Source organism: Pseudophryne corroboree, chromosome 3 (genome assembly GCF_028390025.1).
Source record: "Pseudophryne corroboree isolate aPseCor3 chromosome 3, aPseCor3.hap2, whole genome shotgun sequence".
Lineage (NCBI taxonomy): Eukaryota > Metazoa > Chordata > Amphibia > Anura > Myobatrachidae > Pseudophryne > Pseudophryne corroboree.
In genome coordinates, this window is record NC_086446.1 from 328,484,564 (window position 1) to 329,049,745 (window position 565,182).

Here is a 565,182-nt window from a genome sequence, read left to right on the forward strand (position 1 = left end):
CGACACAAACACCGGGCCCATCTAGGAGTGGCACTGCAGTGTCACGCAGGATGTCCCTTCCAAAAAACCCTCCCCAAACAGCACATGACGCAAAGAAAAAAAGGCGCAATGAGGTAGCTGTGTGAGTAAGATAAGCGACCCTAGTGGCCGACACAAACACCGGGCCCATCTAGGAGTGGCACTGCAGTGTCACGCAGGATGTCCCTTCCAAAAAACCCTCCCCAAACAGCACATGACACAAAGAAAAAAAGAGGCGCAATGAGGTAGCTGACTGTGTGAGTAAGATAAGCGACCCTAGTGGCCGACACAAACACCGGGCCCATCTAGGAGTGGCACTGCAGTGTCACGCAGGATGGCCCTTCCAAAAAACCCTCCCCAAACAGCACATGACGCAAAGAAAAATAAAAGAAAAAAGAGGTGCAAGATGGAATTGTCCTTGGGCCCTCCCACCCACCCTTATGTTGTATAAACAGGACATGCACACTTTAACCAACCCATCATTTCAGTGACAGGGTCTACCACACGACTGTGACTGATATGACGGGTTGGTTTGGACCCCCCCCAAAAAAGAAGCAATTAATCTCTCCTTGCACAAACTGGCTCTACAGAGGCAAGATGTCCACCTCATCATCATCCTCCGATATATCACCGTGTACATCCCCCTCCTCACAGATTATCAATTCGTCCCCACTGGAATCCACCATCTCAGCTCCCTGTGTACTTTGTGGAGGCAATTGCTGCTGGTCAATGTCTCCGCGGAGGAATTGATTATAATTCATTTTAATGAACATCATCTTCTCCACATTTTCTGGATGTAACCTCGTACGCCGATTGCTGACAAGGTGAGCGGTGGCACTAAACACTCTTTCGGAGTACACACTTGTGGGAGGGCAACTTAGGTAGAATAAAGCCAGTTTGTGCAAGGGCCTCCAAATTGCCTCTTTTTCCTGCCAGTATAAGTACGGACTGTGTGACGTGCCTACTTGGATGCGGTCACTCATATAATCCTCCACCATTCTTTCAATGTTGAGAGAATCATATGCAGTGACAGTAGACGACATGTCCGTAATCGTTGTCAGGTCCTTCAGTCCGGACCAGATGTCAGCATCAGCAGTCGCTCCAGACTGCCCTGCATCACCGCCAGCGGGTGGGCTCGGAATTCTGAGCCTTTTCCTCGCACCCCCAGTTGCGGGAGAATGTGAAGGAGGAGATGTTGACAGGTCGCGTTCCGCTTGACTTGACAATTTTCTCACCAGCAGGTCTTTCAACCCCAGCAGACTTGTGTCTGCCGGAAAGAGAGATCCAAGGTAGGTTTTAAATCTAGGATCGAGCACGGTGGCCAAAATGTAGTGCTCTGATTTCAACAGATTGACCACCCGTGAATCCTTGTTAAGCGAATTAAGGGCTCCATCCACAAGTCCCACATGCCTAGCGGAATCGCTCCGTGTTAGCTCCTCCTTCAATGTCTCCAGCTTCTTCTGCAAAAGCCTGATGAGGGGAATGACCTGACTCAGGCTGGCAGTGTCTGAACTGACTTCACGTGTGGCAAGTTCAAAGGGCATCAGAACCTTGCACAACGTTGAAATCATTCTCCACTGCACTTGAGACAGGTGCATTCCACCTCCTATATCGTGCTCAATTGTATAGGCTTGAATGGCCTTTTGCTGCTCCTCCAACCTCTGAAGCATATAGAGGGTTGAATTCCACCTCGTTACCACTTCTTGCTTCAGATGATGGCAGGGCAGGTTCAGTAGTTTTTGGTGGTGCTCCAGTCTTCTGTACGTGGTGCCTGTACGCCGAAAGTGTCCCGCAATTCTTCTGGCCACCGACAGCATCTCTTGCACGCCCCTGTCGTTTTTTAAAAAATTCTGCACCACCAAATTCAAGGTATGTGCAAAACATGGGACGTGCTGGAATTTGCCCATATTTAATGCACACACAATATTGCTGGCGTTGTCCGATGCCACAAATCCACAGGAGAGTCCAATTGGGGTAAGCCATTCTGCGATGATCTTCCTCAGTTGCCGTAAGAGGTTTTTAGCTGTGTGCGTATTCTGGAAAGCGGTGATACAAAGCGTAGCCTGCCTAGGAAAGAGTTGGCGTTTGCGAGATGCTGCTACTGGTGCCGCCGCTGCTGTTCTTGCGGCGGGAGTCCATACATCTACCCAGTGGGCTGTCACAGTCATATAGTCCTGACCCTGCCCTGCTCCACTTGTCCACATGTCCGTGGTTAAGTGGACATTGGGTACAACTGTTAGGCGCCGAGGGTCCGCTCGTCAGTGCGGCCCGGCGCCTAGCAACTAGGGACGCCGCATGCGGACAGCCGCCGGCTCCCTAGCAACGCTAGACGCCGGGCGCACGGAGCCGCACAGACCCTAGCAACGGGGACGCCACTGTCGGACCGCGTTCCCCGTTGCTGGGTCTAAGTTAATCACCTCACTGGTTCCTGGCCGTGCAGCATGCAGCTGCACGGCATGTTGTAATTAGCCCTGTCTGGCTCCTGATTGGAGGGCTCCCATTTAAAGGCACTCTCAGGACTTCTCACAGACGCCGGTAATAGCTTCCTGTTTGCTGTGTCAGTTGCAGAGAGTTTTCCAGTCCTGTTCTATCCGGTCGTTCCTGTCCTCAGTGATCCAGTACTCGGAAGTTGTCATCTTTTCCTGGAGTCCAGACCGAGCACCTTTAACATCCTGTGGTGTTCGTGAGTCGCGGCGTAGCCGTGTGTTGCGGCTTGACCGCTTACTATTTATTATTTGGTTATATTGTGTTTCGGAGCTTTTACGGAGGATTCCGCTCCCACAAATCCACTCTGGTATCCAGCGGTGCTGGATAGGAGTAACGGATTAGTGGATTTTTGGTTGTCCTTTTCCCTGGCGGTTTGTCCGCACATACTTCTGGTTTAAGTTAGTTAGCTTGTAGCCCCTGGCCTGGTTGCTAAGTCAGAGGGCCCCTTGTTATCACCCTGTCTCGGATTTCCCTTTGTCTCCCATTAAGACCTGAGGGGGCATCGGAGTTGGGCAGACATAATCCGCCCTTCAAACGCGGCTGCCATGGGCTCAAGCAACCATAGTCTCGCAGGGGATTTCTGATTACACGGGCGAGACAACGGAGTTAGGGCGCCAGGGGTTACTAGGCTTTCCCGCTCCCGTAACCAGCATTTCCTTCCAGTACTCTGGCCTCTGTCATAAGATCTCCTCTGGTCAGAAGTACTGGAATCATAACATTATTACCGGCCCGACCAAAACTTAAAATTAAACAGGGTTTGATTTTTTCCCTTATTCAGTTTAGAAGATTTGTCGGCCTCATGAATCCCACTGGTTTAGGGCCAAATCCTGGCCAGCTTCTAGTTAGCCAGATTCAAGAACTTACTCAGATGGTTCAGGATCTTTCCCTTCGGGTGAGGTCACAGGAAGATCTTTTACGGACTTCCCCGAGGGTCGTTCCTGAACCGAAAATGCATTTGCCTGACCGTTTTTCTGGTGATAGGAAGCAGTTTTTTAATTTTAAAGAGTCTTGTAAACTTTATTTTCGTTTAAGACCAGTCTCCTCAGGTACGGAATCTCAGCGGGTCGGAATTATTATTTCTTTACTTCAGGGGGATCCCCAGACCTGGGCTTTTGGTTTAAGAACAGAGGATCCGGCATTGTTGTCTGTAGACGCCTTTCTGGGGTCTTTAGGGCTATTGTATGATGACCCTGATAGAGAGGCATCCGCCGAGAGTCAGTTACGTGCTCTCAGACAGGGTAGGAATCCCGCAGAGATTTATTGTACGGAGTTTCGCCGTTGGTCGAACGACTGTGGATGGAATGACCCAGCCCTGCGCAGTCAGTTTCGCCTCGGCTTATCTGAGTCTATAAAAGACAGTCTCCTTCAGTATCCCGCTCCTGAGACTCTCGATAAACTCATGGAGCTTTCTATTAAGATTGATCGTCGTCTCAGAGAGCGGAGGGCTGAAAAAGGAGCACCTGTCGGGTCTACCCCTTGTGTTTTTTCCATTCCTGTGGACATAGAGGAGCCCATGCAGATGGGTCTCTCCAAGCTGTCTCCTGAAGAAAGAACCAGAAGGCAAAATTCTGGTCTTTGTTTGTACTGTGGGGGTAAAGGACATTTTGCCCGTAATTGTCCGAGCAAGTCGGGAAACGCCTCGACCAAGTGAATTGTGAGGGGGTTCACTTTGGTCTGCAGCTTATCTCCTCGAATAATTCCCTGTTAGTCCCAGCTAAAGTTTCCTTTGGCAGCCTCAGTTCTTCGGTGTCGGCTTTCGTTGACAGTGGAGCTTCAGGGAACTTTATGGACTTAACATGGGCCAAGGCCTTAGGTATTCCTCAGTTAACCTTGGGTAGGCATATCACCATGCATGGTTTAGATGGGAGTCCCTTATCCAATGGGGTTATTTCTCTCTGTACACCCCCTGTTCTACTTTCGGTAGGAGCTCTTCATTCCGAAAAAAATTGAATTTTTCCTTACCCATTGCCCAGCAGTTCCAGTGGTTCTGGGTCACCCTTGGCTGGCCTTTCATAATCCCATCATTGATTGGCAGTCGGGGGAGATCTCACAATGGGGTACCATCTGTAATAAGGAATGTATTACGCTTCCCCTCAGAATTGCTGCTGTCATTCCCGCACCCATTCCTGTGGAATACCAGGATTTTGTTGATGTATTTTCCAAGGGCAATGCGGACATTCTGCCTCCCCATCGGCCTTATGATTGTGCTATTGAGCTAATTCCTGGTGCCACATTACCAAAGGGAAGGTTATATGCATTGTCCGGACCAGAAACCGTGGCCATGAATGAGTATGTTAAAGAGAGCCTAGGGAAAGGATTTATCAGGCCATCTAAATCTCCTTTAAGTGCAGGCTTCTTCTTTGTGGAGAAGAAAGATGGATCACTCAGACCCTGCATTGACTTTAGAGCCTTGAATAAGATCTCAGTAAAAAATACTTACCCTTTGCCGCTGATTTCTGCCCTCTTTGATCAGCTACGTTCGGCTGTGATTTTTTCTAAGATTGACCTGAGAGGAGCGTATAACCTCATCCGAATCAAGTCAGGAGATGAGTGGAAAACGGCATTCAGTACTCAATCGGGTCACTACGAGTATCTGGTTATGCCATTCGGCCTGTCTAACGCTCCGGCAGTTTTCCAGGATCTCATTAACGATGTGCTCCGTGATTTTCTTGGAAGATTCGTAGTCGTCTACTTAGACGATATCTTGATCTATTCTGACTCTATTGAACAACATGTTACCCAGGTGCGTCAGGTTCTTCAAAAATTACGTGAAAATCACCTATATGCCAAGCTGGAGAAGTGTGAATTTCATGTCACGGAGGTATCCTTTTTAGGGTACATTATTTCCCCTCGGGGATTCTGTATGGAACCAAAGAAGCTCCAAGCCATCCTTAGTTGGGCGCAACCCACCAACTTAAAAGCAATTCAGCGCTTTTTAGGGTTTGCGAATTATTATAGAAGATTTATTCATTCTTTCTCCGACCTGGTTGCTCCCATTGTGGCACTGACTAAGAAGGGAGCGGATCCAACCAACTGGTCACGTGAAGCTGAAGTATCTTTTCAGGCCTTGAAACAAGCCTTCATCTCAGCCCCAGTCCTCAGACATCCCAACCCAGAATTGCCTTTCATTGTTGAGGTTGATGCCTCGGAGGTTGGAGTAGGGGCTATCCTGTCTCAGAAGGATCCGGACTCTCTAGAATTACATCCTTGTGCCTTTATGTCCAGGAAATTCTCTTCTGCTGAATCCAACTACGATGTTGGTAACCGGGAATTACTGGCTATTAAATGGGCTTTCGAGGAGTGGAGGCATTGGCTTGAGGGAGCAACACATACCATTTCAGTTTTGACTGATCACAAAAATCTTCAGTACATCGAATCAGCTAAACGGCTGAATGCCCGGCAGGCTCGTTGGGCTTTATTTTTTACTCGTTTCAAGTTTTTTATCACCTACAGGCCAGGTTCCAAGAATACCAAGGCGGATGCCCTGTCACGCAGTTTTCTTCCAGTTCATGATAACAGTCCTGTTACTCCCATACTTCCGTCTTCAGTCATTCGGGCAGGTCTCACACAAGATTTATTCACCCAGTTAAAGCAGCTTCAACATCAAGCTCCTGGAAATACTCCTGCTGGTCGTCTTTATGTCCCTGAGTTTTTGAGAGCAACTGTTTTGACTGAGTTTCATGATAGCAAAGTTGCCGGGCATCCGGGGATCTCTAAGACTTTGGAATTAGTCTCCCGCTCAGTATGGTGGCCTGGTCTTTCCAAAGACATTAAGGAGTTTGTTTTTTCTTGTCAAGTCTGTGCACAGCATAAAGTTCCCCGTTCCTTGCCTATCGGTCAACTTATGCCCTTAAATGTTCCTCTCAGGCCATGGTCTCATATTTCCATGGATTTTGTGGTAGACCTCCCTCTGTCAGCCGGATGCCGAGTCATATGGGTAGTAGTGGACCGTTTTAGCAAGATGGCCCATTTCATTGCTCTTCCCCGACTGCCATCTGCCCAGGGATTGGCAGTTTTGTTCCTCCGCCATGTTTTCAGACTCCATGGATTACCCACTGATATTGTTTCTGATCGGGGTCCACAATTCATTGCACAATTTTGGAAGTCTTTTTGTGCCTCATTAAAGATGAAATTGTCTTTAACGTCCGGCTACCATCCCCAATCCAACGGGCAGACTGAGCGAGTTAATCAATCATTAAAACAGTATTTGCGTTTGTACTCGGCCAAACTCCAAAATGATTGGTCCGAGTTTCTTCCTTTGGCGGAGTTTGCTTACAACAATGCCTGTCATTCCTCCACCAATGTGTCTCCATTTTTTACAGTTTTCGGTTTTCACCCCAGGGCTAATTCCTTTTTTCAACATTCCTCTGTCTCCTCGCTGACCTTGACCTCTCATCTCAGACTCATTTGGAGAAAAGTGCACCTTGCTCTCAGAAAAGCGGCATTTCGGGAGAAAAAATTTTCTGACAGGCTCCGGCGGCCTTGCACTTTTAAAGTAGGAGATAGGGTATGGTTGTCGACTCGCAACATTAAACTTCGACAAACCTCAGCCAGATTGGGCCCCAAATTTATTGGACCATTTCATATTATAAAAAAAATCAATCCAGTTGCTTTCCGGTTACGTTTACCAAGAACTCTCCGGATCGGAAATACGTTCCATTGCTCCTTGTTGAAACCATACGTTTCTTCCAGTAGATTTCCTCGAAAGGTCTCTCAGGGGAAATCACCAGTAGATGTACAGGGTCAGCAGGAGTTCTTGGTGGAGAAGGTTCTCGATTCCAAGTTGTCCCGGGGTCGGCTTTATTTTCTGGTACATTGGAGAGGTTATGGTCCAGAAGAAAGGTCTTGGGTCCTGGATAAGGATCTCCATGCCCCGAGGCTCAAGAGGGCATTTTTTTGAGAATTTCCTCAGAAACCTGGCCTTAGGGGTTCCTTGACCCCTCCTCAAGGGGGGGGTACTGTTAGGCGCCGAGGGTCCGCTCGTCAGTGCGGCCCGGCGCCTAGCAACTAGGGACGCCGCATGCGGACAGCCGCCGGCTCCCTAGCAACGCTAGACGCCGGGCGCACGGAGCCGCACAGACCCTAGCAACGGGGACGCCACTGTCGGACCGCGTTGCCCGTTGCTGGGTCTAAGTTAATCACCTCACTGGTTCCTGGCCGTGCAGCATGCAGCTGCACGGCATGTTGTAATTAGCCCTGTCTGGCTCCTGATTGGAGGGCTCCCATTTAAAGGCACTCTCAGGACTTCTCACAGACGCCGGTAATAGCTTCCTGTTTGCTGTGTCAGTTGCAGAGAGTTTTCCAGTCCTGTTCTATCCGGTCGTTCCTGTCCTCAGTGATCCAGTACTCGGAAGTTGTCATCTTTTCCTGGAGTCCAGACCGAGCACCTTTAACATCCTGTGGTGTTCGTGAGTCGCGGCGTAGCCGTGTGTTGCGGCTTGACCGCTTACTATTTATTATTTGGTTATATTGTGTTTCGGAGCTTTTACGGAGGATTCCGCTCCCACAAATCCACTCTGGTATCCAGCGGTGCTGGATAGGAGTAACGGATTAGTGGATTTTTGGTTGTCCTTTTCCCTGGCGGTTTGTCCGCACATACTTCTGGTTTAAGTTAGTTAGCTTGTAGCCCCTGACCTGGTTGCTTAGTCAGAGGGCCCCTTGTTATCACCCTGTCTCGGATTTCCCTTTGTCTCCCATTAAGACCTGAGGGGGCATCGGAGTTGGGCAGACATAATCCGCCCTTCAAACGCGGCTGCCATGGGCTCAAGCAACCATAGTCTCGCAGGGGATTTCTGATTACACGGGCGAGACAACGGAGTTAGGGCGCCAGGGGTTACTAGGCTTTCCCGCTCCCGTAACCAGCATTTCCTTCCAGTACTCTGGCCTCTGTCATAAGATCTCCTCTGGTCAGAAGTACTGGAATCATAACAACAACTGCATTTTTTAGGACACTGGTGAGTCTTTTTCTGACGTCCGTGTACATTCTCGGTATCGCCTGCCTACAGAAGTGGAACCTAGATGGTATTTGGTAACGGGGGCACACTGCCTCAATAAATTGTCTAGTTCCCTGTGAACTAACGGCGGATACCGGACGCACGTCTAACACCAACATAGTTGTCAAGGCCTCAGTTATCCGCTTTGCAGCAGGATGACTGCTGTGATATTTCATCTTCCTCGCAAAGGACTGTTGGACAGTCAATTGCTTACTGGAAGTAGTACAAGTGGGCTTACGACTTCCCCTCTGGGATGACCATCGACTCCCAGCAGCAACAACAGCAGCGCCAGCAGCAGTAGGCGTTACACGCAAGGATGCATCGGAGGAATCCCAGGCAGGAGAGGACTCGTCAGAATTGCCAGTGACATGGCCTGCAGGACTATTGGCATTCCTGGGGAAGGAGGAAATTGACACTGAGGGAGTTGGTGGGGTGGTTTGCGTGAGCTTGGTTACAAGAGGAAGGGATTTACTGGTCAGTGGACTGCTTCCGCTGTCGCCCAAAGTTTTTGAACTTGTCACTGACTTATTATGAATGCGCTGCAGGTGACGTATAAGGGAGGATGTTCCGAGGTGGTTAACGTCCTTACCCCTACTTATTACAGCTTGACAAAGGGAACACACGGCTTGACAAATGTTGTCCGCATTTCTGGTGAAATACTTCCACACCGAAGAGCTGATTTTTTTGGTATTTTCACCAGGCATGTCAACGGCCATATTCCTCCCACGGACAACAGGTGTCTCTCCGGGTGCCTGACTTAAACAAACCACCTCACCATCAGAATCCTCCTGGTCAATTTCCTCCCCAGCGCCAGCAACACCCATATCCTCCTCATCCTGGTGTACTTCAACACTGACATCTTCAATCTGACTATCAGGAACTGGACTGCGGGTGCTCCTTCCAGCACTTGCAGGGGGCGTGCAAATGGTGGAAGGCGCATGCTCTTCACGTCCAGTGTTGGGAAGGTCAGGCATCGCAACCGACACAATTGGACTCTCCTTGTGGATTTGGGATTTCGAAGAACGCACAGTTCTTTGCGGTGCTTTTGCCAGCTTGAGTCTTTTCAGTTTTCTAGCGAGAGGCTGAGTGCTTCCATCCTCATGTGAAGCTGAACCACTAGCCATGAACATAGGCCAGGGCCTCAGCCGTTCCTTGCCACTCCGTGTGGTAAATGGCATATTGGCAAGTTTACGCTTCTCCTCCGACAATTTTATTTTAGGTTTTGGAGTCCTTTTTTTACTGATATTTGGTGTTTTGGATTTGACATGCTCTGTACTATGACATTGGGCATCGGCCTTGGCAGACGACGTTGCTGGCATTTCATCGTCTCGGCCATGACTAGTGGCAGCAGCTTCAGCACGAGGTGGAAGTGGATCTTGATCTTTCCCTAATTTTGGAACCTCAACATTTTTGTTCTCCATATTTTAATAGGCACAACTAAAAGGCACCTCAGGTAAACAATGGAGATGGATGGATACTAGTATACAATTATGGATGGACTGCCGAGTGCCGACACAGAGGTAGCTACAGCCGTGGACTATTGTACTGTACTGTGTCTGCTGCTAATATAGACTGGATGATAATGAGATGTAGTATGTATGTATAAAGAAGAAAGAAAAAAAAACCACGGGTAGGTGGTATACAATTATGGATGGACTGCCGAGTGCCGACACAGAGGTAGCTACAGCCGTGGACTACCGTACTGTGTCTGCTGCTAATATAGACTGGTTGATAATGAGATGTAGTATGTATAAAGAAGAAAGAAAAAAAAAACCACGGGTAGGTGGTATACAATTATGGACGGACTGCCGAGTGCCGACACTGAGGTAGCTACAGCCGTGGACTACCGTACTGTACTGTGTCTGCTGCTAATATAGACTGGATGATAATGAGATGTAGTATGTATAAAGAAGAAAGAAAAAAAAAACCACGGGTAGGTGGTATACAATTATGGACGGACTGCCGAGTGCCGACACAGAGGTAGCTACAGCCGTGGACTACCGTACTGTACTGTGTCTGCTGCTAATATAGACTGGATGATAATGAGATGTAGTATGTATAAAGAAGAAAGAAAAAAAAACCACGGGTAGGTGGTATACAATTATGGACGGACTGCCGAGTGCCGACACAGAGGTAGCTACAGCCGTGGACTACCGTACTGTACTGTGTCTGCTGCTAATATAGACTGGATGATAATGAGATGTAGTATGTATAAAGAAGAAAGAAAAAAAAACCACGGGTAGGTGGTATACAATTATGGATGGACTGCCGAGTGCCGACACAGAGGTAGCTACAGCCGTGGACTACCGTACTGTGTCTGCTGCTAATATAGACTGGTTGATAATGAGATGTAGTATGTATAAAGAAGAAAGAAAAAAAAAACCACGGGTAGGTGGTATACAATTATGGACGGACTGCCGAGTGCCGACACAGAGGTAGCTACAGCCGTGGACTACCGTACTGTACTGTGTCTGCTGCTAATATAGACTGGATGATAATGAGATGTAGTATGTATAAAGAAGAAAGAAAAAAAAAAACACGGGTAGGTGGTATACAATTATGGATGGACTGCCGAGTGCCGACACAGAGGTAGCTACAGCCGTGAACTACCGTACTGTGTCTGCTGCGACTGGATGATAAATAATGATATAAAAAATATATATATATCACTACTGCAGCCGGACAGGTATATATTATATAATGACGGACCTGCTGGACACTGTCTGTCAGCAGAATGAGTTTTTTATTTTATAGAATAAAAAAACACCACACAAGTCACACGACGTGTGTTTAACTTTTACAGGCAGACATTCACAATACAATATAGTATACTATATACTGGTGGTCAGGTCACTGGTCAGTCACACTGGCAGTGGCACTCCTGCAGAAAAAAAGTGTGCACTGTTTAATTTTAATATGTACTCCTGGCTCCTGCTATAACCTAACTGCTCCCCAGTCTCCCCCACAATTAAGCTGTGTGAGCACAGTCAGATATTATACATAGATGATGCAGCAGCACACTGGGCTGAGCACAGATATGGTATGTGACTGAGTCACTGTGTATCGTTTTTTCAGGCAGAACGGATTATATTAAATAATATAAAACTGCACTGGTGGTCACTGGTCAGTCACTAGTATAACTAACTAATACTATCAGCAAAATTCTGCACTCTCTGTCTGAGTACTCCTCCTAAGCTCCAGTAAATGAAGTGTCACTGTCTCACTCTGTCACTAGTATAACTAACTAATACTATCAGCAAAATTCTGCACTCTCTGTCTGAGTACTCCTCCTAAGCTCCAGTAAATGAAGTGTCACTGTCTCACTCTCACTCTCCTATCTATTTCTTCTCTAAACGGAGAGGACGCCAGCCACGTCCTCTCACTATCAATCTCAATGCACGTGTAAAATGGCGGCGACGCGCGGCTCCTTATATAGAATCCGAGTCTCGCGATAGAATCCGAGCCTCGCGAGAATCCGACAGCGTCATGATGACGTTCGGGCGCGCTCGGGTTAACCGAGCAAGGCGGGAAGATCCGAGTCGCTCGGATCCGTGTAAAAAAAGCTGAAGTTCGGGCGGGTTCGGATTCCGAGGAACCGAACCCGCTCATCTCTAGTTTTTATACATTGTGACAACTTTGATACACGTTTCACGTTTATAGGTCGGTTTATTGTTATAGTTTTCTATTCTTATACGTGTGTGAAGTATATGAAATAATAGAGGGGCACCACAAAGTTTTCAGGTGGGAGCTCAAGAAATAATTTAATTTTGGCCCTCTAAACCGCTAAGTGCTGCCCCCTCAAGGGTATCTGGTATTACCCATTACACCATCTACCTGATGACCAGTGATGTAATTCTACAGGTACGCTCAGGTACATTTAAGAATTTGGCAGCAGGTGTACCACCCACTGCACACTTTGCATCTGTTACTGCCATTACCGCAATTATAATGCATCACCAAGCAAGAAGACCATGATGTTCGGCAGCATGACAGCGCCTCCCACTTTGTCAGGGCTACGGGGAGCGTGATGGTGAGGTCATGAGATCACAACACGCTTCCTCTTCTGACAGCCGCTGCTGGCACAAAGCAGGGACGTGCAGTCAGGGGAGGCAGTGCCTCCCCTGTCATAATCATTAAAATAATAAAAAGAAGATATTTATCACACAGTCTATTATAAATATCCTTTTTTATTATTTTAATAATCCCCCCCCCCCCTGTGGCTGCGTGTGAGGGACAGGTGGGAGGCTGCGGGAGAGGTGCCTCCCGCACCTAACATTAAAGTCCGGGCGGGCAGGGGGCGGGGCGCAGCAATGGGCTGTGAAAGCCCATTGAAAATGAACGGGGAAGCGGCACCTATACTGGTGCCGCAATGACAGGGGCGTGCATTCAGCCCCAAGGAATGCACGCCTCTGTCAGTGCGCCAGATGTGATTGGCCCAGCGGATCCAGTGCTGGATCCGCCGTCCAATCACTAGCGAGACCCCTTCCCGGCTGCAGCAGGCGCCGTGGGCTGTGTGGGCGCCCGCTGCAGCCGGTGCCGCTGACTGACACCAGAGGTCATAATTGACCCCTAGTGTCTGAGCGGCGCTACTATGGGAGAACGTCTCTCCCATAGTACAGCAGAGAGGAGCCAGCGGACGGAGACGGAGGATAGCGCTGCAGGAGCGGTAAGTATGTGTGTGTGTATTTTTTTTTTTAATGTGTTTGTGTTGGGGGCACAGCAAAAGGGGCACAACTACAAGGGGCACAGCAACTGGGGGGCACAACTACAAGGGGCACAGCAACGGGGGCACAACTACAAGGGCACAGCAACTGGGGGGCACAACTACAAGGGGCACAGTAACTGGGGGCACAACTACAAGGGGCACAGCAACTGGGGGGCACAACTACAAGGGGCACAGCAACTGGGGGCACAACTACAAGGGGTACAGCTACAAGGGGCACAGCAACTGGGGGCACAACTACAAGGGGCACAGCAACTGGGGGCACAACTACAAGGGGCACAGCAACTGGGGGCACAACTACAAGGGGTACAGCAACTGGGGGCTCAACTACAAGGGGCACAGCAACTGGAGGCACAGCTACAAGGGGCACAGCTACAGGGGGCACAATTACAGGGGTCACAACTACTGGGGTCACAGCCACAGGGGGCACAGCTACTGGGGTCACAACTACTCGGGCACTGCTACAGGGGTCACAGCTACTGGGGGCACAGCTACTGGGGGCAAAGCTACAGGGTGCACAGCGACTGGGGTCACAACTACTGGGGCAAAGCTACAGGGGGCACAGCGACTGGGGGCACAGCGACAGGGGGCACAACTACAGGGGTCACAACTACTCGGGCACAGCTAGGGGGCAAAGCTACAAGGTGCAAAGCGACGGGTCACAACTACAGGGGTCACAACTACTGGGGGCACAGCGACTGGGGGCAAAGCTACAGGGGCCATAGCGACTGGGGGCACAACTACTCAGGGCACAGCTACAGGGGTCACAACTACTGGGGGCACAGCCACAAGGGGCAAAGCTACAGGGGGCACAGCGACTGGGGGCACAACTACAGGGGTCACAACTACTCGGGCACTGCTACTGGGGGCACTGCTACAGGGGGCAAAGCTACTGGGCTCACAACTATTGGGGGAGCCTGCTCCATCATCCCAGCCAGCAGCAGCACTCTCCCCTGTCTGTGCTAACGTCCTCCCGCGTCAGCGAGTGTATAATATTCATTCATTTCTTTCTATTTCTCTCTCTCTCTCTCTCCTCCTGTGGATTACTTTGTTTGTAAGTATAATTTTCATTTTTACAGGTACCGGCCCTATTGGATTCTACTGGACAAGTGGACATGACCGGCGTGGGATGTAGGTAAGTAATCTCTCTCTCATTTTTACAGGAACCACCTTTTGGATTCTACATGGACAAGTGGACGTGACCGGCGTGGGATGTAGATAAGTATGTGTGAGTGTGTAAGTGTGTTTTAATAAATTTTTACTTTCACGGTGTGTGTGTTGTGTTTTTATTTGTTTTTTGTTGTTGTTGTAGAACTACAGGTACCAGCGGGCCCGTTATTTCCCCGCATGCTGGTACTTGAGGTTCTCCAAGTACCAGCAAGCGGGGGAGGCTTGCTGGGCCTTGTAGTTCCACAACAAAAAACAATATTCTTTTTTTTACACACTTATGGCTATAAGCCCGGCACCCACCACCCAGGGGTGCTGGGGACAGCCTCGGGCTTCACCCCTGGCCCTTGGGTGCCTGGAGGGGGGGACCCCTTGATTTAAGGGGTCCCCACTCCTCCAGGGAACCCCGGCCAGGGGTGACTAGTTGGGGGGGTAATGCCACGGCCGCAGGGACCTACATAAATGAGTCTCCCGGCTGTGGCATTATGTTCCTGGCTAGTGGAGCCCGGTGCTGGTTTTAAAAATACGGGGGACCCCTACATCTTTTGTCCCCCATATTTTTGAAACCAGGACCGGTCTAAGAGCCCGGTGCTGGTTGTCTAAATACAGGGAACACCAGTCCAATTTTTCCCCAGTATTTAAACAACCAGGACCGGCTCAAAGAGCCCGAGGCTGGTTATACTAAGGAAGGGGGACCTCACGCATTTTTTTTAACATTTTTTAACCCATTCAGACCCTTCTCCATTAAGTTAATGGAAGCCCTGGACAACAAAATTGCATTCATGTCCTCTTCCCACACCCTTCCCAGTCCCAAACACTAATTTTTATTTTTTTTCTATAAAAATGTACAATATATAACAAGTATGATGAGCAGGCAGGCAGCGGGCATTGGCGGCATCGGATTGAGATGCAAATTAGTGGCGGAGGGCTGGGTCAGTTGATGGTGGGCAAGTTTGTAAGCCATTGGCGGTGGCAGCAGGCATCGGCTCAGAGGCAGTAGCGGGCATTGGCTCGGTGGCGGTAGGGGTCATCGGCAGGATTCGGCGGACATTATGGCTGTAGTGCCTCACCAGCCACTGACCTCACCGAATGCCACTGGCACGAAGAGAGGAGCCTGGGGACTGGGCTGGGTGTCTTTTCCCGCAGTGTCCAGCTGTTTCCCTTCACTCAGCTCCAGTGACGCATCGGCTGGGCATGTCTCTGGCTTCTCTGTGTGGTGTAATTATTTTTTTTTATATAATGTGGACACTAATGTATATATCTATTATTATGGGGGCATTACTATATATTTATATTGTAATGTGGGACACTACTATATATTTATATTATTATGGGGCATTACTATATATTTATATTGTAATGTGGGACACCACTAAATATGGCCAGTACGGATGGTGTAATGGTTAGCATTACTTCCTCACAGCACTGAGGTCATGGGTTTGATTCCCACCATGTCCCTAACTGTGTGGAGTTTGTATAGTCTCCCTATACTTGCGTGGGTTTCCTCCCACAATCCAAAAATATGCTAGAATGTCAATTGGCTGCCAACTAAAAGTAACCCTAGTATGAATGTGTATATGTGATAGGGAGTATAGATTGTAAACTCCACTGTGGCAGGGACTTATATGAATGGGCAAATATTCTTTGTACAGCGCTGCGGAATATGTGTGCGCTATATGAGTAACTGGAAATAAATACTATATTTCTCTGACGTCCTAGTGGATGCTGGGGACTCCGTAAGGACCATGGGGAATAGACGGCTCCGCAGGAGACTGGGCACATCTAAAGAAAGATTTAGGACTATCTGGTGTGCACTGGCTCCTCCCCCTATGACCCTCCTCCAAGCCTCAGTTAGATTTCTGTGCCCGGCTGAGCTGGATGCACACTAGGGGCTCTCCTGAGCTCCTAGGAAGAAAGTGTTTGTTAGGTTTTTTATTTTCAGTGAGACCTGCTGGCAACAGGCTCACTGCATCGAGGGACTAAGGGGAGAAGAAGCGAACCTACCTAAGTGGTGGTAGCTTGGGCTTCTTAGGCTACTGGACACCATTAGCTCCAGAGGGATCGAACACAGGACCCGACCTCGTCGTCCGTTCCCGGAGCCGCGCCGCCGTCCCCCTTACAGAGCCAGAAGCAAGAAGGTGGTCCGGAAAATCGGCGGCTGAAGACTTCTGTCTTCTCCAAGGTAGCGCACAGCACTGCAGCTGTGCGCCATTGCTCCTCATGCACACCTCACACTCCGGTCACTGATGGGTGCAGGGCGCTGGGGGGGGGGGGGGGCGCCCTGAGCAGCAATACTGACACCTTGGCTGGCAAACTGGCACCATATATAGCCCCAGAGGCTATATAGGTGCTTTTTAACCCCTGCCAGAATCCATAAAAATGCGGGAGAAAGTCAGCGAAAAAGGGGCGGAGCTATCTCCTTCAGCACACTGGCGCCATTTTTCCCTCACAGCTCCGTTGGAGGGAAGCTCCCTGGCTCTCCCCTGCAGTCAATACACTACAGAAAGGGTTAAAAAGAGAGGGGGGGCACAATTTAGGCGCAGTATACAATATATATAGGCAGCTATAAGGGAAAACACTCTTTATATGTGATATCCCTGTGATATATAGCGCCCTGGTGTGTGCTGGCATACTCTCCCTCTGTCTCCCCAAAGGGCTTTGTGGGGTCCTGTCCTCTGTCAGAGCATTCCCTGTGTGTATGCTGTGTGTCGGTACGGCTGTGTCGACATGTATGAGGAGGATAATGATGTGGAGGCGGAGCGAATGCCTGTAAATGTGATGTCACCCCCTGCGGGATCGACACCGGTGTGGTTGGACTTATGGAAGGATTACGTGAAAGTGTCAACTCCTTACACAAAAGGTCGATGACACAGAACAGCCGGCTACTCAGCTTGTGCCTGTTCCAGCGTCTCAAATGTCATGGGGGGCTCTAAAAACGCCCGCTACCTCAGATGGCAGAAACATATGTCGACACGGATACCGACTCCAGTGTCGACGACGATGAGACTAGTGTACCCTCCAAATAGGTCCACCCGTTACATGATTGAGGCAATGAAAAATGTATTACACATTTATGATAATACCCCAGGTACCACATAAAAGGGTATTATGTTTGGTGACAGAAAACTACCAGTAGTTTTTCCTGCATCTGAGAAATTAAATGAGGTGTGTGAGGAAGCGTGGTCTTCCCCCGGTAAGAAATTGATAATTTCTAAACGGTTATTGGCAGCGTACCCTTTCCCGCCAGAGGATAGGTCACGTTGGGAAACACCCCATAGGGTAGATACAGCGCTTACACGCTTATCAGAAAAGGTGGCACTACCGTCTCCGGATACGGCCGCCCTGAAGGAACCTGCTGATAAAAAGCAGGGGGTTACCCTGAAAGATATAGTGACACACTCGGGCATTATATTGCGACCAGCCATTGCTTCGGCATGGATGTGCAGTGCTCCCGCTGCGTGGTCAGATTCCCTGTCGGAAAATAACTATGGATAGGGACAATATTTTGCTGACAATAGAGCATATAAAAGACGTGGTCTTATACATGCGTGATGCACAGAGGGATATTTGCCGGCTGGCATCAAAAATAAGCGCTAGGTCCATTGCCGCCAGACGGGGGTTATGGACTCGGCAATGGTCAGGCGATGCCGACTCGAATCGGCACATGGAAGTTTTGCCCTATAAGGGGGTAAAACTGTTTGGGGATGGTCTTTCAGACCTCGTTTCCACAGCTACTGCTGGGAAATCGACTTGTTTGCCACAGGCTACCCCACAACAAAGGAAAGCACCGTATCATCAAGTACAGTCCTTTCGGCCCCAGAAAAGCAAGAGGGCTAGAGGCTCATCCTTTCTGCCGAGAGGCAAAGGTAGAGGAAAAAGCTGCAGCGCACAGCTAATTCCCAAGAGCAGAAGTCCTCCCTGCGTCCGGTAAGTCCACAGCATGACGCTGGGGCTGCTCAGGCGGACCCGGGTACGGTGGGGGCCCGTCTCAGAAATTTCAGCGCCCAGTGGGCTCTCTCACATGGATCCCTGGGTCCTTCAAGTAGTATCTCAGGGGTACAGGCTGGAGTTCGAGACGTTCTTCCCCCCGCCGTTTCCTAAAATCTGCCTTACCGGCACCTCCCTCTGCCAGGGAGGCGGTGTTGGTGGCTATTCAACACTATAATCACAACAAGTGATTGTCAAGGTGCCCCTCCTTCAGCAAGGAAGGGGTTACTATTCCACAATGGTTGTGGTACCGAAACAGAACGGTTCGGTGAGACCCATCTTAAAATTAAAATACTTGAACTTTTATATCAGAAGATTCAAGTTCGAGATGGAATCGCTCAGGGCGGTTATTACGAGCCTGGACGAGGGGGATTACAGGGTCTCCCTGGACATCAAGGATGTGTACCTGCATGTCCCCATTTACCCTCCTCACCAGGAGTACCTCAGATGTGTGGTACAGGACTGTCACTATCAGTTCCAGACGCTGCCGTTGGAGTTGTCCACGGCACCGAAGGTCTTTACCAAGGTAACGGCCGAAATGATGATACTCCTTCGCAAGAAGGAAGTTTTTATTATCCCGTACTTGGACGATCTCCTGATAAAGGCGAGGTCCAAAGAACAGTTGGTAGTAGGGGTAGCACTCTCTCGGGAAGTGCTACAACAGCACGACTGGATTCTCAATATTCCAAAGTCACAGCTGGTCCCGACGACACGTCTTCTGTTCCTGGGAATGATTCTGGACACAGACCAGAAAAGAGTGTTTCTTCCAGTGGAAGCACACGAGCCCTGGAAAAAAATGGTAGCTTCGTACGAAGCATAATTCCATTCGGAAGGTTCCACGCAAGGACGTTCCAGTGGGACCTGTGGGACAAATGGTCCGGGTCCCATCTACAGATACAACAGCGGATAACCCTGTCGGCAAGAAACAGGGTGTCGCTGCTGTGGTGGCTGCAGAGGGCTCATCTACTAGAGGGCCGCAGATTCGGAATACAGGACTGGGTCCTGGTGACCACGGAGGCCAGCCTTCGGGGCTGGGGTGCAGTCACACAGGGAAGAAATTTCCAAGGAGATTTCGCTTCACATAATTATTCTGGAGCTAAGGGCCATTTACAATGCCCTAAGCCAAGCAAGGCCCCTGCTTCAAAACCAGCCGGTACTGATCCATTCAGACAACATCACGGCGGTCGCCCATGTAAACAGACAGGGCGGCACAAGAAGCAGGATGGCGATGGCAGAAGCCACAAGGATTCTCCGATGGGCGACCTACACCCGGGAGAATGGGGACTTTCTTCCAGAAGTTTTCCAAATGCGGGTAAACCGTTGGGAATGACCACGGGTGGACATGATGGCGTCCCGCCTCAACAAAAAGTTGAAAAGATATTGCGCCAGGTCAAGGGACCCTCAGGCGATCGCTGTGGACGCTCTAGTGACACCGTGGGTGTACCAGTCGGTTTATGTGTTTCCTCCTCTACCTCTCATACCCAGGGTGCTGAGAATAATAAGAATGCGAGGAGTGAAAACCATACTCATGGTTCCGGATTGGCCAAGAAGAGCTTGGTACCCGGAACTTCAAGAGATGCTGGCAGAGGACCCTTGGCCTCTGCCGCTCAGACAAGACCTGCTGCAGCAGGGACCCTGTCTGTTCCAAGACTTACCGCGGCTGCGTTTGACGGCATGGCGGTTGAACACCGGATCCTAAAGGAAAAGGGTATTCCGGAGGAAGTCATCCCTACCCTGATCAAAGCCAGGAAGGATGTCACCGCAAGACATTATTACCACATTTGGCGAAATATGTTGCTTGGTGTGAGGCCATGAAGGCCCCGAAGGAGGAATTTCAACTGGGTCGATTCCTACACTTCCTGCAAGCAGGGGTGACGTTGGGCCTCAAATTGGGGTCGATCAAGGTCCAGATTTCGGCTCTGTCGATTTTCTTCCATAAAGAACTGGCTTCACTGCCTGAAGTTCAGACTTTTGTCAAAGGAGTTCTGCATATTCAGCCTCCTTTTGTGCCCCCAGTGGCACCTTGGGATCTCAATGTGGTTTTGGCAATCCTGAAATCACATTGGTTCGAACCACTTAAGACTGTGGAATTAAAATATCTCACGTGGAAAGTGGTCATACTGTTGGCCCTGGCTTCGGCCAGGCGGGTTTCAGATTTGGCGGCTTTGTCTTGAAAAAGCCCTTATCTGATTTTCCAGATGGATAGGGCAGAATTGAGGACTCGTCCTCAGTTTCTCCCGAAGGTGGTCTCAGCTTTTCACTTGAACCAACCTATTGTGGTGCCTGCGGCTACTAGGGACTTGGAGGATTCCAAGTTGCTGGACGTAGTCAGGGCCCTGAAAATTTATGTTTCCAGGACGGCTGGAGTCAGAAAAACTGACTCGCTGTTTATCCTGTATGCACCCAACAAGCTGGGTGCTCCTGCTTCTAAGCAGTCTATTGCGCGCTGGATTTGTAGCACTATTCAGCTGGCGCATTCTGCGGTAGGATTACCGCAGCCTAAATCAATAAAAGCCCATTCCACAAGGAAGGTGGGCTCATCTTGGGCGGCTGCCCGAGGGGTCTCGGCTTTACAACTTTGCCGAGCAGCTACTTGGTCAGGGGCAAACACGTTTGCTAAATTCTACAAATTTGATTCCCTGGCTGAGGAGGACCTGGAGTTCTCTCATTCGGTGCTGCAGAGTCATCCGCACTCTCCCGCCCGTTTGGGAGCTTTGGTATAATCCCCATGGTCCTTACGGAGTCCCCAGCATCCACTAGGACGTCAGAGAAAATAAGATTTTACTCACCGGTAAATCTATTTCTCGTAGTCCGTAGTGGATGCTGGGCGCCCATCCCAAGTGCGGATTGTCTGCAATACTTGTACATAGTTATTGTTACAAAAATCGGGTTTTGTTGTGAGCCATCTCTTCAGAGGCTCCAATTGTTATCATACTGTTAACCGGGGTTCCTATCACGTGTTATATGGTGTGATTGGTGTGGCTGGTATGAGTCTTACCCGGGATTCAAAATCCTTCCTAATTGTGTCAGCTCTTCCGGGCACAGTTCCTAACTGAGGCTTGGAGGAGGGTCATAGGGGGAGGAGCCAGTGCACACCAGATAGTCCTAAATCTTTCTTTAGATGTGCCCAGTCTCCTGCGGAGCCGTCAATTCCCCATGGTCCTTACGGAGTCCCCAGCATCCACTACGGACTACGAGAAATAGATTTACCGGTGAGTAAAATCTTATTGTTTCCATTATACCAGGGACAATACTACAGTATATTCCTGTTATAATGGGGGCATTACAATGTATTTCTTTTGTAATGCGGGATACTACTATATATTTCTGTTATACCGGGGGCACTACTACAGTATATATTCCTGTTATAATGGGGGCATTACAATATATTTCTATTATACTGTGCATTACAATATATTTCTGTTATACTGGGGTTATTACTATATATTTATATTGTACCGGAGGTAGTACTATATATTTCTATTATACTGGAGGCAGAGTACTATATATTTCTAGCCTTGCCTCCAGAGTGCAAAGAAAAGGGACTATGCTGTGTGGCCACACCCCTAGTGTAATGTAGCCACCCCCACTAGTGTCATGTGGTTATGCCCCCTCATGACACGTGGCCAGGCCCATTTTTCAGCACACTTATAGCCAGGGCCGGATTAAGGGCCACATGGGCCTGGAGCTGAAAATATTCAAGGGCCTATTGTGAAAAATGGGAGGTGTGATCAGTGCTGTGTGGGTGTGGCCAGAGACATGTGGGCGTGTACATCCCCTATACTATCAGCTCCAACGTCTCCCTAAATATGTAAAAATATATAAAATGCATAATTTTGTGAGAAAAATAGAAATGCAATTTTAATAGTTATGATTTATGGCCGACCATGTGGCCAGCTGGTTGCGAGTGATCATCATGCTGCCATGATGATGGGCCTATTTTTATGTGGAAGCCTGGAGCTGGAGCTCCATCCGCCCTATTGTTAATCTGGCCCTGCTCATACCCCTTTCACATCTCCAATGCTGGATCCCACCCGGGAATTGGAAACGGGTCCTCACCGGGTGGGATCCGGCATTGGAGACTCTCCTACCCCTTTCGCTGGCTTCCAGACCCGGCAATATGTCATAGCGGCGGGGGGTGGAGCCGGGGGCAGAGGTGGAGACGGTGCTGGGAGATGAGCTCATCTCCGCGCCACCTCTACCTATCTAGTAAACGGGTCCAGGTCGCAATGACCCGGGAATCCGTTTATGCAGCCACTGACCCGGTATTCAACCCGTGAATAACACTGCTTATAACCCGGGTTGAATTACTGGGTCAGGCGTCCTGGGAATTCAGACTTGGCGCTTTCACACCGCACACTGACCCGTGTCGACCCCGCAATATGCCAGGTCGATACCGGGTTATTTGTGAGGTGTGAAAGGGGTATCAGTATTTCTACTTGCACCACTGCTGGTGACAAAGATATATTTAGTATATTGTTCTTCTTCCTCCTCCATTAGCAGGCACAGGGATGACAATGGGTATAGCCTGGAGAGGAGAGTCTAGACACCAAACAGTTAATTTTAATTACAAAGCAGCCATGGGCTCCCTCCCCCTATACCCCAGCAGTCAGATAGTTTTCAGATTGGTGTCGGCAAGGAATGGTACCATTTTGGAGGGGCTGCTTTTAGTGGTCCCTCATTTCAGTTTTTTCTTTACATTTTTTTTTTTACTTTTATTTGAGTGGGCACTGAAAGGCATTTTATAGGACCCCCTCACTGACGCTCTGATGACCCCCAGCCCTAGTCGCTGCAGCACTGGCAACTGTCAGTGACTTCAGTAGCAATTCCACTGCAGACAGGGACATCTCCCAGAGCCACAGCCGGGCACACAAGAGGGACAGGTAATGCAGGAAATTGCATAGTTGCGGTTTTCACTGCCTATGTGGAGACTACCAGTGGTGCTGGCAGCCGCAGGCTCCCTCTGGTATTTTCCGCACCACCGACTAGACCACCAGGGAATGGGGCAACAGGTAGACACTATATTACTGTGGCGGCCATTTCCCCCAGGGGCTAAGCCAGTCAGGCTCAGCCTGTTAGCCATTCCCCCACCCTTTGGCATGCTTCCATTCTGCAGGCAGCCTGCCACAGGGTGATAACTCCCCTCCACAGAGATGAGCTGGGCAGCTATTTACAGATATGCCTGCCTCTGTTCTTCTCTGGAGAGTAGCTTAGGTCTGTCTCCCTGTATACCTCACTCTGTCTACTCTGGTTATACATCAAGGTATTCCCTGCTCTGTGGGGCTGGTTTGTTGAGTACCATTTGCCCATTAGTTTTGTTTTGTGCATTGAATGGTTTGTGTGCATGTAATGTTAATACTTTTCCTGTGTGTACTGTACCTTGCGGTTGATATATGTATATCCTAATATATATATATTATATTCCATTTATGGATTGGGTTATGAGGATATCAGGATGATTACTTGAAATCACATGTACAGAGCATATAGTTATGGTTTTGATTCATTTAGTTTGAGGGGGTATGTTGTTCTATTTATTTTCATATGTTTTTATTTTGTTTTGGTCTCCTAGGAAACCGGGGCATGGCGGTGACGAGGAGCGTATCTCACATTGAGGACGTGATGACGGGATTCACCCCCGCCTGCGATCCGGGCCGAGGATGACAGAGGGTGAGGTGTCAGGTGACCGGAGAAGGAGGGCGGGTTTGAGTCGGGTGCTGAGCTTAACTGGGATTACGTCATCCATCCCCGCCGGTGCATGGTTACCTGGAGCGACTGACACGAGGTGAGGAGTGGGGTATAAATGTTTGTACTTTGTATTGTATTCACTTGGTCTGACGAAAGCTAAATATAGCTGAAACGTTACCGTCTACTCAGGGCGCAGTCTCTGTCATTATTTCTGATATAGAAGTTCCCCAGGAGTGCCGCCGATCTGCACATATTTTCGGCTTACATCCACGGAAGGCACCGGGGCGGTTGTACTCATAAGCTGAGTGCCGGTCATATTGTGGTGTATTTATCCGGGTTCCCATGATCTACACTGTGGTGTATGAACAATTGGGAACGGATTAGACAAGGCATCGGCAGCTGTTTTATCTATACCTTCAGTCCTAGAACTTTTGCACTTTAACACTATTTTTGCACTTTATTGGTGAGCATCGGTTGTGAGAATGTCGGCAACAGGGGACACCTCTGATACTAGTGGATTTCGCCATTTGGACGTCACGGCATGTGAAACCTGGTCCTTCTCAGACGCAGATGCGGAGAGTATCAGATTCAAAGAGGATTTGGCCACGGCTGGTGGCACGGACAGTAATGATCTTTTATTTGTGAAGCTACTACGACTGCACAAAAAGCAGGTTGATTTTTATATGCACGGTGTCACTTTATCTGATTACCATCGTAACCGACAAATACCACGTGGTTTCAGAGTCCGGAATATTCCGACGATCGGCAGACATAACATTGAGTTTTGCCGTAAATGGATCGGAATACTAAACAAATGTAGTTTAGATTTGATCCTACTGGTAATAGAGGAGTCATCGCGTGAGCTGAATTTACTAAAGGAGATGACGGCAACTTTTGAAGCAAAATATGCTGCCACACTCAAGGCAGATGTGGACAACAAGTGGTTTGACAAATTAGTCAGTCAGGTGGAGTCCTACAAACAGGAACTTGTGCAATTTAAAAGACAAAAACTCAACACGGTCCAGAAGGACTATCTGGAAGGACGAGTATACAGTTGGGTTAACAACCCAGAAGGGGGCACGCAACCTAAACGTTATAATAAATACAGAGCCCGACGGGGCCCTTACACAGACACCTCAAGTGGTGAAGGGACATCACAGAGTGAGAGTGAGACCATAGGCAGCAAGCGAGGAGGCAAGCCCCCTTTAGGGGTGAATACAAGGGCCATGCTGGGCCCAAAAAAAGATATTGCACAAGGCGAGGCAAACAAAATCAAAGGCTCCACAAAGAAAGGACCGAAGGCCAAGAAGACCACAACATAGTATTTAATTTATCTCAGCGAGTGTTGACTCCAGATGAACTGTCGGTTCTCAATAAGGGACTATCATTCATCCCAGTGTCTACCTTTGAAGATTTCCAGTGGAAAGTGGATTCGTGAATAGAAGATTACGTTTACAAGAACACTTTGCATATAATCTGAACCCTACGGTGGGGAGTGATCTCCCTATTAGCCTTAGACCTGTTTCTCAGTTTGATCCCCAGAGTAGTAATGCGTCCCTCAAATGTTTTGCGCGTGTATTGGACTCTAAGGTTAGTGAGTCTGTTAAAACCCAGAAACATCATTTTGATAACCTTACTAAGGGCGAGAGGGAGGCATTGCATACTCTGAGTAAGGATCAACAAATTGTAATCCGCCCCGCGGATAAGGGTGGGGGGATCATTATTCAGGATATACAACAATATAGAACAGAAGCATATAGACAATTACTGGATAGTACAGTCTATAATCAGCTAGGGAAGGATCCCACTAGCAAATATAATGATGAATTACATCAGTTGTTATTACAAGCAGTCAGAGATGGCATTATCACGAAAGTTGTAGCAGATGCCTTGTGGCAGGACCACCCGGTGGCACCGGTTTTCTACACCATCCCTAAGGTGCATAAGAATGCAACGGTACCACCGGGACGTCCGATCATTTCGGCCAGGGACTCTGTATATTACAGGGTCTCCAAGTATATAGATCATTACTTTCAGCCGGTTATTCAAGCCCAATCTACGTATCTAAAAGATACAACATCTTTAATTACTAAATTGGGAAATTTACCTAAGTTACCCTCAAATAGTGTGTTGTGCACTCTGGACGTGGTAAGCCTCTATACCAATATCCCTCATGGTAGGGGTGTAGAGGCTGCCAAAGAGCTGTTGTCCACAAGCACACTGTACACAGGTCCGGATTTGACGTTTTTTCTTGAGTTACTTAAACTTACGCTCATCCGAAATTATTTTTTATTTGATGGGAAATGGTTCGAACAGAGACAAGGATGTGCCATGGGCAGTTGTGCCTCCCCGGCCTTTGCAAACTGTTTTATGTTTGCAATTGAGAAAGGTATATTTTTTTCTGATCCAAATATTGCGAACAAGATATTATTTTTTGTTCGCTTTATAGATGATCTATTTTTGATTTGGTCAGGAACGCAAGATGAATTTGAAACTGCATTATGTAAAATTAACCAGATGGATGAGAACATCAAGTTCACAGCTTGCAACAGTACACAACAGGTTAATTACTTGGATGTAACAATATCTATCAGTGAGGGACAGATCCACACTAATTTGTTTAAAAAACCTACAGACAGAAACACACTGTTACATGCCTCAAGTTTCCATCCGCCCTCGACTAAATACAGTCTACCATATTCCCAATTTCTGAGGGTTCATAGAATTTCAGATAATTTAGACAACACTGAGAAAGAGATCCATGAGATGGCCCTCAGATTTAAATCAAGGGGATATAACTGGTCTGATTTAATGCAGACCAAGATTAAGGTATTGAGTATGGATAGGAAACAATTATTAGAAGAAAAGGTTACACAAACAACCACAATGCAGAATAAGATTCCATTTGTACAAAGATGGTCAACGGTGAGCGGGGAGGTAAAAAGGCATGTAAAAGATTGCTGGCCAGTGGTAACCACCGATAGAGATTTGTCTGTTTTAAAACAGAAATCTCTATTATCTAGTTATACTAGGAATAAGAACTTAAAAGATCTGGTGGTGCATAACGATATTTCTGGCTATAAGAATGCCCCCCCCAAAACCTTTCTTAGTAAGAAGCCTGGATGCTACAGGTGCATGGGCTGCACAACCTGCAGCTACATGGAGGTGGGTCCAGGTTTCTCACACCCACATACAGGGAGGTTCATTAAGATTAATAAAACTCTGACCTGTACGAACACCCATGTAATATATTTCATTCGTTGTCCCTGCGGTTTGTTTTACGTAGGGAAAACAATAAGACAATTTCGTGAGAGAATGGCAATGCACAGGTCGGCCATCAGAGCTGCTTTAGGAGGAGAAAGTCAGTCTCAACCTGTGGCAAAACATTTTGCCATATATAAGCATAATCTAGCAAGTTTAAAGTATAAGATCATAGATCAACAACCAGAATCTATTAGAGGAGGCAATAGAGATAAGTTATTATTGCAACGAGAGGCGAGGTGGATTCACTTTTTAAACACCCAGGCTCCAGCAGGTTTAAATGAACAGCTATCATTAAATTGCTTCCTATAAATAGGGAATATTGAACCTTTGTAGAGGATGACTATCAGATGAGGCAGTCAGATCATGAGGTTTGATTACAATGGATGTTTTTTAATAAATGTCGGACCGAAAGGGTTTTAACATTCTTGTGATGCTCATATTAACTATGTACTGATAGTGTGGACATTTATATTGTCTGATTATATTACATTTATGGATTGGGTTATGAGGATATCAGGATGATTACTTGAAGTCACATGTACAGAGCATATAGTTATGGTTTTGATTCATTTAGTTTGAGGGGGTATGTTGTTCTATTTATTTTCATATGTTTTTATTTTGTTTTGGTCTCCTAGGAAACCGGGGCATGGCGGTGACGAGGAGCGTATCTCACATTGAGGACGTGATGACGGGATTCACCCCCGCCTGCGATCCGGGCCGAGGATGACAGAGGGTGAGGTGTCAGGTGACCGGAGCAGGAGGGCGGGTTTGAGTCGGGTGCAGAGCGTAACTGGGATTACGTCATCCATCCCCGCCGGTGCATGGTTACCTGGAGCGACTGACACGAGGTGAGGAGTGGGGTATAAATGTTTGTACTTTGTATTGTATTCACTTGGTCTGACGAAAGCTAAATATAGCTGAAACGTTACCGTCTACTCAGGGCGCAGTCTCTGTCATTATTTCTGATATAGAAGTTCCCCAGGAGTGCCGCCGATCTGCACATATTTTCGGCTTACATCCACGGAAGGCACCGGGGCGGTTGTACTCATAAGCTGAGTGCCGGTCATATTGTGGTATATATATATATTTCTCTTACGTCCTAGAGGATGCTGGGGACTCCGTAAGGACCATGGGGTATAGACGGGCTCCGCAGGAGATAGGGCACCTAAAAAGAACTTTGACTATGGGTGTGCACTGGCTCCTCCCTCTATGCCCCTCCTCCAGACCTCAGTTGGATCTTGTGCCCAGTGGAGAATGGGTGCACTGCAGAGAGCTCTCCAGAGTTTTCTGTGGAAAAAGAATTTTGTTAGGTTTTTTATTTTCAGGGAGTCTTGTTGGCAACAGGCTCCCTGCATCGTGGGACCGAGGAGAGAGAAGCAGAGCTGGCTTGTCAAGTTGGGCTCTGTTTCTAAGGCTACTGGACACCATTAGCTCCAGAGGGAGTCGGAACACAGGTCTCACCTGGGGTTCGTCCCGGAGCCGCGCCGCCGTCCTCACAGATGCCGAAGATAGAAGCCGGGTGAGTATGAGAAGGCAGAAGACATCATAGGCGGCAGAAGACATCAGATCTTCATGAGGTAAGGCGCGCAGCGGTAAGCTGCGCGCCATTGCTCCCAGTCACACACACGCAGAGCAGCACTGAAGGGTGCAGAGCGCAGGGGGGGGCGCCCTGGGCAGCAATAAACCTCACATTTGGGCACTGACAAGGTAGATTAGGCTGCTGGGCAGTAATTCTATGATCCCCCGCCATTTTCTATAAAAAAATCACCGGGACCGAAGCCCGCCGTCGGGTGGGCGGAGCTTGATCCCCAGCACTAACCAGCGCCATTTTCTCCACAGAAGCTGCATGAGGAAAACGCTGGCTCCCTGGTCTCTCCCCTGCTGAACATTCAGGCTGGAAAAAAGAGAGGGGGGCATTTTGAGCGCAGTGAGTGGGAATCTGGTCATTTTATATATATATATAAAAGCGCTATCTGGTCATATTTTTCCAGTGTTATTAAGCGCTGGGTGTGTGCTGGCATACTCTCTCTCTGTCTCTCCTAAGGGCCTGGTTGGGGTTTTGTCCCCTTATAGGTTAATCCCTGTGTGTGTGGGGTGTCGGTACGTGGTGTCGACATGTCTGAAGCGGAAGGCTTTTCCAAGGAGGAGGTGGAGCAAATGAGTGGTGTGTCCCCGTCGGTTGTGCCGACTCCAGATTGGATGGACATGTGGCATATGTTGAATGCAAGTGTGGCATCTTTACATAAAAGGCTTGAAAAGGCTGATTTAGGGGGGACATCAGGGGGTCAATCCTCAGATTGGACCGACTCACAGGGCCCGTCGGGGTCTCAAAAGCGTCCCTTAACACAAGACACTACTACCGACACGGATTCTGATTCCAGTGTCGACTATGACGAAGTAAAATTGCACCCTAGGGTGACTAAAACATTCAGTGTATGATTGTGGCAATAAGGGATGTGTTGCATATTGTGGATGAACCCTCTGTCCCCGACACAAGGGTACACATGTTTAAAGAAAAGAAACAGATTATTAACTTTCCCACATCTCATGAATTAAATTAATTCTTTGGAAAAGCTTGGGAGACTCCGGATAAGAGACCGCAGATCCCCAAAAGAATTTATATGGCATACCCTTTCCCTAAGCAGGACAGGGAGATTTGGGAATCACCCCCCACTGTGGACAAAGCCCTGACGCGCTTGTCCAAGAAAGTGGCGCTACCGTCTCCTGACACAGCAGGCCTTAAGGACCCTGCAGATCGCAGGCAAGAAACTACCTTAAAGTGTATTTATTCTCATAAGGGTGCTGTGCTAAGACCGACAATTACGTCGGCATGGGTGTGTAGCGCAATTGCAGCTTGGACAGATAAGCTGACAGATCAATTTGATAATATGGATAAGGATACTATATTCCTAACTCTAGCCCATATTAAAGACGCAGTCTTATTTATGAGGGATGCTCAAAGGGACATTGGATTGCTAGCTTCTAGGGCCAATGCCATGTCTGTCTCAGTGAGAAGATCCTTATGGACTCGCCAATGGACGGGTGATGCGGATTCCAAGAAACATATGGAAGTACTACCCTACAAGGGTGATGTATTGTTTGGGGATGGGCTGACGGACCTGGTTTCCACAGCCACAGCAGGTAAATCAAATTTTTTACCATATATTCCCCAACAGCAAAAGAAAGTAACACCCTATCAGATGCAGTCCTTTCGGTCGCACAAGTCCAAAAGAGGTCGGGGATCCTCTTTCCTCGCCAGAGGCAAGGGCAGAGGAAAGAGAGCACCTGCTTCAGCAGGTGCCCAGGAACCAAAGTCCTCCCCGGCTGCTCCAAAACCCACAGCATGACGCTGGGGCTCCGTTGAGGGAGTCCGCACCGGTGGGGGCACGTCTTCGACTTTTCAGTCAGGCCTTGGTCAGTTCGGACCTGAATCCCTGGGTGTTGGAAATAGTTTCCCAGGGTTACAAATTGGAATTCGAGGAGGTGCCCCCGCGACGATTTTTCAAATCGGCCCTACCAGCTTCCACATCGGAAAGGGATGTAGTGTTAGCTGCAATTCAAACGCTGTGTATACAGCAAGTGATAATCAAGGTTCCCCTGCACCAGCAGGGAAGAGGTTACTATTCAACCCTATTTGTGGTCCCGAAACCGGACGGTTCGGTCAGACCTATTTTGAATCTGAAATCCCTAAACCTGTACATAAGAAGATTCAAATTCAAAATGGAATCTCTCAGAGCGATAATAGCCAACATGGAGGAGGGGGAGTTTATGGTGTCTCTGGACATAAAGGATGCGTACCTTCATGTCCCCATATATGCCCCCCATCAGGAATACCTGAGATTCGCTGTACAGGATTGTCATTACCAATTTCAGACGTTGCCGTTTGGACTCTCCACGGCCCCGAGGATTTTCACCAAGATAATGGCGGAAATGATGGTGGTCCTGCGCAAGCATGGAGTCACAATTATCCCATACTTGGATGATCTCCTGATAAAAGCGAGATCAAGGGAGAAATTGCTGAACAGTGTGGCGCTCTCGTTGAGAGTGCTCCAGCAACACGGTTGGATTCTAAATCTACCGAAGTCACAGTTGATTCCGACAACTCGACTGCCGTTCCTAGGTATGATACTGGATACGGAACAAATGAAGGTCTTCCTCCCAATAGAGAAAGCCCAAGACATACAGAACATGGTCAGAGACCTGCTAAAACCGAAAAGGGTGTCAGTTCACCAATGCACTCGAGTTCTGGGGAAAATGGTGGCGGCCTACGAGGCCATTCTCTTCGGCAGGTTCCATGCAAGGACTTTTCAATGGGACCTTCTGGACCAGTGGTCCGGGTCCCATCTGCACTTACATCGGAAAATAACTCTGTCCCCAGGGACCAGAGTGTCCCTCCTGTGGTGGTTGCAAAGTGCTCACCTCCTGGAGGGTCGCAGGTTCGGAATTCAGGATTGGATCCTGGTTACCACGGACGCCAGCCTCCGAGAATGGGGAGCGGTCACACAGGGAAATTTTTTTTTAGGGTCTTTGGTCAGACCAGAAGTCCTGTCTACACATCAATGTGTTGGAACTCAGGGCCATTTACAACGGCCTTCGACAAGCGGAGAGTTTTCTTCTAAACCTACCGGTTCTGAGTCGATCAGACAATGTCACAGCAGTGGCTCATGTGAACTGCCAAGGCGGGACAAAAAGCAGAGTCGCGATGGCGGAAGCCACAAGGATCCTTCACTGGGCGGAAAATCATGTAAGCGCTCTGTCAGCTGTCTTCATTCCGGGAGTGGACAACTGGGAAGCAGACTTCCTCAGCAGACACGATCTCCATCCAGGAGAGTGGGGACTTCATCAAGAAGTCTTTGCAGACGTAACACGTCTTTGGGGAACTCCTCAAATAGACATGATAGCGTCACGCATCAACAAAAAACTTCAGAGGTACTGCGCCAGGTCTCGGGACCCTCAGGCAATAGCAGTGAGCGCTCTGGTAACACCGTGGGTGTTTAAATCGGTCTAAGTGTTTCCTCCTCTTCCTCTCATCACAAAAGTGTTGAGGATCATAAGACGAAGAAGAGTACGAACGATACTCGTTGTCCCAGACTGGCCTCGAAGGGCCTGGTACTCGGATCTACAAGAGATGCTCACAGGAGATCCCTGGCCTCTTCCTCTGAGGGAAGACCTGTTGCAGCAGGGGCCCTGTGTATTTCAAGACTTACCGCGGTTATGTTTGACGGCATGGCGGTTGAACACCGAATCCTAGCGAAAAAGGGGATTCCGGAAGAGGTCATCCCTACGTTAATAAAGGCTAGGAAGGAGGTGACGATAAAATATTATCACCGTATCTGGCGAAAGTATGTGTCTTGGTGTGAGACCAAGAATGCACCTACGGAAGATTTCCATCTGGGTCGTCTTCTCCACTTCCTACAGACAGGAGTGGATATGGGCCTGAAATTAGGCTCTGTTAAGGTACAGATTTCGTCCCTCTCGATTTTCTTTCAGAAGGAATTGGCTTCTCTTCCAGAAGTCAAGACGTTTATAAAGGGAGTGCTGCACATCCAGCCCCCCTTTTGTGCCTCCAGTGGCACCATGGGACCTGAACGTGGTGTTGCAGTTCCTAAAATCACACTGCTTTGAACCGCTTAACAAGGTTGAGTTGAAATTTCTTACCTGGAAGGTGGTCATGTTGTTGGCCTTAGCATCAGCAAGGCGAGTGTCAGAATTGGCGGCTTTGTCACACAAGAGCCCCTACTTGATTTTTCATGTGGATCGAGCCGAATTGAGGACACGTCCGCAATTTTTGCCTAAAGTGGTTTCTTCGTTCCATATGAATAAACCTATTGTGGTGCCTGTGGCTACAAGTGACCTGGAGGATTCCAGATCCCTGGACGTAGTCAGGGCCTTAAAAATTTATGTAGCCAGGACGGCTAGAATTAGGAAAACAGAGGCTCTGTTTATCCTGTATGCGGCCAATAAGATTGGCGCCCCTGCTTCGAAGCAGACTATTGCTCGCTGGATCTGTAATACGATTCAGCAGGCTCACTCTACGGCTGGATTGCCGGTACCAAATTCGGTTAAGGCCCATTCCACTAGGAAGGTGGGCTCTTCTTGGGCGGCTGCCCGAGGCGTCTCGGCTTTACAACTTTGCCGAGCGGCGACTTGGTCGGGGTCAAACACTTTTGCTAAATTCTACAAGTTTGATACCCTGGCTGATGAGGACCTAGCGTTTGCTCAGTCGGTGCTGCAGAGTCATACGTACTCTCCCGCCCGATTGGATGCTTTGGTATAAACCCCATGGTCCTTACGGAGTCCCCAGAATCCTCTAGGACGTAAGAGAAAATAAGATTTTAAACCTACCGGTAAATCTATTTCTCCTAGTCCGTAGAGGATGCTGGGCGCCCGTCCCAGTGCGAAAACTCTGCAAGACTTGTATATAGTTGTTGCTTACATAAGGGTTATGTTACAGTTGACATCGGTCTTGGACCGTTACTGTAGTTTGTTCATACTGTTAACTGGTTATGTATGTTCCAGGTTACATGGTATGATTGGTGTGGGCTGGTATGAATCTTGCCCTTGGATTGCTAAATCCTGCCTTGTATTGTCCATCTCCTCTGGGCACAGTTCTCTAACTGAGGTCTGGAGGAGGGGCATAGAGGGAGGAGCCAGTGCACACCCATAGTCAAAGTTCTTTTTAGGTGCCCTATCTCCTGCGGAGCCCGTCTATACCCCATGGTCCTTACGGAGTCCCCAGCATCCTCTACGGACTAGGAGAAATAGATTTACCGATAGGTTTAAAATCTTATTATATATATATATATATATATATATAGCAGACAGATGGGCGGCACTCAGAAATAATATCAGGCAACAAGCAGGGTAAGGCAACGTTTCGAAGTGTTTACTTCTTCATCAGGACAATATAAACAGTGAAACACCAACCTTATAAATGCTCACCACAGCGTGTCAGAACAGCTCCGGCGCGGGACGCGAGTGCAGATGCCCACAAATGATGTCATCACCGCTCGACGCGTAACCGGGGCAACTGTAAGAAACACTCCACAGTTTCAGACAAGATCAGCAGAATACCGATCTATGTGTAACAGATACAGACAGTAACACAATTACATACAAATATGAACAATCAGTAATTACATTTAAAAACATACTGCAGCGGTTTGGAACAGGGAATCCGGTACCCGGCCATACTATTGGATGGCAAATTTGATGATAAGATCAGTGTTAAAACAGAGCATATCAAGGGCATAAACGGCACACCAATAATGTTACATAGAGTACAATTTAAAGAAAACAATGTAGTCCCAGGGTTTCGTTAAGTCCCCGGGGGGCGAGTGTTTGTAACTCGTGAATCCATCTGGATTCTTTCCGTAGCAATCTGAGCCATCTGTCACCGCCACGCTGTCTCAATGGTTCATAATCAATTATCATGTATTTTAAACAGGCAACGCTATGTTTTGCCTGTAAGAAATGACGCGCAACTGGTTGGTCGCTCCGACCAGTTGCTAAAGCATTCCTAATGACCAATCTATGATTGGCAATCCTCTCGCGGAGCGTGCGGTCGGATTTGCCAACATAGTTGAGGCCACATGGACAGGTGATCATATAAATGATAAATTTAGTTTAGTTTAGTACTTTTAATACTTTTCTGACACTACAGAAATGTTGTTTTAGATGTCTCTATTGCACTACTTGCAGAGCTCTCACCACTGGTAAATTCTTTTGTAACCCCTTTAGTGGTAGAAAATACTTTATCCAGCATAGGGTTACATGTACAACTAAATTCATCATTTATCACCTGCCCATGTGGCCTCAACTATGTTGGCAAATCCGACAGCACGCTCCGTATTGTGTTACTGTCTGTATCTGTTACACATAGATCGGTATTCTGCTGATCTTGTCTGAAACTGTGGAGTGTTTCTTACAGTTGCCCCGGTTACGCGTCGAGCGGTGATAACGTCATTTGTGGGCGTCTGCACTCGCGTCCCGCGCCGGAGCTGTTCTCACACGCTGTGGTGAGCATTTATAAGGTTGGTGTTTCACTGTTTATATTGTCCTGATGAAGAAGTAAACACTTCGAAACGTTGCCTTACCCTGCTTGTTGCCTGATATTATTTCTGAGTGCCGCCCATCTGTCTGCTATTTTGGACCTTAAGCCATTGAGGTACCTAGGAGGGCACCAGGCAAGTAATCGTTGTTACTATGGAGTGCTGCCACAATTGCTGTTTATATATATATATATATATATACATATACACATACACACACACACACACACACACACACACACACGGCTTTATCCAATGGTATGTGACCACACCATGTAAATAAAAAAATCATACTAACTCAGCAGTCAGCCAGAGCACCCTGCCAGGACTGATACAGCAGAGCACCCCTTTATGATACAGCAGAGAGAGCACCCCTTTTTCAGATACAGCAGGCAGAGCACCCCTGGACTGATACAGCAGACAGGGCACCCCTTGACTGATACGGCAGACATGGCACCCCTGGAATGATAAAGCAGGCAGAGCACACCGCCTGTACTAATACAGCAGACTTAGCACCCCTTTCAGATACAGCAGACAGAGCACCCCGCCTGGACTAATACAGCAGACTTAGCACCCCTTTCAGATACAGCAGACAGAGCACCCCTTTCAGATACAGCAGACAGAGCACCCCTGGACTGATACAGCAGACAGAGTCTGGACTAATACATCAGATTTACCAACCATTTCAGATACAGCAGACAGAGCACCCCTTTCAGATACAGCAGACAGAGCACCCCTGGACTGATACAGCAGACAGAGCACCCGCCCCACGCCAGACAACACAGTACCGAGACGGACACGTCCGTCCAGTATACTCTCCACAGCTGGAGTGATAATGGCGCAGATCACCGGAGACCTTTATAGAATCTAAAACCCATGAGAATCCGACAGCAGGAAGATGTCGTTCACCCTCGCTTTGGGATCCGAGTAAGGCAGGAAGTCCCGAGCTGGACTCGGATCTCGGCTCGGCATATGAACTTCGGGTGGGTCTGGTTCTCCGACAACCGGACCTACTCATCTCTAATTGCTGCCTGTCCTACACTAACTCTTCCATAGAACTTCATAGTCAGGCCCATTATTTGCATGGTCTATTCCTAGATTCTGTAGATTCCTCAAAAGGATTCTTTAGAGGAAGCCACTGAACCTGTTGAGAGGCGGGGAAATGCGTTAAGGAAATTTGCTCACCATACCAGCCACTTACACACCGTGGCATTTGTCATTTTGCATAAGCGATGTGGATACTCCGGAGAAGGCTGCAAGAAAAGGTTTAGAGCACCAGCACAGTATTTCAAAAACCAGTTTAATATCACAGGGAATTTACAATGAATCAGTAAATACTATGCACTGTTTAACCAGGAATACAGTGGGGCAAAAAAGTATTTGGACAGCCACTGCTTGTGCAAGTTGACCCACTTAAAAAGATGACAGAGGTCTGTAATTTCCATCATAGGTACACTTCAACTGTGAGAGACAGAATCTGAAAAAAAAAAACTAGGAAATCACATTGTATGATTTTTTAACAATTTATTTGTATATTCTTGCGGAAAATAAATATTTGGACAATCAAAAAGTTTAACTCAATACTTTGTAATATAACCTCGGTTGGCAATTACAGAGGTCAAACGTTTCCTGTAGTTCTTGACCAGGTTTGCACACACTGTAGCAGGTATTTTGGCCCACTCTTCCATGCAGATATTCTCTAGATCTGTCATGTTTTCGGCTGTCGCCGAGCAACACGGGCTTTCAACTCCCTCCACAGATTTTCTATTGGGTTGAGGTCTGGAGACTGGTTAGGCCACTCCAGGACCTTGAAATGGTTCTTACGGAGCCACTCCTTAGTTGCCCGGATGGTGTGTTTGGGGTCATTGTCATGCTGAAAGACCCAGCCACGTTCCATCTTCAATGCTCTTACTGAGGGAAGGAGGTTTTTGCCCAAAATCTCATGATACATGGCCCCATTCATCCTTTCCTTAATCCTCTCCTTTGCAGAAAAGCAGCCCCAAAGCATGATGTTTCCACTCCCATGCTTCACAGTGGGTATGGTGTTCTTGGGATGCCATTCATCATTCTTCTCCCTCCAAACACGGCGAGTGGAATTTATACCAAAAAGTTTGATTTTGCTCTCATCTGACCACATTACATTCTCCCAATCCTCCTCTGGATCATCCAGATGGTCACTGGCAAACTTTAGACGGGCCTGGACATGTGCTGGCTTAAGTAAGGGGACCTTTCGGGCACTGCAGGATTTCAATCCATGACAACGTAGTGTGTTACTAATGGTAACCTTTGTGACTATGGTCCCAGCTCTCTTGAGGTCATTGACCAGATCCCCCCGTGTAGTTCTGGGCTGATTCCTCACCGTTCTCAAGATTGATACCTCATGAGGTGAGATCTTGCATGGAGCCCCAGGTCGAGGGAGATTGTCAGTGATCTTGTATTTCTTCCATTTTTTTATAATTGCGCCAACAGTTGATCTCTTCTTACCAAGCTGTTTGCCTATTGTCGAGTAGCTCATCCCAGCCTTGTTCAGCTCAACAGTTTTGTCCCTGGTGTCCTTAGACAGCTCTTGGCCATGGTGGAGAGGTAGCAGTCTGACTGTTTGAGGGTGTGGACAGGTGTCTTTTATACAGATAACCAGTTCAAACAGGTGCCATTAATACAGGTAACGAGTGGAGGATAGAAGAGCTTCTTAAAGAAGAAGTAACAGGTCTGTGAGAGCCAGAAATCTTGCTGCTTGGTAGGTGTCCAAATATTTATTTTCCACAAGAATATACAAGTCAATTGTTTAAAAATCATACAATGTGATTTCCTGGTGTGTTTTTTTTCAGATTCTGTCTCTCACAGTTGAAGTGTACCTATGATGGAAATGACAGACCGCTCTCATCTTTTTAAGTGGGTCAACTTGCACAATCAGTGGCTGTCCAAATACTTTTTTGCCCCACTGTATAATACATAGGAGGCGAATACAAACTGCCTGTATCCATCTTCAGGCCTGGAAGTTGCAAAAATAGTTTTTGGAGGAATACAACCCAGGAGATGCAAGTACCTGCTTAAATATCTATAAACCTCTAACAATTAAATTGACTAAACTGCTTTCAGTGCACAAAATGCTACTAACAATTGGCCACTGATTTCTAGAATTGTTCCTAACTGAGGTGGTCATTCAGACCTGATCGCTCGCTAGCGTTTTTTGCAGTGCTGCGATCAGGTCAGAACTGAGCATCTGTATGCATCATAATGCGCAAGTACGTCGTGGGGGTACAAAGCGGTTCATTGCTCTGCGATGGGTTTGTGTGAAGAATCCATTCGTACGACCGATCACAAGGTGATTGACAAGAAGAAGGTGTTTGTGGGTGGCAACTGACCGTTTTCTGGGAGAAACGCAGGCGTTCCCAAGCGTTTGCAGGGAGGGTTCCTGACGTCAATTCCGGTCCCGGACAGGCTGAGTAAGTCCTGGGCTACTCAGAAACGCACACTTGCAAATCGAAAATATACTCCCCGGTGGGCAGTGACTGTGCGTTTTCACACCAGCCTCAACTTCTCCTGACTGTACCTAGTAGCAGCTTTCTTATGTGGCTGTACCATAATGGGGACCAATTCCACCATATCTGCTGCCTACTGATAGATTGACATATTATAATAACACCCCCCCAGCACAAACTTAGAAAAAAAATAATTTAGACAGGTTTATGGACCAATTGATGTCCCACCCACACTGTAGCCCCACCCACAATGTCCACAGTAAGGGGCACCCAAATCAATATTTGCTTACCAAATAAAATTGGCTCGGGCCGGCCCTGCTAATAAGACATCTAAGTATTGAGAGACACGGAGTGATGCACTAATGGTAATAGCAATGGGGAAGTAGTCAGGAGAGAAGGCAATAACAGACTAGCAGGCTGGGTGATCTAATTAAAGAGACAGGCAAGAAACATAAATCAAATGGTACATAAATAGCATGGAATGCTGTGAACTCACAGTGGTTGCTACTGGCAACAGCAGAAATGCATGACAATAGAATACAGACAGGGAAAGCAGAACAGACATAATAATAATAATAATAATAATAATAATAATAATAATAATAATAATACTTTATTGTCATCAATAGTTCAAGAAAGAAATGCATGAACAATCAACGAAACTAAAAGCAAGCATATACAGAGACCATAAGAACAGAACAAAAAGAGCACTCCTGAACCCAAGACATTCTCAAATTATCAATTTATCTCGGTTCTATCCGGTTTAACATATTTACTGCTGTTGGAAAAAAACTACCCCTTAACCGGTTGGTCCGACAGAGAATAGAACGATAACGCCTATTAGATGGCAACACAGAAAACATCCCCACATTAGGATGAGATAGATCTCCCAAAATACTTCTCACCTTAGTGAGGAGCCTTTTTTCATATATATCCTGAATACAGGGCAAACTAACTCCAATAACTATACTCACAGTTTTAACCACTCTCTGAAGGGACTTACGTTCTACAGCAGTACAGTTACCAAACCATACCATAATCCCGTATGTAAGGACACTCTCTAAAATGGCTGAATAAAAATTTACTAAAATCTCCTTACGTATTCCCGCCATACGCATTTTCCTCAGTAAAAACAAGCGTTGTTGGGCTTTTTTAACAACACATCGAGTATGAGTACCCCAGGACAAATCATTAGAGATGTTAATACCCAGGAATTTAAAAGACTCAACTGTCTCCACTACCTGGTTATTTACAACTATAGGACAAAAGGGCTGCTTGTGTATTTTCCTAAAATCTACAATCATTTCTTTCGTCTTTTTAACGTTTAGGATTAAATGATTTGTTTGACTCCAAGCTTCTAACCTAGCGACCTCAACACAATGCTCCAGGCCAGTGGATGTTACTCCTGGCAACCACAGTACCAACACAAAGGAGCAAAGAAGACTGAGACAAGTAATTGTTCAGAGAACAGACTAATAGGACTGTGACAATGGGCCTAATTCAGACCTGATCGGTGCTGTGCGTTTTCGCACAGTAGCCGATCAGGTCTGAACTGCGCATGCTCCGGCGCCGCAGTACGCCGGCACATGGCAGACAGCCAACGGCTGTCTCAGCCCTGCGATCACCTCTGCCTGATTGACAGGCAGAGGCAGTCGGTGGGCGAGAGGGGGCGGGCCAGCGGCGTTTGGCCGCCATTTAGGGTGCGCGGTCTGGGCAACGCAGGCGTGTCGGACCATGCAGGGGGCAGACCTCAGCGGCTGCGTGATGTCACATGCAGCCGCTGCGACCAGCACAGCGATGGGTAGCTCCCTGCCAGCGCACAGGAGCTGCGCTGCCAGGGAGCTACTTGTGAAGTACAAAAGTATCGCTGCTGTGTGATGCTTTTGTACTTCTGCGGGGCAGACTAGCCCTGTCTGAATTAGGCCCAATGTACACAAATAAACAGGCAAGAGAGTGACTGTAGTGGAATAGGACTGTGGTTATAGAGACACAGGTGGTGGTATGTGTAAAGCAGCTGTATGCAAATCAAATGATACTGGATAACAACAGACAAGACCAAGAACAGGTATAGTGTGGAGAAATTCCCACTGCAGATAGGAACCAGACAGGACTGGGTCTGGCAAGGACACTTTAGAACAGGATCTCACAGGTCAAGAATATAAAACTGAGAGCCAAAGGCTTCTGCGGCAAACAGGATCTATGACCAGCAAGAAGTAATGGGCAGACTGGGAATATAAAGAGAGCACCAACCAATGGCAAGGTTCAATGCAGCCAGACCCCCATTTAATTACTTATTAACTGTGCTACTTACCCAGGCTCCTGACTTAACAAGAACCACATGCTGAAGTCAGGTAACAAGGCACTTCTAACCAGGTGTGCTGCCACACACAGAAGCCAGTCTCCAGGTTGCTAGTAACAGTGAGACTTTCAGAACTTAAGGAAATGGTCAGCGGCACCACAGTAGAGACACAACCTCCCTTCTCAACGACACTGGCATTCCTCCAGGGATAAACAGGAACGGTTAACCTGCATCCGCTCCTCCTGACTCAGCGGTGATGCATATCTGAGGGGTAAAGGGAAAGTCCTTGCCCAATCCGCTTGGCTTAGTTCGTTCCCTCGTTCACACAGACGAAGATCTACTTTAACACAGAGCGAAATTAATTCTTGGGCAAATCCTTAGTGACCAATTCGTCCATAAGTCGATCTGAACACAGTTCTGACGCAATGGTTTGGAATTAGACCACATACTGTCCAACGGAACGGGATCCTTGTCGGATTCAAAGTAAATCTGCAGAAACAGTGGTAGGTCTGCCAGGCTCGATGAAGAAACTTCGTAATTAGAAACCAGAGGATCTGAACATTCCCACAACAGGCACATCCAGTCCAACGCTGATCCTTCGAGCAAAGACAGAATATATGCCAGTTTGGACCTGGGCGTTAGGAAATTATGGGAGAGTAACTCGAAATGCACTTCGAATTGGTTCAGGAAACCACGGCACTGCCTTGGGTCCCCATTATATCGGGATGGCATGGGTAGCTGAAGCCGTGGCCTGACTTCTACCTGAGGCTGTACAACACTAGAAGCCACCACAGGAGCTGGAGCTGAGGATGCGGCTGAAGTCAGGGTTGCTTGTATTCCATCCAGATGGTCGGATAATTCTCGAAGAAACTGCAGTACCTGTCCATGGGCCCCCTCCTGACTCTGTACTCGTGAAGCCATATTCTAAATGGCACTTGCTTCCGAATTCTGATCCTCCGAGTCCATCTGGCCTGAATATACTGTCAAAAAAAGGGGGGCCTGGACTGCATACCCTAATACTAAATATTTCAAGAGGTGCTATCACGCTGAGGCTTCTAATACTATGCTGGAAGAAGAGAGATGCAGATGCACACTCCTAGCACTAAGAACACTGATAGTAAAAATAATTTAAATAAACTCTCACAATTAAAATGGAGTATAATTGAAGTTCTTGGCACACATTTGCGCAAATATGCGGGCCCATGTACCGCGGCCAGGAGACTTCATCACATGGGTCCCTAACATTCCTAATACTATCACATTATATAAATTTATACAGGACTTACCTCTAAATAGTGCCATTTCAATGTGTGATCTGAAATGCAGGAACCTAGCTAATTAAAACAACTGAGGGTAAATGGGAGGGGTGCTAATACCAGAGGAAGGAAGCCTTGCCTTCCAGTGTACAATATATACACAAATATAGAGGAAAAAAGGGGGGCCTGGACTGCACACCCTAATACAAAAGATTTCAAGAGGTGCTATCATGCTGAGGCTTCTAATACTATGCTGGAGGAATAGAGATGCAGATGCACACTCCTAGCACTAAGAACACTGATAGTAAAAATAATTTAAATAAACTCTCACAATTAAAATGGAGTATAATTGAAGTTCTTAGCACACATTTGCGCAAATATGCTAGGAGTGCTAGGAGTTTGCATCTGCATCTCTCTTCCTCCTGAATATACTGTCACAGGACTGGGATTTTGGGTACTTGGGGACTCTTCCGATGGTTGGGAAGAAGGACTGGAGCTGTGCCGGAACAGAGATGGTCGAATGTAAGTCCTCCTCTTTTATACGCACTGCAAAAGCTGAATAAATGCGACCACTGGAAGGACGGTGAACCAGGCTGGTACAGGTGAAACAAAGAACCGGACGTGTCTCCGGAGTACTCCTGGAATGCACATGGGAATTGGGCTGGGTATTGGTGATACTGGTAATGCAACAAGAACCAGGCTGGGTACCGGTTATACTGGTAATGCAATTGGAACCGGACTGGGTACTGATTATACTGGTGACGCAACTGGAACCGGACTGGGTACCGGTTATACTGGTAACACAACTGGAACCGGGCTGGATACCAGTTATACTGTAATGCAACTGAAACTGTGTTGGTTACCAGTATAATTAATAACGCAGTAATGAACCGGGCTGGGTACCGGTTATACTAGTAGTATGGTAAGGAACCGGGCTGGGTACCGGTTATATTGATAATGCAACTGGAACTGGGCTGGGTACCGGTTTAATTAGTAGCGCAGTAATGAACCGGGCTGGGTACTGGTTATACTGGTAATAGGGTACTGAACCAGGCTGGGTACCGGTTATACTGGTAACGCAACTGGAACCGGGCTGGGTACCGGTTATACTGGTAAAGCAATTGGAACCGGGCTGGGTAGCAGTTATATTGGTAATGCAACAGGAACCGGGCAGGATACCGGTTATTCTAGTAGCACAACTGGAACGGGGCTGGATACCGGTTATATTGGTAGTGCAACTGTAACCGGGCTGGAACTTGGTATAGCACTGAGAACCAGTCTGATTACCGGCTGGAGCTTGGTATTGTACTGTGAACTGGACTGGCACCGGATAAGACTTGATTCAAAGTCTTCACAAGTTAGACTGGGCACTAGAGTGAGCCTGTACATGTAGCTGGGGAGCAATGATATTCAGGCACCGAGACACTGCCAGACACTTCCTTAATACCTCCTGCCCCACTCTCATTGGAGTAGAAGGTCACATGGCTGGCTGCTTCAGTGAGTGGCCAGAAAGATCATCTGACCTCAGGAACAATGGCGGCGCCCTGTCCTTTGGCCGTTACCAGACCCGGCAATGAAACGACGTGAACGGCTTCTATCTTCCCTGCACCTGCTGGCCGCTCACAGCACCCTGAACGAGAGCCGCACTGGTAAGTGAGGCATGCGCCGCTTCATGACACGTTTTTATAGTCAAAACTCTGGAGTAAAAGGTCTGTGGAAGGTGAGGAAGTGCCTCCCCTGCCTATCTTTTCCGCACATCTCTGATCAAACCTCACCAAATTTCCAGGAGTTTATACTGCTGCACCTGTGTATAGTTCCCACATTAACCCTTTAGCTCATATATTGTATATAAATCTATCTCTGGTACTAGCCAGTGACTGTTCAGCCATTTCACTGCACAACCCTGCTGCAATGTAATCCAAGTAAGCAACCACGTGCCCTTCCTGACCTTTCAACAGGTCATTAACCAGGTGCTTGAACGAAGACAGAGCATTTTTTATTCCAAAGGGCATGACCAGAAACTTGAACAGCCCAAATGAGGTGATAAATGCCAACTGCTCATGTGCCTTGGGTGACAAGAGGATCTGCCAGTACCCTCTGCTGAGATCTATAATGGTGACATAGCGTGCCTGGGTGAGCTGATCTAACAAATCATCCCTCCTGGACATGGCATAGGCATACTGTGAAATCATTTAATCTACTAAAGTCCACACAGAACCTGGTGCCCCCACATTTCTTGGGGACCAGTACCATGGCCGCAGCCCACGAAATGCAGGACTTTTGTGTCACACACAACCACAGCATCTCATCCACCTCTCACTTCATGTCACTTAAAACCTCTCAGTTAACTCCTCACTATGGTGGCCATTGGCTAATGTCTTGCCTGTCGCAGCATCCACTGCTAGATCAAGCAGTGGGTCTGGTTCATGCTTCTCTTCAGGGAAGCTCCTAGCACACGTGTGTCCCTGTCGACTTTATTTATTCATTTATTACCAGTTATTTATCTACAGTAGCACACACATATTCCACAGCACTTTACAGAGAATATTTGGCCATTCACATCAGTCCCTGCCCCAGTGGAGCTTACAATCTATATTCCCTACAACATGTACATTCAAACACAGTCACGGTAGGGTTAATTTTTGTTGGCAGCCAATTAACCTACCAGTATATTTTTGGATTGTGGGAGGGAGGAAACCAGAGTATCCAGACGAAACACATGCAAACATGGGAGAATATACAAACTGCACACAGTTAAGTCCATGTTGGGAATGAAACCCACAAACTCAGTGCTGTGAGGCAGTAATGCTAACCATTACACTGACCTTCCTTCTTCCCTGGCATTGACATATTCAACCTCATTTACATGTCGGATCACTTTGTACGGGCCTTCCCATGCAGCCTGCAGCTTGTTCTGCCTCATGAGGATCAACACTAGGACTTTCTGCTCTACCTCAGATATGCGCTCCCTGGTGCTGCGGTCATACCACAGTTTCTGCTTGGCCTGGACAGCCTTAAGGTTGCTCTGGGACATCCCCATTAAAGCCTGCATCCTTTCCCTGAACTGCACTATGTAGTCTCAGGGGTGACTAGCTTCCCTTCCCATTCCTCTTGGATCAAATCCAAGGGACTGCGCACTTTGTACCTGTACAGGATTCCTGTAAAAGCTCACGGTACGCAAAGGGGTGCATAAGGAATCACTTCCAGTCTCTTCCCTGGGACTCCGCAAAGGCCCATAAGGATTTTTCTTGAGGGTGCCATTGAGCGTTCCACTAGCCCATTCCCGGATGTATGATAGGGTGAGGTGATCAGATGATCCACGTGCATCGTTTTGCGGAGAATCTGCATGAGGCTGGACATGAACTATGTGCTCGGGTCTTTCAACATTTCCTTTGGGAAACCCACCCTGGAGAAAATGGTGATCAGGGCATCAGCTACCTTGTCTGGATGGCTGAGAGTGCCACGGACTATCTGGAGTATCTGGTGGTGTAGTCTAGATATACTCTTTCCCTGGACTACTGTGAATAGGTAGGTGACCCGCAATGTCTACCATGATCCTTCAAATGGTTCTGAGATGACTGGAAGAGGGATTAGGGAAGCCTTTCCCACATCACAAGCCTTTCTCACTAACTGGCAGACATGGTATGACCGACAGTAGTTGGTTATGTCGGTCTTCATGCCCGCCAGTAAAGGTTCTGTGCCATGCGTGCTTTGGTTTTGGTTATGCCCAAGAGTCCTGGTAAGGGTTCCTCATGTGCAAACCTTCCCAATAATTTTGGGGCACCACTAATTACCTCTCAGTAATCTTACCTGGTGCTGTATTGGGGGCAGACCTCTCCCTGTACAATCGATCCTCCTCCACATACACCATGTAATGGTCAGCGGCATTGGGAGGCTCATCAGCTTGTATTCTCAGGGCATCCAGGGAAGGGTCAGCTTTCTGTTCTGCCTGAAAAGCTAGGCTTTCACAGATGATTCATGGGGTGGGCGGATATCTACTTGTGTGTCTATATGTGTGACTGGGCTGACAGCAGAGGGAGGCAGGGGGGAAGTTGCAGAGTCATGCAGGTCTACTTCTGAGACCTTGTGACTACAGCTGCCACTGACACCTCCTCAGCATTACATCACCCTTCTGACTCACAACCTGACTACCTGTCTCTGATACATTTACCACAGCACAAGCATTACCACTGATACCATAGACATTTGTAGAATTATTAGCTATATCGGCAGTGGAATGCTCATTACAGCTGATAGGTTTCAACAGGTCATTTCTCAAAATAGACACATTATAATCACCATTAGCATGTTTATCCATGTCTGTATGAGCATTCAAGAGTACCTGAGGAGAAACAGTGTTAGCAGGCATCATGGCAACAGAACATTATTGTCATTCACATACATGGCCTGTATCCAATACAGATCTGCCCCAAGCAGGACATTAGTTGGCAAATTGGACAACACCCCTACCTCCCTGCCCCCCTGTCCAAATACACCATGCAATTGCAACTTCAGAGTGCACGCCTCTCACTCCTTGTATTGTAATTGTCTTTCCAGGGATCAAGTTCTCAGACCTTTTACCAAGATGCAGCAGCTGAGTTAAAGTTATACGATTGCCAGCTATAGATTAGGCACCAAGTATTGTTTCTATATTTTTCTTGTGCTTGTCTGGCTCCCTTTCATTAGGGATTCTGGCTAGTGCCTGTGGACTGTGATATTCTTTAGTTCTATATCATAATAAACACATCAAACGATCGCTGTACCCTGTACAATTCCAAGTCTGCCTGTCTGTTCCTGTACCTTATCCTCTGTACTAGTCCTGCATCCTGATAGCCTGCCTCAGTGTGCTATTGCTGCCAGTCCTGCTTTTGTACCCTACTGGATTCTGCCCTACACGTGAGTCAGGTGTTTATCCCAGCTCTGTGTACTAGCCTTGCCAAGAACCTCCAGCTTACATACTGTGTCATCTTCAGTCTGTGTCCTGTTACAGCAAGTTCCTGTGGATTTACCCTGCCGGTTCAAGTCACACCTAGTCCTGTGTGTCTGTGATCACCTATTGCAGCAAACTACATTCATTTCTACCGTGCCTTTTTTTTTTAAACATATGTGTTATTGAGTTTCAACAAAAGGTACATTCCGTAAGACATACAATCCAAAGAGACAGACAGGTATTGTCGTGTACATCAAAAAAGAACAGACATCAGACATCAGTGACAAGACAGTGGAAAAACCAGCAGCTATCGACCACGTATTTGTACTGAAATGCTGAAAACAGCATCCTAGAGTGAGTCATATAGAGAAATTAGCTATCAATAGGTGTTATAGCATCTTCTAGGATTGTATAAAAAAATGATAAATAACATATATTTGCTAAAAAACAAGAAAAGGAAAAAAAAACAAAAAGAAAAGGTTGACAATGATGGAACAGGGGGGTGGAGTGTGTGTGTGTGTGTGTGGGGGGGGGGCTCCTATCTGACTGGAAGAGAATAATAGATATTGCTATAGCATTAAATGTTCAATAAACAGAAATTAATCATCACGATACGTGGGTATGTGTTCAATGTGTTCCAGGTCGAGTCCAGTTGTTCATCTAACTTCTCTACTGCATCTCTAATTAGACAATATTAAACACATAATTGTACTTATAATATAAAATATAAATAACACCATGCAAAGCAAGCCACATAGGACAATTCAGTGTGATCAGTGGACTGACTGTGTAGTCAAAAACCCCGTGTCAGACTCATACACTTTCATTACATCCATGTGTAATGAGTCATCGAGATATTTGATGTAAATTTCTCATCTTCTATAGAATTTAACAAGTCCCTGTTCTATGTCTGGGATGACCGCCCTTCTTTCAATATATAGAGCTTCCATTAATTGATTTTGAACATCAGAGATGTAGGGGACTACCGGTTTTGTCCAATACTTCAATAGAGTTTTTTCCCCCGCTATAGTTAAAATAATAGTGAGAACTGGAATAAGAGCAGACCTTCTATGATTTCGTATAAGAGGTATCCATATATCAAAGTTACAAAACAAGACCGGTAATGCATTCAATGTTAACTGTAATTTCGTCACTTCCCTAATAAACCCCAAAATTTTATTCCACAACTTGACTACTTTTCTACATTCCCAGAAACAATGAAATAAGGAGGCCACAGACCTTTTGCATTTAGGGCATATACCAGATTCATCAGTTGTGAAATGGCTGTTTGGTAATGGAGATATAAACGCCCTATTAATTAACCTGATGTGTTTCCTGAAGTGTAGAACAGTATAAATATTTTAATGTTGTATAGTTATATTTAAGTAGATAATGTGATGATTCCACTCCCACTAGACATTTGGCCCAGGCTGCATAGGACCGAGACCACAAGTTCGACAAATCAGTCTCTATTAATATGGAATAAAGCAGCTTGTTGTTGTAGCAGAGGCATCATTGTGACCTGAATGGCTATCATTATATCTTTGTATGTAATGGGCCTGGAAGAAGAAGCATCACCATTATCCGCCTCAGATTCCTCTTGGCTGGAGCAATCAGTTTTTGAATTATCCATCTTTCGCAGCTCACCTCGCGAATGTGGAGGTTCGGGGGTAACAAATTTCTCCATGGCAAATGGAATAGAAAGGCAGACAAATTCTGGAAGCACTGGACAAATACAGATACAAGACTGTGGTAGGAGAGGATAGGTCACTCAGTTGTCATATGTAGTAACAAGCAATCACATTACGTGACCGGAGCCCTTCAAACCTTAAGAGGACAGGGGGAGCATGGCATCAGAAAAGAGCTGTATACAGCATTCCGTGTTAGGAGGGTTCAGTTCCAGGTAGAGTGGGAAAGTGAGGATGGAGTAGGTGTGAATATGTGAACAAGCCCCTGAAACCCAACTCTCCTGAAGTCGTGAGAGGCATAGATTAGTGTGCAAGGCTATAGGTAGAGCAGAAGGCAACAGTCATAATAATCAGATGGCAATTAAATATTAACTTGAGGCAGACTACAGCCAGATATGTGGAGCTTGTAGGGTGACTCAAGATGGCTGCAGCGTGTACAGGTCAGGCATGCAGGGATAGACTGATATGCTGAGTACCTTTCCTAAGCAGAGAAGGACCACAGTGCAATGAGAGGGTCAGGTGAAATGTTTCACAGCAGCTTGTGCTGTGATCAGCTACTTACATGAGATGCCCATCAGACAGTGACCAGAGCCAGGAACTAAACTCCATTCCAGTACAGAAGACTTCAGCCCGCATGACACTGCAGGACTTCAATCTCCAGAAGCGCCGGCACCTCCACACAGCAGCTGTATGCCGAGTCACTTCCTACCCCAATGGTATATCCCAGGGAGGTCTCCTGATGGGTCCCTGCTCAGCAGATAGTAAACGGGTGGGGCCGCGGACTACCCCGCCGGCTGCGCTCTGTTTCCAGGATCAATCCGACACTTGAGGTCGTGGTTTCTCCCACCAGGCCAGGCTGAAACCTGATGGGGCCAAACACCGCTTCTCCCGACCCCGTGGATGAGCAGGAGACCACACAACAGGTGATGTGGGGAAAAATGCTCGTTAGGGTAACCAGCAGGGAAAATATAGTGGCAAATTCCGGAGCACGCCGAATCTGCTTCCTCACTGTTAGCTGGCTAGCTCTGCCGTGCCTTTAACACAGAGGTTCTCAAACTCGGTCCTCGGGAGCCCACACAGTGCATGTTTTGCAGGTAACCCAGCAGGTGCACAGGTGTATTAATTACTCACTGACACATTTTAAAAGGTCCATAGGTGGAGCTACTTATTTCACTTGCGATTCTGTGAGGAGACCTGCAAAACATGCACTGTGTGGGCCCCCGAGGACCGAGTTTGAGAACCTCTGCTTTAACATAAAGTCTGCAGCTTCCTGTTTCTAATACCTCCGGACCAGTTCTGAAGTCACAGCTTAGCCACTCTGTTGTATTATGTTATTTCAAGCTGCAGCCTAGTCACAATTCATACAGCAAAACCCTGTAGTTGCCATTCTGTCAGCTGTCAACTTGAGTTCAGTTCACACCCTGCTCCTGATTGAACTGAGTTAACCATTGCATTGCTGTGACTCCACTACACATTCAGCTCCAGATTGTATTACAGTTAACTCCTGCCCTGCTGTATATCCAGTTATCATCAAGTCCTGATGTCTTCAGTCACATCAGCTTAGTCTGCATTACCTTGTCAAAATCTGTTTGCCGTTAACCAAAGCCTTACTGAGTCATCCTGCTCCTACACTCCAGGTTATTAACTTGTGGTCTCCAGCCTATTGTGTGAGCTCCTACTGCTAGACGTTTAAGTCCAGGCGGCATCTCAAGTATCGGTGAGCGCATACAGCTATAAGGGAACAGGAGTGGCTGTTAGTGGTAGAAGATCCTGTCACCGGCTCTAGGGATCTCACACAAATAGTGCTGGAGTTCCCTAAAACCAGGCTGGAGAAGTGGAGGCAGAACCACCAGGCAGGGAACACTGTGATGGATGAATAATTAATAATAACGACATCTGTGTACGGGATAGAATGATCTTTTTCATGTAGCTAACTTGTTCCTGTTCATAAAGTTTATTTGTCAGTACGACGTGTGATGCATGAAAATAGCCATCACTCTCCATATCTCTATATATGGTCCATCTAGTGGTGTTGAACATAGACCTGTGCAGCACTACATATGCCCATGGGTGGAGATAGACAGGACTCCTGGGTGGACCAAGACATGCCACCTGCTGGTATTGGCAACTCGCTTAAATTCTGTTATCACATACATCATTCATTCAGAGCAGACAGGGTTTATGCCCGGTAAGTCTACCACCCAATATTTGGGTGGAGTTGGGGGGCAGTGGTGGTGTCACTTGATGCTGCCAAGGCCTTCGACTCTGTGGAGTGGATGTATCTTTGGTGTGTGCTTAAGAAATTCGCCTTTGGGCCACGGTTTATAAGTTTAATCCAACTGTTGTACTCCTACCCTATGGCTTATGTGTCGGTAAATGGGTTTACATCAGCCAAATTTCCGCTCGAGAGAGGAACCCGTCAAGGGTGTCCTCTGTCACCAGCACTATTTGCAATTGCTATTGAGCCATTGGCTAGTCTATTGCGTACAACCACAGATATATGTGGTGTTAAGGTTGGTGAGGCTATGGATGTGGTGGCTCTGTATGCAGATGATATGCTATTATTTTTGCAAGACGCAGAGGGATCCTTACAATCTATGTTACGAATAGTTAATACCTTTGGTACCTATTCAGGTCTGTTAATTAATTGGGATAAGTTGAGTATTTTCCCTATTTCATGTTCCTGAGGATACTCATACAGTGCATCCTTTACAATGGACGCTGCGGTTTAAATACCTAGGTATTTGGATCACGTCGCAAGCCTCAGAATATGTGACCTAAAATATTGACCCTGTTGTGGCACAATTTAAAGTGAAAGTTCATGCCTGGAGAAAGTTACCCTTATCCTTATTGGGACGTATTCATTTATTTAAAATGTCTATCCAACCTAAATTTTTATATATTCTACAAAATTCTCCTGTGTATATCCCAAAGAAAGTATTTAGTGGAATTGAGAGTGTTCTATCATCATTTATCTGGGGTAATAAGCCAGTTAGAGTGTCTATTGAAGTACTGTATAAATCTAAACTCTCAGGGGGATTGAGTCTCCCCAGCCTTAGGTTTTATTATATTGCTGCTCAGCTGGCTCATTTATCTAGCTGGATAAAAGGCACAGTAGAAATTTGGCCGAGCGGGTGGGGTCCTCTTTTTCCTCTTCTCCTTTGCTATTTCTGCTTTCCGGCCTGTCGGTTGTTGGTCTTCCCCAGCTGTTGCGTCAGGCCTTACTGGTTTGGTGTACTCTTTATGACTGGTCGCATCATGATGACAACTCTCCATTGTGGTTTGATGCTCTATATCCTGAACTCTTTACACTGTCGTTGGATAATATTTGGCTTACGAAGGGTATAATATCAATAGGTCAATTATACAGTGGGGGAGTATTTAAGTCCTTTCAGCAGTTGAAGGTTGGATTCGATATCCCTAATACAGCTTTATTTAGGTATTTACAATTGCGACATGCAATACAGGCTCAGTTTCCCCGCCGGTCGTGTCCGCTTTACCTCTTAGGGTGTTGCTGACTGACGTGGGTTCGAAGGGGAAGGTATCTTATGTCTATGCCGCTATTAATGAGAAGTTAAACCCAGAACAACTGGATGCCCTTAAACTAAAGTGGGAAACAGACTTGGGACGTCTCTCTAATGAGCAGTGGATCCAAATTCTTGGATCCATCAAGTATACCACTCCCGGTATTAGATTTCAGCAAGTGTTTTTCTATGTGCTACATAGAGTTTATCGTACACCTGTATTCCTGCAGCGAGCTGGGCTTAGAGCTGGTTCTTTTTTGTCATAAGTGCCGGGCTGAGAATGCTGGCTTCTGGCATATGATATGGGACTGTCCATTAGTCTATTCCTTTTGGGAAAAAGTTTGGGAGGATGTGCTGTTGACAACCCCTTCCCTTCCTGGTCTAACTTCAAAACTCTGTTTATTTGGATTACATCTTGAAGAGACGCACTCTTTGGTATTGTATAAATATGTACTGTGTCTCACTACACTGGCTAAAGTAATAATAGCAAGACTCTGGTTCTCGGCGGACTCCCCTGATGTGCACAAGTGGAGAGCATTGGTTAATGATGTGGCTCGACATGAAAGACATATGTTTAAAGCACGTAACTCTGAGCCCAGGTTTCGCGAGAAGTGGGATAGGTGGTGTTGCTCAAGATTGGGTAGGGAGAGAGGGGCTAATCCATGCACTCATCATCTCCCGCATTGATTATTGTAATAGTCTCCTTATTGGTCTTCCCAAACATAGGCTATCACCACTTCAATCCATTTTAAATGCAGCTGCGAGGCTAATCTTCCTCGCCAGACGTTCTTCATCTGCTGATCAACTCTGTCAGTCCCTCCATTGGTTACCGGTATTCTACCGTGTCAAATATAAAATACTTTTACTTACATACAAGGCTATTAACCAAACTGCACCATCATACATCTCCTCACCCATCTCAAAATATCTCCCTACCAGACCTCTCCGCTCTGCACAAGATCTGCGTCTCACATCCACATGTATTACCTGTTCCCACTCAAAATTACAGGACTTTACCCGGGCTTCACCCACTCTGTGGAATGCACTCCCACGCACAATAAGACTCTCCTCTAGTCTCCAAACCTTTAAACGTTCTCTGAAAACTCATCTCTTCAGACAAGCCTAACAAATTTCAGACCCACACACATAACCTTCACAGCTTCCCTATCAAGTTACATCCCCTCTGTACAGTCCACATAAACTCACATTTTGTCTTCCAACATTGCTGGGTGATCATATCATATACAACCCATTAAGAACCTAGCAACCTGGGGAACCATTATGTAACGGGTAGCATTTATCCTTGTGTATCAATGCCTATTTCCCTATAGATTGTAAGCTTGCGAGCAGGGCCTTCCTACCTCTGTCTGTCTGTCTTTGCCCAGTTTTGTTCTATAATTGTTGTTCTAATTGTAAAGCGCAACGGAATATGCTGCGCTATATAAGAAACTGCTAATAAATAATAAATAAATAAGGGGCTACCGTAACCTCCTGATGATAAGCGGTGGTGAGATGTATCAATTGTAACACTGGCTGGTTCTCTTTTACTCAAATTGTGTTATGACTTCTTGTCTATTATGTTTTGGTTTATGTGGATAATTGATGAAAAGCATATTTGTTAATGTGTAATCCCAACATACGGGCGACGAGACGGAGAATACATAAAATAAGGCACACATATAGATTTGTTTCTGAATGTGATTGTTTATTGATGGCAATTCATGATATTCTTGTTAGTAGAGTTTGTTTTGTATTTTGTGAAAATTTTCAATAAAAAATACTTGATTTAAAAAAAAAAAGACATGCCACCTGCTGCTCTCTTATGTATTACTTTTACAGTCTCTATGAAAATATGGGCAAATATGGTTTAGTGCTATAGTGGAATTGATTGTAATAAAATGAATATAAAAAAAAAAGGTTTTCATTTCAACGTTATAATGTAAACATTTTACACACTCTGTGTAGCTGAAATCTAAATAACATGAGTGTAATATGTATAATATACATTATTGTATAATCATTATTTATCTCTTCAGTCTCGTTAGATCTCAAATTTGCTGGGAATACTGGATTCCAGTGCACCCTTGACTTCCTGGACTATTTAAAACAGATTTGCACAATGTGCTTATAGAGGACACTACTTTACAGAGGTCAAAGGAATTCTGGGAGTTGTAATCAGTGGTGCCGAGAGGGGGGGCAGGTACTATTTACCCAGGCCCAGACATGATGAAGGGGCCCAGTGGGGGCACAAGACCCACCTTACCTGGCAGCAGCTTCAGCTCTTCTCAGCAGCACTGGGCTGCAGTGTGGCCAGGGAGGCGCTTGAAGTACAATTTTTTCTAAGTGTGCAGTGCCAAACCTCCCGTGATTAGGCCACGCCCCCCTGAAAATTCCTGGGCCTGGCCAGGCTCTCTACTGCCCTGGCTGCAATATGCAAGAGAGGGACCATTTTTTTCAGGTAGGGTCAGTTCTCGAACACCCATGGACATTCTGTTGTGGTTCTTTCATATGTTGACATACTCAGACAAAACAAAAACCTACTCAATTGAAGTATCCATGTCATGTTTGGGACACAAGAGAAATCTGTTATAGTAAATACTTTATGCCTAATTATTATGTGTTTGTTGTGATCTTGTTTTTCTTATAGTAGTACAAACTTTATAGAAAAACTAAAGAATTAACTTTAAATAGGATAACTAAATTTGTCCTTTACAATTAATTCTAATTAAACGGTGCAATTCATTTTTTATTAATGCTATACATTATTTTCATTATATGTATGCTTATGCCGCTTTCGTATGATTATTTTGTAATACAATCTGCTTATGTGGTTTTTGATAAAAAGTGCTGTAAAAAGCAATAGCTACTGCATAAAACGAGTTTTATGGTAAGAATTTACCTTTGTTAAAACTCTTTCTGCGAGGTACACTGGGCTCCACAAGTCTGGACAATGGGGTGTGGAGCAGGATCTTGATCCGAGGCACCAACAGACTCAAAGCTTTGACTGTTCCCAGAATGCACAGCGCTGCCTCCTATATCACCCCGCCTCCCAGCACAGGAGCTCAGTTTTAGTTAACCAGCTCAATGCAGTAGCAGGAAAAGAGACGACAACGGTTAGTAGCCACATACACCACACTCTCACGACAAGAGAAGTGTCAGCGGCTAATGCCATATCAACCCAACGAAGCTAAGTGCGTCAGGGTGGGCGCCTTGTGGAGCCCAGTGTACCTCGCAGAAAGAGTTTTAACAAAGGTAAGTTCTTACCATAAAACTCATTTTCTGCTGCGGGGTACACTGGGCTCCACAAGTCTGGACAATGGGGATGTCCTAAAGCAGTTCCTTATGGGAGGGGACGCACTGTAGCGGGCACAAGAACCCGGCGTCCAAAGGAAGCATCCTGGGAAGCGGCAATATCGAAGGCATAGAACCTTATGAACGTGTTTCCGGAGGACCACGTAGCCGCCTTGCACAATTGATCAAGGGTCGCACCACGGTGGGCCGCCCAAGAAGGTCCAACAGACCGAGTAGAATGGGCCGTAATGTGAGCATGAGCTGACAGACCAGCCTTCACATAAGCATGTGCAATCACCATTCTAATCCATCTGGCCAGGGTCTGCTTGTGAGCAGGCCAGCCACGTTTGTGAAATCCAAACAAAACAAAGAGAGAATCAGATTTTCGAATAGAAGCAGTTCTCTTCACATAGATACGGAGAGCCCATACCACATCCAAAGACCGCTCTTTGGGAGACAAATCTGGAGAGACAAAGGCTGGAACCACAATCTCCTGATTAAGGTGGAACGAAGAAACCACCTTAGGTAAATATCCGGGACGAGTCCTAAGAACAACCCGGTCACGGTGAAAAATCAGATATGGGGAACAACAAGACAAGGCACCCAGATCCGACACTCTTCTAGCAGAGGCAATAGCCAGCAAGAACACCACCTTAAGGGAAAGCCACTTAAGGTCAGCTGAACCAAGAGGTTCGAATGGAGGCTCCTGCAACGCCTCCAAAACCACCGACAAGTCCCAAGGAGCCACAGGCGGGACATAGGGAGGTTGGATACGCAACACACCCTGAGTAAAGGTATGCACATCAGGTAAGGTCGCAACTTTTCTCTGAAACCACATCGACAAGGCAGAAATATGAACCTTGAGGGAGGCCAGACACAGGCCTCAATCTTGGCCCTGCTGCAGAAAAGCCAAAAGTATGGCTGTACTAAACTTGGAAGCGTCATAATTGTTAGATGCGCACCAAAGTATGAATACCAGACCCTATGGTAAATCCGAGCAGAAGCCGGTTTCCGGGCCCGCAACATAGTTTTAATGACCTCTTCAGAAAAACCCTTAGCCCTCAAGACGGAAGCTTCAAGAGCCACGCCATCAAAGATAGCCGGGCTAGGTCCTGGTAGACACAAGGGCCCTGAACGAGGAGGTCTGGGCGTTGTGGAAGTAGAAGTGGGCGCTCTGATGACAGGCCTTGCAGGTCTGAGAACCAGTGCCGTCTGGGCCACGCCGGAGCTATGAGAAGCAGATTTCCTTTTTCTTGCTTGAACTTCCGAACTACCCTGGGCAGGAGTGACACCGGTGGGAACACGTACTGCAGCCGAAACCTCCACGGCACCGCCAGCGCATTCACGAATGCTGCTTGAGGATCCCTTGTCCTTGCTCCGAAAACCGGAAACCTTGTGATTGTGTCGAGATGCCATCAGATCCACAACTGGAAGACCCCACCTTTCCACGAGGAGCTGAAACACATCTGGATGGAGGCCCCACTCGCCGGCATGCACGTCTTGACGACTGAGAAAGTCCGCTTCCCAATTCAGGACTCCCGGAATGAATATTGCCGATATTGCCGGTAGATGGCGTTCTGCCCACTGTAGAATCCGTGAGGCTTCCTTCATTGCCAAACGGCCTCGAGTGCCGCCTTGATGATTTACGTAAGCCACTGTGGTGGCGTTGTCCGACTGTACTTGAACAGGACGGTTCTGAATTAAATGCTGGGCCAGGTTCAACGCATTGAAGACCGCCCGCAACTCCATAATGTTGATTGAGAGGAGAGATTCCTCCTTGGTCCACCGACCCTGAAGGGAGTGTTGCTCCAGCACCGCGCCCCAACCTCTTAGACTGGCATCTGTCGTCAACAGGACCCAGTTGGATATCCAGAAGGGACGGCCCAAGCACTATTGTTGGTCCTGGAGCCACCAGAGCAGCGACAGACGGACCTCCGGAGTCAATGAGATCATTTGAGACCTGATCCGGTGAGGCAGGCCATCCCACTTGGCTAGAATCAACTTCTGGAGGGGGCGAGAATGGAATTAAGCATACTCCACCATGTCGAATGCTGACACCATGAGGCCCAGCACCTGCATTGCTGAATGTATCGACACTTGCGGACGAGAAAGGAAGCAACGAATCCTGTCCTGAAGCTTTAGGAATTTCTCATGAGACAAGAACAACCTCTGGTTGTGAGTGTCTAACAGCGCTCCCAGGTGCACCATGCTCTGAGCAGGGACCAGGGAGGATTTCTTCCAGTTGATGAGCCACCCGTGGGCTTGTAGAAACCGGACCGTCATATCCAGATGACACAGGAGAAGATCTGGAGAATTTACCAGGATTAACAAGTCGTCCATATACGGCAGTATCCTGACCCCTTGACGGCGGAGTACCACCGTCATCACCGCCATAACTTTGGTAAAGACTCGCTGAGCCGTTGGTAAACCAAAAGGTAACGCCCGAAACTGGTAATGGATGTTGCCAATAGCAAACCTCAGGTATTGTTGATATGACACTGCTATAGGAATATGCAGGCAAGCATCCTGTATGTCCAGGGAGACCATGTAGTCCCCAGGTTCCAAGGCCAGAACTATAGAGCGAAGGGTTTCCATACGGAACTTGGAAATCTTCACAAACCTGTTCAATGCCTTGAGGTTGAGAATGGGCCGGGAGGACCCATTCGGGACTAGAAACAGCGGAGAATAGTACCCCCGGCCCCTCTGAGCAAGAGGCACCTGTACTACGACTCCTGTATCCAGGAGGGTCTGTACCACCGAGTGTAGAGTTTTTGCCTTTGTCCGGTCCAAAAGGACGTCTGTCTGGCAAAATCGATGAGGGGGTCGATTTTTGAAGGCAATGACGTAACCTCGAGTGAAGACTTCCCGTATCCAGGCATCTGAAGTGGTCTTCAACCATTCCTGGGTATACCCTAGAAGCCGGCCCCCCACCCTGGGATCCCCCAGGGGGAGGCCCGCCCCGTCATGTGGCAGGCTTATCGGTATTGGCAATTGGCTGACGGGCAGCCCAGGCTCTTTTGGGCTTCGGCTTACCAGGTCTGGAAGTGCGGGCCTGCTTAAGGTACGCCTGACCTTTTGCTTTACCTGAAGGACGAAAGGGGCAAAAGGACGTACCTTTAACCTTCGACACAGAAGGAGCGGTATTAGGTAGACAGGCAGTTTTGGCAGTAGCCAAGTCAGCCACTATCTTATTTAAGTCCTCCCCAAACAGAATATCTTCCTTGAAAGGGAGTACCTCCAGGGTTTTTCTAGAGTCCAGATCCACAGACCAGGATCTCAGCCACAATATCCGGCGAGCCAGGACTGACGTAGTAGAGGCCTTGGTTGCCAGGATACCGGCATCAGAAGCCGCCTCTTTAATATATCGAGAAGCGGTGACAATATATGACAAGCATTGTCTAGCATGGTCAGAGGAGATTTCAGCTTCTAACTCCAAGGCCCATGCTTCAATAGCCTCAGCAGCCCATGAGGCTGCAATAGTAGGCCTTTGTGCAGCACACGTGAGGGTGTAAATCGCTTTTAGACAACCCTCCACACATTTATCTGTAGGCTCTTTCAGAGACGTGACAGTAGTGACAGGTAGAGCTGAGGAAACCACCATCCTAGCCACATGTGAGTCCACTGGAGGAGGTGTTTCCCAATTCTTAGACAGCTCTGGCACGAGGGGATAGCGAGCCAGCATCTTCTTTTGAGGCACAAACTTCGTACCCGGATTTTCACAGGGTTCCTGACGTATATCCACTAGGTGATCAGAGTGAGGTAAAACCTGTTTAACCACCTTCTGATGCTTGAACCTATCTGGTTTCTTAGGAGGCACGGATGGCTCTGGATCATCCGTAATCTGCAGAATTAACTTAATAGCCTCCACAAGGTCAGGAACATCCACATGTGAACCACCCTCCCCATCAGCCGTATCGGAGTCAGAACCTGTGGGGTCAGTGTAAGTGCTGTCCTCATCAGACGAGGTGTCAGTGACAGCAGTGGATTGTGAGGAGACGAGCGCTCGCTTAGAGGACCTCTTGGACTTAGGCGAGCGTTGGTCAGACTTTTTAGTAGTCAAGGACTGGTTCAACTTCTTCAATTGAGAAGATAAATCATTCGCCCACGGCGGGTTAGCTGCAGGGACCACATACGGTTGTACCGGCATTGGGGGTCCCATAGGGGGTGTTAGTTTATGAACTAGCGTATGCAGAAGCGTGGAAAAAGCGGCCCACAGTGGGTCAGTATGTGCCCCCGTTGTCACAGTCCCACTGGGGGGCAAGGAGCCCCCAGAACCAGAGCCCACAGCTGCTATAATCTCCTCATATGTGCCTGTGGCTTCAGCAACACCAGCAGTGTGTTCCGCCCTAGAACCGTTACCCTCAGAAGCAGACATGATATAACTTGCAGTATGAGGTAACACGGTACAATTAACAGCAGCACAATATCCCAAACCCCTGCGTAGTGTAGTCAGCACTAGCAGAGATAAAGGAGAGATATGGTGACCAAATCACAGAGAAAAATACGTAATACAGTATATCTTTGTGAAAATCCTATATTAGATAACACCTGACGCACCAAGCCCCCTCAGGTTATAGAATATAGGGATAGCAAGTTGAGTGAAAGACACAAGATGGACAACACTCAGCTATCAAATGCACACACAAATAGTCACAGTTTGTACAATGCAGAGGTTATTTTACTGACAATAATACTGCACTGGACTAGCTTACACAGCTATATAACAGTAGATATAACAGTACACAGTAAGAACTGGATGTATATCACAGGGTAATTGTACTATAAAACCCTGACTAAATGCACTCTTTCTTAACTATCACTAACTAAAAAGGCAGGTAGAATACTTAAGTGTCATGTAAAGGCACAGCGCTGACAACCAGGCGGCTTTACATAGGAGGATTTGCCCAAGCAGTCCCAGAAACAGTGAGCTGAGGAATAATGGCGCCGCAGACACTGGCTGGGAGTGAGGAAAAGACAGATATGCAGCTCCAGAGCGGGAACATTTGCGGGAAATGGCGCCCTGGGGCTGGGGGAGGGGCTTCAGGTCTAAGCCTTATCCCCCTTGCTGGCAAAACCACCGGGTACTGTGGGCGATATAAGAAGTGGTTTAGAGAGAAAACCCGACCTGCGCCCATGCCCTGGTGATCTAGTGGGATCGCCTGTATCCACAGTGTCCACCGCCAGCGCACGCGGCCCGCCTCCCACTGACCGCGCCGGATCGAGATAAAGACCGGGTCCCGCGAGCGGGACCCACTTACCACCTCCCGAAGCGCGGCCACGCGATCCTGGAGAGCCCCAGCCGTGTGTGCCTAACATGAAGAAAACCGGAGCCTCCGCTGTAGGTACCCGGCAACCAGGGCTCGGGAGTGTACAGCGCCGCTGGGGAGAGCCGGAGCTGCAGCAGAGAATGTCACAAGACATTTACCACCGCTGCTGCCCATGAAGTCTTCACTTTTTACCTCATAAAAAGCTTTTCTTAGGGCTGCTTGGAGCAGCCCCTCTGTTAAGTGCCTGCTTACTGCAGCACCAACTGACAAACTGAGCTCCTGTGCTGGGAGGCGGGGTGATATAGGAGGCGGCGCTGTGCATTCTGGGAACAGTCAAAGCTTTGAGTCTGTTGGTGCCTCGGATCAAGATCCTGCTCTACACCCCATTGTCCAGACTTGTGGAGCCAAGTGTACCCCGCAGCAGAAATAATACTGAAATAAAATTTCTATAGGCCAATGCAGAAATGAAAGAAAAACACTTCAACTTAATTTTCTGTATGTACAGTATGGTATCTATTGTATGCTTTCTTGTGCACCAAAAACGGGAACAAGCCCTAATTTGACATTGCCTTGCAATAACAGATTACAAAACAAAGTATAGTCATTTCCTGCAAAGTTTCAGAGCCCAGATAGCTTACTTGACTGTAATTAAGTTTTCTTATCTTTTTATCTTTAATCCTTCCTTTTTAAGTTTATCAAATATCAGGCATACACAAAGAAGTAAAACTGGGGGGAAGTGGGGCTAGAGGAGCATACACAGGAAGAACAGGTACAACCACATAGTCATAGACATTAAGCTGAAAGCAAATATTATACTGAGCTCATGAAACACAAATATCTGCATAATACCCCTTTCACATCGCACAAATAACCCGGCATATTGCCGGTTCAACCTGGGTGGAGGTGCCATGTGAAAGGGCCAGGTTGAAATATCATGGGTTGAGCAACCCGGCATTTCAACAGATAAAAAACCGTGTCAGGTGCGATGTTAACGGGTTACCTGGGCCAGTGTGATCCGGGACCCAATCACACTATGGAGGAGGCAGCGTGGAGATGATCTCACCTGCAAGTGCCGCAAATGCATCTGCCCCCAATGATGTCAGCACTGCCTCCACTCCTCTCCTGATGGCAACCTGACCGGGCATTTTGGTGGCGTTGCCATTCTGAAAGGGGTCTCATGGGAAGGACGCATGTACAATTCCCGAGTGCGACAAGACATTGCTATGTGAAAGGAGTATTATATACTCTCATGCTTGTAGTATGGTCTGTTGTTGAGTATAGAGCCCACCAGCGGGAACGACCGCCAGGCGACCCAGCGCATCCGGAGAGGCAAGCGCGGTGGCCGCGGCATTGTGACAGTTCGGACGTGAGTAAATGTACTAAGTTTTGTGCTAAAATACTTAGCGCATGCGCACTGCGTACCATGCGCATGCGCATTTTTGCCTTAATCGCTCCGTTGCGAAAAATCGGCAACGAGCGAACAACTCGGAATGACCCCCTTTATCACCTCTTTGGCACTTTTTTCTGTCTCTATGCATGTTAGCACTTTATTTCTGAATAGTGAATGTGTATTGGAATTGCTGCTATGTAATTGTTGTTTTATTTATTTTTCATTTTTTCATGACTATATGGGCTTTATGGACATTTTATGAGCATATTATCTAATATGTGGATTTCGAGGCAATGGAATGAGAACTATTTCAAACTACTGACTGCGGAGAAAAGACTTCCTGATATTGATGTTACCGGCTTGTGGAACGCATATGGAACGCAAAGAACTTCCGGCTTCCGGGTGACCGGCGCATGCGCGTCCCGTCCGGCTCGCCGGTGATCGGCGAGTGGAAACACCGGTGCATCATCTAAATGGGGTATAAAGGGAGACCCATAATCACCCGTCCTGCATGCTTCTGATGAAGGACCTGAAGGTCTGAAACGCGTTAAGCGGGACGTTGTAACTCCAGGCAAACGGACATCGGGTGACCTGTTCCTTGGGGCTGAGAGTCCGGACTTGACCCCCTTCCTTTTGGGTTTCATCTAGGAAGGTGACAGGAATCCTGTACATGTCCGCTGCTATGCCTATTTGGAGCAGTTTGTTTATGCCTATTTTTATGTTTGTTTGTAAGTAAGTGCATTTGGTAATACATTTTTCTGGTTTTTAAGAAATACTGCACTATTAATCTACACCTCTTCTACCCTGATATGTTGCCAAGTGCCCAGGGGTGAGAGGCTTATGTCTTCCCAGGTTCATGGTCTGGTTTAAAAACTAGAAGCAGAAAGGAGCCATCTACTGGGAGCAGAAGTGCTGTGTATGATACAAATGCAATTATTATTCTCACTTTTGTAAGTGCATTATGAGACCCCTATTTTCATGCTATTAAAAGGACTGCTACACTATATGGTTAATTGTGTTTCTCTGACCCTGTTTTCTGTAAAAATCTGGGGGAGATGAGAAACACTTGTATTTTCAGATTAACTTCTGTGGATGTTTTTGAATAAGATCATTCTGCCAGTTTGAGAAATCGGATATTTAAAGGGTGAATTCCTTTATTTTATTATATTTATTTGGTGGAAGGACACATGGTCCCTGAGAGTGCGCTGTATTGCTTTGTACTATTCTATTTTTCTTTGTTCAATCTTTTGAGTGGCTGTGGATTTCCTCTCAAGTACATGGTGTAGCTGCACTTAAAGGTTTATTGCGCACTTTGCTCTGAAAATTTCTCTTTAGTAAATAAATAACAAAAATAGAGTACAGGTAACAAAGAGCACCACAATTCTCAAAACAAAAACAATACAGCTAAGATGTAAGTAGCGAGGGAGTAATTATCGTACTACTTGGGTCTGGCGGCCATAGATAAAGATGATCCTTTACCAGCAGGAGAAAATGCGGGTAAAGATGGTCGCAGTGCCAGATTAAGGACCACATGGGCCTGGAGTTGAAATTTCTGAAGGGCCTACTGTGTACCGTAGCAGAGGGTTGACCAGCAACAGTGGGGTTGTGACTAGGGGTAGAGCCCCTTATACACAATACGCCATGTAGAGCCCCTTTTATTCACGTTATGCCAGGTAGAAACCCTTTCTTTTATTCACGTTATGCTAGGTGGAGCCCCTTTCATACACGTGTCGCCAGGTAGAGCCTGTTATACAAACTGCACCAGGTAGCGCCTTATACACATAGCAACAGGTAGCCCATTATACAAATTGCGCTAGCTAGCCGTCACTCACCATTCGGCGCCTGTGGTCCCCCGGCTCTATGTTCTTGTCATACTCCCGCGGTGGGGTGCAGGCAGCGTGAAGTGGCCAGGATGGGGGTGGCCTGCCGGAGCAGGAAGCGGTGAGGGGCACTGTGGTGCAGGCAGCAGACGGGTGCTGATGGCACTGGCAGGGGCCTCAGGCCACAGTGACCCGGGTGCCCGTCCTGCTAGCCCGCACCTAAAACCGCCACTGGCAGGATCCCCTGAGCTGGACGAGCAGCGACCCTCCCAACACTCCAATGCTGCCCCTCCCAGTGCACATAGTGCAGCCGAATGCACATGGACTGAGCGTCCATAGACGTGCAGATCACGTCTATGGACGTCAATGTGAGCAACCCAGAGTCGCTGCATGCAACCAACCCCACCAACATGCCCATATCACCACACACACACAGTCTGTCCCCCCCCCACTCCCTACACACGCCCAATCTGTTTACCCAGTCCCTACACACACACACACACACACACACACACACACACACACAAAGCCTGTTCCCCAGTCCCTACACACACACACACACACACACACACAAAGCCTGTTCCCCAGTCCCTACACACACACACACACACACACACACTGTTCCCCAGTCCCTACACACACACACAAAGCCTGTTCCCCAGTCCCTACACACACACACACACACACACACACACACACACACACACACACACACACAAAGCCTGTTCCCCAGTCCCCACACACACACACACACACACACACACACACACAAAGCCTGTTCCCCAGTCCCTACACACACACACACACACACACACACACACACACACACACACACACACACACACACACACCCCATACTTGCCTACTTTTGGAAAGCAGTTTCAGGGAGATTCTGGGGGTCATTCCAACCTGTTCGCACGCAGCGGTTCTTTGCTGCGGAGCAAACTGGTCGGAACTGCACATTCGTGGCGCCTGCAATGCGCACGCACATCGTTGCCCAGCGACAGCAACCACCAGAAGAGAGAAGAAAGTGATCGCTAGCGCGATCGCAAGAAGATTGACAGCGGGGTGGTGTTCCGGGGCGGATAGTCAACGTTTTCTGGGCGTGGAGATCCAAACGCAGGCGTGTCCAGGCGTTTGGAGGGCAGATGTCTGATGTCAATCCCGGGACCTTTGTCGCTGGATCTGTCACACAGGGTAAGTAAGTCTGACCCTGGTCTTGTTTTACAGGAAACTTTTTTAGCATAGCAGGGCTACACAAGCCCTGCTATACTAAAATACACTCCCCTATAGGTGGCGTCAAGTTGATCGCACGAGCAGCAAAAAGTTGCTACGTGCGATCAACTCGGAATGAGGGCCTCTATACGGTATGAGAGTTCGCACAGCCCGCCGCAGAGGGGGCTGTGCCTAAAGCGTGGGTCCGGCTCCACCTAAAGGCGTGTCTATTGCCACTCACCCTTCCTGTGCAGCCTAACTCTCCCTCCCACGCAGCCTAAACTTAACCTTTCACACCAACAGCATAACGCTAACCTGCCCCCTGTCCGCAGCCTGTCCTTACCTCTTCCGCCCCTCCCGCCACTTCAGTTGGTCCTTTGGAGTCCAAGGAGCAGTGGCCTCACCTGTACTGACACCCACTGCCACCACGGCAGTTCCTAGGTGTTTTATTAAATGCGGACAGTGGCTGTTGCATGTGACAGGTAGGAATCCCTCTGATGCAGATGGAGCGGCAGGCAGGCCATTTGTTACTCCATCTGGTTGCAAAAGGCCTCATCAGAGTGTGGGTCAGGATCATAAACAGTAAAAAAAAAAATTGGTAAACTGGTAAACCATACAATAAATCAACAAAATCATATCAAATGTCAGAATAGGGTGTTTCACTATGTGCTCTAGTAATATGTTCTAATTAGCAATGTTTCCTTTAGCAGTCCACATGCAGAACCAGTGTATCATCCAAACAAATGCTTATTTACAGTAGGCACCTGCTTTTAAGTCTCCAGACTGGATGTAGTGTGTCTGAATCCTGGGTGGGTGTCTGCAGTTTTGTGGCCTGTAGTGAAAGACTCCTCCGTACTTCACTGAGAAAAACTATGGTCAGTGCAGGGTTAACCGGGGGAGGGTGTCTGCATGCAGCGCTGTCTCGAGCCGAGTGTCAGGCTTCTGTGCTCAGGCTGTTCCCGTGCGATGTCTGCTGCACTGCTTCTCCCCCACCCATGCGTAGAAGCACAGTCACTCACCTTGGAGGACCTGGCACTCTTTCTCCAGCTTCTCCGACGAGCTCCCAGCAGCCTCACTCTCCCTGCGACAGGTCACTTACCACCTCACTCACTCCCCCTCCTGACTGCCAGCGGCTCTCAAATGTGCTGGGAGTACCAGGGGAAGGCTCTGTGGCTGCCGCTGCCAATGCCCCCACAATGCACCACTAGTATGCTCTGCGCAGTGCATCTACGCTACGCCCCTAACGCATCCAGATTGGCGCACACGCACTCCGGATTTCACGCGGGGCTGAGAGAATCCGGGGTATTGGTTAGGCTTTCCGGGGGAGCGTGAGACTGGCCGGCGGAACGGGAGTGTCGGTAAGTATGACACACACACACACACACACACACACACACACACACACACAGCCTGTTCCCCAGTCCCTACACACACACAAAGCTTGTTCCCCAGTCCCTACATACACACAAAGCCTGTTCCCCAGTCCTCCCCCCCCCCACACACACACACACGGCCTGTTCCCCAGTCCCTACACATACAAATACATACACACAAAAAGCCTGTTTCTCCCAGCTCTCCCCCCCCCTTCCACACAGCATTTCCCCTCCAGTGTCACCATACACACACACTCAGCCACCCTGTTCACCCCATTCCCTACACACACCTCCTGCCAGGAAGGGCCAACACATATACCCTGTTCCCCACAGCCCTCTCACTTTCCCCCGTTTTTCCCAGTCACTGAGCTATGCCGACAGAGCAGGAGCAGACAGACCAACCAGGAAAAGTTGGGGGCATGGCCTAATCACGGACCCGTGACCACGCCCTCTTGGGGGGTGGATGGGGGGAACCCCTACCATTTAGCAAGCACCACTAGCCGGGAAGGCAGAGGGGTCACAGGACAGTCACCTAGCGACCCGGGAGGCCAGTACACCGCTGGCTGCTCTTGTACCCAGTGGAGGGGAGGCGCGGCGCCTGTGTGAGATCATGGCGCAGGGGAGAAGCAGAGAAATCTTTCGGCGCAGGGAGGACTTCTGAGGCTGTCTAGTGCTGCTGATGTGCTGTAATAGGAAATTTTTTTTTTCCTGTTACCAACAGCAGGGGATCCTGTGGGCCTATTTTGATGGGGGGCCTGGAGCTGCAGCTCCATCCGCCCCATTGTTAATCCGGCCCTGGATGGTCGCTGAGTAGGAGAGAGCTGTGAGTGAAATGTGTCGAGAAGAGGACTTAGATAACAAGAGGAAAGAGGGCCCTGCTCTGAAGAGCTAACGATCTAGTGGGAAGGGGCGACAGACAGATGACATGAGGTGCAAGCAAGCGGGAGGTATCCTGATGGCAGTATATAAGCAAAGCAGAGATGTTCAAGGCATGAGCCAGGGGGATGTAGGAGAAGCCTCAGAACTAGGTTATGTATCGGAAGGGTACGCTTTGATGAGTAGGTGGGTTTTCAGTGCCCGTTTGAAGCTTTGCAAGGTCGGGGAGAGTCTAATGGAGTGGGGGAGTGTATTCCACTGAAGGGGTGCAAAATCTTGAACTTGAGCATGGGAAGCAGTGACCAGGACAGAGGAGAGGCGACGGTCATTAGCCAACCATAGGGGGCGGGAGGGAGTATGAAGGAAGATGTAGGGAGCAGTGGAATTAGAGATGGCCTTGTATGTGAGGGTGAGGAGTTTGAAGAGGATTCTGTAGGGGAATGGGAGCCAGTGCAGATTTTGTCGAAGGGGAGTGGCACATGTAGAGCAGCAGGACAGGAAGATAAGCCTAGCTGCGGAGTTGAGGACAGATTGGAGGGGAGCAAGATGGGAGCAAGTGAGGCCAGTGAGGAGGACATTGCAGTAGCCAAGTCGTGAGATGACCAGCGAGTGGATAAGTTTAGTTGCACTCTGGGAGAGAAATGGCCTGATGCAAGCAATGTTGCGTAGTTGGAACCGACAGGATTGTGCCAGAGTTTGGATGTGGGGTGCAAAGGAGATGTAGGAGTCAAGAGTGACGCCCAAGCAGCGGAGTTGGGGAACGGGGGGAACGGGGAAGATGATGGTGGTGTCAACAGTAATAGAGATATTGGTAGGGGGTGTTACTCTAGCTGGGGGAAAGATAATGAGTTCAGCTTTGTCCATGTTGAGCTTCAGAGAGCGCTCAGACATCCAGGAGAAGATGGAGGAGAGGCAGCTGGAAACCTGAAAGAGGACAGAGGGAGACAGATCAGGAGAGTAGAGTTGTGTGTCATCAGCATAGCGTGGTATTGAAGGCCAAAAGAGTTAATGAGCGCATCCAGGGAAGAGGTGTACAGGGAGAACAGAAGGGGGGCCTAGCACAGAACCCTGTGGGACACCAACATAAAGGATGGAAGGGTGTGAGGTGGTGCCGGAGGCAGACACAGAAGGAGCGGTTAGTGAGGTAAGAGGTAAACCAGTCAAGGACAGTGCTAGAGAGCTAGAGAGGCCAATGTTTTGGAAATTGTCACAAATGTAATTATTCTAATGCATCCTTCACTTATCTGGCTTTATTAATGTAGAAAGACATTTATGTAACCTAATTCTGATTAACTTCAAATATTTATGCTAGAGATGAGTGGTTCGGATTCCAAGGAATTCAGACTGCTCTGGACATCGGGGATCCATGTTGGCTCGGGTGTTTACCGCCAGACCCAGATCCCACATCATGCTCCCAGCATTGGATTCTCGTGTGACTTGGATTCTATATAAGATGCCGCAACTCTGCGCCATTTTATAGTGATGCTATATTGGCTGTCCTGAGACTCCGGACTCACAAGTGGCTGTGCTGTATATAAAGTAACTGTGTACAAGGGGCATGCTGATGTATGATGCGTGGTACTCTGCTGTATTGGCTGTACTGAGACTCCAAACTCATAAGTGACTGTGCTGTATATAAAGTGACTGTGTATAGCGAGCATGCTGCATGTTGCTATATGCTGCTCTGTACTCTGCTGTAAACTGTACTGTTTGGTGCACTTTACCTTAGTGTGCTTTGTTCACGTGCATCTATTATCCTTGTGATTCACACAGTTTGAACCAAACTACAAATTCAAAAACAAAATATATAGAACTATTGTTTGTACTGTGCTGCGCACTGTACCCCATTATGCTGTGGCAATAAATGCCAGATTCGACTGTGCCATGGAGAGGAGGGTGCCCACCCAGAGTCTGCACAGGGGCCCCCTCCTCTGTTAAAACGCCCCTGTTTCAATGTACTGTCAATTATTTATGTGGTACGAGTTCACTCAGATCATTATATTTGCTTATGTATATTAATAAATTTGATTCAAATGGTATTTTTATGATACAATACTATGTCAAATCTATCTTTTATTTTATGTTGAATGAAATGAGAATCACACCTGAAAGATTGATAATTCTATTACTGCTTGCTCATGTCATGTTGATAAAGTTTTTCACTCATATAAATATGTGGGTGTACATTATTTCAGGGTTTTGTTTTCTATGCAGCAACACAAGAATGGTGTTTCTATGGGATGCGTTTGGCAACCCGGCGGTCGAAATGCTGTCCCTAGCCAATTTGATGCCCTAGGCAACATTTTGGCTGGTGCCCCCGAGCATCGCCAATAGTTCGGCATTTGACCCAGCAACCCTCAGGCAGTGGGGCCCACCAGGGGTTTACCTTGTGCCCCTTTGGGACAGTCCAACCCTGCATAATGCCACATAGTAATTCACCTTACACATATGCCTTACATTAGTAATGCCCATAATATACACAATTCCACACCATAATGCACTATACACATATGCCCCACATCAGCAATGTTAGTAGCTTTTTTTCATAAAACTTACTTTTGCTTGCTGGCTGTCAGTGCGTCTGCTCCTGCAGCTCCCTGGATCCGTGACTGCGCTTTGTGAGGTGTGGGTGGCAGGCTGGGTAGCGCCATGGCTGTAGAGAGACAGTGTCTCCACCTCGGCCCATGGGCGGAGGAGCTGCCACTGCTTGTCATGTGCAGCTACCCTCCTCCTGCATCCATTTTTGATGCTCCCCGTTGCCTCACTGACTGTTCCTGGCCCATCAGCTCCAATTGCGGTAGGCAGCCCAAAGCAGGGCCTCTGCCCAGGGGCAGATCTAGAAGAAAATACAGGTGGAGCACCATTATAGGGGGAAAGAAGAGTGATCAGCTGGTGCATCACGGCATGCAACTCGTGGTAACATAGTAGGTGAGGTTGAAAAGAGACTAGTAGTCCATCGAGTTCAACCTGAATTATATTGCATTCCCGAATCTGTTAAGGTTAAAGGCTAAATCCTTGTATATCTTTTTCCGTTAGAAATTTGTCTAACCCATTTTTAAACGCGTTGACTGAGTCCAACATTACAACCTTCTCTGGCAGTGTACTGCCCTTACAGCGAAGAATCCCTTCCTGCGCTGAGTACGAAATCTCCTCTCCACAAGCCTTAGTGGGTGTCCGTGCGTTCTATGTAGAGGTCTCTTAGTAAACAACTCACATGATAGCTCCGCATAGTGCTCCTTTATATATTTATAAATATTAATCATATCTCCTCTTAGTCGTCTCATTTCTAGTGTAAACATATCTAATCTAGAAAGCCTCATAGTCCAGTGTCTCCAACCACTTAATCAATTTGGTAGCTCGCCTCTCAACCTTTTCAAGTTCTAATATGTCTTTTTTTATAGTGTGGTGCCCAGAACTGTACACAGTGTCACGTCTAGCAAAGTTTGAGGATCCGGCAGCTGAGATTTGCCCAAGGAGGTAGCAGGCTGTGAATGAACCAGATGAGGGGGCTCGATATGGTTCCTTCGCATGGGACACGGAGCAATGAAGAACGTAGGCGGGGTTTGAGAGTCAATGGAAAGTATTTATTATGTACAGGGCTGAGGTAGAGGACCGAGGCTGGAGCACGATGGTTAAAGACGTGGCAGGGGGCGAAGAACTGTGGACTGTGATTTGAAAGACGAGACTGTAAATGAACTGTGGATGGTGGTTGAAGACGTGGCTGGAGACAAGGACTGTGGTTTGTTAAACGAGGCTGAAGATAATAATCTGCAGGCTGTGGTCGGTGGTACAAAGGCGTGGCTGGTGAAGGAGATCTGTGGAGTGTGGCTTGAAAGATGAGGCAGAAGACCCGGGGCCGACTGTACCCAAAGAGTCTTACTGGACCGGGTTTTCCAGGAGCGCTTCCACAGGCAGTAACAGGCTAGAAACGGCAGGGCTGCTGCAGCAACAGAGAACCGACCAAGCAGGATCAGGAGGAACAAGAATACAGCAGGAATCCTGGGAGCACAGGCTAAAGCACCTACAACAGGGTTGTAACTTGAAGCACTGGCATCCCTGTCCTAAACCAGACCCTTTTTATAGGGAGAGCTTCCCCTGGATTGGCTGGAAGAAACAGGAACTATGCTTAAAACTTGGTCTCCAACATGGCGGCGCCCAGTAATGCAGAACATTTTGCAATGCCACAATGCTCACTGCCCCTGGTCTCCTAGCAACGGCTCAGCAAGAGCGACCTGCTGTAGCGGCGTCCCGCTGCCACGAGCGGACCCCCTCACCTCCACTACGGCTACCCACGGATCCGGCGCAGCAACCCACCTCCGCCACTGCCCGCACATCGCCAAGGAAGCCAGCCCCGCAGCCCCAGTGTACCGGTAAGACTCCGGACGCTGACAGTACCCCCCCCCCCCCCCTTTGCGGGTGGACTCCGGACACCTATGTGGTTTAGTTGGAAACTTGGCATGAAATGTCCGAAGAAGTCTTGGAGCATGGATATCCTCTGCATCTACCCAAGATCTCTCCTCTGGCCCATACCCCTTCCAATCAACAAGGTACTGGATGCGACCATAACGTCTGCGAGAATCGAGGATCTTGTGAATCTCAAATTCGTCTCCATGCGCTGATTGGATCTTGGGTGATTTAGGCACAGCGGCTCTGAACCGATTAAGTACCAATGGTTTTAAGAGAGAAATATGAAATGCATTAGGAATTCTCAACTGCGGAGGTAATTTCACTTTGTAAGCCACAGGATTCAACACTTTTTCGATTGGGTAAGGCCCAATAAATCTGGGAGCAAACTTTTTTGTAGGAACCTTTAATCTTGGGTTACGTGTGGAAACCCAAACACGATCTCCTACCTTAAGGCTTGGTACAGCTTTTCGTTTCAGATCTGCATAGGTCTTATATCTCTTGGATGTCTTGAGCAAAGTCTTGTGAACTTGTTTCCAGGCTTCAGTAAATTGTCGAAGTGTTAACTCTGCGGCAGGAACCTCGAGCGTAGGCAGAAGTTGGAAGTCAGGAACTCTTGGATGGTAACCATAATTAATGAAGAATGGAGAAGAGTTTGTGGCAGAGTGATAAAGATTGTTATGGGCAAATTCTGCGAATGGGAGGAAGTCCAGCCAGTCGTCCTGTGAGGACATGAATAAACGCAGAAAAGTCTCCAGATCCTGGTTCACTCTCTCTGTTTGACCATCCGTTTGGGGATGATATCCTGAGGAGAAGTTTAATTTCACGCCAAGAGCAGAACATGGGGATCTCCAAAACTTGTCCACAAATTGAGGACCTCTATCAGACACAATTTCCTGTGGTAGACCATGGAGTCGAAAGATCTCTGCTATAAACAATTTTGCCAACTGGGATGCAGATGGAAGATTAGCCAGAGGAACAAAGTGTGCCATTTTAGAGAATTGGTCAACTATGACCCATACGGTGTTCCGCCCACCAGACATAGGTAAATCTGTAATAAAGTCCATAGAAATATGCGTCCATGGTCTTAGTGGTACCGGCAAAGCATGGAGTAACCCAGCTGGTGGACCCTTGGGACTTTTATGCTGAGCACATTTTGGACAGGCAGCTACGAATTCCTGAACGTCAGTCCTGAGATGAGGCCACCAGTAGGAGCGCTGAATGAATTTAAGTGTCTTATGACTGCCCGCATGGCCCATGAAGGAGGAGGAGTGAGCCCATGTAAGAAGTTTTTTGCGAAGATTTGGTGCAACGAAGATCTTCCCTGGAGGAGGAAGTGGAGAGGTATTAGGTGCAGAAAAAGAGGTGGATTCCAGGATAAATTGCTCTTTTGAACGGTCAGAGGGTTCTTCTGAACTTAGGGAGCGAGATAATGCATCTGCCTTTTTGTTGAGGGAACCTAGTCGGTAACCGAGTTTAAAATTAAAACGGGTAAAGTAGAGTGCCCATCTTGCTTGGCATGGGTTCAGACATCGGGCTGACTGTAGATACAGAAGGTTCTTGTGATCCGTGGTCACCGAAATTGGATGCTGAGCTCCCTCCAACAAATACCTCCACTCCTCAAAGGCCAACTTAATTGCCAGTAATTCCTGTTCCCCAATAGCGTAATTCTTTTCAGCGGGGGAGAATCTTCGCGAGAAGAACGCACAAGGATGGACCTTCTTGTCCTCGAAAAGCTGGGATAATAGTGCTCCCACTCCCACAGTAGAGGCATCAACCTCCACCAAGAACGGACGGCTGAGATCGGGTTGTCGAAGAACTGGAGCAGTCGTGAAGGCCTCCTTTAAAGATGAAAAAGCTTCCAAAGCCTCAGGAGACCACTTGGCAGGATCGGCTCCCTTCCTAGTTAATGCGGTTATAGGAGCTATGATAGAAGATTAATTTTGAATGAATCTTCGGTAGAAGTTAGCAAACCCTAGGAAACGTTGAATTCCTTTAAGGGTAGCTGGAAGCGCCCAATCCTGAATCGCCTGGACTTTAGCGGGGTCCATCTGTAACCTCTGCCCTGAGAGAGTGTAACCGAGGAATGGAATCGTGGGTACTTCAAAGGTGCACTTCTCTAACTTACAGAATAACTGATTCCTTCGTAAACGAGTTAACACTTCTGTGACTTGTTCCCGATGGGTCTTCAGATCCCTAGAAAAAATGGAGGATGTCATCCAGAAACACTACCAAGCAGTCGTAGAGGAGATCTCTGAAGATTTCGTTAACGAATTCTTGAAAGACGGCTGGGGCGTTACATAGGCCAAAAGGCATTACCAGGTATTTGTAATGGCCGTCGCGGGTATTAAATGCCGTCTTCCATTCGTCCCCTGGGCGAATACGTATAAGATTGTAGGCCCCCCGTAAGTCCAACTTAGTAAATACAGTAGCTCCTTTAACACAGTCGAACAGTTCTGGAATCAGAGGTAACGGATATCTGTTTTTAACTGTTATGTCATTGAGACCTCTATAGTCAATACAGGGCGGCAACCCCCCATCCTTCTTTTTGATGAAGAAAAATCCTGCTCCGGCCGGAGATGTAGAAGACCTGATGAACCCTTTCTCCAAGTTCTCCCGGATATACTCCGACATGGCCTGTGTCTCGGGAAGTGAGAGGGGGTAAATTCGTCCTCGGGGAGGAGTCTTACTGGGTACTAGCTCAATGGGACAATCCCAAGTACAATGCGGAGGCAAGGTGTCCGCCACATGCTTACTGAAAACATCTTTAAAAGCTTGGTACTCCACAGGAAGGCTGGAAGGGCTGGAAGAACAGAGAGGTCTAACTGAAGGTAAACAGTTCTGGAAGCAGTCTTGTCCCCAAGAGAGAACATCCATAGTTTGCCAATCTATGTGGGGGTTGTGTCTGATTAAACATGGAAACCCTAGGATTAGTTCATGAGAGGCTTTAGGAATTACAAGGAAAGAGATTTTTTCTGAATGGAGAACTCCGACCTTCATCTTGAGAGGAATAGTACGAAAGGATATAATCCCCTCAGGGATATAACTTCCATCCACTGCGGTAACAGAAATGGTACGATCTAAAGGAACCGTTTGTATTCCAGATCGTTTGACCAGAGCTGACGTAATGAAACTTTCGGCGGCTCCGGAGTCGAGTAGTGCAGGGATGAGAAGAGAAGAAGAAGGGAGCTCCAATTGGGTTAACAGGATAGACTCTATCTTGGTATGTAATTCTGAGAATTCTCCTAGCTTGACCTCTCCAGCACAAACTAGGAGCGGGCGTTTCCCGGACGTAGATTGCAAGTTTTAACAAAGTGATCAGATGCACCACAATACAGGCAGAGGTTCCCTTGTCGCCGTCTCTGACGTTCTTCATTGGAGAGGCGGGAGCGATTAATCTGCATGGGTTCTTCCACAGTTGGTGATGATGGTGTTGGTGGAAGAACAACTCTAGGCTTAGGGCGATCTGACCGCAACCTCTCCATACAGCGCTCTCTGTACCATAGGTCTAACTTATTGCATAAAGAAATTAGTTTATCCAACTTATCAGGTACGTCCTGAGTTGCGAGGTCATCTTTGATCTTTTCGGAGAGACCGCTTCAGAAAGCTGCAATGAGAGCCTCCTCGTTCCAGTTCAGTTCTGAGGAAAGGGTGCGAAACTGGATCACGTACTGACTGACCGTACGCGCGCCCTGACGCAGGATCTCCAATGAGGCGGCAAAAGTCCTACCCGGTTCGTCGAAGATTCTTCGAAAGGTGACCATGAATTCTGGATAGTTAGATAAGATGGGATCCATCCTGTCCCACAATGGTGAAGCCCATTCCAATGCTTGCCCAGTAAGTAAAGAAATTATATAGCCTACTTTGGTTCGTGCTGATGGGAAGTTGGCCGACTGTAGTTCGAACTGGATTTCGCACTGGTTAAGAAACCCGCTGCATTGTTTTGGATTCCCATCGAATTTACTGGGAGGTGGCAAATGCAACCGTGGAAGTGGTACTGGTACAGGAGGGAGCGGGACCGGAGGTGCTAATGTGGGAGCAGCTGTAGAAACTTGAGGGGCCGTCATGGCAACACAGAGAGAATCGAGACGTTCAGACATACTCTGCATAAACTGCACGATTTAAGATTGTGTGGCCTCCTGCTTATTTAAGTGAGGCCAGATATCTGCAGTTGAATCCCCTCCTGAGGCCTGATTACCCGTCGAATCCATTTGGCCAGTGCTTACTGTCACGTCTAGCAAAGTTTGAGGATCCGGCAGCTGAGATTTGCCCGAGTAGGTAGCAGGCTGTGAATGAACCAGATGAGGGGGCTGGATATAGTTCCTTCGCATGAGACACGGAGCAATGAAGAATGTAGGCGGGGTTTGAGAGTCAATGGAAAGTATTGATTATGTACAGGGCTGAGGTAGAGGACCGAGGCTGGAGCACGATGGTTAAAGACGTGGCAGGGGGCGAAGAACTGTGGACTGTGATTTGAAAGACGAGACTGTAGATGAACTGTGGAACTGTGGATGGTGGTTGAAGACGTGGCTGGAGACAAGGACTGTGGTTTGTTAAACGAGGCTGAAGATAATCTGCAGGCTGTGGTCGGTGGTACAAAGGCGTGGCTGGTGAAGGAGATCTGTGGAGTGTGGCTTGAAAGACGAGGCAGAAGACCCGGGGCCGACTGTGCCCAAAGAGTCTTACTGGACCGGGTTTTCCAGGAGCGCTTCCACAGGCAGTAACAGGCTAGAAACGACAAGGCTGCTGCAGCAACAGAGAACCGACCAAGCAGGATCAGGAGGAACCAGAATACAGCAGGAATCCTGGGAGCACAGGCTAAAGCACCTACAACAGGGTTGTAACTTGAAGCACTGGCATCTCTGTCCTAAACCAGCCCCCTTTTATAGGGAGAGCTTCCCCTGGATTGGCTGGAAGAAACAGGAAACAGGAACTATGCTTAAAACTTGGTCTCCAACATGGCGGCGCCCAGTAATGCAGACCTTTTTGCAATGCCACAATGCTCACTGCCCCTGGTCTCCTAGCAACGGCTCAGCAAGAGCGACCCGCTGTAGCGGCGTCCCGCCGCCACGAGCGGACCCCCTCACCACCGCTACTGCTGCCCACGGATCCGGCGCAGCAGCCCACCTCCGCCACTGCCCGCACATCGCCAAGGAAGCCAGCCCGCGGCCCCAGCGTACCGGTAAGACTCCGGACGCTGGCACACAGTACTCAAGATGCAGCCGAACCAATGATTTGTACAGTGGCAGGATTACACTCTCATCCCTTGTCTCTATTCCCTGTTTTATACATGCTAACACCTTATTTTGCCTTTATTGCTGCACTTTGACATTGTGTGTTGCCGCTAAATTTACTATCAATGAACACCCCCAAATCCTTTTCTAACACAGTTTATCCTATTGTTTCCCCATTTAATTGGTAGGTTCCATGTTTTTTCTTAGTCCCAGAGTGCATAACTTTAATTTTTTTTACACATTAAACCTCATACACCATTTCATTGCCCAAACTTCCAGTTTACTTAAATCGCTCTGAAATGACTCCACATCCACATCTGATTTGATTACCCTACATATTTTAGTATCGTCTGCAAAAATTGACACTGAGCTAACTAGTCCTTCTTCTAAGTCATTAATAAATATATTAAACAATAGTGGCCCTAGCACAGAACCCTGCGGTATTCCACTAATTACTTTAGCGCAGGTGGAAAACATCCCATTAATCACCACTCGCTGTTCCCTGTTATCAAGCCAATTACTCACCAATGTATAAATAGTATCTCCTATACTGAGCTCCCTTAATTTGAAAATCAGCCTCCTGTGAGGTACTGTGTCAAACTCGAAAGCTTTTGCAAAATCCAGATAAACCACATCTATTGCGTTACCCCGGTCGAGATTGTAGCTTACTATCTCATAAAAGCTAATCAAACTAGTTTGATATGACCGATTTCTCACAAAACCATGCTGTTCTTATTAATAGCATGGGAGTTCTCCAAGTAGTCCTGTATGCTGTCCCTTACTATACTTTCCAATAGTTTCCCCACTATTGATGTCAGACTAACCGGTCTACAATTACCAGGATGACGTTTAATACCCTTAAATATTGGGACTACATCCGCTATACACCAGTCCTTTGGTACCATGCCTGATCTAAGTGACTCAGTGAAAATCAGATACAGAGGCCTTGCTATTTCAGCAGTTAGCTCCATCAGAACCCTAGGATATAGGCCATCTGGACCAGGAGATTTATTAGTCTTAATTTTTTTTAATAGTTCCTGGACTACTTCCTCAGACAGATAAGTATTAAGCAATGGGCCTTTATCAATACTATTGTTGTTGTTACTCACTATTCTCACAATCTGTTAAAAACTGATGAGAAACGTGTTCAATATTTCCGCTTTATCTTTGTCGTCATTTATCAGGTTTCCCAGTTCGTTTTTTAATGGTCCTATATTTAAATTTTTTAGCCTCTTAACATTTATGTACTTAAAGAATTTTTTAGAGTTAGTTTTACTCTCCTTAGCGATTTGCTTTTCGTTTTCTATTTTAGCTGCTCTGATTTCCTTTTTGCATTTTTTGTTACATTCCTTGTAGTACTAGAATAACTTCCAGTCTGATTTGAAAGCTTTGAATGTCCGCCTCTTTATCCATTTCTTCCTTAACTTTTTTGTTTAGCCACATTGGTTTAAATTTAATACTCAGTTATGGGTATATTTATCTAGTATTGTTTTTAAAACATCCCACATTTCGGTCATATTTTTTCCCTGAAACAAAGTTCCCCAATCTATGTCCTTTAGTGCGTGTTTGAGCCTGTTAAAACAGTTAAGAGTCTTAGTTGTACTCTTAGAGTGCTGCTTTTGAATGGTAATGTCGAATGTGATCATATTATGATCACGGTTACCCAAGGTTTCGCCTACTGCGGTATTCGCTGTTATGTCCACGTTGTTAGTTAGTACCAGGTCCAGTATAGTCTCTATTCTGGTTGGTTCCTCAACTATTTGAGACAAGTAGTTATCCTTTAGCATATTTAAGAACCTTTTACCCCTAGCTGTATTACATGATTCGCTGGCCCAACTAATGTCCAGATAATTAAAGTCCCCAATGATTAGGACCTCCCCAGCCCTGTAGCTTTCTCGATTTGCATCAAGAGTTGCACTTCCTCAGTCACATTAATATCAGGCGGCTTATAACATGTCCCTAATAATGTTTTTTTGTACTTTTCTTTCCCATAGAAATTTCAACCCATAATGTCTCCACAATATCTCCAGTTCCCTCATAAATACCCTCCTTTAAGTATGGTTTTAGAAATGGGTTAACATAAAAACATACACCACCCCCTCTTTTAATAGCCCTGTCTCTCCTTAAAAGAGTATAACCCTCCAAGTTAGCTACCCATTGTTCCTTCATTGCCAGCATTTCTAATTCCCCCATTTTAGCTGAAAGGCTTCTTGCTTTTACAAGCATACATTTTAGATTAGTAATACCCTTATCTATTTGTCTATTTATTGGTATCCTTTCCTCTTTTACTTTGGTATTCCCTGATTTACCATTGTTGGCATTTCCTCCCCTCCCCCCTTCTCCACCCTCATTATACTTAATACCTCCCCCCTTGCTGCACTCACTAATGATCCCATAGTTTATTTCTAATCCCTCCCCCCAGACATCTAGTTTAAAAGCTCCTCCAACCTTCTAATCATCCTGCCCCCCAGCACTGCTGCCCCCTCCTCATTCAGGTGCAATCAATTGCAACAAAAAAGATGGCGCATGACTGAAAAGTCCGCCCAGTGTTCCAGGAACACAAATCCCTCTTTCCTACACCAGTCTCTAAGCCACACATTTACCTCCCTAATCTCCCTCTGCCTCCCTAGGCTAGCGCATGGCACAGGTAATATTTCAGAGAATATTACCTTAGATGTCCTTGCCTTAAGCTTCTGACCTTAGTCCCTATAGTCTTTCTTAAGAACATCCCACCTACCACTAAATTTGTCGTTGGTGCCAACTTGCACCAAGATCGCTGGGTCATTCCCAGCCCCTCCCAACAATCTTTCTCCCCGGTCCGCATTGTATTGTACCTGAGCAACCGGGAGACAACAGACTGTACGGCGATCACGGTCCTGGTAGCAGTCTTCCTGATGATAGATCAAATACCTCGATACTTGCTGGTTATACACTGCTCAAAAAAAATAAAGGGAACACTTAAACAACACATCCTAGATCTGAATGAATGAAATATTCTTATTAAATACTTTGTTCTTTACATAGTTGAATGTGCTGACAACAAAATCACACAAAAATTATCAATGGAAATTCAATTTATTAACCCATGGAGGTCTGGATTTGGAGTCACACTCAATATTAAAGTGGAAAAACACACTACAGGCTGATCCAACTTTGATGTAATGTACTTAAAACAAGTCAAAATGAGGCTCAGTAGTGTGTGTGGCCTCCATGTGCCTGTATGACCTCCCTACAATGCCTGGGCCTGCTCCTGATGAGGTGGCAGATGATCTCCTGAGGGATCTCCTCCCAGACCTGGACTAAAGCATCCGCCAACTCCTGGACAGTCTGTGGTGCAATGTAGCGTTGGTGGATGGAGCGAGACATGATGTCCCAGATGTGCTCAATTGGATTCAGGTCTGGGGAACGGGCGGGCCAGTTTATAGCATCAATGCCTTTGTCTTGCAGGAACTGCTGACACACTCCAGCCACATGAGGTCTAGCACTGTCTTGCATTAGGAGGAACCCAGGGCCAACTGCACCAGCATATGGTCTCACAAGGGGTCTGAGGATCTCATCTCGGTACCTAATGGCAGTCAGGCTACCTCTGGTGAGCACATGGAGGGCGGTGCGGCCCCCCAAAGAAAAGCCACCCCACACCATTACTGACCCACTGCCAAACCGGTCATGCTGGAGGATGTTGCAGGCAGCAGAACGTTCTCCTTGGCGTCTCCAGACTCTGTCACATGTGCTCAGTGAGAACCTGCTTTCATCTGTGAAGAGCACAGGGTGCCAGTGGCGAATTTGCCAATCTTGGTGTTCTCTGGCAAATGCCAAACGTCCTGCACGGTGTTGGGCTGTAAACACAACCCCCACCTGTGGACGTCGGGCCCTCATACCACCCTCATGGAGTCTGTTTCTGATCATTTGAGTAGACACATGCACATTTGTGGCTTGCTGGAGGCCAGAAAGCATAGGAGCTGAGAAGTGGTCTGTGGTCACCACCTGCAGAACAACTCCTTTATTGGGGGTGTCTTGCTAATTGCCTATAATTTCCACCTGTTGTCTATTCCATTTGCACAACAGCATGTGAAATTGATTGTCAATCAGTGTTGCTTCGTAACTTGGAGTTACATTGTGTTGTTTAAGTGTTCCCTTTATTTTTTTGAGCAGTGTACAAAAAGACCAGTAACAAACATATAACAACTGTCCACTCTCTTCACTGTTCTTCACTGTTCAGTGTGTTTTCTGGTGTCTGTTACCCCCGGCAACTGCATGACCTTTATTTTATACTGTGGGAGGGATATGCTCTGCCCTCCAGTCTGACGCATCCGAAAGTCATGCTGCACTGTCATTTCATATAGAATTAGCTCAATGCAACTTACTGGGGGCAGGGGAATTCTACTGCATGGACTGACTGAGAAATAAAGTGTGGGAAGAACACTTCCCATTTTACGTTCCTGGAGAAACCTGGGGTTTGCACAGGTATAAGGGACACACACAGGATGACAGGGCCTCCCTCCCACATGTGCACACGCAGTATAGGTGATGTCAGCATTATGTGGAGCAGTCTTCCAAAATACATGTGGTACCATAAGGAGCCATCCAGTAATAACCTTACATAGTCAGTGAAAATGTCACAGTGACGTCCAAGAATTGCAGTTACCAGGCTTCTGCTGTCTCTGAGGTCTCACAAGTCAGGGGCATTAAATCATGTCTGCAGGATTTAATGCTGGGAGGGAGTAAGGGATGATCAGCAATCTACTTGACAAATGTAATCAGCAGTGTATACAAGTAGTGATTGAATACATTTGTAAAGTAACAGATTGTTTGCAGACTGTCCCTCCCAGTATGAGATCCTGCAGACATGCTTAAATGCCACTAGGCATTCCAAATGCCCTAGGGCCTAGGCAATTGCTTGGCTTGCTTATAGCTAGGGCCGGTCATGTGACCGATGGTGGAATCCCGACACCCCTCAGGAGACCGGCGCTGGGATACCGACAGCTGACATCCTGAAGATGGGCATCGGAATTGGGGTTAGGGCCAAGGGGGCAGGGTTAAGGTTAGGCACTGGAGGGAGGGTTGGGTTAGGCACAAGGGGAGGGGGGTTAGCCGTAGCTAACAGCCCAGAGGGTTAGCTGTAGTCAACACTGCCGGAGGGTTAGGGGAGGGGAGAGGGATAAAATACTAACCCCTGTCCAGTGTCAGGATTCTCACTGTTAGGAAGCTGTGGTGGGTCATGTGACTGCCGGCATTTCATACCCAACACGTTTCTATATGTTGTGCAATTTGCATAGAGTAAGTACATTACATTGTCTGAGGTGTCATAAAGCAGTACACTGCTCAGTAGGCGCAGGTCACTAGCAAATTCCCTGCACCCACGTCACCCAACTTATCTTAGCTGGCTCTGATAATAACATACTAGGATAAAGGTAAAAAACATATTGTCCATGCTGAGGACCTAAATATGCTGAAATGCACAGAAATGCTATACGTTAAGTATATTCAGATTGATCAAGTCTATAGAGTTGACAGAGGAAAGAAAGTATGGTATGACTGGAAGTGAGATAAATTCCACTCTAAGAGAATAAAGAAGAATGATTCAGTGCTTAAATGTTTGCAAATTCAATTTGATATTTTTGTTATTTACAGTAAATAAAATAAGACAGGGATGATATTATTTTTAGTATAATCAACTCTTAATTTGGTATTTGTTAGAAGGTTATTAATTTTAAGTTGCAAAATACCATACTTGGTTTTTATGATAAAAATGTGCATGCTAGCTAGCCTAGCGTGTATTGAAGGCTGACATTTACAAATGAATGTATTTGTACTATGATTGTGTCCAGCAGCAATGTCATTTTGGCCAGTGCAGAGTACATTTGTAGCTACTGTACGTTTGTAATTAACCTTAACTAGCCCCAACCTAAATTGTTTCCTGATAATATAATTAATAAAACTCAGTGACTGATTATATAAAGGTCCTAAGTGCACTTGATAAATTTAATAATAGTTGCACACAAAACCCCTTTCTACATATGCTGACAGGTATGGGCCTAATTCATGCTTGTATGCAAATGCAATTGCGATTTTCTAGGCTACAGAGCTGCTAATGTTAGCAAGTGAAGCTGCCACCCAGAAATGAAAAGAGAGAGCTATTGCAAACTCTTTTTACAATTGCGTACACATTCACAGCCTATACGTAAAAACGAGGAACATCGGGTCTAAGGGTTGGTGTATGCAGAGTCGGCCTTAGGCATAGGGACACTAGGCAAATGCCTAGTGAATTTGGTATGCCTAGGGGCACAAACAGCCTCTGCTGATTAAAATGATATGCGGCATGCAAGGGGCATCTCTAGAGAGGAGGGGACCCGTATGCAGACTCCGTGTGTGGTCCCCCTCCTCTCCCGTAGCCGTTGCGCCTCTGCTAGCGCTTTGAGCGCTGTAGACTCTGGCACAGTGCCAGAGTCTACAGCGCATGCGCAGGACTCTGAAAAATGGCAGCCGTGACGGCAACACTAGTGGATAGTGCGCTAGCAGCGGCGCGACGGCTACGGGAGAGGAGGGGGCCCTCACACGGTCAGCGATGGACTCCAGAATGGTAAGTATAGGAGAAATGAGTGCAGTGTGTGCGGTGTGGGGCCCCCCGGAACTCAGGGGCCCATGTGCACCGCACACACTGCACCCATTATAGAAATGTCAATGCGGCATGCACATATTCTGTGTGTGACTGTGGCTGTATCTGCATACGAAATGCTACATTACAGTGTATTCCTGGAAATCACTGTAAAGTAGCATTTTGCAGATACAGTCACAGTTGCTCACAGAATATAGACATGCCGCATATCATTTTAATCAGCAGAAGCTGCTTGTGCATCTTAGCCTCATAGTAAACCAAATAATATGCATTTTCATAAAAAAAAAAAGACACCCGACGTTAGCAGAGCTACCAGCTGAAGGCATCTCTTGCTACATGGCGTATTGATGCAAGATGTATGAGGAAACATCTGTAATTAAGCAGAGGTAGAGGTCACAGTGCTAGTGGCCATCTGAGTGCTGTGTGTAGGTGGGTTGGTTGTGCATATGTGTAATGGGCATTATGTGTGTCATGTGTATAAATGCATTAATAATGTGTGGCATATGTGTAAGGGGCACTATGTGTGTCATGTGTATAAGTGCACTAATAATGTGCAGCATATGTAAAAGGGACATTATGTGTGTCATTATATGTATAAGGGTATTAATAATGTGCAACATGTGTGTAAGGGACATTATGTGTATAAAGAGATTAATAAAGGTTGGAATAATGTGTAAGGCAGATTATGTTTTTAAGGACATTAATAATGTGTGTCATATGTGTAAGGGGCATTACTGTGTGGTATTGTGTGTACATGCACAACTAATGTGTGAATTTATGTGTATAATGTGCTCTACTATGTGGCGTAACGTATAGAAAGGGCACTGCTGTGTGGTCTAATGTGAATAAAGAGCAATATGGTGTGGTGTAATGTGAATAAGGAGCAAGTCAGTGTGATGTAATGTGAATAAGGGGCACTACTGTGAGAAGTAACATTTATAAGGTAAAGTGGTACTACTGTGTGATGTAACGTGAATTAAGGACACTATCGCATGATAAAATATGGGCTGTGCACCGAATGTGCGCACTGTTCCTTTTTAAAATATAGGGGGTAGGAACACCAAAAAAAGAACTGCTATGCGTGAGGGATGATGGTGCAGGGTCAGAGGCAGAACTAGCGGCAGTACTAGGGGGCACGGACAAAATCTTTCCTAGGGCATCATATTGGTTAGGGCCGGCTCTGGGAGTATGGCTACGCAGACTGGACACAGCAGTAGCCCATAGCAGATTCAGTCTATCATTTTCTAGGGTGCAATAGAGAAAATACAGAATCTGATTGGTTGCTATGGGCAACATCACTACTTTCCATTTTTAGAAGCTTTAGTAAATATACCCCGTAGTCTTTATCCTATACCCAAAATCGACTGAGCAGGGCATAACGGTATAAATATTTTTATACATTTTTAATGGGTCTGATTCTGAGTTGGGTGCAAAGCAAAAAATCAAGTAAGATTACATCTGGAACAAACCGTGTTGCAATGCAAGGGATGCAAATACATGTATTGCTTATGTATACAGAGTAAATACTGTCTGCTTTGCATGTAGCCAACAAATTATGAACAGATTTATTTTCACTATCGTTGCTACAGTATTTGCCAGGGGTAATACCAGCCTGCCAGCACCTGCCCGCTAGCTAGTACCCCGCTGCGAGGGCAGAATTTTGTGAAATGACGCGTTGCGATGTCAAGACGCAAACGTGTCATTCTGTGAATCTCCGCCCCCAGATTACTATGTCAGGGAGGATGGGGAGCAGAGTTCGGACACGGGAAAAGTGCCCCAGCAGGCGCCTCGTGCAGTCACACAGCTAGCCCGCAGCCAGAAATGGCACTGCTGGTATGAACTTTGCAATATTGCGGCAGGGCTGACCAGAAGACACTGCTAAAGATGGCGGAGATGTGCAAATTGGGCATAGACAGTGTCCGATATGTTCCAATGTGAACAATATATCGAACGACATATCGCCTAGTGTGTACCCAGCTTTACTGTGTTGTGCCTTGTTCTGTAATACAATACTCAATAAAAGATCTATTGGAAAAAACATTAATGTTGACTTTTTTCTTTTGTTAGCAGAAGACTCAGTTATGACACTGTTCTTTTCAGTAAGCTACATAAACAGGATATGCATAACTTGGCATATGATTTAAGTCTGTAATGCCATGAAAACAATAATTTTTTATAATTGTTTCAAGATGCCTTTTCAATGAGACTCAGCCTTTACTAGGTCAAATCTGGCACCAGTGAATGCAGATATTGAACTTTAAACTTAGGTTCTGCATCTAAAGCTGGTTACACACTAGGGGGGTATCCAATTAGACTGGGAATTTTTTTGGCCAAGAAAAAATGGGGGTTTCTTGTAATTTTTTTAGTGCCAAATTTTTTTCTGGGGGGATGCGGGGGGCTATCCAATTAGCCCCTGTTTTTTTTTTACCTGTAAAATTTTCCATTTTTGGTTGAAAACAAATAGGATCTGTTGAAAGTCAAGGACCTACTGTATGTGTTTTTCGCAGCCGTGATCAGGGAAAAACTGGCTTATTGTTGTGAAATTGGTTTCACCTGCCTCGAAATTCACGATCAGTGCCAGTTTCAAGGCTAATTGGATAGCCCTAATTAGCTGCCGTATATTACCGCAGCTAAGTGGATACCGGTCTATACAATCGAACGCACGATTTATAATTCCGATATGGATTGGGACAATATATCGTATAGTGCAGAGGTTCCCAAATGCGGTCCTCAAGGCACCCCAATGGTCCAGGTTTTAAATGTACCCATGCTTGGACACAGGTGACTTATATAGCACCTTAGTCAATTTGATTTAACCATCTGTGCTGAGCCATGGCTATACCTAAAACCTGGACTGTTGGGGTGCCTTGAGGACCGCATTTGGGTACCTCTGGTATAGTGGGTACCCTTAATCCATCATTCCCAGTTGTCGTTCATTGGATTGGCAAATTGGATGTGCTGCGCGTAACGATATATCGTGTCATTGTACAGTGGATAGTTTAGTGTGTGAGGCAGATGCAATGTATTGTTAAAGCGCGTCACACTATCAGATGGTGTGTACCCAATTTAAACCATCAGTCGGTTTCAAACTTTCAAGGTAATACAAAATATAGCAATTAGTATGTAATAGTTTCCTTGAATTTTCTAAACTGTAATACCTAGAAAAAATAAGAATTTACTCACCGGTAATTCTATTTCTCGTAGTCCGTAGTGGATGCTGGGAACTCCGTAAGGACCATGGGGGAATAGCGGGCTCCGAAGGAGGCTGGGCACTCTAGAAAGATCTTAGACTACCTGGTGTGCACTGGCTCCTCCCACTATGACCCTCCTCCAAGCCTCAGTTAGGTACTGTGCCCGGACGAGCGTACACAATAAGGAAGGATTTTGAATCCCGGGTAAGACTCATACCAGCCACACCAATCACACCGTACAACTCGTGATATGAAACACAGTTAACAGTATGAAACAATAGAGCCTCTCAACAGATGGCTCAACAATAACCCGATTTAGTTAACAATAACTATGTACAAGTAATGCAGATAAACCGCACTTGGGATGGGCGCCCAGCATCCACTACGGACTACGAGAAATAGAATTACCGGTGAGTAAATTCTTATTTTCTCTAACGTCCTAGTGGATGCTGGGAACTCCGTAAGGACCATGGGGATTATACCAAAGCTCCCAAACGGGCGGGAGAGTGCGGATGACTCTGCAGCACCGAATGAGAGAACTCCAGGTCCTCCTCAGCCAGGGTATCAAATTTGTAGAATTTTGCAAACGTGTTTGCCCCTGACCAAATAGCTGCTCGGCAAAGTTGTAAAGCCGAGACCCCTCGGGCAGCCGCCCAAGATGAGCCCACCTTCCTTGTGGAATGGGCATTGACAGATTTTGGCTGTGGCAGGCCTGCCACAGTATGTGCAAGCTGAATTGTACTACAAATCCAACGAGCAATAGTCTGCTTAGAAGCAGGAGCACCCAGCTTGTTGGGTGCATATAGGATAAACAGCGAGTCAGATTTTCTGACTCCAGCCGTCCTGGAAACATATATTTTCAGGGCCCTGACAACGTCTAGCAACTTGGAGTCCTCCAAATCCTTAGTAGCCGCAGGCACCACAATAGACTGGTTCAGGTGAAACGCTGACACCACCTTAGGGAGAAACTGGGGACGAGTCCTCAATTCTGCCCTATCCATATGGAAAATCAAATAAGGGCTTTTACAAGACAAAGCCGCCAATTCTGATACTCGCCTGGCAGAAGCCAAGGCCAATAACATAACCACCTTCCATGTGAGATATTTCAGATCCACGGTTTTTAGTGGTTCAAACCAAAGTGATTTTAAGAAAACTCAACACCACGTTGAGATCCCAAGGTGCCACAGGAGGCACAAACGGGGGCTGACTATGCAGCACTCCTTTTATAAATGTCTGAACTTCAGGTACTGAAGCTAGTTCTTTTTTGAAAGAAAATCGACAGAGCCGAGATCTGTACCTTAATGGAACCCAATTTAAGGCCCATAGTCACTCCTGCTTGCAGGAAATGCAGAAATCGACCTAGTTGAAATTCCTCTGTTGGGGCCCTTTCGGCCTCACACCATGCAACATATTTTCGCCATATGCGGTGATAATGAGTTGCTGTAACCTCTTTCCTGGCTTTAGTAAGCGTAGGAATTACTTCCTCCGGAATACCCTTTTCCTTCAGGATCCGGCGTTCAACCGCCATGCCGTCAAACGCAGCCGCGGTAAGTCTTGGAACAGACAGGGCCCCTGCTGCCGCAGGTCCTGACTGAGTGGCAGAGGCCATGGGTCCTCTGATATAAATTCTTGAAGTTCTGGGTACCAAGCTCTTCTTGGCCATCCACGAGTATCGTTCTTACTCCTCGCCTTCTTATTATTCTCAGTACCTTTGGTATGAGAGGCAGAGGGGAGAACACCTAAACCGACTGGTACACCCACGGTGTTACCAGAGCGTCCATAGCTATCGCCTGAGGGTCCCTTGACCTGGAGCAATATCTTTTATAGCTTTTTGTTAAGGCGGGACGCCATCATGTCCACCTGTGGCCTTTCCCAATGGTGTACAATCCTATTGGAAGACTTCTGGAGGAAGTCCCCATTTTCCCGGGTGGAGGTCGTGTCTGTTGAGAAGATCTGCTTCCCAGTTGTCCACTCCGGGAATGAACACTGCTGACAGTGCTAACACATGATTTTCCGCCTATCGGAGAATCCTTGTGGCTTCTGCCATCGCCATCCTGCTTCTTGTGCCGCCCCGTTGATTACATGGGCGACTGCCGTGATGTTGTCTGATTGGATCAGTACCGGCTGGTTTTGAAGCAGAGGCCTTGCTGGCCTCAGGGCATTGTAAATGGCCCTCAGATCCAGAATATTTATGTGTAGGGAAATAACCTGACTTGACCAAAGTCCCTGGAAGTTTCTTCCCTATGTGACTGCCCCCCAGCCTCAAAGGCTGGAATCCATGGTCACTAGGACCTAGTCCTGTATGCCGAACCTGCGGCCCTCTTGAAGATGGGCACTCTGCAGCCACCACAGTAGAGATACCCTGGTCCTTGGAGACAGGGTTATCAGCCTATGCATCGGAAGATGCGATCCGGACCACTTGTCCAACAGGTCCCTCTGAAAAGTTCTTGTATGGAACCTGCCTAATGGGATTGCTTCGTAAGAAGCTACCATTTTTCCCAGGACTCGCGTGCAATGATGCACCGCTACCTATTTTGGTTTCAGGAGGTCTCTGACTAGAGATGACAACTCCTTGGCTTTCTCCTCCGGGAGAAACACTATTTCTGGTTTATGTCCAGAACCATCCCCAGGAACAGTAGACGTGTCATAGGAACCAGCTGTGACTTTGGACTGTTTAGAATCCACCTATGCTGTTGTAGCACTTTCCAAAATAGTGCTACCCCGACTACCAACTGCTCCTTGGACCTCGCCCTTATAACGAGATTGTCCAATTACGGGATAATTACAACTCCCTTTTTTTTTTTTTTTTTTGAAGGAGTATCATCATTTCGGCCATTACCTTGATAAAACACCCTCGGTGCCATGTACATTCCAAACGGCAGTGTCTGGACTTGGTAATGGTAATCCTGTACCACAAATCTGAGGTACTCCTGGCGAGGATGGTAAATGGGGACATGCAGGAAAGCATCCTTGATGTCCCGGGATACCATGTAATCCCCCTCGTCCAGGCTTGCAATAACCGCCCTGAGCGATTCCATCTTGAACTTGAATTTTTTTATGTTCAAGGATTTTAAATATAAAATGGGTCACACCGAACCATGCGGTTTCGGTACCCCAACCCGTGTGGAATAGTAACCCCGTCCTTGTTGAAGTAGGGGCACCTTGAGTATTACCTGCTGGGAATACCGCTTATTAATTGCCTCTAGCACAGCCTCCCTGCTTGAGGGAGTTGTCAGCAAGGCATATTTTAGGAAACGGCTGGGGGGAGACTTCTCTAATTCCAGCTTGTACCCCTGAAATTACTACTTGGAAGAAACAGGGATCCACCTGTGAGCGAGCCCACTAATTGCTGAAATTTTTGAGGCGGCCCCCCACCGTACCTGGCTACACCTGTGGAGCACCCGCGTCATGGTGTGTACTCACAGGAGGCGGGGGAAGAATCTTGATTCTGGGAACAGGCTGACTGGTGCAGCTTTTTCCCTCTACCCTTGTCTCTGTACAGAAAGGAAGCGCCATTTGACCCGCTTGCTTTTCTGAAGCCGAAAGGACTGTACCTTTTTCTGTGAGGAAACCTGAGGTAAAATTATTTCTTCCCAGCAGTTGCTGTGGATACGAGGTCCCAGAGACCATCCCCAAATAATTCCTCACTCTTATAAGGCTCTCTATGCGCTTTTTAAGTCCGCATCACCTGTCCAGTGACAGGTCTCTAATACCCTCCTGACAGAATGGACATTACATTTATTTTGGATGCCAGCCGGCAAAATATCCCTCTGTGCATCTCCCATATATAAGACAACGTCTTTAATATGTTTTTATGTTTGCCAACTATTATCCCTGTTTGACAGGGTCACCAACCACGCTGCAGCAGCACTATCTGCAGGTCTCAGTCTAGTACCTGAGTGTGTAAATACAGACTTCAGGATAGCCTCCTGTTTTTTTTATCAACAGGTACCTATTAAAGTGGCCGTATCCTAAGACGGCAGTGCCACCTTTTTTGACAAACGTGTGAGCGCCTTATCCACCCTAGGGGATATCTCCCAGCGTAACTTATCCTCCTGGCGGGAAAGGGTACGCCATCAGTAACTTTTTATAAATTACCAGTTTCTTAACGGGGGAACCCACGCTTTTCACACACTTCATTTATTCATCTGATGGGGGAACAAAACACTGCCTGTTTTTTCTCCCCAAACCTAAAACCCATTTATAGAGGTTAAAGTCAGAAATGTATAACACATTTTTTATTGCCGGGATCAAGTCACGGATTATTGTGTATATGTCTCCACCTTGTCGACACTGGAGTCAGACTCCGTGTCGACATCTGTGTCTGCCATCTGAGAGAGCGGGCGTTTTTGAGCCCCTGATGGCCTTTGAGACGCCTGGGCAGGCGCGGGCTGCGAAGCCGGCTGTCCCACAGCTGTTACGTCATCCACCCATTTATGTAAGGAGTTGACACTGTCGGTTAATACCTTTTACCTCTCTATCCACTCTGGTGTCGGCCCCACAGGGGGCGACATCACATATATCGGCCTCTGTTCCGTCACCATATAAGCCTCCTCATTCAACATGTCGACACAGCCGTACCGACACACCGCAGACACACAGGGAATGCTCTAAACGAGGACAGGACCCACAAAAGCCCTTTTGGGGGGACAGAGTGAGAGTATGCCAGCACACACCAGAGCGCTATATACTGCAGGGACTAACTGAGTTATGTCCCCTATAGCTTTATATCTATATATATAATGTATACTGCGCCTAAATTTAGTGCCCCCTCTCTCTTTTTTTAACCCTTGTAGACTGCAGGGGAGAGCCAGGGAGCTTCCCTCCAACGGAGCTGTGAGGGAAAATGGCGCCAGTGTGCTGAGGAGATAGGCTCCGCCCCTTTTTCGCGGCCTATTCTCCCGTTTTTTATGGACTTCTGGCAGGGGTATTTACCTCATATATAGCCCCTGGGGCTATATATTGAGGTATTTTTGCCAGCCAAGGTGTTTTTATTGCTGCCTCAGGGCGCCCCCCCCCAGCGCCCTGCACCCTCAGTGACCGGAGTATGAAGTGTGTGAGAGGAGCAATGGCGCACAGCTGCAGTGCTGTGCGCTACCTTGGTGAAGACTGATGTCTTCATGCCGCCGATTTTCCGGACCATCTTCTTGCTTCTGGCTCTGTAAGGGGGACGGCGGCGCGGCTCCGGGACCGAACATCAAGGCTGGGCCTGCGGTCGATCCCTCTGGAGCTAATGGTGTCCAGTAGCCTAAGAAGCCCAATCCGGCTGCAAGCAGGCGAGTTCGCTTCTTCTCCCCTTAGTCCCTCGCTGCAGTGAGCCTGTTGCCAGCAGGTCTCACTGAAAAGAACAAATTCTAAGACTATAACTTTCTAAGAGCTCAGGAGAGCCCCTAGTGTGCATCCAACCTCGGCCGGGCACGAAATCTAACTGAGGCTTGGAGGAGGGTCATAGTGGGAGGAGCCAGTGCACACCAGGTAGTCTAAGATCTTTCTAGAGTGCCCAGCCTCCTTCGGAGCCCGCTATTCCCCCATGGTCCTTACGGAGTTCCCAGCATCCACTAGGACGTTAGAGAAACTTTATTATTTTCAGACCGAAAGGCAGTATTTTTGGATGCATTGTATTACTGAGTTTGGGTTACCCAGTTTCTATTCCCCACATGCAGCAGGAATGTTTTATATTGGATGCAGTTAGGTGCCTTGTGATTAGGTAAATGTATATTCTAATGCAAACATATGTAGTTATGCCTATTTAAAAAAAACTTTAGCTTACCTAGTGTGGTTAGGGTAGGAATTCAGGAAGGTTCAACAATAAACTTGCCCAGTCCAGAGTATGGGAACCTGAGCGCAGTTTCTTTAGCCTGGCTGTTCAGTCAAGTGGCTGCTGCTATGACTAGTGTATTATGTTGATGCTTACATTACATTAGCCACTTTACTGAAAATACATTGTAGAAGTCTGATTAAGAGAAGACCAGTTGCATTGGGGGTTATTTGTTTTTGGGGTTCTGCAGGGCCAGATTACCGACAAGGTGGTACATGTCTCGCCCTACTCGCCAAAGGTTGCTAATCCCAAAAGAAGGTGACGTTGAACCAGTGCATTATGGGAAAGGTCCTTTCGGGAATCTATGCCCTACCTCTCTAACTGCTCAGTCAGCAATCCCAGAATACTCAGCAAACAGGTCAGAGTAACATGTGTGAGCTCTGGAGTAGTAAAGCAGATGATGATTGAGGAGTGCCTGTTTGGAGGAGTTTAGCACTTTCTCTTCTGATCCCTGGAAGTGTTGATGGATTATGGACTCCATGCTCTCTGCTGCAGTACTGCCAGGATCCGGTCTCTAGGTCAACAGTAACTAGGTCGACAGGGTTTCTAGGTCGACATGTTTTAGGTCGACAGGTCAAAAAGTCGACATGAGTTTTTCATGATTTTTTTCTTTTTTTGAACCTTTTCATACTTTACCGTTCCAATTGTAGTCCACGTGGATCGTTATCTGTGCCGAGCGAAGCGGTAGCAGAGCGAGGCACCTTGCCCGAAGCGAGAGCCATGCGAGGGGACACGGTGCACTAATTGGGGTTCCCGGTCACTCTACAAAGAAAACGACACCAAAAAACATTAAAAACTCATGTCGACCTAGTTACTGTCAACCAATAGTGGTCGACCTAGACACTGTCGACCTAGTTACTATCTACCTTCCATACCACACCCAGTACTGCCTGGCCCCTATCTGTGTAAAGGCCCATACACACAGTGAAATTTGAGCTAACCCCAATTCTCACAATGCAACAGGGGCTAGGTCGGCATCGCAAGCACATAATGAGTGTGCTTGCGATACTGACTATGTGCGATTTTGGCTAAGTGTCAGTTTTGACTATCTTTTCTATGAGATAGTCAAAATGTACTTGCCTGCACAGTATATCTATGCTTGCGATGCCGATCGCGCGGGACCGCGCATCGGCATCGAATCTGGATCGCAAGGTGACTTTCACCTTGCGATCTGCACTAACTTTTCTTACAATTTTGACTATATAGTGAAAATTGTAAGAAAAAATCAGCCCGTGTGTACACACCATTAGCCTCCCCTATCTCCACAAACCCAGCATCTTTATAGAAGCATTCAACAGAGTAGATCCAGTGTAGACTGACTATATAACACACCACACTTACTATTAAGGGATTGTGTATGCATCTACCTTAAATACCCACTATATCTTGGAGGAGGCCATGTATAGGAGCTGCTCCTGCGGCAGTGGAAGCACAACACAGGCTGCGGACACACCAGCTGTATATAATCTGGCTGATAGAGCATCTTGGATTGTAATTGGTAGATGGATTAACGGGCAGGTCCTGTGGGGGTACTTGTAGTTCCACACTGAGGGTCATTTGGTTTGTGATTCTGACAATTGTACACACTGGTCTGGAAAAAGGTCCGGTTTGGGACCGAAACGTCGACCAACCATGATTAAGCTGCTGATGTGAGATTTGATAAACAATTTTTTGCATATTCATTACAAGTCTGGTGAGTGCCTTCTATATTAAATTGATTATATATATATATATATATATATACACACACAAAAAGAAAACCCAGACCCTCCAATGCTGGTGTCTCTGGAAAGAAAAACTAGTAAACAAGAGACTATAGATAAAGTATGGACTAAAAATGAAAATGTAAACCTAATACTGAGGCTACATGCGGAGAGACACTTATTGCAGGGGCGGAACTGCTGGAGACAATGGAAATGGTTGCCACCGGACGACAGTTCTGAAGGGAGCACCTCTCCTTCATTGTCCTGGCATCCCCTAAAATGCCCACACTGTGGCTTGTAAATTGTGCCTGATAGAGCTCCCCCCGGAAGCATGGTGGGAGGGCGCAGGGTGCAGGTGTGCTAGTGCTACATTGGCAATCATTACGGTGATTGGTGCCTGCATGTGGGGGGTGCTATCGGTGGAGTGAGAAACGCGAGTGCCAAAGGGGAGTGGAGGTGGGCCCTGTCAATGATTTATTATCCACACATCATCTTTCTCCCTAACCCAACACTGCTGGCTATCAGAATGCTAAGCTAAGAGATAATGGGGAGCTCCCACATTCAGCACTCACATGTTGGCGCATTGTTCAGGCGGAGGACTCTGGTCTGTTTCCATAGGGGCACAGTGCTTCATGTACACGTTTCACACCCTGTGCTGAACTCCTCCTATAAAATCTGCACTGCCTGCTCTTCTAGTGGGTATATCTACATGTCACCCCCAAACTGTAGTGTATATATTTCTCCCCCACCTCTCCTTCCCAGGTCCAAGTATGTGTTTCACTATGTCCCAGCAGGCCAGTGTGTGTTCCCTGTCTCCCCCCCCCCCCCAAGGCTCAATGTGTATGTTTCCGTGTCACCCCCCCCCCCCCCCCCCACTAGCATGTTTGTGTGCTCTTCTCCCCAGGGTGCGCATCATTATGTGTGTCACTATTTATGGACAACCATCCACCGTGTCTTTCACCAAACCACAGTTACTTTCGTCCTGCACCTTTTCCCACTTCACCCCTTACCTTCCTTTTCCTCCTCTTCTGATGCTGAAGGTGATGTCCTGCTGGCAGCCATTAAGAAGCGACACGGAGACACCTGAAGATGGAAGGTACGCACAATCTTCTACCAATACTTCTTACCCAGAGTTAAAACCTGTGAACTGTTTAAATTCAATCCTGGGGTGTGGGTGTAGTGGGTGTCTGTGTGTGTGGGAGGGATACCAACATCTATCCTGCCTCCGGGCGCCAGGGATGGTGTTAAGCTACTGCCTCACTGATCCGATAAGAGTGGTCCACAATGAGAGCAAGAATATTATTAAAAATAAGTTTTGTTCAACTGGTAGCCGCAATCAATCTGAATACCCATAGATCAGTTCAGTCATTTTCTTTTGTGCCCCATGAGAAATCCAGAAGATGAACGGTTTATTCAAGGTGAGGTTTAGAATGGCGATTTTTGGAGAAGCATGTACAGATCAGTGAGATTCGTGCATGCTTCTGTCTATAAAAGTAAATAAATTAAAAAAAGGACGTGCAGGTCCCCCCCTAAAGCATAACCAGCCTCAGGCTCTTTGAGCCGGTCCTGGTTGCAAAAATACAGGGGGAAAAAAAAATAGATTTTATATAGGTCCCTGCAGCCAAAGCATCACTACCCCAACTAGTCACCCCTGCCCGGGGTTCCCTAGGGGAGTGGGGACCCCTTAAATCTTCCCCCCCCTTCAGGCACCCAAAGGCCAGAGGTGAAGCCTGAGGCTGCCCCCCCCCCCCCCCCCCATCCCTGGGCAGCAGATGGGGGGCTGATAGCCAAAATTGTATAAAAATAAAGAATATTGTCCTTTGTTGTGGAACTACAAGTCCCAGCAAGCCTCCCCCTGCTTGCGGGTACTTGGAGAACCACAAGTACCAGCATGCAGGGAAATAACGGGCCCGCTGGTACCTGTAGTTTCACAGCAAAAGAAATACCCAAATAAAAACAGAACACACACTGTGAAAGAGTAAGTTTATTTACACATACTTACCTAGTGTCCCATGGAGCCCATTGGTCCCCTTGTCAAGTAGTATCCATTGGTGTACCTGTAAAAAAGAAACCAATATACTCATCTATTATACAATGAAGATCAGTCCTCTTCTTTCCATGTAGGCATCCATGGGTTAAAAAAAACCCCGGTCCAAGCCACTCAAGAATGCTGGGACACCCCGTGATTCCTCCTGTCACTAGAGGACCCGGCCGCCAATCAGGGAGTGCCACGTCATAGCGCGCTCCTGATTGACAGGCCAGGAGCGCACTGGCTATAATGGAGGATCGCAGTCCTCCATTATAGTTAATGGTGGGAAAATAGCAGTCTGCGGCTAACCGCAAGGCTAATTGAGGTCACTCTTGTGGGTGAAGAACAGGTTTTCTGATTCTACGCCATGGTCTGAATGACTCCCGCAGGCAGTAGGAGTTTCCGATAGTGGGTATGTGACTCTTGCCACTTGTTCTGACCATCTATGTAAAACAAGAATGCCTTTGCATTGTTCAGGAAACAGCAGAAGGTCTTGAACTAGATACTGTAGAACACAACATTTTATATCAATACACTAGAACAGGCATTTCCAACATCAGTCCTCAAGGCACAGTAATAGTGCAGGTTTTCGTTTTATCCAGGTTTCAGCAGAGATAGTTAAATAAAATTAACTGAGGTTCTATTTAAGGCACCTGTGCTCATGCACGGATACCACTAAAACGTGGACTGTTAGTGTGCCTTGAGGACCAAGATTGGGAATGCCTGTGCTAGAAATACAAAGGCCACTGTTGAATATTTGCCAATCACGCATTAACATGCAGAGAAGATGTTATTGAGCTTAATATGCAGAAATAGTTTGGACATCAAACCAGGTGACTGACCTTTGCATTTTGCTGGTGTAGATGAATCAGAGAACTAATGCATTATTCTTTGTTTTAAAGTCATAATACCGTCCCCTTCAGCTAGACATTGTACAGAACTAATGTATGCATTCTATAGCTTTTATTCATAGCTGGGGAACACCCCCGAAATGGTATAAAAATGTAAGCTACAATATTACACAATAGTCTATCTTGGAACCAAGCTGACTGTGAGAGTTATTCAGGTTTATTAGCAAACCAAAAAAGTTAACAACTGGGCAAAACCATTTTGCACTGCAGGTGGGGCTGATGTAACATGTGCAGAGAGATTTAGATTTGGGTGGGTTATTGTTTCTGTGCAGGGTAAATACTGGCTGCTTAATTTCTACACTGCAATTTAGATTACAATTTGAACTCACCCCACCAAAATCTAAATCTCTCTACACGTTTCATCTGCCCCACCTGCAGTGCACCATGGTTTTGCCCAATTGATAACTTTTTTGGTTTGCTAATAAACCTAAGGCCCTGTGTCCAGTTCCACATTCTTCTATCTGGGTTTCTAAATTACTTCGGCAACTGGGCTTGCCAGGAATCACTGCTGATGTACATTTATGAACTGCATTTAGCTGTCCCTAGCCAAGTATTATTAATAAACCTTTTTACTTATTAATGCTGTTAAATTGTGCTGTGTGTTACTGTAATCACGTGTTATTTTCATTGATATCCTTGTGTTATAAATACCCATATGGGAACAAAAAGCGTGCACACACACACAAGTGCCCAAATTCAAGCCAGAACAAGCTCCTGAATCAACCTCTTCAAACTTTCTGGCCTTGACAAACACTGAGGATGTAGCAATCAGAAAAGGAAAGTGGTAGTCTTTAAAGAAATCCTAGAATACAACAAATGTTAAATTTCTGATCCTGCAAATATAAGGTTCTGCAAATAACAAAGCCAGTTCCACAACTTCTTGTTAGCTAGAGAAGTCTCATAATTTGAGCCCCTGAAAGTCATCTTAGCCTTGAAAGGATCAATCTTAGACAGGAAGTTAAAGTAAAGAGCTGGGTTAATGAACGTTTACTGAACTCTGAAGGAAGTGCAGGACTCCAGGCCACTCTCTGATAGAACAAGTTCTCGGCTCTACCCAGTTCTCTTATGCCATTTCACTGACTCCTGCTTGACCAATGTAGTGCCCAGTTGCACATCACGCATTCGTTCTGAAATTACATATGGTAATGGTGCCAGTCATCTGAGCATGTGAAATAACATTACATTAAATAAAGTTGGTACTTAATAGTAATACAATTGTCTGAGTACTGCAAGAGAAGACCGTATTGACATAAAGGCCCCCATTCAGCTTGGATTGGTAAAGTCTGAAAATTGCAAACAGGTGATTGTCAGAGTATTGCACATGCACTGGGTCAGCACAGCACATGAGCAAACTATCAAAGTGCAATTGGATCCCGGAAGGATGCAAACACACTTTGATTGACAGTGGTGGCTGTAGGGGGGTGGGGTCAACACAATGCTTTAGGGAGTGGCCCCAACAGAGGTGTGTCCAGACACTTTTTCTAGGAGGCTGTGTGACGCTACAGGCAGCCGCTCCAAAGATAATTCTGCAATGTGATTGCAATTGAATTGCGATCACATCACTGGACAATACTTTGCATGCTGGGCAGCCCCCAGCATGCAATTGTACTCAGTAGCAGATTCTGTATTAAAAAAGAAAAGTAATCATCGGTGGTTTGAAGGGTAGAGGAGGGGATTCTATAGTAAAAACATATTTTCTTGATAATGGTTGCAATATCCAGTGATGCCTGGATTTTATTGCTTTCTGTCTCTACTCTCTCTTTCTCTCCATCTCTCTTCTCTCCCTCACTGCTCTACCTTTTTTTTCGTCACCACCCCTCACTATTTCCTGTGATGGTAGAGGTCAGAGTTCATATAAAACATCATCGGATTTCAACAGGATGGCATCATTTTTTTTATCAGCAGTTCATTTTATTATATATATTTATTCCCTACTCCAGCACCGGCTTCTGGACAGATATTTTGCAAACAGTTTTTGTACATTCACTCCCATAGGACCTGCTTTAGAACATCCTCAAGGTTAGTAACGTCCCCCAAATGGGATGAAAGCGAAATAGTGCAAACATTAAAGTGATAAAATAATGTGGGTTGAAAATGTAACAATATAGTTTTATACAAAGTAGGTTTACCATTTTATTCTTGTAATACATATTCCAAACATTTAAAAAGTATAAAACAAATATGCATTCCCTTTAATATAACCCCCTCCCCCCAAAAAAAACAAAACCCAATCCCAAACATTAAATAAGGAACCAAGATTGGGAATGCCTCGTCAGTGAGCATATCACTATGATGCAGTGAGGACACCTAGTGGACTCATACTCATAGCTACATCATTTCATTTCTGCAAGTAAGAACTTTTAGGAGTATAACAAAAACCACAACATACATTTCATAAATAGAAATCTAGTTTTATTGAGATTAATAGAAACTGGTTTCCAGAACACTATGTATAATACACTGCTGTTAAGGTAGGGTGCAGATCACTTGAAGTGTCCATCATAAATGAGCAGCTGATATGGCTGCTGGAACAGTCTGTTTCCAATCCATGGAAATGAAGTTAAGTGCTGACTTTATAATACGTAAAAGATGCATTGAAAATAAGACGCTCTACAGGAGTGTTAAAATATTCAACACTGAACAATTTGTACCTTAACAATGACTGAGGTGATTCTGTTCCATAGAAAGTGCACTACTGATATTACAACACAGTTTTCAACTGGTAGCTGCCGATTTGCTAACTTTTGTATTGTAAATATAAGAAATGATCATGAAACAACCCTCCCCTCCCCCATTTAAAAATATAAAATACAGTGAAAATATTAAGAATAAACAAAAACATACAGGTCCTAGATCTATGAATGGAGGAGGCCAGTGACATACAGATGACAGTATAATTCCCATCTGTGGGAGATTTACTACAGACTTTCATTTTGTGTGGTGATAACTTACTTAAGGTGCATACACACTGAGTGCTTTTCCTCTCTGCCCAGCGATGTCAGCAGGGGTGAACGGCTTTCAATAGCAGGACGCTATGGAAAGCAGCTCACCCCGCTTTTCATCTACTGGTAATAATAGTAGATGAACGGCGGCCGCCAGCAATGAAGCGGGAGCGCGCATCGCTTGTGCATACACACTGGGCGGCTCTGAGCTGAAAGCAGCTCAACACACCAAAAGTGAGCTGCTTTCAGCTCAAAATCGCCCAGTGTGTATGGGCCTTAGAAACTTAAATGCAGCACTAAAATATTACTACAAGTCAGAAAACGGCCCATTATTAAGAGTGTTAAAACAAGACATATTTAACATGGGATAGCAAAAGTGTTCTGTAATCCATTTCATACTTATAAACACATTTTAAATAGTGATGAGCGGATTCGGTTTTACTCGGTTTTACTCGGTTCTCAAAACCGAATCTTATTGGCTCACTGATGTCACGTGGTTTGGATAGCCAATAAGATTCGGTTTTGAGAACCGAGTAAAACCGAGTAAAACCGAATCCGCTCATCACTAGTTTTAAAGCATATGCTATGTGCCATTTCCAACTTTTCCATAACATGTCTTCATATCTTTTGACATTATAAATGTGTGCTCCTAGGAGTTACTTAACATCACTTCAAATTATTTTCTGGCATATTAATTAACTAGCCGTTAAGAAGCACTGTGTAAAGTTGTCGACCTGCAGTGCAGGCAAGAACAAGTTACATCACTTGCATGAGCCACAAGGATAAACTACTAAGGTTCAAGGTTAAAAATGTTTCACCTTACAAAATGGCTAAAAGGAGACAAAACAAGAACCAATCTATAGCAAAAGACTGGCAAGTTTCCATGATCTTCTTGCATTGTGTTTTCCCCTTGCACTTCAGTTAGTGTGTACTGCTGTTTGCACAAAAATATGACAATTGGAACAAATTTAAGTTGTGGGTGTATATACATTGAAATTAGTGCAAAGGAAAATGCAATTGTCCAAACACAACTGTGAAGTACAATGCTGTATGTAAACGCAGTATATTAATAGACTGAAGATACACTGCAACGAAATGGATAAAAACAAGACTTTGCAACGTTATACCATATAGTGACACCTGGGACAATTATGCTGCCTCATTACTGTTCTATCATCCCCATGATCCCTGAGAAAGCTATAGCTCAGTCTTGCCACACACTTGTTGTGTACATCTGCTATTATGTCATGTAATAAAAAGGATGTTGTAGTGGGCCAATTTAAGAAATGGGAAAACTGGTACATTTCTCAGGACTTTGGGGGTCATTCCGAGTTGATCGTTCGCTAGCAACTTTTTGCAGCGCTGCAATCAGGTTAAATCTCGGCAAACTGCGCATGCACCACATTGTGTAGGCGCGTCGTACGGGTACAAAGAGGATCGGTGCTGGGCGATGGATTTAACGAAGAATCCATTCACACAGCCGATTGCAAGGTGATTGACTTTAGGAGGGCGTTTGTGGGTGTCAACTGACCGTTTTCTGGGTGTGTTTGGAAAAACGCAGGCGTGTCCAAGAGTTTACAGGGCGGGTGTCTGACGTCAATTCCGGGACCAAAAAGACTGAAGTGATCGCAGTGGCTGAGTAAGTCCAGAGCTACTCAAACTGCAAAAAACTTTTTTGTGCCGTCGGCTGCAAAAGTGTTCGCACACTTACAAAGCTAAAATACACTCCCCCCATAGGCGGCGATTATCTGATCGCTGCGCTGCAAAAAAAAGTTGCTGGCGAGCTATCAACTTGGAATGACCCCCTTTATACTTCCTAGTGGTGGAACATGGTGAGGATGTTCTCTAAGAGAGCAACTATACTTGCAAGACAACAGTTGCCCTCTTTAACAAGATGTATTATGAAGGGGAAATAAACCACTGCTTTTGCATCACACCAATTGTAATCAGGTATGAAATAATTGGCCTCCAAAGTAGGAATGTAAAAATATATGAATATTTTTTTCAACTCGATTTGCTGGAAGCTTGTGCCATGCATCTACCACTACTCTTCTAGTTTCTAAAAGTGTTACATTGCTATCATGTGAAAATTGGTACGCAGTCATTGTGGAATTTTGCAATTTATGTGAAATTTTTTGCATTGACAACGGTTGTGCATTCCCACGTGGTCATGCCTTTAACAAAAAACAGCACCACTTGAGATCTGTATCAGAATTTGTGCAACCGTATGCATGTAAAAGTAAAGCAAGAGCGTTTTTAACATTTCAACTAGCGCTGTCCAGAAAACACAAAGATTCTTATACGATATTGGCATGGCTAAAGTTTTTAACACACACATGCTTATACATGTAAAATATCAGCTAACTAATAATGTAATTGCATCACCCCATAGCTGTGTGGAATAATACTGTATTCAGTGGATTTTTGTGTGCGTCATGGAGACATAGCAACTTTCTGTGTATATTTTGCTGGGACAATCTATTTACAGCAGATAGGACATAAATGTAAAGTTGAATATTCAAAAGATACTTCCCTTACAAAGTCAGATATTAAGCATAAACCTTGATTTATCCCCGAATGACACTGTGACTACTTTCAATACATGCTGCTTGTCCATTGCAAAACATGTAAACAAAAATCCTTATTTCAAATAAAGCTTTGCAAAAATCATTTTAAAACCATTTACCTTTATATATAATCTGATTATGCAAGTAAATGTAAATAGCTACTGCCTAGTAACTGAGAAGCCTGGGGAGTTTACATACTTTCATAATAGAGTACTACCTAATATTTTCCCTTTAATAACAACCTGGGATCTCAAGAGTCGGTCCTGGTAATCACAAATTCTAGGATTTTAAAACCAGGATTAGAATCCCTACCCACACCCTATTGCTGTGCCATGTATTATTAGAATTCTGTACAATAAAATATATATATATATATATATATATATATATATATATATATATACATACACACATACACATATGTCCATTTTAGGGTATCTTATTGAATAACTCCTACAAGCGAAAGCAATAGCTCGATGTTGTGCTTATTATGATGAGATTGGGATAGATGAACTGTAGATAACTCTGAGCTAATTATATTTTACAGCAACCCCCACCCAAACAAGCAGAACCTGTAGCAGTACCTGCACGGCCCTTGCCCCTATGTCAAAAACCCTCTTCCAGTTGCAGCTCCTCCAGGTTAGTGGCCGGCACTCAGTATGAGGTGCCTTGTAAAAAAAACAAAACAAAAAAAACACCACCACAGAAAGCGTACCATTATATCACATCATATCAGTGATTTAGGAGCCTCTTTAAGTCTTTATGCCCTAAGCTATTGCCTAGCTTTACTACAGTCCCTTCCCAAATACAATTACACTTGGCTAGGTAATTCACCCATTAGGAAGATGTAATACTTTCAGAAGAATATACAAATGAGCAGGACTTATGCAGGTTGTAGAGACTGTCTGAAATGACTCAATTATCAGTATCTTAACAACTTGCACACATTCACTTTTAGAAGTCTCCATTCTGGAGAAGGGATAGGAAGGTGCTGTAATAGTGGGATTTCCAGGGGAAAGGACCCACATAATTATACTAGACTAGTTACCAGCCAATCAAAATGACAAAACAACATAACGGTAATGTCAGCGCCAGCGGCTGTGCGTGGCCAAATGAAGGAACACTTGATTTGCTCTGTCAGGCGCCATCTAGGCGTTAGCCTTTTATTGTACAGGATTGGTAAGTGGGAGAGTTTTGCTGCAAAATAGGGAAGAAAATGGAGTAACTCCTTTAAAATGCAATATCTGAAACATTTCTGATACCTAGTGTACAGGAAAACTCTGGTCTTCCCCATAGCATCAAATAACATTCTAACTATTTTGTAGTGCACTTTAGAAAATGAAAGCGAACAGTAAATTGGTAGTTCCGAAAGAGAATACTAGTTTTGCTTTTAAACTTTTCATATATATTCCCTGTGTGAAACCTAATTAAAAAAAATAAATCACACTTTGTTTATCTGATTAGATATCCGAATATTCAAGACGTATAATCGAAATGATTTCTCCAGAGTAAAATGAAGACCATTACAAAACATCTAATATACTGAAATGGCTTTTGGATTTTAAAAATTTTCCTTATCTTGATGTTTGCTGGCCTTACAAGTTACTGTAACTCCACTGTCAAGGAGATAAATAATAAAACAGCGTTGAAAAATAAATACAGATTGGAATGTTACATGGCATTCAATTTGATATTTGTACAGTAATCCCCCATCTCTGTCAGAGCGGGCACTCCAGCCTGTATGACCCATGTTTTACATTTTGTTAACAAAATTTCACAATAAATCATATATCCCTCCTCCCCCTATAGTTACGCAACCACAGGTTTTTTGTTTTTCTTTTTTTGTTAAAAAAATATATAAAATATATTCAAAAACATATTACAGAAGTAGATAGTGTACAGCTTTCCATCTTATACAGTTATATACACAAACACAGGAACATTGGCTTTTTGTGTTCTGCAATCACATGTAAAGCCCTTGGTTCGTGGACTAGATTTATAATGGATGGGGTTAAAATATGTGTCACTGAGACAAGTGCTCAGACATCACTGCAACTGCATGCATTTGATTGCATTTCTGTTTTTAAATAAAGCAATTTTAAATATATATATATATATATATATATATATATATATATATATATATAAATAAAATGGGATAAAATATGCTTCATGCCAGTAAAAGTTTGGATTTTTTTCTGCTTTTCTTTTTGAGGTGGTGGTTAGAGAAGAGGTCAGCGATATTTTACAAAGGAGGATTGGCAGACCCATTGGAAGGATTTCAACTCCTTACACACAAGTTGTTATGTAATCAGTCGACAGATTGCTCAAGGGGGGTGTTGCTTAGGTGTCGCTTTGGCTCTGCTGCAGAAAAGAATCGCACATCTTGGTCTCTGTCCAGCTGCATGGCCTGAACGGTCTTCTCCACAGCCTCCAGGTGTGGGTTACCCATGCTGGTGAAGTAAGCTGGAAGAACGGTTGCATTGAACAATCATTAATATTTTACACTGCACATTATTCTCAGATGCCATTTAAAGGGCACTATAATTATTATTATTTTTAATAAATGCAACCTTCATTTTAAATCCAACTATTTTCTGCAACAGCTACCCACCCTTTAACTGCCAGAATATGAACTTCCAAGAGTGCACATAGCATGAGAAAGGGAGAACCTCACCGTACACAGCTTCCTCAGCTACTCTGCAAGTTGCCATTTTTCTCAGGGAGGAGAATTCTCAAACATTCTAAAGAGGACAAGAGAAGGTGTAGCAGCTAATCAGATTCTTGCTATGATTTATCTAGTACGTTATTTAAAATAATAGCAAGAGTCTAACTTGTTTCTATGGACAACTTCTTGCCCTCTTTAGTAGGTTTGATAAATATCTCAGACAGTGTCTGTATAAAAAGAGCAGTCACTGTGTGCTTCCTCCTGCACTCACTGTATAAGCTATCTTGTGCTATCTTTGTCTAACAATTATTTTATTATTTATTTAGTTTCTTCTTATATAGCGCAGCATATTCTGTTGTGCTTTACAATTTGAAACAACAGTGCTAAGACAAACTGGGTAATAACAGACAGAGGTAGGAAGGCCCTTCGCACAAGCATAAACTCCATAGGGAAATAGGAGGATACACAAGAGTAGGCACCATCTATAGCATAGCGGTCCTACCAGATTGTAAAGACAGTCCCGATGGGATGTAATTAGATATGAATGTTTCTGAAGGTCATGTGGGCGGTTCAGGAATTTGATAGGATTGCCTGAAGAGGTGAATGTTCAGGAAAGGCTTAAAAAGTTTGGAGGCTAGAGGAGAGTCATCATGCGTGGGAAGGCATTCCATAGGGTAGGTGCTGCCCGACAGAAAGCCCTGCTATTGTGAATGGGAGCAAGTAATCCGGGCAGATGAGAGACGCAGATATTGTGCAGAGCGGAGAGGTCGAGTTGGGAGATATTTTGAGATAAGCAAAGAGATATATGTTGCTGTAGATTGGTTAATAACAGCTTTATATGAGAGAAGAAGTATTTTATATAGAATATGGGCAACCAATGGGGGAAGGGGGGGGGGGGTTTGACAGAGAGGATCAACACACGATGAACGTCTTGCTAGGAAGATTAGCCTTGCAGCTGCAATCAAAATGGATTGTAGTGGCGAGAGTCTTTTCTTAGGAAGGCCAGTCAGGAGACTATTGCAATAATCAATGCGGGAGATAATGAGAGCATAATGAGAGCATGGATTAGCATTTTTGCAGTGTCTTGTGTAAGATAATGTCGTATCTCTGATATATTTATTAGATGCATGTAACATGATTTTAGAGACAGACTGAATGTATGGAACAAAGGGACAGTTCAGAGTCAAGGATGACATCCACGCAGCGAGCTTGTGGGGTAGGGTAATTGTTGAAATGTCAACAGTTAAGGAGATAAGAGGTTGGTAACTACTCAATACCCTCCAACATGACCCATTCCATTAGGTACAAAATGCTCTGTTCCTGGACTTCCTTGGCTGTTACAGAGGTGGGGCTGTAGCACAGTCCAAAATTCAACTAGGGAGCCACACCAACTGCCACCCCAAACACTGCAAAACATCACCGGCCAGGACTCGATGACTGTTTTTGTGATTCCCCTATTTGAATTTTGGACTGTGCTGCTGCCCCACCTCTGTAACTGCAACTGGAAAAGAATTCCAAGAACAGAGCATTTTGTACCTAATGGAATGGTTCATGTTGGAGGGTAGTCTTGGCTGGCGGGAATATAATGAAATGTGTTTTGGAAATGTTGAGTGTCCAGGGCATTACAATTGGAGTGGTAGGTGGTATTATATGTGAGGAAGTCACTTGGATTCCGAGATTTACGCCACTGACATTCTACTTTACGTCACAGTTTTTGTAGGTGTCTTGTTGAGTTAGAGTGCCACAGTTGGCATCTAATTATTGTAATTATTAATTTAAAACAGATGTTAAAAACTTGCAATGCCATTTTCTCTGACGTCCTAGTGGATGCTGGGACTTCCGTAAGGACCATGGGGAATAGCGGCTCCGCAGGAGACTGGGCACAAAAAGTAAAAGCTTTAGACTAGCTGGTGTGCACTGGCTCCTCCCCCTATGACCCTCCTCCAAGCCTCAGTTAGATTTTTGTGCCCGAACGAGAAGGGTGCATGCTAGGTGGCTCTCCTGAGCTGCTTAGAAGTAAAAGTTTAAATAGGTTTTTTATTTTCAGTGAGTCCTGCTGGCAACAGGCTCACTGCATCGTGGGACTAAGGGGAGAAGAAGCGAACTCACCTGCGTGCAGAGTGGATTGGGCTTCTTGGCTACTGGACATTAGCTCCAGAGGGACGATCACAGGTTCAGCCTGGATGGGTCCCGGAGCCGCGCCGCCGGCCCCCTTACAGAGCCAGAAGAGCGAAGAGGTCCGGAGAAATCGGCGGCAGAAGACGTTCCTGTCTTCAGATAAGGTAGCGCACAGCACTGCAGCTGTGCGCCATTGCTCTCAGCACACTTTACACTCCGGTCACTGAGGGTGCAGGGCGCTGGGGGGGAGCGCCCTGAGACGCAATAAAACACTATAAAAACCTTATATGGCTAAAGAAATGCATCACATATAGCTCCTGGGCTATATGGATGCATTTAACCCCTGCCAGTTTTCCTGAAAAAAGCGGGAGAAAAGGCCGCCGTGAAGGGGGCGGAGCCTTTCTCCTCAGCACACAAGCGCCATTTTCTTTCACAGCTCAGCTGGAAGGACGGCTCCCTGACTCTCCCCTGCAGTCCTGCTACAAGAATCAGGGTAAAACAAGAGAGGGGGGGCACTATTGGCAGCTAATATAAAACAGCAGCTATAAAGGGAGAAACACTTACATAAGGTTATCCCTGTATATATATAGCGCTCTGGTGTGTGCTGGCAAACTCTCCTGTGCTGGCAAACTCTCCCTCTGTCTCCCCAAAGGGCTCGTGGGGTCCTGTCCTCTTTCAGAGCATTCCCTGTGTGTGTGCTGGGTGTCGGTACGATTGTGTCGACATGTATGAGGAGGAAAATGATGTGGAAGCAGAGCAATTGCCTGTGTTAGTGATGTCACCCCCTAGGGAGTCGACACCTGACTGGATGGTCGTATTTAAAGAATTACGTGACAGTGTCAGCACTTTGCAAAAAACTGTTGACGACATGAGACAGCCGGCAAATCAATTAGTACCTGTTCAGGCGTCTCAGACACCGTCAGGGGCGCTAAAACGCCCGTTACCTCAGATGGTCGACACAGACCCAGACACGGATACTGAATCCAGTGTCGACGGTGAGGAGACAAACGTAATGTCCAGTAGGGCCACACGTTACATGATCACGGCAATGAAGGAGGCATTGAATATTTCTGACACTACAAGTACCACAAAAAAGGGTATTATGTGGGGTGTGAAAAAACTACCAGTAGTTTTTCCTGAATCAGATGAATTAAATGAGGTGTGTGATAAAGCGTGGTTTTCCCCCGATAAAAAACTGCTGATTTCTAATAAATTATTGGCACTATACCCTTTCCCGCCAGAGGTTAGGGCACGTTGGGAAACACCTCCTAGGGTAGATAAGGCGCTCACACGCTTATCAAAACAAGTGGCGTTACCGTCTCCCGATACGGCCGCCCTTAAGGAACCAGCTGATAGAAGGCTGGAAAATATCCTAAAAGGTATATACACACATACTGGTGTTATACTGCGACCAGCAATCGCCTCAGCCTGGATGTGCAGCGCAGGAGTGGCTTGGTCGGATTCCCTGACTGAAAATATTGATACCCTGGATAGGGACAGTATATTATTAACTATAGAGCATTTAAAGGATGCATTACTATATATGCGAGATGCACAGAGGGATATTTGCACCCTGGCATCTAGAGTGAGTGCGATGTCCATTTCTGCCAGAAGAGCGTTATGGACGCGACAGTGGTCAGGTGATGCGGATTCCAAACGACATATGGAAATATTGCCGTATAAAGGGGAGGAGTTATTTGGGGTCGGTCTATCGGACCTGGTAGCCACGGCAACGGCTGGAAAATCCACCTTTTTACCCCAGGTCACCTCTCAGCAGAAAAAGACACCGTCTTTTCAAACTCAGTCCTTTCGTTCCCATAAGGGCAAGCGGGCAAAAGGCCACTCATTTCTGCCCCGGGGCAGAGGAAGGGGAAAAAGACTGCACCAGGCAGCCTCTTCCCAGGAGCAGAAGCCCTCCCCCGCTTCTGCCAAGTCTTCAGCATGACGCTGGGGCTCTACAAGCGGACTCAGGCACGGTGGGGGGCCGTCTCAAGAATTTTAGCGCGCAGTGGGCTCACTCGCAAGTGGACCCCTGGATCCTGCAGGTAGTATCACAGGGGTACAAATTGGAATTCGAGACGTCTCCCCCTCGCCGGTTCCTGAAGTCTGCTCTACCAACGTCTCCCTCCGACAGGGAGGCGGTAGTGGAAGCTATTCACAAGCTGTATTCCCAGCAGGTGATAATCAAGGTACCCCTCCTACAACAGGGAAAGGGGTATTATTCCACGCTGTTTGTGGTACCGAAGCCGGACGGCTCGGTGAGACCAATTTTAAATCTAAAATCCTTGAACACTTACATAAAAAGGTTCAAATTCAAGATGGAGTCACTCAGAGCAGTGATAGCGAACCTGGAAGAAGGGGACTATATGGTATCTCTAGACATCAAAGATGCTTATCTCCATGCCCCAATCTACCCTTCTCACCAAGGGTACCTCAGGTTTGTGGTACAAAACTGTCATTATCAGTTTCAGACGCTGCCGTTTGGATTGTCCACGGCACCACGGGTCTTTACCAAGGTAATGGCCGAAATGATGATTCTTCTTCGAAGAAAAGGCGTCTTAATTATCCCTTACTTGGACGATCTCCTGATAAGGGCAAGGTCCAGGGAACAGTTAGAGGTCGGAGTAGCACTATCTCAGGTAGTACTACGTCAGCACGGGTGGATCCTAAATATCCCAAAATCACAGCTGATTCCAACAACACGTCTACTGTTCCTGGGGATGATTCTGGACACAGTCCAGAAAAAGGTGTTTCTCCCGGAGGAGAAGGCCAGGGAGTTATCCGAGCTAGTCAGGAAACTCCTAAATCCAGGCCAAGTGTCAGTGCATCAATGCACGAGAGTCCTGGGAAAAATGGTGGCTTCTTACGAAGCGATTCCATTCGGAAGATTCCATGCAAGAACTTTTCAGTGGGATCTGCTGGACAAATGGTCCGGATCGCATCTTCAGATGCATCAGCGGATAACCCTATCTCCAAGGACAAGGGTGTCTCTCCTGTGGTGGTTACGGAGTGCTCATCTTCTAGAGGGCCGCAGATTCGGCATTCAGGATTGGATGCTGGTGACCACCGATGCCAGCCTGAGAGGCTGGGGAGCAGTCACACAGGGAAGAAATTTCCAGGGCTTGTGGTCAAGCATGGAAACGTCTCTTCACATAAATATCCTGGAACTAAGGGCCATTTACAATGCCCTAAGTCAAGCAAGGCCTCTGCTTCAGGGTCAGTCGGTATTGATCCAATCGGACAACATCACGGCAGTCGCCCACGTCAACAGACAGGGCGGCACAAGAAGCAGGAGGGCAATGGCAGAAGCTGCAAGGATTCTTCGCTGGGCGGAAAATCATGTGGTGGCACTGTCAGCAGTGTTCATTCCGGGAGTGGACAACTGGGAAGCAGACTTCCTCAGCAGACACGACCTCCACCCGGGGGAGTGGGGACTTCACCCAGAAGTCTTTCAAGTGATTGTAAACCGTTGGGAAAAACCAAAGGTGGACATGATGGCGTCCCGTCTCAACAAAAAACTGGACAGATATTGCGCCAGGTCAAGGGACCCTCAGGCAATAGCGGTGGACGCTCTGGTAACACCGTGGGTGTACCAGTCGGTGTATGTGTTCCCTCCTCTGCCTCTCATACCAAAAGTACTGAGAATCATAAGAAGGAGAGGAGTAAAGACTATACTCGTGGCTCCGGATTGGCCAAGAAGAACTTGGTACCCGGAACTGCAAGAGATGCTCACGGAGGACCCGTGGCCTCTACCTCTAAGAAAGGACCTGCTCCAGCAGGGACCTTGTCTGTTCCAAGACTTACCGCGGCTGCGTTTGACGGCATGGCGGTTGAACGCCGGATCCTGATGGAAAAAGGCATTCCAGATGAAGTCATCCCTACCCTGATCAAAGCCAGGAAGGATGTAACCGCGAAACATTATCACCGCATTTGGCAAAAATATGTTGCGTGGTGTGAGGCCAAGAAGGCCCCCACAGAGGAATTTCAACTGGGTCGTTTCCTGCATTTCCTGCAAGCAGGACTGTCTATGGGCCTAAAATTAGGATCCATTAAGGTTCAAATTTCGGCCCTGTCGATCTTCTTCCAGAAAGAACTGGCTTCAGTGCCTGAAGTTCAGACGTTTGTCAAGGGGGTACTGCATATACAGCCTCCTTTTGTGCCACCAGTGGCACCTTGGGATCTCAATGTAGTTTTAGGGTTCCTAAAATCACATTGGTTTGAACCACTCACCACTGTGGAATTAAAATATCTCACATGGAAGGTGGTCATGCTGTTAGCTCTGGCGTCAGCCAGGCGTGTCTCAGAATTGGCGGCTTTGTCATATAAAAGCCCTTACCTAATTTTTCATTCAGACAGGGCAGAATTGAGGACTCGTCCTCAATTTCTCCCTAAGGTGGTTTCAGCGTTTCACATGAACCAACCTATTGTGGTGCCTGTGGCTACTAGGGACTTGGAGGACTCCAAGTTGTTGGACGTAGTCAGGGCCCTGAAAATATATGTTTCCAGGACGGCTGGAGTCAGAAAATCTGACTCGCTGTTTATCCTGTATGCACCCAACAAGCTGGGTGCTCCTGCTTCTAAGCAGAAGATTGCTCGTTGGATTTGTAGTACAATTCAGCTTGCACATTCTGTGGCAGGACTGCCACAGCCAAAATCTGTTAAAGCCCATTCCACAAGGAAAGTGGGCTCATCTTGGGCGGCTGCCCGAGGGGTCTCGGCTTTACAACTTTGCCGAGCAGCTACTTGGTCAGGGGCAAACACGTTTGCAAAATTTTACAAATTCGATACCCTGGCTGAGGAGGACCTGGAGTTCTCTCATTCGGTGCTGCAGAGTCATCCGCACTCTCCCGCCCGTTTGGGAGCTTTGGTATAATCCCCATGGTCCTTACGGAAGTCCCAGCATCCACTAGGACGTCAGAGAAAATAAGAATTTACTTACCGATAATTCTATTTCTCATAGTCCGTAGTGGATGCTGGGCGCCCATCCCAAGTGCGGATTGACTGCAATACTTGTATATAGTTATTGTTACAAAAAAATCGGGTTGTTTATTGTTGTGAGCCATCTTTTCAGAGGCTCCTACGTTTATCATACTGTTAACTGGGTTCAGATCACAGGTTGTACAGTGTGATTGGTGTGGCTGGTATGAGTCTTACCCGGGATTCAAAATCCTTCCTTATTATGTACGCTCGTCCGGGCACAGTATCCTAACTGAGGCTTGGAGGAGGGTCATAGGGGGAGGAGCCAGTGCACACCAGCTAGTCTAAAGCTTTTACTTTTTGTGCCCAGTCTCCTGCGGAGCCGCTATTCCCCATGGTCCTTACGGAAGTCCCAGCATCCACTACGGACTATGAGAAATAGAATTATCGGTAAGTAAATTCTTATTTTTTTCTTCATCCCACAGGATACAAAACAAATACAGGGAAACCAGGACGCCCATAAACCAGTAGCAGCCCGGTCTCCCTTTATCTGTTCTCCACGGATATGAGTGCCCCAGCACACAGTCTACTTTTCTGTTTGAAAATTTACCTGGCCTGTATTGCACCGGTTCTCACTGTGGAGGGTCAACCACAGTGAGTCCTAGCCATTCATCAGTGAGAGCAGACAGTGAGACAGACCAGAATGAAATGCTACTACAAAGATTAGTCTCACATGGTCAATGGCACATATTATGACTAATGTTATAAAGAAGTTGCTGACTTTTGGCCATCTCGCCCTGAGGACAGTGCAGGAAAGTAATGTGCAGGGGATACATGCTACAGGGGAGGGGTGAGGAAAAGGATTGTGTTGCCAGGGAGGTGGGTATGTGTGTGATTTAACAGATGGTGAGGAGAGGCATTACACAAGATGAGAAGGAGGTGAGGGTTAAAAAAATGTGACCCAACTGAGAGAGAGCCTGGCAAATCAGGACTGGGTACAAATGAGAGAGAGAGAGAGAGAGAAAGAGAGAGAGAAAGAGAGAGAATGCTTATACTAGCATTCTAGTAACAAGTTAACAAACTTCACTCTTTCAAATTGTCATATGCATAGTTGCCAAGTTCTTTATCCTACCTCTTGGAATACCAACGTCATCCCACCACAAATATAAAAGACAATTCCATATATATTTATCACTCTTTAAATTACTACTCCTATGAATCCACTATACTATACTGGAGCTGCCACGGCATTTCCCACCCTCCCTACGTTCACCTGCACCCGCGTTTTCACCCAAAAACGGTCATTGGTGAAGGCTACTTAGAATATTTTTTGTCACGTTAATGACTGTGCATTACTGCTTTAAGTGTGCTTATATTTATGTTTTTTGTATATCCAATGACATTTAATAAGCAGATGCAAAAATAAATGTGCTACATGTAGTTGGGTAAGAAATAAAGTTCTACAGGAGAGTGGGGCGGGGGCATTGTGCGTTACAGGAGAGGCAGGGGCATCACATGTGCTTGCATAGTTATTTCTAAGGTGATGTTAGTAGGTCTGCTTGCAGGGCTCATCATAAAATATAGGGAGTAATTCAGAGTTGATCGCAGCAGCAAATTTGTTAGCAGTTGGGCAAAACCATGTGCACTGCAGGTGTGGCAGATATAACATTTGCAGAGAGAGATAGATTTGGGTGAGTTATTTTGTTTCTGTGCAGGGTAAGTACTGGCTGCTTTATTTTTACACTGCAATTTAGATTTCAGTTTGAACACACCCCACCCAAATCTAACTCTTTGCACATATTATAATCTGCCCCCCCCCCCCCCCTGCAGTGCACATGGTTTTGCCCAACTGCTAACAAATTTGCTGCTGCGATCAACTCTGAATTACCCCCATAGTTCCATTGTTTGCTTTCTCCTTCCCCAGAATACAGCTCTTTCCAAAATTGTCCCAGCAATCTAACTGTAGGTGTGAGAATAACCTTACAGCACAATAACAGTGTATCAACTAATGAAAGGGGATTTGATAAGTCACTGTGACGTGTAGGACGCCATTGGGTAGAGTGGCCAGGTCTATAAAAGCTCAAAATATGAGAGAACAGGCACAGACATGTCTAACATTTACAGTACATTCCCATGTGGAGGTTAGACAGAAATAAACTTTACAGAGGTTTGTTTTCCTTAAATATTTTTTTTATATATATATATATATATATATATATATATATATATATATATATATATATTAATGTATGTATGTATGTATGTATGTATGTATGTATGTATGTATGTATGTTACTAACAATTTTCCATGTAATAACCAATGGTGCCCACACTGTGCGATTCTCGCATGCTATTTTATCTTTTTAGTTCAAATAGCATCGCGTCTAGTTCGAATCACACCCTGCGTATTGTCTCTTGCGATGCACGCTCCTGTCTAGTCAATATCACAAGACAAAATAGTATGTGCAGGCAGGTATTTCTGAAGTACATTGCATACAGTACATATTGTAGCGTAGTCAAATTCGGGTGTAGTTCAAATCGCATGTAGTTCAAATAGCATACCACTAAAGTACAAATCACATAGCACACATAGTATAGCTCAAATCACACCTAGCACCGTGTGTGGGCACCATAAGAGAGATTTCCCATTGAAGTCTATGGATGATCATGTTGAAACACCACAAATCAAACAGCACATTCCAACTCATTCGTATAAAGCTACAATTGGGCAAATACATAAAAATATGGATATAGAGCCTAAAACATAAGTCAACAAAGGTACAAGATGTTGGCATTATTAATCAGTTGAAGTGCTCGATTTTATAAATGATCAAATATAATATTTGGGGAGAAACAGGGCTATTTTGGGTCCAGAACACTCCGGAAACTCTGTTCCTGAAGGTCTTTTCTAAAGTGACGTCATCAGGAATGGAGTTCCAGAACATCTGGGGCCTGGCCCTGCTGCTGCCGCCGATTCCCTGCGTCAGGGGAGGGAAGGGGTGGGGAGTGCTATTGCAACAACTTTGAGATAGCCGGCAGGAATGAGAGATACTGTACCACAGCAGCCAGACCCGCAGAGTGAGCAGCGGAAAATAAGATTTTAAACCTACCGGTAAATCTTTTTCTCCTAGTCCGTAGAGGATGCAGGGACCTCCGTAAGGACCATGGGGTATAGACGGCTCCGCAGGAGATATGGGCACTGTAAAGCTTTAGAATGGGTGTGCACTGGCTCCTCCCTCTATGCCCCTCCTCCAGACTTCAGTTAGGACTGTGCCCAGAGGAGACTGACAGTACGAGGAAAAGGATTTTGTTATCTAAGGGCGAGATGCACACCAGCCCATACCATACACACCGTACAACGTGGTATACAATAACCAGTTAACAGTATAAATAAAAACAGCATCAGCCATAGGCCGATCTCAACTGTAACTTAACCCTTAAGTATGCAATAACTATATACAAGTCTTGCAGAATGTTTCCGCACTGGGACGGGCGCCCAGCATCCTCTACGGACTAGGAGAAAAAGATTTACCGGTAGGTTTAAAATCTTATTTTCTCTTACGTCCTAGAGGATGCTGGGGACTCCGTAAGGATCATGGGGTTTATACCAAAGCTCCAGAACGGGCGGGAGAGTGCGGATGACTCTGCAGCACCGACTGAGCAAACACGAGGTCCTCATCAGCCAGGGTATAAAACTTATAGAATTTTTCAAAAGTGTTTGAACCCGACCAAGTAGCTGCTAGGCACAATTGTAATGCCGAGACGCCTCGGGCATCCGCCCAAGAAGCGCCCACCTTCCTAGTGGAATGGGCCTTTTCTGAATTTGGTACCGGCAAATCAGCCGTAACATTAATCTGCTGAATCGTGTTACCGATCCAGCTAGCAATAGTCTGCTTAGAAGCAGGAGCACAAACTTGTTGGCTGCCTACAGGACAAACAGTGCATCTGTATTCCTAACCATAGCCATTCTGGCTAAATAAAACTTTAAGGCCCTGACTACAACAAGGGCCTGGAATTCTCCTAGTCACCCGTAGCCCCAGGCACCACAATAGGTTGGTTTACATGCAACAACAAAACCACTTTAGGCAGACCTTGAGGACGAGTCCTCAACCCTGCTCGATCCGCATGGAAAAAATCAGAAAGGAAACGCAACACCACGTTAAGGTCACATGGTGCTACTGGGGGCACAAAAAGAGGTTGGATGTGTAACGCTCTTTTTACCAAAGTCTGGACTTCTGTGAGAGAAGTCAATTCCTTCTGAAAGAATATGGATAAGTCAGAAATCTGCCCCTTAATTGACCCTAACTTTAGGCCCATATCCACTCCTGTCTGTAGAACATGGAGAAAAAGTCCTAGTTGGAAATCCTCCTTGGTTTCACACGAAGACACATTTTCTCCAGATACGGTGATGGTACTTCGCCGTAACATCGTTTCTAGCTTTAATAAGAGTAGGAACGACCTCCTCAGGAATACCCTTTTCAGCTAGGATATGGTGTTCAACCGCCATGCCGTCAAACGTAACCGCGGTAAGTTTTGGAACACGTACAGCCCCTGTAGTAGCAGGTTCTCCCTGTGAGGAAGGGGCCACGAATCTTCTGGGAGCAGTCCCTGAAGATCTGCATACCAGGCCCTTCGAGGCCAATCTGGAACAATGAGTATCGTCTGCACTCTTGTTTGTAATATGATTCTCAATATTTTTGAGATGAGAGGAAGTGGAGGGAGCACATAGACCGACTGAACACCCACGGTGTCACCAGGGTGTCCACCGCCGCTGCCTGAGGGTCCCTCGACCTGGAACAATACGTCCGAATCTTCCTGTTAAGGCGTGATGCCCTCATGTCTATATGAGGAAGTCCTCAACGACATTTCACCATTGTAAAGACTTTCTGATAAAGTCCCCACTCTCTTAGATGGAGATGGTGTCCTCTGTAATGAAGACCTCTGACAGAGCGCTTACATGCTTTTTCGCCCCGCGAAGAATCCTGGTGGCTTCTGCCATTTCTGTTCTGCTTTTTGTCCCGCCTTGGCGGTTCACCCGAGTCACTGCCGCGACGTTGTCTGACTGGATCAGAACAGGCAGGATTGCGGAAAAAAATTTCTCCGCTTGTTTGAGGCTGTTGCAAATGGCCCTCAAATTCAGCACATTGATGTGTAGGTAAGCCTCTTGGCCTGACCATATTTTCTGAACATTGTTTCCCTGTGTGACTGCTCCCCAACCTCGGAGGCTCGCGTCCGTAGTCACAAGAACCCAATCTTGAATGCCGAACCTGCGACCCTCTAGAAGGTGAGCACTCTGGAGCCACCACAGGGGAGAGAGAGAGAGAGAGAGAGAGAGAGAGAGAGAGAGACTGGCCCGGGGGGACCGGGCTCCGATGTATGGGACGGTGGGACCCTGAACACTTGTCTAGAAGATCCCACCGAAAGGTCCGTGTGGAATGGCCTCGTAGGCTCTGACCATGTTCTGGAGTACTTGGGCTTTTTCCTCTGGGAGAAAGACCTTTTGTTTTTCTGTGTCCAGAATCATGTCCAAAAACTGCAGTCGAGTTGCTGGAAACAACTGTGACGTTGGTAGATTTAGGATCCCGCCGTGTTGTTGTAGTATTCTCAGTGAGAGAGATACACTTTGTAATAATTTTCCCCTTGAACTCGCCTTTACCAGGAGATCGTCCAAGTATGGGATAAAGTGACGCCTTGCTTACGCAGGAGCACCATCATGTCCGCCATTAACTTGTCGGATGTGGGAATAATAATCCTGTACAGCGAATCTTAGGTACGCCTGATGAGGAGGATAAATGGGGACATGAAGGTATGCATCCTTTATGTCAAGTGACACCATAAAAACCTCCCCTTCCAGGCTGGAGATCACTGCCCGGAGAGATTCCATCTCGAATTTGAACCTTTTCAGATATAGGTTCAGGGATTTTAAATTCAGAATGGGTCTGACCGAGCCATCCGGTTTCGGGACCACAAAAAAAACCCTGAATAAAAACCCCTTCCCCTGTAGAAGGGGAACCTTGATAATCACATACTGATGATACAGTTTCTGTATGGTAGCTGCCACTGTTTTCCTCTCTGAGGAGGAAACTGGCAAGACCGATTTGAAAAATCGGTGAGGAGGCCCATCTTTGAATTCTAATTTGCATCCCTGGGATACAATTATTACCGCCCAAGGATCCAAGTCCGACTGAACCCTTGTCTGAAGAGTCGAAGACGTGCCCCCACCGGCGCGGACTCCCTCAGCGGAGCCCCCGAGTCATGTATTGGATTTTGTAGAGGACGGGGTGGACTTTTGTCCGTGGGAAATAGCCGTAGCTGGTGTTCTTTTCACTCTACCTCCACCTCTGGCGAGGAAGGAAGAGCCCCGACCCTTTCTGAACTTATGCGACCGAAGGGACTGCATTTGATATTGCCGTGTTTTCTTTTCCTGTGGGGGAACATAATGCAAAAGAGTAGATTTACCAGCGGTCGCTGTGGTTACCAGATCCGCGAGGCCCTCCCCAAATAAAACTTCACCTTTGTAAGGCAGAGTCTTTTTTTTTTTTTTTTTAAACTGCATACCTGTCCCTTGGTAGGTCCACAGGGACCGTCTAACAGAGATCTCCATGGCATTGGCTCTTGAACCCAACAGCCCAATATCACTCGCAGCTTCTCTCATATATTATGCTGCGTCTTTAATGTGACCCAAGGTCACCAAAATGGTATCTTTTTCTAGGGTGTCAATGTCAGATGACAAGTTATCTGCCCCCGCTGCAACTGCGCAACCCCCCCATGCCGACGCTACTGCCGGCCTTAGTAGGGCACCCGTATGTATAAATTGATTTTAAGGTAGTTTCCTTTCTGCAGTCAGCAGGACTCTTTAAGGCTGCCGTATCAGGGGAAGGTAGCGCCCCCCTTTTTCGACAAGCGCGTAAATGCCTTGTCCACCGTGGGCGAGTATTCCCACCATAACCTGTCCTGGGTGGAAAGGTTACGCCATAATATTTTCTTGGGAATCTGCAGTTTCTTATCTGGAGTTTTCCAAGCTTTATCAAACAGGGCGATCAGCATGCGAGATGGGGGAAAAGTTACCTCAGGATTCTTTCCCTTAAACATGCCGACCTTTATGTCAGAGACAGAAAATAAGAATTTACTCACCGGTAATTCTATTTCTCGTAGTCCGTAGTGGATGCTGGGAACTCCGTAAGGACCATGGGGAATAGACGGGCTCCGCAGGAGACTGGGCACTCTAAAGAAAAGATTAGGTACTATCTGGTGTGCACTGGCTCCTCCCTCTATGCCCCTCCTCCAGACCTCAGTTAGGGAAACTGTGCCCGGAAGAGCTGACATTACAAGGAAAGGAAATTTTGAATCCAGGGTAAGACTAATACCAGCCACACCAATCACACCGTACAACTTGTGATACCTTTACCCAGTTAACAGTATGAACAACAACTGAGCCTCACTCAACGGATGGCTCATAACAATAACCCTTAGTTAAGCAATAACTATATACACGTATTGCAGAAAGTCCGCACTTGGGACGGGCGCCCAGCATCCACTACGGACTACGAGAAATAGAATTACCGGTGAGTAAATTCTTATTTTCTCTGACGTCCTAGTGGATGCTGGGAACTCCGTAAGGACCATGGGGATTATACCAAAGCTCCCAAACGGGCGGGAGAGTGCGGATGACTCTGCAGCACCGAATGAGCAAACACAAGGTCCTCCTCAGGCAGGGTATCAAACTTGTAGAACTTTGCAAATGTGTTTGAACCCGACCAAGTAGCCGCTCGGCAAAGCTGTAAAGCCGAGACCCCTCGGGCAGCCGCCCAAGAAGAGCCCACCTTCCTTGTGGAATGGGCTTTTACTGATTTTGGATGCGGCAATCCAGCCGCAGAATGAGCCTGCTGAATCGTGTTACAGATCCAGCGAGCAATAGTTTGCTTTGAAGCAGGAGCACCCAGCTTGTTGGGGGCATGCAAGATAAACAGCGAGTCAGTCTTCCTGACTCCAGCCGTTCTGGAAACATATTTTCAAAGCCCTGACTACGTCCAGCAACTTGGAGTCCTCCAAGTCCCGAGTAGCCGCAGGCACCACAATAGGTTGGTTCAAATGAAACGAGGACACCACCTTTGGGAGAAATTGGGGACGAGTCCTCAATTCTGCCCTGTCCATATGGAAGATCAGATATGGGCTTTTACATGATAAAGCCGCCAATTACGACACACGCCTAGCCGATGCTAAGGCCAACAGCATGACCACTTTCCACGTGATATACTTCAGTTCCACGGTCTTAAGTGGCTCAAACCAGTGGGATTTCAGGAAATCCAACACAACGTTAAGATCCCAGGGTGCCACTGGTGGCACAAAAGGGGGCTGAATATGCAGTACTCCCTTAACAAATGTCTGAACCTCAGGCAGTGAAGCCAGTTCTTTTTGAAAGAAAATGGATAGGGCCGAAATCTGGACCTTTATGGACCCCAATTTTAGGCCCATAGTCACCCCTGACTGTAGGAAGTGCAGGAAACGACCCAGTTGGAATTCCTCTGTAGGGGCCTTCCTGGCCTCACACCAAGCAACATATTTTCGCCATATACGGTGATAATGCTTTGCTGTCACGTCTTTCCTAGCCTTTATCAGCGCAGAAATAACTTCATCCGGAATGCCTTTTTCCGCTAGGATCCGGCGTTCAACCGCCATGCCGTCAAACGCAGCCGCGGTAAGTCTTGGAACAGACAGGGTCCTTGTTGCAGCAGGTCCTGTCTGAGAGGCAGAGGCCATGGGTCCTCTGTGCGCATTTCTTGCAGTTCCGGGTACCAAGTCCTTCTTGGCCAGTCCAGAACAATGAGTATTGTTCTTATTCCTCTCTTTCTTACTATTCTAAGTACTTTTGGCATGAGAGGAAGAGGAGGAAACACATATACCGACTGGTACAACCACGGTGTCACTAGGGCGTCCACAGCTATCGCCTGAGGGTCCCTTGACCTGGCGCAATATCTTTTTAGCTTTTTGTTGAGGCGAGACGCCATCATGTCCACCTGTGGCAGTTCCCATCGGTTTGCAATCAGTTGGAAGACTTCTTGATGAAGTCCCCACTCTCCCGGGTGGAGGTCGTGACTGCTGAGGAAGTCTGCTTCCCAGTTGTCCACTCCCGGAATGAACACTGCTGACAGTGCTTGCACGTGATTCTCCGCCCATCGAAGAATCTTTGTGGCTTCCGCCATTGCCATCCTGCTTCTTGTGCCGCCCTGGCGGTTTACATGGGCGACCGCCGTGATGTTGTCTGACTGAATCAGCACTGGTCGGTTTCGAAGCAGGGGCTCTGCTTGACTCAGGGCGTTGTAAATGTTGTTAATTCCAGTATATTTATGTGTAGAGAAGTCTCCAGACTTGACCACAGCCCTTGGAAGTTTCTTCCCTGAGTGACTGCCCCCCATCCTCGGAGGCTTGCATCCGTGGTCACCAGGACCCAGTCCTGTATGCCGAACCTGCGGCCCCCGAGAAGGTGAGCACTCTGCAGCCACCACAGAAGAGACACCCTGGCCCTTGGGGACAGGGTAATCAGCCGATGCATCTGAAGATGCGATCCGGACCACTTGTCCAACAGATCCCACTGAAAGATCCTCGCATGGAACCTGCCGAAGGGAATGGCTTCGTATGAAGCCACCATCTTTCCCAGGACTCGCGTGCAGTGATGCACCGATACCTGTTTTGGTTTCAGGAGGTCCCTGACCAGAGATGATAATTCCTGGGCCTTCTCCACCGGGAGAAACACCTTCTTCTGTTCTGTGTCCAGAATCATGCCCAGGAAAAGCAGACGCGTCGTAGGAATCAGCTGCGACTTTGGAACATTCAGAATCCAGCCGTGCTGTTGCAACACTTCCTGAGAGAGTGCTACGCTGATCAACAACTGCTCCCTGGACCTCGCCTTTATGAGGAGATCGTCCAAGTACGGGATAATTATAACTCCCTTCTGCCGAAGGAGTATCATAATTTCGGCCATTACCTTGGTAAATATTCTCGGTGCCGTGGACAGGCCAAACGGCAACGTCTGGAACTGGTAATGACAGTCCTGTACCACAAATCTGAGGTACTCCTGGTGAGGTGGGTAAATGGGGACATGCAAGTAAGCATCTTTGATGTCCAGCGACACCATAAAATCCCCCTCTTCCAGGCTTGCAATAACCGCTCTGAGCGATTCCATTTTGAACTTGAATTTCTTTATATAAGTGTTCAAGGACTTTAAATTCAGAATGGGTCTCACCGAACCGTCCGGTTTCGGTACCACAAACATTGTGGAATAGTAACCCCTTCCCTGTCGAAGGAGGGGGACCCTGACAATCACTTGCTGGAGGTATAGCTTGTGATTGCCGCCAGCACTACCTCCCTTTCCATGGGGGAAGCTGGCAAGGCTGATTTGAGGTAACGGCGGGGGGGAGTCGCTTCGAATTCCAGCTTGTATCCCTGAGATACAATTTGTATAGCCCAGAGATCCACCTGTGAGCGAACCCACTGGCTGCTGAAGTTTCGGAGACGCGCCCCCACCGCACCTGGCTCCGCCTGTGGAGCCCCAACGTCATGCGGTGGACTTAGTGGAAGCAGGGGAGGACTTTTGTTCCTGGGAACTGGCTGCATGGTGCAGCTTCTTACCTCTACCCCTGCCTCTGGCAAGAAAGGATGCACCCCTGACCCTCTTGCCTTTTTGGGAACGAAAGGACTGCATTTGATAATACGGTGCTTTCTTAGGCTGTGAGGAAACCTGAGGCAAGAAAGTGGACTTTCCAGCTGTCGCTGTAGACACGAGGTCCGACAGACCGTCCCCAAACAATTCCTCACCCTTATAAGGCAAAACCTCCATGTGTTTTTTAGAATCAGTATCTCCTGTCCATTGCCGAGTCCATAAGACCCTCCTGGCAGAAATGGACATAGCATTAATTCTAGAGCCCAGCAGGCAAATGTCCCTCTGAGCATCTCGCATATATAAGACGACGTCTTTGATATGGCCCAGGGTTAGCAAAACAGTATCTCTGTCGAGGGAATCTATGTCGTCTAACAGAGTATCTGTCCACGTTGCTACAGCACTACACATCCAGGCTGAAGCAATAGCAGGTCTCAGTAGAGTACCAGAGTGTGTATACATTGACTTCAGGATAGCTTCCTGCTTTCTATCCGCAGGCTCCTTTAGGGCGGCCGTATCCTGAGACGGCAGGGCCACCTTTTTAGATAAGCGTGTCAGCGCCTTGTCCACCCTAGGGGATGTTTCCCAACGTAACCTGTCCGTTGGCGGGAAAGGGTACGCCATCAGTAACCTCTTAGAAATCACTAATTTCTTATCAAGGGAACTCCACGATTCTTCACACAATTCATTTAATTCAGCAGATGGGGGAAAAGTCACTGGCTGCTTTTTCTCCCCAAACATATAAACCCTCTTGGTATTAACCGGGTTACTCTCAGAAATGTGTAATACATCTTTCATTGCAATAATCATGTATCGGATGGCCTTGGTCATTTTAGACTGTAAATGTGCCTCATCATCGTCGACACTGGAGTCGGACTCCGTGTCGACATCTGTGTCAACCATCTGAGATAGAGGGCGTTTATGAGCCCCTGACGGTTTCTGAGTCGCCTGGGCAGGCGCGGGCTGAGACCCCGGCTGTCCCAAGGCTGCAGCGTCATCAAACCTTTTATGTAAGGAATTTACATTGTCACTTAAGACCTTCCACATATCCATCCAATTAGGTGTCGGCCCCGACGGGGGCGATACCAAACTTATCTGCCCTTGCTCCGCCTCCACGTAACCTTCCTCATCAAACATGTCGACACAGCCGTACCGACACCGCACACACACACAGGGAATGCTCAGACTGAGGACAGGACCCCACAAAGTCCTTTGGGGAGACAGAGAGAGAGTATGCCAGCACACACCACAGCGCTATATAACAAAGGGATTTTCACTGCTAATAAGTGATATACCCAATAGCTGCTTTTTTTTTGTATTCTTTGCGCCTAAATTTATGTGCCTCCCCTCTCTTTTTAACCCGTCTTGTACCTGGATACTGCAGGGGAGAGCCTGGGGAGCTGCTTCCAGCGGAGCTGTGAAGAAAAAATGGCGCTGGTGTGCTGAGGAAGAAGGCCCCACCCCCTCAGTGGCGGGCTTCTGTCCCGCTTTCAGTGTAAAATAATGGCGGGGGTTTTTACATATTGTCAAAGTCAGAAAAATATCTCTATGCACACTACCATATTTGCACCTCACACAGGTCCGTGCTGCGCATGCGTACGCTCTCCCGTACGTGCGCATACTCACAGTCGCGGGCACCCGCAGGCGCACGGTATGCGTATTTACGGTAGAGTTTATGTGATCGTAGCGTGCGACTCAATCATTACATATTTTCACTATATAATGTAATTTTTAGATCATGGTCCCTTTGATAGATTCTGAAAGTTTGGTTAATATAGAATGTTCATGAACAGAGAAATCCCTCTTTGTTTGATACGAAGGGTCAGACAGGAGTAATACAGTGGTGTTTAGTATCCATCGGAAGAATATTTAATTAGAAATATTCCGGTGTTGGTTTGAAGCAGATCAATCGCTCGTGCGAATAGTTATGGACATAAGAAGTTTATGAACATTTACTTTATTTGCACTTTATTACCCATGCGGCGGGAAACCCAGTTTCCCTCCCACCTGAGCTGTTGGAAATAGTCACAGCCCACCTGTATGAATCAACCTATGACCTTTTGTTATAATGCGAAGCCGAATTCCTGTGTCCAATGAACAATGAGATTGTAGGGACCATTGAATTGCATTGTGTGTGGGGCATAAATAGAAAGGCCGATCACATCCAGCTCTCACTCTTCAACGGTTATCATTGCTGAAAATCGGGAGCTGGATGTCCAGAGGCGCATGCGATCGTTTCCTTTGTGCGTAAGTTTTTCTCCGTAATCATACTGTTTCTCTCTTGTTATTATGGGCCATATCTTTCTCTCTCTTCTCTTTCTCTCATTTTCTCTTAAACTTAATTGTATTGTATTTACTGTATAGTTACCTGGTTAGTTAGTCTATGTTATATTGTAGTGTATGATTTGTATTTGTATTAATTCTTTTGCAAGTATATCATTCAAAATATATATATATTAGGCGTTGGACCCTAAGCCTAGGTATCTGTGTATTTCTTATAGAGTTAAGTATTCTCAGAGCGTCGGTGACGCTCAAACTGCTTTTAAGCTAGTAAGGTTATACTGTGTTGCATTTACACCATATCACTACACAAAGGGTTTACTGCATAATACACTGTTTATGGTTTAGATATAAAGGTTTTACATTGTGAGCGTATGCGCCGCTGGTGATCTCCTCGTGGTCTCGAGCGGTCGCATCGCTATAGCGAATCATTACGGTAGTCGGCAGCCAATAGCGTGCCTGCCAGTGATCTCTTGGCCGTGAGCGAACGTAACGCTTGAGCGTCTCGACCACGGCTAAGTGATCGTTACGCAACGTGCGTACCCTTGCGGTACTTCATACGTAGTTAGCGTACAGTGTTCTTAGACCTCATAAAGGGTATTATATACGATAAATATTTAGCTTTATCAATTGCGGGCTCGTCCTGTCCTTCACATATCTACACTAGGTAATTTCAGCAGACATTATCCAGCAGCAAAGGGCGGGAGATCATATTCCTCGTAGTGCTGTTTGGATAAGTGTCTGCTTCTCTTAGTAAAGGGTGCTGAAGGAATCCGGGAACCGGAGGTAAGAACAAAACAATAGTGTCTTTTTTAAAACTGTTTATTTTTCTGTCTTGCGTACACACGCACGCACACATATATATCTGCATTTCCTTTTCATTGGTGTATTTTCGTATGTCACTCTCCTGTTTGCCAGTTCTATAGTTGATAAACGTGCTTAGAGAGATTTGTCACTATTTCATAGTTTAAGAGTAAAGGTAATATAGTTAAAGTATAGACAAACACACAGCTGTGCCTGAGAGACAAGGCGAAGTCAGTGTGGTGCGCGGTAGATGATAAAGGATCATCTACATTGATAAACGTATAAATTGTGTTACGGTGAATCTTTGCTTTGCGTACACGTGTCTCTAACAAAAGACTGAGACTTGCGTACGCAATCCAAGGGCCGACGCACGCAGCGTATATTACGCAACGGAGCGTACGGGTACGCCCACGTAACTCAAATCACAAGTTTTTTTTTCTCTCCTCTCAACGCGATAAGTAGCGCCACGCGGTAAATAACGCCAGGCGATAAATCGCGCAAATCTTTTTTTTTACATTCCAAATTTAAATTAACAGATCCTTCTCCTAATTGGTAACACATCTGGTCTAAAGAAAAAATTTCTGCGCAGAAATAGAAATAGAAACAAAAGTGTATATGCGGTGAATGAGTGTTTGTTTTTACAATTTTAAAGGTTGAACCACAAGAAAAGTCGAGTACTCGTGAGGTACATGCGTGTAAGTGACGTACACGGTGGCTAGGGAGGCATCCCTGGTTAAATATACAATTTGAGCATTAGAGTGTAGCAGACCAGGAGGTCATACTGTAACAGACCAGGAGGTCATAACAGACCAGCAGGTTCAGGTACAGCAGACAAGGAAGTCCGCTATACAGTCCACAGGCACAACACCAAGAAAGGGTTGGTGCAACACCCATATAGGCCATACAAGCTCTGGCTGAAGGAATTCGCAGCCGCAATTTTCGATTCCACTGGTCGCTCCGTACATAAGATTAGTTGCTTATGTGCTGAACGATTGTACCGCACGTAATTGTGTACATTAGTAAACCTGACCGGTACTATTTGTGTACGAAGGTCATAAACGCTATTTGTACATTCTAACGTGATTTGTGTAATTTTTTTTATTTTAAGGGAAGTTCGCTGCTCACTCAGGAACTATCCAGCAACCAATAGTTACTGGAAAGAGTAAGTGTTCTTCGGATCACCCTCACAGGTTCCAGTAAATAGAGGTTCAGGTCGCAGGGGCCCTAGGTCGAGTACGCCAGCACCATATCGGTGTGATCAGGTCGTATTGGTCGGCGTGGGCGAGTGAGTGGGGTACTCGGTAAACCGCCACCGTCAGCCTATTTTGGACATTTGGTTTGCGTAAGGGTTGGCTGGATAAAGCAACACTTTCGAACTATGGGGGCCACTTGTTCAGGTAGGGGGCGATCAACCTCGGTTCGGGTTGATTCAGTGAACCGACCAATTGGGTCGGCAAGGTATGTAATGTGTGAGAAATACGGAAGTCACACAGAAGCTTTATGTGATGAATGGGAGAGAATGACAGTACATGACGGGGAGAAATTCCCAAGAGTAGGTAGCTTCAGCACAGAAGTGTTAACGAATTTAAGGAGAAGGATATGTCTCATTAAATCAGCAAAGAGACGAATCAAGCATTATGATTATTTGCAGTTGTGGCAACAGGAGGGTGACATACAGAGAGGATTGGCTCAGGCGGCGGGATCTGGCTCAATCAGAAAACTGATAGCCACGGCCCCACCGCCACCATACATATCAGGAGAGAAATTGGTTGCGGAGAATGACGCACTAAGGTGTAACACACAAACACTTAGCAACTGTGTAAATGTTAAAGATAATGTTAACCAATTAACCAATGCAAGTATTAACCCGTGCAAGTTGTACCCTGTTTTGAACTTTCCTCAGGAGTGTGATCAAGAAGACGAATCGGCAATAATTTCAGCGCTCTCTCTAGCAGCCACCATAGCAGAGACCACAGTAGGCACAGCTCCACCCACGAGATTAGTAACAAGGGCCCCTAGCGGAGGGATAGGTGAGGTCGTATCTACAGGTAAGTACGGCACCATACACTATGCTGAAGCCAGTTCACCACAGGCTGTAGAACCCACACAGAGTGATGTTGTTAGAGTTAATCCTGTTAGGGTAATAGCTGTTCCAAATGGGAAAACTGACACATCAGGAGTCACCCCTGTGAGGAACATTGCCATGTATAGCCCATTTTCCAGAATGGAATTAAGGACCATAGTGTCTGAATTCCCTGACCCTAGAAAAGACTTAGTTGCCAGTCAAAAATACATCAGAGACTTAGGTAACACTGTAGAGCCCAACAATAAAGACTGGCAGATATTGCTGAGAGCATGTTTACCCTCCAATGTTGACGCAACTCAATTTTTAGCTGATTGCGGATTAGATCAGGATGTACCTCTTACAGATGTGTACAACAAAGATAATGTAAAAAGAATAAGCTTACAGTTAAAAGAGTATTTCCCAGCGGTAGTCAGATGGAACAAGATATTCTCCATTAAACAGAAGGAGTCAGAGACAGCTGCAGAGTATTTTCACAGAGCATTATCAGAAATGGCAAAATACACAGGCATAGAGGACATTAAAACAAACATAAACCATCGAGAAGTAGCAGTATCGGTACTGATGGATGGTTTAAAAGAATCATTAAAGACTAGGGTACAGACCACACAACCATGTTGGCGAGGTCTGTCTGTGGCTACTTTGAGAGAGGCTGCTATTGATCACGATAGGAACATCACCAGACACAGGGAACAACAAAGTGATAAGTTAATGGCAGTAAGTATACAGGCCCTGACCACAAAACAGCCTGTGTTAACATCACCAAACCCTGTGGGTAAGTCAAATGTGGTAACATGTTATTTTTGTCACAAACAGGGACACTTTGCACGAGACTGTAGATCGAGAAATGTACAAAAATCTTATCAACCCCCTAGACAACGACACGACACACGACATTGGGAGCAGGGTCCGCAGAAACGGAGTTATGAGCCACATGCAGGGGAAACAAAAAGATACCCCCCGAACAGAGACTGGCAAGCCTCTGGTAGCTCCCAATTAACTCCATCACAAGTAGTTGCTGCCAGCGGGATTCAGGGAGGTCACCATACCCAATAGGGGTGTGGCCATACCTGTAATCTGCAGCCAGTAAAATTGATTGCAAGCCTTGGAAGTGAACCAGAAATTGCAATCAATGTAGCTGGTAAATCATTAAACTTTCTTGTAGACACAGGGGCGGCCAAATCAGTGATAAATTCGACAGTGGGCATGAGAACCACTGGTAAGACAATTCCAGCCATAGGGGTAACGGGAGTAGTCCAGCACTACCCTGTTAGCAAACCAGCCGAGATTACAGTAGGGCCGTTACATACCAAGCATTCCTTTTTGCTGGCTGCATCGGCACCGACCAATCTCCTGGGTAGAGACTTATTGTGTAAAATGGGGTGCGTCATTTATTGTACTCCTGAAGGTGTATTCTTGGACATACCTGAGAATCACGCTCAGGAAGTACGAGACATGTTAGACTCCCCGTCAAAATTAATGTCACATACCATTATGACAAATAGGACTCCCTCCCAAGTAGAAGAAATGACATCTCAGATACCAGAGTCACTTTGGACAAAAGATGGACAGGACACTGGATTAATGGCAAACGTAGCTCCGGTAGTTGTACAAGTAAAAGATGGTAGGATAGCTCCAAAAATCCCACAGTACCCTCTGAAGCCAGAGGTGGAGTTAGGAGTTTATCCCGTAATAGAGCGCTTGCTACAACAGGGCATTCTGGTAAGAACGTCCAGCACTGCTAATAGTCCCATCTTCCCTGTGAAAAAGAGTGGGGGGAGGGGTTACAGGCTAGTGCAGGATCTAAGGGGGATTAACAAAATAGTTGAGAGCCAGTTCCCCGTAGTGCCAAATCCAGCTGTCATCCTAATGCAAATCCCTCCCACTGCGAAATTTTTCACTGTTATTGACCTCTGCTCCGCTTTCTTTTCGGTACCTCTGCACCTTGACAGTCAATATTTGTTTGCATTTACATACAGAGGAGTCCAATACACATGGACTCGATTACCACAAGGATTCATAGATAGCCCAAGTATATTTTCTCAGGCTTTGCATGATTGTTTACAGTCTTTCCAACCAGTGAGTGGATCAGTATTAATACAGTACGTGGATGATCTACTACTGTGTTCTGATTCATTGGAAGCATCCCTGAAGGATACGAAACAGCTCCTGTTTCATCTTTCAGACACAGGACACAAGGTTTCCAAAGACAAGTTGCAATTATGCCAAACTAAGGTAAAATATTTGGGACACTGTTTAACACAAGGACTGAGACACCTGACCGCTGATAGAATTCAAGCAATTAGAGACATGACTCTGCCACAAACCCAGCAACAGATCAGAACATTTTTAGGAATGTGTGGGTATTGCCGTAATTGGATCCCAGGGTTTTCCATTTTAGCGTTACCTTTGCAGGAGATGGTCTCCTCAAACAAACCTGATCGGATTTCGCATACAGACGAGTCTGAGGCAGCATTTGAGAGACTTAAACAGTGCCTAACGCAGGCACCAGCATTAGGTATGCCGGACTATGGGAAACCCTTTGAACTATACGGAACAGAAAGTGCTGGTTGCGCGGCAGGCGTACTAACCCAAAAGCACGGTGATGCCAGCAGGCCAGTAGCATATTACAGCGCTCAGCTAGACACGGTAGCGCGATCCCTCCCCACATGCTTGCGAAGCGTTGCTGCGATAGCATTGCTAGTAACGAAAAGCGAAGACGTCGTGCTAGGTCACAACCTCACAATTCATACACCACATGCAGTGTCAGCCTTGTTAAATTCTGCCCAAACCAGGCACGTCTCATCAGCGCGGTTTACAAGATGGGAATTGGCACTAATGGCCCCCGTAAACATCACCATAAGGAGATGCAGTGCATTAAATCCTGCAACATATCTCCCAGGTGTGCCTGGACAGGCACAAAGGGTGGAGGATGAGAGTGGTGGGGAAGGAGGATTTAATACAAAGGAAGACACTCATGATTGTATGGAATATTTGACCCAAAATTTTACCGCAAGGCCTGACATCAGTGACAACCCACTGGAAGACGTAGAACGGACGTTCTACACGGACGGTAGTTGTCATAGACAGTCAGACTCGGGAGACTTGTGTACTGGATACGCAGTCGTAGATGACCAAGGCACCATAGAAGCGGAACCGCTAGGCCCACCTCACTCAGCCCAGGTTGCTGAACTGGTCGCCCTAACCAGAGCATGTGAATTGGCTAAGGGAAAATCAGCCAATATCTACACCGATTCTAGATACGCATTCGGGGTAGTCCATGATTTCGGAGCCCTATGGCGCCTCAGAAATTTCATGACGGCAGCTGGTACACCGGTAGCGCATGCAGCTCACATAAAAAGGCTTCTAACAGCGATACAGGAACCCGACAGAGTGGCTGTTATCAAATGTAAAGCACATACATATAGCCAAGACCCAGTATCGCTTGGTAACAGCCGAGCAGACGAAGCAGCTAAGTTAGCAGCTGCTACCCCCAGACAGACAGACACCACACAACTGATGGTATTTAATACCATCAACACACAGAAGTTGTGTGAGATGCAAAATTTGTGTTCCACACAGGAAAAGGCAGTCTGGAGGGCAAAGGGATATGGCCAGGAGTCCTCAGGACGGATGGACAAGGTAAACCGGTGGCCCCCAGAGCATATCTTCCATGTTTGGCTGAAGCAGCTCACGGGCTGACTCATCTAGGCAAGGAAGGGATGTGCAAGTTGGTAAGAGCATATTGGTGCGCCCCAGGATTCTCCTCTCATGCGAGTAAAAGAGCCATGTCATGCCTTACCTGTTTGAGAAAGAATATTGGAAAGGCAATACCTACAGAACCATCCCATATCCCACCTGCCGGCGGCCCTTTCCAGGTAATACAGATTGACTTCATTCAATTACCCCCTTGTCGAAATTTGAAATATGTACTTGTTTGTATAGATGTTTTCTCAAATTGGGTCGAAGCATTTCCGGCGGCCACAAATACCGCTATGTTTACTGCTAAGAAAATTGTGCAGGAATTTGTATGTAGATATGGTATCCCTAGAATTATCGAAAGTGATAGGGGTACCCATTTTACAGGTGATGTCTTTCAAGGAATGTGTAAATTGATGGGAATTGATAGCAAGCTGCACACTCCATACCGTCCACAGGCGAGTGCGAAAGTGGAAAGAGTGAACAGCACTATTAAAAATAAACTGAGTAAAGTGATGGCAGAGACAGGATTGACATGGCCAGAAGCTTTACCCATTGTACTGTACAGCATCAGAACCACTCCCAGGTCCCCTCTTAATCTGTCTCCCTTTGAAATCTTGTTTGGTCGACAACCGCATGTTATGATTAACCCTCAGGATGATTTGAAGTGTAACAATGAAGTGACTGTAAAATACTTGATTAACATGAGTAAACAGTTAAGGAATCAAAATGATAATCTGAAGTTAGTGATTCCTGATTTACCAGATAGTAATTGTCATGACATTGAACCTGGGGATTATGTAATGATACGGAATTTTCTACGCTCAGGTTGCCTTATTGACAGATGGGAAGGACCATACCAGGTCTTATTGACTAGCACTACAGCATTGAAGGTTGCTGAGAGAGAGACTTGGGTTCATTCGTCCCACTGTAAGAAGGTCGTTGATCCAGAGAAGTCCTGTGATAAGGAACAGACGGTAGAGGTTGTATCACTAGGGTGTCTGTTCCAGGAGGACTAAGGCGGCACCTGAGCATCGAGAACCACAAGATCAAAAGCAGTTGTCGATCCCCTGTTCCCTTTTATTGTTTTTCTCCACTTCCCATCCCCTCTCCCTCAAATTATTTTTCCCCCCTTCTCATTCTTCTTCGTTTCCTCCCACAAGATGGACTTGCCCCAAGAGACTGTGATCCGGATTTTCCTGTTGACCATGATGTTGACCAGAGCAGTCTGTTCCGGCGAGAGTACCATGGAGGTCGAGAGAGGTTCTGGAATGGGTTCTGATGACAGAAATGGAGGCGTAGTTTTCCGAGAACAACATAATCAACAAGCAAAGGCGAGTATCAGAAAACGATCCGATAGCATTGACCATAGAAGGAATTGTGAGGGATTGTTAGCTGAAGAAAACTGTATCTGTCGGCTTTGTAACAATGTCATTGAGGATGGGTGCATAAAGAAATGCCAATCCAGTTTTAATATCCATATGGACCGGCATCCATTGAGTGACTATCACTCCTTAGTGGGTAGTGTGTTAAATACAACAGATTGTTGGGTATGCTCTCAAGTACCTCAAGGTCATAGCAAATCAGGGCTAGTACCATTTCCCTTAACGTTAGGGGAGGTACTTGAGTTAAGTGGTGGGAGACCGGTGGACAGGAGGTTTAATATCTCCAGCCCTCCTAGTTTGAAGCTCCACCAATACCATGTGGATAGGTCCCTATTATGTTTTAACATCTCCAATCCCCGAAAGCCGGGAAATTGGGAAGTGTCATGGAGTAATCAAACCATGACCTTTTCACACAGAGCAGATAGAATGCCTACAGATACAGAGCTTATACGCCACATAGCCAGTAGAGGAAAATCTTTCCGGTATAGGTATACCTTAGGAAATAGGATTACGAGAGTTGGAGAGGTATCACCAGGATACTGTGCACATATCGTACAACCTGATACGTGTACTAAGCAGATGGAAGAATTAGGGTTAGGAGATTTCACATGGAAGGTGTGTAATATGGTTATGTCCTACTCCGTCCCATATGTTCTCCCCGATGATGCATATTTCATATGCGGGAGAAAGGCGTATAAGTGGCTTGCCCCAAACTCTGAAGGATTGTGTTATATTGGAAAAGTATTGCCTGAAGTAATGACTGTATCACATGACAAAATGAAAGACATACACCGTGTTGCCCAAACTCCTTATACTCATACTCATTACGAGCACATCGTTAAACGGCACCTGATAGAAAGAACAGAGCACCCGGCCTCTGACATGATCAGTGAATCCACCGGGATTCAATTCTTAATCGCGTTAGATATCACCCGCACCGCTAGAGGAGTGCTGAATTATAAATACATATCGGCGCTCGCCAATTTGTTAGATAATATCACTGAAATGTATGATGACACGTTTAGGTATACTGGAAGGGAACTTCAGGCTTACAAAACAGAACTAGTCCAGCATAGAATGGTTCTTAATTACCTCACAGCAGTAACAGGCGGATATTGTGTCACACTGGCAACACAATATGGTGTGAAATGTTGCACATATATTACGAATAGCACCGAGGACCCGGTCGAGGTCATAGACCAAAAGATGGACGATATTCTCCAACTAAAGTGGGAATTTCGCAGAAGACACAATCTCACCCTTGCTGCTGTGAGTAATGAGCTGACTGGTTGGGTGTCATGGTTGAACCCGCGAAATTGGTTCTCCGGTTTAGGAGACTGGGCTCAAGGAGTCATAATGGATGTTGGGAAGTTTCTCCTATGTATCTTAGGTGTTATCATAATGATTGGTTTGATATTTAGATGCGGTCAGGCTTTAATGAGGTGCAATCATCGTACTAGGGTAATGAGTTTAAGGAGTGAGGAAACTGTAATTCCAATGGACTTGATTTATGACCCAAATGTAGAAACAATGATGTGATGAAAATGCGATTTCTACGGTCCGTTTCTTTCACCTGTTTTTCCGCTTCCTCCAAGGTAAAAAGACCCACTTGGACGAGGAATTTGATGAGCCGATATACAGACAACAGAGGGATTAAAGAAGAAGTTTTGACAACCTGATACACAGATTCTTGATGAACTATGCCATGGATCCCCAGTTTCCCTAGAAATTTTAAAATTACGCTAGCCCAACACTTTTGTAAATCTATGGACATTGACAGCTTTTGCTCGCACCTTATGGGCAAAAGCACAAAGAAGACTGCATTCAACAGACACCAAACAAGACCTCAATCGACGAATGTACATTTACCTGACATAGAATACCACCGCATTTACCGTAATTATGTCTTTTCTTCATTTCTACAACCCTCAGGTAATGACACACATAGTCGATAGGGAATACAGGCACAGATATCAGCAATCACATATCTCCCCCATTCATGTATCATCAACTAAAATGTGCTCCCCCATTTTGTTACAACCAAAGCCGAAAAGAGCTCGGTAAAGTTTGACAGCCCATCCACAGACCCGTACCACGGGATAAGAAGGAATTCAAATGTATACTTCGCAATACCTCGAAGCTTGATGTACCACACGTACGGCACGATGATACATGACCCCCAAGCACGGATTCATACTCACATGCTTCTGCTATCTCACTAGGTCATACCCTTTTCCTACCTTCTTCTCTCCTCCCTTACCCAACCATGTAAATGTATTAACCCCTAACATATATTTTTCTCTTTTTGAAATGTTTTCAGGAAGTGGCAGTTATTGTTGACTGCCAAAGGGTGGACTGTCAAAGTCAGAAAAATATCTCTATGCACACTACCATATTTGCACCTCACACAGGTCCGTGCTGCGCATGCGTACGCTCTCCCGTACGTGCGCATACTCACAGTCGCGGGCACCCGCAGGCGCACGGTATGCGTATTTACGGTAGAGTTTATGTGATCGTAGCGTGCGATTCAATCATTACATATTTTCACTATAGAATATAATTTTTAGATCATGGTCCCTTTGATAGATTCTGAAAGTTTGGTTAATATAGAATGTTCATGAACAGAGAAATCCCTCTTTGTTTGATACGAAGGGTCAGACAGGAGTAATACAGTGGTGTTTAGTATCCATCGGAAGAATATTTAATTAGAAATATTCCGGTGTTGGTTTGAAGCAGATCAATCGCTCGTGCGAATAGTTATGGACATAAGAAGTTTATGAACATTTACTTTATTTGCACTTTATTACCCATGCGGCGGGAAACCCAGTTTCTCTCCCACCTGAGCTGTTGGAAATAGTCACAGCCCACCTGTATGAATCAACCTATGACCTTTTGTTATAATGAGATTGTAGGGACCATTGAATTGCATTGTGTGTGGGGCATAAATAGAAAGGCCGATCACATCCAGCTCTCACTCTTCAACGGTCATCATTGCTGAAAATCGGGAGCTGGATGTCCAGAGGCGCATGCGATCGTTTCCTTTGTGCGTAAGTTTTTCTCCGTAATCATACTGTTTCTCTCTTGTTATTATGGGCCATATCTTTCTCTCTCTTCTCTTTCTCTCATTTTCTCTTAAACTTAATTGTATTGTATTTACTGTATAGTTACCTGGTTAGTTAGTCTATGTTATATTGTAGTGTATGATTTGTATTTGTATTAATTCTTTTGCAAGTATATCATTCAAAATATATATATATTAGGCGTTGGACCCTAAGCCTAGGTATCTGTGTATTTCTTATAGAGTTAAGTATTCTCAGAGCGTCGGTGACGCTCAAACTGCTTTTAAGCTAGTAAGGTTATACTGTGTTGCATTTACACCATATCACTACACAAAGGGTTTACTGCATAATACACTGTTTATGGTTTAGATATAAAGGTTTTACATTGTGAGCGTATGCGCCGCTGGTGATCTCCTCGTGGTCTCGAGCGGTCGCATCGCTATAGCGAATCATTACGGTAGTCGGCAGCCAATAGCGTGCCTGCCAGTGATCTCTTGGCCGTGAGCGAACGTAACGCTTGAGCGTCTCGACCACGGCTAAGCGATCGTTACGCAACGTGCGTACCCTTGCGGTACTTCATACGTAGTTAGCGTACAGTGTTCTTAGACCTCATAAAGGGTATTATATACGATAAATATTTAGCTTTATCAATATATACAGTGCTAGACTGTATATATGTATTTTTATGCCAAAGGTACTTCAATTGCAGCCCAGGGCGCCCCCCCCCAGCGCCCTGCACCCTACAGTGACCGGAGTGTGTAAGTGTGCTGGGAGCAATGGCGCACAGCTGCGGTGCTGTGCGCTACCTTAATGAAGACAGGAGTCTTCAGCCGCCGATTTCGTTGCCATCTAGCTTCTGTTCTTCTGGCTCTGCAAGGGGGACGGCGGCGCGGCTCCGGGAACGGACGAATGAGGACAGGTGCCTGTGTTCGAACCCTCTGGAGCTAATGGTGTACAGTAGCCTAAGAAGCACAAGCTAGCTGCAAGCAGGTAGGTTTGCTTCTCTCCCCTTAGTCCCACGTAGCAGTGAGTCTGTTGCCAGCAGAAGCTCACTGAAAATAAAAAACCTAATAAATACTTTCTTTACTAGTAAGCTCAGGAGAGCCCACTAGGAGCACCCAGCTCTGGCCGGGCACAGATTCTAACTGAGGTCTGGAGGAGGGGCATAGAGGGAGGAGCCAGTGCACACCAGATAGTACCTAATCTTTTCTTTAGAGTGCCCAGTCTCCTGCGGAGCCCGTCTATTCCCCATGGTCCTTACGGAGTTCCCAGCATCCACTAGGACGTCAGAGAAAAGGTCCTCAGTGATATGCAAAACATCTTTAATTGCTACAATCATAATATTGAATACACTTGTCCACCCTTGGGTGTAACTTAGCATCATCACAGTCGACACTGGAGTCAGAATCCGTGCCGGTATTGGTGTCTACTACCTGTGAAAAACGACGGTTCTGCGACCCCGAAGGGCCCTGTGACACAGTAAAAGCTATGGATTGACTCCCTGCTTTAATCCTTGAACTCAGCTTTGTCCAAACTTTGTAATAAAGTCACATTAGCATTTAAAACATTCCACATATTCATTCAATCAGGTGTCGGCGGTGCCGACGGAGACACCACAATCATCTGCTCTGCCTCCTCCCTATATGAGCCTTCCACCTCAGACATGTCGACACAGACGTACTGACATCCCCACACACACAGGGATACCTAAAAATAATGGGGCTGACCCACCATAAGGCCCTTAGGAGAGACAGATCGAGAGTATGCCAGCACACACCCAGCGCCACTGTATACTGAGACAAAAAACCCACATATTTGCGCCAATAAATGTGCCCCCCCCTCGTTTTGACCCTCTGTATTAACTAACAGCAGGGGAGAGTCCAGGGGACGCTTTTCTGTATGCTGAGGAGAAAAAATGGCGCTGGTTAGTGCTGGAGGAAACAAGCTCCGCCCCCCGACGGCGGGCTTCGTTCCCGCTCTAAATCTTTATACTGGCGGGGGATTCTGAAATATATATCCTTTATATAGTGTATATAAGTACTTTGCCGGTGTTATGTGAGGTATATTAATGCTGCCCAGGGCGCCCCCCCTGCGCCCTTACTGTGGTGCCTGTATGTGTGAGCTGGGAGCAATGGCGCGCAGCGTTACCACTGCACGTTACCTCATGAAGATCTGAAGTCTTCTGCAGCCTTTGAAGTCTTCTTTCTTCTTATACTCACCCGGCTTCTATCTTCCGGCTCTGTGAGGAGGACGGTGGCGCGGCTCTGGGAGGAACTACAGGGTGGGACCAGTGTTCCGACTCCCTCTGGAGCTAATGGTGTCCAGTAGCCTAAGAAGCAGAGCCTATCATTTAAGTAGGTCTGCTTCTCTCCCCTCAGTCCCACGAAGCAGGGAGCCTGTTGCCAGCAGTGCTCCCTGAAAATAATAAACCTAACAAAAGCTTTTTTAGAGAAACTCAGGAGAGCTCCCCTGCAGTGCATCCAGTATACACTGTGCACAGGAACTAACTGAGGTCTGGTGGAGGGGCATAGAGGGAGGAGCCAGAGCACACCAAAAGCTTTACAGTGCCCATGTCTCCTGCGGAGCCGTCTATACCCCATGGTCCTTACGAAGTCCCCAGCATCCTCTAGGACGTAAGAGAAACTACATATCCCATAATGACCGCCACTTACGGCACTCTGCCAGGGGGCCTGAGTCCAGGAGACTAGAGACTACATGTCCCATAAGGCCAGAGTCCTGCTTCCAGTGATGGAAGGCCGCTGACTGGAACAGACACAGGGCCTAATTCAGACAATTGAAAACAAACTGTATTCCATGCACTTTTAGATTATGTCGTACAATGTTGAATAGCATTTACCATGCCTTTTGTGTTAACCTTCAAAATCTGGGAGTTTTTTTTATTTTGCCTCGCCCTGTAGCTCTAAAGAGGAAGTGACACCATTTATACAGCTGATCTCAGTCAATAATTACACAGGCTGCAATGAACCATGTGCTGAGTAATTTTTGAAATAATCCTGAACAAGAGTGTTTTAGATTATGGTTAATAAATTTCAACATGCGTATTTCTGAGGAGTTCCAGAGGCTCAGTAAAGGCTACATTTCATGAATGTACTGCTTGATTAGTCTTGATTTTGTTTTGCATGTACCCAATTGTCCTTGATATTTTTGATTTGCACAACTTCTATGTATTGCAATCTATGTTTGAAGGTTTATCTCAACTTTATTCACAAGTATCCCAAGTATTGAGCCATGTTGATGCGCTCCAAATTGTGTAATTTCAGGGGAGATACACCACAGACGCGCAGTCAGCCATTAATGATAAAAATAGTACCAAGAAGATACTTATGACACATATTCTGTGTCATAAGCATCTGCTTCATATTAATTCAATCATTTTAACATATAAAATTGGCATTGGGAGGCACCAATAGTAGTGCCTCCCGTTGTCAATGGGACAGGGGCCAAAGTGGGGGGCTGGGCCATGCCGCAGCTGTAAAAGCCCATTGAAAATAAATGAAGAAGCGGCACCTACTAAAGTGCCTCTGTGACGTGCTTTCACCCACGAAAGCGAGCCCCTCTCAGTGAGGAGGAAGTGATTGGCCAGCGGATCCATCACTGGATTCGCTGTCATCACTGGGTGGGTGCGGGCATATGCGGTGGCGGAGATGCGGGCGTTAGCGGCAGGTCTGGATACAAGAGGATGCAGTCCCTGCTTGCCATTCAGAATTTTGTGTTTGGCATTGGTGTCAATTTCAAAAATGGCGCCTCAGCGTCATTTTTGAAATTCAAGATGGCCACCACGAGCAAATCACGGCTCGCTGCATCATCTCCCCGCCCCCTTTGGCTGACTTATAAGTCAGCGCGAGGCACCGGCTGTCAGTCCGACGGCGGAGAAGGAGCAGAGAAGACCTGAAGATCGAAGACGCCGTGGAAGTCCTGGAAGGGCGGCGGCCATGGAAATCCTGGATGGGCGGTAGTCATGAAAAAGAGCTGAAAGGCTGCCGCCCCCAGGTGAAGACGCTGTACAATAAAACTTTTTTTTTTTTTTTTTAAAGGGTCTTGTTTTTATTTTAATATTTTCTTTACAGGAGGACTACAGGTGCCAGCGGGCCCTTAATGTCCGGGCATGCAGGCACTTGTGGATCTCCAAGTGCCTGCATGCAGGGGCAGGCTTGCTGGGATCTGTACGCCACCTGTAAAGAACAATATCATAGCATGAGCCCCGCACCCACCGCCACCAGTGGGTGCGGAGCATAGCACTGGGCTGAAGGTTGTTGCTCGGGAGGGGGGGACCCGGTTTTTTATTTTTTGGGGTCCCCACTTTCCAAGGAAATCCAGCCCTGGGCTGACTGGTTTGGAAATGGTTAATGTGATGGCAGGGGGACCCCACACTGAGTGTTACCCCTGCTATAGCATTACCCCTCCTGGCCGATATATATACACTCACCAATCACCCTATGAGTGGTGAGTGCAGACACTGCACAACGCTTCTGGGGTGGTGAGTGCTGTGGTTTTACATTTGTTGGTATATTGTAGGGTTAATCTTTGGTTAACTCATATTAACTGTGGCCACAAGCTTTGTTCATGCACCCCTATGCAAGCCCAATTATCTTAAACCTGAGTCAGCTTTTCTTTAGTAATTTATCAGCCAGTGTCAGGTGACTAGTGTACCTTTAAAAGCCATGGAGTATTTGGCAGATACACAGTAAACCAAGTGGGCATATTTGCAGATATATTATGTGTGACACAGTTGCTAGGTTTTAATTTTGAGACTCTGTGATAGTGTAGGACCTGCATGAAGATGGGGTACCTTGGCGAGCGGTTTGCAGGCTTCCGTGCATTGGCCAATTCACTAACTAAACCCCCATCATTTATTCATTGATGTTGTGAAAATAAGTGAGCTTGCTTTGGTGAGTGCTGAACTTTCTGTTTGTATATTTTTAAGTAGGTGGCCATGGGCTACATGCACCCCACCCTATGAGTGGTGAGTGCAGACACTGCACCCCGCTTCTGGGGTGGTGAGTGCTGTGGTCTTACATTTGTTGATTATATATATATATATATATATATATATATATATAAAAAAGAGTATTTATCAGCCAGTGCCTTCCCGGCCACTGACCTCACTGCACGTCACTGAGATATACTAGGCCTTGGAGAGTGATAAAGCAGAGAGATAAAGTACCTGCCAATCAGCTCCTAACATGTTACAGGCAGTGTTTGAAAAATGACAGTTAGGAGTTGATTGGTTGATAGTTTCTCTCGCTCCACTGTACATCTGTCCCTTTGTCCTTAAATATTTTATAAAACATAGTAGGACATAGAAATAGCAGTTGTTGCATTAGTAGGTAGCAAACATTGTAATCAGTACACTTTTCCATGCTCTTTAGTCACTTAGGGATTCCGTTTCCATAGCATACAGATTCCGTTACTTTATTAAAAAATGTGCCTAGGTTACACAAATTGTCATACTTTTACCAAAGCTATGTAAATGTATCCTCAAGAAAGCCCCATCTTGCAATAAAACTGAAATCTAGAGTTAATTCTAGAAGCTGAATTTATCCATTTTGTGTACACACACATAGGAACATGTCTCTTGAATGATGATTCCATTATCGACTTTGAAAGTAGGCTGATTTATCAAGGATAATTTACACAAGATAGCACTTAAGCCAGTGGTTCTAAAACTTTTGGAATCACGGCGCCCTACAGTATCAGAATTGTTATCACGGCACCCCTAGGTCAAGAGTTTCTTATTGAGAAATTTAGAAAGAAAAATTAAATTAAGTAAATTGTGTTTATAGGTCATTCTTCGGTTTAATTGTGTGGTGAGAGACAAGATTTGCTTCTGTTTGTCCACATATTTTATGATTGGCAGCCACCAGCCCTGGTTTTGCCTATTAAATTGACCATAAATAATTTTAATTGGTCTTGAACCACCAACCCAGGGCATTCTGCAAGTGTCCTGTGGCAACCCAGGGTGCTACGGCAAACAGTTTGAGAACCACCGACTTAAGCTATTTTGGGAGTCTTTTAGATGGTGTTTATGGTGGGCTGTTGGGTTATGATGATGTGTTCACATTAGTGGTGACAGTTGAATGATGAATAAAGTTTATCAATGTAAAAATGTGATTCCGTTACCAGTAGAAGTGCTCAATTAGAGTATTTCCCTCATATATATTGCATTCAAATATCACCAATTACATACCAAGTAACAGAAATTTTCCATATAAAAATTCAAAAAAAGAGGATTTTGGTATTTACCGATAAATCCATTTCTCTGAATCCTCTAGGGGACACTGGAGTCCTATACAGTAGGGGTGTGAAGCTTGCAACCGGAGGTGTGGCACAATCTAAAATTAGCATTGTCTGCACAGCCGGCTCCTCCCCTTCACATCCCTCCTCCCTCAGTTTGGAAAATTTGACTGAGAGAATAGGACATGATACTATAGCACATTGCGAGGAACCGAACCGTACAACATATCAAACAGCATCCAAGAAACTCTTAACAGAAAAACCAACGCTGTTTGCACGAACTATTTGAACAAGAACTTTGAACACAGCAGGTTGACAGCACTGAGGTGGGCGTCCAGTGTCCCCTAGAGGATTCAGAGAAATGGATTTATCGGTAAGTACAAAAATCCTCTTTTCTCTTTCATCCACTAGGGGACATTGGAGTCCTATACAGTAGGGGACGTCCCAAAGTTATCCCCCAGGGAGGGAGTGCTGTCGGTGGCCTGCAAAACTAAACGTCCGAACTTAGAGTCTCCGGTCGCAAAGGTATCAAACTTGTAAAATTTCGCAAACGTGTGGGCTGAGGACCAAGTCGCCGCTATGTAAAGTTGAGTAGTGGAAGCACCTCTGGCAGCCGCCCATGAGGCACCCACTGATCGGGTGGTATGAGCACCCGTCTGAACCGGAACCTGTTTGCCACAGGAATTATAAGCTTGCCGAATGGCAATCTAATCCATCTATACAAAGACTGCTTAGATGCTGGCCAACCCTTCTTTAGCCTATCATAAAGACAAACAAAAGACTTTCTGAAGGACGACGTAACTTGTACGTATACCCGTAAAGCTCGGACAATATCCAAAGACACGTCCCCATCTGCGAGACCCTGGAAAGATGGGACCACAATTGGCTGGTTTACGTGAAACCCCGAAACAACCTTAGGAAGGAATTCTGCTCTTGTACGGATTTCTGCCCTATCCTCATGAAAAAATTAAAAAGGGACTCTTACACGAAAAGGCTCCCAATTTAGAAACCCGCCTGGCCGAAGACAAGGCAAGCAATAATGTAACGGCTCAAAAGTTGGTGATCACCAAAATTCCAACACCAAATTTAAGTCCCAAGGCGCAGCGGGAGGACGAAAAGGGGTCTGGATCCGCCGAACCCCCTGTAAAAAGGTTTGAACCTCTGGCAAGGATGCTAAAAGCTGTTGAAATAGGATGGAGAGAGCCGAAACTTGAACCTTCAGAGAGCCCAGCCTCAGTCCTACCTCCAGACCGGCCTGAAGGAAAAGAAGTCTGGATAAGTGGAAGTTCATCGAATTCCACCCACGTTCTTGACACCAGTCAAAGTATCTCTTCCAAATGCTTTAGTAGTGCATGGCTGTGACCGGCTTCCTAGCGGCAATCATCGTAGGAATGGCCATTCTTGGTATCCCTCTGTTTCATAAGATCTGGGTTTCAATAGCCACGCCGTTAAACGCAGCCTGTTCAGGTCTGGGTGTTGGAACGGTCCCTGAGATAGCAGGTCCTCTCTCTGAGGTAACCACCAAGGATCTTCCGCTAGTAACACTCGCAGGTCTGAGTACCAACTCCTGCGGGGCCAATCTGGTGCGATTAGAATCGTCCACACTCGTTCCCGTTTCAAGCGTTTCAGAACCCTGGGTATGAGTTGGAAAGGTGGAAAAATGTAAACCTTCCTGTAACACCAAGGACGTGTTAATGCGTCCACTCCTTTTGCTACTGGATCTCTTGTCCTGGACACGTATCTGGGCAGCTGATGGTATTGCCGAGACGCCATTAGGTCGACTTGAGGTAGACCCCATCTCCTCACCACCCTATCGAAAATCCACGGATGTAGGCACCTCTCTCGCGGATGCATGTCCTGGTGACAGATAGTCTGCTTCCCAGTTCTCCACACCTGGAATGAACACCGCCGAGAGGATGATGTTTCGCCTTTCTGCCCATAACAAGATCTTTGTGGCTTCCTTTAACGCCATTCTGCTCCTTGTACCTCCTTGACGGTCTATGTATGCCGTCGTCGCGACATCGTCCGACTGTATCCTCATGTGTTGACCCATGACTAGGTCTTCGGCTTAGAGAAGCGCATTGTAAACTGCTCTTAGTTCGAGAATGTTTATGGGTTGGCTGCTCTCCAGTAGCGTCCATCTGCTCTGAAACTGATGCTCCCCTAAGACGGCAGCCCAACTTCTGGGACTGGCGTCTGTTGTCGGGATCCTCCAATCCTAAATGCCAAATCTTTTGCCTGCTGCGAGATTCCTGTGCAAGGACCACCAAATTAAGGAGGTTCGTATGCGTGGTGGAAGTCGGATTCTTCGTTGTAGAAGCCAGTGTGACCCTGCTCCCTGAGCAATGAGGTTCATCTGTATTGGTCGGGAATGAAGTCTGCTGTACTGGAGAGCTCCGAAAGACGCCACCATCTTCCCGAGAAGTTGCACACAGAGGTGTAGAGAAACCGTTTGTGACCTCCGTACCTGAGCCTCTAATCTCCGTAGGTCCTGGACCTTGTTCTATGGTAGGAATACTCTCAAATGTACCGTACCCAATATGAGACCGAGCAAATTGAATCCGTTGAGTTGGCATGAGGTTGTATCTCTGGAAATTCACAATCCACCCATGTTGAATGAGAAATTGAGGAGGAGATGTTTGAACATCCTCGATCAACTGTTCCCGAGAGGATGCCTTGATTAGTATATTGCCTAGATAAGGTCTAATCGTGACCCTCAACAGTCTTGATTCTGCAACCATGATTGCCATGATCTTCGGAAAGATTCTTGGGGCAGATGATAGACCGAACGGCAAGGCCCTGAATTGGTAGTGATCTGTCACCCGTGCGGACCTTAAGTAAGCCTGGTGAGGGGCCCAGATTGGGATATGCATCCTTTATGTCCATGGATACCATGAACTCGCCTTGTTCTAAAAGCCTTCAATGACCGACTGCACTGATTCCATCTTGAATTTGTATACCCTTAGAAACTGATTTAAAACTTTTAAATTGAGTATCGGCCTGACCGTCCCATCTGGTTTTGGTACGACAAAAAGATTGGAATAGAAATCCGTTCCTCTCTGAGAGGCGGGAACCAGAATAATGACCTCTGACCGTAGCAATTTTTTAATTGCGGTCAGTAGTGCTTTTGCTTTCTGAGGGCACCGAGGCAATCCCGTTGTAAAAAAAACGGACTGTGAGGCCTCCGTTGAAAATCCAGTTTGTACCCCTACGAGATTAGGTCGTTTATCCAAAGTTCTGGTGAGGTGTTGGCCCAGATGTCCCGACGTGCGCCCCCAAAGGGGGATCCCAGATGAGCCGGGAGACCGTCCTGCCACGGTCTTGTCAGCAGGTTTATCCCGCTTTCTGGCTGCTGCCTGTGAGCGCCCTCTACCTCTGCCCCCACGTACTTGTGTACCGAAACCTCTTCCTCGGGCTCTAAAGGACTGCGATCTTTCTCGTATAAGGAGTAGGCAGAAAAGTGGACTTCCCTGCTGTAGCTTGCGAAACCCACTTGTCCAACTCTGGATCGAAAAGCATCTCACCCACAAAGGAGATGGATTCTACCGCCCTCTTGGTGTCAGAGTCTTCTCGCCATTCTCTGAGCCATAAAATCAGTCTAGCCGATACGGCTGATGCAGCGATGCGCGATGCTATCCTGCGAATATCCTTAGAGGCTTGACACAAGTATGAAGCAGATTCTCGAATGTGTTCCGCCAGTTGGGTAATTTCTTCCAAGCTATTTTCCTCCTCAATAGCCTGTACCCTACGTCCAGACCATGCTCCCATGGCCTTGTTAACCCAAGCGCAGACGACTGTAGGTCTCTGTGCTGCACCAGCTGCTACAAAATTTGACTTTAAAGCTGTGTCAACCTTACTAACTGAAGCATCCTGTAAAGTCATCACATTAGGTATAGGTAAGATTGCCTTTTTTGACAACCTACCTAGGGAAGCATCTACTACTGGTGGAGTCTCCCACTTATCAGTTCCACCCTTCGGTAAAGGATAAGTTACTTGAAACCTCTTCTGAAATTGAAAGCGTTTAACAGGTTGCTTCCAAGCCTCCTCCATTTGAGATTGGAGAGATTTAGGAATGGGACACACTGCTGAACGCGTTTGCTGGGATTCGAATAATTTGAAATCCCCTGGCTCCGTAACTTCTACTTTAAAGTCTAGGATCTCTTTTACCGCATCAATTTTAGAATCAAGACCCGAGATTGCCTTGTCCTCTTCCGGAGGATCGGCGTCTAGGTTAGATTCATCAACTCACCTTCCTCTGTATCAATAATAAGACCCTCTTCCTCCTCTGATTCTGGTACAACAGGAAGAGGTCTTTCAACTGCCTTGTGCACATTCGTTACTGCTTGTGCGGGCGGTGTTAACCTGATGAGGAAGTCTCCATCGGCGCTGAGAATCCCGCAGCCCATTCTGATTGCTGCTTGTGCGATTCCACCAGCTCCTTGGAGATTCTATCTGTAAGGTCTTCTTCCCATGACTTAGACGGAGCACTACTCCCAGGTGGAGCGTCTTTGTCTAAGCAGGAATCGCACACCCCGGAGCTGCCATACCTGCGTGCTCCTCTTGTTACATTTCGTCTTGGTTGGTACCGGAGACATGTGACTAAACCTCGTACCAGGCTGTCGCAGAACTTTCACCCTTTAATCTAGGAAGAGAAAGACTGACAGATGGCGGAAGCAAAGGTATCGGTATTGCCTGGCTGGTGACTCTTCAGTTTCTTAAATGGAATAGAAAGAGAAAGAAAAATAAATAAAAAATAAATTAATTAATTTTAACACCAGCCGATCTGCAAACCTCACACATCCAACTGTAAGTCAGTTACGATGGTAAAGTTGGTATTTATTCGCTTCCGCGTATTTTCTTCAGGATCTTTGCAATAGAATTCCTTAGAAAATATAAACAATAATCCATTTTCAGGAGATCCTCATAGTAGTATTATATAAATTTCACCAGCAGAGGGAGCTGTCACCACACTAAAAATCCCTCCTGTTCTCATCTAAAAGGGGGGGCGGGAGGACTCATAGTAACATAGTATCTATGGTTGAAAAAAGACAATTGTCCATCGGGTTCAACCTATTTATGGTCTCCTATGCACGATTATTTTGTATAAAATTTTGACTGAAGTTGCTGACTGCCGTTCCGATTAACCCCTCTTTTTTATAATAACCATAGTGCGTGACTATGCCCCGTAACCCTGGATATCCTTATCCATTAGGAATTTATCTAACCCATTCTTAAAGGTGTTGACTGAGTTGGCCATTACAACTCCCTCAGGCAGGGAATTCCAAACACGTATCGTCCTTACCGTAAAAAAGCCTTTACGCCGTATTGTGTGGAATCTCCTCTCCTCTAACCTGAGCGAGTGTCCACGAGTTCTCTGTATTGATCTAACCAAAAGCAGGTCCTGCGCAAGATCTGTATATTGTCCCCTTATATATTTGTAAATGTTGATCATGTCCCCTCTTAATCTCCTCTTTTCCAGTGTAAACATGCCTAGTCTTGCAAGCCTTTCCTCGCATTCCAGCGTCTCCATACCCTTAATTAGTTTGGTCGCCCGCATTTGAACCTTTTCTAGCTCCTGGATATCCTTTTTGTAGTAAGGTGCCCAGAATTGTACACAGTATTCAAGGTGTGGCCTCACAAGTGATTTATATAACGGGAGTATAATACTCTCGTCCCTAGCATCAATTCCCCGTTTTATGCATGCTAATATCTTATTAGCCTTCTTTGCTGCAGTCCTACTTTGGGTACTACTGCTTAGTTTGCTATCTATGAGGACACCTAAGTCCTTTTCCAGTACAGAATCTCCTAATTTTACCCCATTTAGTAGGTAGGTGTTATTTTTGTTCTTGTTACCACAGTGCATTACCTTACACTTGTCTGTATTGAAGCGCATTCTCCATTTCGCTGCCCAAACTTCTAATTTAACTAAGTCATTCTGAAGCGACTCAGCATCCCCCTCCGCATTTATAACTTTACACAATTTGGTATCATCTGCAAAAATTGACACCATGCTCTCTAGACCTTCTGTTAGGTCGTTAATGAAAATATTGAACAATAGCGGTCCTAATACTAAGCCTTGCGGCACACCACTTAGCACTTCAGTCCAAGTTGAAAAAGATCCATTAACCACAACGCTCTGCTTCCTATTATCTAACCAGTTTTTGACCCAAGTGCATACTGTGCTTCCTAGCCCTGATTCTTGTAGCTTGTAGATAAGTCTCATGTGTGGTACAGTATCGAACGCTTTGGCAAAATCTAAAAAGATTACATCCACCTCTTTACCCTGATCTAGGTTTGCGCTTACTGTTTCATAAAAGCCAAGTAAGTTGGTTTGACAGGATCTGTCCTTCATAAACCCATGTTGATTCCTTTTAATGACCTTATTGACTTCAAGGAACTTCTGAATACTATCTCTTAGAATACCTTCCAATACTTTCCCCACTATAGATGTAAGACTAACTGGTCTATAATTACCTGGTTTAGCTTTACTTCCCTTTTTGAATATAGGCACTACTTCCGCTATACGCCAGTCTTTGCGAACCATACCTGATATTACTGAATCTTTAAAGATCAAAAATAGCGGCTTTGCAAGTTCAGAATGAAGCTCCATTAGAACCCTTGGGTGAATACCATCGGGACCTGGTGACTTATTAATCTTTAAATGTTTTAATCGGTCACAGACTACTTCCTCGCTTAAATAAGTACCTATCAGTGGGATATTCTCATTATTGAGATATGTTAGTCCCTGAATTGGGTCCTCTCTAGTAAATACTGTTGAAAAAAACTCATTTAGTGTGTCCGCTATGTCATTATCATTTTTGCTTATGACTCCCAACTTGTCTTTTAAAGAGCCTATACTCTCCTTCTTTAATCTCTTGCTATTAATGTATTTAAAGATTTTTTTTGGGATTCTCTTTGCTTTCCGTTGCTACTCGTTTTTCAGTTTCTACTTTAGCCGCTTTTATTTCCTTTTTGCATATTTTGTTACATTCCTTATAGTGCTGAAATGACTCTGCTTCCCCGTCAGATTTGTATTTTTTAAATGCTCGCCTTTTCTTGCCCATAAATTCCTTAATCTTTTTGTTAAGCCACATCGGTTTATGATTTTTATTCCTTTTTTTGCTGCTCGTAGGAATAAATTTGAGTGTATTTTTAGCTAGCAGGAATTTTAGTACCTCCCATTTCTCCGTAGTATTTTTTCCTAAAAACAAAACCTTCCCATTCAATATCCCTGAAAAATACCCTCATCTTATCAAAATTTGCTTTGCTAAAGTTTAGAGTCCTAGTTGAGCCAGTATAGGGCTGTTTATGGAAACGGATATTGAATGTGACCATATTGTGGTCGCTGTTTCCTATGGGTTCCCCTACTATAATACCTGATACCTCAGATTTGGCGCGTGTCTGGAAACACTAAGATGGCCGCCTCTGAAATCTTTTGGACACTTCATGTCACCCAGGTGAAATAATAAGAATTTACTTACCGATAATTCTATTTCTCGTAGTCCGTAGTGGATGCTGGGAACTCCGTAAGGACCATGGGGAATAGCGGCTCCGCGGGAGACTGGGCACAAAAAGAAAGCTTTAGGACTACCTGGTGTGCACTGGCTCCTCCCCCCATGACCCTCCTCCAAGCCTCAGTTAGGATACTGTGCCCGGACGAGCGTACACAATAAGGAAGGATTTTGAATCCCGGGGAAGACTCATACCAGCCACACCAATCACACCGTACAACTTGTGATATGAAACCCAGTTAACAGCATGATAACAAAGGAGCCTCTGAATAGATGGCTCACAACAAGAACCCGATTAGTTAACAATAACTATGTACAAGTATTGCAGACAATCCGCACTTGGGATGGGCGCCCAGCATCCACTACGGACTACGAGAAATAGAATTATCGGTAAGTAAATTCTTATTTTCTCTGACGTCCTTGTGGATGCTGGGAACTCCGTAAGGACCATGGGGATTATACCAAAGCTCCCAAACGGGCGGGATAGTGCGGGTGACTCTGCAGCACCGAATGAGAGAACTCCAGGTCCTCCTCAGCCAGGGTATCAAATTCATAGAATTTTGCAAACGTGTTTGCCCCTGACCAAGTAGCTGCTCGGCAAAGTTGTAAAGCCGAGACCCCTCGGGCAGCCGCCCAAGATGAGCCCACCGTCCTTGTGGAATGGGCTTTTATTGATTTAGGCTGCGGTAATCCTACCGCAGAATGCGCCAGCTGAATAGTGCTACAAATCCAGCGCGCAATAGACTGCTTAGAAGCAGGAGCACCCAGCTTGTTGGGTGCCATCAGGATAAACCGCGAGTCAGTTTTCCTGACTCCAGCCGTCCTGGAAAAATAAAATTTTCAGGGCCCTGACTACGTCCAGCAACTTGGAATCCTCCAAGTCCCCAGTAGCCGCAGGCACCACAATAGGTTGGTTCAAGTGAAAACCTGAGACCACCTTCGGGAGAAACTGAGGACGAGTCCTCAACTCTGCCCTATCCATATAGAAAATCAGATAAGGCCTTTTACATGACAAAGCCGCCAATTCTGACACACGCCTGGCCAAGGCCAAGGCCAACAGCATGACCACTTTCCACGCGAGATACTTTAGCTCCATGGTTTTAAGTGGCTCTACCCATGCGACTTTAGGAAATCCAACACCACGTTGAGATCCAAAAAGTGCCACAGGAGGCACAAAAAGGAGGCTGAATGTGTAGTACTCCTTTAACCAAAGTCTGAACTTCAGGCAGTGAAGCCAGTTCTTTCTGGAAGAAATTCGACAGAGCCGAAATCTGGACCTTGATGGACCCCAATTTGAGGCCCAAACGTCACCCCTGCTTGCAGGAAGTGCAGGAATCGACATAGTTGAAATTCCTCCGTCGGGGCCTTCATGGCCTCCCACCAAGCAACAAATTTTCGCCAAACGCGGCGATAATGTCTTGCGGTGACATCCTTCCTGGCTATGATCAGGGTAGGGATGACTTCCTTCGGAATACTCTTTTCCTTTAGGATCCGGTGTTCTACCGCCATGCCGTCAAACGCAGCCGCGGTAAGTCTTGGAACAGACAGGGTCCCTGCTGCAGCAGGTCTTGTCTGAGCGGCAGAGGCCAAGGGTCCTCTGCCAGCATCTCTTGAAGTTCCGGGTACCAAGCTCTTCATGGCCAATCCGGAACCCCGAGTATGGTTTACCCGCATTTGGAAAACTTCTGGATGAAATCCCCATTCTCCTGGGTGTAGGTCGCCCATCGGAGAATCCTCGTGGCTTCTGCCATCGCCATCCTGCTTCTTGTGCCGCCCTGTCTGTTTACATGGGCGACCGCCGTGATGTCGTCTGATTGGATCAGTACCGGCTGGTTCTGAAGCAGGGGCCTTGCTTGGCTTAGGGTATTGTAAATGGCCCTTAGCTGCAGAATATTTATGTGAAGCGAAATCTCCTTGGAAATTTCTTCCCTGTGTGACTGCACCCCAGCCCCGAAGGCTGGCATCCGTGGTCACCAGGACCCAGTCCTGTATTCCGAATCTGCGGCCCTCTAGTAGATGAGCCCTCTGCAGCCACCACAGCAGCGACACCCTGTTTCTTGCTGACAGGGTTATCCGCTGTTGTATCTGTAGATGGGACCCGGACCATTAGTCCCACTGGAACGTCCTTGCGTGGAGTCTTCCGAATGGAATTATGCTTCGTACGAAGCTACCATTTTTCCCAGGACTCGTGTGCATTACCGACACCTGTCCTGGTTTTAGGATGTCTCTGGCTAGAGATGACAACTCCTCGGCTTTTTCCACTGGAAGAAACACTCTTTTCTGGTCTGCGTTCAGAAACATTCCCAGGAACAGAAGACGTGTCGTCGGGACCAGCTGTGACTTTGGAATATTGAGAATCCAGTCGTGCTGTTGTAGCACTTCTGCTATCCCCACTACCAACTGTTCTTTGGACCTCGCCTTTATCAGGAGATCGTCCAAGTACGGGATAATAAAAACTTCCTTCTTGCGAAGGAGTATCGTCACTTCGGCCATTACCTAGGTAAAGACCTTCGGTGCCGTGGACAACTCCAAACGGCCGCGTCTGGAACTGATAGTGACAGTCCTGTAACACATATCTGAGGTACTCCTGGTGAGGGGGGTAAATGGGGACATGCAGGTACGCATCCTTGATGTCCAGGGAGACCCTGTAATCCCCCTCGTCCAGGCTCGTAATAACCGCCCTGAGCGATTCCATCTTGAACTTGAATCTTCTGATATAAAAGTTCAAGTATTTTAATTTCAAGATGGGTCTCACCGAACCGTTTCGGTACCACAACCACTGTGGAATAGTAACCCCTTCCTTGCTGAAGGAGGGGTACCTTGACAATCACTTGTTGTGATTATAGTGTTGAATATCCACCAACACCGTCTCCCTGGCAGAGGGAGGTGCCGGTAAGGCAGATTTTAGGAAACGGCGGGGGGAAGAACGTCTCGAACTCCAGCCTGTACCCCTGAGATCCTGCTTGAAGGACCCAGGGATCCATGTGAGAGAGCCCACTGTCCGCTGAAATATCTGAGACGGGCCCCCACCGTACCCGGGTCCGCCTGAGCAGCCCCAGCACCATGCTGTGGACCTACCGGACGCAGGGAGGACTTCTGCTCTTGGGAACTAGCTGTGTGTTGCAGCTTTTTCCTCTACCTTTGCCTCTCGGCAGAAAGGATGAGCCTCTAGCCCTCTTGCTTTTCTGGGGCCGAAAGGACTGTACTTGATGATACGGTGCTTTCTTTTGTTGTGGGGTAGCCTGTGGCAAAAAAATCGATTTCCCAGCAGTAGCTGTGGAAACGAGGTCTGAAAAACTATCCCCAAACAGTTTTACCCCCTTATAGGGCAACTTCCATGTGCCGATTCGAGTCGGCATCGCCTGACCATTGTCAAGTCCATAACCCCCGTCTGGCGGCAATGGACCTAGTGCTTATTTTTGATGCCAGCCGGCAAATATCCCTCTGTGCATCACGCATGTATAAGACCACGTCTTTTATATGCTCTATTTTCAGCAAAATATTGTCCCTATCCATAGTTATTTTCCGACAGGGAATCTGATCACGCAGCGGGAGCACTGCACATCCATGCCGAAGCAACGGCTGGTCGCAATATAATGCCCTAGTGTGTGACCATATCTTATAGGGTAACCTCCTGCTTTCTATCAGCAGGTTCCTTCAGGGCGGCCGTATCCGGAGACGGTAGTGCCACCTTTTCTGATAAGCGTGTAAGCGCTGTATCTACCCTATGGGGTGTTTCCCCGCGTGACCTATCACCTGGCGGGAAAGGGTACGCTGCCAATAACCGTTGTAGAAATTATCAATTTCTTACCGGGGGAAGACCACTCTTCCTCACACACCTCATTTAATTTCTCAGATGCAGGAAAAACTACTAATAGTTTTCTCTCACCAAACACAATACCCTTTTATGTGGTACCTGGGGTATAATCATAAATGTGTAATACATTTTTCATTGTCTCAATCCTGTAACGGGTGGACCTATTTGGAGGGTACACCAGTCTCATCGATGTCGACACTGGAGTCAGTATCCGTGTCGACATCTGTGTCTGTTATCTGAGGTAGCGGGCGATTTTAAAGCCCCCCATGACATTTGAGACGCTGGCACAGGCACAAGCTGAGTAGCCGGCTGTTCCGTGTCGTCGACCTTTTATGTAAGGAGTTGACACTTTCACGTAATCCTTCCATAAGTTCAACCACCCCGGTGTCGACCCCGCAGGGGGTGACAGCATATTTACAGGCATTCGCTCCGCCTCCACCTCATTATCCTCCACATACCTGTCGACACAGCCGTACCGACACACAGCACACACACAGGGAATGCTCTGATAGAGGACAGGACCCCACAAAACCCTTTGGGGAGACAGAGGGAGAGTATGCCAGCACACACCAGGGCGCTATATATCACAGGGATAGCACCTATAAAAAAGTGTTTTCCCTTATAGCTGCATATATTTGTATACTGCGCCTAAATTGTGCCCCCCCCTCTCTTTTTAACCCTTTCTGTAGTGTATTAACTGCAGGGGAGAGCCAGGGAGCTTCCCTCCAACGGAGCTGTGAGGGAAAATGGCGCCAGTGTGCCGAGGAGATAGGCTCCGCCCCCTTCTCGGCGGACTTTTCTCCCACTTTTTTCTGGAATCTGGCAGGGGTTAATATACATCCATATAGCCCTGGGGGTTATATGTGATGTATTTTTGCCAGCCAAGGTGTTTATATTGCTGCTTAGGGCGCCCCCCCCCCAGCGCCCTGCACCCATCAGTGACCGGAGTGTGTGGTGTGCATGAGGAGCAATGGCGCACAGCTGCAGTGCTGTGCGCTACCTTGGTGAAGACTGATGTCTTCTGCCACCGATTTTCCGGACCTCTTCTTGCTTCTGGCTCTGTAAGGGGGCCGGCGGCGCGGCTCTGGGACCGGACTCCGAGGCTGGGCCTGTGTTCGGTCCCTCTGGAGCTAATGGTGTCCAGTAGCCTAAGAAGCCCAAGCTGGCTGCAAGCAGGCAGGTTCGCTTCTTCTCCCCTTAGTCCCTCGATGCAGTGAGCCTGTTGCCAGCAGGTCTCACTGAAAATAAAAAACCTAAAACTAACTTTTTCTAAGAAGCTCAGGAGAGCCCCCTAGATTGCACCCAGCTCGGTCGGGCACAAAAATCTAACCGAGGCTTGGAGGAGGGTCATGGGGGGAGGAGCCAGTGCACACCAGGTAGTCCTAAAGCTTTCTTTTTGTGCCCAGTCTCCTGCGGAGCCGCTATTCCCCATGGTCCTTACGGAGTTCCCAGCATCCACTAGGACGTCAGAGAAATCTCATTTTATTCACTATGTGCGGCTATGTAAAAAGGAGCCCTGGCGCTAGTGCCCGCGCTCCCTCCTCTTCTGCCACAGAGAGCGCTCTCTACTGTGCGCTCCCGATCCCCGCTGGCCGGCCCCACACGCGGCTGAGGGATCTCCTCAGCTGGCGGCACTAACTCACTGTCCTGTCTCAGTTGATCGGCGCGCACCGGGACCGCTCTCCCCAAGTCTCGTAGCGGCGCCTGCTGACAGGGGATACCAGTCTGCCCCACACTGTGACCGCTGGCCGGCGCGCCGCTGTGGGGATCTGTTCAGTTATTAACTATAACACCTGTACAATTAACTATAGCGGCGCCTGTCATATTAGTAAGCAACTGCCACAGAGCTCTAATAAAGTCATGCCTTGTAATGAATGCCCTGTAGGAAACTATAAAAATAAATAAATAAATAAATAAACCTAATGCTATTTGGCCCTATAACCACAAGTACTCACAGACCTCTTGGTACTTGAAAACCTCTTTTTTTGTCAGAGTCTGAAGAGGATCTCCTGTGAGAGATGCAGGTCCCTTCAAAAGGGATCTTTGTCTCTCTGATATTAGGCAGCCTTGTCCCCCTTTTATTAGGGTTACGCAGCCCCTTTTAGTATCTCGTCAGGAGCTCTGTGCTCCCACGTGCTGTACCTCCAGCACAATTTTTCAAACTGAGGGATGAGGGATGTGAAGGGGAGGAGCCGGCTGTGCAGACAATGCTAATTTTAGATTGTGCCACACCTCCGGTTGCAAGCTTCACACCCCTACTGTATAGGACTCCAGTGTCCCCTAGTGGATGAAAGAGAAAGTTAGAAACACAACCAAGACCAAAATGTGTAAAGAACAGAAAGTGTGTAAAGAGCACAAACACAAAATGTGTAAAGAACAGATAAGATGCTTACGTTTCTCTAGGAGTGTCTGCTTCAGTGCCTTAGCAAGTAGGACTCGTACATTGGGTACAGGATCAGATGCAAGACTCAGCAGGTTGGGGAGCATGTGTGTAACAAACTGCTCTGCTGGCATACATTCCTCATTTACCACCGCCTGCCGGGGAATAATTAGCTGATATTCAAGTGTTTTAACAAAATGTCATCTCTGCATTCTCATATAGGAAAAGGACCACTAAACCAGACATTCAAACAGTATTAAAGGACAAGAGCTACTGATAACCTTCACAAGCATACATGTACAGTAACTGCTAAAATACGCTATAGCGCTTATTTTACCCGAAAATGAGGAATGGGGACTCACTTTTTAAGAATGGGTGGGTCCCCGGAGACGTGTTCCATTGAGATTGGCTGCTTGTTGAATTGATGAATCTCTGGCGCTTGATTGGTCACTAGCTGCCTGGGTAGGTAAGAGGACTCTCTGCTGTGACACTATTGGTCAGGCACGACACCCATTCATCCTGTAGCCAGCTGGCCAATGAGTGACACACTTGTGGGCACTACCACTTTTGCTGGTAATGAGGGTGTGTGAATCGTTGTTGTAGCCAGTGTAGAGCGATGGAGCCGGGGCTGCACTGTGCACAGTACCAGGGAATAACTCCACTGAGTCCCCGGCACTTGGCAAGATCACCAGGGCAGTGCGGCCATGCAAGTGCCCTTCGTGCAGGACATGAAGCTACCCGGGACGTGCGGTGAGGTAAATGGCTCAGGAGGCACTGGCTAGCACCAGAGCCAGATTTACACACAATATATGAGCCAAAGGGCACATGTGGGCATTATACACAGGTGCAGCAGTATAAACGCCTGGAAATTTGGCGAGTTTTGATCAGAGATGTGCGAAAAAAGTAAGCAGGGGAGGCACTGACTCACCTGCCATGGACTTTTTACTCCACAGTTTTGGCTATAAAAATTATTAGAATAATTCAAAGAAGATATTTATAATATATTCTTTGTATTTTTCTTGTACTTTATACAGTCAAAACTCTGGCACAAACATTAGTATGACAGGAAAGGCTCTGCCTCACCCCACCGCACGTCCCTAGAAGCTAGAGCAGGTGAAGCTGTCTGGGGTAGTTAAGGGTCTGAACTGGAAGATACAGCTGGGGGCAGGCCTCATTGGGGGAGAGTCCCAGTTACCCCTGCATCTGTGCACCAATCAGCATTCGTGAGCATCAGGGTGTCCGGGCTCGGCACTACTTTAAGAAAATTGGAGTCAGTGGACCCATTTTTTTGGTAATTGAACAGGTCTCACAGGACTGTCAGGACCAAATTTCATAAAAAGTCAGTGGTCCCTGGGGCCCACAATTTTTTACACTGAGCGCGATTGCTGCATGTAATGATTTCAGATGCAAATCAGAATTATATTTCAGATAATTATTTTCCATGGGTGTCAAATCTAAAATTAACGCATAAAACAAGCTAGCAGAGGTCTGAATCAGATCAATTGATCAAGGTGGGATGCATTATGTCGACAGTTATAGGGATGTGAAACCTTCTGCACAATGCCGACAACTTAGGTTAAACTGTGGGAAAGAAGGACTACTGGTCATGGTGGTTAACCATGGTCGACATTCTAAATGTTGACAAAACAAACCCAACCCATCTAGATATACTGTCACTAGCAGCTCAGTTGCCAGTTGGTGCTAGACCACTTTATATACAATAAGGACACTCCAATATTTTTTCACAGTAACCTTATTAGGAAAAAGAAAAACACTTATTTAAATTCTAATGCTTGCCTGGGTTTTTCTGTATAGTACAACAAATAAAATTTATTTTAGTATATCAGAGAGAAAAAAAACAACTACCTGACAGATGAAGGCAAATGCCTGGCGTCCAACCCACTTGGAAGAGTGTCTGAACTGCAGAATGAGTTCATTGATGAAGTTAACGCCCAGCTCATTTTCACCACTTGCATAAAACTTCTGTAATATTGCCACAATCTGTGAAAGATACAATATACCATATACCTTTATACAAAAGGAATAAATTATTAGTAACCGTTAAAGAACAGCTACAAAACATTTACAAATCGAATACTTGTAACTTGTGGATTCCATATGGTCCTTCAACCCAAACACCACTCACTGCACATAATTCTAAAATGTCCACAGCTTTTAATAAGCAGCATATGGCTACAACAAGCACAAGTGAAGCTAAGGAAAGCAAAGTAACTCCAGAAATGTGCATACACCTTCTGCTGTTTGATATATGACCCAAGCAAACAAGCTAGGTTACCATACAGATTCTGGATGTCATTTAAGATGATGACGCTGCTAAGAAAGTAGAATTGATTTTCCATAAGATATCTGCACTCTGTCTTATTCCTCAATGGACAGAACCAAATTAGCAGTCACACACTAAAAAGGAGAGTATAACGTAGCCCTATTCTAATTGGAATTGCCAGATCAACATGATGAAATTTTACCTTCAGCTTTTCCCATAAGTCAGAGGTTCCCTAACACAGTCCTCAAGGCACCCTAACTGTCCAGGTTTTAAAGCATAACCATGCTTAAGTACAGGTGACTTAAGTAGTACTTCAGTCAATTTGAGTTAACCATCTGTGATCAGACATGGATAGCCTTAAAACTTGGACCATTGGGGTGCCTTATGAAGACTAAACAATGCTATGTATAAAACACCTTCAAATACTTTAGAAAACAAAGCGTGGGACGTCTGTAGGTTTTTGCCCATTAATAATGAAATAGAACCTAAACCAGCCAACCGAACATAAATAAGCAAAATTCCACAGGTGTAATGTGGGGACATTATCAAAAAGCAAATAAAATAGTCAATGGTTGGCTATTCAAATTCTCTCAAGTCTTTGTATTCTATATCACCCTCTCCAAGTCCACTGCCTCGGTATCATCCTCGACTCCGCTCTCTACCCACATGAAGGCAATCTTTCAGTCCTGCTGCTTCCACCTCCAGAACATCCTTACCAGAGATACCACCTAATTGAAGCTCTCATCATTTCCCATTTAGACTACTATAATCTCCTCCTATCTAGCCTCTCACCACTTCAATCTATTGTTAATGCTGCTGCTCGTCTCATTTTCCTCTCTTGCCATATGACTTTTGCCTCGTCTCTCTGTAACATAACATGCCTCACTAACAACCTATCTTGCTCAGAAACTCCCCCCCCCCCCCCACCAACCCCCATCCTCTTCCTCCCACACTTGCCTTCAAGACATTGCCCTCACCTTCTGTAATCCTCTCTCGTGCAATGAGACAATTTAACCTCCTCCCTACAGTTTTAACTGTACCTTTTTGTTAAAGTATACCAGTCCTCCTTATAAAAAAAATCTAACTTCTCCAACACTCCACCATTTAGCTTTCCCAGTTCACCCTCCAACTGTTCGCACCTTCCCCTCAGTATGCCCTAGTCATCTGTCCATCCCAGTTGGATGTAATGTTAATGTTTGGCAATATTACAATATCATTCATTTTTTAGCTTTTATGGGGCAACCAATTTTGACTCTTCTTTCAAATGAGGGGTCCTCTATCTTAATTTGTGCCAGAGTTGGAGACATAGACCGGTGGGGAAGGTAATTATTATTTGTTTTTTATGGCAGCAGGACTACTCCATGCGGATGACGAGTGGGACTATATGTGTATATGCAGACGGTGAGTCCCACTCATCATACACAGCAAAGAGGTAAAACGAATATTGAGTAGTGCCTGCAAATTAACTTAAATTTCTACTTATCCAAATATATATCCTCCATATGTATGTTACCCCCCATAAAAAGAGGATTTTAATACCTACCGGTAAATCCTTTTCTCTTAGTCCGTAGAAGATGCTGGGGACTCCAAAAGGACCATGGGGGGAGGGAGGGGGGTGGTATAATAGACGGGAACCGCAAGAGACATGGGCACTTTAAGACTTTAGTGGGCGTGAACTGGCTCCTCCCTCTATGCCCCTCCTCCAGACCTCAGTTATAGGAACTGTGCCCAGAGGAGACGGACATTTCGAGGAAAAGAATTTTGTTAAACTAAGGGTGAGATACATATCAGCTCACACCACAACACACCGTACAACATGGTATACAACTAAAACCAGTTAACAGCGTGAACCAAAGAGATCAGCAACAGGCTGACCTTTAGCAAAACACAATCTATGTGCAACATAAGCAATAACTATTTACAATTACTGCAGATAGAGTCCGCACTGGGACGGGCGCCCAGCATCCTCTACGGACTAAGAGAAAAGGATTTACCGGTAGGTATTAAAATCCTATTTTCTCCTTCATCCTAGAGGATGCTGGGGACTCCAAAAGGACGATGGGGTTTATACCAAAGCTCCAGACCGGGCGGGAGAGTGCGGATGACTCTGCAGCACCAATTGAGCAAACACGAGGTCCTCATCAGCCAGGGTATCAAACTTGTAGAATTTTGCAAAAGTGTTTGAACCCGACCAAGTAGCTGCTTGGCAAAGCTGTAATGCCGAGACGCCCCGGGCAGCCACCCAAGATGAGCCCACCTTCCTAGTGGAATGGGCTTTCACCGGTTTCGGTAACAGTAACCCAGCCGTAGAATGAGCCTGCCGAATCGTATTACAGATCCAGCGTGCAATAGTCTGCTTAGAAGCAGGAGCGCCAACCTTGTTGGCCGCATACAGGACAAACAGCGCCTCTGTTTTCCTAACACAAGCCGTTCTGGCTACATAAATTTTCAAAGCCCTGACCACATCAAGAGACTTGGAATCCGCCAAGGCTTCAGTAGCCACAGGCACCACAATAGGTTGGTTCATGTGAAACGACGAAACCACCTTAGGCAGAAATTGTTGACGAGTTCTCAATTCCGCTCTATCCACATGGAAAATCAGATAGGGGCTTTTGTGAGACAAAGCCGCCAATTTGGACACCCGCCTTGCGGACGCCAAGGCCAATAGCATGACCACTTTCCAAGTGAGAAATTTCAACTAAACCTTTTGTAAAGGTTCAAACCAATGTGACGTAAGGAACTGTAACACCACGTTAAGGTCCCACGGTGCCACTGGGGGCACAAAGGGAGGTTGGATGTGCAACACACCCTTCACAAAAGTCTGTACTTCTGGAAGTGAGATCAATTCCCTTTGAAAGAAAATTGATAAAGGCAGAAACCTGCACTTTAATGGAGCCTAACTTCAGGCCCGCATCCACACCTGCTTGCAAAAAGTGGAGAAAACGACCCAGCTGAAATTCTTCCGTAGGAGCCTTCTTGGAGTCGCACCAAGACACATATTTTCTCCAAATACGGTGATAATGCTTCGCCGTTACCTCATTTCTAGCTTTAAGTAGAGTGGGGATGAGTTCCCCGGGAATACCCTTTCTAGCTAGGATTTGGCGTTCAACCGCCATGCCGTCAAACGCAACCGCGGTAAGTCCTGGAACATGCACGGCCCCTGCTGTAACAGGTCCTCTCTTAGAGGAAGAGGCCAGGGATCTCCTGTGAGTAATTCCTGAAGATCCGGATACCAGGCCCTCCGTGGCCAATCTGGAACAACGAGTATCACCTGAACCCTTGTTCTTCTCATGATCCTTATCACCTTTGGGATGAGTGGAAGTGGAGGGAACACATAGACCGACAAACACCCACGGTGTCACCAGTGCGTCCACTGCTATTGCTTGAGGGTCCCTCGACCTGGAACAATAAGTCCGAAGCTTATTGTTGAGGCGGGACGCCATCATGTCTATTTGAGGAAGTCCCCAACGACTTGTCACTTCTGCAAAGACCTCTTGATGAAGACACCCCTCTCCTGGATGGAGATCATGTCTGCTGAGGAAGTCTGCTTCCCAGTTGTCCACTCCGGGAATGAAGACCGCTGACAGAGCGCTTGCATGGCTTTCCGCCCAGCGAAGAATCTTAGTGGCCTCCGCCATCGCCGCTCTTTGTTCCGCCCTGGCGGTTTACGCGCGCCACGGCTGTAATGTTGTCCGACTGAATCAGGACGCGCAGGTCATGAAGAAGATGTTCCGCTTGCCGAAGGCCGTTGTAGATGGCCCTTAACTCCAGCACGTTTATGTGCAGACAAGCTTCCTGGCTTGACCATTTTCCCTGGAAATTTTGTCCCTGTGTGACTGCTACCCAACCTCGGAGAGTCGTGTCTGTGGTCACCAGAACCCAATCCTGGATCCCGAACCTGCGACCCTCTAGAAGGTGAGAACTTTGGAGCCACCACAGGAGAGAAACCCTGGCCCTGGGTGACAGGCATATCTTCCGGTGCATGTGCAGATGGACCCGGACCACTTGTCCAGCAGGTCCCACTGAAAAGTTCTTGCATGGAATCTGCCAAACGGAATGGCCTCGTAGGCCGCCACCATTTTCCGCAGTACACGAGTGCAGTGATGAATCGACACTCTTGGCGGTTTCAGAAGTTCCTTGACCATGTTCTGGAGTTCCTGAGCCTTTTCCAACGGGAGAAAGATCCTCTGCAGTTCCGTGTCCAGAATCATGCCCAAAAACAACAGCCGAGTTGTCGGAATCAACTGCGACTTTGGTAAATTTAGGAGCCAGCCATGTTGTTGCAGCACCTTCAGGGAGAGCGCAGCGCTTTTTAGTAACTGCTCCCTTGATCTCGCCTTTATCAGGAGATCGTCCAAGTATGGGATAATTGTGACCCCTTGCTTTCGCAGGAGCACCATCATTTCCGCCATTACTTTGGTGAAAATCCTCAGGGCCATGGAAAGACCAAACGGCAACGTCTGAAATTGGTAGTGACAATCCTGAACGGCGAACCTCAGGAACGCCTGATGAGGAGAATATATGGGGACATGTAGGTATGCATCCTTTATGTCGACTGACACCATAAAATCCCTCCCCTCCAGGCTGGAGATCACAGCTCGGAGAGATTCCATCTTGAATTTGAATCTTTTTAAATACAGGTTGAGGGATTTTAAGTTCCAAATCGGTCTGACCGAGCCATCCGGCTTCGGGACCACGAACAGGGTTGAATAAAACCCTTTTCCCTGTTGTAACGGGGGAACCGTGACAATGACTTGCTGGTGACACAGCTTTTGTATCGCAGCACACACTACCTCTCTCTCTGGGTGAGAAACTGGTAAGGCCGATTTGAAAAATCGGTGGGGAGGCACGTCTTGGAACTCCAGTTTGTATCCTTGGGTCACAATTTCCAGCACCCAAGGATCCAGGCCCGAGCGAACCCAGACTTGACCGAAGAGCTGAAGACATGCCCCCACCGGTGCGGACTCCCTCAGAGGAGCCCCAGCGTCATGCGGTGGATTTGGTAGAAGCCGGGGAGGACTTCTGCTCCTGGGAGCTTGCCACAGCCGGCGATCTTTTTCCTCTTCCCTTACCTCTGGCCGCGAGGAAGGAAGATCCACGTCCTTTTCTGAATTTATGAGACCGAAAGGACTGCATCTGGTATTGAGGAGTTTTCTTTTGCTGGGGAGGGACAAAAGGCAAAAAAGAAGACTTACCCGCGGTAGCTGTAGAAACCAGGTTCGCGAGGCCCTCACCAAATAAAACTTCACCTTTGAAAGGCAGGGCCTCCATAGCCTTTTTAAAGTCAGCATCACCATTCCACTGATGAGTCCACAACGCCCTCCTAGCCGATACTGCCATGGCATTGGCCCTTGATCCCAAGAGGCCAATATCTCTTGTCGCCTCCCTTAGATATATTGCTGCGTCCCTGATATGACCCAGCGTCAAAAGTACGTTATCCTTATCCAGGGTGTCTATGTCAGATGACAAGTTATCTGCCCACCTTTCAATAGCGTTACTCACCCATGCCGACGCCACAGCCGGGTACCGTAGTAACAAAAATAGATTTTAAGGTAGTTTCCTGCTTACGATCCGCAGGATCCTTTAGGGCCGCCGTGTCAGGGGACGGTAGCGCCACCTTTTTGGACAAACGCGCCAGAGCTTTGTCCACCGTGGGTGACGAATCCCACCGTAACCTATCCTGCGAGGGAAAAGGATACGCCATAGCAATCCTCCTGGGAATCTGCAGTCTCTTGTCAAGGGATTCCCAAGCGTTTTCAAAAAGAGCATTCAGTTCATGAGAGGGAGGAAACATTACCTCAGGTTTCTTTCCCTTAAACATACAGACCCTTGTGTCAGGGACAGTGGGGTCTTCTGTGATATGTAACACCTCTTTAATTGCCACAATCATGTACTGAATACTCTTGGCCACCTTAGGATGTAACTTGGCCTCATCATAATCGACACTGGAGTCGGAATCCGTGTCGGTATCAGTGTTTGCTATCTGGGTAAATTAACGTTTCTGCGACCCTGAGGGGGCCAAAGTTTGTGACAAACCATCTACCATGGATGGTCTCCATGCTTGGTTCTGAGACTCAGATTTGTCTAACCTCTTATGCAATAAAGCCACACTTGCATTTAAAACATTCCACATATCTACCCAATCAGCAGCCGGCGGTGCCGACTGAGTCACTCCCACATTCTGTTCAGTCTCCACACCAGCCTCCTCCTGGGAAGAGCCTCCAACCTCAGACATGTCGACACACGCGCACCAACACCCCCAAACACACTGAGCTATAGGGGACAAACCCACAGGAAGGTCCTTCAGAGAGACAGAAAAGGAGTTTGCCAGCTCACACCCAGTGCCCCACCGGTCTGAAGGAATTAATTAACGCCCCAGACCTGCAAGTGCTTTTATACCAAATATTAAACACCAAAATTTTGTGCCCCCCCTTCTTTTCGTGCACCCCGTTACTTGTGTACAGCAGTGAAGGGCCAGGAGCAGCGTCTCTGCAGCAAGCTGTGGAGAAAATGGCGCTGGTTAGAGCTGAGGGAGTAAGCCCCGCCCCCTACCCGGCACGCTTCGTTCCCGCTTTTATTTATACTGGCGGGGGTCTGTATACATTGCCTCTCATGCCAGTCTCAAATGAGGATATATTGCTGCCCAGGGCGCCCCCCCTGCGCCCTGCACGCATATAGAGCCGCTTGTGTGAGGGAGCAATGGCGCGCAGCGCGACTGCTGCACGGTACCTCAGGAAGACCTGAAGTCTTCTGCCGCCTTTGCTTCTACTACTCACCCGGCTTCTCTCTTCAGACTCTGTGAGGGGGTGGCGGCGCGGCTCCGGGAACGAGCAGCTAGGCGCACCAAGTGATCAGACCCTCTGGAGTTAATGGTGTCCAGTAGCCTAAGAAGCAGAGCATTTGAACTCACAGAAGTAGGTCTGCTTCTCTCCCCTCAGTCCCACGAAGCAGGGAGCCTGTTGCCAGCAGTGCTCCCTGATAATAATAAACCTAACAAAAGCCTTTTTTAGAGAAACTCAGTAGAGCTCCCCTAGAGTGCACCCAGTCTCCTCTGTGCACAGAATCTAACTGAGGTCTGGAGGAGGGGCATAGAGGGAGGAGCCAGTTCACGCCCACTAAAGTCTTTAAGTGCCCATGTCTCCTGCGGATCCCGTCTATACCCCACCCCCCAGCATCCTCTAGGACGAAGGAGAAATTAACAAAATTTGGGGGAGGGCAGAGATCAAAGTGCCCTAAATGCCAGAAGTGCAGTATCATTAATCCCTTTAACATATGGAGCTCATTCATGTATCCCAAATGCTTTTATTATTTGGAATCAATTTGTACTTGCTTAAATATATCTCTTGTGCCTATCAGTATTGTTGACCAGTATCACCCAGTCCTAATTTGCGGGGCCTTGTATGGCTGCCCAAAGTCTGTGTTCCTTTTTGACAACATTAACCAGTTCAATATATATTGCTGGGTTATTTTTGTTTTTCGGTTTACGAATTTGCTCCTCTCAATAGGCTACAAAGGCATAGACACTACTTCTAATAACACAGTTTATAAAACCTTCTGTAATTTGGGACATTCCCAAATTACAGAACTCTTGGCAAGCTTGACCCCTTCACATCATCATCATCATGTTTGATACTTGTTAGCGCTAAGACCCCAGACAAAAACATAAGACTTGCTATGGTATTTAACATCTGCTACATGAAAATTTATTATTTTAAATGTATGCAAAAATATACGCTGGAATAAAAAGATATGAATAACTATAGGTATTCAAAATGTATAGTTTTATATTAATATGGAAAGAATAGGCATTATGTGTTGCCCTTTTAAAGGTTAGGAGGGGTGGTCTTCAGTATGCCGACTGTCGGGATCCCGGCGCCAGAATCCCGACAGCCGACATACTGACACTTTTTCTCCCTCGTGGAGGTCCACGACCCCCCTGGAGGGAGAATAAAATAGCGTGGCGAGCGCAGCGAGCCCGCAAGGGGCTCATTTGAGCTCGCCACGCTGTCGGTATGCCGGCGGTCAAGCTCCCGGCGCCGGTATGCTGGTCGCCGGGAGCCCGGTCGCCGGCATACCATACTACACCCGTTAGGAGATATCCGATATATGTAGTAACATTTAGGAAAAAGCGAGAACAAGTTTTTTCTGTTCTGATGACTATTTACCCAACTGGGAATTAGTCACTTTATGGATGTTCAAGCTGATAACAGTCAGTATATAAATGCGGCAATGCAGACACTGTTGTACTGTTATTTAAAGCATTGTAACTGTGTGGGCATGATATCTTTAAACATAATGCTTTTTGATGAGGTTTGAAGTTATCATGAGGACACCATTATAATGCTTTAAACATTACAACAGTGCCTGCATTGTCCTATGGATATCATATTGTAGACTGCATGTACATTAACAAAACGTATGTATCCCCAATGAGTTTGTCTATGACAGACTTCTAGCCCTAGTGCCCTTACACACTGAATGTGTACGTATATAGCATAGTACAGCATAAAGTATGCACACTGGCTTTCTGCGGTCTCAGCAGGGATAAAACTTTATATATTCTACCTGCTTGTCACTAGCCATTATCATTGCTTATTTCAGGTAAAATTTACGGACAGGAGCACAACTGAGGAATAAGAAACGCTTAACCTTTTTAAGAATAAACTAACATATGATGAAGGATATGATGCTATAGCACAAGAGAAAGCAAATACCGCAACAAAGTGTTTTTCACAACAGATAAGGAGTGTTCGGTTTCCACCTTACCAGTTTAAAAGAAATCCACCGGACCTCGGACACTTTGTCTGAGCAGAGAGTCAGTGCAATGACTCGCAAATAGTCATATACGTCTTTGGGACTATACAGTTCTAGGATGAGAGTCAGCTGCCTGCAACAAAAGGTATGCATATTTCTATAACTGAATTGTAGCCTCTCCCAGTGCGATCATTCACTATTACTGCTTCTAGCCATTAAAGACAGAGTGTGGAACTTAGTCTAACTCAGTAGCCACAAAATACATCAGTAAAGTCAGCATGTAAAATAGGTGGATCTCATAGTTACACGGCTGATGTTAGATGAAAAGACCTGTTTCACTATTAAAAGCTAATCATGTTAATTACAAAATTGTCATGATCTATTCTAATATCTTAATTTACTTTTGACAGAATGGTTTCCAGCAATCAATATGGGTTAGCAAACTATGGTTTAATATGCATTACTTAGGAAACAAATATGTGGGGTATCCAATTAGGCCCGAATTCTTATTTTCTTAGCAATGATTTTTTTTAAATTGGGCTATCCAGTTAGCCCCCATTTTTTCAATCTGAAAGGGGGGGGGGGGGGGGAGTGCCAGCTTCAGGGCAAATTGGATGGCCCTGGGCCTGTAAATTAGCCACGGTAAATTACTGCGGCTTATTGGATAACGCCCATATTGTTCTTCAAGGGCCTGCTTTCTGTCACCTTGTCTTGATTATTTAATTTATTTATTATTATTATTATGAACACCAAGGAAAAGATGCTCTAAAAATTTGGGTCACTCAAAGTCAGGGACGCTTCAAGAGACTCCGGTCTGGGCCTCCTCCCCTCTAGCCGGTTGTGCTGTAGACTCTGAGCACTAGGGTCACTAAAGTTTAGCGTGACAGCCATATTCCCAGTGATTTTCTTACTACACATGCACAAAACGCCAGGAAAAAGTCTGCTGCGCCATTTTCCTGGTGATTTCTGCAGCGCTGCTGCCGACGCGTGACACCGGAGGGTAAGTATTTAAAAAAATGGTTGCAGGGTGTCCAGTGTAGCCCCCTGGACCCTATGTGCACCACACACATTGCACCTATTATAAATATCCCAGTGCTTCAAGTTTAGTATATAATCCTTAGAGGAAAAAATAAGATTTTAAACCTACCGGTAAATCTTTTTCTCCTACTCCGTAGAGGATGCTGGGGACTCCGTAAGGATCATGGGGATAGACAGGCTCCGCAGGAGATATGGGCACCAAGAAAGAACTTTAGGTATGGGTGTGCACTGGCTCCTCCCTCTATGCCCCTCCTCCAGACCTCAGTTAGAGATACTGTGCCCAGAGGAGACGGACAGTACGAGGAAAGGATTTTAGTTAATCTAAGGGCAAGATTCATACCAGCCCACACCGTATAACTTGGGATATACCAACCAGTTAACAGTACGAAACAACACAGCATCAGTCCGAGACTGAGGAACACTAACATAACCTTATGCAAGCAATAACTATATACAAGTCTTGCAGAAATAGTCCGCACTTGGGACGGGCGCCCAGCATCCTCTACGGACTAGGAGAAAAAGATTTACCGGTAGGTTTAAAATCTTATTTTCTCTTACGTCCTAGAGGATGCTGGGGACTCCGTAAGGACCATGGGGATTATACCAAAGCTCCCAAACGGGCGGGAGAGTGCGGATGACTCTGCAGCACCGATTGAGCAAACAGGAGGTCCTCCTCAGCCAGTGTATCAAACTTGTAGAATTTTGCAAAAGTGTTTGAACCCGACCAAGTAGCAGCACGGCACAGCTGTAATGCCGAGATCCCTCAGGCAGCCGCCCAAGAAGAGCCCACTTTCCTGGTGGAATGGGCCTTTATTGATTTTGGTAACGGCAATCCAGCCGTAGAATGAGCCTGCTGAATCGTGTTACAGATCCAGCGAGCAATAGTCTGCTTGGAAGCAGGAGCGCCAACCTTGTCGGTTGCATACAGGATAAACAGTGCTTCTGTTTTCCTGACCCTAGCCGTTCTGGCCACGTAAATTTTCAAAGCCCTGATCACATCAAGGGACTCAGAATCCTCCAAGTCTCGCGTAGCCACAGGCACCACAATAGGTTGGTTCATATGAAAAGACGAAACCACCTTTGGCAAGAATTGAGGACGGGTCCGCAATTCCGGTCTGTCCATATGGAAAACTAAATAGGGGCTTTTATGAGACAAAGCCGCCAATTCCGACACTCGCCTAGCCGAAGCCAAGGCTAACAACATGACCCTTTATCAGAGTAGGAATGAAATCATCCGGAATGCCCTTTTCCGCTAGGATCCGGCGTTCAACCGCCATGCAGTCAAACGCAGCCGCGGTAAGTCTTAGAACAGACAGGGCCCCTGTTGTAACAGGTCCTGTCTTAGAGGAAGAGGCCACGGATCTTCTGTGAGCATTTCCTGCAGATCCAGATACCAGGCCCTTCGTGGCCAATCTGGAACAATGATAATTGTCTGTACTCCTCTTTTTCTTATTATTCTCAACACCTTGGGGATGAGAGGAAGAGGAGGAAACACAGACCGACTGGAATACCCACGGTGTCACGAGGGCGTCCACTGCCACCGCCTGTGGGTCTCTTGACCTGGCGCAATACCTCTGTAGTTTTTTGTTGAGGCAGGACGCCATCATGTCTATCTGGGGCAGTCCCCACTGACTTGCAATCTGTGCGAAGACTTCCTGATGAAGTCCCCACTCTCCTGGATGGAGATCGTGTCTGCTGAGGAAGTCTGCTTCCCAGTTGTCCACTCCCGGAATGAACACTGCTGACAGTGCGCTTACATGATTTTCCGCCCAGCGAAGAATCCTGGTGGCTTCCGCCACTGCCACTCTGCTCTGCGTGCCGCCTTGGCGGTTTACAAGAGCCACTGCGGTGATGTTGTCTAACTGAATCAGAACCGGTAGGTCGCGAAGCCAAGTCTCCGCTTGACGAAGGGCGTTGTATATGTTGATGTGAAGACAAGTCTCCTGGCTTGACCAAAGACCTTGGAAGTTTCTTCCCTGTGTGACTGCTCCCCAACCTCGGAGGCTCGCGTCCGTGGTTACCAGAATCCAGTCCTGAATGGCGAACCTGCGACCCTCTAGAAGGTGAGCACTCTGTAGCCACCACAGGAGAGACACCCTTGCCCTGGGGGACAGGGTGATCAACTGATGAATCTGTAGATGTGACCCGGACCACTTGTCCAGTAGGTCCCATTGGCAGGTCCTCGCATGGAACCTGCCGAAGGGAATGGCCTCGTAAGATGCCACCATCTTCCCTAGGACTCGAGTGCAGTGATGCACTGACACCTGTTTTGGCTTCAATAGGTCCCTGACCAGAGTCATGAGTTCCTGGGCCTTTTCTATCGGAAGATAAACCCTTTTCTGGTCCGTATCCAGAATCATGCCTAAGAAGGTCAAACGAGTCGTAGGAACTAACTGTGACTTCGGGATATTGAGAATCCAGCCGTGTTGTTGTAACACCTTCAGTGAAAGTGACACGCTGTTCAACACCTGCTCTCGTGATCTCGCTTTTATGAGTAGATCGTCCAAGTACGGGATAATTGTGACACCCTGCTTGCGCAGGAGCACCATCATTTCCGCCATTACCTTGGTGAAAATCCTCGGGGCCGTGGAAAGCCCAAACGGCAACGTCTGAAATTGGTAATGACAATCCTGTACCGCAAATCTCAGGTACGCCTGATGAGGTGGATATATGGGAACATGAAGGTATGCATCCTTTATGTCCAGGGATACCATAAAATCCCCCCCTTCTAGGCGGGCGATGACCGCTCTGAGCGATTCCATCTTGAACTTGAACCTTTTCAAGTATAGGTTCAAGGATTTTAAATTTAAAATGGGTCTGACCGAACCGTCCTGTTTCGGGACTACAAATAGGGTTGAGTAATACCCCCTCCCCTGTTGACGCAGGGGAACTTTGACACCACCTGTTGACACAATTTGTGAATTGCATTTAAAACTATCTCCCTTTCTGGGGGAGAAGCTGGTAGGGCCGATTTGAAAAACCGGCGAGGAGGCACCTCTTCGAATTCCAGCTTGTAACCCTGGGAAACAATTTCTATTGCCAAGGGATCCACATGTGAGTGAACCCAGATGTGGCTGAAAAGTCGAAGACGTGCCCCCATTGGGGCGGACTCCTTCAGCGGAGCCCCAGCGTCATGCGGTGGATTTTGTAGACGCCGGGGAGGACTTCTGCTCCTGGGAACTATCTGTGGTAGGCAGCTTTTTCCCTCTGCCCTTACCTCTGGCAAGAAAGGACGATCCTCGTGCTCTTTTGTTTTTATTTGACCGAAAGGACTGCATTTGATAATGTGGCACTTTTAGTGCTGTGAGGGAATATAAGGCAAAAAATTTCATTTACCTGCCGTAGCTGTGGAGACCAGGTCCGAGAGACCTTCCCCAAACAATTCCTCACCCTTGTAAGGTAAAACCTCCAAATGCCTCTTTGAGTCGGCATCACCTGTCCATTGCCGGGTCCATAGGACTCGTCTAGCAGAAATCGACATTAGCGTTGACTATAGAACCCAGTAGGCCAATGTCTCTTTGAGCATCCCTCATATATAAGACAGCATCTTTAATATGACCCAGGGTCAATAAAATGGTATCCTTATCCAGGGTATCCAATTCCGCCGATAAGGTATCTGTCCACGGTGCTACAGCGCTCGCTACAAACCCAAGCCGACGCTATCGCCGGTCTGAGTAAGGTACCAGAGTGTGTGTAAATGGACTATAAGGTAGCCTCCCGCTTGCGATCAGCAGGATCCCTGAGGGTAGCCGTATCTTGGGATGGCAGTGCTACCTTTTTGGATAAGCGTGTCAACGCTTTGTCCACCCTTGGGGAGTATTCCCACCGCATCCTGCCCTTAGCCGGGAAAGGATACGCCATAAGAATCCTTTTGGGAATCTGCAGTTTCTTGTCTGGAGATTCCCACGCCTTTTCAAATAACTCGTTCAGCTCATGAGAAGGGGTAAGGGTTACCTCAGGTTTCTTTTCCTTATACATGTGTACCCTCGTGTCAGGGACAGGGGGTTCCTCTGTGATATGTAAAACATCCTTTATTGCAATAATCATATATTGAATACTTTTAGCCAATTTTGGCTGTAAATTTGCATCATCGTAGTCGACACTGGAGTCAGAATCCGTGTCGGTATTAGTGTCTACTATTTGGGATAGTGGGCGCTTTGAGACCCCGAGGGTCCCTGCGACATAGGGGCAGGCAGGGCCTGACTCTCTGCATAATTCCTGGACTCAGCTTTGGCCAACCTTTTGTGCAATAAATTCACATTAGCACTTAAAACATTCCACATATCCACCCAGTCAGGTGTCTGTGTTGCCGACGGAGACACCACATTCATTTGCTCCACCTCCTCGCTAGGAAAGCCTTCTACCTCAGACATGCCGACACACGCGTACCGACACACCACACACTCAGGGAAACCTCTTATCTGAAGACAGTTCCCCCACAAGGCCCTTTGGAGAGACAGAGCGAGAGTATGCCAGCACACACCCAGCGCTAATGACCCAGGAAAAAACACTATACGTTTACCCAGGTAGCGCTGTAATTATCTATTTGCGCCAAATTATGTGCCCCCCCCCCCCCTTTTTAAAACCCTCTTACACCGTGGTAAGCAGGGGAGAGTCCGGGGAGCTTCCTCTCAGCGGTGTGCTGTGGAGAAAATGGCGCTGGTGAGTGCTGAGGAACAAGCTCAGCCCCCTCAGCGGCGGGCTTCGGTCCCGCTGAAAAATTCAAAAACTGGCGGGGGATCTCTTTTATATACAGTGCCCAGCCTGTATATATGCTTATTGCCAGATTTGGAGGTCCTTATTTCTGCCCAGGGCGCCCCCCCTGCGCCCTTCACCCTTACAGTGACTGCTGTGTGTGTGCTGTGTGGGAGCAATGGCGCACTGCGCTAACGCTGTGCGTTACCTCTATGAAGATCTGAAGTCTTCTACCGCCTCTGAAGTCTTCTTTCTTCACATACTCACCCGGCTTCTATCTTCCGGCTCTGCGAGGAGGATGGCGGCGCGGCTCTGGGACGAACGGCGAGGGTGAGACCTGCGTTCCATTCCCTCTGGAGCTAATGGTGTCCAGTAGCCTAAGAAACAGAGCCTAACATTAAAGTAGGTCTGTTTCTCTCCCCTCAGTCCCTCGATGCGGGGAGTCTGTTGCCAGCAGGCTCCCTGAAAATAAAAAAACCTAACAAAATACTTTCTTTCCAGGAAACTCAGGAGAGCTCCCTGTAATGCACCCAGTCTCCTCTGGGCACAGTAATAAACTGAGGTCTGGAGGAGGGGCATAGAGGGAGGAGCCAGTGCACACCCATACCTAAAGTTCTTTCTTGGTGCCCATGCCTCCTGCGGAGCCCGTCTATCCCCATTGTCCTTACGGAGTCCCCAGCATCCTCTAAGAGAAATAATGGATTAAAGCAATATGCTCTATAATCCATGTTTGATAAGAACACGCTATAAATGTAAGAGTTGAAAGTAATGACATAACAGATCAATGATATACACTTGACCCTAAGGACTCTATGAATCAATCTAATGCAATCCTATTTTGCATGTATATGCATAGAAAATCATACCATGTTAATATTATATACCTGGTATGTTCCAGAAGATAGTTATAATGTATTATTAAAACTGTTCTTAGAAAAAGGGTCAATTAATCAGCTGTAAAACAGATCCAGCACACCCCTTTCAGTGTTGTCACAAAGGGGGGGTGGGGGGCAAGGTGTAAGGTTTATAATGTAATGGAATGATTTTTAGAAATGATCGGTTTTAGAAATTAGTATGATATTCAAAAAATTATCCTTAGCTTCTAGCTTTCTGAAGGAGGCAGATAATACGAAAGATTACGTGTGTTGTACTGTTTCAGTATTTTATTTGAAACTGATTTTGCATTTATATTCATGTGCATTTTAGATCATGGTGAGGCATGCAAGTACATTGTACTTCCTGGTGTGGCATGTGAGCAATTATACTTCCTAGTGAAGCATATAAGCACATTTTACTTTCTGATGTTAACAGTCCACTACAGACCAAGGACCTCTTGTTGGCATTTATATAATGCGAGTCTAGAAAAGAGGAAACCAGGTATCTCACACTCACTCTGCCAATTCATATCGGAACCTCCAGTTCCTGATATTATCTGTGGTGAGGAACTCCTGCAGCTGGTAGAGATACTCCCGACGCATGTCTGCATGGAGAAGCTTAAGAGACAAAGAGAAATACATCAGAAATAATTGAAATGAATTTGTGACCCATTGAAAACTGCCTAAACTAACATTCTCACTTTAATTTAAATGAATAGAGGCAAGATAAAACTCTGGTATTTGACAGGTACACAATAAAGGACCACATAACCAAACATAGGATGCCTTTTGCAAAGCAGCAAGTTCATGAGACTTTTCCATATTTGAGGTAAGGCTGGCAGTAATGTGTTTTTTTTTTAGATGCATGCATGAATTCTTGTGAAAATATTTAAGAATACAGCTGGGACCCGTCTCTGTGCCTAAAATGGTTGCAAAAGTACTCATTAGCCATTTACTACATACATTACAAGATAGAATTTACTTTATAGGTTCACTTTTTGTCAGGTACAGAAATTTGTATTACATGGGCACATTGCCTACTGCAGGAAAATGACAATAGTCTAGTGTTTCTGCCACTTGTGAGTATATTCTAGCAAAAGTTGGACATGGATATCACACAGTACAGAACAGTGTTAGGTTTAACTTACACAATCAAACTTCAATGAGAAATCTAAACTTCACCATTAAACATTACCTTGAGAAAATCGTACAGATGCTTCAGAACGCCAATGCGGACTTCATCCAGATCTTTCAGGAATCCATTGAAAATGGGAACAAGATCAGCAGCTGTCAACTTATCCCCAAGAATCACAGCCAGTTCGTGGATGGAAAAGGCTAGCGTCCGTCGCACCTTCCACTAAGCAGAGAAATATTGCATACCCATATAATATAGTAGATTCTTACTGTACTTTTTATCCACTAAAACATAAAAATTTGTCTCTACAGTAGATCATGTTTTGAGGATTTCTTTCATCATTCACAGGATGCTTTACATGTGGATCAATAAGTAATGAAACAGTAATTACCCCTATCTTGTCATATAAAAATACAAACCATGATCTGACCCGTTTTATGTATTAGACAAGAAAAAAATAAATACTCTATAAACACTTCATAATAGATGCAACGGTCTTATTAAAAAAAAAAAAAAAAAAAGTACTGGAAACTATAATTTGAGGGGAAGAGAGCATAGGTCAGAAAAGGAGAGGTTGGTTTGAGCTGGGGTGTATTTTGTGAGGAGGTCAAATATACAGAGGAAAAGTTAGCGAGGGTGAGAAGCTTGTATTGAAACGGTAGCCAATCAGAAATTTTTTTTTTAATTACCTACCGGTAAATCCTTTTCTCATAGTCCATAAGGGATACTAGGGATCACTTAGTATGATGGGGTCCAAAGGAGCCGGTGCACTTTAAATTCTTCAAACTGGGTGTGCTGGCTCCTCCCTTCTATGCCCCCTCCCACAGCCCATCCTAGGAAAACTGTGCCCGAAGGAGACGGACATACTTGAGAGGAGGAAACATGACAGTGGTGAGTGGTGAGACTAACGAACCAGCACACAATAGAACAAGAACAAAACCAGCAACAGCTAGCTAAACAGAACAGCAACAGCTGATTCAAACAACTTTCACACAAGAACAAAAACTTGCAGGATAGTCGAAGCACAGAGGCGGGCGCCCAGTATCCCTTATGGACGAGAAAAGGATTTACTGGTAGGTAATTAAAATCCTATTTTCTCTAACATCCATAAGAGATACTGGGGTTCACTTAGTACGATGGGGACGTCCCAAAGCTCCCAGAACGGGCAGGAACGTGCCGAGACATATGCAGGACCGGAAGTCCAAATTGGATATCCTCTTTAGCCAGGGTATCAAACTTGTAGAACTGCACAAACGTGTTTGTTCTTGACCAGGTAGCGGCTCGGCATATTTGCAAAGCAGAGACTCCACGGAGGAACCCACCGGCCTCGTAGAATGGGCCATGATAGACTGTGGAACAGACAAGGCTGCTGAAGTATAGGCCTGTTGGATAGCAAGTCTAATCCAACGAGCAATTGACTGCTTTGAAGCAGGGCAACCCTTTTTGCGAGCATCATACAGCAAAGAGGGAATACGATTTTCTGACACAAGCAGTCATCTTGACATAGATCTTCAAGGCTCACACTACATCCAAGGACTCAGAATTAGAAGAAGTATCAGAAATGGCCAGAACCACAATTGGTTGATTTAGGTGGAACGCAGAAACCACCTTAGGCAAGAACTGCTGAAAAGTCCTGAGCTCTGCTCTGTCCTCATGAAAGACTAAGTAGGGACTCTTGCAGGATAAAGCTCCAAGTTTCAAAACACGCCTAGACGAGGCTAATGCCAAGAGCATTACAGTCTTCCACATAAGGTACTTGTCTTCTACTGACATCAATGGTTCAAACCAAGAAGATTGTAGAAATTTCAAAACCACGTTCAGATCCCAAGGTGCCGTGGGTGGCACAAAAGGAGGGTGTATGTGAAGGACACCTTGAAAGAATGTCTGGACTTCAGGCAAAAGAAAACGGACAAAGCCAAAGACCTGGACTTTAATGGGAGCCTAACTGTAGGCCCATATCCACTCCAACCTGTAAGAAACGCCCCAGGTTGAAATCTGCAGTCGGATACCTTCGGCCTTCACAACAGGAGAGACATCTTTTCCATCCATTCATGGTTGCAATAACCTTGTTCGGAATACCCTTCTTATCTAGCATGTTCCGTTCAACCCCCATGCAATTAAACAAAGCCGCCGTAAGTCCGGGCAGATGAACGGCCCATTTGAAAAAGGTCCTCCCGCATTGGCAGAGGCCAGGGGTCTTCTGCTGACATGGCTAGAAGGTCTGCGTATCAAACTCTCAGAATCAGAATTGCCTGAACTCCCTCCCTTCTGATTCTCTTTAGAACCCTGGGGAGTAACTGAATTGGAGGAAACAGGTACACCAACCGATAAAGTTCACGGCGTTGTCAGTGCGACCACTGCTGCCGCCTGAGTGTCCCTTTTTCTGGAACAATAGTGCCGAAGCTTCTCGTTGAGCTGAGAGGCCACCAGATCGATCTGTGGACAGTCCCACTGATCTGTTATCTGTCCTATACCTAATACCTGTGAATGGAGACCCCCACTCTCCCGGGTGTAGGGCGCGTCAACTTAGGAAGACCGCCTCCCAGTTGTCTACTCTCGGAATGAATACGGCCAATATCACCCTTGCATTCCTTTCCACCCAGAGGAGTATCTTGGAAACCTCTTGCACGCAAGCTCTGCTCTTTGTTGCTCCTTGTCGATAGATGCACGTCACTGCTGTGGGGTTGTCCGAATGAACTTGTATGGGCTGATTTTGAAGCAGAGGAGAGGCCTGAAGTAGAGCATTGCTGATCGCCCGGAGTTCTAGGATGTTTATTGGAAGAAGGGCTTTGTGGATTGACCACCTGCCCTGGAACTGCACCCCTTGGGTGACAGCTCCCCAACCCCGAAGACTTGCGTCTGTGTTAAGAGAATCCAATCCTGCACCGCGAAGCTCCAACCCTCCAAGAGGTTGGAGGACTGCAACCACCACAGGAGTGAAATGCTGATCTGTGGTGAAAGACGTATGATCTGGTGCATCTGCGGATGCGACCCTGACCTTGAAGCAGAGGAGAGGCCTGAAGTAGAGCATTGCTGATCGCCCAGAGTTTTAGGATGTTTCTTGGAAAAAGGGCTTTGTGGATTGACCACCTGCCAGGAGATCTAGTTGGAAAGTCTGCGCGTGGAATCTTCCATACTGAATCGCCTTGTATGCAAAGATGTACTGAGACACGGCTTGGTGTCAGTGCCGCTCAAACTACCTCTTGAAGCATCTTTGCCTTGTCCACGGAAGACCTTCTGAGACACCTTGTCCAGAATCATTCCCAGGAACTGGAGTCTTTGCGTTGGCTCAATTTCAGTAAACTGAGAATCCACCTGTGGTGTGACAGTAGTTGTGCTGTGCAGCTGATGCCGTCCATCAGTTGTTCCCTGGATCTTGCTTTTATCAATAGATCATCCAGGTAGGGTACAATATTCACCCCCTGAATCCGGAGTTGGAACATAATTTCCGCCATCACCTTTGTGAAAACCCTAGGGGCTGAGGACAGGCCGAATTGATAGTACTCGTTCAGCAGAGCAAACCTGAGGTAAGCTTGATGAGACAGCCATATTGGAATATAGAGGTAAGCGTTCTTTATACCCAGAGAAATTAATAACTCCCCCTCTTCCAGACCTGAGATTACTGCTCTCAGAGACTCCATCTTGAATTGGAAAACCCTCAGATATGGGTTTAACGATTTGAGATTCAAAATGGGCCTCACCGAACCGTCCGGTTTCAGTACCACAAACAGGTTGGAATAATATCCCTCGCCCTGTTGATGAAGTGGAACTGGGACAATGACCTGAGTCTGTACCAACTTTTGAATAGCCTCCTGTAACATAAGCCGCGTTTCCTCAGAAACCGGTAGGCCTGACCTGAAAAATCTGTGAGGCGGAGAACTTTCGAACTACAGTTTGTAGCCCTGGGAGATCAGGTCTTTTACCCAAGCATCCTGGCAGCTTCTCGAAATGAGGCTGAGGAACCTTTGACGAGTTCCTACCCTGAGATCCCCCAAGAGTGGAGGGACACCATCATGCAGAGGTCTTTGTGGAAACAGGGATGACGCTCTGATCCTGAGACCTTGTGGCTGCAGGTTTGCGTGTCTTATCTCTGGTACCTCTTGCTGCATTTGAGGTGCCTCTGGATGTGCCCTTAAACCTTGTGGTCAGAAAGGACTGCAGGGAAGGTCCCCGGTAAGAGTGTCTAGCTGGTGGAGCCGCAGATGGGAGGTACGTGGACTTTCCAGTGGTAGCCTTCGAAATCCATATGTCTAATGCACCTCTGAATAGCCAATCTCCTGTGAAAGGCAAAGCTTCCACACTCTTTTTTGACTCTGCGTCCGCTACACACTGCGTCCGCTACACACTGATGCAGCCACAAGGCCCTGCGTGCAGAAAACACCATGATAGTAGATTGAGCATTAATAATGCCTATGTCTTTGATTGTCTCACAAAAGAAACGTACAGATTCCTGGATATGCATTATCAGCGTCTCCATTTCTGCCAGGGTCTTCTCTCCAGTTAGGCCCTGATGAAGATTACCTGCCCAGGTATGAATGGCGTGTGTTACCTAACAGCCCGCAATAACAGGCCTCTGGGATGCTCATGCTGCTATGTAAATAGATTTCAAAGTGTTGTCTATCTTCCTGTCAGCTGGTTCCTTTAGGGCAGTAACCCCCGGAACTGGCAGCACTGTCTTTTTTGATAGGCGTTATACCAAAGCATCTACAGCAGGTGGAGTTTCCCAAATCTTTTTCCCCTCATGGGCAAAAGGGAAAGCAGCCACTAATTTCTTTGTCACTTGGAATTTCTTGTCAGGATTAACCCAGGGTTCTCTGAAAAGATCATCCAGTTCCTTAGAATCAGGAAAAGTGACATGTTTTTTTCTGCTTAGAGAAAACCCCCCCCCCCCCCAAAAAAAAAAAACCTGCTGTACCTCCGCTTCATTACCAGGGATATGTAAAACATCTCTTATAGTAAGTATAAGTGATTCCACACCCTGTGCTGTGGATTCCAGCTCCTCCCCCTCTTCGGATACCTCCTCCTTGGACTCCGAGAGGGTGTCAGGTAACCCAGGCTTTTGGAGTAGTGGTTGTAAGAGAGGGGGCACCCGCCTGCGATCTGTTTTATTCTTAGCCAGAGCAGCCATAGACTGTTGTAACTGTTGCCTTTCCTGTCTGGCAGCAGTTAACTCATTTGCCATGTCAGCCATCATAGATTTAATAGAATTTAACCTAGTTGGTTCTTGTAAATCACTCCCGTAAGCCCCACTGTCTTGTGAAGGCTGGCTACATTTGCTCACATATGAGAGAATCTGCAGGGGAGGGAGAAAATCTGGTGTTACAGACATTACACACAGCTTTCCTCACCATGGTGACAATAACACACACACACACACACACACACACACACACACACACACACACACACACACACACACACACACACACACACACACACACGTATAAGCAAGCCTGCCTAGTATGTGGAGAAAACCCAGAGAGGAGGGACCAGCACCCAGTCTGTAACAAACTATGTTAGAATGTTAGGCTATATGGCTGTTGTATGTGTGAGGGGCCTAATAAAATGTTCCCACAGCGGGCTCTCCCCCTGACTACACCCCTATACCAGTGTCTGGCCGTGGAGTATCCCCTGGAGGAGGTGGCTGTCTTGCTGCAGCGCTGAGAATGCAGAGAATGACGCCAGAAAGCTATGGGATCACCCAAAAGGGAGTCCGTATGCCCGCCCCGCATACATGCCACTAGCGGGACCCCCGCCTTCACTCACCACTCAACGACCTTCAGGCTCTGTTCTGGGGGCATGCGCACAATGCTTGCGGTACATGGACGCTCAGGACTGTTGTCCTGTCAGCAGGATCCAACTCAGCACCTCCAGGAGGCCAGTCTCAGTCCCCTCCCGCACCCACCAGAGTCCATCAGTGCAGGCAGTCTGTTGCCCAACAGCCTACCTGAAAAAAAAAATGTTTAAATTAAACTGAAGAAAAATCCTCTGGAGCTCCAGAATGTGCATCCCAGGGCACCTTTTTCTAAACTGGGGCACCTCCTGAGGGCACATTTTTCTAAACTGGGCTATGGGAGGGGGCATAGAGGGGAGGAGCCAGCACACCCTGTTTGAAGAATTTAAAGTGCACCGGCTCCTTTGGTCCCCATCTATACCCCAACGGACCAAGTGAACCCCAGTATCCCTTATGGAGGTTAGAGAAATTGCAGAATGGGGAAGCTGATGAGGTGCGATGGGAGAGGAAGATAAACAGTAGTGAATTAAAGAGGAGAAATGTGGCAATGGGGATGGCTAGCTAGGAGGAAATTGCAGTAGTCTAGGCAGGGATGATGAGCAGAGAGTGGATCAGGATTTTGGTAATACACAGTCTATAAGATAGAAGCCTGGAAATGTGGAGTGAAGCAGAGGTTAGTCAATGATAACACTGAAGCAGTGGTCATGAGGAACAGAGGAGAGTCTGACATCACTGATGGTGAGGGAGGCTATGGAAGCAATAGCGATATTAGAAAGGGGAAAATGAAGTAACTTTATTTGGACATGCTGAGTAGCACTGAGACATCTAGTTTGATGTGCCAGAGAGAAGGTGATAAAAGGTAGATTTGGGTGCCATCAGAGTAGTCGAAGTCGGAAAATATTGCAATACACACACCACATGCAAACACCACACAGATGGCATCCATATATGTACTTAGTCTGGCGTGCGTGCAGCATACTCGCAAACTGCGTACAAACCGCCTCCCACGGGAGTGCGCGTACGGGCGTCGTATGAGCAATTACAGAAAGATTCTTACTATTAATGCAGAGACATGCCACAGTGACCAGCCTGTGTCGAGTCACTGTTCACACACACACTAATCTAACCAAACATGCACATCCTTCCAACACAATGTCTCGGTATTCCAATGTTTGAACAGACCCCCTGGTCTGTGAAGAAAGATACACACAAACCAAACTGTCATTGTTTAATGGAAACCAGGACAATAGGAGACAAATATACTATACAAAGAGCACAGGCCTTGCTGATACAGATCACTAGCAGCTGACAACTTACATGGATCAGAGGTGTAACATTTATAGTCAAAACTCTTGGAATTATATATATATATATATATATATATATATATATATATACACACATACATACACACACACACACACACACACACACACACACACACACACACACACACACACAGACACACACTGCTCAAAAAAATAAAGGGAACACTAAAATAACACATCCTAGATCTGAATGAATGAAATATTCTTATTAAATACTTTGTTCTTTACATGGTTGAATGTGCTGACCACAAAATCACACAAAAATTATCTATGGAAATCAAATTTATTAACCCATGGAGGTCTGGATTTGGAGTCACACTCAAAATTAAAGTGGAAAAAAACACTACAGGCTGATCCAACTTTGATGTGATGTCCTTAAAACAAGTCAAAATGAGGCTCAGTAGTGTCTGTGGCCTCCACGTGCCTGTATGACCTCCCTACAACGCCTGGGCATGCTCCTGATGAGGTGGCAGATGGTCTCCTGAGGGATCTCCTCCCACACCTGGACTAAAGCATCCGCCAACTCCTGGACAGTCTGTGGTGCAATGGAGTCTGTTGGTGGATGGAGCGCGACATGATGTCCCAGATGTGCTCAATTAGATTCAGGTCTGGGAAACAGGCGGGCCAGTCCATAGCATCAATGCCTTCTTCTTGCAGGAACTGCTGACACACTCCAGCCACATGAGGTCTAGCATTGTCTTGCATTAGGAGGAACCCAGGGCCAACCACACCAGCATATGGTCTCACAAGGGGTCTGAGGATCTCATCTCAGTACCTAATGGCAGTCAGGCTACCTCTGGCGAGCACATGGAGGGCTGTGCGTCCCCCCAAAGAAATGCCACCCCACACCATTACTGACCCACTGCCAAACCGGTCATGCTGGAGGATGTTGCAGGCAGCAGAACGTTCTCCTTGGCGTCTCCAGACTCTGTCACGTCTGTCACATGTGCTCAGTGAGAACCTGCTTTCATCTGTGAAGAGCACAGGGCGCCAGTGGCGAATTTGCCAATTTTGGTGTTCTCTGGCAAATGCCAAACGTCCTGCACGGTGTTGGGCTGTAAGCACAACCCCCACCTGTGGACGTCGGGCCCTCATACCACCCTCATGGAGTCTGTTTCTGATCGTTTGAGTAGACACATGCCCATTTGTGGCTTGCTGGAGGTCATTTTGCAGGGCTCTGGCAGTGCTCCTCCTGTTCCTCCTTCCACAAAGGCGGAGGTAGCGGTCCTGCTGCTGGGTTGTTACCCTCCTACGGCCTCCTCCACATCTCCTGATGTACTGGCCTGTTTCCTGGTAGCGCCTCCATGCTCTGGACACTACGCTGACAGACACAGCAAACCTTCTTGCCACAGCTCGCATTGATGTGCCATCCTGGATGAGCTGCACTACCTGAGCCACTTGTGTGGGTTGTAGACTCAGTCTCATGCTACCACTAGAGTGAAAGCACCGCCAGCTTTCAAAAGTGACCAAAACATCAGCCAGAAAGCATAGGAGCTGAGAAGTGGTCTGTGGTCACCACCTGCAGAACAACAACTTTATTGGGGGTGTCTTGCTAATTGCCTATAATTTCCACCTGTTGTCTATTCCATTTGCACAACAGCATGTGAAATTGATTGTCAATCACTGTTGCTTCCTAAGTGGACAGTTTAATTTCACAGAAGTGTGATTGACTTGGAGTTATATTGTGTTGTTTAAGTGTTCCCTGTATTTTTTTGAGCAGTGTATATATATATATATATATATATATATATATATATATATATATATATTTATTTGTGTGTATCTTGAGAATGGTTGGTCATTTCATGTGTAGGATCATGTTGCTTTGAGAGATCGCATGACAGGGTAACCTAATGAACATGGAAATATCTGTCACACATTGCATGTTTCCCAAACTTGGCGCACACATTGCACATAGACTCCCCTTTCCCCTCATGCAACTTTTACTTATTTGCAAGGCACAACAAGGGAATTATACACCTTTACAGTATGCGAGGGGACAGTAACTGATCAGAGCATCATGCATGGTATCTACGTGTTCGGATAATTATGAGTAATAATCCGGTGTTGGTTTGGAGAAGATCGCATGTCGTTGCGAATAGTTATTCGCAAAGGCAGATTAAAGGTATATTTGTGTTTATTATGTACTTGGTATGCGGCTGGAATCCAGAGCTACACACCCCTGGATCAAGGCATCGCCCATTTCTTCAAACCGACCAATAACCTCTCCTGTACTGTAAACAACCATCCCTCCAACCAATCAGTGGAGAGCATACAACCCCATTGTATTGTATTTTGGGCAAGGGTATATAAACCTTGCACCTGGGCCGGTCACTCTCTCTCTGCTTTTTAAAAGACTCATAGGTCGTCTTGCCAGACGGCTGGGGACCAGATCCGGGTGGCGCAAGCGACAAAGCGTACGTATCATTGGGTGTGACTCTCTCTCTGTGATTGAATTGTATTGTGTTGTACCATTATATTTTAACTTATTGTAACCCCCTTTTACACAAATATATTATTACTTGTTGCTGCTTTGGACCACAACATACAATCAAATACTGGTGTCGCATTCAGTTTCTGTTGAGCGTTTGTATAGTATAATTGCCACACCTAGAGCTGCCTCGTGCTCTCAGCGTGTCGGTCTGTGTGTATGCACTGAGTGTAAGCTGCACGGCTATTCCGGCGTGTGTACGCTAACTGGGGACAGAGTATTTATTACAGCAGCCGCAGCGGCTTCAGTTACAGTGTGCAATAGGGGTTAGTGGCTGTTTTTCCAAGAAGTCTATTGAACTTCTCAAAGAGTAGATGCTGAAAGAGTGGATCAGTTTACAGAAAGAAGAAGTGAAGAGAGAAAAGGGCTGAGAAGAGATTCTTAAATGAAGGGAACAGGAATCCGAGATGAAGATACTGAAGGAGCAATTGGTAATGTAGGAGACAAACCAGATGAGGCGCAGTCAATCAATTTGCCGGCTGTCGGGATCCTGGCAGTCAGGACACTGATGCCAGAATCCAGCCAGCCGGAATATTGGCTCACAATGGCTATTCCCACTTACAGTTTCAGGGGAGTGGAGAGCGCGAAAGCAGGGCTGTAAAGGGGCGAGTTAAGAGTAAGTGGGTCAGGTGGTTCTAGACAAGCAGTTTTAGAAGTTTGAAAATGAAGTGGAGGATAGAACGCTAGGGTAGATAAAAGCTCCTTGAGGAAATTAAAGATAATAGCATATTAGAAAGCAGAAAGGAAGATGTTGGTGATAAGGGAACTGTTGGAAGAGGTGAGCCAAATGAGCGGTGTGCTGTAATGATCAGGGAGTGAAGCAGCTGGGAGAGAGCAGGTAGAGGTAGAAAGGGAGGAGTTGAGAGTAAGGTTCTCAGAATCTGTTACAGAAGAAAAGGAGGCAAGAGGAATGAAGGATGAGGTGAGTGGGGTGGAATTGGGTTAGTCAAATTGAAGTTTCTCAACTGATAGTGTCAATGTTGCTTTTAATAAGAGAAAAGGGATAAGTGTATTGTTTCCTAACCTCGGTCCTCAAGGCACACTAACAGTCCAGATTTTGAGAATATCTATGCCTGAGCACAGGTGGTTAAATAAAAATAACTAAGGTACTAATTAAGTCACCTGTGCTCAAGTATGTCTATCCTTAAAAACTGAACTATTCGTGTGCCTTGAGGGCTGAGGATGGGAACTGCTGGATTAGGGCAAAATAGCGAGTTCATGGTAGAAGAGGTGGAGGTTGTTGAACTTTACAGAGCTTAGAGATCTAACCCACGTTTGTCTAGCGATAGAGAGAGAGTTGTAGTAGGTGAAAAGGGAAGTAGTTGATACAGGAAGTAGTCCATCAACAGCTGGAGTACCATTTCTTTTAAAAGACTACTACAAGTTCTTTGAGGAAATCCCAACACATTCACCTTAATTTTTGATTTAATATAGATGGGAAAAAATAAGAATTTACTCACCGGTATTTCTATTTCTCGTAGTCCGTAGTGGATGCTGGGGACTCCGTAAGGACCATGGGGAATAGACGGGCTCCGCAGGAGACTGGGCACTCTAAAAGAAAGATTAGGTACTATCTGGTGTGCACTGGCTCCTCCCTCTATGCCCCTCCTCCAGACCTCAGTTAGGGAAACTGTGCCCGGAAGAGCTGACACTACAAGGAAAGGATTTGGAATCCAGGGTAAGACTCATACCAGCCACACCAATCACACCGTATAACTTGTGATAACCATACCCAGTTAACAGTATGAACAACAACTGAGCCTCAATCAACGGATGGCTCATAACAATAACCCTTTAGTAAGCAATAACTATATACACGTATTGCAGAAGAAGTCCGCACTTGGGACGGGCGCCCAGCATCCACTACGGACTACGAGAAATAAAATTACCGGTGAGTAAATTCTTATTTTCTCTGACGTCCTAGTGGATGCTGGGGACTCCGTAAGGACCATGGGGATTATACCAAAGCTCCCAAACGGGCGGGAGAGTGCGGACGACTCTGCAGCACCGAATGAGCAAACTCAAGGTCCTCCTCAGCCAGGGTATCAAACTTGTAGAACTTAGCAAATGTGTTTGAACCCGACCAAGTAGCAGCTCGGCAAAGCTGTAAAGCAGAGACCCCTCGGGCAGCCGCCCAAGAAGAGCCCACCTTCCTTGTGGAATGGGTTTTTACGGATTTTGGATGCGGCAATCCAGCCGCAGAGTGAGCCAGCTGAATCGTGCTACAGATCCAGCGAGCAATAGTCTGCTTCGAAGCAGGAGCGCCAACCTTGTTGGCTGCATACAGAATAAACAGCGAGTCAGACTTTCTGACTCCCGCCGTTCTGGAAACATAAATTTTCAGAGCCCGGACTACGTCCAGCAACTTGGAATCCTCCAAGTCCCGAGTAGCCGCAGGCACCACAATAGGTTGGTTCAAATGAAACGATGATACCGCTTATGGAGAAATTGGGGACGAGTCCTCAATTCTGCCCTGTCCATATGGAAGATCAGATAGGGGCTTTTACATGACAAAGCCGCCAATTCTGACACACGCCTAGCCGAAGCTAAGGCCAATAGCATGACCACTTTCCACGTGAGATATTTTAGCTCCACGGTCTTAAGTGGCTCAAACCAGTGGGATTTCAGGAAATCCAACACAACGTTAAGATCCCAAGGTGCCACTGGTGGCACAAAAGGAGGCTGAATATGCAGCACTCCCTTTACAAACGTCTGAACCTCAGGCAGTGAAGCCAGTTCTTTTTGAAAGAAAATGGATAGGGCCGAGATCTGAACCTTTATGGACCCTAATTTGAGGCCCATAGTCACACCTGACTGTAGGAAATGCAGAAAACGACCCAACTGGAAGTCCTCTGTAGGGGCCTTCCTGGCCTCACACCAAGCAACATATTTCCGCCATATGCGGTGATAATGCTTTGCTGTCACATCCTTCCTAGCTCTTATCAGCGTAGGAATTACTTCATCCGGTATACCCTTTTCCGCTAGGATCCGGCGTTCAACCGCCATGCCGTCAAACGCAGCCGCGGTAAGTCTTGGAACAGACAGGGCCCCTGCTGCAACAGGTCCTGTCTGAGAGGCAGAGGCCATGGGTCCTCTGTGACAATCTCTTGAAGTTCTGGGTACCAAGTCCTTCTTGGCCAATCCGGAACAATGAGTATCGGTCTCACTCCTCTTTTTCTTACTATTCTCAGTACCTTGTGTATGAGAGGAAGAGGAGGAAACACATATACCGACTGGAACACCCACGGAGTTACCAGTGCGTCCACAGCTATCGCCTGAGGGTCCCTTGACCTGGCGCAATATTTTTTTAGCTTTTTGTTTAGGCGGGACGCCATCATGTCCACCTGTGGCCGTTCCCACCGATTTGCAATCTGCTCGAAGACTTCTTGATGAAGTCCCCACTCTCCCGGGTGGAGGTCGTGCCTGCTGAGGAAGTCTGCTTCCCAGTTGTCCACTCCCAGAATGAACACTGCTGACAGTGTTTGTACGTGATTCTCCGCCCAACGAAGAATCCTTGTGGCTTCCGCCATCGCCACCCTGCTTCTTGTGCCGCCCTGTCGGTTTACATGGGCGACTGCCGTGATGTTGTCTGACTGAATCAGCACTGGTTGGTCTCGAAGCAGGGGCTCCGTTTGACTCAGGGCGTTGTATATGGCCCTTAATTCCAGTATGTTTATGTGAAGACGAGTCTCCTGACTTGACCACAGCCCCTGGAAGTTTCTTCCCTGAGTGACTGCCCCCCATCCGCGGAGGCTTGCATCCGTGGTCACCAGGACCCAGTCCTGTATGCCGAACCTGCGGCCCTCGAGAAGATGAGCACTCTGCAGCCACCACAGAAGAGACACCCTGGCCCTCGGGGACAGGGCGATTAGCCGATGCATTTGAAGATGCGATCCGGACCACTTGTCCAACAGATCCCACTGAAAGATCCTGGCATGGAACCTGCCGAAAGGAATGGCTTCGTATGACGCTACCATCTTTCCCAGGACTCGCGTGCAGTGATGCACCGACACCTGCTTTGGTTTCAGGAGATCCCTGACCATGGTCACTAACTCCTGAGCCTTCTCCTCCGGGAGAAATACCTTCTTCTGTTCTGTGTCCAGAATCATGCCCAGGAAGGGCAGACGCGTCGTAGGAATCAGCTGCGACTTTGGAATATTCAGAATCCAGCCGTGCCGTAGCAACACTTCCTGAGAGTGCGCTACGCTGACCAACAACTGCTCTCTGGACCTCGCCTTTATGAGGAGATCGTCCAAGTACGGGATAACTGTAACTCCTTGCTTCCGGAGAAGTACCATCATCTCCGCCATTACCTTGGTAAAGACTCTCGGTGCCGTGGATAGACCAAACGGCAACGTCTGGAATTGGTAATGACAGTCCTGTACCACAAACCTGAGGTACTACTGGTGAGGCGGATAAATGGGGACATGCAATTACGCATCCTTGATGTCCAGAGATACCATAAAATCCCCCTCTTCCAGGCTGGCAATGACCGCTCTGAGCGATTCCATTTTGAACTTGAACTTTTTCATGTAAATGTTCAAGGATTTTAAATTTAGAATGGGTCTTACCGAACCGTCCGGTTTCGGTACCACAAACAGTGTGGAATAGTAACCCCTTCCCTGCTGAAGGGGGGGTACCATTATTATCACTTGCTGGAGGTACAGCTTGTGAATAGCCGTCAGGACTATCTCCCTCCCCGTGGGAGAAGCTGGCAAGGCGGATTTTAGGTAACGGTGAGGGGGCGTCACTTCGAATTCCAGCTTGTATCCCTGAGATACAATTTGTATAGCCCAAGGATCCACTTGTGAGCGAACCCACTGGTTGCAGAAATTTCGGAGACGCGCCCCCACCGCTCCTGGCTCCGCCTGTGGAGCCCCAGCGTCATGCGGTGGACTTAGTGGAAGCAGGGGAGGACTTTTGTTCCTGAGAACTGGCTGCATGGTGCAGCTTCTTTCCTCTACCCCTGCCTCTGGCAAGAAAGGATGCACCTCTGACTCTCTTGCTTTTTTGAGAACGAAAGGACTGCATTTGGTAATACGGTGCTTTCTTAGGCTGTGAGGAAACCTGTGGCAAGAAAGTAGACTTTCCAGCTGTCGCTGTGGATACGAGGTCCGAGAGACCGTCCCCAAACAATTCCTCACCCTTATAAGGCAAAACCTACATGTGTTTTTTAGAGTCGGTATCCCCTGTCCATTGCAGAGTCCATAAGACCCTCCTGGCAGAAATGGACATTGCATTTATTCGAGAGCCCAGCAGGCAAATGTCTCTCTGGGCATCCCGCATATATAAGACGACGTCTTTAATATGGCTAAGTGTTAGCAATACGGTATCCCTGTCCAGGGTATCCAACCCCTCTGACAGAGTATCTGTCCATGCTGCAACAGCACTGCACATCCAAGCTGAAGCAATAGCCGGTCTCAGTAGAGTACCAGAGTGTGTATACACAGACTTCAAGATACCTTCCTGCTTCCTATCCGCAGGTTCCTTTAGGGCGGCAGTATCCTGAGACGGCAGGGCCACTCTTTTAGATAAGCGCGTCAGGGCCTTGTCAACCCTAGGGGAGGATTCCCAGCGTAACCTATCCGTTGGCGGGAAAGGGTACGCCATTAGTATTCTCTTGGGAATCACCACTTTCTTATCAGGGGAAGACCACGCTTCTTCACATAACTCATTTAATTCATGTGACGGGGGAAAAGTCACTGGCTGCTTTTTCTCCCCAAACATATTTACCCTCTTGTCAGGGACAGGGTCAGCCTCTGAAATGTGTAATACATTTTTCATTGCAATAATCATGTATCGGATGGCCTTAGTCATTTTGGGCTGTAATAGTGCCTCATCCTCGTCGACGCTGGAGTCGGACTCCGTGTCGACATCTGTGTCAACCAACTGAGATAGTGGGCGTTTTTGAGACGCTGACGGCCTCTGAGGCGCCTGGGCAGGCCCGGGTTGAGAGCCCGGCTGTCCCCCGGCAGCAACATAATCAAATCTCTTATGTAATGAGTTTACATTGTCATTTAAGACCTTCCACATATCCATCCAATCAGGTGTCGGCACAGACGGGGGCGACACCACATTTATCTGCACTTGCTCCGCCTCCACGTAACCCTCCTCATCAAACATGTCGACACATCCGTACCGACACACAGCACACACACAGGGAATGCTCTGACTGAGGACAGGACCCCACAAGGTCTATGGGGAGACAGAGAAAGAGTATGCCAGCACACACCACAGCGCTATATACACAGGGATACACACTACCAGAAGTGAATTTTTCCCAATAGCTGCTGTATCAATACACCTTTTGCCTAAATTTATGTGCCCCCCCTCTCTTTTTACCCTCTTAGTGCCAGGAGACTGCAGGGGAGAGCCTGGGGAGCGTCCTTTCAGCGGAGCTGTGAAGAGAAATGGCGCTGGTGTGCTGAGGAAGAAGGCCCCGCCCCCTCAGCGGCGGGCTTCTGTCCCGCTGTTTCTGACTAAAAAATGGCGGGGGTTTTACACATATACAGCCACAGACTGTATTATGTGTCTTTTTTTTTATGCAGTGGGAGCAATGGCGCACAGCTGCGGTGCTGTGCGCTACCTTAATGAAGACAGGAGTCTTCAGCAGCCGATTTCATCACCAACTTCTGATCTTCTGGCTCTGCGAGGGGGACGGCGGCGCGGCTCCGGGAACGGACCACCGAGGACCTTTGCCTGTGTTCGAACCCTCTGGAGCTAATGGTGTCCAGTAGCCTAAGAAGCACAACCTAGCTGTGAACAGGTAGGTTTGCTTCTCTCCCCTCGGTCCCACGTAGCAGTGAGTCTGTTGCCAGCATTTTCTCACTGAAAATAAAAAACCTAACATTACTTTCTTTACTAGCAGGCTCAGGAGAGCCCACTAGGTGCATCCAGCTCTGGCCGGGCACAGATTCTAACTGAGGTCTGGAGGAGGGGCATAGAGGGAGGAGCCAGTGCACACCAGATAGTACCTAATTTTTCTTTTAGAGTGCCCAGTCTCCTGCAGAGCCCGTCTATTCCCCATGGTCCTTACGGAGTCCCCAGCATCCACTAGGACGTCAGAGAAAACATGTAATAGTTTGTATAGGCTGCTATGAAAATTAGAAAACAAGTTACATATAAAGCAGGTGATCTAATTGCATCCCATACCTGGACATCAGAAGCCAAGGTCTCGTAAGTGTCTTTAAGAAAATGCCAGTTTTGCCGTCCCAGAGTAAGAGCCACCCCTGGAAGACTGTATGCACAATGCTTGGTAATTTCGGTATCCACCGTCTGGGCACGCACCGGGTCAGTCATTGACAGATACTGGTCTAGCAATGGCTGTGGAACAACATCCTGAGAACACAAATGGCACGTAGTTTTTTGTTAGTGGTACCAAAAATTACAAAAAGAAAAACCTGTGAGAGGATCAGGAGAAAAAAAAAAAGTTACTGGAAGCAGATGGATAAAGTCCGGATCGTATGTACATAAGGGAAGAATTTTCTAGATTACATGAAAAACACCTACCTGAATTTTACACATCTCTTCTTCCAGGCAGTCACTGCTGTCCTCTTCTTGATAAGTAACAATTGGAAAATGAGGTACACTTTCTGATATCTGAAAGAGAGAATCCAAAAATATTTGTGGGGCTCACATTATTAATGTGACTTCAGTATCTCATTTTCATAGTTACATAATTATTTAACTACATAAATGCCTAAATTAATTAAAAAAAAATGCAAAATAACAGTAACCAATGTTACGGTGTGTCAGAGATAGCCTGATTTGACAGGACATTCATAACAATACACTGGCTTGAGCAAACACTCACTGGACTTTGAGTGGGGAGATCAGACTCGGCTTGTTCCTGATTTGTGGGGCTTGGACACTGAGTGCAGACATTGGTTGGTGGTTCCTCAGGCAAGTGGCTGCTCTCTTGTGTGCTTTCCGTCTCTTCCTGGGTTACAGAGTCCAGCTCTGCAGCTCGTAGGGCGGCAGACAGTACCTGGACCTGGGCTGAAATACAGGACATACTCTAAATTCTAATAAGTTCTGCCTGGAGTGCATGACTGGCTATAGCATAAACCATTATGAGCAGACAGGCGACTATTGTATGAGCTGCAGTGATTATAAATAAGTGCCACAAAACATTAAGGAAATATCTGAACAAAACATGCCAATGTATAATGCAAATATCGAAGACCGAGGTTTAGTATATATGGGTAAATAAACCACACAGAATATAGGTTGGTAAACATATATTTATATAGAACATGAATAATAAATAGCACTGTAAAGCCTACACATACAGTATTCTATAAATATTTTTTTGTCTCCAAAGCCAAGGAATAAAAATAACATTACATTGCTGTTGAGAAAGGAGGAATGTACTTATGTCTATTACATTACAAAATAAGAAAAGCTGGCATCACTATTCTATAACCCTAATATGAGGAAGGAAGGAACTGGTGCCATAATAAATGTATAAAACGGTCTACAAAGCCACAGCTCCTACTGTAAAACTATCAACAAACGACTTGTGTGAACAGAAACTCTAAATTAAAAGGGCAGATAAAAAACAAAAAAGACAAAGCAAATAAACAAACAAAAAAGACACAATGTATGGCAATGAGTGTAAGGAGAAGATTTCCTCATCTTGTGAGTGGGGTTTAACACCCCTGATGCCAACGTGATATTTACTGAAATGGTTATGTTTATCCTGGCTATCATAAAATCCAATATACAATGTTACGCTTTATTAATACTAAACCGTTACCTTGAACATCAGGATCATCCATGTGTCCCTGCAAACTCTGAAGAACCTTCTCTATGTCACTGACCATGTATGTTTTGCAGAGTGGTCTGGGTTCCGATTCTTCCTCAGAATCTTTATTTGACTCCTCTACAGGCAGCAATTCTAGCTCTTCACTTATGTCAGGGAGTGGGCTTCTCCAAAAGTGGAAGGAGTTAAACACATCAGCAGGGCGTCCCTCGGTATAGAGGCAGTTGGAGGGTGGTCTCCTGCTGTGGCTCCCTTCATCTTCAGCCATGGGGTGACCTGTAATCTCTGCACTATTTCTCTTGGGAGATTCTTTTGGGTCTTCCCTGCTGCTGGACGGGCTGTGTGCTGTAAACTCACACATTCCATGGCTGCAAATGGATAGGACATTCACACCCAATGGATTACAAATGGAAATATGAGGCCAAAATAAAACCAAACCAGGTATCTTTACATTACTGAATAATGTCTATGTGCAAGAAACAACATTTTTTTTTTTAAAACTACGTCAGTGATGGCTAACCTTGACACTCCAGCTGTTGTTGAACTACACATCCCAGCATGCCCTGCATCAGTTTTGCTATTTGGCCATGCTAAAACTGATGCAGGGCATGCTGGGATGTGTAGTTCAACAACAGCTGGAGTGTCAAGGTTAGCCATCACTGTACTATGGCCCTCATTCCGAGTTGTTCGCTCGGTAATTTTCTTCGCATTGCAGCAATTTTCCGCTAATTGCGCATGCGCAATGTTCGCACTGCGACTGCGCCAAGGAAATTTGCTAAGAAGTTTGGTATTTTACTCACGGCATTACGAGGTTTTTTCGTTCGTTCTGGTGATCGGAGTGTGATTGACAGGAAGTGGGTGTTTCTGGGCGGAAACTGGCCGTTTTATGGGAGTGTGTGAAAAAACGCTACCGTTTCTGGGAAAAACGCGTGAGTGGCTGGATAAACGGGGGAGTGTCTGGGCGAACGCTGGGTGTGTTTGTGGCGTCAAACCAGGAACGACAAGCACTAAACTGATCGCACTGGAAGAGTAAGTCTCGAGCTACTCAGAAACTGCACAGATAAATCTTTTCGCAATATTGCAAATCTTTCGTTCGCAATTCTGCTAAGCTAAGATTCACTCCCAGTAGGCGGCGGCTTAGCGTGTGCAATGCTGCTAAAAGCAGCTTGCGAGCGAACAACTCGGAATGAGGGCCTATATGTGAACCCATTATTCAGAAAATTACAGAATTTAGAAACTGAAAAAGAAAAACAATTGCAACTAAAATGTGATCATTTCCAGAGATAATTACCAACTCCTGTGGAGAACTGCTATCCAAGGTAACGGAGGGGAATGTCACACACTGAAAAGTGCTGCTACACAAACTACATTTTTAGTGTTTCATTTCTAAAGAAAATGATTGTTGCTGCTCTATGATAACGTCACAAATTATCACAAATCTCCTCCTCCTTCAGTCACTGTGAGGAGCACTGTTACAAAGGTAATGAGCGGGAAAATGTTATGCACAGTCATGATTACCTACTTTAGTCCTACTAAAATCACCACGAGGAGTTCTGCTAAATAACTGAATGAGGAGGTAAAACATGGGCAGTGTTTGTGACTGTTTTAATGAAATCTGATAAATGTTAGTCATTGAGCTCCAAATAATGGAAAAATAAGCAATTTATATACTGAATTCTATATATGCTTTTATCATTCTTCTCTCTTAAGTTACAGTAACTATATTTACTGTTAAGGTGCATACACATTGGGAGTTTTTGCCCAGCGTATATGCATAGCAATGATCGCTGACATCGCTGGGCTGAAAAGCGCTGAGTGCATACACACTTTTCCCCCCTGCCCAGTGATGTCAGTGGGGGCGAACAGCTTTCCATAGCAGGACGCTATAGAAAGACGCCGTTCATCTACTGGTAATACCAGTAGATGAACGCGATGAAGCGGGGACGCACATTAGCGCTCATCGCCAGGGCATACACACTGGGCGGCTTTGAGCTGAAAGCAGCTCAACACACCAAAAGTGACCTGCTTTCAGCTCAAAATCGCCCAGTGTGTATGGGCCTTTAAACTGACAAAAAGGCCTGCTAAATCCCCCCTCCCCCACCAGCATCCCTTGCCAGTGAAAAAGGGGTGAAACAAGTAAATTCTTAAATATTTGTCAAACAGCCTAGCCACATAGTAACAACCAAAAATGAAAAAATGAGTCAAGTTGAGATAACATTTGGTAGTACATGTGTGCATTTAAATAATGTCCATTAGTTACTGTGTGACCTTTGATGGCTGTTGGAGAAAACCATTTTTATATGTGTGAATTTTACTATTTGCCTCTGCTTGAAAAGCCATCTAAGCATTCATATTTTTATCGTTTCCTATCAGTTTTCCAGTAAACTGCCCACACTAGTCAACTCCATGGAGTTTCCCCTAGCTTAGTAATTAGTAACATGATTTCCAGAGTATTCAGACTAGATGTAACAACTATGTCATGTCACACTGAGCTGGACCAATCAAATGATAATAAAGTGCGTTACAGAAGTACAACTTACACAAACCTAGATGTAGTTAGCAGAGATTGAAACTTTTTATTTCTTGTTGCTTTGGGTGCAGTTATTTCAATTAAAAAAATAATAGGATTTTAATTACTTACCAGTAAATCCTTTTCTCGTAGTCCATAGAGGATACTGGGGTTCCATTTAGTACCATGGGGTATAGGGGGTCATTCCGAGTTGATCGCACGCTGCAGATTTTCTTAGCGCAGCGATCAGGTTACTACTGCGCATACACCGCAATGCGCGCGCGCGTCGTATGGGTACAGACAGCATCGTTGCTTCTAGCGACTAATCCATTCGCACAACCGATCGCAAGGAGAAAGAGGGCGTCCATGGGCGTCAACTGACCGTTTTCAGGGAGTGTTTGGAAAACCGCAGGCGTGTCCAAGCGTTTGCAGGGCGGGTGTCTGACGTCAATTCTGGGACCAGACAGGCTGAAGTGATCGCAAGGGCTGAGTAAGTCCAGTGCTACTCAGAAACTGCAAAAAAACGTTTTCATCCCGCTCGGCTGCACAAGCGTTCGCACCCTTGCAAAGCGGAAATACACTTCCCTAGAGGCGGAGACTATCTGATCGCTGCTCTGCAAAAAATAGCTAGTGAGCGATCAACTCAGAATGAGGGCCCAAGACGGGTCCACTAGGAGTCATGGGCACTTTAAGAATTTGATAGTGTGGGCTGGCTCCATCTATGCCCTTCCTACCAAACTCAGTCTAGGAAACCGTGCCCGAGGAGACGGACATACTTTGAGAGAAGGATATAAAGGATAGTGGTGAGAACCAGCACACACAAACCAGAGGAAAGCTATGCTAACCCAACTTTAAATCAGGAACAGCAACAGCTGAACCAACAATACTTAACCAAGTAACAGTGCAGGAAGAACGAAGCACCGGGCGGGCGCCCAGTATCCTCTACGGACTACGGGAAAAAGGATTTACCGGTAGGTAATTCAAATCCTATTTTCTCTTACATCCTAGAGGATACTGGGGTTCCATTTAGTACCATGGGGATCTACCAAAACTCCCAAAACGGGTGGGAGAGTGCTGAGGTTCCTGCAGAACTGATTGACCAAACTGAAGGTCCTCAGAGGCCAAAGTATCAAACTTGTAGAACTTAGCAAACGTGTTCGAACCAGATCAAGTAGCCGCTCGGCAGTGCTGTAAAAGCAGAGACACTCTGGGCAGCCGCCCAGGAAGAACCACCAACCTAATAGAGTGGGCCTGTACAGATTTTGGAACTGGCAAACCAGCCGTGGAATAAGCATGCTGGATAGTGAGCCTGCTCCATCGTGCAATTGTCTGCTTTGAAGCAGGACAGCCAATTTTATTGGGATCATAGAGAACGAACAGCGAGTCCGATTTCCTGTGATGAGCCCTCACAACAGCCAAAGACTTTGAAGTAGCAGAGGTATCGGTGATAACCGGAACTACAATAGGTTGGTTGATGTGAAACGCAGATACCACTTTAGGAAGAAATTGCTGACGAGTTCTGAGTTCAGCGCTGTCCTCATGGAAAATTAAACAGGGGCTCTTGTGAGACAAAGCCCCCAGCTCCGACACACGTCTTACTGAAGCCAAGGCCAACAGTGTGACGGTCTTCCACGAAAGATATTTTATGTCCACCTCATGTAACAGTTCAAAACGATCCGATTGGGATCTCAGTTTGGTGCTGCAGTTCCTTCAAGGTGCCGTGGGAGGCACAAAGGGAGGTTGGATGTGCAGAACACCTTTCAAGAACGTCTGGACCTCAGGGAGAGAAGCCAATTGTTTTTGAAAGAAAATGGACAAGGCCGAAATCTGGACTTTTATGGGGCCCAGACGTGGGCCCACATCCAAACTTGCCTGCAGAAAAAGCAGGACACGTCCCAGGTGGAATTCCACTGCAGAAAAATGTCTGCTCTCACACCAAGAGACGTATATCTTCCAAATACGGTGGTAATGTTTAGAAGTTACCCCCTTCCTGGCTTGGATCATAGTCGGGATAATTTTGTTAGGGATCCCTCTTCTGGCTAGAATCAGCCGTTCAACTTCCATGCCGTCAAACGTAGCCGCAGTAAGTCCTGATAGACAAATGGGCCCTGTTGCAGAAGATCCTCGCGAAGAGGTAGAGGCCACGGATCTTCGAGGAGCATCTCCAGAAGGTCCGCGTACCTGGCCCTTCTTGGCCAGTCCGGAGCAATGAGTATTGCTTGAACCTTTTCCTTTTTTATTCTTTTTAAAATTCTTGGGATCAGAGGAAACATGTACACCATCTGATAGACCCATGGAGTCGTCAGAGCGTCTACCACCACTGCCTGTGGGTCTCTCGACCTGGAATAATACCGCTTGAGCTTCTTGTTGAGACGAGAGGCCACCATGTCGATTTGTGGATATCCCCATCGATTTGTCAAGCACCTGAATACTACCGGGTGAAGGCCCCACTCCCCCCGGGTGCAGGTCGTGTCTGCTGAGGAAGTCTGCTTCCCAGTTGTCTACTCCCGGAATGAAGACCGCTGACAACGCCACAGCATTTTTTTGTGCCCAGAGGAGAATTCTTGACACCTCTGACATTGCTGCTCTGCTTTTTGTTCCGCCCTGTCGGTTTATGTACGTCACTGCCATCACACTGTCCGACTGAACCTGAATGGCCCGATCTTGAAGACAATATGAGGCCTGCAGAAGGGCATTGTATATGGCCCTGAGTTCCAGAATGTTGATCGGAAGGATGATTTCCTGACTTGACCATCTTCCTTGAAACTGCACCCCAACCTCTGAGGCTTGCGTCCGTGGTTAACAGGATCCAGTCCTGAATTCCAAACCGCCGACCCTGGACAAGGTGAGAAATCTTTAGCCACCACAGAATGGAGATCCTGGCTTTTGGCAACAGACGGATCCTCTGGTGTGAAGAAGCGATCTGGACCATTTGTTCAACATATCGAGCTGGAAGGGTCTTGCGTGAAACCTTCCGTATTGAAGCGCCTCGTAAGAGGCCACCATTTTCCCCAGAAGGCGAATGCATAGAAACACAGATATCCGGGTTGGCTGCAGGACATCCCGAACCATACTTTGGATCAACAACGCTTTTTCCAACGGTAAAAATACCCTCTGCACCTCCGTGTCGAGGACCATCCCCAGGAAAGAAAATCACCTTGTCGAATCCAAACGTGATTTTGGAAGATTCAGGATCCATCCATGTTCCCTGAGCAGTCAAATGCCTTTTCCAATGGAAGGAACACTTTCTGCGACTCAATGTCAAGTATCATTCACAAAAACGGGAGCCTCCGTGTTGGCTCTAGGTGAGACTTTGGAAGGTTCAGAATCCACCCGTGATCCTGGAGAAGTTTGGTTAAGAGACCAATGCAGTCCAGAAACCTCTCCCTGGACGGTGCCTTTATCAGCAGCACTGCAATGCAAACTATTTATAAGCCTGATGATGTGGCCAGATCGGAATGTGAAGGTACGCATCCTTGATATCCAGAGATACTAGGAATTCCCATTCCTCCAGACCAGAGATCACCGCTCTCAGAGACTCCATCTTGAACACTCTTAAGAACGGGTTCAAGGACTTGAGCTTCAGAACTGGTCATACCGAACCGTCCGGTTTCGGTATTACAAACAAGTTGGAATAGTACCCCTTGTTGTGCAGATGAGGTGGAACTGGAACAATGACTTGAGTCTGTACCAGTTTTTGGATGGCCTGCTGTAAAGTTATACTTGCCTCTTGTGAAGTTGGTAAGCCTGATTTGAAGAATCTGTGAGGTGGGACCTCTTGGAACTCCAGTCTGTAGCCCTAGGAAATATGACCCAGGAATCCCGACACGAACTTGACCAGATGTGACTGAAGAATTTTAGTCGAGCTCCTACCTGACAGTCCTCCAGCATCACGGTCCACCATCATGCTGAAGGCTTTGAGGAAGCCGAGCCTGAACTCTCTGAGCACCTGCAGTTGCTGGTTTGCGTGGTTTACTCCTTGCACCTCTGGATTTTCCCTTAAACTTGGCTGTCCGAAAGGACTGTAAATTTGAAGCTGAATAAGCTTTAATGGCTGGGGAAGCTGTGGAAGGAAGATACGTAGACTTACCCGCAGTAGCTTTGGAGATTAATTTGTCTAGTTTGTTTCCAAACAAGGCCTCTCCTGTGACTGGTAGGCCTTCCATGCCTTTCCTGGAGTCCGCATCAGCAGTCCACTGGCATAGCCACAAGACCCTGCGTGCTGACACTGCCATAGCGGTGATGCGTGCATTAAGCAAACCAATCTCTTTTATGGCTTCCACCATAAAGTTCGCAGAGTCCGCAGGAGTAAAACAACATCTCCGCGTAGACAAGGAATATAATCCCGCAATTAGGTTACCTGACCATTTAGCAATGGCTTTTGTGATCCACACACATGCAATAGTGGGTCTCTGGGCCACCCCAGCAGCTGGGTTCCGGTATGAATGGTCGACCATGTTATGGTCGACAGTCATTAGGTCGACCACTATTGGTCGACATTGACATGGTCGACATGGACACATGGTCGCCACATGAAAATGGTCGACACATGAAAGGTCGACACATGAGTTTAACTTTTTTTGGTGTCGTTTTTTGCGTAATGTGACTGGGAACCCCAATTAGTGCACCGCGTCCCCTCGCATGGCTCGCCATGCTTCGAGCATGGTGCCTTCGCTCCGCTACCGCTTCGCTCGGCACAGATTACCGTTCCAATCGTAGTCCACGTGGATCGTAAAGTATGGAAAAGTTCCCAAAAAGAAAAAAAAGTTAAAAAACTCATGTCGACCTTTTCATGTGTCGACCATGTGTCCATGTCGACCATGTCAATGTCGACCTAATAACTGTCGACCATAACATGGTCGACCATCTGAACGGATACCAGCAGCTGTGTACAATGATTTGAGTGTAGTCTCAATTTTACGATCAGCCGTATCTTTTAGGGAGGTTGCACCAGGGACAGGCAATACAATTTTTCGTGACAGCCTAGAGACTGATGCGTCCACTATTAGTGGATTTTCCCATTTTTTCCTATCCTCCAGAGGAAAAGGAAAAGATAAGAGTAACCTTTTAGGGATTTGAAATTTCTTATCAGTATTAACCCATGGTTCTTCAAACAGGGTATCCAATTCCTTTGACGCAGGAAAAGTGACTGAGGATTTCTTTTTTACATTAAAGTAAGATTCACCACACTCTTCTGACACCTCATCAGGAATTTGCAGAACATCTTTGATAGCCTCTATAAGAGCCTCTATTCCCTGTGACAGAGTAGCATCCCCCCACCAAATGCACCTCCCCCTCCTCCATGTCTGACCAGTCATCGTCAGTCAGACTGCAGGATATGGGCCAGAGATCGTTTTTGCAGACAAATGGGAGGGGATTGAGACGCTGGTTTGGGGACTGAGTCCCTATTCATAAACTCATCCACAGTCTGTCTTAAGTATTTGTGTCTCTTTCTCATTGTGGGATAGTTTTGTAGAAATATTTGAGATCATTCCCTTAATGGATGACAAGCTTAGCCGGGTCGCAGACTAAGTACCCTGATAGGGTACTTAGTACACTAATAGTCACTCCCCCACTGCTATGACCCCCTGGTTCTGCTGAGGTAATCTGGAGTCTCTCCGGCGGAGCTGCGAGTACCTGTCAGTCAGCATCTGTGTCCACTGCAGAGGGAAAATGGCGCTGGAGAGCTACTGGATCCGCTCATAGTGAAGGCCCCGCCCCTTCAATGGCACGCGGTCTTTCCGCTTTTTTTATACTGGCTGAGGCAATCTGGTGCTTAAAATGAGAAAAAAAAAAAAAAACAGTTTTAAGGCTGTTGTTGCCAGCATGGCTACTGTGTACATTGTACTGAGACGCAGCTGTGTACTGTGTCTGGAGACGGATTCTGCCCCGGTTAGAAGCCATGTGTCTCAGTACCCTCATGCCGCCATAATGGCCGGCAACCCGCTAGCCGGTATGCCAGCTTAGTACTCACCACTTCTTCTGGCTGTTAGGGGTGGCGGAGTACTGCAGGAATGTACGTTCGCCGTGGTGGGGCTTGCGAATAGTTCCCTCAGGAGCTCAAGTGTCCTGTCAGTGGGGAATGGGACCGTTAACCCTTCAAGTCCCACGAAGCAGGCAAATAAACATATAAAATAAATGCAGAAAACTCTTCAGGAGCTTCCATAAGCATGACTGGCTCCTCCGGGCACATTTTCTAAACAGAGTCTGGTAGGAGGGGCATAGACGGAAAAGCCAGCACACACTATCAAATTCTTAAAGTGCCCATGGCTCTTAGTCGACCCATCTATACCCCATGGTACTAGATGGAAGCCCAGTATCCTTTAGGACGTAAGAGAAAAAACACTATTGTTGTTAAATGCCTTTGATATTTATGTGACAATGTTCCGAAACATAGTCTTCTTGTACCCTTTAACATTATTACTTTTTTCTTTATTCTGAACATACCTATATCTCACCCTACCTAATAAAATGTCACTACAAAATAAATAAATACAGTAAATTAATGAATTGGTGATCTTTATGTAACCTACAGTTTATCGCTTTTGTACACGGTCTGTAATCTCACCTAGAGCAGCAACTGGTACTGCCCAGCGCACTGGAACCTGACACATCTGTAGGTGGTCGAATGCTCAGTGTCCCATCTTCCTTCACATACAGACCAGCAGTGGATGGGTTAGCAAAGGTGGAAATAAATGGACCCAATGACTGAAAAGCAGTCTGTCGTACCTGTAATGTAAAACATAATAACCAATATACGTGACACCAAGTATATTAATCTTCATAATACATACAGCACTTACCCATCATTTCCTAAGGCATATGATCGCAGCTAGCCATGGCATTATGGCCACCCGCACTCCCAGGGACTGTTTAAAGGGGCCCCTACATCAGTAATCACAATATACTGTTTTACAGATCCTGTGAAATTTTCCCCCAGATATATTGTTTCCCCATCCCCTCTGACTTTGCCCATACATTACAGATATTTTTCAATGATTTGCTGATCATTTTCAGTTAAACACATCTGCCAGTCTTGGAAGACATTGCAGATTTATTGACACAATCATCTGCAAAACGTCAGATTGTCCCAACTGATTGCTGATGTATGGATCCCTTAAGAGACGAGGAAAACCTGTGTGCAGTCTCGTCAGGGCCACCTCCTCTCTCGCGCACAATTGTGCGTAGACACTGGCACTGTGCCAGAGTGTACTGCACATGCACAGGTATCCAGTATGCATGCGCAATCTCCAGAAAAATAGCGACCATGCCATTTTCCTGGTGATTGCAGACAGAGGACTCCAGAGAGGAGAGTATAATAATAAGAATTTACTTACCGATAATTCTATTTCTCGTAGTCCGTAGTGGATGCTGGGGACTCCATAAGGACCATGGGGAATAGCGGCTCCGCAGGAGACTGGGCACAAAAGTAAAGCTTTAGAACTACCTGGTGTGCACTGGCTCCTCCCCCCATGACCCTCCTCCAAGCCTCAGTTAGGATACTGTGCCCGGACGAGCGTACACAATAAGGAAGGATTTTGAATCCCGGGTAAGACTCATACCAGCCACACCAATCACACCGTACAACTCGTGATCTAAACCCAGCTAACAGCATGATAACAGAGGAGCCTCTAGAAAAGATGGCTCACTCCAGCAATAACCCGATTTTTTGGTAACAATAACTATGTACCAGTATTGCAGACAATCCGCACTTGGGATGGGCGCCCAGCATCCACTACGGACTACGAGAAATAGAATTATCGGTAAGTAAATTCTTATTTTCTCTAACGTCCTAAGTGGATGCTGGGGACTCCGTAAGGACCATGGGGATTATACCAAAGCTCCCAAACGGGCGGGAGAGTGCGGATGACTCTGCAGCACCAAATGAGAGAACTCCAGGTCCTCCTCAGCCAGGGTATCAATTTTGTAGAATTTTACAAACGTATTTGCTCCTGACCAAGTAGCTGCTCGGCAAAGTTGTAAAGCCGAGACCCCTCGGGCAGCCGCCCAAGATGAGCCCATCTTCCTTGTGGAGTGGGCATTTACAGATTTTTGGCTGTGGGAAGCCTGCCACAGAATGTGCAAGCTGAATTGTACTACAAATCCAACGAGCAATAGTCTGCTTAGAAGCAGGAGCACCCAGCTTGTTGGGTGCATACATTATAAACAGCGAGTCAGATTTTCTGACTCCAGCCGTCCTGGAAACATATATTTTCAGGGCCCTGACAACGTCTAGCAACTTGGAGTCCTCCAAGTCCCTAGTAGCCGCAGGCACCACAATAGGTTGGTTCAGGTGAAACGCTGAAACCACCTTAGGGAGAAACTGAGGACGAGTCCTCAATTCCGCCCTGTCCGAATGGAAAATCAGATAAGGGCTTTTACAGGATAAAGCCGCCAATTCTGACACGCGCCTGGCCCAGGCCAGGGCCAACAGCATGACCACTTTCCATGTGAGATATTTTAACTCCACAGATTTAAGTGGTTCAAACCAATGTGACTTTTGGAACCCAAAAACTACATTGAGATCCCAAGGTGCCACTGGAGGCACAAAAGGAGGCTGTATATGCAGTACCCCTTTTACAACGTCTGAACTTCAGGGACTGAAGCTAGTTCTTTTTGGAAGAAAATTGACAGGGCCGAAATTTGAACCTTAATGGACCCCAATTTCAGGCCCATAGACACTCCTGTTTGCAGGAAATGTAGGAATCGACCCAGTTGAATTTCCTCCGTCGGGCCTTACTGGCCTCGCACCACGCAACATATTTTCGCCAAATGCGGTGATAATGTTTTGCGGTTACATCCTTCCTGGCTTTGATCAGGATAGGGATGACTTCATCCGGAATGCCTTTTTTCCTTCAGGATCCGGCGTTCAACCGCCATGCCGTCAAACGCAGCCGCGGTAAGTCTTGGAACAGACAGGGTCCTTGCTGGAGCAGGTCCCTTCTTAGAGGTAGAGGCCACGGATCCTCCGTGAGCATCTCTTGAAGTTCCGGTTACCAAGTCCTTCTTGGCCAATCCGGAGCCACGAATATAGTGCTTACTCCTCTCCATCTTATCAATCTCAGTACCTTGGGTATGAGAGGCAGATGAGGGAACACATACACTGACTAGTACACCCACGGTGTTACCAGAGCATCTACAGCTATTGCCTGAGGGTCCCTTGACCTGGCGCAATACCTGTCGAGTTTTTCCCAACGGTTTATAATCATGTGGAAGACTTCTGGGTGAAGTCCCCACTCTCCCGGGTGGAGGTCGTGTCTGCTGAGGAAGTCTGCTTCCCAGTTGTCCACTCCCGGAATTGCTGACAGTGCTATCACATGATTTTCCGCCCAGCGAAGAATCCTTGCAGCTTCTGCCATTGCCCTCCTGCTTCTTGTGCCACCCTGTCTGTTTACGTGGGTGACTGCCGTGATGTTGTCCGACTGGATCAACACCGGCTGACCTTGAAGCAGAGGTCTTGCTAAGCTTAGAGCATTGTAAATGGCCCTTAGCTTCAGGATATTTATGTGAAGTGATGTCTCCAGGCTTGACCATAAGCCCTGGAAAATCCTTCCCTGTGTGACTGCTCCCCAGCCTCGCAGGCTGGCATCCGTGGTCACCAGGACCCAGTCCTGAATGCCGAATCTGCGGCCCTCTAGAAGATGAGCACTCTGCAACCAACACAGGAGGGACACCCTTGTTCTTGGTGACAGGGTTATCCGCTGATGCATCTGAAGATGCGACCCGGACCATTTGTCCAGCAGGTCCCACTGGAAAGTTCTTGCGTGGAATCTGCCGAATGGGATTGCTTCGTAGGAAGCCACCATTTTACCCAGAACCCTTGTGCATTGATGCACTGAGACTTGGCTCGGTTTTAGGAGGTTCCTGACTAGCTCGGATAACTCCCTGGCTTTCTCCTCCGGGAGAAACACCTTTTTCTGGACTGTGTCCAGGATCATCCCTAGGAACAGAAGACGAGTCGTCGGAACCAGCTGCGATTTTGGAATATTGAGAATCCAATCGTGCTGCCGCAACACTACCTGAGATAGTGCTACACCGACCTCCAACTGTTCCCTGGATCTTACCCTTATCAGGGAATCGTCCAAGTAAGGGATAACTAAAATTCCCTTCCTTCGAAGGAATATCATCATTTCGGCCATTACCTTGGTAAAGACCCGGGGTGCCGTGGACCATCCATACGGCAGCGTCTGAACTGATAGTGACAGTTCTGTACCATAAACCTGAGGTACCCTTGGTGAGAAGGGTAAATTTGGACATGAAGGTAAGCATCCTTGATGTCCCGAGACATCATGTAGTCCCCTTCTTCCAGGTTCGCAATCACTGCTCTGAGTGACTCAATCTTGAATTTGAACCTCTGTATGTAAGTGTTCAAAGATTTTAGATTTAGAATCGGTCTCACCGAGCCGTCCGGCTTCGGTACCACAACAGTGTGGAATAATACCCCGTTCCCTGTTGCAGGAGGGGTACCTTGATTATCACCTGCTGGGAATACAGCTTGTGAATGGCTTCCAAAACTGTCTCCCTGTCAGAAGGAGACATCGGTAAAGCCGACTTTAGGAAACGGCGAGGGGGAGACGTCTCGAATTCCAATTTGTACCCCTGAGATATCACCTGACGGATCCAGGGGTCTACTTGCGAGTGAGCCCACTGCGCGCTGAAATTCATTGAGACGGGCCCCCCACCGTGCCTGATTCTGCTTGTAAAGCCCCAGCGTCATACTGAGGGCTTGGCAGAGGCGGGAGAGGGTTTCTGTTCCTGGGAACTGGCTGATTTCTGCAGCCTTTTTCCTCTCCCTCTGTCACGGGGCAGAAATGAGGAACCTTTTGCCCGCTTGTCCACGAAAAGACTGCGCCTGATAATACGGCGTCTTCTCATGTTGAGAGGCGACCTGGGGTACAAACGTGGATTTCCCAGCTGTTGCCGTGGCCACCAGGTCTGAAAGACCGACCCCAAATAACTCCTCCCCTTAATAAGGCAATACTTCCAAATGCCGTTTGAAATCCGCATCACCTGACCACTGTCGTGTCCATAACCCTCTACTGGTAGAAATGGACAACGCACTTAGACTTGATGCCAGTCGGCAAATATTCCGCTGTGCATCACGCATATATAGAAATGCATCTTTTAAATGCTCTATAGGCAAAAATATACTGTCCCTATCTAGGGTATCAATATTTTCAGTCAGGGAATCCGACCACGCCAACCCAGCACTGCACATCCAGGCTGAGGCGATTGCTGGTCGCAGTATAACACCAGTATGTGTGTAAATACATTTTAGGATACCCTCCTGCTTTCTATCAGCAGGATCCTTAAGGGCGGCCATCTCAGGAGAGGGTAGAGCCCTTACAAGCGTGTGAGCGCTTTATCCACCCTAGGGGGTGTTTCCCAACGCACCCTAACCTCTGGCGGGAAAGGATATAATGCCAATAACATTTTAGAAATTATCAGTTGTTATCGGGGGAAACCCACGCATCATCACACACCTCATTTAATTTCTCAGATTCAGGAAAACTACAGGTAGTTTTTCCTCACCGAACATAATACCCCTTTTTGGTGGTACTCGTATTATCAGAAATGTGTAAAACATTTTTCATTGCCTCCATCATGTAACGTGTGGCCCTACTGGAAGTCACATTTGTCTCTTCACCGTCGACACTGGAGTCAGTATCCGTGTCGGCGTCTATATCTGCCATCTGAGGTAACGGGCGCTTTAGAGCCCCTGACGGCCTATGAGACGTCTGGACAGGCACAAGCTGAGTAGCCGGCTGTCTCATGTCAACCACTGTCTTTTATACAGAGCTGACACTGTCACGTAATTCCTTCCCACAGTTCATCCACTCAGGTGTCGACCCCCTAGGGGGTGACATCACTATTACAGGCAATCTGCTCCGTCTCCACATCATTTTTCTCCTCATACATGTCGACACAAACGTACCGACATACAGCACACACACAGGGAATGCTCTGATAGAGGACAGGACCCCACTAGCCCTTTGGGGAGACAGAGGGAGAGTTTGCCAGCACACACCAGAGCGCTATATATATATACAGGGATAACCTTATATAAGTGTTTTTCCCCTTATAGCTGCTGTATCTTTAATACTGCGCGTAATTAGTGCCCCCCCTCTCTTTTTTAACCCTTTCTGTAGTGTAGTGACTGCAGGGGAGAGCCAGGGAGCTTCCCTCCAACGGAGCTGTGAGGGAAAATGGCGCCAGTGTGCTGAGGAGATAAGGCCGCCGATAAGGGGGCGGAGCCTATCTCCCGTTTTTCTATGTATTCTGGCAGGGGTTAAATGCATCCATATAGCCCAGGAGCTATATGTGATGCATTTTTTGCCATCCAAGGTGTTTTTATTGCGTCTCAGGGCGCCCCCCCCCAGCGCCCTGCACCCTCAGTGACCGGAGTGTGAAGTGTACTGAGAGCAATGGCGCACAGCTGCAGTGCTGTGCGCTACCTTGTTGAAGACTGACGTCTTCTGCCGCCGATTTTCCTGACCTCTTCTGTCTTCTGGCTCTGTAAGGGGGCCGGCGGCGCGGCTCTGGGACCCATCCATGGCTGGGCCTGTGATCGTCCCTCTGGAGCTAATGTCCAGTAGCCTAAGAAGCCCAATCCACTCTGCACGCAGGTGAGTTCGCTTCTTCTCCCCTTAGTCCCTCGATGCAGTGAGCCTGTTGCCAGCAGGTCTCACTGAAAATAAAAAACCTAAAACTAAACTTTTCACTAAGCAGCTCAGGAGAGCCACCTAGTGTGCACCCTTCTCGTTCGGGCACAAAAATCTAACTGAGGCTTGGAGGAGGGTCATGGGGGGAGGAGCCAGTGCACACCAGGTAGTTCTAAAGCTTTACTTTTGTGCCCAGTCTCCTGCGGAGCCGCTATTCCCCATGGTCCTTACGGAGTCCCCAGCATCCACTTAGGACGTTAGAGAAATATGGGTGCAGGGTATGCAGTGCGAGGCCCCAAGGACACAGGAACCCATGTGCACTGCACAATATGCACCCATTGTAGCTATGCCACTGCACATTACCATCGTTATATAAGTTTCCTAACTATTCTTCCCATGTTAAAAATAACAGGGAAACCCGCTGGAAACGTAGGCGTGTCATGGACGTTTACGGGGCGGCTGGATGGCATCACCTGCAATACGAAACATGGCATTGGGGCGCCTGCATACACAGCCTGGCTGCGTATACAGGCAAGACAAAATTTTATGCTACAAATTCTCAACTGGATTGAGGTACAGTATGTCAATCGCCCTTGCCACTGAATTCTACTGTTGAGTTTCAAACCATTTCTCTGCATAATGATGCAGTGCGTTGTTGCCTTAAAACATTTCTTCAACTTCTTTAAAAATATCCTTGGTTGAAGGATGCATTGACACCAGCTGCTGACACACAGCCCCAAACCATGATGTTTCACATTCAGACTGAAGCACTCTGGGCAATATTCTTTATGTGAAAAACGTCTCATTTTAGGGGCAAACACTGCTTCCATATTAAGGAAAAAAAAAAAAAAAGAAGATTTTAAAAGAAAATTGCTTTTCTCCACAGTTGACTGGTCCACGCCTTATGTCCGCCAGGTAAATTAACACATTGTTAAAGTGGGATGCCGTGATGTTCTGCGCTGGTCCCTGAATTGTGCTGCTATATATGTTTTGTATGAACTCTAGATTTGTGCCATAATGAAGCTGTTCCACTGCCACAGTGTCTCTCATGCTACCTGGTTCCACTTGAACCACTGAATTGCAGATTCTGAACAGTGTTACTTACTGTTCCCACTCTCGTAGCTCTGTGACCTGCTCTGGAATATCAAACCATTTCTGTGGTCTACAATAAAACACTTCAAACATTGTCAGACCACACAGGCTTAAAAATTTACATTATGCCACAGGATGGCCTTACTCGCCACTCTGTCATTAGAACGGACTATCAGGAGGCAATTCATTTCCTGGATTCAGGAAACAAAGGGGTACATTTACTAAGATAGGAGTTCTATTTAAGATGGGATGTTGCCCATAGCAACCAATCAGATTCCAGGTATTATCTTCTAGAAGGTGCTAGATAAATGAGAAGTAGAATCTGTTTGGCTGCTATGGGCAACATCCCATCTTATATAGAACTCCCATCTTAGTAAATTTACCCCAAAATACTCTGTGACCAACAGTGAGGGATGTAATGCATCATCTAGCTGTGTGCAGGAGCTGCAGCTATGACCACTCTTAATGGTCCACCAGAGATGAGACCCTCTGACACACCACACTTGAACACATCCCAATTCCAAATGGATCACCAGGGAAATTTAGAAATATTTTTTTTAACATCAAAGCTTTCAACAAACTTCAACACTTACAATGTAAGATATACAAGGCCCACAACTTTTATATAGCTACAACAAATAAAAGATTTCCTGGAGCCTTTGCATGCAACATGAAGGTGGACCAGTCTACACATGAATTAAGCAGCCTGTGTGTATTGTTGTCTGCCTTTTTTGCACTACATTGGTAAGAAAGGAAAACATATTGTGTGTGTGTGTGTGTGTGTGTGTGTGTGTGTGTGTGTGTGTGTGTGTGTGTGTGTGTGTGTGTGTGCGTGTGTGTAAGCACACACATTTCTGCTTTAGTAAATGTGGTCAGTAGTATTGATCTGTAAACCAATTCAATTTTAAGGCTATAGTGATATAAGGCACTCACCCAGCGGCAGGGGTCACTGATCAGGTTTATAAACAGAGGAGAGAGCTTTGTTCTTCTTATCTCACTGGACGTTGTGTAGGACACGGCCATAAAGCACTCTGCACACACCTTACGCATACCCCATGCACTGTCAGAACACAGCTCGAGAAACTTAGGAATCTACAAAGAAACACAATGTGTTCGGATGTAAATTTACAAGGACAAAAAATGGTTAGAAAACAGATTGACAATAACAGTTTGAGAGGGGATACTGAACAACAATGCATGTTAATCAGTCTATTTGCGTAAAAAATAAGATTTTACTTACCGATAAATCTATTTCTCGTAGTCCGTAGTGGATGCTGGGACTCCGTAAGGACCATGGGGAATAGCGGCTCCGCAGGAGACAGGGCACAAGAATAAAAGCTTTAGGATCAGGTGGTGTGCACTGGCTCCTCCCCCTATGACCCTCCTCCAAGCCTCAGTTAGGATACTGTGCCCGGACGAGCGTACATAATCAGGAAGGATATTGAATCCCGGGTAAGACTCATACCAGCCACACCAATCACACCGTACAACTTGTGATCTGAACCCAGTTAACAGTATGATAACAACGAAGGAGCCTCTGAAAAGATGGCTCACAACAACAATAACCCGATTTAGTTAACAATAACTATGTACAAGTATTGCAGACAATCCGCACTTGGGATGGGCGCCCAGCATCCACTACGGACTACGAGAAATAGATTTATCGGTAAGTAAAATCTTATTTTCTCTGACGTCCTAGTGGATGCTGGGACTCCGTAAGGACCATGGGGATTATACCAAAGCTCCCAAACGGGCGGGAGAGTGCGGATGACTCTGCAGCACCGAATGAGAGAACTCCAGGTCCTCCTCAGCCAGGGTATCAAATTTGTAGAATTTAGCAAACGTGTTTGCCCCTGACCAAGTAGCTGCTCGGCAAAGTTGTAAAGCCGAGACCCCTCGGGCAGCCGCCCAAGATGAGCCCACTTTCCTTGTGGAATGGGCTTTTACAGATTTTGGCTGTGGCAGGCCTGCCACAGAATGTGCAAGCTGAATTGTACTACAAATCCAACGAGCAATAGTCTGCTTAGAAGCAGGAGCACCCAGCTTGTTGGGTGCATACAGGATAAACAGCGAGTCAGACTTTCTGACTCCAGCCGTCCTGGAAACATATATTTTCAGGGCCCTGACAACGTCAAGTAACTTGGAGTCCTCCAAGTCCCTAGTAGCCGCAGGCACCACAATAGGTTGGTTCATGTGAAAAGCAGAAACCACCTTAGGGAGAAATTGAGGACGAGTCCTCAATTCTGCCCTGTCAGAATGAAAAATTAAGTAAGGGCTTTTATATGATAAAGCCGCCAATTCTGACACACGCCTGGCTGAAGCCAGGGCTAACAGCATCGTCACCTTCCATGTGAGATATTTTAAGTCCACAGTGGTGAGTGGTTCAAACCAATGTGACTTAAGGAACCTCAAAACAACATTGAGATCCCAAGGTGCCACTGGAGGCACAAAAGGAGGTTGTATATACAGTACCCCTTTTACAAATGTCTGAACTTCAGGTACTGAAGCCAGTTCTTTCTGGAAGAAAATCGACAGGGCCGAAATTTGAACCTTAATGGACCCTAATTTTAGGCCCATAGACAGTCCTGTTTGCAGGAAATGGAGGAAACGACCCAGTTGAAATTCCTCTGTAGGGGCCTTCTTGGCCTCACACCACGCAACATATTTTCGCCAAATGCGGTGATAATGTTTTGCGGTTACATCCTTCCTGGCTTTGACCAGGGTAGGGATGACTTCATCCGGAATGCCTTTTTCCTTCAGGATCCGGCGTTCAACCGCCATGCCGTCAAACGCAGCCGCGGTAAGTCTTGGAACAGACAAGGCCCCTGCTGGAGCAGGTCCTTTCTTAGAGGTAGAGGCCACGGGTCTTCCGTGAGCATCTCTTGAAGTTCCGGGTACCAAGTCCTTCTTGGCCAATCCGGAACCACGAGTATCGTTCTTACTCCTCTCCTTCTTATGATTCTCAGTACTTTTGGTATGAGAGGCAGAGGAGGGAACACATACACTGACTGGTACACCCACGGTGTCACCAGAGCGTCCACCGCTATTGCCTGAGGGTCCCTTGACCTGGCGCAATATCTGTCTAGTTTTTTGTTTAGACGTGACGCCATCATGTCCACCTTTGGTTTTTCCCAACGGTTTACAATCAGGTGGAAGACTTCTGGGTGAAGTCCCCACTCTCCCGGGTGAAGGTCGTGTCTGCTGAGGAAGTCTGCTTCCCAGTTGTCCACTCCCGGAATGAACACTGCTGACAGAGCTATCACATGATTTTCCGCCCAGCGAAGAATCCTTGCAGCTTCTGCCATTGCCCTCCTGCTTCTCGTGCCGCCCTGTCTGTTTACGTGGGCGACTGACGTGATGTTGTCCGATTGGATCAATACCGCCTGACCCTGAAGCAGGGGTTTCGCTTGACTTAGGGCATTGTAAATGTCCCTTAGTTCCAGAATGTTTATATGAAGAGATGTTTCCATGCTTGACCACAAGCCCTGGAAATTTTTTCCCTGTGTGACTGCCCCCCAGCCTCTCAGGCTGGCGTCCGTGGTCACCAGGACCCAATCCTGAATGCCAAATCTGCGGCCCTCTAGTAGATGAGCACTCTGCAGCCACCACAGAAGAGACACCCTTGTCCTTGTCGACAGGGTTATCCGCTGATGCATCTGAAGATGCGATCCGGACCATTTGTCCAGTAGATCCCACTGAAACGTTCTTGCATGGAATCTTCCGAATGGAATTGCTTCGTAAGAAGCCACCATTTTTCCCAGGACCCTCGTGCACTGATGCACTGACACCTGGCCTGGTTTTAGGAGGTTCCTGACTAGCTCGGATAACTCCCTGGCCTTCTCCTCCGGGAGAAACACCTTTTTCTGGACTGTGTCCAGAATCATTCCTAGGAACAGTAGACGTGTCGTTGGAATCAGCTGCGATTTTGGAATATTTAGGATCCACCCGTGCTGACGTAACACTACCTGAGATAGTGCTACTCCGACTTCTAACTGTTCCCTGGACCTTGCCCTTATCAGAAGATCGTCCAAGTAAGGGATAATTAAGATGCCTTTTCTTCGAAGAAGAATCATCATTTCGGCCATTACCTTGGTAAAGACCCGAGGTGCCGTGGACAACCCAAACGGCAGCGTCTGAAACTGATAATGACAGTTTTGTACTACAAACCTGAGGTACCCTTGGTGAGACGGGTAGATTGGGACGTGGAGATAAGCATCCTTGATGTCCAGAGACACCATATAGTCCCCTTCTTCCAGGTTTGCTATCACCGCTCTGAGTGATTCCATCTTGAATTTGAACCTCTTTATGTAAGTGTTCAGGGATTTCAGATTTAAAATTGGTCTCACCGAGCCGTCCGGCTTCGGTACCACAAACAGCGTGGAATAATACCCCTTTCCCTGTTGTAGGAGGGGTACCTTGATTATCACCTGCTGGGAATACAGCTTGTGAATGGCTTCCAAAACTGCCTCCCTGTCGGAGGGAGACTTGGTAGAGCAGACTTCAGGAACCGGCGAGGGGGAAACGCCTCGAATTCCAGTTTGTACCCCTGCGATACCACCTGTAGAATCCAGGGGTCCACTTGCGAGTGAGCCCACTGCGCGTTGAAATTCTTGAGACGGGCCCCCACCATGCCTGAGTCTGCTTGTAAAGCCCCAGCGTCATGCTGAAGACTTGGCAGAAGCAGGGGAGGGCTTCTGCTCCTGGGAAGCGGCTGCATGGTGCAGTCTTTTTCCCCTTCCTCTGCCCCGGGGCAGGAAGGAATGGCCTTTAGCTCGCTTGTACTTATGGGAACGAAAGGACTGAGTTTGAAAAGACGGTGTCTTTTTCTGCTGATGTGAAGTGACCTGGGGTAAAAAATAAGAATTTACTTACCGATAATTCTATTTCTCGGAGTCCGTAGTGGATGCTGGGGTTCCTGAAAGGACCATGGGGAATAGCGGCTCCGCAGGAGACAGGGCACAAAAAGTAAAGCTTTTCCAGATCAGGTGGTGTGCACTGGCTCCTCCCCCTATGACCCTCCTCCAGACTCCAGTTAGGTACTGTGCCCGGACGAGCGTACACAATAAGGGAGGATTTTGAATCCCGGGTAAGACTCATACCAGCCACACCAATCACACCGTACAACTTGTGATCTAAACCCAGTTAACAGTATGATAACAGAGGAGCCTCTGAAAGATGGCTCCCTAAACAATAACCCGAATTAGTTAACAATAACTATGTACAAGTATTGCAGATAATCCGCACTTGGGATGGGCGCCCAGCATCCACTACGGACTCCGAGAAATAGAATTATCGGTAAGTAAATTCTTATTTTCTCTATCGTCCTAGTGGATGCTGGGGTTCCTGAAAGGACCATGGGGATTATACCAAAGCTCCCAAACGGGCGGGAGAGTGCGGATGACTCTGCAGCACCGAATGAGAGAACTCCAGGTCCTCTTTTGCCAGGGTATCAAATTTGTAGAATTTTACAAACGTGTTCTCCCCTGACCACGTAGCTGCTCGGCAGAGTTGTAATGCCGAGACCCCTCGGGCAGCCGCCCAAGATGAGCCCACCTTCCTTGTGGAATGGGCCTTAACAGATTTAGGCTGTGGCAGGCCTGCCACAGAATGTGCAAGTTGAATTGTGTTACAAATCCAACGAGCAATCGACTGCATAGAAGCAGGCGCACCCAACTTGTTGGGTGCATACAGTATAAACAGCGAGTCAGATTTTCTGACTCCAGCCGTCCTTGAAATGTATATTTTTAAAGCTCTGACAACGTCCAACAACTTGGAGTCCTCCAAGTCGCTTGTAGCCGCAGGCACTACAATAGGCTGGTTCAGGTGAAACGCTGATACCACCTTAGGGAGAAAATGCGGACGCGTCCGCAGCTCTGCCCTATCCGAATGGAAAATTAAATAAGGGCTTTTATAAGATAAAGCCGCCAGTTCAGATACTCTCCTGGCGGAAGCCAGGGCCAGTAACATAGTCACTTTCCATGTGAGATATTTCAAATCCACATTTTTTAGTGGTTCAAACCCATGGGATTTGAGGAAATCTAAAACTACATTTAGATCCCACGGTGCCACCGGAGGCACCACAGGAGGTACTCCTTTGACAAAAGTCTGGACCTCAGGGACTGAGGCCAATTCTTTTTGGAAGAATATTGACAGGGCCGAAATTTGAACCTTAATAGATCCCAATTTGAGACCCATAGACAATCCTGATTGCAGGAAATGTAGGAAACGACCCAGTTGAAATTCCTCCGTCGGAGCACTCCGATCCTCGCACCACGCAACATATTTCCGCCAAATGCGGTGATAATGCTTCGCGGTGACTTCCTTTCTTGCCTTAATCAAGGTAGGAATGACTTCTTCTGGAATGCCTTTTCCTTTTAGGATCTGGCGTTCAACCGCCATGCCGTCAAACGCAGCCGCGGTAAGTCTTGAAAGAGGCAGGGACCCTGTTGAAGCAGGTCCCCTCTCAGAGGTAGAGGCCACGGATCGTCCGTGACCATCTCTTGAAGTTCCGGGTACCAAGACCTTCTTGGCCAATCCGGAGGCACTAGTATCGTTCTTACTCCGCTTTGCCGTATGATTCTCAATACCTTTGGTATGAGAGGCAGAGGAGGAAACACATACACCGACTGGTACACCCAAGGTGTTACCAGCGCGTCCACAGCTATTGCCTGCGGATCTCTTGACCTGGCGCAATACCTGTCCAGTTTTTTGTTGAGGCGAGACGCCATCATGTCCACCATTGGTCTTTCCCAACGGTTTATTAGCATGTGGAAAACTTCTGGATGAAGTCCCCACTCTCCCGGGTGAAGATCGTGTCTGCTGAGGAAGTCTGCTTCCCAGTTGTCCACGCCCGGGATGAACACTGCTGACAGTGCTATCACGTGATTCTCCGCCCAGCGAAGGATCCTGGCAGCTTCTGCCATTGCACTCCTGCTTCTTGTGCCGCCCTGTCTGTTTACATGGGCGACTGCCGTGATGTTGTCCGACTGGATCAACACCGGTCTTCCTTGAAGCAGAGGTTCCGCCTGGCTTAGAGCATTGTAGATTGCTCTTAGTTCCAGAATGTTTATGTGAAGAGACTTTTCCAGGCTCGACCACACTCCCTGGAAGTTTCTTCCTTGTGTGACTGCTCCCCAGCCTCTCAGGCTGGCGTCCGTGGTCACCAGGATCCAATTGCATGGAATCTGCCGAATGGAATTGCTTCGTAAGAAGCCACCATTTTTCCCAGGACTCTTGTGCATTGATGTACAGACACCTTTCCTGGTTTTAGGAGGTTCCTGACCAGGTCGGATAACTCCTTGGCTTTTTCCTCGGGAAGAAAAACCTTTTTCTGAACCGTGTCCAGAATCATCCCTAGGAACAGCAGACGAGTTGTCGGCATTAATTGGGATTTTGGAATATTCAGAATCCATCCGTGTTGCTTTAGCACCTCTTGAGATAGTGCTAATCCCATCTCTAGCTGTTCTCTGGACCTTGCCCTTATTAGGAGATCGTCCAAGTATGGGATAATTAATACGCCTTTTCTTCGAAGAAGAATCATCATCTCGGCCATTACCTTTGTAAAGACCCGAGGTGCCGTGGACAAACCAAACGGCAGCGTCTGAAACTGATAGTGACAGTTTTGTACAACGAACCTGAGGTACCCCTGGTGTGAGGGGTAAATTGGAACGTGGAGATACGCATCCTTGATGTCCAAGGATACCATAAAGTCCCCTTCTTCCAGGTTCGCTATCACTGCTCTGAGTGACTCCATCTTGAACTTGAACTTCTTTATGTACAGGTTCAAGGACTTCAGATTTAGAATAGGCCTTACCGAGCCATCCGGCTTCGGTACCACAAATAGAGTGGAATAATACCCCTTCCCTTGTTGTAGAAGAGGTACCTTGACTATCACCTGCTGAGAGTACAGCTTGTGAATGGCTTCCAAAACCGTCTCCCTTTCGGAGGGGGACGTTGGTAAAGCAGACTTCAGGAAACGGCGAGGTGGATCTGTCTCTAATTCCAACCTGTACCCCTGAGATATTATCTGCAGGATCCAGGGATCTACCTGCGAGTGAGCCCACTGCGCGCTGTAATTTTTGAGACGACCGCCCACCGTCCCCGAGTCCGCTTGAGAAGCCCCAGCGTCATGCTGAGGCTTTTGTAGAAGCCGGGGAGGGCTTCTGTTCCTGGGAAGGAGCTGCCTGTTGCTGTCTCTTCCCTCGACCTCTGCCTCGTGGCAGATATGAATAGCCCTTTGCTCTCTTATTTTTAAAGGAACGAAAGGGCTGCGGTTGAAAAGTCGGTGCCTTTTTCTGTTGGGGAGTGACTTGAGGTAGAAAGGTGGATTTCCCGGCTGTAGCCGTGGCCACCAAATCTGATAGACCGACTCCAAATAACTCCTCCCCTTTATACGGCAAAACTTCCATATGCCGTTTTGAATCCGCATCGCCTGTCCACTGTCGCGTCCATAAAGCTCTTCTGGACGAAATGGACATAGCACTTACCCGTGATGCCAGTGTGCAGATATCCCTCTGTGCATCACGCATATAAAGAAATGCATCCTTTATTTGTTCTAACGACAGTAAAATATTGTCCCTGTCCAGGGTATCAATATTTTCAATCAGGGACTCTGACCAAACTACCCCAGCACTGCACATCCAGGCAGTCGCTATAGCTGGTCGTAGTATAACACCTGCATGTGTGTATATACTTTTTTTGGATATTTTCCATCCTCCTATCTGATGGATCTTTAAGTGCGGCCGTCTCAGGAGAGGGTAACGCCACTTGTTTAGATAAGCGTGTTAGCGCCTTGTCCACCCTAGGAGGTGTTTCCCAGCGCTCCCTAACCTCTGGCGGGAAAGGGTATAATGCCAATAATTTCTTTGAAATTATCAGCTTTTTATCAGGGGCAACCCACGCTTCATCACACACGTCATTTAATTCTTCTGATTCAGGAAAAACTATAGGTAGTTTTTTCACACCCCACATAATACCCTGTTTAGTGGTACCTGTAGTATCAGCTAAATGTAACGCCTCCTTCATTGCCAAAATCATATAACGTGTGGCCCTACTGGAAAATACGGTTGATTCGTCACCGTCACCACTGGAATCAGTGCCTGTGTCTGGGTCTGTGTCGACCGACTGAGGCAAAGGGCGTTTCACAGCCCCTGACGGTGTTTGAGGCGCCTGGACAGGCACTAATTGATTGTCCGGCCGCCTCATGTCGTCAAACGACTGCTTAAGCGAGTTGACGCTATCCCGTAATTCCACAAATAAAGGCATCCATTCTGGTGTCGACCCCCTAGGAGGTGACATCCCCATATTTGGCAATTGCTCCGCCTCCACACCAATATCGTCCTCATACATGTCGACACACACGTACCGACACACAGCAGACACACAGGGAATGCTCTACACGAAGACAGGACCCACTAGCCCTTTGGGGAGACAGAGGGAGAGTAGGCCAGCACACACCAAAAAAGCGCTATATATGACAGGGATAGCCTTATAATAAGTGCTCCCTTATAGCTGCTTTATATATATCAAAATATTGCCATTAAATTTGCCCCCCCTCTCTGTTTTACCCTGTTTCTGTAGTGCAGTGCAGGGGAGAGACCTGGGAGCCGTCCTGACCAGCGGAGCTGTGAGAGGAAATGGCGCCGTGTGCTGAGGAGATAGGCCCCGCCCCTTTTCCGGCGGGCTCGTCTCCCGCTATTTTGTGAATCCAGGCAGGGGTTAAATATCTCCATATAGCCTCTGGGGGCTATATGTGAGGTATTTTTAGCCTTTTAATAGGTTTTCATTTGCCTCCCAGGGCGCCCCCCCCCAGCGCCCTGCACCTTCAGTGACTGCGTGTGAAGTGTGCCGAGAGGAAAATGGCGCACAGCTGCAGTGCTGTGCGCTACCTTTAGAAGACTGCAGGAGTCTTCAGCCGCCGATTCTGGACCTCTTCTTACTTCAGCATCTGCAAGGGGGCCGGCGGCGCGGCTCCGGTGACCATCCAGGCTGTACCTGTGATCGTCCCTCTGGAGCTGATGTCCAGTAGCCAAGAAGCCAATCCATCCTGCACGCAGGTGAGTTCACTTCTTCTCCCCTCTGTCCCTCGTTGCAGTGATCCTGTTGCCAGCAGGAATCACTGTAAAATAAAAAACCTAAGCTAAACTTTCTCTAAGCAGCTCTTTATGAGAGCCACCTAGAATTGCACCCTTCTCGGCCGGGCACAAAAATCTAACTGGAGTCTGGAGGAGGGTCATAGGGGGAGGAGCCAGTGCACACCACCTGATCTGGAAAAGCTTTACTTTTTGTGCCCTGTCTCCTGCGGAGCCGCTATTCCCCATGGTCCTTTCAGGAACCCCAGCATCCACTAGGACGATAGAGAAAGGTGGATTTTCCAGCCGTTGCCGTGGCCACCAGGTCCGATAGACCAGCCCCAAATAACTCCTCCCCTTTATACGGCAATACTTCCATATGTCGTTTGGAATCCGCATCTCCTGACCACTGTCGCGTCCATAACGCTCTTCTGGCAGAAATGGACATAGCACTTACTCTTGATGCCAGGGTGCAAATATCCCTCTGTGCATCACGCATATATAGTAATGCATCCTTCAAATGCTCTATAGTTAACAGTATATTGTCCCTATCCAGGGTATCAATATTTTCAGTCAGGGAATCCGACCACGCGACGCCAGCACTGCACATCCAGGCTGAAGCGATTGCTGGTCGCAGTATAACACCATTATGTGTGTATATACTTTTAAGAATATTTTCCAGCCTTCTATTTGCTGGTTCTTTGAGGGTGGCCGTATCAGGAGACGGTAACGCTACTTGTTTTGATAAACGTGTGAGCGCCTTATCTACCCTAGGGGGTGTTTCCCAACGTGTCCTAACCTCTAACGGGAAAGGATATAGTGCCAATAATTTTTTAGAAATTAGCAGTTTTTTGTCGGGGGAAACCCACGCTTTATCACACACCTCATTTAACTCATCTGACTCAGGGAAAACTATTGGTAGTTTTTTCACACCCCACATAATACCCTTCTTTGTGGTACTTGTAGTGTCAGAAATGTTCAATGCTTCCTTCATTGCCGTGATCATGTAACGTGTGGCCCTACTGGACATTACGTTTGTCTCCTCACCGTCGACACTAGACTCAGTATCTGTGTCTGGGTCTGTGTCGACCCACTGAGGTAACGGGCGTTTTAGGGCCCCTGACGGTGTCTGAGACGCCTGGACAGGCACTAATTGATTTGCCGGCTGTCTCATGTCATCAACCGTTCTTTGCAAAGTGCTGACATTATCACTTAATTCTTTAAATACGATCATCCAGTCAGGTGTCGACTCCCTAGGAGGTGACATCACTAACCCAGGCAATTGCTCCGCCTCCACATCATTTTCCTCCTCATACATGTCGACACACACGTACCGACACACAGCACACACACCGGGAATGCTCTGATAGAGGACAGGACCCCACAAGCCCTTTGGAGAGACAGAGGGAGAGTCTGCCAGCACACACCAAGCGCTATATATATATATATATATACAGGGATAACCTTATATAAAAGTGTTATTCCCTTATAGCTGCTGTATAGTTTTTAGCTGCCAATAGTGCCCCCCCTTCTCTTTTTTACCCTGATTCAGTAGCAAGTCTGCAGGGGAGAGTCAGGGAGCCGTCCTTCCAGCGGAGCTGTGAGGGAAAATGGCGCTTGTGTGCTGAGGAGATAAGGACGTCGTGAAGGAGCGGAGCCTATCTCCCGCTTTTTCTGTAAAAAATGGCAGGGGTTAAAATACATCCATATAGCCCAAGAGCTATATGTGATGTATTCTTTAGCCAATCTAAGGTATTATCTGTTATATTGCGTCTCAGGGCGCTCCCCCCCAGCGCCCTGCACCCTCAGTGACCGGAGTGTGAAGTGTGCTGAGAGCAATGGCGCACAGCTGCGGTGCTGTGCGCTACCTTAGTCTGAAGACAGGATCGTCTTCTGCCGCCGATTTCACCGGACCTCTTCGCTCTTCTGGCTCTGTAAGGGGGCCGGCGGCGCGGCTCCGGGACCCATCCAGGCTGAACCTGTGATCGTCCCTCTGGAGCTAATGTCCAGTAGCCTAAGAAACCCGATCCACTCTGCACGCAGGTGAGTCCGTTTCTTCTACCCTTAGTCCCACGATGCAGTGAGCCTGTTGCCAGCAGGACTCACTAAAAATAAAAAAAAATAAGAATTTACTTACCGATAATTCTATTTCTCGTAGTCCGTAGTGGATGCTGGGGACTCCGTCAGGACCATGGGGATTAGCGGGCTCCGCAGGAGACAGGGCACATCTAAAAAAGCTTTTTAGGTCACATGGTGTGTACTGGCTCCTCCCCCTATGACCCTCCTCCAAGCCTCAGTTAGGTACTGTGCCCGGACGAGCGTACACAATAAGGAAGGATCTTGAATCCCGGGTAAGACTCATACCAGCCACACCAATCACACCGTACAACTTGTGATCTGAACCCAGTTAACAGTATGATAACAAAACGAAGTAGCCTCCGAAAAGATGGCTCACAACAATAGTAATAACCCGATTTTTGTAACAATAACTATGTACAAGCATTGCAGACAATCCGCACTTGGGATGGGCGCCCAGCATCCACTACGGACTACGAGAAATAGAATTATCGGTAAGTAAATTCTTATTTTCTCTAACGTCCTAGTGGATGCTGGGGACTCCGTCAGGACCATGGGGATTATACCAAAGCTCCCAAACGGGCGGGAGAGTGCGGATGACTCTGCAGCACCGAATGAGAGAACTCCAGGTCCTCCTTAGCCAGAGTATCAAAATTTGTAAAATTTTACAAACGTGTTCTCCCCTGACCACGTAGCTGCTCGGCAAAGTTGTAATGCCGAGACTCCTCGGGCAGCCGCCCAGGATGAGCCCACCTTCCTTGTGGAATGGGCATCTACATATTTCGTCTGTGGCAGGCCTGCCACAGAATGTGCAAGCTGAATTGTACTACAAATCCAGCGTGCAATAGACTGCTTAGAAGCATGAGCACCCAGCTTGTTGGGTGTATACAGTATAAACAGCAAGTCAGACTTTCTGACTCCAGCCGTCCTAACTATATATATATATATATATATATATATATATTTTTAGGGCCCTGACCACGTCTAGTAACTTGGAGTCCTCCAAGTCCCTAGTAGCCGCAGGCACCACAAGAGGTTGTTTCAGGTGAAAACGCTGACACCCCTTTATGAAGAAACTGGAGACGAGTCCCAGTTCTGTCCTGTTCAAATGGAAAATTTTAATATGGGCTTTTGTAAGACAAAGCCGCCCATTCTGACAATCGCCTGGCCGAGGCCAGGGCTAACAACATGGTCACTTCCCATGTGAGATATTTGTCAACAGCATGGTCACTTTCCATGTGAGATATTTCAAATCCACAGATTTGAGCGGTTCAAACCAATATGATTTTAAGAAATCCCAACACTATGTTGAGATCTCACGGTGCCCCTAGGGGCACAAAAAAGCTGTATATGCAATACATCCTTTACAATCTGGACTTCAGGAACTAAAGTCAATTCTTTCTGGAAGAAAATCTACAGGGCCGAAATTTAAATGTTAATGAACCCCAATTTGAGGTCCAAAACACTCCTGTTTTCAGGAAGTGTAGAAATCGACCTAGTTGAATTTCCGTCGTGGAGCCTTCCTGGCCTCACCCACGCAACATATTTTCACCACATGTGGTGATGACGTTGTGCGGTCACCTCCTTCCTGGCTTTGACCAGGGTAGGTATAACCTCTTATGGAATGCCTTTTCCCCTCAGGATCCGGCATTCAACCGCCATGCCGTCAAACGCAGCCGCGGTAAGTCTTGGAATAGACATGGTACTTGCTGAATCAAGTCCCTTCTTAGCTCCCCAGGCCCTTAGTCCTCTGTGAGCATTTCTTGAAGTTCCGGGTACCAAGTCCCTCTTGGCCAATCCGGAGCCACTAGTATAGTTCATACTCCTCTATGTCTTATAATTCTCAATACCCTGGTTATGAGAAACAGAGGAGGGAACACATACACAGACTGGTACACCCACGGTGTTACCAGAACATCCACAGCTATCGCCTGAAGGTCTCATGACCTGGCGGAATACCTGTCCCGTTTTTTGTTCGGGCGGGACGCCATCATGTCCACCTTTGGTCTTGGCCAACGGTCCACAATCATGTTGAAAAACTTCCCTATGAAGTTTCCACTCTCCCGGGTGGAGGTCATGCCTGCTGAGGAAGTCTGCTTCCCAGTCGTCCACTCCCGGAAAGAACACTGCTGACAGTGCTATCACATGATTTTCCGCCTAGCGAAAAATCCTTGCAGTTTTCACTGCCCTCCTGCTTCTTGTGCCGCCCTTCTGTTTACGTGGGCGACTGCCGTGATGTTATCCCACTGGATCAATACCGGCTGACCTTGAAGCAGAGGTCTAGCTAAGTTTAGAGCATTATAAATTTGCTCTAAGCTTATTTATGCGGAGAGAATTCTCCAGACTTAATCACACTTCCCTGGAAATTTTTTCCCTGTGTGACTGTTCCCCAGCCTCTCAGGCTGGCCTCCGTGGTCACCGGCATCCAATCCTGAATGCCGAATCTGCGGCCCTCTAGAAGATGAGCACTCTGTAATCACCACAGGAGAGACACCCTTTTCCTTGGATATAGGGTTATCCGCTGATGCATCTGAGGATGCGATCCGGACCATTTGTCCAGCAGATCCCACTGAAGAGTTCTTGCGGGAAATCTGCCGAATGGAATTGCTTCGTAATAAGCCACCATTTTTACCAGGACTCTTGTGCAATGATGCACTGACACTTTTCCTGGTTTTAGGAGGATCCCGATTAGCTCGGATAACTCCCTGGTTTTCTCCACTGGGAGAAACACGTTTTTCTGGACTGTGTCCAGAATCTTCCCTAGGAACAGTAGACGTGTCGTCGGAAAAAGCTGCGATTTTGGAATATTTAGAATCCACTCGTGCTGTCGTAGAACTACTTAAGATAGTGCTACTCCGACCTCCAACTGTTCTCTGGACCTTGCCCTTATCAGGAAAGCGTCCATGTTTCTTTTAAGAAAAATCATCATTCCGGCCATTACCTTGGTAAAGACCCGGGGCGCCGTGGACAATCCAAACGGCAGCGTCTGAACTGATAGTGACAGTTCTGTACCAGGAACCTGAAGTACCCTTGGTGAGAAGGGCAAATTTGGACCTGTAGGTAAACGTCCCTGATATCCAGTGACATCATATCGTCCCCTTCTTCCTGGTTCGCTATCACTGCTCCGAGTGACTCCATCTTGATTTGAACGCTTGTATGTAAGTGTTCAAATATTTCAGATCTCACCGAGCCGGTTGGCTTCAGTACAACAATATAGTGTGGAATACTACCCCCTTCCTTGTTGTAAGAAGGGTACTTTGATTATCACCTGCTGGGAATACAGCCTGTGAATTGTGTGAGGGGGAGACGTCTCGAATTTCCAATGTACACCTGGGATATTACATGTAGGATCCCGGAGTTCCCTTGCGAGTGTTGCTGAAACTCTTGAGATGACCCCCTACCGCACCTGAGTCCGCTTGTACGGCCCCAGCGTTATGCTGCGGACTTGGCAGAAGCCGTGAGGAGCTTCTGTTCCTGGGAATGAGCTGCTTGCTGCAGTCTTCTTCCCTTTCCTTTCCCCCTGGGCAGATATGACTGGCCTTCGCCCGCCTGCCCGTATGGGGACGAAAGGACTGAGACTGAAAAGACTGTGTACTTTTCTGCCAATATGTGACTCGGGGTAACAAAAGGTGGATTTTTCAGCTGTTGCCATGGCCACCAGGTCCAATGGACCGCCCCTTTATACGGCAATACTTCCATATGCCGTCTGGAATCTGCCTCACCTGATCACTGTCGTGTCTTCGTCTGGCAGATATGTACATCACATTTACTCTTGATGCCAGAATGCAAATATGCCTCTGCGCATCACACATATATAGAAATGCATCCTTAAAATGCTCTATAGACAATAAAATCCTGTCCCTGTCAAGGGTATCAAAATTTTCAGTCAGGAAATCCGACCAAGCCCCCTCAGCGCTGCACATCCAGGCTGAGGCGATTGCTGGTCGTAGTATAACACCAGTATGTGTGTATATACTGTTATGATATTTTCCAGCTTCCTATCAGCTGGCTCCTTGAGGGCGGCCGTATCTGGAAACGGTAACGCCATGTTTTTTATAAGCGTGTGAGCGCCTTGTCCACCCTAAGGTGTGTTTTCCAACTCGCCCTTACTACTGGCGGGAAAAAGGGTATACCGCCCATAACTTTCTGTCGGAGGAACCCCACGTATCATCACACACTTCATTTAATTTATCTGATTCAGGCAAAACTACAAGTAGTTTATTCCCACCCTACAAAATACCCTTATTTGTGGTACTTGTGGTATCAGAAATACGTAACACCTCCTTCATTGCCCTTAACATGTAACTTGTGGCCCTAAAGGAAAAATACGTTTGTTTCTTCACCGTCGACACTGGGGTCAGTGTCCGTGTCAGTGTCTGTCGACCGACTGAGGTAAATGGGCGTTTTTACAAGCCCCTGACGGTGTCTGAGACGCCTGGACCGATACTAATTTGTCCGCCGGCTGTCTCATGTCGTCAACCGGCTTGCAGCGTGTTGACATTATCACGTAATTCCATAAGTAAGCCATCCATTCTGGTGTCGACTCCCTAGAGAGTGACATCACCATTACAGGCAATTTTCTCCGTCTCCTCACCAACATTTTCCTCATACATGTCGACACACACGTACCGACCTACAGCACACACATACAGGGAATGCTCTGATAGAGGACAGGACCCACTAGCCCTTTGGGGAGACAGAGGGAGAGTTTGCCAGCACACACCAAAAGCGCCATAATGTATATAACAACCCTAGAAGGTGTTGTTTCTATATATGGGCTCTTAATATATAATTATATCGCCAATTTATGCCCCCCTTCTCTTTAACCCTGTTTCTGTAGTGCAGGGGAGAGTGGGAGCCTTCCTCACCAGCGGAGCTGGTCAGGAAAATGGCGCTGAGTGCTGAGGAGAATAAGCTCCGCCCCTTTCACGGCGGGCTTTTCTCCCGGTTATTAGGAAAACTGGCCTGGGTTAAATACATACATATAGCCTTAATGGCTATATGTGATGTATTTATTTGCCTCTAAGGTAATCTATATTGCTGCCCAGGGCGCCCCCAGCAGCGCCCTGCACCCTCCGTGACCGAGATCAGTGAGCCGTGTAGCAACAATGGCGCACAGCTGCAGTGCTGTGCGCTACCTTCATGAAGACTGAGGAGTCTTCTGCCGCCTGTTTCCGGACCTCCGTTCTGCCGTTCTTCAGCGTCTGTAAGGGGGATCGGCGGCGCGGCTCCGGGACGAACCCCAGGCTGACCTGTGTTCCGACTCCCTCTGGAGCTCAGTGTCCAGTAGCCTAAAACTTCAATCCTCCTGCACGCAGGTGAGTTGCAAGTCTCTCCCCTAAGTCCCTCGTTGCAGTGATCCTGTCGCCAGCAGGAATCACTGATTAGAAACCTAAAAAAAAAAAACTTTTCTAAACAGCTCTTTAAGAGAGCCACCTAGATTGCACCCTCTCGGACGGGCACAAAAACCTAACTGGGGCTTGGAGGAGGGTCATAGGGGGAGGAGCCAGTACACACCATGTGACCTAAAAAGCTTTTTTAGATGTGCCCTGTCTCCTGCGGAGCCCGCTAATCCCCATGGTCCTGACGGAGTCCCCAGCATCCACTAGGACGTTAGAGAAAATAAAATATACTTTTATTCTAAGCAGCTCAGGAGAGCCACCTAGCCTGCACCCTTCTCGTTCGGGCACAAAAATCTAACTGAGGCTTGGAGGAGGGTCATAGGGGGAGGAGCCAGTGCACACCACCTGATCCTAAAGCTTTTATTCTTGTGCCCTGTCTCCTGCGGAGCCGCTATTCCCCATGGTCCTTACGGAGTCCCAGCATCCACTAGGACGTCAGAGAAATCTACATTACCGCCTAATAATTCAGATGACTCACAACCTCTGGGGTGTGTGTATAGAACGGCCTCAGGGTTAGTTGCGGACTTACCACAGGACACTAGCTGAATATCTCCAGGCACTTTACCTGGGAGCTGAAGCCAACCAGTAGAGCATGCAGGTTGCTGAAACCCCACTAAGTGGTAGATTTATTTAGTCGTAAAGATGAGCATTTACTGATTCCTCTGGGCTGCTAGCAGGTTGATTGCTGATCTGTAATTGTATAGCTTCAGGCATTTTACCTGCAGGAACAGTCCAATGCCTGTGTCAAACTGAATCTGCCCTAAAAGTGGCCTTTACACCTATAGGCATTAATGGCATTTTGGTGGCCTGAATTAATGAGAATGCAGTAACGTGACTAGGAATCTAGTGTAACGTACACAGTTAGCAGCTAGGGAGACACTTTTTGGAACCAATTAAGTTTTTTATCCTACTAGACATCGGAGACAGCAGGGAGAGAGTTATGAACTGCATAATCAGGTAGAATTACTGAAGCATATGACATGACTGTGTACGCAAACAATTTTTAGGTGGAACCATCAGGAATAGTTTCTAATCAACTTTACGTTATTTAGAGAGTAAAAGAAACCAAAAAACACACACCTATGCATTATACATTTTTTATTACATGTGGAGTTAGATTTAAATTAAAAGTGGATTAAGATTTACATTTGTTGTCTCTGAGAAAGCAAAAAAAACACGTGAATCTTACCAAAAACTTCTCAGTAGCCTCCTGGCCAACAGCATTGCACACATCCCCAAAATTTGCTGCGCATACCTGTGGAACAATACACTGGAAATGTTAATAGAAAAGGACTACTACTACATAGTGTTTTAAAGGTGTTTTTTATTGTCAATTTTTTTTATGCCATAACTTTTTTGTAAACCTGACATAAAGTCCCCTATACCGGATGGATCTGTCCTCTTCAAGAAGATTACGGTGCATAGCGACCATATGCCAAAAAGATTATGGACTCCCAATCCATCCCCGTCAAGTAAGAAATATCCCTCTACACCAGGCTTTCCCAACCACGGTCCTCAAGGCACACCAACAGTGCAGGTTTTAGTGATATCCAGGCTTCAGCACAGGTGACTTAATTAGTAGCTTAGTTATTTTGATTTAACCATCTGTGCTGCAGCCTGGATATCACTAAAACCTGCACTGTTGGTGTGCCTTGAGGACCGTGGTTGGGAATGACTGCTCTACACCATGAGATAGGCAGTTGGGAATATACCGGGGGAAGTATATTTTGAATGCAGCTCATGTTTAATTGCACATTAGACAGTCAAGATCATGATAACAGTAACCATCAGGAGTGAAGGAACACTCTCTAAAGGACTGTGTTGAAATAGAGGCCAAGAAACACAGAGCAAGTTGAAGGTGTCAGAGACAATATGGACTTGTTTGTAACATCCAGCAATGCAAATCAAAGAACCACATAGTAAACTTGGAATAAGCTCCTTAGATCTGACCTTTTCGTAAGATACTGTTCACATACCCACATCACCTTCCTTGGCATGAGTCTGTTTAGAAGTCCAGAAGGAATGATTTTACACTACATTCACCCAAAGAGGCAGCCTGGAACTTGGAAGAAGAGTCCCATGTCTTTGTACCCAAGGTGAATTTTTTTTATTTTTTATTTGCTCTATTCTGGGGAAGGTGAATGAGGAAGCTCATCACATTCTGGAAGGGCCATTGGATTATCTAAAGTCCAAACCTCATTACCCTCCTTAATTTTGCCTACTTTGTCAAGTAAGAAATTATCCACCACTGGCTCATTTGAAACATTACCTGAGAATGAAAAGGGACACTTGAACTTTAGGGAAACAAGCCCCTTTAGGCCTTTAACTTTTCTTAGGGGCCTAACTTAAGTAGGTCCCAGGATGGAGACACCCATGGTATGCAGAGGCTCCAAGGCAGGGGATGAAGGAAAACTAAACAGCTAAACGAAGAGTGGTAGTAATAAGAGGAAGAGTTCATTCTTGTTTTTACCTGCCCAATAACCAATCATTTATGAAACACTGATGAATGCCTCCATTAGAAATAAGCAGTAACATTTGATTCAAATATCTCACAGACATGATTTGCCTATGTCATTATTATTCTGTAGTGTGATTTTTACAAACAAGGGACAGATATCTGGGACATCTTACAAGATAAGATGTTCTCTTTAGTCTTACATTACAGTACCTTTGAAATAAATACATGTTAATAGCCCACTCAAAGTATTTTTCCAAATGTTTTATTAAGACAGAACTATTTTCAAATGTGCATGTACATAGAAAATAGTTCATGTAACGTATAGCAACATGACGTGTTCTGTAACCAATTAAAAAACAAAAATGAACATCTAATTACAACTATTACCCTGTGCAATGCTTTCACAATATGTCCCCACGTAGTGTTCATTTTAGAGGAATTCCGGGTATTAAACGTTAATATTATCACTCAGGGCGACCTAAGTAGCGGCAAGCTAAAAATAAGATTTTAAACCTACCGGTAAATCTTTTTCTCCTAGTCCGTAGAGGATGCTGGGGACTCCGTAAGGACCATGGGGTATAGACGGGCTCCGCAGGAGACATGGGCACTCTAAGACTTTAGATGGGTGTGAACTGGCTCCTCCCTCTATGCCCCTCCTCCAGACCTCAGTAATAGAATTGTGCCCAGAGGAGACGGACAGTACGAGGAAAGGATTTTTGTTAATCTAAGGGCAAGATACACACCAGCCCACACCATACACACCGTACAACATGGGACATACTAAACCAGTTAACAGCATGAACAAAACAGCACCAGCCAGAGACTGATCTCAACTGTAACATAACCCTTATGTAAACAACAACTATATACAAGCCTTGCAGAAATAGTCTACACTGGGACGGGCGCCCAGCATCCTCTACGGACTAGGAGAAAAAGATTTACCGGTAGGTTTAAAATCTTATTTTCTCTTACGTCCTAGAGGATGCTGGGGACTCCGTAAGGACCATGGGGATTATACCAAAGCTCCAGACCAGGCGGGAGAGTGCGGATGACTCTGCAGCACCGATTGAGCAAACATGAGGTCCTCCTTAGCCAGGGTATCAAACTTGTAGAATTTTGCAAAAGTGTTTGAACCCGACCAAGTAGCTGCTCGGCAAAGCTGTAATGCCGAGACGCCTCGGGCAGCCGCCCAAGAAAAGCCCACCTTCCTAGTGGAATGGGCCTTTACTGAATTTGGTAACGGCAATCCAGTCGTAGAATGAGCCTGCTGAATCGTTTTACAGATCCAGCGTGCAATAGTCTGCTTAGAAGCAGGAGCGCCAACCTTGTTGGCTGCATACAGGACAAACAGTGCCTCTGTTTTCCTAACCCGAGCCGTCCTGGCTACATAAATTTTCAAGGCCCTGACTACATCAAGGGACTTGGAATCCTCCAAGTCACCCGTAGCCACAGGCACCATAATAGGTTGGTTCATATGAAACAATGAAACCACTTTAGTTAGGCAGAAATTGAGGATGAGTCCTCAACTCCGCTCGATCCACATGGAAAATCAGATAGGGGCTCTTGTGAGACAAAGCCGCCAATTCGGACACCCGCCTCGCAGATGCCAAGGCCACCAACATGACCACCTTCCAAGTGAGAAATTTTAATTCAACTGATTGAAGAGGTTCAAACCAGTGTGATTTAAGGAACTGTAACACCACGTTAAGGTCCCACGGTGCCACTGGGGGCAGAAAAGGAGGTTGGATGTGCAGCACTCCCTTTACAAAAGTCTGGACTTCTGGGAGAGAAGCCAATTCCTTCTGAAAGAATATAGATAAGGCCGAAATCTGCACCTTAAATGGAGCCTAATTTTAGGCCCATATCCACTCCTGTCTGTAGAAAATGGAGAAAACGACCCAGCTGAAAGTCTTCCGTAGGAGCATTCTTGGCTTCACATCAAGACACATATTTCCTCCAGATACGGTGATAATGCTTCGCCGTTACCTCCTTCCTAGCTTTGATTAGAGTAGGGATGACTTCCCCCGGAATACACTTCCTAGCTAGGATTTGGTGTTCAATCGCCATGCCGTCAAACGTAACTGCGGTAAGTCTTGGAACACACAGGGCCCCTGTTGTAACAGGTCCTCCCTGAGAGGAAGAGGCCACGGATCTTCTGTGATCATTTCCTGAAGATCTGAATACCAGGCCCTTCGAGGCCAATCTGGAACAATGAGTATTGTCTGCCCTCTTGTTCGTCTTATGATTCTCAGTATTTTTGAGATAAGCGGAAGTGGGGGGAACACATAGACCGACTGAAACACCCACGGTGTCCCAAGGGCGTCCACCGCCACTGCCTGAGGGTCCTTCGACCTGGAACAATACGTCCGAAGCTTTCTGTTGAGGCGTGACGCCATCATGTCTATTTGAGGAAGTCCCCAACGACTTGTTACTTCTGCAAAGACCTCTTGGTGAAGTCCCCACTCTCCTGGATGGAGATCGTGTCTGCTGAGGAAGTCTGCTTCCCAGTTGTCTACTCCCGGAATGAAGATCGCTGACAGAGCGCTTACATGAATTTCCGCCCAGCGAAGAATCCTGGTGGCTTCTGCCATTGCTGCTCTGCTCCTTGTCCCGCCCTGGCGGTTTACATGCGCCACGGCTGTGACGTTGTCTGATTGGATCAGAACGGGTAGGTTGCGAAGAAGACTCTCCGCCTGTTGCAAGCCGTTGTAAATGGCCCTTAATTCCAGCACATTGATGTGTAGACAAGCCTCCTGGCTTGACTATATTCCCTGAAAATGTCTTCCTTGTGTGACTGCTCCCCATCCTCGGAGGCTCGCGTCCGTAGTCACAAGAACCCAATCTTGAATGCCGAACCTGCGACCTTCTAGAAGGTGAGCACTCTGGAGCCACCACAGGAGAGAGACCCTGGCCCTGGGGGACAGGCTTATCCTCCGATGCATCTGTAGATGGGACCCTGACCACTTGTCCAGAAGGTCCCACTGAAAAGTCCTCGCAAGGAACCTGCCGAACGGAATGGCCTCGTAGGCCGCCACCATTTTTCCCAATACTCGAGTGCATTGATGAACTGACACTCTTTTTGGTTTCAGCAGGTCCTTGATCATGCTCTGGAGTTCCTGGACTTTTTCCATTGGGAGAAAAACCCTCTTTTTTCCCCCGTGTCCAGAACCATGCCCAAAAATTACAGCAGAGCTGTCGGAACCAACTGCGACTTTGGTAGATTTAGAATCCAGCCGTGTTGCTGTAGTACTCTCAGGGAGAGAGACACGCTTTTTAGTAACTGATCCCTTGATCTTGCCTTTATCTGGAGATCGTCCAAATATGGAATAATTGTGACTCCCTGCTTGCGCAGGAGCACCATCATTTCCGCCATTACCTTGGTGAAAATTCTCTGGGCCGTGGAAAGCCCAAACGGCAACATCTGAAACTGGTAATGACAATCCTGTACAGCGAATCTCAGGTACGCCTGATGAGGAGGATATATGGGGACATGAAGGTATGCATCCTTTATGTCTAGCGACACCATAAAATCCCCCCCTTCCAGGTTGGAGATCACTGCCCTGAGAGATTCCATTTTGAATTTGAACCTTTTCAAATATAGGTTTAGGGATTTTAGATTCAGAATTGGTCTGATCGAGCCATCCGGCTTCGGGACCACAAATAGGGTTGAATAAAACCCTTTTCCCTGTTGTCCTAGGGGAACCTTGATAATCACCTGCTGTTGACACAGCTTTTGTATGGCAGCTGAAACTATTTCCCTCTCTGGGGGAGAAGCTGGCAAGGCCGATTTGAAAAATCGGTGTGGAGGCACATCTTCGAACTCCAGTTTGTAGCCTTGGGATACAATGTCGACCACCCAAATGTCCAAATCCGACTGAACCCAGACATGGCTGAAGAGACGAAGACGTGCCCCCAGCGGTGCGGACTCCCGCAGCGGAGCCCCAGCGTCATGCGGTGGATTTTGTAGAGGCCGGGGAGGATTTTTGTTCCTGGGAACTAGCTGTAGCTGGTGTTCTTTTCCCTCTACCTCTGGCGAGGAAGGAAGAGCCCCGGCCCTTTCTGAACTTATGCGACCGAAAGGACTGCATCTGGTATTGAGGTGTTTTCTTTTGCTGTGGGGGAACATAAGGCAAAAAAGAAGACTTACCCGCGGTAGCTGTGGAAACCAGGTCCGTGAGGCCCTCCCCAAATAAAACTTCACCTTTGTAAGGCAAAGCCTCCATATGTCTCTTTGAATCCGCATCACCTGTCCATTGACGGGTCCACAGGGACCTTCTAGCAGAAACTGCCATGGCATTGGCTCTTAAACCCAACAGCCCAATATCTCTCGCAGCCTCTCTCATATATAACGCTGCGTCCTTAATGTGACCCAAGGTCAACAAAATACTCTCTTTATCTAAGGTGTCAATGTCAGATGACAAGTTATCTGCCCACGCTGCAATTGCGCTACCCACCCATGCCGACGCTACTGCAGGTCTGAGCAGGGCTCCCGTAGTCGCATAAATTGATTTTAAGGTAGTTTCCGGTCTGCGATCCGCAGGATCCTTTAGGGCCGCCGTGTCCGGGGACGGTAGCCCCACCTTTTTGGACTAGCGCGTCAAGGCCTCGTCCACCGTGGGCGAGGATTCCCACCGTAACCTGTCCTTTGAGGGGAAAGGATACGCCATAATAATTCTCTTGGGAACCTGCAATCTCTTATCTGGAGTTTCCCAAGCCTTTTCAAATAAAGCGTTCAGCTCATGAGATGGGGGAAACGTTACCTCAGGTTTCTTTTCCTTAAACATGCAGACCCTCATGTCTGGGACAGAGGGGTCCTCTGTGATATGCAAAACATCTTTTATTGCAATAATCATATATTGAATACTCTTGGCCACTCTTGGGTGCAACCTCGCATCATCATAGTCGACACTGGAGTCAGAATCCGTGTCGGTATCAGTGTCTGCTATCTGGGAGAAGGGACGTTTATGGGACCCTGAAGGGTCTTGTGACACAGCCAAAGCCATGGATTGACTCCCTGCGCTGTCCTTTGACTCTGCTTTGTCCAATCTCTTATGTAATAAAGTCACATTAGCATTTAAAACATTCCACATGCCTAACCAATCAGGTGTCGGCTGTGCCGACGGAGACACCACCACCATCTTCTCTGCATCCTCCCTAGACGAGCCTTCCGCTTCAGACATGTCGACACACACGTACTGACACCCGCACACACACTGGGATATCTGAATATGGGGACAGACCCACAATAAGGCCCTTTGGAGAGACAGAGAGAGAGAGTATGCCAGCACACACCCAGCACCACTAGATACTGAAAACAAAGTCCCAGCCTGTAATGCGCTATATCTACACAATTTAGCACCAAATAAATGTGCCCCCCCCCCTCCCCCCCTCGTTCTTGCCCCCTGTTACTTGTTCAGCAGGGGAGAGTCCGGGAGCAGCTTCTCTGCAGCTTGCTGCTGTGGAGAAAATGGCGCTTGTTAGTGCTGGAGGATCAAGCTCTGCCCCCTCGACGAGGGGTTCGGTCCCGCTCTTTTCCTTTAAACTGGCAGGGGATTTCTTATATACTGCCTCTGCAGTATCCATATAACTGTGCCAGACTTATTTGAGGTGAAAATTGCTGCCCAGGGCACCCCCCCTGCGCCCTGCACCCGTGCTGTGCCTGTGTGTGTTGTGGGAGCAATGGCGCGCTGCGCGGTACCTCATGAAGATCTGAAGTCTTCTGCCGCCTTTGAAGTCTTCTTGTTTCTTACACTTACCCGGCTTCTATCTTCCGGCTCTGTGAGGAGGACGGCGGCGCGGCTCTGGGACGAACAGCAAGGACGACACCTGTGTTCCAACCCGCTGGAGCCAATGGTGTACAGTAGCCTAAGAAGCAGAGCCCATCAGTCCAGGAAAGTGGGTCTGCTTCTCTCCCCTCAGTCCCAAGGAGCAGGGAGCCTGTTGCCAACAGTGCTCCCTGAAAATAAAAAACCTAACAAAAGTCTTTTCAGAGAAACTCAGTAGAGCTCCCCTGCAGTGCATCCAGTCTCCTCTGGGCACAGGATCTAACTGAGGTCTGGAGGAGGGGCATAGAGGGAGGAGCCAGTTCACACCCATCTAAAGTCTTAGAGTGCCCATGTCTCCTGCGGAGCCCGTCTATACCCCATGGTCCTTACAGAGACCCCAGCATCCTCTAGGACGTAAGAGAAAATAGTTTTTTGGGGGGGATTTAGCAAATACAGGTTTTGTTTACAGTAACCCTTCTATCATAAATGGGGTGAACGGTTATGGTTACACATCACTTTACCTAAACTCAGGTGCCAAGTGGATTGAGTGGTGGCCTGTGTTAGAAATGAATACATATGTTGGCACCGTCTGAATCTCAAGTAATCCCAATCTATAGAACGCCTGACTATACGTGGAAATATTAATCCAAAACGCTGTACCTTGCGGACTTGAAACAATTTGCTATCACTGCAGAGGTCACAGAATCGTGGCAGTAACATTTGTTCCACTGTCTGTTTGCCAAGCATGGAAATCATTTTACATATAATCTGGGGAGAGAAAAAGTTATTCAGGTGTACATAAAATAACAGAAGGAACTATGACGTTGGTGTTGAGTCACACAGGTCATGCTAAGTATGTGAAAGACTGTACTGCAACAGAAACATGAAGAATGTAGTTTGCTTGTGCAAACATGCAACAAAAGAGTTTTCTAATTCTTGTCCTCTTACTCACATTCACAGCTTCCACTTTGTATTCATCATCATTTTCTGGTGCGGAGAGGTCAAGCAGTATAGGGCAAACCTTGTTCTCCAGATCATTCTGCTCAATAAGGTCTTGCTCTAGCAGTATCAGTAACGCCTCCTGGCTTGCTTTTCTCACCTGTATTACAGATACAGAAGGTCAACCATTTATACATGAGCAGTATTTATTACCATTCCTGTTTGGAACATGTGAGCAGAGGACAAACAAAAGCTAGGCATCATTGAACACCCTCCATGGGGTGTATTCAATCATAGTCGTAAACTGCCGTCTGGTCGGAAAGATGGCAGTTTCCAACTTTTTTTAGGTTGGAAGGTGTTCCGACCAATTCAATGGGGCTGGATTTTTGCCGACAAGTCGGGAATTCCGACTTGTTGGAAATCACGTGGATAAGCGGAATAGGCATCGGATCCACGTGTTTTGTCGGATTCCGCGGCCAAATCAGACAGGTTTTAGACCCGTTTCTGACAATGTCAATCCGACTTTAAAAAAAAGTCGGATTAGCATTCGGATTTGGCCACTCATTGAATACGGAGATGTTGGATCCTTTCTGTTGGAAAGGATCAGACATCAATTAAATATACCCCTATGGCGAGAACAGTGCAGTACACACAACAGCCCTAGCATCACAGATTGATGTGGGAGATGGAGGAGTTATTCTGCCATAGGTCAGGCCCCTATGGCAAAACTACAGCAGTTACATAGGTCATGTCTGTAACAAGGGCCACAGCCGCACTGATAAGTTAATTTATTATTACTTCCTTTTACTTGCCAATAGGAAAATAGACTGATTTTAGTTATTCACAAAGATTTCTGCGTGTAAGAGGCACATGAATGTGTATGTTTTATCAAACTGCAAAGTTGCCATACACCATTGGTATACAACATGCAGCTCTCCAGCTGCTGTGGAACTGTACATAACAGCAAAACTGTGACAGGGCTACTGGGATTTGTAGTTCCGCAACAGCTGGATGGCCGCATTTTTAATTCCCCTACCATACACATAGCAAAAAAAACATGCTGTGGGCTATACAAATATTCATGGGCTTGTAGTCCATCAATTATATACAACTTAGTAATAATAGGATTTTGGTACTTACCAGGTAAATCCTTTTCTTTGAATCCATAGGGGGCACTGGAGTACTCTTGGGATATGGACGGGCGTAGCCGAACAAAGGCACTGAATATTCAAATTTAGGACTCTCCCCCCCTCCATATCCCCAAGTACCTCAGTGTACTGTGCCAGTGTTTTTTTACTGAGCGAACAGGATATAGAGAGGATTGACAATGGAGAATTCCTATAACATAACAGACAACCACAAAGTTGACCTGTAACCTTATTGTCAACTAAACAGTTGACACCTTAACCGATAGAACTTTATAATTTGAACCAATCGGTGAAAATGTGTTACCATAAGCTCCTTTGAGCTTAACACCACCCAAGTAAAATTTGTTTACTAAGCTCCCTTGAGCTTAAAACAACCCAGGTAAAACTGCTCTGGGTGGGCGTCCAGTGCCCCCTATGGATTCAAAGAAAAGGATTTACCTGGTAAGTACCAAAATCCTATTTTCTTTATCATCCACTAGGGGTCACTGGAGTACTCTTGGGACGTACCAAAGCTTCCCTCGTGGGCGGGAGAGCTGTTTGATACTTGTAACAGTAGGCAGGCCAAAGCTGAATGCTGATGGCGCCACCATTCATAACGTGTAAACGTGCACAAACGTGGTGCACTGAAGGCTATGTAGCCGCGTCATAGACGCTCCACGACCCGCTGGGTCTGACATTCCCACAGAACCTGTGGGATGAACTATTACTGACGTAGGCGATTGTAACTTAGCCTTAAAGTAAGCCTGACTTGTAGTCATTATTATCCAACTGGATAATGTCTGCTGAGAAACTGGCTAACCCCAGTTTGCAGTATTATATAGAACAAACAACGTATTTATATCACGTAATGTAGACGTTCGGTACATATATAAACGCGTAATGCGTGTACCACATTCAGAATTCTAGAATGTGCTGTCCCCACAGGAACCACTATTGGTATATTGATGTGAAGAATACGAAAGCGGATTTCGTCCGAAGATCTGCTTTGTCATGAGAAAACTTAAATACGGTGGCTTGGAATACAAGGCACCCAAATATGAAAACAAAACCCTTGCCGAAGCACCCTTGCCGAAGGCAAGGCTAGAAGAAAAATGTTTTCCAAAGTAAGAAACTTAATTCTCATTTGTTGTAAAGGTTCAAAAAATATGAAACCTAATTCCCCTTTGTTGAAAGGGTTCCAAAATATGAAAACTGTAATAAATCTGAACCCAACCTCAAATCGCCTGGCGCTGTAGGTGGGATAAATAGAGTCTGAACTTTGGTGACACCTTGTAGAAAGATGTTTACAGACGCAAATAGAGGCAAACGTCTTTGAAAATACGTTTACCACACAGATACCTGCACTGTTAGTGCAGATGAACGCAGTTTTCCATCCCATCCCGTTTAACCGAATACGGGTACTTGAAGTATGATGTTGGAAACTTCCGAGGTTTACAACCTATGTAAGCACACGAAAATTTTTTTTTTTTTTTTTTTTAATAATGAGCTGCCTTAAGCGGCTTACTATTTCGTTACATGGTTGGTATAACCGATACTGTAATGCTCTATTTTCTAAGAGGGCGGTTTGAACCCTCACCCCGTCAACCGCAGCTGCGGTACACAGATAATAGGTATACAGATAATAGGTATATAGGTAACTATGGATAAAAGAACGTTCCCTGATGTAACAGGTTGGACGTATTATGAGAGGGCTAAGATCGTGTGCAAGTATTCCTTGAAAATTCGAGAAGCAAACTTCTCCGAAACCCATGAGCTACCACCAGTATGACTGTGACGAACTGTCTTCTGATCCGTTTTGGCAACGGAGAGAGAAGCGGAAAATGGTGGAGCCAGATACACGATGCTGAATGACCCCATGAATGTGAGAGATTTCACCGCCACTGCCCTTGTGAACTGTTTTGTACACCTACTGAGCTTTTGTAATTGTGGCGAGATGCCATCATGTATACTTGAGGACAACCCCCTTCTGTGGACTCACATATGAAACACCTCTGGATTTAATGTCCAGTTTTCAAGATCCAAATCCTGACGGGTGAGATCATCTGTCTAACAGATGTCCACTCACTGATTGATCTCTTGACATTTTCACCTAATGGCGTACTGAGCCATTGAAGATTTGAGTGACCTGCTGCATTGCCATGCGGCTTCTTGGTTCTCACTGGTTGTTGTGTATACAACTGGCGTTGCTTTGTTTGACTGCTTAAGGCCAGCGTGATCTAGGCATGAAAAAACAAAATTACATGAAACTCACGGTTGTTTCTCTCCACGGAAATCTTTAGTAAAAAGCGAAAGATGTATTCGTTCTGAAGAGAAACCAGAGTCTATGCCTGGTCAGACTGAAAGCGAATCATTTATTGCATTGTAAAATGCACAGAGTTCTAGGACATTTATCGACAGCAATCTTTCGTGTTTTAGAACCTTTGAGTTGATTTTAACTACAAATCCTGACTCTCTGTGACTGTCGTCCAGAGTATAAGCACCCTTGTCCCTCTGTGGAAAACGCGAGTGAATGGTGGCGAACTAAATTGAAAACACATCTTTATTCTTAATAGATGAATACACCAATGTACCGCTAGAGTGCGTGTACTTTTGTTCTTGCTGGTGTAGTAGGTAAAAGTCTTTGACTTACCATATTTATAATCTTACCTAGGAATTGACATCGTTTAGACAGACTTAGATGCGATTGTTTTCGAACTTGATCTGCTACCGCAGTATACTTTAGTAGCGCAAGTTAGAAGAACTTTGTTGATACATAGTTCTTATGTGAGATGAGCTATGATCCCAACATCACTTTGGTAAATACCGGAAGCGATAAGCAACGGTAGAAATGAAATGGGTAATGGTTGTGGCGATTTGCAAACGCTAGAACCTGTGATGAAGAAGCCGGACTGGGTAAATACGCATTGTGAATTTCAAATGCAATTATGCAATTTTGTGGCTGCAAAAAGCAAATACTAACTACAGAAAATCCATTTTCTAACTGTAGTAAATGACTTGCTGATTGATACTGCAACGGAGCTGTTTGGTTTTGCTCAAACAGAGGGGAATAAGTAACTCTGACTCTGTTGGCGTACTATTGGCTGGTTTATAAACCAGCAAAGACTAAATGACATATTGCCAAACCGTTCGACAGAATCAGTTTTGTACTTTAAGCTGTAAATAGCTGAGACATATATGAGTTGAAGTCATGAAATCTCGCAAAAGTAACATGTAAAGACGCGCTTCCACAATTATAAAAGAGGTCATCAAACCACTGGCTTGCTGACTGTGACGTCCCTTCGTTACAAAGCGTGACTGTTTGTTATAAAGGGTTAAAATGCCGTTACAAGTATATTATTTTAGGAGCAAACAAGCTCTGGCCTTGTCGCGCTTAACTAGCGACAATGAAAATAACCGGCGTTAGCAGAAGCTTAACAGATATACTCTGCAGCTTCTTTTAACAGTGATCGTCATGGTTTCATACATAGATTCTAGTGACCCAACTGTATCTTGGGTTTTTGTAATGTTTGACAGAAACGCATCTTCCAATGGTGGATCGCGTCCTTTTGGAAACGATTATGTATGGTTGTCCAAAACCCCGCACTATTCGGTGTGAGATTTGACATAGAATCGTGCATTAAATTATAAGACCAGTGACATAAACCCTTTGGTATCCAAAGGGAAATTGGCCCTTTGTAAAGACTGTCTTTTGTTAGAGCTGGCAGAGTCATTTCGAGACTCCGATTACCGCTCTTGTAATTTGAAATGCCAATGTTAACATAGGTTTCTTAAAAAAAAATAATTAAATATTTTTAGTCTGCACTAGAGCCTTATTCGCTATGTAGACAGACATCATAATCGGCAACAGACAGACACTTGCACGACTTAATGAAGTTATTATATGGCATATATATATATATATATATATATATATATAAATATGTTATTGCTGAACAGCATATTTATCTCTACGGAAATCTTTAGGAAACTAAAGTGTTCTTTATGTGAAAAGTAGTTCACATGGCATATGAAACCCGAACCAAATTCCTACTAACACCCCAGCGCCTTCTGGTGGCTTAAAGATGTAGGGCAGGAATGTTCTAGCATTATCCTGAACTAAAAATTCCCACTAACACCCCTGCGCCTCCTTGTGGAGTAGAGGTGTATGGCCGGAATGTTCTGGAATTATAACTGGAAACACAGCAATGATTAAAATGGCCGCCATGCCATGTTTTCACATAAAATCACCGTACAGGTTATTTGCTGCAGTTTTAATATATAGGCTTAATAGCCTATTATACAGATTATACAATGATAACACAGGTGTAGGATACAGTAAAAATACATGAATTTAGTTATCCATTACACTGCCTGCAGTTAATGTTATTATCTTGCAGCCTTAACAGAAAATAACAGAAAACATGGTTAAACGTGGAATAGATTATGCCACTGATAGCCTATTGCAAACCAAAGCCTCATATATATATTATATATATAAATTGCTTAAACATATAATCACAGTTTATACTGATATCAGACACAGTTCTGGCAGCAAAAATCTTCATTATATATTATATATATAACATGTATAATCACAGTTCTGTGATATTATAGCCCCTGACACTGTATAAAAAACCCTTTGCTGCTTGTGTCTATTTTTAACCCATGCAGCCTTTGCTGCTGCTATGGGCATTACTTCCCCTCCCCCATCCCCATGTTACCTGCAGCGTATGGGTATCGGGTGCAGGGAGAGGAGGAGAACGCTGTATATAGCGCCGGGGAGCCGTCCGGAAGAGCGGGCGGCGGCGGGCCTTCCAACAATAGTACCCAGTTTCTGTGTCCGGCATCAGCATGCGGTGACTGGAAGAGCGGCCGGCGTCCGTGAGTGACGTGCGGCCGCTCGTTAACACACGGGAGACTCTCGGCGGCGCCTCTGTATTGGTGCCGGTCCATCAGCGCAGTGAGAGCGGCCGGCGTCTGAGTGACGTGCGGCCGCTCTTTAGCACACGGTAAAGTCTGGGCAACGTGCACAGTGAGAGCGGCCGGCGTCTGAGTGACGTGCGGCCGCTCTGTAGGGTAGTTAAGCAGGAACCCTTCAGCGGCGTGCTTAGCGGCGGGTACAGTGAGAGCGGCCGGCGGCTGAGTGACGTGCGGCCGCTCTGTAGGGTAGTTAAGCAGGACCCCTTCAGCGGCGTTACAGTATAACATCACACACAGTAGGGCAGCAGCGTGCGCTGACCGCCCTGACACCCATACCTTGTGCCGTTTTCATCCTGGCTGTGACGAGCTTCTCTCTGCAAGCTCTGTTTTAGCCTCCAGCTTCTCTTGTGACGGGCTTTCTGTAAGCTCCTTGCAGCTGTAGCTCTTCCAGCTCTTTGTCTCATCCTGGCTGTGCCGGAGCTTCTTTCTGTAAGCTCCGTTCAGCTTGCAGGAGACAGTGGCTGCCTGTGGCTGTGAGGGTGCTCTTTGTGAGGACCGACACGCCATGCGCTCCTCTTATAGCGCCTGTGGCTGTGAGGGTGCTCTTTGTGAGGACCGACACGCCATTCGCTGCCCGTGCAGCGGCACTATCCCGGACCCATGTTTTTCCAGAAACTGGGAAGGGATGTGCTAAGTGTAAAAATAAAAATTAAAAATAAAAATTAAAAAATAAAAATCCAAGTGTGGTTATACCACAAGCCTATGTTCGTGCTGTGAGCACCGAAAAAACACTGGCACAGTACACTGAGGTACTTGGGGATATGGAGGGGGGGAGAGTCCTAAATTTGAATATTCAGTGCCTTTGTTCGGCTACGCCCGTCCATATCCCAAGAGTACTCCAGTGACCCCTAGTGGATGATAAAGAAAGTTGCTTAGTATACAACTTACTAAAGTCATGAGACATTTCGACTAGCAGCAACCTCTGAAGAAATAAAAAATTTTGGGATGTAGTAAGGATCTCAGCGGTCACAATCCCATCAGCGGCATCCCGACAGTTGAAACCCTGATGGGGAGTATTATGGTTAGGCTTACAATTCTTACCAAAATGCATCAGGGTTTTGACTTTCTGGATTCTGCTGCCAGGACTGGGACCGCTGGGATATGGCTGCTGGGACTGGGGCCGCTGGGATATGGCTGCTGGGACTGGAGCCGCTGGGATATGGCTGCTGGGACTGGGGCCGCTGGGATATGGCTGCTGGGACCGCTGGGATATGGCAGCTGGGACCGCGACCGCTGGGATATGGCAGCTGGGACCGCGACCGCTGGGATATGGCTGCTGGGACCGCGACCGCTGGGATATGGCTGCTGGGGCCGCGACCGCTGGGATATGGCTGCTGGGACCGCGACCGCTGGGATATGGCTGCTGGGACCGCGACCGCTGGGATATGGCTGCTGGGACCGCGACCGCTGGGATATGGCTGCTGGGATATGGCTGCTGGGACTGTGACCGCTGGGATAGTCACTGCCCCATTTTTTCAAATATATTAAACTCTGAAAACCTATATTTATCCCATGAACATAAACAAAATAAATAAAATCCTTGATTAACAATCAATTTACTCTTTTTGTGGGAGCTTGTTTTCTTGTGTATATGGGAGGGTGGGGGGTGGATTCAATTGCATTTTTTGGGTCACAAACACACAGAAACAGAAGCTGTTATCTGGGTGCACTGAGAACCTCACAATTAATATTTAAAATATAACTTTTATTGTCATAATTTTAAAATACAACAATTTATGTTCAGCCATTATGAAATATTAAAATAAATAGTGTGAATAGAAAGTTAAGAAAAGTGAATTAAAATCGCATTAAATCTGTTAAACAGAGACTGTTATGTGTCTGAAGATAGCTCTTCCAATTGAGACATTAACAGTATCATACAAATATAATAAAACATTTCAGCAGGGGCTATAACGTCTTTATTGGAAGAGCTATCTTCAGACTCGAACATAACAGTAAACAACCACAAAAAAAAAAAAAACCCTTATTAGTAAATACTGTTTAAATGTAAACAAATATAAAATATTACTGATTCGATGGCGATGGACTCCCAGAGACTTATCTGTTCCAGTCTCAATTAAAGAATAAATAGATTTGTAAGAAAAAAAGAAAAGGGCCGCGCTACAGAATCAATAAATAATTAAATAAATGATCAAGAGTTGCCGGTATTCTAGTAAAAACAAATTTATTTTTCACTTAAAAATATATATTTATCTCAGATAACTGGCACTAGACAGATTCCTAACAGGATATGTGAATATAAAAGTAACAATAATGGTGGTTACTCATGTATCAGATAGATAGCAGTTCAGATTAAATATGAAACTTTGTATCACTCCTGTTCAAACAGCTGTCATGCTCAGAGTAGTCATATATTCAAAGGAATGATTGGAACACTGTTTTGATGTATATATATCGCACTTGTTCATGGAAATTGGTACTTCTCCAGATAAGAATATGAATTAAACTATGAATAGATGCAAATAATATTATTCACATCTTTTCATATTTTAATTCATATTCTTATCTGGAGAAGTACCAATTCCCATGAACAAGTGGGATAGATAGATAGATAGATAGATAGATAGATACACACACACACACACACACACACACACACACACACACACACACACACACACCTCAAAACAGTGTTCCAATCATTCCTTTGAATATATGACTACTCTGAGCATGACAGCTGTTGGAACAGGGGTGATACAAAGTTTCATATTTAATCTGAACTGCTATCTATCTGATACATGAGTAACCACCATTATTGTTACTTTTATATTCACATATCTTGTTAGGAATCTGTCTAGTGCCAGTTATCTGAGATAAATATATATTTTTAAGTGAAAAATAAATGTGTTTTTACTAGAATAACGGCAACTCTTGATGATTTATTTAATTATTGATTCTGAAGCGCGGCCCTTTTTTTTTTTACAATTCTCTAGAACATGACAGTCTCTGTTTAACAGATTTAATGCGATTTTAATTCACTTTTCTTAACTTTCAATTCACACTATTTATTTTAAGATTTCATAATGGCTGAACATAAATTGTTGTATTTTAAAATTATGACAATAAAAATAAGAATTTACTTACCGATAATTCTATTTCTCATAGTCCGTAGTGGATGCTGGGGACTCCGTAAGGACCATGGGGATAGCGGCTCCGCAGGAGACTGGGCACATCTAAAGAAAGCTTTAGGACTATCTGGTGTGCACTGGCTCCTCCCCCTATGACCCTCCTCCAAGCCTCAGTTAGGATACTGTGCCCGGACGAGCGTACACAATAAGGAAGGATTTTGAATCCCGGGTAAGACTCATACCACCCACACCAATCACACCGTACAACTTGTGATCTGAACCCAGTTAACAGCATGATAACAGAGGAGCCTCTAGAAAAGATGGCTCACTACAGCAATAACCCGATTTTTTGGTAACAATAACTATGTACCAGTATTGCAGACAGTCCGCACTTGGGATGGGCGCCCAGCATCCACTACGGACTATGAGAAATAGAATTATCGGTAAGTAAATTCTTATTTTCTCTAACGTCCTAAGTGGATGCTGGGGACTCCGTAAGGACCATGGGGATTATACCAAAGCTCCCAAACGGGCGGGAGAGTGCGGATGACTCTGCAGCACCAAATGAGAGAACTCCAGGTCCTCCTCAGCCAGGATATCAATTTTGTAGAATTTTACAAACGTATTTGCTCCTGACCAAGTAGCTGCTCGGCAAAGTTGTAAAGCCGAGACCCCTCGGGCAGCCGCCCAAGATGAGCCCACCTTCCTTGTGGAGTGGGCATTTACAGATTTTTGGCTGTGGCAGGCCTGCCACAGAATGTGCAAGCTGAATTGTACTACAAATCCAACGAGCAATAGTCTGCTTAGAAGCAGGAGCACCCAGCTTGTTGGGTGCATACAGGATAAACAGCGAGTCAGACTTTCTGACTCCAGCCGTCCTGGAAACATATATTTTCAGGGCCCTGACAACGTCTAGCAACTTGGAGTCCTCCAAGTCCCTAGTAGCCGCAGGCACCACAAATAGGTTGGTTCAGGTGAAACGCTGAAACCACCTTAGGGAGAAACTTAGGACGAGTCCTCAATTCCGCCCTGTCCGAATGGAAAATCAGATAAGGGCTTTTTTAGGATAAAGCCGCCAATTCTGACACGCGCCTGGACCAGGCCAAGGCCAACAGCATGACCACTTTCCATGTGAGATATTTTAACTCCACAGATTTAAGTGGTTCAAACCAATGTGACTTTTGGAACCCAAAACTACATTGAGATCCCAAAGTGCCACTGGAGGCACAAAAGGAGGCTGTATATGCAGTACCCCTTTTACAAACGTCTGAACTTCAGGGACTGAAGCTAGTTCTTTTTGGAAGAATATTGACAGGGCCGAAATTTGAACCTTAATGGACCCTAATTTCAGGCCCATAGACACTCCTTTTTGCAGGAAATGTAGGAATCGACCCAGTTGAATTTCCTCCGTCGGGCCATACTGGCCTCGCACCACGCAACATATTTTCGCCAATTGCGGTGATAATGTTTTTGCGGTTACATCCTTCCTGGCTTTGATCAGGATAGAGATGACTTCATCCGGAATGCCTTTTTTCCTTCAGGATCCGGCGTTCAACCGCCATGCCGTCAAACGCAGCCGCGGTAAGTCTTGGAACAGACAGGGTCCTTGCTGGAGCAGGTCCCTTCTTAGAGGTAGAGGCCACGGATCCTCCGTGAGCATCTCTTGAAGTTCCGGTTACCAAGTCCTTCTTGGCCAATCCGGAGCCACGAATATAGTGCTTACTCCTCTCCATCTTATCAATCTCAGTACCTTGGGTATGAGAGGCAGAGGAGGGAACACATACCCTGACTGGTACACCCACGGTGTTACCAGAGCGTCTACAGCTATTGCCTGAGGGTCCCTGGACCTGGCGCAATACCTGTCGAGTTTTTCCCAACGGTTTATAATCATGTGGAAGACTTCTGGGTGAAGTCCCCACTCTCCCGGGTGGAGGTCGTGCTGAGGAAGTCTGCTTCCCAGTTGTCCACTCCCGGAATGAATACTGCCGACAGTGCTATCACATGATTTTCCGCCCAGCGAAGAATCCTTGCAGCTTCTGCCATTGCCCTCCTGCTTCTTGTGCTACCCTGTCTGTTTACGTGGGTGACTGCCGTGATGTTGTCCGACTGGATCAACACCGGCTGACCTTGAAGCAGAGGTCTTGCTAAGCTTAGAGCATTGTAAATGTCCCTTAGCTTCAGGATATTTATGTGAAGTGATGTCTCCAGGCTTGACCCTAAGCCCTGGATATTCCTTCCCTGTGTGACTGCTCCCCAGCCTCGCAGGCTGGCATCCGTGGTCACCAGGACCCAGTCCTGAATGCCGAATCTGCGGCCCTCTAGAAGATGAGCACTCTGCAACCACCACAGGAGGGACACCCTTGTCCTTGGTGACAGGGTTTTCCGCTGATGCATCTGAAGATGCGACCCGGACCATTTGTCCAGCAGGTCCCACTGGAAAGTTCTTGCGTGGAATCTGCCGAATGGGATTGCTTCGTAGGAAGCCACCATTTTACCCAGAACCCTTGTGCATTGATGCAATGTTCGGTTTTAGGAGGTTCCTGACTAGCTCGGATAACTCCCTGGCTTTCTCCTCCGGGAGAAACACCTTTTTCTGGACTGTGTCCAGGATCATCCCTAGGAACAGAAGACAAGTCGTCGGAACCAGCTGCGATTTTGGAATATTGAGAATCCAATCGTGCTGCCGCAACACTACCTGAGATAGTGCTACACCGACCTCCAACTGTTCCCTGGATCTTACCCTTATCAGGGAATTGTCCAAGTAAGGGATAACTAAAATTCCCTTCCTTCGAAGGAATATCATCATTTCGGCCATTACCTTGGTAAAGACCCGGGGTGCCGTGGACCATCCATACGGCCGCGTCTGAACTGATAGTGACAGTTCTGTACCATAAACCTGAGGTACCCTTGGTGAGAAGGGTAAATTTTGAAATGAAGGTAAGCATCCTTGATGTCCGGAGACATCATGTAGTCCCCTTCTTCCAGGTTCGCAATCACTGCTCTGAGTGACTCAATCTTGAATTTGAACCTCTGTATGTAAGTGTTCAAAGATTTTAGATTTAGAATCGGTCTCACCGAGCCGTCCGGCTTCGGTACCACCACAGTGTGGAATAATACCCTGTTCCCTGTTGCAGGAGGGGTATCTTGATTATCACCTGCTGGGAATACAGCTTGTGAATGGCTTCCAAAACTGTCTCCCTGTCAGAAGGAGACATCGGTAAAGCCGACTTTAGGAAACGGCGAGGGGGAGACGTCTCGAATTCTAATTTGTACCCCTGAGATATCACCTGAAGGATCCAGGGGTCTACTTGCGAGTGAGCCCACTGCGCGCTGAAATTCATTGAGACGGGCCCCCCACCGTGCCTGATTCTGCTTGTAAAGCCCCAGCGTATACTGGGGGCTTGGCAGAGGCGGGAGAGGGTTTCTGTTCCTGGGAACTGGCTGATTTCTGCAGCCTTTTTCCTCTCCCTCTGTCACGGGGCAGAAAAGAGGAACCTTTTGCCCGCTTGTCCACGAAAAGACTGCGCCTGATAATACGGCGTCTTCTCATGTTGAGAGGCGACCTGGGGTACAAACGTGGATTTCCCAGCTGTTGCCGTGGCCACCAGGTCTAAAAGACCGACCCCAAATAACTCCTCCCCTTAATAAAGCAATACTTCCAATGCCATTTGGAATACGCATCACCTGACCACTGATGTGTCCATAACCCTCTACTGGTAGAAATGGACAACGCACTTACTCTTGATGCCAGTCGGCAAATATTCCGCTGTGCATCACGCATATATAGAAATGCATCTTTCAAATGCTCTATAGGCAAAAATATACTGTCCCTATCTAGGGTATCAATATTTTCAGTCAGGGAATCCGACCACGCCAACCCAGCACTGCACATCCAGGCTGAGGCGATTGCTGGTCGCAGTATAACACCAGTATGTGTGTAAATACATTTTAGGATACCCTCCTGCTTTCTATCAGCAGGATCCTTAAGGGCGGCCATCTCAGGAGAGGTTAGAGCCCTTACAAGCGTGTGAGCGTTTATCCACCCTAGGGGGTGTTTCCCAACGCACCCTAACCTCTGGCGGGAAAGGATATAATGCCAATAACATTTTAGAAATTATCAGTTGTTATCGGGGGAAACCCACGCATCATCACACACCTCATTTAATTTCTCAGATTCAGGAAAACTACAGGTAGTTTTTCCTCACCGAACATAATACCCCTTTTTGGTGGTACTCGTATTATCAGAAATGTGTAAAACATTTTTCATTGCCTCAATCATGTAACGTGTGGCCCTACTGGAAGTCACATTTGTCTCTTCACCGTCGACACTGGAGTCAGTATCCGTGTCGGCGTCTATATCTGCCATCTGAGGTAACGGGCGCTTTATAGCCCCTGACGGCCTATGAGACGTCTGGACAGGCCCAAGCTGAGTAGCCGGCTGTCTCATGTCAACCACTGTCTTTTATACAGAGCTGACACTGTCACGTAATTTCTTCCAACAGTTCATCCACTCAGGTGTCGACCCCCTAGGGGGTGACATCACTATTACAGGCAATCTGCTCCGTCTCCACATCATTTTTCTCCTCATACATGTCGACACAAAAGTACCGACATACAGCACACACACAGGGAATGCTCTGATAGAGGACAGGACCCCACTAGCCCTTTGGGGAGACAGAGGGAGAGTTTGCCAGCACACACCAGAGCGCTATATATATATATACAGGGATAACCTTATATAAGTGTTTTCCCCCTTATAGCTGCTGTATAGTTAATACTGCGCCTAATTTGTGCCCCCCTCTCTTTTTTAACCCTTTCTGTAGTGTAGTGACTGCAGGGGAGAGCCAGGGAGCTTCCCTCCAACGGAGCTGTGAGGGAAAATGGCGCCAGTGTGCTGAGGAGATAGGCTCCGCCCCCTTATCGGCGGCCTTATCTTCCCGTTTTTCTGTATATTCTGGCAGGGGTTAAATGCATCCATATAGCCCAGGAGCTATATGTGATGCATTTTTTGCCATCCAAGGTGTTTTTTATTGCGTCTCAGGGCGCCCCCCCCCAGCGCCCTGCACCCTCAGTGACCGGAGTGTGAAGTGTGCTGAGAGCAATGGCGCACAGCTGCAGTGCTGTGCGCTACCTTGTTGAAGACAGGACGTCTTCTGCCGCCGATTTTCCGGACCTCTTCTGCCTTCTGGCTCTGTAAGGGGGCCGGCGGCGCGGCTCTGGGACCCATCCAAGCTGGGCCTGTGATCGTCCCTCTGGAGCTAATGTCCAGTAGCCTAAGAAGCCCAATCCACTCTGCACGCAGGTGAGTTCACTTCTTCTCCCCTTAGTCCCTCGATGCAGTGAGCCTGGTGCCAGCAGGTCTCACTGAAAATAAAAAACCTAAACTAAAACTTTCACTAAGAAGCTCAGGAGAGCCCCTAGTGTGCACCCTTCTCGTTTGGGCACAGAGATCTAACGGAGGCTTGGAGGAGGGTCATAGGGGGAGGAGCCAGTGCACACCAGATAGTCCTAAAGCTTTCTTTAGATGTGCCCAGTCTCCTGCGGAGCCGCTATCCCCATGGTCCTTACGGAGTCCCCAGCATCCACTTAGGACGTTAGAGAAAGTTATATTTTAAATATTAATTGTGAGGTTCTCAGTGCACCCAGATAACAGCTTCTGTTTCTGTGTGTTTGGGTTATAGTTTCTAAGCTATGGGTAGCTCTCCCGAACAGTTATATAAAAAGGTATGATATATACCACAGAATATTTCTAAAGGAATAGGGAAAGAACCTGTCAATTTATTTCTACTGGTGCGGGAGTATTTTTTGTTGTGTGTAATTGGTTTTTGGGTGTCTAGAAATCTTGTCTAAACAGGGCTGTTTAGACACATTGCACATGTCGAGTCCACACAGGGTTTAGCCGCGTAAAACTGCTAAACTAGTCTAAAGTCCTGTCTTGGGAGACTAATCTCCTGTTCAGAAGCCCAATGTGTGCCGATTTATGGCACATTAACCTCGAACCTGAGGAGGCTGCAAGTAGAAATGTCATCTCGGCAGCTGCCGGGTGTCCAAAACAGAGCAACAATTGAATTGCAGGTTTTGCACCCCCTAGTGGTAGCTGCAGGGAAAAACAATTGAATTACCCCGAGTGTTGTTTATATTCCATCCCTCCAATACCTTGCATTTGCCAGGCTCTAGCTGTAAACCTCCATCTACAGAGAGAACAGAGTAGTGACCAAGGTGATTGGCTCAGGTTCCAGCTATAAAAGTACAAGTATACCGAGGGAGGACTCTAAGAGAGTTATTATTGAGAAGAAAGGATTAAGTAATAATTCAGATTTGAAGTGGCAAATCCATTTCATGTACTTAGTAACTAAGGCAATCAATTCGGGTTGATGCAGACTGAGCACGGAGTTAGCTGGCATTGTGTATTTTCACACTACTCATACCCAGAAAGCAACCCATGCTAATGTGCAGCTGAACAGTTGGACTCTATGGACACATTATTAAGTCTTGTAACCAGAGTTCAGTAAGGGCATGTTCATGCATCTTATTCAGGCCAACAATTATCATATACACACCTGTTAGGAGGTGCAATATATGAGGGGAATTCAATTGTTATCGCACCCTCAATCTCCCGTCTAAAGTGACAGGAGATCGCGGGTCAATATTCAATTGCCCGCACTGATTGTGCCCAATTACACTCGGGTTTAGGCGCGCAAAGCACTGTTGGAATGTCATTTTCAGTTCCAGGCCCTGCCATTCAGCCTCTCCACAGCACCAAGGGTATTCACCAAGGTGGTGGCGGAAATGATGGTTCTCCTCCGCAGGCAGGGGGTGAACATAATTCCATATCTGGACGATCTGCTGATACAGGCATCGTCCGAGGAGAAGCTTGATGCGGCAGCCAAATTGGAACGTGGAGGTACACATTCTTGATATCCAGTGATACCAGGAATTCCCCCACTTCCAGACCTGATATCACCGCCCTTAGAGAGTCCATTTTGAACTTGAACTCCCTCAGAAAAGGATTTAGTGATTTTAAGTTCAGAATGGGTCTGACCGAACCATCCGGTTTCGGTACCACGAAAAGGTTTGAATAGTAACCCGTGTGTTGTATTTGAGGAGGAACTGGCACAATGAACTGTGCCTCCACCAACTACTGAATGGCCCCCTGTAGGGTAGCCCTGTCTGCTGGCAAAGGGGAATTTAGATGCTGGCGGGGTATTTAGACGCTGGCTCAGCAACGTGATTACATTTCTGTGTATATAAAATGGATTCCTCCTGAGGGGAAATCACTTCAGCAGCATATGACAGAGTCCCTAGACATGGCTATGAAAGGTATTGAACACCCACATACACACAGGGAGTTGTCAGTCAGTCACAGCCTCCCCCCCCCCCCCCCCCCTCCAAGTATAGGAGAGAGAGAGAGAGAGAGAGAGAGAGAGAGAGAGAGAGAGAGAGAGAGAGAGAGAGAGACAGAGAATGGAGCCAACCCACACACAGCGCTCTCTGAGGTAGAACAAATAAAACTACCAGCGCTGTGTACCTTAATAGACTACACAGATTTCTCATACGTCTTAGAGGATGCTGGGGATTCCAAAAGGACCATGGGGTATAGACGGGATCTGCAGGAGACATGGGCACTTTAAGACTTTAAAAGGGGTGTGAACTGGCTCCTCCCTCTATGCCCCTCCTCCAGACTCCAGTTAGATTCTGTGCCCAGAGAGACTGGTCACACACTGAGGAGCTCTCCTGAGTTTCTCGGAAAAGACTTTAGGTTAGGTTTTTTATTTTCAGGGAGCACTGCTGGCAACAGGCTCCCTGCTTCGTGGACTGAGGGGAGAGAAGCAGACCTACTTCTGTGAGTTTAAAGGCTCTGCTTCTTAGGCTACTGGACACCATTAGCTCCAGAGGGTCTCACAGAGCCAGAAGAATGAAGCCGGGTGAGTAACCGAAGTACAGAAGACTTCAGTAAAGACGGCAGAAGACTTCAGTCTCAGAGGTACCGCGCTGCCCGCCATCACTCCCACACGCAAGCGGCACTACAAGGGTGCAGGGCGCGCGGGGGGGGGGGGGGGGGGGGCCTGGGCAGCAATAAAACCTCAATATTAAGCCTGGCATAAGAGGTATACAGACCCCCGCCAGTATAAATAGCTAGAAAAAAGCGGGCTGAAGCGCGCCATTGAGGGGGCGTGGCTTCGCCCTCACAGCTCGAACCAGCGCCATTTTCTCCTCAGAAACGCTGGCCCTGCCAAAAACACTGCTGAACAAGATCACAGTGAAAAAAGGGGGGGCAAAAGAGCTGGAGAGCGTTTTCTGTGTTTCCCGGACACAAAATAGTCAGTGTAATGTTGGTGGGTGGTTGGGTGGTTGATACATGTGTGTCGGCATGTAGGAGGCGGAGTACTCTGCCACAAACGGCAATGGGAATGTCTCAGTCGGCACCATCGACTCCTGATGGTACTTGGTTCATGTAAATGCGAGTCAACATGTCAGTAAAAGTATGTTTTTTCCAAAGAGAAAACTATATGGGAGACACAGACGTGAGTGGGTGATCCTGTCGGCACCAACGAATCTGACTGGGTAAAAACATTGACATGGTAATGTGATGCATTTCAATACATACATACATTTTATATATATATATATATATATATATATATATATATATATATATATATATATATATATATACATACATACATACATATATACATATATATACACACACACAGTACGTGTTTGCATAGATCTGTGGCTAGATCACAGACGTAGTAAGGGTAATACTAATTATATATATATATGTAAACAGAAGTCCAACAGTGTGGAGGTGCACTCATCCAGTCAAATAATTTCTCGCAAGTTCATTTTTTTCACAGTAGCTTTATTGCAGTCGAATTTTGATTAAATAAGCCTAAATTCGACTGCAATAAAGCTACTGTGAAAAAAATGAACTTGCGAGAAATTATTTGACTGGATGAGTGCACCTCCACACTGTTGGACTTCTGTTTAAATATTGTGGGTCTACCATTTCTCTGGAGACTTCCACTAGGAGCACCCCACCGTTGTCTTAAAACTCTGATGCGAGTGCAGGATTATACTTGTTATGTATGTATGTATGTATGTATGTATGTATGTATGTATGTATGTATGTATGTGTGTATGTGTGTATGTATTTCTTATGTCGACCATAAGGTTTCCTGATTAGATCCACAATATCAGCATTCAGTACATGTTTCATACACATTAAGAACGTATTAACGTCACTAGGGACCCTGCTGTTCCGGACATAAATAAATAATATATATTGCAGCATTGTGTATTTGCGACAATGGATGTTTCATCTCTGTACACTGTGATACCGCATGAGGCAGGGGTGGATGCAATAAGATGAGCAGTATTGGATGCTGATTTTGTTGGTCCACCGATTGAGTTCCTATGTGAGATGATCATGACTGTCCTCACTTTGAATCATTTCCAATATGGAGAGTCGTTTTATGTGCAGAATGCTGGGACCACGATGGGTTCTAATTTGGCGCCGGCGTATGCGAATATTTTTATGACGCAATATGAGGAAAGATACATCTATCCTGTCTTCGGTCCCAGCATTCTGCACTATTATAGATTCATAGATGACATTTTCATCATTTGGGGGGGGTACTATAGACCGTTTCATTGATATGGTGAATACACTGAACTGCCTTGATACTCCTATTCGTTTCACGTGTAATATCCAGTCCGACCAGATTGAATTTCTTGATGTATCTATATTCCGTCAGAACAATAAACTAGGCACAACACTCTATCAAAAGGATACCGATAGAAATACCTTACTGTATTCTACAAGTCATCACCCGAAATCCTTGAAGGATGGACTCCCTATCTCTCAGTTCGTCAGGGTTCTTAGAAATAATACCCAAAGTGAACTGGCAGAGACACAATTGAGTGAAATGGCTGTGAAATTTGAACAGAGAGGATATGCACCTGGGATAATTAAAAGGGCACTCAAAAGAGCGAGACATATTTTTTCTCAGGGACACAAGGAGAAAACGTCAAAAATTACTAACCGAATGGTGGTCACGACCCAATACGATGTGAATGCACCAGCTTTTGCACGGGCAGTCAAGAAAAATTGGCCGATTGTGGGCACGGATCAAGCATTCAAACAGATTAGCAACAAACCACTGATTTCCTACTCTAGAGGACCTAATTTAAAGCAGTTATTAATGCAACCTACTATACACTTTGACATCAATGCACAACGGACTTGGCTTAATGTAAACAAACAAGGATGTTATCGTTGCCACGGTTGTACGACGTGCAATGGCATGTTGACAGGAAGGACTTTTGCTCATCCCCACAATGGGAAGAAAATACCCATTAAGCATTATGTGACGTGTTTGTCTACCCATATCATTTACATCTTAATATGCCCTTGTGGGCTTTATTATGTAGGGAAGACTACTACAACATTTCGTGAGAGAACGGCTAATCACCGTCTGTCCATTAGACAAGCCTTGATAAACAAACAAAGTGACAAGCCGGTAGCAAGACATTTTTTGGAGAATGGTCATCAAGTTGCTTCTTTGAAAAGTATGGTTATAGACCATATCCCTAAATCAAGTCGGGGAGGTGACAGTGGACGTTTACTCTTACAAAGGGAGGCCAAGTGGATGTATAGACTTGATACAAGGATACCGCGGGGCCTTAATGACATTAATTTTCGTTGTTTTTTGTGAACATTCAATTGATGATGCGGATAGTTTGTATATGCATCACATGCACATTATTAGATTAAAACAGGGATTATCAAGTAACTAGGGAAGATCATATTACATCTGTGAGTATGGTAGTCCTAGGATATTTGTATATTAATAGTTTTTATATAGAATGGTATGATATTTGTTACATTGGGTAAAAAAAATTTTTAAATAAAATTGTTGCCACAGGCATACCACACACACACTCAGGGATATAGGAATATATTGTTGTTTAAAGCATCGTTCACAAACAGTGTTTTTGTGCATTTATTGATTCATTGCTGTATACATAGGAGGCTCTATGAGACATGCTTTATCCGTTATCCAGTGGTGCTGACAGCGGAATGGTGTGCCGACCCGGTCTACATGTTGTATTTCAATGATAAGCGTCTACCAGTGGTAACATAGCTTGCTGAGATGTGAGCATCAGGATTGTACCTGGAGCAACCACATAGTGATAGCTGTGGATAATAACAACTTGAATATGGCATACATTGCTGATGAGTGTTCAGAATAAAATATCATGATCACCCGCTGGAATATGAATGTTATTTGTAATAGAGATGATATATGCTGGGCACTGATAGTGGTGTGGTTCCCCTGTTTGTGAGCCACGGGATTGTACCGGTGGTCCACTTACAACGGGTTACCATGGTAACCGCTAATAATAAGAATTTACTTACCGATAATTCTATTTCTCGGAGTCCGTAGTGGATGCTGGGGTTCCTGAAAGGACCACGGGGAATAGCGGCTCCGCAGGAGACAGGGCACAAAAGTAAAGCTTTCCGATCAGGTGGTGTGCACTGGCTCCTCCCCCTATGACCCTCCTCCAAGCCAGTTAGGTACTGTGCCCGGACGAGCGTACACAATAAGGGAGGAATTTTGAATCCCGGGTAAGACTCATACCAGTCACACCAATCACACCGTACAACTTGTGATCTAAACCCAGTTAACAGTATGATAACAGCGGAGCCTCTGAAAAGATGGCTCACAACAATAATAACCCGATTTTTGTAACTATGTACAAGTATTGCAGATAATCCGCACTTGGGATGGGCGCCCAGCATCCACTACGGACTCCGAGAAATAGAATTATCGGTAAGTAAATTCTTATTTTCTCTATCGTCCTAGTGGATGCTGGGGTTCCTGAAAGGACCATGGGGATTATACCAAAGCTCCCAAACGGGCGGGAGAGTGCGGATGACTCTGCAGCACCGAATGAGAGAACTCCAGGTCCTCCTTAGCCAGGGTATCAAATTTGTAGAATTTAGCAAACGTGTTTGCCCCTGACCAAGTAGCTGCTCGGCAAAGTTGTAAAGCCGAGACCCCTCGGGCAGCCGCCCAAGATGAGCCCACCTTCCTTGTGGAATGGGCCTTTACATATTTTGGCTGTGGCAGGCCTGCCACAGAATGTGCAAGCTGAATTGTATTACACATCCAACTAGCAATAGTATGCTTAGAAGCAAGAGCACTCAGTTTGTTGGGTGCATACAGAATAACAGCAAGTCAGTTTTCCTGACTCCAGCCGTCCTGGAACATATTTTCAGGGCCCTGACAACATCTAGCAACTTGGAGTCCTCCAAGTCCCTAGTAGGTGCAAGGCACCACAATAAGCTGGTTCAGGTGAAACACTGACACCACCTTAGGGAGAGAACTGGGGACGAGTCCGCAGCTCTGCCCTGTCCGAATGGACAAACAGATATGGGCTTTTTTGAGAAAAAACCGCCAATTTGACACTCGCCTGGTCCAGGCCAGGGCCAAGAGCATGGTCACTTTTCATGTGAGATGCTTCAAATCCACAGATTTGACTGGTTGTAAACCAATGTGATTTGAGGAATCCCAGAACTACGTTGAGATCCCACAGTGCCACTGGAGGCACAAAAGGGGGTTGTATATGCAATACTCCCTTGACAAATTTCTAGACTTCAGGAACTGAAGCCAATTCTTTCTGGAAGAAAATCGACAGGGCCGAAATTTGAACCTCAATGGACCCCAATTTGAGGCCCATAGACACTCCTGTTTGCAGGAAATGCAGGAAACGACCGAGTTGAAATTTCTTTGTGGGGCCTTCCTGGCCTCACACCACGCAACATATTTTCGCCACATTTGGTGATAATGTTGTGCGGTCACCTCCTTTCTGGCTTTGACCAGGGTAGGAGTGACCTCTTCCGGAATGCCTTTTTCCCTTAGGATCCGGCTTTCCACCGCCATGCCGACAAACGCAGCTGCGGTAAGTCTTGGAACAGACATGGTACTTGCTGAAGCAAGTCCCTTCTTAGCGGCAGAGGCCATAAGACCTCTGTAAGCATCTCTTGAAGTTCCGGGTACCAAGTCCTTCTTGGCCAATCCGGAGCCATGAGTATAGTTCTTACTCCTCTACGTCTTATAATTCTCAGCACCTTAGGTATGAGAAGCAGAGGAGGGAACACATACACCGACTGGTACACCCACCGTGTTACCAGAACGTCCACAGCTATTGCCTGAGGGTCTCTTGACCTGGCGCAATACCTGTCCCGTTTTTTGTTCAGACGGGACGCCATCATGTCCACCTTTGGTATTTCCCAACGGTTTACAATCATGTGGAAAAAACTTCCCGATGAAGTTTCCACTCTCCCGGGTGGAGGTCGTGCCTGCTGAGGAAGTCTGCTTCCCAGTTTCCATTCCCGGGATGAAACACTGCTGACAGTGCTATCACATGATTTTCCGCCCAGCGAAAAGTCCTTGCAGTTTTTGCCATTGCCCTCCTGCTTCTTGTGTCGCCCTGTCTGTTTACGTGGGCGACTGCCGTGATGTTTTTCCCACTGGATCAATACCGGCTGACCTTGAAGCAGAGGTCTTGCTAAGCTTAGAGCATTATAAATTTACCCTTAGCTCCAGTATATTTATGTGGAGAAAAGTCTCCAGACTTGATCACACTCCCTGGAAATTTTTTCCTTGTGTGACTGCTCCCCAGCCTCTCGGGCTGGGCTCCGTGGTCACCAGCATCCAATCCTGAATGCCGAATCTGCGGCCCTCTAGAAGATGAGCACTCTATAACCACCACAGGAGAGACACCCTTGTCCTTGGATATAGGGTTATCCGCTGATGCATCTGAAGATGCGATCCGGACCATTTGTCCAGCAGATCCCACTGAAAAGTTCTTGCGTGAAATCTGCCGAATGGAATTGCTTCGTAGGAAGCCACCATTTTTACCAGGACCCTTGTGCAATGATGCACTGTTTTTAGGAGGTTCCTGACTAGCTCGGATAACTCCCTGGCTTTCTCTTCCGGGAGAAACACCTTTTTCTGGACTGTGTCCAGAATCATCCCTAGGCACAGCAGACGTGTCGTCGGGATCAGCTGCGATTTTGGAATATTTAGAATCCACCCGTGCTGTTGTAGCAGTATCCGAGATAGTGCTACTCCGACCTCCAACTGTTCCCTGGACTATGCCCTTATCAGGAGATCGTCCAAGTAAGGGATAATTAAGACGCCTTTTCTTCGAAGAAGAATCATCATTTCGGCCATTACCTTGGTAAAGACCCGGGGTGCCGTGGACAATCCAAACGGCAGCGTCTGAAACTGATAGTGACAGTTCTGCACCACGAACCTGAGGTACCCTTAGTGAGAAGGGCAAATTTGGGACATAGAGGTAAGCATCCCTGATGTCCCGGGACACTATATAGTCCCCTTCTTCCTGGTTCGTTATCACTGCTCTGAGTGACTCCATCTTGATTTGAACCTTTGTAAGTGTTCAAAAAAAAATTTTTAGAATAAGTCTCACCTAGCCTTCTGGCTTCAGTACCACAATATAGTGTGGAATAATACCCCTTTTCTTGTAGTAGGAGGGGTAATTTAATTATCACCTGCTGGGAATACAGCTTGTGAATTTTTTCCCATACTGCCTCCTTGTCGGAGGGAGACTTGGTAAAGCAGACTTCAGGAGCCTGCGAAGGGGAAACGTCTCGACATTCCAATCTGTACCCCCGGGATACTACTTGTAGGATCCAGGGGTCCTGTACGGTCTCAGCGCCATGCTGAGAACTTGTCAGAAGCGGTGGAACGCTTCTGTTCCTGGGAATGGGCTGCCTGCTGCAGTCTTCTTCCCTTTCCTCTATCCCTGGGCAGATATGATCTTATAGGGACGAGAGGACTGAGGCTGAAAAGACGGTGTCTTTTTCTGCAGAGATGTGACTTAGGGTAAAAAACGGTGGATTTTCCAGCAGTTGCCGTGGCCACCAGGTCCGATGGACCGACCCCAAATAACTCCTCCCCTTTTATACGGCAATACACCTTTGTGCCGTTTGGAATCTGCATCACCTGACCACTGTCGTGTCCATAACATCTTCTGGCAGTTATGGACATCGCATTTACTCATGATGCCAGAGTGCAAATATCCCTCTGTGCATCTCGCATATATAGAAATGCATCCTTTAAATGCTCTATAGTCAATAAAATACTGTCCCTGTCAAGGGTATCAATATTTTTAGTCAGGGAATCCGACCAAGCCACCCCAGCTCTGCACATCCAGGCTGAGGCGATCGCTGGTCGCAGTATAACACCAGTATGTGTGTATATACTTTTTATGATATTTTTCCAGCCTCCTGTCAGCTGGTCCTTGAGGACGGCCCTATCTATAGACGGTACCGCCACTTGTTTTGATAAGCGTGTGAGCGCCTTATCCACCTTAAGGGGTGTTTCCCAACGCGCCCTAACTTCTGGCGGGAAAGGGTATACCGCCCATAATTTTCTATCGGGGGGAACCCACGCATCATCACACACTTTATTTAATTTATCTGATTCAGGAAAAACTATGGTAGTTTTTTCACATCCCACATAATACCCTCTTTTGTGGTACTTGTAGTATCAGAAATATGTAACACCTCCTTCATTGCCTTTAACGTGTGGCCCTAATAAGGAATACGTTTGTTTATTCACCGTCGACACTGGATTCAGTGTCCCTGTCTGTGTCTGTGTCGACCGACTAAAGTAAACGGGCATTTTAAAACCCCTGACGGTGTTTTTGAGACGTCTGGACCGGTACTAATTGTTTGTCGGCCGTCTCATGTCGTCAACCGACCTTGCAGCGTGTTGACATTATCACGTAATTTCCTAAATAAGCCATCCATTCCGGTGTCGACTCCCTAGAGAGTGACATCACCATTACAGGCAATTGCTCCGCCTCCTCACCAACATCGTCCCCCTACATGTCGACACACACGTACCGACACACAGCACACACACAGGGAATGCTCTGATAGAGGACAGGACCCACTAGCCCTTTGGAGAGACAGAGGGAGAGTTTGCCAGCACACACCAAAAACGCTATAATTATATAGGGACAACCTTATATAAGTGTTTTCCCTTATAGCATCTTAATATATAAGCATATCGCCAAATTAGTGCCCCCCCTCTCTGTTTTAAACCTGTTTCTGTAGTGCAGTGCAGGGGAGAGCCTGGGAGCCTTCCCTCCAGCCTTTCTGTGAGGGAAAATGGCGCTGTGTGCTGAGGAGATAGGCCCCGCCCCTTTTTCGGCGGCCTCGTCTCCCGCTCTTAACGGATTCTGGCAGGGGTTAAATATCTCCATATAGCCTCCGGAGGCTATATGTGAGGTATTTTTAGCCAAAATAGGTATTCATTTGCCTCCCAGGGCGCCCCCCTCCCAGCGCCCTGCACCCTCAGTGACTGCCGTGTGAAGTGTGCTGAGAGGAAAATGGCGCACAGCTGCAGTGCTGTGCGCTACCTTTAGAAGACTGAGGAGTCTTCTGCCGCCGATTCTGGACCTCTTCTTACTTCAGCATCTGCAAGGGGGCCGGCGGCAAGGCTCCGGTGACCATCCAGGCTGTACCTGTGATCGTCCCTCTGGAGCTAATGTCCAGTAGCCAAGAAGCCAATCCATCCTGCACGCAGGTGAGTTCACTTCTTCTCCCCTAAGTCCCTCGTTGCAGTGATCCTGTTGCCAGCAGGACTCACTGTAAAATAAAAAACCTAAGCTAAACTTTTCTAAGCAGCTCTTTAGGAGAGCCACCTAGATTGCACCCTTCTCGGCCGGGCACAAAATCTAACTGGCTTGGAGGAGGGTCATAGGGGGAGGAGCCAGTGCACACCACCTGATCGGAAAGCTTTACTTTTGTGCCCTGTCTCCTGCGGAGCCGCTATTCCCCATGGTCCTTTCAGGAACCCCAGCATCCACTAGGACGATAGAGAAATGAATATTCAGCAGCAGGAGCCAGTACCGCCCCCGGACGTGAGTTAGGTGATGACTCACGCAGGAAGGACTGGTGAGCGGTTTGTTTATTTTCTTGTCACTTAGGAGACGCTGGTACAGGAAGTAGCCTGTTTGGCCGGGGCCGGCGCATGCGTAATGTGCTGGAACGCACGCAGGCTTGACGAGGGGCATGTTCAAAGCACCTGTGGGATGGGCAGGTGTGAATTAGGGTAATTGAATTACCTTTGTTCATATGGTATATAGGACTTGTTCCCAGAGAGGTGTGTGTGGATGGCAGTGGCAACGGGGTGATCTGTGTTTGGATGCAGGAGTCTTTGACGGTCACTAGATGACCGAGGTCGACAACGGATAAGTTTGACTTTCTATCATATATTTCTTAAGTGCTGCATTGATGTTGAAAATCTCTTGGATTGGAGAGAAGCGTTTTTGCTTTTTTGGCTTAAAAATTTATGGATATATAAGCATTTTTCCTTCACCACTGCCATTTGATATGGTTTTTAAAAAAAAGTGTCTTTTTTGGAAATAATAAACTTTCATATATTAATCAAGAAGCTTGAGTGCCTCTCGACTACAAAATGTATGTATGTATGTATGTATGTATGTATGTATGTATGTATGTATGTGTATTTAAATGTGCATAATTATGTTTAAATTTATAATGAACGCTGAAGTAAAGTCCTTTTCATGTGCTGGTCGCTCTGTTGAAAAAACTCTAGGTCAGCCGTGACAAGATGGTTCAAATCCTCACGAGTAGGCCAAGTGTTTATTCTTTTCCCGCCGTGGGTAGAATAAAGTGAGAGTCAACCCCTGTCTTGCACGGGGCCCTGTCAAAGAGGATCGTATACAGGAAGCTAAGTGATATTTTCATTATATACGTTGATTATACTTGCATGACATGCACATGGGGGAGTATTTGTATTCAGAAATGATCGGTTACCTTGTTGTCCGATGTAATTACCCTGGGGAGAGATGGGATACTCCTTAAGTTGGGTCATATCTAGAACATTGTAGCATACTACCGTGCGACTACAAGGAATATGGAACTCTTTGGTTCGCGAGCCAAGTCCATGGCGGTCTCGGCTAGGAGGGCGTTGTGGATTAACCAAAGGGATGCTAATGCTGACTCCGAGAAGGAGTGGAGCCCCTTCCCTATGAAGGTGAAGCCTGGTTTGGTGATGACTTGGTTAATATACTCGCAGCAGGTGCCACTGGTAGGTCTACCTTCTTGCCCTAGGTTCCCTCACTACGGCTGGTGACGCATTATTGTAGGATGCAGTCATTTCGACTGAATAGATAAGGATTCCCCTTTCTTTGCAGGTAAAGGAAGGTAAAGAGAGGAAGGAGGTCTGCTGCTTTTTTCAACAGGAGCAGAAATCATCCTATGTTTTCTGCCACGTCCACCGCAGGACGGTGGGTCTAGCTTGCGGGAACCCACATCGGTGGGACCACATCTAAAACTCTTCAGTCAGCCCTGGAAAGGACATGGACCAGTGAGTTAAGGATAGAGTCCCTGGTGGGACACACGGGAGTTTTTTTCCAGACGTTTCCCCTCACTGATTTTTTCAAATAGACCTTACCGATTCTCCTCTGGACAGGAAGGTAGTATGTGGCGCAATACAAGAGTTGTGTCAGGATCAGGTTTTTGTCCTGCTGTCCCGGTCACACAAAAAAAAAAGGGGGAAGAAGCTGGGGGGGGGGGGTTTCAAGCTTTTTGGTGCTTCCGAGGCCGGAAGGCTCGGTCAGACAAAATCCTATACCTGAAATCTAAAATTTCCTTCTTAAAATCCATGAGGGAATCTCTCATGACAGGTTTCTCTACTCTGAAAAAGGAGAAAGGAGGTCTAATTGCGGTTTCTGTCGCATTAGACTTTCCTGAGGTTTGTGATTCAGGATTGTCGTTACCAATTCACCAGAGTGATGATGGTATGATAGGTTTCCTCCAACAGTAAGGAGACAGAAGTATTCTGTACTGGATCACTCTCCGGATAACGGAGAGTTCAAGAAGCCAGTTGGTGAAAAACGTTGTTTTCTCCCTGACAGTTCTTAGACAGCAGAACTTGCCGGAATCCCTGTTGGTACCAACGACGCGGTGGTCGGCTTGGAAAATATTATTTGCTTCCAAAAAAAAAAAAAACACCTGAGGATTCAGAGTCTGGTCGGACCTGCAACAGGGTCAATCCAAATACATTCAGTTATTGGAAAAGAGGGTTGCGGCCTACGAGGCCATTCAGTGGGCAGCTTGCATGTCAGAGTGTTAGCAGGACCTGTTGAACAAGTGGTGTGGTTCCCACTTGAGATATTCAGGGTTTCAAGACCAGAATATCACTCCTGTGGTAGCGGCGCAATTCTCACCGAGGACAAGTGTCAAGTTAGGATACTTGTCACCACATTAACGGCCTAGAGTTAAGGGACGATTATAGCAGTTTTCTACAAACAAAAACCGGAGAAGAAATGGCAGAAGCCAGAAAGATTTGCCGCTGGGCGACGAAAATAATGACGTGCTCTGTGAGTGATGTTCGTTCTGTGAGTGGACAACTGGGAAGCAGACTTCCTCGGCGGACACGTTCTCCATCCAGGAGAGTGGAGTCTTCATCAAGCGGTTTTCACAGAAATGACAAGTTTGGGGAATTCCACAGACAAGATGGCGTCTCGCCTCGACAAGAAACTTCAGAGACATTGGTCCAGGTCGAGGGTCCCTCAAGCAATAGCGGTGGACGCCTTACTGACACCGTGGGCGTTTTCGGTCGGTCTAGGTGTTCCCTCCACTTCCACTCTTTCCAAAAGATGCTAAAAGATCATAAGAAGATCAAAGGTTCAGGTGATCCTCATTCTTCCAGACTGGTCAAGGAATGCTCGTATCCGGATCTTCAGGAATTACTCATAGGAGATCCCTGGTTTTTTCCTCTACGAGAGGATCTGTTACGGCAGGGGCCGTGTGTGTTCCAAGACTTACCGTGATTTCCATTGACGGCTTGGAGGTGGATCGCCGGATCCCAACCCGAAGGGATATTCCCAGTGAAGTCATCCCTACTCTTCTTCAGGCAGAACAGAAGTAACGTTAAAACATTACCGCCATTTTTGGAGAAAGAATGTGTCTTAGTGTGAATCCAAGAAAGTTCCTACGGAAGAATTCCAGTTGGGTCGTTTTCTCCATTCTTTTCTTACAAGATCGTGTGGATGCGGGTCTTAAGTTGGGCTCGATTAGGGTTCAGTTTTCAGCCTTATCGGGTTTATTCCAAAAACAATTGGCCTCCTTTCCAGAGGTTCAAATTTTCGTAGAAGGAGTGTTACACATCCACCCTTCCTTGTGCCCTGTGGCACCTTGGGATCTTAACGTGGTGTTGCAGTTCCTGCAATCTCATTGGTTGAACTTTTTCAATAAGGTTGAGTGGAAATTCCTCACTTGGAAAGTGGTCATGCGGTTGGCTTTGGCATCCGCAAGGAGAGTGTCTGAGTTAACGGTTTTGTCTCACAAGAGCCCTGTTTGATCTTCCATGAAGATAGAGCAGAGTTGATCGTCAGCATTGTCTGCCTAAAGTGGTTTCAGCGTTTCACATGAACCAATTCTATTGTGGTGCCGGTGGCTACTGACACCTGGGCGACGTCGAAGTATCTCGATGTGGTCTAAATTTTGAAAATCGATGTTGCCAGAATGGCTCAGATTAGGAAAACAGATGCTCAGTTTATCCTGTATGCTCCCAACAAGATTGGGGTTCCTGCTTCCAAGCAGACTACTGTATGCTGGATCTGTGATACGTTTCAGCAGGCTCATTCTACGGCTGGATTGCCGTTACCGAAACCGGTGAAGGCCCATTCTACCAGAAAGGTATTACTGTTTTGCCAAGCGGCTACTTGGTCGGGTTCAAACACCTTTGAGGGGGTTATAAGTTTGATACCATGGCTGATGTGGACCTCATGTTTGGTCAATCGGTGCTGCAGAGTCATCCGCACTCTCCCGCCCGTTCTGGAGCTTTGGTATAAACCCCATGGTCCTTTTGGAATCCCCAGCATCCTCTAGAACGTATGAGAAAATAGGATTTTAATGCCTACCGGTAAATCCTTTTCTCTTAGTCCGTAGAGGATGCTGGGCGCCCGTCCCAGTGCGTACTGTACCTGCAGTTATTAAGTTTGGTTACACACATGCTGTGTTACTTTTCCGTCAGCCTGTGGCTGACGTTATTCATGCCGTGGCATGCGTTATGCTATTATTGGTTGTGTTTACACACAGTTTGTGTTATGTTTTCTGGCAGCATATTGCTGCATATTGTTCATGCCGTCAGCTGGTGTTCTGTTGAATGCCACGTTCTGCGGCATGCTGGGGGTGTGAGCTGGTTTGATGCTCACCGGGTTTAAATGATAAATTCTTTCCTCGAAATGTCCGTCTCCCTGGGCACAGTTCTATAACTGGAGTCGGGGCATAGAGGGAGGAGCCAGTTCACACCCCTTTAAAAAAAGTCTTAAAGTGCCCATGTCTCCTGAGGATCCCGTCTATACCCCATGGTCCTTTTGGAATCCCCAGCATCCTCTACGGACTAAGAGAAAAGGATTTACCGGTGGGTATTAAAATCCTATTTTTACACAGCCTCAATCCCCCCCCCCCCTTCTACAACCCCCTGGTACCGCTCAGGATAGCTGGAGTTGATTGGAGGGACAGCTCCCTTGTACAGGAACTGCAGGCAGGAAAATGGCGCTGAACGCTGCAGGGTCCTCTCTGAGGAGAAGCTCCGCCTCCTGAAGATGGCACGTCTTCCCGCTCAATTCTTTATACTGGCCTGAGGATTCCGTTGCTAGCCGGGACCGGTTAGTGTCTGTGTACTGCGGATTCTGTTGCTAGCCTGGGGATTCAGTGTAGGGTATTAAGACCTGGCTCAGGACGCCCCTCATAGCGCCAACACTGTGTGCCGCTGAGCCTTCCCGGAGCGCAGCCGCTCAGCGCTGAGCTCCTACCTTTGTGCCGCCATATCTCGCCATCTTCTGATCTTCTGGCTCTGTAAGGGGGTGGCGGCATGCTGCCGGAGGGAGCAATCCCCTGTGGCGGCGAACGTTCGATCCCCTCAGGAGCTCAGTATCCTGTCAGCAGAGATAGTGGCTCAGACCCCGCAGGGCAGACACTACTCCCCCCCTTAGTCCCTCGAAGCAGGGAGGCTGTTGTCAGCAGCCTCACTGTTTAATAATAAACTTTAAAAAATAACTTTACTAGAGAAACTCTGTAGAGCTCCCCTAGCTGTGACCAGCTCCTCCGGGCACATTTTCTAAACTGAGTCTGGTAGGAGGAGCATAGAGGGAGGAGCCAGCCCACACTCTCAAACTCTTAAAGTGCCAGTGGCTCCTAGTGGACCCGTCTATGCCCCATGGTACTAATGTGGACCCCAGTATCCTCTAGGACGTAAGAGAAAATAAGAATTTACTTACCGAAAATTCTATTTCTCGTAGTCCGTAGTGGATGCTGGGGACTCCGTAAGGACCATGGGGAATAGCGGCTCCGCAGGAGACAGGGCACAAAAGCAAAAGCTCTAGGATCAGGTGGTGTGCACTGGCTCCTCCCCCTATGACCCTCCTCCAAGCCTCAGTTAGGATACTGTGCCCGGACGAGCGTACACAATAAGGAAGGATTTTGAATCCCGGGTAAGACTCATACCAGCCACACTGTACAACCTGTGATCTGAACCCAGTTAACAGCATGATAACAGCGGAGCCTCTGAAAAGATGGCTCACAACAATAATAACCCGATTTTTGTAACAATAACTATGTACAAGTATTGCAGACAATCCGCACTTGGGATGGGCGCCCAGCATCCACTACGGACTACGAGAAATAGAATTATCGGTAAGTAAATTCTTATTTTCTCTGACGTCCTAAGTGGATGCTGGGGACTCCGTAAGGACCATGGGGATTATACCAAAGCTCCCAAACGGGCGGGAGAGTGCGGATGACTCTGCAGCACCGAATGAGAGAACTCCAGGTCCTCCTCAACCAGGGTATCAAATTTGTAGAATTTTTCAAACGTGTTTGCCCCTGACCAAGTAGCAGCTCGGCAAAGTTGTAAAGCCGAGACCCCTCGGGCAGCCGCCCAAGATGAGCCCACCTTCCTTGTGGAATGGGCATTTACATATTTTGGCTGTGGCAGGCCTGCCACAGAATGTGCAAGCTGAATTGTACTACACATCCAACTAGCAATCGTCTGCTTAGAAGCAAGAGCACCCAGTTTGTTGGGTGCATATAGGATAACAGCAAGTCAGTTTTCCCGACTCCAGCCGTCCTGGAAATCTATATTTTCAGGGCCCTGACAACATCTAGCAACCTGGAGTCCTCCAAGTCCCTAGTAGCCGCAGGTACCACAATAAGCTGGTTCAGGTGAAACGCTGACACCACCTTAAGGAGAAAATAAGAATTTACTTACCGATAATTCTATTTCTCGGAGTCCGTAGTGGATGCTGGGGTTCCTGAAAGGACCATGGGGAATAGCGGCTCCGCAGGAGACAGGGCACAAAAAGTAAAGCTTTCCGATCAGGTGGTGTGCACTGGCTCCTCCCCCTATGACCCTCCTCCAGACTCCAGTTAGGTACTGTGCCCGGACGAGCGTACACAATAAGGGAGGAATTTTGAATCCCGGGTAAGACTCATACCAGCCACACCAATCACACTGTACAACCTGTGATCTGAACCCAGTTAACAGTATGATAACAGCGGAGCCTCTGAAAAGATGGCTCACAACAACAATAACCCGATTTAGTTAGCAATAACTATGTACAAGTATTGCAGATAATCCGCACTTGGGATGGGCGCCCAGCATCCACTACGGACTCCGAGAAATAGAATTATCGGTAAGTAAATTCTTATTTTCTCTATCGTCCTTGTGGATGCTGGGGTTCCTGAAAGGACCATGGGGATTATACCAAAGCTCCCAAACGGGCGGGAGAGTGCGGATGACTCTGCAGCACCGAATGAGAGAACTCCAGGTCCTCTTTTGCCAGGGTATCAAATTTGTAGAATTTTACAAACTTGTTCTCCCCCGACCACGTAGCTGCTCGGCAAAGTTGTAATGCCGAGACCCCTCGGGCAGCCGCCCAAGATGAGCCCACCTTCCTTGTGGAATGGGCCTTAACAGATTTAGACTGTGGCAGGCCTGCCACAGAATGTGCAAGTTGAATTGTGCTACCAATCCCACGAGCAATCGACTGCTTAGAAGCAGAAGCACCCAGCATTGTTGGGTGCATACAGGATAAACAGCAAGTCAGATTTCCTGACTCCAGCCAACCTGGAAACTATATTTTCAGGGCCCTGATAACATCCAGCAACTTGGAGTCCTCCAAGTCCCTAGTAGCCGCAGGTACCACAATAAGCTGGTTCAGGTGAAACGCTGACACCACCTTAAGGAGAAACTGGGGACGAGTCCGCAGCTTTGCTCTGTCCGAATGGACAATCAGATATGGCTTTGTGAGATAAAGCCGCCAATTCTGACACTCGCCTGGCCGAGGCCAGGACCAACAGCATGGTCATTTTCCATGTGAGATATATCAAATCCACAGATTTGAGTTGTTTAAACCAATGTGATTTTTTAGGAATCCCAAAACTACGTTGAGATCGCCCAGTGCCACTGGAGACATCAAAGGGGCTGTATATGCAGTACTCCCTTAACAACTTCTGGACTTCAGGAACTGAAGCCAATTTCTTTCTGGAAGAAAATCAACAGGCCGAAATTTGAACCTTAATGGACCCAATTTGAGACCCATAGACACTCCTGTTTGCAGGAAATTTAGAAATTAACCTAGTTGAAAATCTTCCGTGGAGCCTTCCTGGACTCACACCCTGGCACATATTTTCACCTAAGTGGTGATAATGTTGTGCGGTCACCTCCTTCCTGGCTCTGACCAGGGTAGGGATGACCTCTTCCGGAATGCCTCTTTCCCTTAGGATCCGGCGTTCACCCGCCTTGGCGTCAACGCAGCTGCGGTAAGTCCCGGAACAGACACGGTTCTTGCCGAATCAAGACCCTTCTTAGTATCTCTTGAAGTTCCGGGAACCAAGTCCTTCTTGGCCAAACCGGAGCCACGAGTATAGTTCTTACTCCTCTCCTTCCTATCATTTTCAATACATTGGGTATGAAAAGCAGAGGATGGAACACATACACCGACTGGTACACCGACGGTGTTACCAGAGCGTCCCAGCTATTGCCTGAGTGTCTCTTGACCTGGCGCTTCAGGTGGGACGCCATCATAACCACCTTTGGTCTTTCCCAACGGTTTACAATCATGTGGAAACTTCCAGATTAAGTTTCCACTTTTCCGGGTGGAATTCATTTATGCTGAGGAAATCTTCCCAGTTGCCCACTCCCGGAATGAACACTGCTGACAGTGTTATCACATGATTTTCCGCCCAGCGAAGAATCCTTGCTGTCATTGCCCTCCTGCTTCTTGTGTCGCCCCGTCTGATAACGTGGGCGACCGCCATGATGATGTCCTACTGGATCAGCACCGGTTGACTTTGAAGCAGGAGTCTTCCTAGGCTCAGAGCATTGTAAATTGCCCTTAGCTCCAGTATATTCATGTGGAGAGAAGTCTCCAGACTTGACCACACTTCCTTGGAAATTTTTTCCTTGTGTGACTACTCCCCCAGCCTCTCAGGCTGGTATCCGTGGTCCCCAGAACACAGTCCTGAATGCTGAGTGTGCTGCCCTCTAAAGATGAGCACTCTGCAGCCCCCACAGAAGAGACACCCTTGTCCTTGGAGACAGGATTATCCGCTGATGCATCTGAAAATGCGATCCGGACCATTCGTCCAGCAAATCCCCTGAGATCTGCCGAATGGAATCGCTTCGTAAGAAGCCACCATTTTTCCCAGGACTCCTGTGCATTGATGCACTGATACTTGGCCTGGTTTTAGGAGGTTTCTGACTAGGTCGAATAACTCCTTGGCTTTTTCCTCCCGGAGGAACACCTTTTTCTGGACTATGCCCAGAATCATTCCTAGGAACAGCAGACGTATCGTCGGAAAACAGCTGCGATTCTTGGAATATTTAGAATCCAGTCGTGCTGTCGTAGAACTACTTTAGATAGTGCTCTTCCGACCACCAACTGTTCTCTGGAACTTGCCCTTTTCAGGATATCGTCCAAGTAAGGGATAATTTAGATGCCTTTTTTCTTTGAAGAAACATCTTTTCGGCCATTACCTTGGTAAAAGGCCCGGGGTGCCGTGGATAATTCAAACGGCATCGTCTGAAACTGATATTGACAGTTCTGTACCACGAACCAGAGGTACCCTTGTTGAGAAGGGCAAATTTGGACATGGAGGTAATCCTTGATGTCCAGGGACACCATATAGTCCCCTTTTTTCCGGTTCGCTATCACTGCTCTGAGTGACTCCATCTCGATTTGAACCTTTTATGTAAGTGTTCAAAGATTTCAGTTTAGACTATGTCTCACCAAGCCGTCTGGCTTCAGTACCACAATATAGTGTGGAAAAATAATACCCTTTTCCTTGTTGTAGGAGGGGTACTTTGATTATCACCTGCTGGATATACAGCTTGTGAATTGTTTCCAATGCTGCCTCCCTGTCGGAGGGAGCCGTTGGTAAAGCAGACTTCAGAAACCTGCGAGGAGAAGATGTCTCGACTCTCCAATCTGTACCCCTGGGATAATACTTGTACTATCTAGGGGTCAACCTGCGAGTGATCCCACTGCGCGCTGAGACTATTGAGACTACCCCCCCACCTTGAGTCCGCTTGCACGGCCCCAGCGTCATGCTGAGGACTTGGCAGACGCGGTGGAGGGCTTCTTTTCCTGGGAAGGGGCTGCCTGCTGCAGTCTACTTCCCTTACCTCTATGTCTGGGCAGATATGACTGGCCTTTTGCCTGCATGCCCTCATGGGAAAGGAAGGATTGAGGCTGAAAAGACGGTGTCTTTTTCAGCTGAGATGTAACTTGGGGTAAAAAGGTTGGATTTCCCAGCTGTTGCCGTGGTCCCCAGGTCCGATGGACCGACCCCAACTAACTCCTTCCCTTTATACGGCAATACTTCCATGTGCCGTATGGGATCTGTATCACCTGACCACTGTCGTGTCCATGACATCTTCTGGGTGATATGGACAACGTACTTATCTTGATGCCAGAGAGCAAATATCCCTCTGTGCATCTCACGTACATATATATAGAATGCATCCTATTAAATGCTCTATATGAATAAAATATTTTCAGTCAGGGAATCCGACCAAGCCAACCCAGCACTGCATCTCCAGGCTGATGGCGATCGCTGGTCGCAGTATAACCACCGTATGTGTGTATATACTTTTTAGGATATCTTTCCAGCTTCCTATCAGCTGGCTCCTTGAGGGCGGCCGTATCTGGAGACGGTAACGCCACTTGATAAGCGTGTGAGCGCCTTATCACCCTAAGGGGTGTTTCCCAACGCGCCCTAATTTCTGGCGGGAAAGGGTATAACGCCAATATTTGCTATCGGGGTAACCCCACGCATCATCACACACTTCATTTTATTTTATCTGATTCAGGAAAAACTACAGGTAGTTTTTTTCACTCCCACATAATACCCTTTTTTGTGGTACTTGTAGTATCAGAAATATGCAACACCTCCTTCATTGCCCTTAACGTGTGGCCCTAATGAGAAATACGTTTGTTTATTCACCGTCGACACTGGATTCAGTGTCCGTGTCTGTGTCTGTGTCGACCGACTGAGGTAAATGGGCGTTTTTAACGCCCCTGACGGTGTTTCTGAGACGCCTGGACCGGTACTAATAGTTTGTCGGCCGTCTCACGTCGTCAACCGACCTTGCAGCGTGTTGACATTCTCACGTAATTCCCTAAATAAGCCATCCATTCCGGTGTCGACTCCCTAGAGAGTGACATCACCATTACAGGCAATTTCTCCGCCTCCTCACCAACATCGTCCTCATACATGTCGACACACACGTACCGACACACAGCACACACACCGGGAATGCTCTGACAGAGGACAGGACCCACACTAGCCCTTTGGGGAGACAGAGGGAGAGTTTGCCAGCACACACCAAAACGCTATAATTATATAGGGACAACCTTATATAAGTGTTTTCCCTTATAGCATCTTTATATATATCTCAATATCGCCAAAATCAGTGCCCCCCCTCTCTGTTTTAACCCTGTTTCTGTAGTGCAGTGCAGGGGAGAGCCTGGGAGCCTTCTCTCCAGGCTTTCTGTGAGAGAAAATGGCGCTGTGTGCTGAGGAGATAGGCCCCGCCCCTTTTTCGGCGGGCTCGTCTCCCGCTATTTAGTGAATCTTGGCAGGGGTTAAATATCTCCATATAGCCTCTGGGGGCTATATGTGAGGTATTTTTCGCCAAAAAAGGTTTTCATTTGCCTCCCAGGGCGCCCCCCTCCCAGCGCCCTGCACCCTCAGTGACTGCCGTGTGAAGTGTGCTGAGAGGAAAATGGCGCACAGCTGCAGTGCTGTGCGCTACCTTTAGAAGACTGCAGGAGTCTTCAGCCGCCGATTCTGGACCTCTTCTTACTTCAGCATCTGCAAGGGGGCCGGCGGCGCGGCTCCGGTGATCATCCAGGCTGTACCTGTGATCGTCCCTCTGGAGCTGATGTCCAGTAGCCAAGAAGCCAATCCATCCTGCACGCAGGTGAGTTCACTCCTTCTCCCCTAAGTCCCTCGTTGCAGTGATCCTGTTGCCAGCAGGACTCACTGTAAAATAAAAAACCTAAGCTAAACTTTCTCTAAGCAGCTCTTTAGGAGAGCCACCTAGATTGCACCCTTCTCGGCCGGGCACAAAAATCTAACTGGAGTCTGGAGGAGGGTCATAGGGGGAGGAGCCAGTGCACACCACCTGATCGGAAAGCTTTACTTTTTGTGCCCTGTCTCCTGCGGAGCCGCTATTCCCCATGGTCCTTTCAGGAACCCCAGCATCCACAAGGACGATAGAGAAACTGGGGACGAGTCCGCAGCTCTGCCCTGTCCGAATGGACAATCAGATATGGGCTTTTGTGAGACAAAGCCGCCAATTCTGACACTCGCCTGGCCGAGGCCAGGGCCAACAGCATGGTCACTTTCCATGTGAGATATTTCAAATCCACAGATTTGAGCGGTTTAAACTAATGTGATTTGAGGAATCCCAGAACTACGTTGAGATCCCACAGTGCCACTGGAGGCACAAAAGGGGGTTGTATATGCAGTACTCCCTTGACAAACTTCTGGACTTCAGGAATTGAAGCCAATTCTTTCTGGAAGAAAATTGACAGGGCCGAAATTTGAACCTTAATGGACCCCAATTTGAGGCCCATAGACACTCCTGTTTGTAGAAAATGCAGGAATCGACCGAGTTGAAATTCCTCCGTGGGGGCCTTCCTGGCCTCACACCATGCAACATATTTTCGCCAAATGCGGTGATAATGTTGTGCGGTCACCTCCTTCCTGGCTCTGACCAGGGTAGGGATGACCTCTTCCGGAATGCCTTTTTCCCTTAGGATCCGGCGTTCAACCGCCATGCCGTCAAACGCAGCCGCGGTAAGTCTTGGAACAGACATGATCCTTGCTGAAGCAAGTCCCTTCTTAGTATCTCTTGAAGTTCCGGGTACCAAGTCCTTCTTGGCAAATCCGGAGCCACGAGTATAGTTCTTACTCCTCTCCGTCTTATAATTCTCAGTACCTTGGGTATGAGAGGCAGAGGAGGGAACACATACACCGACTGGTACACCCACGGTGTTACCAGAGCGTCCCAGCTATTGCCTGAGGGTCTCTTGACCTGGCGCAATACCTGTCCAGTTTTTTGTTCATACTGGACGCCATCATGTCCACCTTTGGTCTTTCCCAACGGTTCACAATCATGTGGAAAACTTCCAGATGAAGTCCCCACTCTCCCGGGTGGAGGTCGTTCCTGCTGAGGAAGTCTGCTTCCCAGTTGTCCACTCCCGGAATGAACACCGCTGACAGTGTTATCACATGATTTTTCGCCCAGCGAAGAATCCTTGCTGCCATTGCCCTCCTGCTTCTTGTGCCGCCCTGTCTGTTTACGTGGGCGACTGCCGTGATGTTGTCCGACTGGATCAGCACCTGTTGACTTTGAAGCAGAGGTCTTCCTAGGCTCAGAGCATTGTAAATTGCCCGTAGCTCCAGTATATTTATGTGGAGAGAAGTCTCCAGACTTGACCACACTCCTTGGAAATTTCTTCCCTGTGTGACTGCTCCCCAGCCTCTCAGGCTGGCATCCGTGGTCACCAGAACCCAGTCCTGAATGCCGAATGTGCTGCCCTCTAGTAGATGAGCACTCTGCAGCCACCACAGAAGAGACACCCTTGTCCTTGGAGACAGGATTATCCGCTGATGCATCTGAAGATGCGATCCGGACCATTCGTCCAGCAGATCCCACTGAAAAATTCTTGCGTGAAATCTGCCGAATGGAATCGCTTCGTAAGAAGCCACCATTTTTCCCAGGACTCTTGTGCATTGATGCACTGACACTTGGCCTGGTTTTAGGAGGTTTCTGACTAGCTCGGATAACTCCCTGGCTTTCTCCTCCGGGAGAAACACCTTTTTTTGGACTGTGTCCAGAATCATCCCTAGGAACAGCAGACGTGTCGTCGGAATCAGCTGCGATTTTGGAATATTTAGAATCCACCCGTGCTGTCGTAGAACTACTTGAGATAGTGCTACTCCGACCTCCAACTGTTCTCTGGACCTTGCCCTTATCAGGAGATCGTCCAAGTAAGGGATAATTAAGACGCCTTTTCTTTGAAGAAGAATCATCATTTCGGCCATTACCTTGGTAAAGACCCGGGGTGCCGTGGACAATCCAAACGGCAGCGTCTGAAACTGATAGTGACAGTTCTGTTCCACGAACCTGAGGTACCCTTGGTGAGAAGGGCAAATTGGGACATGGAGGTAAGCATCCTTGATGTCCAGGGACACCATATAGTCCCCTTCTTCCTGGTTCGCTATCACTGCTCTGAGTGACTCCATCTTGATTTGAACCTTTGTATGTAAGTGTTCAAAGATTTCAGATTTAGAATAGGTCTCACCGAGCCGTCTGGCTTCAGTACCACAAATAGTGTGGAATAATACCCCTTTCCTTGTTGTAGGAGGGGTACCTTGATTATCACCTGCTGGGAATACAGCTTGTGAAATTGTTTCCAATACTGCCTCCCTGTCGGAGGGAGACGTTGGTAAAGCAGACTTCAGGAACCTGCGAGGGGGAGACGTCTCGAATCTCCAATCTGTACCCCTTGGATACTACTTGTAGGATCCAGGGGTCCACTTGCGAGTGAGCCCACTGCGCGCTGAAACTCTTGAGACGACCCCCCACCGCACCTGAGTCCGCTTGTACGGCCCCAGCGTCATGCTGAGGACTTGGCAGAAGCGGTGGAGGGCTTCTGTTCCTGGGAAGGGGCTGCCTGCTGCAGTCTTCTTCCCTTTCCTCTACCCCTGGGCAGATATGACTGGCCTTTTGCCCGCTTGCCCTTATGGGGACGAAAGGACTGAGGCTGAAAAGACGGTGTCTTTTTCTGCTGAGATGTGACTTGGGGTAAAAAGGGTGGATTTTCCAGCTGTTGCCGTGGCCACCAGGTCCGATGGACCGACCCCAAATAACTCCTCCCCTTTATACGGCAATACTTCCATGTGCCGTTTGGAATCTGCATCACCTGACCACTGTCGTGTCCATAAACATCTTCTGGCAGATATGGACATCGCACTTACTCTTGATGCCAGAGTGCAAATATTCCTCTGTGCATCTCGCATATATAGAAATGCATCCTTAAAATGCTCTATAGTCAATAAAATACTGTCCCTGTCAAGGGTATCAATATTTTCAGTCAGGGAATCCGACCAAGCCACCCCAGCGCTGCACATCCAGGCTGAGGCGATCGCTGGTCGCAGTATAACACCAGTATGTGTGTATATACTTTTTAGGATATTTTCCAGCCTCCTATCAGCTGGCTCCTTGAGGGCGGCCGTATCTGGAGACGGTAACGCCACTTGTTTTGATAAGCGTGTGAGCGCCTTATCCACCCTAAGGGGTGTTTCCCAACGCGCCCTAACTTCTGGCGGGAAAGGGTATAACGCCAATAATTTTCTATCGGTGGAAACCCACGCATCATCACACACTTTATTTAATTTATCTGATTCAGGAAAAACTACAGGTAGTTTTTTCACACCCCACATAATACCCTTTTTTGTGGTACTTGTAGTATCAGAAATATGTAACACCTCCTTCATTGCCCTTAACATGTAACGTGTGGCCCTAATGGAAAATACGTTTGTTTCTTCACCGTCGACACTGGAGTCAGTGTCCGTGTCTGTGTCTGTGTCGACCGACTGAGGTAAATGGGCGTTTTAAAGCCCCTGACGGTGTTTGAGACGCCTGGACAGGTACTAATTGGTTTGCCGGCCGTCTCATGTCGTCAACCGACCTTGCAGCGTGTTGACATTATCACGTAATTCCCTAAATAAGCCATCCATTCCGGTGTCGACTCCCTAGAGAGTGACATCACCATTACAGGCAATTGCTCCGCCTCCTCACCAACATCGTCCTCATACATGTCGACACACACGTACCGACACACAGCACACACACAGGGAATGCTCTGATAGAGGACAGGACCCCACTAGCCCTTTGGGGAGACAGAGGGAGAGTTTGCCAGCACACACCAAAACGCTATAATTATACAGGGACAACCTTATATAAGTGTTTTCCCTTATAGCATCTTAATATATAATAATATCGCCAAATAAGTGCCCCCCCCCTCTCTGTTTTAACCCTGTTTCTGTAGTGCAGTGCAGGGGAGAGCCTGGGAGCCTTCCTAGCAGCGGAGCTGTGTAGGAAAATGGCGCTGTGTGCTGAGGAGAATAGGCCCCGCCCCCTTTTCGGCGGGCTTCTTCTCCCGTTTTTCTGACAACCTGGCAGGGGTTAAATACATCCATATAGCCCCAGAGGCTATATGTGATGTATTTTTAGCCAGCATAGGTACTTTCATTGCTGCCCAGGGCGCCCCCCCCAGCGCCCTGCACCCTCAGTGACCGTTGGTGTGAAGTGTGCTGAGAGCAATGGCGCACAGCTGCCGTGCTGTGCGCTACCTTAAGAAGACTGGGAAGTCTTCAGCCGCCGATTTCTGGACCTCTTCTCTCTTCAGCATCTGCAAGGGGGTCGGCGGCGCGGCTCCGGTGACCCATCCAGGCTGTACCTGTGATCGTCCCTCTGGAGCTAGTGTCCAGTAGCCTAAGAAGCCAATCCATCCTGCACGCAGGTGAGTTCACTTCTTCTCCCCTAAGTCCCTCGTTGCAGTGAGCCTGTTGCCAGCAGGACTCACTGAAAATAAAAAACCTAACAAAACTTTTACTCTAAGCAGCTCTTTAGGAGAGCCACCTAGATTGCACCCTTCTCGGCCGGGCACAAAAACCTAACTGAGGCTTGGAGGAGGGTCATAGGGGGAGGAGCCAGTGCACACCACCTGATCCTAGAGCTTTTGCTTTTGTGCCCTGTCTCCTGCGGAGCCGCTATTCCCCATGGTCCTTACGGAGTCCCCAGCATCCACTTAGGACGTCAGAGAAAATAAGATTTTACTTACCGATAAATCTATTTCTCGTAGTCCGTAGTGGATGCTGGGGACTCTGTCAGGACCATGGGGAATAGCGGCTCCGCAGGAGACAGGGCACAAAAGTAAAAGCTTTAGGATCAGGTGGTGTGCACTGGCTCCTCCCCATATGACCCTCCTCCAAGCCTCAGTTAGGATACTGTGCCCGGACGAGCATACACAATAAGGAAGGATTTTGAATCCCGGGCAAGACTCATACCAGCCACACCAATCACACTGTACAACATGTGATCTGAACCCAGTTAACAGCATGATAACAGCGGAGCCTCTGAAAAGATGGCTCACAACAATAATAACCCGATTTTTGTAACAATAACTACCGTATATACTCGAGTATAAGTCGACCCGAATATAAGCCGAGATACCTAATTTTACCACAAAAAACTGGGAAAAATGACTGACTCGAGTATAAGCCTAGGGTGGGAAATGTACGGTGCCAGGGGTTTTCATGCTCAGGGTGTCATGCTCGTTGCCAGGGGTTTCATGCGGTAGGTGTTATGCTTGTTGCCAGGGGGTAATGCTTGTTGCTAGGGTTGTGCCCCCAGTGCCACATATACCCCCAGTAACAGATATCCCCCCACAGTGCCAGATAAAAACATGCTGCCGTTGCTTTGCCCCCAGTAGTTATGCCCCTTCTTTGCCCCCAGTAGTTGTGCCCCTCTTTCATTGCCCCCAGTAGTTATGCACTCTCTTTCTTTGCCCCCAGTAGTTGTGCCCCCTTTCATTGCCCCCAGTAGTTGTGCCCCCTTTCATTGCCCCCAGTAGTTGTGCCTCCTTCTTTCTTTGCCCCCTGTTGCAGTGCCCCCTTCTTTCTTTGCCCCCTGTTGCAGTGCCCCCTTCTTTCTTTGCCCCCTGTTGCAGTGCCCCCTTCTTTCTTTGCCCCCTGTTGCAGTGCCCCCTTCTTTCTTTGCCCCCTGTTGCAGTGCCCCCGTCGCCGCTTACAAACACACACAAAAACAATACTTACCACTGCCCCGCTCCTGCTTCCCGACCGCTTCTTCTGCTGCTGCGCTGCTCCGCTCCGTCCGTCCGCTCGCTCCATCCGGCCGCCGCTCCGTCCGGCCGCCCGCTCCCCGGCACCCGATCATCTCTATGGGAGAGACGTCATGACGTCTCTCCCATAGCAACGCGCACAGACACTAGAGGTCAATAATGACCTCTAGTGTCTGTCCTGGAGCCGGCTGCAGCGGACGCCCACACAGCCCACGGCGTCTGCTGCAGCCATTGACTCGAGTATTAGCCGAGGGGGGCTTTTTCAGCACAGAAAAATGTGCTGAAAAAGTCGGCTTATACTCGAGTATATACGGTATGTACAAGTATTGCAGACAATCCGCACTTGGGATGGGCGCCCAGCATCCACTACGGACTACGAGAAATAGATTTATCGGTAAGTAAAATCTTATTTTCTCTGACGTCCTAGTGGATGCTGGGGACTCCGTCAGGACCATGGGGATTATACCAAAGCTCCCAAACGGGCGGGAGAGTGCGGATGACTCTGCAGCACCGAATGAGAGAACTCCAGGTCCTCTTTAGCCAGGGTATCAAATTTGTAGAATTTTACAAACGTGTTCTCCCCCGACCACGTAGCTGCTCGGCAGAGTTGTAATGCCGAGACCCCTCGGGCAGCCGCCCAGGATGAGCCCACCTTCCTTGTGGAATGGGCCTTGACAGATTTAGGCTGTGGCAGGCCTGCCACAGAATGTGCAAGTTGAAATGTGCTACAAATCCAACGAGCAATCGTCTGCTTAGAAGCAAGAGCACCCAGTTTGTTGGGTGCATACAGGATAACAGCGAGTCAGTTTTCCTGACTCCAGCCGTCCTGGAAACCTATATTTTCAGGGCCCCGACAACATCTAGCAACTTGGAGTCCTCCAAGTCCCTAGTAGCCGCAGGTACCACAATAAGCTGGTTCAGGTGAAACGCTGACACCACCTTGGGAAGAAACTGGGGACGAGTCCGCAGCTCTTCCCTGTCCGAATGGACAATCAGATATGGCTTTTGTGAGACCAAGCCGCCAATTCTGACACTCGCCTGGCCGAGGCCAGGGCCAACAGCATGGTCACTTTTCATGTGAGATATTTCAAATCCACAGATTTGAGCGGTTTAAAATGTGATTTGAGGAATCCCAGAACTACGTTGAGATCCCACAGTGCCACTGGAGGCACAAAAAGGGGGTTGTATATGCAATACTCCCTTGACAAACTTCTGGACTTCAGGAACTGAAGCCAATTCTTTCTGGAAGAAAATTGACAGGGCCGAAATTTGAACCTTAATGGACCCCAATTTGAGGCCCATAGACACTCCTGTTTGCAGGAATCGACCGAGTTGAAATTTCTTCGTGGGGCCTTCCTGGCCTCACACCACGCAACATATTTTCGCCACATGTGGTGATAATGTTTTGCGGTCACCTCCTTCCTGGCTTTGACCAGGGTAGGAATGACCTCTTCCGGAATGCCTTTTTCCCTTAGGATCTGGCGTTCCACCGCCATGCCGTCAAACGCAGCCGCGGTAAGTCTTGGAACAGACCTGGTACTTGCTGAAGCAAGTCCCTTCTTAGCGGCAGAGGCCATGAGTCCTCTGTGAGCATTTCTTGAAGTTCCGGGTGCCACGTCCTTCTTGGCCAATCCGGAGCCACGAGTATAGTTCTTACTCCTCTACGTCTTATAATTCTCAGTACCTTGGTTATGAGAAGCAGAGGAGGGAACACATACACCGACTGGTACACCCACGGTGTTACCAGAACGTCCACAGATATTGCTTGAGGGTCTCTTGACCTGGCGCAATACCTGTCCAGTTTTTTGTTCAGGCGGGACGCCATCATGTCCACCTTTGGTCTTTCCCAACGGTTCACAATCATGTGGAATACTTCCCGATGAAGTCCCCACTCTCCCGGGTGGAGGTCGTGCCTGCTGAGGAAGTCTGCTTCCCAGTTGTCCACTCCCGGAATGAACACTGCTGACAGTGCTATCACATGATTTTTCGCCCAGCGAAGAATCCTTGCAGTTTCTGCCATTGCCCTCCTGCTTCTTGTGCCGCCCTGTCTGTTTACGTGGGCGACTGCCGTGATGTTGTCCCACTGGATCAATACCGGCTGACCTTGAAGCAGAGGTCTTGCTAAGCTTAGAACATTGTAAATTGCCCTTAGCTCCAGTATATTTATGTGGAGAGAAGTCTCTAGACTTGATCACACTCCCTGGAAATTTTTTCCCTGTGTGACTGCTCCCCAGCCTCTCAGGCTGGCATCCGTGGTCACCAGGACCCAGTCCTGAATGCCGAATCTGCGGCCCTTTAGTAGATGAGCACTCTGCAGCCACCGCAGAAGAAACACCCTTGTCCTTGGAGACAGGGTTATCCGCTGATGCATCTGAAGATGCGATCCGGACCATTTTTCCAGCAGATCCCACTGAAAAGTTCTTGCGTGAAATCTACCAAATGGAATCGCTTCGTAAGAAGCCACCATTTTTCCCAGGACCCTTGTGCAATGATGCACTGACACTTTTCCTGGTTTTAGGAGGTTCCTGACTAGCTCGGATAACTCCCTGGCTTTCTTCTCCGGGAGAAACACCTTTTTCTGGACTGTGTCCAGAATCATCCCTAGGAACAGCAGACGTGTCGTCGGAAACAGCTGCGGTTTTGGAATATTTAGAATCCACCCGTGCTGTCGTAGAACTACTTGAGATAGTGCTACTCCGACCTCCAACTGTTCTCTGGACCTTGCCCCTATCAGGAGATCGTCCATTTTCTTTGAAGAAGAATCATCATTTCGGCCATTACCTTGGTAAGGACCCGGGGTGCCGTGGACAATCCAACCGGCAGCGTCTGAAACTGATAGTGACAGTTCTGTACCACGAACCTGAGGTACCCTTGGTGAGAAGGGCAAATTGGGACATGGAGGTAAGCATCCCTGATGTCCCGGGACACCATATAGTCCCCTTCTTCCTGGTTCGCTATCACTGCTCTGAGTGACTCCATCTTGATTTGAACCTTTGTATGTAAGTGTTCAACTATTTCAGATTTAGAATAGGTCTCACCGAGCCGTCTGGCTTCAGTACCACAATATAGTGTGGAATAATACCCCTTTCCTTGTTGTAGGAGGGGTACTTTGATTATCACCTGCTGGGAATACAGCTTGTGAATTGTTTCCACTACTGCCTCCCTGTCGGAGGGAGACGTTGGTAAAGCAGACTTCAGGAACCTGCGAGGGGGAGACGTCTCGAATTTCCAATCTGTACCCCTGGGATTCTACTTGTAGGATCCAGGGGTCCACTTGCGAGTGAGCCCACTGCGTGCTGAAACTCTTGAGACGACCCCCCCCACCGCACCTGAGTCCGCTTGTACGGCCCCAGCGTCATGCTGAGGACTTGGCAGAAGCGGTGGAGGGCTTCTGTTTCTGGGAATGGGCTGCCTGCTGCAGTCTTCTTCCCTTTCCTCCATCCCATGGCAGATATGACTGGCCTTTTGCCCGCTTGCCCTTATGGGGACGAAAGGACTGAGGCTGAAAAGACGTTGTCTTTTTCTCCTTTATACGGCAATACTTCCATGTGCCGTTTGGAATCTGCATCACCTGACCACTGTCGTGTCCATAAACAACTTCTGGCAGATATGGACATCGCACTTACTCTTGATGCCAGAGTGCAAATATCCCTCTGTGCATCTCGCATATATAGAAATGCATCCTTTAAATGCTCTATAGTCAATAAAATACTGTCCCTGTCAAGGGTATCAATATTTTCAGTCAGGGAATCCGACCAAGCCACCCCAGCGCTGCACATCCAGGCTGAGGCGATCGCTGGTCGCAGTATAACACCAGTATGTGTGTATATACTTTTTAGGATATTTTCCAGCCTCCTATCAGCTGGCTCCTTGAGGGCGGCCCTATCTGGAGACGGTACCGCCACTTGTTTTGATAAGCGTGTGAGCGCCTTATCCACCCTAAGGGGTGTTTCCCAACGCGCCCTAACTTCTGGCGGGAAAGGGTATACCGCCAATAATTTTCTATCGGGGGAAACCCACGCATCATCACACACTTCATTTAATTTATCTGATTCAGGAAAAACTACAGGTAGTTTTTTCACACCCCACATAATACCCTTTTTTGTGGTACTTGTAGTATCAGAAATATGTAACACCTCCTTCATTGCCCTTAACAAGTAACGTGTGGCCCTAAAGGAAAATACGTTTGTTTCTTCACCGTCGACACTGGAGTCAGTGTCCGTGTCTGTGTCGACCGACTGAGGTAAAAGGACGTTTTAACGCCCCTGACGGTGTTTGAGACGCCTGGACAGGTACTAATTGGTTTGCCGGCCGTCTCATGTCGTCAACCGACCTTGCAGCGTGTTGACATTATCACGTAATTCCTTAAATAAGCCATCCATTCCGGTGTCGACTCCCTAGAGAGTGACATCACCATTACAGGCAATTGCTCCGCCTCCTCACCAACATCGTCCTCATACATGTCGACACACACGTACCGACACACAGCACACACACAGGGAATGCTCTGATAGAGGACAGGACCCCACTAGCCCTTTGGGGAGACAGAGGGAGAGTTTGCCAGCACACACCAAAAATGCTATAATTATACAGGGACAACCTTTATATAAGTGTTTTTCCCTTATAGCATTTTAATATATATATAGTCATATCGCCAAATAAGTGCCCCCCCTCTCTGTTTTAACCCTGTTTCTGTAGTGCAGTGCAGGGGAGAGCCTGGGAGCCTTCCCACCAGCATTTCTGTGAGGGAAAATGGCGCTGTGTGCTGAGGAGAATAGGCCCCGCCCCCTTTTCGGCGGGCTTCTTCTCCCGTTTTTCTGAGACCTGGCAGGGGTTAAATACATCCATATAGCCCCCAGGGGCTATATGTGATGTATTTTTAGCCAGAATAAGGTACTATCATTGCTGCCCAGGGCGCCCCCCCCAGCGCCCTGCACCCTCAGTGACCGCTGCTATGAAGTGTGCTGACAACAATGGCGCACAGCTGCAGTGCTGTGCGCTACCTTATGAAGACTGAAAAGTCTTCTGCCGCCGGTTTCTGGACCTCTTCACTTTTCGGCATCTGCAAGGGGGTCGGCGGCGCGGCTCCGGGACGAACCCCAGGGTGAGACCTGTGTTCCGACTCCCTCTGGAGCTAATGGTGTCCAGTAGCCTAAGAAGCCAATCCATCCTGCACGCAGGTGAGTTCACTTCTCTCCCCTAAGTCCCTCGATGCAGTGAGCCTGTTGCCAGCAGGACTCACTGAAAATAAAAAACCTAACAAAACTTTTACTCTAAGCAGCTCTTTAGGAGAGCCACCTAGATTGCACCCTTCTCGGCCGGGCACAAAAATCTAACTGAGGCTTGGAGGAGGGTCATAGGGGGAGGAGCCAGTGCACACCACCTGATCCTAAAGCTTTTACTTTTGTGCCCTGTCTCCTGCGGAGCCGCTATTCCCCATGGTCCTGACGGAGTCCCCAGCATCCACTAGGACGTCAGAGAAATAGGAGTTAAATTGCCTGATCGCGGGTGCCGTAAATTTGTTAACCCATAGGTCCGTGAACTTATCCTGGTTTCTATGGGTTAAAGCGTGTTAGTGAAGTAAATTACCAGGTAAGAAAATCGGGGCTGTAACTGAATAGCCCTGGAACGCCAGAGGCTACCACCCTTTCCACCTTGGTAATCTAATTGAATTCCCCCCTAAGAGACTGTGCACAGCAGCACATCCTACTTGCAGACCTCAATAAGAAAGTATATGGCAACAAGTTTTGCTTCTAATGCCTAGAATTAGAATGTTAATTCATTCTTTATGAAGCAAAAGAATGTCCACTTTAAGGTCTGTCCATGGTCATTGCAGGTTATTAACAAATAAAGGGATGTGCTTTCCAGAACTTTTAAAGCGGAACTTTTCACCATGCTTGCAGAGACAGGCAAATGTTCTTCATCATGCTTCCAGTGAAAACTACACCTGAGGCATAAAATAACTTAGGAGTTGCCATTTAAAGTGTCACATCAGCTATAAATCATGTAGAACAAGTTGGCAAACCGGTTCCCAGATCACTGCGAACTACTCTCAACACTCCTCACAGTACACATCTACCAAGCAGGCTCTGTGGAAAGGTAATTGAATAGCTTATTTATTTAAAAAAAAAAAAAAAGCAAAATTGTACCATATGCTTTATTATTCTATTTGCTTTTCAGAAACGTATTAGAGAAATCAGTTAAGAAACTAACAGAAAGCTGGTCTCTGATTACAACTGTTTCCAAGGCAGAGGGAACAGTGGCGCTTTGTAGTAATGTAGGGCAAAATACGCACAAAATCATATACATACAGTATGAGAAGGGAACCAGAGAAACATGAATTTACCAACAGCAGGAAACCGCGTACAAGCCAAAACAACAATACTTGAACACGGAAAGAGGATAAAAGTACACAGATACAACTTGTTCTGGTATTTATTATGGTCTAGTTACAACTTACAAACACTATTACCAGGAAGTAAAAGACCACTAAACCCAATAGCTTACTGAATGTACAGCTGAAAGCAAGGTATTGTTCCATACGGTTGCAGTTAAAATGCCGGCTGGCGGGATTCCGGCGTTCAGGATACAAACGCCGAAATCCTGTCAGTCGACAATGCCAACAGACGGAATCTCAGCGCACCAGGGCTATTCCCACTCATGGGTGTCCACGACACCAATGGAGTGGGAACAGAGACTGTGGCGAGCGCGAGCCCGCAAAGGGGACTCAGCGCGAGCCCCACTGCCGGCATTCTGGCGGGATGCCGCTGTCGGGATATTAACAGCCGGCAACCCGTTCACCGATAAAACGTATAAAACTCGTTCCATACCATCAGTCTTTCCAAATAGAAGGTGAGTTGTCTGCACTCTTAAATGAGTTTACTGCCAGAAATTGCAGAGAAGAAATACCTTCACCATAAAATTACACCTTTATTGCAATATCTTCATTCAAGCTTCTGATACTTTTACATCTATATACTGTACTTATGAGTAATATCACTAGTTCTTATGCTGGCCATACACTAGGTCGATTTTGTGTACAAATACATGATATCGACGCGTCATTTGACCCATTGCATGTACATTGTGCATGTTTTGGGTGTGATTATGATGCAATGTCAACTTATCATTTGTGCTGCACATATTATCAGTCGATCTGGGTTGGGGTCCATTGTGGGTCGAATGATAGATTGTACTGTGATTTTTGCACTGTACAATCTAACATAAGCCGGGGAGCTACCAGGGAGGGGGTGGAAGGCGTGTCGAGGGAACACTCGCATCTAATACGAGTCGTCCTAGTTTATGGCCAGCAATACACAAGAGCCATAAAAAAATAAAACCCACAAAACTAAAAAACTTTTTCTATCTTCTATCAGCTGGAAATGTGGACAGAGTTCTGTACTATACGGACTTCCGGTCAGGGTCTCACGGTGCTGTGCAGCAGCAAGGAGGAAGCACAGAGCAATAAACAGTCTGACTCTCATGCCGAGTAACTACATTTGCATACAGTGTGCTCTTTTCAGTGTTCTTTGTAAAAAATACTTATTTACCCCTTTTACACCGCCAGCTTTGAACACGGGTTATTGCACATGAACGCGCATAACCCATGTTGCTGTGCGGTGTAAAAGGGCCCGGTTGGAATAATCCGGGTCTAGTGAACCAGTATTCCAACTCGAGTAGCTTGCAGGGTTGAACACACGTTCAACCCGACTCGCTGTGCAGTGTAAACGGGAAGCCGGGTCGTTGCGGCCAGTTTCCCGTTCACTCTGTGTGGACAGGCAGCGCTTGGAGATCATATGATCTCCAAGCGCCGCCCCTACCGACGTCACTAACCCAGCAATATGCCGGGTTGGAAACAGCGTTGGCGAGGGGCCCGAGGTGGGTCAGAGTTGGGAAGCACCGGTGTCAGGCTCCTGGGTGCGACCTGTCTCATTCAGTTTAAAAGGGGTAGTCACTAGAGGATTCATGTAAATATTACCTACTGTGACAAAATTTGAAGCATCAGCTAAATTAATCACCCCTCTATAACCTATTGGTGGTACTTGAAAAGATGGCAAACGGAGGTAAAAAAAAAAAAAAAAAAAAAAAAGACCATTTCATGTATTAAATACGTCAGTGTATGAGTTACGGATCATTGGGTCGACACAGGAAAAATTGGTTGACACTGACATGGTCAACATAAGTAAAATTGGTTGACGAGTTAAAATGGTCACCACAGGACAGGTTGACACACAAAAAAAGGACGACATGTAATTGTTAAGCTTTTTTGGTGGGGGGTTTTGGCGTAACATGACCAGGAACCCCAATTAGTGCACCGCGTCCCCTTGCATGGCTCGCTTTGCTAGTCATGCTGTGGACAAGTTACTTTTCAAAATAGTAGTCCACGTGGATGGTATGAAAAACTGAAAAAAATGTTTCAACTCATGTCGACCTTTTCATGAGTCAACCATGTAAATGTCGAACAATAGCAGTCGACCTACCATTCGGATACCAGTGTATGGGCATAACAAGCATCAAGTGAATCGCTCATGCTTACATAAAACTCTGGCATATTTAACAAATCAAACGTGTTTGCACAATTGACATGGCTGTACTGCTATCTAGGCATAGGCTGAGGGCAGCAATGTTATTGGTAATTTTATTTATTTTATCAGTTTGTTTTTCTGGTACTACCTGAAATTTCTCAGTACTTGTAATAAAGGATGATGGAGTATTGGACAGAGGACCATGTGTATGGGACTGTGAATAACTGATCAATAACGGCACACTCATTCGCAGTAACGAAGACGGCAACAATTAAAAATACAGCCCAAACAGATGCTTAAATACAGAAAATACCAGCAGAAATTTTTACAGGCCTCACCAAAGCAGAGCGACAGCCAGTTAGAGTTTTACATACTGCTAGAATATTGTAAAATGCATCTAATCCCTCTTCTTATTTACACAATGAAGCTACACAACTAGCATCAGGCAAACAAAGGAAAAAAAAAAAACCTTACCAAGTAAACATTTACTGGAACACATAGCAAGGTGATATTTAACAGATTTGCTATATACTTGTAAATGAGAAATATTTACATTGAAAGGTACACTTTTTAATTCAATATTGTCTATTAAACAAAAAGCTTGTACTATAGTTTTACAATATTTTTCTGTGCAAGCGTATAAGCAAACTCAGGGAGTTGCATCTCTCGTTACTGGGACTCTGACATTTATTGACCTTAGAGGACTGACCACGCTACAGCTAGGCCATGCCACTCCTGAAACGACATCATAACGACTCCTGCCACAGAAGCCATTATGAAGTCATTACGGGACATTAATAAGAATGAGAAGCACTTTTTGGCAGGAGATAATGCAAGTATTGGACAGAGAAAAACAATGATGTTAATAAAATCACGACCACAATGAAAACAGAAAAAATAAAAAGATAACTGTGCTACCAATACAACAATGGAAAAATGTAGCACACACTCTTTTTAATTAGTGTTTGATCAACTATATATTGGTGTTATATGATACATATCTGGTAGTAACATTTACCCGAGAGCTCTTCATTGTTCGATAACTGCATAGTAATTTGTGCAGAAGGCACACAACCCCTAAATATTATATAGTGACCTGACTTACCTGGTTATTGGGGTCTGTGAGATAGCGAATGAGGATGGGCAGCAGGTATTCAGTGACTGCTCGGGGAAACTGAGGCCGGCTCTCTTGCAGAAAGATGGTTATCTGAGGAATCTGTTCCATCAGTTCTGTCCTTACAGTGGGTTCTGCAAGAGGGCAAAGAAAAGTCACATTGCCAAAGTGAGTGCTATATAATGTAAAGTGCAAAAATATCTTAACACAGAAATTGCTTGAAGAAGCCTAATCCATACGCAACAACTTGGAGGACAGAGACTGCACTCAGCAATGGGGTTTCTATCCACAAATAAGAATATACACTATTATGAGAGATGTACATTGCACTGCATTTGTCCGGGACTGCATCCTACTCAAATCAATCACAACATGCCATTCCCCTTTATAGAAGTTCTGTTGTATCAGGAAAAATAGGAAGAGAGAGAGAGAGAGAGAGAGAGAGAGAGAGAGAGAGAGAGAGAGAGAGAGAGAGAGAGAGAGAGAGAGAGAGAGAGAAAGGAAGGGGGGGGAGGGTTGAGATAGTGAGCAGCCTATGAACTGGAAGGAGCATGCTCAGTGTGCTCCTGAGAAACTCCTGTCTGGCTCTGAGTGATCACATGAGCTGTGTCACATCAGCTCCTGCTCTCACAAACAACCTACTATACATAATGCCTGTAGCATAGTCAGGAAGAGCATGGTTTTAGCTGATTTTTCCAAAAATGGTCTTTGCATTCAGGCCATACTATTAATGGCTGATTAACTTTAAAAACATATTGACTATTTTTTTTAGATCACTGTGGAGCGATACAGATCTAAGTATTATGATATGGTAAGGGTGTGTTACCACTTTTGGATATTACTTTAATTTTTCACACACTTCAGTCCAACTAAAAATAAGAATTTACTTACCGATAATTCTATTTCTCGTAGTCCGTAGTGGATGCTGGGGACTCCGTAAGGACCATGGGGAATAGCGGCTCCGCAGGAGACTGGGCACAAAAGTAAAGCTTTAGAACTACCTGGTGTGCACTGGCTCCTCCCCCTATGACCCTCCTCCAAGCCTCAGTTAGGATACTGTGCCCGGACGAGCGTACACAATAAGGAAGGATTTTGAATCCCGGGTAAGACTCATACCAGCCACACCAATCACACCATATAACTTGTGATCTAAACCCAGTTAACAGCATGATAACAGAGGAGCCTCTAGAAAAGATGGCTCACAACAACAATAACCCGATTTTTTTTTTTTTTTGGTAACAATAACTATGTACCAGTATTGCAGACAATCCGCACTTGGGATGGGCGCCCAGCATCCACTACGGACTACGAGAAATAGAATTATCGGTAAGTAAATTCTTATTTTCTCTGACGTCCTAGTGGATGCTGGGGACTCCGTAAGGACCATGGGGATTATACCAAAGCTCCCAAACGGGCGGGAGAGTGCGGATGACTCTGCAGCACCAAATGAGAGAACTCCAGGTCCTCCTCAGCCAGGGTATCAAATTTGTAGAATTTTACAAACGTATTTGCTCCTGACCAAGTAGCTGCTCGGCAAAGTTGTAAAGCCGAGACCCCTCGGGCAGCCGCCCAAGATGAGCCCACCTTCCTTGTGGAATGGGCTTTTACAGATCTGGTCTGTGGCAGGCCTGCCACAGAATGTGCAAGCTGAATTGTACTACAAATCCAACGAGCAATAGTCTGCTTAGAAGCAGGAGCACCCAGCTTGTTGGGTGCATACAGAATAAACAACGAGTCAGATTTTCTGACTCCAGCCGTCCTGGAAACCTATATTTCCAGGGCCCTGACAACGTCTAGCAACTTGGAGTCCTCCAAGTCCCTAGTATCCGCAGGCACCACAATAGGTTGATTCAGGTGAAACGCTGAAAACCACCTTAGGGAGAAACGGAGGACAAGTCCTCAATTCCGCCCTGTCCGAATGGAAAATCAGATGAGGGCTTTTACAGGATAAAGCCGCCAATTCTGACACGCACCTGGCCCAGGCCAGGGCCAACAGCATGACCACTTTCCATGTGAGATATTTTAACTCCACATATTTAAGTGGTTCAAACCAATGTGACTTTTGGAACCCAAAAACTACATTTAGATCCCAAGGTGCCACTGGAGGCACAAAAGGAGGCTGTATATACAGTACCCCTTTCACAAACGTCTGAACTTCAGGGACTGAAGCTAGTTCTTTTTGGAAGAAAATTGACAGGGCCGAAATTTGAACCTTAATGGACCCCCATTTCAGGCCCATAGACACTCCTGTTTGCAGGAAATGTAGGAATCGACCTAGTTGAAAATTCCTCCGTCGGGGCCTTACTGGCCTCGCACCACGCAACATATTTTCGCCAAATGCGGTGATAATGTTTTGCGGTTATATCTTTCCTGGCTTTGATCAGGATAGGAATGACTTCATCCGGAATGCCTTTCTCCTTCAGGATCCGGCGTTCAACCGCCATGCCGTCAAACGCAGTAGCGGTAAGTCTTGGAACAGACAGGGTCCTTGCTGGAGCAGGTCCCTTCTTAGAGGTAGAGGCCACGGATCCTCCGTGAGCATCTCTTGAAGTTCCGGTTACCAAGTCCTTCTTGGTCAATCCGGGGCCCGAATATAGTGCTTACTCCTCTCCATCTTATAATTCTCAGTACCTTGGGTATGAGAGGCAGAGGAGGGAACACATACACTGACTGGTACACCCACTGTGTTACCAGAGCGTCTACAGCTATTGCCGGGACCAGTTTTATAAACATGTGGAAGACTTCTGGGTGAAGTCCCCACTTGCTGACAGTGCTATCACATGATTTTCCGTCCAGCGAAGAATCCTTGCAGCTTCTGCCATTGCCCTCCTGCTTCTTGTGTCACCCTGTCTGTTTACGTGGGTGACTGCCGTGATGTTGTCCGAATGGATCAACTCCGGGTGACCTTGAAGCAGAGGTCTTGCTGAGCTTAGAGCATTGTAAATGGCCCTTAGCTTCAGGATATTTATGTGAAGTGATGTCTCCAGGCTTGACCATAAGCTCTGGAAATTCCTTCCCTGTGTGACTGCTCCCCAGCCTCGCAGGCTGGCATCCGTGGTCACCAGGACCCAGTCCTGAATGTCGAATCTGCGGCCCTCTAGAAGATGAGCACTCTGCAACCACCACAGGAGAGACACCCTTGTGCTTGGTGACAGGGTTATCCGCTGATGCATCTGAAGATGCGACCCGGACCATTTGTCCAGCAGGTCCCACTGGAAAGTTCTTGCGTGGAATCTGCCGAATGGGATTGCTTCGTAGGAAGCCACCATTTTTCCCAAAACCCTTTCATTGATGTACTGAGACTTGGCTCGGTTATAGGAGGTTCCCGAATAGCTCGGATAACTCCCTGACTTTCTCCTCCGGGAGAAACACCTTTTTCTGGACTGTGTCCAGGATCATCCCTAGGAACAGACGACGAGTCGTCGGAATCAGCTGCGATTTTGGAATATTGAGAATCCAATCGTGCTGCCGCAACACTACCTGAGATAGTGCTACACCGACCTCCAACTGTTCCCTGGATCTTACCCTTATCAGGGAATCGTCCAAGTAAGGGATAACTAAAATTCCCTTCCTTCGAAGGAGTATCATCATTTCGGCCATTACCTTGGTAAAGACCCGGGGTGCCGTGGACCATCCATACGGCAGCGTCTGAAACTGATAGTGACAGTTCTGTACCATAAACCTGAGGTACCCTTGGTGAGAAGGGTAAATTTGGACATGAAGGTAAGCATCCTTGATGTCCCGAGACATCATGTAGTCCCCTTCTTCCAGGTTCGCAATCACTGCTCTGAGTGACTCAATCTTGAATTTGAACCTCCGTATGTAAGTGTTCAAGATTTTAGATTTAGAATCGGTCTCACCGAGCCGTCCGGCTTCGGTACCACAACAGTGTGGAATAATACCCCGTTCCCTGTTGCAGGAGGGGTACCTTGATTATCACCTGCTGGGAATACAGCTTGTGAATGGCTTCCAAAACTGCCACCCTGTCAGAAGGAGACATCGGTAAAGCCGACTTTAGGAAACGGCGAGGGGGAGACGTCTCGAATTCCAATTTGTACCCCTGAGATATCACCTGAAGGATCCAGGGGTCTACTTGCGAGTGAGCCCACTGCGCGCTGAAATTCCTTGAGACGGGTCCCCACCGTGCCTGATTCTGCTTGTAAAGCCCCAGCGTCATACTGAGGGCTTGGCAGAGGCGGGAGAGGGCTTCTGTTCCTGGGAACTGGCTGATTTCTGCAGCCTTTTTCCTCTCCCTCTGTCACGGGGCAGAAATGAGGAACCTTTTGCCCGCTTGCCCACGAAAAGACTGCGCCTGATAATACGGCGTCTTCTTATGTTGAGAGGCGACCTGGGGTACAAACGTGGATTTCCCAGCTGTTGCCGTGGCCACCAGGTCTGAAAGACCGACCCCAAATAACTCCTCCCCTTAATAAGGCAATACTTCCAAATGCCGTTTGGAATCCGCATCACCTGACCACTGTCGTGTCCATAACCCTCTACTGGCAGAAATGGACAACGCACTTACTCTTGATGCCAGTCGGCAAATATTCCGCTGTGCATCACGCATATATAGAAATGCATCTTTTAAATGCTCTATAGGCAATAATATACTGTCCCTATCTAGGGTATCAATATTTTCAGTCAGGGAATCCGACCACGCCAACCCAGCACTGCACATCCAGGCTGAGGCGATTGCTGGTCGCAGTATAACACCAGTATGTGTGTAAATACATTTTAGGATACCCTCCTGCTTTCTATCAGCAGGATCCTTAAGGGCGGCCATCTCAGGAGAGGGTAGAGCCCTTGTTCTTACAAGCGTGTGAGCGCTTTATCCACCCTAGGGGGTGTTTCCCAACGCACCCTAACCTCTGGCGGGAAAGGATATAATGCCAATAACATTTTAGAAATTATCAGTTGTTATCGGGGGAAACCCACGCATCATCACACACCTCATTTAATTTCTCAGATTAAGGAAAACTACAGGTAGTTTTTCCTCACCGAACATAATACCCCTTTTTGGTGGTACTCGTATTATCAGAAATGTGTAAAACATTTTTCATTGCCTCAATCATGTAACGTGTGGTCCTACTGGAAGTCACATTTGTCTCTTCACCGTCGACACTGGAGTCAGTATCCGTGTCGGCGTCTATATCTGCCATCTGAGGTAACGGGCGCTTTAGAGCCCCTGACGGCCTATGAGACGTCTGGACAGGCACAAGCTGAGTAGCCGGCTGTCTCATGTCAACCACTGTCTTTTATACAGAGCTGACACTGTCACGTAATTCCTTCCAACAGTTCATCCACTCAGGTGTCGACCCCCTAGGGGGTGACATCACTATTACAGGCAATCTGCTCCGTCTCCACATCATTTTTCTCCTCATACATGTCGACACAAACGTACCGACACACAGCACACACACAGGGAATGCTCTGATAAAGGACAGGACCCCACTAGCCCTTTGGGGAGACAGAGGGAGAGTTTGCCAGCACACACCAGAGCGCTATGTATATATATACAGGGATAACCTTATATAAGTGTTTTTCCCCTTATAGCTGCTGTATTTTTAATACTGCGCGTAATTAGTGCCCTTCTCTCTTTTTTAACCCTTTCTGTAGTGTAGTGACTGCAGGGGAGAGCCAGGGAGCTTCCCTCCAACGGAGCTGTGAGGGAAAATGGCGCCAGTGTGCTGAGGAGATAAGGCCGCCGAGAAGGGGGCGGAGCCTATCTCCCGTTTTTCTGTGTATTCTGGCAGGGGTTAAATTCATCCATATAGCCCAGGAGCTATATGTGATGCATTTTTTGCCATCCAAGGTGTTTTTATTGCGTCTCAGGGCGCCCCCCCCCAGCGCCCTGCACCCTCAGTGACCGGAGTGTGAAGTGTGCTGAGAGCAATGGCGCACAGCTGCAGTGCTGTGCGCTACCTTGTTGAAGACAGGACGTCTTCTGCCGCCGATTTTCCGGACCTCTTCTGTCTTCTGGCTCTGTAAGGGGGCCGGCGGCGCGGCTCTGGGACCTATCCATGGCTGGGCCTGTGATCGGTCCCTCTGGAGCTAATGTCCAGTAGCCTAAGAAGCCCAATCCACTCTGCACGCAGGTGAGTTCGCTTCTTCTCCCCTTAGTCCCTCGATGCAGTGAGCCTGTTGCCAGCAGGTCTCACTGAACATAAAAAACCTAAAACTAAACTTTTCACTAAGCAGCTCAGGAGAGCCACCTAGTGTGCACCCTTCTCGTTCGGGCACAAAAATCTAACTGAGGCTTGGAGGAGGGTCATAGGGGGAGGAGCCAGTGCACACCAGGTAGTTCTAAAGCTTTACTTTTGTGTCCAGTCTCCTGCGGAGCTGCTATTCCCCATGGTCCTTACGGAGTCCCCAGCATCCACTAGGACGTCAGAGAAAATACATTTTCTGGAGCTATATTAAAGTAAAAGTGTTGCTGTTGAAACGTACACTGACTGGATAGCTCCTACAATCTACATGTTTTATACACATATTTTTATATCAGAACTTGGTTGTTTTAAGAAAAAAAGTATTGAAAGATAAATAACTGCAGTGCATGCTATATACTTTCTTGACCATCTCTTTCTGCACAAAGAATCAATAAATCTTGTGTTAAATGGATGAAAATATGGATAAATAACATTTGCAGAGAGAGTTAGATTTGGGTGGGTTATATTATTTCTGTGCAGGGTAAATACTCGCTGCTTTATTTTTACACTGCAATTTAGATTGCAGATTGAACACACCCCACCCAAATCTAACTCTCTCTGCACATGTTATAACTGCCCCCCTGCAGTGCACATGGTTTTGCACATTAATGAACAATTTTGCTGCTGCGATCAGGTTTGAATTAGGCCCATCATTTGGACAAATTATATATCTGCCACACCTGCAGTGCACATGTTTTTGCCCATTAGAGAACAATTTTGCTGCTGCGATCAGGTCTGAATTAGGCCCTACGTGCGATTATCTTGTAGTATAATAGCTTGGGGTGTGTGGTTTTGTGTGCTAGCCCCTAAATGTGCTCATAGTATATGTTGATGCAACAAAATTATTATTATTATTATATTTATTTTTTTAATTCCGAGGTCACTTAGTGTGCACAATCAAATGTATCTAGGGTATACCAAAGGCACACCAGCACTCTTCTGCCTGACGTGAGGAAGTAAAAAAAATAAAAATAAAAAAATAAAATAAAAGAATGATAGGCATGCGCCAACATTTCTTATGTGGCATACCTTTAGATTCTCTAATATAATACCCAAAGAAAATAGGGGATTAAGAAAGCAAACAAATCTATTTCTATTACCTATACTACATAAATTAAAGAGAGATTTGTTGAGGAGTATCTGTACAAGTCTCAAGCTAGGTACACATCTGAAAATAAGAATTTACTTACCGATAATTCTATTTCTCGGAGTCCGTAGTGGATGCTGGGGTTCCTGAAAGGACCATGGGGAATAGCGGCTCCGCAGGAGACAGGGCACAAAAGTAAAGCTTTCCGATCAGGTGGTGTGCACTGGCTCCTCCCCCTATGACCCTCCTCCAAGCCAGTTAGGTACTGTGCCCGGACGAGCGTACACAATAAGGGAGGAATTTTGAATCCCGGGTAAGACTCATACCAGTCACACCAATCACACCGTACAACTTGTGATCTAAACCCAGTTAACAGTATGATAACAGCGGAGCCTCTGAAAAGATGGCTCACAACAATAATAACCCGATTTTTGGAACTATGTACAAGTATTGCAGATAATCCGCACTTGGGATGGGCGCCCAGCATCCACTACGGACTCCGAGAAATAGAATTATCGGTAAGTAAATTCTTATTTTCTCTATCGTCCTAGTGGATGCTGGGGTTCCTGAAAGGACCATGGGGATTATACCAAAGCTCCCAAACGGGCGGGAGAGTGCGGATGACTCTGCAGCACCGAATGAGAGAACTCCAGGTCCTCCTTAGCCAGGGTATCAAATTTGTAGAATTTAGCAAACGTGTTTGCCCCTGACCAAGTAGCTGCTCGGCAAAGTTGTAAAGCCGAGACCCCTCGGGCAGCCGCCCAAGATGAGCCCACCTTCCTTGTGGAATGGGCCTTTACATATTTTGGCTGTGGCAGGCCTGCCACAGAATGTGCAAGCTGAATTGTATTACACATCCAACTAGCAATAGTATGCTTAGAAGCAAGAGCACCCAGTTTGTTGGGTGCATACAGGATAACAGCAAGTCAGTTTTCCTGACTCCAGCCGTCCTGGAACATATTTTCAGGGCCCTGACAACATCTAGCAACTTGGAGTCCTCCAAGTCCCTAGTAGGTGCAAGGCACCACAATAAGCTGGTTCAGGTGAAACACTGACACCACCTTAGGGAGAGAACTGGGGACGAGTCCGCAGCTCTGCCCTGTCCGAATAGACAAACAGATATGGGCTTTTTTGAGAAAAAACCGCCAATTTGACACTCGCCTGGTCCAGGCCAGGGCCAAGAGCATGGTCACTTTTCATGTGAGATGCTTCAAATCCACAGATTTGACTGGTTGTAAACCAATGTGATTTGAGGAATCCCAGAACTACGTTGAGATCCCACAGTGCCACTGGAGGCACAAAAGGGGGTTGTATATGCAATACTCCCTTGACAAATTTCTAGACTTCAGGAACTGAAGCCAATTCTTTCTGGAAGAAAATCGACAGGGCCGAAATTTGAACCTCAATGGACCCCAATTTGAGGCCCATAGACACTCCTGTTTGCAGGAAATGCAGGAAACGACCGAGTTGAAATTTCTTTGTGGGGCCTTCCTGGCCTCACACCACGCAACATATTTTCGCCACATTTGGTGATAATGTTGTGCGGTCACCTCCTTTCTGGCTTTGACCAGGGTAGGAATGACCTCTTCCGGAATGCCTTTTTCCCTTAGGATCCGGCTTTCCACCGCCATGCCGACAAACGCAGCTGCGGTAAGTCTTGGAACAGACATGGTACTTGCTGAAGCAAGTCCCTTCTTAGCGGCAGAGGCCATAAGACCTCTGTAAGCATCTCTTGAAGTTCCGGGTACCAAGTCCTTCTTGGCCAATCCGGAGCCATGAGTATAGTTCTTACTCCTCTACGTCTTATAATTCTCAGCACCTTAGGTATGAGAAGCAGAGGAGGGAACACATACACCGACTGGTACACCCACGGTGTTACCAGAACGTCCACAGCTATTGCCTGAGGGTCTCTTGACCTGGCGCAATACCTGTCCCGTTTTTTGTTCAGACGGGACGCCATCATGTCCACCTTTGGTATTTCCCAACGGTTTACAATCATGTGGAAAAAACTTCCCGATGAAGTTTCCACTCTCCCGGGTGGAGGTCGTGCCTGCTGAGGAAGTCTGCTTCCCAGTTTCCATTCCCGGGATGAAACACTGCTGACAGTGCTATCACATGATTTTCCGCCCAGCGAAAAGTCCTTGCAGTTTTTGCCATTGCCCTCCTGCTTCTTGTGTCGCCCTGTCTGTTTACGTGGGCGACTGCCGTGATGTTTTTCCCACTGGATCAATACCGGCTGACCTTGAAGCAGAGGTCTTGCTAAGCTTAGAGCATTATAAATTTACCCTTAGCTCCAGTGTATTTATGTGGAGAAAAGTCTCCAGACTTGATCACACTCCCTGGAAATTTTTTCCTTGTGCGACTGCTCCCCAGCCTCTCGGGCTGGGCTCCGTGGTCACCAGCATCCAATCCTGAATGCCGAATCTGCGGCCCTCTAGAAGATGAGCACTCTATAACCACCACAGGAGAGACACCCTTGTCCTTGGATATAGGGTTATCCGCTGATGCATCTGAAGATGCGATCCGGACCATTTGTCCAGCAGATCCCACTGAAAAGTTCTTGCGTGAAATCTGCCGAATGGAATTGCTTCGTAGGAAGCCACCATTTTTACCAGGACCCTTGTGCAATGATGCACTGTTTTTAGGAGGTTCCTGACTAGCTCGGATAACTCCCTGGCTTTCTCTTCCGGGAGAAACACCTTTTTCTGGACTGTGTCCAGAATCATCCCTAGGCACAGCAGACGTGTCGTCGGGATCAGCTGCGATTTTGGAATATTTAGAATCCACCCGTGCTGTTGTAGCAGTATCCGAGATAGTGCTACTCCGACCTCCAACTGTTCCCTGGACTATGCCCTTATCAGGAGATCGTCCAAGTAAGGGATAATTAAGACGCCTTTTCTTCGAAGAAGAATCATCATTTCGGCCATTACCTTGGTAAAGACCCGGGGTGCCGTGGACAATCCAAACGGCAGCGTCTGAAACTGATAGTGACAGTTCTGCACCACGAACCTGAGGTACCCTTAGTGAGAAGGGCAAATTTGGGACATAGAGGTAAGCATCCCTGATGTCCCGGGACACTATATAGTCCCCTTCTTCCTGGTTCGTTATCACTGCTCTGAGTGACTCCATCTTGATTTGAACCTTTGTAAGTGTTCAAAAAAAATTTTTTAGAATAAGTCTCACCTAGCCTTCTGGCTTCAGTACCACAATATAGTGTGGAATAATACCCCTTTTCTTGTAGTAGGAGGGGTAATTTAATTATCACCTGCTGGGAATACAGCTTGTGAATTTTTTCCCATACTGCCTCCTTGTCGGAGGGAGACTTGGTAAAGCAGACTTCAGGAGCCTGCGAAGGGGAAACGTCTCGACATTCCAATCTGTACCCCCGGGATACTACTTGTAGGATCCAGGGGTCCTGTACGGTCTCAGCGCCATGCTGAGAACTTGTCAGAAGCGGTGGAACGCTTCTGTTCCTGGGAATGGGCTGCCTGCTGCAGTCTTCTTCCCTTTCCTCTATCCCTGGGCAGATATGATCTTATAGGGACGAGAGGACTGAGGCTGAAAAGACGGTGTCTTTTTCTGCAGAGATGTGACTTAGGGTAAAAAACGGTGGATTTTCCAGCAGTTGCCGTGGCCACCAGGTCCGATGGACCGACCCCAAATAACTCCTCCCCTTTTATACGGCAATACACCTTTGTGCCGTTTGGAATCTGCATCACCTGACCACTGTCGTGTCCATAACATCTTCTGGCAGTTATGGACATCGCATTTACTCATGATGCCAGAGTGCAAATATCCCTCTGTGCATCTCGCATATATAGAAATGCATCCTTTAAATGCTCTATAGTCAATAAAATACTGTCCCTGTCAAGGGTATCAATATTTTTAGTCAGGGAATCCGACCAAGCCACCCCAGCTCTGCACATCCAGGCTGAGGCGATCGCTGGTCGCAGTATAACACCAGTATGTGTGTATATACTTTTTATATTTTCCAGCCTCCTGTCAGCTGGTCCTTGAGGACGGCCCTATCTATAGACGGTACCGCCACTTGTTTTGATAAGCGTGTGAGCGCCTTATCCACCTTAAGGGGTGTTTCCCAACGCGCCCTAACTTCTGGCGGGAAAGGGTATACCGCCCATAATTTTCTATCGGGGGGAACCCACGCATCATCACACACTTTATTTAATTTATCTGATTCAGGAAAAACTATGGTAGTTTTTTCACATCCCACATAATACCCTCTTTTGTGGTACTTGTAGTATCAGAAATATGTAACACCTCCTTCATTGCCTTTAACGTGTGGCCCTAATAAGGAATACGTTTGTTTATTCACCGTCGACACTGGATTCAGTGTCCCTGTCTGTGTCTGTGTCGACCGACTAAAGTAAACGGGCATTTTAAAACCCCTGACGGTGTTTTTGAGACGTCTGGACCGGTACTAATTGTTTGTCGGCCGTCTCATGTCGTCAACCGACCTTGCAGCGTGTTGACATTATCACGTAATTTCCTAAATAAGCCATCCATTCCGGTGTCGACTCCCTAGAGAGTGACATCACCATTACAGGCAATTGCTCCGCCTCCTCACCAACATCGTCCCCCTACATGTCGACACACACGTACCGACACACAGCACACACACAGGGAATGCTCTGATAGAGGACAGGACCCACTAGCCCTTTGGAGAGACAGAGGGAGAGTTTGCCAGCACACACCAAAAACGCTATAATTATATAGGGACAACCTTATATAAGTGTTTTCCCTTATAGCATCTTAATATATAAGCATATCGCCAAATTAGTGCCCCCCCTCTCTGTTTTAACCCTGTTTCTGTAGTGCAGTGCAGGGGAGAGCCTGGGAGCCTTCCCTCCAGCCTTTCTGTGAGGGAAAATGGCGCTGTGTGCTGAGGAGATAGGCCCCGCCCCTTTTTCGGCGGCCTCGTCTCCCGCTCTTAACGGATTCTGGCAGGGGTTAAATATCTCCATATAGCCTCCGGAGGCTATATGTGAGGTATTTTTAGCCAAAATAGGTATTCATTTGCCTCCCAGGGCGCCCCCCTCCCAGCGCCCTGCACCCTCAGTGACTGCCGTGTGAAGTGTGCTGAGAGGAAAATGGCGCACAGCTGCAGTGCTGTGCGCTACCTTTAGAAGACTGAGGAGTCTTCTGCCGCCGATTCTGGACCTCTTCTTACTTCAGCATCTGCAAGGGGGCCGGCGGCAAGGCTCCGGTGACCATCCAGGCTGTACCTGTGATCGTCCCTCTGGAGCTGATGTCCAGTAGCCAAGAAGCCAATCCATCCTGCACGCAGGTGAGTTCACTTCTTCTCCCCTCTGTCCCTCGTTGCAGTGATCCTGTTGCCAGCAGGACTCACTGTAAAATAAAAAACCTAAGCTAAACTTTTCTAAGCAGCTCTTTAGGAGAGCCACCTAGATTGCACCCTTCTCGGCCGGGCACAAAAATCTAACTGGCTTGGAGGAGGGTCATAGGGGGAGGAGCCAGTGCACACCACCTGATCGGAAAGCTTTACTTTTGTGCCCTGTCTCCTGCGGAGCCGCTATTCCCCATGGTCCTTTCAGGAACCCCAGCATCCACTAGGACGATAGAGAAATATTGTACTCAATCTTACAGTCTTTACTATTTTATGAGATTAAATGATCTTGATAACCAAGTTCCGGTGTACACACTACTGAATTATTTTAAAACTAAACGGCCTGGGTGCTGTATTCACTCGGTGCAGTAATCGGATCAAGCAGACAAATCGGCTCCTCAGCCCCATTCATTGTGCAGTGTGTACCTAGCATCACTCTTCTAAAAAGGTTCAGCTGTATGAAAACAGAGCTACAGTATATATCCACAGGAGTATAAATTTGTGTCTACGCATTCCACAGCAAACACACAGTGACAGTCCAGGCTACAAGGTTATTAAACAACACAAATTTTGTGAGGAGAGTAATGCTCTTACCTGCATCTTCTGATAGACGAACAACTATCTCCATGACAGTCAGAAAATCATCTTCGGTGCTGCTAAAATCTCTCAGTACATCCAGCAACCCACGTGCAATGATCTGTCTGTAATAGAAATGTATTACGGTTTATGAAGAAAAAAAAAAGAAAAAGAAAAAAAAAAAGTACAATATACTGGTGTAGAAAAGTACATAGTACAATAGTCTAACACCTCAGATACCCTCTCTTCCTAAGGCTTTGTATCAACCCCAGAGTGTTCGGAGCCTAGTCAAATACACTTCATTCCTACTTCCAGCAAAGGTAAATGTACATTTGCTCGCATAGCACATTTTATTTAAAATCATACCCGGCATGCTCAAAGATCGAGAGCGTGCAAATGCAACTACTGTATGCAAAGTGGTATGTAATTTGGATGCATCAACGGAACAGTGGTAAGAAGAATGGTCACGTAGGATTTTCTTTTTGTACAAACATTAATTTTGAGTAAATTTACTTAAAATTTTGTATCCGCTCCACTGTATTTAGGACCCGATTCATTAAGCTGCGACCGAAATCTAATTACGATCTAGCCGCAATTAGATTGCGGATGCAGCAACTGTGGATGCCCACTGCCAACGCAGCCTGGCTGCGAAGACAGGCACACCGCCGCCATTATTTCCATTGCAGTGGCTGCATGAGACGTCATGCAACTACCCCGACAACGGTCCGGACATGCCTGCAATCGCTGGACCACTCCCTCACCACGTCCCTCAGGATGCAATCACACTTTGATAGAGCATGCACATGCAGTGTGGGCGCATGCGCAGAATCGCAAAAAATAAGAATTTACTTACCGATAATTCTATTTCTCGTAGTCCGTAGTGGATGCTGGGAACTCCGTAAGGACCATGGGGAATAGCGGCTCAGCAGGAGACTGGGCACAAAAGTAAAGCTTTAGGACTACCTGGTGTGCACTGGCTCCTCCCCCTATGACCCTCCTCCAAGCCTCAGTTAGGATACTGTGCCCGGACGAGCGTACACAATAAGGAAGGATTTTGAATCCCGGGTAAGACTCATACCAGCCACCCCAATCACACCATATAACCTGTGATCTGAACCCAGTTAACAGCATGATAACAGAGGAGCCTCTGGAAAGATGGCTCACAACAATAATAACCCGATTTTTGTAACAATAACTATGTACAAGTATTGCAGACAATCCGCACTTGGGATGGGCGCCCAGCATCCACTACGGACTACGAGAAATAGAATTATCGGTAAGTAAATTCTTATTTTCTCTGACGTCCTAGTGGATGCTGGGGACTCCGTAAGGACCATGGGGATTATACCAAAGCTCCCAAACGGGCGGGAGAGTGCGGATGACTCTGCAGCACCGAATGAGAGAACTCCAGGTCCTCCTCAGCCAGGGTATCAAATTTGTAGAATTTAGCAAACGAGTTTGCCCCTGACCAAGTAGCTGCTCGGCAAAGTTGTAACGCCGAGACCCTTCGGGCAGCCGCCCAAGATGAGCCCACCTTCCTTGTGGAATGGGCTTTTACAGATTTTGGCTGTGGCAGGCCTGCCACAGAATGTGCAAGCTGAATTGTACTACAAATCCAACGAGCAATAGTCTGCTTAGAAGCAGGAGCACCCAGCTTGTTGGGTGCATACAGGATAAACAGCGAGTCAGATTTCCTGACTCCAGCCGTCCTGGAAATATATATTTTCAAGGCCCTGACTACGTCCAACAACTTGGAGTCCTCCAAGTCACTAGTAGCCGCAGGTACCACAATAGGTTGGTTCAGATGAAACACTGAAACCACCTTAGGGAGAAAATGAGGACGAGTCCTCAATTCCGCCCCATCTGAATGGAAGATCAGATAAGGGCTTTTACAGGTTAAAGCCCGCCAATTCTGACACGCGCCTGGCCGAGGCCATGGCCAACAACACGACCACTTTCCATGTGAGATATTTTAACTCCACAGATTCAAGTGGTTCAAACCAATGTGACTTTAGGAACCCCAAAACTACATTGAGATCCCAAGGTGCCACTGGAGGCACAAAAGGAGGCTGTATATGCAGTACCCCTTTTACAAACGTCTGAACTTCAGGAACTGAAGCTAGTTCTTTCTGGAAGAAAATTGACAGGGCCGAAATTTGAACCTTAATGGACCCCAATTTTAGGCCCATAGACACTCCTGTTTACAGGAAATGCAGGAATCGACCTAGTTGAAATTCCTCCATCGGGGCCTTACTGGCCTCGCACCACGCAACATATTTTCGCCAAATGCGGTGATAATGCTTTGCGGTTACATCCTTCCTGGCTTGATCAGGGTAGGGATGACTTCATCCGGAATGCCTTTTTCCTTCAGGATCCGGCGTTCAACCGCCCTGCCGTCAAACGCAGCCGCGGTAAGTCTTGGAATAGACAGGGTCCTTGCTGGAGCAGGTCCCTTCTTAGAGGTAGAGGCCACGGGTCCTCCGTGAGCATCTCTTGAAGTTCCGGGTACCAAGTCCTTCTTGGTCAATCCGGAGCCACGAGTATAGTTCTTACTCCCCTCCGTCTTATAATTCTCAGTACTTTTGGTATGAGAGGAAGAGGAGGGAACACATACACTGACTGGTACACCCACGGTGTAACCAGAGCGTCCACAGCTATTGCCTGAGGGTCCCTTGACCTGGCGCAATACCTGTCCAATTTTTTGTTTAGGCGGGACGCCATCATGTCCACCTTTGGTTTTTCCCAATGGTTTACAAACATGTGGAAGACTTCTGGGTGAAGTCCCCACTCTCCCGGGTGGAGGTCGTGCCTGCTGAGGAAGTCTGCTTCCCAGTTGTCCACTCCCGGAATGAACACTGCTGACAATGCTATCACATGATTTTCCGCCCAGCGAAAAATCCTTGCAGCTTCTGCCATTGATCTCCTGCTTCTTGTGCCGCCCTGTCTGTTTACGTGGGTGACTGCCGTGATGTTGTCCGACTGGATCAGCACCGGCTGACCTTGAAGCAGAGGTCTTGCTTGGCTTAGGGCATTGTAAATGGCCCTTAGCTCCAAAATATTTATGTGAAGTGAAGTCTCCAGGCTTGACCACAAGCCCTGGAAATTTCTTCCCTGTGTGACTGCTCCCCAGCCTCTCAGGCTGGCATCCGTGGTCACCAGGACCCAGTCCTGAATGCCGAATCTGCGGCCCTCTAGAAGATGAGCACTCTGCAACCACCACAGGAGAGACACCCTTGTCTTTGGTGACAGGGTTATCCGCTGATGCATCTGAAGATGCGATCCGGACCATTTGTCCAGCAGGTCCCACTGGAAAGTTCTTGCGTGGAATCTGCCGAATGGAATTGCTTCGTAGGAAGCCACCATTTTTCCCAGGACCCTTGTGCACTGATGCACTGACACTTGGCCTGGTTTTAGGAGGTTTCTTACTAGTTCGGATAACTCCCTGGCTTTCTCCTCCGGTAGAAACACCTTTTTCTGGACTGTGTCCAGGATCATCCCTAGGAATAGAAGGCGTGTCGTCGGGATCAGCTGCGATTTTGGAATATTGAGAATCCAACCGTGCTGCCGCAGCACTATCTGAGATAGTGCTACCCCGACTTCCAACTGTTCCCTGGATCTTGCCCTTATCAGGAGATCGTCCAAGTAAGGGATAACTAAAACTCCCTTCTTTCGAAGGAGTATCATCATTTCGGCCATTACCTTGGTAAAGACCCGGGGTGCCGTGGACAATCCAAACGGCAGCGTCTGAAACTGATAGTGACAGTTCTGTACCACAAACCTGAGGTACCCTTGGTGAGAAGGGTAAATTGGGACATGTAGGTAAGCATCTTTGATGTCCAGAGAGACCATATAGTCCCCTTCCTCCAGGTTTGCAATCACTGCTCTGAGTGACTCCATCTTAAATTTGAACCTTTGTATGTAAGTGTTCAAGGATTTTAGATTTAAAATTGGTCTCACCGAGCCGTCCGGCTTCGGTACCACAAATAGTGTGGAATAGTACCCCTTTCCCTGTTGCAGGAGGGGTACCTTGATTATCACCTGCTGGGAATACAGCTTGTGAATGGCCTGCATTACTGCCTCCCTGTCTGAGGGAGACGTCGGTAAAGCAGACTTTAGGAAACGGCGAGGGGGAGACGTCTCGAATTTCTTGAGACGGGCCCCCACCGTGCCTGAGTCCGCTTGTAAAGCCCCAGCGTCATGCTGAGGACTTTGCGGAGGCGGGAGAGGGCTTTTGTTCCTGGAAACTGGCTGTTTGCTGCAGCCTTTTTCCTCTCCCTCTGCCACGGGGCAGAAATGAGGCGCCTTTTGCCCGATTGCCCTTATGGGGCCGAAAGGACTGCGCCTGATAATACGGCGTCTTCTTAGGTTGAGAAGCTACCTGGGGTAAAAATGTGGATTTTCCAGCAGTTGCCGTGGCTACCAGGTCTGATAGACCTACCCCAAATAACTCCTCCCCCTTATAAGGCAATACTTCCATGTGCCTTTTAGAATCCGCATCACCTGACCACTGCCGCGTCCATAAACCTCTTCTTGCAGAAATGGACAGCGCGCTAACTCTTGATGTCTATAGTCAGTAATATACTGTCCCTATCTAGGGTATCAATATTTTCAGTCAGGGAATCCGACCACGCCACGCCCGCACTGCACATCCAGGCTGAGGCGATTGCTGGTCGCAGTATAACACCCGTGTGAGTGTATATACATTTTAGGATATTCTCCTGCTTTCTATCGGCAGGTTCCTTTAGGGCGGCCGTATCAGGAGAGGGTAGTGCTACCTGTTTAGACAAGCGTGTGAGCGCTTTATCCCCCTAGGGGGTGTTTCCCAACGTGCCCTATCCTCTGGCGGGAAAGGGTATGATGCCAATAACCTTTTAGGAATTATCAGTTTTTTATCGGGGGAAACCCACGCCTCATCACACACTTCATTTAATTCCTCGGATACAGGAAAAACTACAGGCAGTTTTTTCTCACCAAACATAATACCCTTTTTAGTGGTACTTGTATTATCAGAGATATGCAATACATTTTTCATTGCTTCAATCATGTAACGTGTGGCCCTACTGGAAGTCACGTTTGTCTCCTCATCATCGACACTGGAGTCAGTATCCGTGTCTGTGTCTGCCATTTGAGATAACGGGCGTTTTAAAGCCCCTGATGGCGTTTGAGACCCCTGGACAGGCACAAGCTGAGTAGCCGGCTGTCTCATGTCGTCAACTGTCTTTCGTAAAGAACTGACACTGTCACGCAATTCCTTCCATAAGCTCAGCCACTCAGGTGTCGACTCCCTAGGGGGTGACAACTCTATAATAGGCAATTGCTCCGCCTCCATCTCATTTTCCTCCTCAAACATGTCGACACAATCGTACCGACACACCGCACACACACAGGGAATGCTCTGATAGAGGACAGGACCCCACTAGCCCTTTGGGGAGACAGAGGGAGAGTATGCCAGCACACACCAGAGCGCTATATATAGACAGGAATACCACTATAAAACGTGCTTTTCCCTTTATAGCTGCTGTTATTATTAGAACTGCGCCAAATTAGTGCCCCCCTCTCTTTTTTACCCTTTTCTGTAGTGCAGGACTGCAGGGGAGAGTCAGGGAGACGTCCTTCCAGCGGAGCTGTGATGGAAAATGGCGCCCGTGTGCTGAAGAGATAGGCTCCGCCCCCTTCTCGGCGGCCTTTTCTCCCGCTTTATGGTGAGTTCTGGCAGGGGTTAAAATACATCCATATAGCCCTGGGGGTTATATGTGGTGTATTTTCGCCAGCCAAGGTGTTTACATTGCTGCTCAGGGCGCCTCCCCCTAGCGCCCTGCACCCTCAGTGACCGAAGTGTGAAGTGTGCCTGAGTAACAATGGCGCACAGCTGCAGTGCTGTGCGCTACCTTGTTGAAGATTGATGTCTTCTGCCGCCGATTTTTCCGGACCTCTTCTTGCTTCTGGCTCTGTAAGGGGGCCGGCGGCGCGGCTCTGGGACCGGACTCCGAGGCTGGGCCTGTGTTCGGTCCCTCTGGAGCTAATGGTGTCCAGTAGCCTAAGAAGCCCAAGCTGGCTGCAAGCAGGCAGGTTCGCTTCTTCTCCCCTTAGTCCCTCGATGCAGTGAGCCTGTTGCCAGCAAGTCTCACTGAAAATAAAAAACCTAAAACTAAACTTTCACTAAGAAGCTCAGGAGAGCCCCTAGTGTGCACCCTTCTCGGCCGGGCACAAAAATCTAACTGAGGCTTGGAGGAGGGTCATAGGGGGAGGAGCCAGTGCACACCAGGTAGTCCTAAAGCTTTACTTTTGTGCCCAGTCTCCTGCGGAGCCGCTATTCCCCATGGTCCTTACGGAGTTCCCAGCATCCACTAGGACGTCAGAGAAAATTGCTCGATTGCGATTTTGCGCACCAACCTGAATGAGTGCCTTAGTCTTTACTTCATGTTTTTCTGAGAAGACTAATGTTTTGAAGTGAAAAATAACCTGTAGCCAATCAGATGGGAAGCAGTCAAGATCCCAGCTGTTGGTATCCCAGCAATCAGAATACTGACCCTAATCTGAATGCCAACACCGGCATCCAGAATGGGTAAACCATCTGGTGCTGGAATACAGACAGCTGCAATCCCGAAAGAGATGATACCGCTGCGCACGGAGGGTTAGTCTGAGGCATCTACGGGGGGAGATTAGGGTTAGGTACAAAGGAGGGGGGGGGGGGGGGGGGGGGTTTGGTCAGGCTGCAGGGAGAACCTCCCCTCCTTAAATCACCCCTGTCGGCTTCATAACAGTCGGTATTTGGAACACCAGGTTCCCAGACGTCGGTAACTCATACTGCTCCCAATCAGATCATTGTAATAATCAGAGCAGCAGTTATAAGCGAGCTGGACTTGTGGGAGTCAGCGACCTGTTCGGAGTGATTAGGGTATGTTAGCGTGGTCTCACACAATGGTTCTGAGTGCTGGTGCGTGTACAACTAGAATAGGATGAGTTCACAGCACTGATGGAGGATTACCAGGCCCTCAACTGGCAGTAGTTAGAAAATGTTGCCTGTGGCATGATGTAACAGACAAGGAGGGAGATTTATCAGATCTTGGCGATATAGTACAATCCATCAGTTTCTGTCATTTTACAAGCCGTGTGTGAAAAACTAAAGTTGTTAGGCCCCTTTCACACTAAAAACTCAAGTCCAACCAGAGTTATTGAACAGTTTCAAGCAGTGTTACAGCTGCTTGAAAATGTGTTGACACTGCAGGCTGGACCTTTGTCGGTTCTTAGAGATTACATAATTTCCAAGTGCCAGTTATCCGGCTGTCTACTACTTTTAGCGTGACCTGGGCTGGATAACCCGGGTCATGCTTTCACCCTACACACTACCCAGGACAGTCCCCGATCATGACCAGTGTCAAATTCCCGTGTAATCCCTTTCACATAAATCCAGGAACGGATTACCCCACGAATATACCAAGTCAGAGGCTCTATATGAAAGGTGTATTACAAGCTGACTGGTTACTAGGAGCAACTTCTCTACTTTTTCTCTCTCCAAGATTCCATAAATCTCCCCCCAGTGTCAGCTAATGGAAGGAGTAGGGTATACCAAAGCCTTGCTCAGTCACGTGCGGTCATCTGACCTCATGGTGAATTTTTGATTTAAATGAGGGTAATGCTAGGTACACACTAAGACATACAGTAGTTGTTCAACCAGCAGACGACAGACATATCACATAGGTCTGTGAATTATGTCATTCAAAGGCATATTGCATCTGCCCTGCAGCACAGTCGATATATCTTGCAGTTATATTTGTACATCTGGCAGTCTGTAAAGCCGAGCCCAGGAACAGCCGACAATTATGCTAGTATCAATTTCTGTAGCCATCTATGTTAGGCGGCATATTGATAAGTGAAATATGCACAATATTGATTGTGCATAGCACTTAATTGTTTGGTTCATTGGGTGGCCGGCTGATCCATCACTCAGGTGTGCACCCTGCAAAAACACAACAATATGGGAGAAAAATGAAAGATGGTCACCTAATGAAGCCAGTGTTTATAAAGGGGCAGGAGCCAGAACTTTGGCTGTGATGTTTATAACAGCGCACTACAGCACACTACTAATGTACCCCAAAGTGAAGTAGGCAGTGTCAAAGTCGAAAAATATAGCGACCTATGATGCCTTGTACTAACCCCATACGCTTGCCCGCTGCACATTCTCTCCCGTGCGTGCGCATATTCGCAGTTGCGTGACGGCGCCTCCACGGTCGTGCGCTCAGGCGCGTGGTATGTGCATTTACGGTAGAGTTTGTGTGCGTCTGGCGGGCGACTCGATCGTTACATAGTTAATCCAAATAGTATATTTTATAGGTTATGGTCCCTTTAATAATATCTGTAAGTATGTTTAGTGTAACTGGTTCATGAACAAAGGAATTCCTCTTTGCATGATACGAAGGGTCAGACAGGGTCTGAACAGTGGTGTTTAGTACCTAACCGAAGAGTATATTATTAGTAACATTCCGGTGTTGGTTTGAAAGAGATTAAATCGCTCCTGCTTATAGTTATGTTTAAAAGAAGTTTATGGACTTTAAAAGTATTTGCTGTTTTATTACACATGTGGTGCGAGTCCTGAGATTCCCTCCCACCTGAGCAGTCTGGAATAGTCACAGCCCACCTGTTCAAACAAACCTATGACCTTTTGTTATAATGTGAAGACAGATTCCTGTGTCCAATGAACAATGAGATTGCAGGGCCCTTAGTAGTGTACTGTATGTTGTGTATATAAGAAACAGCCAGGCTGGACCAGCTCAGTCTACTCTCCACAAAAGGTTTTCATCACTGACTAACTATGGAGCTGGTGACCAGGACTGCGCAGCGATCATTCCCCAGTGTGTAAGTTTTTCTCTGTAACCAACTTTTTCTCTGTTTGTATTTGCCATACTCTCTCTCTCTGTTATTGTTACGCTGTTGTATATTGTATATTTATGTCTAGTTATCCTGCTTAGGTGTTTCATGTTAGTGCTGTAGTGTATAAGCTGTAAACTGTATTTTCCCTTTTTTCATAGCTAAATCTCGTTAGTAAAGGTGTTGGAACCTCAGCAAGGTGTCTGTGTTTCTCTAGCTAGTACAAAGGGTTTCTGAATATCTCAATCACTCAAACAGCTTGCTTAAATATCCAGGTTAACCAGTGGTATATCATTGCAGTATCTCAATACTAAGACTTACAGTATAATCAGGCTCTAAAGTTTATAAAAGTACTGTCTGTGTGTATGCTCGCTGTGTGTATTCCATACACCCAGCGCAGTGTGTGTACGTTACTTGCGTACCACGTGTGAGGATCTTCATACGCAAATAGCGTACGGAGTGCGTAGCACGTGCATGAGGTTTAGCGGCCATTACGGCTACACGGTATTAGTATATAGCTAATGTTAAAAGGTAGATAACGGACACTATCAGCAGCATGTGTGCTTAATTATGCAAATTAAGCCACAATGTCCCTGCTGCCTGTTGACACAAATTGTGGAACAGAGTAGAATGGGGTAGGGATGCGATTTGTAGAGTCATGCACCTTCTACCTGACCCTCCTCACTCTGGGATTTCTCAGAAGGGAAGATATGAAAATAGGATTTTAATACCTACCGGTAAATCCTTTTCTCTTAGTCCGTAGAGGATGCTTCAAGAACCATGGGGTATAGACGGGATCCGCAGGAGACATGGGCACTTTAAGACTTTAAAAGGGGTGTGAACTGGCTCCTCCCTCTATGCCCCTCCTCCAGACTCCAGTTATAGGAACTGTGCCCAGGGAGCGGACATTTTGAGGAAAAGGATTTATTTAATTTTTAAAACTAAGGTGAGATACATACCAGCTCACACCTCAAACACGTTGTACAACATGGCATTCAACAACAACGCATGCAAAGGCATAACCAACATCAGCCACAGACTGACAGTACTTAACTCAACATGAGTGTAACCAAAAACAAAACTGCAGATACAGCCCGCACTGGGACGGGCGCCCTGCATCCTCTACGGACTAAGAGAAAAGGATTTACCGGTAGGTATTAAAATCCTATTTTCTCATACGTCCTAGAGGATGCTGGGGATGCTTCATGAAACCATGGGGTTTATACCAAAGCTCTAGAACGGGCGGGAGAGTGCGGATGACTCTGCAGCACTGATTGACCAAACAAGAGGTCCTCCTCAGCCAGGGTATCAAACTTGTAAAACTTCGCAAAGGTGTTTGAACCCGACCAGGTAGCAGCTCGGCAAAGCTGTAATGCCGAGACTCCTCGGGCAGCCGCCCAGGATGAGCCCACCTTTCTGGTAGAATGGGCTTTCACTGATTTCGGTAACGGCAATACTGCCGTAGAATGAGCTTGCTGAATCGTATTACATATCCAGCGTGCAATAGTCTGCTTGGAAGCAGGAGCCCCAATCTTGTTGGGAGTCCACAGGACAAACAGAGCCTCTGTTTTCCTAATCTGCGCCGTTTTGGCGACATAGATCTTCAAAGCTCTGACCACATTGAGAGACTTCGACTCTGCCAAGGCGTCAGTAGCCACTGGCACAATAGGCTGGTTTACATGAAATGATGAAACCACTTTTGGCAGAATTTGCTGACGAGTTCCTAACTCCGCTCTATCAGCATGGAAAATCAAATAGGGGCTTTTATGAGACAAAGCCGCCAAATCAGACACCCGCCTTGCGGATGCCAAGGCCAACAGCATGACTACTTTCCAAGTAGGGAATTTCAACCCAACCTTACACAAAGGTTCAAACCAATGAGATTGCAGGAACTGCAACACCACATTAAGATCCCATGGTGCCACTGGGGGCACAAAGGGAGGTTGGATGTGCAGCACACCCTTCACGAAGGTCTGAACTTCTGGAAGGGAGGCCAATTCTTTCTGAAAGAAAGAAAATAGATAAGGCCGAAATTTGTACTTTAATGGAGCCTAACTTTAGGCCCGCAGCCACACCCGCTTGCAAAAAATGGAGTAAACGCCCCAGCTGAAATTCTTCCGTAGGAGCCTTCTTGGATTCACACCAAGACACATATTTTCTCTAAATACGGTGGTAATGCTTCGCCGTTACCTCTTTTCTAGCCTGAAGTAGTGTGGGAATGACTTCACTGGGAATACCCTTTCGGGCTAGGATTTGGCGTTCAACCGCCATGCAGCCCCGGTAAGTCTTGATACACGCACGGTCCTTGCTGTAACAGGTCCTCTCGTAGAGGAAGAGGCCAGGGATCTTCTATGAGTAATTCTTGAAGATCTGGATACCAAGCCCTCCTTGGCCAGTCCGGAACAATGAGGATCGCCTGAACCTTTGTTCTTCTTATGATCTTTATCACCTTCGGAATGAGTGGAAGTGGAGGGAACACATAGACCGACTGAAACACCCACGGTGTCACCAGGGCGTCCACCGCTACTGCTTGAGGGTCCCTTGACCTGGAACAATATCTCTGAAGTTTCTTGTTGAGGCGAGACGCCATCATGTCTATTTGAGGAATTCCCCAACGACTTGTCACTTCTGCAAAGACCTCTTGATGAAGACCCCACTCTCCTGGATGGAGATCGTGTCTGCTTTCCAGTTGTCCACTCCTGGAATGAAGACTGCTGACAGAGCGCTTGCATGTCTTTCCGCCCAGTGAAGAACTTTCGTGGCCTCGGCCATCGCCACTCTGCTCTTTGTTCCGCCCTGGCGGTTTATGTACGCCACTGCTGTTATGTTGTCTGACTGAATCAATACCGGCAGACTGCGAAGAAGATGTTCTGCTTGCAGAATGCCGTTGTAAATGGCCCTTAATTCCAGAATGTTTATGTGCAGACAAGCTTCCTGGTTTGACCATTTTCCCTGAAAGTTTCTCCCCTGTGTGACTGCTCCCCAGCCTCGGAGACTTGCATCTGTGGTCACCAGGATCCAATCCTGAATCCCGAACCTGCGTCCCTCCAGAAAGTGAGAACTGTGCAGCCACTACAGTAGGGAGATCCTGGTCCTGGAATATAGGATTATTTTCCGGTGCATGTCTAGGTGAGACCCAGGCCACTTGTCCAACAGGTCCCACTGAAACACCCTGGCATGGAACCTGCCATACGGAATGGCCTCGTAGGCCGCCAACATCTTCCCCAGCAACCGAGTGCATTGAAGGACTGACACTTTTACCCGTTTCAGAATCTGTTTTACTATGTTCTGTATTTCCAGAGCCTTTTCCACTGGAAGAAAAACGCTCTGCAATTCTGTATCCAGAATCATACCCAGGAACGACAGCAGTGTCGTCGGAACCAACTGTGATTTTGGCAAGTTTAGGAGCCAACCATGTTGCTGCAGAATCGTCAGTGAGAGTGCAACATTTTTCAGCAACTGCTCCTTGGATCTCGCCTTTATGAGGAGATCGTCCAAGTACGGGATCATTGTAATTCCCTGCTTGCGCAGGAGAACCATCATTTCCGCCATAACCTTGGTGAAAATCCTTGGTGCTATGGACAGACCAAACGGCAACGTCTGAAATTGGTAATGACAATCCTGAGCAACAAACCTCAGGTATGCCTGATGTGGAGGATATATGGGAACGTGTAAGTAAGCATCCTTTATGTCGACCGACACCATAAAATCCCCCTCCTCCAGACTGGAGATCACTGCACGGAGAGATTCCATCTTGAATTTGAATTTCTTTAGAAAGAAATTGAGGGATTTTAGGTTCAGAATCGGTCTGACTGAGCCATCCAGCTTCGGGACCACAAACAAACTCGAATAAAAACCCTCCCCCCGCTGTGACGGGGGTACCGTGACAATAACTTGATTTTGACACAGCTTTAGTATTGCCGCGCATACTACCTCCCTTTCTAGATGAGAAGCTGGCAGGGCCGATTTGAAAAATCGGTGAGGGGGCACGTCTTGAAACTCTAATTTGTACCCTTGGGTTACTATTTCTACTATCCACGGATCCAGGTCCGAGCGTACCCAGATCTGACTGAAGAGTTTGAGGCGTGCCCCCACCGGTGCGGACTCCCGCAGAGAAGCCCCAGCGTCATGCGGTGGATTTGGTAGAAGTCGGTGAGGACTTCTGCTCTTGGGAACTTGCCACCGCCTGTGACCTCTTTCCCCTTCCTCTCCCAGCAAGGCGTTTTCTTCTGTTGTGCAGGAACATAAGGTAAAAATGATGACTTACCCGCGGTAGCCGTAGATACCAGGTCAGTGAGGCAGTCACCAAACAAGACACTACCGTTAAACGGTAAAGACTCCATCGCCTTCTTAGAGTCAGCATCAGCATTCCATTGATGAATCCACAATGTTCTCCTAGCTGAGACTGCCATGACATTGGCCCTTGATCCCAAAAGGCCAATATCGCTTACAGTTTCTTTTAAGTATGCTGCAGCGTCCCTGATATGACCCAGAGTCAAAAGTACGCTATCCCTGTCTAGGGAATCTATCTCAGATGACAAGTTATCTGCCCACTTTTCAATAGCGCTACTCACCCATGCCGAAGCAATGGCAGGCCTGAGTAGCGAACCCGTAGTGACATAAATGGAGTTTAGTGTATTTTCCTGCTTACGATCCGCAGGATCCTTTAGGGCTGCCGTGTCAGGAGACGGAAGCACCACCTTCTTGGATAGATGCGATAGAGCTTTGTCCACCGTCGGGGTTGACTCCCACTTTTCCCTGTCCCCAAAAGGAAACGGATATGCCACTGGAATTCTTTTGGGAACCTGTACCTTCTTGTCAGGATTTTCCCAGGCCTTTTCAAAAAGAGAATTCAGTTCATGAGGGAGGAAACGTTACCTCAGGTTTCTTTCCTTTATACATACAGACCCTAGTATCAGGAACAGCAGGGTCTTCCGTTATATGCAACACGTCTTTTATCGCCACAATCATGTACTGAATGCTCTTAATCAGTTTAGGATTCAATCTGGCATCACTACAGTCGACACTGGAATCCGAGTCCGTGTCGGTATCCGTATCTGTTATCTGGGTTAATGCACGTTTCTGTGACCCCAAAGGGGTCTGAGCTTGTGACAATGCATCTTCCATGGATTTCCTCCATGTCTGGCTTTTAGACTCAGATTTATCGAATCTCTTAGTCAACCGAGCCACGTTAGCATTCAAAACACTCAACATATAGTTACCCATTCAGCGGTCGGCGGTGCTGACACGGTCACTCCCAAAGCCTTTTCTGTCCCCACTCCAGCTTCCTCCTGGGAAGAGCACTCAGCCTCAGCCATGTCGACACACACGTACCGACACCCACAACCACACTGGGGCTATAGGAGACAGACCCACAACAAAGCCTGTTAGAGAAACACAGAGGGAGTTCTGCCAGCTCACAACCCAGCGCCTGACCCGGTTCTGAAGCGAGTAAATTACTGCCCAGACCTGTTAGCACTTTTATATTCAATAAACTAGCACCAAATCTCTTGTGCCCCCCCGTTTTGCACCCCGTTACTTGTACAGCAGTGTGGGAGGCCAGGCTCAGCGTCTCTGCAGCTTCTGTGAAGAGAAAATGGCGCTGGTCTGAGCTGTGAGGGCTAAGCCACGCCCCCTTATAGGCGCGCTTCGGTCCCGCTTAATGTTCTATCTTTATACTGGCGGGGGTCTGTAATTAGTGCCCAGGCACTTTATACACTTTCTGCCAGTCGCTAAATTGAGGATTTATGCTGCCCAGGGCGCACCCTGCCGTGCTGTTCTTATGTGGGAGCATGGCGCGCAGCGCGGTACCTCAAAAAACCGTCTTCTGCCGTCACTGAAGTCTTCTGATCTTCTGTTACTCAATCGGCTTCTATCTTCTGGCTCTGCAAGGGCGGTGACTGCGCGGCTCCGGGAACGAGCAGCTAGGCGTACCAAGTGATCGGACCCTCTGGAGCTAATGGTGTCCAGTAGCCTAAGAAGCAGAGCCTTTGAACTCAGAGAAGTAGGTCTGCTTCTCTCCCCTCAGTCCCACGATGCAGGGAGCCTGTTGCCAGCAGGTCTCCCTGAAAATAATAAACCTAACAAAGTATTTTTTCTGAGAAACTCTGGAGAGCTCCTCAGTGTGCATCCAGTCTCACTGGGCACAGAATCTAACTGGAGTCTGGAGGAGGGGCATAGAGGGAGGAGCCAGTTCACACCCCTTTTAAAGTCTTAAAGTGCCCATGTCTCCTGCGGATCCCGTCTATACCCCATGGTTCTTGAAGCATCCCCAGCATCCTCTAGGACGTATGAGAAAATAGTTTACTATATTCCATTGTTTGCCACAATTCCAGACCTGTTCCATTTTCCAGTTCCACCACTTGCAGTGGGGAAGGGCTTAGTGAAGGTGGGCGGTGGTGGTGTTGGGTGGGTGTATGTAGCGACACCAAGCTAAGTCTTTGCCCTGGGTGGAAGAAAGCCTAGCTTCACCCCTGTATCACAAAACTAGTTTATGGCACAGATGGAGCAAATGTGTATAAAAAAAATAAAAACACATCACGCACACACAAAAGGAACAATTATTTAGCTTTACAAATGTGCTTTAGTATGTGGTGAATCACCCTTGCTGTACATCATTTTTTAATCTATATAACGTTTTGATCTCTGCATACTGTTAATGTGCTTGAAACAATAAAATCAGCAAACATTTACCTGTTAAATATATTATCACTAAAAGCATATTTTTCCAGTCGGCCAAGAGGTGTCAGGTTGTCCTGTCCGGGAATGTCCAGGAAAGCACTTATCCTCATACTCTCACAGTCTGGTCCATAATCCTCAAAGCCAACTGGGAGAATAAAAATAAAAATAAAATATTAATTATCTTCCCATTACAGAGGAACAAACTTGCACAGGTGTCATGCGAGTTCTTGCGTTTCATTTATCCGGACATACAGTGGGGATTGAAAGTTTGGGCACCCCAGGCAAAAATTCATTTTAATGTGCAAAAGGAAGCCAAGGAAAGATGGAAAAATCTCCAAAAGGCATCAAATTACAGATTAGACATTCTTATAACATGTCAAAAAAAAAGTATGATTTTATTTCCATCATTTACACTTTCAAAAGAACAGAAAACAAAAAATGGTGTCTGCAAAAGTTTGGGCACCCTGCAGAGTTAATACCTTGTACTGCCCCCTTTGGACAGCTGAGACCTGGCAGTGTCATGGATTGTTCTCAATCATCGTCTGGAAAGACCAGGTGATGTCAATCTCAAAGGTTTAAAAAGCCCAGACTCATCTGACCTTGCTCCAACAATCAGCACCATGGGTTCCTCTAAGCAGTTGTGTAGAACACTGAAACTGAGAATAGTTGACGCTCACAAAGCAGGAGAAGGCTATAAGAAGATAGCAAAGTGTTATCAGATGCCCATATCCTCTGTTCGGAATGTAATTAAGAAATGGCAGTCATCAGGAACAGTGGAAGTTAAAGCAAGATCTGGAAGACCAAGAAAAATATCAGATAGAACAGCTCGCAGGATTGTGAGAAAAGAAAGTCAAAATCCACGTTTGACTGCACGATCCCTCCAGGAAGATCTGGCAGACACTGGAGTTGTGGTACACTATTCCACTATAAAGAGATACTTGTACAAATATGGTCTTCATGGAAGAGTCATCAGAAGAAAACCTCTTCTACGTCCTCACCACAAAAATCAGCGTTTGAAGTTTGCAAATGAACATATAGACAAGCCTGATGCATTTTGGAATAAAGTTCTGTGGACCGATGAGGTTAAAATCGAACTTTTTGGCCGGAATGAGCAAAGGTACGCTTGGAGAAGGAAGGGCACAATTTAATGAAAAGAACCTCTGTCCAGCTGTTAAGCATGGGGGTGGATCAATCATGCTTTGGGGTTGTATTGCAGCCAGTTGCACAAGGAACATTTCACGAGTAGAAGGAAAAATGGATTCAATAAGATTCCAGCAAATTTTGTACGCTAACTTGATGCCATCTGTGAAAAAGCTGAAGTTAAAGAGAGGCTGGCTTCTACAAATGGATAATGATCCTAAACACACCTCAAAATCCACGGTGGATTACATCAAGAGGCATAAACTGAAGGTTTTGCCATGGCCTTCACAATCTCCTGACCTCAACATAATTGAAAATCTATGGATAGACCTTAAAAGAGCAGTGCGTCACAGACAGCACAGGAATCTCAAAGAACTGGAAGACTTTTGTAAGGAAGAATGGGCGAAGATACCTCAAACAAGAATTGAAAGACTCTTGGCTGGCTACAAAAAGCGTTTACAAGCTGTGATACTTGCCAAAGGGGGCAGTACAAGGTATTAACTCTGCAGGGTGCCCAAACTTTTGAAGACGCCATTTTTTGTTTTCTGTTCTTTTGAAAGTGTAAATAAAATCAAACTTTTTTTGACATGTTATAAGAATGTCTAATCTGTAATTTGATGCCTTTTGGAGATTTTTCCATCTTTCCTTGGCTTCTTTTTGCACATTAAAATAAATTTCTGCCTGGGGTGCCCAAACTTTCAATCCCCACTGTATATAGTGCATATAATGAAAATGCTGAAGTTGCAGAATAAAAATAAGATTTTACTTACCGATAAATCTATTTCTCATAGTCCGTAGTGGATGCTGGGGACTCCGTCAGGACCATGGGGATAGCGGCTCCGCAGGAGACAGGGCACAAAAGCAAGCTTTTAGGATCACATGGTGTGTACTGGCTCCTCCCCCTATGACCCTCCTCCAAGCCTCAGTTAGGTACTGTGCCCGGACGAGCGTACACAATAAGGAAGGATCTTGAATCCCGGGTAAGACTCATACCAGCCACACCAATCACACCGTACAACTTGTGATTTGAACCCAGTTAACAGTATGATAACAATGAAGTAGCCTCTAAAAAAGATGGCTCACAACAATAATAACCCGATTTTTTTGTAACAATAACTATGTACAAGTAATGCAGACAATCCGCACTTGGGATGGGCGCCCAGCATCCACTACGGACTATGAGAAATAGATTTATCGGTAAGTAAAATCTTATTTTCTCTAACGTCCTAGTGGATGCTGGGGACTCCGTCAGGACCATGGGGATTATACCAAAGCTCCCAAACGGGCGGGAGAGTGCGGATGACTCTGCAGCACCGAATGAGAGAACTCCAGGTCCTCCTCAGCCAGGGTATCAAATTTGTAGAATTTAGCAAACGTGTTTGCCCCTGACCAAGTAGCTGCTCGGCAAAGTTGTAAAGCCGAGACCCCTCGGGCAGCCGCCCAAGATGAGCCCACCTTCCTTGTGGAATGGGCATTTACAGATTTTTGGCTGTGGCAGGCCTGCCACAGAATGTGCAAGCTGAATTGTTCTACAAATCCAACGAGCAATAGTCTGCTTAGAAGCAGGAGCACCCAGCTTTTTGGGTGCCTACAATATAAACAGCAAGTCAGACTTTCTGACTCCAGCCGTCCTGGAATTATATATATATATATATATATTTTCAGGGCCCTGACAACGTCTAGCAACTTGGAGTCCTCCAAGTCCCTAGTAGCCGCAGGCACCACAATAGGTTGTTTCAGGTGAAACGCTGACACCACCTTAGGAAGAAACTGGGGACGAGTCCGCAGTTCTGCCCTGTCCGAATGGAAAATCAAATATGGGCTTTTGTAAGACAAAGCCGCCAATTTTGACAATCGCCTGGCCGAGGCCAGGGCCAACAGCATGGTCACTTTCCATGTGAGATATTTCAAATCCACAGATTTGAGTGGTTCAAACCAATATGATTTGAGGAATCCCAACACTACGTTGAGATCCCACGGTGCCACTGGAGGCACACAAGGGCTGTATATGCAATACTCCCTTGACAAACGTCTGGACTTCAGGAACTGAAGCCAATTCTTTCTGGAAGAAAATCTATAGGGCCGAAACTTGAACCTTAATGGACCCCAATTTGAGGCTCATAGACACTCCTGTTTGCAGGAAGTGCAGAAATCGACCTAGTTGAAATTTTTTCGTGGGGCCTTCCTGGCCTCACCCACGCAACATATTTTTACCACATGCGGTGATAACGTTGTGCGGTTCACCTCCTTCCTGGCTTTGACCAGGGTAGGTATGACCTCTTCCGGAATGCCTTTTCCCTTAGGATCCGGCGTTCAAACCGCCATGCCGTCAAACGCAGTCGCGGTAAGTCTTGGAACAGACAAGGTCCCTGCTGGAGCAGGTCCTTTCTTAAAGGCCGATGCCACGGTTCCTCTTGGAACAGACATGGTACTTGCTGAAAGCAAATCCCTTCTTAGCTCCCGAGGCCATTAGTCCTCTGTGAGCATCTCTTGAAGTTCCGGTTACCAAGTCCCTCTTGGCCAATCCGGAGCCACGAGTATAGTTCTTACTCCTCTATGTCTTATAATTCTCAATACCTTGGTTATGAGAAGCAGAGGAGGGAACACATACACCGACTGTTACACCCACGGTGTTACCAGGACGTCCACAGCTATCGCCTGAAGGTCTCGTGACCTGGCGCAATACCTGTCCCATTTTTTGTTCGGGCGGGACGCCATCATGTCCACCTTTGGTCTTTCCCAACGGTTCACAATCATGCGGAAAACTTCCCGATGAAGTTCCCACTCTCCCGGGTGGAGGTCGTGCCTGCTGAGGAAGTCTGCTTCCCAGTCGTCCACTCCCGGAATGAACACTGCTGACAGTGCTATCACATGATTTTCCGCCTAGCGAAAAATCCTTGCAGTTTTGCCACTGCCCTCCTGCTTCTTGTGCCGCCCTTTCTGTTTACGTGGGCGACTGCCGTGATGTTATCCCACTGGATCAATACCGGCTGACCTTGAAGCAGAGGTCTTGCTAAGCTTAGAGCATTATAAATTTGCTCTTAGCTCCAGTATATTTATGTGGAGAGAATTCTCCAGATTTGATCACACTCCTTATGTGACTGCTCCCCAGCCTCTCAGGCTGGCCTCCGTGGTCACGAGCATCCAATCCTGAATGCCGAATCTGCGGCCCTCTAGAAGATGAGCACTCTGTAATCACCACAGGAGAGACACCCTTGTCCTTGGATATAGGGTTATCCGCTGATGCATCTGAAGATGCGATCCGGACCATTTGTCCAGCAGATCCCACTGAAGAGTTCTTGCGTGAAATCTGCCGAATGGAAGCGCTTCGTAATAAGCCACCATTTTTACCAGGACTCTTGTGCAATGATGCACTGACACTTTTCCTGGTTTTAGGAGGATCCCGATTAGCTCGGATAACTCCCTGGCTTTCTCCTCTGGGAGAAACACCTTTTCCTGGACTGTGTCCAGAATCATCTCTAGGACCAGCAGACGTGTCGTCGGAACAACTGCGGTTTTGGAATATTTAGAATCCACCCGTGCTGTCGTAGAACTACTTGAGATAGTGCTACTCCGACCTAAAACTGTTCTCTGGACCTTGTTCTTATCAGGAGGTCGTCCATTTTCTTTGAAGACGAATCCTCCTTTCGGTCATTACCTTGGTAAGGACCCGGGGTGCCTTGGACAATCCAACGGCATCGTCTTGAAACTGATAGTGACAGTTCTGTACCACGAACCTGAGGTACCCTTGGTGAGAAAAGGCAAATTTTGGGACATGGAGGTAAGCATCCCCGATGTCCCGGGACACCATATAGTCCCCTTGTTCTTTGCTATCACTGCTCTGAGTGACTCCATCTGGATTTGAACCCTTGTAAGTGTTCAAATTTTTCAGATTTAGAATAGGTCTCACCTAGCCTTCAGTACCACCATATAGTGTGGAGTAATACCCCTTTCCTTGTTGTCGGAGGGGTAATTTTATTATCACCTGCTGGGAATACAGCTTGTGAATTGTTTTCAATACTGCCTCCCTGTCGGAAGGGAGACATTGGTGCAGCAGACTACAGGAACCTGCGAGGGGGGAAACCTCTCGACATTCCAATCTGTACCCCTTGGATACTACTTATAGGATCCAGGGGTCCTGTACGGTCCCAGCGTCATGCTGAGAACTTGGTAGAAGCGGTGGAGGGCTTCTGTTCCTGGGAATGGGCTGCCTGCTGCAGTCTTCTTCCCTTTCCTCTATCCCTGGGCAGATATGACTCTTATAGGGACGAAAGGACTGAGGCTGAAAAGACGGTGTCTTTTTCTGCAGAGATGTGACTTAGGGTAAAAAAAAACGGTGGATTTTCCAGCAGTTGCCCTGGCCACCAGGTCCCATGGACCGACCCCAAATAACTCCTCCCCTTTATACGGCAATACATCTTTGTGCCGTTTGGAATCTGCATCACCTGACCACTGTCGTGTCCATAAACATCTTCTTGCAGATATGGACATCGCATTTACTCTTGATGCCAGAGTGCAAATATCCCTCTGCGCATCTCGCATATATAGAAATGCATCCTTTAAATGCTCTATAGTCAATAAAATACTGTCCCTGTCAAAGGTATCAATATTTTTAGTCAGGGAATCCGACCAAGCCACCTCAGCTCTGCACATCCAGGCTAAGGCGATCGCTGGTCGCAGTATACCACCAGCATGTGTGTGTATACTTTTTAGGATATTTTTCAGCCTCCTATCAGCTGGCTCCTTAAGTACGGCCCTATCCGTAGATGGTACCGCCACTTGTTTTGATAAGCGTGTGAGCGCCTTATCCACCCTGAGGGGTGTTTCCCACCGCGCCTTAACTTCTGGCGGGAAAGGGTATACCGCCAATAATTTTCTATCGGGGGAAACCCACGCATCATCACACACTTCATTTAATTTATCTGATTCAGGAAAAACTACAGGTAGTTTTTTCACCTCACACATAATACCCTTTTTTGTGGTACTTGGAGTATCAGAAATATGTAACACCTCCTTCATTGCCCTTAACGTGTGGCCCTAAAAGAAAATACGTTTGTTTCTTCACCGTCGACACTGAAATCAGTGTCCGTGTCTGGGTCTGTGTCGACCGACTGAGGTAAATGGGCATTTTACAGCCCCTGACGGTGTTTGAGACGCCTGGACAGATACTAATTTGTTCGCCGGCCCTCTCATGTCGTCAACCGGCTTGCAGCGTGTTGACATTGTCACGTAATTTCCATAAATAAGCCATCCATTCCGGTGTCGACTCCCTAGAGAGTGACATCACCATTACAGGCAATTTGCTCCGCCTCCTCACCAATATTTTCCTCATACATGTCGACACACACGTACCGACATACAGCACACACATAGGGAATGCTCTGATAGAGGACAGGACCCACTAGCCCTTTCGGGGGACAGAGGGAGAGTTTGCCAGCACACACCAAAACGCTATAATTATCCAGGGACAACCTTTATATAAGTGTTCCTCCCTTATAGCATTTTAATATATATACATATCGCCAAATCAGTGCCCCCCCTCTCTGTTTTAACCCTGTTTCTGTAGTGCAGTGCAGGGGAGAGCATGGGAGCCTTCCCACCAGCCTTTCTGTGAGGGAAAATGGCGCTGTGTGCTGAGGAGAATAGGCCCCGCCCCCTTTTCGGCGGGCTTCTTCTCCGGAGTTTTAGATATCTGGCAGGGGTTAAATACATCCATATAGCCTCAAGGGCTATATGTGATGTATTTTTCGCCATACAGGTATTATACATTGCTGCCCAGGGCGCCCCCCCCCAGCGCCCTGCACCCTCCGTGACCGCTGTGTGAAGTGTGCTGACAACAATGGCGCACAGCTGCAGTGCTGTGCGCTACCTGATGAAGACTGAGAGTCTTCTGCCGCCTGGTTCCGGACCTCTTCATCTTCAGCGTCTGCAAGGGGGGTCGGCGGCGCGGCTCCGGGACGAACCCCAGGGCGAGCCCTGTGTTCCGACTCCCTCTGGAGCTATGTCCAGTAGCCTAAGAATCCAATCCATCCTGCACGCAGGTGAGTTGAAAATCTCTCCCCTAAGTCCCTCGATGCAGTGAGCCTGTTGCCAGCAGGACTCACTGAAAATAAAGAACCTAAAAACTTTTTCTAAGTAACTCTTTAAGAGAGCCACCTAGATTGCACCCTTCTCGGCCGGGCACAAAAACCTAACTGAGGCTTGGAGGAGGGTCATAGGGGGAGGAGCCAGTACACACCATGTGATCCTAAAAGCTTGCTTTTGTGCCCTGTCTCCTGCGGAGCCGCTATCCCCATGGTCCTGACGGAGTCCCCAGCATCCACTAGGACGTTAGAGAAACAGAAGTGTTCAAGGAGAGCTATTTAATTTAATTTTTGTTCAGCTCAGAGATGAGGAACTGTTAAATTGCACAGAGATGTTCTGCAGGCTACAAGGGCGAGACACTAATCACTTAAATCCAGAAGTGTAAGTAGAATTTTAATCCCTTCGCAGGTGGCATTTGGCTATATCAGAGGGGAGAATATGTCTGGGTGCCTTTTTTAGACAGCTATTAAAGTCATTTTGAAGACTGAACCAATATTTAGACTAGTAAATCCTGATAAATTAGTTCTTTGTGAACGGACAGCTTAAACGACCTATTCAATGCAGGCTCAGTTTTTCCGACAGGTTGGGAAGCTGTTGAAAAGCACATGGATCGGCGGAATAGCCACCGATCCGCGTGCTTCTGTTGGAAATGGGGCCAAATCCGACAGGTTTTAGCCCCCTTTCCAACAATCTCAATCCGACTTTAAAAAAAGTCGGCTTGAGATGAGGGAGCTGAGAGGAGGAGATGGGGAAGAGCAGGAACCCAGTGGCTGCAGCAGCGGATCAGGAAGATGGGGCACAGCCGCTGCCTGCGACAGCATCCACCCGGCTCCAGCAAGTCTCGCCACCACCACGGGGTAGAGCAGGAACCCAGCCACTGCAGCAGCGGATCAGGAGGATGGGGCACCGCAGCCGCTGGGTTCCTGCTCTCTCCCGTCTCCTCCTCTTAGCTCCCTCAACATAATGATGGTCGGGAACGGCCAAGTCCTGTCGGATTTGGCCGTTCATTGAATAGGTCCTGCCGGATCCATTCCAACAAATTCATGTCAGAATGGATCCGACTCCAATTGAATATATCCCTTAAACTCATTTAAAGACGAGTGGTCCTTGTCCTAATCACTGCAGGAATCCAAATAAGGTTGATTAAAAGTCCATCCCTTATAGTTATCGCTTGGACACAGGAGATGGTGGGGCTTGATGATGCAATCATGTCATGAGTGTGATAGCATAAAGATCTGACCACGGAAATGTCACATTTTTACAAGTCAGGAAGTAGGGGAGACAGTTTAACAGTACAGTATCTTTCCCATATTGACATGCACAGATTCAGGGGTACCTTTATTTGAAAGAGGGAGAAACTTTATTTTCTGGTGATCATGTGTGATCACAAGACAACAACCGTGCAGTGCAGAAATTATTATGGAGTTCAAAGATGAGGGTATATTTTCTGGCATCAATAAACTCAAGTGCACACATTTGAAAGAAGGCAAGTCCCTGATTTTAAATGATATGGCACCCTTAGTGGTTATTGCATGGTAATCACCAGACAATATCAACTAAAGCTGGGTACACACTGAGAAATATATCAGTCATTTGACTAAACGGACGAGATATCGTAAGCGGGGTGGCAGGTGTGTACACCAGATATGTCTGAACAACATTGCTCACAGACATATCGCGATGGCCCTGCAGCACAACCGATGCTCGATATATTAGCGAATCCGGTTGTGTGTACGGGCACTCAGACGATCGCCCGTACACTTGCTGTAGGGACTGGCTTCAAAGCTGGACAGACAAATTCGAATGCCTGCCCAGCTGTGATGTGAGGACCGACATATTGAGCGTCCGATCAGTAAGTGTATATGCTTGAATTGGTCGCTCTGACAGCAGGTTCGCACACATCTTGCTGTGGTGTGTACCCAGATTTACACTGCATGAATGCTAGTCTAGTTGGCAAATGGTGGAGGGCTGGCACTTACACACTTGGGGGCAACTTTTGAAAAAGGCTAGTCCTCGCTTTCCAGCAATATGTCCCTTTAGTAGTTATTGCCTGGGGATCATAATGGTTTGCAAGGTTGGGCTACCTTATTATTCGTACAGGTTTTATGAATTTCATTCAAATACAGGAATGTACGGGTTGCATAGAGTGGGAATAGATCCTGTGGTCTGCAAGGGGACTCTTAGCGCTCACCATGCTGCCGCCATTCTGGCAGACAGGATGCTGCTGTCTGGATATTAATGACAGCCGACATCCTGCCCTCCGGCAAACCGTATGTATTCCCAGTCTACACTTTTTAAGGCTTAATACATTTGGGCCATAGTATCTTAGCAATAACACTATTTTACAGTGCTTTTACAATATTATTTATTCCTGTGCACCTCATCGGGTTCGGTATGTAATACCGCCGCCCTGGATGCCGAATGACACTATCCCGGCATGGTGGCGAGGGCAACTAAGCCCCCTGTGGGCTCGGTGGTGAGGGTTCTAGTCTACCTCTATGGGTGTCATGGACAGCCACAGAGGGGGAATCACCTACCTCACTGGTATACCAGCAGCAGTATGGTGACCCCGTCGGGATCCCGGTGTCTGTATTCTGACCGCCGGGATCCCGACTGTCGGTATGCTAACCACATACCCTCATATCATATCATCCCTGCTCAACTGTGGTTACTGGTGCCTGGGATACAGGCAAAGCATAGGCGGAATTTGCGAGTGGTGGGCCCAGGTGCAAAAATATAATCTGGGCCCCCCTCCTCTACCCCAACCCAAGTTTACAATATGCCACAAAGCAGTGGTTAACAGAAAGACAGAGGGTGTCAGCGGAATGTGGGGCAGCAGTGGGAGACCGGCAGAGACAGCGGGTGATGTGTACAAGAACAACGTCCTGCATGGTGCAAAGAGCAGGGGGCATGTACCTTTGTGGAGGAGGGAACAGAGCGGCTTCTGCTCTGTCTGTGACAGGGGCCCCCATCCCTTGTGCTTTCCTCAGTTTGGCACTCAGTCCGCCAGACTCTGACAGTTGTGAGCTGCCTTTAATTCAGTCAGAAGTAAATTAGAAAAAATGTACAGCATTCTGTTAATTAGAGGCAGTATGTGGCTGCAATCATCAGTGCTGATAGGTGGCAGGATTCCTTTATCAGTCCGGCACACACAAGGCCAGCCCTCCCTACGTAAGTTAAAGGGCAGGTTCCTCAATGTCTGGTCAAACGTTTATCATGTCTACACAAATTGTATGTCGACAAACGCTTTCTGGTGGAGTCTTACCTTCTCCCGACAGTTACATGTAGAGGTGGTGACGTCTCAACAGTGGCGTATCAATGAGTATTCTAACCCATATCCCTAATCTTAATCCCTATGTACGATTTAGACTAAGTGCCAATTTTGACTATACCTGTACTTTATCTAATGTACTATCTAGTACAATCAAGATTGACTTGCCTGCACAGTCTATCTAGACTTGTGATACCGACCCCAGAGGGCCACGCATCAGGATCAAATCGGTATCGCAAGCTGCTAAACACCTTACGATTTCCACTAACTTTCCTTGCGATTTTGACTAAATAGTCAAAATCAAAAAGGATATATCTCACCATGTGTACACACCTTAACACTCCAGGAGACGCCCAATCCTAAACGTCAGCATTCTTAGAATGTTGACATTTCACACAGCAACATTTCAAATGTCAACATTCTGATGTCGTCGGCATAGTGCTGGTCAACATGTTGAACCAGGTCAACGTTATGAATGTCCACATGGTTACTGTCGACCATCTGACAGGATACCTTATGGAACCTATTTTCCAGACTAAAGACCAGATTTATTAAGTCTTGGAGAGAGATAAAGTACCGACCAACCAGCTCCTAACTGCCCTGTTACAGGTTGTATTTGAAAAATTACAGTTCAGAGCCGATTAGTTGGTACTTTATCACCGTCCAATTTATCACTCTCCAAGGCTTGATAAATCAGGGTCTAACTTTCTTCTCATCTACATTGGAGCCCGGCTCACTCAAGCATACTTCTAGATCAGAGCAGGCGTCCGCTTTATATGCTGCAGTAAGGTTCAGTATAACACTACATACAAATAAGTTTAGAATGTGACGGCAAATAAAAACCATTTGGCCCATCTAGACTGCCCTAAACACGTCACGCACACACAAAATAGTAGCCGATTGGTGACCCCTAGGGCTGCCATTTGGTTTGGGTAAGGGACATTCTCAGATACTGTAGAGCAGTGTTTTTCAACCGCTGTGCCGCGGCACACTAGTGTGCCGCGAGCGGTTGCCAGGTGTGCCGCCGTCTGCCAGAGATGCCGCTGCCCTCCGCCAGAGATTCCGCTGCCGCCCGCCAGAGAGAGACCTGAGCCGCCGACAGAGAGAGACCTGCTTCCGCCCGCCAGAGAGAGACCTGCTTCCACCCGCCAGAGAGACCTGCTTCCGCCCGCCAGAGAGACCTGCTGCCGCCCGCCAGAGAGAGACCTGCTGCCGCCCGCCAGAGATGCCAGCACAGCTGCCGCTGCAATCAGTAGCCGGTTCGGCAGTGCTGTGCACTTCCGCTACCCACCCATGACCTATGGCGAGACATAGGTCACGCACGGCCCACCCACTGCTGCTCCGTGCTGCTGCTGCGCCGTGCTGTTGCTGCCACTGCCTGGTCCATCCACTCAATGCTCCTCACTTCTGCCAGATCAGGTTATTTATATATATTTTTTTCCATTATGTATGTGTGGAATTACTGTGGGGTGGGGGCAGATATTGTATGGAATTACTATTGGGGGGCAGTGTGTGGAATTACTGGGGGGGGGGGCAGTGAGTGGAATTTCTATTTGGGGGGCAATGTGACATTACTGTGGGGACAATGTTTATGCAATATGGAGCTGTGCATATACGAAGTGGCAATTTTGTACTGCTGGTGGGGAATTTTAGACGTGGTCCTGATGACTCCTTCTGCATTATACAGTTATAAATAAGGAGTAAATAGTGGCCAGGTTAAGTTGCAGGTGAAATTAGTTGGGGAGGCAGTGTGTGGTTGAATTACTCTGGGGGACAGTGTGTGGCATTATTATAAATTAGTTTTAGTACTGTGGGGGCCAATGTGTTTGCACTTCTGTGGGGGCCTGTGTTTTTGTTTAATTGCCATGGGGGCCAATGTGTGTATATGCGGTTTTTATCCCGTGGGGCACTGATGGTGTGCCTTGGCAATTTTAAAGTCTTGTAGGTGTGCCGCGAGTGGAAAAAGGTTGAAAATCACTGCTGTAGAGAATGGTAATATAAGTAACTAAGAGTAACTACAGTACTGTTTTCTTATAATAGTTCCCTTGTGTTGGGAGAAGATGCATTTAAACAAGCTTAAAAAACAAGTGTGATAGAACCTTCAACAGAAAGGTTCAGCACGGTATCAGACATGGTGGATGGTCGACAGTAACAATGTCAACATGGTTTAACATGCTGACCTCCACATGATGTCGACATTCTCATGTCCACAGAATAACTATCAATGAATCGCACTACACCTGTCCTATTATATCCTTATCAAAACATTCCTATAAAAGTTTTTAAAGCTTCATTTAAGGAGATACTGGATTCATAGACTTCCTAGCCCTAAAAAGCGCCATAAAACAGCCCCAAGCACATATTCTATTTAGGATAATCCATCAAATAAAAGTGCATCCCATTATAGAAGAGCCAGCCTAACAGATGAGGGCCTGCTGAAAGCTCTAAAATTATATACGCACCTTTAAAATACAATAAATTATGCAGCACAGTTCAACCAAATTTTAAATGCCATCTAACAATCTCAAGTTACCAATAACTATGGTTTACAGGCTAAGCTCAATACTGAATAATGGCCAAATCCACCCAATGAACTCTCCAGTTCAAGAACACAAATTACCAAAGAATTGTAATGGTGATAATACCTTGGATAGTTCTTGAAGATCATGGATCAGATTAAAATTTGTAAGTAGAGATAAAAAAAAATAAGAATTTACTTACCGATAATTCTATTTCTCGTAGTCCGTAGTGGATGCTGGGACTTCCGTAAGGACCATGGGGAATAGCGGCTCCGCAGGAGACTGGGCACAAAAAGTAAAAGCTTTAGGACTAGCTGGTGTGCACTGGCTCCTCCCCCTATGACCCTCCTCCAAGCCTCAGTTAGGATACTGTGCCCGGACGAGCGTACATAATAAGGAAGGATTTTGAATCCCGGGTAAGACTCATACCAGCCACACCAATCACACCGTACAACCTGTGATCTGAACCCAGTTAACAGTATGATAAACGTAGGAGCCTCTGAAAAGATGGCTCACAACAATAAACAACCCAATTTTTTTGTAACAATAACTATATACAAGTATTGCAGACAATCCGCACTTGGGATGGGCGCCCAGCATCCACTACGGACTACGAGAAATAGAATTATCGGTAAGTAAATTCTTATTTTCTCTGACGTCCTAGTGGATGCTGGGACTTCCGTAAGGACCATGGGGATTATACCAAAGCTCCCAAACAGGCGGGAGAGTGCGGATGACTCTGCAGCACCGAATGAGAGAACTCCAGGTCCTCCTCAGCCAGGGTATCGAATTTGTAAAATTTTGCAAACGTGTTTGCCCCTGACCAAGTAGCTGCTCGGCAAAGTTGTAAAGCCGAGACCCCTCGGGCAGTCGCCCAAGATGAGCCCACTTTTCTTGTGGAATGGGCTTTAACAGATTTTGGCTGTGGCAGTCCTGCCACAGAATGTGCAAGCTGAATTGTACTACAAATCCAACGAGCAATCGTCTGCTTAGAAGCAGGAGCACCCAGCTTGTTGGGTGCATACAGGATAAACAGCGAGTCAAATTTTCTGACTCCAGCCGTCCTGGAAACATATTTTCAGGGCCCTGACTACGTCTAACAACTTGGAGTCCTCCAAGTCCCTAGTAGCCGCAGGCACCACAATAGGTTGGTTCATGTGAAACGCTGAAACCACCTTAGGGAGAAATTGAGGACGAGTCCTCAATTCTGCCCTGTCTGAATGAAAAATTAGGTAAGGGCTTTTATATGACAAAGCCGCCATTTCAGAGACACGCCTGGCTGACGCCAGAGCTAACAGCATGACCACCTTCCATGTGAGATATTTTAATTCCACAGTGGTGAGTGGTTCAAACCAATGTGATTTTAGGAACCCTAAAACTACATTGAGATCCCAAGGTGCCACTGGTGGCACAAAAGGAGGCTGTATATGCAGTACCCCCTTGACAAACGTCTGAACTTCAGGCAATGAAGCCAGTTCTTTCTGGAAGAAGATCGACAGGGCCGAAATTTGAACCTTAATAGATCCTAATTTTAGGCCCATAGACAGTCCTGCTTGCAGGAAATGCAGGAAACGACCCAGTTGAAATTCCTCTGTGGGGGCCTTCTTAGCCTCACACCAGGAAACATATTTTCGCCAAATGCGGTGATAATGTTTCGCGGTTACATCCTTCCTGGCTTTGATCAGGGTAGGGATGACTTCATCTGGAATGCCTTTTTCCATCAGGATCCGGCATTCAACCGCCATGCCGTCAAACGCAGCCGCGGTAAGTCTTGGAACAGACAAGGTCCCTGCTGGAGCAGGTCCTTTCTTAGAGGTAGAGGCCACGGGTCCTCCGTGAGCATCTCTTGCAGTTCCGGGTACCAAGTTCTTCTTGGCCAATCCGGAGCCACGAGTATAGTCTTTACTCCTCTCCTTCTTATGATTCTCAGTACTTTTGGTATGAGAGGCAGAGGAGGGAACACATACACCGACTGGTACACCCATGGTGCTACCAGAGCGTCCACCGCTATTGCCTGAGGGTCCCTTGACCTGGCGCAATATCTGTCCAGTTTTTTGTTGAGACGGGACGCCATCATGTCCACCTTTGGTTTTTCCCAACGGTTTACAATCACTTGGAAGACTTCTGGGTGAAGTCCCCACTCCCCCGGGTGGAGGTCGTGTCTGCTGAGGAAGTCTGCTTCCCAGTTGTCCACTCCCGGAATGAACACTGCTGACAGTGCCACCACATGATTTTCCGCCCAGCGAAGAATCCTTGCAGCTTCTGCCATTGCCCTCCTGCTTCTTGTGCCGCCCTGTCTGTTGACGTGGGCGACTGCCGTGATGTTGTCCGATTGGATCAATACCGACTGACCCTGAAGCAGAGGCCTTGCTTGACTCTGGGCATTGTAAATGGCCCTTAGTTCCAGGATATTTATGTGAAGAGACGTTTCCATGCTTGACCACAAGCCCTGGAAATTTCTTCCCTGTGTGACTGCTCCCCAGCCTCTCAGGCTGGCATCGGTGGTCACCAGCATCCAATCCTGAATGCCGAATCTGCGGCCCTTTAGAAGATGAGCACTCTGTAACCACCACAGGAGAGACACCCTTGTCCTTGGAGATAGGGTTATCCGCTGATGCATCTGAAGATGCGATCCGGACCATTTGTCCAGCAGATCCCACTGAAAAGTTCTTGCATGGAATCTTCCGAATGGAATCGCTTCGTAAGAAGCCACCATTTTTCCCAGGACTCTCGTGCATTGATGCACTGACACTTGGCCTGGTTTTAAGAGTTTCCTGACTAGCTCGGATAACTCCCTGGCCGCCTCCTCCGGGAGAAACACCTTTTTCTGGACTGTGTCCAGAATCATCCCCAGGAACAGTAGACGTGTTGTTGGAATCAGCTGTGATTTTGGGATATTTAGGATCCACCCGTGCTGACGTAGCACTACCTGAGATAGTGCTACTCCGACCTCTAACTGTTCCCTGGACCTTGCCCTTATCAGGAGATCGTCCAAGTAAGGGATAATTAAGACGCCTTTTCTTCGAAGAAGAATCATCATTTCGGCCATTACCTTGGTAAAGACCCGTGGTGCCGTGGACAATCCAAACGGCAGCGTCTGAAACTGATAATGACAGTTTTGTACCACAAACCTGAGGTACCCTTGGTGAGAAGGGTAGATTGGGACATGGAGATAAGCATCTTTGATGTCTAGAGATACCATATAGTCCCCTTCTTCCAGGTTCGCTATCACTGCTCTGAGTGACTCCATCTTGAATTTGAACCTTTTTATGTAAGTGTTCAAGGATTTTAGATTTAAAATTGGTCTCACCGAGCCGTCCGGCTTCGGTACCACAAACAGCGTGGAATAATACCCCTTTCCCTGTTGTAGGAGGGGTACCTTGTTTATCACCTGCTGGGAATACAGCTTGTGAATAGCTTCCACTACCGCCTCCCTGTCGGAGGGAGACGTTGGTAGAGCAGACTTCAGGAACCGGCGAGGGGGAGACGTCTCGAATTCCAATTTGTACCCCTGTGATACTACCTGCAGGATCCAGGGGTCCACTTGCGAGTTAGCCCACTGCGCGCTGAAATTCTTGAGACGGCCCCCCACCGTGCCTGAGTCCGCTTGTAGAGCCCCAGCGTCATGCTGAAGACTTGGCAGAAGCGGGGGAGGGCTTCTGCTCCTGGGAAGAGGCTGCCTGGTGCAGTCTTTTTCCCCTTCCTCTGCCCCGGGGCAGAAATGAGTGGCCTTTTGCCCGCTTGCCCTTATGGGAACGAAAGGACTGAGTTTGAAAAGACGGTGTCTTTTTCTGCTGAGAGGTGACCTGGGGTAAAAAGGTGGATTTTCCAGCCGTTGCTGTGGCCACCAGGTCCGATAGACCGACCCCAAATAACTCCTCCCCTTTATACGGCAATACTTCCATATGTCGTTTGGAATCCGCATCACCTGACCACTGTCGCGTCCATAACGCTCTTCTGGCAGAAATGGACATCGCACTCACTCTAGATGCCAGGGTGCAAATATCCCTCTGTGCATCTCGCATATATAGTAATGCATCCTTTAAATGCTCTATAGTTAATAATATACTGTCCCTATCCAGGGTATCAATATTTTCAGTCAGGGAATCCGACCAAGCCACTCCAGCACTGCACATCCAGGCTGAGGCGATTGCTGGTCACAGTATAACACCAGTATGTGTGTATATACCTTTTAGGATATTTTCCAGCCTTCTATCAGCTGGTTCCTTAAGGGCGGCCGTATCGGGAGACGGTAACGCCACTTGTTTTGATAAGCATGTGAGCGCCTTATCTACCCTAGGAGGTGTTTCCCAACGCGCCCTAACCTCTGGCGGGAAAGGGTATAGTGCCAATAATTTATTAGAAATCAGCAGTTTTTTATCGGGGGAAAACCACGCTTTATCACACACCTCATTTAATTCATCTGATTCAGGAAAAACTACTGGTATTTTTTTCATACCCCACATAATACCCTTTTTTGTGGTACTTGTAGTGTCAGAAATATTCAATGCCTCCTTCATTGCCGTGATCATGTAACGTGTGGCCCTACTGGACATTACGTTTGTCTCCTCACCGTCGACACTGGATTCAGTATCCGTGTCTGGGTCTGTGTCGACCATCTGAGGTAACGGGCGTTTTAGCGCCCCCGACGGTGTCTGAGACGCCTGAACAGGCACTAATTGATTTGCCGGCTGTCTCATGTCGTCAACAGTTTTTTGCAAAGTGCTGACACTGTCACGTAATTCTTTAAATACGACCATCCAGTCAGGTGTCGACTCCCTAGGGGGTGACATCACTAACACAGGCAATTGCTCTGCTTCCACATCATTTTCCTCCTCATACATGTCAACACAATCGTACCGACACCCAGCACACACACAGGGAATGCTCTGAAAGAGGACAGGATCCCACTAGCCCTTTGGGGAGACAGAGGGAGAGAGTTTGCCAGCACACACCAGAGCGCTATATATATACAGGGATAACCTTATGTGTTACTCCCTTTATAGCTGCTGTTTTATATTAGCTGCCAATAGTGCCCCCCCTCTCTTGTTTTACCCTGATTCTTGTAGCAGGACTGCAGGGGAGAGTCAGGGAGCCGTCCTTCCAGCGGAGCTGTGAAAGAAAATGGCGCTTGTGTGCTGAGGAGAAAGGCTCCGCCCCCTTCACGGCGGCCCTTTCTCCCGCTTTTTTTAGGAAAACTGGCAGGGGTTAAATGCATCCATATAGCCCAGGAGCTATATGTGATGCATTTCTTTAGCCATATAAGGTTTTTATATTGTTCTATTGCGTCTCAGGGCGCTCCCCCCCAGCGCCCTGCACCCTCAGTGACCGGAGTGTGAAGTGTGCTGAGAGCAATGGCGCACAGCTGCAGTGCTGTGCGCTACCTTATCTGAAGACAGGAACGTCTTCTGCCGCCGATTTCTCCGGACCTCTTCGCTCTTCTGGCTCTGTAAGGGGGCCGGCGGCGCGGCTCCGGGACCCATCCAGGCTGAACCTGTGATCGTCCCTCTGGAGCTAATGTCCAGTAGCCAAGAAGCCCAATCCACTCTGCACGCAGGTGAGTTCGCTTCTTCTCCCCTTAGTCCCACGATGCAGTGAGCCTGTTGCCAGCAGGACTCACTGAAAATAAAAAACCTATTTAAACTTTTACTTCTAAGCAGCTCAGGAGAGCCACCTAGCATGCACCCTTCTCGTTCGGGCACAAAAATCTAACTGAGGCTTGGAGGAGGGTCATAGGGGGAGGAGCCAGTGCACACCAGCTAGTCTAAAGCTTTTACTTTTTGTGCCCAGTCTCCTGCGGAGCCGCTATTCCCCATGGTCCTTACGGAAGTCCCAGCATCCACTAGGACGTCAGAGAAAATAAGATTTTAAACCTACCGGTAAATCTATTTCTCCTAGTCCGTAGAGGATGCTGGGGACTCCGTAAGGACGGGCTCCGCAGGAGATAGGGCACCTAAAAAGAACTTTGACTATGGGTGTGCACTGGCTCCTCCCTCTATGCCCCTCCTCCAGACCTCAGTTAGAGAACTGTGCCCAGAGGAGATGGACAATACAAGGCAGGATTTAGCAATCCAAGGGCAAGATTCATACCAGCCCACACCAATCATACCATGTAACCTGGAACATACATAACCAGTTAACAGTATGAACAAACTACAGTAACGGTCCAAGACCGATGTCAACTGTAACATAACCCTTATGTAAGCAACAACTATATACAAGTCTTGCAGAGTTTCCGCACTGGGACGGGCGCCCAGCATCCTCTACGGACTAGGAGAAATAGATTTACCGGTAGGTTTAAAATCTTATTTTCTCTTACGTCCTAGAGAATGCTGGGGACTCCGTAAGGACCATGGGGTTTATACCAAAGCATCCAATCGGGCGGGAGAGTGCGTATGACTCTGCAGCACCGACTGAGCAAACGCTAGGTCCTCATCAGCCAGGGTATCAAACTTGTAGAATTTAGCAAAAGTGTTTGACCCCGACCAAGTCGCCGCTCGGCAAAGTTGTAATGCCGAGACGCCTCAGGCAGCCGCTCAAGAAGAGCTTACCTTCCTAGTGGAATGGGCCTTAACCGAATTTGGTACCGGCAATCCAGCCGTAGAGTGAGCCTGCTGAATCGTATTACAGGTCCAGCGAGCAATAGTCTGCTTTGAAGCAGGAGCGCCAATCTTATTGGCCGCATACAGGACAAACAGAGCCTCTGTTTTCCTAATTCTAGCCGTCCTGGCTACATACATTTTTAAGGCCCTGACTACGTCCAGGTATCTGGAATCCTCCAGGTCACTTTTAGCCACAGGCACCACAATAGGTTGATTCATATGGAACGAAGAAACCACTTTAGGCAAAAATTGCGGACGTGTCCTCAATTCAGCACGATCCACATGAAAAATCAAGTAGGGGCTCTTGTGTGACAAAGCCGCCAATTCTGACACTCGCCTTGCTGATGCTAAGGCCAACAACATGACCACCTTCCAGGTAAGAAATTTCAACTCAACCTTGTTAAGCGGTTCAAACCAGTGTGATTTTAGGAACTGCAACACCACGTTCAGGTCCCATGGTGCCACTGGAGGCACAAAAGGGGGCTGGATGTGCAGCACTCCCTTTACAAACGTCTGGACTTCTGGAAGAGAAGCCAATTCCTTCTGAAAGAAAATCGAGAGGGACGAAATCTGTACCTTAACAGAGCCTAATTTCAGGCCCATATCCACTCCTGTCTGTAGGAAGTGGAGAAGACGACCCAGATGAAAATCTCCGTAGGTGCATTCTTGGTCTCACACCAAGACACTTACTTTCGCCAGATACGGTGATAATGTTTTACCGTCACCTCCTTCCTAGCCTTTATTAGAGTAGGGATGACCTCTTCCGGAATCCCCTTTTTCGCTAGGATTCGGCGTTCAACCGCCATGCCGTCAAACGTAACCGCGGTAAGTCTTGAAATACACAGGGCCCCTGCTGCAACAGGTCTTCCCTCAGAGGAAGAGGCCAGGGATCTCCTGTGAGCATCTCTTGTAGATCCGAGTACCAGGCCCTTCGAGGCCAGTCTGGGACAACGAGTATCGTCTGTACTCTTCTTCGTCTTATGATCCTCAACACCTTTGTGATGAGAGGAAGAGGAAACACGTAGACCGATTTGAACACCAACGGTGTTACCAGAGCGTCTACTGCTACTGCCTGAGGGTCCCGAGACCTGGCGCAATACCTCCAAAGTTTTTTGTTGAGGCGTGACACCATCATGTCTATTTGAGGAGTTCCCCAAAGACGTGTTACGTCTGCAAAGACTTCTTGATGAAGTCCCCACTCTCCTGGATGGAGATCGTGTCTGCTGAGGAAGTCTGCTTCCCAGTTGTCCACTCCCGGAATGAAGACAGCCGACAGAGCGCTTACATGATTTTCCGCCCAGCGAAGGATCCTTGTGGCTTCCGCCATCGCGACTCTGCTTCTTGTCCCGCCTTGGCGGTTCACAAGAGCCACTGCTGTGGCATTGTCTGATTGAATCAGAACCGGTAGGTTTCGAAGAAAACTCTCCGCTTGTCGAAGGCCGTTGTAAATGGCCCTGAGTTTCAACACATTGATGTGTAGACAGGACTCCTGGTCTGACCAAAGACCCTGAAATTTTTTTCCCTGTGTGACCGCTCCCCATCTTTGGAGGCTCGCGTCCGTGGTAACCAGGATCCAATCCTGAATTCCGAACCTGCGACCCTCCAGGAGGTGAGAACTTTGCAACCACCACAGGAGGGACACTCTGGTCCCTGGGGACAGAGTTATTTTCCGATGTAAGTGCTGATGGGACCCGGACCACTTGTCCAGAAGGTCCCATTGAAAAGTCCTTGCATGGAACCTTCCGAAGGGAATGGCCTCGTAGGCCGCCACCATTTTCCCCAGAACTCGAGTGCATTGGTGAACTGACACCCTTTTCGGTTTTAGCAGGTCTCTGACCATGTTCTGGATGTCTTGGGCTTTCTCTATTGGGAGTAAGACCTTCATTTGTTCCGTATCCAGTATCATACCTAGGAACGGTAGTCGAGTTGTCGGAATCAACTGTGACTTCGGTAGATTTAGAATCCAACCGTGTTGCTGGAGCACTCTCAGAGAGAGCGCCACACTGCTCAGCAATTTCTCCCTTGATCTCGCTTTTATCAGGAGATCGTCCAAGTATGGGATAATTGTGACTCCATGCTTGCGCAGGACCACCATCATTTCCGCCATTATCTTGGTGAAAATCCTCGGGGCCGTGGAGAGTCCAAACGGCAACGTCTGAAATTGGTAATGACAATCCTGTACAGCGAATCTCAGGTATTCCTGATGGGGGGCATATATGGGGACATGAAGGTACGCATCCTTTATGTCCAGAGACACCATAAACTCCCCCTCCTCCATGTTGGCTATTATCGCTCTGAGAGATTCCATTTTGAATTTGAATCTTTTTATGTACAGGTTTAGGGATTTCAGATTCAAAATAGGTCTGACCGAACCGTCCGGTTTCGGGACCACAAATAGGGTTGAGTAGTAACCTCTTCCCTGCTGGTGCAGGGGAACCTTGATTATCACTTGCTGTATACACAGCGTTTGAATTGCAGCTAACACTATATCCCTTTCCGATGTGGAAGCTGGTAGGGCCGATTTGAAAAATCGGCGCGGGGGCACCTCCTCGAATTCCAATTTGTAACCCTGGGAAACTATTTCCAACACCCAGGGATTCAGGTCCGAACTGACCCAGGCCTGACTAAAAAGTCGAAGACGTGCCCCCACCGGTGCGGACTCCCTCAGGGGAGCCCCAGCGTCATGCTGTGGGTTTTGGAGCAGCCGGGGAGGACTTTGGTTCCTGGGCACCTGCCGAAGCAGGTGCTCTCTTGCCTCTGCCGAGGAAAGAGGATCCCCGACCTCTTGTGGACTTGTGCGACCGAAAGGACTGCATCTGATAGGGAGTTCCTTTCTTTTGCTGTTGGGGAATATATGGTAAAAAATTTGATTTACCTGCTGTAGCTGTGGAAACCAGGTCCGTCAGCCCATCCCCAAACAATACATCACCCTTATAGGGTAGTACTTCCATATGTTTTTTGGAATCCGCATCACCCGTCCATTGGCGAGTCCATAAGGATCTTCTCGCTGAGATAGACATGGCATTGGCCCTAGAGCTAGCAATCCAATGTCTCTTTGAGTATCCCTCATAAATAAGACGGCGTCTTTTATATGGGCTAGAGTTAGGAATATAGTATCCTTATCCATATTATCAAATTGATCTGTCAGCTCATCTGTCCAAGCTGCAATTGCGCTACACACCCATGCCGACGCAATTGTCGGTCTTAGCACAGCACCCGTATGAGAATAAATACACTTTAAGGTAGTTTCTTGCCTGCGATCTGCAGGGTCCTTAAGGGCTGCTGTGTCAGGAGACGGTAGCGCCACTTTCTTGGACAAGTGCGTCAGGGCTTTGTCCACAGTGGGGGGTGATTCCCAAATCACCCTGTCCTGCTTAGGGAAGGGGTATGCCATATAAATTATTTTGGGGATCTGCGGTCTCTTATCCCGAGTCTCCCAAGCTTTTCCAAAGAAATCATTCAATTCATGAGATGTGGGAAAGTTAATAATCTGTTTCTTTTCCTTAAACATGTGTACCCTTGTGTCGGGGACCGAGGGTTCATCCACAATATGCAATACATCCCTTATTGCCACAATCATACACTGAATGGTTTTAGTCACCCTAGGGTGCAATTTTACTTCGTCATAGTTGACACTGGAATCAGAATCCGTGTCGGTAGTAGTGTCTTGTATTAAGGGACGCTTTTGAGACCCCGACGGGCCCTGTGAGTCAGTCCAATCCGAGGATTGACCCCCTGATGTCCCCCCTAAATCAGCCTTATCAAGCCTTTTATGTAAAGATGCCACACTTGCATTCAACATATGCCACATGTCCATCCAATCTGGAGTCGGCACAACCGACGGGGACACACCACTCATTTGCTCCACCTCCTCCTTGGAGAAGCCTTCCGCCTCAGACATGTCGACACACACGTACCGACACCCCACACACACAGGGATTAACCTATAAGGGGACAAAACCCCAACCAGGCCCTAAGGAGAGACAGAGAGGGAGTATGCCAGCACACACCAGCGCTTAAAAACACTGGAAAAAATATGTCCAGATAGCGCTTTTCTATGTATAATATGTCAATTCCCACTCACTGCGTCGCTAATGTGCCCCCCTCCTCTTTTTTTCCAGCCTGTGAAGTTCAGCAGGGGAGAGACCAGGGAGCCAGCGTTTTCCTCATGCAGCTTCTGTGGAGAAAATGGCGCTGGTTAGTGCTGAGGATCAAGCCCCGCCCACCCGACGGCGGGCTTCGGCCCCAGTGATTTTTCAATAAAAATGGCGGGGGATCATTGATTTACTGCCTCCGCAGCCTAATCAATCTGTATTTGCCCAAATGTGAGGTTTATTGCTACCCAGGGCGCCCCCCCCTGCGCCCTGCACCCTTCAGTGCTGCTCTGTGTGTGTGTAACTGGGAGCAATGGCGCGCAGCTTACCGCTGCGCGCCTTACCTCATGAAGATCTGATGTCTTCTGCCGCCTAAGATATCTTCTGCCTTCTCTATCCAGCTTCTATCTTCGGCATCTGTGAGGAGGACGGCGGCGCGGCTCCGGGACGAACCCCAGGTGAGACCTGTGTTCCGACTCCCTCTGGAGCAAATGGTGTCCAGTAGCCTTAGAAGCAGTGCCCAACTTGACAAGCCAGCTCTGCTTCTCTCTACTCGGTCCCACGATGCAGGGAGCCTGTTGCCAACAGGACTCCCTGAAAATAAAAAACCTAACAAAATTCTTCTTCAACAGAAAACTCTGGAGAGCTCTCTGCAGTGCACCCATTCTCATCTGGGCACAAGATCTAACTGAGGTCTGGAGGAGGGGCATAGAGGGAGGAGCCAGTGCACACCCATAGTCAAAGTTCTTTTTAGGTGCCCTATCTTCTGCGGAGCCCGTCTATACACCATGGTCCTTACCGAGTCCCCAGCATCCTCTAGGACGTAAGAGAAATAAAAATAAAGGGGGGGGAGTGTTAACTGTGTCTGAAACAAAGCATGTTTCCATGCAAGGGGAGCAAACAAATGTATATATTTTCTAGGCAGGATAAATATAGCTGTTTTTGCATGTAGCCCACATTAGACAGCTTTATTTTTACACTGCAGTTTATACCCCTTTAGTCCCGGGAAGACAACCCGGCTTAGGTTTGAAAGGTGCGACCCGGGAATTTGCTCCTGGCTCGCACCTACATGCCTGTTATTGACGCTGGACCACTGGAAGAAGCGGGGCTGCCTGGAGGGGGCGTGCGCCGGCTGCTGTGATAAACGCACCAGCCAATCAGCTCCAATATGTAATTTAACAGTTAGGAGCTTATTGGCTGGTGCGTTTATCATCTTGCATTTATCACTGGTTTATCACTTCCTTACGCCATCTCCAGGTTAATACATCTGCCCCCATGTAATTTATAAGAATGATATGAAGGAGGAAGTTCTGACAACCACTCTGCACAAGCTGCTACTGCAGTACAAACTTACAGTCATCAAGATCGTCTTGTAGGTCCACAAAGTACAGTGGTATCCCTAAAAGGAAACAAAACAGGAAGTAAGAACAACAAATAAAATGATATATATATATATATATATATATATTTTTTTTTTTTTTAATGCACTTTAATGTAACAATAATATATAGCAAAGGTAATGACAAGGTGGAATTATCTTTAAAAAAATCACCCACACTAGTCAATTAAATAGTAATCAAGCAAAGTCAGACCAAGGAAAGCAAGGATCAGACTAGTTACTCTGGGTTTCGGCACTCATCTAAACATTTCATGAAGTGATTCTGTCAGTCCAGACTATAAGCACATACAGTGGTGTCCTCATACACCAAACCCCAATATGCCATGCTGCGCCAAGCAGTATAGTGTGTGGACTTTTTCTTTAAATTTGAGTATTATTCATACTACAGATGCAGCAATAGAGCACTCAATCTGTACCAGAGATGCCGGGCTGTGACTTTAACCGCACAGGAATTCGTTTTAAACATGTATAAAGTCGCAGTTGAAGCACAAGAGAACTTGCCATGAAATAAAGCAGCACACACTGCATCATAGCACTTTAGATACAGATTCAGACTCATTTGCACACATATGTACGAGTGTTGCATACCAAATTAATCAATGCAATCTCGCTAAGCAGTTTTGTCACATCTGATTGTGCTAATGGTACAACCAAGACTCACATTCTAGTGAAAGAAATGTTCAGCGCAATTCTCAACCAATCAGCTCCTGACATTTTTCAAACACAGCCTGTAAAATGTAACAAGCCCTACACACTGGGCGATAATAGTCAAAGATATGAATGATCTCGTTCATTAATGAACGAGATACCGTTCATATCTTTAAGTGTGGAGGCACAAGCAATGAACGATTCGTGGCCCCACGCTCGATCATCACTGGTGCCCCGCCGCCTGTGACTGCAGGCCAATATGGATGATCTCGTCCATGGGAGGGGGGGGGGGGGAGTAAATAAAACTTCACTCCCCCCATCACCTCCCCCCCGCCGCCGGGTCGCCCGTATCCGCCGTCGGGCAGCTCGGCGGCAGATCGCTAAATGTGTAGGGCCCTTAAGGCAGAAGCAGATTGGCTGATACTTTATCGCTCTCCAAGCTTTGATAAATACTCCCTTAACCATCAATGCACAGCATGAAAATATATTTATTAAGTTTCTTTTACAGCACAGCATATTCCATTGTGCTTTACAAGTGGAACAACAGTAATAGAAAAAAACTGGGTGATATCAGACAGACAGACAGAGGTAGGATTGCCCTGGGATAGGATAGGATTGAATGGATCAAGTTTTCACTGCACATTAAGGGACCACAAAACAGGTTCATTTAAATTTTTGCCAAAAATTACACAAGCACATGCTTTCATCGTTGCAAAAGTCAGGGCTGAACAACTCCCAGGAGCTACTGTACGTAGCCAATGTGTAGACTTATCATACTATCCCTTTAAACCGCGACACTAATGAATTTCACAGGTTCTGTGGCTGGCTGGCTGACTTTAGTCATGCATTTCATCAGGTTGTAATCAGCTACAGAACCTGTGTAATCCACGAGCATCTCGGTTTGAAGGGATGGTATCGTAAGCCTACCAATATACCTTAAAAAAAACCAACAAAAAAAAACTGCCAGCTTGCATCAAACTTCAAAATAAAAAATAAGAATTTACTTACCGATAATTCTATTTCTCGGAGTCCGTAGTGGATGCTGGGGTTCCTGAAAGGACCAAGGGGAATAGCGGCTCCGCAGGAGACAGGGCACAAAAAGTAAAGCTTTAGGATCAGGTGGTGTGCACTGGCTCCTCCCCCTATGACCCTCCTCCAAGCCTCAGTTAGGATACTGTGCCCGGACGAGCGTACACAATAAGGAAGGATTTTGAATCCCGGGTAAGACTCATACCAGCCACACCAATCACACTGTACAACCTGTGATCTGAACCCAGTTAACAGTATGATAACAGCGGAGCCTCTGAAAAGATGGCTCACAACAATAATAACCCGATTTTTGTAACTATGTACAAGTAATGCAGATAATCCGCACTTGGGATGGGCGCCCAGCATCCACTACGGACTCCGAGAAATAGAATTATCGGTAAGTAAATTCTTATTTTCTCTATCGTCCTAGTGGATGCTGGGGTTCCTGAAAGGACCATTGGGATTATACCAAAGCTCCCAAACGGGCGGGAGAGTGCGGATGACTCTGCAGCACCGAATGAGAGAACTCCAGGTCCTCCTTAGCCAGGGTATCAAATTTGTAGGATTTTACAAACGTGTTTGCCCCTGACTAAATAGCCGCTCGGCAAAGTTGTAAAGCCGAGACCCCTCGGGCAGCCGCCCAAGATGAGCCCACCTTCCTTGTGGAATGGGCATTTACATATTTTGGCTGTGGCAGGCCTGCCACAGAATGTGCAAGCTGAATTGTATTACACATCCAACTAGCAATAGTCTGCTTAGAAGCAAGAGCACCCAGTTTGTTGGGTGCATACAGGATAACAGCAAGTCAGTTTTCCTGACTCCAGTCGTCCTGGAACCTATACTTTCAGGGCCCTGACAACATCCAGCAACTTGGAGTCCTCCAAGTCCCTAGTAGGCGCAAGGCACCACAATAAGCTGGTTCAGGTGAAACACTGACACCACCTTAGGGAGAGAACTGGGGACGAGTCCGCAGCTCTGCCCTGTCCGAATGGACAAATAGATATGGGCTTTTTTGAGAAAAAACCCACCAATTTGACACTCGCCTGGCCCAGGCCAGAGCCAAGAGCATGGTCACTTTTCATGTGAGATGCTTCAAATCCACAGATTTGACTGGTTTTAAACCAATGTGATTTGAGGAATCCCAGAACTACGTTGAGATCCCACAGTGCCACTGGAGGCACAAAAGGGGGTTGTATATGCAATACTCCCTTGACAAACTTCTGGACTTCAGGAACTGAAGCCAATTCTTTCTGGAAGAAAATCGACAGGGCCGAAATTTGAACCTTAATGGGCCCCAATTTGAGGCCCATAGACACTCCTGTTTGCAGGAAATGCAGGAATCGACCGAGTTGAAATTTCTTCGTGGGGCCTTCCTGGCCTCACACCACGCAACATATTTTCGCCACATGTGGTGATAATGTTGTGCGGTCACCTCCTTCCTGGCTTTGACCAGGGTAGGAATGACTTCTTCCGGAATGCCTTTTTCCCTTAGGATCCGGCGTTCCACCGCCATGCCGTCAAACGCAGCTGCGGTAAGTCTTGGAACAGACATGGTACTTGCTGAAGCAAGTCCCTTCTTAGCGGCAGAGGCCATAAGTCCTCTGTGAGCATCTCTTGAAGTTCCGGGTACCAAGTCCTTCTTGGCCAATCCGGAGCCATGAGTATAGTTCTTACTCCTCTACGTCTTATAATTTTCAGTACCTTAGGTATGAGAAGCAGAGGAGGGAACACATACACCGACTGGTACACCCACGGTGTTACCAGAACGTCCACAGCTATTGCCTGAGGGTCTCTTGACCTGGCGCAATACCTGTCCCGTTTTTTGTTCAGACGGGACGCCATCATGTCCACCTTTGGTATTTCCCAACGGTTCACAATTTTAGAATCCATCCGTGCTGTTGTAGCAGTATCCGAGATAGTGCTACTCCGACCTCCAACTGTTCCCTGGACTTTGCCCTTATCAGGAGATCGTCCAAGTAAGGGGTAATTAAGACGCCTTTTCTTCGAAGAAGAATCATCATTTCGGCCATTACCTTGGTAAAGACCCGGGGTGCCGTGGACAATCCAAACGGCAGCGTCTGAAACTGACAGTGACAGTTCTATACCACGAACCTGAGGTACCCTTAGTGAGAAGGGCAAATTTGGGACATGGAGGTAAGCATCCCTGATGTCCCGGGACACTATATAGTCCCCTTCTTCCTGGTTCGTTATCACTGCTCTGAGTGACTCCATCTTGATTTGAACCTTTGTAAGTGTTCAAATTTTTTTAGATTTAGAATAGGTCTCACCTAGCCTTCTGGCTTCAGTACCACAATATAGTGTGGAATAATACCCCTTTTCTTGTTGTAGGAGGGGTAATTTGATTATCACCTGCTGGGAATACAGCTTGTGAATTTTTTTCCCATACTGCCTCCTTGTCGGAGGGATACCTTGGTAAAGCAGACTTCTGGAGCCTGCGAGGGGGAAACGTTTCGACATTCCAATCTGTACCCCTGGGATACTACTTGTAGGATCCAGGGGTCCTGTATGGTCCCAGCGTCATGCTGAGAGCTTGGCAGAAACGGTGGAAGGCTTCTGTTCCTGGGAATGGGCTGCCTGCTGCAGTCTTCTTCCCTTTCCTCTATCCCTGGGCAAATATGACTCTTATAGGGACGAAAGGACTGAGGCTGAAAAGACGGTGTCTTTTTCTGCAGAGATGTGACTTAGGGTAAAAACGGTGGATTTTCCAGCAGTTGCCGTGGCCACCAGGTCCGATGGACCGACCCCAAATAACTCCTCTTCCTTTATACGGCAATACACCTTTGTGCCGTTTGGAATCTGCATCACCTGACCACTGTCGTGTCCATTCTATAGTCAATAAAATACTGTCCCTGTCAAGGGTATCAATATTTTTAGTCAGGGAATCCGACCAAGCCACCCCAGCTCTGCACATCCAGGCTGAGGGGATCGCTGGTCGCAGTATAACACCAGTATGTGTGTATATACTTTTATATGATATTTTCCAGCCTCCTGTCAGCTGGCTCCTTGAGGACGGCCCTATCTATAGACGGTACCGCCACTTGTTTTGATAAGCGTGTGAGCGCCTTATCCACCCTAAGGGGTGTTTCCCAACGCGCCCTAACTTCTGGCGGGAAAGGGTATACCGCCAATAATTTTCTATCGGGGGGAACCCACGCATCATCACACACTTCATTTAATTTATCTGATTCAGGAAAAACTACAGGTAGTTTTTTCACATCCCACATAATACCCTCTTTTGTGGTACTTGTAGTATCAGAAATATGTAACACCTCCTTCATTGCCCTTAACGTGTGGCCCTAATAAGGAATATGTTTGTTTTTTCACCGTCGACACTGGATTCAGTGTCCGTGTCTGTGTCTGTGTCGACCGACTAAGGTAAACGGGCGTTTTAAAACCCCTGACGGTGTTTTTGAGACGTCTGGACCGGTACTAATTGTTTGTCGGCCGTCTCATGTCGTCAACCGACCTTGCAGCGTGTTGACATTATCACGTAATTCCCTAAATAAGCCATCCATTCCGGTGTCGACTCCCTAGAGAGTGACATCACCATTACAGGCAATTGCTCCGCCTCCTCACCAACATCGTCCTCATACATGTCGACACACACGTACCGACACACAGCACACACACAGGGAATGCTCTGATAGAGGACAGGACCCACTAGCCCTTTGGAGAGACAGAGGGAGAGTTTGCCAGCACACACCAAAAAACGCTATAATTATATAGGGACAACCTTATATAAGTGTTTTCCCTTATAGCATCTTTTTATATATTTCTAACGCCAAATTAGTGCCCCCCCTCTCTGTTTTAACCCTGTTTCTGTAGTGCAGTGCAGGGGAGAGCCTGGGAGCCTTCCCTCCAGCCTTTCTGTGAGGGAAAATGGCGCTGTGTGCTGAGGAGATAGGCCCCGCCCCTTTTTCGGCGGGCTCGTCTCCCGCTCTTCAACGGATTCTGGCAGGGGTTAAATATCTCCATATAGCCCCCGGAGGCTATATGTGAGGTATTTTTTGCCAAAAAATAGGTTTACATTGCCTCCCAGGGCGCCCCCCTCCCAGCGCCCTGCACCCTCAGTGACTGCCGTGTGAAGTGTGCTGAGAGCAATGGCGCACAGCTGCAGTGCTGTGCGCTACCTTAAGAAGACTGAGGAGTCTTCTGCCGCCGATTCTGGACCTTCTTCTCTTTTCAGCATCTGCAAGGGGGCCGGCGGCGAGGCTCCGGTGACCATCCAGGCTGTACCTGTGATCGTCCCTCTGGAGCTAATGTCCAGTAGCCAAAGAAGCCAATCCATCCTGCACGCAGGTGAGTTCACTTCTTCTCCCCTAAGTCCCTCGTTGCAGTGATCCTGTTGCCAGCAGGACTCACTGTAAAATAAAAAACCTAAGCTAAACTTTTCTAAGCAGCTCTTTAGGAGAGCCACCTAGATTGCACCCTTCTCGGCCGGGCACAAAAATCTAACTGAGGCTTGGAGGAGGGTCATAGGGGGAGGAGCCAGTGCACACCACCTGATCCTAAAGCTTTACTTTTTGTGCCCTGTCTCCTGCGGAGCCGCTATTCCCCTTGGTCCTTTCAGGAACCCCAGCATCCACTAGGACGATAGAGAAAAATAATTTTTCATTGATAACAATAGATTAATATCTTCCCTGGCACATTAGAATAGTTTGCTCTGCTCATAGATTTCATTAGCTGTGTTTAGTGTAGATTATCTGTCTCTTTTGGGTCTCTATACCTGAGGAGGACATTCTATAATGATAGCTTCAAGCTTTCCAGCAAAGAGTCCTGCATAGGGGCAGTGCAACTTCACACAGCCCCCTTTCTGGTACAGAAAAGAATGTGCATTCCACTCTCTCAAGCTGTACAAGTGCTTGCTAGTATGGCTAACCAGCTGAACATGTAATCATCATGGAAGGGGAAATGGTGACTGTAGCACAGCAGGAATGGTGGGGAAGGTCTAGCAGTACTGGACATTTAACAGGAAGCAAGTAACCCCCCCAAAAAAAAAAAAAAAACCATGACAACTTGCGCTGTTTTAGAAGTCACTTATACTGATATAGTACTTTGATATGCCAATCTCCTTCCGCGCCTCCTTAAAATCTGATGTTGTCCACCTCTGGGTCAGCGTTTTTAAAAGTGGACTGAAAAAGTACATCTGATGAATGTGAGCTCTCCATGCATTCAAAAGAATACTAATATTTTTGATGCAGTAGATTGCACTATGCTCTTTGAGCATTTCACAAAACCACAACTGCACACTTGCGACTATAGCCAAAGGGAGATGTCCACATGATAACTTACATTTTTTTGTGAAAGGGTGAAACTCAGAACTAGAAAACAAGCTAGTTTGCGGCTTTCAGCGAAGGTTTTACTAATCACCTTATCAGGGAGCTTCTTACCACAAATAAAAAGTCAACATGTGCCTTAATGCAAGGCATTTGCTGTGGTACATGAATTAAAAGGGGGAAAAATAAAATACTAATTTATTTTTTTATTCCAATATTCAAAATCTGTCCGCATTCCTAAATACTTACATCACATTTGTTCAGACAAAAAAAAAACATCATAAAATGCTGTGCAATGTCACAAAGAAAGAAAACAAAGTAATAAATACAGTATCGTTTCCAGTAAACAGATACAACTGAGAGAGCAGTATATATGATAAATAGTGCCTACAGAGATGCTCATGTTACAGGCTGTAGCAGTGATACCTGAAGATTAACCAGCAGACAGACAGGATACAGATGGATGCACAGTGTGCACATAGTATATTCACATACAGAATGACAACCCTACGTTGAAAGTTCACTAGTACAATGGCTACATGTCACATTATGCCAATCCCAGAGAGATGAGACAGAGCGAGATTAAACAATGAGGCATAACGTTACCTCAGCAAGCACCCATTATGCATTGCAGCAGTCTTATATGTAATATCATTTAATGACACATATTAACAGTGCCCCGGTGGAACGGGCAGCTAACACTCTACTTACCGGCCATCTTGAGGGCTGAGCCGGGAGGACGGACGGAAACGCGTCCCCGACCACAAGCGCGCCGCTCGCTGCGGGTGACCAATGCGACGTGCGCGCCTGTGAGCTCTGTGCACCCGCAAGTTGGGGCCGCAGACAACGAGTTTCGAACGCGCAAACTGTAAATAATTCCGTCGGGTGACGTCACATGAGCCCTCCCCTGGTGTTTATTATTATGGGGCGAGTCGTACACCATAATGACAGCAACATAGGAGGAGGAATGTGTGATTTCAGTGTATACGAGGAGTGTTTACCAGGGATAAATAATACGTGTGGAACACCGAAACTTGAACTAAGATGAGGCAAAATTATTGCCAGTCACTTATGTTTTTTATTAGCTTGCATGTGAGTTACCGAATAGAGGCCCTCATTCCGAGTTGATTGCACGCTGTCGTTTTTCGCAGGGCAGCGATCAGGTTACTACTGCGCATGCACCGCAATGCGCACGCGCGTCATACGGGTACAAACAGCATCATTGCTGTGCAAGGCTTCTAGCGACTAATCCATTCGCACAACCGATCACAAGGAGATTGACAGAAAGAGGGCGTTTATGGGTGTCAACTGACCGTTTTCTGGGAGTGGTAGGGAAAACGCAGGCGTGTGCAGGGCGGGTGCCTGACGTCATTTTCGGGACCGGACAGGCTGAAGTGATCGCAAGGGCTGAGTAAGTTCAGACCTACTCAGAAACTGCAAAAAACTTGTTCGTCCCGCTCGGCTGCACAAGTGTTCGCACACTTGCAAAGTGAAAATACACTCCACTAGAGGCGGCAACTATCTGATCGCTGCGCTGCAAAAAATAGCTAGTGAGTGATCAACTCGGAATGAGGGCCAGACATGGGGGTCTGATTACTTAGGGTGACCATTATATTCCTTTAATCTGGGACACGTATGATTTACACAGGTTCTGTGGCTGTCTGAAACCATGTGAAATTCAGGCTTGAGTTTAGCCAGCCACAGAACCTGTGTAAATCATAGGTGTCCCAGATTAAAGGGATATTTTGGGCACCCTAATTTACTAAGCCTTGTATGGAGGTAAAGTGGATGGAGATAAAGTCCCAGCCAACCATCTCCTAACAGTCATTTTTCAAACCCACTCTGGGGCAGATGTATCAACCGGGAGAAGGCATAAGGAAGTGATAAACCAGTGTTATGTGCAAGGTGATAAAGGCACCAGCCAATCAGCTCCAATATGTAAATTAACAGTTAGGCTCTGATTGGCTGGTGCCGTTATCACCTTGCACATATCACTGGTTTATCACCTCCTTATGCCTTCTCCAGGTTAATACATCTGCCCCATGGTTCCTAAACAAGCCAGGTTTCCTGTTAGTAAGTGCAGAATGAAAGGTAGCAACACGTGGCTGCTTTTGAACATGTTGGACCCAATTTATTAAGTTTACTGGAAGCAAAGTGCGAAAACATATTGAAAAGGTAAATGATTTAAGCGTGGCACATCAGAGCGCTACTGTCATAGGAGGTCATACTTACCTACTCTCCTGGAAGCTGCGGGAGGCTCCCGTTTTTTGGGGTAGCCCCCCGCACCCCCGGAAGAGTGGGCAGGTCTCCCGCATCCTGCTCGCACCCTAGTGATGCGAGCAGGATGGAGAGATAACCTCCCGCATTCACGGGTCCGTCGGGTGGAGAAGGGGTTAAAATGACGCAAATCTCGTCATTTTAGCACCGCCCCCTTCCCGCGGACCCGCGAATCGCGGCATTTCCCGATGTGGGGCGGGGCTTAGTGATGTCACAGTCCGGCCCCGCCCCCCGAAGACACCTGCAGCGTCTCCTCTCCGGGCTTCTCCCAGAGAGAAGAAATACAATGTAGGTAAGTATGTAGGAGGTACCGCTGCAAAAGTGTAAACATTACAACAGAAGGTCAATCTCAGTTCTTTAGAACCAGTTTTTTCATTGTTACTCTCTTTTAAATACTTTTTGGTTTAACATAATTTATTAATTGTGAGAGTTAAGAGCAATCAGGACTAGTACATGTACCATTTTTGTGCATTTGAAGCCTTGTTATATATAAAGCAGAACTGCAGCTGAAAGGCACAACATGTTTTCCTTTAAAAATGTAGGCCGATAATTAAGTTAATGAGGAAAGCAAGACCTTGTGACACATGCAGGGATATTCAATTATCCCCGAAGATACTTCGAGTGTAAAAATCCCCAATGTTTCTTTGGGCTTTGTGGTCTGGCTATTCAATTAGCTCGTCCGTTAAAAAGTGCATTTTCACCCGAAAACACACAGGTTCAGTGAAACCTGTGTATTTTTGGGTGAAATAGACCCGTTTTTGGATGAAAACGGGTCTGTTATCGGGGATTTTGCTTCGCCTGCTGGAGGCAGGTGAAACAAAATCCCCGATAATCCGCGGCACGCGCATGCTCATCGGGGCTAAATAGATAGCCCCCCTGGCGATACTTTGCACCTGACAGTATGTGCGGGTAATTGAATATCCCCCATGGTCGTACAAGTCTAGGACTCTGAGTGATCTCTACCATTTTGGGAGGGGTTATAACCACTCCTCCCTGATTAGGCTTTGCCCACCTCCCCTCCCCTCAGGACTCGAGTCCCATAGCTGTCTCAACGGCTGGGGCTGGAGAGGCACAGGGGGGCTGGAGCTGGGGAGGCACTCCCTAGCACAGGGGGTTGAAGATATATTGGGATGATGCTGGAGATACAGGGGAGCTGTAAATACACAGAGGGCTTGAGATAGAGAGATGCAGGGTGGCTGTAGATGGAGAGGGGGGAAGCTGGAGATGAGGCACATGGGGAAATGAGGCTGGAGAAATAAAGGGGGATGAGGCTGAAGAGAACTGCAAGATAGTGGCTGGAAGTTATCCACAACTGGCATCATTACAGGGAAAATGCTTATGGACAGTAATCTTCGGTAGAGACACACAGAGGCTACACCTGGAGAGACACAAAGAGCTAGAGCTGAAGAAACACGGGGCTGGACCTGGAGAGGCACAGGTGAGCTGTAGAAACAGGGGGGCTGATGCTAGAGAGATAAGAGGAGGGATAGCGCTGTAGAGACACATGAGGCTAGAGCTGCCTAAACCTCGAAGGGCTGGAAAACACCGGAGGGATGATCCTAAAGAGAACTGCTGGGAAGTGGCTGGAGATTATCCACAACTGAAATAATTAGAAGTAACAGGCTCCTGGACAGTTATCCTTATTAAGGGGCTAATTCAGTAAGGATAACAAATTCTGCAGAAATTGCTATACTTTGGATCGCATGCTGGGGGCCGCCCATCGCTGGTCAAGGCCGCCCAGCATGCTGACCGGCGCCTCCCCACCCTTGATGAAGCAGAAATTGTGATCGCCTCGCAATTTCTGTTTCATCGTAAAAATTCTGGATGCCTTAGCTGTGGCCACAAGAGACCCAGCGCCATCTTATCCATCGCGGCGGCTGCATGTGACGTCACACAGCCACCACGATCACACCCTCTTTTGCGCCTCTCCGCCCCCACAACGCTCCATATCCTCCCTGGAAACAGAGCGTTACCACCTGCCGTGCGACCGCCAGAGGCAATCGCATTTTCTGCATCCCCCTCCCCGCAGAAAATGCGGGCTCATGCGCAGGACGGGCGCTGCACATGCACCCACATCTTTTCAGCAAAAATTCCGGTTGGATCGCACACTGCGATCCAACCTGAATTAGCGCTTAAATCATAAATTCAAGAAAACATTCTGATACAACTGTTATGCCAAATTAACTAATACAGTTTAATAATTGGAAAATTGTTTGGTTCGGGAAGTTCACATTTTGTCTTACCACACAATTTCTGTTACTATGTATTATCTGGTTGAATCTATGTTATATGATGATGCCATTAGGTGTATATTTCTGATCTATGCGATCTACCCTGGCTGAAGTCACCAATTGTGCAGGAAGGATCAATTCCTTCAGAGGTTACCTACTGAAGAAAAAACGCTGTATAGAAAGACTCTTAAGCCAAATGGTTTGTACTTGCCTGAGACCTGGGTATTGGGGGGGGGGGGGGGGGGGGGTACACAGGCCAGCAATATATATATTACTGGCGCCACTGCCCACCAATGAATATGTATGCCAGTGATAATAAGAATTTACTTACCGATAATTCTATTTCTCATAGTCCGTAGTGGATGCTGGGAACTCCGTAAGGACCATGGGGAATAGCGGCTCCGCAGGAGACTGGGCACAAATAGAAAGCTTTAGTACTACCTGGTGTGCACTGGCTCCTCCCCCTATGACCCTCCTCCAAGCCTCAGTTAGGATACTGTGCCCGGACGAGCGTACACAATAAGGAAGGATTTTGAATCCCGGGTAAGACTCATACCAGCCACACCAATCACACCGTATAACTTGTGATCTGAACCCAGTTAACAGTATGATAAACAGAGGAGCCTCTAGAAAAGATGGCTCACTACAACAATAACCCGATTTAGTTAACAATAACTATGTACAAGTATTGCAGACAATCCGCACTTGGGATGGGCGCCCAGCATCCACTACGGACTATGAGAAATAGAATTATCGGTAAGTAAATTCTTATTTTCTCTGACGTCCTAGTGGATGCTGGGAACTCCGTAAGGACCATGGGGATTATACCAAAGCTCCCAAACGGGCGGGAGAGTGCGGATGACTCTGCAGCACCGAATGAGAGAACTCCAGGTCCTCCTCAGCCAGGGTATCAAATTTGTAGAATTTAGCAAACGTGTTTGCCCCTGACCAAGTAGCTGCTCGGCAAAGTTGTAAAGCCGAGACCCCTCGGGCGGCCGCCCAAGATGATCCCACTTTCCGTGTGGAATGGGCTTTTACAGATTTTGGCTGTGGCAGGCCTGCCACAGAATGTGCAAGCTGAATTGTACTACAAATCCAACGAGCAATAGTCTGCTTAGAAGCAGGAGCACCCAGCTTGTTGGGTGCATACAGGATAAACAGCGAGTCAGATTTTCTGACTCCAGCCGTCCTGGAAACGTATATTTTCAGGGCCCTGACTACGTCCAGCAACTTGGAGTCCTCCAAGTCCCTAGTAGCCGCAGGTACCACAATAGGCTGGTTCAGGTGAAACGCTGAAACCACCTTAGGGAGAAATTGAGGACGAGTCCTCAATTCTGCCCTATCCGTATGAAAAATTAGGTAAGGGCTTTTATAGGATAAAGCCGCCAATTCTGACACGCGCCTGGCTGAAGCCAGGGCCAATAGCATTACCACTTTCCATGTGAGATATTTTAAGTCCACAGTGGTGAGTGGTTCAAACCAATGTGATTTTAGGAACCCCAAAACCACATTGAGATCCCAAGGTGCCACTGGAGGCACAAAAGGAGGCTGTATATGCAGCACCCCTTTGACAAACGTCTGAACTTCAGGAACTGAAGCCAGTTCTTTTTGGAAGAAGATCGACAGGGCCGAAATTTGAACTTTAATGGACCCTAATTTTAGGCCCATAGACAGTCCTGTTTGCAGGAAATGCAGGAAACGACCCAGTTGAAATTCCTCTGTAGGGGCCTTCCTGGCCTCGCACCACGCAACATATTTACGCCAAATACGGTGATAATGCTGCACGGTTACATCCTTCCTGGCTTTGATCAGGGTAGGGATGACTTCATCCGGAATGCCTTTTTCCTTCAGGATCCGGCGTTCAACCGCCATGCCGTCAAACGCAGCCGCGGTAAGTCTTGGAACAGACAGGGTCCCTGCTGGAGCAGGTCCCTTCGTAAAGGTAGAGGCCACGGGTCCTCCGTGAGCATCTCTTGAAGTTCCGGGTACCAAGTCCTTCTTGGCCAATCCGGAGCCACGAGTATAGTCCTTACTCCTCTCCTTCTTATGATTCTCAGTACCTTGGGTATGAGAGGCAGAGGAGGGAACACATACACTGACTGGTACACCCACGGTGTTACCAGAGCGTCCACAGCTATTGCCTGAGGGTCCCGTGACCTGGCGCAATACCTGTCTAGTTTTTTGTTGAGGCGTGACGCCATCATGTCCACCTTTGGTTTTTCCCAACGGTTCACAATCATGTGGAAAACTTCTGGGTGAAGTCCCCACTCTCCCGGGTGGAGGTCGTGCCTGCTGAGGAAGTCTGCTTCCCAGTTGTCCACTCCCGGAATGAACACTGCTGACAGTGCTATCACATGATTTTCCGCCCAGCGAAGAATCCTTGCAACTTCTGCCATTGCCCTCCTGCTTCTTGTGCCGCCCTGTCTGTTTACGTGGGCGACTGCCGTGATGTTGTCTGACTGAATCAGCACCGGCTGACCTTGAAGCAGAGGTCGTGCTAGGCTTAGAGCATTGTAGATGGCCCTTAGCTCCAAAATATTTATGTGAAGTGATGTCTCCAGGCTTGACCACAAGCCCTGGAAATTTCTTCCTTGTGTGACTGCTCCCCAGCCTCTCAGGCTGGCATCCGTGGTCACCAGGACCCAGTCCTGAATGCCGAATCTGCGGCCCTCTAGAAGATGAGCACTCTGCAACCACCACAGAAGAGACACCCTTGTCCTTGGGGACAGGGTTATCCGCTGATGCATCTGAAGATGCGATCCGGACCATTTGTCCAGCAGATCCCACTGGAACGTTCTTGCGTGGAATCTGCCGAATGGAATCGCTTCGTAGGAAGCTACCATCTTTCCCATTGATGCACTGAGACTTGCCCTGGTTTCAGGAGGTTTCTGACTAGGTCGGATAACTCCCTGGCTTTTTCTTCCGGAAGGAACACCTTTTTCTGGACTGTGTCCAGAATCATCCCTAGGAACAGAAGACGTGTTGTCGGAATCAGCTGCGATTTTGGGATATTTAGAATCCAGCCGTGCTGCCGTAGCACTACTTGAGATAGGGCTACTCCGACTACTAACTGTTCTCTGGATCTTGCTCTTATCAGGAGATCGTCCAAGTAAGGGATAATTAAAACGCCTTTTCTTCGAAGAAGAATCATCATTTCGGCCATTACCTTGGTAAAGACCCGAGGTGCAGTGGATAATCCAAACGGCAGCGTCTGAAACTGATAGTGACAGTTTTGTACCACAAACCTGAGGTACCCTTGATGAGAAGGGTAAATGGGGACATGGAGGTAGGCATCTTTGATGTCCAGAGACACCATATAGTCCCCCTCTTCCAGGTTCGCGATCACTGCCCTGAGTGACTCCATCTTGAATTTGAACCTCTGTATGTAAGTGTTCAAAGACTTCAGATTTAAAATTGGTCTCACCGAGCCGTCCGGCTTCGGTACCACAAACAGCGTGGAATAATACCCCTTCCCTTGTTGCAGGAGGGGTACCTTGATTATCACCTGCTGGGAATACAGCTTGTGAACTGCCTCCAATACTGCCTCCCTGTCGGAGGGAGACGTTGGTAAAGCAGACTTCAGGAACCGGCGAGGGGGAGACGTCTCGAACTCCAATTTGTACCCCTGAGATACTACTTGCAGGATCCAGGGGTCCACTTGCGAGTGAGCCCACTGCGCGCTGAAATTCTTGAGACGGGCCCCCACCGTGCCTGAGTCCGCTTGTAAGGCCCCAGCGTCATGCTGAGGACTTGGCAGAAGCGGGGGAGGGCTTTTGTTCCTGGGAAGTGGCTGTCTGTTGCAGTCTTTTTCCCCTTCCTCTGCCCCGGGGCAGAAAAGAGGAACCTTTTGCCCGCTTGCCCTTATGGAGACGAAAGGACTGTGCCGGATAAGACGGCGTCTTTTTATGTTGAGAGGCTACCTGGGGTAAAAATGTGGATTTCCCAGCAGTTGCCGTGGCCACCAGGTCCGATAGACCGACCCCAAATAACTCCTCCCCTTTATAAGGCAATATTTCCATATGCCGTTTAGAGTCCGCATCACCTGACCACTGTCGCGTCCATAATCCTCTTCTGGCAGAAATGGACAGCGCACTCACTCTTGAAGCCAGAGTGGAAATATCCCTCTGTGCATCTCGCATATATAGAAATGCATCTTTTAAATGCTCTATAGTCAACAATATACTGTCCCTATCCAGGGTATCAATATTTTCAGTCAGGGAATCCGACCAAGCTACCCCAGCGCTGCACATCCAGGCTGAGGCGATTGCTGGTCGCAGTATAACACCAGTATGTGTGTATATACTTTTTAGGATATTCTCCAGTTTTCTGTCACCTGGTTCCTTGAGGGCGGCCGTATCAGGAGACGGTAACGCCACTTGTTTTGATAAGCGTGTGATCGCTTTATCCACTCTAGGGAGTGTTTCCCAACGCGCCCTAACCTCTGGCGGGAAAGGGTATAATGCCAATAACTTTTTAGAAATTATCAGTTTTTTATCGGGGGAAACCCACGCTTCATCACACACCTCATTTAATTCGTCTGATTCAGGAAAAACTACAGGTAGTTTTTTCACACCCCACATAATACCCTTTTTAGTGGTACTTGCAGTATCAGAAATGTTTAACACCTCTCTCATTGCCGTGATCATGTAACGTGTGGCCCTACTGGAAGTCACGTTTGTCTCCTCACCGTCGACACTGGAGTCAGTATCCGTGTCGACGTCAGTATCCACCACCTGAGGTAACGGCCTTTTTAGAGCCCCTGATGGTTTCTGAGACGCCTGGACAGGGACTAGCTGATTAGTCGGCTGTCTCATGTCATCAACCGTCTTTTGTAAGGAGCTGACACTGTCACGTAAATCCTTCCATAAAGCCATCCACTCAGGTGTCGACTCCTTAGGGGGTGACATCTCTATTATAGGCAATTGCCCGCCTCCACATCATTTTCCTCCTCATACATGTCGACACAAACGTACCGACACACAGCACACGCACAGGGAATGCTCTGATAGAGGACAGGACCCCACTAGCCCTTTGGGGAGACAGAGGGAGAGTATGCCAGCACACACCAGAGCGCTATATATAGATATAGGGACAACCTTATATAAGTGTTTCTCCCTTATAGCTGCTGTATTGTTAATAACCCGCCAATTAGTGCCCCCCTCTCTTTTCTACCCTGTTTCTGTAGTGCAGGACTGCAGGGGAGAGTCAGGGAGACGTCCTTCCAGCGGAGCTGTGAGGGAAAATGGCGCCTGTGTGCTGAGGAGATAGGCTCTGCCCCCTTCTCGGCGGCCTTTCTCCCGCTTTTTGTGAAAATCTGGCAGGGGTTAAAATTCATCCATATAGCCCAGGAGCTATATGTGATGTATTTTTAGCCAGCCAAGGTGTTTCTATTGCTGCTCAGGGCGCCCCCCCCTAGCGCCCTGCACCCTCAGTGACCGGAGTGTGAAGTGTGCTGAGAAGCAATGGCGCACAGCTGCAGTGCTGTGCGCTACCTTGTGGAAGACAGGATGTCTTCTGCCGCCGATTTGCCGGACTCTTCTTGCTTCTGGCTCTGTAAGGGGGCCGGCGGCGCGGCTCTGGGACCGAGCTCCAAGGCTGGGCCTGTGATCGGTCCCTCTGGAGCTAATGGTGTCCAGTAGCCAAGAAGCCCAATCCACTCTGCACGCAGGTGAGTTCGCTTCTTCTCCCCTTAGTCCCTCGATGCAGTGAGCCTGTTGCCAGCAGGTCTCACTGAAAATAAAAAACCTAAACTAAAACTTTCACTAAGAAGCTCAGGAGAGCCCCTAGTGTGCACCCTTCTCGTTCGGCACAAAAATCTAACTGGGGCTTGGAGGAGGGTCATAGGGGGAGGAGCCAGTGCACACCAGGTAGTACTAAAGCTTTCTATTTGTGCCCAGTCTCCTGCGGAGCCGCTATTCCCCATGGTCCTTACGGAGTTCCCAGCATCCACTAGGACGTCAGAGAAATAAACATTGCTGGCAGAGGCCATCAATGTTTATAATACTGGCACCACTGGCTTCCAATGTTTATGTCTAATACATACATGATATATAAATTGCAGGCAGAGTCTCCATTTATACACATTGTGGCAGCAGTGTCCCCCTTTTTATACATTATGGCAGCAATCCACTTTTTACACATTACAACAGCAGTCCCCCTTTTTACACATTACGGCAGCAGTCCCCCTCTTTACACATTACGACAGCAGTCCCCCTCTTTACACATTACGGCAGCAGTCCCCCTTTTTACACATTACAGCAGAAGTCTCCCTCTTTACACATTAAGGCAGCAGTCTCCCTCTTTACACATTATGGCAGCAGTCTCCCTCTTTACACATTACGGCAGCAGTCCCCCTTTTTACACATTACGGCAGCAGTCTCCCTCTTTACACATTACGGCAGCAGTCTCCCTCTTTACACATTACGGCAGCAGTCTCCCTCTTTACACATTACGGCTGCAGTCCCCCTCTTTACACATTACGGCAGCAGTCCCCCTTTTTACACATTACAGCAGCAGTCCCCCTTTTTACACATTACAGCAGCAGTCCTCCTTTTTACACATTACGGCAGCAGTCCCCCTTTTTACACATTACAGCAGCAGAGTCCCCCTCTTTACACATTACGGCAGCAGTCCCCTTTTTTACACATTATGGAAGCAGAGTCACTCTTTTTACAATGGTCCATGCTCCTACCCTTGGAATTCAAACCCAGCCCATTATGTAAAAAGCCTTTCTAATGAAAGATTTTGAGCAAAGTTTTTCGCCTCCTGAAAATCTCTTGCTCCTTGGGAAAATAGCTCAGTGTGTGCACTACTTTGGGGAAAGATATATCTATAGGCCCATACACACTGGGCAATTTTGGTGTTTTGAGCTGCTTTCAGCTCAAACCCGCCCAGTGTGTATGCCCCGGCGATGAGCGCTGATACGCGCTCCCGCTTCATCGCTGGTGGCCGCCGTTCATCTGCTGGTATTACTAGAAGATGAACAGCGGGGTGAATGGCCTTCCATAGCGTCCTGCTATGGAAAGCCGTTCACCCCTGCTAACAACGCTGGGCAGGGGGAAAAAGCGCTCAGTGTGTATGCACTGAGCGATTTCCAGCCCAGCGATGTCAGCCATCATCGCTGTGCATACACGCTGGGCAAAAACGCTCTCGCTCATTTCCGTTAACTGTTGATCACAGACCGACTCTTCTGTGCAATTATGTTTCTCTAACGTCCTAGTGGATGCTGGGACTCCGTCAGGACCATGGGGAATAGCGGGCTCCGCAGGAGACAGGGCACATCTAAATAAAGCTTTTAGGATCACATGGTGCGTACTGGCTCCTCCCCCTATGACCCTCCTCCAAGCCTCAGTTAGGTTTTTGTGCCCGTCCGAGAAGGGTGCAATCTAGGTGGCTCTCCTAAAGAGCTGCTTAGAAAAAGTTTTTTTAGGTTTAAATCTCAGTGAATCCTGCTGGCAACAGGATCACTGCATCGAGGGACTTAGGGGAGAGATTTCCAACTCACCTGCGTGCAGGATGGATAGGAGTCTTAGGCTACTGGACACTTAGCTCCAGAGGGAGTCGGAACACAGGTCCTCCTGGGGTTCGTCCCGGAGCCGCGCCGCCGATCCCCCTTACAGACGCTGAAGACGGAGGTCCGGAAAGCAGGCGGCAGAAGACTCCTCAGTCTTCATGAAGGTAGCGCACAGCACTGCAGCTGTGCGCCATTGTTGCTACACGTCTCACTGATTCAGTCACGGAGGGTGCAGGGCGCTGCTGGGGGCGCCCTGGGCAGCAATATTAAATACCTTTAGTGGCAAAATAAATACATCACATATAGCCATTAAGGCTATATGTATGTATTTAACCCAGGCCAGTTTTCTTAAAGCCCGGGAGAAAAGCCCGCCAAAAAAGGGGCGGAGCTTATTCTCCTCAGCACTCAGCGCCATTTTCCTGCTCAGCTCCGCTGGTGAGGAAGGCTCCCAGGACTCTCCCCTGCACTGCACTACAGAAACAGGGTAACAAAGAGAAGGGGGGCATAATTTGGCGATATTGATATATTAAAAGCGCTTATATCAAAAACAACACCTTCTAGGGTTGTTTATATACATTTATAGCGTTTTTGGTGTGTGCTGGCAAACTCTCCCTCTGTCTCCCCAAAGGGCTAAGAGGGTCCTGTCTTCGATTAGAGCATTCCCTGTGTGGCTGCTGTGTGTCGGTACGTGTGTGTCGACATGTATGAGGACGATGTTGGTGTGGAGGCAGAGCAATTGCCGGTAATGGTGATGTCACCCCCTAGGGAGTCGACACCGGAATGGATGGCTTTAGTTATGGAATTACGTGATAATGTTAGCACATTACAAAAGTCAGTTGACGAAATGAGACGGCCGGAAAACCAGTTAGTACCGGCTCAGGCGTCTCAGACACCGTCAGGGGCTGTAAAACGTCCCTTACCTCAGTCAGTCGACACGGGTACCGACACAGATGAATCTAGTGTCGACGGTGAAGAAACAAACGTATTTTCCAATAGGGCCACACGTTATATGATCACGGCAATGAAGGAGGCTTTGCAGATCTCTGATACTGCTGGTACCTCAAAAAGGGGTATTATGTGGGGGGTGAAAAAACTACCTGTAGCTTTTCCAGAATCAGAGGAATTGAATGACGTGTGTGACGAAGCGTGGGTTAACCCAGATAGAAAACTGCTAATTTCCAAGAAGTTATTGGCATTATACCCTTTCCCACCAGAGGTTAGGGCGCGCTGGGAAACACCCCCTAGGGTGGATAAGGCGCTCACACGTTTATCAAAGCAAGTGGCGTTGCCGTCTCCTGATACGGCCGCCCTCAAGGATCCAGCAGATAGGAGGCTGGAAACTACACTGAAGAGTATATACACACATACTGGTGTTATACTGCGACCGGCAATAGCCTCAGCCTGGATGTGCAGTGCTGGGGTAGTGTGGTTGGATTCTCTGACTGAAAATATTGATACCCTGGATAGGGACAGTATTTTATTGACTCTAGAGCAATTAAAGGATGCTTTTCTTTATATGCGAGATGCTCAGAGGGATATTTGTACACTAGCATCAAGAGTAAGCGCGATGTCCATATCTGCCAGAAGAAGTTTATGGACGCGACAGTGGTCAGGTGATGCGGATTCCAAAAGGCATATGGAAGTATTGCCATATAAAGGAGAGGAATTATTTGGGGTCGGTCTTTCGGACCTGGTGGCCACGGCAACTGCCGGCAAATCCACTTTTTTACCTCAGACCCCCTCCCAACAGAAAAAGACACCGTCTTTTCAGCCGCAGTCCTTTCGCTCCTATAAAAACAAGCGACCAAAAGGACAGTCTTATCTGCCGCGAGGCAGAGGAAAGGGTAAGAGAGGGCAGCAAGCAGCCCCTGCCCAGGACCAGAAGCCCGCCCCGGGTTCTACAAAGCCATCAGCATGACGCTGGGGCTTTACAAGCGGACTCAGGAGCGGTGGGGGGTCGACTCAAGATTTTCAGCAATCAGTGGGCTCGCTCACAAGTGGACCCGTGGATCCTGCAGATAATATCTCAGGGTTACATGTTGGAGTTCGAAAGGTCTCCCCCTCGCCGGTTCCTAAAGTCTGCTTTACCAACGTCTCCCTCAGAAAGGACGTCGGTTTTGGAAGCCATTCACAAGCTGTATTCTCAGCAGGTGATAGTCAAGGTACCCCTCCTACAACAGGGAAAGGGGTATTATTCCACACTATTTGTGGTACCGAAGCCGGACGGTTCGGTAAGACCTATTCTAAACCTGAAATCCTTGAACCTGTACATACAGAAATTCAAGTTCAAGATGGAGTCACTCAGAGCAGTGATAGCGAATCTGGAAGAAGGGGACTTCATGGTGTCCCTGGACATAAAAGATGCTTATCTGCATGTCCCAATTTACCCCTCACACCAAGGGTATCTCAGGTTCATGATACAAGACTGTCATTATCAGTTTCAAACACTGCCGTTTGGTTTGTCCACGGCCCCTCGGGTCTTTACCAAGGTAATGACCGAAATGATGGTTCTTCTACGAAGAAAAGGCGTATTAATTATCCCTTACTTGGACGATCTCCTGATAAGGGCAAAGTCCAGAGAACAGCTGGAAGTCGGTGTAGCACTAACCCAGGTAGTGCTTCAGCAACACGGGTGGATTCTGAATCTTCCAAAATCTCAATTGACCCCGACAACTCGTCTGCTGTTCCTGGGAATGATTCTGGACACGGTTCAGAAAAAGGTGTTTCTCCCGGAGGAGAAAGCAAGGGAGTTATCCGAACTTGTCAGGAACCTCCTAAAACCAGGAACTGTGTCAGTACATCAATGCACAAGAGTCCTGGGAAAGATGGTGGCTTCTTACGAAGCGATTCCATTCGGCAGATTCCATGCACGGACATTTCAGTGGGATCTGCTGGACAAATGGTCCGGATCGCATCTGCACATGCATCAGCGGATAACACTGTCACCAAGAACAAGGTTGTCTCTCCTGTGGTGGTTGCAGAGTGCCCATCTGTTAGAGGGCCGCAGATTCGGCATACAGGACTGGGTCCTGGTGACTACGGATGCCAGCCTACGAGGCTGGGGAGCAGTCACACAGGGAAAAAACTTCCAGGGCGTGTGGTCAAACCTGGAGACGTCCCTTCACATAAATATACTGGAGCTAAGAGCGATCTACAATGCTCTAAGCCTGGCAAAATCGCTGCTTCAGGGTCAGCCGGTGTTGATCCAGTCGGACAACATCACGGCAGTCGCCCACGTAAACCGACAAGGCGGCACGAGAAGCAGAAGAGCAATGACAGAAGCTGCAAGGATTCTGCGCTGGGCGGAGAATCATGTCATAGCACTGTCAGCAGTGTTCATCCCGGGAGTGGACAACTGGGAAGCAGACTTCCTCAGCAGACACGACCTTCACCCGGGAGAGTGGGGACTTCATCCAGAAGTCTTCCACATGATTGTGAACCGTTGGGAAAAACCAAAGGTGGACATGATGGCGTCTCGCCTCAACAAAAAATTGGACAGATATTGCGCCAGGTCAAGAGACCCTCAGGCAATAGCTGTGGACGCTCTGGTAACACCGTGGGTGTACCAGTCAGTGTATGTGTTCCCTCCTCTGCCTCTCATACCAAAGGTACTGAGAATTATACGGAAAAGAGGAGTAAGAACAATACTGGTGGCTCCGGACTGGCCAAGAAGAACTTGGTATCCGGAACTTCAAGAGATGCTCACGGAGGATCCGTGGCCTCTACCTCTAAGAAGGGATCTGCTTCAGCAGGGACCTTGTATGTTCCAAGACTTACCGCGTCTGCGTTTGACGGCATGGCGGTTGAACGCCGGATTCTAAAAGAAAAGGGCATTCCAGAGGAAGTTATTCCTACCTTGATTAAGGCTAGAAAGGAAGTGACTGTACAACATTATCACCGCATTTGGCGGAAATATGTTGCGTGGTGTGAGGCCAAGAAGGCTCCAACGGAAGAATTTCAATTGGGTCGATTCTTACATTTCCTGCAAGCAGGATTGTCTATGGGCCTAAAATTGGGGTCCATTAAAGTTCAAATTTCGGCCTTATCAATCTTCTTCCAGAAGGAATTGGCATCAGTGCCTGAAGTACAAACTTTTGTCAAAGGTGTACTACATATACAACCCCCAATAGTGCCTCCAGTGGCACCGTGGGATTTGAACGTAGTTTTGAATTTTCTCAAATCTCATTGGTTTGAGCCTCTAAAATCGGTAGATTTAAAATACCTTACATGGAAGGTAACCATGCTATTGGCCCTGGCTTCAGCCAGGAGAGTTTCAGAGTTGGCGGCTTTATCATACAAAAGCCCATATCTGATTTTCCATTCGGACAGGGCAGAACTGCGGACACGTCCTCATTTTCTCCCTAAGGTGGTTTCGGCTTTTCACTTGAACCAGCCTATTGTGGTGCCTGCGGCTACTAGCGACTTGGAGGACTCCAAGTTACTGGACGTTGTCAGAGCATTAAAAATATATATTTCAAGGACAGCTGGAGTCAGAAAATCTGACTCGTTGTTTATATTGTATGCACCCAACAAGATGGGTGCTCCTGCGTCTAAACAGACGATTGCACGTTGGATCTGTAGCACAATCCAACTTGCACATTCTGTGGCAGGCCTGCCACAGCCTAAATCTGTAAAGGCCCACTCCACAAGGAAAGTGGGCTCATCTTGGGCGGCTGCCCGAGGGGTCTCGGCATTACAACTTTGCCGAGCAGCTACGTGGTCAGGGGAGAACACGTTTGTAAAATTTTACAAATTTGATACTCTGGCTAAGGAGGACCTGGAGTTCTCTCATTCGGTGCTGCAGAGTCATCCGCACTCTCCCGCCCGTTTGGGAGCTTTGGTATAATCCCCATGGTCCTGACGGAGTCCCAGCATCCACTAGGACGTTAGAGAAAATAAGAATTTACTTACCGATAATTCTATTTCTCATAGTCCGTAGTGGATGCTGGGCGCCCATCCCAAGTGCGGATTGTCTGCAATACTTGTACATAGTTATTGTTACAAAGATCGGGTTATTACTATTGTTGTGAGCCATCTTTTCAGAGGCTACGTCGGTTTTTGTTATCATACTGTTAACTGGGTTCAGATCACAAGTTGTACGGTGTGATTGGTGTGGCTGGTATGAGTCTTACCCGGGATTCAAGATCCTTCCTTATTGTGTACGCTCGTCCGGGCACAGTACCTAACTGAGGCTTGGAGGAGGGTCATAGGGGGAGGAGCCAGTACGCACCATGTGATCCTAAAAGCTTTATTTAGATGTGCCCTGTCTCCTGCGGAGCCCGCTATTCCCCATGGTCCTGACGGAGTCCCAGCATCCACTACGGACTATGAGAAATAGAATTATCGGTAAGTAAATTCTTATTTTTACCCTTAAAAACTGGCTGTAGGGGATCCCATCCAGCCAATTTTTATGGTGAAGACTCGTCCTCTCTATATAGCTATTAGAGTCTGTTTCTTTCCTATGTAAGTTAGTGTATAGAGTGCCATTCTTCACATAAATACACAAATCCAAAAATGTCATGGCTTCTTTGCTTGTAAAAAAAGTAAGATTAATATTATAATTATTGATATTTAACGTCTGGCAAAAGGACGTAAGATCTTCTTCTGTTCCATCCCAGATAAATAAAATATCATCAATGAAAAGTCACCAGTACACCAGACCCACCCCCAGCTGGGCACTATGCCACACTGCAGTTTCCTCCCAATATGCCATAAACAAATTGGCATAGCTGGGGGTGAATCTGGTGCCCATCGCGGTTCCAACCATCTGAATAAAATAGGATCCATCAAAATAAAAATAATTATTTGTTAAAATAAATGTTATACTATTTAAAACAAACAATTTAATTTCCACAGAGAGGTCAGACATATCTAAAAAATAGGAGACCGCTTCAAGACCTTTGTCTATCTCTATTATAGTGTAAAGTGTGGAGACATCTACACTGGCTAAAATATATTCAGCTTTCCATTTTACACCATCAATTACACTTAAAACATTACTAGTATCTTTTAAAAATGATTTGGTCTGTCTCACTATCGGTTGCAGAAAAGAATCCACTACTGCAGACAAGTTTGAAGAAATACTATTCGTACCAGCAACTATCGGTCTCCCAGGGGGATTGAGAGGATCCTTATGGATCTTTGGTAGGATATATAGAGTTGGTACTGTTGGGTATTTGATATTTATAAAATTCCCCTCAGATTTCGTAATTGCACCACATTGTATAGCATTATCTGTTAAGGAACTTAACTCTTTCATTATTCTGGATGTAGGATCCATTTTTAATCTACGGTATGTGTTCCCATTTTCAAGTTGTTTTCTTATCTCAGCTACATAGTTTTCTTTGTCCATAAGGACCACTCCACCCCCTTTATCTGCGGGTTTTATTATTAGGCTCTCATCAGCCCTCAATGACTTTAGAGCCTGGTATTCCTTTTTAGTGAGATTACATTTGAATTTTTTCTCTGTTTCATAAATTCCTGTACCTCAGTGTTGACCAATTTACCAAAACATTCAATAAAACATCCCTTTTGATAGGATAGGTAGAACGTGGATTTTGGTTTAAACTGTGAGGAGGGAACTTCTATCTCATCGCATTCACATTCTTTACCATCTTTATTCAGAAAAAACCTTTTCGCTGTGAGTTTACATATATACTTATTTATATCTATAAAAAACTCAAAGGGATCAACACGACTAGTGGGTGAGAATTTCAATCCCTTTATTAAAACGTTCTCTTCTTCCTTATTTAGAGTTCTTTTACTTAAATTAAAAATCTTATTCATTTCACCAACTCTTGATGACTCAATGGTACTCCTAACTTTTTTAGTTTTATTTTTCTTTCTCACTCTTCCTCTCTTACTTCTCTTTGTTCTCTTAACCTTAGTATCACTGACCTGGTTTGGGAGTGTTGTGGACTCGGGGTTTCTTCCGGTGACCGGGAAGAGGAACCGCAACTGGGCCGCAGCAGAGATGGCCGGATGTAAGTTTTCCTCATGCAGGATCAGGTCGGCAGACAGGGGGTACGTGTGGACGCTGAAGGTCTCCTGAAAGACAGAACTCGAAAGGTGCTGGTGAATCAGAGAAGAATACTAGGTGCTGGAGGCACAACTGCGTTAACGTGCACTGGGGTTTGGAGACACTGAAGTGTTTGTAGGCGATAAGGCGCTTGGAGGCACGGGGGTGCTTGGAGGCACGGAGGTGCCGGAGGTGCTTGGAGGCACGGAGGTGCTGGAGGCACGGAGGTGCTTGGAGGCACGGAGGTGCTTGAGGCACGGAGGTGCTTGGAGGCATGGAGGTGCTGGAGGCACGGAGGTGCTTGGAGGCGCGGAGGTGCTGGAGGCACGGAGGTGCTTGGAGGCACGGAGGTGCTGGAGGCACGGAGGTGCTTGGAGGCACGGAGGTGCTGGAGGCACGGAGGTCTGGCGATCACCACTCCTGGGGAACTGATGATACTCAGGCACTGACACAGCGCCTGATGCCTGAATTTATACTTCCCATCACCAGCTGGTTGGTGGGAAGTACCTGATGACGTCACCCGCTCAGACGCCGGGCCGAGCGACGGGAGCCGGGAGCCGCCAGCGAGGACGGCCGCAGAGAGGACCAGCGCGCCCGGAGAGGTAAGTATGGAGCCCGGGGCGGCAGCGTGACAGTACCCCCTCCTCTAGGGGTGGCCCCTGGACACTTACCGGGTTTCGTAGGGTGCTTGGCGTGGAAGATCCGGATTAGTCGAGGAGCTGAGACCTCAGAAGCTCCTGTCCAACTTCTCTCCTCAGGACCATAACCTTTCCATTCTACCAGATATTGCAGGTTCTTATGAAGATAACGAGAGTCCAGAATAGTTTTGATCTCGAAGTCTATCCCAGTTTCAGTTTCTACCGGAGTAGGGTTTGAGGGCTTAGAATAAAAACGATTAAGGATGAGAGGACGAAGGAGAGAAACATGAAAGGCATTCGGTATGCGTAGATGGGAAGGCAATCCCAACTTGCAGACCACAGGATTCAGGATGTGTAGCACATGGTATGGACCGATGAACCTTGGGGCGAACTTCATGGTGGGTACCTTTAGCCGAAGGTTACGTGTGGAGAGCCATACCCTGTCACCAACCTTGTATTGAGGAGCGGCTCGCCGTTTCTTGTCCGCGAAGAACTTGTATCGGACAGAAACCTTTTTAAGACTAGCATGAACCTTACTCCAAATTTGTCTGAAGTGTAGTAGAGTGGAAGTCACAGCTGGAACCTCCCCTGTTGGCAGAATTGGTAATTCCGGAACCTGTGGGTGGAAACCATAGTTGATGAAGAACGGAGATTCGCCAGTAGAGGAATGAAATGAATGATTATGTGCAAACTCTGCCCAAGGCAATAACTCTACCCAGTTGTCCTGTGAAGGGGATAGATACAGGCGGAGGAAAGTCTCCAAGTCTTGATTGACCCGTTCCGTTTGCCCATTAGTTTGGGGGTGATAAGCGGATTAAAACTTAAGTTTAATTCGTAAGGCCGAGCAGAGAGCTTTCCAAAACCTTGCGGTGAACTGTACCCCTCGATCAGAGACTATTTCTTGAGGCAACCCATGCAACCGAAAATGTTCTCGGACAAATACTAGAGGCAAGGGGTATTTATTTTTGATGGTAATATCATTTAGGCCGCGGTAGTCGATACATGGTCTTAAGCCTCCGTCCTTCTTTTTCACGAAGAAGAAGCCCGCTCCAGCCCGGGAGATAGAGGGGCGGATGAATCCCTTGTGAAGATTGGACTTGATATAGTCTGACATAGCTTGTGTCTCTGGAAGGGACAGAGGATAAATGCGACCCCGAGGCGGCATTTTCCCTGGAATAAGGTCAATGGGGCAGTCCCAAGACCTATGGGGTGGCAACTGGTCAGCTGCCTGTTCCGAGAACACATCCCTGAACTCTTGGTACTCCTCCGGAATGAGTTCTTCCTCCGCTTTAGAAGAAACACGAAGCGGACAGACAGGGGTGAGACAGCTAGCGTGACAAAAAGAACCCCAAGACCGAATCTGGGAGGTCTTCCAATCGATATGGGGATTGTGAATTTTGAGCCAAGGTATTCCGAGAACCAGATCGTGATGCATTTCCGGAATCACCAGGAACTCCAAATATTCTTGATGTAGAGCCCCGACCTGTAATTTAACTGAACCGTGCGTTCTGTTATGATACCCTTGGATATCCTAGTACCATTGATAGCTGTCAAGGAAATAGGCCGTTCGATGGACCGTACTTCCAAATTCAGGCTTTGGGCACAGAGGGAAGAAACGAAATTCCCCGCAGCCCCGGAGTCCAACAGGGCTTCAAAAGACTTGGAAGTAGCCTTGGTGATTAACGTTACAGGAAGCAAACAGTCCGAAGTCGGAGAAGATTTGGTCGTAACCCCCAACTTGACTCCTCCGGAACAAGCTAGGCCTGCCCGTTTCCCAGACGAGATTTGCAGGACTTGATGAAATGACCCGCAGCTCCACAGTACAGACAGAGCTTACCCTCATGACGACGCTGTCGCTCCTCCGGGGACAATCGGGATCGGTTAATCTGCATGGGTTCGTCCGGACTTGGGACCACCGCTTGCCTTGCAGGGGGAAGCCGGAACCTAGAACGATCCGATCGACTACGTTCACCTCCACGTTCCTGCATCCGGAGATCTACCTTGACACAGAGAGAGATCAATTCCTCTAAAGAATCCGGAAGCTCTCGAGTGACCAACTCATCCTTCAGGCGATCAGAAAGACCGTTCCAGAAAGCAGCTCTCAGAGCCTCATTATTCCAGCGAAGTTCAGAGGCAATGGTTTGGAAATGAACCACATATAGACCCATGTTTCGGGAGCCTTGACGGATGCGGAGCAAGTCAGAAGAGGCCGAGGTCATCCTGCCGGGCTCGTCAAAAATTCGTCGAAAAGACGTGATGAATTCGGAGTAATTGGAAACCAGTGAATCAGAACGTTCCCATAATGGAGACACCCAATCCAAGGCAGATCCTTCCAGCAGAGAAATAATATATGCCACCTTGGACCGGTCTGTAGGAAAGTTGTGTGCAAGTAGCTCGAAATGTACCTCGCATTGGTTTAAGAAACCACGACAATTTTTAGGATTCCCATTGTAACGGGACGGAGTAGGCAGCTGAAGGCGCGGAGTGGCACCGGCCGGTGGTTGGACATTGCTGGAAGCGGCAACTGGTGCGGCTACTGGAACTGGTGCCGGAATTACCGAGGCTAGAGATGCCTGAATCTGATCCAGACGCCCGGACAACTCCTGGAGGTACTGCATCACCTGACCTTGTGCCGCTTCCTGACTTTGTACTCGGGAAGCCAGGTTCTGGATGGCACTTGAGCCCGTGTTCCGATCCCCCGGGTCCATGAGGCCTGAGTATACTATCACTGACCTGGTTTGGGAGTGTTGTGGACTCGGGGTTTCTTCCGGTGACCGGGAAGAGGAACCGCAACTGGGCCGCAGCAGAGATGGCCGGATGTAAGTTTTCCTCATTCAGGATCAGGTCGGCAGACAGGGGGTACGTGTGGACGCTGAAGGTCTCCTGAAAGACAGAACTCGAAAGGTGCTGGTGAATCAGAGAAGAATACTAGGTGCTGGAGGCACAACTGCGTTTACGTGCACTGGGGTTTGGAGACACTGAAGTGTTTGTAGGCGCTAAGGCGCTTGGAGGCACGGGGGTGCTTGGAGGCACAGAGGTGCTTGGAGGCACGGAGGTGCTGGAGGCACGGAGGTGCTTGGAGGCACGGAGGTGCTTGGAGGCACGGAGGTGCTGGAGGCACGGAGGTGCTTGGAGGCACGGAGGTGCTGGAGGCACGGAGGTGCTTGGAGGCATGGAGGTGCTGGAGGCACGGAGGTGCTTGGAGGCACGGAGGTGCTGGAGGCACAGAGGTCTGGCAATCACCACTCCTGGGGAACTGATGATACTCAGGCACTGACACAGCACCTGATGCCTGAATTTATACTTCCCATCACCAGCTGGTTGGATGTACCTGATGACGTCACCCGCTCAGACGCCGTGCCAAGCGACGGGAGCCGCCAGCGAGGATGGCCGCAGAGAGGACCAGCGCGCCCGGAGAGGTAAGTATGGAGCCCGGGGCGGCAGCGTGACACTTAGTAGTCACCTCTACCACCTCCTTCCTTTTCTGTGACCCCAATCTAAAAAAGGTGGTGTACATTCCCTCTCCCTTTCTCTTATATCATAACGATTTCTCTCTATTGGTATCCCATATCTTTCTTGTGGTGGATGCTCATTACTATACTTTCTTTCATTACCCCTCTAATTTTCATGTTGGTATACACTCCTTGTATCCACTTGGGTCCTATAAGATCGTTTCTCTCTATTAAATCTATTATTGTTTCTCCTTTCTACTCTTTTCGAATCTAAATCTGCAATTCTATCTCTTGGTCTTTTCCAAATCTTCTGCTGAGGTGTTTCATCATTAGCTGATTTATACAGTGCTGGTTTCACTGAATCCATACACTGTCTATCGCTCAAAGTAGATTTCCTTTCTTTGGTCTCATCAACATCTCTAAAAAAAAAATCTGTTTACTTTCCTTAAGATCTCTCATTTCCTTATTTAATTTCCTCACTATCTCAATCTCCGCCTCTTTGTTTTCTGCACAGAAGGCTAAAGGTACCACTTTTCGTTCCTTTCAACCTCAAGGGAAAGCAATAGGTCAGGCATACCCAAGACAATCTCGTGCTCCCAAAACCACTAAGCCCAAGGCAAAGCAGTCCTGGGCGGCCCTTCAACCTGCTGTATGATGGGGCAGGCCTCCCCCTGGGGGACCCCAGGGTGGGAGGCTGACTTCTACAATTCACCCAGGTCTGGCTCACGACCACTTCAGATGCATGGGTACTGGAAGTTGTCTCTCACGGGTACGCTGTTTCCTCCAAGAGCCATCCCCCTCACCAGTTCTACACAATGGCTCTCCCTTCTGATCTGTTTAAAGTGCAGGATTTAAAACGGTTGTAGGTTCCATCCTGAGTACAGGAGTGGTTGTACAAAACAAGACAGAAAAAGTATTCCCCGTTGTGGGCACACACGGACTTATATCAATTTCTAATGGTCAAATACCCTTACGATAGATGACCAATGATATTAAAATTTAACTTTTATTATTCTCATTAAAACATAAGCTAAATATTGTGAACATGTATTAGTTTGTGTGAAAAATATAATAAAGTGAATTAAAAAGCTTTGCCACTGTGTTTAATTCCTTATTCACTGACTTTAATAGTCTTGAACAGTGTTACAATATTTGTTGCAATCTTCAGCTGTTAAGCATATTTAATTGATACTTTTGTATCTCAAGGTTAGTAACTCCTATAAATAGTTTGATTGTGCCACCACTATCCTTGTCGGGTAACGTGCTTACAATGTGCGCATCACTGGTTCATAATGCACCTTTTATTATGGATAGTTTTATGGTGGACCTTATAGCTTAACAATAGTGCCTTATAGTATCCAACGGCAATAATTATTTCAGGGAGTGTCACCGATGTGTTTCTCTTACTTGCTAACACCAGTACAGTGTCACTATGTGATAGGGTATATATGACAAAAATTGTTCACGCTTATTATTGCAGGTTACCCCAAATTTCTGTCCAACCAATATACAGTGACTTAGAGAAGTCACACTGTGTCTATGCACTCTATGTGTAATATGTGAATAGATCACAGTGTTGTATTGGATATGGCACTAAGCTGTGCTTTATTGATGGTATGTCGCAATTATGTTTTGCGTATCAAATAAGAGATTTAAGATATAATCATCTGTGACTCTTATTCCATGCACACACAGAGAAATTTCAGCATCAAATGCCGACACAGTGTGATATTGGCCACTCTATACCCCCGCACACATATCTGTCTGTACACTTCTGATTTATATCTCCACGGTATGACTACCCTGTATCTCCTTTTCTCTAACGTCCTAGAGGATGCTGGGGACTCCGTCAGGACCATGGGGAATAGCGGCTCCGCAGGAGACAGGGCATAAAAAGTAAGCTTTTAGGATCACATGGTGTGTACTGGCTCCTCCCCCTATGACCCTCCTCCAAGCCTCAGTTAGGTTTTTGTGCCCGTCCGAGCAGGGTGCAATCTAGGTGGCTCTCATAAAGAGCTGCTTAGAAAAAGTTTTTTTAGGTTTCTTGTTTTCAGTGAGTCCTGCTGGCAACAGGCTCACTGCTACGAGGGACTTAGGGGAGAGAAGTGAACTCACCTGCGTGCAGGATGGATTTGCTTCTTAGGCTACTGGACACCATTAGCTCCAGAGGGATCGAACACAGGCCCAGCCATGGAGTCCGGTCCCGGAGCCGTGCCGCCGACCCCCCTTGCAGATGCCGAAGTTGAAGAGGTCCAGAGGTCCGGAAACAGGCGGCAGAAGACTTTCAGTCTTCATAAGGTAGCGCACAGCACTGCAGCTGTGCGCCATTGTTGTCGGCACACTTCACACCAGCGGTCACTGAGGGTGCAGGGCGCTGGGGGGGGCGCCCTGGGCAGAAATGTATAATACCTTTTTCTATGGCTAAAATACATCACATATAGCCCTTGAGGCTATATGGATGTATTTAACCCCTGCCATATATCGCAAACTCCGGGAGAAGAGCCCGCCGTTTTAGGGGGCGGGGCCTATTCTCCTCAGCACACAGCGCCATTTTCCTGCTCAGCTCCGCTGTGAGGAAGGCTCCCAGGACTCTCCCCTGCACTGCACTACAGAAACAGGGTAAAACAGAGAAGGGGGGCATATTTTGGCGATATTTTTATATATTAAGCGCATATAACAGAAACAACACCTTTTAGGGTTGTTTATATACATTTTTATAGCGCTTTGGTGTGTGCTGGCAAACTCTCCCTCTGTCTCCCCAAGGGGCTAGTGGGGTCCTGTCTTCGATAAGAGCATTCCCTGTGTGTCTGCTGTGTGTCGGTACGTGTGTGTCGACATGTATGAGGACGATGTTGGTGTGGAGGCGGAGCAATTGCCGGTAATGGTGATGTCACCCCCTAGGGAGTCGACACCGGAATGGATGGCTTTAATTATGGAATTACGTGATAATGTTAGCACGCTGCAAAAGTCAGTTGACGACATGAGACGGCCGGAAAACCAGTTAGTACCTGTCCAGGCGTCTCAGGCACCGTCAGGGGCTGTAAAACGTCCCTTACCTCAGTCAGTCGACACAGGTACCGACACAGATGAATCTAGTGTCGACGGTGAAGAAAGAAACGTATTTTCCAATAGGGCCACACGTTATATGATCACGGCAATGAAGGAGGCTTTGCATATCTCTGATACTGCAGGTACCTCAAAGGGGGGTATTATGTGGGGTGTGAAAAAACTACCTGTAGCTTTTCCAGAATCAGAGGAATTGAATGACGTGTGTGATGAAGCGTGGGTTAACCCCGATAGAAAACTGCTAATTTCAAAGAAGTTATTGGCATTATACCCTTTCCCACCAGAGGTTAGGGCGCGCTGGGAAACACCCCCTAGGGTGGATAAGGCGCTCACACGCTTATCAAAACAAGTGGCGTTACCGTCTCCTGATACGGCCGCCCTCAAGGATCCAGCTGATAGGAGGCTGGAAACTACCCTGAAGAGTATATACACACATACTGGTGTTATACTGCGACCAGCAATAGCCTCAGCCTGGATGTGCAGTGCTGGGGTGGTGTGGTCGGATTCCCTGACTGAAAATATTGATACCCTGGATAGGGACAGTATTTTATTGACTATAGAGCAATTAAAGGATGCTTTTCTTTATATGCGAGATGCTCAGAGGGATATTTGCACTCTGGCATCGAGAGTAAATGCGATGTCCATATCTGCCAGAAGAAGTTTATGGACGCGACAGTGGTCAGGTGATGCGGATTCCAAACGGCATATGGAAGTATTGCCGTATAAAGGAGAGGAATTATTTGGGGTCGGTCTATCGGATCTGGTGGCCACGGCAACAGCCGGAAAATCCACTTTTTTACCTCAGGTCACCTCCCAACAGAAAAAGACACCGTCTTTTCAGCCGCAGTCCTTTCGTTCCTATAAGAACAAGCGGGCAAAAGGACAGTCATATTTGCCCAGAGGCAAAGGAAGGGGTAAGAGGGTGCAGCAAGCAACTACTTCCCACGAACAGAAGCCCTCCCCGGCTTCTACAAAGCCCTCAGCATGACGCTGGGGCTGTGCAAGCGGACTCAGGGGCGGTGGGGGGTCGACTAAAGATTTTCAGCACACAGTGGGCGCGCTCACAGGTGGACCCTTGGATCCTGCAGGTAGTATCTCAGGGTTACAAGTTGGAATTCGAAAAGTCTCCCCCTCGCCGGTTCCTAAAGTCTGCTTTACCAACGTCTCCCTCAGAAAGGGCGACGGTATTGGAAGCCATTCACAAGCTGTATTCTCAGCAGGTGATAGTCAAGGTACCCCTCCTACAACAGGGAAAGGGGTATTATTATTCCACACTATTTGTGGTACCGAAGCCGGACGGTTCGGTAAGACCTATTCTAAATCTGAAATCCTTGAACCTGTACATACAGAAATTCAAGTTCAAGATGGAGTCACTCAGAGCAGTGATAGCGAATCTGGAAGAAGGGGACTTCATGGTGTCCCTGGACATAAAAGATGCTTATCTGCATGTCCCAATTTACCCTTCACACCAAGGGTATCTCAGGTTCGTGATACAAAACTGTCATTATCAGTTTCAAACGCTGCCGTTTGGTTTGTCCACGGCACCTCGGGTCTTTACCAAGGTAATGGCCGAAATGATGGTTCTTCTACGAAGAAAAGGCGTATTAATTATCCCTTACTTGGACGATCTCCTGATAAGGGCAAGGTCCAGGGAACAGCTGGAAGTCGGAGTAGCACTAACCCAAGTAGTGCTTCAACAACACGGGTGGATTCTGAATCTTCCAAAATCTCAATTGACCCCGACGACACGTCTGCTGTTCCTGGGAATGATTCTGGACACTGTTCAGAAAAAGGTGTTTCTCCCGGAGGAGAAAGCAAGGGAGTTATCCGAACTTGTCAGGAACCTCCTAAAACCAGGAAATGTGTCAGTACATCAATGCACAAGAGTCCTGGGAAAGATGGTGGCTTCTTACGAAGCAATTCCATTCGGCAGATTCCACGCACGAATATTTCAGTGGGATCTGCTGGACAAATGGTCCGGATCGCATCTGCACATGCATCAGCGGATAACACTGTCACCAAGAACAAGGGTGTCTCTTCTGTGGTGGTTGCAGAGTGCCCATCTGTTAGAGGGCCGCAGATTCGGCATACAGGACTGGGTCCTGGTGACTACGGATGCCAGCCTACGAGGCTGGGGAGCAGTCACACAGGGAAGAAACTTCCAGGGCGTGTGGTCGAACCTGGAGACGTCTCTTCACATAAATATACTGGAGCTAAGAGCGATTTACAATGCTCTAAGCCTGGCAAAACCGCTGCTTCAGGGTCAGCCGGTGTTGATCCAGTCGGACAACATCACGGCAGTCGCCCACGTAATTAGACATGGCGGCACGAGAAGCAGAAGAGCAATGACAGAAGCTGCAAGGATTCTTCGCTGGGCGGAAAATCATGTCATAGCACTGTCAGCAGTGTTCATTCCGGGAGTGGACAACTGGGAAGCAGACTTCCTCAGCAGACACGACCTCCACCCGGGAGAGTGGGGACTTCATCCAGAAGTCTTCCACATGATTGTGAACCGTTGGGAAAAACCAAAGGTGGACATGATGGCGTCCCGCCTCAACAAGAAACTGGACAGATATTGCGCCAGGTCAAGAGACCCTCAGGCAATAGCTGTGGACGCTCTGGTAACACCGTGGGTGTACCAGTCCGTGTATGTGTTTCCTCCTCTGCCTCTCATACCAAAGGTACTGAGAATTATACGGCTACGGGGAGTAAGAACAATACTCGTGGCTCCGGATTGGCCGAGAAGGACTTGGTACCCGGAACTTCAAGAGATGCTCACGGAAGAGCCGTGGCCTCTACCGTTAAGAAGGGATCTGCTTCAGCAGGGACCTTGTATGTTCCAAGACTTACCGCGACTGCATTTGACGGCATGGCGGTTGAACGCCGGATTCTAAAAGAAAAGGGCATTCCAGAGGAAGTTATTCCTACCTTGATTAAAGCCAGGAAGGAAGTGACCGCACAACATTATCACCGCATTTGGAGAAAATATGTTGCATGGTGTGAGGCCAAGAAGGCCCCAACGGAGGAATTTCAATTGGGTCGATTCCTACATTTCCTGCAGGCAGGATTGTCTATGGGCCTCAAATTGGGGTCTATTAAGGTTCAAATTTCGGCCTTATCGATTTTCTTCCAGAAAGAATTGGCTTCAGTGCCTGAAGTACAAACCTTTGTCAAAGGTGTACTACATATACAGCCCCCGATTGTGCCTCCAGTGGCACCGTGGGATCTCAACGTAGTTTTGGATTTTCTCAAATCCCATTGGTTTGAGCCGCTCAAATCGGTAGATTTGAAGTATCTTACATGGAAAGTAACCATGCTACTGGCCCTGGCTTCAGCCAGGAGAGTATCAGAGTTGGCGGCTTTATCATACAAAAGCCCATATCTGATTTTCCATTCGGACAGGGCAGAACTGCGGACGCGTCCTCAATTTCTGCCTAAGGTGGTTTCGGCTTTTCACTTGAACCAGCCTATTGTGGTGCCTGCGGCTACTAGCGACTTGGAGGACTCCAAGTTGCTGGACGTTGTCAGAGCATTGAAAATATATATTTCAAGGACGGCTGGAGTCAGAAAATCTGACTCGCTGTTTATCCTGTATGCACCCAACAAGAGGGGTGCTCCTGCGTCTAAGCAGACGATTGCTCGTTGGATCTGTAGCACAATCCAACTTGCACATTCTGTGGCAGGCCTGCCACAGCCTAAATCTGTAAATGCCCACTCCACAAGGAAGGTGGGCTCATCTTGGGCGGCTGCCCGAGGGGTCTCGGCATTACAACTTTGCCGAGCAGCTACGTGGTCAGGGGAGAACACGTTTGTAAAATTTTACAAATTTGATACTCTGGCTAAGGAGGACCTGGAGTTCTCTCATTCGGTGCTGCAGAGTCATCCGCACTCTCCCGCCCGTTTGGGAGCTTTGGTATAATCCCCATGGTCCTGACGGAGTCCCCAGCATCCACTAGGACGTTAGAGAAAATAAGAATTTACTTACCGATAATTCTATTTCTCATAGTCCGTAGTGGATGCTGGGCGCCCATCCCAAGTGCGGATTGTCTGCAATACTTGTACATAGTTATTGTTACAAAAATCGGGTTATTATTGTTGTGAGCCATCTTTTCAGAGGCTTCTTCGTTGTTATCATACTGTTAACTGGGTTCAATTCACAAGTTGTACGGTGTGATTGGTGTGGCTGGTATGAGTCTTACCCGGGATTCAAGATCCTTCCTTATTGTGTACGCTCGTCCGGGCACAGTACCTAACTGAGGCTTGGAGGAGGGTCATAGGGGGAGGAGCCAGTACACACCATGTGATCCTAAAAGCTTACTTTTTGTGCCCTGTCTCCTGCGGAGCCGCTATTCCCCATGGTCCTGACGGAGTCCCCAGCATCCACTACGGACTATGAGAAATAGAATTATCGGTAAGTAAATTCTTATTATCGTGTCCATTCAAGGACACAACTCTGATGTCCTATGGTATCCAATGATAGCGATTACTTCAGGGAGTGTCACCAAATTTCTTTAACTTAAATCAGCACAGTATTACTGTATAATGGAGACTATATGATGAAGATAATTCTCACTTGTTATCATAAAATGTCCACAATTGTCAATCTAACAGATATGTGGTTCACATCGGGGCTTAATTAATTCACATTGAGTCAGTTAAATCTATATGTTTATTGGTTGGTCTATATTAGAGATGAGCGGGTTCGGTTCCTCGGAATCCGAACCCGCCCGAACTTCATGTTTTTTTTCACGGGTCCGAGCGACTCGGATCTTCCCGCCTTGCTCGGTTAACCCGAGCGCGCCCGAACGTCATCATGACGCTGTCGGATTCTCGCGAGACTCGGATTCTATATAAGGAGCAGCGCGTCGCCGCCATTTTCACACGTGCATTGAGATTGATAGGGAGAGGACGTGGCTGGCGTCCTCTCCATTTAGATTAGAAGAGAGAGAGTGAGATTGATTTGAGACAGAGACACTTGATTTACTGGAGCTTAGGAGTACTGTAGAGAGTGCAGAGTTTAGTAGTGACTGACCACAGTGACCACCAGACAGTGCAGTTTTATTTAATATAATCCGTTCTCTGCCTGAAAAAAACGATACACAGTGACTCAGTCACATACCATATCTGTGTGCACTGCTCAGCCCAGTGTGCAGCATCATCTATGTATATATCTGACTGTGCTCACACAGCTTATAATTGTGGGGGAGACTGGGGAGCAGTGCCAGTTATAGGTTATAGCAGGAGCCAGGAGTACATATTATTAAAATTAAACAGTGCACACTTTTGCTGCAGGAGTGCCACTGCCAGTGTGACTGACCAGTGACCTGACCACACTGACCACCAGTATAGTTAGTAGTATACTATATTGTGATTGCCTGAAAAAGTTAAACACTCGTCGTGTGACTTGTGTGGTGTTTTTTTTTTTATTCTATAAAAAACTCATTCTGCTGACAGACAGTGTCCAGCAGGTCCGTCATTATATAATATATACCTGTCCGGCTGCAGTAGTGATATATATATATTTTTTTTATCATTATTTATCATCCAGTCGCAGCAGACACAGTACGGTAGTTCACGGCTGTAGCTACCTCTGTGTCGGCACTCGGCAGTCCATCCATAATTGTATACCACCTACCCGTGGTTTTTTCTTTTCTTTCTTCTTTATACATACATACTACATCTCTTTATCAACCAGTCTATATTAGCAGCAGACACAGTACAGTACGGTAGTCCACGGCTGTAGCTACCTCTGTGTCGGCACTCGGCAGTCCGTCCATAATTGTATACCACCTACCCGTGTTTTTTTTTTCTTTCTTCTTTATACATACATACTACATCTCTTTATCAACCAGTCTATATTAGCAGCAGACACAGTACAGTAGTCCACGGCTGTAGCTATCTCTGTGTCGGCACTCGGCAGTCCATCCATAATTGTATACCACCTACCCGTGGTTTTTTTTTCTTTCTTCTTTATACATACATACTACATCTCTTTATCAACCAGTCTATATTAGCAGCAGACACAGTACAGTACGGTAGTCCACGGCTGTAGCTACCTCTGTGTCGGCACTCGGCAGTCCGTCCATAATTGTATACCACCTACCCGTGGTTTTTTTTTCTTTCTTCTTTATACATACATACTACATCTCTTTATCAACCAGTCTATATTAGCAGCAGACACAGTACAGTAGTCCACGGCTGTAGCTACCTCTGTGTCGGCACTCGGCAGTCCATCCATAATTGTATACCACCTACCCGTGGTTTTTTTTTCTTTCTTCTTTATACATACTACATCTCATTATCAACCAGTCTATATTAGCAGCAGACACAGTACGGTAGTCCACGGCTGTAGCTACCTCTGTGTCGGCACTCGGCAGTCCGTCCATAATTGTATACCACCTACCCGTGTTTTTTTTTTCTTTCTTCTTTATACATACTACATCTCATTATCAACCAGTCTATATTAGCAGCAGACACAGTACGGTAGTCCACGGCTGTAGCTACCTCTGTGTCGGCACTCGGCAGTCCATCCATAATTGTATACCACCTACCCGTGGTTTTTTTTTCTTTCTTCTTTATACATACTACATCTCATTATCATCCAGTCTATATTAGCAGTAGACACAAAACAGTACGGTAGTCCACGGCTGTAGCTACCTCTGTGTCGGCACTCGGCAGTCCGTCCATAATTGTATACCACCTACCCGTGGTTTTTTTTTTCTTTCTTCTTTATACATACTACATCTCATTATCAACCAGTCTATATTAGCAGCAGACACAGTACGGTAGTCCACGGCTGTAGCTACCTCTGTGTCGGCACTCGGCAGTCCATCCATAATTGTATACCACCTACCCGTGGTTTTTTTTTCTTTCTTCTTTATACATACATACTACATCTCTTTATCAACCAGTCTATATTAGCAGCAGACACAGTACAGTAGTCCACGGCTGTAGCTACCTCTGTGTCGGCACTCGGCAGTCCATCCATAATTGTATACCACCTACCCGTGGTTTTTTTTTCTTTCTTCTTTATACATACATACTACATCTCATTATCATCCAGTCTATATTAGCAGCAGACACAGTACAGTACAATAGTCCACGGCTGTAGCTACCTCTGTGTCGGCACTCGGCAGTCCATCCATAATTGTATACTAGTATCCATCCATCTCCATTGTTTACCTGAGGTGCCTTTTAGTTGTGCCTATTAAAATATGTAGAACAAAAATGTTGAGGTTCCAAAATTAGGGAAAGATCAAGATCCACTTCCACCTCGTGCTGAAGCTGCTGCCACTAGTCATGGCCGAGACGATGAAATGCCAGCAACGTCGTCTGCCAAGGCCGATGCCCAATGTCATAGTACAGAGCATGTCAAATCCAAAACACCAAATATCAGTAAAAAAAGGACTCCAAAACCTAAAATAAAATTGTCGGAGGAGAAGCGTAAACTTGCCAATATGCCATTTACCACACGGAGTGGCAAGGAACGGCTGAGGCCCTGGCCTATGTTCATGGCTAGTGGTTCAGCTTCACATGAGGATGGAAGCACTCAGCCTCTCGCTAGAAAACTGAAAAGACTCAAGCTGGCAAAAGCACCGCAAAGAACTGTGCGTTCTTCGAAATCCCAAATCCACAAGGAGAGTCCAATTGTGTCGGTTGCGATGCCTGACCTTCCCAACACTGGACGTGAAGAGCATGCGCCTTCCACCATTTGCACGCCCCCTGCAAGTGCTGGAAGGAGCACCCGCAGTCCAGTTCCTGATAGTCAGATTGAAGATGTCAGTGTTGAAGTACACCAGGATGAGGAGGATATGGGTGTTGCTGGCGCTGGGGAGGAAATTGACCAGGAGGATTCTGATGGTGAGGTGGTTTGTTTAAGTCAGGCACACGGGGAGACACCTGTTGTCCGTGGGAGGAATATGGCCGTTGACATGCCTGGTGAAAATACCAAAAAAATCAGCTCTTCGGTGTGGAAGTATTTCACCAGAAATGCGGACAACATTTGTCAAGCCGTGTGTTCCCTTTGTCAAGCTGTAATAAGTAGGGGTAAGGACGCTAACCACCTCGGAACATCCTCCCTTATACGTCACCTGCAGCGCATTCATAATAAGTCAGTGACAAGTTCAAAAACTTTGGGCGACAGCGGAAGCAGTCCACTGACCAGTAAATCCCTTCCTCTTGTAACCAAGCTCACGCAAACCACCCCACCAACTCCCTCAGTGTCAATTTCCTCCTTCCCCAGGAATGCCAATAGTCCTGCAGGCCATGTCACTGGCAATTCTGACGAGTCCTCTCCTGCCTGGGATTCCTCCGATGCATCCTTGCGTGTAACGCCTACTGCTGCTGGCGCTGCTGTTGTTGCTGCTGGGAGTCGATGGTCATCCCAGAGGGGAAGTCGTAAGCCCACTTGTACTACTTCCAGTAAGCAATTGACTGTCCAACAGTCCTTTGCGAGGAAGATGAAATATCACAGCAGTCATCCTGCTGCAAAGCGGATAACTGAGGCCTTGACAACTATGTTGGTGTTAGACGTGCGTCCGGTATCCGCCGTTAGTTCACAGGGAACTAGACAATTTATTGAGGCAGTGTGCCCCCGTTACCAAATACCATCTAGGTTCCACTTCTGTAGGCAGGCGATACCGAGAATGTACACGGACGTCAGAAAAAGACTCACCAGTGTCCTAAAAAATGCAGTTGTACCCAATGTCCACTTAACCACGGACATGTGGACAAGTGGAGCAGGGCAGGGTCAGGACTATATGACTGTGACAGCCCACTGGGTAGATGTATGGACTCCCGCCGCAAGAACAGCAGCGGCGGCACCAGTAGCAGCATCTCGCAAACGCCAACTCTTTCCTAGGCAGGCTACGCTTTGTATCACCGCTTTCCAGAATACGCACACAGCTAAAAACCTCTTACGGCAACTGAGGAAGATCATCGCAGAATGGCTTACCCCAATTGGACTCTCCTGTGGATTTGTGGCATCGGACAACGCCAGCAATATTGTGTGTGCGTTAAATATGGGCAAATTCCAGCACGTCCCATGTTTTGCACATACCTTGAATTTGGTGGTGCAGAATTTTTTAAAAAACGACAGGGGCGTGCAAGAGATGCTGTCGGTGGCCAGAAGAATTGCGGGACACTTTCGGCGTACAGGCACCACGTACAGAAGACTGGAGCACCACCAAAAACTACTGAACCTGCCCTGCCATCATCTGAAGCAAGAAGTGGTAACGAGGTGGAATTCAACCCTCTATATGCTTCAGAGGTTGGAGGAGCAGCAAAAGGCCATTCAAGCCTATACAATTGAGCACGATATAGGAGGTGGAATGCACCTGTCTCAAGTGCAGTGGAGAATGATTTCAACGTTGTGCAAGGTTCTGATGCCCTTTGAACTTGCCACACGTGAAGTCAGTTCAGACACTGCCAGCCTGAGTCAGGTCATTCCCCTCATCAGGCTTTTGCAGAAGAAGCTGGAGACATTGAAGGAGGAGCTAACACGGAGCGATTCCGCTAGGCATGTGGGACTTGTGGATGGAGCCCTTAATTCGCTTAACAATGATTCACGGGTGGTCAATCTGTTGAAATCAGAGCACTACATTTTGGCCACCGTGCTCGATCCTAGATTTAAAACCTACCTTGGATCTCTCTTTCCGGCAGACACAAGTCTGCTGGGGTTGAAAGACCTGCTGGTGAGAAAATTGTCAAGTCAAGCGGAACGCGACCTGTCAGCATCTCCTCCTTCACATTCTCCCGCAACTGGGGGTGCGAGGAAAAGGCTCAGAATTCCGAGCCCACCCGCTGGCGGTGATGCAGGGCAGTCTGGAGCGACTGCTGATGCTGACATCTGGTCCGGACTGAAGGACCTGACAACGATTACGGACATGTCGTCTACTGTCACTGCATATGATTCTCTCAACATTGAAAGAATGGTGGAGGATTATATGAGTGACCGCATCCAAGTAGGCACGTCACACAGTCCGTACTTATACTGGCAGGAAAAAGAGGCAATTTGGAGGCCCTTGCACAAACTGGCTTTATTCTACCTAAGTTGCCCTCCCACAAGTGTGTACTCCGAAAGAGTGTTTAGTGCCGCCGCTCACCTTGTCAGCAATCGGCGTACGAGGTTACATCCAGAAAATGTGGAGAAGATGATGTTCATTAAAATGAATTATAATCAATTCCTCCGCGGAGACATTGACCAGCAGCAATTGCCTCCACAAAGTACACAGGGAGCTGAGATGGTGGATTCCAGTGGGGACGAATTGATAATCTGTGAGGAGGGGGATGTACACGGTGATATATCGGAGGATGATGATGAGGTGGACATCTTGCCTCTGTAGAGCCAGTTTGTGCAAGGAGAGATTAATTGCTTCTTTTTTGGGGGGGGTCCAAACCAACCCGTCATATCAGTCACAGTCGTGTGGCAGACCCTGTCACTGAAATGATGGGTTGGTTAAAGTGTGCATGTCCTGTTTATACAACATAAGGGTGGGTGGGAGGGCCCAAGGACAATTCCATCTTGCACCTCTTTTTTCTTTTATTTTTCTTTGCGTCATGTGCTGTTTGGGGAGGGTTTTTTGGAAGGGCCATCCTGCGTGACACTGCAGTGCCACTCCTAGATGGGCCCGGTGTTTGTGTCGGCCACTAGGGTCGCTTATCTTACTCACACAGTCAGCTACCTCATTGCGCCTCTTTTTTTCTTTGCGTCATGTGCTGTTTGGGGAGGGTTTTTTGGAAGGGCCATCCTGCGTGACACTGCAGTGCCACTCCTAGATGGGCCCGGTGTTTGTGTCGGCCACTAGGGTTGCTTATCTTACTCACACAGTCAGCTACCTCATTGCGCCTCTTTTTTTCTTTGCGTCATGTGCTGTTTGGGGAGGGTTTTTTGGAAGGGCCATCCTGCGTGACACTGCAGTGCCACTCCTAGATGGGCCCGGTGTTTGTGTCGGCCACTAGGGTCGCTTATCTTACTCACACAGTCAGCTACCTCATTGCGCCTCTTTTTTTCTTTGCGTCATGTGCTGTTTGGGGAGGGTTTTTTGGAAGGGCCATCCTGCGTGACACTGCAGTGCCACTCCTAGATGGGCCCGGTGTTTGTGTCGGCCACTAGGGTCGCTTATCTTACTCACACAGTCAGCTACCTCATTGCGCCTCTTTTTTTCTTTGCGTCATGTGCTGTTTGGGGAGGGTTTTTTGGAAGGGACATCCTGCGTGACACTGCAGTGCCACTCCTAGATGGGCCCGGTGTTTGTGTCGGCCACTAGGGTCGCTTATCTTACTCACACAGCGACCTCGGTGCAAATTTTAGGACTAAAAATAATATTGTGAGGTGTGAGGTATTCAGAATAGACTGAAAATGAGTGTAAATTATGGTTTTTGAGGTTAATAATACTTTGGGATCAAAATGACCCCCAAATTCTATGATTTAAGCTGTTTTTTAGGGTTTTTTGAAAAAAACACCCGAATCCAAAACACACCCGAATCCGACAAAAAAAATTCGGTGAGGTTTTGCCAAAACGCGGTCGAACCCAGAACACGGCCGCGGAACCGAACCCAAAACCAAAACACAAAACCCGAAAAATTTCCGGCGCTCATCTCTAGTCTATATAGTACTAACGTGTGTTTTACACTTTATTGGTGCTGTGTCACCTTTGTGTTTCACATATCAGACGAAGTGTTTATAATGTTAGTGACCTATAACTTCTGTTTCATAAGTGCACTAGTCATCGGTATCAATTCACATAGAAGGAAAGTTCAGCATCAATTGCTGGCATAATGTAATGGAGGTTAACCTATACCCCCACACACACAGCACACTGAAGTTATGTCTCCACAGTGTGACTACAGGGACGTGCAGTCAGGGGAGGCATTATTAAAATAACAAAAAGAAGATACTTATGACACATGTTCTGTGTCATAAGTATGTTCTTTATGTTATTCTAAGAATTTTAGGGGTTTAAATAGGTTTGGGAGGCACTGATAGCAGTGCCTCCCGTAGATAATGTAAACGGGGATCGAGCTGGGGGGTGGGGCCAAGAAGTGGGCTGTAAAAGCCGGTGTCTGTGTGTGTGTGCAGCAGAGCCGCGTCCGGAGCGCAGGGACAGCGAGAGGCGCCTGTGGTGAGTACAGAGAGTCAGTGTGTGTGTGTGTGTGTGTGTGTGTCTGTCTGTCTGTCTGTGTCTCTCTCTCTCTCTCTCTCCTTTTCCCCAGTCTGTGCATTGATGTATATAAGCAGAACTTTCAGTTTTTGCAGGTACCGACCCTAATGGATTCTACTGGACAAGTGGACGTGACCGGCGTGGGATGTAGGTAAGTAATCTCTCTCTCATTTTTACAGGTACCCTATTGGATTCTACTGGACAAGTAGACGTGACCGCCGTGGGATGTAGGTAAGTATGTGTGAGTGTGTAAGTGTGTTTTTAATAAACTTTTACTTTCACGGTGTGTGTGTTCTGTTTTTATTTGGGTATTTTTGTTGTTGTAGAACTACAGGTACCAGCAGGCCCGTTATTTCCTCGCACGCTGGTACTTGAGGTTCCCCAAGTACCAGCAAGCGGGGGAGGCTTGCTGGGCCTTGTACTTCCACAACAAAAAACAATACTCTTTTGTTTTACACACATGGCTATCAGCCCGGCACCCACCGCCCAGGGGTGCTGGGGACAGCCTCGGGCTTCACCCCTGGCCCTTGGGTGCCTGGAGGGGGGGGGGGAACCCTTGATTTAAGGGGTCCCCACTCCTCCAGGGAACCCCGGCAAGGGGTGACTAGTTGAGGGGGTAATGCCACGGCCGCAGGGACCTACATAAATGTGTCCCCCGGCTGTGGCATTATGTCCCTGGCTAGTGGAGCCCGGTGCTGGTTTTAAAAATACGGGGGACCCCTACATCTTTTGTCCCCCGTATTTTTGGAACCAGGACCGGACTAAGAGCCTGGTGCTGGTTGTCTAAATACGGGGAACCCCTGTCAATTTTTTTCCTGGTATTTAAACAACCAGGACTGGCTCAAAGAGCCCGAGGCTGGTTATACTTAGGAGGGGGGACCTCACGCATTTTTTTTAACCCATTCAGACCCTTTTCCATTAAGTTAATGGAAGCCCTGGACAACAAAATTGCATTCATGTCCTTCTCCCACTCCCTTCCCAAACACTAATTTTTTATTTCATTTTTTTCTATACAAATGTACAATATATCACAAGTATGATGAACAGGCAGGTAGCAGGCATTGGCGGCATTGGACTGAGATGCAAATTAGTGGCGGAGGGCTGGGTCAGTTGATGGTGGGTGAGTTTGTAAGCCATTGGCGGTGGCAGCAAGCAGCGGCTCAGGGCAAGTAGCGGGCATTGGCTCGGCGGCGATAGGGGCCATCGGCAGGATTCGGCGGACATTATGGCTATAGTGCCTCACCAGTCACTGACCTCACCGTATGCCACTGTGTGACTATACTATATTTTGCCGAGGTTACTGCTCACATACGGCGGTGTCCGCTAAGGGACCCTCCGCACGTATGTGTCGTCTCCTGTAAAGGCTGGGGGCTATCTCTATCTGTGCCTCCCCTCCGCCGCGTATCCCAGCGTGAAGCTGCTAGCCGCGGCTCCCGTCTGGGAGGCCACCCACGTGGCTTGCTCACTGATTGTAATGATGCCGTCTCCGGCTGTGAGATCAGTGGCGTCTGCAGCGGCTACAATAATAGATTACACCTCGGCACTTGGATAAACGGCACTAGGATTACATGCAACACAATTAAATAAATAAATTACACAGTGGCTAGGCTATTAAAATGACCGGACACATAATGTCTGCGCCCGATCTCCTCCTAATGATCGTTTCGCATTTGCTTAATCATAGGAAACCCGTTTTCCGGGTTTGAGAGAACTATATCCCCTGTCTCAGTCTCCTATTCGTCACCAATTTTGATTGACAGATCCAATCACCTATCATCATTTTTCAAACATTAACATCTAATATTATCCTAATATATTATTAATTTATTTTGTGTAGTGATCCTCACATCTGGAAAATTGCATTCTCTTTATCTGTTAATTATTTATTCCTAGAGAGAATAGTGTAGTAATGTTAAATTTGTAAAAATTACATTTTATATTTTTATCAACATATTATCATGGTACTGCAATTTTCTCATACCTTGGGGATTATATCAATTAATAACATTATCTATTGGCTCCAAAGTCCAATTTTCTGAGTTTAAAGATTTTTTGACAAATTGTGGATTGTGATTTTGTTTTTCTTGTTTTTATTTTTAATTTTTTTACTTTTTTACATTATTATTTGCATTCTTCAGCAAATGGTCCTAAACCATAATTTGTTTCCTTTATCGATTGGCCCATTCTCTAGGGATATAGTTAGTGCAAATTGTCATATATTGCAACATTATACTATCTTGCATCATAGTTCTTACATGGATAATTAGACATTATGTATGCACTAATAAATAGTCATGACTATATCCATGTATAATTATTGATCCTAGATGCAGGGTATAGTTTTTTTCTCAATAGTTGTTCCCTTCTATATCCATTCAGTGGTGATGTAATAAATCTTGTTTCAAAATCTCTTCCAACTTTTGTCCTCTATACTGACCTCCCTTCCATTTCTTAAGGTCAATTGGTACATTTCTAAACAGAAATATTATTGGGTATCTTGTTGGGCTGTTAGTATCTTCACCCATGGGGTGTCTCCAGAAATCCTACAATGTTAGTTGGTAAATTTATATGAATAGCTATATTAACAAAATTAAGTGAGTTAGTGTCTAATTGCCCTTGAACTATATCCAGAGCAAATGAAATATGAATAATCCCATTTTGTGACGGGATTATATTGCTACCCATCAATCACCTGTGATATATATATAACATATTGTCGTGATTGTGTTCTAATTGCCCTTGAACTATATCAAGAGTAAGTGCTGAATGAGTGTCCCCATCTCAAGATGGGATTGTGTCACTGCCCATCATTCACCTGTGAATATGTGTGACATATTGTCGTGATGAGTTTGAGTTAATATAACTCAGATGTGTGACACTATCGTTAACATGATTGTATAAACTAACTTAAATATATATAAATCTGTTACTCTCAAAAGCATGAACAAAGGTGAAGAAAAGGTATGACGCAACCTTGCGTCCAGTTTGTGAAAGTGCAACTGCAAAAGAAAAAGAAAAAGAAAGAGAACTGACATTTTAAATTTAATTGTGAACTTGTGTTAATATGAAAGCCTTCTATAATGATAAGTAATTTTATTATTCCCACATCTACATTCCTTTGGTATTCGGATTTCAATGAGTTGGCCAGCTACATTTACACTGGGTGCCTTCCAAAGTTCTACCCTTACAAAAACGCTGAGAAATTGATATGTTCATTTAATCCATGTGGTTGGAGTCCATCCAACAGAAACGTCCATCGGCTCTCTCTTTTTAACAGTTCTTGAGTAAGGCTGCCTCCTCTTATCCCCAGTTGGACTCTCTCTATCCCGAAGGCTTTCAGATCAGTTGTGTTTCCGGCATGTTTTTCATGGAAGTGCTTTGCCACCACTGATAATTGCTTAAATTTGTTATGATCTTATTTACAGTTTCTAATTGAACCTACATGCTCCAGCACCCTCTGTTTCAGAGGTCTGGTCGTCATCCCGACATATCTTTTTCCACAGGTGCAGGTAAGGCAATATATTACTACTGATGTTTTACAATTGATGTAATCCTTGATTTTATGTGTTCTACAGTATTTGTCCTTGAATTCATTAATTGTTTTCACCATGAATTCACATGCCTTACAATTCCCACATCTGTATGACTCTGTAATTGCTCTTTCCGTTCTTACTGTCATATTCTTTGAACTGTAATGGCTGTGAACTACTTCATCTCTCAAGTTGTTTGCTTTCCTCCAACTCATAGATGGTTTACGTCCCAGCTCCTTGGCCAGATCCGGATCTAGTATTAAGATTGGCCAATGTTTCTTCAGGATCCTCTGTATTTCTTCCCATTCAGAGCAGAAATCTCCCACAAACCTGATTACTTCAGGCTTCTTGGTTTCGCTCTTATTTGGATACAGCAATTGGTTCCTGTCTGTTTGTTTCGCTTGATATCTGGCTTTTTTAATGGCTCTTTTGGAGTATCCCCTTTTCTGGAGTCTTTCGCTTAGTTCCATCGCCCTTTGTTCAAAGTCCGCTATTCCGGAACAATTCCTTCTCATTCTCAGGAATTCCCCTTTTGGGATTCCTTTAAGTACAGGGGGAAAATGTGCGCTGGATTTGTGTAGTACACTATTGGTCGCTGTGTGCTTCCTGTATAGGTCTGTTCCTATTCGACCATCTTCCATTTTCCTCACCCTCACATCAAGAAAGGTCACCTCCGAATCGCTGATCTCATACGTAAGTTTGAGGTTAAGTGTGTTTTTGTTGAGTATATTGATAAATTCTCTAAACTTGTCCCTAGGACCATCCCACAGTATCAACAGGTCATCAATATATCTCATCCAGATCAAAACATGTTGGGTATAGTTATCCAAATTTTCGTGGAAGACAATGGTCTCCTCCCACCAGCCTAGATATATGTTTGCATAGGTGGGGGCACAAGCCACCCCCATCGCTGTGCCCTGCACCTGCAAATAATATCTGTCATTAAAGACAAAAATGTTTTTTTGGAGTACAAATGTCAGAAGTTTTAGTAGGAATTGTCCAAATTCGGTAATTCCCTCCTTTTGTAGGAAATAGTTCACTGAATGAATGCCCTCCTCATGCTGTATACTTGTATACAGTGATTCCACATCACACATTGCGAGGAGGGTTTGTTTGTCTAGACTTATTTCATTCAGTTTACACAGGACGTCAGTTGTATCTTTAGTATATGATGGAAGCGTGGTCACAAATTTTCTCAGGTGGGTATCTAGATATTTACTGGCCTGTTCCGTCAATCCATGTATCCCAGATACTATAGGGCGGCCGGGTGGTATCTGTTCGTTCTTGTGAACTTTTGGGAGTAAATAAAACGTGGTGGTCTTGGGTTCTTCCACCTCTAGAAATTTGAATTCAGTTTTATTTATAATGCCTGTATCATATGCTATTGTGATCATCCTATCGTATTGTTTTTTATATGTCTCCATGGGATTTGATAACAGGCGTCTATAGCACAATGTATCATCGAGTTGTTTTTTGGCCTCCTCAAGGTATAGATTTTTATCCCAGAGGACTACGTTACCTCCCTTATCGGAGGGTTTAATTTGAACATTGTCCCAGGATTTAATTTCTTGGAGTGCCTTCCTTTCTTCTTTGGTCATATTATCATTCCCATGGTACCCTGACTTATTTGTCTTCCACAGTGTATCCAGATCTTTGGATACTAGGTCCATAAAAATGCCCACTTTGGGACAGATGTTTCCTTGGGGAAAGAATGATCCCTTTCTTTTACATATCGGTCTAGCCATTGATATGGGACTCTCACCCTGATCCATAAGCTCTTCTAGAGTCTGAATGGCATCAAGATCTTCCGCTGTTAGTTCTTGACTTATTTGTAAGTCACCAAAATCTCGATCTCGTTCGTTATCTTGTTTCTTAGTTGAATAGAGTTTCTTAAGTAACAATTTCCTACCAAATAGGTGGAGGTCTTTCTCCCACTTAAATCTGTCAAAGTTCCTTCTTGGGGAGAAAGTAAGGCCTTTGCTCAACACGGATATATGTGACTCATTTAGGACAATATCTGAGAGATTGATAATACGTAGCCTATCCTCCTCCATTGTGGCATTCCCTATCTCTTCCTCTTGTGCCTTCTTTTGATAGCGAGGTGGACCTTGATTGTTCCATCGCCCTCGCTTCCGAGTGTTTCTTGCCTCTCCTGATCTTTCTCCTGTGCTTGTTAATCTGTCCTCTGTTGTTCCTGGGCCTGAGTCTAAAAAATCCCTTTTGGAGTGTGAGGGTAAATTGTCTTTAAGTTGAAAGGATTGATTGGAATCTTCAGCCTCTGATGAATCTTGGCCTGTAGATGTATAGCTTCATGACGGTCTCCTCCTAGGATTGTAATTAGAGGGACCCTTTTTCCAGTTCCATTTAAAAACCTGATTCAGGGCGTAATCTCGCCTGTCTCTTGCAAATTAGCTTTTTTTACGTTCAATGATTTCAGTTTTCAGTTTACTTAAATCGATCTTATGTTTCTCGAAAGTTTGCTGGAATTGTGTTTCTTGTTCATAACGTTTTAATTTTTCAGTCAAAGCTTCAATTTCTTTGCTGTATTCTTCCAAAAGCAAATTATCATGTTTGACTAGTGTCAACATCAGGTCATGTGAACACTTTTTAAGAATTTCCTCCCATTCCAGCTTGAGGTTCTCAGTGACCAGTTCATATGCCTTGAACAGTCTCGGGCGTAAGCCCCTCGGAGTAATCTTGTGTTTGATGTAGTTATCAAAGGTGGTCATTTCCCACCATGTTTTCATTTGTTTGGTCAACAAATGTTTTAAAGACTGAAGATCTTCATTCCAGTCACAGCTATGTTTTGAGGAACTGTCCCCTTTATCGGAGAAGACCGTACTCACTTCACTGTTCCACTTCTCTCTCCTATTATATAGTTCGGCTGACAGACTGAAACTTGCCATGCTATAGTTCCCTCTCGTCCTCTTCAAGTTTAATGGACTCAAATGTCACAATAATAAATTAGTCGTGCTGACCTAGAATCTGAGGTTAGACCTCAGTAAGAAAATTTGTAGACTAGAAAAAGAGGTCGCACTGACACCCTCTAATTAAATTTAGATTTTGTTGTATATGGATATATGTCCTTTCCCCTTTAATTCATTGATATGTAGGAGTGGTTGTGTCAGTGCCTCAGTCCCAGAGGGGCAGAGGTTACTACTCGACCCTGTTTCTTGTCCCGAAACCCAATGGGTCCTTCCGGCCTATACTCAACCTCAAATCTCTGAACAAGTTTTTGAGAGTGTCCAAGTTTCCTATGGAAAGGTTGTGCTCAATTGTGCTGGCTATGGAACCCGGAGACTTTATGGTAACCCTGTATATACAGGATGCAGATCTACATATTCCTATTGCCATGTCGCATCAGCAGTTTCTGTGGTTTGCTATTGGCAATCTCCACCATCAGTTCCAAGCTCTGTCATTTGGACTGGCTACGGCACATCGGATCTTCACCAAGGTCATGGCCATAATGATGGCCCACCTTTTACGCCAGAGAGTTAGAATCCTTCTGTACTTGGACGACCTGCTGATTCTTGCAAATTCTCACAAAGTCCTCCTCAGTCATCTGCAACTGATGGTGACTTTCCTGCAATCCCATGGGTGGCTAATAACTTGGAAAAAGTACTTGCTGGTCCCAGCTCAGAGCATGATGCACCTAGGGACACTCTTGGACACACATAGTCAGAGACTGTTTCTGTCTCCAGACGAGGTCCTGAAACTTCAGGACAGGATAAGGCGCTTCCTTTATCATCCCACAGTATCTATACACTCGGCGATGCAAGTCCTTGGCCTGATGGTGTAGGCTGTCGACATGGTGGAGTTCGCTCAATTTCACTTTTGTCCCCTACAATGGTTGATCCTGTCAAAATGGGATGGCCTACCTCATCAGATCAGATTCCAAATGGTCTTGTTCACTCCGGAGGTTCATCTGTCGCTGTCCTGGTGGCTTCAGGACCAGCAATACTGCAGGGGCTGTCCATTCTGGATCCCCAACTGGGTCCTTCTAACAATGGATGCCAGTCTGAGGGGCTGGGGAGCGGTGTTGGAGCACCACTCATTTCAAGGTCATTGGACCAAGGAGGAATCACTCTTTCCGATAAACATTCTGGAGCTTAGGGCAGTGTTCAATGCACTGACTCTCACCTTGCCCCTGGTACGGAGCAGGTCTGTTCAAGTACAGTCGGACAACACCACAACGGTGGCATACATAAACCATCAGGGCAGCACTCGAAGTCGCATGGCAACGCTGGAAGTGTCCAAAATCCTTTGTTGGACAGAACTCCATCTGCCAGCCATATCGGCAGTGTTCATTCCGGGCGCCCTGAACTGGGAAGCAGACTTCCTAAGTCGCCAAGACGTTCACTCCGGAGAGTGGAGCCTTCATCCAGATGTCTTCCAGCTCCTGGTGGACAGCTAGGGCCTACCAGCTGTAGACCTCATGGCGTCTCGACACAATCACAAGGTTCCGATCTTCGTATCAAGAACCAAGGATCCTCAGGCAACGCACTGGCAGCTCTGTGGAACTTTCAGCTGCTTTACATATTCCCTCCGGTGTCACTCTTGCCCAGAGTACTGCGGAAGTTCAAGAAAGAAGGAGGAATTCTAATTCTGGTCGCTCCTGCGTGGCCCAGACGGCATTGGTTCTCAGACCTGCAGAGTCTGTTGTCAGAGCGTCCCATTCTACTTCAGCATCCCTATGGAACTCAATGTACTTTGCAGAAAGAGAGTTAACAATGGTAAGTTAAAAATAATTCTCATTTTATTGATAAACAATATGGATAGCCATGTAAGTTAAGCATACTTTGTAAATTAGGACAATCGAAGAACAAGTGCCCCTCTGTATTCAGTGTACACAGGATAAGTAAACCAGTGTGAATTTTCTGTATCATATCAAAACAAAGGAACAACTAGGAGCATAACACATCAACAGAAAGTAGCTAGAGAAAAAAAAACAAGGGTTAAAATATGAACTCAAATTGCTTAGAAATTATTTTTTATCCCCCTGCTGTAACTATTAACAGTTTAGGTGCCCTGAAATACTGATATTCCAGATTCCACCGGAGGCGAGCTCCAAGTGTGTTTAAGGGTCATTATTCTTATTAATAAATGCCATTGCTCAGTTCTGTGAATTGCAGCATTATGCAGCAGTGGCAGGCTTAATAATGTGATTCACCACAATTTGCATCTTTATAACCCCCTCCTGGGGGTATATTTACTAAGCTCTCGATTTTGGCCGATTTTGTGTTTTTTGTTCAAAGTGTCATCTCGGCAATTTACTAAACTCAAATCTCGGCAGTTATGAAGGCATTCATATTTTTTTTGAGGGCAGAGAAAAAAAATACGAATTAATACACCATCGGTCAAACACGCCTGTTATTTTATACATCTCGGTAATTTACTAACAATTCGTATTCACAGTCACTACCGGCAATAGCCAAACACTGCCGGTAAATGTTACAAATCGTTAAAAAAAAAGAAGTTTTCAAATAGACCTGCTTTTTTTTATCTGTATTCTTATAGGCATGCACGGATCAGTGAGATCCGTGCATGCTTATCAGTGGGAAGGGGTGTGAATGGGTTAAAATTAAAAAAAAATTGCATGGGGTCCCCCCTCCTAAGCATAACCAGCCTCGGGCTCTTTGAGCCGGTCCTGGTTGTAAAAATACAGGTGAAAAAATGAATAGGGTCCCCCCATATTTCATCAACCAGCACCGGGCTCTGTGCCTGGTCCTGGTGCAAAAAATATGGGGGACAAAAAACTTAGGGGTCCCCCGTATTTTTAAGACCAGCACCGGGCTCCACTAGTCAGAGAGATAATGCCACAGCCGGGGGACACTTTTATACTGGTGCCTGCGACCGTGGCATTACCCCCCCAACTAGTCACCCCTGGCCGGGGTACCATGGAGGAGAGGGGACCCCTTAAATCAAGGGTTCCCCCCTCCAGCCACCCAAGGGCCAGGGGTGAAGCCCGAGGCTGTCCCCCCATCCGTGGGTGGTGGATGGGAGGCTGATAGCCATAGTGTAAAAATAAAGAATATTGTTATTTGTAGAAGAAGTACAAGTCCCAGAAAGCCTCCCCCGCAAGCTTGTACTTGGAGAACCACAAGTACCAGCATGCGGGAGAATAACGGGCCCGCTGGTACCTGTAGTTCTACTACAAAAAATACCCCCCAAAAAACACAAGACACACACCGTGATAGTGCAACTTTAATTTACATACATGTGCACTTACACACATACATACTTACATATGTTGACACGGAGCCCCTCGGTCCTCTTCTCCAGTAGAATCCACGGGGTACCTGTAAATAAAAAATATACTTACAAACAATCCTGTGTAGATCGGTCCTCTTCTTTAAGTTTGTAATCCAGGAACTTGTTAAAATAAAAAAACGAACAACCCGAACCACGAACTGAAAGGGGTCCCATGTTTGCACATGGAACCCCTTTCCCCGACTGGCGGGACCCCCCGTGACTGCTGTCAGTGAAGGTCCCGCCAGCCAATCAGGGAGCGCCATGTCATGGCACCCTCCTGATTGACTGTGCGCTCCTGCACTGTCAATCAAAGAAGCGCACTGGTTACAATGTAGCGTAGCGGCGCCCCATTGTAACCAATGATGGGAACTTTGCGGTCTCCGGTTAACCGCAAAGTTAATTGGGATCACCCACAAGAGTGACCCCAATTAACACTATGGCTATCAGCCTCCCATCCACCGCCCACGGATGGGGGGGGACAGCCTCGGGCTTCACCCCTGGCCCTTGGGTGGCTGGAGTGGGGGGACCCCTTGATTTAAGGGGTCCCCACTCCTCCAGGGTACCCCGGCCAGGGGTGACTAGTTGGGGGGGTAATGCCCCGTCCGCAGGGACCAGTATAAAAGTGTCCCCTGGCTGTGGCATTATTTCTCTGACTAGTGGAGCCCGGTGCTGCTGTTAAAAATACGGGGGACCCCTACATTTTTTGTCCCCCGTATTTTTTGCACCAGGACCAGGCGCAGAGCCCAGTGCTGGTTGATGAAATATGGGGGGACCCTATTCATTTTTTCCCCTGTGTTTTTTCAACCAGGACCGGCTCAAAGAGCCCGAGGCTGGTTATGCTTAGGAGGGCGGACCCCACGCAATTTTTTTAAAGATTTTTAACACTTTATAGACTTCATATAATGTACACAATGAAGCCCTGCATGGATCTCACTGATCCGGCCGGGATTCATTGTGTTAAGTACGGCAGTGTTTTACTAATCACTCCCGTAAAACACTGCCCGACAATACGAATCACATCGACATCGGAAAATACAAATGAAGACAACTCGGCAGCTTAGTAAATTACATGCACTTTATTCAAAAAGTTGCAAATTCACCCAACCGATGTCATTCATGTTTAATCTCCCACCAAATCCCTACAAATACAAATCTTAGTAAATATACCTCCTGGACTGCCTACTTGATGTGGGCATGATCCATGAGATTGTTTGGTATTCAGATGATCACCAATACTGCAGTCACCTGGAAATCCTAAAAATAGGCAAGTATACTGGTGTAACTCTTAATACTTGAACAGTATGAAGATTATTCCACAAGATTCACCTGTTTCACAAATTCCTAATGATGCTATCTGAGTAATGGTTTTCTCTATGCATCTGCAAACGAGATTTATTAGAGATAAAGTGGAGAGAGATAAAGTACCAACCAATCAGCTTCTAATTGTTATTTTACAGGGCATGCTAGAAAAATGAAAGAATCTGATTGGTTTGTACTTTATCTCCAAGATTTGATAAATCTCTCTCATAGTCCAGGTTGGACAGTGTTGCAGGTAATTATTAATCTTGCAAGCAGGCTAAGATTTAGGCCAAGGCAACTAAAGGGCTCAACATTTTCTAACTGATTAACATTGTTGTTCTTTCTTCTGAGAGTCAAAGTCAGAAATTCTAAAATTTAAATTCACTTGAAGAATATGTTGCATTAAAATATGATGCCTTAGCTACTCAGGCAGCAGTCTATGCACGTGTCCTGTAGTATTGTGAGATAGCAACTGTGGGAGGGTTGGTCTCTGTCCGTGTGCCAAGTGAACTCTTCCCCATATTTGGGTGTCTCACAGAAACCCTGGTAGTGGGCAAGTATCCTTTGAGTTCATACACTGAAGTGCCAAAAGTCATGGGATAGATGCCTAGTATCATGTAGACCTAGCCTGTTAAAGTGCAGCAACTCGATGTAGCATCATTTCCACAAGTGGATGGAAGACCCCTGGAGAGATGTTGACCTATGCCATCTGTATAGATTCCCACAGCTCCCTGATATTTGTAGGTGCAGGATCTTGGGTGCGAAAGGACCTCTCCACAAAGTCTCAAAAATACTAGATTGGGTTCATGTCGGGTCAACATGGCGGCCACACCATTCTTCAGAATGCTCCTCGAACTAATTCTGGACAATTTGGGAGCCATGACATTGTGCATTATCCTGCTGGAATATTTCATCATTGTGGGGGTACCTACATGAAGTCTATGAAGGGCTGCAAATGGTCACGAAGCACTGCAACTTAGCAGTTACTGGTCAATGATGTGTTCAGGTGGACCAGCAAACCTAACCTGTACCATATGAACACACCCCACACCATTATTATTATTATTATTATCATTATTATCCTTTATTTATATGGCGCCACAAGGGTTCCGCAGCGCCCAATTACAGAGTACATAAACAAATAATCAAACAGGAAAACAGCAACTTACAGTTGATGACAGTATAGGACAAGTACAGGGTAAATAAACATAGTTACATCAGCAGATGACACTGGAATAAATATCAGGTGGCAGAAGACTGATGGAATTGGTGCAGTTGAAGATTATTAAAGTAAGAAAGGATAAGCACATGAGGGAAGAGGGCCCTGCTCGTGAGAGCTTACATTCTAAAGGGGAAGGGTATTATGGAACCACCACCAGCCTGCATGTTGTCTTGTTGACAGCTGGGGTCCATGACCTCATGGGCATATGCACCACACCTGAACCCTATCATCACCCCAAAATTACTGGAACTGTGACTCATTGAACCACACCACGTGTCAGGCCTCCAGGGTCCAATTAGTGATGTCACGTTCTCATTTGAGGAGCTGTGTCCGGTGTTGTAGTGTTAACTGGGGCACTGTAGTGGGTCTTCTCTGATTTGAGCCAGTGTTACTTGTCTCTTACCACAGACAATTCTGGACAGATGAAGTTGGTTACAATCATTTAGCATCTATGGTCAGATACTATGCGATCCATGGTGGGTGGTAATGCCTTCCATGAGGAATTCCCAGTACACACGTGACACTGTAGATTAAGGAATGTTGAATTCTGCTTTGGAAATGGAATGTCCCATGTGTTGGGCACCCACTATCATGCCCTGTTGAAACTCAGATAATTAACTTCTCCTTACCATGAGCAGCCTAGCCAGTGTTCAAACTGAATCATGACATGTTAGATTACAACTGATACAGGTCTGGGAATTTCCAAGATGTCATAGTATGGTAGCACCACCTACCATTACCTTTACATACTGCTCTCCCATAACTTTTGGCACTTCAGTGAACACTCACACCATACCTCCCAACTGTCCCGATTTTCGCGGGACAGTCCCGTTTTTTGGGGACTGTCCCGCTGTCCCACCCGCGGGCCGCAGTGTCCCGCGGTGGGGGGGCAGTTGGGAGTCTCTGTCTGTCGCTGCCCTGCTTAACATAGCAGCGTTGAATAGATGCTGTGCGCATGCGCACAGCGTCTATTCAGGGGAGTCAGAGGGAGAGGGGGCATGCCAGCGGCTCACAGAGCGCTGGGCATGCCCCCTCAGTGACGAAAACGGGGGCGTGGCTTGTGATCGCGAGTCCTCCGCGAAGCCACACCCCTTTTCTTAGGCCACACCCCCTTCGCCACGCGTGTGTCCCTCTTTGGGGAAACACAAATTTGGGAGGTATGCTCATACCACACCAATGGCAAAAAAAAATCCTATATAATAAAATCCAACTCTGCTTCTCACCTCTGTTAGCTGAGACAGCTCAAACTGAAAGTGAAACTGCAGGGAGATGTTGCAGCCTTCTAACCTGCTGCTTGTAATATTAATAATACTGATCTGACTGTTTCACAGAGAGAGGGGGCTGGGGAGAGAGCGTGGGGGTAGGGGCAGATAGGGACTGGGGGGTGGAGAGTGGAGTAGGGGCAGATAGGGACTGGGGAAGAAAGAAAGAGGGCAGGAGGCTTGGGGCAGATAGAGACCAGGGAGAGAGTGGAGTGGTAGGGGAAGATAAGGACAGTGGAGAGAGATGCAGATTTTTTCAATATAGTCACCTCTGTATGACATGGACACACACTCCCTGTGTACACTGTACCCAGGGCCGGTTCTAGGGCTTTTTGCGCCCCTGGCGGGAAATAGGGGCATGGCTTCATACAGGGGCGTGGTCAGTTACGCCCCCTGTACTATAGTAGCGCCGCTGAAATGCTGTGCGGTGCGCGATGACGTCATCGCGCACCGCACAGCAAAGGTCCTCTCCACGAAGGGATACTAGATGCGTAGCGTCTAGTTCCCTTCGTGGAGAGGACCTTTGCTGTGCGGTGTACGCGTCTAGTTTCCCTTCGTGGAGAGGACCTTTGCTGTGCGGTGCGCGATGACGTCATCGCGCACCGCACAGTAAAGGTCCTCTCCACGAAGGGAAACTAGACGCTACGCATCTAGTTCCCTTCACAGCGGGCAGCAGGCAGCGGGGGGCATAGCAGTAGCGGCTCTTGCCATGGTGCGGTGCCCTCCGGATGGCGCCGGCGCCCTCCGGAAGGCGGCGCCCCGGGCAAAAGTCCTGCTTGCCCGTGGCAAGATCTGCTACTGACTGTACCCCCTACCATATACTGCCCCTATGTACACTGCACCCCCTTCCTCTTCCATATTCTGCACCCCCCACAATATACTGCCCCTATCTTCACACAGCACCCCCATACCCTTCCATATAGTGTCCCCTATATACATGGCACTCACTACTCCATATACTCCCACCATATACAGTATACTCTGCACCCTCTCCTCCATATGCTATGCTTCAACCACAAGTTAACTGCCATCCTGGGACTCGGCAACAAGTAGCAGCAGTAACTAGGAAACGGATGCAGGAACCACCAGATGGTCCTGCAGTGCACAGAGTGGAGGCATCGGTGACAGGTGTGGCCACTTACTAGCGTTGGTCAAAGGTGAATCAGTCTGGCAGGAAGAGGTAAGAGGGAAAGGGGCCCTAGACTGCACAACCTAACTGCTAGTAATGAAGGTGCTGCCAGCTGAGACCTGTAGTGCTACACACAGAGAGAGAACAGGTGCCGGTGCACTATACAAACATTACTAAATAATAATTTCTCTTACGTCCTAGAGGATGCTGGGGACTCCGTAAGGACCATGAGGGTATAGACGGGCTCCGCAGGAGATAGGGCACCTAAAAAGAACTTTGACTATGGGTGTGCACTGGCTCCTCCCTCTATGCCCCTCCTCCAGACCTCAGTTAGATCTTGTGCCCAGAGGAGAATGGGTGCACTGCAGAGAGCTCTCCAGAGTTTTCTGTGGAAAAATAATTTTGTTAGGTTTTTTATTTTCAGGGAGTCCTGTTAGCAACAGGCTCCCTGCATCGTGGGACCGAGTAGAGAGAAGCAGAGCTGGCTTGTCAAGTTGGGCACTGCTTCTAAGGCTACTGGACACCATTAGCTCCAGAGGGAGTCGGAACACAGGTCTCACCTGGGGTTCGTCCCGGAGCCGCGCCGCCGTCCTCCTCACAGATGCCGAAGGCAGAAGACAGAAGACATCTTAGGCGGCAGAAGACATCAGATCTTCATGAGGTAAGGCGCGCAGCGGTAAGCTGCACGCCATTGCTCCCAGTCACACACACACAGAGCAGCACTGAAGGGTGCAGGGCGCAGGGGGGGCGCCCTGGGCAGCAATAAACCTCACATTTTGGCACAAATACAGTGGCATTAGACTGCGGAGGCAGTAAATCGCTGATCCCCCGCCATTTTATTGAAAAATCACTGGGACCGAAGCTTGCCGTCGGGTGGGCAGGGCTTGATCCTCAGCACTAACCAGCGCCATTTTCTCCACAGAAGCTGCATGAGAAAGAAAACGCTGGCTCCCTGGTCTCTCCCCTGCTGAACACAGGCTGGAAAAAAGAGGAGGGGGGCACTTTGGCGACGCAGTGAGTGGGAATTGACATAATATATATAAAAAAGCGCTATCTGGATATATATTTTTTCTTCCAGTGTTGTTAAGCGCTGGTGTGTGCTGGCATACTCTTTCTCTGTCTCTCCTTAGGACCTGGTTGGGGTTTTGTCCCCTTATAGGTTAATCCCTGTGTGTGGGGGGTGTCGGTACGTGTGTGTCGACATGTCTGAGGCGGAAGGCTTCTCCAAGGAGGAGGTGGAGCAAATGAGTGGTGTGTCCCCGTCGGTTGTGCAGACTCCTGATTGGATGGACATGTGGCATACGTTGCATGCAAGTGTGGCATCTTTACATAAAAGACTTGATAAGGCTGGTTTAGGGGGGACATCAGGCGGTCAATCCTCAGATTGGACCGACTCACAGGGCCCGTCGGGGTCTCAAAAGCGTCCCTTAACACAAGACACTACTACCGACACGGATTCTGATTCCAGTGTCGACTATGACGAAGTAAAATTGCACCCTAGGGTGACTAAAACCATTCAGTGCATGATTGTGGCAATAAGGGATGTGTTGCATATTGTGGATGAACCCTCGGTCCCCGACACAAGGGTACACATGTTTAAGGAAAAGAAACAGATTATTAATTTTCCCACATCTCATGAATTAAATGATTTCTTTGGAAAAGCTTGGGAGACTCCGGATAAGAGACCGCAGATCCCCAAAAGAATTTTTATGGCATACCCTTTCTCTAAGCAGGACAGGGAGATTTGGGAATCACCCCCCACTGTGGACAAGGCCCTGACGCGCTTGTCCAAGAAAGTGGCGCTACCGTCTCCTGACACAGCGGCCCTTAAGGACCCTGCAGATCGCAGGCAAGAAACTACATTAAAGGGTATTTATTCTCATACGGGTGCTGTGTTAAGACCGACGATTGTGTCGGCATGAGTGTGTAGCGCAATTGCAGCTTGGACAGATGAGCTGACAGATCAATTTGATACTATGGATAAGGATACTATATTCCTAACTCTAGCCTATATAAAAGACGCAGTCTTATTTATGAGGGATGCTCAAAGGGACATTGGATTGCTAGCTTCTAGGGCCAATGCCATGTCTATCTCAGCGAGAAGATCCTTATGGACTCGCCAATGGATGGGTGATGTGGATTCCAAAAAACATATGAAAGTACTACCCTATAAGGGTGATGTATTGTTTGGGGATGGGCTGACGGACCTGGTTTCCACAGCTACAGCAGGTAAATCAAATTTTTTACCATATATTCCCCAACAGCAAAAGAAAGCAACACCCTATCAGATGCAGTCCTTTCGGTCGCACAAGTCCAAAAGAGGTCGGGGATCCTCTTTCCTCGCCAGAGGTAAGGGCAGAGGCAAGAGAGCACCTGCTTCGGCAGGTGCCCAGGAACAAAAGTCCTCCCCGGCTGCTCCAAAAACCACAGCATGACGCTGGGACTCCCCTGAGGGAGTCCGCACCGGTGGGGGCACGTCTTCGACTTTTCAGTCAGGCCTGGGTCAGTTCGGACCTGAATCCCTGGGTGTTGGAAATAGTTTCCCAGGGTTACAAATTGGAATTCGAGGATGTGCCCCCGAGCCGATTTTTAAAATCGGCCCTACCAGCTTCCACATCGGAAAGGGATGTAGTGTTAGCTGCAATTCAAACGCTGTGTATACAGCAAGTGATAACCAGCAGAGAAGAGGTTACTATTCAACCCTATTTGTGGTCCCGAAACCGGACGGTACGGTCAGACCGATTTTAAATCTGAAATCCCTAAACCTGTACATAAAAAGATTCAAATTCAAAATGGAATCTCTCAGAGCGATAATAGCCAACATTGAGGAGGGGGAGTTTATGGTGTCTCTGGACATAAAGGATGCGTACCTTCATGTCCCCATATATGCCCCCCATCAGGAATACCTGAGATTCGCTGTACAGGATTGTCATTACCAATTTCAGACGTTGCCGTTTGGACTCTCCACGGCCCCGAGGATTTTCACCAAGATAATGGCGGAAATGATGGTGGTCCTGCGCAAGCATGGAGTCACAATTATCCCATACTTGGACGATCTCCTGATAAAAGCGAGATCAAGGGAGAAATTGCTGAGCAGTGTGGCGCTCTCTCTGAGAGTGCTCCAGCAACACGGTTGGATTCTAAATCTACCGAAGTCACAGTTGATTCCAATAACTCGACTACCGTTCCTAGGTATGATACTGGATACGGAACAAATGAAGGTCTTTCTCCCAATAGAGAAAGCCCAAGACATCCAGAACATGGTTAGAGACCTGCTAAAACCGAAAAGGGTGTCAGTTCACCAATGCACTCGAGTTCTGGGGAAAATGGTGGTGGCCTACGAGGCCATTCCCTTCGGAAGGTTCCATGCAAGGACTTTTCAATGGGACCTTCTGGACAAGTGGTCCGGGTCCCATCTGCACTTACATCGGAAAATAACTCTGTCCCCAGGAACCAGAGTGTCCCTCCTGTGGTGGTTGCAAAGTGCTCACCTGCTGGAGCGTCACCGGTTCGGGATTCAGGACTGGATCCTGGTTACCACGGACGCGAGCCTCCGAGGATGGGGAGCGGTCACACAGGGAAAGACTTTTCAGGGTCTTTGGTCAGACCAGGAGTCCTGTCTACACATCAATGTGTTGGAACTCAGGGCCATTTACAACGGCCTTCGACAAGGGGAGAGTTTTCTTCGAAACCTACCGGTTCTGATTCAATCAGACAATGTCACAGCAGTGGCTCATGTGAACCGCCAAGGCGGGACAAGAAGCAGAGTCGCGATGGTGGAGGCCACAAGGATCCTTCGCTGGGCGGAAAATCATGTAAGCGCTCTGTCGGCTGTCTTCATTCCGGGAGTGGACAACTGGGAAGCAGACTTCCTCAGCAGACACGATCTCCATCCAGGAGAGTGGGGAATTCATCAAGAAGTCTTTGCAGACGTAACACGTCTTTGGGGAACTCCTCAAATAGACATGATGGCTTCACGCCTCAACAAAAAACTTCTGAGGTATTGCGCAAGGTCTCGGGACCCTCAGGCAGTAGCAGTAGATGCACTGGTAACACCGTGTGTGTTCGAATCGGTCTACGTGTTTCCTCCTCTTCCTCTCATCACGAAAGTGTTGAGGATCATAAGACGAAGAAGAGTACAGACGATACTCGTTGTCCCAGACTGGCCTCGAAGGGCCTGGTACTCGGATCTACAAGAGTTGCTCACAGGAGACCCCTGGCCTCTTCCTCTGAGGGAAGACCTGTTGCAGCAGGGGCCCTGTGTATTTCAAGACTTACCGCGGTTACGTTTGACGGCATGGCGGTTGAACGCCGAATCCTAGCAAAAAAGGGGATTCCGGAAGAGGTCATCCCTACTTTAATAAAGGCTAGGAAGGAGGTGACGATAATAAGAATTTACTTACCGATAATTCTATTTCTCGTAGTCCGTAGTGGATGCTGGGGACTCCGTAAGGACCATGGGGAATAGCGGCTCCGCAGGAGACTGGGCACATCTAAAGAAAGCTTTAGGACTATCTGGTGTGCACTGGCTCCTCCCCCTATGACCCTCCTCCAAGCCTCAGTTAGGATACTGTGCCCGGACGAGCGTACACAATAAGGAAGGATTTTGAATCCCGGGTAAGACTCATACCAGCCACACCAATCACACCGTACAACTTGTGATCTGAACCCAGTTAACAGCATGATAACAGAGGAGCCTCTAGAAAAGATGGCTCACTACAGCAATAACCCGATTTTTTGGTAACAATAACTATGTACCAGTATTGCAGACAATCCGCACTTGGGATGGGCGCCCAGCATCCACTACGGACTACGAGAAATAGAATTATCGGTAAGTAAATTCTTATTTTCTCTAACGTCCTAAGTGGATGCTGGGGACTCCGTAAGGACCATGGGGATTATACCAAAGCTCCCAAACGGGCGGGAGAGTGCGGATGACTCTGCAGCACCAATTGAGAGAACTCCAGGTCCTCCTCAGCCAGGGTATCAATTTTGTAGAATTTTACAAACGTATTTGCTCCTGACCAAGTAGCTGCTCGGCAAAGTTGTAAAGCCGAGACCCCTCGGGCAGCCGCCCAAGATGAGCCCACCTTCCTTGTGGAGTGGGCATTTACAGATTTTTGGCTGTGGCAGGCCTGCCACAGAATGTGCAAGCTGAATTGTACTACAAATCCAACGAGCAATAGTCTGCTTAGAAGCAGGAGCACCCAGCTTGTTGGGTGCATACAGGATAAACAGCGAGTCAGATTTTCTGACTCCAGCCGTCCTGGAAACATATATTTTCAGGGCCCTGACAACGTCTAGCAACTTGGAGTCCTCCAAGTCCCTAGTAGCCGCAGGCACCACAATAGGTTGGTTCAGGTGAAACGCTGAAACCACCTTAGGGAGAAACTGAGGACGAGTCCTCAATTCCGCCCTGTCCGAATGGAAAATCAGATAAGGGCTTTTACAGGATAAAGCCGCCAATTCTGACACGCGCCTGGCCCAGGCCAGGGCCAACAGCATGACCATTTTCCATGTGAGATATTTTAACTCCACAGATTTAAGTGGTTCAAACCAATGTGACTTTTGGAACCCAAAAAACTACATTGAGATCCCAAAGTGCCACTGGAGGCACAAAAGGAGGCTGTATATGCAGTACCCCTTTTACAAACGTCTGAACTTCAGGGACTGAAGCTAGTTCTTTTTGGAAGAAAATTGACAGGGCCGAAATTTGAACCTTAATGGACCCCAATTTCAGGCCCATAGACACTCCTGTAGAAAAGGGAATTGACACAGCGCCACTTGTGAGGTGGGTTCTCAGTATGATGCAGATTTAGTAAATAAATTGCTAAAATTCATTAAAAAACACGCAACCTTACTAAAGGTGTCTGCCAACCCTTAAGAACGCAGTACTGGTACAGGACTGCTGGGAAAACTTAAAAAATGGGGGAATAAAGGTACCGGCGACTGGTGTGATTTAAAATGCAATTGTTAAAAGATTGATTTAAATGCCAAAAAACTATAAAATGATACAAACAAGTTTTATTAATCACATAAAAGTAGGTTTAAAGTTTAAACCTACTTTTATGTGATTAATAAAACTTGTTTGTATCATTTTATAGTTTTTTGGCATTTAAATCAATCTTTTAACAATTGCATTTTAAATCACACCAGTCGCCGGTACCTTTATTCCCCCATAGACACTCCTGTTTGCAGGAAATGTAGGAATCGACCCAGTTGAATTTCCTCCGTCGGGCCTTACTGGCCTCGCACCACGCAACATATTTTCGCCAAATGCGGTGATAATGTTTTTGCGGTTACATCCTTCCTGGCTTTGATCAGGATAGGGATGACTTCATCCGGAATGCCTTTTTTCCTTCAGGATCTGGCGTTCAACCGCCATGCCGTCAAACGCAGCCGCGGTAAGTCTTGGAACAGACAGGGTCCCTGCTGGAGCAGGTCCCTTCTTAGAGGTAGAGGCCACGGATCCTCCGTGAGCATCTCTTGAAGTTTCGGTTACCAAGTCCTTCTTGGCCAATCCGGAGCCACGAATATAGTGCTTACTCCTCTCCATCTTATCAATCTCAGTACCTTGGGTATGAGAGGCAGAGGAGGTTTAAACTTTAAACCATAAAACTATTTGTAAAATCCTGGGGTTATAAATGTCTCAGTAAAAAATAAGAAGTTATAACTTAGCTTTTAAAATAGGCACAGGGGGGTCACCACAGGGAGCCCAACGCGTTTCGTCACAGCTGACTTCTTCAAAGGGTAAGGACAGAATGAGATAATATGCCTATTTATACCCCTGATGGACTGACTCAGGGTTGGTGATGTCATAACTAGTCATGTGGTATCATTAACATATGCGGTATACAGAACAACAAGGACACTCAATTGGTACACATATAAAAGCAAAAGGGGGTATCATGATCTAACTGACATAAAAAACGAGTGGTTTTTGTGCTTAAACAATGTTGTAATCGTCCAGAAATGTACTTTATGTGTTAAATTGCGGCACTTCCGCCACACTTCCGGTGACGGAGGGGACGCGTCACGTGACTCCGGACATTTCCGCCCCACTTCCGGTCATGTTCGTGCGCATGCGCCGGCGACGTCATCCGCTCATTGTGCTGCGGTCTCTTCAGTTCACAGCAGCTCTAGTTCAGGTCTCCATGTTACATATGTCCATTGAATAGCGGCGGCCATTTTGGTGATGATAATCTCCATAGGAAACATAGGGAAACGTAGTGGCCATCTTTAAGGAGTCCTTGGAGACACAATTTCATATTCCATCGGTAGCCATGGAAACCGGACCATGTAACAAGCAGGGAAGAAATGGTGAAGGCTCATGTGCTAGTTCATTGTATATACAAATAAACATATATATATATACATATATAAATAAATAAACATGACAGATAAGTATTTACATATATGTATAGACAACATAATATGGAAAAATTTAATATGGAATATTTATATATGTTAAAACAAGCTGGGATCCAATGATAAAAATGCATAAATGCAGAGTGCATATGATATAAAGTGCGTGTGGCTATTAAGTGAATGTGAGTTTAGGGAAGTATGAAAACGTTAGTTTAAAAGAAGTATTCGTTACCTCACAGTGAGGGGAGGTTTATAGTGATGTGTGTGTATTTTGTGAGGACAAAATAGTGCACTGGTGACAGTAGAGTGCATCCTGGATAAATATGTGTTAGTAGAGTTAACTGGTTAGCAACTTATGGTATTGATTAGGTCACTAGATAGCTCAATGTTATTTGTCAGTCCTTACAGTACCTGATATTCCCAGGCAGTCCCCCTCCCTGGTACTGATCAGGCCCAAAACACTGCTTAGCTTCCAAGATCGAACGAGATTGGGCGTACCAGTGTGGTTTGACTGTACTTGAGAGGTAAACATCTTAATGTCATGACCCAATCGCACATAAAACACACAAAAACCCAGTTTGTTAGCATGCTTTAATGTAACACAAGTATCCATGAATGAGTGAGAAGTGAGGAGGGACGTGCAGAGGGGGCATAGTGGCGGGTGAGGATTATGGAAGAATACAGCACCTCATAAAAAGGGTGCGATTTCATAGCTCTCATTCAGACCCACCGGTTGCAGGGTCTGGAGCTGGAAGATCCAGTACATCTCTCTTCTTGAGAGTTTGTTCGCGAGGTCTCCTCCTCTCTCCCCCAGGCGCACCAGCTCAATCGCTTTAAATGTGAGGTCCTCTGGGTTGGAGTTATGGTGTGATGTAAAATGTCTGGAGACAGTATGGCTCTCCACCTTGTTTTTTATATTCCTTATGTGTTCCTGGATCCTCATCTTCAATGGTCTTTTGGTCTTGCCCACATACTTCTTCTTGCAAGAACATTCCAGCAAATAGATGACGGACACGGTATTGCAGTTCATGAATTCCTTGATAGTGTAGATTTCCTTTTCTTCCATATCGCTGAAGGTTTTCCGGTTTGGATGTAGGAACTTACAAATATTGCATTTCCCGCATTTAAATGAACCCACACATCTAGGCATAGCAGAGCTCTTGGTAGACTTCTCCTTAAGTAGGCTGGGTGCAAGGTGGTCCTTCAGGTTCCTAGATTTCTTGAAGATGATGACTGGTTCGGGCGGTAGGAGGTCTTTGAGGACAGGGTCCATGAGAAGAATATTCCAGTGAGTCTTGAGTGATTTCCTGATGTTCTTCTCATGTTGATTATAGGAGGTGATGAAGGCGACCGAGTCTTTTTTGGCGTCTCTTGGTTTATATTTCAGAAGTTCATCCCTGTTGACCTTCCTTGTTTTTTCCAGGGCTTTCTCCACGATATGCTCGGGGTACTCCTTGTCTTGGAACCTCTTACTGTAGATTTTGAGTTGATCATCACAGTCTTTTGGAATGGTGCAGTTCCTCTTTATCCTCGAGAATTGTGACGCCGGAATGTTATCCTTCCACTTCTGGAGGTGGTTACTCCGGTAGTGTAAATAGCTGTTCGTATCCACCTCCTTTATGTAGTTCTTGGTGGTGATGCCCCCATTCTCACCGGTTAATACCAAATCCAGATATTCGACTGACTTGTCGTTAATATTTGAAGTGAAGGTCAAATTAAAATCATTGTGCCCCAGCATATTTAAGAACTCATTAAAAGATTCAATCGTGCCGTTCCAGATAATTAAAATGTCATCGATATAGCGTCTGTAAAGCACCACTTTTTCTTTAAAAGCTTCCAGGCCGTATACATGAGTCTCTTCCCAATGTCCCATAAACAAATTTGCGAAACTTGGGGCGAAAATCGTCCCCATAGCTGTGCCACAGCATTGTAAATAAAAGTGGTTAAGAAACTTAAAATAGTTATGACTGAGAATAAAAAGCATAAGATCACAGATAAAATCTCGGTGGGTTGGAGTCAGGGTTATATCATTGTTCAAGTATTCTCTGCATGCAGCTATGCCCTTGGAATGTTCAATACATGTATATAGGGATTGAACATCCACAGTCGCCCACATGTAGGTATCCTTCCACTCCACTGTTCCGAGTACGTTAAGTATTGATGTTGTATCTTTCAGATAAGATGGCAGTGTTTTAACATATTTCTTCAGAAAAACATCCACGTACTCTGACAGGTTGGAAGTTAGTGAACCTATGCCTGCCACTATTGGTCTGCCAGGAGGATTCGTCAGTGATTTATGGATCTTTGGTAAGAAGTAAAAAATGGGGGTAATGGGATTGGATTGCATAAGAAATTGATACTCTTCCTTTGTGATCACTGTGCTCCGTAGTGCATGCAGAAGAATGGTCCTCAGTTCCTCTACAAATGATTCTTTAGGATCACTCTGGAGTAGTGTGTAGGAATTAGCATCCCCTAGTAGTCTTTGTGCCTCTTTCGTATAGAGGTCGTGGTCCATTATGACCAATCCCCCCCCAAGCTGACAAAGGGGGGGGATTGGTCATAATGGACCACGACCTCTATACGAAAGAGGCACAAAGACTACTAGGGGATGCTAATTCCTACACACTACTCCAGAGTGATCCTAAAGAATCATTTGTAGAGGAACTGAGGACCATTCTTCTGCATGCACTACGGAGCACAGTGATCACAAAGGAAGAGTATCAATTTCTTATGCAATCCAATCCCATTACCCCCATTTTTTACTTCTTACCAAAGATCCATAAATCACTGACGAATCCTCCTGGCAGACCAATAGTGGCAGGCATAGGTTCACTAACTGCCAACCTGTCAGAGTACGTGGATGTTTTTCTGAAGAAATATGTTAAAACACTGCCATCTTATCTGAAAGATACAACATCAATACTTAACGTACTCGGAACAGTGGAGTGGAAGGATACCTACATGTGGGCGACTGTGGATGTTCAATCCCTATATACATGTATTGAACATTCCAAGGGCATAGCTGCATGCAGAGAATACTTGAACAATGATATAACCCTGACTCCAACCCACCGAGATTTTATCTGTGATCTTATGCTTTTTATTCTCAGTCATAACTATTTTAAGTTTCTTAACCACTTTTATTTACAATGCTGTGGCACAGCTATGGGGACGATTTTTGCCCCAAGTTTCGCAAATTTGTTTATGGGACATTGGGAAGAGACTCATGTATACGGCCTGGAAGCTTTTAAAGAAAAAGTGGTGCTTTACAGACGCTATATCGATGACATTTTAATTATCTGGAACGGCACGATTGAATCTTTTAATGAGTTCTTAAATATGCTGGGGCACAATGATTTTAATTTGACCTTCACTTCAAATATTAACGACAAGTCAGTCGAATATCTGGATTTGGTATTAACCGGTGAGAATGGGGGCATCACCACCAAGAACTACATAAAGGAGGTGGATACGAACAGCTATTTACACTACCGGAGTAACCACCTCCAGAAGTGGAAGGATAACATTCCGGCGTCACAATTCTCGAGGATAAAGAGGAACTGCACCATTCCAAAAGACTGTGATGATCAACTCAAAATCTACAGTAAGAGGTTCCAAGACAAGGAGTACCCCGAGCATATCGTGGAGAAAGCCCTGGAAAAAACAAGGAAGGTCAACAGGGATGAACTTCTGAAATATAAACCAAGAGACGCCAAAAAAGACTCGGTCGCCTTCATCACCTCCTATAATCAACATGAGAAGAACATCAGGAAATCACTCAAGACTCACTGGAATATTCTTCTCATGGACCCTGTCCTCAAAGACCTCCTACCGCCCGAACCAGTCATCATCTTCAAGAAATCTAGGAACCTGAAGGACCACCTTGCACCCAGCCTACTTAAGGAGAAGTCTACCAAGAGCTCTGCTATGCCTAGATGTGTGGGTTCATTTAAATGCGGGAAATGCAATATTTGTAAGTTCCTACATCCAAACCGGAAAACCTTCAGCGATATGGAAGAAAAGGAAATCTACACTATCAAGGAATTCATGAACTGCAATACCGTGTCCGTCATCTATTTGCTGGAATGTTCTTGCAAGAAGAAGTATGTGGGCAAGACCAAAAGACCATTGAAGATGAGGATCCAGGAACACATAAGGAATATAAAAAACAAGGTGGAGAGCCATACTGTCTTCAGACATTTTACATCACACCATAACTCCAACCCAGAGGACCTCACATTTAAAGCGATTGAGCTGGTGCGCCTGGGGGAGAGAGGAGGAGACCTCGCGAACAAACTCTCAAGAAGAGAGATGTACTGGATCTTCCAGCTCCAGACCCTGCAACCGGTGGGTCTGAATGAGAGCTATGAAATCGCACCCTTTTTATGAGGTGCTGTATTCTTCCATAATCCTCACCCGCCACTATGCCCCCTCTGCACGTCCCTCCTCACTTCTCACTCATTCATGGATACTTGTGTTACATTAAAGCATGCTAACAAACTGGGTTTTTGTGTGTTTTATGTGCGATTGGGTCATGACATTAAGATGTTTACCTCTCAAGTACAGTCAAACCACACTGGTACGCCCAATCTCGTTCGATCTTGGAAGCTAAGCAGTGTTTTGGGCCTGATCAGTACCAGGGAGGGGGACTGCCTGGGAATATCAGGTACTGTAAGGACTGACAAATAACATCGAGCTATCTAGTGACCTAATCAATACCATAAGTTGCTAACCAGTTAACTCTACTAACACATATTTATCCAGGATGCACTCTACTGTCACCAGTGCACTATTTTGTCCTCACAAAATACACACACATCACTATAAACCTCCCCTCACTGTGAGGTAACGAATACTTCTTTTAAACTAACGTTTTCATACTTCCCTAAACTCACATTCACTTAATAGCCACACGCACTTTATATCATATGCACTCTGCATTTATGCATTTTTATCATTGGATCCCAGCTTGTTTTAACATATATAAATATTCCATATTAAATTTTTCCATATTATGTTGTCTATACATATATGTAAATACTTATCTGTCATGTTTATTTATTTATATATGTATATATATATGTTTATTTGTATATACAATGAACTAGCACATGAGCCTTCACCATTTCTTCTCTGCTTGTTACATGGTCCGGTTTCCATGGCTACCGATAGAATATGAAATTGTGTCTCCAAGGACTCCTTAAAGATGGCCACTACGTTTCCCTATGTTTCCTATGGAGATTATCATCACCAAAATGGCCGCCGCTATTCAATGGACATATGTAACATGGAGACCTGAACTAGAGCTGCTGTGAACTGAAGAGACCGCAGCACAATGAGCGGATGACGTCGCCGGCGCATGCGCACGAACATGACCGGAAGTGGGGCGGAAATGTCCGGAGTCACGTGACGCGTCCCCTCCGTCACCGGAAGTGTGGCGGAAGTGCCGCAATTTAACACATAAAGTACATTTCTGGACGATTACAACATTGTTTAAGCACAAAAACCACTCGTTTTTTATGTCAGTTAGATCATGATACCCCCTTTTGCTTTTATATGTGTACCAATTGAGTGTCCTTGTTGTTCTGTATACCGCATATGTTAATGATACCACATGACTAGTTATGACATCACCAACCCTGAGTCAGTCCATCAGGGGTATAAATAGGCATATTATCTCATTCTGTCCTTACCCTTTGAAGAAGTCAGCTGTGACGAAACGCGTTGGGCTCCCTGTGGTGACCCCCCTGTGCCTATTTTAAAAGCTAAGTTATAACTTCTTATTTTTTACTGAGACATTTATAACCCCAGGATTTTACTAATAGTTTTATGGTTTAAACCTACTTTTATGTGATTAATAAAACTTGTTTGTATCATTTTATAGTTTTTTGGCATTTAAATCAATCTTTTAACAATTGCATTTTAAATCACACCAGTCGCCGGTACCTTTATTCCCCCATAGACACTCCTGTTTGCAGGAAATGTAGGAATCGACCCAGTTGAATTTCCTCCGTCGGGCCTTACTGGCCTCGCACCACGCAACATATTTTCGCCAAATGCGGTGATAATGTTTTTGCGGTTACATCCTTCCTGGCTTTGATCAGGATAGGGATGACTTCATCCGGAATGCCTTTTTTCCTTCAGGATCCGGCGTTCAACCGCCATGCCGTCAAACGCAGCCGCGGTAAGTCTTGGAACAGACAGGGTCCCTGCTGGAGCAGGTCCCTTCTTAGAGGTAGAGGCCACGGATCCTCCGTGAGCATCTCTTGAAGTTCCGGTTACCAAGTCCTTCTTGGCCAATCCGGAGCCACGAATATAGTGCTTACTCCTCTCCATCTTATCAATCTCAGTACCTTGGGTATGAGAGGCAGAGGAGGGAACACATACACTGACTGGTACACCCACGGTGTTACCAGAGCGTCTACAGCTATTGCCTGAGGGTCCCCCGACCTGGCGCAATACCTGTCGAGTTTTTCCCAACGGTTTATAATCATGTGGAAGACTTCTGGGTGAAGTCCCCACTCTCCCGGGTGAAGGTCGTGCTGAGGAAGTCTGCTTCCCAGTTGTCCACTCCCGGAATGAATACTGCTGACAGTGCTATCACATGATTTTCCGCCCAGCGAAGAATCCTTGCAGCTTCTGCCATTGCCCTCCTGCTTCTTGTGCCACCCTGTCTGTTTACGTGGGTGACTGCCGTGATGTTGTCCGACTGGATCAACACCGGCTGACCTTGAAGCAGAGGTCTTGCTAAGCTTAGAGCATTGTAAATGGCCCTTAGCTTCAGGATATTTATGTGAAGTGATGTCTCCAGGCTTGACCATAAGCCCTGGATATTCCTTCCCTGTGTGACTGCTCCCCAGCCTCGCAGGCTGGCATCCGTGGTCACCAGGACCCAGTCCTGAATGCCGAATCTGCGGCCCTCTAGAAGATGAGCACTCTGCAACCACCACAGGAGGGACACCCTTGTCCTTGGTGACAGGGTTATCCGCTGATGCATCTGAAGATGCGACCCGGACCATTTGTCCAGCAGGTCCCACTGGAAAGTTCTTGCGTGGAATCTGCCGAATGGGATTGCTTCGTAGGAAGCCACCATTTTACCCAGAACCCTTGTGCATTGATGCACTGAGACTTGGCTCGGTTTTAGGAGGTTCCTGACTAGCTCGGATAACTCCCTGGCTTTCCCCTCCGGGAGAAACACCTTTTTCTGGACTGTGTCCAGGATCATCCCTAGGAACAGAAGACAAGTCGTCGGAACCAGCTGCGATTTTGGAATATTGAGAATCCAATCGTGCTGCCGCAACACTACCTGAGATAGTGCTACACCGACCTCCAACTGTTCCCTGGATCTTACCCTTATCAGGGAATCGTCCAAGTAAGGGATAACTAAAATTCCCTTCCTTCGAAGGAATATCATCATTTCGGCCATTACCTTGGTAAAGACCCGGGGTGCCGTGGACCATCCATACGGCAGCGTCTGAACTGATAGTGACAGTTCTGTACCATAAACCTGAGGTACCCTTGGTGAGAAGGGTAAATTTTGACATGAAGGTAAGCATCCTTGATGTCCCGAGACATCATGTAGTCCCCTTCTTCCAGGTTCGCAATCACTGCTCTGAGTGACTCAATCTTGAATTTGAACCTCTGTATGTAAGTGTTCAAAGATTTTAGATTTAGAATCGGTCTCACCGAGCCGTCCGGCTTCGGTACCACAACAGTGTGGAATAATACCCCGTTCCCTGTTGCAGGAGGGGTACCTTGATTATCACCTGCTGGGAATACAGCTTGTGAATGGCTTCCAAAACTGTCTCCCTGTCAGAAGGAGACATCGGTAAAGCCGACTTTAGGAAAACGGCGAGGGGGAGACGTCTCGAATTCTAATTTGTACCCCTGAGATATCACCTGAAGGATCCAGGGGTCTACTTGCGAGTGAGCCCACTGCGCGCTGAAATTCATTGAGACGGGCCCCCCACCGTGCCTGATTCTGCTTGTAAAGCCCCAGCGTCATACTGAGGGCTTGGCAGAGGCGGGAGAGGGTTTCTGTTCCTGGGAACTGGCTGATTTCTGCAGCCTTTTTCCTCTCCCTCTGTCACGGGGCAGAAATGAGGAACATTTTGCCCGCTTGTCCACGAAAAGACTGCGCCTGATAATACGGCGTCTTCTCATGTTGAGAGGCGACCTGGGGTACAAACGTGGATTTCCCAGCTGTTGCCGTGGCCACCAGGTCTGAAAGACCGACCCCAAATAACTCCTCCCCTTATTAAGGCAATACTTCCAAATGCCGTTTGGAATACGCATCACCTGACCACTGACGTGTCCATAACCCTCTACTGGTAGAAATGGACAACGCACTTAGACTTGATGCCAGTCGGCAAATATTCCGCTGTGCATCACGCATATATAGAAATGCATCTTTTAAATGCTCTATAGGCAAAAATATACTGTCCCTATCTAGGGTATCAATATTTTCAGTCAGGGAATCCGACCACGCCAACCCAGCACTGCACATCCAGGCTGAGGCGATTGCTGGTCGCAGTATAACACCAGTATGTGTGTAAATACATTTTAGGATACCCTCCTGCTTTCTATCAGCAGGATCCTTAAGGGCGGCCATCTCAGGAGAGGGTAGAGCCCTTACAAGCGTGTGAGCGCTTTATCCACCCTAGGGGGTGTTTCCCAACGCACCCTAACCTCTGGCGGGAAAGGATATAATGCCAATAACATTTTAGAAATTATCAGTTGTTATCGGGGGAAAACCACGCATCATCACACACCTCATTTAATTTCTCAGATTCAGGAAAACTACAGGTAGTTTTTCCTCACCGAACATAATACCCCTTTTTGGTGGTACTCGCATTATCAGAAATGTGTAAAACATTTTTCATTGCCTCAATCATGTAACGTGTGGCCCTACTGGAAGTCACATTTGTCTCTTCACCGTCGACACTGGAGTCAGTATCCGTGTCGGCGTCTATATCTGCCATCTGAGGTAACGGGCGCTTTAGAGCCCCTGACGGCCTATGAGACGTCTGGATAGGCACAAGCTGAGTAGCCGGCTGTCTCATGTCAACCACTGTCTTTTATACAGAGCTGACACTGTCACGTAATTCCTTCCAACAGTTCATCCACTCAGGTGTCGACCCCCTAGGGGGTGACATCACTATTACAGGCAATCTGCTCCGTCTCCACATCATTTTTCTCCTCATACATGTCGACACAAACGTACCGACATACAGCACACACACAGGGAATGCTCTGATAGAGGACAGGATCCCACTAGCCCTTTGGGGAGACAGAGGGAGAGTTTGCCAGCACACACCAGAGCGCTATATATATACAGGGATAACCTTATATAAGTGTTTTTCCCCTTATAGCTGCTGTATTGTTAATACTGCGCCTAATTAGTGCCCCCCTCTCTTTTTTAACCCTTTCTATAGTGTAGTGACTGCAGGGGAGAGCCAGGGGAGCTTCCCTCCAACGGAGCTGTGAGGGAAAATGGCGCCAGTGTGCTGAGGAGATAGGCTCCGCCCCTTTTCGCGGACTTTTCTCCTGCTTTTTTATGGATTCTGGCAGGGGTTAAAATTCATCCATATAGCCCTGGGGGCTATATGTGATGTATTTTCGCCAGCCAAGGTATTTTTATTGCTGCTCAGGGCGCCCCCCCCCTAGCGCCCTGCACCCTCAGTGACCGAAGTGTGAAGTGTGCTGAGGAGCAATGGCGCACAGCTGCAGTGCTGTGCGCTACCTTGGTGAAGACAGGATGTCTTCTGCCGCCGATTTTCCGGACCTCTTCTGTCTTCTGGCTCTGTAAGGGGGCCGGCGGCGCGGCTCTGGGACCCATCCATGGCTGGGCCTGTGATCGTCCCTCTGGAGCTAATGTCCAGTAGCCTAAGAAGCCCAATCCACTCTGCACGCAGGTGAGTTCGCTTCTTCTCCCCTTAGTCCCTCGATGCAGTGAGCCTGTTGCCAGCAGGTCTCACTGAAAATAAAAAACCTAAACTAAAACTTTCACTAAGAAGCTCAGGAGAGCCCCTAGTGTGCACCCTTCTCGTTCGGGCACAAAGATCTAACTGAGGCTTGGAGGAGGGTCATAGGGGGAGGAGCCAGTGCACACCAGATAGTCCTAAAGCTTTCTTTAGATGTGCCCAGTCTCCTGCGGAGCCGCTATTCCCCATGGTCCTTACGGAGTCCCCAGCATCCACTTAGGACGTTAGAGAAAAAACATTATCACCATATCTGGCGAAAGTATGTGTCTTGGTGTGAGACCAAGAATGCACCTACGGAAGATTTTCATCTGGGTCGTCTTCTCCACTTCCTACAGACAGGAGTGGATATGGGCCTGAAATTAGGCTCGGTTAAGGTACAGATTTCGGCGCTCTCGATTTTCTTTCAGAAGGAATTGGCTTCTCTTTTAGAAGTCCAGACGTTTGTAAAGGGAGTGCTGCACATCCAGCCCCCTTTTGTGCCTCCAGTGGCACCATGGGACATGAACGTGGTGTTGCAGTTCCTAAAATCACACTGGTTTGAACCGCTTAACAAGGTTGAGTTGAAATTTCTTACCTGGAAGGTGGTCATGTTGTTGGCCTTAGCATCAGCAAGGCGAGTGTCAGAATTGGCGGCTCTCTCACACAAGAGCTCCTACTTGATTTTTCATGTGGATCGAGCTGAATTGAGGACACGTCCGCAATTTTTGCCTAAAGTGGTTTCGTCGTTCCATATGAATCAACCTGTTGTGGTGCCTGTGGCTACCGGTGACCTGGAGGATTCCAGATCCCTGGACGTAGTCAGGGCCTTAAAAATTTATGTAGCCAGGACGGCTAGAATTAGGAAAACAGAGGCTCTGTTTGTCCTGTATGCGGCCAATAAGATTGGCGCTCCTGCTTCAAAGCAGACTATTGCTCGCTGGATCTGTAATACGATTCAGCAGGCTCACTCCACAGCTGGATTGCCGGTACCAAATTCGGTTAAGGCCCATTCCACTAGGAAGGTGGGCTCTTCTTGGGCGGCTGCCCGAGGCGTCTCGGCTTTACAACTTTGCCGACCGGCGACTTGGTCGGGGTCAAACACTTTTGCTAAATTCTACAAGTTTGATACCCTGGCTGATGAGGACCTAGCGTTTGCTCAGTCGGTGCTGCAGAGTCATACGCACTCTCCCGCCCAATTGGATGCTTTGGTATAAACCCCATGGTCCTTACGGAGTCCCCAGCATCCTCTAGGACGTAAGAGAAAATAAGATTTTAAACCTACCGATAAATCTATTTCTCCTAGTCCGTAGAGGATGCTGGGCGCCCGTCCCAGTGCGGAAACTCTGCAAGACTTGTATATAGTTGTTGCTTACATAAGGGTTACGTTACAGTTGACCGGTCTTGGACCGTTTCTGTTGTTTTTGTTCATACTGTTAACTGGTTATGTATGTTCCAGGTTACATGGTATGATTGGTGTGGGCTGGTATGAATCTTGCCCTTGGATTGCTAAATCCTGCCTTGTATTATCCATCTCCTCTGGGCACAGTTCTCTAACTGAGGTCTGGAGGAGGGGCATAGAGGGAGGAGCCAGTGCACACCCATAGTCAAAGTTCTTTTTAGGTGCCCTATCTCCTGCGGAGCCCGTCTATACCCCCATGGTCCTTACGGAGTCCCCAGCATCCTCTACGGACTAGGAGAAATAGATTTACCGGTAGGTTTAAAATCTTATTATTACCATTTGCAATATATGGCTTTTCGCATAACAATAATAACCAGTGGAGTTTTAGTTTATATATTAATCAATGCATTTAAGACCGCAGCTCCCGACACGGGACCCCACTATACTGCAGGTCTCTAACAATCTTGAGGTTCAAGTCCAGGGTGCGGGACACCCCCCCCAATAAACTTCAGCCAGAACCACCCCAAGGCATCACACTAGTGAGGAAAGTGTATACTCTGTATCGTGTATTTTTATAAACACTTGAAGGTTTTGGGACTACATTCAGCCTAGATTGGCACCCTTCCCCCACCTGCCACTGATTGATTTTAAATAGGGAACCTAGCATCTTATGAGGGTGTAGTATGAGTGGCCGGCTGTTGGGATCCCGGTGCCCAGCATGAACCGTAGTTGGGTCAAAATAGAGACGGTCGAATGTAGGTCTTCCTCATGCAGGATTAATAGATAACTTAAGTTCGTGAGCGATGCTGGGTGCACTGGATGAGGAATGCAATGATGACTTGAGAACGGTGTCGAAGAACTCTGATCGAAGAAGTGAATGATGACATGGGAACAATGCTGAAGAACACTGAACTAAGGAGTGAGTGATGTCTTGTGAATGATGCTGAAGAACACTGAATGCAAGATGACTTGTGAACGATGCTGAAGAACACTGAATGCAAGATAACTTGTGAACGATGCTGAAGAACACTGAATGAGAGATGTGAATGATGATTTGTGAATGATGCTGAAAGTACAGGGATTCTGTGGCTGGGAGACACGCTGAATGCGGAAAGCACTGGAGTCTCAGTGACTGAGAGACACGCTAAACGCTAGAAGCACTGGAGTCTCTGTGGCTGAGAGACACGCTGAACACTGGAAGCACTGGAGTCTCTGTGGCTGAGAGACACGCTGAATGCTGGAAGCACTGAAGTCTCTATGGCTGAGAGACACGCTGAACACTGGAAGCACTGGAGTCTCTGTGGCTGAGTGACATGCTGAATGCTGGAAGCACTGGAGTCTCTGTGTCTGAGAGACACGCTGAAAGCTAGAAGCACTGGAGTCTCTGTGGCTGAGAGACACGCTGAAAGCTAGAAGCACTGGAGTCTCTGTGGCTGAGAGACACGCTGAGCACTGGAAGCACTGGAGTCTCGACACGCTAAACACTGGAAGCACTGGAGTCACTGTGGCTGAGAACACACTGAATGCTGGAAGTACTGAGAGTCTCTGTGGCTGAGAGATGTGAGCCTGGGGGTAGCAAAGTAGCGACGATACTCAGGCGCTGGAGATTTGCCCGGCATCTCCTTTTGAATTTCCTGCTCAGTTTTTAATGGCCGCTGCGGTCACGTGACGGCCGACACTCATCACCGGCCCACTCCCATCATGTGACCGCCGGGAACAATGGTGGCACCCACGGGACCAGCAGCAGGGACCTTTCCTCCGCCTGACTGCTGAGTCCAGTGGCCCCCAGACGCGGCCCAGCAATGGAGCGCAAAGCGGAGGGCCGCCGCTGTCCCTCTGTGACAGTACCCCCTCCTCTAGTAGTGGCCCCTGGATACTTTCTTGGCTTCCTTGGATGCTTGGAATGGAAGATTTGAACTAGTCATGAAGCAGAAACGTCAGTAGCATTCACCCAACTTCTCTCCTCAGGTCCATAATCCTTCCATTCCAGCAGGTACTGTAGATTCTTATGATAGTAATGAGAATCGAGAATAGCCTTGACCTTAAATTCTGGTCCAGCTTTGGTCTCCACTGGAGTTGGTCTTGGAGAGTCCGAATGGAAACGATTTAGAATGAGAGGGTGGAGAAGAGAAACATGGAAGGAGTTCGGAATTCGAAAGTGAGAGGGCAAACCTAATTTGCAAACAACAGGATTCAGGACTTGCAGAACAGTGTAAGGACCAATGAATCTTGGAGCAAATTTTATCGTAGGTACATTTAGACGAAGGTTGCGGGTGGAGATCCATACCCTGTCATCAACCTTGTACTGAGGAGCTGCTATCCGCATAGAGTTTATATCTACTGGAGATCCTCTTGAGGTTGGCAAGCACTTGATTCCAGATGTGACTGAAATGCTGTAGTGAGGAGGTCACGGCAGGAACATCCTTTGTAGGGAAATGTGATAACTCAGGGACACGTGGATGGAATCCATAATTGATGTAGAACGGAGTCTCACCAGTGGAAGTGTGGTACTGATGATTGTGGGCGAATTCTGCCCAGGGCAATAACTCCACCCAGTCATCCTGTGAAGGAGAGAGATAAATGCGGAGGAAAGTCTCTAAGTCTTGGTTGACTCTTTTGGTTTGCCCATTGGTTTGCGGGTGGTAAGCAGAAGAGAACTTGAGTTTAATTTGTAGGGCAGAACAGAGAGTAATGTTTGTATAGTGCACCGGCACCCGTTCTCTCTCTGTGTGTAGGAAGAGGTAAGACCCTGTGTCGGGCGAGCAGTGTAGTGACTGTGAGGAGGAGGGGTCGGTGCCGGGGCTGCAGATGATGCGGGTGAGGAGGAGGCAAAAAACAGTCTCTGCTGCTTTACTGCGCACCCATGGAGGAGCAGGGTTCTGTGCTCGCCCCTCCCGCACTCTGGACAGGCCATGGCCAAACCCCTCTGGCTAGTTGCTGGTGGCTACTGGTGTCCTCTACCCATCCCCCCCTCCCCGACTGGCCGGGAGCTGTGCAGGGACTGGGGACCTTAGACATGCTAGTAGTGGTGTATATAGTGCAGCATCATTATAGCCTGTCCATTACAGATATACAGCATTCATATTTATAAAAGGTTAACGCCACACACACACACACACACACACACACACACACACACACACACACACACACACTCTCACTCTCTCTCTCTCTCTCTCAGCATGGCAGAGCCCTTTCTCCCAGCAGCAGGACTTCCTTAAACCCGGCAGCTCCTGTGCTTTTAACTAGTAGTTATATAATAGGGGAATAACATAGTTAAAATACAATGCAGGAAAAAGGTTATACATGAATAACAAGAAACAGATTGTAATACAGTAGAGGGAAAAGGGCAAGGAAATATGAGCAATGGCAGTGCAGAATCAATATTGTAAGTAATGATATTCTGTCCAGAATGTGATATGAACTCTAATAGAGTATAGGATAAGGCAAATGATATATTAAAGCTAATGAAGTAGTAATATAACTTCAGTTTAGCGGAATCCTGAGATCAGTTTAGTATATAGGGGGTAATTCCAAGTTGATCGCAGCAGGAATTCTGTTAGCAATTGGGCAAAACCATGTGCACTGCAGGGGAGGCAGATATAACATGTGCAGAGAGAGTTAGATTTGGGTGGGGTGTGTTCAATCTGCAATCTAATTTGCAGTGTAAAAATAAAGCAGCCAGTATTTACCCTGCACAGAAATAAAATAACCCACCCAAATCTAACTCTCTCTGCAAATGTTATATCTGCCACACCTGCAGTGCACATGGTTTTGCCCAACTGCTAAAAAATTTCCTGCTGCGATCAACTTGGAATTACCCCCATTGCTGGAAAGAGGGGAGTAAGGTGGTACAACCAATTACTGCCGACATCTAATGGTAGCATAGCAGAATGCAGATCCCTTTACTGTACTCCCTCTATAAGGCGATTTCTGACATTCCACAAGTATTGTATGGATCGATTGCATGCGTATATTAAATTATTTCCAGATATGGCATTTTTTACTGTTTGGCTATTTGTAATCCTCCACTTTATTTTGAAATAGGTAAAGCAGATATTCTACTGAATCCATATCTTTGTTAACAAATTAATTTCACATTATATGAGTGGAAGTCAAGGGCACAAAGAACCATGGAGTACTCAATGCAATACTTGAATCAAGCAAACAAGTTTAATAAAAAATACATAAATCAAGGTTTAGTAATAACAAAGAGGAACAGAAATTTGAAATAGTAAAAAACAATAACAGGACAACAAAATAAAACAGGATGAACAGAGTAAGAGCAAAAACTGGTGTAAAAACTGAAATAAAGCACTAAAATTATAATGATCATTTATAAGGCACCACAAAGGGTGCTCAGCTCCATAAATTTGGGTTTTGAACAAACTCTCAAGATTACATAATGAACAAATACCCATGATTGGTACAAAGTAGGGCAGAACAGCAACATAGGGGTATATTTACTAAGGTCCCGATTTTGACCGAGATTATGTTTTTTCTTCAAAGTGTCATCTCGGGAATTTACTAAACTCAAATCACGGCTGTGATGAGGGCATTCGTAATATTTTGGAAGTCCTAGGAAAAAATTACGAATCAATACACCATCGGTCAAATACGCCTGCAATTTGTTAGAAATCGGTCATTTACTAAAAAGTGCAAATCACAAACACTGCCGACAATAGCCAAACACTGCCATGCTGAAATACAATTCGTGAAAAAGTGCTAAAAAAAAAAACAGACCTGCTTTTTTCCCCCGTGTTTGGATAGGCATGCACGGATCCATGAGATCCGTGCATGTTTTTCAGTGGGAAGGGGTGGGAAAGTGTTATTTAAAAAAAAAAAATGCGTGGGGTCCCCCCTCCTAAGCAAAACCAGCCTCGGGCTCTTTGAGCCGGCCCTGGTTGAAAAAATATGGGGAAAAAAATGTCAGGGGTTCCCCCATATTTAAACAACCAGCACCGGGCTCTGCGCCTGGTCCTGGTTCCAAAAATACGGGGGACAAAAAGCGTAGGGGTCCCCCGTATTTCTGAAACCAGCACCGGGCTCCACTAGCCAGATACATAATGCCACAGCCGGGGGACACTTTTATCTAGGTCCCTGCGGCCCTGGCATTACATAACCAACTAGTCACCCCTGGCCGGGGTGGATGGGAGGCTATCAGCCTCCCATCCGCAGCCCTTGGATGGGGGGGACAGCCTCGGGTTTCACCCCTGGTCCTTAGGTGGTTGGAGGGGGGGGCGCCTTGATTGAAGGGGTCCCCACTCCTCCAGGGTACCCCGGCCAGGGGTGACTAGTTGGTTATGCAATGCCAGGGCCGCAGGGACCTAGATAAAAGTGTCCCCCGACTGTGGCATTATGTATCTGGCTAGTGGAGCCCGGTGCTGGTTTCAGAAATATGGGGGACCCCTACGCTTTTTGTCCCCCGTATTTTTGGAACCAGGACCAGGCGCAGAGCCCGGTGCTGGTTGTTTAAATATGGGGGAACCCCTGACATTTTTTCCCCCATATTTTTTCAACCAGGACCGGCTCAAAGAGCCCGAGGCTGGTTTGGCTTAGGAGGGGGGACCCCACGCAATTTTTTTTTAGATTTTAACACTGATTTCATTTTTTAAAAAGGTGCACAATGAAGCCCAGCACGGATCTCTCAGATCCGGCCGAGATTCATTGTATGAAAGTCGGCAGTGTTTTACAAGTCACTCACGTAAAACACTGCAAAAAAACCGAATGACATCGACATCGGTAAATCCGAAAATGCAGAATACGACAGCTTAGTAAATTAGTCGTAATAAATTCAAAAAGTTGCAACTTTACACTTTCGATGTCATTCGTGATTGAACTTTGACCTCAGACGGGAAAATACAAATTTTAGTAAATATACCCCACAGTGATTACATAGGGGAGAACAGAGGGGATGGGGACAAAACAGGGAGCATACCAGCACACAGCAGGCATGTAGCCAGGAGTATGAGTGCAAGAAACTGGCCTAGAAATGCAGAGGAGCTACAGGAGATTAGGGTCCGAAAGTGCTGATTTGTCTGCAATTTTGATACAGGATTTAAAGTGGTTTCTGATTTTGCCAATAAAATATTCAACAAACTGTTGAAAAATCTGCACTTTCTAAAACTCTCCTAAAGTCCATAGAAATCAGCCCATGGACCAAATGTAATAGAGTGAGAGTTTCAGAAAATTATTGATTTGGTAAGGCTTTTCATTTTTTTTTTAAAGTAGCAATCATTTACACTGCAAAACCAGGTTGATCTTGCTGTGTAAATGATTGCCACTTTTAAAAAAAACCTGCAAAACCTTACCAAATCTCTCACTTTTTGAAACTCTCACTCTTCTGCATTTGGCCCCTAATCTTAGATGGAAGAGGATGAAAATGACCAGTAGAGATGTGGGGGTACATTTACTAATATGGGAGTTCTATTTAAGATGGGATGTTGCTCATAGCAACCAATCATATTCCAGGTATTATATTCTAGAAGGTGTTAGATAAATGAGAAGTAGAATCTGATTGGTTAGTATGGGCAACATCCCATCTTAAATAGAACTCCCATCTTAGTAAATTTACCCCGTGATGTGAATTCTCATCTGGTTCAAAAATAGACAAGCTGATTAAATCTGACACATACAATACTGTGCAAGTTTTAGGCAGGTGTGGAAAAAATGCTGCAAAGTCAGAATGCTTTTAAAAATAAAAGTGTTAATAGTTTATTTTTAGCAATTAATAAAATGCAAAGTGAAGTCAATGAACAGAAGATAAATCAAATCAATATTTCAGTATCTAAATCAAATCACCCTTTGCCTTCAAAACAGCATCAGTTCTTCTAGGTACACTTGCACACAGTTTTTGAAGGAACTAGTAGGGACTCTTCATATTAATCCCCATCCAGAGTTTGCAGCAAGAGCACATACACACTGACATTACTAAAAAAAAGGGGATTTTAATTACCTACCAGTAAATCCTTTTCTCGTGGTCCATAAGGGATACTGGGAACACTGAATTACGATGGGATATACAGTAGATGGGCTCCAAAGGAGCTGGTGCACTTTAAATTTCTTCAACATGTTGTGCTGGCTCCTCCCCTCTATGCCTCCCCCTCACCGCTCAGTCTAGGAAAACTGCCCGAAGGAGAAGACATACTTGAGAGGAGGAAACATTACAAGACATGAGTGGTGAGAGCAATGAACCAGCACACAGCAACAACAAACTAGCAACCGCTAGTGAAACCAGAAACAGCAAAAACTGAAATGAACAACTTCACGCAAGAACAATAACTTGCAGTAAGGTGAAGCACAGAGGTGGGTGCCCAGTATCCCTTATGGACTACGAGAAAAGAATTTACCGGTAGGTAATTAAAATCCTCTTTTCTCCATCATCCATAAGGGATACTGGGAACACTGAATTATGATGGGGACGTCCCAAAGCTCCAGAACGGGTGGGAACGTGCTGTGACGCCTGCAACACTGTATGTCCAAACTGGGCATCCTCCGTGACCAGGGTATCACAACTGTAGAACTTGACAAACGTGTTTGTCCCTGACCAGGTAGCAGTTCGGCATAGTTGCAAAGCTGAAACCTCACGGACAGCCACCCACGAAGAACCCACAGAGCCGGTAGAGTGGGCCTTGACAGACCTAGGAACAGGTAAGGCCGCTGAAGCATAGTCCTGTTGAATAATAAACTGAATCCAGCGGGCGATCGATTGCTTGGAAGCAGGAAGGCCTTTCTTGCGAGCGTCATAGAGAACAAACAAGGAATCCGATTTTCGGGTAGTGGCAGTCCTCTTGAAATTCCTCAGGGCTTTCACCACATCCAAGGACTCAGGAAGAGAAGCAGTGACCGAAGCCACTGGAACCACAATAGGCTGATGCAGGTGGAACGCAGAGACCACCTTCGGCAGAAACTGTTGACGAGTCCTGAGCTTTGCGCTGTCCACATCAAAGACCAGGTAGGGACTCCTACAGGACAGAGCACCCAGCTCTGAAACCCGCTTAGCGGAAGCCAAGGCTAAGAGCATCACCATCTTCCACGTGAGGAATTTGTCTTTCACTGACATCAGAGGTTCAAACCAAGATGACTGTAGGAATGTCAGAACCACGTTGAGATCCCAAGGAGCCATGGGCAGCACAAAGGGAGGTTGAATATGCAGGACACCCTGCAGGAACGTCTGTACACCAGGCAGAGCAGCCAACTTCTTCTGGAAGAAGATGGACAAGGCCGAGATCTGAAATTTGATGGAGCCCAACCATAGGCCCATATCCACGCCAGCTTGTAGGAAATGCAAAAAGCACCCCAGATTGAATTCCACAGCTAGACATCCTCAGCCCTCATACCAGGAGACGTATCGTTTCCAGATATGGTGGTAATACTTAGACGTGACAGGCTTCCTGGCCTGAACCATGGTGATAATGACCTTATCCGGAATACTCTTCTCAGCTAGAATGTTCCGTTCAACCACCATGCCATTAAACGAAGCTGCAGTAAGTCCGGGTAGATGAAAGGCCCTTGCTGAAGAAGATACTCCCATAGTGGGAGGGCCCAGGGTTCCTCTACTGCCATGGCCAGAAGATCCGTGTACCAGACTCTTCCAGGCTAGTTGGGGCATTGAGAATTGCCTGTACCACCTCACTTCAGATTCTTTTTAGGATCTGGGGGAATAAGGTAATCGGAGGAAACAGGTACACTAGCTGGTAATCCCACGGTGCCATCAGCGCATCCGCCACCACTGCTAGAGGGTCCCTCGTCCTGGAACAAAAGCATAGAAGCTTGTTGTTGAGCCGAGAGGCCATCAAATCGATCTGTGGACGTCTCCACAGGTCTGTTATCTGGAACACCTGTGGATGCCGGCCCCATTCTCCTGGGTGGAGGTTGTGGCGGCTTAGGAAGTCCACCTCCCAATTGTCCATTCCTGGAATGAAAATGTCTGACACCGCCCTTGCATTCCTTTCGACACAAAGGAGAATCTTGGATACTTTTCTCATGCAGGCCCTGCTCTTTGTTCCTCCCTGTTGACTGACTTATGCCACTGCCGTGGCATTGTCCGACTGAACTTGAATGGCTTGACCGCGGAGCAGATGAGCTCCTTGCAGCAGAGCATTGTATATCGCTCTGAGTTCCAGTATGTTTATCAGAAGGCAGGCCTTGAGTTCCGACCAGCTGCCCTGGAACTGTGCCCCTTGGGTAACAGCATCCCAGCCCCAAAGGCTGGCGTCCGTGGTACGAGAATCCAATCTTGGATTCCAAAGCTCCCCCCCCCACTAAGAGGTTGGCGGCCTGTAACTGCCACAGAAGAGATATCCTGGCCTGTGGTGACAGGAGGTCCAGTTGGAAGGTCCTTGCATGAAACCTGCCAAACATAATGGCCTCGAAGGAGGAGGCCACCATCTTGCTCAACCAACATGTGCAAAGATGTACCGAGACCATGCGTGGTTGTAGAACCGCTCGAACCAACTCCTGAATAGCCTCTGCCTTGTCTGTATGGAGGAAAACATTTTGAGCCACTGTGTCCAGGATCATTCCGAGGAACTGGATGCGTAGGGTTGGCTCCAGGTGGGATTTCTGAAACAGGGATGTCGTGCACCAGATGCTGTCCAACAAAATTTCCTTTTACCTTGCTTTTATAAGCAAATCGTCCAGGTAGGGGACAGTGTTCACCCCCTGAATCCTTAGTTGTAACATCATTTCTGCCATTACCTTGGTGAAAACCCTTGGGGCTGTGGATAAGCCGAAGGGTAGCACCTGGAACTGGGAGTGTTCCTCCATCAGAGCAAACCTGAGGTACATCTGATGAGGCGGCCATATTGGGACATGGAGGTAGGCGTCCTTTATGTCCAGGGAGACCAAGAATTCCCCTTCTTCCAGACCTGAGATCACCGCCTTCAGAGACTCCATTTTGAACCAGAAAACCCTCAGATATGGGTTTAAGGATTTGAGGTTCAAAATGGGTTTCACTGAACCATCTGGATTTGGTACCACAAAAAGGCTGAATAATATCCTTCACCCCGTTGCTGAAGTGGTAAAGGAACAATGACCTGTGTCTGGATTAACTTTTAAATGCCCTCTTGTAGGGTGAGGCACATGGTTTTTGAAGCAGGTAAACCCGATTTGAAAAACCTTGTTGGTGGAGGACTGTCGAACTCCAGTTTGTAGCCCTGGGAGATCAGGTCTTTTACCTATGCATCCTGGCAGGAGCTGTTCCAAATGGGGCTGAAGAATCTCAGACGAGCTCCCACCCTGAGATCCTCCTGGAGCAGAGAGACACCATCATGCTGAGGGCTTTGAGGAGCCAAAGCTGATGCTCTGGTCCTGAGATCCTGTGGTAGCCGACTTGCGAGACTTACCTCTGGAACCTCGTGCTGCATTTGACGCACCTCTGGCTTTACCTTTAAAGTGCGCCATCCGCAAGGACTGCAGAGAAGGTCCACTGTAAGAGCGCCTAGGCAGCGGAGCAGCAGAGGGGAGGAACGTGGATTTTCCAGTGGTCGCCTTCGAAATCCAGGTATCCAATTCACCTCCGAACAGCCAATCACCTGTGAAGGGTAAGGCTTCCACACTCTTTTTAGACTCAGTGTCCGCTACCCACTGGCGTAACCACAGCGCTCTGCATGCAGATACCGCCATAGTAGAGATACGTGCATTAATAACACAGATTCCTTTGATAGTATCACAGAGGAAGCGTGCAGACCCCTGAATATGCTGATCCAGCAGTACTAAGTCGTCCAGTGACTTATCCCCCGCTAGGACCTACTGAATGTTACCAGCCCAAGTGTGTATGGCGTGCATCACCCAACATCCTGCAATAACAGGCCTTTGGGATGCCTCCGCTGCAACATAAATAGATTTTAAAGTTGCCATAGACCCTGGACCCGGCAGAACTAGCTTTTTGGACAGGTGTGACACTGAGGTGTCCACCGCCGGGGGAGTTTCCCATACTTTACACCCTTCTTGGGCAAAAGGGAAGGTGGCAAACCACTTTTTGGACACTTGGAATTTTTTTTATCAGGAGAGACCCATGGCTCTCTCAAAAGGTTATCCAGTTCCTTTGACTCAGGAAATGTGACCTGTACCTTTTTCTGTGCAGATAAAAAGGATTGCAGCACATCAGATTCATCACTAGGAATATTTAAAACATCTCTTATTGCAATAAAAGTGAGTCTACACCCTGTGCGGCAGAGGAATCATCTAACTCAGCATTTGATTCCAGCTCCTCCCCCTCTTCTACCTCCTGTACCTCCTCCTCGGATTCTGAGAGGATATCGGGTAACCCCCTTTTTTGGGTTAAGGGATTAGAGAGAGGAGAAACACGTCTGCTACCTGCCCTGTCCTTTGTCAGAGCAGCCATAGACTTTTGTAACTGCTTCCTTTCTTGTCTTGCAGTAAACTCATTAGACATGTCAGCCATCATAGTTTTAATTGAACTGAGCCAAGGAGGCTCTTGCAATTCACTCCCAGAAGCCCCACTAGTTTGTGAGGGCTGACTGCATTGTTCACACTTGAGGGAATCTGCATGAGAGGGGGAAAACCTGGTGTGACATACAGTACACACAACTTTTTTCACTATGCTGACAGAGGACATTTACATACACACACATACACAGCGACACAGGGTACAAGCAAGCCTGCCCAACCTAGTATGTGTGGAGGTACACAGAGATGAGGAGCCAGCACACAGCCTGCTACTAACAATTGAACTGCTAGGAGAAGGCAATTTTGTGTATAGTGCGTGAGGAGACTAGTACAAGGGTCCCACAGCTGGCTCTCCCCCTTAACTAAACCCCTGTACCAGTGTCTGGCCATGGAGTATCCTTTGGAGGAGCTGGCAGTCCTGCAGCAGCACTGTGAGTGCAGAAAATAGTGTCAGAAAGCCGCTGGTCCCGCTCTGATGAAGCTCTGCCCCCTGCAATGGCGCCAGAGCTAACTGTTATTTATACTGGCGGAAGTCCCCAAATAGTGTAAAAATGTAAGTACATGTACCCCATTCCAGTATCGCTGGCCAGTCTGCGCGGGGGGGCTATGGGATCAACCCAAGGGGAGTCTGTATGCAATTGCGGCGCACAATGAACCGGGGCCCCCGCAAGCGGTTATCACTCACCACTCTGACGACCTTAAGGCTCTGTACTGGGGGTGTGCTGCGGGTGTGTGCACGAGAGCGCAATGCCTGCGGTACACGAACACTTAGGACGATGGTCCATTCAGCAGGATCCAACTCAGCACCTCCAGGAGGCCAGTGTCGGCTTCCCCCCAGTGTCCCTTGGTGCAGGTAAGCTGTTGCCCAGTTCAAATGATGTCACATTACAGTGCCTTACCCTTATAACATTCACCAAACACACCTCACACTGAAAATTGAATGTCACACAAGTCAGGCTGGACAATGGCTCAGACCCAATTGCTTAGCAGGCAAATCTGGGAAATTGGAATACAACTTTATAACAATTTCTCCAGTTCAAATGACGTCAAATTACAGTGCCTTACCCTTATAACATTCACCACACACACCTCACATTACAGTGCCTTACCCTTATAACATTGGGCAATGGCTCAGACCAATTGCTTAGCAGGCAAATCTGTGAAATTGGAATACAACTTTATAACCTGGTCCAGGCCCACCTAAGCCTTTGTAAGCCTCTGGGCCCTATAACAATGGCACCCTTTGCACCCACTATAGTTACGCACATGTCAGTGGTTTATGAGCCATTATTATCCACAAAATGAGAGAGGAGACTCTGGGCCTGATTCAGAGTAGTACACAAACCTGATGATTTGCATACTTCTCTTATATTAGAAGATCAGAGCATGCACAAGATCTGTGTTGCGCATCCACTGGTCTCCTGTGAGATCTCTCGCAATTACCCAAAGCTGCCGCCTGTGCTGTTTGGGGGCGGACAGGTAGAAAGGATGGTTAATGTTCTGGAAACGAGCCGCCCCCTGCTTTCTGGAAGTGCCAATGCCAGGGTCTGCATCTTCTGATGTAGATTTCTTGCCTCTGCTACATAGCCACAGGCTCACTCATATGGCTGATGTTTTAGCAGAGTGATCTGATGCTGTGTCTTAGGACACATCAGTGGATCACAGAAGCAGGGATCTGTTTCCACAAGACACCTGCTGCTGTATTAGCATACTTTCATGTTTAGGGGTGCAGCCAGTCTCCAGAGGGGCTGTGGCCAGCCACACCATAGTCCACCTGTGCAGTATAAGGTAACATGTATCATTCTAGTGCATATAGAATAGATATAGTATACTGTATATATTTCTCTAACATCCTAGTTGCTCCTGGGAAATGTAGTTACCATGGGAATAGATTGGGTCCACTGGTGCCTGGCACTATAAGAAAGCATTAGTGTGTGCTGGCTCCTCCCCTATATTCTCCTCCTGCAGACTCAGTTTAGAAAAATGTGCCCAAGGAGCCGGGTGCATTCTGTTGCTCTCCAGAGAGTTTTCTTCAGAAATTTGTTTTAGTTTGTTGTTTTCAGGTACACTGGTTGGCAACCAGTCTGCCTTCGTCGTGGGACTTGGGGGGGGGGGGGGACCAAACCAACTTCCTTAGAGTTAATGCTTCGTATCCCCACTGACAGGACACTGAGCTCCTGAGGTGACGTTTCTCATGCCCCAGGGTGTGAGCCCATACCGGCAGCATGTCACCACCCCTAACAGATGCCGAAGATGCAGTGCGGACCCCGGGTTCCGGTTAACGGGTCTCTGGTGAACATGGCAACATGAAGGGGCAGCGTTCACCCGGCTACGGGCTGCGGTACCCGCTACATACCCACACTGGCGATGCATATAAAAAAAGCATTGCAAACTCTTTTTTTTACACATTTATGGAGTGAAGCCAGTATAAATAAGATAGAGGGACTGCGCGCCATTGAGGGGGCGGGGCTTCTCAGAGAGCGGGACCAGAAGCAAAAGGCGCTATTTCCTGCTGCTGCTGTGTACAGGCTGCATACGGAGATTGCTCCTCTGTAGAACCCACTGAATCACCAATTGTACTGGTACCAGGAGGTAATAGAGGGTTCCGTTATGAATGGTCGACAATGTTAAGCTCGACACTCAATAGGTCTACCACTATTGGTCAACATTGACATGGTCGACACGGACAAATGGTCGACACATGAAAGGTCGACATGGATTTTTTAACTGTTTTTGGTGTTATTTTTCTGTAACATGACCAGGAACCCAATTAGTGTACCGCGTCCCCTTGCATGGCTCCGCTACCACTGCGCTCGGCACAGGTTACTATTCCCAATCGTAGTCCATGTGGATGGTAAAGTATGAAAAAGTAAAAAAATCATTTAAAAAAAGGCATGTCGACCTTTTCATGTGTCGACCTTTCATGTGTCGATCATTTTCATATGTTGACCATTTGTCCATGTCTACCATGTCAACGTCGACCAATAGTGGTCAACCTAATGAGTGTCGACCTTAACACTGTCGACCATCTGAATGGATACCGTTATAGAGAAGGGTGGACCATATAGTCAGCGGTTATACTTCTGTAAGGTAAATTATATGGGTCATGCCTTGAAAAAGAAACCTTTGTGGTTTGGAAATGCGTTGGCGGCGAGGAGGATGTGGGATTGAGCTTGGACACTCTCAGCTTGTACTGACCATCTGCCCGGGGACGCCTGTGGAATTGTACACATGCTTTATTGTCGGTAGTTGTGTAGACATTAAGCTTTGGTGAGAGACCAATCTTAACCCATTTGTGTTTTTAAAGCCTGTTTTTATTTATTAAATTGTGATTTGAATAACCCATCCCTGGTATACCTTGTGGCAAGTGGTTTGATTCAGCATGATTGAATTATTGTCTGCATTCTTTGTAGACCACTCTTTGTGGGAAAACATCTAAAGGGAAATGCTCAAGGGAAGATCGGGACTAATACCATCAATCATTGAGGAGTTACTTGCATTTGAGATCCTTTCTATTTGGTAAGAGTCCAAGGGCAATATTTACTAATATTCGTGTTTGAGTCGGTTTGTGTAGTGTTTAAACTCGTTTTGTATCGGGTGTATTTTCATGCAACTTTTTGAATCCATATACGCAAAGTTACAAAGCAGTCGAGTTTATTGTTTTCGTGTTTTCCGATGTCGATGCCAGTCGGTTTTTTTGGCCACATTTACGGCCGTCATTGTCGTTTGCGTACGTGTTTTTGTTGAACTTGCTGTTTTTTTCACTAAGTTAAACGCGGCAGGGTTTTTTTTTCCCGCGGCCGCATTTTCACTTTCAGTTTCGATTTTCATCCCCGTTCGTGATTGGTTGTGTTTCAGATGGTAGGAGTATCTGTGCGCAACCATATAAATACGCCCCAAACTGTCCGCACCTCGTGGGTTTAGTTAGTGGTGAGGAGGAGGGAGGTTGTGCTGTGGAGGTAGGTGATTTTGTGGTTTGAAGAGGAGTGTTGGTAGCGATTTCTGAGTGTGGTATTGTGTTTGAAAGTCGTCTTGTCATTCTTGTTGTCTTGTATTTTGTGGTTTTGTCTCATTTTTAGTCCAAGTTATTTTTCTTTATAGTCCCTTGTCAGTGTTTGTGTGTGTGTGTGTGTGTGTGTGTGTGTGTGTGTGTGTGTGTGTGAGTTGTGTAGTGGTAGTGGAGGAGTGTGTTGTTTGTCTTTTTTTTCCCTGTGTTAACTGTTTAGACACAATTATGTGTGACTCAGAGGTGGAGGGTGTGAGTGAGGGGGAGGAGGTCGGTCAGGTGGAGGAGGTGAGTGTTAGTGAGGTTAGTGAGGTGGAGGAGGTGGGTGAGGTTGCTGCAGCAGCCTCAAGTGACAGTGACAGTAAGAGTGCTCCGCCGCCACGCACCACTACTAAGACTGGGCGGAATGTTAAGTTTAGTTTTGCTGAAAATGTGGCATTGGTGCGTGAGCTGATGAAGTATCAGAGGCAGCTATTTGGGCCTGAGTCCGCCAAGGTGCCAACACGGAGGAAGACGGTGTTGTGGGCAAAAGTAGTTGCTGCTGTCAATAGTGAGGGGGTGGTCAAGCGGACGGAGGACACATGCCGCAAACGGTACTATGACATAAAGCGACGTGTCAAGTCCAAAATGGCCAAGGAGGCCAATATCGGCTCGGCAAACCGGTGGTGGGCAGCCCTATATTGCAAGATATCTGGAGTATGAGGAGCCCATGCGGAGTGTCATACCTCCTGAAGTTGTCTCTGCAACCCATGTCCGGGATTCAGATAGGCCAAGGAAGAATGGTGAGCATGTTTTTTTTTTTTTTTATAAGTTGTATTTTGTAATCTGTGTCATGTGACGTTGCATATTACTCCCATCTTCAAGTGTGTGTTTGCAAATACATTGTTTTGGGTCATGTGTTAGCTAAAAGCCAATGTAACATTTTACTTTATTGTATGTCATGTGTTTTTCACACAGATATTTAGCATGTGTAGTTTGGACTTGTTGTGTCTCTGATTTGTCCTGCAATAATGTTTTCCTTTTGGGCGTTTTTTTCTTAAAAAAATATGACTATGTTTTATATATAAGTGATCCTTTTTTTTTTAAATTAAAATAAGTCGTTGTCATGTTAGAGGCTGGAGTACTGGAAAGTGGTTTGTAAACCACTTATATGTGTAATGTCATCTTTACAGAAGGTTTTTTTTTTTATATAAGTTTTAAAAATAAATTTTTTTTGCTTGTATTTGTTCCGTGACACCATACTGCATTTTTTAAAATCTTAACATTTGCTGGTTTTTTTTTGTGGTCATATAGTGGTAATGTGTATTTGGAGTGCCACATCACAGAGCCAATTAGATATTGCATCTGTATTATTTTTAAAAACAATTCAAAATTAATTTGTGGGTTTTTTTTTTTACAAAAAAAACCCAATTCCTTTAACTTGTGGCCTATGTCAGTGTCCTGTACATGTTTGCCTGTCTTGATGTTGCCATAGTGCATATTTTTACATTTCTAATTATTTTTTTTGGTATTTCTGGTCCTTATGTTTTTTAAAATAAAAACCAAGCATTTCTAAAGGTATAAATGTTTATAAGCATAATGGGTGGATGTATACACAATAGCATGATTTATGAATATATCTCATTTTATACAGTGTCGGAAAAAAGCAGTACTACTCGTCGGCCAGTAAATCCTAACACATCTGATGATGATGATGCTGCGGAAGCAGGTAAAGTGTCCATTGTAGTATAGGGTATGCTTGTAAAGGAATGGGCATAACAAAATTGCACTTCCATTAAAAGGTCCATCAAAAGAAGTATGGAGCAGCAGAAGTGGCTCTTCTGTTAGACATCACCACAAGAAACCTGTGGCCGAAAAGAAAGCAAGGTCGTCTGTTCCTCCACAAACACAGCAGGCTACCCCGCCACGAAGATTATCGTCCGTATGTTCTGTCCCCCCACTCCAAATTTTGGACACACCTCCAAGACGTCATCCACACTCCCCTCATCTTGATTGTGAGTATCAAACTGGAAAAAAAGTGTCAAATGTCAGAACATAATCATAATCAGTCATAACCGCATTAAGTCCAAACACATCCAAAACAAAAATACTTACCGCAGTAAGTAAAAGCTGAAATGGAATCCAAACTAAATGGCCTTGTCCACATCCAGTAAAGATATTGTTATGCACACCAGTGCCTGCAGGAAAGTACTGGTGTCAGGACTGTTATGCACTCCAGTGCCTGCAGGAATGTACTGGTGTTTGAACTGTTATGCAAAACAAATGGATTTACAGACAGACTGGGGAATATGACATAACGTACACAGAAGGTGATAGGTTAACAAAATACACACAAAGTGAACAGAGAAGCCCAGAGGCTAAGGAACTGGGTATCTCCCTTGTATTAGAACTGCTCAGATGGGAAAAGCAAGATGTTGTGTTTTAATACGTAGAGAACCCGAAATGCTGTTGCTAAGGGCAACAGCAAAACCCTAAAGGGTTACCAACGGGTGTGGCAGTAAACTCCTTGGTCAGAGATGGAATGATAGACACAAGGAGAGTCTCCACAATCCTAATTCTCACTTGCAGTGCACAGGTTCAGCTTACTGCCACTAAACTGACCCCTGACACCTAGCACAGTGAGACAGGATTAGACAGGCAAGTCTTAGAATACAGCCGCAAACTTGCTAAGTTCACAGAGTAGTAACAGAACCCCAGCAAGCTAAACGACTGACTCCAGTCTTACTGCTAGGTCTGGATTGGCAGAGTGTAATACCAAATCCCCAGGCCTATTTGCAGTAAGCAACAAACAAATACAAAGCTACACAGTACTGGCTAACTTTCAGAAACTGACTAACCAACAAAGATTCAGCAGCATCTGCTTACCCTGAGAAGAGGCCTTATAAAGCAGGTGCTGTCCACGCCCCACTCAGACCTCACAGACTGTGAGCACAAAAACCAGCACCGGATCCCCTGCCATGCACAGAGCCTATAACCACTGCACAGCAAAAGACCCGAACCGGAGTATCAGCTGCGCTCAGGTCACTCCGCTAGCACTTGTCTCCCGGTTGCCATGACGACGTGGCAGCACAGGGCAGGAGACCCTAACAGTACCCCCCCTCTGACGAGGGGTCAAAGAACCCCTACCACCGGGTTTATCGGGGAACTGCGAGAAGAAAGAGCGTATCAGTCTGGGGGCATGAAGATCACAACTGCGCACCCACGACCGCTCCTCCGGGCCATACCCCTTCCAGTGCACCAAAAATGACAGCCGACCCCGAACCACCTTGGAGTCAAGAATCCTTTCAACAACAAACTCCCTCTGGCCACGTATCAGAAGAGGGGAAGGTCTTCCACTGGAAGAAGGATTACTAATCGCCCGTTTTAAAAGGGAACAATGAAAGGTTTTATTGATACCCAAAGAACGGGGCAGATCTAACTGAAATGCCACCGGATTGATAACCCTGGTGATCTTATAAGGGCCGATGAACCGGGGGCCTAACTTATGAGATGGCTGTCTCAACTTCAAATTCTTGGTAGACAACCAGACGAAGTCTCCTAATTTGAAGCTGCAGGGTCTTTTCCGCTTATCAAAAACCCTTTTGGTCACTAATGACACAGACACAAGGGCTTTCTTCACTTTCCGCCAAATACCTCTAAGGACCGAAACCACAGAGGAACCACCAGGCGTGGAGTCCAGGGGGTCAAAAGAATTGGCCTTAGGATGATGCCCATGCACACAAAGGAATGGAGAGATCCCTGTAGCAGAGTGAGCCGCGTTGTTATAGGCAAACTCCGCCATGGACAGATGAGCAACCCAGTCAGTCTGACACTTGGAGACATAACACCTGAGGAACTGCTCCAAGGACTGGTTCACCCTTTCAGTCTGCCCATTAGACTGCGGATGGTAGCCCGACGACAAGCTGACAGAAATCTGGAGATCGGAACAAAATGCCCTCCAGAATTTGGCCACAAACTGGGATCCGCGGTCAGAGACCACATCAAGTGGCAACCCGTGGAGACGCACAACATGCAGCATAAATAATTATGGCAGCCCAACCAGTGGAACGAAGTGCGCCATCTTCGAAAACCTGTCAACGACAACCCAGATGGCTGTCATCCCCGAGGATTTAGGCAAGTCCACCACAAAATCCATTGAAATGTGGGTCCATGGCTTAGATGGGATAGAGAGTGGATGTAATGGGCCAACCGGAACCCCTCTAGGAGTCTTATTTCGGGCACAGATGTCACATGCCCGAACCCACTGATCCACATCCTTAGCCACCGAGGGCCACCACACCGCCCTAGATAGCAACTCCCGAGTTCTGGCAATACCCGGGTGACCTGCAGACTTCTTGGCATGGAATTCCAGGAACACTCGCTGTCTTAACCTAGGAGGCACAAACAAAAGACCTACCGGAAGGTCTGGAGGAGCCTGCTCCTGTGCTCTAAGGACTAATGATAAGAGGTCCTGGGTAATGCCCACTTTAATACATGATGGGGAAACAATGGGCAACGGCTCCTCGGTGGTCTCCTGGATTGGAGCAAAACTCTGCGAGAGCGCATCAGCCTTGATGTTTTTTGACCCAGGGCGATATGTTATCAAAAAATTAAAGCGAGCAAAAAACAAAGCCCATCGTGCCTGCCTGGCATTGAGACGCTTCGCTGACTCTAAATATGCCAGATTCTTATGGTCAGTGAGAATTGAGACCACAAACTTAGCCCCCTCAAGCCAGTGTCTCCACTCCTCGAGTGCATCCTTAATAGCCAACAATTCCCGGTTACCCACGTCATAATTCATCTCGGCAGGCGAAAATTTACGAGAAAAGTAAGCACAGGGATGAAGGCGATTATCAGACACTCCCATCTGAGAAAGCACTGCCCCAATACCCATCTCAGAGGCATCCACCTCCACCACAAAAGGACGCTCTGGATCTGGGTGTCGCAGCACCTTGGCCGAAACAAATGCCCTTTTGAGACGGGCAAAAGCCGCTTTAGCCTCACAAGACCAGTGAGCAACATCCGCCCCTTTCTTAGTGAGTGCCACCAAGGGCGCCACTATAGACGAAAATCCAGCGATAAATCGTCTATAAAAATTCGCAAAGCCCAGGAAACGCTGAAGCGCCTTCAAACTAGTGGGCTGCACCCAATCCAGGACTGCCTGTACCTTGGAACCCTCCATTTGGAAACCTTCTGGGGAGATAATATATCCTAGAAATGCGATTTGCTGAACTTCAAATTCGCACTTCTCCAGCTTCGCCCCAAGCCGGTGGTCTCTGAGTTTCTGGAGGACTAAGCGTACATGCTTCCGATGTTCCTCCAGGGAATGGGAGAAGATTAGGATGTCATCTAAGTATACAACTAAGAATCTATCCAAATATTCCCTGAGCACATCATTCATGAAATCCTGGAAGACTGCCGGGGCATTACAGAGCCCAAAAGGCATCACCAAATATTCATAATGCCCTGAGTGGGTATTAAAGGCAGTCTTCCATTCATCCCCCTCTCTTATTCGGATTAGATTGTACGCACCGCGTAGGTCAATCTTAGAAAAAATGGTGGCAGTACGAAGCTGGTCAAACAAGACCGAAATGAGAGGCAGTGGGTATGAGTTTTTAATCGTGATACGGTTCAATTCCCTGAAGTCGATGCAGGGTCGCAACGAACCGTCCTTTTTACCCACGAAGAAGAACCCCGACCCAACTGGAGACTGTGAAGGTCTGATAAATCCCTTAGCCAAGTTCTCCTGAATGTACTCTGCCATAGCCTGAGTCTCAGGACGTGACAGGGAGTACAACCTGCTCTTGGGAAGCTTAGCATTTGGCAACAAATCAATGGCACAGTCATAGGGGCGATGGGGAGGTAGTACCTCTGCAACTTTTTTGGAGAACACGTCCGCAAAATCTGCATAACACCCTAGCAATCCTGGCAAACTTAGCTGCGAGAGCCTGACTGGAAGGCTCAAGCAACTCCTGAAACAATCAGTACCCCAACTAAGAATCTCCCCAGAGACCCAGTCAAATTGAGGATTGTGGGCCCTTAACCAGGGTAACCCCAACACCAATGGGGCAAAAGTACAGGCAGTCACATAAAAGGACAATTTTTCAGAGTGTGTGGCTCCAATAAACAAAGAAATCTGGCTAGTGCAAGAGGTAATTTTACCTTGGGATAATGGTTCCCCGTTTAACCCACAAATCTCAATTTCCGATGCCAAGGGTACTAAGGGAACAGAGTGTTTCAGGGCGAATTGGCGGTCCATAAAAACCCCGTCGGCCCCACTGTCCACAAAGGCCTCAGTCTTGACAGTTTGACCGAGGATCTTCAAGGTCACCGGAATGATAAAAGTCTTCTTGGGAAATTCTGACTTCTGGCCTGACAGGATATTTCCCATCACCCTCAGGCCCTGAAGTTTTCCGCCTTTTCTGGGCATGATACTACCACATGACCTTTATTCCCACAGTACAAACACAACCCCTGCTGTCTCCTCCGCGTCTTCTCACGCGAGGAGAGGCGGGTAGCCCCAATCTGCATAGGCTCCTCTGAAAATTCCTCAGAGTCTGAGGTTCCCTTGGGAAGGAAGGAAATCTCAGTCTCCCTTTCAAGCCTACGCTCTCTCAGCCGTCTATCCACCCGGATGGATAACTGCATGAGCTGATCCAAGCTATCAGGCAAGGGATATTGTACCAGTTGGTCCTTTATCTGGTTAGAAAGACCTCTTCGGTACTGGTGTCTCAGGGCTGGGTCATTCCACTGGGTATCATGGGCCAACCTCCAAAACTCCGTACAGTAAACCTCAACTGGCCTTCGCCCTTGCTTAAGGATCGAAATCTGAGCCTCGGCTGAGGCCGTCTTGTCAGGGTCATCATACAACATGCCCAGTGCCGTAAAAAAAGCATCAACACTTTTAAGCGACGGACAGTCAGGCTGCAACCCATATGCCCAGACCTGTGGGTCTCCTTGTAGCAAGGAAATCACTATGCCCACCCGCTGAATCTCCGACCCAGAAGACTGAGGCCTAAGCCGGAAGTATAGCTTGCAGCTCTCCTTGAAACAAAAGAACTGCGAGCGATCTCCAGAAAAACGATCCGGGAGATTTACTTTCGGCTCCTTAACCCCTGCAGGTGCTGCTGCTGCGGGAGCTCCGCCAGCAGCCTGGGAGGTGTGCATTTTAATGGACAAATCATTAAATTGTCGAGTCAGGACCTGCACCTGATCGACCACCTGTTGCAACGTATTTTGAGGGGTATGCTCCATATTCCCACAAAATTTCAACAGGAGTATTAGGCTGCTGAATATGTTATGCACACCAGTGCCTGTAGGAAAGTACTGGTGTCAGGACTGTTATGCACTCCAGTGCCTGCAGGAATGTACTGGTGTTTGAACTGTTATGCAAAACAAATGGATTTACAGACAGACTGGGGAATATGACATAACGTACACAGAAGGTGATAGGTTAACAAAATACACACAAAGTGAACAGAGAAGCCCAGAGGCTAAGGAACTGGGTATCTCCCTTGTATTAGAACTGCTCAGATGGGAAAAGCAAGATGTTGTGTTTTAATACGTAGAGAACCCGAAATGCTGTTGCTAAGGGCAACAGCAAAACCCTAAAGGGTTACCAACGGGTGTGGCAGTAAACTCCTTGGTCAGAGATGGAATGATAGACACAAGGAGAGTCTCCACAATCCTAATTTTCACTTGCAGTGCACAGGTTCAGCTTACTGCCACTAAACTGACCCCTGACACCTAGCACAGTGAGACAGGATTAGACAGGCAAGTCTTAGAATACAGCCGCAAACTTGCTAAGTTCACAGAGTAGTAACAGAACCCCAGCAAGCTAAACGACTGACTCCAGTCTTACTGCTAGGTCTGGATTGGCAGAGTGTAATACCAAATCCCCAGGCCTATTTGCAGTAAGCAACAAACAAATACAAAGCTACACAGTACTGGCTAACTTTCAGAAACTGACTAACCAACAAAGATTCAGCAGCATCTGCTTACCCTGAGAAGAGGCCTTATAAAGCAGGTGCTGTCCACGCCCCACTCAGACCTCACAGACTGTGAGCACAAAAACCAGCACCGGATCCCCTGCCATGCACAGAGCCTATAACCACTGCACAGCAAAAGACCCGAACCGGAGTATCAGCTGCGCTCAGGTCACTCCGCTAGCACTTGTCTCCCGGTTGCCATGACGACGTGGCAGCACAGGGCAGGAGACCCTAACAGATATGTATGTCCACCTGAGTCATACAGTATGACATTGGGTGTAAGATGCTGCAACAAAAAAGCATGTTGGTTTGTTTGTAAAAAGTAAGTTTGTTTTTCCAAAAATCTTATGTGTGCTTAAGGTAACATTGCAAAATACCTACAAAAACATTACTATGTTTGTTTGAACAAAGCTATAAGGTAACACATTATGTATTACAATGTTTTTTTTATGCTGGAGTATGTGTGAGCTACAATAAAACTAAAGTGTTTGCTTTCACAATTAAATAACCAGACACATTTGCCACAAGCAGGCATATGTATGTATTTAAGCTATGAGTGATGATGTTGCTAGGCAGAATAGTTTAAAGCAACAGTGAATGACATGTGTTCCATGTGTAGTGTTTTTTTTTCATTTCACAACCATATGGATAGCTAACGGAGATATGTTTAACATTTCAGCTTCGAGTCCTGGGAACAGCATCCCTCCGCAACAACACCAACACAGTGACATGGAGGAGACAAACATCTTAGAAACGCAGCCATTAATGCAAGGAATGAGCCCCCCAGCACCTGTGAGTACACCACCACAGCAAAGCACACCACCCCCACCACAACACAGCCCAACAACACCAGGAACACAAGGCCCTGATCAGGTGTTTTGGACTATTTGGGCTAGACAGCAGGCCACTAATGAAGATTGCCTGCGTAAGCAGACACAAATGTTTGCAAGCCTACCATCTCACCTCAGAAGAATCTCCAGAAATCTGAGTCGACAAAATGAGCAAACAACCAGAATAGGCAATACCATGGAACTCATGCGTACAGACATTACACAGGTCATGGGCAACTTACAGCGCATAATGGAAGAACAGCACAGAATAATGGAAGAACAGCACAGACTAATGGAAGAACAGCACTGTCAAAGTCGAAAAATATCATGAATCACATGCCTTGTACTAACCCCTCATGCACATGCCCGCTGCACGTGCACACGCTCTGCCGTGCGTGCACATATCCGCAATTTGCGTAAGATCGCTCCGGCGATCACGCGCGGTGTATGCGCATTTACGGTAGAGTTTGTAAGCGTCTAGCGTGCGACTCGATCATAACATATTTAACCCATATAGCGTATATTGTAGTGAATATTCCCCTAGACAATGTCAGCAAGTATGTTTAGTTTAAACGGTTCTTGGACAGAGAGATTCCTCTTTGCATGATAGGAAGGGTCAGATAAAGGTTGAACGGTGGTGTCTAGTATCCAGCTGTAGAGTATTTTAATGGTAACATTTCGGTGTTGGTTAGGAAGAGATTGCTCGCTCCTGCGTATAGTTATGCACAAAAGTAGTTTATAGACATTTACTGTATTTGCTGTTCATTATCCATTCGGCGGGAATCCTGAGCATACCTCCCACCTGAGCAGTTGGAGAAAGACACAGCCCACCTGTTCGAACCCACCTATGACCTTTTGTTATAATGCAGAGACACATTCCTGTGTCCAATGAACCATGAGATTATAGGGACCATTGTATTGTTACTGTATGTTGTGTATATAAAGACCACCATTGCCTGTCCAGTCACTCACTCTCTCTGCAAGGTTTTCACATTGAAGGCTGAGGGCTGGATCCAGGACGCGCTTGCGAATCATTCCCACGTGTGTAAGTTCTCTGTAGCCATTTTGTTATCCTCTGTGTTTGCCATTTGTTCTCATTGTGTACTCATTCTGTTTGCTTGTGTTTGCGATTGTTCGCTATTGTTCATATTATTCCTTGTTATTCTGTTTAGATGTTGATGTTAGTTTTGTAGTGTATAAGCTGTATTGTTTTCCCTTTTTACTCTAAAGCAATCCACGAAGGTGTTAGAGCCTGAGTGGTTTTTAAATCCAAACAAGGTCTTGCGTATTCACTAGTTACTGCTAAGGGCTCTCTTAGCGTATTAATCGCTCATACAGTATTACATTGCCAAGGTTTAAAGTGTAAGCATACCCTTACGGTGTATTGTTACTAAGGGTTACTGTGTATCATTCCGTGAGCGTACGTGTCGCTCGTGCGTCGCGCCCACGGCCTAGTGTCTGCTACGCTAAGTGCGTACCCTTACGGTACTCAGTGCGCCAATAGCGTACTTAGTCCGTAATAGAATATAGCTTAATGTTTAAAGGTAATAACTGACATTATCAATTGGGGGACTCATCCGGGCCTCCTCATATCCGCAACCTAGCAGAACCAGGCAGACTTTATCCATCAGCAAAGGGCGGGAAGGTAGTATCCCCTGTTAGCCGTTTGGTGGTTGGGGATACAGTAGTGCTGATTAGATAAGCGTCTGCTCCGCTTGGTTTGTAGGGATGCTGGTGGGATCTGGAACCGAAAGGTAAGAACGTTAAGCTATTGTCTTTTAAATCTGTTTTAATTTCTGTTTGGTGCCAACTGCGCACGCAACACATGTAACACACGCACACACCTGTACTCTGTATATCTGACCATATTGTTGCAAAACAAGGTTCAAATGAGTCATATTGTGTTTGATTCAGATTGGATTGCTTATCTGTTTTAGTAGGTTTAAAAGTATATTTAAAAGTTGCTGCAAAAGCCTTGATATAGTGTTGTTGTTTTTTTAACTCAGGCCTAAAATAACTTCAGGGGCTTGCATAGTGATTTTTTTTTGTGACAAAGGAAGCCGCATGGTCTGTCCTCCATTTTGTGTAACCCTCATGGATGTGGAAGGGGGAGGAGCAGCGGCCATTTTGGGAAGGTCAATTCTTTTCTAAATAGCTGATTTTCAGTCTGCTCAGGAATAATCAGCCGTCCTTGGTCAAAAAGAAATCACCATTTATGAGTTACCAATGCATTTATTTAACCCATGCCATAGACAATTACAAATAGATTCAGATGGGGTTTAATAAAAGTTAATAGTAAGATGAATATTTGATGTAAGAACGACACACAGATATAAAACAAAGTTTTTTTTTCTCTTCTTCTTTACCTCCACAATTCTGTTAAACTCTGCTTGTTGTAAGATAAGCCATTGAAATGCAAATTAATCTGTGCAACAGCTTATTTTCCTGGCAGTGAAAGGCCACCTTCACAGACAGTCAAAGGCACATTCATATCCAAATTAGAGGAGTGAATGGGTCTCGGGAGACCAGTGAATAGTACATAGATATAATATTATAATTATGTGTGTGTGTTTATATCAATGTATGTTCTGCAAGATAGCTATCCAATATGAATCATACTATTGGAAGCATTGATTAGTAGATTCATTTAGACCTGCATTTTGTGTATTCCGCATATCTACCTTCTTGTGTGCCATTAGCATTGATCACGTGCTGAGAAAATTTGTTGCTATTAAGTTAAAAGTAAGATTAATACTTAAGGGAGTAATTGTAAAACACGCACGCAGCCTGACCCAGTTATAAAGGTAATACAGGAGATACTGTGTGGTGCTTGGTAAACGATTATAGTTAAATATCGTTTGCATTTATAGAAGCGTGTTATTTGTGTTACTGCGGGAGTATCTGGCCTGTGTACACGTGTCTCTGACCGAGTGCGAGACAGCGTACGCAATGCAAAGGCCTACACACGTGGCGTAAATTACGCAACGTGCGTACAGATACGCCCACTAAATACAAATCACACGATAGCATTGTTTTAGTAGGCGATACGGAAGCCACGAGATAATAGCACAAATTTGTTCAGTTTCCAAAATTTAGTTTAAAAAGATCCTCCTCTCGTTGCATTACCTCTGGGATTAGCCTGTGTTACCTGAATGAAAGAAATGTTCTGTACAGAAAAATCAAAGTATATATGAAGTGAAAGAGCGTGTGTATGCAAGTAAAGTTTTCTTTGGTGTGAACCCCGGAATTCGAGATCTCGTAGAAGGACACCCGTGAAGTGAACACGTTGTGGCGTGGGAGAAGGCCATCTCACGTTAACAGTGAATAAGGTAAAAGGAGCAATTAGTGTTACAGCAGACCAAAAGGTCCGCGAAAGTCAGAAATCCGTTAAAAGTACCTATACGAAGTTCTGAAGACCCTGACTTAAGAAAGGTCAGAGGTAGTGAGTGCAGCCCTGGGGGTTGGCGCAGTACCCATATAGGCCCGTTTTGAGAATACGCTCCGGCTGAAGGTTTCACAGCCTAAACAACCGATTCCACTGGTCGTTCAGCGGATAAGTAATAGTTACTTATACGCAGTGCGACTGTACCGCATGTAACTGTGTGCATTAGTTGGTTACCTTGATACCCATTACGCAATTTGCGTACGCTTTGCGGGATCATAAACACTATTTGTACACTTTGACGTGATTTGTGTAGGTTTTTTTATTTTAAGGGAGGTTCGCTGATCACTCAGGAATTCTCCAGCAACTGATACTTACTGGGGAGGGTAGCATACTCCCACACGCCCCAGTAAATAGAGGTTACATTGGGGCCCTGGGTTGAGTACGCCAGCGCTGAGGCAGTGTGTGGGCGTATTGGTCGACGTGGGCGAGAGTGGGTGAAGGCACTCATTGGACTTTCACCGTCGCCTTACCTCTGAGAACGTGGTTTTTGTAGGAATTTGCTGAGAAGGCAATACCTGCAAAGAATGGGGGCCAGTTGCTCAAGTAAGGGACGATCAACCAAGGTTCAGGTTGATATAATTCCGCAGCCAGAAGGGTCGGCAAGGTATATAATGTGTGAAAAATATGGATTACACGCTGAGGTTTTATGCAATGAGTGGGAACGTATGACTGTGAACGATGGGGAGAAGTTCCCTAGTGTAGGCAGTTTTAATCCTGAGGTTTTGCAAAATTTAAGGAGAAGGATATGTCTGATAAAATCCGGGAAGCAACGGATTAGACATTATGATTATTTACAGTTATGGCAACAGGAAGGGGAGATACAAAGGGGATTAGCTCAAGCAGCTGGTTCCCATCTTAGCAGGAAACTGATGGCAACTGGAGAAACAATGGCTACAGAGAATGGCATACTGGGATATGATGATAATAGTGCACTTAATAAATGTATTAATGATGATAATAGTAAGCGTAATAAATGTAATAATGATAGAAGTAAAACTGATAAATGTACAAATTCTAACCCGTGCAAGTTGCACCCCATGTTAAACTTCCCTCAGGATTACAAGCAAGAAAGTGAGCCCAGCACGATGTCGGCACTTTTTCCAGCAGCCATCATACCAGACACCCAGGTGGGCACGGCCCAATCGGTAAAGGCAGTAGTCAAGCCCGCTTACGGAGGGTCAGGTGAGGTTGTGTCCACAGGTAAGTACGGTATTGTATGTTATGCACAGACAATTGCACCTCACATTGTAGAGTATAGAGAGGTAGCGGTTTCTGTATTAATGGATGGTTTAAAGGAAGTGTTGAGGACAAGGGTACAGACCACTCAACCTAATTGGAAAGGTATGTCGTGGCTGCTTTGAGAGAGACCGCTATTGAACATGATCAGAACATCATAAGACACAGGGAGTCACAGGGCGGTAAGCAAATGACAATAAGTAGACAGGCCCTGACAACGAAGCCACATCAGCTTAAGCCCCAGACCCCTGTGGGTAAGTCGAATGTGATAAAATGTTATAACTGCCAGAGGGAAGGGCATTATGCACGGAATTGTATGTTTAGAGACCCGCATAAGGTATATAAACCCCCTAGACAACGACATAACGCACGTAATTGTAATCAGGGATCATATAGGAAAAATTTTGGGCCGCACCTGTAATTTGCAGCCAGTGAAGTTGATTATTAGCCTTGATAGTAAGCCTGAGGTTACAGTCGATGTAATTGGTAGGTTATTCCTTGTAGACACAAGGGCGGCCAGGTAAACTCTGTGATTTATCTTTAAATATTTCCTTTTCATCTCTGACGTTCACCAGCAGAACTACAGCGCAAATGTCACATGTCTACTTGGTCTTTTCAGAGGTCTACCCAACCCCAGTATATCTTACCAGCATCGTTGTGTCTGGCCAAACACAAAGGGTGGAGAGTGGAAATACTGGTGGGGGAGACTGTGCAGAGATACCGATGGACATGTTGGTGTGACAGCCTGATGGTGAATGGAAATCTGACAATGTTTCTTTTCTATTGTTCTCTCTCTTTGTTCTTTCATGTTTTATGGATGGTATGTCACACAACAGTTAGACAAATGGTAATGCAAGATTTATGCTCCTTACAGAAAGATCGCTGAGACGGAAAGAATATCGTATCACTGGAGTGTTCGTTTTGGGAAGACTGAGAGACAGCACTGTTGAGACGACATCTGAGCAAGAAGAACAACAAGACTATAGGACAATTATCGTAACATTTTTCTTTCCCTTCAATTATTTTCGGTACCCCCATTACAACTTTCTCTTTCTCCTCCTGTAAGATGGACTCGCCAGAAGAGACTGCAATCCGTGTTTTCCTGTTGACCCTGTTGTTGACCAGAGAAGTCTGTTTCGGTGAGAGTACCAGTGAGGTCGAGAAAGGCTCTGGAATGGGTTCTGATGACCAGAATGGATTCGTAGAATTTCAAGAGCAACACAATCACCGAGCAAAGGTGAGTATCAGAAAACGATCTGGTAGCCATGACACTAGTAGACATTGTGAAGGATTGTTAGCTGAAGAGAACTGTATCTGTAGGAATTGTGACAACATAGTTGAGGACGGGTGCATCCAGAATTGTCAGTCCAGCATTAATATCAATATGGACCATCATCCATTGAGTGGCTATCACTCATTAGTGGGTAAGGTTTTTAAACCAAACAGAATGCTGGGTGTGCTCACAAGTACCTCAAGGTCATAGAAAGTCAGGACTAGTGCCATACGCTTTAACGATAGATGAGGTACTTGAATTAAGGGGTGGGAGACCGGTGGACAAGAAATTTAATATTTCTAAGCCTCCTAGTTTGAAGCTCCACCAATATCATGTGGATAGGTCCTTAATATGTTTTATCATTTCCAATCGCCAAATGCCGGGAAATTGGGAAGTGACATGGAACAACCAAACCACATTCTCACACAGAGCCGATAGAATGCCCATTGACTCAGAGCTTATACGCCAAATAGCCAACAGTGGGAGATATTTCCAATATAGGTACACTCTAGGAAGTAGGCCCATGTGAGTTGGAGAAGTATCACCAGGGTACTGTGCGCATATCATACAACCTGATACGTGTACTAGTCAGATGAGAGAGTTAGGGATAGGATTTTTCACCTGGAAGGTTTGTAATATGGTGATGACATATTCTGTCCCATATGTCCTCCCCGATGATGCCTATTTCATATGTGGGAGGAAGGCGTGTAAGTGGCTTGCCCCAAACTCAGAGGGATTGTGTTACATTGGAAGAGTGTTACCGGAAGTAATGACCATTACCCATGATAGAATGAAAGACGTTCACCGCAATGCTCAAGCTCCTTACACTCACACCCATTACGAACACATTGTAAAGAGACACCTTATAGACAGGACAGAGCATGCAGCCTCTGATTTGATCCACAAATCCACCGGGATTCAACTCCTGCTCGCGCTAGATATCACCCGTACCGCCAGAGGAGTTATAAATTTTAGGTATATTACCGCGCTAGCGAACCTGATAGACAATATCACCGAGATGTATGATGACACCTTCAGGTATACTGGGAGAGAATTGCAAGCTTACAAAACGGAACTGATCCAGCACAGGATGGTTCTAAATTACATCACAGCGGTGACAGGCGGGTATTGTGTCACCCTAGCAACTCAGTATGGTGTGAAGTGTTGTACATATATCACAAACAGCACTGAGGACCCAACAGAGGTCATAGATCAAAAGATGGACGATATCTTGCAATTGAAGTGGGAGTTCCGAAGGAGACACAACCTTACCCTTGCTTCTGTGGGTAATGAACTGACCGGCTGGGTTTCATGGTTGAACCCACGCAATTGGTTCTCAGGTTTAGGAGAATGGGCTCAAAATGTTATCGTTGCTGTAGGGAAATTTCTCTTATGTATCCTAGGAGTTGTCATAATGATTGGTTTGATATTCAGATGTGTTCGAATTTTAATGAATTGCAAGCGCAGTACCAAATTGATGAGTTTGAGGAGCGAGGGCATTGTAACAACAACTGGTTTAAATTCATGACCCATCAATCGAGACAATACTGTGATAAGATGTGATTCCACGGTCCGTTTCTTTCACCCGTTTCTCCTTTGTTTTTCTCCAAGGTAAAAAGACATCCACTCGGAAGAAGAATTTGATGACCCATTATACAGACCATTGATGAACTGTTTCACCGACAATTGATGAACCCTTAGAGACTTTAACTTTTATGGACACTTAAAGAGCTTTGCTTGCCACACAGCAAAGATACAGCAATCCGGACAAGACTTCAACAAGACATCAACAAGACTCCAACAGACGCCCAAGGACGACCATATATATATAATCATACGAATGCATTTATAACGCATGTTTCTTATCTTCATCTCTTCTATCTTCAGGTAGTGGCACACATAGTCGACAGGTGATATAGACACATATATTAGCACCCACATATTTTCCCCCTTCATGTATCATCAAGTAATGTGCACCCCATTTGTTGGAACTAAAAGCCGAAAAGAGCTCGGTAGAGTTTGTTAGCCCACTTACAGACCCTTAATACGGGATAAGAAGGATTCAATGTATACTTCGCAATACCTCGAAGCTTATTTTTAGAACATGTACGGCACAATGATACATGACCCCTCAGACATGGATTTCATACATACATACATGCTTTTTACTATCTCACTAGGTCATACATTTCCCACCTTCTCCTCTCCTCCCTACTCCCAATCATAATAAGGTATTTCATGGTAATATATATTTTTCTGCTTAAATTGTTTAGATAGTGGCAGTTATTGTTGACTGCCAAAGGGTGGACTGTCAAAGTCGAAAAATATAATGAATCACATGCCTTGCACTAACCCCTCATGCACATGCCCGCTGCACGTGCACATGCTCTGCCGTGCGTGCACATATCTGCAATTTGCGTAAGATCGCTCCGGCGATCACGCGTGGTGTATGCGCATTTACGGTAGAGTTTGTAAGCGTCTAGCGTGCGACTCGATCATAACATATTTAACCCATATAGCGTATATTGTAGTGAATATTCCCCTAGACAATGTCAGCAAGTATGTTTAGTTTAAACGGTTCTTGGACAGAGAGATTCCTCTTTGCATGATAGGAAGGGTCAGATAAAGGTTGAACGGTGGTGTCTAGTATCCAGCTGTAGAGTATTTTAATGGTAACATTTCGGTGTTGGTTAGGAAGAGATTGCTCGCTCCTGCGTATAGTTATGTACAAAAGTAGTTTATAGACATTTACTGTATTTGCTGTTCATTATACATGCGGCGGGAATCCTGAGGATACCTCCCACCTGAGCAGTTGGAGAAAGACACAGCCCACCTGTTCGAACCCACCTATGACCTTTTGTTATAATGCAGAGACACATTCCTGTGTCCAATGAACCATGAGATTATAGGGACCATTGTATTGTTACTGTATGTTGTGTATATAAAGACCACCATTGCTTGTCCAGTCACTCACTCTCTCTGCAAGGTTTTCACATTGAAGGCTGAGGGCTGGATCCAGGACGCGCTTGCGAATCATTCCCACATGTGTAAGTTCTCTGTAGCCATTTTGTTATCCTCTGTGTTTGCCATTTGTTCTCATTGTGTACTCATTCTGTTTGCTTGTGTTTGCGATCGTTCGCTATTGTTCATATTATTCCTTGTTATTCTGTATAGATTTTGATGTTAGTTTTGTAGTGTATAAGCTGTATTGTTTTCCCTTTTTACTCTAAAGCAATCCACGAAGGTGTTAGTGCCTGAGTGGTTTTTAAATCCAAACAAGGTCTTGCGTATTCACTAGTTACTGCTAAGGGCTCTCTTAGCGTATTAATCGCTCATACATTGCCAAGGTTTAAAGTGTAAGCATACCCTTACGGTGTATTGTTACTAAGGGTTACTGTGTATCATTCCGTGAGCGTACGTGTCGCTCGTGCGTCGCGCCCACGGCCTAGTGTCTGCTACGCTAAGTGCGTACCCTTACGGTACTCAGTGCGCCAATAGCGTACTTAGTCCGTAATAGAATATAGCTTAATATTTAAAGGTAATAACTGACATTATCAGCACAGACAACAGCAAAGTTATATGAGCATTTTTCAAAACAGTCAAAAGATTAATGAAAGCTTTTTCAGAATAGTAGACAATCAAAATGCTGCTACACGTGAACTCAATGCCACCCTCACTAACCTGAATGAAATACTCAGATGCATGCACCAACAGCAAACAACCAGCAGTTCTGGTACGACTACTCCAAATATCACACCAGTCTCATCACCACCAAGATGGTCCACCAGAGCACGCCAACATGACAGTGCTAAAGGCAAAGGGCAGGACAAGCAGCCACCAAAAAAAACGTAACAAATTTTTTTTAGACATTTGTGATAAGTAAAGTTAGCAAGTGTTTTTGATGCTTTACAAAATATCACACTTAGCTCCTTGCCCCTTTTTTAAACATCATTAATTATAAGTGCACCAAATTAATTGTTAAAAATAGTACGCACATTTATTCCTTTTAATTTTTTTTGGGTATTGGAGGAGGAAAATGTTGATGGAGCCACACGTACATGTTAGCAGGAAGTAAACTGACCACTTGATTTTTTTCTAATCATTACTCTTTCTAGATTCCAATCATTCTCTTTGCCTGCAGATACAATAATTGCCAGCCAGGCAGAATGTCTTTAGCAGGAAGTAAACTGACCACTTGATTTTTTTCTAATCATTACTCTTTCTAGATTCCAAACATTCTCTTTGCCTGCAGACAATCCAAATTACAATGTTAGTGATACATATCTTAGCTATCTTATCTATACAACATTACAAGATTAACACAATTGAGTTGCGTAAAAAGCTTCTAATATGTTGCCTTTGTTTTGTTTGAAAAACATTGTCCAAATGAATGTCAGTATTGTTGGGACAGGTTTGTGTGTGTTAAAAATTATTAAGCATGTTTTTACACATGATGCTGAAACAAACAAATATGTACTTTTACAAAAAAAATCTGTTTATAATAAAGTATATGTGTGGCAAACTGTGTATTTACTTACACATCATCAAGTTTACAGCATCAAACATTAGGAAATAAATTATTCCTAATTACAGTAAGTTTGTGAGTCTTAAATATGACGTTGCGTCACACATAGGGACACATGTATTCCTCAAGGCAAACATATTATATGTTGAGGAGAGTTTTTTGGGAACACAGGTTCTCAAACTCGGCCATCAGGAACCCACACAGTGCATGTTTTGCAGGTCTACTCACAGAATCAGAAGTGACATAATTAGCTCCACCTGTGAACCTTTTTACATATGTCTGTGTGTAATTCATACACCTGTGCTTCTACTGGGTTACGAGAAAAACATGCACTGTGTGTGGGCCTGGGGGCCGAGTTTGTGAACCTGTGCATTAGGACATTACACACAATGATAAAGTGAAATACTAAATGGATGATGTGGGCTTGTAAGAAATTAGCACTGTAAGATTTCGAACACTTATCCAGACTTAATGCATGCCACTCATAATCTGTTGTTTTGATATTAAAAAGACACACAATACACATGCAACATTTGATGACCATATAGCGAGGGTATGTTTGTATGTGTCAAGGAGACAGACACATTCTGAGTAATGGATTTTGACCAAAAAAACAAAACATCTATTTATGTAGGCACAAAAAATGAAATAAGCAAACCAAGCTTACCTTAGAAATAGCTATTGATGATCTGTTGCCTAACCTGCCTCCCTACATCAGTACTCCAAGTATCACCAGATGTCTCTAATTCCTCTGCTTGCTGGCTGCTTTCTTCCTCCTCCTCCTCCTCCTCAACATGTGGCAGATGTTGTTGCAAACACATGTTATGAAGAAAGTGGCAGCAGAACACAATTTGAGTCACCTTGCAGGGACTATACAACAAAAGCCCACCAGACTTATCCAGACACCGAAACCTAGATTTCAGCACACCAAAACATCTTTCTATCACATTCCGCATGGACTTATGTGCATTATTGTAATTGTGTTCAGCAGGGGTATCAGGTCGGGACAATGGAGTTAGAAGCCAAGAGAAACAGCCATATCCTCCATCACCTAAAAGACAGATATAGTAACGTGATTCATGTGAAGATACAGCAACGCATAAGTAACACACTGTGGGGCAGATGTATTAACCTGTAGAAGGCATAAGGAAGTGAAAAACCAGTGATATGTGCAAAGTAATAAAGGCAGCAGACAATCTGATCCTAAATGTTCATTTACATATTGGAGCAGATTGGCTGGTGCCTTTAACACCTTGCACAGATCACTGGTTTCTCACTTCCTTATGCCTTCTACAGGTTAATACATCTGCACCTGTATTTGGGCAAAGTATATGCAGGCCAACACATTTCAAATTACACACCCAGCAGCCATCCATCTGGCATTTGTCCATCCTCAAACTTATCAAAGAGGGATGACTGACTGAGGATGAAGGAGTCATGGCAGCCCCCAGGGTAACCAGCAACAACACTCATTATTTTGAGATTTGCATCACAAACCACCTGCACATTTGTGGAGTGTTCAAAATGGCGGTTTGTATATATGTGCTGCGTGCCCCTAGGTGGTCTCAGCTGAATGTGTGTGCAATCTATGGCTCCAAGCACATTGGGCATGCCAGCCAGCTCATAGAAATCTACCCTGACGGCATGCCACTGAGACTCCTGGGTAGGGAAGCAGATTGAGGCCTCGATGTGTGGCTGCAAAACAGCCAAAACCTGTGTGAACATTTTAAAAAACAATAAACTTGAGATTTTAGGACAGAACTGGCCACCGAGAAATTAAAACAAACACAAAACAGAAGAGGTTGTTAGGTATACATCACCTGTGTTAAGATTCTGGAAAGTGTGGGCTGTGAGATTCCTATGACATCCCCAGACACAGCCTGAAAGCTGCCAGTAGCCATAAAATGCAACACAGCCAGGAGTTTGTGCAGGCCTGAGACAGGGCGAGAGCGTGCTGTCTCAGGGTCTAGGCCCAGTTTGACAAGGTCATACAGACGGAAAATGTTGTTACGATTTAGACAGAACATCTGTATGACCTTATCATCGGACAATGCGTTCAAGTTTAAACGCCCCCTAAAAAAACGAGGCCTGCGCAGCCTCCGCGGAACCTGTACAACCTGCTGACCATGTTGAGTTTCTTGGCCCTGGGTACTTACAGGCTGATGTCTGAGTCTGAGGAATCCCACAGCACACAAAAGATCACTGGCCCACAGTCCTGCTGCCATTTCTGAGTGTAGGTGTATTGAAATGGGCCTAACATCCTTTTCTAGGCATCCTAATTCAGGTGTGAGTGATTTTTTATTTGCAACACATGTAAACACGAAAAAAGCAGGTCTATTTTTTTGCCACTTTTTTAACGAATCGCAAAAAAACACGACCGCATTTGAGCCCTCAGAGACTAACACCCAAATACGAATGAATAGTGAATTCCCGTATTCTATGAAATAACAGCCGCGTTTGACCGATGGTCTATTCATTCGTATTTCGGGACGTTGTCATTCAAACCATTACGAATAGACCAGACACTGCCGAGATTGGTGCTTAGTGAATTCCCGGATTGGGACTTAGAAAAAAACACACAAATCGACCAAACTCGGACTTTTAGTAAATACTGGCCCAAGAAGGAATACACCCTTGAACATAAGAAAATACATCTACACTATGGAGTGTGTCTTTTGTTCTTGTTAATCTTAGGTTTTTGCCTAGAAGAACTCTTAGGCGATTTTTGTGGACATTTATATACAGCGCCCGAATACAGTGTGCCCTATTTGCTATGGCTCATTAGGTCGACCACACTTAGGTCGACAGTCATTAGGTTGACCACTATTGGTCGACATGCATTATGTCGACATGGTCACTAGATCGACATGGAAAAAGGTTGACATGAGTTTTTTTACTTTTTTTGGTGTCGTTTTCTTTGTAAAGTTACGGGGAACCCCAATTAGTGCACCGCGTCCCCTCATATGGCTCACTTCGCTCTCCATACTTCGGGCAAGGTTACTATTCCCAATCATAGTCCACGTGGATCGTAAAGTATGAAAAAGTTCAAGAAATTAAAAATTTTAAAAAAACTCATGTTGACCTTTTTCCATGTCGACCAAGTAAATGTCGACCTAGTGACCATGTCGACCTAATGAATGTCGATCAATAGTGGTCAACCTAATGACTGTCGACCTAAGTCTTATCGATCTAATGACTGTATACTTACCCAGGGGAGAGCTGCTCTGATCTGAGGTTTGTGTGCTGGTCCCAATCCTCTCTGTGGGGGTCATTCTGACCTGATCGCACGCTGTCATTTTTCAAAGTGCAGCAATCAGGTCACTACTGCGCATGTGTATGCATCGCAATGCGCAGGCGTGACGTACGGGTACAAAGCGGATCGTTGCTGTGCGATGGATTTAACAAAGAATCCATTTGCACAGCCGATCGCAAGGAGATTGACAGGAAGATGGCATTTGTGGGTGTCAACCGACCGTTTTCTGGGAGTGTTTGGAAAAACGCAGGCGTGTCCATGCATTTGCAGGGCGGGTGTCTGACGTCAATTCCGGGACCTGACAGGCTGAAGTGATTGCAAGGGCTGAGTAAGTTCTGAGCTACTCAGAAACTGCACAAACTATTTTTGTACCGCTCGGCTGCACATGCGATCGCACCCTTGCACAGCAAATATACACTCCCCAGTGGGCGGCGACTATGCGTTTGCACGGCTGCAAAAAGTAGCTTGCGAGCGATCAACTATGAATGACCCCCTATGTCATTCACGTTTGTCTGGGATAAGTGTGCTGTCTCACTATTACTGCACTGTGGGCCTAATTCAGAGTTGATCGCAGCAGCAAATTTGTTAGCATCTGGGCAAAACCAAGGGGGTCATTCAGACCCGATCGCACACTGCAATTCTTCGCAGCGGTGCGATCAGGTCGGAACTACGCATGCGCGGCGTGTGCATTGCGCGCGTCATTACTCGGCAACGGCTGTCGCCGGACAATGACGCCGGGAACGAGGAAAGCGGTCACAGCGGCGACCGCAAGAAGATTGACAGGAGGAAGGCGTGCTGGGGCGTCAACTGACCATTTTCCGAAGTGGTCCAGCGAACGCAGTCGTGTCCAGGCGTTTTGAGGGCGGATGTCTGATGTCAAATCCGGGACCTGCATCGTTGGATCCTTCGCAAATGGTAAGTAGGTCTAGGGCTAGTCTTGTTTTACTTGAAACTTTTTTAGCATAGCAGGGCTGCACAAGCATTCGCAGCCCTGCTATGCTAAAATACACTCCCCCATAGGTGGCGTCAGGTTGATCGCACGAGCAGCAAAAAGTTGCTACGTGCGATCAACTCGGAACGACCCCCCATGTGCACTGCAGGTGTGGCAGATATAACATTTGCAGAGAAAGTTAGATTTGGGTGGTTTATTTTGTTTCTGTGCAGGGTAAATACTGTCTGCTTTATTTTTATACTGCAATTTAGATTTCAGTTTGAACACACCTCACCCAAATCTAACTCTCTTTGCATATGTTATATCTGCCTCCCCTGCAGTGCACATGGGGGGTCATTCCGAGTTGATCGCACAAAGCTACTTTTTGCAGCCTGTACAATCAACTAGACGCCGCCTATGGGGAGGGAATTTTTGCATAGCAAGACTGCGAACACTTGTGCAGCCCTGCTATGCAAAAAAAGTTTTGAGCAAAAGAAGACCAGGGTCAGACTTGCTCACCCTGTGCGACGGATCCAGCGACGAAGGTCCCGGAATTGACGTCAGACATCCGCCCTATAAATGCCTGGACATGCCTGTTTTCGCCTCACCACTCCTTGAAAACGGTCAGTTGATGCCCCGGAAAGCCTCCCACCTGTCAGTCTTCTTGCGATCGCCGCTGCGATCACTTTTTCCGGGCAACGACTTGCGTGCGCAATGCGACCGCCGCGCATGCGCAGTTCTGACCCGTTTGCACTGCTGCAACAAACTGCAGCGTGCGAATGGGTCGAAATGACCCCCATGGTTTTGCCCAACTGCTAACTGTGTTTCCTCATTATCTCTGTGATTTCTGCTGCAGCATGTCTGAAAATAAGTCTGTGTGTAATTCATGTAAGGATAGAGTTACACCTTCCTCACAGGGGTCTCTAATGTGTACCCAATGCTCTATACCTTCACAGGGTAGTAATATGCAGGAACCTGAGTGGATGGAATCATTTAAATCAATGATTACTAACATAAATTAAGAGTTGGCTATGGCTAAGCAAGAGAGGAAAACCCTGAAACAGTCTATGGACACTCTCATGTTAACTACTGCCAACCACAGACAGGCACCTCAGCCCCCCCTGTAGGTCTCTCATAAATGCACTCTCCCACAGATATTGCAGTCTTTCTCATACGTCCTAGAGGATGCTGGGGATGACATCAAGACCATGGGGTATAGACGGGATCCGCAGGAGACATGGGCACTCTAAAGACTTTTCATTGGGTGTGAACTGGCTCCTCCCTCTATGCCCTTCCTCCAGACCTCAGTTTTAGAAATGTGCCCAGGTCGACTGGATGCACTCTGAGGAGCTCTACTGAGTTTCTCTGAAAAAACTTATGTTAGGTTTTTTATTTTCAGGGAGATCTGCTGGCATCAGACTCCCTGCTTCGTGGGACTGAGGGGGCAGAAGCAGAACCAACTTCCTCAGAGTTTCATGGCTCTATTTCTGGCTGACAGGACACCATTAGCTCCTGAAGGGAACTGAACGCTAGCCGTGTCTAGATGCTCACTCCCACAGCACGCCGTCACCCCCCTCACAGAGCCAGAAGTCAGAAGACAGGTGAGTATGAGAAGAATGATCTTCAATCAAGTAAGTGACGGCTGAGGTGCGGCGCGGCTGGCGGGAGCGCAGCGCGCCATTGCTGCCCACACACACAGGCACTGCAGGGTGCAGGGCGTGGGGGGGGAGCCCTGGACAGCAAGAAAAATACCTCAAACTGGCTAAAAGGGAGCATAAGATGCCGCTGGAACAGCCCTACCCCGCCAGTATAAATATTGTCATGGATACTGAGGGGCGGAGCTTCTTCCTCAGGCAGCCAGCACACTACTCAGCACCATTTTCTCTCCTCAGGCTGCAGAGAACACGCTGGTCCTCTCCTCCACTTCTGACAAGTACAGGGTGCTATAAAGGGGGGGCACAAAGCGATTGTGGTGCATTTGATAGTGTATATTACTATTTAAAAGCGCTTTTGGGCTGTGGACATACTGTGTTCACAGGCAATTCTGGCGCTGGGTTTGTGAACTGGCTGCTCCTATCCTGTGTCCCTCTGACAGATTTTACTGTGGGTCTGTCCCCAAAATATGTCCCAGTGTGTCTGTGAGTGTGGTGTACACGTGTGAGGCATGTCTGAGGCAGGGAGTTCCTCCCCGGAGGAAGCCATTTTAGGGACACAGAGTTTTAATGTGGTGGCGCTACCGGCACACCAAGAGCCTGCATGGGTGAAAGAGCTACGTGACAGTATGCATCTGATTAACCATAGATTAGATAAGTCTGAATCTAAGGCTGCATGCTGGATAAAATCTGTGGAAGATGTGATTTTTCAGGATGCTGTTATTCCTTATGCGGGCGGCCCCTCTGGGTCACATAAGAGACCATTTGCAAATGTTGTAAACACTGATACCGACACGGATTCTGATTCTTGTGTCGACAATAGTGAATCCAGAGAGATAGATCATAAATTGGCAAAAAGTATACAATATATGATTGTGGCTATAAGGGACGTGTTGGAGGTTACAGAAAGCACTCCTGTACCTCAGGAGAAAGCTTATTTATGTAAGGAAAAGAAATCCAAAGTCATGTTCCCTCCTTCACACGAACTAAATGCTCTGTTTGAAGGGATGTGGGTGAATCCTGATAAAAAATGTTGTATTCCCAAAAGGATTCACATAGCTTATCCTTTCCCGGTTGAAGACAGGAAAAAATGGGAGTCACCCCCTGTGTTAGACAGTGCACTTTCCAGGTTGACAAAGAAGGTAATTCTCCCTGCTCCTGGCACGGCTTCTCTTAAAGAACCGTCAGACCGCAAAATGGAAACGACATTGAAATCCATTTATGTTACCAATGGTACACTGCTCAGGCCCACTATTGCCTGCGCATGGGTGAGTCGCGCTATTGAAAAATGGTCAGAAAGCGTGTCATCAGAAATTGACACGATTGATAAAGATGAGATACTCCTTAAGTTAGGGAATATCAAGGACGCTGCCGCCTACATGCTGGAAGCAATGAAGGATATTGGGGGTAATTCCAAGTTGATCGCAGCAGGAATTCTGTTAGCAATTGGGCAAAACCATGTGCACTGCAGGGGAGGCAGATATAATATGTGCAGAGAGAGTTAGATTTGGGTGTGGTGTGTTCAATCTGCAATCTAATTTGCAGTGTAAAAATAAAAGCAGCCAGTATGTACCCTGCACAGAAATAAAATAACCCACCCAAATCTAACTCTCTCTGCAAATATTATATCTGCCACACCTGCAGTGCACATGGTTTTTCCCAACTGCTAAAAAATTTCCTGCTGCGATCAACTTGGAATTACCCCCATTGGACTCTTGAGTGCACAAGCCGCTACCATGGCAGTATCGGCTAGGTGGGCATTATGGATTTGCCAGTGGAACGCGGATGCAGATTCCAAAAGAAACATGGAGGCTCTCCCATATAAAGGTGAGGCCTTATTTGGCGATGGCCTGGATGCGTTAGTCTCGGCGGCTACCGCAGGTAAGTCAACATTTTTGCCCTCTGTGCCTGCACCGGCAAAAAAGACCTATCATCTGCAAATGCAGTCCTTCTTTGCAGGTAGGGGAGGGGGAAGGGGAAAGAAGCCCACACCGGCTCCAGGTTCCCAAGAGCAGAAGTCTACCCCTAATTCTGCCAAATCCCCAGCATGACACTTGAACTCCCTTGCGGGAGGCTGCTCGGGTGGGTGCATGTCTCAAACTCTTCAGCCAGGATTGGATTCTGTCTGGCCTGAATCCCTGGGTGTTGCAAATAAAATAGAGTTTCAAGACGTTCCCCCATGCCGATTTTTCAAATCGACCTTGCCAGCTTCTCCGCCAGAGAGAGAAGCAGTAACAGCGGCAATCCAAAAATGATGTCAAGACCAGGTTATAGTTCTGGTACCGTTGTCACAACAAGGGCGGGGTTTTTATTCAAGCCTCTTTGTTGTTCCGAAGCCGGACCACTCGGTCAGACCGATCCTAAATCTAAAAGATCTGAATTTCTTCCTGAAAAGGTTCAAGTTCAAGATGGAATCACTTCGGGCGGTGATTGCCAGTCTGGAGGAGGGGGACTTCTTAGTGTCGGTGGACATAAAGGATGCTTACCTGCATGTTCCCATTTATCCTCCTCACCAGGCTTATCTGAGATTCGCAATTCAGGATTGCTATTACCAATTCCAGACGTTACCTTTCGGTCTCTCCATGGCGCCAAGGTGATGGCGGAGATTATGGTCCTCCTTCATCAGAAAGGAGTCAATATAATCCCTTATCTGGATGACCTCCTGATAAAGGCGAGATCCAGGGAGCAGTTATTACAAAACATATCCCTCTCCCTGTCAATACTCCAACAACATGGGTGGATCATAAATTACCCAAAGTCACAGTTGGAACCGACGACAAGGTTGTCTTTCCTCAGGATGATTCTGGACACAGAAGTTCAGAGAGTATTTCTTCCACTGGAAAAGGCTCTGGAAATCCAGAAAATGGTAAAACAGATATTGAAACCATCAAGTGTGTCAATACATCAGTGTATTCGGTTGTTGGTGAAGATGGTGGTGGCCTACGAGGCCATACAGTTTGGCAGGTTCCATGCCAGAGTATTCCAGTGGGACCTGTTGGACTAGTGGTTGGGGTCACACCTACACATGCACAGAAAGATAATCCTATCGTCAAAAACCAGGATTTCGCTCCTGTGGTGGTTGCACAGCTCTCACCTGCTAGAGGGACGCAGGTTCGGGATTCATGACTGGATCCTAGTAACCACGGATGCAAGTCTCCGAGGCTGGGGAGCAGTCTCTCAGGGAGAAAACTTCCAGGGACGTTGGTCACAACAGGAAGCCTGCCTTCACATAAACGTTCTGGAGCTAAGAGCCATTTACAACTGTTACGTTCCTGATGCTCAGAACTAGAGAGATGTTGTGTAGAGAGTCCAGAGCACCAGGACGTGACGCTGAAATAAGGGATGGTACGGGAATAGCCCCTAGCACCCTACCTCCGTTGTTTTACCCGTGTGGTCAGTTCACGCCTGAGTGACTATGGTTTCTTGGGCCCACGGCAGCCGCGTTTGAAGGGCGGATTAGGTCTGCCCAACTCCGATGCCCCCAGGTCTTAGAGTGCGACAAGGCGTGAACCGAGACAGGATAATAACAAGGGGACCTCTAACTAAAGCAAACAGAAGCTAGGGGCTACTAACTACCCTAAAACTAAATATATGTGCGGCACGCCGCCAAAGGAAAAGAACAACAAAAGATACCACTGTCCACTCCCCCACACGGCACCGCCGAGTTCCGGGGAGGACAGTGAAAAGCGGAAACCTCCGCAAAAACCACCAATACAAAAGTAAAACAGGGACTAAGTGGCCTAGGCCGCAACACGCGGCAGGAGCCGCTACTCACGAAACCGGGAGAGAACCCCAACAAGCAAGAACCCCCAGATGACCGCAACAGGTTCACTTGGACAGGAAGGATTCCCAGGACCGGCTTCAGAACTCCAGAACTCAGGAGCACAGGGAGCAGGATAGACCAGATGCAGCTGACCAGGAACAGACGTAGCAAGGCAGGAACAGCATACAGGAAGCTATCACCGGCGAGGCTGCAGTGTTCTGGCTCCCATAAAAAGACCCTGCTGGCCAATGACAGGAGGGCCAGCAAGACCAGCCCCCAAACCCTAATTACTAGTTGCCGTGCAGCTGCCCTGCTGCACGAGCAACTAATCAATCCTATCTGGCAACGGGTAACGCGGTCCGCCAACGGCGCCCCCGTTGCTATGGACCCAGCGGCTGAGGACGCCCGGCGTCCTAGCATTGCCAGGGACCCGGCGGCTACAGTACGCATGGCGTCCTGGCGTTGCTAGGTGCCGGGCGGGCAGGGAGGGAGGTGCGATGGCCGTGAGCGTTGCTCGGAAGCAGACCGAGCGGCGCCGCGGACCGCGGCACCTAACAGTACCCTCCCTTGAGGAGGGGACAAAAAACCCTAAAGCCGGGTTTCTGAGGAAATTCCTGAAAGAATAATCTCTTAAGTTTAGGGGCATGTAAATCGTTATCCAGGACCCAAGACCTTTCTTCCGGGCCATAGCCTTTCCAGTGAACCAAAAAATAAAGCCGGCCCCGAGAAACTTTGGAATCTAAAACCTTCTCCACCAAGAACTCTTGTTGCCCCTGAACATCCACCGGAGGTCTACACTGGGAAGTCTTCCGAGGGAATCTCCTGGAATAAAATTACTGCTTCAGATCAGAAGGGAACAGTGAAAAGTATTGCCAATTTTGAGTGATTTAGGCAAGCGTAGCCGAAAAGCAACTGGGTTGACCTTCTTAACGATAAGGAACGGTCCAATAAATTTGGGTCCCAATCTAGCCGAGGGTTGTCGGAGCTTGATGTTGCGGGTTGACAACCACACCTTATCTCCCACCTTAAAAGTGCATGGGCGTCGGAACCTATCAGAAATTTTTTTTTCTCGGAAGGCAGCCTTCTTAAGGGCAAGGTGCACCTTTTTCCAAATCATTCTGAGATGGGAAGTTAAGGTCAACGAGGAGACTGGAAAATGAGGGTAAAAAGAATTGGCTCTAGGATGAAAGCCCAAGACCGAAAAGAATGGGGACTCCTTGGTGGAAGAATGACAAGAGTTATTATAGGCAAACTCGGCCAAAGGAAGAAATTCAGACCAATCATTCTGAAGTTTGGCCGAATATAGCCGTAAATACTGTTTTAACGACTGATTAACATGTTCAGTTTGTCCGTTAGACTGTGGATGGTACCCAGATGTTAAAGAGAGTTTCATATTTAATGAGGCACAAAAACGTTTCCAGAAACGGGCGATGAATTGCGGTCCCCGATCAGAGACAATATCCCTGGGTAAACCATGGAGCCTGAACACATGGCGGAGAAATAAAACTGCCAACCCTTGAGCAGAGGGTAAGCGGGGGAGAGCAATGAAGTGGGCCATCTTACTAAAACGGTCTACTACCACCCAAATGACTCGAAATCCAGCTGAAAGAGGAAGGTCCACCACGAAATCCATGGATATATGTGACCATGGCCTGAGAGGAACGGCTAAAGGCATGAGTTGCCCGACTGGCAATGATCGAGATACCTTGTACTGAGCACAAACCTGACAGGAACGGACAAATTCCCTTACATCTTTAGAAAGATTAGGCCACCACACTGAGCGAGATATTAACTCCAAGGTCTTAGTGATACCCGGATGACCAGAAACATTATTATCATGAAACTCAGCTAGAACAGTGCCTCTCAGAAATTCAGGGACGAAGAGACAATCTGCAGGAGTGACTTTGGGAGCCTGCTGCTGAAGCTGGACTAGCTGTGTAAATAAATCCTGTGTGAGGCCAGCCCGGATGACAGACGATGGGACTATGGGGGTAGTAGCCGGGTGGTTATTGTGAACCGGAAGAAAACAACGTGACAGGGCATCGGCATTTGTATTCTTGGAACCGGGCCTGAAGGTGATAATAAACCTGAAACGAGTAAAAAACAGCGCCCAACGTGCCTGTCGAGCATTAAGCCGTTTAGCTGACTCAATATACTGCAGGTTCTTGTGGTCAGTAAACACCGTAATGGTATGCCTTGCTCCTTCCAGCCAGTGCCCCCACTCCTCGAAAGCCCATTTAACTGCCAACAATTCTCGATTACCAACATCATAGTTGGATTCTGCGGAGGAGAATTTTCTGGACATGAAGGCACATGGGTGTAATTCCCGAGACTCCGGGTCTTCCTGAGAAAGGATAGCCCCCACTCCAACCTCTGAGGCATCTACCTCGACAATAATGGGGAGATCCGGGTTAGGGTGTCTGAGTACTGGAGCTGAGACAAAGGCCTGCTTTAAGGCTAGAAAGGCAGACTTGGCTTCAAGCAACCAATTGGAAGGGTCCGCTCCTTTTTTAGTTAATGCCACAATAGGAGCAACCAAATTTGAGAAGGTATGAATAAAACGCCTATAGTAATTTGCAAACCCTAAAAAGCGCTGAATTGCTTTTAAGTTTGTGGGTTGTGCCCAATTTAGGATGGCCTGGAGTTTTTTTGGTTCCATGAAAAACCCCTTAGGAGAAATAATATACCCCAGGAAGGACACTTCTGTGATGTAGAAATCACATTTCTCCAGTTTGGCGTATAAATGATTTTCCCGTAACTTCTGAAGGACCAGTCGCACATGGGTAATATGTTGTTCAAAAGACTCAGAGTAAATCAAAATGTCGTCTAAATAAACGACTACGAACTTTCCTAGAAAGTCGCGAAGGACGTCGTTAATGAGATCTTGAAATACAGCAGGAGCATTAGACAGCCCAAACGGCATCACCAGGTATTCATAATGTCCCGACTGTGTGCTGAAAGCCGTCTTCCACTCATCCCCAGATTTTATTCGGATGAGATTGTAAGCCCCTCTAAGATCGATCTTGGAAAAGATAACGGCAGTCCAGAGCTGATCAAACAGTACTGAAATCAGTAGCAAGGGGTAGGTGTTTTTAACAGAAATTTTATTCAGAGCCCGATAATCAATACATGGTCTGAGCGACCCATCTTTTTTCTCAACAAAAAAGAACCCTGCACTCAATGGAGATTTCGAAGGCCTAATGAAGCCTTTTTTTAGGCTCTCCTGTACATAATCATTCATTGCCGTAGTTTCCGGCCCAGACAGGCAAAGAGGCACTGGGAACTAAGTCTATAGCGCAGTCATAGGACCGATGAGGAGGCAGAATATCCGCATTACCCTTGGAGAAAACGTCGGCAAAGTCCTGATATTCCAAAGGAATAAGTTCTGGGGTGACTGCCGCAACCCGGACTGGACGGGAAATACATTCCTTCACACAAAAGGGACCCCATCGGGAAATCTCCCCAGACCGCCAATCTATGGTGGGATTATGAAAGGCAAGCCAGGGGTGACCCAAAACTACGGGGACAGCCGGACAATGGGTAAGGTAAAATTCGATTTTCTCCGAATGTAGGGCCCCCACTGTCAGTTGTACTGGAGGTGTGCGGTGAGTAATTACCTTATTAGAAAGCGGACCACCATCCAAGCCATGCATGGTGATACGTTTTTCCAAAGGTATCTGTGGAACGCCCAAAGCCTGAGCCCAACCAAGATCCATGAAATTTCCCGCAGCTCCACTGTCAACGAAGGCCGACACCAACGAACTGAGGCTACCAAAGGAAATTTTTACAGGAACTAATAAGGAATCATTAGAGGAGATCAACTGCAGACCTAAGTGAACCCCCTCACAATTCACTGGGTCAGAGCGTTTCCCTGCTTATTCGGGCAATTACGTGCGATATGTCCCTTTTCACCACAATACAAGCAAAGACCAGAATTTAGCCTTCTGGTTCTTTCCTCTGGGGACAGCCGGGAGAGACCCACTGGCATGGGCTCCTCGACATCCTCAGGGAAAGTATACACACATGGACTAGGCCTGAAACTAGCTCCTCTTTCAGCCCTCCGCTCCCGGAGACGACGATCAATTTTAATAGCAAGCTCCATGAGTTTGTCTAAAGTCTCTGGAGCGGGGTACTGCAGGAGACTGTCTTTAATAACTTCAGACAAACCGAGGCGAAACTGACTGCGCAGGGCCGGGTCATTCCAGCCACAGTCGTTCGACCAACGGCGAAACTCGGTACAATATGCCTCTGCTGGATTTTTCCCTTGCTTAAGTGCACGCAGGTGGCTCTTAGCCGACGCTTCTCTATCAGGGTCATCGTACAAAAGGCCTAGAGACTTAAAAAAGGCATCTACAGATAGCAAGGCAACATCATCGGCTTTTAACCCAAAAGCCCAGGTTTGCGGATCGCCTTGTAGTAAGGACATCACAATCCCGACCCGTTGAGACTCAGTACCAGAGGATCGGGGCCTTAAACAAAAATAAAGCTTACAAGCTTCCTTGAAATTAAAAAAATCCTTTCGGTTACCTGAAAAACGGTCAGGAAGGTGCATCTTTGGTTCAGGAATCATGCTCGGGGAGGCTCGCAAAAGATCTTCCTGCGATCTCACCCGAAGAGTAAGATCCTGAACCATCTGAGTTAGTTCCTGAATCTGGTTGGCCAAAAGCTGGCTGGGATTCGGTCCTAATACTGCCGGATTCATGAGGCCGAATTTCAAGGCCCACCAAAACAAATAACTCTTAATATTCTTTTTTTTTGTTTTGTTTTTGGGCCGGTGATAATGTTACGTTCCTGATGCTCAGAACTAGAGAGATGTTGTGTAGAGAGTCCAGAGCACCAGGACGTGACGCTGAAATAAGGGATGGTACGGGAATAGCCCCTAGCACTCTACCTCCGTTGTTTTACCCATGTGGTCAGTTCACGCCTGAGTGACTATGGTTTCTTGGGCCCACGGCAGCCGCGTTTGAAGGGCGGATTAGGTCTGCCCAACTCCGATGCCCCCAGGTCTTAGAGTGCGACAAGGCGTGAACCGAGACAGGATAATAACAAGGGGACCTCTAACTAAAGCAAACAGAAGCTAGGGGCTACTAACTACCCTAAAACTAAATATATGTGCGGCACGCCGCCAAAGGAAAAGAACAACAAAAGATACCACTGTCCACTCCCCCACACGGCACCGCCGAGTTCCGGGGAGGACAGTGAAAAGCGGAAACCTCCGCAAAAACCACCAATACAAAAGTAAAACAGGGACTAAGTGGCCTAGGCCGCAACACGCGGCAGGAGCCGCTACTCACGAAACCGGGAGAGAACCCCAACAAGCGAGAAACCCCAGATGACCACAACAGGTTCACTTGGACAGGAAGGATTCCCAGGACCGGCTTCAGAACTCCAGAACTCAGGAGCACAGGGAGCAGGATCGACCAGATACAGCTGACCAGGAACAGACGTAGCAAGGCAGGAACAGCATACAGGAAGCTATCACCGGCGAGGCTGCAGTGTTCTGGCTCCCATGAAAAGACCCTGCTGGCCAATGACAGGAGGGCCAGCAAGACCAGCCCCCAGATCCTAATTACTAGTTGCCGTGCAGCTGCCCTGCTGCACGAGCAACTAATCAATCCTATCTGGCAACGGGGAACGCGGTCCGCCAATGGCGTCCCCGTTGCTATGGACCCAGCGGCTGAGGACGCCCGGCGTCCTAGCTTTGCCAGGGACCCAGCGGCTACAGTACGCACGGTGTCCTGGCGTTGCTAGGCGCCGGGCGGGCAGGGAGGGAGGTGCGGTAGCCGTGAGCGTCGCTCGGAAGCAGACCGAGCGGCGCCGCGGACCGCGGCACCTAACAACAACGGCCTTCAACAAGCGGTACATCTTCTTCAAGACCGTCCCTTGCAGATCCAGTTGGACAATGTAACAGCAGTCGCATACATAAACAGGCAGGGCGGAACGAAAAGCAGAACGGCAATGGCAGAGGCGACAAAAATCCTCCGCTGGGCAGAAAAACATCTACAAGCTCTGTCGGCAATATTCATTCCGGGAGTAGACAATTGGGAAGCAGACTTCCTCAGCAGACACAATCTCCATCCAGGAGAGTGGGGCCTCCACCAAGAAGTCTTCGCAGAGGTGACAAGTCTTTGGGGAGTTCCTCAAATAGACATGATGGCATTTCGTCTCAACAAGAAGCTTCAGAAATACTGTTCCAAGCCAAGAGACCCTCAAGCAGTAGCAGTGGATGCACTGGTGACCCAGTGGGTGTTTCCGTCAGTGTATGTTTTCCCTCCACTTCCGCTGATCCCAAAAGTACTCAGGATCATAAGAAAGACAAGGGTTTGAGCAATCTTCATTGCCCCAGACTGGCCAAGAAGGGCTTGGTACCCAGATCTTCAGCATTTACTCATAGGAGATCCTGAGCCTCTTCCTCCTCGGGAGGACCTGCTGCAGCAGGGGCCCTGTGTGTACCAAGACTTACCGCGGCTACGTTTGACGGCATGGCTGTTGAGCGCCGTATCCTAGCCAGGAAGGTTATTCCTAAGGAGGTCATCCCCACCCTTATTCAGGCCAGAAAGGGAGTAGCGTCAAAACATTACCACCGTATTTGGAGAAAATATGTGTCTTGGTGTGAATCCAAGAAAGCTCCTATGGAAGAGTTTCACTTAGGACGTTTTCTCCATTTTTTGCAGGATGGTGTGGAGACGGGCCTACGATTGGGATCAATCAAGGTCCAGATTTCGGCCATGTCAGTTTTCTTCCAAAAACAATTGGCCTCTCTTCCAGAGGTACAGACCTTCGTGAAAGGGGTTCTGCATATCCAGCCTCCATTCGTGCCTCCAGTGGCACCATGGGACCTTAACGTGGTATTGCAGTTCCTTCAATCGGATTGGTTTGAGGCTCTACAAAAGATAAGAGTTGAAGTTTCTCACTTGGAAAGTGGTGATGCTTTTGGTATTGACATCCGCAAGGCGGGTGTCGGAATTGGGGGCCTTGTCTCACAAAAGCCCTTACCTGATTTTCCATGAAGATAGGGCAGAGTTGCGAACTCGCCTACATTTTCTTCCAAAGGTGGTTTCTGCTTTTCCCATAAACCAACCTATTGTGGTGCCAGTAGTTACTGACGCATTCACTGATTCAAAGTCTCTAGATGTGGTTAGAGCTTTGAAAATCTATGTTGCTAGAACAGCTCGTATACGGAAAACAGAGGCTCTGTTTGTCCTGTATGATCACAACAAGATTGGCTGTCCTGCTCCCAAGCAGACTATTGCACGTTGGATTAGAAATACGATTCAGCAAGCTCATACTACAGCTGGATTTCCGTTACCGACGTTGGTAAAGGCCCACTCCACTAGGAAGGTGGGCTCATCCTGGGCGGCTGCCCGGGGGGTCTCAGCATTACAACTTTGCGCAGCTAACTTTTGAGCAGCTACTTGGTCAGGGTCAAACACATTTGCCAAGTTCTACAAGTTTGACACCTTGGCCGATGAGGACCTAAAGTTTGGTCAATCGGTGCTGCAGGGTCATCCGCACTCTCCTGCCCGTACTGGAGCTTTGGTATAGACCCCATGGTCTTGATGTTGTCCCCAGCATCCACTAGGACGTATGAGAAAATAGGATTTTGATAACCCACCGGTAAATCCTTTTCTCCTAGTCCGTAGAGGATGCTGGGCCCCCGTCCCAGTGCGTACTTTACCTGCAGTTTAGTTATTAAAGTTGTGTTATCTTGGTTTCAGCATGTTGCTGCAATTAGTTCATGCCTGTTGGCATGTGTTATGTTGAATGCCATATGTGAGGCATGGTTGAGGGTGTGAGTTGGTAGATATCTCACCACTAGTTAAGTAATTCCTTTCCTCGAAATGTCAGTCTCCCTGGGCACAGTTCCTACAACTGAGGTCTGGAGGAGGGGCATAGAGGGAGGAGCCAGTTCACACCCAATGAAAGTCTTTAGAGTGCCCATGTCTCCTGCGGATCCCGTCTATACCCCATGGTCTTGATGTCATCCCCAGCATCCTCTACGGACTAGGAGAAAAGGATTTACCGGTAGGTTATAAAAATCCTATTATCTCTGATTTTGAATTACTAGAGTTAGATGAGGGAGAATTAGAGGTGGACGAGGATAATTCCCTGTCCCCAGGAGTTGAGGCCCTGATTTATGCTATTAGGGAGATCCTCAACATTTCAGATAAGGAAGCAGAACCAGCAGAGGAATTATTTTTTAGCGTGACACCAAAGTCCCCTGCAACCTTCCCTGTTTCTAAGGAATTAAATACCCTTTCAAAGGAAGCGTGGATAAATCCTGACAAAAAATGTATTTCTCCTAAATGGGTTCAAAATTCCTTTCCTGCCGAGGATAGGAAAGTCTTGGAAAACCCACCTACAGTGGATACTTCTGTGTCCAGGCTGTCACGTAAAAGTGTACTACCTATACCTCGGGCTATCTCTCTCAAAGACCCAGCTGATCACAAAATTGAGACCACACTCAAGTCAATTTATACTGTGGCGGGCGTAGCCCAATGCCCTACCATAGTTTGCAGCTGGATTTCTAGAGCCATGGTAAAATGGCCTGATAATATTATAAAGGGGTTGTATACACTACCTCAGGAGGAGATAGTCACATTACTGCAACATATCTGTCACAACTGAGGGCCTGAGCTGACGGGAGGCAGCCTCAGTTGTAGGGGCTGAGATGTAACGGAACCTGGGAGGTTGTATCAGACCCCTAGACATGTAAGTAACATGTAGAATAACTGCCCGAAGGCGTGACCACGACAACCAGGATAAAAGTCAATGATGTTTATTATGACAAACTCCGTAACACAGCAGCAGTAAAGGAAACATAAAAGTCAACAGAGGATAAATACAATTCCTGGGTACTACAGGGTGGCAAGGGCCACAGGCACTGGTAGTGTGAGACAGTTCTTATAATCTTCTAGTTGGAAAGTCCTTACCAGGCCTGACTGTAGCAATGGAGAGAACCCAGGATCAAACCAGCTGGTGTTCCAGGAAAGGCTGGACTGCTGAAGATAAAACGGCTGCTGTGGATACTGGCTGGAACCAGACTGTTGTTGGTACGGAGTGGATACTGGCTGGAACCAGTTAAATAATAAACGAACTTGAGAGCGATGAAATAATAATGAAGTTTGGAGTTTGAGAGCGGTGAAATAATAATACCGGTGGAGAGTGGTAAACTGCAGAAAGGACACCGGCCCTTTAAGAGAAGCTGTACACTGCTGGAAGCTGGGCTGGAAGCAGGTGATTGATAATGAAGTTTGGAGTTTGAGAGCGGTGAAATAATAATACCGGTGGAGAGTGGTAAACTGCAGAAAGGACACCGGCCCTTTAAGAGAAGCTGTACACTGCTGGAAGCTGGGCTGGAAGCAGGTGATTATTGTAACTGGAAACAGGTGAGTCCAGAATGGATCGGAGAGTCAGGCTACACCGCAGATGGAATGCTGGTGCGGGTCTCTATAGCAGAAGTCTGGAGACAGGAGCTGGAACCTGGAAGACAACCACAGGAGAGAGACAAACTGGAACTAGGTTAGACAACCAAAGCACTGACGCCTTCCTTGCTCAGGCACAGCTTACTTATACCTGCAGCAAGGAAGGGGTTGGCTAGGCAATTATGCAAATCAACAATACAGACAGCAGATTGGTGGAAATGCTCAGATGACAAAATCCAAGATGGCTGCGCCCATGCAGACACTTGGAGGGAAGTTTGGTTTGTAATCCATGTGAGAATTGAAACAGTAATGGCGACGCCGGCCACAGGAGACAGGAGACGCCAGACTGACAAGCGCACATTTAACCACGCGGGCACAGCGGAGGCCGCGGCTGATGAAATCACCACTCTGACATTCTGCATGTGGAAACTCAGGAACAGCGGGATCCGGTCCTAGAACGCTGAGCCAGCCTTAGGAGGCATCTGAAGGGTAAGTAATGGCGTCCAGATACCCGGATCGTGACAATATCCAAGATGCTGCAAACTTCATGAGTGAGGCTGTTAAGGAACTAAGTATCATTAACGGCTGTACCACTGCTATGGCGGTATCGGCTTGTAGAGCCCTGTGGCTGCGACAATGGTTCCGATTCCAAAAAAGGTGTGGGGAACCTTCGTTTTACAGGTGATGCCTTGCTCGGGGAAGAACTGAACAAGAGGATCTCTCAGGCGCCAGCAGGTAAATCTACATATCTGCCGTCTGCTGCGCGTCCTGCTAGATGACTCTATCCTGGGCCCTCTTTGCAGTCCTTTAGTGTGGCCAGATTCAGAGGCAAAGCCAGTGGTGCCTCCAATGCTGTTAGAGGTAAGTCCCATAAACCAGCGGCTGCTGGAACTTCGGACCAGGCCTCTGGATCCACTTCCACGAAACCCTCCGCATGACGTTTGGCCCCAGCAGCAAGGCAACTTTCAGGTAGGTGCTCGTCTTCAACACTTCGCCCACATATGGGCAGAGTCCTGCCGGGATCCTTGGGTGAGGGATCTCATATCCCAAGGATATCAGCTGGAATTTCAGGAACTACCTCCTCTCAGGTTCTTCAAGTCAGGCTTACCAGCTTCACCTGTAGCAAGAGTTACCTTGCAAGAAGCCATTCAAAAACTGCTTTCAACGTGAATTATTGTCCCAGTACCTCCTCTGTTGCACACAAAGGGATTTTACTCAAGTCTCTTTGTCGTCCCGAAGCCAGACGGCTCTGTTCGGCTGATCATGAACCTCAAATCCCTGAACCCTTATCTTCGGGTGTTCAAATTCAAGATGGAATCACTAAGAGCAGTGATATCAGGTCTGGAGGAGAGGAGTTTCTAGTATCCCTGGATATAAAGGATGCATACCTGCATATCCCAATCTGGCCCCCTCATCAAGCGTTCCTCCGGTTCGCTGTACTGGAGCAACATTTCCAATTTCAGGCCATACCCTTTGGTCTCTCCACCGCTCCAAGGGTATTCACAAAGGTCATGGCAGAGATGCTGCAATTACGCATGATGGGTGTCAACATAATCCCATACTTGGATGATCTCCTGATGAAGGCGGTGTCCAGGGAACAGCTGCTGCACAGCATTGACTTGACTACTCATCTTACAGATCACGGATGGATTCTAAATTTCCAGAAATCACACCTGGAACCGTCTCAGAGAATTCAGTTCCTGGGGATGATCTAGGATAGGGTGTCTCAGAAGGTGTACCTTCCAATGGACAAGGCCTTGACTATTCAGTCTATGGTCCGATCGGTGCTAAAACCACGCAAGATCTCAATTCATCTTTGCATTCGCTTGCTGGGCAAGATGGTAGCCTCCTACGAGGCAATTCAGTACGGAAGGTCCCATGTACGGTCGTTCCAACTGGACCTGTTGGCAAATGGTCAGAATCTCACAAGCACATGCACCAGAGTATAACTCTGTCACCGAAAGCAAGGATCTCCCTGTTGTGGCAAGGATCTCCCTGTTGTGGTGGCTACAAGTCTCCCGTCTAGTGGAAGGTCAGATTTTCAATACCCAGTCTTGGACTCTGCTAACAACGGATGCCAGCCTCCAGGGTTGGGGTGCTGTGACCCAAGGGACCCAGTTCCAGGGAAAGTGGTCAAGTCAGGAATCTGCAGTTCCAATCAATATCCTGGAACTCAATACAATGGTCTCCTGCAGGCCTCATACCTCCTTCGGAATCAGGCCATCCAGGTGCAGTCAGACAACGCCACGGCAGTGGTGTACATCAACAGACAAGGAGGAACAAGAAGCAGGGCCGCAATGCAAGATGTGTCAAGGATACTCCTCTGGGTGGAGGCCAACGCAAGGGCCATCTCAGCCATATTCATTCTGGGTGTGGACAACTGGGAAGTGGACTTACTAAGCAGGCACGACCTCCCACGGGGGAATGGGGCCTTCACCCTCAAGTATTTCAACAACTGATTCACCGGTGGGGTTGTCCACAAATAAACCTGATGGCTTCTTCTCTCAACACGAAGCTAAGTCATTACTGTTCCAGAATGAGGGACCCGCAGGCGATCGCTGTGGACGCTCTGACGACACAGTGGACTTACCAGTTCGTGTACCTGTTTCCTCCAATTCCTTTCATTACAAGAGTTCTAAAAAGACTAAAAAAGGAAAGTGTTCAGGCAATTATAATTGCCCCAGATTGGCCTCGACGGGCCTGGTATGCAGAACTCCTGACCTTGTCTTTAGAGGAACCCTGGCCCTCTGCCGCTTCTGAAGGACCTTCTTCAACAAGGACCGTTTGTCTATCCAGACTTACAGCAGCTAAATTTGACGGCTTGGAAGTTGAGAGGGAGATTTAAAAAAAAGGGTCTCCCATCCAAGGTTATTTCAACTATGGCCCAGGCCCATAAGGTGGTCCCATCCAAACATTACCACCGTATTTGGAAAAAAAAAAGTTTCTTTTTCATACATCTGGGGGACGCTGCGTCTGTACTGATGGATTAGAGAGCGTGGGAGGGAGCTTTGGCACAGAACCTATAAAAATGAACTCCTCCCCCTCTAACCCCGCCCATCTCCACCCTGACTAGCAGATCACCTCAGATTAAGTTTTGTGCCTGGAGAGTGCAGGCACAGTTCCTTTTGTTAGCAGTGGGACGCGCCGGCTCCCGGCTGTTGCTAGGCAACGGGGCCGGCGCGCTACTTCCGCCTCTGATTCCCCGGCTGGTTGCGCAGCAACCAGGGATGCTAGGCGGCCGCCCTGCACAGCGGTCTCGGCGGTTGCTAAGCGGCCGGGACGCTGTGCGCCGCGTGCCCAGAAGCAGCTGGTGCAATCAAGACTCGGGGGCGGGGCTGCCTGATTGGTCTGTCAGGCTTTTTAATGGAGTCAGACCAAGGTAGCCTCGCCGGTGATAGCTTCTGGTGGAGCTGCTTCCTGCCCTGGAGTGTCTCTATTCGGTGACCCTGTTATCCTGAGATCCTGTAGTCCTGAGTCCCGGTGTCCGGAATCCAGTCGATTGGAATCTTTCCAGCTTTCCAGTTCTGTGTGGCATTGGGGTTCCTGTTCACCTGCGTGCACCGATATTGGTGTTGTTCTCTTTCTTTGCTCTTACATTTGCTGCAGAGGTTTCCGCCATCATTGTCCTCGCCGATATACGACGGTGTCGTGTTTGGCGTCGGAACAGTGTCTCTTCTGTTATTGTTTGTCTTGGCGGCTGCGCCGCACACATTTTAGTTTTAGTGTTCAGTAGTTTCCCTTATCTCTGTGTTTCTGCCTTATTTAGAGGTTCCCCTTGTTCTCTCTCCGTCTCGGGTTACGCCTTGTCTCCAATTAAGACCGGGGGGGCATCGGAGTTGGGCAGACCTAATCCGCCCTTCAAACGCGGCTGCCATGGGCCCAAGAAAACATAGTCTCGCAGGCGTAATCCGACCACGTGGGGGAGACAACAGAGTCAGGGATTCCACAGGGGTTGCTGCTGAACTTAGTTCTTACTGCAGCGTCACGTTCCTGTACTTGGAGCTTATTCACCCTGTCTCGAGAGTACCAAGTAGAGTGAATGTAACATTATCACCGGCCACAAAAAAGAAAAGCACTAGAAACTGACAATTAGCGTGGCCTTGAAATTCTGTCCTCATGAATCTGTCAGTAAAAGGACAGAATCCCAGACAGGTATTGGCTAGTCAGATTCAGAATCTCACTCAGATGGTACAGGACCTTTCCCTTCGGGTGAGGTCTCAGGAGGACCTCATATGAGCCTCCCAGAGTGTGACCCCTGAACCTAAGATAAATCTCCCATATCGTTTTTCAGGTAACCGAAAAGATTTCTTTAACTTCCGGGAGAGCTGTAAACTGTATTTTCGCTTGAAGCCCTGGTCCTCAGGTACTGAATCCCAGCGGGTGGGCATTGTAATGTCGTTACTCCAGGGGGACCAGCAAACTTGGGCCTTTGGGCTAAAACCCGATGACGTAGCTTTACTCACGGTAGATGCTTTTAAAAATCGTTAGGCCTATTGTATGACGATCCTGATAGGGAAGCATCGGCTGAGAGTCATTTACGTGCATTAAAACAGGGTAAAAATCCCACTGAAGCCTACTGTACAGAGTTTCGAATGAAATCCGGGGGTCGAATGACTGTGGTTGGATTGATCCTGCTCTGTGCAGTCAGTTTCGCCTTGGGTTATCAGAAGTGATCAAGGATAGTCTCATTCAGTACCCAGCTCTGGAGACTCTGGATAAGCTCATGGAGCTTGTTATTAAGATCGATAGCCGTCTCCAAGAGCGGAGGACTGAAAGAGGGGCTAGTTTTAGGCCTATTCCATGTGTATATGCTCTCCATCAGGAAGCCGAGGAGCCCATGCAAGTTGGTCTGTCTCGACTTTCCTCGGATGAGAGAACCAGAATTGCCCAAATAAGCAGGGAAACGCTCTGACCAAGTGAGTAGTGAGGAGGTTCACTTTGGTCTTCAATTAATCTCCTCACCCAATTCTTTATTAGTTCCTGCTAAAATATTTTCAGGTGGTCAGAGTTCTTTTCTTTCAGCATTTATTGATAGAGGAGCTTGGGAATTTTATGGATCTCGCTTGGGCGCAAGCTCAGGAATTCTGCAACTCCAGCTTAATAGACCCATTACTATGCACGGTCTGGATGGTGGTGCTCTCTATAACGGGATAATTATCTATCAGACCCCACCCTTACAGTTGACGGTGGGTGCATTGCATTCCAAAGGAGTTAAATTCTTTCTAAATCATTGTCCAGCAGTGCCTCTAGTCTTAGGACACCCCTGGCTTGCCCTCCATAATTCTTCCATAGATTGGCAATCTGGGGAAATTTCACGGTGGGGTCCCAACTGCTCTAAGAGATGTATTTCCCGTCCGTTACGAGTCGTGGTCATGGTTTCAGAACGTATTCCATCTGAATACCAGGACTACGCAGATGTGTTTTCTAAATGTAATGCAGACGCCCTTCCACCCCACCGTTCTTATGATTGCACCATTGATCTCATTCCTAGTGCAACTTTACCTAAAGGGAGACTCTATGCACTTTCTAGCCCAGAGACTAAGGCCATGAATGACTATGTGCAGGAGAGTCTAAAAACGGGGTTTATTAGGCCCTCAAAGTCCCTTTTATGTGTGGGGGGGTTTTTTGTTGAGAAAATAGACGTATCTCTTCGGCCGTGCATAGATTACCGGGCCCTGAATAAGATCTCTGTTAAAAACACTTATCAGTTGGCGTTAATTTCTGTACTTTTTGATCAACTCCGCACCGCGGTCATTTTTTCTAAAATTGATCTCGGAGGAGCATACAACCTCATCCGGATAAGATCTGGGGATTTTAGCACACAGTCTGGACATTACGAGTATCTCATAATGCCATTCGGCCTGTCTAACGCTTCTGCGGTGTTTCAGGATCTCATAAACGATGTCCTCCGTGATTTTCTTAATATATTCTGAGTCCTTGGAGCAGCATTGTCTCCATGTCCGGCAGGTACTTCAAAAATTGTGGGAGAATCATTTGAACGCCAAGTTGGAGAAATGTGATTTTCATATTACGGAAAGTGTCCTTTATAGGATACATCATTTCCCCACAGGGGTTTTTTATGGAACCTAAAAAACTTCAGGCGGTTCTGGATTGGGCCCAACCAACTAATTTGAAGGCAATTTAGAGGTTTTTGGGTTTTGCCACTTACTATAGACGTTTCCTTCATGCTTTTTCCCAGTTGGTTGCTCCTATTATGGCGTTGACTAAGAAGGGCTCTGACCCTTCAAAGTGGTCACCTCAAGCCGAGCAAGCCTTCCAGGCTCTGAAACAGGCTTTTGTTTTGGCTCCTGTCCTTAGACACCCCAACCCCGATTTTCCTTTTATCATCGAGGTGGACGCCTCTGAGGTTGGAGTGGGAGCCATCCTATCTCAAGAAGACCCCAAGTCTCTGGTACTACACCCTTGTGCTTTCATGTCCAAGAAATTCTCTTCTGCAGAATCCAACCATGATGTTGGTAATCGAGAATTGTTGGCCGTCAAATGGGCTTTTGAGGAGTGGAGGCACTGGCTTGAGGGGGCAAAGCATACTATTACGGTATTCACTGACCACAAAAATTTACAGTATATTGAATCAGCTAAACGGCTTAATTCCAGGCAGGCACGCTGGGCGCTGTTCTTTACACGGTTCAAGTTCATCTTCACTTACAGGCCCGGTTCTAAGAACACCAAGGCCGATGCCCTGTCACACTGTTTTCTTCCTGCCCACAATAACCACTCTTCTACCACTCCCATTATTCCTGCATCCTCTCTCCGGGTCGGCCTCACTCAAGATTTACTCACACAGTTGGTTCAGGTTCAGCAGCAGGCTCCCAGTAATACGCCTGCTGGTTGTCTCTTTGTTTCTGAATTCTTGAGAGGCAGTGTCCTCACAGACTTTCATGGTAATAAGGTTGCTGGTCATCCTGGTGTTGCTAAACCTTGGAGTTAGTCTCTCGCTCATTATGGTGGCCTGGCCTCTCAAAGGATGTTAGGGAGTTCGTTCTCACCTGTCAAGATTGTGCTAGGCACAAAGTGTCCAGGTCTCTGCCCGTGGGGCAGCTCATGCCTTTAGCTATTCCTGTCAGGCCGTGGTCACACAATTTTGTGGTGGATCTTCCTCTCTCTTCTGGGTTTCAGGTAATCTGGGTAGTTGTGGACCGTTTTAGCAAGATGGCCCACTTCATTGCCTTACCCCGGTTGCCGTCCGCTCAAGTTTTGGCAGTTTTGTTCCTCCGCCATGTTTTCAGGCTTCATGGGTTACCCGTGGATATCGTCTCAGACCGAGGACCGCAGTTTATTGCCCGTTTTTGGAAACTTTTTTGTGCCTCGTCAAACATGAAACTCAGTTTAACCTCGGGATACCATCCGCAGTCCAACGGGCAGACGGAGCGGGTTAATCAATCACATAAGCAATATCTGCGTCTGTATACTGCCAAACTTCAGAACAATTGGTCAGATTTTCTTCCCCTGGCAGAGTTTGCATACAATAACGCATGTCATTCGTCCACTAAGTTGTCTCCATTCTTTTCGGTACTGGGCTTTCATCCGAGAGCCAGTTCCTTGACTCCTAATTCTCCTTGGCGTTAACTTCCCGTCTCAGAGCTATTTGGAAGAAGGTGCACCTTGCTCTTAAGAAAGCTGCCTTCTGGGAGAATTTTTTTTCAGATAGGTTCCGACGCCCGTGCACCTTTAAGGTGGGAGACGGTGTAGCTGTCAACCCGTAACATCAAACTCCGACAACCTTCAGCTAAATTGGGACCTAGATTCATCGGGCCATTCCTTATTATATATCAAATGTGAGCGCACTGATAGATGCAATCATATATATATATAATTTAATCAAGGCTACTGATTTGATAAAAATATATGCACCTTTATTTAGCTGTTAAAAAGCAAAAACAAAAATAACCCATAAAACCATCATGGTACCAAGACAATCAAGACTGAAAGGCAATTAATAGATAATAATATGAGCTCTCACCAATTGGGCTTTGATGGCAATATATAGCGTATATACCGGTATATTAATACATTAGCACAATCTTTTTGTATAGTCCTGCTGGTTAGTAAAACTGTTATCCCTCTCCAGAGGATTTGTTAGTAACTGTATTGTCGTTGTTAAATGAGCATAAATAAAGCCATAATAGAGAATGCACAGTCCCACACTGATTATGTATTAGAAATGTTTGTTTGGCTTTAGATAATTCTGTTCAAACAATACACTGAGCAGCAGTTATAGTTACATGATGCAGTGCTAGTAATTGATGTTTCCGCGGCACGATACTCACGTGGGCGATGCTCACCCCCCGCTCTGCGGCGGTTCAGAGTGTCCGTTGCCTGGCTGGTGCAGCTGTCTCCAACTACACGTGAGACGCTGGAAGCATGTGGTGTGGCAGGGAGTGCTTGGTCGCGGACCGTGACTTCCGGGTTGAACGGAGCTTCCGGCTTCCGGTGCGTTCCACCTGCGCTCCACCTGACGTATCACGATTACCTGACGCGTTTCTCCGCCCTTGATGGATGGCGGTTTCCTCAGAAGTGTGAAATACCCTTAGTGCAGTTTCTGTTTATCCCCCTTGGGGACTTCTCATTGGTCAGAGGATTTTAATTCTGGGAATATTAATAACAGCTGATCGGTTCCTAGTTTAGGGTGTCCGATTAGACCAGTTTTGGAGAGCTTGATTGTGCCTTTCTATATAGCTTAAGTTTATATAATGCATCTTTATATATAAAAACACATACAATCAGTATGTATAAGATAATACAAATATAATTTATCAGAATATAAGATATAAAATATGAAATGTAATGACCACACTGAGGTGTCCTGCAGCAGATATCTTATCCGTATATCTATATCATAATTAACCCTTATATAGTTCGAAGCACTAGTGATATTTAATATCAGGATGTATACCTATAAACTTCTTAAAATATAGAGAGATATAAAATGGAATTTGAATTATGAAGAAAAATAGAGAATACTACACATATGACAAAGGAGATAACGGTACAATACACAATAATATGATAGTATGATATGATCCCAAAGATGGATAAGACAAATAAATCCTTAAAGGGACATACACTTTATATATAAGTGTATAACTCTCCAGGTTTTAAAGGGACCATAGACTTAGAATGCTTATAATGGAGGATTCTTTATATATATATTTTTGATGGGGACTAACCACTAATTTGTATATAATAATTTCGTTCAATATTAGTTGATGTATAGAATAATGCAGATGCACAGCAATCTAAGAATATACAGAGATAGGACTGAATAAACGTCACTATTTAGATGTGACTAAATTACAGAAAACTCCTATTTTTAGGATATTCAGAGGGACACACAGATTGTATATACATGAGGGGACATTAGTCAGGAAAACATGTCAGTGAAGAGAAAAACTTTTCCCAGAGAACACATAAACATGTTAATAAAATATCAGCGTTATATGTTATTGAGCTCTATGCTCTCATTTAGGCCCAGAGGTTCCAAAGTCTTTAAGCGGAAAAGCCAGAAAGCTTCGTTTCTGCATAAAGCGTTAAATCTGTCGCCTCCTCTTTCTGTTAATTTAATCTGTTCAAGTGCCTTTAGTCAAACATCGGAAACATTACCTTGTCTACACTTGCTTGTGTGTCTCGACACACTATGTGTGTCATTTTTATTTACAATATTTCTCCGATGTTCGAGAAAGCGCACTTTTAATTTTCTAATTGTTCAACCAACATACTGGTACCCACACCCACACTCTATGAGGTAAACCACATATGTGGATTCACAGTTTAAGAACCCCTCTATAGCGAAGGATTCGCCTGTGACCCTAGATTTAAAGGTCTTGCTACATGTATTTACATTCATGCAGGTAAGGCACCTAACTTTACCGCACCTGAAAAAACCCTTTGGTCTTTCACTTATAATATCCAGGGGATTAGTATTGATCTCTGTTTTCATCTCTCTATTACCTCTTCTCATAGAATGACCTTTTTTCCTATCATTATTAAACATGCTAGGGGCTAGTTTAACTTGTAACGTCTCAGATTTTTTATATACAATCTTGATATTTTGTCCTATCTCTGATTCTAATAAAGGGTCTATTGCTAGGAGTGGAGTATTTTTCTTTATAATTTGTTTAATCTTGGAGGCATGGGTGTTGTACTGTGTCACAAAGACGCACTTTCCTTTAAATGTGTCCTTCTTTCTACATCCTGATTGTTCCGCGGAGGGTTTCTTGGTCAGAAGGCTATTCCTATCCTTTTTTTCTACATCCTCCAAAGCCTTATCCAGAATATAATCTGGGTAACCTTGTTCTTCAAAGGAGGAATGTATATACATGACTTGTTCTTTATACTTCTGATCTCTAGAGCAAATTCTTTTTATTCTCAGGAATTGGCTTTTGGGGATATTATCCCGCCATGCCCTAAGATGACTACTACTGTATTTTAGGAAATTGTTCGTATCGACCGGTTTGAAGTACGTTTCTGTGTGTATGTTTTCACCGTCAGACAGGAGAGCAACATCCAGGAATGTTGCTCTCCTGTCTGACGGTGAAAACATACACACAGAAACGTACTTCAAACCGGTCGATACGAACAATTTCCTAAAATACAGTAGTAGTCATCTTAGGGCATGGTGGGATAATATCCCCAAAAGCCAATTCCTGAGAATAAAAAGAATTTGCTCTAGAGATCAGAAGTATAAAGAACAAGTCATGTATATACATTCCTCCTTTGAAGAACAAGGTTACCCAGATTATATTCTGGATAAGGCTTTGGAGGATGTAGAAAAAAAGGATAGGAATAGCCTTCTGACCAAGAAACCCTCCGCGGAACAATCAGGATGTAGAAAGAAGGACACATTTAAAGGAAAGTGCATCTTTGTGACACAGTACAACACCCATGCCTCCAAGATTAAACAAATTATAAAGAAAAATACTCCACTCCTAGCAACAGACCCTTTATTAGAATCAGAGATAGGACAAAATATCAAGATTGTATATAAAAAATCTGAGACGTTACAAGTTAAACTAGCCCCTAGCATGTTTAATAATGATAGGAAAAAAGGTCATTCTATGAGAAGAGGTAATAGAGAGATGAAAACAGAGATCAATACTAATCCCCTGGATATTATAAGTGAAAGACCAAAGGGTTTTTTCAGGTGCGGTAAAGTTAGGTGCCTTACCTGCATGAATGTAAATACATGTATCAAGACCTTTAAATCTAGGGTCACAGGCGAATCCTTTGCTATAGAGGGTTTCCTAAACTGTGAATCCACATATGTGGTTTACCTCATAGAGTGTGAGTGTGGGTGTGGGTACCAGTATGTTGGTTGAACAATTAGAAAATTAAAAGTGCGCTTTCTCGAACATCGGAGAAATATTGTAAATAAAAATGACACACATAGTGTGTCGAGACACACAAGCAAGTGTAGACAAGGTAATGTTTCCGATGTTTGACTAAAGGCACTTGAACAGATTAAATTAACAGAAAGAGGAGGCGACAGATTTAACGCTTTATGCAGAAAAGAAGCTTTCGGGATTTTCCGCTCAAAGACTTTGGAACCTCTGGGCCTAAATGAGAGCATAGAGCTCAATAACATATAACGCTGATATTTTATTAACATGTTTATGTGTTCTCTGGGAAAAAATTTTCTCTTCACTGACATGCCTTCCTGACTAATGTCCCCTCATGTATATACAATCTGTGTATTCCTCTGAATATCCTAAAAATAGGAGTTTTCTGTAATTTAGTCACATCTAAATAGTGACGTTTATTCAGTCCTATCTCTGTATATTCTTAGATTGGTGTGCATTTGCATTATTCTATACATCAACTAATATTGAACAAAATAATTATATACAAATTAGTGGTTAGTCCCCATCAAAAATATATATATAAAGAATCCTCCATTATAAGCATTCTAAGTCTATGGTCCCTTTAAAATCTGGAGAGTTATACACTTATCTATAAAGTGTATGTCCCTTTAAGGATTTATTTGTCTTATCCATCTTTGGGATCATATCATACTATCATATTATTGTGTATTGTACCGTTATCTCCTTATTCATATGTGTAGTATTCTCTATTTTTCTTCATAATTCAAATTCCATTTTATATCTCTCTATATATTAAGAAGTTTATAGGTATATATCCTGATATTAAATATCACTAGTGCTTCAAACTACATAAGGGTTAATTATGATATAGATATATACGGATAAGATATCTGCTGCAGGACACCTCAGTGTGGTCATTACATTTCATATTTTATATCTTATATTCTGATAAATTATATTTGTATTATCTTATACATACTGATTGTATGTGTTTTTATATATAAAGATGCATTATATAAAGTTAAGCTATATAGAAAGGCACAATCAAGCTCTCCAAAACTGGTCTAATCGGACACCCTAAACTAGGAACCGATCAGCTGTTATTAATATTCCCTGAATTAAAATCCTCTGACCAATGAGAAGTCCCCAAGGGGGATAAATAGAGACTGCACTAAGGGTATTTCACACTTCTGAGGAAACCGCCATCCATCAAGGGCGGAGAACGCGTCAGGTGATCGTGATACGTCGGGTGGAGGGCAGGTGGAATGCACCGGAAGCTGGAAGCTCCGTTCAACCCGGAAGTCGCGGTCCACGACCAAGCGCTCCCTGCCACACCACATGCTTCCAGCGTCTCACGTGTAGTTGGAGACAGCTGCACCAGCCAGGCAACGGACACTCTGAACCGCCGCAGAGCGTGGGGTGAGCATCGCCCACGGGAGTATCGTGCCGCGGAAACATCAATTACTAGCACTGCATCACGTAACTATAACTGCTGCTCAGTGTATTGTTTGAACAGAATTATCTAAAGCCAAACAAACATTTCTAATACATAATCAGTGTGGGACTGTGCATTCTCTATTATGGCTTTATTTATGCTCATTTAACAACGACAATACAGTTACTAACAAATCCTCTGGAGAGGGATAACAGTTTTACTAACCAGCAGGACTATACAAAAAGACTGTGCTAATGTATTAATATACTGGTATATACGCTATATATTGCCATCAAAGCCCAATTGGTGAGAGCTCATATTATTATCTATTAATTGCCTTTCAGTCTTGATTGTCTTGGTACCATGATGGTTTTATGGGTTATTTTTGTTTTTGCTTTTTAACAGCTAAATAAAGGTGTATATATTTTTATCAAATCAGCAGCCTTGATTAAATTATATATATATATATGATTGCATCTATCAGTGCGCTCACAATTGATATATAACTTTTTGGACCCTGTGTCCTTGAGGGTATCCAGAACCTCTTTGTGCGAGCTGCCGTCCAATATTATATACTTTCAATTGATATATATCTAAATTTTAGCGCCCACTTTTAATTCTAATTCCCATTCCTTATTATCAAGAAGGTCAATCCGGTTGCTTTTCGGCTGCAGTTGCCGAAGTCACTTAAAATTTCAAATACTTTTCATTGTTCTCTTTTCAAGCCATGTGTTCTTTCCAGGAAATTTCTTCGGAAAATTGTCAGGGGCAGACCTCCTGTGGATGTTCAGGGCCAACAGGAGTTTCTAGTAGAGAAAGTTTTGGATTCCAAATTTTCCCGGGGTCAGCTCTGCTTTCTGGTTCATTGGAAGGGGTATGGCACAGAGGGAAAGAATTTGAGGTCGGGACAAGGACTTGCATGCCCCCAAGTTAAAGAGGGACTTTTTTCAGTAATTTCCCCATAAACCTGGGTATAGGGGACTCTTGACCCCTCCTCAAGGGGGGTACTGTTAGCAGTGGGACGCGTCGGATCCCGACCATTGCTAGGCAACGGGGCTGGCGCGCTACTTCCACCTCTAATTCCCCGGCTGGTTGCACGGCAACCAGGGACGCTAGGCGGCCGCCCTGCACAGCAGTTGCTAAGCGGCCGGGACGCTGTGCGCCGCGCGCCCAGAAGCAGCTGGCGCAATCAAGACCCGGGGCGGGGCTGCCTGATTGGTCTGTCAGGCTTTTTAATGGAGTCAGACCAAGGTAGCCTCGCCGGTGATAGCTTCTGGTGGAGCTGCTTCCTGCCCTGGAATGTCTCTATTCGGTGACATGTTATCCTGAGATCCTGTAGTCCTGAGTCCCGGTGTCCGGAATCCAGTCGATTGGAATCTTTCCAGCTTTCCAGTTCTGTGTGCCAGTGCCTGCGGCCTTGGGGTTCCTGTTCACCTGCATGCACCGATATTGGTGTTGTGAGTAGCGGCTTTGTCGCACCTCGTGGCCTAGGCTGCGTTCTCTTTCTTTGCGTTTACATTTGCTGCAGAGGTTCCTGCCATCATTGTCGCACATATTTTAGTTTTAGTGTTCAGTAGTTTCCCCTATCTCTGTGTTTCTGTCTTAGTTAGAAGTTCCCCTTGTTCTTTCTCCGTCTCGGGTTACGCCTTGTCTCCAATTAAAACTGGGGGGCATAGGAGTTGGGCAGACCTAATCCGCCCTTTAAACGCGGCTGCTGTGGGCCCAAGAAAACAGTCTCGCAGGCGTAATCCGACAACGTGGGGGAGACAACGGAGTCAGGGATTCCATAGGGGTTACTGCTGAACTCAGTTCTAACTGCAGCATCACTTACTGTACTTGGAGCTTATTCACCCTGTCTCAAGAGTACCAAGTAGAGTGAATGTAACACCTTTCTATAGATTTGAGTTAGGTTTTCTTTTTTTTTTTTTTTTTTGGGAAGATATCCTAAGTCCCTGTTTACAGGTGACATGTATATGTTCAGTGGGGATTAGTTAGTTATTTTTTTCCACACTCTCTACAGCCTCTGGGGACATCACCACACTATAACACTAGGCTCCCTGTATCTGGATTTGTAATGAACAAAGCTACTATTCAGGTAGGATGCGGACAGCCACAACCTGTATAACAGTGTTGGGCTGTTGATTTCTTTCCCCCTTGTGTGCATGTGTGAGGCTGTGTATGCAGTGCGTGCTGTGACTACAACAGCACGCGCGGCGAGAGGGGGGCACTGCCGTTCTTTGACACGCCCGGACATTACTACAGAGAGACGGGCGTGACGCTACTCCCGCCTGTCTCTAGCGCCATTCCGCATTAGTTCCCCTTCTTGAAGGGGACCGTCAGCCGCGGCAGAAACAGAAGGGGAAGCAGGACTTCCCGCCTTCGTCTCCCGATCAGCACTGTGCCACCCACCTCAGTCTGTGGGGGTGGGCTTTTCTGGGAGCCATTTTCTCCATGCTGCTGCACTGAGGGGGATGCTGCACTCCGGATTACATATACACAACATATCAGGGGGATTCAGCTTCTCACCCTGTCTGGCGGGAATCAGCTTACCGCAAATACACTGTAGCTTTCCTATTACAGTAGGCTACCTAGTTTTCCTCTGTTAATATACTGGTTCTCCCCCCCTTCCTTTTTTCATTATACAGTTTTTTTTTTTAGAGCTGTAGAAGAGGTAAGGAGTTACATTTTGTAGTTAGTCAGTATTGAGTGCTTCCTTCTTAGGACACTTGTGATCCTTAACACAGCAGTATGGCCAATAAGTCGGACAAATCTCGGGAAGGCAGGCTCTGCTGTTTACTTTGCCTGTTCTCAATGCGGATCCAAACTTTCTAAGGGCAGCACGGATCCAGGTTCTCTCTGTACTGCATGCTCTGAGACACCTGTGGTTGAACAGTCTGGTGGGTCTGCAGATCAGTCTATACCTCTCTGGGCCAGGAACATGGCCGATGCTATTGCGGATTTGCGTCAGTCCCAGTCAGGTACTGATACAAGCCAATCTGCTGAGGAACCACCTTGGGCAAGACATATGGGCAAATGTCTTTTGGATATAGCACAGTCTATTAACAAAATTGTGACTGCTTCGTGCTCAGTGGCCACTAAAAGACAGCATCCGCTACCCGCTATCACCTTCCCAGGTGAGGAGTTAAATCCGGTCACTCCTTTGGAAGAGGGTGAACTGGATTCTGAGTGGGAAGATTCTTCCGCTTGGCAGGAAGAATTGTCTACAAGTTGAGGTGTCAGGTTATTGATGAAGGCCATACGTCAAACCCTTAATCTTCAAGGTACAGTAGAGGTTGAGACTTCGACTGCCTTTTTCAAACGACAGAAGAGACAAGTAGCTGTCTTTCCTTCATATAAGCATTTTGCAGATATCTTGAAAGAACCTTGGCTTAAGCCGGATTTACACTTTCAGGCTCCTAAAAAATTAAGGTTTCTTTATCCTTTTGCAGAGGAAGACACCAAATTCTGGGAAACGGCTCCAAAGGTGGAAGCTCCTATTTCTCACCTTGCGAAAGGTACAGTAATTCCTTCAGTGATGTTAAAAGATTCAACGGACAGAAAGATTGAGGTGATTCTTAAATCTATGTTTGCCTTATCAGGTATTTCTTTGCGTCCAGTCCTCACTGGTGCCTGGGTCATTAAAGCCGTAGATGACTGGTTAGCATGAGTGGTGTCAGAAGCTATTCAATTAGCTGAGCAGATTTCTGAGGCTCTCACTTATGTTGGTGAGGCCTTGTTGGATTCAGCTTTGCTACAGTCATGTGTTTTTGCTCTAGCGGTTACAGCGAGGTGTTCACTCTGGCTTCATGTTTGGAATGCTGACTCTGGTTCCAAACAGACATTGACAGCCGTTCCTTTTGAAGGAGAATTCCTCCTTAGTCCGGAACATATGAAGATTATCTCAAATACCACGGGTGGCAAGAGCCTGTTTCTTTCAGTTGCTCCTCAAAAGCCGAAACCAACACAATTTTTCAAGATTCCCACGCAGAGGTGCGTACCATGGTAGGGGATCACAGGCACCTCGAAAACTGGCAGTCAAGCCTGCATGACGCGGGGAGGTCTCCGGAGGGATTCTTGGTGGTGGGTGCATGGTTACTACAGTTCAAAGAAGTGTGTCTCCTGTCACAACCGGATCAGTGGAGTCATAGCCCGAGGTTACATTTTGGATCCAGAGGAATGTGTCCTAGACCGCTTTTTCATCACTCTTCTCCCAAGCGATCACTCCAGACGACAAGCACTAATTCAGGCAACTTCCACGCTTTTACAAAATGGAGTAATTCTTTCAGTTCCCAAACTACAATGGGGTCAAGGCTTTTACTTGAGTCTTTTTCTCATAAACAAACTGGACGGTTCGTTTTGACCCATTTTAAATCTAAAATGCCTGAATCCGTATCTCTCTGTCCAGAAATTCAAGATGGAATCGATTCATTCAATCATCGTGGCCATGGAAATGGAGTAGTATTTGACATAAAGAACGCGTACCTCCATGTTCCAATTTGGTCAGGTCATCAACATCTGTTGAGGTTCGCAATCGGTCCTTGGCATTTCCAGTTTCAGGCTCTTCCCTTCGGTCTTTCCACAGCCCCTCGAGTATTTACAAAAATAATGGGTCATGTAGTGGCGATCTTCAGATGTCAGTGGGTCAACATTACTCCTTACCTGGAAGATTTGTTGCTACAAGCTCCATCACAGGAACTTCTTCAACAACACCTACGAATCACCACGGACACTCTACAATCTTTCAGATTGATTGTGAATTTCCGGAAATCTTCCTTGATCCCCTCTCAGATGGTTTTTCTAGGTCTCCCATTCAACACGAGAAGTCAGAAGGTTTTCTACCTCAAGACAAACTTCAGGATCTACAATCCAGAGTCCGCTCCCTGTTACAATTACCGAAGGTCTCAGTTCTCGGATGTATGCAAGTACTGGGCAAGATGGTGGCGACCTTCGAAGCTGTACCATATGCCAGATTTCATGCTCAGGCCCTTCAGTCTCAGATTTTGGGCTCTTGGAATCAAACAGGTCCACATCTGGCCTTGCAATTTTGCCAGCTGTCGGCTCAGACTCAGCAGTCTCTCCATTGGTGGCTTCACAGTCCGAATTTAACCAAGGGGAACCGTTCACTGTTTGGTCTTGGATGATGATAACCATGGACGCCAGCCTAACCGGTTGGTGGGCAGTGTTTCAATCTCAACACTTCCAGGGACTTTGGAACGGTCAGGAATCGATGTTATCATTCAACATTTTGGAGTCGAGAGCAATTCGTTATGCTCTGATTCAGGTACAAACCAGTTTTCAGGGTCATCCGGTATGCATTCAATAAGACAATGTCACGGCGGTGGCTTACATAAACAAACAAGGTGGGACTCGCAGCTGGAGAGCCATGAAGAAGGTCACCCATATTCTCCAGTAGGTGGAACGGTGGATTTTGACCATCTCCGCAGTTCACATTCCAGGGGTGGACAACTGGGAAGCAGATTTCTTAAGCCGTCATACGATACATCCGGGAGAATGGGAACTTCATCAAGAAGTCTTTCTGACCCTCATGTCTCTATGGGGAACACCCGACATCGACCTCATGGCGTCTCGTCTCAACCGAAAACTACCCCGGTACGGCTCTCAAACTCAGGATCCTCAAGCAACGCTGGTTGATGCATTGATAGCTCCGTGGCATTTTCAACTGGGATATGTGTTTCTGCCATTCCCCCTGATACCGCGCCTGCTTCAATGCATTTGGAGAAGGTCTCCAGGTCATTCTTGTAGCACCAGACTGGCCTTGTCATCCATGATACTCTCTTCTCCGCAACATGGAGGCCAGGGAACCGTTCCATCTACCTTTGCGACCCAATCTACTTCTACAAGGTCCTTGTCGCCACCGCGATTTAAATTGTCTGGCTTTGATGGCATGGTTCTTGAATCCAGCATTTTAAGAGCTAAAGGGTTATCTCGACCAGTGGTAAAAACTATGCTTCAGGCTAGGAAACCAGTCACCTCTCGTGTTTATCACAGAGTATGGCGTATCTTCATTGCTTGGTGTGAAAGGCGTGGGTTGTCACCACACCTTTTTCATTTACCTCATCTGTTGTCCTTCCTTCAGGATGATCTAACTAAAGGACTTTGTTCGTCTTCCCTTAAGGGTCAAGTTTCGGCATTGTCGTTTTTTTTTCAAAAAAGATTGGCTCTCATTCCGGAGGTTCAGACATTCCTTCAGGGTGTCCTCAGGATCCAACCTCCGTTTGTTCCTCTGGCTCCACCCTGGGATTTAAACCTGGTTCTTCAGGCTCTCCAGAAACCTCCGTTTGAGCCACTAGAAGCTCTTGAATTACGTTTCCTTACTCTGAAGGTGGTTTTTATTTTGGCCATTGCTTCGGCCAGGTGTGTTTCTGAGTTAGCGGTGCTTTCTTACAGACCACCTTTGTTGGTCTTTCATGACGATCGAGTGGTCCTACGTACGAAGCCTTCCTTCTTACCAAAGGTTGTGTCATCCTACCATATAATATATATTGCTTCCAGCGTATATATAGTGCTTCCAATGTTTGTTCCAGAGTCTTCCGGAAAAGATTGTCATTTGGCGTTGTTGGATGTGGTTCGAGCCTTACGCATTTATTTGTCCAATGCAGAGTCGATTCATCGTAGAGCAGGCCTTTCTCTGCTATTCGGCAGGTCTATGTTTCTTCAGCATTACCTGTTCCTGACTCGTTGAGTGCTCATTCGACTAGGGCTATTGGAGCCTCTTGGGTTGTTTGCGGTGGTGTTTCAGTTGAGCAGTTATGTAGAGTTGCAACTTGGTCTTCCGTGCATACTTTCACCAAGTTTTACCATTTTCATACTTTTGGTTTGGAGAATGCCTCTGTTGGGCGTCAAAATTTACAGACGGCTCTGCCATCTGTTTCTCCCTCCTCTATTTAGCTGGCTTTGGGAAATCCCATCAGTACAGATGCAACGTCCTCCAGATGGATGAAAGAGAAATGGGGATTTTTGTTTACTTACCGTAAAATCTCTTTCTCTGATTCCATCTGAGGGACGCTGCGATCTCTCCCGTATTTTTATCTGGTTTATTGGTTATATTCTGTCTGCCTCTTCCGGCTTTGCTAAATGTTAACTGAGGTGATCTGCTAGTCAGGCTGGAGATGGGAGGGGTTAGAGGGGGGAGGAGTTCATTTTTATAGGTTCTTTGCCAAAGCTCCCTCCCGCACACTTTAACCCACCAGTACAGATGCAGCGTCCCCCAGATGGAATCAGAGAAAGAGATTTTACGGTAAGTAAACAAAAATCCCTATTTCTTGGTGTGAGGGTAGAAAATATTCCCCTGTGGAATTTTGTCTGGGCCATTTTCTACTTTTCCTGCAAGCAGGAGTGGATATGGGCCTACGATTAGGCTCCATCAAAGTTCAGATTTTGTCTCTCTCTATCTTCTTCCAGAAACAACTAGCAGTACTACCAGAAGTACAGACTTTCTTAAAGGGTGTTTTTCACAATCAGCCACCCTTTGTCCCTCCCACAGCTCTGTCGGATCTCAGTGTGGTCTTGACCTTTCTCCAGTTGGACTGGTTTGAGCCCTTGCATAGGGTAGACTTGCAATATCTGACATGGAGAGTGTCATGTTGCTGGCCTTAGCCTCTGCAAGACGGGTGTCGGAATTGGGGGCCTTATCCTATAAGAGCCCGTACTTGATATTTCACGAAGATAGGGCAAAACTCAGGACTCGTCCATAGTTTTTGCCAAAAGTGGTGTCGGCATTTTACATAAATCAACCTATTGTGGTACCGGTGTTATCCGACACTTCCGTTTCTCCAAAGTCCCTGGATGTTGTGAGGGCTTTGAAGATTTACGTAAAAAGGACTGCTCATCACAGGAAGTCTGACTCGCTTTTTGTCCTTTATGATGCTATCAAAATTGGTTGCCCTGCTTTCAAGCAGTTCATTGCTCGTTGGCTCAGATTGATTATTCAACAAGCCTATACTTCAGCAGCTCTGCCGCTGCCGAGTTCTATTCAGGCCCACTCCACAAGGTTGGTGGGTTCTTCCTGGGCGGCTGCCCGGGGTGTCTCGGCCTTACAGTTGTGCCGGGCAGTTACTTGGTCTGGTTCGAACACATTCGTAAAGTTCTACAGGTTTGACACCTTGGCCAAGGATGACCTTCAGTTTGGTCAGGTGGTTTTGCAGGGGTCTCAGCACTCTCCCACCTGTTCTGGGATCTTTGGGACATCCCCATGGTAACTACATTTCACAGTATCCACTAGGACATTAGAGAAAATAGGAATTTAATACCTGCCAGTAATTCCTTTTCTTGTAGTCCGTAGTGGATACTGGGCACCCGCCTACGTGCTTTGTTTTCCTGCTTACCTGGTTGTAAGTGTTCTTGGTTGGGTCTGCTGTTGCTTTCCCTGTTCCATGTTTGGTTAGCATTGCTATCCTTCTTGTAGTTAGCGTTGCTTTCCTCTGTTCTGGTTAGCTCTGCTATCTTTGTTATCGTTATGTGTTGGTTCGTTGCCTCACCGCGATTTTGTGTTATATCCTTCTCTCAAAGTATGTCCGTCTCCTCGGGCACAGTTTTCCTAGACTGAGTCTGCAGGAGGGGCATAGAGTGGAGGAGCCAGCACACACTAATGCTTTCTTAAAGTGCCAGGCTCCAAGGGACCTGATCTATACCCATGGTAACTGCATTTCCCAGAATCCACTACTGACTACGAGAAAAGGAATTACCGGTAGGTATTAAATTCCTATTATTGCTGTGTTTATTGAAAACATTGTTTTTGTTATACATGCCTCGCAGACCATGGCAAAATTGATCCCAGATGCTATGATGCCCTTCTCCACACACACACATACACATATTTATAGAACACTGCAAGAAAGTGGATTTGGACACATATCCTCTTTATAACACATTCATGCGCTCAAACAGAGAGCTTGCTGCCATTCAGCCACAATACCTGACTAAATAACACATTTCAATATACTGCCACACCCAGGACTCAAATCCACAAACTGCTGCATCCCAGCCAAACAACCCACCCACCGAGCCACTTGATCCCGCATAAAAATGATGAGATTTATAACTATATGAAGCTACTTGTACTCGGTAAATAAATAACCAGCACCATAATTGAGCAGGTCCACGCAGTGTGCAGCCACACATCCAATTCCTTGTAGCCACACACTACATAGATCTGACAAGCCGCAACACTGATCACCCCTTCACAAAGTAAAAGGTAAGCTTCAATTAGTTAAAACTGTCCAGCTTGGAATTCTCTAGCTTTCTATGCAAGGGCAGATAGCTCAATGAATAGAGTGTCCGACTGCATTGTCATAGGCAACGGGCTTGACTCCTGGGCATAACAGCATCCCGAACTGTAACAAAGGACAGTGCGACTGAACAACAAGAGCTCCAGTCCATGAATGCTGTATAGGTATTAGTGACAAAAGGGTGGGGGTAGGAACCAGGGACAATCTGGAGATGCTGGGCTTCAAAACAGGGGGAAACTGCAAGTGAAAGTAATTAGATAATTCATAATTAACAAGTGCTGCCAACAACACATACCTAGTTACAGCCCTGATCACCCACTATTCTCACTGTCACCCATGCCACCTATTATTTCCCTGTCACCCTTTCTTCCTGTACCCTTGGGGGTACTATTGTGTGGCCATGTCCCTTACCTATGAGACCACACCCCTTTTTGCGTCACGCACCACTGTCCCTTTATAAAGTTTATCCCATCAATGGGTGCCAAAATCTATAGTCACTTACCAAAAAAAAGTAGGATTTTAATTACCTACCGGTAAATCCTTTTCTTGTAGACCATAGAGGATACTGGGGTTCCATTTAGTACCATGGGGTATAGACGGGTCCACTAGGAGTCATGGGCCCTTTAATAATTTGATAGTGTGGGCTGGCTCCTCCCTCTATGCCCCTCCCAGCAGACTCAGTCTAGAAAACTGTGCCCAAGCAGACGGACATACTTTGGGAGAAGGACAGATAAAGATAGTGGTGAGAATTCGAACCAGCACACCCAAAACAGGAAAGCTATGCTAACCCAACTTTAAACAAGAACAGCAACATCTGAACCAACAATACTTAACCAAATAACAGTGCAGGAAGGACAAAGCACCGGGCGGGCGCCCAGTATCCTCTACGGACTACGAAAAAAGATTTACCGGTAGGTAATTAAAATCCTATTTTCTCTGACGTCCTAGTGGATGCTGGGAACTCCGTAAGGACCATGGGGAATAGCGGCTCCGCAGGAGTCTGGGCACATCTAAAGAAAGCTTTAGGACTACCTGGTGTGCACTGGCTCCTCCCCCTATGACCCTCCTCCAAGCCTCAGTTAGATCTCTGTGCCCGAACGAGAAGGGTGCACACTAGGGGCTCTCCTGAGCTCTTTGTGAAAGTTTTAGTTAGGTTTATTATTTTCAGTGAGACCTGCTGGCAACAGGCTCACTGCATCGAGGGACTAAGGGGAGAAGAAGCGAACTCACCTGCGTGCAGAGTGGATTGGGCTTCTTGGCTACTGGACATTAGCTCCAGAGGGACGATCACAGGTCCAGCCTGGATGGGTCCCGGAGCCGCGCCGCCGGCCCCCTTACAGAGCCAGAAGAGCGAAGAGGTCCGAAAAATCGGCGGCAGAAGACGGTCCTGTCTTCAGATAAGGTAGCGCACAGCACCGCAGCTGTGCGCCATTGCTCTCAGCACACTTCACACTCCGGTCACTGAGGGTGCAGGGCGCTTGGGGGGCAGCGCCCTGAGACGCAATAAATCGATAAAAACCTTATATGGCTAAAATAAATGCATCACATATAGCTCCTGGGCTATATGGATGCATTTAACCCCTGCCAGAACATACAGAAAAAGGGATGATAAGGCCGCCGAGAAGGGGGCGGAGCCTATCTCCTCAGCACACTGGCGCCATTTTCCCTCACAGCTCCGTTGGAGGGAAGCTCCCTGGCTCTCCCCTGCAGTCACTACACTACAGAAAGGGGTTAAAAAAGAGAGGGGGGCACTAATTAGGCGCAGTATAAATAATACAGCAGCTATAAAGGGGAAAACACTTATATAAGGTTATCCCTGTATATATATAGCGCTCTGGTGTGTGCTGGCAAACTCTCCCTCTGTCTCCCCAAAGGGCTAGTGGGGTCCTGTCCTCTATCAGAGCATTCCCTGTGTGTGTGCTGTGTGTCGGTACGTTTGTGTCGACATGTATGAGGAGAAAAATGATGTGGAGACGGAGCAGAGTGTCTGTAATAGTGATGTCACCCCCTAGGGGGTCGACACCTGAGTGGATGTACTGTTAAAAATTACGTGACAGTGTCAGCTCTGTATAAAAGACAGTGGTTGACATGAGACAGCCGGCTACTCAGCTTGTGCATGTCCAGACGTCTCATGGGCCGTCAGGGGCTCTAAAGCGCCCGTTACCTCAGATGGCAAATACAGACGCCGACACGGATACTGACTCCTGTGTCGACGGTGAAGAGACAAACCGTGTTTTCCAATAGGGCCACACGTTACATGAGATTTCTGATAATATGAGTACCACCAAAAAGGGGTATTATGTTGGTGAGGAAAAACTACTTGTAGTTTTCCTGAATCTGAGAAATAAAATGAGGTGTGTGATGATGCGTGGGTTTCCCCCCGATAACAATTGATAATTTCTAAAAAGTTATTGGCAGTATACCTTTTCCCGCCAGAGGTTAGGGTGCGTTGGGAAACACCCCCTAGGGGGGATAAGGCGCTCACACGCTTGTAAGAACAAGGGCTCTACCCTCTCCTGAGATGGCCGCCCTTAAGGATCCTGCTGATAGAAAGCAGGAGGGTATCCTAAAATGTATTTACACACATACTGGTGTTATACTGCGACCAGCAATCGCCTCAGCCTGGATGTGCAGTGCTGGGTTGGCGTGGTCGGATTCCCTGACTGGAAATATTGATATCCTAGATAAGGACAGTATATTATTGCCTATAGAGCAATTAAAAAGATGCATTTATATATATGCATGATGCACAGCGGAATATTTGCCGACTGGCATCAAGTATAAGTGCGTTGTCCAATTCTACCAGTAAAGTGGTCAGGTGATACGGATTCCAAACGGCATTTGGAAGTATTGCCTTAAAAAAGGGGACATTTGGGGTCGGTCTTTCAGACATGGTGGCCACGGCAACAGCTGGGATATCCACGTTTGTACCCCAGGTCGCCTCTCAAAATAAGACGCCGTATTATCAGGCGCAGTCCTGTTTGGCAAGCGGACAAAAGGGTTCCTCTTTTCTGCTCGTGACAGAGGGAGAGGAAAATGGCTGCAGTGATCAGCCAGTTCCCAGGAACAGAAACCCTTTTCCGCCTCTGCCAAGCCCTCAGTATGACGCTAGGGCTTTACAAGCTCAGGCACGGTGGGGGCCCGTTCTCAATGAATTTCAGTGCGCAGTGGGCTCACTCGCAAGTAGACCCCTGGATCCTTCAGGTAATATTTCAGGGGTACAAATTGGAATTCGAGACGTATTCCCCTCGCCGTTTCCAAAAGTCTGTTTTACCGACGTCTCCCGCTGACAGGGAGGCAGTTTTGGAAGCCATTCACAAGCTGTATTCCCAGCAGGTGATAATTAAATACCCCTCCTGCAACAGGGAACGGGGTATTATTCCACACTATTGTGGTACCGAAGCCAGACGGCTCGGTGAGACCGATTTTAAAATCTAAAATCTTTGAACACTTACATACAGAGGTTCAAATTCAAGATTGAGTCACTCAGAGCAGTGATTGCGAACCTGGATACATGATGTCTCGGGACATCAAGGATGCTTACCTTTATGTCAAAATTTACCCTTCTCACCAAGGGTATCTCAGGTTATGATACAGAACTGTCACTATCAGTTCAGACGCTGCCGTAGGGATGGTCCACGGCACCCCGGGTCTTTACTGAAGTAATGACCGAAATGATGATATTCCTTCGAAGGAAGGGAATTTTAGTTATCCTTTACTTGGACGATTCCCTGATAAGGGTAAGATCCAGGGAACAGTTGGAGATCGGTGTAGCACTATCTCAGGTAGTGTTGCGGCAGCACGATTGGATTCTCAATATTCCAAAATCGCAGCTGGTTCCGACGACTTGTCTTCTGTTCCTAGGGATGATCCTGGACACAGTCCAGAATGAAGGTGTTTCTCCCGGAGGAGAAAGCCAGGGAGTTATCCGAGCTAGTCAGGAAACTCCTAAAACCGAACCAAGTCTCAGTGCATCAATGCACAAGGGTTCTGGGTAAAAATGGTGGCTTCCTACGAAGCAATCCCATTCGGCAGATTCCACGCAAGACTTTCCAGTGGAACCTACTGGACAAATGGTCCGGGTCGCATCTTTAGATGCATCAGCGGATAACCCTGTCACCAAGGACAAGGGTATCCCTCCTGTGGTGGTTGCAGAGTGCTCATCTTCTAGAGGGCCGCAGATTCGGCATTCAGGACTGGGTCCTGGTGACCACGGATGCCAGCCTGCGAGGCTGGGGAGCAGTCACACAGGGAAGGAATATCCAGGGCTTATGGTCAAGCCTGGAGACATCACTTCACATAAATATCCTGAAGCTAAGGGCCATTTACAATGCTCTAAGCTTAGCAAGACCTCTGCTTCAAGGTCAGCCGGTGTTGATCCAGTCGGACAAGATTACGGCAGTCACCCACGTAAACAGACAGGGTGCCACAAGAAGCAGGAGGGCAATGGCAGAAGCTGCAAGGATTCTTCGCTGGGCGAAAAACCATGTGATAGCACTGTCAGCAGTTTTCATTCCGGGAGTGGACAACTGGGAAGCAGATTTCCTTAGCACGACCTCCACCCGGGAGAGTGGGGACTTCACCCAGAAGTCTTCCACATGATTATAAACCGTTGGGAAAAACTCGACAGGTATTGCGCCAGGTCAAGGGACCCTCAGGCAATAGCTGTAGATGCTCTGGTAACACCGTGGGTGTACCAATCAGTGTATGGGTTCCCTCCTCTGCCTCTCATACCCAAGGTACTGAGATTGATAAGATGGAGAGGAGTAAGCACTATATTCGTGGCTCCGGATTGGCCAAGAAGGACTTGGTAACCGGAACTTCAAGAGATGCTCACGGAGGATCCGTGGCCTCTACCTCTAAGTAGGGACCTGCTCCAGCAAGGACCTTGTCTGTTCCAAGACTTACCGCGGCTGCGTTGACGGCATGGCGGTTGAACGCCGGATCCTGAAGGAAAAAGGCATTCCGGATGAAGTCATCCCTATCCTGATCAAAGCCAGGAAGGATGTAACCGCAAAACATTATCACCGCATTTGGCGAAAATATGTTGCGTGGTGCGAGGCCAGTAAGGCCCGACGGAGGAAATTCAACTGGATCGATTCCTACATTTCCTGCAAACAGGAGTATCTATGGGCCTGAAATTGGGGTCCATTAAGGTTCAAATTTCGGCTCTGTCAATTTTCTTCCAAAAAGAACTAGCTTCAGTCCCTGAAGTTCAGATGTTTGTTAAAGGGGTACTGCGTATACAGCCTCCTTTTGTGCCTTCAGTGGCACTTTGGGATCTCAAGGTAGTTTTTGGGTTCCAAAAGTCACATTGGTTTGACCCACTTAAATCTGTGGAGTTAAAATATCTCACAGGAAAAGTGGTCATGCTGTTGGCTCTGGCATGGGCCAGGCGCGTGGTCAGAATTGGCGGCTTTATCCTGAAAAAGCCCTTATCTGATTTTCCATTCGGACAGGGCGGAATTGAGGACTCATCCTCAGTTTCTCCCTAAGGTGGTTTCAGCGTTCACCTGAACCAAACCTATTGTGGTGCCTGCGGCTACTAGGGACTTGGAGGACTCCAGGTTGCTAGACGTTGTCAGGACCCGGAAAATATATGTTTCCAGGACGGCTGGAGTCAGGAAATCTGACTCGCTGTTTATCCTGTATGCACCCAACAAGCTGGGTGCTCCTGCTTCTAAGCAGTCTATTGCTCGTTGGATTGTAGTACAATTCAGCTTGCACATTCTGTGGCAGGCCTGCCACAGCCAAAAAATCTGTAAATGCCCACTCCACAAGGAAGGTGGGCTCATCTTGGGCAGCTGCCCGAGGGGTCTCGGCTTTACAACTTTGCCGAGCAGCTACTTGGTCAGGAGCAAATACGTTTGTAAAATTCTACAAATTTGATACCCTGGCTGAGGAGGACCGGGAGTTCTCTCATTTGGTGCTGCAGAGTCATCCGCACTCTCCCGCCCGTTTGGGAGCTTTGGTATAATCCCCATGGTCCTTACGGAGTTCCCAGCATCCACTAGGACGTCAGAGAAAATAAGAATTTACTTACCGATAATTCTATTTCTCGTAGTCCGTATTGGATGCTGGGCGCCCATCCCAAGTGCGGATTGTCTGCAATACTGGTACATAATTATTGTTACCAAAAAATTCGGGTTATTGCTGTAGTGAGCCATCTTTTCTAGAGGCTCCTCTATTATCATGCTGTTAACTAGGTTCAGATCACAAGTTGTACAGTGTGATTGGTGTGGCTGGTATGAGTCTTACCCGGGATTCAAAATCCTTCCTTATTGTGTACGCTCGTCCGGGCACAGTATCCTGAGGCTTGGAGGAGGGTCATAGGGGGAGGAGCCAGTGCACACCAGGTAGTCCTAAAGCTTTCTTTAGATGTGCCCAGACTCCTGCGGAGCCGCTATTCCCCATGGTCCTTACGGAGTTCCCAGCATCCACTACGGACTACGAGAAATAGAATTATCGGTAAGTGAATTCTTATTTTCTCTTACGTCCTAGACGATACTGGGGTTCCACATAGTACCATGGGGATGTACCAAAGCTCCCAAACTGGGAGGGAGAGTGCTGAGGTTCCGGCAGAACTGATTGACCAAACTGAAGGTCCTCAGAGGCCAAAGTATCGAACTTGTAGAATTTAGCAAATGTGTTCGCCCCTGACCAAGTTGCTGCTCGGCAGAGCTGTAAAGCCGAGACACCCCGGGCAGCTGCCCAGAAAGAACCCACCGACCTAGTAGAGTGGGCCTGTACAGATTTCAGAACCGGCAAACCTGCCGTGGAATAAGCATGCTGGATAGTGAACCTGATCCAGCGTACAATTGTCTGCTTTGAAGCAGGACCCCCAATTTTATTGGGATCATATAGAAAGAACAGTGAGTTGGATTTCCTGTGACGAGCTGTTCTCTTTACATACACCATCAAAGCCCTCACAACATCCAAAGACTTTGAAGTAGCAGAGTTGTCCGTAACAGCCGGAACCACAATAGGTTGGTTGATGTGAAACGCGGACACCATCTTAGGAAGAAATTGCTGACGAGTTCTGAGTTCCGATCTGTCCTCATGAGAAATTAAGTAGGGACTCTTGTGACAAAGACAACGCCCCTAGCTCCGACACACGTCTTGCTGAAGCCAAAGCCAACAGTGTGACGGTCTTCCACGTAAGGTACTTTACGTCAACCTCCTGTAATGGTTCAAACCAGTCTGATTGGAGGAACTGCAGCACCAAATTGAGATCCCAAGGTGCCGTGGGAGGCACAAAGGGAGGTTGGATGCACAGAACACCATTCAAAAAGGTCTGGACCTCAGGGAGAGAAGCCAATTGTTTTTGAAAGAAAATGGACCAGGCCGAAATCTGGTCTTTTATGGAGCCCAGCCGTAGGCCCACATCCACACCTGCCTGCAGAAAAAGCAGGAAACATCCCAGGTGAAATTCCACCGCAGAATATTTTCTGCCCTCACACCAAGAGACATAATTCTTACAAATACGGTGATATTGTTTAGACGTTACCCCCTTCCTAGCTTGGATCATAGTTGGGATAACTTTGTTAGGGGTCCCTCTTCTGGCTAGAATTAGCCATTCAACTTCCATGCCATCAAACGTAGCCGTGGTAAATTCCTGATAGACGAACGGGCCCTGTTGCAGAAGATCCTTGAGAAGAGGTAGAGGCCACGGATCTACAAGGAGCATCTCCAGGAGGTCCGCGTACCAGGCACTTCTTGGCCAGTCCGGAGCAATGAGAATTGCTTGAACCTTTTCCCATTTTTATTCTTTTCAGAATTCTTGAGATCAGAGGAAGTGGAGGAAACACGTACACCATCTGATAGACCCATGGAGTCGACAGAGCATCCACCGCAACTGCCTGTGGGTCTCTCGACCTGGAACAATACCGCTTGAGCTTCTTGTTGAGACGAGAGGCCATTATGTTGATATGTGGATATCCCCACTGACGTGTCAAGCACCTTCCGGGTAAAGGCCCCAATCCGCCGGCTGCAGGTCGTGTCTGCTGAGGAAATCTGCTTCCCAGCTGTCTACTCCCAGAATGAAGACCGCCGACAACGCCACAGCATTTTTTTGTGCCCAGAGGAGAATTCTTGACACCTCTGACATTGTTGCTCTGCTTTTTGTTCCGCCCTGTCGGTTTATGTACGTCACTGCCGTCACATTGTCCGACTGAACCTGAATGGCCCGATCTTGAAGAAGATATGAGGCCTGCAGAAGGGCGTTGTATATGGCCCTAAGTTCCACAATGTTAATTGGAAGGATGACTTCCTGGCTTGACCATCTTCCTTGAAACTGCACCCCCTGGGTGAGTGCTCCCCAACCTCTGAGGCTTGCGTCCGTGCTTAACAGGATCCAGTCCTGAATTCCAAACGTCCGACCCTTGATGAGGTGAGAAATCTGTAGCCACCACAGAAGGGAGATCCTGGCTTTTGACGACAGACGGCTCCTCTGGTGCATGTGAAGATGCGATCCGGACCATTTGTCCAACAGATCGAGCTGGAAGGGTCTTGCGTGAAACTTTCCGTATTGAAGCGCCTCGAAAGAGGCCATAATTTCCCCCAGAAATCGAATGCATAGATGCATCGATATCCGAGTTGGCTTCAGGACATCCCGAACCATCGACTGGATTTCCAATGCCTTTTCCAACGGAAGGAACACTTTCTGCGACTCCGTGTCCAGTATAATTCCCAGGAATGGGAGCCTCCATGTTGCCTCTAGGTTAGATTTCGGAAGGTTCAGAATCCACCCGTGAATCTGGAGAAGTTTGGTTGAGAGGCCAGTGCTGTCCAGCAACCTCTCCCTGGATGGCGCCTTTATCAGAAGATCATCCAGGTACGGAATTATGTTCACTCCCTGCTTGCAAAGGAGAAACATCATCTCTGCCATGACTTTGGTGAATACCCTCGATGCCATGGAGAGACCAAATGGCAGGGCCTGGAACTGGTAGTGACAGTCCTGCAGTGCAAACCGTAGATAAGTCTGATGAGGCGGCCAGATCGGAATGTGAAGGTAGGCATCCTTGATATCCAAAGACACAAGGAATTCCCCTTCCTCCAGACCGCTCTCAGAGACTCCATCCGGTTTCGGTACTACAAACAAGTTGGAATAGTACCCCAAGTTGTGCAGATGAGGTGGAACTAGAACAATAACTTGAGTCTGCACCAGTTTTTGAATGGCCTGCTGTAAAGTTATAATTGTCTCTTGTGAAGCTGGTAAGCCTGATCTGAAGAATCTGTGAGGTGGGAGGTCTTGGAACTCCAGTATGTAGCCCTGGAAGATAAGATCTATGACCCAGGGATCCTGGCATGAACTTGACCAGATGTGACTGAAGAATTGTAGTCGGGCTCCCACCTGACAGCCCTCCAGGCATCGCGATCCACCGTCATGCTGAAGGCTTTGAGAAAGCAGAGCCTAACCTCTGTTTCTGAGCACCTGCAGTTGCTGATTTGCGTGGTTTACCTCTTGCACCTTTGGAAGATGTAGAAGCACCTCTGGATTTTCCCTTAAACTTGGCTGTCCGAAAGGACTGTAAATTTGAAGCTGAATAAGCTTTCCAGGCTGGGGGAGCCGCGGAAGGAAGATACATAGACTTACCCGCAGTAGCTTTGGAGATCCATTTGTCTAGTTAGTCTCCAAACTAGTCCTCTTCTGTGAATGGCAGGCCTTCCACACCTTTCCTGGAATCTGCATCAGCAGTCCACTGGCGTAGCCACAAGCCCCTGCGTGCTGACACTGCCATAGCGGTGGTGCGTGCATTAAGCAAACCAATCTCTTTTATGACTTCCACCATAAAGTTCGCAGAGTCCTGTATATGCTGCAGGACAAAAACAACAACCCCCTACACAAGGAATCTAACCCCTCAATTAGTTTACCTGACCATTTAGCAATGGCTTTTGTGATCCACGCATCCAGTGGGTCTTTGGGCCACCCCAGCAGCTGTGTACAATGATTTGAGTGTAGTCTCAATTTTACGATCAGCCATATCTTTTAGGGAGGCTGCACCAGGGACAGGCAATACAAGTTTTACGTGACAGCCTAGAGACTGATGCGTCCACTATCGGTGGATTTTCCCATTTTTTCCTATCCTCTAGGATAAAAGGAAAAGATGAGAGCAACCTTTTAGGGATTTGAAATTTCTTATCAGGATTAACCCACGGTTCTTCAAACAGGGTATTCAATTCCTTTGACGCAGTAAAAGTGACTGAGGACTTCTTTTTTACATTAAAATAAGATTCCTCACACTCCTCTAACACCTTATCAGGAATTTGCAGAACATCTCTGATGGCCTCTATAAGAGCCTCTATTCCCTGTGACAGAGTAGCATCCTCCTCCCCCCCCAAATCCACCTCACCCTCCTCCATGTCTGACCCGTCAGCGTCAGACTGCAGAATATGGGCCAGAAATCGTTTTTGCGGACAAGTGGGAGGGGATTGAGGAGCTGGTTTGGGGACTGAGTCTCTATTCATAAACTCATCCACAGTCTGTCTTAAGTATCGCGTCTCTTTCTCATTGCGGGATAGCTTTGTAGAAATATTTGAGATCATTCCCTTGATGTAAGTAACCCAATCCGGTTCAGCCCCACTATTCTGGGAAGGTGCACTGCCCTGAGTACCCAGTAGTGAGCCCCCTGGTGAAGAGGAACACTCCGCTGTGTAAGAAACACACTCTTTGCCTGACATAATGTAAATGTGACAGCACACGCACACACAGGAAACGGTGAAGCACAATAAACCCACTAAGAGCCCTTCAGGGAGACACAGAGTTATTTGGAGCCAGCCCCACCGTGTCCTTATCGCTAATGCCAAGCTTATCCGGGTTTCAGTCTAAGTACCCTTATAGGGGACTTGGTACACTAAGAATCGCTCTCCCCCTGCTATGACCCCCTGGTACTGCTGAGATAATCTGAAATCTCTCCGGAGGAGCTGCGCGTCCCTGTCAGTCAGCGTCTGTGTCCACTGCAGAGGGAAAATGGCGCTGGTGAGTTGCTGGATCCGCTCATAGTGAAGGCCCGCCCCTTCAATGGCACGCGGCCTTCCCGCTTTTTTTTATACTAGCTGAGGTAATCTGCTGCTTAAAATGGAGAGAAAACAGTTTTAAGGCTATTTTTGCCAATGTGGGTACTGTGTACAGTGTACTGAGACGCAGTGTCTCCGTACCCTCATGCCGCCATAATGGCAGGCGACCCGCTAGTCGGGACCCCGGCTTAGTACTCACCACTCTTCTTTCTTCTGGCTCTGTTAGGGGTGGCAGCGTGCTGCGGGAATGCACGCTCGCTGTGGTGGGGCTTGCGAATAGTTCCCTCAGGAGCTCAGTGTCCAGTCAGCGGGGAACGGGACCATTAACCCTTCAAGAGGTTGCCCCCCCCCCCAAGTCCCACGAAGTAGGCAGGTTGGTGCCAACCAGCCCTGCCTGAAAATAACAAACATATAAAATAAATGCAGAAAACTCTTAAGGAGCTTCCATAAGCGTGACCAACTCTTCCGAGCACATTTTCTAGACTTGGTCTGGTGGGAGGGGCATAGAGGGAGGAGCCAGCCCACACTATCAAATTCTTAAAGTGCCCTTTGCTCCTTGTGGACCCGTCTATACCCCATGGTACTAAATGGAACCCCAGTATCCTCGGACGTAAGAGAAATTAAGCTTGGGGCACCCCTTAGTGTATCCAGCTTTACTAAGATATTCAGTTGGCCAGCCTAGGCTCATACTGTGGATCCAGTGCTGCGTCCTGAAGGTCACAGGCAGGGTATCCGAGATGCTGGCAGTGAGCGTTGTTTTACACAAGACAGCTCATAGAGCTTTAAAAGTTTTTCGCAGTCACTGCGTACAAAGATGCAGCGACATTTGCGTCCACATCTGTTCAGCTTAACAGGTTGGAATTTATAGCACACTACACATTGATACTTTTCAGGAGACGCGAAGAAGACAGATATACATTAGCTAGCATGACACACCTCAGTACAGTATGCATGGTGGTTTATTCATGAAGCAGTGAAAAGAGTGGAGAAATGAGCTTGTGGAGAAGTTGCCCATGGCAACCAATCCGCTGCTATGTATAATTTTATAGACTGCACTTTAGAAATGTTACTTGAACACTGATTGGTTGCCATGGGCAAAATATCCACTGGCTCACTTCTCCACTCTTTTCACTGCTTCATTAATAGACCCCCTAGTAAGATACAAAAAAGCGTTAAGCCTTGCTGCTGCAGCTATTATTACAGCAATCAATACTGGAAGGAGGAGGCGAGCGGGACGATCCGATGATCTGTCGGTGATGAGGCGGGATGGATGGGGTGAAGGAGGAGGAGGAAGAGGAAGGGAGTGGGACGGGCTGGATAGGAGACACGAGTGATGGACGAGGCGTAGCCAGGCGGGGAGGGCTAGACTTTGCAGCGCCCAGGAAGGAAAACCCTGGTCGGGATGTAGATGATAAAGAAGGCGGGGAAAGCGCGGGGTTATGCGCTGATGAGGGTAATGGAGGCGGGCCCGGCTCCTGCACAGCTCATTGAAGAGGATGGTCTGTGGGCGGAATGGGGAGGGGGACTCGGCTGGTACAGGGCCCAGGGAGGCCGAGGTGCCGCAGGCCGGAGATCTGTAGTTCTACACGGGGCTGCTGGTAGACATTGGTGGTCCCTGTTGTCATGGCTCTAAGGGAGCTGAAAGTCTGTCTGCTAGGGGTAAGTGTGTCCCACTGATCGGTGACTGAATTGAGCGCAATTACAAAGTGACCTGAATCGTCTTATATAATCGTATATTACATCACGCCCTATAGCATCTATCATTCTTATGTTGCGTACATGTGTTAACTACAGTTTGTATAGCTGTTCAATTTGTAACATGGGAATAGATTATAATGCAGTCCTTAGCAGCACATACATGACACTAGTTACGCAGTTACCCTGACAGAACCTTGCCAGCCACCTGCGGCATTCTGTGAGCTTTTCTGCCACTTGTAGTGTGCCTACCTACCCTTTGGGGTGAAATTCCATGTAGTTCGCAAACAATATATGGGTCATACAGTATAGTATGCATTATACTTCACATGGAAATGGTTGCATCAAATCACAGCTTCTAAAAACGCACCTTTACATACTATAAGGCCATATTCTGTGTGTAGCCTGATATGTATATGGCATATTTCTATTAGGATTTATCTTCTATAATCGACGTTTCTCTATCGTCCTAGTGGATGCTGGGGTTCCTGAAAGGACCATGGGGAATAGCGGCTCCGCAGGAGACAGGGCACAAAAAGTAAAGCTTTTCCAGATCAGGTGGTGTGCACTGGCTCCTCCCCCTATGACCCTCCTCCAGACTCCAGTTAGATTTTTGTGCCCGGCCGAGAAGGGTGCAATTCTAGGTGGCTCTCATAAAGAGCTGCTTAGAGAAAGTTTAGCTTAGGTTTTTTATTTTACAGTGATTCCTGCTGGCAACAGGATCACTGCAACGAGGGACAGAGGGGAGAAGAAGTGAACTCACCTGCGTGCAGGATGGATTGGCTTCTTGGCTACTGGACATCAGCTCCAGAGGGACGATCACAGGTACAGCCTGGATGGTCACCGGAGCCGCGCCGCCGGCCCCCTTGCAGATGCTGAAGTAAGAAGAGGTCCAGAATCGGCGGCTGAAGACTCCTGCAGTCTTCTAAAGGTAGCGCACAGCACTGCAGCTGTGCGCCATTTTCCTCTCAGCACACTTCACACGCAGTCACTGAGGGTGCAGGGCGCTGGGGGGGGGCGCCCTGGGAGGCAAATGAAAACCTATTAAAAGGCTAAAAATACCTCACATATAGCCCCCAGAGGCTATATGGAGATATTTAACCCCTGCCTGGATTCACAAAATAGCGGGAGACGAGCCCGCCGGAAAAGGGGCGGGGCCTATGTCCTCAGCACACGGCGCCATTTCCTCTCACAGCACCGCTGGTCAGGACGGCTCCCAGGTCTCTCCCCTGCACTGCACTACAGAAACAGGGTAAAACAGAGAGGGGGGGCAAATTTAATGGCAATATTTTGATATATATAAAGCAGCTATAAGGGAGCACTTATTATAAGGCTATCCCTGTCATATATAGCGCTTTTTTGGTGTGTGCTGGCAGACTCTCCCTCTGTCTCCCCAAAGGGCTAGTGGGTCCTGTCTTCGTGTAGAGCATTCCCTGTGTGTCTGCTGTGTGTCGGTACGTGTGTGTCGACATGTATGAGGACGATATTGGTGTGGAGGCGGAGCAATTGCCAAATATGGGGATGTCACCTCCTAGGGGGTCGACACCAGAATGGATGCCTTTATTTGTGGAATTACGGGATAGCGTCAACTCGCTTAAGCAGTCGTTTGACGACATGAGGCGGCCGGACAATCAATTAGTGCCTGTCCAGGCGCCTCAAACACCGTCAGGGGCTGTGAAACGCCCTTTGCCTCAGTCGGTCGACACAGACCCAGACACAGGCACTGATTCCAGTGGTGACGGTGACGAATCAACCGTATTTTCCAGTAGGGCCACACGTTATATGATTTTGGCAATGAAGGAGGCGTTACATTTAGCTGATACTACAGGTACCACTAAACAGGGTATTATGTGGGGTGTGAAAAAACTACCTATAGTTTTTCCTGAATCAGAAGAATTAAATGACGTGTGTGATGAAGCGTGGGTTGCCCCTGATAAAAAGCTGATAATTTCAAAGAAATTATTGGCATTATACCCTTTCCCGCCAGAGGTTAGGGAGCGCTGGGAAACACCTCCTAGGGTGGACAAGGCGCTAACACGCTTATCTAAACAAGTGGCGTTACCCTCTCCTGAGACGGCCGCACTTAAAGATCCATCAGATAGGAGGATGGAAAATATCCAAAAAAGTATATACACACATGCAGGTGTTATACTACGACCAGCTATAGCGACTGCCTGGATGTGCAGTGCTGGGGTAGTTTGGTCAGAGTCCCTGATTGAAAATATTGATACCCTGGACAGGGACAATATTTTACTGTCGTTAGAACAAATAAAGGATGCATTTCTTTATATGCGTGATGCACAGAGGGATATCTGCACACTGGCATCACGGGTAAGTGCTATGTCCATTTCGGCCAGAAGAGCTTTATGGACGCGACAGTGGACAGGCGATGCGGATTCAAAACGGCATATGGAAGTTTTGCCGTATAAAGGGGAGGAGTTATTTGGAGTCGGTCTATCAGATTTGGTGGCCACGGCTACAGCCGGGAAATCCACCTTTCTACCTCAAGTCACTCCCCAACAGAAAAAGGCACCGATTTTTCAACCGCAGCCCTTTCGTTCCTTTAAAAATAAGAGAGCAAAGGGCTATTCATATCTGCCACGAGGCAGAGGTCGAGGGAAGAGACAGCAACAGGCAGCTCCTTCCCAGGAACAGAAGCCCTCCCCGGCTTCTACAAAAGCCTCAGCATGACGCTGGGGCTTCTCAAGCGGACTCTGGGACGGTGGGCGGTCGTCTCAAAAATTACAGCGCGCAGTGGGCTCACTCGCAGGTAGATCCCTGGATCCTGCAGATAATATCTCAGGGGTACAGGTTGGAATTAGAGACAGATCCACCTCGCCGTTTCCTGAAGTCTGCTTTACCAACGTCCCCCTCCGAAAGGGAGACGGTTTTGGAAGCCATTCACAAGCTGTACTCTCAGCAGGTGATAGTCAAGGTACCTCTTCTACAACAAGGGAAGGGGTATTATTCCACTCTATTTGTGGTACCGAAGCCGGATGGCTCGGTAAGGCCTATTCTAAATCTGAAGTCCTTGAACCTGTACATAAAGAAGTTCAAGTTCAAGATGGAGTCACTCAGAGCAGTGATAGCGAACCTGGAAGAAGGGGACTTTATGGTATCCTTGGACATCAAGGATGCGTATCTCCACGTTCCAATTTACCCCTCACACCAGGGGTACCTCAGGTTCCTTGTACAAAACTGTCACTATCAGTTTCAGACGCTGCCGTTTGGTTTGTCCACGGCACCTCGGGTCTTTACAAAGGTAATGGCCGAGATGATGATTCTTCTTCGAAGAAAAGGCGTATTAATTATCCCATACTTGGACGATCTCCTAATAAGGGCAAGGTCCAGAGAACAGGTAGAGATGGGATTAGCACTATCTCAAGAGGTGCTAAAGCAGCACGGATGGATTCTGAATATTCCAAAATCCCAATTAATGCCGACAACTCGTCTGCTGTTCCTAGGGATGATTCTGAACACGGTTCAGAAAAAGGTTTTTCTTCCCGAGGAAAAAGCCAAGGAGTTATCCGACCTGGTCAGGAACCTCCTAAAACCAGGAAAGGTGTCTGTACATCAATGCACAAGAGTCCTGGGAAAAATGGTGGCTTCTTACGAAGCAATTCCATTCGGCAGATTCCATGCAAGAATTTTCCAAAGGGATCTGTTGGACAAATGGTCAGGGTCGCATCTTCAGATGCACCTGCGGATAACCCTGTCTCCAAGGACAAGGGTATCTCTTCTGTGGTGGTTGCAGAGGGCTCATCTATTGGAGGGCCGCAGATTCGGCATACAGGATTGGATCCTGGTGACCACGGACGCCAGCCTGAGAGGCTGGGGAGCAGTCACACAAGGAAGAAACTTCCAGGGAGTGTGGTCGAGCCTGGAAAAGTCTCTTCACATAAACATTCTGGAACTAAGAGCAATCTACAGTGCTCTAAGCCAGGCGGAACCTCTGCTTCAAGGAAGACCGGTGTTGATCCAGTCGGACAACATCACGGCAGTCGCCCATGTAAACAGACAGGGCGGCACAAGAAGCAGGAGTGCAATGGCAGAAGCTGCCAGGATCCTTCGCTGGGCGGAGAATCACGTGATAGCACTGTCAGCAGTGTTCATCCCGGGCGTGGACAACTGGGAAGCAGACTTCCTCAGCAGACATTGCGCCAGGTCAAGAGATCCGCAGGCAATAGCTGTGGACGCGCTGGTAACACCTTGGGTGTACCAGTCGGTGTATGTGTTTCCTCCTCTGCCTCTCATACCAAAGGTATTGAGAATCATACGGCAAAGCGGAGTAAGAACGATACTAGTGGCTCCGGATTGGCCAAGAAGGTCTTGGTACCCGGAACTTCAAGAGATGGTCACGGACGATCCGTGGCCTCTACCTCTGAGAAGGGACCTGCTTCAACAGGGTCCCTGCCTCTTTCAAGACTTACCGCGGCTGCGTTTGACGGCATGGCGGTTGAACGCCAGATCCTAAAAGGAAAAGGCATTCCAGAAGAAGTCATTCCTACCTTGATTAAGGCAAGAAAGGAAGTCACCGCGAAGCATTATTACCGCATTTGGCGGAAATATGTTGCGTGGTGCGAGGATCGGAGTGCTCCGACGGAGGAATTTCAACTGGGTCGTTTCCTACATTTCCTGCAATCAGGATTGTCTATGGGTCTCAAATTGGGATCTATTAAGGTTCAAATTTCGGCCCTGTCAATATTCTTCCAAAAAGAATTGGCCTCAGTCCCTGAGGTCCAGACTTTTGTCAAAGGAGTACTGCATATACAGCCTCCTGTGGTGCCTCCGGTGGCACCGTGGGATCTAAATGTAGTTTTAGATTTCCTCAAATCCCATTGGTTTGAACCACTACAAATTGTGGATTTGAAATATCTCACATGGAAAGTGACTATGTTACTGGCCCTGGCTTCCGCCAGGAGAGTATCTGAAATGGCGGCTTTATCTTATAAAAGCCTTTATTTAATTTTCCATTCGGATAGGGCAGAGCTGCGGACGCGGCCGCATTTTCTCCCTAAGGTGGTATCAGCGTTTCACCTGAACCAGCCTATTGTAGTGCCTGCGGCTACAAGCGACTTGGAGGACTCCAAGTTGTTGGACGTTGTCAGAGCTTTAAAAATATACATTTCAAGGACGGCTGGAGTCAGAAAATCTGACTCGCTGTTTATACTGTATGCACCCAACAAGTTGGGTGCGCCTGCTTCTAAGCAGTCGATTGCTCGTTGGATTTGTAACACAATTCAACTTGCACATTCTGTGGCAGGCCTGCCACAGCCTAAATCTGTTAAGGCCCATTCCACAAGGAAGGTGGGCTCATCTTGGGCGGCTGCCCGAGGGGTCTCGGCATTACAACTCTGCCGAGCAGCTACGTGGTCAGGGGAGAACACGTTTGTGAAATTCTACAAATTTGATACCCTGGCAAAAGAGGACCTGGAGTTCTCTCATTCGGTGCTGCAGAGTCATCCGCACTCTCCCGCCCGTTTGGGAGCTTTGGTATAATCCCCATGGTCCTTTCAGGAACCCCAGCATCCACTAGGACGATAGAGAAAATAAGAATTTACTTACCGATAATTCTATTTCTCGGAGTCCGTAGTGGATGCTGGGCGCCCATCCCAAGTGCGGATTATCTGCAATACTTGTACATAGTTATTGTTAACTAATTCGGGTTATTGTTTAGGGAGCCATCTTTCAGAGGCTCCTCTGTTATCATACTGTTAACTGGGTTTAGATCACAAGTTGTACGGTGTGATTGGTGTGGCTGGTATGAGTCTTACCCGGGATTCAAAATCCTCCCTTATTGTGTACGCTCGTCCGGGCACAGTACCTAACTGGAGTCTGGAGGAGGGTCATAGGGGGAGGAGCCAGTGCACACCACCTGATCTGGAAAAGCTTTACTTTTTGTGCCCTGTCTCCTGCGGAGCCGCTATTCCCCATGGTCCTTTCAGGAACCCCAGCATCCACTACGGACTCCGAGAAATAGAATTATCGGTAAGTAAATTCTTATTTTTTTGTGTTTTGCTCCCTTGTGATGTGTATCTGTTACCTCTGCACAATTACAGAGCACCATTTAACCAACCAAACTAGTTTTGGGCTACTTCTCACCTAGAACAGACACAGTTTTTATACCATAGTCACCACTATTGCATGTCAGCTTTTCATTATCTGTAGGGTGACCATAATATCCCTTTAATCTGGGACACCTTTGATTTACACAGGTTCTGTGGCTGGCTAAACGCAACCCTGAATTTCACCTGGTTTCAGACAGCCACAGAACCTGTGTAAATCAAAGGTGTCCCAGATTAAAGGGATATTATGGTCACCCTATTATATGGCATGACTTTTCGTGATGAGTTATTTAGAATGTATGCTGCTGATGGGGGGGGGGGACCTCAAGACATTACTAACAGAGTCCATAAATGGGCAATCTTTTAAAAATTAAACAAATCTTCAGTTAATATTCAGAAATTCTGGTGCAATAAAAGCCTTTGAGGGCTTCTTATTAGGCACTCTTAAGGGCCCTACACACTGCGCGACCCACTGCCGAACTGCGCGACCGCCGATAAGGCGGCTGGGGGAGGTGACGGGGTGGGGGAGTGAAGTTTCTTCACTCCACCCGGCTCCATAGCAGTGCATGCAAATATGGACGAGATCGCCATATTGGCCTGCATGCACAGGCGACGGGGCACCAGCGATGAACGAGCGCGGGGCTGCGCATCATTCATCGTTGCTGCCTCCACACTGAAAGATATGAACGGTATCTCGTTCATTAATGAACAAGATTGTTCATATCTTTCAGTGTTATCGTCCAGTGTGTAGGGCCTATTACTTTATTACTCCATTACTACTGGTGCACAGCAAACCGTCCACTAGGCAGAAATCCAGTTGGGAACTAGAACATATTTGGGTCTATTTCTCATTAAATACATATTCAATGCAATGTTAGTGCCCAGAATCGCATTGCCAAATGTGATTTTACTGGCACCATTTATTATTGAGCAACCGCAGGGACAGGGGCACCGAAAGGAGACCAACCCTGTGGTGACCTCTGAGTAGAAGTGTGATTGTGCATGTGCTGCGGCCATTGCCGGGAAGAGTTCCTGGGCTAAGTTTGCGATGTGTAGCCCATAGGCTACAGCAGTCTAATACCATGTTAGCTGCGTGGAGCTTAGTAAATCTGTCAGCAACTCATCCCCCATAGAAACCTATGGGAGGTGCGACTGCCAGCGGGTTTGAAGAGATTGCAGCAGGCATCTGAGCGATCTGCTGCGGTCCCTCTGTCTTACATTAAGGTAATGCTAAATATTTGCGGTTACTCCCTTCCCCTGCCCCCAAAAAAATGTTTTCGGCAGTTAAACCACAAATAATAACTGTGCCCCCATACAGAGAGACCTGTGACAAAATTGCTACTGCAGTTTCTCTGTGTCTGTCCCACAGTGGGTGCAGTTTAATTGTTGTTTGGGCACCCGCCAATTGTATTGCCATATATGCGAGCATGCTGCTGGTGCCGACATTTCTGCTTGCAGCCTCCCAAGGTGACATGCAGAAATGTGTGAATTGTGTCCATTTTAGTTGCCCATTTTGCATCCTGGCCAGGACGTTAGTTGGGTTTAGCCGCTTTGCGCTACTGACCCTGTTGCTTTTAGGCGTGTCAACGGTAATGGGCGCTCGAACGGAGCAACAATTGGATTACAAAAAATATATATATATATGTTGGTTTCAGTCATGCTTTGCTGATACAGCAGCATATTATGTACTGCCAATGCCATTCTGATTACAGAACAAAAGCAGTAGTGGTGTGCGTGAGACCATCTTTCTCATACGTCCTAGAAGATGCTGGGGTCACTTCAAGAACCATGGGGCAGAGACGGGATCCGCAGGAGACATGGGCACCCCAAGACCTTCAAACGGCGTGACCCGGCTCCTCCCTCTATGCCCCTCCTCCAGACCCCAGTTTAGATCTGTGCCCAGGCAGACTGGATGCACAACTGAGGAGCTCTACTAAGTTTCTCGGAAAAGATTTTATGTTAGGTTTTTTTATTTTCAGGGAGGCTGCTGGCAACGTCTCCCTGCATCGTGGGACTTAGGGGAGAGAAGTCAGACCTACTTCTAATGAGTTTAAAGGCTCTGCTTCTTTGGCTACAGGACACCAATAGCTCCTGAGGGTTTGGAACACTAGGTGCGCCTAGGGGTTCACTCCCAGAGGCCGCCGTCACCCCCCTTGCAGAGTCAGAAGACAGGTGAGTAGAAGAAGATAGAAGACTTCAGTGACGGCTGTACCGCACAGCGATCGCACGCTGCGCGCCATGCTCCCATACACAGCGGCACTGCAGGGTGCAGGGCGGCGCGGGGGGGGGGGGGGGGGATCCCTGGTCAGCATTCAAACACCTCTTTAAAGGCTGGCAGAGTAATATTAAAGTGCCTTGGCACTAGATTCATACCCCCGCCGGCATTATTTGGTTGAAAAAGAGTGGGCTGAAGCGTGCCATGTAGGGCACGGGGCTTAGCCCTCACAGCTCACACAGCCAGCGCCATTTTCTTTTGCTGTACACTGGTCCTTCCTCGCACTACTGAATGTATCAGGGTGCCAAACGGTGGGGGGGGGCACAGTAACATGGAGAAATATATGTGTAATAAAAGCGCTGCAGGTTTGGAGGCATTCTTTAATGTTCAGAACTGCTAATTAAGAGCTGTGTTATGAGCTGAAAAACTCTGTCTGTGTCTCTGTCATGTTGGGTACACACGTGTCGGCATGTCTGAGGCAGAGTGCTTCCCACAAAAGGCCGTGGGAGTGACCCTGTCGGCACGGCCGACTCCTGATACATGTAAGTCAACATGTAAGTGGATGGACAAGTGAAAACTATATTGGGGACACAGGCTGGGGGGGGCCTGTCGGCACCTCAGATATATGACTAGGTAAAAAATTGCATATTAATGTGATGCATATAAAAAAGGGCTGTGTGTATGTATATATATATATTTGAGTAAGGTTGAATAATTCTGTGTAAGAGACACAGGAATATCTATGGATGCCTTGGTCATACCTATGTTTCCCTCAGACCCCTCGGGGTCGTAAACAAGTTATTTTGCCCAGTCACTACTCCCTTATACCGACATGGATGCTAACTACTGTGTCGACCATAATGCTTCCTGATGAGATCCCCCCCCCCCCCCCAAAAAAAAAAGGAGCATTTAGTGCATGATTAGTACATTATAAGGACGTATTAACGTCACTGCGGACCCGCTGTTCCGAACAAAGGGGTCTATGTGTGTGTGTGTATATGTATGTATATGTGTGTGTGTGTGTGTGTGTGTGTATGTATGTATATATATATATATATATATATATATATATATATAATATATATTTTATAATACTGCTGAAGTAACATTCTTCATTTTCATGTGCTGAAAGCTCTGTTCGTGAAGGTCTGGGCCAGCCTGACAAGATGATTTCAAATCCTCAAGAGGATTCCGATTGTTTATTCTATCCGCAGCAGGAAAAGAATAAAGTGGGTGTCACCCCCTGTTCTGCATGGCTCCCTGTCATGAAGCCTGTGGATCGTATGTAAGAAGCTTTAGTTACGTTCTAGTTATGTGTACACGCGTACGTCAGTTAGACCTGGCCATTACATGCGCAGGGGGAGTAGTAGTATTCAAAAATGGTCGGTTGCCTGGTCATCCGTTATAGATACCCTGGGGAGAGATGGTATACTCCTTACGTTGGGTCGTATCAAGGACGCTGCAGCATGCTTTCGTGTGACTGCAAGGGATAGAGGACTCTTGGGTTCGCGGGCCGATTCCATGCTTTCGGCTAGGAGGGAGTTGAGTATTCACAAATGGAATGCTGTGGTTGACTCTGAGAAGATATGGAGTCTCTTCCAGATGAAGGTGAAGCCCGGTTCGGTGACGACCTAATTAATTTGATCTCTGCAGATGCCGTGGGTAGGTATACCTTCTGGGCCTATGTTCCCTCCAAAGGTATGATGACGCATAATTGTCAGATGCAGTCATGTCTGCCCGATAGATATGGATTCCCCCTTCTTTCTTTACAGATAGGGGAAGGAGAAAAGGGAAGAGGTCAGCAGCCTCGTCAAGGTCACAGGGGCAGAAATCATCCTCTGTTTTCTGCCAGATCCGCTGCATGACGCTCGGACTCTCTTGCGGGAGCCCACACCGGTGAGGTCACGTCTAAAACTTTTCAGTCGGTCCTGGCACGGACTTGGACTTGTGGGGTTTCGAATAGTGTCCCAAGGGTGCATATTGGAGTTTCCAGGCGTTTTCCCTCACCAATTTTTCATTATTACCGATTCTCCTCCGGACGGGGAGGGTGTATGCGACGCAACACGAGTTGTGTCAGGATCAGGTCATGGTCCTGGTGTCCCCTGTCACAATAGGGAGAAGACTGTTATTCAAGCCTGTTCGTGCTCCCGTAGCCAGATGGTTAGGTCAGACCAATCCAAAATCTGACTTACTATAATTTCTATTTAAAGATATTCAAACCAATCTAAAGAAGAATAAAGGAGGTCTAATTACATTTTCCTCCTCATTGGTTTACCTGAGGTTTGCTATTCAGGATGGTCATTACCAGTTTCACCAGGGTGATGGCAGTAATGATGGTTTTCCTTCTCTAGTACGGAGCCACGTTTATCCTGTAAGGAAAAGATCTCCTGATAACGGCGAGATCAAGAAGCCAGTTAGTGCAATACGTTGCACTGTCCCTGACAGTTCAACAACAGGGTTGGCTCCTGAACTTGCCAGAATCACTGATGGCCCACTGACGCGGTTGTTGGTTATGGGAATAATACTAGATACTACAGAGTGTTTTCTTCCAGTGGAACAGGATCTGGAGATCCAGAGTCTGGTCATACGAATTCCAAGACCAGCTGGAGTGTCAATCCATCAATACATTAGAAAAGATGGTTGCGGCCTGCTAGGCCGTTCAGTTGGCAGGTTCCTTGCCAAGGTGTTCTAGTGGGTCCTGTGGGACGAGGGGTCTGGTTCCGACCTACACATACACTGAATAATCCATGTGGGCAAAAGCCAGGGTTTCGTTCCTGTGGTGGCTCCACACATCGCACTTACTAGAGGGACGTAGGTTCGGGGTCAGGACTGGGTCCTGGTATCCACGGATGCAAGTCTCCAAGGCTGGGGAGCTGTCACTCAAGGGAAAAGCTTAAATAAAAAAAAATGCTAAAGTCGGCAAGCCTGCCTTCACATGAAAATGCTGGAATTAAGAGCCATTTAAGACGGTACATCTTCAAGATCACCCCGTACAGATCCAGTTGGTTAAGGTAACAGGAAAAAGCAGAGCGGAAATGGCTGAGGTAACGAAGATCCTCCTCTGGGCAGAAAAATCTGTAAAGGCTCTGTCGGCAAGTTTCATTCCGGTGGACAACTGAGCAACATGGTTCCTCAGCAGATGCGGTCTCTGTCCGGGAGAGTGGGACCTCCACCAAGAAGTCTTCGCAGAGGTGACAAGTCTTTGAGGAGTTCCTCCAGTGGACAGGAGGACTTCTCGTCTCAATGAGAAACTTCAGAAAAAATTGGTCCAGGTCAAGAGACCCTCAGGCAGTAGCAGTAAATGCTGTGGTAACCCATTGACTATTCCGGTCAGTGTATTCCTTCCACTTCCACTGATCCCAAAAGTTCTCGGGATAATAGGAAGAACAAGGGTTTGGGCAATTTTCACTGGCCCAGACTGGCCAAGGAGGGCTTGGTGCCCAGATATTCAGAAGTTGCTTATTAAAAGATCCTGGGCCTTTTCCTCTTTGCAAGGACCTACTACGGTAGGTACCAGGCGTGTACCTAGACTTGCCGCGGCTACATTTGATAGCATGACTGTTCAGCGCCGAATCCTACCCCGAAAGGGTATTCCCAAGGAAGTCATCCCCACTCTTGTTCAGGCAAGGAAAGGAGTAACGTCTAGACCACAGGTTCTAAAACTCGGTCCTCAGGACCCCACACAGTGCATGTTTTGCAGGTCTCCTCACAGAATCGCAAGTGAAATAATTAGCTCCACCTGTGGACCTTTTAAAATGTGTCAGTGAGTAATTAATACACCTGTGCACTTGCTGGGTTGCCTGCAAAACATGCACTGTGTGGGGTCAGGAGGATCGAGTTTGAGAACCCCTGGTCTAGACATTACCACCGTTTTTGGAGAAAATATGTCTTAGTGTAAATCCAAGACCGTTTCAACGGAGGTGTTTCAGTAAGGCGTTTTCTCTGTTTCCTACAGGCTGGGGGAAATACAGACTGCGGTTGGACTCCATTATGGTCCAGTTTTCAGCATTGGAAATTTCTTTCTGGAACTATTAGCTTCCCTTCCTGAAGTTCAGTTTGCGTGAAAGACGTGTTCCACATCCAACTTTCATTTGTGTCTTCGGTGGCACCTTGGGATCGTAATGTGGTGTTGCAGTTCCTTCAATCACATTGTTTGAACCTTTACTTAGGGTGGAGTTGAAATTCCTCACTTTGAAAGTGGTCAGCTTATTGGCCTTGGCATCTGCACGGCAGATGTCTGAGTTAGTGCTCTTGTCTCTCAAGAGCCCTTAGTTGATCTTCGTGGAAGATAGAGCTGAATTAAGGACACGTCCGCATTTTCTACCAAAGGTGGTTTCCTCTGTCCACATCGACCAGTGGCTACTGACGCTTTCGCTCAGTAAAAATTACTGGATGTGGTTAGAGCGTTGAGGATTTATGTCGCCAGAATGGCTCAGATTTGGAAAACAGAGTCTCTGTTTGTCCTGTATGCTCCCTACAAGGTTGGGTGTCCTGCTTCCAAGCAGATCATGGCATGCTGGATCTGGTACACCATTCAGCACGCTCATTCCACGGCCGGTTTGCCGTTACCGATATCTGTGAAAGCCATTTCTACTGAATAGATGGGCTCATCCTGGACGGCTGTCTGGGGGGGGTCTCGGCATAGCAACTTGCCGTGCAGCTACTTGATCGGGGTCAGACACATTTTGCAAAGTTCTACAAGTTTGACACCTTGGCCGATGAAGACCTTGAGTTGGTCAATCAGTGCTGCAGAGTCATCCGCACTCTCCTGCCCATTCTAGAGCTTTGGTTTAAACCCCATGGTTCTTGAAGTGACCCCAGCATCCTCTAGGACGTATGCGAAAATAGGATTTTAATACCCACCGGTAAATCCTTTTCTCTAAGTCTGTAGAGGATGTTGGGCACCCGTCCCAGTGCGTACTGTATCTGCAGTTATTGGTTGTGGTTACACACAGGTTGTGTTACGAGTTTTGTCAGCATATGGCTGCACATTCTTCATGCCGTTGACTTGGGTTCTGTTGAAGGCCACGTTCTGCGGCATGCTTGTGGTGTGAGCTGGTAAGATGCTCACCGTGGTTTAACAATAAATCCTTTCCTCGAAATGTCCGTCTCCCTGGGCACAGTTCCTTAAACTGGGGTCTGGAGAAAGGGCATAGAGGAAGGAGCCAGGTCACACAGTTTGAAGGTCTTGGGGTGCCCATGTCTCCTGCGGATCCCGTCTATGCCCCATGGTTCTTGAAGTGACCCCAGCATCCTCTACGGCCTAAGAGAAAGGATTTTAATACCTACCGGTAAATCCTTATAAAGATTAAAAATATACTCTATGTTGGAATTTCCATTGCACATACAGAGCAAGAAAAAGGTTATGAAGTCTTAACTTTTACCTATTTTATCCCTTTATGCAGTATTTGTTAAAATTAGAAATGCATTCTGAGATAATGTTTTTAGAATTCAATTGTTTTCAGTGCGCCCTAATTAGTGGGTGCCCAATGAAGCAGCTCGGTTTTTACTTCGTTTGGATGCGAGTGCCATGGATGGATACATATGCAAATTCAGTGGGCTTTAGACAGGTCTGACTGTTCCATGTAGTTAAACGCGGTCTTTTGGGGTGCAATAATTATTAGTGGGTGCCCAGAAATGAATTGATGTGTCATTGCCAATTAATTATTGCTCCACTAAAAACAATTGAATTCTAACCAATGTGTCTTTTCATTTATTTATTTACAGGGTTTAGGAAGGTCCCAAGTAGTATTACTGTATGTCACATATGCACATAGGAGTGTGCAGCACATTTTATTAGGGGTGCACAGTCGGAGGGGTGTGTCTAGCACCGGCTATTGGCACTCACTGTAATATACATTTTAACATCCACCCTGGTGTAGGGATGGCCATCAGTGTGTTCGCCATCGATGGTCACCAACTATGTTGTGGGAGACCCACCGATGGTCATCCCTGTTATTTCAGTGAATAGCCCGTGGGCCAATCACAGCCTGGGGGCGGGACTTCATTATTTTCAGGGGTGAAGCTATGCTGTGTGTCCTGGCACTTTGCAAAAAAAAAAAATGTGTTTAAGCTGTGCCATCGATGAAGGGAAACCATTTGGTTCTCTTCCATCAATGGCAAAAGCATTCGACATTGGCCACAGACCATCGATGGGTCAATGACCATCCCTACCTTGGAGCCTATTAATGTAGTAACATTGTCAGATGTTGTGGTTTGAAACAAACAAACCAGACCGTACTCTTTGCAATCACAGTGCTACTCCTCAGCCTGTCAGACAGGCCACCCTGTTCCCTCAGGCGCTATGCAGTCACCCCACCCCACCAGGGACTTGGCCACTGAAAATGGGGAAGTGTCAACTTGACACTCCACCTGTTTTTCATCACTCTGGGAGCATGCTTTTCCATTACTTATGCACCTTACCTATATAGTGGTTTCTCACAATGGGGAACCTTTGAAGAAATGTATTCTCCCTGTGCAGACATTGTCTTCAGACGATATTCACTATTCATGTAGGATCACATGGTCTGGAAGATGCCTGTTGGTGTAGGAATATAAACAAGGTCAACATCATACAACAGAGCTTCAACCAGACCTGTGTCACCTCCTCCCCCTGCGACTCTCAGACACAACATAATCTCCAACCTGTGTAGTCTTAGTCATGCCATCTCCTCCCTGCATCTCTCATCCATACCATCATCTCCCGCTTGCGTCTCTCTGCCATGCCATAGTCTCCCGACTGCACCTCTCAGCCTCCCCTCTTCACTCTGTCTCCCAGCCTCTCCTCTTCACTCTGTCTCTCAGCTTTTGTCTCTCTCAGCCTCCCCCCCTTTACTTTGTGTCTCTCACCCTGAACGCCTTCACTCTGTATCTCTCAGCCTACCACCCTTTATTCTGTGTGTACCCGAGTACTTGCACCACTGGCGGCTTTTTACATTAGGGTGTGCCTCTGCACACCTGGGGCACGCTTATATTATGTATCTCTTTTGATAACTAATCTGTTGAAATGTTAACATCATTTTAAAAATAATTAATAGAAAACTTGCTGAGTTTTGGCCTGTAACAACTTAAACTCAAACTAAGCTCTTACATGTGCCCATCAGATGATAATCATGACTAACAACTATTTGTCTGATGACTATGAACTGTTAGTGGACCATATGTAATTTAGTAGCACAGCAATTGTCAGAATCTGTAAAATATGTGTACTTTTTTGGGCACTTTTGCTGGCACTTAAAGTGATATGCTGTGTGAGACCACTGGTCACAATACTGATGCCAGGATCCTGCCCCCTAACAATCCTGATAGTTGGCATGCCGACTAACAGGGACTATTCCCACTCGTGGGGGTCCACAATGGCGAGCGCAGCTAGCCACCGAGCCCGTCCGTATGCATCTAAGGAAATCTGTACGTGCATCCTACGAGTGTCGGGTGTAATTTTAGAGGCACACACAGAGTAGTACATTGAAAATGTATTGGGCGTTCCTAGGCAATGACTGGGAGGTGGTTAATCAGATGCATGGAGATGGTCCGTCTTATAGGGTGTGTTGCTAGTGTGTTAGCATACACAAATGCGTAATCGCTCACATAAGACATAAGAGAAAATCTGCACCTGCCATAAGGCTGGTGCAAGTTTAGATGGTGCATCTAAAGCGGTATTTCTGAGTTTAGTGATACTGAAAGTGGGCATCTCAGTCCTAGCGCATTCACATGCACTGTGTATAGACATGTGACCAGCAAAATACATTGTCATGGATGTGTCTGTGTTCAAATCGGGCCCTTAGTGAATTTCTTATTCAGTTTTCCATGGAAGCCTTTATTAAGGATATGTATGATATTACTATATGTAGAGACTAGAACTAATTTCAACACCACCTCTAGGTAGATACTAAATACTAGGTAGTACCTCCATTTTGTCCATGTCTATTTTCTCTGACGTCCTAGTGGATGCTGGGAACTCCGAAAGGACCATGGGGAATAGCGGCTCCGCAGGAGACTGGGCACAACTAAAGAAAGCTTTAGGTCACCTGGTGTGCACTGGCTCCTCTCACTATGACCCTCCTCCAAGCCTCAGTTAGATTTTGTGCCCGGCCGAGGTTGGATGCACACTAGGGGCTCTCCTGAGCTTCTAGAAAGAAAGTATAGAATTAGGTTTTTTATTTTCAGTGAGACCTGCTGGCAACAGGATCACTGCAGCGAGGGACTAAGGGGAGAAGAAGCGAACCTGCCTGCTTGCAGCCAGCTTGGTCTTCTTAGGCTACTGGACACCATTAGCTCCAGAGGGATCGACCGCAGGCCCAGCCTTGGTGTTCGGTCCCGGAGCCGCGCCGCCGTCCCCCTTACAGAGCCAGAAGCAAGAAGAGGTCCGGAAAATCGGCGGCAGGAGACATCAGTCTTCACCAAGGTAGCGCACAGCACTGCAGTGGGCGCCATTGCTCCTCATACACACTTCACACTCCGGTCACTGAGGGTGCAGGGCGCTTGGGGGGGGCGCCCTGAGCAGCAATAAAAACACCTTGGCTGGCAAAAATACCACAATATATAGCCCCAGAGGCTATATATGTGGTAAATACCTTTGCCAGAATCCAGAAAAAAGCAGGAGAAAAGTCCGCGAAAAAGGGGCGGAGCTATCTCCCTCAGACACACTGGCGCCATTTTCTCTTCACAGTGCAGCTGGAAGAAAGCTCCCCAGGCTCTCCCCTGTAGTTTTCAGGCTCAAAGGGTTACAAAGAGAGGGGGGGCACTAAATTTAGGCGCAATATTATATATACAAGCAGCTATTGGGGAAATTTCACTCAGGTATAGTGTTAATCCCCACATTATATAGCGCTCTGGTGTGTGCTGGCATACTCTCTCTCTGTCTCCCCAAAGGGCTTTGTGGGGTCCTGTCCTCAGTCAGAGCATTCCCTGTGTGTGTGTGCGGTGTGTCGGTACGGCTGTGTCGACATGTTTAATGAGGAGGCTTATATGGTGACGGAGCAGATGCCGATAAATGTGATGTCGCCCCCTGTGGGGCCGACACCAGAGTGGATGGTTAGGTGAAAGGTATTAACCGACAGTGTTAACTCCTTACATAAAAGGGTGGATGACGTAACAGCTGTGGGACAGCCGGCTTCTCAGTCCGTGCCTGCCCAGGCGTCTCAAAGGCCATCAGGGGCTCAAAAACGCCCGCTCACTCAGATGGCAGACACAGATGTTGACACGGAGTCTGACTCCAGTGTCGACAAGGTTGAGACATATACACAATCCACTAGGAACATCCGTGACTTGATCCCGGCAATAAAAAATGTGTTACACATTTCTGACATTAACCCTCTAAAAATGGGTTTTTATGTTGGGGAGAAAAAGCAGGCAGTGTTTTGTTCCCCCATCAGATGAATGAATGAAGTGTGTGAAAAGCGTGGGTTCCCCCCCGATAAGAAACTGGTAATTTCTAAAAAGTTACTGATGGCGTACCCTTTCCCGCCAGAGGATAAGTTACGCTGGGAGATATCCCCTAGGGTGGATAAGGCGCTCACACGGTTGTCAAAAAAGGTGGCACTGCCGTTTTAGGAACGGCCACTTTGAAGGTACCTGTTGATAAAAAGCAGGAGGCTATCCTGAAGTCTGTATTTAAACACTCAGGTACTAGACTGAGACCTGCAGATCGTGCTGCTGCAGCGTGGTCGGTGACCCTGTCAAACATGAGAACATATTAAAGACGTCGTCTTATATATGAGGGATGCACAGAGGGATATTTTGCCGGCTGGCATCCAAAATGAATGTAATGTCCATTCTGTCAGGAGGGTATTAGAGACCTGTCACTGGACAGGTGATGCTGACTTTAAAAGGCGCATAGAGATTCTGCCTTATAAGGGTGAGGACTTATTTGGGGATGGTCTCTGGGACCTCGTATCCACAGCAACAGGTGGGAAGAAATATTTTTACCTCAGGTTTCCTCACAGACTAAGAAAGCACTGTATTATCAGGTACAGTCCTTTCGGCTTCAGAAAAGCAAGCGGGTCAAAGGCGCTTCCTTTCTGTACAGAGACATGGGAAGAGGGAAAAAGCTGCACCAGTCAGCCTGTTCCCAGAATCAAAATTCTTCTCTCGCTTCCTCTGAGTCCACAGCATGACGCGGGGGCTCCACAGGTGTAGCCAGGTACGGTGGGGGGCCGTCTCAACAATTTCAGCGATCAGTGGGCTCGCTCACAGGTGGATCCCTGTTTCATTCAAGTAGTATTTCAGGGGTACAAGCTGGAATTCGAGTTGTCTCCCCCCCCGCCGTTTCCTCAAATATGCCTTGCCGACAACTCCCTCAGGCAGGGAGGCTGCGCTAGAGGCAATTAATAAGCTGTATTCCCAGCAGGTAATACTCAAGGTGCCCCTACTTCAACAAGGACGGGTTTACTATTCCACACGGTTTGGGGTACCGAAACCGCATGGTTCGGTGTGACCCATTTTATATTTAAAATCCTTGAACACATACATAAAAAAATTCAAGTTCAAGATGGAATCGCTCAGGGCGGTTATTGCAAGCCTGGACGAGGGGGATTACATGGGATCCCGGGACATCAAGGATGCTTACCTGCATGTCCCCATTTACCATCCTCGCCAGGAGTACCTCAGATTTGTGGTACAGGATTACCATTACCAAGTCCAGACACTGCCGTTTGGACTGTACATGGCACCGAGGGTGTTTACCAAGGTAATGGCCGAAATGATGATACTCCTTCGAAAAAAGGGAGTTTTAATTATCCTGTACTTGGACAATCTCCTTATAAGGGCGAGGTCCAAGGAGCAGTTGCTAGTCGGGGTAGCACTATTTTGGAAAGTGCTACAACAGCACGGTTGGATTCTAAACAGTCCAAAGTCACAGCTGGTTCCTACGACACGTCTACTGTTCCTGGGGATGGTTCTGGACACGGACCAGAAATAAGTGTTTCTCCCGGAGGAGAAAGCCAAGGAGCTGTCATCTCTAGTCAGAGACCTCCTGAAGCCAAAACAGGTATCGGTGCATCATTGCACGCGAGTCCTGGGAAAAATGGTAGCTTCCTACGAAGCAATCCCATTCGGCAGGTTCCATGCAAGAACTTTTTAGTGGGACCTGTTGGACAAGTGGTCCGGATCACATCTTCAGATGCATCGGCTGATAACCCTGTCTTCAAGGACCAGGGTGTATCTACTGTGGTGGCTGCAGAGTGCCCATCTTCAAGAGGGCCGCAGGTTCGGCATACAGGACTAGGTCCTAGTGACCATGGATGCCAGCCTTTGAGGCTGGGGGGCAGTCACACAGGGAAGAAACTTCCAGGGACTTTGGTCAAGTCGGGTGACTTCCCTACACATAAATATTCTGGAACTGAGGGCCATTTACAATGCCCTGAGTCAGGCAAGGCCTCTGCTTCAAAACCAGCCGGTACTGATCCAATCAGACAACATCACGGCAGTCGCCCATGTAAACCAACAGGGCGGCACAAGAAGCAGGATGGCGATGGCAGAAGCCACAAGGATTCTCCGATGGGCGGAAAATCATGTGTTAGCACTGTCAGCAGTGTTCATTCCCGGAGTGGACGACTGGGAAGCAGATCTTCTCAGCAGACACTACCTCCACCCGGGAGAGTGGGGACTTCATCCAGAAGTCTTCCAAAGGATTGTACACCATTGGGAAAGGCCACAGGTGGACATGATGGCGTCCCGCCTCAACAAAAAGCTATAAAAGATATTGCGCCAGGTCAAGGGACCCTCAGGCGATAGCTGTGGACGCTCTGGTAACACCGTGGGTGTACCAGTCGGTTTATGTGTTCCCCCCCTCTGCCTCTCATACCAAAGGTACTGAGAATAATAGGAAGGCGAGGAGTAAGAACGATACTCGTGGTTCCGGATTGGCCAAGAAGAGCTTGGTACCCAGAACTTCAAGAAATTATGTCAGAGGACCCATGGCCTCTGCCGCTCAGACAGGACCTGCGGCAGCAGGGGCCCTGTCTGTTCCAAGACTTACCGCGGCTACGTTTTGACGGCATGGCGGTTGAACGCCGGATCCTAAAGGAAAAGGGCATTCCGGAGGAAGTCATTCCTACGCTGATTCAAGCCAGGAAAGATGTAACTGCAAAACATTATCACCGCATATGGCGGAAATATGTTGCTTGGTGTGAGGCCAAAAAAGGCCCCAACAGAGGAATTTCAACTAGGTCGATTTCTGCATTCCTACAAGCAGGAGTATCTATGGGCCTAAAATTAGGCTCCATTAAGATACAGATCTCGGCTCTGTCGATTTTCTTCCAGAAAGAACTAGCTTCAGTACCTGAAGTTCAGACATTGTAAAAGGAGTGCTGCATATTCAGCCCCCGGTTGTGCCTCCAGTGTCACCTTGGGTTCTCAACGTGGTGTTGAGTTTCTTATCACATTGGTGTGAGCCACTAAAAACCGTGGATCTAAAATATCTCACGCGGAAAGTGGTCATGTTATTGGCCTTGGCTTCGGCCAGGCGTGTATCAGAATTGGCGGCTTTGTCATATAAAAGTACTTATCTGATTTTCCATATGGATAGGGCAGAATTGAGGACTCGTCCCCAGTTTCTCCCTAAGGTGGTATCAGCTTTTCACTTGAACCAACCTATTGTAGTGCCTGCGGCTACTAGGGACTTGAAGGATTCCAAGTTACTGGACGTAGTCAGGGCCTTAAAAAATTATGTTTCCAGGACGGCTAGAGTCAGGAGAACTGACTCGCTGTTTATCCTGTATGCACCCAACAAACTGGGTGCTCCTGCTTCTAAGCAGACTATTGCTCGCTGGATTTGTAGCACAATTCAGCTGGCGCATTCTGTGGCTGGACTACCGCAGCCAAAATCAGTAAAAGCCCATTCCACAAGGAAGGTGGGCTCATCTTGGGCAGCTGCCCGAGGGGTCTCGGCTTTCCAACTTTGCCGAGCTGCAACTTGGTCAGGGGCAAACACGTTTGCAAAATTCTACAAAATTGATACCCTGGCTGAGGAGGACCTGGAGTTCTCTCATTCGGTGCTGCAGAGTCATCCGCACTCTCCCGCCCGTTTGGGAGCTTTGGTATAATCCCCATGGTCCTTTCGGAGTTCCCAGCATCCACTAGGACGTCAGAGAAAATAAGATTTTACTCACCGGTAAATCTATTTCTCTGACGTCCTAGTGGATGCTGGGAACTCCGTAAGGACCATGGGGAATAGCGGCTCCGCAGGAGACTGGGCACAAAAAGTAAAAGCTTTAGACTAGCTGGTGTGCACTGGCTCCTCCCCCTATGACACTCCTCCAAGCCTCAGTTAGATTTTTGTGCCCGAACGAGAAGGGTGCAAGCTAGGTGGCTCTCCTGAGCTGCTTAGAAGTAAAAGTTTAAATAGGTTTTTTATTTTCAGTGAGTCCTGCTGGCAACAGGCTCACTGCATCGTGGGACTAAGGGGAGAAGAAGCGAACTCACCTGACTGCAGAGTGGATTGGACTTCTTGGCTACTGGACATTAGCTCCAGAGGGACGATCACAGGTTCAGCCTGGATGGGTCCCGGAGCCGCGCCGCCGGGCCCCTTACAGAGCCAGAAGAGCAAAGAGGTCCGGAGAAAGCGGCGGCAGAAGACGTTCCTGTCTTCAAATAAGGTAGCGCACAGCACTGCAGCTGTGCGCCATTGCTCTCAGCACACTTCACACTCCGGTCACTGAGGGTGCAGGGCGCTGGGGGGGAGCGCCCTGAGACGCAATAAAAACGATATAAAAACCTTATATGGCTAAAAAAAATGCATCACATATAGCTCCTGGGCTATATGGATGCATTTATCCCCTGCCAGTTTCCTGAAAAAAGCGGGAGAAAAGGCCGCCGTGAAGGGGGCGGAGCCTTTCTCCTCAGCACACAAGCGCCATTTTCTTTCACAGCTCCGCTGGAAGGACGGCTCCCTGACTCTCCCCTGCAGTCCTGCACTACAGAAACAGGGTAAAACAGAGAGGGGGGCACTATTGGCAGCTAATATATAAATACAGCAGCTATAACAGGGAGTAACACTTATATAAGGTTATCCCTGTATATATATATATATAGCGCTCTGGTGTGTGCTGGCAAACTCTCCCTCTGTCTCCCCAAAGGGCTAGTGGGGTCCTGTCCTCTATCAGATGTGCTGGGTGTCGGTACGATTGTGTCGACATGTATGAGGAGGAAAATGATGTGGAAGCAGAGCAATTGCCTGTGTTAGTGATGTCACCCCCTAGGGAGTCGACACCTGACTGGATGGTAGTAATTAAAGAATTACGTGACAATGTCAGCACTTTGCAAAAAACTGTTGACGACATGAGACAGCCGACAAATCAATTAGTGCCTGTTCAGGCGTCTCAGACACCGTCAGGGGCGCTAAAACGCCCGTTACCTCAGATGGTCGACACAGACCCTGACACGGATACTGAATCCAGTGTCGACGGTGACGAGACAAACGTAATGTCCAGTAGGGCCACACGTCACATGATCACGGCAATGAACGAGGCATTGAACATTTCTGACACTACAAGTACCACAAAAAAGGGTATTATGTGGGGTGTGAAAAAACTACCAGTGGTTTTTCCTGAGTCAGATGAATTAAATGAGGTGTGTGATAAAGCGTGGGTTTCCCCCGATAAAAAACTGCTGATTTCTAATAAATTATTGGCACTATACCCTTTCCCGCCAGAGGTTAGGGCACGTTGGGAAACACCCCCTAGGGTAGATAAGGCGCTCACACGCTTATCAAAACAAGTGGCGTTACCGTCTCCTGATACGGCCGCTCTCAAGGAACCAGCTGATAGAAGGCTGGAAAATATCTTAAAAGGTATATACACACATACCGGTGTTATACTGCGACCAGCGATCGCCTCAGCCTGGATGTGCAGCGCTGGAGTGGCTTGGTCGGATTCCCTGACTGAAAATATTGATATCCTGGATAGGGACAGTATATTATTAACTATAGAGCATTTAAAGGATGCATTACTATATATGCGAGATACACAGAGGGATATTTGCACCCTGGCATCTAGAGTAAGTGCGATGTCCATTTCTGCCAGAAGAACATTATGGACGCGACAGTGGTCAGGTGATGCGGATTCCAAACGACATATGGAAGTATTGCCGTATAAAGGGGAGGAGTTATTTGGGGTCGGTCTATCGGACCTGGTGGCCACAGCAACGGCTGGAAAATCCACCTTTTTACCCCAGGTCACCTCTCAGCAGAAAAAGACACCGTCTTTTCAAACCCAGTCCTTTCGTCCCTATAAGGGCAAGAGGGAAAAAGGCCGCTCGTTCCTGCCCCGGGGCAGAGGAAGGGGAAAAAGACTGCACCATGCAGCCTCTTCCCAGGAGCAGAAGCCCTCCCCCGCTTCTGCCAAGTCCTCAGCATGACGCTGGGGCTCTGCAAGCAGACTCGGGCACGGTGGGGGGCCGTCTCAAGAATTTCAGCGCGCTGTGGGCTCACTCGCAAGTGGACCCCTGGATCCTGCAGGTAGTATCACAGGGGTACAAATTGGAATTCGAGACGTCTCCCCCTCGCCGGTTCCTGAAGTCTGCTCTACCAACGCAACGTCTCCCTCCGACAGGGAGGCAGTATTGGAAGCTATTCACAAGCTGTATTCCCAGCAGGTGATAATCAAGGTACCCCTCCTACAACAGGGAAAGGGGTATTATTCCACGCTGTTTGTGGTACCGAAGCCGGACGGCTCGGTGAGACCAATTTTAAATCTAAAATCTTTGAACACTTACATAAAAAGGTTCAAATTCAAGATGGAGTCACTCAGAGCAGTGATAGCGAACCTGGAAGAAGGGGACTATATGGTATCTCTAGACATCAAGGATGCTTATCTCCATGTCCCAATCTACCCTTCTCACCAAGGGTACCTCAGGTTTGTGATACAAAACTGTCATTATCAGTTTCAGACGCTGCCGTTTGGATTGTCCACGGCACCACGGGTCTTTACCAAGGTAATGGCCGAAATGATGATTCTTCTTCGAAGAAAAGGCGTATTAATTATCCCTTACTTGGACGATCTCCTGATAAGGGCAAGGTCCAGGGAACAGTTAGAGGTCGGAGTAGCACTATCTCGGGTAGTGCTACGTCAGCACGGGTGGATTCTAAATATCCCAAAATCACAGCTGATTCCAACAACACATCTACTGTTCCTAGGGATGATTCTGGACACAGTCCAGAAAAAGGTGTTTCTCCCGGAGGAGAAGGCCAGGGAGTTATCCGAGCTAGTCAGGAACCTCCTAAAACCAGGACAAGTGTCAGTGCATCAGTGCACGAGAGTCCTGGGAAAAATGGTGGCTTCTTACGAAGAGATTCCATTCGGAAGATTCCATGCAAGAACTTTTCAGTGGGATCTGCTGGACAAATGGTCCGGATCGCATCTTCAGATGCATCAGCGGATAACCCTATCTCCAAGGACAAGGGTATCTCTCCTGTGGTGGTTACAGAAGGCTCATCTTCTAGAGGGCCGCAGATTCGGCATTCAGGATTGGATGCTGGTAACCACGGATGCCAGCCTGAGAGGCTGGGGAGCAGTCACACAGGGAAGAAATTTCCAGGGCTTGTGGTCAAGCATGGAAACGTCTCTTCACATAAATATCCTAGAGCTAAGGGCCATTTACAATGCCCTAAGTCAAGCAAGGCCTCTGCTTCAGGGTCAACCGGTATTGATCCAGTCGGACAACATCACGGCTGTCGCCCACGTAAACAGACAGGGCGGCACAAGAAGCAGGAGGGCAATGGCAGAAGCTGCAAGGATTCTCCGCTGGGCGGAAAATCATGTGATAGCACTGTCAGCAGTGTTCATTCCGGGCACGACCTCCACCCGGGGGAGTGGGGACTTCATCCAGAAGTCTTCCAAGTGATTGTAAACCGTTGGGAAAAACCAAAGGTGGACATGATGGCGTCCCGTCTCAACAAGAAACTGGACAGATATTGCGCCAGGTCAAGGGACCCTCAGGCAATAGCGGTGGACGCTCTGGTAACTCCGTGGGTGTTCCAGTCGGTATATGTGTTCCCTCCTCTTCCTCTCATACCAAAAGTACTGAGAATCATAAGAAGGAGAGGAGTAAGAACGATACTCGTGGCTCCGGATTGGCCAAGAAGAACTTGGTACCCGGAGCTGCAAGAGATGCTCACGGAGGACCCGTGGCCTCTACCTCTAAGGAAGGACCTGCTCCAGCAGGGACCTTGTCTGTTCCAAGACTTACCGCGGCTGCGTTTGACGGCATGGCGGTTGAACGCCGGATCCTGAAGGAAAAAGGCATTCCAGATGAAGTCATCCCTACCCTGATCAAGGCCAGGAAGGATGTAACTGCAAAACATTATCATCGCATTTGGCGAAAATATGTTGCGTGGTGTGAGGCCAAGAAGGCCCCTACGGAGGAATTTCAACTGGGTCGTTTCCTACATTTCCTGCAAGCAGGATTGTCTATGGGCCTAAAATTAGGATCCATTAAGGTTCAAATTTCGGCCCTGTCGATCTTCTTCCAGAAAGAACTGGCTTCAGTGCCTGAAGTTCAGACGTTTGTCAAAGGGGTACTGCATATACAGCCTCCTTTTGTGCCTCCAGTGGCACCTTGGGATCTCAATGTAGTTTTAGGGTTCCTAAAATCACATTGGTTTGAACCACTTGCCACAGTGGATTTGAAATATCTCACATGGAAAGTGGTAATGCTGTTGGCCCTGGCTTCAGCCAGGCGCGTATCAGAATTGGCGGCTTTATCCTATAAAAGCCCTTACCTGATATTTCATTCGGATAGGGCGGAATTGAGGACTCGTCCTCAATTTCTCCCTAAGGTGGTTTCAGCGTTTCACATGAATCAACCTATTGTGGTACCTGTGGCTACTAGGGACTTGGAGGACTCCAAGTTGCTGGACGTAGTCAGGGCCCTGAAAATATATGTTTCCAGGACGGCTGGAGTCAGAAAATCTGACTCGCTGTTTATACTGTATGCACCTAACAAGCTGGGTGCTCCTGCTTCTAAGCAGACGATTGCTCGTTGGATTTGTAGTACAATTCAACTTGCACATTCTGTGGCAGGCCTGCCACAGCCAAAATCTGTAAAAGCCCATTCCACAAGGAAGGTGGGCTCATCTTGGACGGCTGCCCGAGGGGTCTCGGCTTTACAACTTTGCCGAGCAGCTACTTGGTCAGGGGCAAACACGTTTGCTAAATTCTACAAATTTGATACCCTGGCTGAGGAGGACCTGGAGTTCTCTCATTCGGTGCTGCAGAGTCATCCGCACTCTCCCGCCCGTTTGGGAGCTTTGGTATAATCGCCATGGTCCTTACGGAGTTCCCAGCATCCACTAGGACGTCAGAGAAAATAAGAATTTACTTACCGATAATTCTATTTCTCATAGTCCGTAGTGGATGCTGGGCGCCCATCCCAAGTGCGGATTGTCTGCAATACTTGTATATAGTTATTGTTACAAACAAATCGGGTTGTTTATTGTTGGAAGCCATCTTTTCAGAGGCTCCTACGGTTATCATACTGTTAACTGGGTTCAGATCACGAGTTGTACGGTGTGATTGGTGTGGCTGGTATGAGTCTTACCCGGGATTCAAGATCCTTCCTTATTATGTACGCTCGTCCGGGCACAGTATCTTAACTGAGGCTTGGAGGAGGGTCATAGGGGGAGGAGCCAGTGCACACCAGCTAGTCTAAAGCTTTTACTTTTTGTGCCCAGTCTCCTGCGGAACCGCTATTCCCCATGGTCCTTACGGAGTTCCCAGCATCCACTACGGACTATGAGAAATAGAATTATCGGTAAGTAAATTCTTATTTTCTCGTAGTCCGTAGTGGATGCTGGGCGCCCATCCCAAGTGCGGATTGTCTGCAATACTTGTACATAGTTATTGTTAACTAAAGGGTTATTGTTGAGCCTTCTGTTGAGAGGCTCAGTTGTATTTCATACTGTTAACTGGGTATAGTATCACGAGTTATACGGTGTGATTGGTGTGGCTGGTATGAGTCTTACCCGGGATTCAAAATCCTTCCTTATTGTGTCAGCTCGTCCGGGCACAGTGTCCTAACTGAGGCTTGGAGGAGGGTCATAGTGGGAGGAGCCAGTGCACACCAGGTGACCTAAAGCTTTCTTTAGTTGTGCCCAGTCTCCTGCGGAGCCGCTATTCCCCATGGTCCTTTCGGAGTTCCCAGCATCCACTACGGACTACGAGAAATAGATTTACCGGTGAGTAAAATCTTATTTTCTCTCTCTTAGGATATGTTTGTCACTGGGCTTACCTTGGGGCAAATGGCATAAGGAAGTGATAAACTCGACAGCCAATCGGCTCCAATATGCAAATTGACAGTTAAGAGCTGACTGGCTGGTGCGTTTATCACCTTGCACTTATCACTGGTTTTTCACTTCCTGATGCCTTCTCCAGGTTAAAACATCTGCCCCAATTGTCCCAGTGACAGACCTCTTTTAAAGCCTCAAGCCGGAAGTTTCAGTTGGGGTTTCTCTCTGTGGGCAACCCTGCATACACAGCTTCCAGAATGTATCACACCATCTTCCCTTTGTGTTGGAGGGTTTGTGGCCAAATGAATTTCCTTTCTACATAAGTTATGGTTGTGCCCACAGCCAGATATTCTTTTTCTAGGACAAATTTAGGTCTGTTATTTAGTCACCCTTTCCAATCCCTGTTCAGAAGGACACCTGGATGTTTCTACAGTCGACCAATTTCAGATGCTGTAGAATACTTACAAGAAACGGAATTATAGGTGGGAAGAATGTTTTCTTCTAGGATTTGGAAATCTGTTGTAAAAACTGATGGACTTTTATTACGTACGGTTTAAAACCATGCACAAGATGGAATATTAAACACCTTCATGCCAAATTCCCTTTGGAAATGTCACTCTGCATGTTGAGGTTTCTGGGCATATAAAGGAGTAACTTTGGTTTCCTATGTGACTTTCGACATGTCTGTTTTCTGTCAGCGACTGTATTTCATATTGTAGATACTAATAAAAATAAGGAGCATCTATATCAGTCTGACATCTATAGGTTTAAAAGCAAGGTTGGAAAATTTAAATGCTAATATAAAGCATTTTTCTCCTATTACCCGCTATTGCTTTGATTAAAAGAGCATTAATTTGGTTTCCATATACTTGGGAGAATAAGATATATTTAAGGGTAATTTTTCTGTTTAATATAACCAAAGAAATTTTTTTTTTCAATAGCTTATTGTAATAAAACAGAATTATTTAGATTAACAATAGTGTCCTTTGCTGGTCTCAAAGCATTTATATTACAGGTTGAGTATCCCATATCCAAATATTCCGAAATAAGGAATATTTCCGAAATACAGACTTTTTTTTGAGTGAGAGCGAAATAGTGAAACCTTTGTTTTTTGATAGCTCAATGTACACAAACTTTGTTTAATACACAAAGTTATTAAAAATATTGTATTAAATGACCTTTAGGCTGTGTGTATAAGGTGTATATGAAACATAAATTAATTGTGTGAATGTACACACACTTTGTTTAATGCACAAAGTTATAAAAAATATTGGCTAAAATGACCTTCAGGCTGTGTGTATAAGGTGTATATGAAACATAAATGCATTCTGTGCTTAAACTTAGGTCCCATTGCCATGATATCTCATTTATGGTATGCAATTATTCCAAAATACGGAAAAATTCCATATCCAAAATACCTCTGGTCCCAAGCATTTTGGATAAGGGATACTCAACCTGTATAACCTTTAGTCTTACCCTGTCAGAAAACTTACTAGACCTATTGCTTTTTCTCGTATTTGTTTAGTTTAGCCAGCAAAGACGATGGTGTAAAATTAATAGAAAATAAAATATTTATATACACTTATATTGAAGAAATATCAAACAGTTGGTTCTTATTTTGTTTGTATCCTCTTTGAAAAACAGATTGCATCTGTGCAGTTACTTGTAATCACTATCATATGCTCTTGACACTTATTTATTTTTCTGCAGGATACAGGTGTTGGAAAATCCAGCATTGTCTGGCGGTTTGTAGAAGACAGCTTTGATCCCAATATCAATCCAACTATAGGGTAAGAATTAGCCATGATGATGCTAGTGACATTTTTGGAAACTGTTGGATCAATAAATATATTCATTATTTGCAACTGGTGTTTTATGTTCCAGGGCCTCCTTTATGACCAAGACCGTACAATACCAGAATGAATTACACAAGTTTCTTATCTGGGACACTGCAGGTCAAGAGCGGGTACGTATTGAGTTAGATAGATAGATAGATAGATAGATAACATTTCACAAAAAATACATACTTTAATTTAAAATTTTTATCCTTCCAGGAAAGTTCATATTATCCAAAAACTTGATCAATAGATTGTGTGAATAGCCAATGCATAAATCAATACATACGGCTTAATTCATACCTGATCGCTGTTGTGTGAAATCGCACAGTAATGGATTATCGAATGACTGTGCATGCGTATGCACTGCAATGCGCAGGTGCAAGGCCAAACAGCGACAGAATGGTGTGAAAATTTAGTTCGCTAGGCGTACACAAGGTGATTGACAGGAAGCGGGCGTTTGTCGGTGGTAACTGGACGTTTTCTGGGAGTGTCATGAAAAACGCAGGCGTTCCCAAGCGTTATCTGGGAGGGTGCGTGATGTCCGCTCCAGCCCTGATCAGCCAGTTTCTTTTGCACTGTAGGAGTAAGTCCTGGGCTACGCACAGACTGGAAAAATAATTTGATGGTGAGTGAGTTGTGAACAGATTTGCAGCTGTCTGGCGAAGTTTACGCACGCGTAAGTATGTATTCGCACACTTGCACGGGGTGTGTTTTCACTCTCTTTGGGCGCCGACTATCTGATCACAGACCTCTGCAAATTTGCAGAGGAGCAATCAGGTCTGAATTAGGCCCATAGTCCTTCAGTTGCCCTGTAGACATACAGGTTCACCTGTCCAATCAGTGAAAAGAGTGGAGAAGTTATAGTAGCAGCCAATCAGCTTTGAGGTAGCGTTTATTAAGTACATATTATAAAATGATAGGTAGAAGTCAATTAGTTGCTATGGGCAACTTCTCCACTGGACACTTTTCTCTCTTCACTGCTTGATACATCAACATTATAGTGCCTGGTTTACTTAACAGATCAAATTCCATTCTTTATGGTTCGCACCTGAGAGGCTTAGCAGCATGGTGCACCAGGGTGAAGAAGGTGGTATTGTCTTAGAACTTGTGGTCTGATAGCGTGCAGTTTGCAGTGTGGCAGTCTGGATTTCTTCTAGCAGTGTCCACAGCTCCCTTCTGTCACTTGCTGTTGGGCAACATCACCGCTATCTAGCTCTGACATGGCCACGCTATTTCACCACAAGTTATAGGACAAAACTGCCACAAGTCTCTGCTGTGGGAAAATTGTATGGTAACTATAGCCAAAATCATGCTACAATATAAGCTTACCTTTACCCGCACTATTGCTATGCCACCAACGACAGACTGTGGAGGAGAGCGTTTGGGCCTATACATTATCTGTGCTGGGACGCCAGTAACTGGTCTGTGTGTTCTTCTTTTTTTTTAATTTTTTTTTTATACCAAAAGTGGGTTATTTATCCGGCAGGGTCCACCGTTTTATCCACAGGATAACATTGGGATATGATGACGCGACAGCGGATTTGCCCCAATCGGTCAAAGCTTTCGGCCTCCTAGCATGCAACGGGCCCGTCCATATATCCCCGCCTCCTGGCTCAGGCAAATCAGTTGTTTGGTGCAGCAGGAGCCAGACCATGGTCAAGAGGGCTGCTGTTTTTTTTTAGCAGCCATAAGCTTTCTTATTTTATTTTCTGTCCTAGTGGATACTGGGGAACTGTACTTTAGTACCATAGGGTATAGATCGGGTCCACTGGAGCCTGGCACTTTAAAAAACCTTTAGTGTGTTTGTGTGTGCGCGCTGGCTCCTCCCATCTATGCCTCTCCTTCCAGACTCTGTTTAGAAAAATGTGCCCAATGAGCCGGGTGCATTTCTCTGGAGCTCCAGAAAGTATCCTTTATTTCTCTTACGTCCTAGAGGATGCTGGGGTCCATATTAGTACCATGGGGTATAGACTGGTCCACCAGGAGCCATTGGCACTTTAAGAGTTTGAGAGTGTGGGCTGGCTCCTCCCTCTATGCCCCTCCTACCAGACTCAGTTTAGAAAATGTGCCCGGAGGAGCCGGTCACAGCTAGGGGAGCTCTACAGAGCTTCTTTAGTAAAAGTTTATTTTGGAGTTTTTTTTTATTTTACAGGGAGGCTGCTGGCAACAGCCTCTCTGCATCGAGGGACTGAGGGGGGGGAGCAGTATCCGCCCTGTGGGGTCTGAGCCACTGTCTCCGCAGACTGGGCACTGAGCTCCAGAGGGGATAGATTGCTCCCCGCCACAGGGGAACGCTCACCCCAGCAGCATGCCGCCACCCCCTTGCAGAGCTGAAGTTGTGGTGAGTGAGTCACCGAACCCCCTAGCAAGCGGGTGGAGAGTGAGTCACCGACCCCCCCCCCTAGCAAGCGGGGGGTCAGTGTGAAGATGGTGGCATCAGGATAGGAGCGCAGTATTCACTGTGCTCGGGATGGCTCAGCGGTACTTGGGTGCGACGCTGTCAGGGGCGCCCTGAGCCGGCGCCTTAACCCTACACTGACCAGAAAGCCTGTCGGGGTCTGCGGATCTCAGCCAGCATAAATTCCTCAGGCCAGTATAATCTTGGAAGAGCGGGAAGACAGCTCCATTAAGGGGTCGGAGCTTCTCTTCAGAGCGGACCCAGCAGCGTTCAGTGCCATTTTTCTGCCTGCAGACATGCTGCCAGTGGAAGAACAGTACCTCCAGAGCAACTCAAGCTATCTGTACGGTACCATGGGGTTGTAGAAGGGAGGAGAGGCTGTGTAAGACTGTGTCACCTATTAAGTGACACAGGGCTGGTTTAGGGTCTCCGTATACCTGTAATAGAGCTGTGTGTGGGTTGGCTCCAATCTCTGTGTGTCTGCCATTCTTGGGAGGGAAACTCCGTCTGCCCTGTACCCTGTGTGTATGTTGGGTGTACAAGCAAACATGTCTAGAGACTCTGCCTCATATGCTGCAGAGGATTTATCTTCTTAGGAAGATCCCATCCCATGTAATCGGGATTGCACTGTTGTAGCGCGGATCCCAGCTAGAGAACCGGAGTGGTTAGCCTCTCTTAGGGGTGCTATTTCTCAGATTTCTGAAAGGGTTGCAAGGACTGAGCATGCAACTCGGGTATTGCAATCCTCTATGGCATTATGGTCTGATACTGCTCCCTCTGGTGCCCCTGCGGTACATTCTCACAAACGTGCTCTTGCCCAAATCATGCAGGATGACACGGATACCGATTCTGACACAGCAGAAGGTGATGGGGATGTGTCGAGGGGGACGGCATCACTTGCTAAGGGGGTGCAGTTGATGATTGAGGCCATGCGGGATGTGTTACATATTTCTGACACACCTCCTGAGCAGGTTGAGGAGGCCATTTTCACGGACAGTAAGAAAGCCCCTCTCACCTTCCCGGCATCTAAGGAATTAAATGCTATATTTGAAAAAGCCTGGGAAAACCTGGAGAAAAAATTCCAGATTTCTAAAAGGGTCCTGGTTCCTTTTCCCTTCCCAGAAGACGATAGAAAAAAAATATGGAAGTCTCCGCCTATAGTTGACGCCTCTGTCTCCAGGCTGTCAAAACAGGTGGTTTTACCAGTCCCGGGATCTACCGCGTTGAAGGACCCGGCAGATCGCAAGGTGGATGCTACGCTCCAATCCATATACACTGCTTCAGGGGCAATACTGCGGCCTACTATTGCCTGTGCATGGATTTCTAAAGCTATAGCCAAGTGGTCAATCACTCTGCAGGAGATGGATAAAGGTGACGTTGATTTGTTGTTACATAACATACAGGATTCTGCAAGGTTCCTGGTAGAATCCATGAAGAATCTGGGTTCCATGGCTGCGGGGATCTCCTCCATGTCCGTCTCGGCTTAAAGGGGTCTCTGGCTGTGCCAATGATCTGCGAACGCGGAATCCAGGAAAAGTGTGGAGAGCCTACCCTATACAGGACAGGCTCTGTTTGGGGAGGCACTGGATATTGCGGGTAAGTCTCCTTTTCTCCTCTCAGCCGCACCGGCTACGAAGAAGCCTTTTACTCCCGCCACGTCACAGTCCTTTCGGCCCACGAGTCCTAGAAAGAACAAGCCTTCTCACACTTTCTTCAGAAGTGGTCGTGCTGAAGCCAAAAAGCCTGCTCCCGCAGGTTCCCAGGACCAGAAGCCTGCTTCTGGAGCCTCAAAGTCCTCAGCATGACTGTGGATGCACAGCCTGGAGGAAGGTCAGGTGGGAGCAAGACTCCGGCATTTCAGCCACGTCTGGGTGTGGTCTGTCACAGACCCTTGTATACAAGATATAGTGTCCAGGGGGTACAGGCTGGAGTCTCAAACTCTCCCACCTCACCGTTTCTTTAAATCAGGCTTGCCAGCTTTGCCGGCAGACAGAGCGATTCTTCTGGACGCTATCCGAAAATTGATAGTGTCCGAGGTCATTGTTCCAGTTCCGCCTCATCAGTGGAAAATAGGTAACTATTCAAACCTTTTTGTGGTACCGAAGCCGGATGGTTCGGTAAGGCCAATTCTGAACTTTAAATCTTTGAACCCTTATCTCAGGGACTTCAAATTCAAGATGGAGTCTCTGAGAGCAGTTATCTCAGGACTGACGGAGGGGGAGTTCCTGGTGTCCCTGGACATCAAGAATGCGTTCCTCCACATTAGGCCTGATGCAGTGACCAATCTCAGGTTTGCACTGTTAGACGATCACTATCAGTTTCAGGCACTGCCGTTCGGTCTCTCCACGGCACCGAGGGTCTTTACAGTACTGTACTTCCTTCACAACCAGATTATTGTGGCGCAGACACTCTCTCATTGCCCATTCGATGGTAACAGATGGGCAAAAGCAGAAGTGACTGGTTTCTACTACTACTACTCTTCCTTTTTTTTTTTTTTTCTATCTATCTTGTAGTTTACGGGTGTGGTACCACTGGTTACTCAATTGGTTACCTCATAAGTAGAATTATTGATTATTGTTGAGTCACAAAGCCTGAACCTTTTACTTTCAGTTTCTTTTTAATATGTATCTAATTATCTTCATTTGAGATATTGAGAACTGAAAAATAGAAATTTTCGCTCTGACAAATGTCTTTCCATTGTTGTTACTCACACTCGATGTTGATAGTGCCCATCTGGACACCAGATAATTAGATTACAGAGGAGTGTCCAAAATCTGTACAGGCCCACTCGACTAGGTCGGTGGGTTCTTCCTGGGTGACTGCCCGGTTTGTCTCGGCTTTACAGCTCTGCTGAGCAGCTACTTGATCAGGTTCGAACACATTTGCTAAGTTCTCCATGTTCGATACTTTGGCCTCAGGACCTTCAGTTTGGTCAATCAGTTCTGCAGAAACCTCTGCACTCTCCCACCCGGTTTGGGAGCTTTGGTACATCCCTATGGTACTAAATGGACCCCAGTATCCTCTAGGACGTAAAAGAAAATAGGATTTTAATTACCTACCGGTAAATCCTTTTCTCGTAGTCCGTAGAGGATACTGGGCGTCCGCCCAGCGCTTCGTTCTTCCTGCACTGTTACTCTGTTAAGTAATGTTGGTACAGCCATTGCTGTTCCTGTTTCATGTTTGGTTAGTTTGGCTTTCCTCTTGATGTGTGTGCTGGTTCGGAATCTCACCACTAAACTTATCTATCCTTCTCTCGAAGTATGTCCGTCTCCTCGGGCACAGTTTCCTAGACTGAGTCTGGTAGGGGGGGCATAGAGGGAGGAGTCAGCCCTCACTGTCAAATTATTAAAATGCCCATGGCTCCGAGTGGACCCGTCTATACCCCATGGTACTAAATGGATTCCCAGTATCCTCTACGGACTACGAGAAAAGGATATACCGGTAGGTAATTAAAATCCTATTTTTATGTATTTGCCTATTTTTCTATGAGGCTGTATTGTCTTATTTAAATTTTATGTTTAAACTTAAGAAGTCCGTTTACTGTAAATTCTCTAATTCTTGTAAATAAATAAAAAACGAGATTTATGGTAAGAACTTACCTTTGTTAAATCTTTCTGCGAGGTACACTGGGCTCCACGAGGATAGACATTGGGGTGTAGAGTAGGATCTTGACTCGAGGCACCAACAGGATGAAAAGCTTTGACTGTTTCCAGAATGCACAGCGCCGCCTCCTCTATAACCCCGCCTCCCTGCACAGGAGCTCAGTTTTTAGTTAACCAGCCCAATGCAGTAGCAGGAAAAGGGACGACAACGGTTAGTAGCCACATACACCACACTCTCACGACAGGGGAAGTGTCAGCGGCTAATGCCATACCAACCCAAAGAAGCGAAGTGCGTCAGGGTGGGCGCCTTGTGGAGCCCAGTGTACCTCGCAGAAAGAGATTTAACAAAGGTAAGTTCTTACCATAAATCTTTGTTTTCTGCTGCGGGGTACACTCTGCTCCACAAGGATAGACATTGCGGATGTCCTAAAGCAGTTCCTTATGGGAGGGGACACACTGTAGCGGGCACAAGAACCCGGCGTCCAAAGGAAGCATCCTGGGAAGCGGCAGTATCTAAGGCATAGAACCTTATGAACGTGTTCACAGAGGACCACGTAGCCGCCTTGCACAATTGTTCAAGGGTCGCACCACGGCGGGCCGCCCAAGAAGGTCCCACAGACCGAGTAGAATGGGTCGTAATGTGAGCAGGAGCTGATAGACCAGCCCTCACATAAGCATGTGCAATCACCATTCTAATCCATCTGGCCAAAGTTTGCTTGTGAGCAGGCCAGCCCCGTTTGTGAAATCCAAACCGTACAAAGAGAATCAGATTTTCTAATAGAAGCAGTTCTCTTAACATAGATACGGAGAGCCCGTACCACATCCAAAGACCGCTCTTTGGGAGACAGATCAGGAGAAACCAGTGCCGGAACCATAATCTCCTGATTAAGGTGGAACGAAGAAACCACCTTAGGTAAATATCCGGGACGAGTCCTAAGAACCGCCCGGTCACGGTGAAATATCAGATATGGGGAACTACAGGACAAGGCACCCAAATCCGACACTCTTCTAGCTGAGGCAATAGCCAGCAGAAACACCACCTTAAGGGAAAGCCACTTAAGATCAGCTGAACCAAGAGGTTCAAATGGAGACTCTTGTAACGCCTCCAAAACCACGACAAGTCCCAAGGAGCCACAGGCGGGACATAGGGAGGTTGGATACGCAACACGCCCTGAGTAAAGGTATGCACATCAGGTAAGGTCACAATTTTTCTCTGAAACCACACCGACAAGGCAGATATTTGAACCTTGAGGGAGGCTAGACACAGGCCTAAGCCCAGGCCCTGCTGAAGAAAAGCCAACAACTTGGCTATACTAAACTTGGAAGCGTCATAATTGTTAGATGCGCTCCAAACAAAGTAAGAATGCCAGACCCTATAGTAAATCCGAGCCGAAGCCAGTTTCCGGGCCCGCAACATAGTTTGAATGACCGCCTCATTAAACCCTTTAGCCCTTAAGACTGAAGGTTCAAGAGCCACGCTGTCAAAGACTGCCGGGCTAGGTCCTGGTAGACACGGGGGCCCTGAACGAGGAGGTCTGGGCGTTGTGGAAGTAGAGTTGGACGCTCTGACGATAGGCCTTGCAGGTCTGAGAACCAGTGCCGTCTGGGCCACGCTGGAGCTATGAGAAGCAGAATTCCTCTTTCTTGCTTGAACTTCCGAATTACCCTGGGCAGGAGTGACACCGGAGGGAACACGTACGGCAGCCAAAACCTCCACGGCACCGCCAGCGCATCCACGAATGCTCCTTGAGGATCCCTTGTCCTTGCTCCGAAGACCGGAACCTTGTGATTGTGTCGAGACGCCATCAGATCTACGTCTGGAAGGCCCCACTTTTCCACTAGGAGTTGAAACACTTCTGGATGGAGGCCCCACTCGCCGGCATGTACGTCCTGACGACTGAGAAAGTCCGCTTCCCAATTCAGGACTCCCGGAATGAATATCGCCAATATGGCCGGTAGATGGCGTTCCGCCCAATGTAGAATCCAAGAGACTTCCTTCATTGCCAAACGGCTTCGAGTGCCGCCTTGATGATTTATGTAAGCCACTGTGGTGGCGTTGTCCGACTGTACTTGAACAGGACGGTTCTGAATTAGATGCTGGGCCAGGTTCAATGCATTGAAGACCGCCCGCAATTCCAGAATGTTGATTAAGAGGAGGGACTCCTCCTTGGTCCACCGACCCTGAAGGGAGTGTTGCTCCAGCACCGCTCCCCAACCTCTTAGACTGGCATCTGTCATCAACATGACCCAGTTGGATATCCAGAAGGGACGGCGCCTGCACAATTGTTGGTCCTGGAGCCACCAGAGCAGTGACAGACGAACCTCCGGAGTCAATGAGATCATGTGATACCTGATCCGGTGAGGCAGGCCGTCCCACTTGGCTAGAATTAGCCTCTGGAGCAGGCGAGAATGGAAATGAGCATACTCCACCATGTCGAATGCTGAGACCATGAGGCCCAGCACCTGCATTGCCGAATGTATCGACACTTGCGGACGAGAAAGGAAGCAACGAATCCTGTCCTGAAGCTTCAGGACTTTCTCCTGAGACAAGAACAACCTCTGGTTGTGAGTGTCCAATAGCGCTCCCAGGTGCACCATGTTCTGAGCAGGGACCAGGGAGGATTTCTTCCAGTTGATGAGCCACCCGTGGGCTTGTAGAAACCGGACCGTCATATCCAGATGATGTAGGTGAAGTTCTGGGGAATTTGCCAGGATTAACATGTCGTCCAGATACAGCAGTATCCTGACCCCTTGACGGAGGAGTACCACCGTCATCACCGCCATGACTTTGGTGAAGACTCGCGGAGCCGTAGTTAAACCAAAAGGTAACGCCCGAAACTGGTAATGGAGGTTGCCAATTGCAAACCTCAGGTGTTGCTGATGTGACGCTGCTATAGGAACATGCAGGTAAGCATCCTGTATATCCAGGGAGACCATGTAGTCCCCAGGTTCCAAGGCCAGAACTATAGAGTGAAGGGTTTCCATACGGAACTTGGAAATCTTCACAAACCTGTTCAATTCCTTGAGGTTGAGAATGGGCCGGGAGGACCCATTCGGTTTCGGGACTAGAAACAGCGGAGAATAGTACCCCTGGCCCCTCTGCGCAAGAGGCACCTGTACTACGACTCCTGTATCCAGGAGGGTCTGTACCACCGAATGTAGAGTGTTTGCCTTTGTCTGGTCCGGCAAAATCGATAAGGGGGTCGGTTTTTGAAGGGTATGGCGTAACCTCGAGTAACGACTTCCCGTACCCAGGCATCTGAAGTGGTCTTCAACCATTCCTGGGCATACCCTAGAAGCCGGCCCCCCCACCCTGGGATCCCCGTCATGCGCTTTCAGACAACCCTCCACACGTTTATCCGTAGGCTCTTTGAGAGACGTGACGGTAGTGACAGGTAGAGCTGAGGAAACCACCATCCTAGCCACATGTGAGTCTACTGGAGGAGGCGTTTCCCAATTTTTAGACAGCTCTGGCGCGAGGGGATTAGCGAACCAGATCTTCTTTTGAGGCACAAACTTCTTACCCAGGTTTTCCCAGGGTTCCTGACTTATATCCACTAGGTGGTCAGAGTGAGGTAAAACTTGTTTAACCACCTTCTGACGCTTGAACCTATCTGGTTTCTTAGGAGGGACGGATGGCTCGGGATCATCCGTAATCTGCAAAATCAACTTAATAGCCTCCAAAAGATCAGGAACATCCACATGTGAACTACCCTCCCCATCAGCAGTATCTGTGTCAGAATCTGTGGGGTCAGTGTAAGTGCCGTCTTCATCAGACGAGGTGTCGGTGACAGCAGTGGATTGTGAGGAGATAAGAGCTCGCTTAGAGGACCCCTTGGGCTTGGGCGAGCGAGGGTCAGACTTTTTAGTAGTCAGGGACTGGTTCAACATCTTCAATTGAGCAGATAAATCGTCCGCCCACGGCGGGTTAGCTGCAGGGACCACATACGGTTGTACCGGCATAGGGGGTCCTATAGGGTGTGTTAGTTTATTAACTAGTGTATGTAGAAGCGTGGAAAAAGCGGCCCACGGTGGGTCATTATGTGCCTCCGTTGCCACGGGTGTAGTACTGGTGACCGGCCGTCAGCTTACAGACGCCGGGATCCCGGCGGGGAGGGGCGAGTGCAGCAAGCCCCTTGCGGGCTCGCTGCGCTCGCCACGCTGCGCTCGCCACGCTGCGGGCTCGGTGGCGACCTGCGGTCGCCACGGGTTCTATTCCCACTCTATGGGTGTCGTGGACACCCACGAGTGGAAATAGTCCCTGTTGGTCGGCATGCCGACCATCGGGATAGTGAGCCGTCGGGCTCGTGGAGGAGGTCATGTGACTGTCGGTCAGCTGACCGGCGGTCACATGAATACCACCCGTTGCCACAGTCCCACTGGGGGGCAAGGAGCCCCCAGAACCATAGCCCACAGCTGCTATATTCTCCTCATAGGGATCTGTGGCTTCAGCAACACCGGCAGTGTGTTCAGCCCCAGAACAGTTACCCTCAGAAGCAGACATGATATAACTTGCAGTATCAGGTAACACAGTACAATTGGCAGCAGCATAATACCTCTTACCCAAACCCCTGCACAGTGTAGTCAGCACTAGCAGAGATAAAGGAGAGATATGGTGACTAAAATCACAGAGAAAAATACTTTATTAAAGTATATCTTTGTGAAAATCCTATATAAATATAAAATCTGACGCACCAAGCCCCCTCAGGTTATAGAATATAGGGATAGCAAGTTGAGTGAAAGACACGAAATGGACACCACTCAGCTAGCTAATGCGCACACACATAGATAGTCAGTTTGTACAATGCAGAGGTAATGACTAACAATAATGCACTGGACTAGCATATATATATATATATATATATATATATATATATATATATATATATATATATAATATAGTCTTAATGTGGCAGTAGGCGGCACTCTCAGGACTACAATAATAGCAACAACGGAAGAGACAAGCAAACTACTCCATAGATCTTTAGATCAACGTTTCGATTTATCAGAAAACCGTCATCAGGATCATATGAGCGCCGCTGGGGAGAGCTGGAGATGCAGCAGTGAATGTCTTCTGACATTTACACACCGCTGCTGCCCTTGTAGTCTTCACTTTTTCTTCAAAAAAAGCTCTTAGGGCTGCCTGGAGCAGCCCCTCTGTTATGTGCCTGCTTACTGCAGCACCAACTTCAAAACTGAGCTCCTGTGCAGGGAGGTGGGGTTATAGAGGAGGCGGCACTGTGCATTCTGGGAACAGTCAAAGGTTTTCAGCCTGTTGGTGCCTCGGATCAAGATCCTACTCTACACCCCAATGTCTATCCTTGTGGAACCCAGTGTACCCCGCAGCAGAAAAACATTTTCTAGGTTGAATATTTTATTCATTGGGAGAATGAATGCTGCTGTAGCCTTTTACTTCAACTCCTTACTTAGCTAATAGATACTACCTGCAAATATTACACACACTGAAATGTGTCCTTGAGTAAAACAAGGACATTTTCTTAGTACTGTAAAAAGTTACAAGTGTCATTCCTTCAATATGTTGTACACACATTCTTCAACAGTGTTAGAAATTATCGTTTTGCTCAAACTAGAACATGTTCCTAAAAATTAAAATAAAATGTGGATTATGTTGCTATTGATATAAATTGAGTTTAAAAGGAGCTTTTATTCAAAATACAACTTTTTTTTTATTTTTTTTCATGTTAAAGTGGCTCATCTTGCACAAGACTAAACAGATCTTATACTGGAATATTTTTTTTTTAATAGGTCTATATGCAAATTTTATTTTAAAATGTTAATCCTTGCTCTCGTTGATAGACGCCATCTTATGTGTTGTAGGTTAGAATGTGTTAATGGCGCTTCAGAAATTCAAGATTACTTTTAAATGTTATGGTGATTTCTCTTATTGTAGTTCCGTGCCTTAGCCCCAATGTATTACAGAGGATCTACCGCAGCTATCATAGTTTATGACATCACGAAAGAGGTGAGATGTAATTTTTTTCTGTTTTTGTATTCTACCTGCCAGGTTGATTTCCATGGGGTATATTCAATTAAATTCGGATCCGTTCTGACATGCATTTGTCGGAATGGATCCAACAAGCCCTATTCAATGAGTGTCCAAATCCGACTGTTCCCAGTGTCCCTTCTGTGCTGCTGCTGTCAGCAGCTCCTGATGTGCGAGATCACAGGGAGCTGCTGGAGGGAGCCGCACTCAGCCCTGTGTCGGCCGGGGAGCGCGGACTCTGGCCGGGAGAACGCAGCCTGGAGAGAGGTACCTGCTGCCCCTATAGCCCTCCGCCCCGCTCCCCCATCTCATTTCCTCAATCTGACTTTTTTTAAAGTCGGATTGAGATTGTCAGATAAGGGGGAAAAAGCTGTAGAATTTGGCCCCATTTCCGACAGTAGCACGCGGACCGGCGGCTATTCCGCCGATCCATGTGCTTTCCAACAAGTTGAAATGCCCAACTTGCTGGAAAAAAATGGGATATATTGAATATGCTGGAACCCCTTCTAACCTTAAAAAGTTGAAAACTGACGTCTTTCCGTCAAGACGTTAGTGTCGACTGTAATTGAATATATCCCCATGTCTCTACCTATCTGCTCCAGGTTTTTTTTTGGTCTGATACTTGCTAAACCTTATTTATTCATTCACTCTTGTGTGGGTGACTATAGATGCAATACAAAGAAGTAGAAATCACAAAATGAATTGATAACATGCTATTTTTCACCTCAGAGTAAAAACATGTAAGCTGATTAAAATGTTTGTATAGTAACTTTAAGCAAAACTTCTATATAGCTTGTGCCACGTACAATGGTATGATAATGTGTTTGTGTAAGAAATTTATTTTTATTGGATTGTGTAAAAATAAAATTGTTTGGAAAAAAACAAAAAAAAACAAAGCTTGTGCAAACCTGACCTCAGTGATTGTAAACTGGTATGTAAAAAATTTTTTTGCTACATTATCTGCAGGATACCTTTTCAACGCTAAAAAACTGGGTGAAAGAGCTGAGTCAGCATGGACCTCCCAACATTGTGGTGGCTATAGCCGGAAACAAATGTGACCTAAATGATGTCAGGTACCTCAGTCACACCTGGATTGATAGAGAAACAATTGTCTGTTTATTTTAGTAGTACTGAGTGTAAATCAAGTGCTCAACTTACATTATGTGTTTCCAGATTTCTGTTATTAGTTTCATGCAAACTGGGGATGATGGGGATACAAATTCCCAAAACACCCATTGGGGATGATTGGATGCAAGTTCCCAAAATACCCGTTACCTATTGTGGTAATAAGATACTGCACTAAAGCATATAGGCCTCCTTCAAGCTAACAATTGGAGACTGTATTAAGGGCTATTGTGTGATGTAATGAATTGGTATCGGGAGGACCTATACAAATCATGTTAGTAAGTGTAACTGTATGTACTCTTGTTATGATTTTCTTTGTTCCCCAAGGAAACATTTTATGAGCACTCGTACCATGGAAATAGTTGGTGTTGCCCTTTGCAATCAACCAAATGCTTAGATATGTTTTTGAAGTTGCACTACAGCAATGAAAGCTGCTGATTGGTTTTTATGTGCTATACCACCCTATCCCCTCTTGCACCAGTTCTCATAAGTTTTCCTCGAGCAGCAAGTAAGGTAGCTGAGGCTCTCACAATACTATTGAATTACAAGGATGACTGTAGGATAGTAAATTAAACAGTCAGGTCAAAAATGTCATAATGGAAAATGAAGTTGATTTCTAATGGCAAATAAATTGTATACATTACATTGGGAACAGATTTAAAGTTGATGTTACATAGCTATACTTTGAATTTCGTTTTCAGCATTTGTAGAAGCAAATACAGGTTGAGTATCCCATATCCAAATATCCGAAATACGGAATATTCCGAAATACGGACTTTTTTGAGCGAGAGTGAGATAGTGAAACTTTTGTTTTCTGATGGCTCAATGTACACAAACTTTGTTTAATACACACAGTTATTAAAAATATTGTATTAAATGACCTTCAGACTGTGTATATAAGGTGTATATGAAACATAAATGAATTGTGTGAATGTAGACACACTTTGTTTAATGCACAAAATTATAAAAAATATTGGCTAAAATTACCTTCAGGCTGTGTGTATATGGTGCATATAAAACATAAATGCATTCTGTGCTTAGATTTAGGTCCCATTGCCATGATATCTCATTATGGTATGCAATTATTCCAAAATACGGAAAAATCCGATATCCAAAATACCTCTGGTCCCAAGCATTTTGGATAAGGGATACTCAACCTGTAATCTATTTGCATAATAGGCAGTGTTGTCCTTAGTTTGTGATCTGTGAACATAACAGATTTCTAAATACTTTTTAGAGAGGTGCTAGAAGCAGATGCCAAGGACTATGCTGACTCCATCAATGCTGTATTTGTGGAGACCAGTGCCAAGAACGCCATCAACATTAATGAGCTATTCCTAGAAATTAGTAAGTATTAAAATGTGTGCACCAAATAGAGAAAAAGAGAGTTCTGTATTGTAGTGCACTATTGAGACCATTCATATATTATAGTGTATTTCACTAAATGTTAAGTTAATAAATCTTTGATAGTGTATATTATATTATAGGATTCTCTATGAAAGGCGAAATATAGTAAAATTAACTAAACAATATATTTGTTTAGGAGTTTGTTTCAAAAATCTGTTTACTGCAGATGCTAGTTCATGATATGATATGTAATGTATCTAGTAATAATTATTTATCTAACATCCTAGTGGATGCTGGGGACTCCGTAAGGACCATGGGGATAGACTGGCTCCGCAGGAGACATGGGCACTTTAAGAAAGAATTTAGGTTCTGGTGTACACTGGCTCCTCCCTCTATGCCCCTCCTCCAGACCTCAGTTTGATACTGTGCCCAGACGAGCTGGGTGCTTTTCAGTGAGCTCTCCTGAGTTCGCTGAGAGAAAGTATTTTGTTAGGTTTTTTATTTTCAGGGAGCTCTGCTGGCAACAGACTCCCTGCATCGTGGGACAGAGGGGAGAGAAGCAGCCCTACTCTCTGAAGCTAGGTCCTGCTTCTTAGGCTACTGGACACCATTAGCTCCAGAGGGATCGTACGCAGGATCTCACCCTCGCCGTCCGATCCCAGAGCCGCGCCGCCGTCCCCCTCGCAGAGCCGGAAGACAGAAGCCGGGTGAGTATGAGAAGCAAGAAGACTTCAAATCGGCGGCAGAAGTTCTCCGTTCTTCACTGAGGTAACGCACAGCACTGCAGCTGTGTGCCATTGCTCCCACACACCTCACATACTCTGGTCACTGTAAGGGTGCAGGGCGCAGGGGGGGGCGCCCTGGGCAGCATTTGGAACCTCTTTTTGGCAAAAGTAAACATATATACAGTTGGGCACTGTATATATGTATGAGCCCCCGCCAAGAAAATGCATATTTAAGCGGGACAGAAGCCCGCCGTCGAGGGGGCGGGGCTTCTTCCTCAGCATTCACCAGCGCCATTTTTTCTCCACAGCTCCGCTGAGAGGAAGCTCCCCATGCTCTCCCCTGCAGATTCACGGTAGAAGAGGGTAAAAAGAGAGGGGGGCCACATAAATTAGGCGCAAAAACACAATATAAACAGCAGCTACTGGGTTAACATTAAGTTACTGTGTTATTCCTGGGTTATATAGCGCTGGGGTGTGTGCTGGCATACTCTCTCTCTGTCTCTCCAAAGGGCCTTGTGGGGGAACTGTCTTCAGAAAGGGCATTTCCTGTGTGTGTGGTGTGTCTGTACGCTTGTGTCGACATGTCTGATGAGGAAGGCTATGTGGAAGCAGAGCGGGAGCAAATGAATGTGGTGTCTCCGCCGACGGCGCCGACACCTGATTGGATGGATATGTGGAAGGTTTTAAATGATAATGTTAATTCCTTACATAAAAGGTTAGAAAAAGCTGAAGCTTCAGGACAGTCAGGGTCCCAACCCATGCCTGATCCTATGTCGCAGAGGCCGACAGGGTCTCAAAAGCGCCCACTATCCCAAATTGTTGACACGGATACTGACATGGATTCTGACTCCAGTGTCGATTACGATGATGCAAAATTACAGCCAAAATTGGCTAAATCCATCCGTTATATGATTATAGCAATTAAGGATGTGTTGCACATCACAGAGGAAACGTACATATGTATGGGGAATTGAAGCCACAGGTAACCTTTCCCCCCTCACTCGAGCTAAATGAGTTATGTGAAAAGGCTTGGGAATCTCCATATAAAAAACTGCAGATTTCCAAAAGGATTCTTATGGCGTATCCTTTCCCGCCAACAGACGGGTTACGCTGGGAATCCTCCTCTAGGGTGGACAAAGCTTTAACACTCTTATCCAAGAAGGTAGCCCTGCCGTCACAGGATACGGCTACCCTCAATGATGCTGCGGATAGAAAACAGGAGGGTACCCTGAAGTCCATTTATACACATTCAGGTACCTTACTGAGGCCGGCGATCGCGTCGGCCTGGGTGTGTAGTGCTGTAGCAGCGTGGACGGACACCCTGTCTGAGGAACTTGATACCTTAGACAAGGATACTATATTATTGACCCTGGGGCATATTAAAGACGCTGTCCTATATATGAGAGATGCTCAAAGAGACATTAGTCTACTGGGTTCTAGAATAAATGCTATGTCGATTTCTACCAGAAGGGTCCTGTGGACTCGGCAATGGACGGGTGATGCCGACTCAAAAAGGCATATGGAGGTTTTACCTTACAAGGGTGAGGAATTGTTTGGGGAGGGTTTCTCGGACCTGGTCTCCACAGCTACTGCTGGAAAGTCAAATTTTTTGCCATATATTTCCTCACAGCCTAAGAAAGCACCGTATTATCAAATGCAGTCCTTTCGATCTCAGAAAAACAAGAAAGTCCGAGGTGCGTCCTTTCTTGCCAGAGGCAGGGGCAGAGGAAAGAAGCTGCACAACACAGCTAGTTCCCAAGAACAGAAGTCCTCCCCGGCCTCTACAAAATCCACCGCATGACGCTGGGGCTCCACAGGCGGAGCTAGGCCCGGTGGGGGCGCGTCTTCGAAATTTCAGCCACAAGTGGGTTCACTCCCAGTTGGATCCCTGGGCAATAGATATTGTGTCTCAGGGATACAAGCTGGAATTCGAAGAGATGCCCCCTCACCGATACCTCAAATCGGCCCTGCCAGCTTCCCCCCACGAGAGGGAAATAGTGTTAACTGCAATTCACAAATTGTATCTTCAACAGGTGGTGGTGAAGGTTCCCATCCTTCAACAAGGAAGGGGTTATTATTCGACCATGTTTGTAGTCCCGAAACCGGACGGTTCGGTCAGACCCATATTGAATTTAAAATCCCTGAACATGTACCTGAAAAGGTTCCAGTTCAAGATGGAATCGCTGAGAGCGGTCATCGCAAGCCTGGAAGGGGGGGATTTTATGGTGTCTCTGGACATAAAGGATGCATACCTGCATGTCCCCATTGATCCACCTCATCAGGCGTACCTCAGATTTGTGGTACAGGATTGTCATTACCAATTTCAGACGTTGCCGTTTGGTCTCTCCACGGCACCGAGAATATTTACCAAGATAATGCCGGAAATGATGGTACTCCTGCGGAAGCAAGGAGTCACAATTATCCCATACTTGGACGATCTCCTCATAAAAGCGAGATCAATAGAGCAGTTGCTGTTCAGCGTAGCACTTTCTCTGAATGTGTTACGGCAACACGGCTGGATTCTAAATATTCCAAAGTCGCAGTTGGTTCCTACGACTCGTCTGCCTTTCCTGGGCATGATTCTAGACACAGACCAGAAAAGGGTTTGTCTCCTGATTGAGAAAGCTCAGGAACTCATGACACTGGTCAGGAACCTATTAAAACCAAAACAGGTGTCTGTGCATCACTGCACTTGAGTCCTGGGAAAGATGGTGGATCTGCTCAGAATATATATGCATCAGGGATAGTGTTATTATAACTAGGTAATCTACACTCATTTGCATTTTGGATCTGCTCAGAATATATATGCATCAGGGATAGTGTTATTATAACTAGGTAATCTACACTCATTTGCATTTTGGATCTGCTCAGAATATATATGCATCAGGGATAGTGTTATTATAACTAGGTAATCTACACTGTCAATGTGTATATTATAAGCTATATTGTATTCTAGGATGAAACTTTATTGCAGCTTTGAAATAGTTGGTAACTGCTATCTTAGTGTTTGTTTTTAGTTGAGTTTTATGGCATGCTCTGTAAACGGGGGTGGGATGTTAGGCCTTGATTGCAATTACTAGAGACACATGGATACTTACCATTCATAAGGATAGATGCCTGGCTGAACAACAGCCAGCTGAACAGGGCTTTATTAGAAGGGCTTATTTAAAAGGGTTATGAAAATATTACAATATAGACTTACCCAGGACTTACCAGGACGAAAACAGACGGAAACAACCCACCGACAAAACAGAAAACATCGTCCCTTCCTTTCATTCCCAATCATCTGTGTATTTCAGCGTATGTAAATATTTTACCAACTAAAATCCTCATGACCCCTAAGAACAAAATGCAACCAATTTGGTAGACAACTATATACTTTGTGATTTACATGCGATTGTACATACCTGTTTGTCACTTTGCTCTATAATGCACAGTTAACATACAGCAGAACAACACCAGTAAATAGGCACCTGAACTTTTAACTTGAACAGGTAAAACCTTACACTCTCAGCCTAAAAAACACTGGCTTCATCTCAAACTAACTATGTTCCACAAATTGATTTTCTGCATTGCTCTTCATGGAGTATTCATAAAGGCCATTGCATCATTCTGTCTCCCAGCAACTCAGCCCTCTGTACATGTTGCCCCCTCAATTCTACACTCCCCTCTTATTAGCACTCATGAGCTTTTTACTTCCCTATACTCATTGACAATAACATCTACAACCTCTCACCATAAAAAACTTTCACAAACCTCTGACACCCACATTTATCTCTCTCTTCTGCTTCTGATAGCTGGTGACATTTCACCAAATCCAGGACCCAGCCACTTGCATCACTCGCATTCACCTGATTCACAGCAACATAGAAATCTAGCTAACCTCATAAACATCACATGTCTTCCATCACCCCCCAGATCACTAAAATGTGCCTTATGGAATGCACGCTCTGTTTGTAACAAATTAACATCTATCCATGACCTCTTCATATCTAACAACATCAATCTGCTGGCTATAACAGAAACCTGGCTCACACAATCTGACACAGCCTCCCCTGCAGCACTGGCACATGGTGGTCTCCACTTTACACACACCTCCAGACCCGATAACCATAAAGGAGGAGGAGTTGGACTTTTACTTTCCCAATCTTTTGCATATACTGTTCTACCACAGGTTCCATCACTCACATTTACATCATTTGAAGTACATTCCATTAGGGTTTACTCTCCTTTCTCTCTGCGTGTTGCAGCTATCTACCGCCCACCTGGGCATCCAAAACAATTTTTGGAAGATTTTTCTGCCTGGCTCCCTCACTTTCTATCCTCTGACATCTCCACCATTATCATGGGTGATTTCAATATTGCTATTGATTGTCCAAAATCTGCTGCGCATGCCTCCAAACTACTCTCTCTAACCTCCTCTCTTGGCCTCTCCCAATGGACTGACTCCTCTACTCATCAGGCAGGCCACTGCCTTGATCTAGTATTCACCAAACTATGCTCCATCTCTGAACTCACTAACACTCCTTTCCCCCTATCAGATCACAACCTTATCACCTGCATGCTTTCCTCTGTTAATTCAAACCCTGTGTTGCGGAAGTTCTCCAATCTTCCTCAAACTCGCAGAAATATTAACACAATTAATCTTCAAGAACTTTCCACTTCACTCCAACAACTGCTTTCACCTATTTCTGCATTCACCTCTCCTGAGATGGCTGTATCACACCTTAATAAGACTCTAGAACTAGCCCTTGATGAAGTGGCTCCAGCTACCCATCACACTCCACGTAGGCCTAGATGTCAACCATGGCACTCCAAATCAACAAGACAACTACAAAAACTCACACGAAAACTTGAACGTCAGTGGCGTAAATCTCGTATTTCAAGTGACTTCCTCACATATAAGACAGTCTACCATTCTTATAAAAATGCCCTGGACACTGCCAAACAAACATATTTCCAAACTCTTATCTCTGCTCAAGCCTCTAACCCCAAACGACTCTTTAATACATTTAAATCACTTCTGAATCCTCCCGCACCTACCCCACCAGCCACTATCAAGGCACAGGATCTTGCTTCCTACTTCAAGGAGAAGATTGATAAGATCCGAGATGAAATGGTATGCTCTTCGGCAGCCAGTGACCTGCTCCGTTCTGTACCTGAACCATCTGGCACTCTTTCTTCATTTGATCCCACAAATGAAGATGAAGTATCATCACTCTTCTCATCCTGCTTCTCTACTACCTCTCCTCTTGATCCTTTACCCTCACAAATAAGTAAAGCTCTGTCTCTGGTGCTCATCCCTACCTTAACTAACATCTGTAATCTCTCTCTCTCTACTGGTATTTTTCCTTCACTTTTCAAGCATGCAGTGATTACTCCCATTTAAAAAAAACAAAATTCTGACCCTAATTCTCTCTCAAACTACCGCCCTATCTCTCAGCTCCCTTGTCTCTCTAAGCTACTTGAGAGACTTGCCTACACTCGACTCACACACTTTCTTAACTCATACACTTTGTTGGACCCACTTCAGTCAGGCTTCCGTTCCCAACATTCCACAGAGACGGCACTGACTAAAGTGGTTAATGATTTGGTCACTACGAAGTCTAAAGGCCACTACTCACTACTTATTCTTCTAGATCTATCTGCTGCATTTGACACTGTAGACCACTCTCTTCTCATACAGACACTACAATCCCTAGGTCTTAAAGACACAGCCCTTTCTTGGTTCCTATCGTACCTATCTAATCGCTCCTTCAGTGTTCGCTTCTCTGAATCTACCTCCTCTTCGCTACCTCTTTCAGTTGGAGTACCGCAAGGCTCAGTCTTGGGTCCTCTGCTTTTCTCTATCTATACCTCATCTCTTGGTAAACTAATCAGCTCTTTTGGTTTTCAGTATCATCTGTACGCAGATGATACTCAAATCTACCTATCCTCCCCTGACTTGTCCCTATCTGTACTGGACCGTGTCACTGAATGCCTTTCTGCCATCTCATCCTGGATGACATCTCGCCACCTCAAACTTAATATTTCAAAGACAGAGTTAATTATATTTCCACCGGCCAATAGTAGGTACCAACCTGATATCTCTATCACTGTTGAAAACTCGACTATCTACCCTACCCCACAAGCTCGCTGCCTAGGTGTCATCCTTGATTCTGATCTGTCCTTTGTTCCCCACATTCAATCTGTCTCAAGATCATGTTACATGCATCTAAAAAACATATCCAAAATACGACCATACCTTACACAAGACACTGCTAAAACTCTAATCCACGCTCTCATTATCTCCCGCATTGATTATTGCAATAGTCTCCTAACTGGTCTTCCCAAAACAAGACTCTCACCACTACAATCCATTCTGAATGCAGCGGCGAGGCTTATCTTCCTCGCTAGACGTTCATCGTCTGCAGATCCACTCTCAGTCCCTCCATTGGTTACCTGTACTCTACCGCATTCAATATAAAATACTTTTACTCACACACAAGGCCATTAACCAAACTACACCAACGTACATCACTTCGCTTATCACAAAATATCTCCCAACCCGACCTCTTCGCTCTTCACAAGATCTGCGTCTCTCATCCACACTCATTACTCGCTCCCACTCACGACTGCAGGACTTTCATCGGGCTGCACCCACCCTGTGGAATGCCCTACCACGCACAATAAGACTCTCCTCTAGTCTCCAAACCTTCAAGCGTTCCCTCAAAACTCACCTCTTTAGGCAAGCGTATCAAATTCCTGAACCGCCCACATAACTTTCATAAACCTTCCTATCAAATTACATCCACTCTTTACAGTCCACACATATCCTCACATGTCTTCTCATTCTATGCAATAGATAGCACCTTTCCTTGTGTACATATGCCTATTTCCCTATAGATTGTAAGCTTACGAGCAGGGCCTTCCTACCTCTGACTGTTATCACCCAGTTTGTTATTGTTATTTCAAATTGTAAAGCGCAACGGAATTTGCTGCGCTATATAAGAAACTGTTAATAAATAAATAAATAATCATACGAGGCCATTCCCTTCGGCAAGTTCCATGCGAGGACCTTTCAATGGGACTTGCTGGACAAGTGGTCCGGATCACATCTTCAGATGCATCGGTTAATCACCCTATCCCCCAGGGCCAGGGTGTCGCTCCTGTGGTGGCTGCAGAGTGCTCACCTTCTCGAGGGCCGCAGATTCTGCATTCAGGATTGGGTCCTGGTGACCACGGATGCAAGCCTCCGAGGTTGGGGCGCAGTCGCACAGGGAAGAAATTTCCAAGGTCTGTGGTCAAGTCAGGAGACTTGCCTTCACATCAACATCCTGGAACTAAGGGCCATATACAACGCCCTACGTCAAGCGGAGACCCTGCTTCGCGACCAACCGGTTCTGATTCAGTCAGACAACATCACTGCAGTGGCTCATGTAAAGCGCCAAGGCGGCACAAGGAGCAGGGTGGCGATGGCGGAAGCCACCAGAATTCTTCGCTGGGCGGAAATTCACGTAAGCGCACTGTCAGCAGTGTTCATCCCGGGAGTGGACAACTGGGAAGCAGACTTCCTCAGCAGACGCGACTTCCACCCGGGAGAGTGGGGACTTCATCAGGAAGTCTTCGCACAGATTACAAGTCGGTGGGAACTGCCACAGGAGGACATGATGGCATCCCGCCTCAACAAAAAGCTACAGAGGTATTGCGCCAGGTCAAGAGACCCTCAGGCGGTAGCTGTGGACGCCCTGGTGACACCGTGGGTGTTCCAGTCGGTCTATGTGTTTCCTCCTCTTCCTCTCATACCCAAGGTGCTGAGGATAATAAGAAAAAGAGGAGTGAGAACAATACTCATTGTTCCAGATTGGCCACGAAGGACTTGGTATCCAGATCTGCAAGAAATGCTCACAGAGGACCCGTGGCCTCTTCCTCTAAGACAGGACCTGTTGCAACAGGGGCCCTGTCTGTTCCAAGACTTACCGCGGCTGTGTTTGACGGCATGGCGGTTGAACGCCGGATCCTAGCAGAGAAAGGCATTCCGGATGAGGTCATTCCTACGCTGATAAAGGCTAGGAAGGACGTGACCGCTCAACATTATCACCGTATATGATGAAAATATGTTTCTTGGTGTGAGGCCAGAAATGCTCCTACGGAGGAATTCCAGCTAGGCCGTTTCCTTCACTTCCTACAGTCCGGAGTGAATTTGGGCCTAAAATTTGGTTCCATTAAGGTCCAGATTTCGTCCCTATCCATTTTCTTTCAAAAAGAGCTGGCTTCTCTACCTGAAGTTCAGACGTTTGTAAAGGGAGTGCTGCATATTCAGCCTCCTTTTGTGCCTCCAGTGGCACCTTGGGATCTTAACGTTGTGTTAGATTTCCTGAAATCCCACTGGTTTGAACCACTTAAAACGGTGGAGTAGAAATATCTCACCTGAAAGGTGGTCATGCTATTAGCCTTGGCTTCGGCTAGGCGTGTGTCAGAGTTGGCGGCTTTGTCACATAAAAGCCCTTATCTGGTTTTCCATGTGGATAGAGCAGAATTGCGAACCCGTCCACAATTTCTGCCGAAAGTGGTTTCATCTTTTCATATAAACCAACCTATTGTGGTGCCTGTGGCTACTCGTGACTTGGAGGATTCCGAGTTGCTTGATGTGGTCAGGGCTTTGAAGGTTTATGTAGCCAGAACGGCTAGGGTCAGGAAAACAGAGTCGTTGTTTATCCTGTATGCATCCAACAAGCTGGGTGCTCCTGCTTCAAAGCAAACTATTGCTCGCTGGATCTCTAACACGTTTCAGCAGGCTCACTTTGCGGCGGGATTGCCGCTGCCAAAATCAGTTAAGGCCCATTCCACTAGAAAGGTGGGCTCTTCTTGGGCGGCTGCCCGAGGGGTCTCGGCATTACAACTTTGCCGAGCGGCTACTTGGTCAGGTTCAAACACTTTTTTGCAAAGTTCTACAAGTTTGATACCCTGGCTGAGGAGGACCTTGTATTTGCTCAATCGGTGCTGCAGATTCATCCGCACTCTCCCGCCCGTTTGGGAGCTTTGGTATAATCCCCATGGTCCTTACGAAGTCCCCAGCATCCACTAGGACGTTAGAGAAAATAAGATTTTACTTACCGGTAAATCTATTTCTCGTAGTCCGTAGTGGATGCTGGGCGCCCGTCCCAAGTGCGGACTTCTTCTGCAATGCTTGTATATAGTTATTGCTTCAATAAGGGTTATGTTATGGTTGCATCAGGGGTTGACCTGATGTTCTGTTATTTTGTAATACTGTTGACTGGTTGTTATAAACTCATGTT

At 46.9% G+C, this 565,182-nt stretch overlaps 2 protein-coding genes, 1 non-coding gene and 2 pseudogenes across 4 annotated transcripts in view; 2 read left to right on the plus strand and 3 right to left on the minus strand.

The window, feature by feature from the left end:
- Window positions 1–98,403: 98,403 nt before the first annotated feature.
- LOC135055455 (serine/threonine-protein phosphatase 4 regulatory subunit 1-like) lies at window positions 98,404–351,965 on the minus strand. Of its 2 annotated transcripts, none has more exons than XM_063959564.1 (20): window positions 351,845–351,965; window positions 344,115–344,159; window positions 319,063–319,195; window positions 303,520–303,626; window positions 290,259–290,401; window positions 236,922–237,068; window positions 236,630–236,737; window positions 228,936–229,001; window positions 211,132–211,290; window positions 203,013–203,173; window positions 193,930–194,303; window positions 192,985–193,169; window positions 192,681–192,770; window positions 192,324–192,509; window positions 175,679–175,840; window positions 175,001–175,101; window positions 167,888–168,008; window positions 158,704–158,838; window positions 156,851–156,992; window positions 98,404–98,822 (listed from the first exon to the last, which is right to left on the minus strand). In XM_063959564.1, the coding sequence occupies exons 1-20, from the start codon at window positions 351,849–351,851 to the stop codon at window positions 98,746–98,748; spliced, it is 2,649 nt and encodes an 882-aa protein (XP_063815634.1). In that variant the 5' UTR covers window positions 351,852–351,965; the 3' UTR covers window positions 98,404–98,745. The 2 variants fall into 2 exon arrangements, with proteins under 2 accessions (XP_063815634.1, XP_063815633.1); XM_063959563.1 differs by lacking the exon at window positions 98,404–98,822 and adding an exon at window positions 100,086–105,670.
- LOC134899884 (U5 spliceosomal RNA) lies at window positions 240,260–240,379 on the minus strand. The gene has a single exon (XR_010173433.1). It is a non-coding gene; the product is annotated as a U5 spliceosomal RNA (small nuclear RNA).
- A 59,985-nt stretch (window positions 351,966–411,950) lies between the features above and the next one.
- LOC134898251 (5S ribosomal RNA) lies at window positions 411,951–412,070 on the minus strand (annotated as a pseudogene).
- Window positions 412,071–416,109: 4,039 nt separating this feature from the next.
- Window positions 416,110–416,229, plus strand: LOC134898252 (5S ribosomal RNA; annotated as a pseudogene).
- A 94,769-nt stretch (window positions 416,230–510,998) lies between these two features.
- Window positions 510,999–565,182, plus strand: part of RAB22A (RAB22A, member RAS oncogene family) — a 55,274-nt gene continuing 1,090 nt past the window's right edge. The window contains exons 1-6 of the mRNA XM_063959565.1: window positions 510,999–511,327; window positions 540,576–540,655; window positions 540,750–540,831; window positions 552,615–552,686; window positions 553,674–553,780; window positions 555,070–555,179. Coding sequence (XP_063815635.1) covers window positions 511,292–511,327; window positions 540,576–540,655; window positions 540,750–540,831; window positions 552,615–552,686; window positions 553,674–553,780; window positions 555,070–555,179 — 487 coding nt within the window. The 5' untranslated portion in view covers window positions 510,999–511,291. The remainder of the gene's footprint in view (window positions 511,328–540,575; window positions 540,656–540,749; window positions 540,832–552,614; window positions 552,687–553,673; window positions 553,781–555,069; window positions 555,180–565,182) is intronic.

Excerpts from the sequence above, each read along its gene's own strand:
- LOC135055455 (XM_063959563.1), bottom strand. Across the intron at positions 236,738-236,921 it reads ACAAAGTGGAAGCTGTGAAT|ATTATATGTAAAATGATTTC; the intron begins GTGAGTAAGAGG and ends TTCTCTCCCCAG. Across the intron at positions 194,304-203,012 it reads AGTACCAGTTGCTGCTCTAG|CCATGGAATGTGTGAGTTTA; the intron begins GTGAGATTACAG and ends ATCCATTTGCAG.